The 576,716-nt window shown below is 43.9% G+C and overlaps 4 protein-coding genes across 16 annotated transcripts; 1 reads left to right on the forward strand and 3 right to left on the reverse strand.

Annotated features, from left to right (window-relative positions):
• Positions 1–1,360: 1,360 nt before the first annotated feature.
• On the forward strand, positions 1,361–29,855 carry CEP15 (centrosomal protein 15). Of its 8 annotated transcripts, none has more exons than XR_009557087.1 (7): positions 1,361–1,472; positions 2,519–2,630; positions 6,175–6,263; positions 10,019–10,142; positions 22,716–22,790; positions 24,169–24,642; positions 28,897–29,855. XR_009557087.1 is itself a non-coding variant. In XM_035098276.2 (7 exons), exons 4-7 carry the CDS (start codon positions 6,211–6,213, stop codon positions 24,298–24,300), a joined length of 384 nt encoding a protein of 127 aa, XP_034954167.2. In that variant the 5' UTR covers positions 1,361–1,472; positions 2,519–2,630; positions 4,165–4,203; positions 6,175–6,210; the 3' UTR covers positions 24,301–24,956. The 8 variants fall into 8 exon arrangements, 7 of the variants coding, with proteins under 7 accessions (XP_034954167.2, XP_034954157.2, XP_060127279.1 ...); XM_035098276.2 differs by lacking the exon at positions 28,897–29,855 and adding an exon at positions 4,165–4,203 and having other exon boundaries at positions 24,169–24,956; XM_035098266.2 differs by lacking the exon at positions 28,897–29,855 and having other exon boundaries at positions 24,169–24,956.
• A 3,443-nt stretch (positions 29,856–33,298) lies between these two features.
• On the reverse strand, positions 33,299–33,750 carry LOC118075882 (large ribosomal subunit protein uL29-like). The gene has a single exon (XM_035098254.2). The coding sequence runs from the start codon at positions 33,733–33,735 to the stop codon at positions 33,361–33,363; it is 375 nt and encodes a 124-aa protein (XP_034954145.1). The 5' UTR covers positions 33,736–33,750; the 3' UTR covers positions 33,299–33,360.
• A 15,246-nt stretch (positions 33,751–48,996) lies between these two features.
• FEZF2 (FEZ family zinc finger 2) lies at positions 48,997–52,729 on the reverse strand. The gene is made up of 4 exons (XM_035104994.2): positions 51,776–52,729; positions 50,838–50,972; positions 50,535–50,667; positions 48,997–49,302 (listed from the first exon to the last, which is right to left on the reverse strand). Exons 1-4 carry the CDS (start codon positions 52,727–52,729, stop codon positions 49,028–49,030), a joined length of 1,497 nt encoding a protein of 498 aa, XP_034960885.2. The 3' UTR covers positions 48,997–49,027.
• Positions 52,730–78,456: 25,727 nt separating this feature from the next.
• CADPS (calcium dependent secretion activator) lies at positions 78,457–455,316 on the reverse strand. Of its 6 annotated transcripts, none has more exons than XM_035106756.2 (29): positions 454,351–455,316; positions 370,465–370,578; positions 357,859–358,191; positions 313,006–313,086; positions 304,865–305,101; positions 299,747–299,868; positions 274,352–274,463; positions 267,288–267,427; positions 261,677–261,743; positions 250,014–250,122; positions 248,247–248,459; positions 230,421–230,557; positions 218,294–218,481; positions 200,693–200,794; positions 199,774–199,837; positions 198,832–198,955; positions 196,340–196,408; positions 182,286–182,392; positions 174,842–174,998; positions 171,914–172,055; positions 159,093–159,239; positions 154,774–154,929; positions 152,318–152,465; positions 140,022–140,096; positions 138,136–138,219; positions 129,512–129,544; positions 124,033–124,140; positions 84,479–84,583; positions 78,457–79,816 (listed from the first exon to the last, which is right to left on the reverse strand). In XM_035106756.2, exons 1-29 carry the CDS (start codon positions 454,702–454,704, stop codon positions 79,637–79,639), a joined length of 4,008 nt encoding a protein of 1,335 aa, XP_034962647.2. In that variant the 5' UTR covers positions 454,705–455,316; the 3' UTR covers positions 78,457–79,636. The 6 variants fall into 6 exon arrangements, with proteins under 6 accessions (XP_034962647.2, XP_034962653.2, XP_060127281.1 ...); XM_035106762.2 differs by lacking the exon at positions 196,340–196,408 and adding an exon at positions 195,403–195,420 and having other exon boundaries at positions 78,458–79,816; XM_060271298.1 differs by lacking the exon at positions 196,340–196,408 and having other exon boundaries at positions 78,458–79,816.
• Between the last annotated feature and the right edge of the window lie 121,400 nt (positions 455,317–576,716).

The raw sequence follows: 576,716 nt of genomic DNA on the forward strand, positions 1-576,716 counted from the left end.
GGTCTCTCAGACAGAGCAGCCACCTATAGTGACAGATCCAACTGCAGAATTTGAGCCTATTTCCCACAATGATGCTTCCAAGAGGTCATCCACCATGGATAAAAAAGTGTATGTCATCTTCAGATCCCCCCTCCATTAATCCTAACAATATTACTTCATAAGGGAGCCAGCCAAATATCAGCAGGCGGTATGCCAAAGTGCTGAGTGGCATTCCTTTCATTTCTACTTGATCAATGTGTCTTTTGTTATGGCAGTAGCTTAAACTGTGCTTTAATGAGTTATTTAAAGCTTATTTGCCATTACTGCATGAAAGCACAGTCAGGAATATTCCACCACTTTTGGCCTGGAGGCAAGAATGTCATACTGCTAAATGAGGGAAAGACATGAGAAGTCATTTCTTATTCCCCTTTATGAGCAATCACATCTCTGATAATGATAACAGATCTAACTGCAGCTAGGGATTGGTAGAGCAGCTTACAAGTCAAACCAGTAAAACAGTAGCCCAAACAGTAGCCCTGATCTGCAATGCTAGAGGTGTCCCTCTGCACAGCTCTGTCTGACTCTGTCATCGGAGGGAAAGCTCTGTGGGCAAGCTGTAGCCCAATCTGCCCACCCAAACATTGGGCAGGTGGAAGATACCACCATCACCTCCCGTGTCAGCAGTAGTCAACCTCTTCACTGCACCAGCACAGCACCACACAGTTTTCCCTCCACCCTGGCTGGCACAAGTGGAAAAGTCGTAAAAGTGGCGGTGCAAACTTTGGTCCATCATCAATCCCTGCCACTTGCTGACCAGAGTTCAGTTGACCCCTCAGCAGCATCCTTCCTATAGGGTAGTGTCAGTTGGCATGTTTAAAGTATTTAACGTGCTATAAATTGTGAACAGCAGGGGGAGAAATACCTTCCCACATCACACTGAACACAGTGGGACTTGCTCCTGACTAGACCTGCATACTGTTGCATTTGTTGCTTACTTATGAGGTTGGCAGTCTGTAAGCACAAACCTAAGTATGTCTACTCAGACATAAGTCCCAATAAGCACCTGATTAGAAGAAAATAGAGCGAGGAAAAGCAACCTCCTCCTCCTCCATCACCTCAGAGTAACCTGCCCCTCCTCCCACCTTGGTTTCCCCAACGGTTTCCTTTCCCAGAGCCGCTAACGACTTGCTCCGCCCCATTTCTTCGCCCGCTTACGACAGCGACCGCGCGCCGAACGCGGAAAGGAGAGGGCAGTTCTGTGCACTACTTGCGTAGCCACGCCCCTTTCACAGGAAGACGGCCAATCAAACGGTTTCAACCGTCGCCCTCTTTTACTGCTCCCCCTCCCGCGCTCGGTTGTTTTTTTTATGGTATCGCGATAACAGCGGAACGGTTGTTGGGCGTCTCCTAACGGCAGCAATGGACTGAGAAGAAAAGTTAAGAGAGAGGGAGAGGAAAAGATTGCGTCTAGCTTTATTGGGGTCGCGATGGAGGTAGCTTCCTTTCACCTCACAGCTCTCTTAAGGCTTTTTTTTTACGCTTCACGCTGTGGTACGGTCTCATTGCTCACTTTTGTTAGATATGTCCCCTGTTTCCTTCACTTAGTGGTACTGTCCACAAGCTCCCCCCTCCAACCTCCCATTCTTGGGTTCTTCCGCTCTGGTCCCCTCTCCCTTCCTCCTCCTCCAGCCCCCCTCCCCATTCCCTTTCTGGTTCCTCCCCCCCTCCGCTCGCATAATGGTGCATTCTCCGTCCAGGGCTTGAAAGGGCGGGAGTTGAAAGGACGGAGTTCAGATTTCTGAGGCGAGGGGTGGTGAAGGAACCAAAGCTGAAGTTCAATGGAGCAAGAATTTCAAGGAGCTCCAGGAACATGCATGCAACCAATAACTCCTGCTCAAATATCAAGGATCGTTGACCCAGCTCCCAAGGTGCATTGCCTGAGGGCTCCGACGTGCTGCATTGCAGAGATAGCCAACGTGGTGCCCTCCAGGTGTTTTGGGACTCCCAGCTCCCATCATCCTTGGCCACTAGCTGCTCTGGCCAGGGTTAGTGGGAGCTGGAGCCCCAAACATCTGGAAGGTACACATACGTACATCATATGTATGGCTTTGGTATAAATCACATTTGCATCCTGTCTGTATTTTGTGGTGGGTGTCTATAGGATTCCTAGGCCAGTCTCCCATTTGTATTTTGGTCAGACACAGACATGCTTAGCATCAGCAAGGTTGCAGCAGCATGTGTGTGTGTGTGAGGATCATAACAGCACAAGGTTGTAAATAAGCCAAAAGGCCATGCAATGTAAGAGGTTCAGGCTTGGCATCCCTGTGCAAAGCTCAGAAGTGTTGCAAGATTAGCACAGTGACTGTCCACAACAGCAGTAATGGATGGTGAACACATATTGGTAGTTTTCTTTGTCTCTATGCATATAAATGTTATATCCAGCTACTTAAGTCAAACCTTAATATATATCCTGGCTTAAGTTGGAGCGAGAACTTTGCTGGTGATATATATTACAGCTGCATTGCTCCTCTATCCTCAGTGTGAAGCAAAGTCCGGTTCTTGCCCATTGCAGTGAGAAAGAGAGAGAAGGGAGCACGAGGAGGGGCTGCGCTGGAGAAATTGCTGTTGGAATGTCTCCTTAACCAATGAAAGTGAGTGAGGTCCAAAGCCCCATTTTGACATGACTGAGAGTAGAAAAATGAACATCCACATTTCATGTGAGATAGTTCTCTAAACATCAGGGGGGGAAGTTGAATCTACAACAAAATGTTGCATTGTGGTGTGCTTTTATTTTCTCTCTCATACAACTTTTCCCTTCTCACCAAAGAAAAACAGGTCAGTCAGCATTCCATACTCAGACCTCATTTTTGGCTGCTTTGGGGTTTCTCCCTTCCCCCGGGAGTACCCCCCCATTTATTTATTTATTTATTCGTCCATTCATTTAATAAACCTTTGGGTTCCCCCAAGCCTACTTATAACTTCATCTTGTGTGTAGATTGTGCTACTTTGACTATGTAAGGAAACTAAGATCACTATTAATATATTATTTATTTATTCATTGGTTGGAATTCTGTACTGTCTTTCTGCCAAGGCATCCAATTAAAATTTAAAATATTAATGAATGGTACAAATATTCTTAACAGATATTGTGAGGCTGACTTCAGGAGCTGATGCCACCAGCTCCCTGGCCTGGATCTCCTTACTTCTGCTTTCTTTCAAGACACACAGGCCTTAATTTGTTCCAGAGAATATGGGGCTGAGGCTGTCCCAGCTGTTGATGGTTTCTTCAGCTGGTGATTATATGCTCCATGCCAACATTCTATGTTATGATCCAGTCTCATAAACTGAGGCAGAAAGGACAAGGGATCAGAAAAAGTATTCTGCTATATTCAGGCATGCTCCAGAATTACCTGGACTGCTCCAGGATTGAATGACTTGCACTGAAATAGTTTAAGTGCATTCAAGCATGTGCATGACATTAACATTGCCACACTCATGTACATACCCAAATGAACTCAACATGTTCAGGCATGCAGCAAAGTGATGTTGACATGCTTTCTTTCCTTCACCAAAGTACGTAAATTCCAAAGTAAATACAGGGGTTTTTTTATTTTAAAAATCTAATAAATGACTCTTTGTTGAGTCTGCTCTTCAGAATAGAGGCATCTCAGGTTATCTATGTTATGAAATAACACCATTAAATTAAGGCACTTAATTTTTTTAAAAAATGCACAGCATATATCTCTGAGGAACCATGCGATATTAACTGATATTCACCTGGTCCTTGTGTCACATTCAACCACAGTTTAAAACAATGCGTTTTGTGAAAGAGTTCCTGGGGTGCCCCTCCTCTGCTTCTGCCATACCACAGACAAAGCAATACAGATTCTTGTTTGTCAGAATGTACACCAATATGAATGCTCTTATCTGTGCTGCATTGATTTGATAGGAAGTACATATGAATGTGCATGCCTATCTTTTTTCAGGTGCACCTAATCATATGTAAATTCCTTTTTTAAAAAAATGCAGTTACAGTTGGATTGGGGTTCATGTCCTAAGTGTGTTTCAGATTTTCTGCAGGACTTCCATAATATTATGTCCATATATAACAAGGAGGATATCTTGCTGTGGAGGTAACATCTGTTCTTCTCTTTTTCTTTTTGCCCACCCCCAAACCTCAAAAAGGGAAGGAGAGAGAGAAAGCAGCTCCTCTAAAAATGAAAGGTGCATTTTAAAAAGTCTTGTCTATACATTATGAGAGGGCTTGAACTAAGTTACAAAAGAGCAAAGCTTGGGTTAATGCCCAGTTTCAGGTGTGTTTGTTTGTTTTTTAAAGATTCATAAGAACTATTTAAACATCCTTCCCCTAAGTGTTTTGAGTTTTAAAATCTGCTGCTACCTAAACAAGGAACACTTACTGATGTTTGCCTTTCAAACAAACAAACAAGCAAGCAAAGGCTGTATGAGTGTTCCTGCCCAGGAGTTATGTTGTGGAGGAGTGCACAGTTTTCAAAAAGGAAACATTGTAGGACAATGGTGAGAATGCTGGACTCGGATCAGAAAGGCCCAGGTTCAAATTCCTCATTTACTCAAGGACAAAGCTCTATTTCCCTGTTGTACACCATTAAATATAATGATGTGGGTGTGAGGAGAGTTGAGCACCTCATTATCATGGAAACATAGAATTGTAGAGTTGGAAGAGACTTAAGTGTCATCTACTCTAACTGCCTGCAATGCAGGAATCTCAACCAGATCATACATGACATGGCCATCCAACCTCTGGTTAAAAACATCAAAGGAATTAGAGTCTGTTCCACTAAATTGTTAATAGTAACTTGGTGCCCATTCCAACATCTGAAACATTTGTTCAACAAGTCCAGTTTTGCTGAAGTAGTTAGCAATATGTGCCTTTAACATAAATACAGTCCAGCAGTATTGTTGTTGGCATCTGCCTGTCTCAAGACAATGGCGTTTTTTCTGCGGGGGGTGAAGTCAAACTGCTGCATTAGCATCACCAAAGCGACTGGGGCACATGTCTGTGCAGTATGTATGGAGGGATTTGGCTGCCCAGCCAACAAGACACCCACCCCTCAGCCTCACAGATGTGATCCAAAGGAAAGTGATACTTTTGGCACCAGCTTGGCTGCAGCCATTGCCAGATGGAGGCATACAAGGCGTCATCCAACCATCTTAGGGACTCCACTCCGGATTTGTGTAATGTTTACTCCTTGGCCTTGTCTTCTCCCGAAGATATCACACAAGGCAGCAGGGGTTTAGGATCATATCATAGTTTTCTTTCTCCTAGCTGGGCTTCCCAGATTGACAAGCCCCATCTGTCCCTTTGCAGCATGTGCAGAAACTGTGTTTTTGACCATTGGAACTACTATTGGTCTCTTCCACCCAATCCACCAGAGCCTGTCTTTGCAAGCAGGGGAAGTCCCTAATTCACCAAGGGTTTGAGACCCATTGACTACCCTCACCTGGTTTACCTGGCCAGTCAAAGCTGTTCCAAGGGTGTGGTCGCAGTCACATGCTGACAGCTTCTAGGAGCCAACAGGTGAGAGCTGAGTGTAGGGTGGGGGCCAAAGGTGGACAAACTACCTGAAAAGGACCTTAACGTGTCCTCCACCATAGAAGCCAACCCTCCCCTAACACCCCATACACCCCGGCAGTATTATGATCCTGAGAACGTTTATGAATCAGATTTCACTTTTTAAAAGGCAGTTATGTAGCCTGTGGCGCTGTGGGTTAAACTACAGAGCCTAGGGCTTGCCGATCAGAAGGTCGGCGGTTCGAATCCCCATGACGGGGTGAGCTCCCGTTGCTCGGTCCCTGCTCCTGCCAACCTAGCAGTTCAAAAGCACGTCAAAGTGCAAGTAGATAAATAGGTACCGCTCCGGCAGGAAGGTAAACGGTGTTTCCGTGCGCTGCTCTGGTTTGCCAGAAGCAGCTTTGTCATGCTGGCCACATGACCTGGAAGCTTTACGCCAGCTCCCTCGGCCAATAAAGCGAGATGAGCGCCGCAACCCCAGAGTCGGTCACAACTGGACCTAATGGTCAGGGGTCCCTTTACCTTTATGTAGCCACTAATTCTGTGTTATATTTAGTTTAGCATTGTATTTTAATAAATTTCCCTAGAAGTATCTCTGTGTATATTTAAAGAAACAATTTTAGCTTCTTTTTCTTCATTGACAGAGTGGTAAAACTGAGGCATTAGTCATATGACTAAAGATGGCATCCTATTTAGCACAAGAAGTTCAACTTGCTAAAAGACATGAAGAAATGTAAGTATTTATTTCAGACAAAATCCTGCCTCTTAGGAATTAGGAGAAAGAAAGAAAAAGAAAAAGAAAAGTTTGACACCTGTGGCTAAGAATCTGAAATATTTTCCTAGGCTTTTTTTACATTTACTGTACAGTATACGTTACAGTACCAGTTTTTGATCTTGTTTACCAGGCTATGGGTAACTGGGCTTTTTTCTGCATGAAAGGCTTTTGCTACTATGTGAATACTCCAGGAAAAGTAACTTGTCTCTTAGACCAGTATCATTTCCCCCCCAACTGAGCTTCTTGGAAGTTGTAACAATAGAAAACTAAAAAGATTGCCTCAAGGGGGTGCTGTGATGCCAGTGCTGCTCCTCTAATGAAAAATGCTAAGTGAAACCCTGACTATTAATATTGAATACAGTATTCTACTTAAATTCTAGCTAAACCTGAGCAATTGGATTCGGCCTTCTTAAATTCAATCTGAGGCCTCATTTCAGTCCACTATTTTTCCTTCATATTGAAACTAAAATTTCAGGATATATATCACTAAAACATAAAACATTTATGTTTGAATTAATAACAGTGTTTTTATTATGCTTTGAATAATTAAGGCGAAATGTAAAATTGTGAATTGTAATCCTTTTTAAAATTGTGACCAAAAAAACCTTCCATCTTCCACCTTTCAGCTGCTCTGATGTGAATCAAAAGGTGCTGTGGGCCAAGGTGCTAGGTACAGATTATAATTATTCAGGTATGGCATTTGCTGAACTTAGGTTAAGACAATGTGTTGTTTAAGGTGACATGCCTTACTGAGGAGTTTCCCCGTTTCCAGTGTTTCTGGATCTGATGGCATCTTTATTTCAATGACTGATGCATCAGAGAGGCTGAGATAATCTGAATTGAAGTGCTTTTTAACTGATTGTGGATATACGGTTCCAAAGACATGCTTATACCATTGTTGTTTTACACAAGTACCGAACATGACAACCTGGGTGTTTGCAGCTAGTGGTGTAAATTACATTACAGGATCTGCAAATGATATTTTGTTTGATATAAGTTTCTGCTAGTCATACTGGTCTTGAAGGTAACCTGAGAAGGCAGAGCAACTGAAGATGGCAGAAACAGTTTGCTTTAAAACTTTAATACTGTATCTCCGTTTTGTTAGTAACCAACTTCTTGTTTTGAACCTCATATGTTAATTTAATGCCTATTCACTCCGCTTGGAAAGATCTTTTTGGAGCTCTTCACATTCTTGTTTTGTTTTCAGCACCCTCAATAATGTGGTGTGTCTGTAAAATTTACCAGCTCACTGCTTGCTTCTAACTTCAGATCATTTATGAACAAGCTACCAGTATAAAGCACAGTTCTCAATACTGCTCAATACTCAATACTCCTCCATTGTGAGAAATGGCAATTTATTCCTGATCTCTGCTTCCTCTTATTTAACTAGCTGTTGATCCATCCTCTTATCCTGTGACTATTAAGTTTGCAGAGGAGCCTTTCATTGATGGGCTTAATCAAAATATTATTGGAAGATTAAATATATAATGTATTCTAGATAACCCTTATATACGTGCTTTGCAACACTCTCCACGAACTCCAGAAGTCTAGTCAAGCCATTTTTTTAGAAGGCATGCTGGTTCTCCTCAACAAGACTTATTCTTCTATATGATTAATCATTTTGTCTTTAAAAAAGCAACCCCATAGAATATAGCAAAACTTCTGTTTTTTTGGTATGAGAATCACTGGCAAGCTTGACACTGTTTCATTGTGTTTCAGCAGCTGAAACGGCAGGGAGAATTTAGGAAAGGATAAAAAGTGTATAAAAGTTGTCATAAGCTTAGTACCAAAATCTGTGAAAGCTCTTATGTGCATTTTTGACTGTTGCTTCTCAGAGAGGAAAAAGCAAATCTTGCAAAGTACAACAAGGGCAATACAAATAGTGGTGGGTGTAATAAGAAGTGGAGACTTAATAGGACTAGACTGAATTAATTAAGAAAAGAAATAATCACAGAGGCAATGTTATTTGACATATGGAGTCTCAGAATGGTTTACAGGAAATTGAATATAACTGATATTTACTGATATTTTTCTACTTCAGAAGACATACTTTCTGAGCGTTAGGGCAGTGGTGGAGGGCCTGTGGATCTCGACATATCAGATTCCATAAGCTCCAGCCACCATGGCCAATGGTCAAGGATTATGGGAGGTGTTGTCCAGCAACATGTAAAGCACTACCGGTTCCAACTCCTGCTTTAGGACAGGGACCACAGCTCAGCTGTAGAGTTCATGCTTTGAATGCAGAAAATTCTAGATTCAGTCCTGGTATCAACAATTTCTACAGTGAGCAATCTAAAGCATTCCTCCCATCACCGACCTTAACCATGCATTGAGACCCCACAACCCTGTCTGCAGGCCCAGCATATAAAACAGGTAGCATTCTACCATGCAGGCCCTGAACTTGAACATGTTAGCTAGGAGTCTAAAGTTGGCTTCCAGGGCCTCATGTCAATATTTCCCAACACCCCTGGTGCCAGCATGTACCAAAACTAGTGATTGACCCTATCAGTGCATGATGTTTGCAACCTCCACACCAGGTAGGCAAACACCATACCACCATCAAGCTTCTCACCAATCCATTTCTCTCTGTTCCTGATCGTCAAATCTTCCACTACTGGTTGCTCTGTGGGAGATTATAGCCAAGGATGCAGAATTATCCTCATCCGCAGATAGGGGAAAAACAGCCAGAGCGCCTTTGATCTAAAGCAGGCATCCCCAAACTGTGGCCCTCCAGATGTTTTGGCCTACAATTCCAATGATCCCTAGCTAACAGGACCAGTGGTCAGGCTTGATGGGAATTGTAGTACAAAACATCTGGAGGGCCGCAGTTTGGGGATGCCTGATCTAAAGCCTATTGATTAGTTTGGGATGTAGAAAGAACCTTATAGTACAGTTGGAAATGAAGTGGAATGGGGGGGCTTTGTAGAAGGGAATATTTAAAAGATAATCTATTTCAGGAAAGGCATACCTGTTTATTTACAAATCTTGATTCTGAGGAAGATAAATGGATATTCCTTTAAATGACAGCCTTCCTTTTGCATATGAACATGGGCTATGTACAATGTCGTTTAGTCGTGTCCGACTCTTTGTGACCCCAAGGACCATAGCACGCCAGGCACTCCTGTCTTCCACTGCCTCCTGCATTTTGGTCAAACTCATGTTCGTAGCTTCGAGAACACTGTCCAACCATCTCGTCCTCTGTCGTCCCCTTCTCCTAGTGCCCTCAATCTTTCCCAACATCAGGGTCTTTTCCAAGGAGTCTTCTCTTCTCATGAGGTGGCCAAAGTATTGGAGCCTCAGCTTCACGATCTGTCCTTCCAGTGAGCGCTCAGGGCTGATTTCCTGAAGAATGGATAGGTTTGATCTTCTTGCACTATGTACAATAGCAGAACCCAATTAACCTGTAATACTGTTAACGGTACAGTTAGTTATTATTCCTAACTCTGCATTACACACATCTCTTTGGCGGTGTTCAGTGCTGGGTGTCTCATTTGTTCACAGAGCCTGCTTGTTGTGCAACATGGTGGTTGCTTTCTCCACAGGAGCACATCAAGTAAGGGACTTCCTGTGCTTTCCCCCCTCCTTCAGTGCACCCACGCTGTATTCAACATTATTAGAGAAAGATAATGGGTGAGGGTAAAAGGTGGCTGTTTTTCTTGCTGTTGTGCAGAAAGAATGGTCTGCCCACTTATCCGAATGTTTCCCTTTTGTAGACTGTCTCAGAGAATGGTGTTGCTTCAGCAGATGGAGAGTCATCTAGGAGACAAAGAAGCTGAGAAGACATGGCAAATACAAGAAGCTGACGTAGCTCGTAAAAGAAATGTAGCACTTTTAAATGTAAGTTTTCATCACTTTTAACCAGTAACTGAATGGTGAAATTTCCATATGACATTGAAAGGCACTGTTTTCCACTGTGTTAATTCCATTAAATTTTATTACATTTATATCCCACCTTTCCCTCCAAGGAGCTCAAGGTGGCATGCGTGGTTCTCCAGCCCAGTGACAGTGACTGCTTCAGGGTCACCCAGCATGCTTCCTGGCTGAGCATTTGAACCCTGGTCTCCCAGGTCCTAGTCATTACTCTACCTACTACACCACACCGGCTTTCAGATACTGATAAATTTGTTCAGGACCATATGCAGAAGGAAGCAGAGGTGCTTAACGCTGAAGTGTGATGAGCTATTCTTTACATTTCAGACTGCTGGGGCTTACCTTTTGAAGTCCTGAACAGTTTGGGACTCAAATACCTGCAGCAACCTGCCCAAGTCTTAAGATGTTCAGAGAAGGCTCTTCTCCATGTCCAGGGGAAGTTAATTATGTAGCAACAAATGAGAAAAAAGGCTCTTTCTCTTTAGTGGCACTTCATCTTTGGAATTTCCTCCCTGCCCCTGCTAGCAATGTTCAGTGTTGTGTCAAAACTTATTTATTTGTCCAGGCATTTTTAAGCTGATTTACTGTCCGTCTTCTCTGCTGTCTCTGTATGCTTCTGAATGTGTTGTTTTATTTACTTTTGGCATTATTTCCTGTTCTGTCTCTCCAATCCATCTGAAGCAGGAGTGGCTGTGCAGGTGCTGTGCCAGTGACTAGAAGCAGTGATTAGCTGGGTGAGGATCAGTGAACAGGATTCAGTGAACCTGAATTCTGATAAATCCATGCAGTGAGATTGGGAGAGGAGATCCTACTCATGATCTCACCAGTGAGCATGATAGGGCAGGGAGTGTCATTTATTTACTTGTTTGCTTCTTTCACAAAATTCATATACCACTAGATTGTAAGGAGAAAATATACATATCCTTTTGGTGACCAGACTGTGGTCGTGGTTCTTAAAAAAAAAAAAACCTTTGCCTGAAGCTGAAACACAGGTGGTGAATGACTAGGTTTGTCTATAACTAATGTGTGTGTTTAGGTTAATAATGCTGTTTCCAGGATGTTGGCTTTGAGTCTTCATTAAACTTAATTGATATAATCAGTAGTGTTGCAAACTCTTTTTAAAATTAACTCTCACCCCAATTATTGCAACCTTCTCTCTAGTCTTCCATTGCCCTACCTCAGTCCCTTAACCAATATCCAGTACATTCTGCAGCCAAAACTATTCACCTCTGTTGTCGCTCTGATTATATGGGCCTGTTTTTTCTCCCTTGCTTCTCCTTTGTCTCCTAGAATATGTGGTGCCGTATTGATTAATTGATTGTAAGCTTCTTAGAGCAAAAGGTCTGCCTTGTCATGCCCACATGGAACAAAATAATGCCCAAATATCTATCAAATGAAGATGTGTGAGTGGAGGCAAATGTTCAGATGTTCAGAATTCCATTTATCATCTCAACTACCCTCTCTGTTGAATATAAATGGAGAGAGAGAGAGAGAGAGAGAGAGAGAGAGAGAGAGAGAGAGAGAGAGAGAGAGAGAGAGATACAGTACCATTTTTTAATATCCTGTAATTGTTAATGCTTTTGTTTCTTGGATCTCTTACTGTTATTTTTCTTTATCCTTCCAAGATAGCTAAGACTGATCCAGAATATGGAAAAATAATTTCCGGTTTCCTGACTCTCACCCAAAGATAAAGGATACTTTAAAGTGATCTATTTGTGCTATGCTGAGAGAATCTGGTCTCAGGTTCATTTGGTTCTCAGCATAGTCCTTAGCCCTCAAATGCTTACCGGCATTTTGGTTAAGATCAGGTATTTTTGTTTCTGCCTATCAGTATGACAACTAAGGTGTTTGTGGAGGCAATGATTCTATATTGGGAAGTTGGGGGACCCTGTGAGATGCAGAGGTAGAAACCATGTGCACAGGAACACATCCCTCCCCACCAAAAAGCAGGTTCCCTGTTGACAGTGTGGTCCAAAATGTGGTCCTTCATGTTTTTCTCCTTTTGAGAACAAAGATGGAGACTAGAGTGAAACAGTCTCTGGAGTTGGATGTCACCATTTTGTTTGTTGCAAAAGTCTTCCGCTGCTTCTAGCAGCAATTTTAGCTTGCAGTGTCTGAAGCGTTTAACAGTGAGGTGCAGAAATACTGTGTGTGCTCCAGGCTATGAAGACTTATCTACTCACTCTCATACAGAACATTCTGCAAAGCTAAATCAGTCCTCTGGGCACTTCTGCAGTCCTTCCGAGGAAGGTGATATGAGCTCATGATATTTCTTTCGCACTTGCTTGCCCATTCCAGCAAAGGCTATCTCCACAAATTTTATGACAAAACATTGCTCTAGGAGTGAGCCAAGACATGAGAAATCTTACCGTCTCTTTATTGGTCTGGCTCAAATTCAGCAGGTTTGACTGTCTCTAAGGAAACCATTTCCAACTGGCTGATTTCTGACTCTTCCCTTTAGGCAAGCATAAACACAAGATTGCTTTTGGGTATAAAGTATTTTTCTTCCGTTGTGAAATAGCTTATAGTTTCTTTTTCAAATAAGAAGCTTAGCTAGTCCACTGACTGTAGCCCACCATGTATTTGTTAACCACTATGGTTATATTGGGCCTAGCAACTTTCCTAACTCCTGATGGTGATGCCCCTGATTTTGTAGGGCATTTCTTCCCCATCCCCCACTTAAAAGAAATATGTGTATGCTTTATCCCTCACAGACATACATATATATTTATTTGCAACTATGCCTTAACATTCACCTGGTTGCTCTTCTAGTGCATGTTGTGGTGTCATGTTTTGTGACAGTGTGTCTTTGTTTTACTTTTCTAGAGTCATCCCTGGGGCAGTACAGTCTCAGAAGAGTAGGGATGTGTCACCTCTTTCTTTGGGAAATGGGAAATTACTTCCCTTTGATTGCTTTGTTCTAAACATGTTATGACAGATCACCCACTCATCCACTCTGCTCTTTTTGGAGCTGAGGGTTCTGTAACCTTCTTGTGCATATTTTCAGTTCGGTGCCTATGAAATTATTTCTGTCAGGAGCAGAAAGGGAAATTTGCACATGGTGGGACTCCTAGTTCTTCACAAGAACTGGCATCTGGCTACATTTTGATAGAATGAGCAGTTTAGAGCTTGGAGAAGTCCCAATATGATGTTTTTAAAGGAAAAATAGGGGAAGGGGAAGGTTTGTTTGGGGCGGGGAAGGGTTGCCATGGCCGACCATCTGTGGCAGACCATATCACATAAAGCTAAGTATATCAGATGCACAAAGACATCATAAAACGGTGACCACTCACCTCCATGTGTACCAATACCCTGTTTTCCGAAAATAAGACATACCCATAAAATAAGCCGTAGCAGGATTTCTAAGCATTTGAGCAATATAAGTCATACCCCGAAAATAAGACATAGTAATAGGCGCAGTTCTGGAGGGCGCCAAGGAAGAGGCGAGGCTGGACGAGTAATTAAAAAATAAGACATCCCCTGAAAATAAGCCATAGTGTGTCTTCTTGAGGAAAAATAAATATAAGACAGTGTCTTATTTTCAGGAAAACACGGTTTTCCCTGTTTCCGCCCTATGGGTAGATTAGGATATCTAATCAACAATGTGAAGCAAGGGCCAATGATGAAATTGCTGCTCTGTGATGAATACCTGGTTGATTCTATAGCTCAGGCACGTCCAACAGGTAGATTGTGATCTACCAGTAGATCACTGGATGTCTGTGGTAGATCACTGCTAGATCACTGGCACCCCTAAAAAAAGCTCACCCAAAATTTTCCTCCTCCATAAAAAAAGTTGAACTATGACCTGAAGCCCTAAACAAAAATGGGCCTCCCTCCCTCCTAAAAGAAGCTCAACAGCTTTGACCTGAACCCCCCAAAAGGGGGTAGATCACTCCCAGTTTTTAACTCTGTGAGTAGATCAGAGTCTCTTGGGAGTTGGCCACCCCTGCTATAGCTTATATATTTTGCATTCCACATTGGTGAAGAAAGAACACACTTAATCCAACTTGCTGAAACCATGCACATATTTCAAAAAAAGTTTTACATATAACATTTCCTATGTAACTGACTTTTTGGGGGACGGTGATAGTCATACTCAGAGTAGACCCATTGAAATAAATGGACGTGTTCATTAATTTTGGTGGGTTTACTTTGAATATGATTTAGTTGAATATCACCATATATATGTATTTTTAGCCACCAGGTATACAGTTGAAAACAATTGCTTGCAGTGAGATGATAATATAAGTCTGTTGATACCTGTAGGTAAAATATTATAAGCTCTTTTAAGTTAGTGCAGAATATTCGCTGTTTACTATCACAGTGCGCTGAATAATTTCTCTCAAGTGTCAAAAATGTTAGAACATTTGAGGAAGGAATAAAAGCATATGTATGACCATCAAAACAAATTGTCTGGCAGGAAAATGCAACTTTAGTGAGTTTAGATGTATTAATTTTATTCTGGCTTTAACAGGCATGCAGCACTGCAGATGCTTTCTGATAACAAAATAAAACAGGAACGAGATCCATGCAGAATATTATATTAGAACCTTGAAAATAAGGTTCAGATTTATGTGCCAACTTTTAAAAATTATTCCCGATAGCAGGCATTGTACATTTCACAGTTACCATGTGGAGAGTTGTTAATTTGGCTTTCTCAGAAATACACCGATGCCATGATGAGGTGTCATTGTATTTGCCTGCATTCAAGTGAAATTGAGTAAAATTACTTCTGTTATGCTTTTAGCTATGAAATGAGTTATTACTGCTCTCTTGGTTACAACTAGAATTTTGTACTTCCAAAACAGAAATGACTGAAACACAGGTATAAAAAATTTTATTAAAGGGAGGAGAATTTAAGAACTGAAATAAATTGATTCTTTGACATTCAAAGGCATTTGGGCTGCAATCCTATGTACACATATTTGAGAGTGGGTCACTAGGACCTGTTTCTACTTAAGGATCGAGCAGTTAATCCAGTATTTCTGAATGCTAGGATAATACTTCCCTCTCGGCTAAGTTTAGCCGAGATCTTTAAAGCTAAATCTAAAGTTGCCTGGTTTATTCAATGGTGGCTATCTAGTCTTTTATATATTGTATGTGTTTGTATTATCAATGTAATTGGATGGCTTTGTATGATTTTATAATGTTACTGTTTTAACGTATGCCAATAAAGGCTAGTAGTAGTAGTAGTAGTACTTCCTTCTCACACACAATTTATTAAGATGGGTACTACTAGATTAAAATGAAAATTATTGTGAAATAATTATAAATACCAAACTGATTAACTCCCCCCACAGCCAGGAAATACATCTATGACTGACAAAAGAGCAGCAAGTAAGTGTCTGGTATTATATTGCTGTAGAAATTAGGCAATCGGTCAGATGTGCTCTCAAAGCTTACCATATTCTCTTTAAAATTTGGAATGAGAAGTAGTATTGTAGATTTTGAATGTGGAATTTGTATTTTATTTCTTCTTTTGCTTCCTCCGTGTTAGGGTATGTAAGCCACTTAGAGACTTCTGCTGAAATACCAAGTGGTATATAAATGAACTAAACAAATAAAAATAAAAATATATAAATAAGACACAGGAGAGTGGTATCACTTACAAAGCTCTTGAACACCATAAGCATCAACCGTATCTGAAGAATTGTGCATGCACACGAAAGCTCATACCTATGACAAACTTAGTTGGTCTCTAAGGTGCTACTGGAAGGAATTTTTATTTTTATTTTTTGTTTCTCTCAGCCTAGCCTACCTCACAGGGTTGTCATAAGTATAAAATGGGATGCAAATCCCCTAGAAGATGTGTGAGAAACAGATATGATAAGTAAAGTAAGCTTTTAGAAGTATAGGCAGTGCTGAATCTTTTCTGAAGGTATTTTGAAGCACTGTTACTGGAACAGGATTGTAGATTTGTAGTATTTTCCATTACCACCTGAAGCTAGTGGTATTTAGTAGACTTCCAAGGGGTTGTATGTGGCCTTTACTTGTCACCTTCTCTGTTCCCTTTACTCCCAGCTGCCTTTTGAAACTTTTAAAAACCCAAAATGTTTTATATCGCAGTATCCAAAAAAACTGCACTTGATATGCCAGAGGCTTATTATATTACCGCTGACTTTTAAAATATTGAAAAGGTTTGCCAAAAGCAAACCCTGTTGCCAAACCTTAAAGGGAAAAGACACATACAAAAGACATGGTTCCCTTTAGCTATCAACAGCATGCAATGGTGCCATCTAATCTTTCAGAGACATCATCCCACCCTCCAAGGCACATTTCAGCTCCCAGCAACAAATTCTGTCAGTTCCTGTCATTAAATCAGTGTTCTGGATGACAATAGACTTCAAAATATGCTAAAACTGGATAGGAGCAACAAAAAGACACATCTGGTATGTAGGCTGTGCCAAAGTGCCCTTCTCAACTAAAATCAAGCGAGCCAGAGCTATTTTCTCTTGCCCCAAAGTACTTTACTTTCCTACCATCATATATTTGAAACAAAGTAGCCCCTGAAATGATTTTGGACAGGATTGCGTAATGCTGTGGAAATCTTCCGAAGAGCAGTGCTGTGGAGTGGAGCATGCTGCAGTAAGAATACTTTGCCATACAACACCCTAGAAGACCAGGGTTAAATGGAGTCTGAGGTGTCTTGCTATCATGACAGTTGATCTCTTCAGGCCAAGGAGAAAACGTTTTGATAGGTGTCGTAAGAGTCTGCATTTCATGGTGCATCTGTTCTGTCATTTAATCTCTGGAGCTGTTAGTCCGACATTGTGAACCACCCCTTTTAGCAAAATCAGGGTCTTGCACTTCTATAAATGCAAGAGTGTGGGAAGGAGGAAAGGTTATCTTGCCACTTCCTCCCCTGTCTCATCATGTTCACAATCGCTCACTTCGTCATTCCTTTTCCATTGCTGCCGGCAATAAATTGAGTCTAGATCTCACAAACCCCTGTTTAGGCTGCTTTTAATTTAACGGTGATATTCCAAGTGGCTACTCCGCTCCTGGCGAGCATCTCTTTGTTTTGATCCCGTTGCACCAGGATCCCTATTCTTCTGAGCTGCCATGTTTTGGGAATGGTGGGAAGTCCCTTTGGGGAATTTCCTCCTTTTTTAAACTTAATTTTTTTAAAAAAATGCCTTACTCTTCACACTCACTCTCTGCTCCCGACGATGCCATCTGCTATGCTCTCTCCTTCCATCTCTGTTCAGCACTGGCTCCTTCACACCCCACTCCCACGCCCCTTCCCATCTCTCTTAATTTGCCCAAAAGGCCTGCGCTTGATCTCTTTAATGTTTGTGTATGAAAGCCCACAAAAAAGAGGGGGGGCATCACAGCTTCGAAGAGGTGCTTCCCCCTCCCGCCCCCAGATTGAGTCTAGTTCTCTGTGAACCCAACACATGGAAAGTGGAAGCCCATGTGCAAATTTCCTAAGAAAAGCTAATAGAGGTGAGTTTTCATTGGAGTTTGAATGTCTGGTGAACAGCTTGCTGCCTTTCTACATCTTTGTGCACATGTTATGCATGCATATTAGCAAGTCATCTTTGTCTTGAGCAGGGAAGAGCTTCAACAAAATTGCTGTCTGTCTTTGTAGCTCCGTTACTTTGTGGCTTTCTTTTGGAAAGAATATTGGCTTCATCACACGCGCGCAGCAAATGCTTTCACTCCAAATGGTGAATCATCTTAACTGTAAATTACCCCCAGCACATAAAGTTCAAATCATGCAGTCAGCGCTCTCAGTAAAAAGTACCTCAGTAATAAAAACAGCTCTCAAAGTCTGAAGGGTGTTTGTCAGGGTACAGCTGATTCATTTAAAATCTCTGTCATGTTGCATACCTTATTCTTCGAAGTTCCTTCCTTGAAGGATTTGTCTTCACTTTCTAAGACAACCACATTTGAGAGATTTAGATGTTTCCAGGGAGGTAGGGATGCAGCATTGCTGGGTATAACGTATTTTTGAACGCCCATTGCCACGAGAGAGAGCTATCTCATATGCAGTAAAAAAGGAGGTAGGAAATGAAACGGCCCATGAGTACCAGGAAGAGCTATGGACGATCTGAGGAACATTCATCCTCGGGTCACCCACAGCAGAGATACTTTCCAGCCAACATACAGGTGCACATTTGTGTCTTGAGACTTGTAAAGAGCTTTTGGAGCTTTGACTCCTTTTGGTCATTAGTTGACTCTCACGCACCTGTGATCAAGAGACAAAGGAAACTATTTAAGAACAAGAGCAGATTCAAGGAGCTGGAATGGAAGAAGCTGGTTTCAGTGGTGAAACGTGTCAAGAAATCTAATACCCCAACTCTACATATATATATATATATATATTTAATAAAAGTTTGCTAGCCACAAAATGCTGGTTCAATAATGAAGACTTAATTCTGGGATTTCTTTTTACTTCCCCCAAATCCCTTGAAAATAATAAAAGTTGTACATATAAAAGGGGCCCGCGCGGAGCACTGGAATGTCTGTCTGCATTGGTGGCATATCCACAGTGCTAGTATAACAACAGTTGTGATATTGTTCTGGCTGCGCACCCATTCTTAAGCACTTAACATTCACTGGATCAGCAGAGCCTTCAATTCCAATAAAATTGTAGCTTATTGGATAAACTGTTTTGATAGTTGTTGTTTCTTCTTGCTCAGTCACTCATGAACCTCTCTCCTGTGCAGTGTCTTCCTCTTGTTGATATAATAGTTTTGTTGAAGGATGTGAAACAGCTGGTCCCTGTATGCAAAGCCTTTCCAGAATGGGAAAATCAGTTGCTGGAGTACAGCAAAAAAAAAAAAGAAGCTTTTCATAAGATTATTGGAACTAACACACCAGTAAAGATATTCATCCAAATTGTTGCTTTTTGGACTTTGTATATTTTCTCAAAACTTTGCAATTTCTGCGAAGCGTCTTGCTTACCAAGTATAATAAAATCAGACATTGGTCAGACTGAGTTTTGCCAAAATCAAAGAAGCTACAGTGGTACCTCTAGTTCTGGAGGTCCATTCTTAACCTGAAATTGTTCTTAACTAGAGGCGTGCTTTCGCTAATGGGGCCTCTTGCTGCTGCTGCGCTGCCAGCACACAATTTCCGTTCTCATCCTGGGGCAAAGTTCTCAACTCAAAGTAACTCTTCCAGGTTAGCAGAGTTTGTAATCTGAAGCGTTTGTAACCTGAGGAGTTTGTAACTTGAGGTACCACTGTATTTAGTTGGAGACCTAGTGAGGCAAATTTATCCTTTGGGGCAGGGATACACTAACAGAGTGTATCCTCTCTTGTGAGTCCCTCTCATGCATCCCTGTCTTTCTGGAGATGTCAGTCCTTATGCACAGTGGTCCTAAGCATTTTAGGATTTTAAAGGTGTTAACTAGAATCTTGAATTAAACTTGGAAACAGGGTCGTCTCAAGCAGGTTGGGGGCCTGGCGCCGGGCGCACGGAGATTGCTCCGGCGCCCCCGCCCTGGTGGGTGGGAGCAGCACGCAGCGCCCGCTTGCCCGCCCCACGCCACCAAGACTACCCCCAGAGCCGGGCCTGCTTGGAAACATACAGGAAGCTAATGGTGCTGATATAGAAAGAATAGGTTAAGGTAAAGGTACCCCTGACCATTAAGTCCAGTCGTGGACGACTCTGGGGTTGTGGCGCTCATCTCGCTTTACTGGCCGAGGGAGCCAGTGTTTGTCCGCAGACAGCTTCCAGGTCATGTGGCCAGCATGACAAAGCCGCTTCTGGCGAACCAGAGCAGCACACGGAAATGCCGTTTGCCTTCCCGCCAAAGCGGTACCTATTTATCTACTTGCATTTTGACGTGATTTTGAACTGCTAGGTGGTCAGGAGCTGAGACTGAACAACAGGAGCTCACCCCGTCGCGGGGATTCGAACCGCCGACCTTCTGATTGGCAAGCCCTAGGCTCTGTGGTTTAACCCACAGCGCCACCCGCATCCCCCATAGAAAGAATATTATGCTATAAAAAGCCCTTTTTCTTTCTTTCTTTGTCTTCTTTTTAGATTGTATATGACTTGGGACAGTGATCTGTGATTTCTTTATGCCTCTTCTGTTAAGGCACCATGTACATTGATATCACTTATTGTCAGGATGCTGTCAGAGACTCCCAACTGGTTGCCCAGGAAAGTATAAAGACAAGAAAAGGTTTCTTACCATCCTATTTTATTTCAGTCTTTGCAGAGACAGGTGAAGTGAATCTCCGCCCCACCCCCCGTCTCTCCCACTTCCTCATTCGTCATTCTCATCGTCTTCTCTATGGGTGCTGCTACATGCCCCCGGTCTTTGAGCTCTTTGCTCTCCTACTTTTAAGGCTCGCTGGGTTCTGGGAGATGGAGGGTCTGGAATGCTTTCTAATGACGTGTCAACTGGGTGTTGTTCCGGTTGTCCCATGATTTCCCAGCTTTCCCTCTCATCTGCCTCTGAGCTGTGACCTCTGTCAAACCCCTGTTGTAAGTCTATACTGTCTTCCTCTTCCTCTTCCCTGGAAGGGTCAGGATGAGGAGGCGGTCTCCAACATTCCTCCTCTGCTCAGTCCCTGACACTTGTTGTTGTGCCATGGCGGGGGGGGGGGCAGCTCAGAGACTAGGGATGGCGGGGGGGGCAGCTCAGAGACTAGGGATGGCAGCAGTAGCTGCCCGGAGGACTGCCAGGGAGAGGGGGAAGTAGAGGAGGCTGAAGGAACACTCCACAAGGGAGGGTGTTCAAAAAGGGGTGAGGGGCTGCTGGCTCTGCAGACAAGGGGTGACATAACCGGGCTCCTGAGCCCCTCAGGGGTGCCATAGAAAGAATGTAGTTGGTTAAGGGAACTGTGGACTCAAAAAGGTTGAAAACCTCTGCACTATAACATGACACAGTGCAGAACACCATCTGAATGGCAATGCCCATTAACTTTGGTTGTTGTTGTTTAGTCGTTTAGTCGTGTCCGACTCTTTGTGACCCCATGGACCATAGCACGCCAGGCACTCCTGTCTTCCACTGCCTCCCGCAGTTTGGTCAAACTCATGTTGGTAACTTCGAGAACACTGTCCAACCATCTCATCCTCTGTCGTCCCCTTCTCCTTGTGCCCTCAATCTTTCCCAACATCAGGGTCTTTTCCAGGGAGTCTTCTCTTCTCATGAGGTGGCCAAAGTATTGGAGCCTCAGCTTCACGATCTGTCCTTCCAGGGAGCACTCAGGGCTGATTTCCTTCAGAATGGAGAGGTTTGATCTTCTTGCAGTCCATGGGACTCTCAAGAGTCTCCTCCAGCACCATTATTCAAAAGCACCAATTTTTGGCAATCAGCCTTCTTTATGGTCCAGCTCTCACTTCCATACATCACTACTGGGAAAACCATAGCTTTAACTATACGGACCTTTGTAGGCAAGGTGATGTCTCTGCTTTTTAAGATGCTGTCTAGGTTTGTCATTGCTTTTCTCCCAAGAAGCAGGCGTCTTTTAATTTCGTGACTGCTGACAATTACACATTACTTACAGCATGTATGGCTACAGAAGTATTTTGACTTCCATTATTGCTTTAAAAAAAATTGCTTAGCGATGCATTTCAATACATGTTTAATCAGAAGTAAGCCTCACTGAGTTCAGTGGGACTTATTCCCAGCTAAGTGTGTTTAGCACAGGTGGGGAAACTTTCAGACTGTGTGTTACATTCCCTCATGGCAGCTTTCTGGGATCTGCATGCCAATACTGGGTGGAACAGGATGCAGAGGGTGGAAAAATGGATGTGACTCTTGCCTTTGTATAGTAGTGTCAGGGACTGGACAGAGGGGGAATGGTGGAGACAGCCTCCTCAGCCTGAACCTTCCAGAGAAGAGGAAGACAGTATAGATTTACAACAGTGGGCACAGCTCAGAGGCGGATGATGGGGAAAGTTGGGAAATAATGGGAGAGGAGGAGGAAGCAGAGCTGGAACAGCTGGCTGACATGTTATCACTAGATAGCATTCCAGACCCCCCTCCCAGAACCTGGCAAGCATTGAAAGTAGGAGGGCAAAGGGCTTGGAGACAGATGGCCCTAAGCAGCCACCATAAGGTGGGTGGTGCTGTTGACAGGGGGTGTAAGGGGGGTGGAGATTTACTCCGAGCAACACTGTTACTCCAAGAGGCTGCATTTCTAAGCCTCTCTCTGTAAATATTGACAGCATTGGTAAGAACTTTCCTTGTCTTAGCCATTCCTGGCAACCTACCGTGGGGGGTGGATCCTCTGAAGCCTGACAGGTAGTCTACATTCCACGCATGGAAAAGTCAGAGATTTCCACACATATATATCTCTCCATCTTTTTTCCAACAAGCAAAAGTAATTATTGCAGTCCACAGACCCATTCTAGCCAGACCAAAGCATTTGAGGAGGACGTGGAATAGGGCTGGTGCAGGGTGTGGCCTGAGGGAAAAGGATGTTCCCACAGGAGTGGCCCAGAGAGAGTTCTGAGGGCCAGATAAAAGAGACCTGAAGGGCCCATTTGGCCTCCAGACCCGACATTCCTCACCCCAGTATATAATACTGCTGCTTTGTTGCATGTGTGTGAATTCTGGTGCTTCATGTGTTGCAGGATATAAAAACAGCAGGGAAAAAGCTACAGTCGAGAGACCACTTACTTCTGCACCCTGACATTGTTAATCTTGAGGTAAGCCTAAAGCCAAACTCCCAGCTTCCCATAGTCTTTAATGCAAACTTTTAAGCCAAAGATAGCCGAAATAGTGACCTCCAGATGTCATTGTGCCCCAACTGCTTTCATTCTTGACCATTGGTCATGCTGGCTGGAGCTGAAGGGTGAGACCATCGACATCTGGAGGGCACCACACTGGCTACTGCTGCCTTAAGCTCTTCATGATGTTGTTGAATGACAACATGGTTTTTAAATGCAATCACTGCTGTGCCCCTGGTGCTCTGCAGCCTCTTCAGATGATTTCATTATATTTAAGATTCTTTGTTGGAGTAGAATTGCTGCCTCTAATACTCCATTAGTTGGACGTTAAATTCTATTTATGTTATGTCACAGTTTTTGTTTCCAATACATTGTATACTGCTGTTTTCAGAATCCAGAAGATACTGGGATTCATGAGGTTCAAAGCTGTATTTCCATTATCACTTGATTCATATTTTGGCATTTTCTCAGTAGTGCCAAGAGACAATTTCAACATTGTCCCCTCAGCCACACTGTGCTGTATTTCAAAAGTTCCCCAAACTTAAAGGACACAGTATGACTGAGGGAAGAATCCTCTGCCTTCTTCCTAACATCCAGGTTTCTCAGATGTGGTCAAATAACCTCAGAAACTGAGCAGTATAGAGACAAGCACCAGGCTGCCTCCTGAGAGTTGTCTGTGCAGTGCACTTTGCAGGCTCTGACACCCAGAGACAAGGCTCTACTCCTCTCACTCTGGGTCTTAGTGACTATAAATTCAGATGGTTAAAGCCAGAGCAACTTTGCAAACCCTAGACATTTTCAATTTTGTTCTGAACCATGTTGCCATTACTGTACTTTGTTTGGTGTTGTGGCTTTATAACACATAAAACATCCTCAAACTATTTGAACCCAATTACCTCAAAATCCTTTAAAACCCTTGTATTTATGTACATGCCAAACCTTTCTAGCAACTACATGGTTAAAATGTTTTAGATAAGGACTTTATTGTTAAGAATTCTGGGAATAACCTTGTGATTCTGAAAAATATAACTCCTGTGTATAAATGAAGGAAACAATTACCAGTACGTATAATGTTCAAGGATTACTGTTCTAATACATTATTCACCACAAGAGGGCACATCCAATCATTGCAAATTTACTCCAGGCATTGAAATCCTTCCAGCCTCCACTATATTGTATAATTGAGGGATTTGAGAATTAGCACCAAAGTAGTTTGGCCTTTTCTAAATTACTTCACACGTAAAACAGGCTTTAATGACACATTTTATGTTTGGATTGTTTTGTGATGGGCTGGTAAACAAAGTAGATTATGTTGTGAAGCCAAGTTAAATTGCATATTGTGTTATGTCTTTTCTAGACTCTTTACTGGGCAAAAGTAGAAGAATCCATCCCTAAGTGGGAGCCATTTTTTTTAGGAAGAACACAAGCCCCTATCGGGGTTAGAAAAATCAAGCCAACAAAGCAAAACACAGGTCCTCCCAAGAGATAAACGAAAATCAAGTCTTCTGTGGGAAGGATCTGCTCATTCTTCCAAATGGTGGGTTTTTAAATGGTTCTTTAAATTTTTCTTGGATAAGCTACATGAATTCTGAATCGGCAATGAAGAGTTCTCTCCCACCAGCCTGTTGTATCAAACATGGAAGACATCAAACATCAAGATGAAAACTCAGCTGTTCAACTGTTTAGTCAAGATGAGCAAATATGGAATCTTACCCTTCACTTTTATGAAGGAGAGGCATCATTTCCCAATAAAAGTGGAAGCACATGCCAATCCGACTGCCCCATGAGAAGATTTGTTTCATGAGTAAGGCATGCATTTCCCATAATTTCGGTAAGCTGGATTTAGCTGGTGGCTGGGGACTTAACAGAACCCTGAGTGACAGAGGCTGAAGAAGAAACCCAAGGATTTTTAACATCCCCACGTAATTTAACCATGCCCACCTCCCCAGTCATGTTTGGTCTATAGGCATGTCTTATGTGGCTAAATATTGCTCCGCTCTCATACTGTATTTCAGTTTGGAGCCAGCTGATGTAACAGGATTTGACCACAGGATTTTAGAATTTTACAGCACTGAACTCAGCTTTGTGTTTGGGATAGATTCTCCATCAAAAGTATACAGCAATTAAAGGCCATATTAAACCATATTTTATGTTGACATATTTTGTCGACTTAAAATTGTTGAACAAACACATCTATAATTTGTCATACCTTGATCTTAATAGTAAAGTAATTCCTCATTTTGTATTATTCAGCAGCTCTGAGTCGTGGAGTATAACTAACAGGTTAAGATCTATATGTGCCTCTTGCACTTTACTATTAAGGATCTTGGTTTCTTATAAATCACAAATGGTTCAAGGTGAGAGGCATGGAGATCCTGAGAGCTAAAATGCAAGGAGGAAAATTAGTTTCATTTTGCACTAGAGGTTTAATAGACAGTTATGCCATCAATCTAAGAGATCCATGCACAGACAAAGATGTAGCCTACCAGAAAGGGTTGAGAATAGCAGCAAAGCTATTTCTTCTTCCTAAGTGTGCGTGTATATAAAACTACATGTCAGGCAGAATATATTTATATATATTCTGCCTGACATGTAGTTACTGCCACCAGTTAACTAGCAACAATCAGATGCAAGAGTAGTGTGCCACTACTATTAATTAAGCACTATAAATACTATTGATTATGGTGATGACAACAATAGTGCTTGGCTATGGAGGTACTAAGAGGCTATCATGGGATTTTTCATTTTTTGGATTTTCTCTCTCTAATAAGTTAGTTTTTCATCTGCGTATATAATATATCATTACCTGCAGCAAGACTTCTGGACCAGTGTAAAAAAACCAGTCATGTACATATGATAAGATGAATTCACAAGATAAGCTTCTGATAGCCCACAGTTGAAAAAAAACCATCCCTTCTTTTATCATCACAACACCCATTTCAGGTAGTTAAATCTAATGAGATTGACAATCCAAAGGCCACCCAGTAAACTGTTTCCCTGAGATTTGAAACCTGCATTTCCCTGGACTTTGTGCAATACACCACACACTGGCTGCCAGTGTGAACTTGAAAAGTACTTTGCTTCTGACTGAGTCGACCTCACCACCTTGGGTGGAATTCAACATAGTGCTAAGGAGATCTTTCCATCAGTGCAAGCATTTCTGCTTGCCCCATGGGACATACCCCCTTTCCTCCCCCCATGTTGTGTTCTGGGGCCCCATAGCTGCCAAGTCTCCCGTATTCCCCGGAAACCCCCGTTTTTCCAGCTGTCCCCAGCCAAAAAAAACGGATTTTTTTTGTTTTCCCCCGGTTTATTCTGGCGTGGCGGCCATTTTGGAACTGGGCGGAGCATGCTCAGAAGTGACTTTTGATGCTGCTCTGCCCAGTTTCAAAATGGCTGCAGTGCGACTTCTGGTGCAGCGGCCATTTTGGAACTGGGCACAGCAGCATCAAAAGTCACTTCTGAGCATGCTTCGCCCAGTTCCAAAATGGCGGCAGCGCTACTTCCGGTATGCTACTTCTGGTCCGGTCCCTTATTTTTCAGAGAGGAACTTGGCAGGTATGTTCTGGGGGTTCTCTCAATCCTCTGGAACGGATTTTGGGCAGGCACTGGGGAGGAGAGGAAGGGAAAGCCCTGTTGCACTAGTGGGAGTCTTTATGTTGGCTTCCTCTAGTGGAACTTGTTAGTTGAATCTAGCCCAGATGGAGCCTTCCAACATTCATTGAAAATGATTATTATTTTTTCGAATTGTACACTCTTGCATTCGCCTGATAAATGCAATTTAACTTCTGCTACTCCATAGGTATCCAATAACAAACACGCGGACCAATTTTGGACAGTAGTGAACAAGGGGCAGAATTGAGGTAAACATATACAGTGGAACCTCGGTTTACGAACACCTCGGTTTACGAATTTTCAGATTACGAACGCCGCAGACCCATCTGGAACAGATTAATTCACTTTCCATTACTTTCAATGGGAAAGTTCACTTCAGTTTATGAACGCTTCAGTTTATGAACAGACTTCCAGAACCAATTACACCCATGCTTTGGGTTAAGTATGCTTCAGGTTTAGTACTCCGTGGACCAGTCTGGAACGAATTGATCCACTTTCCATTACTTTCAATGGGAAAGTTCGCTTCAGTTTATGAACACTTCAGTTTAAGTACTCTGCGGACCCGTCGGGAACGGATTAATCCACTTTCCATTACTTTCAATGGGCAAGTTCGCTTCAGTTTATGAACACTTCAGTTTATGATCAGACTTCCGGAACCAATTGTGTTCATAAACCGAGGTACCACTGTATAGCAGAAGTAATGAGTACTTTCTACTGTCCCTTTCAGGGGTGCCAACTTGAATACAATATTGTGGGGGCCCAGGTAAGCCCCACCCCACATAATCGATCACATGACGCAGTGCACACACAAACACCATTCAAATGGGAATCCCCATCAGCTTTGTGGGGGCCGAAGCCCCCACAGCCCCTAGCAGTTGGCTCCTACGGTCCCTTTAGTGAAGTATGTTTGTCCTTTGTTTCCTAGTGATATGTAGGTTGCCCCATGGTGCTTCAGTTGAAAGTTTCCTCTCATCAAGTGGACGATTTCCTTTAGTTCTTTGGCTGTGAAGAGCGAGGCGCACCAGCAGCAGCAGATGATTGTGGGATAGTGGGAGCTAGAGTTACAAAATTCCTTGGAGGGATGATGAGAGCAGGAGGCAGGAAGGAATGTTCCAAGGAGGCAATTAGCAGGATGTATGACCAGCAGAGGGAGCAGACACACTGCCGCCACATGTTTTACTAAAAGATTTGAAAGCTGGGGAGGTTGGGGGAGAAGATGTATAAACATAACTTCAGGGAGTTTGCACTGCTTACAGTTGTTAACCTGGATAGCTAAATTTAAATTACTTTAAAATGTACCAACCAATAATCACTTCTAAATTGCCATTTCACAAATGTTTCCAATTTAAAAGAAGGCGGCTAGAAGTTTGCTGTCAACTTTTTACCCCCTTTGCTACCGAAGTGTCCATTAAACTAATCAGGTTTTCCAAAAAAAAAAAAAAATTAACAGAAACTGCCGTCTTAGAACTATCCTGTTGAGTGGGTGTTGGTGTTTGTAACAATAACGTTGTTTTCATAATATGTGATGGCAGATTAGCACGCTTCTCTGCAGTGTTGTTAACAGTTGTAATTAAGGAATAAACAGTAAAGGGTGTCAGTCCGATGACAATTTCATCTATAGTGTCACAATACAAAATGTCACAAAATATTACTGTTATATAACTACAAAAATATCAAATTAGGCTTTCATCTTAGAAGCAGAGAGGTTGTTTTTTTAAGAAACAACAACACACAGAAAACAAAACCTGGCATAGAGACCATCGCAATTTTATACCTACTCAGTGTTCTGTCATGAAGACAAGTTGGTAATGTTTTCTTCTGTAAAATTTGGTTCTTTGCCATGCAGTTGAATTAAGAGAAAATATAAAGAGCTGATCCACAGCTTGGGTTTTACGAACACCATTGCATGTAGGAGGATAGAGACGGTGCAACAATTACAGCTTGTTATGAAAGATTTCTAAAAAATACATAAACTAGACTTCCATGTGTATCTTCAGACAATTTCCGCAAGCCTTCCCTAAAATATGTTTTAAAAAATAGTTCACTTTAATTCAGGAGAAAATGAAAAGAACTGAGAGTATAGTTGGAACTAATTCCATGGTTCTCAAAAGGGTGAGATGGGTTTCTCTTGGGAGGGACAGTCGGTCACTAGGGGAAGCGCGTGAAGGTTGGGAAAGTGTTTGGAAGGGAATAGAAGCAAAGAAGGAAAAAGGCAAAAAGTAAGAAATATTCCTACTTTTGCAGGCACACTTTAAAAAAATATATATCTGAAGTTTATAGGCTGCCCTTTGGCCCCAACAAATGCTGTTAATAACTTCTTCATATTGCACTTTCTACATATAGTAAGGTGTTTACTGCTGTATAAATTGGTGTTGGAGACGCAGGCTTCCATATGGTGAATTCATGAATGAATGTTTATTTCAGGTTTTAAAATAATCATCTCCTTATCCTTGTTTTCCTTAATTTTCAGCAACTAGTACACGCAGCATGGATGCGTTCAGACATTACAATAAGCCAAGACTTATGGCGACAAGAATGAGCCAAATCTCCTCTCTCTTCCACTGTATGTGAGAGGAGGCAATGGCAGCTTTCATCTTTATTTTTTAAATTCATTGTGGCTTGTGTTCTTCAAACAAATTGTAGTATTCTAACTATGATTTGTTCAAAACCAGCCAACTTCATAATATGGGTTATGAAGCTGTCTTTTTCCATCTGGTATGCAGGCTGAGACTCTACCTGCCCATGGACTGTCTTGCAAGACTGGTGCATTCTCTGGTTATCTCCTGCTTGGACTGCTGCAATGCGCTCTACGTGGGGTTACCTTTGAAGGTGACCCGGAAACTAACTAAACCAGAATGCAGCAGCTAGACTGGTGACTGGTTGTGGCCGCCGAGGCCACATAACACGGGTCTTGAAAGACCCACGTTGGGTCCCAGTATGTTTCCGAGCACAATTAAAAGTGTTGGTGCTGACCTTTAGAGCCCTAAATGGCCTCTGCCCAGTATACCTGTAGGAGCATCTCCACCCCATCGTTCAGCCCAGACATTGAGGTCCAGCGCCAAGGGCCTTCTAGTAGTTCCCTCACTGCGAGAAGTGAAGTTACAGGGAACCAGGCAGAGGGCCTTCTTGGTAGTGGTGCCCACACTGTGGAACGCCCTCCCATCAGAAATCAAGGAAATAAACAACTATCTGACTTTTAGAAGACATCTGAAGGCAACCCTGTTTAGGGAAGTTTTTAATGTTTGATGTTTCATCGTGTTTTTAATATTCTGTTGGGAGCCGCCCAGAGTGGCTGGGGAAACCCAGCCAGATGGGCGGGGTATAAATTAGTAGTAGTAGGAAAATGTGTCCCTCCAGCGCCCATCATCCCTTACCCCTGAGGCTGTTAGGACTTGCAATCCCATCCCTGCTCTATAAAGACCCCACCCCTCATTACAATGGGCATATACCTAGAATAGAAACAAAGTTCATGTGCAAACAACTGCATGCCATAACTGCATTAACACACTTAGAAAAAATTCCTTCCAGTAGCACCTTAGAGACCAACTTCTGAAGTGTGCATGCACACGAAAGCTCATACCAATGACAAACTTGGTCTCTAAGGTGCTACTGGAAGGAATTTTTTTATTTTGTTTTGACTACAGCAGACCAACACGGCTACCTACCTGTAACTAGAAAAAATTAAGACGCTGTCTTCCCTGACAAGGCTGTGCTGATCTTCAATGCCCCTTCCATTGATGATCTTTGATGTACCTTCCATAAACTATGAGTAAATATGCATAGGATTGCACAGTTTGCAGCATTTTATTGGAAGGAAGGTAAAAAGAAGCTAAATCCTTGATAAAATGACTATAAGAAAAGTGCATGTGTTGCAGGCTGTCTTTAAAGGCCCAATAGCTGCTTCGCTTCTAAATTGCATAGCCATGAAGGCTCATTTTTCATTTCATATGAATTCATCATAACTGATTGATAATGTACAGTTACTATGTATCTGTCCAAAATAACAAGTCAATTTTTTAGTTCCCAATTTCCTTACTACTATGTCACCAATAACACCTTCCCTCCAAAAACGGACAGGTTTCTTTTATACTGTGTCTTACCAGCCAGCCCAGTTAAATTACGCATTTCTCTTGCGGTTTTGCAGACATAAACCTGAAACTGTATGCCAGATAATAACACAGAGAGAGACCCAAGAGGTATTGTATATTCTTAATCACTTAATAGCAATGACAACTCAAAGGAAATGAGAGATCAGCTAGCCTTTGTGCTTCCTTGGAAGGAGGAGAAAAATACCCATAGCAAAAATAACTGTGTGAGACCTAATCTCTCGAAACTGGTTTGGTGCTTGAATGAAGTGAAGTCTGTCACTGTTCCTCTGTGTCGTCTATGAACTGTATTTAGAATGTGCTTGAAGAGCCAGCGCTGACCCACACTGTTCTGATTTCCAGACGCTTTCTCTTCCCCCGTCCTCACCCCCAAGTATTTGATTGCCAAGTCACTCATTGGGTACAATTGTGCTTTTTTGCCTGCAGTCAGCCTCCTCTTTCTCCTTGTGCTGGATGCCTTCAGCGATGGCACAATCCAGGCTAGTGACATCCCCAGTTTGTTAACAAAATGAATCAGAAGGAAGAGGCTGGTTAGACATGAAAAGCTATTTCTGCAGAACGGCTTGACGACTGCCAAAAAGCAGGCAGGGAAGGAAGTGGAAAGAGTCATCTTGGCAGTTCACGAGATTTTATCTTTTTTAAAAATAATATGACACCAAAGGGTCTCTGGTGCCCTCCTTCCTGTATCAGTTGGCTTTAAGAAGCCACATGGTGCCCTCACTTCCAATTATACTAGCAAAATTATTTCCAATATCATGGGTGGAATTGGGGGGGGGACGACGACGACGACTTGCATATTGCCAGGAAACCCTGCAGTGTTCAGTATGTGTCTCTGCTGCACAAAGGGATGCATTGCACCCTCTCAGTTAATCCCCGTACCCAGTGTCCCATTGGGAGTGGTAGGGCAGAAGGCATGGAACCCAACAGTAGGTGACAGCACAGCCAGTGACAAGTGGAGCCAGCAAATTCCAGCTTCATCCCCATCCTCCTCCTTGCTGGACACTACAAGGGCAACACTGCAAGGATGAAGATGGCAACCAGGACCACTCTCTAGGCCAGTGTGAGGGCGAGTGCCCTGTTTGCCCTAATTGGCTGGCCTCCACTGGATAGGAGGCAGGCTTTCTCGTCACCAGAACTGTGCCTGCAAATCCAGTGCGTAAGAAAAATTAGCAGCCAGTCACTTGTATGGACAGCAGCCAAAGGGTAATAGTTAAGGATGACTTCCTTCCTGCGCGAGATGTGCTTGGGCTGTTTTTGGTGCTCTGCACTTAGTTTTTCTTCTGAAGATGATCCTCCTACAAGCCTTAAGGCTCTCTTGCCCCTGCTGAAAGAGGGTGGCCTTTCACTTCAGGCAATGTGCTGAAGGAAATGTGATGTCTGGGGGGTAGAACTAGAAGCACAACCCCACTCCATAGTCATAGTAATGAGCACATGAACAATATGTGAATAGGGCTAAAATGTGGCGGTATAGCATCCTCATGATCTGTGTTCTACCCACTTCGCCACATCTTCTTTCAGGATACCCCCTTCTCTTTTTTCCACTTTTCCTCCCCCACCAACAGACAGCATTCAGTGCCCACTGACCTTGCTTAGTCCCCGCTGGAGGTGGACCACTAAGTCAAATGGGGCACTGCCCCACCAACCTCAATCTGTCCCCAGCCAGTCCCCTCCTGCCTACCTGCTTGCTTCAACCAGTCCATATGGCAGCACTTCTAGTCTTCTTCTTCATCCTCCTCCTCCTTAGTCTCAGTGTTGCCCTTTGTAGAACTCAGCAGAGATGAGGATGGGAACAAAACTAGAATTCTTTGGCTCTGCCTGTTGTTGGCACTGGCTCCATATAATGTTGGTCTCCCTGCCTTCTGACCCACCAATAACCAATGGTACCAGATACCACCAGCAATATCTCTACTGTATGTGTGAGAGCCCTTTTCAGCCATCAACCCAGAGAGCTCTTGTGTTCCTTGATGTGGTCATGCAGGATATGATCCTCCCTCTCATCTCAGTTGGAAGAAGAAGGTAGAACCCCAGGTCACCCTCCTATCCAGCATTACTGACTAACGGAACATCAACTTTTGGAGCTGGAGATATGGAGAGGAGCCATAGCTCTGTAGGAAAGGCCGTGCTTTGAAACCATTTAAGTTCCCAGTTAAATCCCCGACATCCTCCTCCAAGGATCTTTGGTACCATGATGGTAAAGATGTCAGTCTGAGACCTTCCAGGGATGGGGAACCTGTGACACACAAACTTGGTGTTGTCCTTTAACTCCCATCCAGCCCAGTTGAAATAGTCAACAGTGCAGGATAATGGGAGTCCAACAACCTTTGGGGGACCACAGAGTCTCATCCCTGGAATGAATAATACTGGGCCAGATAGACCAACTGGTCTGGCTCAGTATAACATAATTTCCCATGTGGATATATGTAGCTTGTGTGTTCTCATTCTGAGTTTTGTTTTGTTTCATTTCAATTATGCTATGACTGCCTACTGTGAAACACTGTCCACATTTTAATTTTTATTCCATGGATACATATTCACACACTTTAGGATAAAAGGGAGGTTTTGTGTTCTCTCTCTCTCTCTCTCTATCTATCTCTCTCTCTATATATATATATATGAACAGTGTTTTGTCTCTCTCTCCACACACACACACACACACACACACACACACACACACACACACACATATATATATATATATATATATATATATATATATATATATACACACATACATACATACATACATACATACATACACATACACACACAGCCAAAACACCTTTAATAGGAAAATGCTGGCCAGAGGATCAGAATGCTGCAGTTCGGGCTCATGCCTTCACAGCATATTTCCGAGGCGGGTACAGACGTTCCTTTCGCTGCTGCTTTTTGGTCTTCATACCCTCTTCATGCTTGTTTATCCTGCGCCGCATGGCACATGTCTTCTTAGGCCGCAAGTCTAGAGGCTTGTATTTCTTGCCTTTGTAGAACTTCCTGAGGTTTTCCTTCTGGGTCTGGTTAATGACTGTCAGCACTCTGGCAATGGATTTGCGAACCACCCAGATCTTTGAGAGTTTGGACGCTGCTCCACCTGTCACCTTGGCAACCCGCAGCTGAGAGAGTCCCACCTTGAGGTCATCTAGCTGTTCCAACAGCTCTTCCTCCTCCTCCTTCCCTCGTAAATCGCGGGCTTTGATTTTGGCCATCGCGTCCACAACGGTCCTAGGCTGACTCGGGAATTGAGACGTGCATGGTGCACATGTGTGAACGAGAGGCCGTCCGGAACTCACTCCTGACGCACTTCCGCTTCCTCCTCCCCATGAAACTCGGCCTTCATGTTATATTTTTAAACTCTTAGGGAAAAGTTGCACTGCGTACCCGCATATGTGCTCACAAGTGCAGATGCCACTTGCCTCTGTGTGCATCTCCCCAAGTCAGCATATATTTTTTTTAAAAAAAGTATTGTTGTAGTAGATTTTCTTATCATCAGAACTGACAAGCGGGATAATTTTGACTGACACCAGCATTGCTGCCATCTCCACCCCCACCCCAATCTACTAATCCACAGAACTATAGGTACACCAAACAGAAATCCATACCGCAGTGGCGAGCAGTAGGATAGTACTTTCAGGGATATGTATGTATCAACAAGTCCAGGACTATCAGATTAAGGAGAATACAGGAGGTCAACGGGGGGGGGGGGGGAATGGAACAAAGAGAATGAAGGTGGAATAAACTCACAAAACCATTCCATTTCCAAGTATAAAATAAATACCAATGTCGGAACATTCTCTAGGGGAAACTGGACAGGTACAGAGTCTTCTGCTGTACAAAGCAGTACACATTCTGCTATGGTCACAACAGGAGGTGGAACAATGGGTGCTGTGATGTCATGCAGTTGTTGTAGAGAAAAACTGCAATGAGATGAAGCAAGCCATCTTGCTTTTTTATTAGTCAGGGATTAATTCATAATGATCTGAGAGGTAAGAAGAACTCTGTCCCCATATCATATGACTGGACATTTTCCGCCTTCGTTTGGAGCATGTGACGAGGCTCCTTGCTTCAACACTTCATCGTCTGTATGGGTTGCCTTCCCTTCCCTCCCTTCTTTTTAGACCCTTCACTCCATTTGTTCTGGACACATCCTGAATTGATTTGTGCTTGTAGCTGTGCTTTGGGAACATACAGAGACCTCTGTCAGGGTCGGGCAGCATTCACAAGGAGATGCTATTGGGAACATGAGTGCACCTGCTCACTCATCCAATGCAGATCCTAGGTTAGCAAAGGAGTGACTAGGGAGCTCATCCACATCTCAGATGTGTACCAACAGCTACTCATAGCTATGCCTTTGCGGATGAAGATCTGAAGAGTTCAGGAGAAATCCCCATTGGCCCATGGTAATTTTCACCATGAGATGATTTTACCTCGTCAGTTTCATGTGGCAGGTGCGTGTGTGTCTCTGTGTGTATATATATATACACACACACTCCTCCCCCACATGCATACCTGGTGACAGATGGTGTTTACCACTGCAGTGGGAAAGCTTGAGAACAAACAGGCTCCCTGATGTGGTAAATACCAGCTTTTCAGTACGTGGGGGTGCGTTGATGAGAAAGTCATTGTGGTCCATGGGAAATTACGGCGCTTGAAAGAGTCACCATTTGGATGGCTAGCTCTGGCCTTGCCTTTTCCAGGGGTCAATAAAGAAAGAGCTAGAAGATCCATAGAAGGACCTTGTTTGGGCACCCACATCAGTCATAACCATCATCCAAGTGTCTGGGGGAGGAGGAGATCTGGTCATTCTTCAGGGGCTACCAGGAATTACATAGGATGCAGAACTTGTGGCCTTCCAGATGTTGGCATTCATCAACCCCAGCCAGCATGGTCATGAGAGCTGCGGCCCCCAACATCTGGAGACCGACAGATTCTCCTCACCCCCGCTGAATAATAATATTTATTTGTTTGTTTGTTTATACGACGCCCACCTGGCTGGGTTTCCCCAGCCACTCTGGGTGGCTTCCAACAGAAGTATTAAAATACAATAATTTATTAAACATTAAAAGCTTCCCTCCCTAAACAGGGCTGCCTTCAGATGTCCTCTAAAAGTCTGGTAGTTGTTTTTCTCTTTGACATCTAGTGGGAGGGCGTTCCACAGGGCGGGTGCCACTACCGAGAAGGCCCTCTGCCTGGTTCCCTGTAACTTGCCTTCTCGCAGCAAGGGACCACCAGAAGGCCCTCAGCACTGGACCTCAGTGTCCGGGCAGAACAATGGAGGTGGAGACGCTCCTTCAGGTATACTAGACTGAGGCCGAATCACTATAGGTCTTCATAAAAAACTGGGGGAGTTTTTATTGTTGTCAAGAGTATCAAACGGCAAAGCCAGAGTCAATGCAGGCACAGTCCACAAACAGAGCAAATGGCCCTTCAGACTCCAGACCTGCCAGGTGAAGAAGGATGGCAAAGTGCCCCTTCTCCTCTCCCCGAAATAAACATGGCCTACCTGTCAATCCAACCCTACCAGACTCAAGATGCACACTGCCTTCCTGGGGCTTAAGAGGAACCTAGCAGTGGTAAATGATGGGGAAACCTTGCCCCTCCTGAAGACCTCACCCTAATCTTCAACACTTAGGGACGGTTTTAAAAAACAGTGTATGAATTTTATTATCTCTCCCCCAAATGTAGTGGGTCCACAAATCCCCATTCATACCCTAATTGGAAAGCTTTGGAGTGCATTGCTCAGGACAGGGGAGTGAAGCTTAAGGATGGGCCGTTCAGCAATTGGGGTGGGGGTGAGGGGGCAGGGGCAGGACATGCCAATGCATTTCCCATCCTGATTTGGGGGGGGCAGTTGAGGGCTGCACTCCATCCCCACAGCGGGGGCTTTTCTTTTCTTTCTCCCCACCAGCTTTGAGCAGGCCTGTTTCAGATTGGCCTTTTTATGTTTGATCTAAAGAATAGTTGTTGGCCAATTCCATCTTTTCATCACTGTTCTGCCAGGCCTAGATCCAAGCGGCTTGTCAGATGCTCATTAACTCCCCCTTTGGCTCTTTGCAGTGTGTCTCCTAAGCTCATTGTGCCAAGAACTCGCGCTTCTTTCTCTCCCTTTCTCTGCTCCATCAGGGAGACAAATTACTTTCCAAAAAGGGTGATCGCTAGGGATGGTTTAATGAGAATTTCTGCGGGGCTGGGACTGGTGGAAAAAGCGATGTAGTTAACATTCGGTGGACTTAATTGGACTTTTCTCTTCTACCTCCTTCAAAAAAAACTCTGAAGCTATCCTGTTAATCTCTCATTTGTAATCAATTGTGTTGACTCAACAAAAGTCTAGGTCGTCCTTTCTTCCTGTCCCAGACAATCCTTTGTTGCCTCTAAATGCCTCATTCTTGAGTGCTCCTGGTCTTGTAGATGGGCTCGATTGTTGACAGTTCATTATTGCGCTTTTGTCCATTTAATCTCCCTCGCTGTGTTTTGCATGTGCATGCCTTAATGAGCTCCGTTGGCAATTAACATGTTTCTCGCAGCAAACTGGTTGCTCAGACGTTTGGAGGAGTGGAGTGCAGGAAAAGGGCAACGCAGCTGCTTTGCAAGGCTCCCCGCTTTCCCAGCCCCGGCATACATCTCCCTCCCTCCCTCCCTCCCTCCCTCCCTCCCTCCCTCCCTCTCTCCTCCAGGCAGAAAACTTGCCTCCCTTGTCGATCCACCTGGGACAACCTCCCTCTGCCACCAAGCAAAGAAAGGGGGGAGCCCATTGATTGGGCTGCGAGGGGAGGCCTCCAACGCTCAGCCAGGCAAATGGAGTTTACACCCAAAGGGTGTTTGTGTGTTATTTGTTTTTTAAAATAATAAAAAAATTCTGCACGCCTGCAAAATCCTGGCAAGTTTTTAAGTGTCATTCTTTACATAGAGGAACCTCTAACCCCCCCTTAGGCACTAGGCCTGTTCAAGCTGTTGTGTTCATGCCTGTGGCTTTGGAAAAGGGTTTTCTTTTTTTTTAAAAAAAATACATTATTTGAAGCTTGCTGGCAAGATTGCTGAAGTGTGAGCAGTCATGGACAGAAGAAACATCTTGTGGTGGAAAAGATAATTGGAGGCTTGTGTGTGTGTGTGTGTGTGTGTGTGTGTGTGACAGAATTACCCTCCCCCTCAATTTTAGCATTTTAATGCTATGAGTAGCATAGGCTAGAATAATGAATCACCCACCTTGTTTTAGAGAGATGCTTGGGAGGGGGGATTGGGATCACAAACTGCACGTCATACATGCCCCAAAAGGAAAGGTTCCCCCCCTCCACTGTGATACATATATATCACAATATATATCAATATGTGATATATTGTTGTGTTTATTCATTATTCTTTTCTGCTAGTGGTTTGGTGCTCACATCCGCAGAAGCCAATACATACGTTCCACATTTATTTACTTATATTTATATTGATTTCAAACACATTTGCAGCCTGCTATTTGGACCTTTAAAGGGGGAGGGGGTCAGAGTGGCTTACAATACAATGCATTGTTAGGTATTTGGTTTTGCTGTAACAAAATGTTCCAGTGTGAAGTGCCCCTGTTCAGAATTTCTGCCAGCCATGCTCTCCCCACGATACTCCATTCCATTCCCAATTCCCTTGTTTTCCGATTCCCCTGCCCAATAGTGTTTTTCACCCATGGGACATGCTTGATCTAGAATGAATGGGGATTTTTTTAGGTTGAGGATTTATGATCCCAGTCTACCTGTGCTTCTTCAAACCTCGTGACACCCCCCCCCCCAAGCTCACTAGCATATCCCTCTTGGACTTGCTTCTAAAGTCAGGGTTTGGACTAGGGGCTTTGTGTATACAACAGGTGCTCTTCTTCTAAGCAGTACCAGCGGGGCTATTAATGCCTATAAATGACACATTTGTTTATTTTCTTATACCCCACCTTTTCTCCAAGCCCAAAGTGGCATGGATGGTCCTCTGCCTGTCAATTTTATTCTCATGGCATCCCTGTGAGGTAGGGTTAAGCTGAGAGAAAGTGACTTGCCCAATGAGCTTCATAGCATAGTGCGAATTTGAACCTTTGTGTCCCAGGCCCTTGTTTGAGACTCTAACCCAGGCATCCCCAAACTTCGGCCCTCCAGATGTTTTGGACTACAATTCCCATCATCCCTGACCACTGGTCCTGTTCACTAGGGATCATGGGAGTTGTAGGCCAAAACATCTGGAGGGCCGCCGTTTAGGGATGCCTGCTCTAACCTTTGCACCAAACTATGCCAACCCTTACTTGAGTGATTAGGTACAGACACAGATTCTCAGCATATCATAGTCCCCAACTGGTGTAGTGTTTTGCATAGACTTGTAGAGACACACGCGTCTGATCCCTTCCTTTCCATGAAGCTAACAAAGTGGTTTTGGCTCAGTCAATCTTTAGTTAGGATAAATGGGGTGACCTAATAACAGAGAGTTGTGCTGGAGCAGGCCATAGGTCTAGCATCCTGTTCTCACAGTGGCCAACCAGTGGCCTATAACCTGCATGGGTTAATTCCTTGGAGGAAGGCTGAGTGTGTAAATGTGAGAAATATGCAAATAAGACAGCTCTAAAGGAAGAGCGCCAGAAGCATGAATCAATATTGTGAATGTTGCGCTAAGGGTGGGAGAGTGTCATTATTAAAACTACTGTGGTGGTAACCTACTAACATATCTGCTTCTGTGCAGCAACTGGCTTCTAAAGCAGAAATGCAACCCTTAGCCTCTGGCTTGCATATGGTCCTCAGGCTAATTTCAAAAGCCATCTGATGTGTTTACTCGAATGTAATGTGCCCCTTTTGGGGGCAAAATCACATCGCAAAAATGAAGGGGTGTATTAGACTTGATGGGGCCAGCAATTTATTTATTTATTTAGTTAGTTAGTTAGTTAGTTTCAAGGTTTTGAAAATTGAGGTGTGCATTAGATCAGGCATCCCCAAACTTCAGCCCTCCAGATGTTTTGGACTACAATTCCCATCTTCCCCGACCACTGGTCCTGTTAGCTAGGGATCATGGGAGTTGTAGGCCAAAACATCTGGAGGGCCACAGTTTGGGGATGCCTGCATTAGATTCAATGGTGCATTAAAGGTAAAGGTAAAGGGACCCCTGACCGTAAGCCGCTTCTGGCAAAACCAGAGCAGCGCATGGAAACCCTTCCCTATTTATCTACTTGCACTTTGACGTGCTTTCGAACTGCTAGGTTGGCAGGAGCTGGGACTGAGCAATGGGAGCTCACCCCGTCGCGGGGATTCGAACCGCCGACCTTCTGATCGGCAAGCCCCTAGGCTCTGTGGTTTAACCCACAGCGCCACCCGCGTCCCTTGATGGTGCATTAAATTTGCGTAGATACAGTATTTTTAGGGCCAGCCCTATTTTTGTGATTGTAAGTTGTTTCAAATTGTTTTTACAGTCGTACCTCGACTTACAAAGGCGATCCGTTCTGGGACACTCTTTGGAAGTCGAATCCTTCGTAAGTCGAAGCCTCCATTTTGCACATGTGCAAAGCGCGGTTTTGCACTTTGCGCATGCGCAGACCGTGTGTGCCACTTCTGCACATGCGCAGAATACACACGGCGGAAATACTTCCGGGTTAGCGGACTTCAGAAGTCGAGGCATTCGTAAGTCGAGGTACCACTGTAAATGTATTTTGCTGTAACCTGCCCTGGGACCTTAGTGTGAAGGGCGGGTAATAAATTAAATTGTTCATCATCATCTCTTGCCAGAGTGATGTGTCCCTCCCCTTATGGGCCACTGGGTTGGGAAAGAGGGGGGAGAGAGAAGATATGTGACCCCAACCACTTTGTTCCTATCAGGCTGCAGCAAGGTCTCTTGGGAACAAATGGCATTAACCTAATAGTAGAGTCGCCCCTGTCTAGGAGAAACTGCCGCCTGAGACTTTGAAGAGCTCTTGCCTATCTGGACAGAGGGCCCGCCACAAACCTTTGGGGCACAGGGGCGTTTTTGAAAATCTGAGAAGCTCTCATGACCATCACTAAAAACCTACATCACAGAAGAAAATTTGCAAAACAAATTGGCAGGCATTATTGGCAGGCATTATGGAGGATTTCTGAGGTTTTTCCCCCATCACCAGACTAGTGCAGGGATATTTCAGTGGCTAGCAAGGCCTATGTGAATATATACATTATTGTACCAGTCTCAAAAGTCCTCTCCTGTGTCCAAGGGTGCCATCTCTGCAAGGAGTGTGACATCACATGCATGGCGCGCAACGTTGCACCAGGTTTTTGGAAGGCTCCTCCTCCTCCTCTCTGCATTCAGCTTGGCACCCTTTTCCATGGGGAGGACTCAGAGGGATAAATCCCCCCATCTCCCAAAAAGGGTGCCTCACTGGCTGGCTGCTTCTCTCTCAGAGGCAGTGCCACAGAGGTTGGCTGCCTCTTTCTGGCTTTGCTCGTTGACTTTGTGGGTGCTTGGCCCCCACAATTATATTATTGTGGGAGCCCAAGCACCCACGCCCCCCTGGAGCTGTTTCCTATGCCTGTGTCATGGAACAGTCAAGTCCTAAAGCACTGGAACACACATAGTTAAAACGCCAGACTCTCTCCAGTTGCTGCTCAGCGGGGATGAGGCAGGCACTGCTGCCTGATCTCTCCTATTGTGATTGAAGTGTCTGCATTTAGTTTGAGTTTCTGCAATTACAGCCCCATGTGAAATATCACCTTCCCAGGTGTAACAGAGACGAGGACTCCTCGGTGTTAAAAAATAAAGAACTGAGTGATCCCTTTCCAGACCTGCACGGAGACAGAAAATGCTGGAGTAGCACCTCTTGAAACCCTAAATGGCTTCTCCCTGGGCTTCCAAACTGCCACTGCGGCCAACTTTCCAGGTGCAAAATCCTGGCCATGTGGCTGTTAATGGGAATGTTGCCACTGACTTCAACAAGAGCTAAGATCATTGCCATGTTTTAAAAAAAACAACTCAAAACCTCACAAACAGTTATGTAGACTAGAGGAACTTCAAGGAAACCCATTCTTCATCCCTTAAGTAGTCTGGGGTGAAAGTGATACTTTGTTTTGCAAAGTCGGTCTTGCAAATGCATAGGTGCTTTGGGGAAAACCCTGCATCACCCTTATTATCCCTCTGCCCTGAAACACCTGAAAATTTAATGCCTATATTTCCATCACAGCAGTTCTTCTGACGGGGTTGTGGTCATTCTGATCCTGCTTGTTCAGGGAACCATCCTAAACACAAGAAGCTTCCATAAAGCAAGCCAGTGTAAATTAAACCAGCCTAATGTTGCGCCAGATCCAAACTCTGCAGCCTGAGCTGGCCTAAGCCCTGCAGAGGGAAAAGAAGCCTTTAAAACAGTGTTTTAGTTACACCACCCTTTTTGCCATCTTAACTTATGCTGGGTTGTGAGGTCACATAACAGAGCTGAAATGGCTTGGTATCCAGCCTAAGTCTACCCTCTCTAGTTCCATCCCAGGGATACTCCTTTTTCAGGGCTTAAAAGGGTAAAGGGGCCCCTGACCATTAGGTCCAGTCGTGACCGACTCTGGGGTTGTGGCGCTCATCTCGCATTATTGGCCGAGGGAGCCAGCGTATAGCTTCCAGGTCATGTGGCCAGCATGACAAACCCACTTCTGGCGAACCAGAGCAGAACACGGAAATGCCGTTTACCTTCCCGCTGTAGCGGTCCCTATTTATCTACTTGCACTTTGACATGCTTTCGAACTGCTAGTTTGGCAGGAGCTGGGACCAAGCAACAGGAGCTCACCTCGTCACAGGGATTCAAACTGCCGACCTTCTGATCAGCAAGCCCTAGGCTCAGTGGTTTAACCCACAGCACCTTAAAACCAACCAAGTTTGACTCATCTGACTCCTTCAAGGCTCAGCCTGGAAGGGGGAGATGCTCTGGTGAATCTCCGGCTGAGCTGAGGATGAGGGAGTTAAGGCAATGTAGCTTGGCTGTGCTGGGAATCTCCCAACTCAGCCAGAGATCCACTGGATCCTAACCCAGCAATCCACTATCAGATTGCTACCCAAGTCTTTTCTGAATTCTGTAGAGCATTTGCAGTCCTCTCAGTTTAAAATGTCACTAAGCATTTCACTTGTTTATATACAGAAGGGAATATGTGATGCAATATTAATATATTTTAGATTACTTTCTCACTGCATCCAGATCAGGCCTCCTCTTTCCCTTCACTTCAGTTACCATAGCGTGCGCACCATCTTCTGTAGAGGCTTTTTTTGAAAGCCCTTCAAAGATAGATGTGTAAATCTAGAGTTCTTGATTCAGTGCTGTTGGAGGGAAATAAATGTTACTTAGCAGCAACAGCAAATATTTCCTAGAAAGCTATACAATCATACAATCTGGTGAGGACCAGTGAAGTATGCCACTAAAGTCAAATGTAGTCTTCCAATGATGTAAAGAACTGGGTATTGAGGAGACGCATTATTTTGATGGGGCAAAGAAGAGAGTAACAGGAGATTAGCAGACTGAAAGCTGTCTGACAGTATAATTTAGCCAGTAAGCGCATTACACTATAGCAGTGGTTTTCAACCAGTGTGCCATGGCGGGGGGGGGGGGCAGCTCAGAGACTAGGGATGGCAGCAGTAGCTGCCCGGAGGACTGCCAGGGAGAGGGGGAAGTAGAGGAGGCTGAAGGAACACTCCACAAGGGAGGGTGTTCAAAAAGGGGTGAGGGGCTGCTGGCTCTGCAGACAAGGGGTGACATAACTGGGCTCCTGAGCCCCTCAGGGGTGCCATAGAAAGAATGTAGTTGGTTAAGGGAACTGTGGTTAAGGGAACTTGTGGACTCAAAAAGGTTGAAAACCTCTGCACTATAACATGGCACAGTGCACAACACCATCTGAATGGCAATGCCCATTAACTTTGGTGGTTGTTGTTTAGTCGTTTCGTCGTGTCCGACTCTTTGTGACCCCATGGACCAGAGCACGCCAGGCACTCCTGTCTTCCACTGCCTCCCGCAGTTTGGTCAGACTCATGTAGGTAGCTTCAAGAACACTGTCCAACCATCTCGTCCTCCGTCGTCCCCTTCTCCTTGTGCCCTCAATCTTTGGAGGGGGACCTCAAATATTTTATTGGGGGGGGGCAAAGTAACCTTGGCCCCTAGGAGTTGGCTCCTATGGTGTGTGTACACACAAACAGAGCTTTGACAAGAGATGCAGTGAAAAATGCATTATGGGTTGTCCTTGGTACAAAAGTGTGCATTGATTCCACCACTGGCATGGAATGAGGAAGGATTTGAAGCCTGTTGGTGCTCAATAAATCTGCAGTGTTAAGCAAACTTACTATGGCATAAAGCTTGCTTTTGAGTAAGCATGCCTAGAATCACACTGCACATCTGTCGCAGAAGTGATATAATACAAAGTATTGAATATGGTCCCTATATCCTTAAGCATATTATTCTAAAGACTTAACGCAGAAATCTGCTTTTGTCAGGAAATTCTTCTTTCTTCCTACTCCATATTAGGTAAAGGTAAAGGAACCCCTGACCATTAGGTCCAGTCGTGACCAACTCTGGGGTTGCGACGCTCATCTTGCGTTATTGGCTGAGGGAGCCAGCGTACAGCTTCCGGGTCATGTGGCCAGCCATGACAAAGCTGCTTCTGGTGAACCAGAGCAGCGCATGGAAACGCCGTTTACCTTCCCACTGTAGCGGTACCTATTTATCTACTTGCACTTTGATGTGCTTTTGAACTTCTAGGTTGGCAGGAGCAGGGACCGAGCAACGAGAGCTCACCCCGTCATGGGGATTCGAGCAGCCGACCTTCTGATTGGCAAGCCCTAGGCTCTGTGGTTTAACCCACAGCGCCACCTGTATTAGTATCCATTTAAAACACGCATGGCAAACCTCATGGTGGGCTACACCTCCTATCAGTCCTGGTCATTGGCCAGGCTGGGAGGGGGGGCAGTTGATGGGAGCTGGAGCAAAACAACCTCTGGAGGACCACAGCTCCCCCACCCCACATTTAAAGCTACTGGGGTGGCGGCAGACACTTTGAATGGAAAAATGTTCCTGTAAGCTGATGTCACTGACAAACCTCTGTTGCATTGCATAAGATCCCCAACCTCTTTTCTGCAAACTGCTTCTCAAAAGCCATAAGACTTTGTTACTATGTAGAGATCCAAGCGTAGGTACAGATGCATTCTCCATCAGCCAACTCTCAGTTGTCCTCTAGGAAAGTGTTAAGTGAAAAGCAGGGCACAATGTAGAGCAATTGCTACTCACTTTCCCTACACAGGATCAGTTGCCCACTCTCACTTGCCATGCGACAGCCATTTCCAGCATGGCCAGAGAACACCTGCAACAACAGAATCAGCCCCAGAGCAGGCCTAATAAGCCTTGGAGGCACCCATAGCCCAGTGGCAGAGCCACATGCCTTGCATCCAGAAAGTCCTTGCACCTGCCATTAAAAACTCTGTTAAGAAGAACTAGGGAAGACCTCTCCCAGGGAATACAGACTGTCAAGTACAAGGCAACTTGGATTCCACCTCTTAACACAAAAATTCCACTTGGCTGATAAAGCGGCAAGGGGGTATTCCTAAAGCTGGTGCTTTGGAAAGTTCTGCTGGCTGGCCATTTTAATATTTTAATCAGAAAATGATATAGGCTTACCAAATCCAAGTAGTACACAGAGCACATTGACTGTCAGCCATATAGTTTCACACCAGCATTAGGTCACATTAATGGCAGCATGTTCTGCTGCGGCAGAACTTTCCCCAAACCCAGCAGGAAAAACAAATGATTGGAAAAACTTGGCAGGAACAATTCCTCCTCCCCCCCATCCGTCCTCCCCCTTGCTAGGGTGTTATTTTGGGCTGTATGAAGAGCTTGGGCTTGGTTGCCTGCAAAAGGCAAATTAAGGTGAAAGCTTGGTTCAGAACAAGCTGATACTGGGACTGCGGGGAATGAGGATAGGAAAGCTGACGGAAAGAAAACATGAACGACCATTTTGTCTTATTGTAGTGCTTCCTATGTTCAAAATGTAGGCATTAGCCCAAGGTCTGGTGGAGGGGAAAAACCCTGTTTCCTGATCGAGGCTGTGGTACTATACCCACTTAAAGTAAAGCCCTGTTGAACTCAAGGGGACTTGCTCCTGAGTAGGCATGTATAGGATTGCCGTGTAAATATCGACACTGCTATTTTACTTTGATCTGTGTGGGCATCATTTCCTGACAGCGCATTCCTGTCGGTGTGTGCTCAGAAGTCAGCCGCCTCCGGTGCAATTTCTAGGTAAGTGTGCATAGGAGTTTGGGAGGCTTAAAGAAATTTCACGACCACTCATGGGGTTTTATTTTCAACAGCGAGGGTTCACCCTTCACCGCTCATCTTCAATACCTGGGGAATTATAGGGACGCTGGTATAGATTATCTGAAATAAGCTTGTCACCTTCCTGCCCTGAATGTACGAAACAACTTAAGGAGAAGAAGTGTGCATGCATGCACACGAAAGCTCATACCAATGAAAAACTTAGTTGGTCTCTAAGGTGCTACTGGAAGGAATTTTTTTATTTTGTTTCGACTACAGCAGACCAACACGGCTACCTACCTATAACTAGAACTTAAGGAGAGTCATGCAAGGCCTGCATTAGGAATAACCATTGTATTTTAATATTTTGTTGTAAGCCTCCCAGAGTGGCTGGGGAAACCCAGCCAGATGGGCGGGGTATGAATAAATAAATAAATAAATAAATAAATAAATAAATAAATAAATAAATAAATAAATAAATAAATAAATAAAATAACTGAGGTGGACTTGTCGGCTGGGAGCTCTGCGAAACTTGCTCGCTTTTCAGCATTTAACCACTCAATTAACCAGCGGAAAGGTGAACTCCCGACGAAGCTGTCCCCAGACGATGGCAAGGTCCTGCTTAATTCTCCCTTTCATTGGCAAGCTTGGACTGAGCAGCACGCACATGGGCGGGCTCGCAGGATTTCCTTGGCTCCGCCGTAATAATATTGTGGGCAGAATTGATATTGCCACATTAGAAGGCCGGGGAGGGGAGGCTGAGCTAGAGTGCTCCTTAATCCAGGCCCTTGATTATCCATATTCCGATTTATTTTTTAAAAGGGGTTCTGGGGCCTGCTGTGGATGATTACACGATTAATGTAATGCGGTTTGAAGGGTCTGTGTGCTTTCCCTCTTAATTTGGGTCATTACTCAGAAAGCAAGCGTGAGATCGTTTCACCAGCATTTGGGGGGGGGGGATTTTTACAAAATAATAATTGTAATAACAACAGTATAAAAAGACACAAGGATAGTCATTCAGGAAATAACTTTTAAACGTCTCAAGTGATGGAACACACACACACACACACACAGAGAGAGAGGATAAAAGTGGCAGGTTTACAGCTGAAAGAGGTACAGCCTAAACTTCTAATGTCGACACTTTTTAAAGGAATCATCGGCATCTAATTTTGTCTTTCTCCTCCCCCCCTCTAGGGATGGAAAGGAGCCATCGAGATCGGAAGCTGATCTCTTTCTCTCCCCCCCCGCCCCCCATCTCTTAGTTGTGGAGGGAGGAGAGAAACCAAAAACAGAACACACACACACAAAAAAAAAAACCCTCGAAGGAACTGGCGGTGTGGGTGTTGTTAGTGGCAGACGCCTGGTTGCGCGCGAGGGGGGAGAGGGAGGGCCCCTGAGTTTGCGCTTGTTTGTTACCGTCGGTCGTCTGCCTCAATATATTGTTTTGTTTGTCTGTTCCCAGAATCCCTTCCTTCCTTTTTCCTTTAAAACGAATAAAATAACATAAAAAGAACCGGGCGGGATTTTTTTTCCTCTCCCCTTCCCCGCGCCCCCAGCATAACCTGCACAGGCTGCGCTTCGCAGTGGAACGAGAAGGCGCAAACAGGCGCTGCGAACTCCGGAGCCTCTCCAGAGACGCGCGCCTTGCGCAAACGCTCCTGGACTAACAAATAAACGAAAAGATATATCTGGAATAGCTTGCTCGGTGCAATGTGGATTCCCCCACCTTTATTGTGTCTGAGAGTCCCTTACTTTTGGGGAGGAATGGTAAACCAGCAACAACAAAAAAGGAAATAAAAAAAATCCCTTCCAGTAGCACCTTAGAGACCAACTAAGTTTGTCATTGGTATACGAGCTTTCGTGTGCATGCACACTTCTTCAGATACACTGAAACAGAAGAATCTGAAGAAGTGTGTATGCACACGAAAGCTCATACCAGTGACAAACTTAGTTGGTCTCTAAGGTGCTACTGGAAGGATTTTTTTATATATATTTTGTTTCGACTGCGGCAGACTAACACGGCTACCTACTTGTAACAAAAAGCAACACAAAAAAACCGACGGAAGGCTCGTTTAAGCAAAGAAACGCCTTTCTCCTTTACCTTCTCTCTTAGGCCGGATGTGGATTTCTCGTGGTTGTCTTTTGCTTATTGAAACGGCGATCCTAAGCCCCGCGTAGGATGTAGATCCCGTTTCAATAAGCAGACCTGGTGGAACTCGAGACTAGACGCCCAATCCTTTTAAAAAATAATAATAATAAAGTTTTAAAAAACGGTCCTGGGGATTAGAGTCATTCCACATGTTTGCCACACGCGTGTCCATAAGGAAGCAAGCAGACTTTCCAAATCCCATTCGCTTGTTCTGTTCCCCTCCGCTCCAGAACAGGCGTGGAAGTCTGGCTTGCACGTGGGAATCGAATTCACGCCACTTTCCCGGAGTAGCAACAACTCCAGAGCCCAGCAAAAGTTGATGAACCCAGGCCGAAACTTCCCAGCTCCGCATTGAAATGGAACGGGAAAATCGCCCCATTTCAACGGGGGTTGTCAAAGTGGTGGCCTGATTCTTCCCCAACTTCACACACAAATAATAACGATAACGATAGTGTTAATAATAGACCGGAATTGAGTTTATTTCTGTTTTTTGTTTTTAAAAAATGTGTTTGGGGGAGCTGGAAATAAGACTCCTATTAAGCGACATTTTATTGCCTCATAGCTGATAGATTCCTTGGTTATTTTGGTGTACATTAAAATTTAAAATTTTCAGTCATATATATTTATATATTTATATATATATATACACATATATAGAATGATTGGCCGGGCCTATTTTATTTTATTGTTTTATTTATATATATCTTACAGTCCTGCCAGGCCCCCGAAGAAATGTTGCCTTCAGTCCAATCAAAGGTCCGCCACTATTCCCGTAATTCAATCCGCAGCAGCAACGGAATTTTAAATAAGTTTCTTCCTTTTGGCGTGTCTATATATTTGTGTGTAAATGTGTAAATATATAGAGAGAGAGACACGCCAAAAGTGATTGTCTCTCTTCAGCTTGTGTTTGTGTGTGAGAGTGGGAGGGGGGGACGGATCCGAAGGGCTTCTCCCCCTCCCCAAGCCTTTTTTCTATCTGTAAAGGGCCCATAGAAATCTTTGGAAGTCTCTGAACGCGTCGCTTTGACCATCGTGCAAAGACGTCTCTTGCTTCGCTGAACAGGCTCGCCTCGCTTCTGCCTTATTGTTGTTGTTGTTTTGTGGGTGTGGGTGTGTTTTAGCTTTGCACGGTCCTAGGAAGTTCTTTCCCGCAAGGCGCGGCTGCGGCGGCGGCGGCGGCTGCGGCTGTGTCGTGCAGTTTCCTCACGTGCTTCTTCAAATCAAAGTTCCTGCAGAAGCCCTTGCCGCAGGTGCCGCAGGTGAAAGGCTTCTTGTCGTTGTGCGTGTGCATGTGGAAGGTCAGGTTGTAGATCTGGTGGAAAGCTTTGTTGCAGATGGTGCACTTGTACTGCTTCTCGCCGCTGTGGGTCAGCTTGTGGTTTTTATAATTCCCTGTTCGAGAGAGGAGGAGGAGAAGAAAAGAAGAAGGGGAATGGGGAGGGGAATACGTTAGTTTCAAAGGGGGATCGTTCCCTGCCATCAACGCGCAGGCAGGCCAGACACACACACACACACACACTTGCTCGCTCCCTCGCCAGATACACACATCCCCCCCCCTCACTGGAGCAACAAGAGTTTCTGCGGCGGGGCTTCATTAAGAAGCGTCCTGCAAGGGACAGTCAAGAAGTTGTCAAACTCAGTCTCCGTCAAGGCAGAGCCGCATGCAACGGACGAATTAAAAAATTAGAGGCAGGGTCAGCGTCCTGACCCGGAGCAAATGGGAGAACCTGGATTAGGAAACACCAGCACCACAAAAAAAAAGAGGGTAAGGGGGTAGAAGGCCGATTCTAATTTAAAGTTGGAATTTTCTAGCCTGAATCCAGGCAGGGGAGAATCGGCCCAGGCTCTTCCGAAAACTTTATTTCCCCGTTTTGAGAAAATACCGCCCCGTCCCCCACCTCAAGGGCAAAAGGCCCACCTGCCCAGCCCAAGTTAAGCGCTTTAAACCGCCGTGGATTTCCAAAGGTAGACCGTGAAGAGAGCTCTCCGGTTAGAAATCAACGCGAGTTTTCGTTTAAAGTGCTTTCGTTTCGGCTGGATCGCGCCCTAAGTGGTCTGAATTCATTTTAATCGCTGTTAATAACAAGTGACGGGTTTGAGCTAGTCTTTCGTGGCAGCCCCAGGGCAAAGTCCCCTAAGGACGTTTAAGGAGCAGGCAGCAGCCTCTAAATACGGTAAATACGGCGGCTACTTTTTTTCTTTTCTTTTTTTGGAACGCGAGAGAACCGCAAAATTCCACTTGGAACCTTCACAACTTTCTGTTTGGAACCTTTGCAACGTTCTGTCTGGAGCCTCATGCTCCGCGGGGAGCATAAATTGACCAGACGCCTTGAAACCGGCGGGTAATTCTTATATTTCGTCTATCCACCATCACACGTGTCGTTTCCAAATTGTGCTTCCAAATAAAAAGAAATATTTTCCTCCTTAATTCGAAATAACATTATACTTCGAATATAATAACGAAACCAGGTTCCTCCTCCGCAAAAGTAGCCTTCTATTCCTCTTTTTTATCATTTATTTTTAACAATCATTAATAATTTTCACACACACACACAACTTCTCTCCCCACCCCCGCCACCAACAGAAAAGCCAGAAACAAAAGCCACCGCTTTTATCCCAGATACCTTTTTGATGAAATCCTTTGCCACAAAATTCACACACAAAAGGTTTGTAGCCAGCGTGGATCCTAATGTGAGTGTTTAACGTGGAACTTCTGTTGAACGCTTTCCCGCACTGGTTGCACTTGTGGGGTTTTTCCTGTTGGGCCGGGGAAAGGACATTTTAAGAGAGAGAAAGAATCGCGAGTGGTGTTTTTTAAAATAATAATAATAATAATAATAATAATAATAATAATAATAAATTTTATTTTGGTGCCGAGCGCATAAACAGACAGAACTGACCCTCAGGTCTTCCCCCTGCCCCCGTACCTGCGTGTGGATGATTTTGTGTCTGCAGAGAGTGCTGGCTTGGCGGAAGCCCTTGCCGCAGACTTTGCACACGAAGGGCCGGGCTCCCGTGTGCACCGGCATGTGGCGGGTGAGGTTATAATGGGCGTTGAACACCTACGAGGGAACACAAAGCACAAGCAACTTTTGTCAGCCGCAGGAGAGCTTTCCCGCGCGCCGCCTCCTCGCCTTGTCGCCCTTCATCCGGAGTGGCGAAAACATGGATCCAAAGGGGACGAGGAGAAAGGCTTTCGTTCTGAATATCTCTCTCTACAAACACACACACACAGTTTAGACGACCCTTGGTTAAACTATAGTTCTGCGGCTGCCTGGGTGAACCCATTCGATCCTGACTACCTACCGCTCAGCCTCGGCGCCACCGCGCAAACACACGTACCCAAAATCTGTAAAACTCTTGAGCATTTCATTTTGTGCTATTTTTAAGCCGCGCCAGGTGCACCAGTGACCGGGCACCATAGCGACATTATGGCTCTCTTCCGCAGGTGGTTTCTACACATCGTACATCCGCTATGAACCAGGAGACCCGTTTCCGTTCTCAGCTCTGCCACAGATTTACCGGACCCCCACCCCCCGTGGCTTTGGTAAACTTAATCACAGTAGCCTAGTTCTGTAATGGTGATCATGAAGTGTCTGGGAGGCATGAAGCAATTGGGAAGGAGCTAACCCCTCCCTTTCAAGATTATTAAAATGCGCTGAACTTTTTAAAAGAAAAACATTATTTTTAGAGTGAGCTGAGAGAAGCGTTCTAGGAATGAGGGCTCCCTCCCGGGCGTTCTACCTCCCGGGCGTTCTAGGAATGAGGGCTCCCTCCCGGGCGCGCGCAGCCCTGTCCTGGCTGTCCCCACGGGTTCTAGAGCTAAGAGTGCGCCCCCTAGCGCGAGCACCCTGCTTCTGCATACCTTGCCGCACACCTCACAGGTAAAGTTCTTGGGCTTCCCGTCGGCTGCGCCGCCCCCTCCAGCGCCTGCGACGCCGCTACCGACGCCCGGTTTGCCGTGGTGATGTCCCTTGGCGCCGTTCCTTTCCCCGGCCAGGCCCGTGTTCTCCTTCATCACTTGGTCTAGCTGCCCGGGGAGGCGCTCCTTGTGCGGGTATTGCGCGTTGGGGAACTTCTCCGACGGGGCCAAGGAAGCCAGCTTGGCATTATCCAACAGGAAGAGTTTCTGGTGAGCCGAGAGGGCGGCGGCGGCGGCGGAGCTTTGGGAATGGAGCAGGCTGGAAGTGAAGAGCTGCCCGTGGAGGATCTCCGACGGGTGGTACGGCGAGGAATCCAGGTAGTTGAAGTAGTAGAGGCTAGATCCGTTGGCCGGCATGGCCAGCGCCTGGTTGATCACCTGCGGCTTGATCACGCGGGTCGTGGCGGGCAAGGAGGCCTGGCCCAGGGTGCTGCTGCTGCTGCTGTTGTGGTGGTGGTGATGGTGGTAGTGATGGTGGAGGTCCCCCTTGCAGCACATGCCGCAGCCGCCTTTGCAGAAGCCGCCGGCCGTCGAAGCTGCGCCGCCCGCCAGAGCCGAGCCGCAGTTTCTCAAGCTACTTTTCCACAGCTCGGAGTAGTTGAGCAGCGCCTTGGGCGAGGGCGCCTCGTACCCGGGCAGAGGCTGCATGGGCGCGATCACGCACGGGATGGGCGAGCAGAGGCTCAGCAGCTTCTTGCCCGGAGACTCGCTGCGCCGCGCCTCGAAGGCGGCGGCGACGGCGGCGGATTTGTGGTGCTGCTGTTGCGGCTGGTGCGGTTCCGAGCTCTTGGCCATGATTCTCTCTATGGAGAAGGCGAGCGTCTTGGCCGGGTTGGCCGCGCCGTTGCGGACGCAGGCGGGAGGCATGACCGCCTCCAGCGGAGCCGAGGAGGCCATCTCGGGAGGGGAAGGGAAGGAGACCCGAACTGGAGATGAGCAGCCGGATCTCGCCCATAAAATAGATCTAAATATAATGATAACAATTAAAATTTTGTTGTTGTTGTTTTTAAAAAGGAGGGAAAAGGGGGGGAAGAAGGCGCGCGTCAAATCACAGTTTCTGCCGAGTTCCTCCTCCAGCTCAGCATTCCAGAAAAGCCAGGAGACAAATCAATTTAATAAGCACCTCTCTCCCTCTCTCTCTCATTCACCCCCCCCCCAGCATCTCCTCCCCCATTTACATTCAAATGAACACAAGAACAACTGCGCGCGGGGAGACCAGATTGCTGCTCATTAAGCGAGGAGGCAAGGAAGAAAGAGAGCGAGAGAAAGTAACAGGCAAACTCCCCGTCCCTTGCGGAGTGGGCCTGCATTTGAGAAGAGCGGCGAGGGAGGAGAGTAGGCAGGCAGGGAGGCTGGGAGGGGGGCAGAGAAAACCCCAAGCGCAGCCCCAGCCCCTGCGGATCTTTCTTTCGGGTCCCACTAGGGGGGGGGGCGAGAGAGGGGGGGAGGAGGAGGAAAGAGGTGGGCAGCCTGGCCTGGGATGAGTTACCTTTTCCCCCCTTTGCCCGACGCCGCCGAGGAGACGCATCCAAGCACCGCGGTGCGGCCGCGCTGTCAGATTTGGATAGCCAGCATCTTCGCGAGCGTCAGATCGCTGTCTCTTACATTTAAAGCTGACATCACATGAAGTCACTTGGAGCAGAATGACATGGGATTTGGGCCACCGGGGGGGGGGGGGAAGAGAATTTCTTTTCCCAGCCAAACGTTCAGCAAAGGTCTGGACTGAAAGAGGAGGGGGTGGGTGAGGAAGGAGGATGAGAAATGGATCCCCCTCCTCCAATTTAAGGCACACCCTTGGTTTTCCTAGAGAGAGAGAGAGAGAGAGAGAGAGAGAGAGAGAGAGAGAGAGAGAGAGAGAGAGAGAGAGAGAGAGAGAGAGAGAGAGAGAGAGAGAGAGAGAGAGAGAGAGAGACCCTTCCAAGCGGGAAGGAGGGATAGGAGATTTGGGGAGGGGGAGTAACTTGCCAAAGGAGAGAGAAAGGGAGATGGAGAGAGAGAGAGGAGTCGTTTTGCATGTGGCAAATTAAGAAAGGGAAGTGAGATTCGCAAGTTGGGTGCAACGCAAGCGTGCAGTTAGAAAAGCCACCCCGATAAAGCAGAGTTGTATTTAATTTAACAAAAGTGTTCGCGCGGGGTGGGGAGTTGGGCAGGGAGAGAGAGAAGAGGAATTTTTAAAATGATGATTCAGCTCCCTCTCTCTCTCATCCCGCCACCCCCCTCCCCCACCCCGGCTCCAATTTAGGCAATCCGTCCACAATCAGATCCCTTGCAAAAGCGAGTCGGGAAGATCAAGTGACAATTTATGAAAGATCAGCCCACCTCTCCCCCCCCCCCGCCGCAAGAACGCGCATCCGATGAATAGCGGGTCTATTAATGAGGTCCTGGCGGCTTTAATGCGAATTAAAACTTAGTTGAATGCAGCTGGCGCTCAGATTCCCTAGACCGGCCGCCGGGCTACTGCCAAAAGCCGAATATAGCCATTCAGATAAACAAACAAGCAAACAAACCAATTCACAAACAAACAGAAATCGTTCACTTGTGAGATTAGATAGATAGATAGATAGATAGATAGATAGATAGATAGATAGATAGATAGATATAGGGACAAAATCCCCTTTCTGTTTTTGTAGAAACGAAGCGGAGTGAATTCTGTTTTTCTCCACCTCCCTTTACTGATTGTTGTTGTTAATTGGTTTATTTCCCGCCTTTTACACTGAGATTTTAAACAAATCACGATGGCAATTTAAGTTTCTGTCATGGAGTTTGCAAGGATCAAAGGACGAAGAGAATTTGGGGCGGTGGTGGAGAGTCTCAAGCAACTCCGGAATCCGACCTCCAGGTGTCCGGAGCTTGCCTAATACGCTGTGTGTGTGTGTGTTCAGTGGGTGCGTGTGTGTTTGGTAAGAGAGGGAGAGAGAGATTTTGTCCATTTCCCACCTGGTTTCTGAGGTCAGCTCCGGCTGCTGCTCTGGCCGAGCTCCCAAGCGATGGAGAGCCTGCCTCGAGGCTCCTTGAATAGGAGAGACACTATAGCGCTGCGTGGCACCTGATTTTGTGTTTCTAAAATAAAGAGAAGGATTATTGGGAAGGGGGGCGAGAGGGAGGGAGGGAGGGAGGGGGAAGGATGAGAAGAGGGGTTTGCAGAGTAGGTAAAGCAAAGCATGAAAAGCATCTCTCTCTCTCTGCAGTTCTTTAAAACAAAACCCACTACCCCAACTTGGGAGGAATCCTGCTTTTTGTGTGGTGCTAACAAAAGGCCCCAGAGAGAGAGAGCGCCAGAGCTCAGCCGCCTCCCTTCTTTGCGGTGTGGGATGGGGTTTTTTGGGGTGGAGGGTGGGGTTCTGTTTTCAGACCCGCTGTTTTCACCTGCGAAGCACAACAAGCCCTTCTCAATGAGTCCCCGAGCACATGACCCAACTGGCCGAGCTGATGATGGCGGGTGGGTGGGTGGAGGCCGCGGGGATAAAAGTGGGGAGGGAGGGGGGGAAATGAGGGTCAGACAAGTTGGAGGGAGCGGGGGAAAGGCAGCGCTTTTTCACACAGCGTTTTTGTCCCGCAGACCTGGCCTCCTTCTAAGAAGCGCTCTTGCCGGAGAGATAAAAGGCAGAGCGCAATCTATCCAGGACTGCTTTCTCCCGCTCCGTTTCGCCTCTCCGTTTACACGTTCCCTCTCTTCTCTCTCTCTCCCCCCCCCCCGCACTCCAGCAGCTATATCAAAGGAAATGATGGACGCAATTATGTTAGGGAGAGGGGAAAGTACTGCTGTCGTTGGGAAAGTACTGCTTTCGTTGGACTTGGGTCAGCCAAAGGATCACTCCCCCATTCCCCTTGTTCTCCTGAATTCGTGTTCTTCTCGGACACGTGGGAGCGCTTTGCCGCGTGGCCCCTCGTTGCGCTTTCACGTTTCTAGTCCTCATGAACAACGCGCTGGGTCAAGGGGGAGAAACATGCCTGCGGTCCTTCCAAAGCTAAGCGGCTGCAAACGGACCGCACCACGCGCGCGCTAGAGAGACAAAAGTGTAGGCCTCTTCCTTGGGAGGAAGCCGGATAAATCCAGAAGACCTGCTTCCAGAGAAGTGTACTGCGATCGGGGTGCAAAATCTAGAACTCCCCGGAAACATACGGTAGGAAGAGGAATATATTAAACACACACACAAACACACAAATTTACAGAAGATCAATGGAAAATTGGAGCTTAGTTCCAATGGCATGTGTCCTGGATGAAGACAGAGGCGTAAGGGCGCCTCTTTATTTTATCTTTTAATTTTATTTTATTTCATTTCATTTTATATTATATTATTTTCGAAACCGCAAGGCAGCAACGCGTCTGGTCGCTAGTGTAAGCTGTTCGCTGTCTAGATTCGTAGAAACGGGTGGATGCGAGCTCACTTTTCACGAAAACCACCAGACCAAGCGAGGTCATCATATTAGGAAATAGCACGACCCCTGATGCGGAGTTTGGGATTGCCAGCGAAGAGACCACGGCTGAAATCTTCTGAGGGGCCCTCGACATAGTGATCTGGCAGTAAGCTCCGCTTTGAATAGCAAAGATAGAGGACACATTTGCGGACTTCTAACTGGATTGCTATGACGACTCTCATTTTACATACCCATAAAAAAAGAGGACGTGTCCTGGAAAAAAAGAGGACAAAAGGCAACCCTAGTAGACACCTGTAGGATTGCAACGGGAAGTCTAATGGTATTTAAGTAATAAATCTGCATAGAGCTGTGCTGTACTATTGCTTTCCGCCGTCAACTTGGAGTGTGTGTGCTTGTGCGAGCGAGAAAGCGAATATGACAGTCTCAGTACTTCTCTCCGTAGTATGGGCGTATTCACGGAAGAAGATCCCTGCCGGATCAGGCCAGCGACCCATCTAGTCCAGCGTCGTCTTCTCACAGTTGGCCAACCCATGGAAGACCTGAAAGCAGGGCCTGAGCACAGGAGCGCTCTCCCCACAGACAAACTGGTATTCGGAAGGAGCCTCTCCCAGTGGAAGGAGAAGGGAGTCATAGCGACCAGTGTCTTCGCCTCCGTTCATTTGCTCACCTAACCGCAGCCTCATCTCTGGATATTTATTTGTTCTTTGCATTTGCATGCCGCCTTTCTGCTAAGGCACCCAAGGCGGTTTGCAAGTTTATGTAAAATATGTGACAAAGCGATTCACGGAAACAATGAGGACGATCATCAACTACACTAGCGTGGTTAGCTCGTTCTCTGTCTCTCCCACCCGCCTCTTTAGCCATTTCCCAAACCTGTTCCGGCCTGGGCCCCTGGGCGCCCCACCTGGGACCTCCGCTTTAGCCACCCGCTCCCCTGCAACGAAGCTTAGAATTCGAAAAGCCCCAGCACCAACTTTTGGCTGCCAAAGCACCTCCTTGGCTTCGGCCAAAGGATTTAATTAGCCACCCAAACTTCTCTCTCTCTCTCTCTCCGCCTGCCTTTAACTTCGCCCGCCGATTCTACCGAGTGGAGGGGTTGGGAACTCTTTTACACCTTGCCACTCACATGTTAATTAATCTCTATCTAACCCTAATTGCAGCTTATTCAAGCACCGCTCAACAGCTCACCCACACAATAAACACGGCGCGTACTTTTATCCGTCTTACTCCACGCTAACACGTTGAGTAATTAACTCCAGTACCAACTAATAGTGCAAACAAATATTTTCTGTAAACGAGATGATTTGAGGCAGGAGGGAAGCGGGCGGCGGAGACGGCGAGGCGAGGCGCGACTGCTGTGCCGGGTCACCGGCGCTAAATCCACCCCCAGCCCTCCCCAAAGCCTCCCTTCTCCTCGGCGCTCACTTCCCTCCCAGGCTCGAGAGTCTCTTCTCCCCACCATTTCCAGGCACCGTTCTTTTTCTTCTCTGTTCCCTCTTTTCTTTCCACCACTTTCCTGGTCTGCAGCAGCATCCCTCCTCCTCCGCCTCTCTCCGTCTTTTGCTTAATTTTTCGTTTCTTTCTCTCGTATTCCTGGTCAGCCTCTGTCCTTCCTTCCTTCCCTTCCTTCCTACACTTTCTCCATTCCTTCTGGGTTTCTACTTGGCTAGGATCGATTCCTTTTGCATTAGCTCCAGACTTTTATTCAACAGGGTTCAGATAGAAACACTCTCTCTTTCCCCCCTATCCCGCTCAGTAACGCGCAGCCGTCTCTAATCAATATCCCGAGTACACCACCATTTATCCAGCTAGAAAACTTCTCCTAGGAGAGGATCGCGCGCAGGAGATCCGCCTGCGCCCTGCTGTCGGAGCACACGCACCGCGCAATCCCTGCCCACCCGCGTCCGTGGGGCGATCTGCTCTCTTCGCGCCCGCGATCTCGGGTAGGGGAGCAGTTTCCTCTTCCTCTCGACTTGCGCTGGCGTCTGGTGGCGCCGCCGGTAACTGCACCGCGCAAAGCATTCCTCGGAAGAGCTGGCCAGGCCTCGGCCCGCAAAATGAGACGGTATAGTGCCACGCCGCGCTTTCTTCTGTTCTCTAAACGCGCACCACGTTATTTTTCAGCACTCTGCTGGCGGCTCCGGCAGCAGGACAGCGTGGGAAGCAGCCAAGGCAGGCTCCGTTTTTCCGGCCTGGCTTGCGGTGGCTGATCCGCTTTCCTGATCTCCGACTGGAGCGTGGAACCGCCGCTTTCCAACGGGACCTGGCGGCCCCAGAAGCGCCTCCGCGCGCGGCCGAGGAGGCTCCTGCGCGCGGCTGGCGGTGAGCGAGGTTTGCCCCTCGGGCCTTCTCGGGTGGAGGTCGGGGCTTGGATCCTGGCTTCAACCCACCCACTCAAGGCAGACACAGGGACAATCTCTCCCGGATCCTCATCCCCAGCCCTCGATTCGGTACTAGGAGTTGCCTCTCGGCGTGGTCTCTCTCTCTCTCTCTCTCTCTCCCTCGCAGGCTACCTGGGAATCCGGTTTGAGGAACTACACGTTCACGTAATGTCAAAAGATTGCTGGGTCAGGAGAGGTCCATCTAGTCCAGCGCCCTGTTCTCACAGTGGCCAACCAGATGCTCCTCTCCGCTTGTGATCCTCCCCAGCATACTGCCTCTAACAGAGGCGGCGGCGGAGGAACCGTGCCTTGCCCCCAAGTGAGAAGCGCCGGCCCGATCTCCAAGCTTGTTGGGGGGGGGGGGAGAGAGAACGGCATGACCTCCCCCATGAAGGGGAATGAGGCATTTAATTTGCTCCGGTGTGGGCATGAATAATAGAATCAAATAATTGTCAAATAATGGACCACGAGGGTCATCATGTACTACAACAGCCCGCAATGCAGGAATATTTTGCCAAACGTGAGGCTCGAATCCACGACCCTGAACTACTCACTGGGATAAGGCTAGTGACTGATCAGATAGGACCAGATAATAAAGCAGTTTGGGAAACGCATTTTTAAATAGTTTAGCAGGACAGCGGTGCTATTTACTACATGAAGGCGAGGGTGTCGCTGAACATGGGCAGATTGCAGCCCCATCCCCACCCACAGCTGACTAGTCACAGCCCGCACGCATCCACATAACAGGGAGGAGGAGGAGGAGTTAGGGGACGCAGGAGAGAAGGATTTGGTGTCAGATGAAGGTGTGATGGGTGGGGTTCATTCAGTTCCCTGAATGAATAGCCCCCGCCCCCCCAGTTTTGGTCCTCGGTAGTCGGTACAGAACCTGTACAGAGTGGACCACTGAGAATCGCAGAGAGGCTGCATCAGGCCTGGTTTTTGCCTTGCATTTTTGCGGTTGTTCTGTACCTCAGTATTTGTAATTAAATAAAACGCCAGTGCAGGAATAGGGCCGCCTTATACACTGAGTCAGGCCACTGGGTCCAGCTAGCAAAAGCGTCTACTCTAGAAGATGCTGTTGGATTTCAGCCCGCCTGGCTGCCTGGGGCTGATGGGAGTTAGAGTCCAAAACCCCCCAAAAAACTTAGCGGAAGAACATCTTCCCCATCCCTGCAGCGAGGCAACCCACCGCCACCACCAAACCAACTCATATCCAGCATTTCGCAGCAGCAGGGCCATCTATATTCTGGAAACAGTAAAATAAATGGCACGGCGCCATTACACCGGTGTCCTCCCACCTCCACGTATTGAATCCTTAGCATTTATAAAGAGCCGAGTTCTGTGCAACGTTCGAAGCATTTCCACAAAGATTTGCGACAATCCCGCGAGAACGAGGTAGACTAGTGTCCCCACCCCACTTCTTCGAACTGCAGCTGGGAAACCTGAGAGATAGCGGCTTGTTTAAGGCCACGGAGCGAGTCTGAGCCAGAAACCTCATTTCTCCTACACACCTTCCTTAGCCCTGCCAGGAGCGCGCGCCTGTGTGTTTCCATCTCAGCAGAACGCGTTGCTTATGGTCGCTTGGAGAGGGAAACCACCAAACCATAGGAGCCAACACCTAGGAGCAGAGGTCCCTTAGCCCGCCCCCCCAATAAAATATTGGAGGGGGCCGAGCCCCCTCCCCCAATTGATGGCCATTGCCATTCAAATGGTGTGAGTGCGCCCCGTCATGTGATCCATTATGTGGGGAGGGGCTTCCAAGGCACCCCAATATATTATTCAAGTTTGCACCCCTGCACCAAACGAAGGCGCATCAGAGACAATGAACAGCAGAGGCTGCTTTATCCAGAGCCTGTATTGTCTACAACACGGACTGGCAGCGAGCCCCCAGCGTTTACAGGCCGTCGAGCCACAGGGTGATGCGCGCCTCGCAGAATATAGAATAGGACAGGCATAGGCAAACTCCGGCCCTCCAGATGTTTTGGGACTACAACTCCCAACATCCCTAGCTAACAGGACCAGTGGTCTGGGATGATGGGAATTGTAGTCCCAAACATCTGGAGGGCCGGACTTTGCCTATGCCTAGAATAAGAGAAAACAGTGACGACGGCTCACAGCGAAACAGTTTCTCCAAGGAATTGCACACACGTGCAATCCCGGACTCGCCCTCTTCACCTTCCCCCCCGCTCCCTCCAACGAGACTCCCCAGCCACCCGCGCTCACCCATGAGTCCCCCAAAGTCTGAAGACACGATCAGCCCTTTGGGTAGCATCGGATTCCACCAGAACTTTCGGAGCCCAGAGGGATGCGCAAGGCGCGCGGGGGGGGGGGGGAAGGATGGGCTCCTCCTGCTACAGAAGCGGCCCCACTGACAGAGGAAGGCGCAGAGGGGAAAGGGAGATCCTACGTTTATCCTCTGAGGAAAGTGAGGGGCCTTCAGACAATGAGCCCGCACCCAAAAGGGGATATTCTCCTCCGAGCCCCTCCTAAGGTTCAAGCAGTTGGGGGCAGGCAGGAATCAAGATTCAATCCGGCTTGACATTTGGAAAGGTCCGGCTCTCAGCTGCCTTAAACCGGCTTCAAATGCCACTTGGAACAGAAATAAAAGTTTTTCTCTCTCCGACCCACCAGCAAAAATGTGCTATATGTTGCCTAAAAAGCTTCCTCCACTTCTCTCTCAGCGATATCCAGACAGAGCCAGTGCCCACTCGGTTCAATGGGGACTTATTCCCGAGTGGGCGAAGCAAACCTATTTCAGAGCGAGTCCGGTTGAGCGGGACACCTCCCTTCGGAATAAGCAGGCGCTTGGTAGGGCGGCTAGGTCTTTGCGGGATGCTGCTTGTCTGGCCTTGCAGGGGTCCAGTCCACTGTCCCTCAGACCTTGTGGGGGGCCGGATTATATTTTGAGGGGGGGGGAAATGAACGAATTCCTATGCCCCACAAATAACCCAGAGGTGCATTTTAAATAAAAGCACACATTCTACTCATGTAAAAACAGGCTGATTCTCAGACCCTCCGCTGGCCGGATTTAGGAGGCGACTGGGCCGGATCCGGCCCCTGGGCCTTAGTTTGCCTATCCCAGGTCTGGACCGCCTAGAACTTCAGCGCAAACAGCTTTGTGCGCATCAGTCTTACTATTAGTAAATCCCATCGAGCTCAACACAGCTGACTCCAAGCTCCAGGCTGCAGCCTTCACTATTTGCGCCTGACCAAGGATGCGCCTATGCACGCGCCTGCGCTTTCCTGCCCCTGGTCCTTCTTCATCCTCTTCCTTCACCTTTGCCAGGTATCCGGCAGTTTCATAGCTGCCAAGTTATCCCTTTTTAAAAGGGATTTTCCCTTATGCTGAATTGGCTTCCTCGCGAGAAAAGGGAAAACTTGGCAGCTATGGGCAGTTTAAATGGCTCTCCCTTGCTTCAGCCGAAGGCCTCTTTGTCTGTCACAGGGGCTGTCTTCTCGACATAGAATAACAACACATTATACTTTTCTAACACTCTTTTGCGCACATATAATTATCACCCTCAGATCATAGCTGCCAAGTTCTCCCCTTTTTAAAGGGAAATTCCCTTATGCTGAATAGGCTTCTTCCTCGTGAGAAAAGGGAAAACTTGGCAGCTATGCCCTCAGATTCAGACACTCCGCTTCCTAGTAGTTGTAGCAAACGCTACAACAACAGCAAGTATTACTACCACTGCTACTACCGTACGAAAGTCGATTTTTATTTAGTTCCTCTGTTCCCTGGCTTTCGGATTCCGAAGTAAGCACTTGGGCGGTGCAAGGCGCTAGTCCCTGCGGTTCTTTCCCAGTGGGCTCCTTGCGATAGGCTCCATTCTCAGCGACCCACGCCTTTCCCCATCCGGGCGCTTTTGAGTCCGGTGCCAACCTCCAGGCCAAGCTGAGGAAAAGTAAATAAAGCCCACCCCCAGATTTAGCCTCGCCGGTCGTTACCGGGATTTATCATGGCCTTCACGGCTAGGGAGTGTGCTCAGCAGGTCTGCCTTTGAGATCGCTGACCCGCCAGGCTTCCGCGCCCTCCAGCTCAGAGAGGGAAGCCGGGCCGCCGAATCTAGGGAGAGGCGATCGTGGGAGAAACTTACTTTCCGGAGCAGCGATTGGGTTTGCTTCTGAGCAAATGGCCTTTGAGGATTGTCACCCCGACCTGCGCAATAGCCCGATCCTATTGAGGAGTAAGTCTCACCGAGAGTACTCCTATAAGTGAAAACGCAGAGCAATGAAGCATTTTTTAAAATGTCCAGTGTTAATTGGACAGGGCGCGGGAGGGCTAATTGCTTAGTATACTCCAATTTAGTATGCTCCTTTTTTTTATTAAAAAAAGACTGCAATCCTAAATACACTTAACAGTGAGAACCTACTCCGAGAAAAAACGAGTTGAATCGGGAAGCAAATTCTCCCGACACATTTAATATAAACCAAAAATGAATGAATGTAGATGAGGAAAAAGTGTTTATCCAAACGGGTGAAAAAGAAGCTTCCATTAATTTTGGCGAAGTTGCAAATCTAACCATTTCGCACACCATTGAAGAGAAGTATAAAAACAACTTTACATTTTGATGGGGATTTTATTTTTATTGTGAACATGCTGTTATTTCTCCAGTCCACATGTGGTTCAGATGAAGTAAAGGCGAACCTCTGTTTCCCAAAGTTCAGCTTTCTAAGAACAATGTTCGCTTCTCCTGATCGGTGGACTTTAAAGAAACTTCTTTTGCGCGGAGGTTACTTTTACCAACGGTTCTGGGTAGAAACGGTGGCTGCAAGCAAATACCCGTATTATCTCAATACCCAGCAAGAGCTGGGCTGGCGAAGGCTAGCAATGGGAGGGAGGACCAAAGGGTGTCGGAGCGTAGGAAAATAGATAAACACTAGAAAAGAGAGGGGAATGGAAAGACGGAGGCTGCAGCCTTCTGCTGATTTACGGGGCTTGTTTATAAATATACAAGCAAAGGATCAAGCTATAAAGGACATTACAGGGTTTGTTGGTTTGTTTGTTTGTTTTAAAAAACCAGGTAAAAAGAAAGATAAAAGAACATGAAATACTTGGAGGGGGAGAAAATGGAGAGCATCGAAGAGGTGGGGAAGCAGAGAAGCTATACTGATGACAATGGACGTTGGAACACACACACACACACACACACACACACACACACACACACACACGCTGGTGGTATTCTTCTTGGCTTGAGAAAAAAAAGTTGGGAAATATCTGGAGGGGAAGAGGACAAAAGGCTTTTAATTGCATGTCGGCTGGCAACCGGGATGTGTTTAATCCAGTGTGGTGGAGTATATTCAGCATTTATAGCCGGCGCAGAGTAAAAAGTCAGAGGCGTGTGTCTTCTTGTAATTGCTTCCCCAACAGGATTTTTCTTGGAAACCTCCGTCGAGCTGGTTCCCCGCTTTCCCGTCATTTTATTTCTCTATCTCTTTCTCTCTCTCCCCCCGTCCCCAACCGGCCCTTCTCTCCCCTCTCGGGAGCCTGCCCCTCCACAGGATGCAGTTTACTGGCTGCGAACTTCAGCGCCCCCCTTTTGGGATCTCCCCGGCGCATCTTTCCAAACTGGACCCCCGGACACGTCCTCCCTCCTCGAACGGGTCTCATCGCCGCCCCACACCCAATAAATTAAATATATGTATTTCTGCTAGACTGATAAAGATAAGTTATCGGATCTTCCAGCTTAATTAACTTGGCAGCTGTTTAAACTCCGCAGTGGAAGCTGCCCGAAGTTATTAGCATTAAGCTGGCCAAAAGGAAGAACAAAAATCTGCAAAGGATTGCTCGTTGAAGAGGGCTTGTTGTGTCTCCTCTCTCCTTCGCTGCACAAGGCAAGGGTTACTCAAGGGGCAACGGATGGCATGGCAGGAACAGCGCGGGACTAATGTCTCCCGAATGGGAAGTGACATCCTCTTGCAAGCTAAAGATATAAATGTGCCAGACAAACGATTACGGCACGCGTTGCAAACGGCAGCCTTTTCTCGCTTGGAAAGGCGGGGTCCGGGGTGAGGGTGGGTGGGTGAGTTGCGGGAAGCCTCTATAGCGGGCACAGACCGCGCAGGGAAGTGAGACAGGCACTTCGCCTGATCTCGAGCGAGGAAGGCGCCCCCTAGCTCAGTGAAAAGGACTTCCAACTGCACCCGAATAAAGTGCATAGAATTCGTAGGCTTGGATTCGTTGGGACTGACTCCCGAGTAAATCCTCGCAGGATCGCAACTCTATACCACCTTTGAAACACTCCCCAGTGCTCGATTTCACACGTGTTGACAGCGGAAGCCACTTACTGCCTACTCAGAAGCAAGCCCTACCGAAATGAATGGGGTTACCGTTTACTCACTCCCCCAGGTGCGTCTGTATATCACAGGATGATTGAGACGCAGCCAAGTTTGATAGTTTTGAGAAAGGCTTGATTTAAGGTAAACAGCCTCTTAAATATTTCCATAGGTAAATCCGGATCTCTTGATTTAGGGGGTGGGAAAAGTATACACGATTAATCCTCAACCTTCTTTAGTTTGCCCTCCTCCGATACGCTTACCCATTTCGTGAAAGGTTCAGTCAACGGGAGATTGGAAAACTCGACAAACAGTTCAGCAAAATAGAGGATGGGAGAAAGCGAAAGAAAAGGCCATTGACAAACCCAGCCACCATATTCTTTGTAAAAATGTAGCCCTACGTTATGTAATCTCTTCCTCTCTCTAACGCTAGGTCCACGGATGTCATCCTTTGGGGAAGTTATTTATTTGGACTTTTAAAAACAGCCCGCATCTGCAAAAGGAGCTGGTACAGTCATTCCGAATAACTTTCGCATTACAACCGCTGTTTTTCTCAACATCCACCTACCCGCCTGCCTGCCAAGAGATCGCTTTGGCCATGGGGATACTTTGCGAGAAAAATTGCCGTTAAAACGAATGTGTTATTACGGCCCAATAACCGCACGTCCCCACGTGGGTGGGATGGCCTCCTCAAAAAGGGGACCTTTTTTTGGATTAGCGCGCGCGCCCTGCGGGCCACTCAGGCGGCCGGGACGGAATACGAATTCTCTTTCTGAGCACGTGCCAGATTCTCGAGGGTCACGTGCGTGGGTCGCTGCGGGGGAGGGAGGAACAGCGGTCCCTAAATATTGCGACGTTCCATTTGCTCAGGGCGTTCCGAGACTTCCTGTCGCCCAGTAGTGCAAGGCCCGGAAACGAGGCGCCTAGTCTGTGCAAAACAGGCTAATATCATACTAGCTCCTTTGTGATTTCTTTCTCCCCTCCAGCTGCGAATGGTGCAAGGCGCAGACGCGTGATGACCTTGGGAATCCTCCTTGGCTCTTGAGATCAGTGTACTGTATAAGCATATAGTATAGCCCTGCCCTTCTTCATTGAGCAGCCAATTGGAAAGAGCCCCTGTCTACAATCTGGAGGCGGGGATGGGAGCTCTAGGGCAGCAAGGAGTATATAGCTCACTTAAAGGATATATGGTGGCAGCTTTATAATTGCCTACGTTCTGAAAGCCACGGAATATCATCAGCACTATCACAGACCCTCCAAGTGTCCCTATTTTCCAGGGACAGTCCCAGATTTAGAGAAGCCGGCCCAGTTTCTGATTTGATCCCTGAATGTCCTACTTTTCCCAAGCCCTTTGAAGGCAGCCCTTCCTAGTGAAGTTTTTTTTTTTAAAAAAAATGTTTAATGTTTTATTATGTTTTTATATATGTTGGAAGCTGCCCAGAGTAGCTGGGGCAACCCAGTAAGATGTGTGGGGTATAAATAGTAAAATTATCATTATGGAACGGGATGCCCCTATTTTCATCAGAGAGATGTCGGAGGGAATGCCATCAGCCATCCTTCTTCCTTTGTCCATGCTCGATCCTCTGTTCCACAACTTGGTGCAGTGTGAACCTGCAATGTTCTTGTTTTTCCTTCCAAATATTTTTTGCCTCTGGTTGCTGCTGCTCCCTGCTCTTGTAAGGAAGATTCAACCACCCTATTCTGAATGGAAGGCGACTGACAAAGGGTTCAGTGTAAAGATCAGAATGTCCCTCCCCTGGTAGAGCATAGTTTCCAGTTTGACTGGGTATTGCTCTAAAGTAGTGTAATGGTTAGACCATTGGATTAGGACTTGGGAGACCAAGGTTCAAATTGCCACTCAGCCATGAAGCTCATTGGATGCTCTAGCTGAGATTCCTGCATTGCAGGGCGTTGGACTAGATGGCCCTTGGGGTCCCTTCCAACTCTACAATTCTAAGAGTCTATGACCTTGAGCCAATCACCATTTCTTAGCCTAACCTACCTCACAGGGTTGTTGTAAGGATGAACCGGGGAGGAAGAGAACCCTGTGTACCACCTTCAGCTCCTTGGAAGCTCCGCCCCGGTCGTTGGCTGAAAAGGACTCTGGACAAAGTGCCACGTCTGTGCATGCGCATGGAGCGGTTTGCGCTTCTGTGTATGCGTGAAGCGTGATTTAGTGCTTCTGCACATTTGCGAGCGGCGAACCCGGAAGTAACCCATTCCGGTACTTCCGGGTTTGCTGTGGATGTTCGACGGAACGGGCGCTCGACGAGGCAGACGCTCGACAAGGTACCACTGTATATAAATGTCACAAACAAACAAACAAAATAAATAACTCCCACCATAGCTTGCCATTGGCCATGCTTGCTGGGGCTGATTGGAATTGTCCTTCAGCAATATCTGGAGGGCCAAATGTTCCCCACGCTTGTTCTAGAGTTTATGTGGCATAATGATCAATCTAGCCTGGTCCAGGAGGCAGTGGCTTTTATTTGTTTTCATTGTCCTGTTGGCACTAGGAAAAGTGTGGTGTGGTTAGAGTGTTGAATGAAGACCAAGGAGACCCAGATTTAACTGCACTTGGCCATGAAGCTCACTGAGGTGACCTGTAGTCACTATCTCCCAGAGTAGTTTATCTTGCAGGGCTGTTTTTCAGGATAAAATGGAGTTGTGGGAGAACAAGGCCTTGAGCTCCTTAGGAAATAAATGCAGCAAAACAAACTTGACATGAGTCAACAGTGTGATGTAGCAGCTGGAAAAGCCAATGCAATTGCTGGGCTGCATCAATAGAAGTATAGCATCTAGATCAAGGGAAGTAATAGTACCACTGTATTCCGCTCTGGTCAGACCTCACCTGGAGTACTGTGTCCAGTTCTGGGCACCACAGTTCAAGAAGGATACTGACAAGCTGGAACGTGTCCAGAGGAGGGCAACCAAAATGGTCAAAGGCCTGGAAACGATGCCTTATGAGGAACGGCTTAGGGAGCTGGGCATGTTTAGCTTGGAGAAGAGAAGGTTAAGGGGTGATATGATAGCCATGTTCAAATATATAAAAGGATGTCATATAGAGGAGGGAGAAAGATTGTTTTCTGCTGCTCCAGAGAAGCGGACTCGGAGCATTGGATTCAAACTACAAGAAAGAAGATTCCACCTAAACATTAGGAAGAACTTCCTGACAGTAAGAGCTGTTCGGCAGTGGAATTTGCTACCAAGGAGTGTGGTGGAGTCTCCTTCTTTGGAGGTCTTTAAGCAGAGGCTTGACAGGCATATGTCAAGAATGCTTTGATGGTGTTTCCTGCTTGGCAGGGGGTTGGACTGGATGGCCCTTGTGGTATCTTCCAACTCTATGATTCTAAGTAAGCAGCGTTCTATTTCCCCAGGCATTTAACATTATTTTAAGTACTGTTGGTTGTTTTTATCAGGCTCTTAAAATCCTGCTGCCTTTTTAAGTTTGTGTGTGTGATTATTAACTTCTATTGTATGGTTTTTTAATTTTATTTTTTCCTTTTCTTACGTAAACTGCCCGGGATGTTTTGTTTATTGAAGGGTGCATGAAAAGAACTGTAATACGGTTGCTGAATATAGATATAGTTGGTTCATTATGAGAAAGATTAGTGAGAGTTGGAAATGGAAGGGTTACAGCCTTTTAAGAAATCAAGAGGAATTGATCAAGAGATCCTTCTGCTAAGATTTGAGTTAGTCATGTTGTAAGTATTAGGTTGATTGCTTATGGCCTTTGTTCCGTAGTTTGTGAAGATTAATGATATTTTTTTGTATGTTATTATTTGGAGCTGTTCCTTTTAAGATGAGAGAACATGGATGTTTTTGTGTTTCTTTTCTTTTAATAATAAAAAAAGATATTTACTATGTGAATCATTTTCAAAGTCACATAGAGCGAGCTTCTGTCCTAGCTCTTCTAGACCTGCTTAGGATCAGCACGTTTGCCATATCACGCCTTTCCAGATCAGGTCCTGGTAGGTGGACCACGATTGTTCCAAGAGGCTGCATTTTCTCTTCCTGAAGCTGTGCTATTTGACATGGATTATAGTCTTGAGGAATGATCGTGAGCTTGGAAAGCTACTGCATGAAACAAGTAAGGGGGTGGATAAGCCTTGGCACCAGTTCCAGGCACTCTTGTTTTGGTGTTAGCCAAACATCTCCATCTGCTTGGTTATACACTCGTGGTATCGTTTGTGTTCGCTATCCTGGATTCAGCACCAAAGTGAAACTTTGCTAGCTCCCCACCCCCTTCTGCATCGAGGGTGGGGAACATTTAGCAGCTCAAGGGCCACATTCCCTCATGGGCGACCTTCCAGGGGCCGTATTCCAGCGATGGGCACAGCCAGAGGGAAAAGGTGTAATAGGTGTGACTTTTACCATTGCAGAGTAGGCTATATTCCGGCTGCAAAGAAGCCAGAAGTTTCTATTCTATGTGTACCTGCCCAGGCAAGCAAGAGCATACCTGCCAAGTTGCTGTCGGAGAAATAAGGGACCAGGCGGAAGTAGCATACCGGAAGTAGCGCTGCCGCCATTTTGGAACTGGGCGGAGCATGCTCAGAAGTGACTTTTGATGCTGCTTTGCCCGGTTCCAAAATGGCCGCCGCGCCAGAAGTTGCACTGCAGCCATTTTGGAACTGGGCAGAGCAGCACCAAAAGTCGCTTCTGAGCATGCTCCGCCCAGTTCCAAAATGGCCGCTGCGCCAGACTAAACCGGGGAAAAACAAAAAAATCCGTTTTTCCAGCTAGGAACAGCTGGAAAAACGGGGATTTCCCGGGGAATACGGGAGACTTGGCAGCTATGAGCAAGAGGCCATTACCACAATTTAAGGCTACATTTCAGCCAGGCAAAAAGCATGTGAAGATGGCAAGGAACATGCCCAGTGAGAGGCATGGCCTGGAAAGCGCCCCAAGGGCCAGGTAGAGAAGGGAGGAGGGCCATATTTGGTCCCCGGGCCTGAGGTTTCCCAGCCCTCCTTGAAGTCTTAAAAGTCACTTGAACGTGAGGACTCCAGCGCACCTAAGTCTGCTGTGCCCTCCAAGGTTTAGTTGACCTTATCCATGGTGCTGTGGAACTGAAAGTCTCCTGCTGTTTATGCCAAGTCCAGGACAATGTTGCACAGATATGATGCTTGTAAGGGTTGCAGACACTGCTGCTGCTGCTGCTGCTGCTAACGGGAGCTCCAGATGTCAACAGGATGATGCTGTTCTGACGTTGACACCCACAGTTCATGCTGTGGTTGCTGTGTCAAACAAGGCAAATGAGAGAGCCTGCATAGGCCCTGCCGCAAAGAGAGCAGTTCCCCGCAGATTGTTCTCTTCTGCCTCCATCATCACCTTTGAAACGTGTTTGAAGGTTTTCGTTCCTTCTTCTTCTTTTTAACCCACTGCAGGTGCATTTAGGAAACCCACGATTGGTTCCTTCTAGCAAATCACTTCTCTAGCCCTGTGTACTGGCCCTTTTGTTTTCATCCGTTTACAAAATTGATCCATTGGTTTTTTGTTGTGTCTGCATATGGGCATTAAAAACAAAGTGCTCTAACCACCTTCTAGGGAGTTTTTATTGTGGTTTGTTTAAAAGGCGAGAGCCAGTTGTGGCAGCTGGCTAGTGAAACATCCCATCTGCTAGAGCTTCAGCCAGCATGAGCAATTTTGAGGAATTATGGGACTTGTAGGGACTCTCTTTCCCCACCTGTGTCTTAAACTAAACAAGAGCGGTCAGGAAACATGGGCACAACACCTGTTGTAGGGGCAAAGATGACACGACCCAAAGGCAGGTTGAACTCAATGGGAAGGTGACCAAGAGCAGAGCTCGAGCGCTACCTTTTATTGAAAGCTCAGGATGACAGTTAATCATTACGACAGTGTAACTTCTAGCCAATTACAGCAGTGCAGTCCCATACAAGGTCATGTTTCCTGTAATGTCACAACCGGTCACTCCCTAAGACATCCTCCATAGCCCACGTGTTGTTTTGCCATGCCCTCTGTCCATGCTCCAAGCACATGTCACTCTGTAAACACCCCCTCCTCATTCCCATTGTGTTGCCCTCCTTGGCTTGACCCATCTGGTTTGTCCTGATTCATCCAGTTCCGTCCAGATCCTCCTTGATCCTTCTAGCTCTGTTGTGACCTGTTGCCCTGCTGACCTGAGCCTCTGACCTGTCCTTCTTCACGTGTTTCCCATTCTGACATTAGCCGGTTTGCCGCGCTAATGCCCACACTCTCGAAGATCGGTGTGGCTTGCCAGCACCAGATCTCAGTCATTCCCACACATGCCAGCACAATTTCCTCGTGTAATCCCCACAAACACCCCTAGACAGGGCCGGCTCAACCATGAGGCAAGCGGAAGGGACTCCCTCAGACGGTAGGTTCCACAGGGACAGCAGATCCCAGTGTAGCCCTTTCTTCCCCTCTTGTTTCTGATGTAGATCTTCACTCACCCCTCTTTCTTCCCTGGTGGGGAGTGGGAAGGCATTTTGTGGGTCGCCTCAGGTGCCAAAATGTCTTGGGTTGGCCCTGCACTTAGAACAGGGGTAGCTAACATCGTGCCCTCCAGTTGTAGGGACTCCCAATTTCCCAACCAGCGTGGCCAATGATCAGGGGATATGGGAGTTTTAGCTTTGTTGCTGTGTGTTCCCATCAGGATATTTGCAGCTCAGACAGCAGTGGCGGTAGGAGGCACATGAATTGCCTCTGCAGGGTCACGATCGCACCGTATATCCCAGCCTATTCTGAACAGACAGCAAAGGATCAGCGATAAACTTTGCCTATTAAAAAAAGCAACCACCAACCTTCTTGTCAATCGGATCCAATTCGACCACCTGGCTTGTCTTCCAGTCAGACAAATAAGTCATAACATGTTTGTTTATTTCAATAACTGTCTTTGTTGCATAGCAAATGAGCCAATATGTCTGTGATGGGCCCAGCAAAAATGAACGTCGTGTTTTGCAATTGTCTTGCCCATCTCTCGGCTTCTGATGTCTTCCCAAGTAACCACAATCTTATTTTTGTACTCCTGGCACCTGTTATTGACTTAATCTTCTTAAGTATTCATATTATTCCAGGGTTCTGCCCCCTCCCTTCCCCTGGCCCTCCGCTCTTTGCTGCATGTATTAATTTTAATCGGTTTGATCTCCATATTAGCTGCTGCCTGGGACTAATTTGTTGCTCAGTGTTTTTCTTTGTTTTGACCCGCAAGCCACTTTCATCATGCCAGCAGATTGCTTGTAATCTGTGCGTTTCATTCCCTGCCTCCCCAGCCCATAATTTGCATTGTTACAGTAAATGCAGATTTAGAGGCTCGTTAAAAAAATAAATCCATATCATAAAAAGAAAAATGGAGGATGGGAATGATTATTGCCTTTCTGGATAATAAAGGATCTAAACTCCATAGAAGCACAAAAGCTTGACGGCTGTTTTCCTAAAGTGGTGTGCATCTACCCAGCATAAATAATCATAACCATCATCTTATATATGAGACAACAAATATAAGATGAAGAACTGAAGCACCTCCAGATCAGAAATGCAAAAGATGTGGTAAGGGTTATAGCAGGCATCCCCAAACACGGCCCTCCAGATGTTTTGGGACTACAATTCCCATCATCCCTGACCGCTGGTCCTGTTAGCTAGGGATGATGGGAGTTGTAGTCCCAAAACATCTGGAGGGCCGAGTTTGGGGATGCCTGGGTTATAAGTTCTGCCTACAAGTTCTGCAGCCAGGAAGTTCATATTCTGCAAAGGGAATACACAGTTTGATGTAAGTAGGTTGCCTTATCTTCGGCAAGGCGTGGGGAACGTCTAGGCCTTCAGATGTCCCCTTCTAACTTCCATCACCCTAACCATTGGCCGTGCTGGCTGAGGCTAATGGGACATGGAGTCCAATGATAGCTGGAGGGCCAGAGGTTTCACAACCTTGTCTTAGGCGAAGCAGAGATTTGCATGGCTTCAGCTGCGGTGGCCCCCTGCCTCTCATCCTCCCTAGGCAAATGTATTGCCTGTTCACTGATCCTCTGGTCATTCATAGGATCTGTTTACTATGGGCTACCCCACCAAACTTGGCTTGGGGCAGAATTTAGAGATCAGCAGCCTCCTAAGAAGATACCTGCTGCTGTTGCCAACCCCTGAGAACCTGCTTCTTCTGTAAACCCACATACCCTTTTAAACACACCTCCTCCTACATGGGAACCCACATTTCCTAAGCAGAACACATTGTGGAGCACACATCTGCAATAGCATTTATTAGACCCTTGCCCCATCTTTGCGAGGCGGGGTAGACTGAGAGACGGGTGGTCTAAAGGATGCACGGGGAGCTGCACAGCTGAGCATCATTTCCAGGTTGCCATTTTCAGTTCCCATCGGTCTATCAAGTAACGTACGTGGACTGCCTTGTCAGCAGCAAACTCGATTTTTGCTATTAGCAGGAGAGCAAGAACTGTTGCACGTGGAGTGATTGTGCAAGGCTATGGTTCCACAGGTGGTGCAGAGTCTGCCCCATTTTGTAAGGGGGTGAACGTCTCGGAAAACAGGAGAGCCGATGGTTCCCGGGGGGATGCTATAAATCAATAAGTGAAAACTTCCATCTGGCAAGAGAGCCCTGCTCAGTCTTTGAACGTTCAACCTTTGTCAGGAGTATGGGCAGGAGTCAGGCTCTGGGGCCTGTAGTGCTTTGCAAGACTGGGGCCTGCCTCAGCTTGTGCTGGAGAAGCAAGGAGTGGCCACTCAGGGGAAGACCTCAGCTTGTGCTGGAGAGGCAAGGAGTGGTCACTCAGGTGAGGCCACTTGATACCTCACTGCACCTGGTGGCAGGAGCTGGGAGGGTTAAAAGCTCAGCGTTTCCCTTCAGCTCTTTGCCACAGCAACGCTACCCCTGCCTGGTTGCCTCTGGCCTCTCGCTCCTTGGACCCTTGCCTTGCCGACGCCTTGATCCTCGACCCTTGGACCCTTGCCTTGCCGATGTCTTGGTCCTCGACCCTTGGACCTTTGCCCTGCCGACGCCTTGCTCCTTGACTCCCAGACCTTCGCCTCTGCCTTGCTCCTTGACCCTGTGACTGCCTGCTGCTGGACCCTCAGCCCTGCACCTGTTACTGCTTCTACATCACCATCTTGCCTCTGGTCCTGACGTCCTCAGTCAGGGCTTCAATCGCCCGCCGACCAGACTGTGACACCTTTGTAGGCTGGTGCATGTGCATCATATTGGACAACCTCACAGCCACTCACGGGGAAGCATTGAAGACATGAGGCCATCAGGCTACCCAAATGCTTCACATAGAGAGTCCTTGCTACAGGGAAGCTGCGGCACACACTGCCCCCTTGGTAACTTTAATATGTGCACTTCTGCCTCTGGACCCACTGCAAGGTTGCCTAGAGGGAAATGTGGCTCTCAGACTGAAAACGGTCCCTCACTCCTGCCTTGGGAGGTCAGTAGATGTCTGCACCATGGTCTGCTAGCTGGAGGAAGAGGATTCCGTGCTCTATACAGCTCTGTGTTGCCTCTTTGTGCCCATGCCTCCTGTTCTGTAGCCTCCTAAAGCCTACCCTTGTGTAGATTCGATGATCACCCACTCTTCTATCCCCGTTGCTATATCCTGCTTTAACAAGACCAGACATTCAGGAAAAAAAGAATGCAATATTTTGGCAGGCTCCCAAGAAGCTCAGGGTGACATATAGAGGGTTATTTCATTCGATCCTTTCAGTACCCTTGTGAAGTAGGCTAGCCTGAGAAACTGTCCCAAGGACATGCAGGAAGCTTTGTGACTGGCCACAAATTCAAGTCTAAAGAGTCCACCGACCATACCAGGAGTGGGCATCTTGTGGCCCTCAGCCTAATTTTACACCCTCTGTCTCCAGAGTTCTGTGACCTTGCCCTTACATGCTCCTCCCCACCTGGGAAAACCAGGACTCTCCTTTTACAAAGAGGTGGGAAGCAAGAGACAGGGCAAGCAAATTTGTGGCACTGCATGCTACTCTGCCTCCTTAAGAAAATAACAGTCCCCTTCTAAATGGGAAGCCGTGGGGCGGGCTTGTGGAAGAAAGGACCAAGGTAGCAGGAGAGTGAGTGGCTTTCTGCAGCTCCCTTCAGGCCAGGAAACACACTTTGCAGCAGGGCGGAAGCCAACTGCTGGAATTTGAAACAAATTGGATTAATAGGTGGTGACATGTGTCCATTTGCTTGCATTGCCCGTCTCCATGCCCCATGAATTAACTCTGCCAAAGAAGGAGAGCTTAGCTGGACTTCCAGAAGATGAGAGAGGATTTGACGTGGCCAGGCATGGTGCTATTAGGGTTGGTGTGAGGCTGGATTCCCTTCCAAATGAAGCTGATGCCCAGCAAAGCTTTAAAGCAAAAGGCCCTCCAGTCTTCCATTGCCAAGGAGAGAACAAGTCTTTGCCATAATTCCACCTGTTGACAACAAAACTCAAAACAAGCCAGATTTCTGCTCCAAAGTGCTCAAAACTATTTTGTGAATACATCTTTCTTTTTTGCTTATTTTCTTTGAGGACGACTCTGCAGGTTTCCATACACCTCTTGACTTGGGTGGAAGAGCACAGGGGAGAGTGAGTGCTGCTCCTTGGAAGTGCTCCGGGGAAGTACAGGAATGAGATGATGGTTCAGTACTGTAGCCTAGTGCTCTTGTCTGCTGAAAGCATACGATCAGAGGGCTTGTTCCTCAATGGGAGGGCATGAAGAGGGATCCTGGTTGAATCAGGTAGCAGTTGATGGGGAAGAGTGCTTCCTGAAATTCTGCCACCGCCAATCATCATTGTGGCAGACAGCGCTGGGCTAAAGGGACGAATAGTCTCACCTGGTATAAACCGATTCCTAGATCTCGGATGCTCCTGCCATCAGGGCAGTGGGCTGAATACTTTTCCTCTCCTGCTGAAGGTTGCATTCCCTTGGGGATAATCTGTTGGGTGATGCTGAAGCCAGCGGCATGCAACAATAAGCACGGCAAGCCAAGAGTTTTCCAGGAATCGGAAGATGTATTCCTTGGTTACTGGAGGTCTCAGAGTACATTTTGTTTTCTGAGTCAGCAGATATTACTGACGCATCTAAACCATTTTGTGGCCGTCATGAGGCCTAGCAACACGCTTTCATTCTCTCAAAAAACAAAAGTTCCTCCTGAAAGCTAAATTTGCTACCTATTTCAGATTTTGCACAGTGCATGGAATCTGGCTATGACCTATGCTGTGGAAGAAAACCGCCTGCCCCAGCTCAACGCTACTGGTGGTACATATTGTCTCCTGCTGTTGAGTTGATTCCTAGTCGGTTAGCATCAAATCAAACCCATTATTCCATTCCAATCAATGCAAATCAAGCTCTGCCTAATGAAATGGAGCGAGGGTATCAGGCGTGTGTGCAGCCACCTTTGCCCCTGTAGCCCCCAGGACCTTACTGTAAGTACAGATCCCGATGAGATGGCTGAGGTTGGAAATGACCACAGACATGCTACCCAGCTGTGAGTGCCAAGAGCAGCAGAAACGGCAGTCCCTCAACTCAGCTGTTGCTTCTTCCTTTTTAAAGCTTTCACTCTTTTCATTCTAAACGTTTTAACACATTCTGCGGCTTCAAGCATACCTTCCTTTGCCGCACTGTTTACATTATAAAAAAAGCCCCCCCCCTGTTTCGGAGAGAGACGCAATAATATCACCACCGATTAGACACTACTTTTCAATTTTTATTCCGTTTGTGTCATTAATCCCTAGTCCGTCTCATTTGAGTTAGGGCTGCATTTAGTTGAATTGGTTATGTTTGTCAGTTTAAAAACTTTTAGGCTGTAACTACTGTATACATATACTTTCCCGGGAGTAGATGCCATTGAACTCGGTAGGGCTTGTTTCTGAGTAGGTATGTATAGGATCGCAGCATTAATTGACTGAAGTCCCTGCTTAATCCAGGACAAGATTGTGTCAGTTCATGTATGTCTATGTATGTACAGTATGTGTATATCTATATATCTATATATCTATCACTGCAAATGGCATTTTTAATCTTTAAAAAGAGGTATGCCACATATGAGATGCTGCTTTTTGCAATATATATGCATATAGGAATCTTTTAAAAAAGCCCAAAGAAAGCATGCTTCTTTGTTTCAGTAACACTGTTTCAAGCATATACAAATTTACACAAGTTGAAACAACAGAATAACCAATTAAACAACTAAAACAGTTATGATTAATGGTCTAAATTTATTTAACTAGGTTGCAACCCTCACTTTAATAGGATTAAAAAAATTCATTATCCGCCTTCCTTTGGCCATGATGTCTTCCACCCCCGCCATCTTTTCAGAGTTTTCCTTTCCTATTCTTTGTTTCATAAAATTTATATTTTATATTAAAATTTATATTAAAATTTATATTACAATTTATATACCCCTCAACTGTAAAACAAGACAAAACCCCAACAACCTCAAAGCAGTTTATATATAAAAAAGGTAATGTGATTTTAAAGGACCCATTCAGGTGTAACTTCTGTAACTCTGTTTGACAGGAGACAAATTGGACAGTTTATTGACTTGGGGTTTGGTGAGAATGACTCATGAGTCTTATGAGTTTAGAGGATCTACACGGTAGAGTCATTTTGGAAAAAACTTCTGTTCCATTCTGTTCAGTCATTTTCCTAGTGAGCTGGAATCAGTAGGCTTAACCACACCTAACGATGTAAGATTGCGGCCCTTATCTCTCACCATCTCCTCTGACTGTCAGATAAAAATACAAAATAAAAATAAATCATAGCCCAGACTCTACCTGTAACAAAGTTATATGATGAAAATAAAAAAATAGTTCCATTTTTTAAATAAAACCAAATTAGCTCAATTGTAATCAAATTATAGTGTTGGCCCATCATAATTTCCCCCCGATCCCTTAGAACCCTATTCATTTTGATGCAAGTAGGGAGCATAGGATTTTGAAGATCTCCTCTGTAGGTGCAGCAGAATATCTGAGCCCAGAGGCCTCCTCAGTTCTAGAAACTGTTGGTTGTCTGCTGTTGGTGCTCTGATAATATCTCTGCTGTTGGTGCCCCAGTATCAAAAATATTGGGCCCTAAAATTGGCAGGGGAAACTCTGTTGGTGTTGCTGTTTCTGGGTGTTGCCCAGTTGTCACTGACCTGTGACAGGGCCTTCTTGGGAGTGGCCCTCCCTTTGCAGAACATCCTCCCCAGTGAGGTGCGCCTGTCTCCATCACTATTAGCATTCAGTAAGAATTTGAAAACATTCCTGTTTGCCTCCTGTTTGCATTTGATGGCTGAAAGATACTATACCTATACCTAGCAACCTTGAAAATACCAGCTCGGACTTCCTTTGGGAGGAAGGGTTAGCAAACAAATAAACATCTTGAAATAATCAAATGCCTGCATTGTTTCTTTGTTTAACTTAGCAAGGCTCACTATGACGAAAACTGAAAGTTGTTGCATCCTATCCATGTTGCTGTCTGCTCCTATCCAGGTTTACTTGAAAGTAAGAAAGGCTTCCTTTCAGGGAAGGGTGCTTCTACAATTCTGGCTTTTGTAAGTCAGGAAACAAGTCCCACCAACTTAAAAAAACAACAAACCCAAACCCATCCACATGAAAAGAAAATTCCTTTATTCTAGGGCTCTTACATTTGGTTGGGTTTTTTTGTATTAGCTCATCTTTTGCTTTCTCTTCCTAAGGCAGACATAAAAAGACTCCAGCGTTTATTCTTAGGACATCTGAATAATTATTTATTGAGAAGCCACAGTCCTCACACTGTTACAACTGTTGGCTTGTATAAGGCAAAAAAGCAAGATGGATCCACTATTTTACACAGAAAATAAAAGCTTCCGGAAGGGAGAAGGGGAACCCAAGGACATGCAAGTTACTGGTCCAAATGCAATGTACATGACAAGATATAAAAACCATTGTGAAAACAAAAGGAGATTTAAATTATGATTACAATCTACCAAAAGAAATCTTCGTATATTGTCATTATTATCATTATCATTAGTTATTATTATTATCCTCGTTATTATAAACACATCTGTATAGTCTAAGATTGTAATTAAAGTTGTCCTTTTTACAAACACAGTTATCGGAACTCTGAACAAAAGTGTAACATTTAGAGGGGGGAAAGACGCGGACATAAAACAACTGCTCTGAATCGTCATGTGGACAAGGTGATGAAGGTCAACCCGTTGTGGCAATATGGATGACTATTTTATTCCATTGGTATACCACTTCTACAAAGTTAGCTGTATATATTTGGAGGGAAAGTGCTTGGGTCTATTAAAGGGGAATAATTCCAACTTCCAGTTTATGCATTTCCTAACCCCCCCACCGCCCCCAAATGTACAAAAGAGGTGTCATTTGTAGTAGCCTCACTCTGTTTCGAAGCAATCGGCATCCACAGGAGAGAAACAAATATATGAAAGTACCTGTTTCACTTGTCTTCACAACAATTTACCGTCAATGTATATATAGTACATTAATGAAGCATCATTTATACTTTAGTTATAACAGGGACACACCTAGCATGTTTTCTATGCAGTTATTTTTCCCATTAACAGTTTTAAACAACGGTGCTCCATATTGCTTATGAACATATAGATATGAAATCAGGAAACTCAATGGATCGAAACAGAGGTGCTAAATCTTAAGTACCACACAGCTAAAATGGCAATTGTATTGGTAGACTTTCCATGGGCATTTAGAGCAGACAGAAAATTTCCTAATGTGGCTAAACTGAATAACAGACTAGATTACATGCACTGGTTTCCAGGCTACATCCAAGTTGGGGGGCTTCTAGATCTGGAGAGTTAATCGTCCTCTTCATCTTCTTCATCACTGTCTTTCATGGTGATTCCTTGAAGCCCTCCACCTTCGCTTACGGAGGCTGTGGCTTCTTCTACAGTCAGACGGTTTCGCACTGTGTCATAGGTTTTGCTATTCAAGGTGGAATCCAGGACTCCTTGCAATCGGAAATCTCTGTATGTTTTCTAGGGAGGGGAGGGGTCACGTTGTGGAGAAGAGGAGTAGAAAAATATCACAAACAGGACACAGTAGGGTTCGTACCAGCAAATCTGTTCCAAGTCAGTTCTCTTTTCCCCCTCCCTGCTTTTAGAGAATGTTTATACCTGTGGTATTCTTTGGCCATAATTCTCAACCCACTTACCCCGAATGGTAAACACTGCGAGGCTTATACTAACATTGGCCTTCTGAATATCAGCTGGCACTGACCCAAGAGGCAAACTTTGGTTCTTTTATAACTCAGCAGATGTCTAAGTTGGGACTGCCAACACCACACACAAATTGATTACTATTATGACACATCCAACCCAGTAATAAGACAGTAAAGGTAAAGGGGCCCCTGACCATCAGGTCCAGTCATGTCCGACTCTGGGGTTGCGGCGCTCATCTCGCTCTATAGGCTGAGGGAGCTGGCATTTGTCTGCAGACAGCTTCCGGGTCATGTGGCCAGCATGACAAAGCTGCTTCTGGCGAACCAGAGCAGCGCACGGAAACGCCGTTTACCTTCCCGCTGGAGCAGTACCTATTTATCTACTTGCACTTTGATGTGCTTTCAAACTGCTAGGTGGGCAGGAGCTGGGACCGAGCAACGGGAGCTCACCCCGTTGCGGGGATTCGAACCATCGACCTTCTGATCAGCAAGCCCTACACTCTGTGGTTTAACCCACAGCGCCACCTGGGTCCCCTAAAAAGACAGTAATAGTACAGGATATCCCTATCCAACTGTGGGTATCCTAGTCTGGTAATCTGTTACAGTTGGCTCGACTCTCAACTGAGGAAAGTGGTGCTGTGCTCAGGCCTTCTTGCAGAGGACACACACACACACACACACACACACACATATAGGCATCTGGTTGGCCACTGTTAGAACTGGATCCTGGATTAAAAGGGCCTTTTGCCGGATCCAGCAGGACTCTCCATAAATTCTTAGTGTTGATTATCTCACATGCGTGTGTGGGGAATAAATCCAGTTTTTTGCTGCCCCCCCTCCAACAGTATGGCACTATTGCTGACAATCTGATCAGCGCTACGTGCTCAAACCCTGGTCCAGAAATTACTTGTACGTTGGCCATTTGTGCATAGAGTTCATCATCCCATTTTTCTCTGTAGAATCAGGGTGTGGCTCATTTTTACTGATAAAGCCAACTGCCGTTGCTTCATTGCGTTTTCTGCTGCCTCCATAACCTCTGTTAGTGACTAAACTTGCACATTTTCGTAGAGCCTTAAGCATAAGTCACTAATACCAGTGGGCTGCGTGATGGGGAGGAGACTCTTGTCTGTGGCCACCACCCCTTCAAACCAGCTTCCATACAACTAAAAACTTTAGCTGTTGTGCATCTGTCAGGTGAATAGGAGGTCTGAGGTGGTTTCAGCAGCAGGGAAAAAAGAAAGTCATGCCATGTTGGGTGAAGACATCTCTGCCCCTTCTCTGATGTGAAAAACACCAGGCAAATGCAGCTTGAAACGTGGCAATGAGGAAAGGACCTTGGAGTGTTTTAAGCTGCTAATGTGAACATACATACTTAGCGGATGGAAGTCAGGGTGCTTAGCTTTCCCTATGCCTACAAAACCATGTGTCCAAATGCTCGCCCAGCCATTTGCCCCCTAGCTGGGCTTACTTCTACATTTGGAGAATCCTGGTTGGGGAAAAGCATGCTAAAAACACCATTTATCAGGGAGAATTGGTGGTGGTGGTGGTGGTAGGGAAATTAAGCATCAACTCCCCACACTATGTGACAAGAGAGGGTTGGAAAGCTTGCACTTGTCCCTTGCAAGACAATTCTGCCCGTGCAAGTGGAGGGTAGTTTACAGAATAGATAAGCTGCAAAACTGCACTGTCCACAAATAGTTGTATTTGACTAGGTTTAGAGTCCCTTTGTTTTTAAAGAACACAATTGCAACTTTAAAATGCAAGTATTAGTAAAATTCACATGCTATTTAACACCATGAAACAGTTTAAAGGTGTTTTGTTGGATAGCAAGCACGCCTAGAGAAATTGTTATTTTTAATTTTTATTTTTATTTAGCAACTGCATAGCTGTAACAGCATACAAGACACCTTGAGTGCTTTTCGGTGCCCCTCCAACTAACACATAATAATAATGTGCTGATACCTATCGCTTTTATTGATGAACATTAAAAGCTTTTTAGTAATTTATTCATGCCTTGATTTTCAGAGTACACAATTCTACTATTTTAGCGCTCTTCAATGAAACAGAACCACATAGAACCAAAAATGATCAAATATGTATTTACCTCCCCCTGTGATCTTATTATTTCATGTAAGCCACTGAGATTTCACACTGAAATAATTAACATGTGTCCAGTACACACACACACACACACACACACACACACACACACACACACACAGGGATATCTTATTATCTCTTCCCAGTCCCCTTTAAAAGGCCGTAAACACCTATTGTAAGAGAAATAATTTCAATTACCTATATGCATAATTCAGATTTGTATTTACAATAGTAATTGCACAGAAACTAAAAGGGAAGTCAGTGGTAACAATTCAGCCAACGAATTTTGCAAATGTGAACATTCAAAGGAAAACAATAATGCACATAATCAAACATATGTCTATTTAAAAAAAACAACTGTAAATGATGGCTGATAAATCATGGCTTATCTGTCCAAGAATTAACTGTGCACCTGTGCAACCCTCCCCTGCCCTCAAGCATCCGGCCCGGTACTTTTATCCTAGTTCATTATGCTTCAGTGTTCATGACATCAAAATTAACTGTGGTTTCATATACTTCTTCGTAGGCAGTGATTAAACAGACGTTTCCCTCTTTGGCTGTCCCAGGAAACTATGGTTCAAACAAGCTAGAAGTGCCAAAGCTAGATGGGTGAGGAGGGAACATGCAGGCATATTACTCATTCTCAGAGTGACAAGCCATTGTTTATCACCCCAATATTGCAACATTTGAACTGGGCTATATATGATGGTACAATGCAAATCCTGCCTTTATTCTACCCCACTAGTCTAACGTTTATTTATCAAATTTCTTTGCTGGGAAGCGATGTGATTGTGGGATTCAGCTATGTACTTGAAATGGTTGTGAAAACCAAATGAGACCATAGTGGGAGGAGGCAATCGTGGACCTATGGTTATTGGTCTTTTTTAAATGTCCCAGGCATTCTGACCATTAAGGTTTTATTGCACCCCTGAAAAGCTCCAATTCAATATCCACCCCCCCCCCAAGGCAAGACACCAAATGTTTCTCCTACAGATCACCAGGTGTGGGGTTGTTAACCTGAGATTCTGTTGAACCTTGTCATGGCCGTGGTGCCATTGGGCCTTGGTAGAGGGAAATATATGACCTATCAGGCAAGGAGACAAGCTGTTAGAAATGACATTTGTGATGGATGGGGAACTAGTACCACTTGATAAAGCAAGCAGGAGGCACAAGGCATCTCTCCCAACATATAGGTCAGTTTTCCCCAACCTAGTGCTCTTCAACCCTGAGCACTGGCCATGTTGGCTGGGGCTAAGGGGAGTTGGAGTCCAAGATCTCGATTGCACCAGGTTGGGCAAGGCTGATACAGAGAAATGCTGTAGGATAAATCTTTAAATATTTTGAAAAAAGTGAAGTTGGAGATGTGCCCACAACATGTACTCCTGAATCTGCTTTTGCCAGTAGAATTCAGTAGCTAAGTGGAGTTGGGCCTAGATTCACCCATGGACTTGCTGGGTGGTCTTGAGGAGGTCAATACCTTTCAGCCTCAATTTTCTATCTGAGGAAATGGAACAAGCCTGCATTAGTGACACGGCAACCACTTGAAAATGGAACTGTTTTGGTTGAGGGATTGCAGTGGCATATTGAGAATCAGCAAAACCCACATAGGCGGTGATTCACCCATGTACTATCCTGCATGGCATTGTACCCATATGCTTCTTTTTTCAAGTGCTATCACACCCCTATTGTATTACATGCCTGGGGCCCCTTCTGATTTTATAATTAGTGGTGTGGGAACGGGTGCAGTACGACTCCTTCCTGCATAATTTAGCGTCGTCGGATGTGTATGATCATATGACAAGCAGCCCACCTCATGCAAGCCACCTTATGCCAATGTTGCACTCTCTCCAGGAACTGGAGCAATGCTCATCTGAGAAGGCGCTGCAGCAGGAATGGGGAACTTGTGACCCTCTGTCTGTTGATAGACTCCAACTCCCATCGGTCCCAATGTCAGGAATGACAGACATTGTAGTCCAGCAACATCTGTAGGGCCACGGGTCCCCAGTCCCTGTGCTATATGGGTTCCCCCAAAGTGTGGTCACGCTTCTGATGCCGCCTAGTGGCACAGGAAGGCGCCACGCGGCAGCTCATCTCATGCCACCAAAGATAACATTGGAAGCCACACCCGTGCAGTTAACTTGAGCTCTACAACAAGGATGGAAAACAAGACAGTACAGCAATGTTTACCTAAGGACGAGTTGGATCCGACTAAATTCTTAAACTCAGAGCAGATGTGCTGCTACACTAATGGACCAAAGTTAGTCACATCCATTGATTTCAATGATTCCAAGTGATTTCAATGGACGTGCTATTTCTTTCGTGCATGGAACCTCTTTCCTCCAAGAAACAAAACAGCCTGGACGTAATAAAACATGCTCACCTTTACTATCCTGATAAGGGTTTTCAGTTGATAGATGTGGAGCTGGAGGTCCATGCGGTCTGTCAGCCAGGTGCAAACCATGTTCATGGTGCTGGTGTACCATTGCTGCAAAAGAAGTGAGAGCTTTCCGAGGGGCATGCCAAAGAGCATATATTACGTGCCAAGTATAAAACACAGAACACAGGCAATTGGATACGATCAGGTCTGGCCTCCCCACTCTCCCTTGCCAGTTTGCCAGCACAGGCTCCTTCCTAAGAAGAGAATGAACTTTTAAGCCCACTGAGGTCCAGGAGCTCTTGTCTGACACACTTGGATTCACGACGTGATCTAGAACTTGTATTAGAGTTTTTCTTCTTCTTAGTGGAATCCTCTATCCCTGCATCGCAGCGGGTTGGATTAGTCAAAGCTTGGGGTCCCTTCCAACTCCAGAATTCTATGATCCTCGTTTTTGTTTTGTTTTGCATTACGATTCTATATATCTTCTGTTATTCAGGTGGGGGAAATGGAAGTCTGACACTATCATCAGACTGAACGAATATGTTCTTGTCTTGAACTCCCCCCCCCCCCAAATTTGCAGAAGGTGGAACAGGAGTAAAGCAAATGATTCCATTGCTTTCTAATGTGTGAATCTGTCTCCGGAGCTTCACAATTTTAATTGTGTTTTAAGGGTTTCCAGGAACTGTTCTCGCCGTGAGACTGTTGTGGGTGAGCTGAGAGTTTGTTTGGACCCTGGGTGAGAACCCGGAGGCTGACAGGAAGGGTGTGTCAGAATGAAAATGAATTGATAGTGATTTATACAGTGTGTGTGTGTGTGTGTGTGTGTGTGTGTGTGTGTAACTTTGTATTAATGTAACAGTTTACATGTAACTGTGTTTTTGCATGTGCAATATTTTGCTTAGGTTGTCTGTTGTTGCTTCAGTTTTCTGTGCACCGCTTGGATATATTTTTTATATATTAAGCCGGTATAGAAATTAAATAATCTATCCATAAACCAACCTTCCAGGGACCACATGGCAGTGGTGGGTAGAGCAACAAGGGCACATTTTACCTTTCTACAGTTGCATGGTTTCTATTCACATCTAACTCTTTGATTCTCCATCCAGGCAAGTAAGAGGCATTGCCAGGGTTCAAGGACATGTTTCAGCCTGGCAATGACACCCAAAGAGGATGTGAAACAGGGTCAGTGAGGGGTGTGACTTGGAGAGAGTCCCAAAGGCCAGAAAAAAAAGATGCTTGGAGGCCCAGCCCCGCTGCCAATGAATGCCGAAAAAGTGAGCACACAGCAGTATCCCTACCACAGGCAAGGCGCGGATTGAAATATGCTTGCTTGCAGGGATAATCAGAGAGTCCTTGGACTGGGGCGAGAGTGGTTTGCAAAATCTACTTATTATGGATTTTCCTTTCTGAAGGAGTGCTGAAAAGTATCCTCGGCTGCCAAGTTCACAACAGGGTCCCTGAGGCAGCCGAGTAGGGGTGTGACAGCTTATGTTGTCAGGCAGTCCCCCACATTTCTTATTAGACTTGCACAATTCGAGAGGGTACGTTTTTCGTTCTGTAACTTACTCTAAATTACTCAGCTCTGCCTTTTCTCAGACTGTCACAAACAGAATGTTCTCATTCTCTCGGAGGCTTTTGGGCACAGGCTACCTCATAAATATTTATCGCTTCGGCTTTGCATCCCAAGGTAATGAGGATCTCTTGTTTAATACACGCTGCTTGTTCTTTTTCCCTCCACGGCCCTGGGGCCTTTTCAGTCCCAGGGACAGACAGCCAAAGTACCACCGTTTGCCTGTGGCTACAAACATTTCCAGGAATGAAATGATTGCCATCTTTGCTTTCCTGCTCTTCTGCATTTATTTTTTGGGTGTGTGTGTGTGCGTGCATGCAGATTCAACTCAGATGGTTAAAGATGGTTAAGCTTTTCTCTGTCAACATTAAAAAATAAAATAAAAATCCGAAACCTTATGGAAGTACATGCTGCCGTACCGTGAAATATCAGGGTGACGCCCAATGACATGTATACAACGAAACATAAACCACCGTTTAGACCAGGGGTTCCCAACAAAATTTTCTTGAGGACCCCTCATTGAGCCGCTATTGTGACAAGGACCCCCATTAATTCCTAATCCTAAAATTAAAAAGTGAGAGCCAAATTAAGAGTCTTTTTATATTTTATATTTATACGTTTTTCACACTTACGATTTAGGTTCAATGAACACTGACAAGATCGGTTCGAGAGTCACTGACTTACTTGCTTGAACATCAAATGCATTATCTTCCTCTTTATCTGTAGGCCTTTGTCGTTTTAACGAACCACTTTTTAACCAACGGTCCATTTTTAACTACGCGAACTGTAGCTTCCGCGAAAAACAACACTTTGTTTACAAACACTACTGTTTTGCAAAGAGGCAGTGCGCGCCAGGGAGGAGGGAGGGGAATGGAGAAGACAGGGTACCTGCGCAGTAGCACACAAATGAAGCCGACGCGCGCAAAGCATCTTGGGGAGGTGAGCGTCAGTAGAATGCGCGCGCTGCCTCTTTGCAAAACAGTAGTGTTTGTAAAGCGCCACCTAACGGCATACAGCAGAACTACTGCCTCTATCTAATTCTAGTTTTGCGCTAGACTCTGCTCATGCAGGAAGCGGCCAAAACAAAAATCTGTTATCATACGAAATATATTTTATTTTTTATTCTAATAGCATCTTGCGGACCCCTCTGGCATAGCTCGCGGACCCCTGGGGGTCCGCGGACCACCTGTTGGGAACCACTGGTTTAGACAATGCAAAACAATCGTAAAAATGACCGGCCAGTGAAGAACGCTTAAACAATCGCAGAGGCCTGTTGGCATAAAAGGGTTTTCAAGAGACACCTGAAAGACAAATTAATAATAATGCCTGCTGAATCTCTGTCGGAACAACATGGGACCGGCAATGCTTAAATGTCAGTCAGGGGACCAATTAACAGTGCTACTCCAAATGATCTAAGTTGGCTAGGATATATAAAGGCTCCGGCCAAGAAATATCAATTCACCATTTATACTAGGGCGGCCCAACTTTTCATACCAAGTGGGCTGCAACAGTACTCTGACACGGAACCTGTGGGCTGCACTCTGCCTTGTTGCTTGGGGGGTAAGGGGCAGCAAGGCCAACAAGGCCAACATTTGACGCCCCCCCAGCCGTCACACTGCCTTCCCAGAACTGGCTAAGCGAGGCAACGGGCTTTGGGAAGGGGGCGCGAGGTTCTGATAGGGTCCTTGAGCTCTCAACATCTCCTCCCCAAAGTTGGAAAAGCGCTAACTAGGATTTGGGAAGGAGCAGGAAGACTCTAGGATCCTCTCAGAGCCCTCATAACTCCTTCCCAAAGTCCAGCGTCTTGCTTACCTGGCTTTGGCAAGGCAACTTGAGGGCTGCGGTGTGTGTGTGTGTGGGGGGGGGCAACAAATCTTGCTGAGGGCCGCAAAAAAGGCCTGCATGTTGGACTGGCTTGGTTTGTATCATTCTGCCACCTGATTTGCCCCTCTAGGCTGAACACAACTGTCCCCTGCCAACATCAATTTATTTGTGAGTTATAGTACTTAAAACTCCTAAACGCACTTACACACTTTGAACAAAACACACATAGGATTGCTTTGTAACTTTCAGCTTGTCCCACCGCTTTCCCTGGGAAAGCCTGCTGTTTACTGCTGAATCGGAACAAACGTCAGTCCCTGGAAAACCTGATTGACGTTTGTTCCGATTCAGCAGTAAACAGTGGGTTTTCCTGGGGAAAGCACTGGGGGGACAGAAAAAGCTCTTGGACCCATGCCTAGAAATCACGGGACACGCAGAAATATGGATGAGCCCATTGCTACATTAAAAATGCTCAGTTAACAGCAGAAGCCTAGGCGTGTCTGCTCAGGTGTCCTACTGAGCTTAATGGGACTTCTTTTCAGATATATAAGATCACAACCATATAATGCTAAGGTGAGTAAGGGGTGCTCCACTTACACAGTACATACCGGAGAAAAGCTAGTAGCCAATTGTCACCACTGTCAGTGGCGAAGGTTACACCCCTAAGCACATCTCCTAAGCTGTAGGGATGGGCAGATTGCTCTATTTCTCACATGTTCACTGAAAACCCTATCCGGTCCCATTTCCACATTCATCTGAAACTTTTTTTTTTAAGCAATCAGCATGAAAATCCACCCAGCTTTTTAATTTTCCTCACAGCCCTGCATTTCTGTCTATACATTTAACTTGCCACAGGGGTAGCCAATGTGTCTCTTAGTCACACAGGCTGGGGTCAATGGGAGTTGGCATCCGACAGTGTGAAGAGCACCACGTTGGCTACTCGAATAATAATAATAATAATAATGATAATATATTATTATTATTATTATTATTATTATTATTATTATTATTATTTATACCCCATCTGTCTGGCTGGGTTTCCCCAGCCACTCTGGGTGGCTCCAAACAGAATATATAAAAAAGCGGCAAAACACCAAACATTAAAAACTTCCCTAAACTTAGCACATTTGTGTAAGGGGATTGTGCCCTGAGTGTTCTACGAACCCAGCAACAGCCCTGCAGGGCACCACTTTGGGAATGCCAGGCTGGGATAGTTGGAGGGTGGTAGCTCCTGAGCTCCTAAAAGTAACCACTAGTAGGCAGCAACACAGGAAGCTGCCTTATACGGAGCCAGACCATTGGTCCGTCGAGCTCAGCATTGTCTCATCTGACTGGTTGGAGCTCTCTAGAGCAGGGGTCGGCAAAGATTTTGTGGCTTCGGGGCGGTTCACGGTCCTGCAGATGCCGCGGTGGACAGGAGTGTGTGTGTGTGTGTGTGTGTGTGTGTGTGCGTACAAACACTATTTCCGACACTCCTTCTGGCGCAGAGGTGTGGGCAGCTTCCCATTGGCTGCAGGAGCTTCCTGCAGCCAATGGGAAGCTGGCCAGCATTGCAGAAGGCGGTCCCCGCTCTGCTCTGCGCTGGTTTAGTGCGGCGCACGGGAGCCAACTGAGTGGGCGGCGGGGTCCATGGGCCAGTTAAACAACCCCCCATGGGCCGCTTGTGGCCCATGGGCCCAATAATAATAATAATAATAATAATAATAATAATAATAATAATTTATTATTTATACCCTGCCCATCTGGCTGGGTTTTCCCAGCCACTCTGGGCGGCTTCCAACAGAAATATTAGAATACACCAATTTCTTAAAGATTAAAAGCTTCCTTAAGGTTGCCGACCCTTGCTCTAGAGTTTCAGACTGGATGGAGGGCATTCCCAGCCCTGCCCTGAGATGCCGGGGACAGTTTTTTGGGGGGGACCTGCGAACATCAGTGTGTGCAGAGCTGCTGAACTTCATCTTTGAATATATATATGTAAGCTGTTTGGGGGGGGGGTGGAGAGAGAAAAATGTTATGAATAAATCTGCAAAGTAACACACACTGATGGCAGCAGCAGCAGCAGCACATTTGATGAAAGCCCGCGCTGGGTTCCTGCGCTTCGAGGGAGGTGGTGTCATTACACATCCACCAGAACATCTGCAAACTCCCATTTCCTTTTGGTGGGTTTGAATGGGAGCCTGACCTCCTGTTCCTTGCCATGAACCTTGAGTTCACACTCACAATTTTACATGTTACAGGAAGCCGCAGCTCACTCCAGGGGTGCTGCAAACAGAATCTCAGAAGCCAGATGCAGCCCTGCTTCTTAAATGCACCTGAAGGAGCTGTATTCTCCATTCAAAAAAGAAAGAAAAGAAAAACAGAAAAAGGAGGAGGAGGAGAAGAAGACGAAGAAGAAGAAGAAGAAGAAGAGAAGCCCACATACTAGTAGCTTAAGGTCACTCTGGCCTTTGTAAAGAGTTGGACAAAACCAGGAATGCTTCTGGGGCTGAGTTGTCAGCAGGGTAGCAGAAGGATTACAAGGAACCTGTGACTCTGCCTCTTTCTGCCTTTGCTAGTAGCTTTTGTGTGTGTGTGTGTGAACAAGTGCCATACAACAGATTGAGGCTGGTATAAAGGCCTGGGACTGTGCAAGGAGACCCCCGCTGGGCCTCAGCTGTGCTTGCAATTAGCAATAAGCATGAAATGATTATTGTGGTGGTGGCTGATGGCAATCTGAAGTGACAAGTTTTATTGGGGAGGGGGGAGTTAAAGTAAGTGTGTGTGTGTGTGTGTGTGTGTGTGTGTGTGTGTGTGTGTGTTAAGATGTTCAGGAAAAGTCCTCCCCCTTTGCTTGCAAACCCATTAAGCAAAAGCTCCGGTGCAGTTTAGTCAGAACTATTTTATGTCATTCACAAAGGTCTTACAAAGTCCCGGCTGAAAGAATATTTTCTTCCTCTCACTGCCTCGGAATGGAGTTTTTCTAGGTCACGGATTCTTCCCTGCCCTATTTAGTGTCAAAAAATACCCATTTGCCTCAAATTAGCAGAAAGCTTGTAGTGAAGGGCGAGAGATTAAGCATACAAAATTACTCAGCAGGCGGCCGCTGGATGGATTTTGGGGGGTTGAGAAGTCTTTAAAACTGACTACAAGACATTATATACTTCCGACAAAAGAACATAGTAATCCTACCTGCTTGCTTTAACCACTGTTGTTTGTCCATTATTTTGTGCTTTAATGCCCATGAGAGCAAAACTACGGGCAATGCTGCTCAATAACCATAGTAACTCACACCCATGACCCCGCAGTTCAGTTCTGGCTTTCCAACCAGAACGAATCCAGGCTGCTCAACCCTATTAAGAATAAACGGAGGCACTGCACTGAGAAACTCAAAGGACAAGGCTGTCCTTTCTCTCTCTCTCTCTCTCTCTCTCTCTTCTGGACTGTTTTGAAATACTCAAAAGAGGCTTTGCGACAGACCTTTGAATTCAAGGTGTTCCGAAGGTAACGGATTCAATGGCGTGAGGCAATTCCCCCCCCCCAGCTACACCCGGGATAAAAGCAACACTAGTCAAGGGAAGCGAACAAAAGGGCCATGTGCCCATGGGTGATCACAGCCCTTTTTGGTTTTCGGAAGGCAAGTTTGCGGCTAAATAGCCAGCCCCCACTTCAATAGGCCAGTAAGGTACAAAACCCTCAGACATTCATTTTTCACCAACTCCATATCTCTCTCAACACGCTGGGCTTAGCTCTTGGAGCTATCAATGTGAGGAGGGGGGGGGGGACCATGGTCAACCCTATTATACGTGAGGTGTTCAAATCTGCTTGACTTTTCCATGCAAATGTAAATTGTTCGCAGGGATTCTTAGGTTCAGTTTCTAAACATGGTGCCACAGAAAAATGCATCTCCATGCTAACCTGAGGATTTTTTAAAAAATTAAATTAAGTTGTATATAAAATGCTCACACAATTGGCTACCCTTCTCTCAGTTCATTAAGACTAAAATGAGAATAAGATATTGGAGACGAATTAGAGGAGCAAATCAGGGAACAAAACTACCATTTGGATCCATCTCAGTTAGAACTTGAGAAAATGCTTTAAAGATGAAGATGGTACATCTTTAGGATTAATCACAACACACCCAACTTTTGCTGGCAAGAATGCAATTTAACTGGCTCTCTCGTACACTTGTGATGGCTTTGCCCAAAAATTATTCCCTTTTTTGGGGGAAATGTTTTCAAACAATCAATTGATAGGACAACCAGACCCAAAATTATCCCTACTGTCTTATTTTACTCCTCAGATTAAGAACATAACCAATAAAGACCTCATCCTCCATTTACTAACTGCAGCTAGATTACTGACTACAAAACAACAGGAAAACTCTGAATGCAAATATTTTGAAGCCTGGATTTCACAGGTGTGGCACATTGTGCTTAATGGACAAATGAACCATTTCACAAAAGGAATATTGATCTGGGGGGTGAAAATGACCCACTCCTTCTATACAACATGGTATCCCTTTACTGACTTTGATAAGACAATTGAACGTGGTTTTCACCCTCCATCGACTCAGCGTATCTTATGGAGAGACACTTTTATATGATTGCCTTTCTTGGAACATCTAAATCTACAACCATCAGCCATCATTTTTCTTTCTTTTCCAGACAACAACTGAACTCTGTATGGGTGTTCTGTTACTTAAAATTAAAAATCAATGTTTAAGCAAACAAACAAACAAACAAACTCCCATGTTACTCAATCCACTCATATAAAACTTGTCATTGTGTAAACAGCAAAAGAGCTTTAGGGTACCTTAAAGAGAGATTTTATTACGGTAGATGAAATTAAGAACATTGGCTGGATCAGGCCAATGGTCCATCTTTGTCTGATTTTAAGCTGTATTTCAGTCGATTGCTGAATTTTATGTCTTAATGTATTACATATTTTGATGTTAGCCGCCCTGAGCCTGGTTCTGGCTGGAGAGGGCAGGATATAAATAATAATAATAATAATAATAATAATAATAATAATAATAATAATAATAGCTCAGCACCTCAGCACAACCAGATCCCTGTGGGAAACCAGGGAGCAGAGCATGAGCACTAGAGTGCTCTCCCCTCCTGTGGTTTCCAGCATCTGTTTCCAATGAGAAGGAAGATGCATGTGTTTCCCATTTCAAAGGTGTTGGGGGAATTGGTTCCAAAGGAGTCTCCGTACCTGCCCACAGCATGCTCCCAATCTCCCCCAGCACACATTTTTGTTTCTATTGTTCTCAGTAAGGCAAGGGTGACAGAGGTTTCTGTGGCTGCTGGGAGAAGGGGAGTGGCACAGCTCAGCAATAGAGCGTCGGCTTTGCATGCAGAATGCCCCAGGTTCAATCCAGGCAAGGCTGGAAACACCCCTTGTTCGGAACTCTTGACAGCTTCTGCCAGTCAGTGTAGACCAGGCACCCCCAAACTTCGGCCCTCCAGTTCAATTCCCATCTTCCTCGACCACTGGTCCTGTTAGCTAGGGATCATGGGAGTTGTAGGCCAAGACATCTGGAGGGCCGCAGTTTGGGGGTGCTTGGTGTAGACAGTACTGGGCTAGATGGTCTGACTCGGTAGAAGGTTGCTTCCTGTGGTCATGGCAAGGGCTACTTGATGTTGGCTCTCGCCCTCTGTGTTTGGAGGTTTCTCTTCGCCTTCTGAGACAGTCAATGGTCCCACGACGCCCTCCGAGGGACCACAGGGCAGCAGATGAAGTTGATTAATCAGTTAGGTTAATTTATCAACATAATAATTTGCTGAACTGAAACAGGTGTCCTTGATTAATCAGGCAGCGGGTTTTTCAATTTTATTTTTTTTAAAAAATCCTTGTATTCTAAAAAAGTGTCATCTTAAAAGAAACATTCCTGCCTAAGGGAGTACAAAGGGGTTTTCTAATAACAGTAATATTTCACTTTTTTATTATTTATATGCCGCCCATCTGACTGGGTTGCCTCAGCCACTCTGGGCGGCTTCCATAAAAATATAAAAACACAATAAGATGCTGTGACACAGGTATGTATCATCCCCAGACTTTCTCGCTTCAGAATATATAAATTTTCCACATGTGTAAATTTATACAAAGTTAACTGATTGATTACCAGACTAAAATTCCTAAGATTAATTGAGCAATATTTCTTTAATTGGAAAATAGCTCTAGCTATCATGAATTACGTATAAAAAGGTTACGTATAAAAAGGCAACCACAGCAAATGTTCTAAACAAAAACACCTTTGGGGCAATAGATTCAAGAGTGAGTAGAGCTATTTAATTCCTACCAACAATCCTGCTGCTTCCCCTTGCTCAATTTTGCTGGCCCAGATATTGAACTCTGAAATGGCACACCTGCCTGTCTTCTTGCTTAGAGCCTGGTGGCCAAGATGCAGGGATCACTTTAATGCGAGATCATCAGGGATTGGAAGTGAGCCGGCCTTTGAGCCTCAGGGCAATCTAATATTATACAACAGAAGTCTGAAAACAGCATGCCGTGTGGGCTTCATAATCGTAAGAATCCACTGTATCTGCATTCTTTTTTTCATTTTGCTTTCCTGGATAATGAAAAAGACACCTGCATTCCCAGGCATGTTGTACGGGGCCGGGGTGGGGTGGGGGAGGCACTTAAAAACTGTACTGCACACACACAAAAGAAGGCCCATCAGCACAGACAAATGACCCCCAATGCATTGCTGATTCCAAACAAGCCACTAAGCTACCTGTGAACAGCTCCAACCCAGAGTATGCTTTGACTTCCTGCAGCAGCTCTCAGTCCTGGTAAGTGACCTATGGTAGTTATTTCTGAGGTCAACTGTTTAATGCTGGGTCAAGGATGACAACATTGCAAAATTCACATTGCATTAATTTATCCCTAGAGAGATTAGGGGCAAGTCTTCCAGCTGATCCCATGGATGGCATTTCACAACTGGCCAGCTGCATAATGGGGCTATTCTTATTAAACCTCAGAAGCATTGGGCAGTCAAAGCAAGGCGGAGTACTGCATTGGATGCTTCATGTATCATCATCATCATCATTCTTTATTCGACCGTCACTCAGAAAAGATACATTTCTCAGTACAAAGTTAAAACGTCTAAGACATCTAAAAACTAAAATAAAACATGGGCAGCACTAATAAAGGCTATACAGATAAACCCGCACCAATGCAATCGATTTTACTCTTACGACGCTTGAGAGCTAGGAAGAGAAATTTGGCCACCAATAAAGCTGTTTTCCCAGTGGGGAAAGTCAGGTTGTACATTCAACAAATGTACAACCTGACTTTCTCTGGATAGACAGCTAAGCTGAGATAGGCATGGGGCTATGAGATATTGCCTTAAATCTACATAGAAGGGGCAACTCAGGAGGATATGTTCGGTGGACTCTACCTCACCCAAGGCACAATGGCAAGTTCTCTGGTCGTATGGAAGAAGAAGAAGAAGAAGAAGAAGAAGAAGAAGAAGAAGAAGAAGAAGAAGAAGAAGAAGAAGAAGAAGAAGAGTAGTAGTAGTAGTAGTTTGGATTTGATATCCCGCTTTATCACTACCTGAAGGAGTCTCAAAGCAGCTAACATTCTGCTTTCCCTTCCTCCCCCACAACAGACACCCTGTGAGGTAGGTGGGGCTGAGAGACTTCAGAGAAGTGTGACTAGCCCAAGGTCACCCAGCAGCTGCATGTGGAGGAGCGGAGACACGAACCCGGCTCCCCAGATTACGAGTCTACCACTCTTAACCACTACACCACACTGGCACTTTCCCTCCCTTTTGCCCTTCTGCATAACCTATCATGGTTAGAGGTCACTCATTACTCATTACTATCAAATTCACAGGCTCGTCTGTGCTGGCCATGGGTGGGTAACCTGTAAATCTCCCGAAGTTCCTGGATTTCAATTTCCATCATCCCTGATCATTGTCCATGCTGGATGGGGGGGACGATAGGAATTAGAGTCCCAACATTTGGAGGCCCACAGGCTCCCCACCCCTGCACTGTGTTTTCCTAATTGTAGCTCAGGTTTGCTAACACAATGACTACAGCATCATTATTTGATTTCCACCTCACATGGGCTTGACAAACACACATTGCTCTTGGTGGTTTTATTTCTGAAAGTGGCAGGTTTTGTTTTCGGCAGAACTTAACAATGTGGATCTTCTGGATCTTCTCAGCAAAACCTGTGTATTTGTAGTCAAAGTAATAACAGCATCTCCTACAACTTCCTGCTTCTTTGTTCTAAAGTGCAACAGATATAGCTTAGGTAAATATCAGCCTACTGATGTAGCATTGATTCAGGGACATCTAAACCTGTTTATCCTGAAGCCCTTTCTTCTTACTAAAGACTGGGTACATATGCATTGCAAAAAAAGAAAGAAAGAAAGAAAAAGAATAAAAAAGGGTACCTTGGGTTACAAACACTTCGGGTTACAGACTCTGGTAACCCAGAAATAGTACCTCGGGTTAAGAACTTTACCTCAGAATGAGAACAGAAATCACACGGCAGCAGCGGGAGGCCCCATTAGCTAAAGTGGTACCTCAGGTTAAGAACAGTTTCAGGTTAAGAACGGACCTCCAGAATGAATTAAGTTCGTAACCAGAGGTACCACTGTATTTTGGGTGGTGGTTGTTCCTCACACGCTACAGTGGTTCTCAAAGGTCTTTCGCCAAGGTCTCTGACACCACTTGATACTTGGTCCTTTTCACTGAAGATGCGCAAGGACTGAACCTGCGACCTTCTGCAAACAAACCTGCTGTACTACTGGGTCATGATTCCTCCCAAAAGACCAGAAAATGTACCGTATGATTTCTGAGATCTGTCTCTTTGTCACCATCAAGCATGACCGAGAATGCTTGCTTCTGGCTTGGTTCTCAGTGGTGTCTACTGAGTTATATGGGACATAGTTATCTGTGCACCCATTAAGATTGAACTGAGAGGGGCAAAAACCTGTGTTTCACTGAGATGTTCAGGCAGGGAAAGGTTTTGCACTCTGCAACTTTCAGCCTGCTTTATTCCCCCCATATTTCCATTCGGAGTGGAAGCTCTCTGGGACAAACCTCCCCGCCCCCACTCCAGACTTCTGGGTTATCAGGGATGTGTCAAGTCCGCAACCCAAGCCTGCCTTGGAGTGCATCACAAATGGCTGCCATTCTTACAGGAAAAAAGTACCTGGCACCCAATTGTGGGGGAGGCAATTGCCACCCCCAGCAATCCAGGCGGAGTATTTTTTTGGCTAGTGCACTGGAAATACAACGGTGCAAGTGATGTTACAAAGCAGCAAGTAAAATGTCCAGAGCCCTTCTGGATGGTGCCTTTGAATATAGTCTCCATGGAAAGTTGGGGGAAAGGGAGACTTTCTGCCGCAAAGAAAGGGGGAGCATGGTTTTTCCATGCTAAAGGAAAATATTTTTCTAGCATTGCAGAGGACTCCCCTGCTCAGCACCTGAGGGCCCCAGTCCTGCCACTCACCACCTGGCCTGACGGACTCCATAAAGGACTGCTGCCGCCGCTGCTGGCCAGAAAGGGCTCCGTTTTTGTTTTTTAATTGCTGTTATTTTTTTTTGTACCTGTGTCATTTTAAACTGTGATATTAATGCTGTATTCTTAGTTTTAGATTTTATGTGGAAATGGTTTTCCATTTGGTTGCATATTTTTTGTTGATGTGGTTTAGTTATTGTTTATGACTTTTGTAATTATGTAATTATGTAATTTTTGTAATTATGTAAATCTTGTTACAGGCAGGTAGCCGTGTTGGTTGGGCGTAGTTGAAACAAAATAAATCTTTTCTTTCTTCCAGTAGCACCTTAGAGACCAACTAAGTTTGTCATTGGTAAGAGCTTTCGTGTAAGCCGCCTGAGCATTGCTTTTAACTGTGGAAAGGCGGCATACAAATAAAATGATGATGATCCTGTGTACAGAAATAAGTCCCACTTTATCTTTCAGTGGGATGAAGCCCCTTATCCAGTGCATGCTTTCACCCCATCTGGTGCAGCCCCAACCTGCCCCCAGGAAGGTTAGGGTTGGAGCAGGCAGGGAAAGAGAAATCTCCCACAAGTTGTTTAAGCACAGATAGAATCATGCCCGAATAGCACTACTGTGTGGATATGTTTGCAGCCTTAGATACACTTTCTGAGCTATGGTAATTGATTTCTGGGGCCATGCATGCATAGATATTTTCAGATGAGCATAATGAAAACACAACGAAGCTTCTACCCATAGCTGCCAAGTTCTCCCTTTTTTAAAGGAAAATTCCCTTATGCCGAATAGGCTTCCTCGCGAGTAAAGGGAAAACTTGGCAGCTATGCTTCTACCTGTCCGGTATCTAGCTAGGCCTTCCTTCTTGTGTTGTTGCCCCCCCCTGCCCCATTTCGAAAGCTCAGTTCTGATTTGAATCCTTAGCGTATGAGACACCCTCACAGTAATAAATCTGCTTTTCCCTAAAACAAATCAGTAAGACAAGTTAACTCTGTTACATGCCATTACGATTTAATAGCTCCAATATCTATGAAAACTACCACCGAGCTAATGCTGCAGGCATTGATCAGCAAATCTTAACTATTAATGCTTCCAGTAATAATAATGATAGTTTTTGGGGAGGGTTTAAAAAAAATAAAAAAATAAAAAAGCAAGCTCCCTTCATCCTTTTATTCGGTAGCATAAGAAATTAAACACTTGTGGGCTCATTCTAAAGAGTGAATGAAATTGAATAAGCTACCTAGTACTTGAGTTTCACAGCGAGTGCTTGAATAGAGCAAACCTCCTAAGTTGAATAGGTTGCCTTTTGGGACCAATTTGCCTCTTTTCACTCTTTAGTCTTCCTTTTTTGCTGACAGATGTACAAAGGCGGAACTGCGCTGTGCGGCTTATCTACATACACCCTCAGCAGCTGTCACTTTTGTCGAGCAAGTTAATCAAGCAAATGCCACCATATCCCACTTTCTATAAGGAACAACATGTTATAGAGTAGACAGTAGTCTTGGGAGAGAGAGGGAGAGGGAGAAAGACTTTATTTTAACTTTGATTAGCTTGGTTTTTTCCTCCAAACAAAAGCCTCTCTCTCTCTCTTTCTCTCTCTCTTTTATACTTATGATGCAACTCATTATTTTAGGTTTTGTGTTTTTTTAAAAAAAAGAAATTAAATATCTCAAAAACTCAGTTTTGATTCACAAGGGCAAAAGAAGGGGAAAAGTTGCTAGCCCTCATTGACGTAGAGAAAAGCAGCGGCAATGAGCCATAAAGGCAAACAGGGAAGAAACCCTATATTAAAAAGCAACCAAACAAAAATTATCAACTTAAAAATATAGCGTAGGTTTTTGACAGGGCAGGAGAAACAGCTTTTGAGCAATGTGTATCATTATTATTACTGCCAATCTAGCTGGCTTTTTGCAAAGGTCTTTTCAATGTTGTTTTTTTAAAAAAATTAAATGATTTAAAGACACAGAGAAAGAAAAATGGATGCTTCTGTTTGCACTAATGCTTGTTGATAACAATATATTGTCAATTGCTGAGCCACAAAGATTAGCACAGCAAAAGCTATTTTCTGAATAGCATGCGTGAAAGGCTTGGTCCATTTTCTCCTTGTATTTCATTGTAAGAGAGTTTCAATCACTAGTTGGTATTTATACATGTTCTTTGATAAACTCAACTTGTGTGGCTGTGTGGTTTTTTTTAAAAGAAATCCCTCCCTCATTAGGTACATAATAGTGTTTAATGTTGTAGAGGTTCTTCCCTGCTTTTTTTTCTTTTAAGTCTTTCAAGCTTAAGCATACTTTCCTCTGTTAAAATCATGCTTCAGAACTTCTGACCTATGAAAACAAATAGCTATGAAAACAGTATGATGCATAAAAAATTCTGTCAATAAATCTATACCTATCAGACGTTCACGAATTATGCCACCACCAAGAAACCTCATCTAAACCCGTGAGTGCAGAGCAGCCTGCAACACATCCAAATTAAGTCAGAGCACCTGGATTAACCAGATTGAATCCTGTTACTTCAAACAGGACTAACAGGGTTCTGTCAACATATCTACTTGTACACAGGGAGCGAGCTGCTTCTAAAGCGATGTTCTGTTGATAACAGTGATCAGCACAATCCAATCTAAGTACTGTACCTCTTTGTCCAGCAAATTTTATGACTGGCCCTTTGGTCTATATATATATATATATTGAACAAGAAACTGTCCAGGCCACCCTGCTAAAAAGGAAGCACCTCACTCAATAACAAAGCAAAAGAAAAAAGTCTTATAGAGTTTCTCTCCCCTCACCACACATTGAGACTTTGCGTTTTCCTCATTAGCTCATACCATTTCCTAAACTGTCTCCTTTAAAAGATGAGAGTTGTTAATTAATCGCTCAGTATTTGTGCGGTGTTTTGACTTCGTCTATCGGAGACCTTTGACTCAGTTATGGCCCCAAACAAATGAGAAATATTACAGTGTGATGGATTGTGTGAAAAACCAAGCAGCAGATCTTGCGAATAACGAATCACTCCTGTGAAAAAGAGGTCCTTAAATCTTGGGAAAAGTTGGAAATCTCTCCCCCCCCCCCATTTGTTTATATGTCCTAGTTTAATTCAAAGGGGTGTATTTTATCCACATGAGTTTTGCCATTAAAACTTACTCTAACTACAGTGTCATTTTCAGGGAGAATAACTGGTTGAAATACATTATTGCCCCGACTATAAGTGTAGGCATGTATTTCTTGCGATCACAGTGATACTTTTAAAAAAATAATAATGCTGCATTGATTTGGTTGCCTTAAACAATGCATATAACCCCTCTACAACCGCTTTATACTTTCTCTGCCAGTCTGCTCCCTTTCCTCCTGTACCAGTGAAGCCTTAATCTCACTGGAAATGCATCGATGCAGATAAGTTAGAAAGTCAGTGAGCTTTGAATATTAAAATCATTTGCATTGTTGTTTAATAAGGCTGCAGTGATGGTGTTACATAATAGGTTTAAACTGCTATCCTGAATTATCAATAATCTCCCTCGGCATCAAATTACATCACCCCCCCTCCCCTCCCCTTTGCCGGCTAAAATAAACCACAAAAGAGTTGCTTAAAAATTGTTGAAAAGGTCTGGTCTAGACAAAACAAGGAAGCGAGTTAAGACGGAAGCTTAGATTTGCAGGCACACATACAGCAGAGTTCTTCTCCTTCTGTTTTTGCAGTACATATGGTCCATAAGATCACCCACTGTTTAGGGACTTCTGTGATAGGGTGAGTTAAGGATGGAGTTTCACCCTTAATTGGGATTAAGTTTGACTTGAAACGGTCTACTGCATGGAATTCCCATCACTGTTAATGAAAGTTATGCGCTGAATGAAGTCCCGTGGGTGTTAACAGGCCGTACGCCTTGGGTATAGGTTTCCAGGGCTGAATTTATGGATTTATGGCTTCAGGCTCCCATGGCTGTTAATGGGGGAAATGCATGTTTAATATCTCACAAGAAATTAAACTCTCTTCTCCCATTTTAATAATGCTTTTTTATTTTAATGGACCTGTATATACCACAGCTCAAGCTGATTTAATCAGTACTAACCACTAATATTATATTTCGGTAATAACCAGTAATCAGTAATAACCACTAATATTTTATTTCATAAGTACTAATTTATTTCATAAGGATTCTTGGCATCAGTTTAGATTCTAGAAGCACAACTAAACCTCTTAAAAAAAAAACACCCAAAAGCAAAACACAACATTTCCCCCCCCCCCCCCCCTGCAACAAAAGGTAGTGGACTGAGATAGGCAAATAGCAAACAAGTGTCCTCATTTGTCTTTAGCAGGAATAAAATCAGAACTGCTGTATTGCCATTTAGAGATTACCTGGATTATTGTACAAGGCCATTCTATGTGAGGGCGTATTTTATCCAGAGTCTGAAAAGTTGAAAAGAATGCATTTTTTTTTGCCTGGAGAAGAGATGATAAAGAGGCGATATATTTGCCACCTCCCAGCACTTGATGGCAGAGCAAATTTATTCTCTGTTTGCTCCAGAGGGCAAAACAATGGGTTCAAATGACAAGAAATGGGATTTTGACTAAGCATTAGGAAGAACCTCTGGACAGTACAAACTGTTTGACGGTGGACCAGCCAGACTGCCTCAGGCAGCTGTGAACTGTGTTTGGATTTTAGTGCTCGATATGTTAAAAACCTTCAGTAAAATTGCCCCCCTCCCCTTTGAGCAGAGAGCGAATGGCTGCCTGTCCGACCTGCAGTAGCAATGGATTTCAGTGGGAGGCTGGCGTTGGGGGAATCCCTTCTAACTCAATGATTCTACCATTTTTAGTTGTATCTCAGTCCAGCAAGAACCAGCCATGCCCAGATAAGGCTTCATATGGGTTGCCTTCTGAGATTACTCAAGCATGGATCATTCATGCAGGCTAACAGTGGATACTAGCCATGGTGGTTGTGCTTTGCCTCCACGGTCAGAGGCAGCTTCAGAACACCAGTTGCTGGAAACCACAGAAGGTGAGGGTGCTCTTGTGCTCAGGTCTTGTGAGAATAGGACGCGGGACTAGATGGGCCACCGGCCTGATCCAGTGGGCTCTTTTTAGGTTCTTATTAGAATGCAACTGGGAAAGGGCATACTATTATTATTCTCATCCCAACTTTCCTCCATACCTGCCAAGTTACTGTCAGATAAATAAGGGACCGGGCCGGAAATAGCAGACCGAAAGTAGCGCTGCTGCCATTTTGGAACTGGGCGGAGCATGCTCAGAAGTGACTTTTGATGCTGCTTTGCCCAGTTCCAAAATGGCCACCGCGCCAGGAGTCGCACTGCAGCCATTTTGGAACTGGGCAGAGCAGCATCAAAAGTCGCTTCTGAGCATGCTCCGCCCAGTTCCAAAATGGCCGCCGCGCCAGAATAAACCGGGGAAAAAACAAAAAAAACCTGTTTTTTCAGCTAGGAACAGCTGGAAAAATGGGGATTTCCCGGGGAAAACGGGAGACTTGGCAGCTATGCTTTCCTCTACGGTGCTCAAGGTGGCATAGATGGTTCTCCCCCTCCTCATTTTATCCTCACAGCAGCACTGTGAAGGCAGGCTATGCTGAGAGAAGGTGACCAGCCCAAGCTCATCCAGTGAGCTTCATAGCTGAGTGGGGATTTGACCCCAGGTCTCCCATGCTCAAATCCAACATTCTAACCACTACATCACACTGCTGGTCGGCAATGCGCCTAAATGGTGTATCCAAAACCAAAAATAACCGTAGCGGTCAGAAAATGCTCACCTTGACTGAGTAAAAAACGTCACCTGAGCACTGGATGATTGGCCTGTCTTCTGGACATGCGAACCACCTACCCACAAAGCCTCTCTCTTGGTTTATTGGCCCTCATCCAGTCTGCAGGGCCGGCGCCTCCATTTAGGCAAACTAGGCCATGGCCTAGGGCGCTGAAATGGAGGGGGCGCTGTCGAGCCTCCTGCCCGCCGGCCGACTGCCGGCGCCTCCACGGGCGTCGCTGGAGCCTGGCGGGCGGCTGCTCAGCTCCGCCCCTGAAATGGAGGGGGCGCTGGCGAGCCTGCCCGCCGCCTGACGGCGCTGCCACCAGCGCCGGGAGCAACGAGTGTGTGGGGATGGCGGCAGCGCCCGTAGCTGAAGCCTTCAGCTATGGGTGCTGTTGCTGCCAACGCCGACGCTCGATCGCTGCCGCGGCCGCTGAAAAGCTCACAGGGTCCCCTCCATAGGCGGGAGGCGCGCTAGCCAAAATGAGAGCTCAGCGCCCTCCTGCCTATGGAGGGGACACAGCGGCGTCAGCGGCGTTGTGCACGCATCATGACGCATGTGCCGGTGGGAGGCGCCAGAAGGTGATTTAGCCTAGGGCGCAAAAAGCCCTAGCACCGGCGCTGCCAGTCTGCTACTGCATTCAGGCACCAGTCCAGGGCTCGCACGGTCATCCTGATTCAGGTATTATGGAGAAACAGAGCTGCATGTCACCAGCGTACTGATGTCACCAGGCTCCAAACCCCCTAATGACCACGCCCAACAAACCAAAATTGGTAAAGGTTCCATTTCAGCCGGCTGAAGATCTTTTGTTAAAGCTCATTAGGTCTTACAAGTTGAACCTGCACAGTCTGAAGTTAAGTACCACTGAGGTTAAGGAAGCTTACTCACAAGAAAATATGCCTAGGATTGCAGACAGCTATGCTGAGCCTCACGCTACTCTTTCGCTGTGTGCATGTGTATGTACATGTGTTACCATGTTTCTCCGAAAATAAGACACCGTCTTATATTTATTTTTCCTCAACCCCCCCCCCCCACACTATGGCTTATTTTCAGGGGATGTCTTAATTTTTTCCCCCTCCTCCTCCTGCCGCGGCCGGCACTGCTGCCGCGCCTATCACTATGTCTTATTTTCGGGATATGGCTTATATTCCTTGAATGCTTAAAAATCCTGCTATGGCTTATTTTATGACTACATCTTAAAATAGGGGAAACAGGGTACTATCAATAATAATGAAACCACCCAGCTGCCTGCCTTTCTGGACTCTCTTGGGGGGCACAGATGTCACGACGATGTTACTACTATACCTCTCACTCCTCTTTTGCCCCAACGTATACTTCTCAGTACACGTGGTTGTTTCAAGCAAGTTTCTACCAGTCATGATCTGTTCCAACATCAGAGGTGGGCTGGGTGGAAATGGTTTGAGGCAATGGAATAAGGCAAAGGGGGAATGGCGTTATTTATTATTTAATCCAGGCTCCATAATATTAAAAAGCAAAATCTCTTCCCTACGTGGGCCCTTTTCATGGGGAGGAGGGCAGAAACAGATCTTTGCACCATTCTTTTTTTTTTATGGCAAATTGGACGCATAAATGCATAAAACAGATGTGACTGAGCCATTGTTTCTGGTTTAGGTTGTAGCTTGTGGTGCTCTAGCAAGGATTGGGGGGGAAGGGGACCTCAGGCATGGGGCCAAATGAAACTCCCTCCCCACTTCACTGGCTTTTGCTTTGCATCCTCTCAGAGCACTTTTGCCTGGCATGTCTATGCCCCTGAACTCTGATAGTGCTGCACTAACCACTACAACACACTGACTCTTACGATGTGTATAAATGAGTTTTAAATGCCCTTGGTTTTAAAATATAATTTGAAAGCCAGCAGTGGACTTCTTCCAGGAAAAGTGTTAAAAAGGTGGAGGAGCAGGTGGCTATAAACATCCATCTCTGAACCACTGTCCATTTGTTTAGTACCAAGTACAGTACGAGAGGAAGTGTGGTCCACTGGACCATGTTGACTTAGGGCCCTCTCAGACTGTTGTTATCTTCAAGTGGGATCAATTGCCCACCAGCAAATTTGGGTAGTGCAAATGAATTCTGATTTCGTGCTCTTGTACAGCAAACCTCTTTCCCCACCAAAAATCATATATATATACAGTATATATTTTTTACGATAAAGAGAGTGACAGAAAAATGTACTGGAAGGCCTAGGGGAACACTTGCTTGACACAACATCCTATAACCTCTCTGCAAACTATGAATGGAAGCAAAATAGAATGGAAACAGATTTAGGAGATGCATATTCAAATTCCACCTCTGCTTATAAGTGACTTGGGAAGTCACTATCTTAAACCTGAGTCTAAAATGATTTTCCTTTGGTGTATATATATATATATGTGTGTGTGTGTGTGTGTGTGTGTGTATGATCTCCATTCCTTTCTGTTGCACACTTAAAAAGGTCTTTATTTCCCTTTTGTTGCAGTCTTTATTGATACTCTTAATATATTTTTACTTCTCTTTGCAGCAAAAGATTTACTGGGTTGTTTTGCATTATTTTTTTTAAAAAAAAACAATCTTTTTTTTAAATCAAAAATGTTTTTACATTGAAAACATTTCACACTTTCCTAGCAAAATGAAAGGGATTTCCCTTGTGCTGTTGCAAGACACTTGCTAATATGTGCAATGCTCCCTCTAGCGGCTGGCCCACCAGCAGCTATTAATTAATCAATCGCACCAACGAATGAACACAGTTACTCCCTGTGTAAATGATGCTTCGTGGCAAATAGCTTCCTCTTTATGGGTATCATTTCCATGAAGGAAAATGCATATACAAATTTACTTGACTGCATGTACACAGCAAGTGAAGTTGTGGCGAACCACAGCTTCCCAATGCATGTACAGATAATGAAACAAGACACGTCTGTTGGTACATTTAAGAATATGCCCATCGCCCTGTTTTCACAGTGGCCAAGAAAAGCCTGGGACGCTGCTCTCACTTGTGGATCCCAGCAAATGGTATTCAGAGGTGAAGCTGCACAGGGACTGATATGTGAATGAGAGAGCCATTTGAAAAGTAAGAACTCAGTACCGTGAATTCAGTACCGTGGTTCTCAGCCTCCTGCAATCCCAGTTTTTGCTAGGCACATGCTGCTCTGTACTGAATATGAGTGCTTAAATCGGTTGACCCCCATGCACCCATTGTTAATCTGGTGGACACCAGAATGGTCTCAAGCCAACACTTGTCGCAGCTATAAACTAGAATAATCGGTACTGAGGGACAAAATGGTTTAAAATTAAGGACGAAGAATGTGACCTGAGAGATTCCAGAAATGAAAGGCATGAGTGGCATGCAAGATTTTCTTAAAGAATTACCAGATATTCTTTACTTTAACGCAACATTCCTTTATCCAGAGCTTTAGAGCAAACAAATCTCATTTGCAGAACACCCTTGGTGCCAAAGAACTCCACAGAACAAGGCTTGTGCATTGACAGCCTGCATGTGACCTCTGACTTTGAGGTCACTGCGGTGCAGTGCTTGAGGCGCTGGACAAGCAATGGAGAGATCCAGGTTCAGATCCTGCCTCAGCCAGGAAGATCACCTTGCTTCTCAGTCCAATTTATCTCACAGGGCTGTTGTTATGTTTATATGAAGATATAAAGTTGGAAGGTGTGCAAACGGTGAGCTTTTAGCTTTCACCTTGGGAGAAAGGTGACGTCTAAATGTAGCTACTTACCATCACCCTATCTGAATTGTAATCAAGATATGGTAATATGTTTGCTTGCAGCAGCAGCAGCAGCAGGGACGCAGAACCTGTGGCCATCTGGATTTTGTCTGGCTAAAAGTCCTATAATCGCTTACCAATGTCCATGCCACCTGCAGCTAACAGAGATTAGAATCTATTAACATATGGGGAGCCAAAGGTTCCCCATGCAGAAGGTCCCAGGTTCAATCTCTGGCAGTTCCAAGTAGGACCACTGGGGATGTCCCTGTCTGTAGGGTGAGCTGTTGGGCTAGATCAGGCACCCCCAAACTGCGGCCCTCCAGATGTTTCGGCCTACAACTCCCATGATCCCTAGCTAAGAGGACCAGTGGTCGGGGAATATGGGAATTGTAGTCCAAAACATCTGGAGGGCCGAAGGTTGGGGATGCCTGGGCTAGATAGATCAACAGAATAAAGCAGTGTTCTGTGTTCCTATGTAATGGTCCCCACTTTCATGGCAAGAGTTCTTTGTGCAAGAAGACACACTCCTGGCCCCCAGACCTATGGCGCTGCACAGAGAATAGAGAGGTTGGTCATCTTTGCCATTGAACAAACACTGTGATTCCAGAGGAACACCCCCCACCCCTGAATACAATGGCTCTGGGAAATTTATGCCCTGACCTTATGACACAGTGAAAATTTGCTGCTTGGATGGAAAGGTATGATCATTACAGGTTTCCCGGGAGGAAGTGTGAGAGACTGGTGGATCATTGTGAATGCTCGGAATGAAATAACAGCTATGTAGCACTAGCTCCCAAGTCTGTGGGATATAATCTGGTTTTTGTAACCCTGCATAAACTGTGTATTATTTAGGTCTTTTTTAAACAGACACCTGAAACAGTGAATTGTAGAGGGTCTCAAAGGAAATGTATAGCTCTGCTGTTTTTTTTTAAAGGCCTCTTTTTGAATACTGTATTCTCTTGTTTGTTCTCTCTATCTAAAAAAAGAATGTTGATATTTTACACTCAGTTTCTCCTATAAAGGTCCTTAACTAAACAGACTACCTACATAGCAATTTTGTGAAGGGCCATGCCCTTTCCTAGTCAATGGATTGCAATCCAGCACCAGCGTAATTGGGATGTAATGTTATTTTGCACATTGCAATAGAATAACGACAGTCACACAATACTTTAATTGTACTGGTATTTATGCTTTAACACTAGAAGCGGAATCAAAAGACGTCACAAACTGGACTCAGTAACCTTAATTGAGTCCTCTTGTGTAGCTTTCGCATTGTAAAGTGAGTGTTTTAAGGGCAGGGTAGGTATTCACTGTGAACTGGATGTTCATTGAATGGCTGAATAATGTCCTCGCCGTTCCTTCCAGCGCCATACATGGGGTTGCAAATGGATCTCCTGGCTATTTGTGAGCATTTTTGTAGGCTGATATCATAAATGCAGGGTGGGGGCAAGATTTAAAAGGATATTGGGTGGTAGAAAAGAAAAGAGCTACAGATCAAGAAGGAATAAGTGACCTATGACTGTTAATCTAATATGCACCAGTGGTTTGCTTGCCAGTGGTGTGTGACTGGGCAGTCCACAGAGAAAGAGAAAGAAGAGAGGGAACTCTGTAGGGAACTGGGCTAGACCTTTGTTGCTGAGGTAGAGGACTAAACACTGCCAAGCACCACCTCAGTCTGATGCTGGGAAGTGTCTCCTTAGCCCACTGGCCAGGGCAAGCCGGTAGTAGCCTTGTTTTGTATGCAGCTAAATTCTAAAGAACTTGCACTCGGAATCACACTGCCTCTAATACTGGAGGGAATTCTGCTTCCTTTGCATCAGTGCCCTTATTGTAGAACTATCTCGCCTCTTTCGCTTACAAGAGCAGCAAAATTATGGATGCCCCAGAGCCTATCACAGACGAATCTGTGTTCACAGGCCATTTGCTGGTGCTTAGTCCTGACAACTCATGACTCCCGCTTCCTTTACCATCAATTCTGGTGGCCATATACCTGCATATTAGTTATAGCAAAACACAACTGGAATATGCTGATCCACCAGCAGGACACTACTTTTTTGCATGCCACAGGCTTTGCCAAACTGACGCCCACCGTATGTTTTGGATTACAGCTCCCTTCATGGGCTGGCTGGGGCTGGTGGGAGTTGTAGCCTCAAACTGGAGGACACCAGGCTGGCCTAGAACAAAAAACAATGACACTTGTCATCCACAGTAACTCTCAACCCACCAAATGTTGTGCTGAATAATTCCCAGAGGCATAAAACAGCAGCATTGCACTCCCTTAAAATAATGATGTTGGTCCAGGCAGGCCCATGCAGAGCTTGTCTGAGGCCTAGGGTGGCTTGGGGACCCAGGATATTCTTGGCATGACAGCATAGGTTCAACAGATCCCTAGCGAGGTCCGCCCAGCCAGCTTAGCTCTCCGAAGCACAGGAGAAGTGTACCCGGCTGCCCCACCCTCTGCATGGGCCTGGGTCCAGGATTCATGATATCTGAAAGCAAGCACTTGATTGTTGCACTTAAGCCTGTGTACAACATCAAGTACATTTTAACGTGGATGATACTTTATGTATTCACCAAAAAAAGGGCAGTAGAGCCCAACATGCACTGGGACGTGCAGCTGCCTGCTTTGCAGCAGCTTCCATCAAGCCAGCAGAGGGCTGAAATAAGCCACCGGGAGTCTTTACCTGGGAGCTATGGCAGCAGGAAAAGGGACCTGCTGGCTTGTTCCCAAGTTGGCATTCAGCACCTTCAAGTCTGGATGGTGACAGAGATGCACTGCAGCTACCATAACAGCACAAGTCAGGTGTCACAAGGCACCAGTGGGGCTACCATTGGTCCAGCACAACTTCTCACTATGGCCCGATTCTGCAGTATGAAGATCATGTTACTCAGAGAGTGCTTGAGGTGTTCTACGATCACCTGTCCCTGCCCATCCATCTGCCTGCTTTCCCCTAGGAGCCTGTCTGCTTTCCAACTGTGCCACCCTGCTGCTCAGTAACACCTGCTTGCTTCTAGGTCTCCAGCCCTGGCAATACATTTACTGCACACAGGAGATTGAAAGATATGTTATTTGTTGGAGGTGACCATTGTTTAGGAATGGGCTGAAAATGCCAGAGAGAGTGAAGAGAGTGAAAAGGAAAGATATGTACTTTGCAACAACAACAACAACAACAACAACAACAACAACAACAACGGTTGCCCCAGCCATTCTGGGCGACTTCCAACAAAATATAGAAACACAATGAGACATCAAACAATAAAAACTTCCTTATACAGGGCTGCCTTCAGATGTCTTCTAAAAGTTGTATAGTTGTTTATCTCCTTGACATGTTTTCTGTCTGTGTTAGGGAGGAAGGGACAGGCGAAGAAGAGGGGACAAAATATTTGCTCCCATTAGATGTGTGACATAAGGCATGTCCAGAATAAGGAAGGATTTGGATTAGATAGGTCTGCATAAGAGGGGATTTACTGCATTGATTGTCACTTCCAAATTTCAGGCCCAGTCCTGTTTTGCTTGGGTACCTTCAGTTAAAGTCAGCTGAGGTTTTGTCAGCCCCTAAGAAATATTATATCCTCTCATTTGAACCATGCCACAGTTCAATTAAAAAGAAAAACATTTTCTTTTAAAGAAGAGTTTGAATGGTGCAGCATTATTTCTCTCTCCCCCCAGCATGTTTTTTTTTGGGTGGACTCCCTTTTTCCTCACCCCCCTTTAATCTAAAGTAGGATTAGTGGCCTTTTTATTTTTACAGTCAATTTTCTTCCTTTTGGTTATACAGTGCATCAGGGAAAATTCTGCAGCCCTTCTGAGATTTGTTTGCAAATGTGATGGGCTTTTCAGGTTTTCTGCACCGTCTCTCTCTCTAAAATATTGCTTTTACTATAAACTGCACACGCAACAGAGTTGGGCATGTGCATTGTCCCCCATTCCCATTGACCATGCTGGCTGGTACTGATGGGAGTTGTAGTCCAAAACATCTGGAGGGCACCAGGTTGGTGAAGGCTGATGCAGACAACACTTAAACTGCCAGATTATATTTAAGAAGGAAAGGTATTCCTCTTGGAACATCATCAGCACATTGTCAGTGCTATACTTTGTTCAGGATGTGGGGTGAGCAGTTACGTGTAATGTCCCATCTGCCGGAGATGTTCCATAAGCATAGCTGCCATCAGCATATCTGTTCAGCTAGAGAAGGGGTTGCTCTGTACAATTTCTTCCTTTATTAATGACCTGAGCAGCTGGTAGGATAGTAACAGCTGGCAAGCTCTTATCTCCTCCTCAGTACCAAGCATCTTGGACTCTACGATTGGCAGGTGAGGCCTTGTTGGTGGTGCCACCGCCGGGGGCTGCCAAATTGTCACATAGTATATTCAGTGGTGGTTCCCTGGTTGTGGAATTCCCTCCCTAGTGAGGTGCACCTGTTTCCACCATGATTGACTTTCAGAAGGAATTTGAGAACATTCTTGTTTACGCGGACATTTGATGGGCGAAGAATACTGCCCCTGCCGACCCCGAAACCAGAGGGATGTTTTTAAGTGCAACTGCTTTTAGAATGGTTTTGCTTTTAAATTGCGTACCTGTTTGCTGCCCTGGGTTCCTTGGGGGGTGAAGGATAGGATAGAAATTCAATAAATAATTATAGCTACTCTGGCAGAATATCGTGCCCGAGAAACTGAACTACATATCGAGAATTTCACAATGAAAATTTCATCTTCGCCATGAATTCACTAGGGTAGCCTTACACAAGCCACTCTCTCTCTCAGTCTCCCATCTACAATGTGGGTATAATAACATGGCCAATACCTTCTGGTGTAGGGGTGCAGGCAGGATACACGGAACACTAAAAAATACCCTGTACAAGGGAAGGGGAGCTCTGGTGAATCATCAGACTAAAGGCCCATCTAGTCAAGCGTTGTTTGCAAGAGTAAATAGGAAGCTCACACACAGGGCATGAAGGCAACAGCTCTCCCCACCGCACTTGCTTCTCACTCAGCAACTGGTAATCATAGCTCATTAAGAAAAGCCCTGCTAGGTCAGGCCACTCTAGTCCAGCATCCTGTTTTCCGCTGTGGCCAGTCATACGCTTCTTGGATGCCCACAAAGCAAGACATCATGAGTGCAATACACCTCTTGCATTGTCTGCCCACCAGCAAGTTCTGGTGAGAGCTGTTTGCAGGAAAATAAAATGCAACCACAAGAGAGATACAGGGAACCAAATACATGTTAAACATGTCAGCTGATTATCCATAGGCCGACTGTATTATGTTGTGTCCAACCTACAGCTTGAACAAGGTTTGATTCTGGTGTTAGAGTTGTAAGAAAAGTATTCATCAGGTTCCTTGTTTGAGCTGCTCAATACTATTGAGTGGCATTAGGAAGTGGGAGAACTTCTGCTCAGGCAAGGTGGGGCATCCAAATTTTTGCTGATCCTCTTACCCATACTGTTCTGGAGTATCTCCCTAACCATCAGGTGTAGCTTTTTGGGGGGTCCAGCCTTTCATGAGCAGAAGTACTTCTGCTTCCCTCACTGGATATAACCCAAGGTGGCTAATAATTTTGTATTATCGCTCATAAACATCAACGTGACAACTTCTCAGGAGAAAAGAAACAGCAGTCTTCTGCTGGGCTACTTGACAATATAATATTTAATTCCAACAACAATCTCCCTACTCCTCCAAAAAAAGCACAAACCAAACCAGGATTGTCTGATGCCTTCAATCTGCCATTAAAAATGTAACCACATTTTCAGACACAGAAAATATGACACTAAACATGTCAGTGAGAGTTTCAAGTAACAGAATAATTGGTCTGATTTCTCAAGCAGCAATTCGGCGACTGTTTACACTGATGCAGCCCCATTAACATACGTGGGTCTGCACCAGTGTAGAAGTGATTAGTGGAACAGTCTCCCCTGGAAAAGAAAACCAATTAACTGTCTTACCAAATGTCTGCTGGAACACGAAAAGCTGCTTCGATAAAGATCTTTGGGAGCATAAACTCCTACAAGCATGCAAAGCCAAGTGACAAATCTAGGACTTATTTTGTTAAGAGTCTATCTAAAATAAATTAGACTAAGCCCTTCTTAAATTAAATACTTCACAAGGGAATAAACCTTCTGACATACTATAGATAGCAATTTCTTACACAAGTGCAACTCTTCTGCATTTGTCAAGAAAACATTTCCACGATTAATCAACCCCCTTAAACCTTTCTCTTGTCCTTTTCTCGGTAGTGAATGTGCAGTTGAGGGTAAGCTGAGAAATGCCTCGGGGCTAGCATGTTGGTGTGATGGGAGCATGTTCTTGAAGCCCCCCCAAAAAACTGTTCTCCCTTTCACCTCCCGTAAAAATCTACACCAGAGAAATAGACCTCCAATGGCTGATGGGCAGGGATGGTGGAAGTAGCAGTCCAAAAGATCTGGGGTGCTGGGGAATAATGATTTATACAGTGCTCATATTAATGAAATCCCCACCCCTGACCCTCCACCTAGGGTGGTCATTTACACATGCTCAAAAGAGGTCATAAAATCTGCACATGCTACTTTGCAAATTTAGAAACCGTTACAATAATTTCAACAGAAATACAGCACATCTCACCATAGTGGGAGAGGCCGTGGCCAGGTAATGAGCAATTGCAAAGGGTTCTTTGTCTTTTAACCAGGTTTAGACCAGGCCCTTCTTCAAACAGAAAGCCACCTGATTTTTTTCTGGCCCCACTAAGATGGCCCCCCAAAAAGAGGACAATGATTTGCATAAAATTTGCATTTGATATTTTATATTTCTAGATACAAATTTGGACATAATTACGGTATTAAACATTAAATAGGAAAGCATCACTACTCACCCTAGTAGGGGAGGGCTGTGAGAAAGTGACAGGTGTGCCTGCTCAGTCTCCTGGCTGCCATTTCAAGGTCCCTGCTCTCCCTTTTTTATGGTTATCTTTAAACCAGTTTGTGCTTCAATGAGAGGACACCTTGAAACAGACACCTGTTCTCTGACAGCCCTTCAAAGTAGAGGACTGTTCTCTCTAAAGTAGGACATGTAGCCGCCCTACCAGATATCTTGGTGTGGCTCTGTGCCGCTCATATGCTGTAGTAGCACTGCAAACTTGGGCCCACGCGCCTTACATACTTGGAACTGCACACTATTTCCTGCGTTGTCACGACGATACATATTCACAAAGTCAGGATATCAAGAGGCCTTAAGTAATGCCCAAATCCTCGAAAAGAGCATGCTCAGGTTGCTTCCAGCCAACCTACTGAGTTCCCATCCTGATTTGTTTGTAGGGAAATTAGACAACGCTGGCTATTTAATGAGCATTCGTTCTGATTTGTTTGTGGAGAGAGCATGTTGTTGTTTTGTCAGACTCAACATTATGGAGACACATTAAAACCGATGAGGAGACTCTCTGTTGTCAATGGATGCGAATCTGCAACATGGCAGTCATTTGTAATAACGAAAGGCACTCTTGGCTTCCTCCCGCCTCCCTTTTCCCAGTCCTATCTCACACAGGTTATTGAACATTACACTCACCTTGAGATGCTTGGAGTTGTAATGAGAGGCTTCTGCTTGAAGGCGAACTTGGGTGACGCATTGAAAGTCACACTTCCCACCTTAAGAATCCTCTGATAGTTTGCTACACTATCCTGATCACATGGTGCTGTGAATCTTTATTATTAGGTTCACATGGGATGCAGCTTGGGAGGAATTAATTTGTGCGTTTGTGTGGCAGGCGGGAGGCCAATCTTGTGGAGACAATCTAGCCCCCTTTTCCTCTATGCTTGTCTGTCAAAGTACTGGCATTAATCTGCCTGACCAGGGCTGGCCATATTAGTTTAAGAGCAAACACTCCAGAAACAAAAGACTGAACTTCTATTTCAATACTAAAGATGCCTAATGAGGTATCTGAAGAAGTGTGCATGCACACGAAAGCTCATACCAATGACAAACTTAGTTGGTCTCTAAGGTGCTACTGGAAGGAATTTTTATTTCATTTTATGCCTAATGAAATAGGTCCCCACAAATACAGTGAAAAAGGGCATTCCATTACAAGGGTGCAGACAGGAAATATCACATATCACACAAGACTCCTCGAGAGCAAAAACACACGCAGCAATGTTGCTCTTTGCTTACAGCAACAGCTCACCTATCAACACGGTACATGCAATGCTTTTTTTTTTAAAATAGAAAAAAAGTGCTGGTACTCACCATGAAGTTGTTACAGCAGGCGCCACACTTTTAACATTTGAAAATAAAAAGTGCTGGTTCTCTGTACCCTTGAGTACCCCCAGAAAAAAAGAACTGGGAAGATGTAACATTTAGACCTGATCACAGAGCCCTGATTCCATATTCTTTGAATCTAGCGGGGGGAAATCACATGCTTACCCAGCTCTTGATTCCTTTCCTGCGCTGCAAAAATTAGGTTTCTGTGTGCCCCTTGCCTCGTAGCACATAGGGTTGCCAGACTCAATAGAGCAGGGGTTCCCAACAAAATTTTCTCGAGGACCCCTCATCGAGCTGCTATTGTGACAAGGACCCCCATTAATTCTTAATCCTAAAATTAAAAAGTGAGAGCCAAATTAAGAGTCTTTTTATAAGAGTCCAGGGAGGAGGGAGGGGAATGGAGAAGACAGGAAACCTGCGCAGTAGCACACAAATGAAGCCGACGCGCGCAAAGCATCTTGGGGAGGTGAGCGTTAGTAGAATGCGCGCACTGCCTCTTTGCAAAACAGTAGTGTTTGTAAAGCGCCACCTAACGGCATACAGCAGAACTACTGCCTCATCTAATTCTAGTTTTGCGCTAGACTCTGCTCATGCAGGAAGCGGCCAAAACAAAAAATCTGTTATCATACGAAATATATTTAATATATTTTTTATTCTAATAGCATCTTGCGGACCCCTCTGGCATAGCTCGCGGACCCCTGGGGGTCCGCGGACCACCTGTTGGGAACCACTGCAATAGAGGACATGACTTCTGTGCCTTTAATTGCCCTCCTTTCTTTTGAGTCTGGAAACCTTAAAGAGAAACCAGCAGACCCTTTGTTTAATTTCCAAGCAAAGGGTCTGCTGGTTTCTCTTTAAGGTTTCCAGCCTGAAAAGAGAGCAGGGCAATTAAAGGCACAGAAGTCCTGTCCTTTATTGAGTCTGGCAACCCTAATAGCACACATAATGTAACATTTATTTATGTCCACAAAAACCCCTTATATCCTGCCCTTTGCACTGAAATCCCAACAATAAATACATAAAAACAACAAATATTAAAACAAGATGCAGTCTTGATCAACAATATCATCAGTTACCTGAGATCTAGGCATGCATCTACATTAAAATGCCTGCCAGGAAACACAGGTCTTTAGCTGGTTCCGAAAGCTGAACAACATTGGTACTAGGGCTGTGGCTCAGTGGTAGAGACTCATGTGCCACATGTAGCAGGCAACAGGTCCAATCCCCGGCGTTTGCAGTTAGGGCTGAAAATGTTCCCGCCTGAAACCCTGAACAGCAGTTGCCAGTCATTGCAGACACTGACAATATTGAGCTAGAATCGGACCAATGGTCTTGACAGGTTGTAAGGCAGCTTCCTATGATGCTGAACCTCATGGGGAGGGGGAATGCTTTCCATATCTGGAGTGCTGAGAAGACTCCCTGGGCCTCCCTTAAGGCTGGAACTTCCAGCAGGGCCTCAATAGAGAGGCCAATTTGTGCAAGCTCCCCCTCCTTCCAAAACAGTGGAAACATCTCTGCACAAACTCCCCATGTCATGTTAATTTGTGTGCATGCTGGAGCCGTTCAAACTCGGGATGAATTGTCTCAGGTAAGTCCAACCTGTCGTAGCCAAAACCCAGGAGACATGTCTTCTGGGCCATGTTCCTAGGTGAGTTACATGACCCACATGAGAGTACGGAGCCTAAAAATGAGATATCTCGATTTAATTGGGGCAGTTGAAGGGTATGATATTGACCAAGCCATTCTCCTTTCTGCTTGTTAATACATTTTCCTTTTGTTCTGAAGTCTCATTTTTAGATCCACTTTTGCCCTGCATGGAGAAGTGTTTTCTAAGTGGAGGAAAAAAATATATATACCTCTCGGAAAACGTCCAGGCACATACTGTACAGCTGATTGTAAAGTGACAGTGAAATGGTAAGTCAAGTCTCCTGAAAAAGCATAGAGCAGTTAGCATCCCAGTATCATCGGGCCCTATCACTACATGATTAAGTTCTTACCAGACTTTTCAGTAAGGGCAACCTTCCTGATCCGGTAACTGCCAAGGGCAAGCCAAATACACAGAGTCAATCTATGAACATTTAATCTCTGCAGAGAAGGCAGATTAAGTGTATAATTGACCCATATAATCCACATATCATCTCCAGTCAAATGCTTCCTACGTCCGGTTTAGACAGACAGGGGCTCTGCAAAAGAAAGCTATCAGGGACTGCATATTACCAGGGCTGTGGATTTCATCAAAGTTCGAGATGGCTTTTTAATCACTGATCTCAGAGACTGCTAGACTTAAGCAGATGAACTAGCTGCTAAGCACATCTGTTTTAATCCTTATCTTCTGGTCAGGCAGGCTCGTGTCTTCAAGAAGTACAAGGAGGGGTGGGGGAAAATAAATTAATTTTTATTTAGATCTTTGCAATCTTGGGAGCTTCGCTGGATGATTTGATTTCTCATATCAAAAGCATGTTGTTGTTGTTGTTTTTTTAAGTATTTTTTTTGGGCAAGGGGCAAGATATTGGATTAATCATCTGAGAGGAGGGAAAATGCCATCTGCGCCTTTTGTGGATTCTGCATCAATATCCGAAGATCCACATAGCACCTGGATTCTCATCTCATTTTTTGATACTCTGCTGCTACCGAGTAGCAGTCTATAAGAATGCATTCCTCACAATATCCAAAACGATGGTTCTCATCGTGAGATCTATTGGCGATGGACTTTGAAGTCTCTTGAAGCCAAGGGTGGCACAGGGCCAAGCTAGAATGCGACACTAATCACATGGTTGGTCTTTGCATGCTTGTGTTGGGCTTTACTATACAGCAGTCATGGGGGACAGAATCTAGAGGGAGATCATGGCATGCAGTGCAGGGGGGGAGGGGAGGAAGAGGGGCTTTAACACTGCCCCTGCTATGGTCTGGGTCCAGACAGGGGCCCATGGATGTAGCAACCGAGTAATTTCGTTGTTCCCGCAAGGGGACAATGACAATAAAGATATCTTATCTTATCTTATCTTATCTTATCTTATGTGCCTGCTATTTCTTGGGAAGGAAGCTCCCATGCAGCCATGTTGTCACTGTTTGTGTTGCATTTGGGTTCTCTCCTTTGAAAGGAACCTGCCAGAGCTCCCCTTACCTTCTGCCCCAGTACTGTAAATCAGGGTTGGTTCACACAATGTAGGAATTGCCGGCTACAGGCCTGCATACTGTAACTTGTACTTGCAGTAATGTGTGAGAGCCATACTTCTTGTTGTTAACTGACATATATACCTGGGCAGCTTGCAAGATGGAACAATCCCCCTCTCCCCCGCTGTATGTTGTTCTGGGGATTCCCCCCACCCCCAGCCAATTTCACGAGGCATGGGGTAGGGGTACATGAAGGGAGGAGCGGGGTGCAAGCCCCACTGTGCTGTCTTTGCGTGGGCTGAAGCTGGTGGAACTAGTTAGCTGAATTCCCAAGAGATGGTATGTTTTAATACACGGAACTTAATTACACCAAAGCCCACATCTCTTATGTCCCACAGATGAGCCATTTGCAAGGGAATGACATCCTGACAGTACTGGTTCTCACTCTATGTCCAACTGCTAGCCAGCCGTTCATTCATTCATTTAACTATTTAGAACCTGCACTTTTCATGAAATATATCAAGACGGCTTACAATATAAAAATACAATAAAAACAGTCTATAAACATCCACAAGGAGCACATCAATAAAACATCAGTAGATACTGGCTGGTTATAAAGAAAAAATTCCCGTTGCGAAGGCCTGTCTAAACAGTGCAGTTTTCAGAAGATGTCTGAAAGGAGGCAGCGACGATTCCTGCCAAACCTCTCCAGGGTGGGTCTTACCAAAATAAAGGTAGTGAAGGCCAACTGGACCCTAGGGGTGTGGGGAACTACCAAAAGTGCCCCATTGGAGGATCTCAGTCAGGGGTCAGCAAACTTTTTCAGCAGGGGGCTGGTCCACTGTCCCTCAGACCTGAGGGCAGGACTATATTTTTTGGGGGGAATTGAACAGATTCCTATGCCCCACAAATAACGCAGAGATGCATTTTAAATAAAAGGACACATTCTACTCATGTAAAAACACGCTGATTCCCGGACCGTCCACGGGCCGGATTGAGAAGGCGATTGGGCTGGATCCAGCCTCCGGGACTTAGGTTGCCTACCTATGATCTCAGTGCTCAGTGCTCCCTAAGGTACTCTGGACCCAAGTTGTCCAGGGCTTTGTGGATTCATAAACCTGGGCTGGTAGCAAATCAGCAACCAGGGCAGCTCTCTTAGCAGCGGATTATCATGTTGCCAGTAATCTGTTCCTGTGAGCAGTCTAGCAGCTGCATTCTGCAGCGGCTGCGGCTTCAGGACCAGATGCAAGGGCAGCCCCACATGAAAGCAAGTCCTGAGATTACAGCAATCAAGTCCTGAGATTGCCAATGCATGGGGCCACTGTCATCAGCAGGTGGTCACGCCCCCCAAACGGTCACAGCTGGAGTATCAGCATGAGCGGATAAAAAACACTCCTGGCTACAGACATCACTTGGGCCTCTAATGGATCAAGGAGTAGCCTCAGGCTGCACACCTTTTCCTTCAGAGGGAATGCAACCCATGGGAATGTTACCCTGCACCCCAAATTCCCAAGCAAACCCTAGCCATACACAATCACGACTCTCTTATCATTTAAACAACACCACAGGACCCCACTTGGGACAGGTAACACAATGCTACTGTTTTTAGATTACAAGAGATGCTAAAATCACGTATCAAAAACCCAACATATAACCACAAATCAGAGTTATAGAACCGATATACAGATAAAACCACACACCTCTAGCCGAGAAAACACAAATGTACAATAACACTATTGTGTTTCTTTTTCATAACTACTGGCCCTCTGGCCACCCTTTTAGTATGATGGGACAAAGAAGTCATGTGAAATTGCCGTAAATAACTCTTGGAGGAGAAAATAGCTTTGTTAGCTGCTGGATTGTCAGACTAACTTACTAGCCAATCTGTTTCTTTCCCCAGTGACCTGAAGAGAAGATTTTTAAAATGACAATGATGACTTTATTCCACAGTAAACCCGACTAATTTACAGAATAAAGGCGATTAAAATGTAGACCACACAGTAATATTCAGATAATCTCCTGCATACCCCAATATCCACCAGGGAGAATAATTCTGCTATCACCGCTCACATGGGGAAGAGGAACTGGGGAGGTAATGAACACTAAAGCAGTGTAGAATGAACGGCCTCGGGAACAAAAGAAACAGCAAAATTAGCCTTTTGAAAATGTGTTGCCAATAATATTAATAACTTAAAATATTTTTTAAAAAATAAAAAGTGCAGAATATGTGACAAAGACAAGGAGGAATCCAAAGGGAACACCACCTTCAGAAATAAAACAAAACAAAGGTGGTGATTTTATTGATTAACACCCCAATTCTATGCATGTTTAATCAGAAAGTACGGTAAGCCCTGCTATGTTCAGTGGGGCTTGCTCTCAGGGAAATGTCAACAGGGTTGAAGCCTAAGATGTATTTCATTGTTGCTGAGATTCACTGAAAGTAGGCAGCTTTGTGAAAAAGGAGACAGAGCTCCTGCACTTTTAATACATGGGTAGAAGAGGGAATTTCAGCAGGTATAGCTTGCATAACAAGCTGCTCCTGTTAATTTTTCCTCTTCTGCTAGTTGTGTAGGAAGAGCCCTATCCTCTTTTGCATTAGGTCACCCGGAAACAAAGCAGGCAACGCAAGGCCTTGGAAAGCCCAGGTCAATGTGCCCACTGGGGAGGGTTACCTGTTTTAGAGCAGGGAAGTTGTTGAGACTCCCAACTCCCATCAGCCCCTGGCAGCATGACCAATGAGTCAGGGTTGATGGGAGCTGTATCCCAACACCAACAACTGGAGGACCACAGGATCTCCACCCATGTTTAACAGAAGGGGTGAGGAACCTGTGGCTTTCCAGATGTTGTTGGACTCCAACTCTCAACAGCCTCAGGAAGTATGGCCAATGGTCAGGGCTGAATGAGAGCTGTAGTCCAGGTCTACAGCTTCCCCACCGGTCTTGCTCTAGGGCAGGCATCCCCAAACTGCGGCCCTCCAGATGTTTTGGCCTACAACTCCCATGATCCCTAGCTAGCAGGACCAGTGGTCGGGGAAGATGGGAATTGTAGTCCAAAACATCTGGAGGGCTGAAGTTTGGGGGTGCCTGCTTTAGGGCAGTGTTTCCCAACCTTGTGCCTCCAGCTGTTTTTGGACTACAACTCCCATGATCCCTAGCTAGCAAGACCAGTGGTCAGGAATGATGGGAATTGTAGTCCAAAACATCTGGAGGGCCGAAGTTTGGGGGTGCCTGCTTTAGGGCAGTGTTTCCCAACCTTGTGCCTCCAGCTGTTTTTGGACTACAACTCCCATCATCCCTAGCTAGCAAGACCAGTGGTCAGGAATGATGGGAATTGTAGTCCAAAACATCTGGAGGGCCGAAGTTTGGGGGTGCCTGCTTTAGGGCAGTGTTTCCCAACCTTGTGCCTCCAGCTGTTTTTGGACTACAACTCCCATCATCCCTAGCTAGCAAGACCAGTGGTCAGGAATGATGGGAATTGTAGTCCAAAACATCTGGAGGGCCGAAGTTTGGGGATGCCTGCTTTAGGGTGACAAGATAAAAAGGAAGAGTAGGCTTCTGTATCTTTAACAGCTCAGAAATGCTCACAAAGGCTCAAAGTGCACCAGCCAGGAAGCCACACAAGGCCACCTTGTCATAACTACAGGACCTTTGATAGGGAATTTCAGAATAGCCATGCAAGCTGCATCTCTCTTCAACATGACTCTTTAAGGTACAGGAGTCCCCTCTTCTTTTGCAGAATGTTTCCAGATTAAAATGAATGTTTTTAATCTGAAATTTTCCAGATTAAAAAGAAAAGAATGGCTTGAGTATGCAGACTGTTGGGCCACAGTGGGAAATAGTAGAAAATGAGTGCCCTAGGCAGGGTTTTTAGTGCTATAACCGTGTCCTTACACTGGAATTTAAGTTTATATTTTTTGGAGCTGTGTTCCAAATTGAGAGCATGTTGCGAATTTAACCCTGTTTTGAGCACAGTGTTTATCTGTGGCCTTGAAATGGAGTTCATCTTGCTTATAGTGGTGTGCTTCTTACGGGGAACCCGATGCAACGTTTAAGCCAAACGGATTCTTGCTGTGTGTTGGCTCCTCTGCAAAGACAGGGCCTAAACCTTTTAAAAGCTAGCTGAAGCAGAGAGATGCGACCTTATATAGACCACGGTTTCGACTGAACTGAAATTCAATTTCGATCAACTATCCGTCTGCTGGGATCTGCACAAAACTGGAAACTGCTCAAAGGAAAGGTTGGCACTGAAAAGAACAGTCCCGGGGAAATGTACTGCTAATGGAAGATTTCAGCATAGGCAGGCAGAGCGCTAGCAGATCTGTAACAGAATGGAAATGACTGCCTCTTTGTCATTGCCAAGTGGATAGGTGATTTGTATTTGACATTTTTTTTAATATAAAAAATGCTTGAAATTCTCTTAAGAGGAAAGGAATCTCTGGAGTGCTTTATGCATGAATGAGGCATTCTCAGTGGATATGGGTCATGCTAGAAGATGTACACAGGAAGATTATTTGACTCCAATTCATGCCACTTGATATAATGTGATAAAACATTTGACATGAGAGATAAGTTCCATTTTAATCTTGGAGAATATCGGGGGGGGGGGGAGAAGGGTGGTGGTGAAAGGAGAGAATTATGCAGTAGGGAAGAGGCTTTGGTGGGAAAAGAAAAATGGAATGGGGGGGGGAGAGAAGATTGGCATCAAGCAGGAGAGGAACTTGTATGGGATGGTGCAGCAGTGACGATGGGAGAGAAAAGGCTTTTCCTGCCCAATGCAAGCAAGGGAGCACGTAAATAAAGCGCCGGTAGGTCTGAAGGCATTCACATCCGAATGCCAGAATAGTGGGTGAGTGGCTGGTTGGGGGAGAGAAACAGCACAAAACAAATGAGAGAGAGAGAGAGAGAGAGAGCAAGAGAGAGAGAGAGCGCTGAGAGGTGCAAAGGGAGAAAAAGGAAGCTGCTTTACAGCCACAAAAACAACATAAACAGAGCTCCAACCTAACAAGTGACTGAAACAGTAATGTCAAGCACCTGCTGCAAGCGCACAATTGCTAGGGCAGAAAATGTGTTGCACAGCAGAAGCAACAGAAAGGCAGAGACGTCTGTGAACATGCACTCTATGCTATTCAAAATAAAATCTTAGTTGACACTTGGGAGCTATCGGGCACCACAGCTGCCGTCCTCTTTCAATGTATTAAACCTAGGTTTTAAGATTTTAAAAAACCCATAAAAGTTCCACCCAGTATTTCCTAGAGGATCCCAAGTTCTAGTTTTAAAGCATTACAATTGTATTCTATAATGCAAAAATCGGAATTATTGGTTTTTTTAATTTTTTTTTTAAAATCATGCTTAGATTTCCCGGAGGGAAAGGCCATTCCCTCCCACCCCTTTCCTTTAATTAAAAAAGGGTCTTTCGGTAACGATGCTATCTCAAAGTCAAATTGCACATGCACCCTGTCTGACTTCTTCACCTCCCCCCACCTTTTAAAAACAGGACGTTTGATGATAATAATGACTTGCAGTGCAAATCCTATACATATCTACTCAGAAGTAAAGCCCTCTGTGTTCAACAGGGCTCACTCCCTGGTAAGAGAGCATAGGATTGCAGCCTAACACATTTCAGATACGAGATGGTACATAAGATGCTTTTATCTAAAAATCGAGAGAGAGAGAGAGAGAGAGAGAGAGAGAGAGAGAAAGTGGATCCAAGTAGAACATTAGAGCAGACAGAGAGCTGAGAGAATTTCACTCAGAAGGAAAAGGAAACTTAAAAAATAAAATAAAATCTAAAAGTAATCAATTTAATCTCAAAATGTGACTTATCCTCCTGTCTCATTTTGCCACATTTTGCAGTTTCTCCTCCTTGGATTTCCCCCAAGGCGGAGAAGGCATTTACTTACATCAAATAACCTTTCTATATACATCTCCTCATTGACCTTATCACGCAGGATGTCCTGAGAATGGCGCACGAAGGTCACGTAGGCGTCAGCGACATCCATCCCTGGTTTCTGCACAGAGAAAAGGAGTGGGGCAGGGAGGTGCGGGGGGGGGGGGGAAGAGGAGAGGAGAGAGAAGGAGGGTGGGGAAAGAAAAGGGAAAAAAAAAACCCAGCATGAAAATGGCATCTACCCAAGAAAAGCTTATTCATTTGTAAGGATCCTTCCCGCCCGCCTGCCCTTTGCGCTCTATTCCTCCTGACGTTGTGGCTGAGGTTCCGTTCCCTACAGAGTATCTGTGGCATATTTGGGTGTCAGCTATTGCTTTCTTGTTCGGTAGTTAGCTGAAGCAACACAAAGTGCAGCTCGCACAGCGTAAAAAGATCACCGCCTGGAGGGATGCTGCGTAGATGGATATACCGGTAGACTTTCCCTTGACACTCTTGATGCCAGGAAGTCCTCTCTTGCAATGTTTGGTACTATTGACCTAATTAGCAAAGCAACAACTCCTGCTGGGTTCACCCCCCACCCCACCCCTTGTGTCCTCTGTACGCAAATCTCCTATTATACAAAGTTAGAAGGCTAACACCCAGCACTTAGTCTCTTTCCCCTAAGGCATTTGAAATAGGTACATGCATATATTAAACAAAAAACAAAAAGCGCCATCAGAACCACACATTATAAAAACATCAGAACCAAACATTATAAAAAAGAGTTTGCAGTTTTATCTTTTATTTCTATCTAACATCACTAACGAAGCCTATAGATGGGCCTTTTCTAGAGCCCGTTTTATGCTGTACGGCTAATTTATGCGGGTACCAATTCATGAGCGCCTTTGCCCTTGCATGTCCAATAAGGTAGAATCTGTCACTCACATCCTTTTATTCTGTGAATTTTATAGTGAAGAACAAGCTCAACTTATTTTACCCCTTTTATCAAAATTTATACCCTTACAATATTATTTGGAATTCTACTTCGAAACCTTACGAAAATTCCTTCTGGAAGATTCCTCAAGTCCAGTATCATATGATGTGGCCAAATTCTGCACTTTAGGCTATTAAGAAACGTAAATCTCTTCTTTTGAATAATACATTGCAAATTCATTTTGTGTAACTGTTCTGCTTCTGGTGATGTTATTGCTGATTTTTGGTTTGTATCGCTGGCTTTTGCTGTATTAAAACCGAACTGAACTATTTCTATATGTCTGGTAGGGGCACAAATACTTCGGCAGTGTATTGACTGTAGTGGGAAGTTTAGCAGACTTTCTCTTGTTGAAACCTTTGCTGGACTGGGCCCTAAATGCTAAATAGCTACTAAGGCTGCGATCCCGGGTCTGTGTCCAGGGACATAGTGGCACTTACTTCTAAGTAAACATGCACAGGACTCCCCTGTTCAATCTCCAACCTGTCTCAGGAGTATGTCTCCCCGAAACCAGAACTACTAAAGCTTGCAGTATTTGTGACACTCATGGCACAGTTTGTGTTTCCCTCACAGGATGCAAGCCGTGGAGATAATTTGGGAGAAAATCATCACTAAGTAAGTTCACACTCCTTCACATGTTGGAATCGAACTTATCTCAGAGGGAACCCATTAAACTGCCGAAACAAGAGTCATTATGAAAGCTGCCACACAAATCTTAAATGTCTGTGGCACATTGGAAGTTTCTTCGTAATGGGTGTCATTACTTGTATTACTGTGATTTACCGCAGATCACAAAGTATCATTTTCTGTATGAGATGTGATTGTCAGCCACTGTAAATTGAAGTTAGTTAACACTTCTCTGTAATTTCCAGGGTGAAAATTAGGACAGTTTGAGAAGCAGTAGGAAGATAGTTTATATATATATATATATATATATATATATATATATATATATATATATATAAATAGAAATACAATTATCAAGCAAAGGGCCAATGGTTGGCCCCAGAGCTGCCAGTAACATTTTTAACACCTACTGAAACAATGACAAGGTATTAATTTAAAAAACAATGAGGACAATGTAAATGTGGCGGTTATAGTTTTTCAAGCAATTTCCCGCAAGCGGATTGTGCCAGCTTTAGGATGCAATAAAAAATGCTGTAATTCTCCAGTACTAAACAATCATCTTTCCAGAATTAGATGCAGCAATTGTTATCTGGTTGATGCTAAGAGAGCTAAGCTTTTACCTGGAGATAAAACCTCAAAGCTCTCCTGACTGGACAGGTTTGGGGAGTTTCCCCACCAATGAAAGAATTTGCCAGTCAGTTGAGATATTGGATGGGTTAGGGGAACAAAGGGAGTGAAGGCATCAACTTAATCGCCAAAATCAGATTGCAATAGTCCCGTTGTAGAACATAATGAGTCCGACTAAGTGCTGAGACTGGGATGGCGTGAAGGAGGGTCTCCTCCTACATTATTTCCCCCTTCTTGGTTTCCTCTACAAGGAAGGGAGTTGGGGAGGGTATCCTATTTAGCTGCTCTGACATCTCTTTTTCATTCCAGCTTGCCATGCTCAGCTGCTTTTTCCAACATTCCCACATGCCTACCTGTTCTGCCTGGCTGTTCAACAGTGGAGCGGACTACCTTGAAAGGTGGGGGACCCGCCTTCATTTGAGGTTTTATACAGACGTTCTTTAGCTGTGACTCCTGCATTGCAGAGGGTTGGACTGGATGACCCTTGGGCCCCATCCAACTCTACAGTTCTGCGATTCTATGTCCCACCTGTAGTTTCTACAATCACACCGTTTAATGCTGCACTGGTCCAGAGATTGGCAATCCCCTATAGCTGAAAGCAGATGTTGTCGGAACCTGATGTTAAGGTTCCTGAGCCATGGGGGGGGCAGGTATTTTCCTAATACACCCTGCAATCATACTCTGAGGCCCTTCTTCATGTGCTCCCTCTATGAGAGGGGCCATGAGAAGTCTGGAGGGTGGCTTCCCATTTGTGGAAAACTCCCCAGAGAGGCTCGCCTGGCACCTACATATTCTGCAACCAGGTATTTGGCGGATTTGACTACTTATGACCTTTTAAATGCGTTTGTGGGGGGGGGGAGGGTTTCAAAACAACGGTCATGATGTTTCATCATGTGAAAAGAAAAAGGAATAAATTCTAAACTTTGCCTGTAACTTCCATAAATAGATACTGAAGTAAGCAATACAGTTTACTGCTCAAAACCACATATAGCTTCTCTGTACTAATTTTGTAAACATCTTTATCTTCCAAATTCTACATAAGGATCCATATTTGTAAAGTTAAAAGTAGTCATTCATGTTTATAAATTCTCATTTTAAAAAAGTCTGTCTGCAATTGCCTCCTGTTTATCAGTCATCATCCTTGACTCCCACCAACATTTATATACTGCACTTAAACTTCATTTAAATGTTAATTTCTGGCAAGCAGAGTGCTTTGCCTGAGATCTTTAAGAGTTCTCTTCATTATAATCCAAGCTCTAAACAGAGAGATGCAGGCAGCAGCACTACTTGCCCTTATAAGAATGATATAATGTGGTTATTTTGCAGAAATGTTCAAGGCTGGTTTTGGTATACACAGCACCAATTCAACATTTCTGCCTATCTGGGTTACACTTAAATTATGTTAATAAGAACTGACCTGGTACTATCATCAGCTTATCTGATTTTGAATAAGGTAGTTTGGGCCTCTGTAAAAGTCATTCTGGAGTTTATATAGTGGTACCTTACGAAGTACTCGACTTCCGTATTTTTTGAGTTACGAGCGGCAAAAACGGCCGCGCGCTTACATTTTTTTTGACCTCCGAAGGGAAAACGTGGCACTTTTAGATTCGGTTTCCTCAACTTACGAAGTTTTAGATGCGGTTTACTCGACTTGCGAATGTTTCCGTTTCCGTTTTTTTTTTAAAAAAAGGGAAGCCGCTTTTCCGACTTCCGAAATTTTCGACCTACGGAGGCGCCTTCGGAACAGATTATCTCCGTAAGTCAAGGTACCACTGTAATGGTTTTTAGAAAAGTTGTTTGCTGGACATGTTGCCATTATATTTTTGTACTGCTGTGGTTTGGAAATGGTTTCTATTTTACTGCTTTGGCATTTTTTTAATTTTTTAATTTTAAGGAGCTTTATTGATAATGGGAAAGACAACAAGAAAGAATGAAAACATTAAAAAATGTTTTCCTAATGTACATTCCTGACCTCTGCTTTGGCTTTAATTTTCCTCTTGCTAGGCCTAGCAAACGGAACTATTGCTCTCTCTCCTTCTTCAACCTCACAAGCCCCCTCTTCTGGCCAGGCCTCATTTTTAGGGTTGCCAGGTCTGCTTCCAAAAAATAGCAGACAAGCGGTTTTTTTAAAAAAATAATTAAATTAAATTATATATTTTCTTATCTGCTGCTGCTCCTGTGCGTCAGGAACAGGAAGAGGCGTCCTTTTCTTTCACGCCTCTCCCTTTTGTTTTCTCTGAGAGTCAGGAACAGGCGGGACAGAACTCCGGCAAGGGGCGCCTCCCCCACCCCCATTTTTTAAATGTCTTGTGAAACAATTGAGTATGATTAATAATTTTTTCGGAGAATCGAGTTCAATGGATATTCAATCTTTGTCTCATTCTTACTTATGAAAAAAAAAGACAAAACGCGATTCTCCTATCCTTATTCTCTTAGGCTGTACAGCTTTAGATTACATACCATTTCATCATAAAGCTTTTGAATAAAAAAAATGTCCACTATTTTGTGGGGAAAAAAAAGTGAACATAATGTGAAAAAAGCGGACTGTCCGCTCAAATAGTGGACACCTGGCAACATTACTCATTGTGCTGCCTGTTTGCCACAATTATGACAGACCCCAGTCTTTGCAGTCCGGCCATTGTTTCAAGATGCTGGTAGCTCTCAGGAACCATTTCCCACAATGCCACTCAAATGCGCAACAGTATTTTCCTTTGTTTCCTGGGACTGCTGCCTCCTGTTGCCCAGTAAGGCCTCATAGTTTAATACTCATCTTAGGGCCATTCCACACTTGCCACTTACAGTGGTATAGTTGCCGTTTGAGCCAACATTTTAAAGAGTGAATTTGTAGTTGGTAGTCAGCAGCTTTGGTCCAACGCTGCTGTTATTACAGAGTTAGTTTTGAAGTTACCCTTTCCACGCTAATGGCAGGTTGTGCCCAAATTCAGAAAAGTTCTGTGACATCCCTCGGAGTCCACATTTAGACTCTGGGCCTGCGGTTCCCCATCCTTGTTTTACATATTGGTGGCTGATAAACAGCATATGATGCAAGGGACAGAGAATCATAAACGCAAGCCTATCTATAGGGTAAAATTAACAGGAAACTTTCAAGATAAATCAGCTCTCAGAAACTTTTGTAAACAGGAGTCTCAAGTACACCATTAGCTAAGACAGGATTTAAAGGGGAAGAAAAAACAACTCCATTTTTCTTCTTCTAAAAATACATAGCAGGAACTATTGCAAAAATTATCGTAATTTTTTTTGTGCTTACGGGCACATCCACGTATTTGGAAGCTGCCTTCACCTGAAACAGAAAAATAGCCAACTTTAGATTATGCTTTCGAGCTATGCAAACAAACACAAACAGGGAAGCAAAATACGACAACTTAGCAGTATTACTAAAAAATAAAAATGCAGTAATTATTAGACCAATTCAATGTACATGGCACTGAAGGATAGATTCTAATTAAGCATACTGAACCACTTAGAAGATAAAACTTAACTAACTATAAGCCACTTGCTAATCTCCCTTTCCTGAGCAAGGTTCTGGAGCGAGTGATTGCAGACCAGATCCAGGGGCTTTTGTAAGAAACTGATTTTCTGGATCCATTTCAATTGGAGTTTAGGCCCTGTTTTGGCACAGAAACTGCTTTGGTCGCCATGTATGATAACCTCTGTCGAGAGAGAGAGACAAGGGAAACAGGTCCCTGTTAATTCTTCTCAATCTCTCAGTGGGCTCTTTTTGTGCTCGGGTCCTGCTAGTGGGCTTCCCATAGGCATCTGGTTAACCACTGTGAGAACAGGATGCTGGACCTGAGGGGCCATTGGCTGGATCCAACAGGCTCTTATGTTTCAATGCATTGCAATGACTCCCATCCAGTGCTGGTTTTATAGAAAAAGAGGAGCCCGGAACTCACCACAAACGCTTTCCTTGTTCTCTCATAATGACAATGGTGCCCACCTGAGAGGGGTTCGGAAATGAGTTCCAGCTGAAAAAGAGCCCTGCTCCCACCCCACCAGAATAATGTAAGAAAGGGCCTCTGACTGGTATGGAGTTGGGAACAATGACTTATGGGCATTTGGTATTGCAATCATGCCTCCAGCATTATTAATGTCAAAAGCTCTTCCCTCCTTTCTGTGGCCCTTCTTGGTAGGCAATGTAAAAGCAAATGGGTTATTTCTGCAGCTGGCAACAGAATGTTGTTGTTGTTGTTGGGGAGTCCATGAATTTCTGAGTTAACATATCTAACGGAATGGTTTCCAGATGGACAGAGAGACCCTTTTGCAAAGGTACCATAATGCATCCCATCTGCAGGGCTGAGAATTTCTATAGCAAGCACGTCTCTAATTAGAATAAATCACTGATCAGCATCCTTGTTTGGGTTCTAAATACTCACCTGCTTCTAAATATTTCAAAAGCTACAGGTAAAATAGCCTAAATATTAGACACACATGCAGGCACACACTTGTATCTTGCGATGAATAAATTACATGTTCAGGTTGGGAAATGCATCGTTTGAGACTGCAAAGCAAGGAACCACTAAATAGGACCACTGAAATCAAGCCATGTGCAGTTAAAAGGTATTGGGGGTGGGGAAATCACTCTCACACATCTATTAAAAATACCCTATTCAGGGAAAGTTAGAATTAAGAAGGCATAATTTATAAATTGAGACGCGGGTGGTGCTGTGGTCTAAACCACAGAGCCTAGGGCTTGCCGATCAGAAGGTTGGCGGTTCAAATCCCTGCGACGGGGGTGAGCTCCCGTTGTTCGGTCCCAGCTCCTAGCAGTTCGAAAGCACATCAAGTGCAAGTACCGTAGATAAATAAGATAAAAAAATTCCTTCAGTAGCACCTTAAAGACCAACTAAGTTTTTATTTTGGTATGAGCTTTCGTGTGCATGCACACTTCTTCAGATACGAAATAAAAACTTAGTTGGTCTTTAAGGTGCTACTGAAGGAATTTTTTTATTTTACTTCGATCCAGACCAACACGGCTACCTACCTGTAACTAGATAAATAAGAACTGCTCTGGCGGGAAGGTAAATGGCGTTTCCATGCGCTGCTCTGGTTCGCTGGAAGCAGCTTAGTCATGCTGGCCACATGACCCGGAAGCTGTCTGTGGACAAATGCCAGCTCCCTTGGCCTATAGAGCAAGATGAGTGCACAACCCCAGAGTTGTCCGCGACTGGACCTAATGGCCAGGGGTACCTTTACCTTTCTTTACCTTTAATTAATAAATTACCATGGACTTTGAATTCCAAAAGGATTTAAGGTGAACATTTGGACGGGCTCTACACTTTGCCACCATCCCTCCCTTCTCCTCTAATATCAATGGAAAGCCCAGAATGTATTGGATATTTATGAAATTCTTACCCCCCCCCGGGGGGGAATCTTGCTCCCTTGCCTAAAAAAAAGCAGTCATGTACCTACTGATGTGCCTTATAGCACATGCATGTTGGACATGAATGTGCACTGGAACGCATACCAGTGCTATGTTACTCTCCGATATCCCCCACCATCCCTGCCTAGTATGCATGTCCAGCTGCCACTTATTATTTCCTCCCGACAAAAAAGTAAATTGTACAGACTCGAACATCAGGAAGGTCCGAGATCATTGTCTCCATCACTGGGATAATACTTTTTGTGCCGGAGTTCAAACCTGGCAGGTGACTGCAGCATAGTACAGGTGGGGAGAGCCAGAATGGCTCCACTAAACAAGCCACACAGCACTGACCGACCCTCCCTCCCACCTTGCCCCTCCCATTCAATGGTATTGACTCTGCTGCCAAGAGTAGGGTTGCCAGACTCAATAGTGGACAGGACTTCTGTGCCTTTAATTGCCCTGCTCTCTTCTGAGTCTGGAAACCTTAAAGAGAAACCAGCAGACCCTTTGTTTCATTTCCAAGCAAAGGGTCTGCTGGTTTCTCTTTAAGGTTTCCAGACTCAAAAGAGAGCAGGGCAGTTAAAGGCACAGAAGTCCTGTCCTCTATTGAGTCTGGCAACCCTAGCCAGGAGGTCAGGTGCAGGGGTACCAACGTGAATGAAATATTGTGGGAGCCCAGGAAAGCCCTGCCCCACACATGATGCAGTGCACACACCCCATTTGAATGTCAATGCCCTTTGGGGGGGAGGGGGCAAGCCCCTCAAATATTTTATTGGGGGGGGCAAAGGCTCCATGGTCCCTAGGAGCATAGCAACCACTCCTGAAGCAGAGGCATCTCGCTTTTGACATGGAAGGTATGACGTAGTGATCGTGACCAGAAGCCATTGACAGCAGCATCCTCCATGAATTTAGCTAAACCCTTTGAAAGACATTCATGCTGGTGGCTGTCAGTACATCCTGACAAAGCAAATTCCATGCTTTAACTATGTGCTGTGAGAAGAAGTAATTGCTTTTTGGGGTTTGTCCCGAATGTTTCAACATTCAGCTTCATTCGGTGGCCCCGAGTTCTAGTTTTATGAGAGGCCTATTCCATTTCTTCTCACCATGCTCGCAAACTACAAACTTCTGCCGTGTCTCCTCAGTTACTCGCCTTTGTTTGAAACGGGAAAGCCCCAAATATTGCAACCTTCCCAACCTCATGCCTTTTCTGTAACTTTCCCCATTCTGCAACATCACTTTTGAGTTAAGGCTGTAACCAGAGCTCTTCACCCAACTCAAAAGTGTGGTCACACCACAGATTTGCATTATGATATTGGCAGCTTTATTCTCAACCATTTCCCTAATGACCCCTAGCATGGAATTTGCGTTTTTAAAGTGACTAAACTTAGCAGAGCAAGACAGGCAGGAGGAAGGCCTGTCTCCCCCCACAGAGACAGCACATGCAGCATTGCTTTCCTGCTAGAGATTTTGGGCCTGGCAATCTCACCCTCCAGCAGGAAAAGACCAGGGGCCTGAGAGCACCTGCGATCGTTGGCATCACTCTACCTTCCTCTTCCCTTGAGAAGTTGCTTGCAATCCACAGTCAATGATATGTGGCCGTGCTTAGAGATTAGGAAAATGATTGCAACCCTGCCTCCCAAGCAAGGTCTCCCTTGCCCTGTACTCTAGAGTGGCACAATATTTAAATCGGCCTTCAGTGTATGTTTATTGGACCTCACATAGATACCTCCTTCTCTACAGTATAGTTCTGAAACAAGACCACAAGGAAACAATTAGAACAATAACTAAAAATAAAACAATTTCATTACCCTAGCCATCTCCTTTGGTGCTTAGCATGCACACACTTTTGCACCCCCTCCAATCTTTCCTCTTCCCTTAGGGCAGAGGTTTTCAGCCTTTTTGAGTCCACTGCTTCCTTGACAAATTACATTCTTTCTGTGTCACCCCTGTGAGGCATAGGGGCCCAGTTATGTCACCCCTTGCCTTCAGAGCTGGCAGCCTCTAACCATTTTCCAAACGCCCTCTGTTGGGGAGTGTTCCTTCAACCTCCTCCCCTCTCCCTGAGAGTCCTCTGGGCAACCACAGTTGCCACCCCTGGTCTTTGAGCTGCCCCCCCGCCCCAAAGAGAGGTGCCCCAAAGAGAGGCACCACCTGCCTGGGGAGCTTGTAGCCAGGGCTGCTGCAACAAACATCTGTGCAAGCCTTTGGGAGGCAGAGATGTGAGAGGGCATCAGAGGAGGGAGGGAGGGAGGGAGGGAGGGAGGGAGGGAGGGAGGGAAGGAAGGAAGGAAGGAAGGAAGGAAAGAGGGAAAGAGGCCAGTGTTGCTTGCGGCACCCCTGACTATCATTCAAGGCACCCCAGGGCGCCACAGCACACTGGTTGAAAACCACTGCCTTAGAGGTTCCTAAACAGCAACAAAGAGCAATATGGCAGCATTGTCATTTGAGTGACACACTCAATGTACTTGTGGGTCCCAACTCTTTTTTTTAAAGTAATTTTTATTCAATTTTTCCATCACAGCACAATAGAACAATAACCACAAAAATGAACAAGAAAAAACAAAAAAAGGAAAAACCAACAAACAACAAACAGACGGTAAAAAATATATAACTTTTAGACATCCATTTTTCTTAATCATTATCTCGTGGACTTCCCCTCCCCCCTTACTGATTTCCAATTCATAATCCTCTTTAGCAATTTCATATATCATAATTTATTAATCCTTTTCATTTATTACTCTTTCCTTAACATCCTACCCCTACCCCCCCAACTCCCATCCCAGGCATCCCCCTGCCACCAGGGAATCCCCAGGTGGGGTGGGACAGAAGAGGCAGTCCTTTTTATACTTGGAGCCCCCACCCCAATCCCTGTACCTCCCTTGGGTCCCAACTCTTTAGTTAGAAGACACTATCCTTCCCCTCCCGTCTCTCATTCTCTTTCTCTTCATTCAATTTATATCCCCCCCTCCTCTCAAAGGAGTCCAGCGCTTCAAATACATCAATAACAATATCATCAAACACATTCTGAAAGCATTTTAAAACATTTTAAAAAACCTGTTAATCACATTCTAATCTAGGATAGGTAAAGGTAAAGGGGCTCATCTCGCTTTACTGGCCGAGGGAGCCGGTGTACAGCTTCCAGGTCATGTAGCCAGCATGACTAAGCCACTTCTGGCGAACCAGAGCAGCACACGGAAACACCGTTTACCTTCCCGCCGGAGCGGTACCTATTTATCTACTTGCACTTTGACGTGCTTTTGAACTGCTAGGTTGGCAGGAGCTAATCTAGGATAGCTGACACTAAATGAAGGTTAAGTAGCAACAACCATAAAAACAGTAACTGTTCGTTTGACGACATACTGTAGTTGAGAACTATTCGTATATTTTAAAAACTAATGAAAACAATATACAAAAAGTAGTAACTTAGTTATTGTTATCTCACTGACATAAATGTATTCGTAGACACAGCAAAGGAAGAGAGTAATACAATAGGTGTTTTGCTACTGTAACAAAACTAGAAGCAGAGAAAAAATTAGAGACCAGAAATAAGAAGTCATGGAACTGCGGCAAAATAAAATGAACGTTTGCCGCAATGGAGATATAATATGGCAATGACTCAGTCTGTCTTCCACATTGCCTTCTCACAAAACAACCCTGAGCTTCTCCCCCCACCTAAAAACAACAACCAGCCAACCACAACTGCTTGTTTTTCTTTAGTGTAAAACTTGGCTATCATACATTGCAATTTTCATGCTGCCGGATGTTGTGTGATCTCTTTGCTAGGCTGCAGCTCATCAGGAATTATGTGACTTTTCCCATGAAATTTCTCAGTTTATGACAAAAATTTGTGCTGAACAAAAATAAGATTGCCAGTAACCTGTCCCGGGGGTAAAATACACTCTCTAGTTTTAATTAATATGTAGCAGTAATTCATTCCCCGCTCTGCTGTTCAAAGCGAAGAGAAGCTTCAGATGAAATGAATCTTGAGCAGCTGTCATCAGCTTGGTCGCAATTCTTTTCTTTCGACAGAGATACCCACCTAATGACTGGACTTCCAGGTCCAAGAAACACTATTGACTGTAGAAAACAGCTTTCTCCAGCTCCCTGACTAAATGCAGAATGATGTTCCATTAAGGGGGGGGGGGAATCCAAAGAATATTTTATAATGATGTGGTTAGTGAGAATGCTATTAGGACAACTGATGCATTAATTTTAAGCTGAATTTCACAGCAAGAATTGAAAATGAGGGTATCCTACTAGGTGATAAAACGGCTTGTCATAAGACCCCTGGTGACATGTCATTTTCTAAGCAAGTGGACAATGTTTGATAAAAGGAGTTGGTAGAAGGCTGGGTGTTTGGAGATATATATCCAATTTTTTTGAAATGATTTGTTTGTATAGTGAAAGGAGAAGCAAATGGACTACAATAAGAACAATGCTTCTGCATTAAGGACGATGCTACAGACTTAGAGAATTATGCTACCCTGCTGATGCTTCTTTTAAGCAGTGCTGTAAGCATACGGGATACCCCCCCCCCCAAGGTTTGTAATATTTGGCCCAGTCTGGATGCTCAGTTCTTGCCTTGCTAAGCTACAGTTTAGCAGCTGGGAGCAAACAACAAGACTAAACACTTCTTTCTCGCCCTGTCCCCTTGCCCCTTCCTTTCTTGGTGCTTACAGCCTCATTTAATTAGTCCAATTACTGGTAACAACTGTTTTTGAAATAAGGAGCTATGGTTTAACACCAGTGTACTAACCAGGATCTTAAACCATTCAGGCTGTAGTTTTTAAGATCCTTGTTAGCGAGCATATTCATCTGAGGCTGTGTACACACAAGACCTTTAAAACACTTTCAAAACACATTATTTCCTTCAAAAAATTATGAGCACCAGAGCTCATAAGGCAAGGCAACTGCCTCAGGCGGCAAGATCCACAGGAGCAAGAGAGCTCAAAGTAGATCGATAAGAGCATGTCTATCATACCCTGTTTCTCCAAAAAATAAGACATAGCCATAAAATAAGCCGTAGCAGAATTTTTAAGCATTCAAGGCATATAAGCCATAGCCCGAAATTAAGACACAGTGATAGGCACAGCAGTAATGCCTGCTGCGGCAGCAGCAGGAGGAAAAAAAAAGACATCCCCTGAAAATAAGCCATAGTGGGTTTTTTTGTTTGAGGAAAAAGGAATATAAGACGGTGTCTTATTTTCGGAGAAATACGGTAGAATAACAGAATTGGAAGGGACTACAAAATTTTCTTCCCCACTTGTTACTGGTGGATGTGCCCATATTCTCCTGTGTGTTAAAAATTAGGAGTTTCATGAAGTGGTAAAGTTCCCCACATGTGATTGGCCGCCTGGCTGACTTAGTAGTTTATTGTTTGTGATGTTGCATGGGAAAGGTATCCAACTTGCTTGGAAAGCTGTAATTAAAAAGTTTCCTGGTTTGGATGTCACAAGAAACTGTGGTTTAACAAACTACTATACCTTCCTCAAAGCTCAGTTTGCGATAGGAGGAAGGCAAGGGGGCGGCGGGGGGGGGGGGGAGAGTGCGCACCATGCTCATGTTTCATCGGAAATGTTTACATCTAAACCAAGTCTATATCTCTGAACCCCATTATAGTTAATTGCCCTGATCCAGCAGTTTATTAAAGGGACAGAAATTCTAATCTATATATGGACCTCCTCTGTACATCAACATGGGAACACAGGAGAATAGGAAGCTACCTTATACTAAGTCTAACCATTGGTTCATCTACCTTAGTATTGTATATTCTGATTGGCAGAGTCTCTCGAGGGTTTCAGGCAGGGAACTCTCTCAGCCCTGCCTGGAGATGTCAGGGATTGAACATGGGGTTTTCTGCATCTGGTTGGCCACTGTGAGAACAGGATGTTGGACTGGGTGGGCCTTTGGCCTGATCCAGGAGGGCTCTTCTTCTGTTCTTAATTGAACAGAAAAATATAAAAGCAGGGAAATAGATGAAGAACACTTCCCTCTCCGACTTTCATCTTGCCTTTAGGGCAGCATACATGGTTCTTCCTTTAATCTGCACAACAACTCTGCGAGGTAGATCAATCTGAGAGATGGCAACTAGTCCAAGGTCACCCAGTAAATTTGGCCGCTGAGACGGATTCACACTCAGGTCTCCCCTGACTAGCCACCATAACACACTGACTTTTACTTGGCAGTAAAAGCCTCCTTTATTATTTTGGTATTTCTTAATATATTCATTATATTTATGTGCTCTTTTTCACCCATCACGGAACTCAAAGTGGCATTTATACAGTTCCCAGGAACTGCTTTTCCACTGGCCAAACCCATACCTGCTGGGCTTCAGCAAGGCGGTTTTTATCAGATAACTTCAGACCATGCAAGATGTTTCCTTGTGGTTTTAACCAGAACCATCCTTCAGTCCATGAAAAAACTACTTTTAAACTATGAACATTGAATTAAAAAGTGCAAGGAGCAAAAAGCAGGGACAATTGGGTGGTTGGATGAAGAAGGCAACTTACAGTAAATGACAGGAAAGAAGAAAACAGTGTCCCTTCATCGTATCTGGATAGTTTGGCCAAGACTCCTTCCAGAATTGTGACAAACTGGAGGAACAAAAGGAGATATACTTCAGTTGCAAGAATAAATCACCCGACTGCAACTGAGCAAATCAGTATTAAGTCCATTGGAGTAAAAAGGGATTTCCAAGTGTATCAACCAGCTTCTAACTACGTAGATTGCTTATAGTGATATGACACTTCAATGACGAGATAAAGAACTCTATCCTCTAATTAGCAGGGAAGAAAGCCATTGCAGAAGATTAAGAAAAGTCAAGTTGTATGTGTGTGGGGTAATCTAGTTGACTATTCTGGAGTAAAGAGCTGATATTGTCTATAACTAAACATTTGTCCTAAATTAGCACTGTGTCATGGAACACGTTAATAAAGAGAATCAAGTATATCTACTGACTTATTCTTCTTTTGGTATCACCAAGCTTATTAGCTATTATTAATAATAATATAAGTAACTGGAAAGCAGTTGCTTTCAAAGGACAAGCATATCAATGGAAAATGTTTAATCCTTTCTTGCTTCCGCCTAAAACAGTTTCATCTTCAAATGTTTAGGAGGTTTCTAATTTGGTTTTCTGTTTTGGCAACAAAATTACGTACAAGGAAGAAAATCCCTCTTCTGAGATTCCCTTGCATTTTCAATGTTTGTTGATCAAAAGCGAAAAAAATTAAAAATAAAGCGAAGCTCCTTTGTGTTGTGTGTGTGATTTATCACATGTTCATTAAAGCTCTTTCAGCTGCTCTCTGCCTGCTATATTGGTCATTCTGTGTAGAGAAAGGCAGTTATGTTGGTGCCGTACATTGCAGAAGCTAATGAGAGTGCAACTCCCAAGCATAAGGTGCAAAAAATATGTTACTCCTCGAGAGTAATACCAAATGGAGAACAGCTGGTAGGTCCTTGATGGAGACCCAGAATGGCACGTGTTGTCCCATATGTTCTACAGGTCCTTGTAATTATTTTGTGATCCTTATAGTCCTCCCCTGGTTTGCCTAATTGAAGTTAAAAGAAATGCAAGCATGGTGCATTTATTTAATTTATTTAAAACATTTATACAAAGTGTTACAAGGATCACAGGCTGAAGTCTGTGTTGCAAGATGTTTTCTTTTAGTCTGGAAATGGAAAACTAGATGAAGCAGTACTATTGATAAATGGCTGCCAACGCCACACAATATGCCATATATATATGAGAATGCTTCTGAGTTCATTGTATTTTGCATTACACCCTTCTTGACGGTTCAAAGTGACTGACAATCACAACATTTAAAAAAGCCATAAGAACTATAAGGATTAAAACCACATAAAACATCCTCCTAAAAACTTTGGAACCTACCACCCAGAGATAAGAGGGAACCAAAACAAATTACGTTTGGCCAAGTGTTGGGGTTTGACCCAGTCTGGCTACTTTCTGCTCTAGTGCAACTGTGCATGATGGAAACTGTGCATGATGGAAAGCTCAGTAGAGGACCTGGAAAGAGGGGGTGTGGACCCATAGAGGTAGTCCTAGGACTCTGCCTGCAAACTGGCACTGAATGGCTATAACCAATCAGTCCAGCTAATGTGATCCAGTTCAGAAAACAAGAGCTTTGCAGTCTTCGTCTTGAACTGCACTTTGTAAGTTCAGCACCCCTGTGTTGCTTCGTACTGACTGCAATCACGAAATGTTCCGTCTGTCGAGACTGAGTGATGTATGATCCCTCCTGTGAGAAACAACAAACCACCCAAATTTCTTAATGTGTCACATTTTAATGGAAATGTTGTTTAAAAAAGGGAGAGAGAAAAAGAGAGAGAGGGAGAGTGATGTTAACAGTGAATCGCTTCACCTGAAACTGAAGGTTACCTTTGCAACTAGGAGCGTTATCATTTCCTTGACGGTTTCTTCAATTAGTTCATCTATTTTTGAGTGATACTGGTGCTAAGGAGGGGGGAAGAAGATGGAGGCAAAATATTATTAGCATAAATCATTGGTAACAAACACTTCTGTCTAGTTTGTTGTTGTATCGGCTGTGATATTTAAATGTTGATCGGCACGTGCTCTAGTGTAGTGGGCAGGAATGGATTGAAAAAATGCGTTTTTCTTTTTTCTTTTCTTAAAAGCAAGAAGCTTCTGATAGGATTTCATGAATCATGGTCAAATCCTAGCTTCAGTTCCTTGCATGCAGCTGAGCCGACATTAATGAGAGTCAAATCATGCAGCAGAGGACAAAATCTGGCATCTCCCCCCCCCCTTTTTTTTGCTATATGCAAATCATGATAAAAGTGGGCAGCGGTAGGAGAGCGCTTTACATCTGTTCTTAGTTCTGATTGATCCAAAGTGTTGCAATTAAGGCATTCACATTCTTTAAGGTTTTAAACGACTCCTGAAACACAGCCCACGCTGAAAAAGCAACATAGCAGCTGTTTCCTGGCGCACAGCAAATCTGCTGTTGGTCCGAGGGAACGTACAGAGGAGCCCGAGTTTAGGCAGACAGGCTGCATTGGGTATAAAGGGTCACCCACTTCCAGGAAGCCAAGTGGAGTTTAATGTTTAGACTCCACTCTTGGCGAAACAAATTAGCTAAGGATGTTAAAGTTCCAAATGCAAGTGCTTGTTAAGCACCTGAGCGAATTGGAGCCTTTATGACCAAGTATAAAAAATGATTGAGACATGGGTGTTCTGACTCATGCAAAAGATGGCGATTGCTACACTATAAGGCCCCTCAATTAATACCATGCTGGGGCGTTGGGTTAGTGCTGACGACTCATAGAAAAGACTGACACCAACTGAACATTCAGCATCACTTTTGACACAGGAGTTGCTACCCACCCACTCGACTGACCAGATCAAACCTTGCTGTCCTATGGAGCTCTGAGAGAATCACCAAAAGCCTGTGATTCTAGGCAAGGCACAAGAGCTTTCTGCCAAATTTTAACAAAACAAGCTTCTACTTTTTCAAAAAAAAACAAAAACAACCCAGGCTTTTCATTACTAAGCAAACACTACAGGGGGCATTCTTTTGTTTTTGTCAAAGCACAGAAGAACAAATATTTAATATATGATGAAGTTTCTTTTCCACATTCCTCCTCTTCTACATTAAATAAAACATTGAAAGCGCTGATCTCAGTCACTGTATTTATTTCCACTTGTTTGCGCTAATGTTATTTTAAAATGTTAACATCCAACCAGGAAAAAAAAACCACATTAAAAGAGACAAATCTGCTATAAATACTAAATCATGCTTTGGGGAATAAGGAGTGTGAGGGGCAATTAGAAGTGTGAGACGCTAGTCCCTCGGAACTGACTTAAGAGTTCCTTGCTAGTTTAAACTGCTCAGTGTTTCTGTTTCTTTCAATGGAACAGTCACATACTACAACAGGAACTTGGAAGAAAACAAAAGAAAATGTAGGACACACTTACCCACTCTTTAGCAAACTTTCAGATGATTGGGGACAGAAATAAAGAGGAAGGTGCAGAAGACAGGAAAAAGAACATATGAAGGTAAACCATAAATAAAAACAAAATCTCCAAAAAAATGGGACCTTCTAAATGGGGGCCATGAAAAAGCAGCAGCATGCACAGAAACAATAAGCAACAAGGAAATGAAATATAATGGATATAATCCCTTTTCACTGAAATACCTGAGATTGCTACCAAAGAGAGCCACACGCAGAATACAAAACGGGTTTTTGAAAAGTGATTGTTGCACAGAACACATACACAGAAACATCTCTAGTGAGGCAGAGAAATATCATCTTTGTTGCAACTTGGGGAAAAAAGGAATAGTAATAATAATACATGTAGAGGCTCAGTGGCATGGCAGCTGTTTTGTTCTTTTTGGCTTACAGGACTCCAGTTTGGGGATGGCTAAAGTTTGATGGTACCCCCTTGTTTACTGAATCAACATGAGGAAGCTGACACTTGGGAAGAGGCAATTTCCCCAGAATTAACATGTGAGTTTTGTCCACCACCTTTTTTTACAACACCAGAAGAGAATTGGCTTTTGATTACAATTTTTTTTAAAAAATAAAAAATTCGTATTCAGCATTTTAGGTTAACTGTCATAATGTTACAACCTAAAATAACGTTTTTGTTCATTCGGTAGAGTCTATCTGATTAAAGACCCATTCCCATATCTGCGGTCGGTCAATTTATTTGGGTTGTGGCTGAATGTAAATTACAACTACAACTTCCAATGGGATGTAGAACATCTGTTTTGTTGTTCTTCCATTAACTGCATTTTCAGGTTGTGTTGGATTAGCTCGCAGGGATGAAAGTGTGTGTGTGTGTGTGTGTGTGTGTGTGTGTGTGTGTGTGTGTGTAACGTAGCAACTTTTCCCACATAGGACCCCCTCCTCCCCCAAGGCTGAATCTACATATGCAGCAGAATCAGGGGGCAGAATCCTAACCCCAGAGGTATGGACCCTACCACTTCTGGAAAGCTGTAGATGGAGGATGTGCATTTTGGAACCTACCCTGTGTTAAAAATAAATGAATCACTGCAGGTAGCGTAAAGAGGTATAGCAGAAAACGGGCTGAATGGCAACATTTGGGAAGGGGCCAGAACCCATGCTTTACATGCAGAAGGTGCAAGGCTCAGCCCCAAGCCTCTCCAGTTAAGAGAGAATCAGGTAACAGGTGATAGGAAATGCCTCGGCAACGGCTGCCAGCCAGCCAGTTCTGGGCTAGGCTGGTGAATAGTTTGAGCGGGATGAGGCTACACCAGGCATCCCCAAACTTCGGCCCTCCAGATGTTTTGGACTACAATTCCCATCATCCCTGACCACTGGTCCAGTTAGCTAGGGATCGTGGGAGTTGTAGGCGAAAACATCTAGAGGTCCGCAGTTTGGGGATGCCTGGGCTACACCATGTCGTTTAACTGCCTTATTCTAATAAGGGGAGTTTTAGAGCAGTAGAACTTGTACCTACAGTATAAAAGTGGCAGTCATTCTACCACCCATGTGCTGCTACATGTGTACATTCATGCTAAGCCTCGGAAGGGAGGTTTTTTTTTCTTTTTTAAAGGCACAGGTGTTTGTAACTTAGACCGAACAGCCAGCATTTGCATGTGATTGTGTACGTGTTTAGAGGCACTGGAAATGGCATAGAAATGCTGGAGGGAGGAGGGTGGAATCTCCTGACTCGGTGCTTTATACAATTTGCACAGGAAAAATCAGCAAGAGATGCGTTAAGAAAAGCAGCTGTGTTTCAGAATCCTCTCTAGTGCTTATCTCTGGCCCTGTCCCTCATGAGAGGAAGATAAAGACGTAACCCTCATTGACCTCCCCTGCCTGGTGTAAAATATACTGGCTGCTGGCTGCCCTGTGTTTGCACAGGCGAGAGGGGGACTGGGGAAAGGCGATGCAGGTAACTGAGGTAAGGAAGCAGAAGCCAGTGGCAATCTCCTCTAGTTTGCTGGGGGCGATGTCACCCAAAAGACACCGTCTTCCCAAGGGACTAGGTGCTTTGTGCAAACCCTCCACAGCTCCCGCTTCTCCACCTGCTAAAAAATTATTACTTTGCGTGCAGAATCCCTCTTTTCTCCAGCAGCCACAGCCACTTTTGCAGATATTTACTCTGGATGGTGGGATGCAGGCAGCGCTGCTGAGGAGTAGCATGCTACGTAATGAAGAACGTGCCGAACAGAACAACTCCCTGGACGCGGGAAACAGCAGCGGGCGTTTCCTGGAGGACGTGACCCCGTGACATATATATATGTACACGTGCTACCCACTAAGCACAGGACAAACAAAGCTTGCAAATGCACACCATGCACACCAGTGAAAACTATGTCGGCTGGGACCTCATTTTGAAAAGCACCAAGAGATGCACGATGCAGGACATGCCCAAACCTGGCACGCTCTGGCTCTGATGCATGCGCGGAAAATGGGACCCTTACAAGCATGTTAGGCTGAGCAGAAGTACACCAGAGGTAGTGAACGTGCAAGCTGGACATTCCCTAAAGTGCATCTATGCTTTTGAAAATGCGGCCCACGGGATATGGTGGCAATGCATGGAATTTAAAATAAAAAGATTCTCTTGACTGATTCCCTCCCCCCTCTCTTTAAAAATCTGGGCTTCGCATACAAGTCCAAAAGACATGCTTAATTTGCCACATTATCATATTGTTTTAATCAAGGATGTTTGTTTGTTGGAGGTGAGGGCGGGTGACATTTCTCTCGCTAAGTGTTCATCTTCGTTGGATAAATTATGAGATTTAACTAAAAGGATGGCCTAGGTGTGTGCAAAATAATACAGTGTGAAATGTATTGACAAATATATTTTCAATTAAAATCTCCTTTACAACGCAAATGAGAACAACAGCAGCAGCAGCAACAGCAGCAGCACTAGAATGCAGCCAGAAAGATTGCAGACTAGCTGTCTGATCCTCAAACCTCTTCGCCAGGGCAAGCTCCATTGTCACGAACAAAGCTTGCGCTGGTGGAAGTGCTGGGAGGATTGTATATTTTAGAGACCGACAGGGCCCTTCACCTACAGGAATCCATCACTAGGGGCACTGACTCAAAGAAGCACTACATTGTTCCCTATTCTGAACCCGCAGGGCTAAATAGAAAATAATAATAATAATAATAATACCCCGCCCATCTAGCTGAGTTTTCCCAGCCACTCTGGGCGGCTCCCAATCGAGTGTTAAAAACAATACAGCATTAAATATTAAAAACTTCCCTAAACAGGGATGCCTTCAGATGTCTTTTACAAATAGGATAGCTGCTTATTTCCTTGCCATCTGATGGGAGGGCGTTCCACAGGGCGGGCGCCACTACTCAGAGGGCCCTGGTTCCCTGTAACCTCACTTCTCGCAATGAGGGAACTGCCAGAAGGCCCTCGGCGCTGGATCTCAGTGGATCTGAATCACGGAATAATAAAGTTGGAGGCACCCTTTCCAGGAAATCTGGTAATACAGTGTCATCCATCCTCTGCTTAGTGACGGACAGTCCACTGTCTTTTCAGGAGGCCTGTTCCATTGCTGAACAATCCACACTGTTAGGAAGTTCTTCCTGTTTACTTACTTTCTGACATTTATATTATTCTGTGCTCCCCTTACAGAACCCAAAGCATTGTGGTTCAAAGGCAACCGTTACCCACCCAGGCAACTGACCAGACCCAGACCTGCTTAGCTTCAGCAAGGCAGTAGTCTCCTGTATCTTCATACCATATTCATAGTTCTTTACATCAGGTTGTAATAAAAAAGATCAGTGGAGTAAAGTAAAATTTACATCAACAATATGCCTTTTGGCTCATTTTAAAGCTACCCATTTACTGCCGATAGCTGCAATGCAGGGCATCCTGTCTACTCTCTAATTATGAAACTCCACGATGTGGATGATGTTTGTTGATGTATGGGGAGGATGTTGGTGGGTAATCCTACTTCTGGCAGACATTGGAATGATGGGCACTCTGTGGGTGCCTGTTCTGGGTCTCACTGCACAGAGGTTCTGTGGCCCTCTTCAGTTTGTCTAAGGCAGTGTTTCCCAACCAGTGTGTCCCATCAGCAGAAGCTGCCATTTTATCCTGCATGCTATAATCAGCCCTTCTCCATGTAGATTGAATGGTGGCTTCAAAGTTGCTATTCCCATTTGAAATGAACATGTTGGTGAATCAGCTTGTTGGGGGGGGGGGCAGGGAGCTACCGCAAGCAAAAAAGGAAGCTGATGCAACAAGGGTCAAATATGTACCAGCCCTCCTAGACTGCAGGTTAGGTGTGCAGCCTCGAGGTCATATTGGACTCACAGCTGTCCATGGAGGCGCAGGTCAATTCTGTGTCCAGGGCCGCTGTCTACCCATTCCATTGACCTGCCTGCACACTGTCTTGCCAGAGTGGTACATGCTCTGGTTATCTCCTGCTTAGACTACTGCAATGTGCTCTACATGGGGCTACCTTTGAAGGTGACTTGGAAACTACAATTAATCCAGGAGATGGCTGCCAGACTGGTGACTGGGAGTGGCCACAGGGACCATATCTCACTGGTTTTAAAAGATCTTCATTGGCTCCCAGTACGTTTCCGAGCGCAATTCAAAGTGTTGGTGTTGACCTTTAAATGGCATTGGCCCTGTATACCTGAAGGAGTGTCTCTATTTCCATCGTTTAGCCCAGACACTGAGGTCCAGCTCTGAGGGCTTTCTGGTGGTTCCCTCAATGTGAGATTTGAAGTTATAGGGAACCAGGCAAAAGGCCTGCTCAGTAGTGGGTCCCACCCTGTAGAACGTCCTGTTATCAGATGTCAAAGTGATAAACAACTACACCACTTTCTGGAGTCATCTGAAGGCAGCCTTCTTTTGGGAAGTTTTTAATATTTGATGTTTCATTGTATTTTTACATTCTGTTGGAAGCTGCCCAGAATGGCAGCAATAATAATAATAATAATAACAACAACAACAACAACAACAACAACAACAACAACAACAACAATAATAATAATAATATATTATTTGTACCCCACCCATCTGGCTGGGTTTCCCCAGCCACTCTGGGCGGCTTCCTACATAGATTAAAAATACATTAAAACATCAGTCAATTAACTTCCCTAAACAGGGCTGCCTTCAGATGTCTTCTAAACGTCAGATAGTTGTATATCTCTTTGACATCTGATGGGAGGGCATTCCACAGGGCGGGCGCCATTACCGAGAAGGCCCTCTGCAAGGTTCCCTGTAACTTGACTTTTCGCAGTGAGGGAACCACTAGAAGGCCCTTGGTGCTGGATTTCAGTGTCTGGGCAGAACGATGGGGGTGGAGACGCTCCTTCAGGTATACTGGGCCAAGGCCGTTTAGGGCTTTAAAGGTCAACACCCAGTCAGATAGGTGGGGTCCTAATAAACAACCACCACCACCACAACAACAATAATGATTGTCACAGAATTGCCACTAGATCCACAGTGCTTAGTTCAGAGTGGAGAAGATGGAAAGAACATGAGAACATACCTTATACCAGCTCAGGACTAAACTAGGGGCCCATCTGCACCATACAGTTAAAGCATTGTTGATACCATTTTAAACAGACATGGCTTCCCTCAAAGAATCCTGGGGGCTGTAGTTTGCTAAGGGCACTGAGAGTTGTTAGGAGATTCTTATCCCCCCCAGAGAGCTCCAGTTCCCAGAGACCCTTGGCAAGAAGGACTGTTAACCCCTTCCTGGGAATTGTAGGTGTGTGAGGGGAATAATAACTCTCAGGTGCCTCTTCCTCTTGTGGTCCCACCTGTATGGCAACACTGGAACTCTTTGGGCAGAGAAAGGCATGGATTTGGTGCTCCTGTCATGCTGACCCATTAAATCAGTGTGTGGGGAAAATACACCCTAGGAAGCTTTGCAGCACCCAGGTCCTCCAAAGTGCTCTGTAGGAGTGGGCTGCTAATTCAGCTAAACTAGTGAGAAACTTTGGCCTGCTTTACAAGCAGATGAGTTCAGTCCATCTATATTCACTTTACTAGGCTGACATTGGGTGCGCATGTGAGAGGCATGTTTCACTACGACACCGCCAACAGATTGTGTGTATGCTGCATTTCTATTAGCGGCCATCTGACCTTGGAGAAGAAAAACATACCAGACCCACCAAGAAATATTTGATACACAAGTTATTCCTGTCAATACATTAAATATTCAGAAGAAATATAAATATTTAAGGTGGTAAATTATGTCTGCCAAATGTCTGAACAGCTGCCTTTGAATATAAGGACACAGGGAGAATACGGGTGTATATGTTCAGCAGAACGCACTCCCTAAAATGCCTCAAATTATTCCATATCTGATCATTTTAAAAAATTGGAGAAATAGTGGCAACATTTGGAGGCTCAGTAGGATTCAGTGGACAGACCTTATATAGGTTTCCTTTTCTCCAAAGGAAGGAATTGTGGATGCTCTAACAGAGGAAATTCAGGCTGTCAATTCAAGATGGGTTGTTTATTGTTTTGCTGGTTTGATTTACTTGTTTTTATTCCGTATTTTCTTCTGTGGACTGCCCTAAGATCTTATGATGAATATCTTATTAGAAATCTAATAAATCATAATAATAATAACAACATTTGGTGGTTATCCTGAATTTTCTGGTGCAATTATCCCATGTCTTTTCTAACCATAAAAAGTCCGATAAGAAAACTGATGGAAAACTATGCTGGAAAACGTTGGCAATGTTGTATAGCCTCCACATGAACATATCAGGATGAATGTCTGGTAAGCATCATTCATAGCAACATTGTACTCTGAGCACTCAATAAAGAATTGGTCTGGAAGCTCCCTAAATCACAGTTCAAATGGAGTTGTTACTGGGATTGGATTGGGTGGGGTGGGAGGATAGAAGTAGTATAGTGCCTGCTAGTTCTATTACATGTGGTGGAGTGGGAGATTGCTGCAAATTGACTGTTCCTATGTGTGCAATTGACTTAGATGAGTCCCATGATTGATTAAGAGGAAAGGCCTTTTATCAGTTGTTAAGGATGTGGGGAGAAAATAAGGACAGCAAACACACTGAGGAAATTTTACTACTGGAATATTCAAATTCTACTGGATAGGAGGGGCAAGATTATGTCCCAGGTCTACTGTCAGAAGCAGCTTGCTTGGCTCCCTGGCAGGTGTGTCACTTAAGAGGGGGGACGGTGAGGTGGTGTGGGGGTTGGTGTGGTGCAGATGCACCGGCAGAACCCATCTGATGCTCCTGCTAGTATGTCCGCACTGTACAGACATCCCCACTGCTGATGTTGGGATTCCATTCCATCCTTTGCTGCAGACATGGGATTTTTGCGTGTCACGTGTCTGTTTACATTCGAGCACAGATTGCTGGCGTGAGCGGAACTTCTGCTCTGTATTGTTTTTGTTTTTAGTCTCTCTCCGAGAAGACGGCAAGGAGAGATGCCATGTTTTCTGTGTCCTGATTTATGTATAATAAATGCGTTGTTTAGTATGTGTCTACAGCCTCAAGCCTCTTCTGTTGCACAGTTTACACTGAGTCTGCAAGCTTGAGTCACTGATGTAAGTCAGAGCAGAGAGCTCAGATAGCCTGGGGAATAGCAAAGCATCCCACCAGCGAACCCTTCTAGGCATGAGACTAAGAATGTGGTAACTGTCAATAATGTTATCCCTTTGGAACTGGGTTGGGTTTGGCCACATGGAGGGTTGAATCAAATACACTGCTACTTTGAGAAAAGAGATGGATAAAATGGTTAATTTAGTGTCATTGGCATAAATATCCCTTGCCATACTGCAGTCCTTATTAGTCAATCACTTTATATATTAGCAGTTATACATTTCTGAGAGAAACGGGAGAAAAGCAAAGAGAAATGAGGTGGCATGAGACACTAGGATGAGGTAGGAATTCATTAAAATGAATAAAAGAGAAAACAAAAGACTTGGAGGGGAGAAGGCGGGGTGTATGTAATCCTGCAGTCCTAAACAGTAACTTATGCACAGATAACTCACATCTGATTTGCAGGTCTATTAGTTCAGCTCTTTGTTAAAAACGTCATACCAGAGCAACTGCTACTTCACACAATAGCTATGCAATCTGTGTACCACAGTATCAATACTTTCTCAAAGAGGCACATGTGGATTTGCCTAAGATATATTAAAGGCTGATTCTTTGTGCAACTGAATTGCTGCTTGTTATCAACCATGATGGGTCATGGATTTGCAAGAACAATGCGAGTGACAAATCAAGTAAAATGGGAGTTGGACAGGGGTAACTGAGGCTGGCAAGCACCTTTTACCTATGCTATACCTGATGGGAAATGAAACTGATACAACAGAGAAATGGCAAATTAAAAACCTAAAGAATCTAATTTCTCACCATCACATGTACAGGTAGCTGGTAGAAAAATCCTATGCATATCTGCTCAGAAGTAAGTCCTGTTTAGTTCAACAGGACTTACTCCCAGGTAAACGTGCATAGGAGTGCAGCTTACGCTTACTCCCAGCCTTGGCATTTGTGTAAGGCCTAGAATTTATTTCAAGTAATAGTGTTATTATTAGAGGTGCTGGAAAGCTATATTTGTAAAGAGATACTAGGCTTAAGCCAGGGACACTGAATGCTGCGGCTCTTTACAAACTTGACTATTGGAAGAGTTTAGAAGTGTCACTTCAGGCCAGTTGCCAGAAACTTCTAGCAGACGTTCCTATAGATCAGGCATCCCCAAACTGCGGCAGGACCAGTGGTCAGGGAAGATGGGAATTGTAGTCCAAAACATTTGGAGGGCCGAAGTTTGGGGATGCCTGCTATAGATCATAATGGATCAATAACAACAAGGAATTATGGCACAGAAATAATTGAGCTGCTGCAGCAGCTTCACTACGACCAGGGCCGGCCCTAAGGCAAGGTTGGGTGGCGCAAGGTGCCAGGGGGGGCGCTGCGCTGGTGTGTGCTGCGCCCGCACTTGGAAATGGGAGGGGGCGCGCTGGAGGGATAGTTCGCGCCACGGCGCCAGCTATACTTAAGACGGCCCTGACTACGACTGTCTTCCTGAGGTTGTTTTGAAAAAGTGCAACAAAAAGGCTGCACCAAGACAGAAGATGCAAGGCAAATTCTGTGGTTCTGGGCTAATTTCAGACCAGGAGTGGTGGGAGTTCATTCAAGTACAGTCATACCTCGGTTTAAGTACGCTTCGGTTTGAGTACTTTCAGTTTAAGTACTCCGCGGACCCGTCTGGAACGGATTAATCCACTTTCCATTACTTTCAATGGGAAAGTTCGCTTCAGGTTAAGTACGCTTCAGGTCAAGTACAGACTTCCAGAACCAATTACACTCATACCTCGGGTTAAGTACGCTTCAGGTTGAGTACTCCGTGGACCCGTCTGGAACGGATTAATTCACTTTCTATTACTTTCAATGGGAAACTTCGCTTCAGGTTAAGTACAGACTTCCGGAACCAATTGTGTACTTAAACCGAGGTACCACTGTACATACTTGACTTAGTTACAGGTAGGTAGCCGTGTTGGTCTGAGTTGAAACAAAATTAAAAAATTCCTTCAGTAGCACCTTAAAGACCAACTAAGTTTTTACATGCACACAAAAGCTCATACCAAAATAAAAAACTTAGTTGGTCTTTAAGGTGCTACTGAAGGAATTTTTTTATACTTGACTTAGGTGAGGGAAGCCTTTAGTGCTCACAACGGTAAGGTTGCATCCTGGGATTCTATAAAAAGAGGGGCATCTAATAGAACAAATGGCATACCAAAACAAATGGACCTGGTCCAAAGGACCTGGTCCAGTGCTCACTGTACTCAAAGTCTAATCTCCCCATGAATCCATTTGGATTGGCACTTTCTTTTGTAAGTATCAGAATGAGATAAATATTTCAAGAAAATAAGAAAAGCTAGAATAACCCATCTGACGGATTCTGAACATGAGTTGTTGTTGTTGTATGCACTACTGAAAATGAGATACGAGAATCCAAGCCCTGTGTCTGAACTGGTCATAAACAGAGATGAGAAAAATGTTGAACAGCGTTCAAGCCTTCCAAACAAAAGAGGATTATGATTATGCATTCCATTGAGCCCAATTCAGCATGTCTTTCTACTTCACAACATCACATGTGGAAATGTTCAAGTTGTGATAATGTCTTTGAGAAGTAAAACACATTAGACCAGCAGATGATAAAACTGGACCAGTTTGGAACCTTTGAGTCATTAAGGACCCGGAGGTATTATAAATGTAGGTTTTGGGAAAAGTCCAATCAGGCAGGACTGCATTTTACATAGGATCAGGCAATTTATTTCCCCTTAAGTCCTTTTTCCTCAGGTTGCTTTGTTTCTCATTGGGTTTTCTTTGCCTGTTGGTCAAAATAATCATGCCTTTGCAATCTGGTAAAGTTGCATGTAAAAATCAAGACTTTGGGGCAAACGTGTGTCTGGTTCCAAGGTGGAGTTAATGACTCAATATAAAACACTGTCATGCATAAATAGGCTTTAAAGGTACCTTGTGCACATCACAATCCTTGCCAACAGTCACTTCTAAGTGACAGGGGTTCTGAGTGTCCATATTCAATATGGGGATTTGTTTGACGGAGTGACCCTGCATTTTCATCTGCATAGTCTATATATGGAAAACTAAATCCACAACTGTTAGAATGTTTCTGAAACCAGCAGAATATAAGATGCAGATTCCCCCCCCTTTAAACTTTTTTTTTTAAATAATAAAAATATATAAAATTTTTACCTCTTGGCCCATTTCCATACTGCAAAGTTTTGTTGATTGAGCTTTGGCATCAACCATAACATTAAACATGGTGCATATTGACTGAGGGACTCTGAAATCTGTTGATCGGCTTGTTTTTTGCAGCTTTACTTCAAACGCAATCCTGGTTCTGTTAAAAGTAATAAAAAAATAAAATAAAAGGAACATTTTGAAAGTTAAGATACTGCCGCTACTAATTTGACTGAGCAATACAATACTCTGTTGTCTTCATTTTCCTGTGTGTTCTGGAAGACCAGTGGGAAGGGGAGCTGGTCACAGCAGGAGAAGGAGACCCCCTGTCTTCTTCTACAGCCTGCCTCACTCAGCCTCTTGACTCCCCTCCCTTCTGAGTCTGCACTGCTATCTGCCACAGCCTCTCCCTGCTCACTAAATCCTGTTGCCTCTTCTGTTCCTAACACCTCCCCCCAGTCTACTCCTTCTCCCTCTGACCACCCATTTTTGTCCCACCACCAGCCCCCTGGTTCTGAGCCTTCTTCATCTGGGGGTTCCCTAGGGGTTCCTCGCCTTGTACCTCCCACCACTTCTCTGCATCCAGCCAGTCCATGACAACTGATTTCTATTCCAGACATGGAGCAGATAAGCAGAGCTCATCAGTTTCCACTCCTGATTTCATTTTCAGCTGAATTCTGCAATATTCCTAGCCCAACAGATTGTGGAATGTAAAAAAAAAAAGTTCATGAATGGAAACTCACACTTTTTAGCTTTCTCCTTTAGTGATTTGCCAAAGCTACCAAAGTTTATTTTTGCAGGTTCCAAACTAATTTATAACTGAAGTATACCAGGAACCAAACAGAAAACTCGCAGCACTATAGGAAATCATATGGGTGTTCATTACTCAGCACCAATTACACAAACCTGCTAATTGATTAACTTCACTATATTACTGAATTGTCGCATTTTCATTTTGTCATAATGTGACTCGTTTGCCTGAACTCTTTTGAATCGTCACATAAACTGCTATAAGTTGATTCTTTGTCAAATAAATATACAACACCTCTTCAGGTTCTATTGCAAAACGGGAGCCCCAGGTTTATTTCTTCTCTTCTCATTATGCGATTTACCCAACCTATTCCAACAACAGCCAATGATGTGGAATTGGGTGAGTGGGTGGGGGAAAACATCTTCATCTTCAGCATCAGCATCTTACTTTACAACAACAACAACAACAACAACAACAACAACAACAACAACAACATTTCTATCCTATCTTTTTCCCAAGGACCTCAAGGTTCTCACCGCTCTCCATTCCATCCTCATAGCAAGAAATAGTGACTGGCCCAAGGTCACAGACACAGAGTGAGATTTATGTCTGAGCAGGCATTTAAACCTCGACCTGCCATCTACCAACACTCTTCTAACCACTACATCCCACTGGCTCACCATAACATAGCATGATGCCATGTTATATGATCAGTTGTACCAGCTATTTGGGGGGGGGCGGGGGAGGGAAAGAGGGAGAGAATGAAGAATGCCGCTACTATTTTTTGGCGGTAGCCCCAAGTATGTAGTTCTGCCTTGAACGACTGCTCTTGTTTGATTTGAGAAGGCTTTTCGCCATTGCTGAGCTTCTCATTGAGGAATCCCTGCTAAGGCTTACTTAAGTTAAAACTCTCACAGAAGCTACTCATCTAGTACTTATTTTTTTGGGAACTCATTTCCACCATGCATTGCCCTATTTGCATAAAGCAGAACTGCATAATTGTGCAGAAGCAATTGGATGTGATTTCAAAACTTATATGCATGCTATGTGGACACTAGTTGCTTCCGCCAGTGGTAAAGCATGGGAAGGGGCACAGGGGTGGTTGCCCTGGGCACAAAATTGTTAGGGGCGCAAAATTTCAACACCTGGCATTGCCTCAATAAAGGTAAAGGGACCCCTGACCATTAGGTCCAGTCGTGACCGACTCTGGGGTTGCGCGCTCATCTCGCATTATTGGCCGAGGGAGCCGGCGTACAGCTCCTGGATCATGTGGCCAGCATGACAAAGCCGCTTCTGACAAACCAGAGCAGCACATGGAAACACCGTTTACCTTCCCACTGTAGCGGTTCCTATTTATATACTTGCATTTTGACGTGCTTTCGAACTGCTAGGTCGGCAGGAGCTGGGACCAAGCAACGGGAGCTCACCCCGTCACAGGGATTCGAACGCTGACCTTCTGATCAGCAAGCCCTAGGCTCAGTGGTTTAACCCACAGCGCCACCTACAACTGTGCAATTATGTTGCTGGGCTCTGTTGAAAACAGCTTCTCCATGTACACCAGGAAGTGACCTCTCCAGACAACGATCTCCTGGGTGATGCAGATGCCGTGAGGAAGTTGAATGCTCATGCGCACTCCCCATCCGTTTCCCTCCCTCCCATCACCTCCGTGTTGCCCCGGACGCTGGCAACCCACGCTACGCCACTGGTTTCCACTTACCTCTTCACACAGGACTCAATCATATCACTAGCCATAAGTTTTAAGCGCTGTTCTAGGTGTTTCCCAAACTCTTCCTCAGGCCAGTGTAAATCCCTAATGAAGGTCTGTAAGGCATCCAGTTTCCAAAACAGATCTTCTGACGTTCCTGATCCATTGCTGCCAGGAGAAAAGGGAAAATAAGAATGACAGGAGAGGTTACAGCCTGCTCTCTGGCTCTGGAAACCTAATGTGGAGATCGTTCTTGCACATATAACGGGGGGGCATAACAGTGACTGGAGACACAGAACAATGCCAGGGAGAATCTCCATCATCAGGATTTTACACTATACATTTTCTTCTTCTAATCTACCTAGCTGTTACAAGTCTTTCCAGATCAGACAGAAGAGGGTAACGGACGTTTATCTGGAAACAGTGCATATGGCATAAAAAACAAAAAACAGCCTCTTTCAATAATCACATTAGGGTATGTAGTTATTGAACTGAAGGCTATACAACGTGAAGGCAAATCTCTGGTTGATAATAACCGCAGTACACAAACGCATGTGGTTATTCTTCGGTTTCATGCACTTCCCGCATTGCAAGCTTCATTCTCTTCGTTCTCCTTCCCAAATCCCCAAGGGTTTCAGGAAAAAACAAGAACAGTGCTAACAAGTGGTGAGCGAGGACACACTTTTTGAACAGCTGGAAACAAATCAGGGTAAGGCAATTGAATAATTCACAATGAGACATCCTTTTACATATCTCAGAAAGCTTGGGCTTTGTTGATTTCTCTACCTCTTTTTAGTTTGGGACTCTTCCCCCTCCCTCAATTTCCTTTCTCTTTTTCAGAAAGAGAGATAAATATATCTGACCAGACTTCTGTAAGTTTCCTTTTGCTTTTTGCTATGCCTTTACAATTCAGTGCAGGTTCAATAAAGCGCAAGTTCTCTTACCCAGATCTTCCATACAGACGGGACCACCCAGTCCAGCTGCTGATTTAGACTTCTCTTCAGCTACAATTATGCCTAATGCCTCTACTTACAGGATAAGATACGAGCTTCAGATTGTGCTTCATGCTGAGAAATTTATGCACCTTTCTCCTTCTCTCTCTCTCTCTCTCTCCACATTGATTATGACCAAGGGAACTTGAAGAAGCGTACCCGACTCCTCGCATACCACTAATGCTAACACAATAATTCGTATTTACACACCATGCATTACCGGGTCATGCTGATATCGTCTATAGAAACAAATAAGGATGGGTGTTTCTATTGTGACAGATGCCAGCTGCATTGAGTTAATGCTACAGAAGGAAAGATATAGCTAAATGCACACATGGCTACTGCAGGGTGAAGACTATATTCCCAACATGCCGGGGGGGGGGCGCAGTCCTTTGAATCCTGCACTAACAAAGGTATTTTCCCCCTCAAAGAAAGCATCGACTCAGTTGTAATAAATAGACGTATCTATGTAATGGCGTGAAAACACTGAAACATGTCCGTAATGAGTAGAAGGGAGATGGGCCCAATGAAAAGATAAGAGAATCAGGCTTTTTCTTGAATGGTTGGTTAAGCAAAAAAGTAGCACACATCATAACAGCGGCATAATTGGCTTAGCATCATTTCAGTTCTTCTGATTTAAACATACATTGAGAATAATTACCTTCTCTTTATTATTATTATTATTTAAATCCAGTCTAATCCTGCCTTTGGAATAGAGCGTATTTATGTTTTAAGCAATCAGATATCCAGGAATGGGGGGAAAAACCTTGGTATTTAGTATTACAACATGGCGATACCCATCTGCTTCCAGAATTTTCAAATAAAAAAATAATCTCTGGGTTGTTTTGTATCTCCCATTTGAAGAGCTCACTGGATTTTGAAAAGCGGAGAGCAATATCACACATTTGGCTTAAAGCTGACAAGTTCAGTAGCTCATTTCCCCCCATCATACTGTTTTCAAGATGAATTTGTTCTCAAGTTTTATTCTTTTAAAAAAATAAATCATACGCAAAACTTAAGATGACTGCTTTGTCTTTGACTGCCATCCTAAATGCATGCCCTCATGAGAAAGTGACATTCAAGTCATTCAGTGAGACTTACTCATGAGTGAGCATGTCCAGGATTGAGGCCTTGATTCTTATCTTTTCGAAAACAAAACGAAACAATATCACAGAGCATGCACAGAGAGAAAGTAAAACTGTCAGTTAACTATTTACACACAGTGCCTAGTCTAGTCTAGCCTTTAATAAACCAGCTTAGCATGAATATGAGTTGCATTTCATGGAATTATCAGTTCTGGTACTTAAAAAAAACTCTCTCTCTATAAACAATTTAATAGTTGAATACAGCATTTTCTTCTACAGCGATTCATTTGACTTGCTTTTCAAAATCATAACATTTTGGTGGAAATGGCCTTTAGATTAAAATTTGAATACAGTTTCCTGTCCCCAAATGATTGTTCAAAAAGGCAATACGTTAAGTTTCGTCATGCTTGGATTGGGCCTGGTAGGGTAGAAGGCAGGGAGTCCAACAGTAGGTGGCGCCAGAGCCAATGACAGGCAGAGCTAACTAGTTCCAGGTTTTTTTCCTGAACCCTCCTCCCTGCTGAGTTCTACAAGGGAAACACTGAGGCAGAGGAGGAGGAAGATGACAGCCAGCGACCCCTCTCTGGATGAGTTGTAAGAAGGCAGGCAGGTCGGGAGGTTGGCTGAGGGTAGGCTGAAGCACAGAAGCGACGCTTGTGGGTGGGAAGTTGACACCTGTGCTTACACTCACACTTCTGGCACGGCTATGCTTAATTTGGTTGCTCCAGACGCGTCCCACTGACTTCCATGGGAGTGAGACTGAAAACATTCATATACATTTGCCTCTCTGGATGTACTAGCAAGGTCCCAGCTTCAATCCCCACTGACATCTCCAAGTAGGGCTAGGAGAGACTCCTTCTTGAAACCCTAGGGAGCCACTGCCATTCAGTGTAGACCAGGCATAGGCAACCTTGGCTCTCCAGATGTTTTGGAACTATAACTCCCATGATCCCTAGCTAACAGGGCCAGCGGTCAGGGATCATGGGAGTTGTAGTTCCAAAACATCTGGCGAGCCAAGGTTGCCTATGCCTGGTGTAGACCAAACATGGGTCTCTAGCTGTTTTTGGACTACAACTCTCATCATCCCAGGCTAGCAAGACCAGTGGTCAGGGATGATGGGAGTTGTAGTCCAAAAACAGCTGGAGACCCAAGTTTGGGAAACACTGGTGTAGACAATACTGAGCCAGATGGACCACTGGTCCAATTCATTATGAGGCAGCTTCCTATGCAGCTGCAGTTTTCCTGTTCACAGAAGAAGAGGAGCGTAAATCCTGCCAGAGTTTTCTCTTCTGACATTCCACTACTCATGCAAGGAGACCTATGTGAGCAGCTACTTGCAAGGGTTAACTGCCTGCAGGAATGGAAGACGTCAGCTCATGATGGTCACAGACTGCCATGGTTTCCCCACTTCCCTTTGTAATGTGGTTATAGGGCTGGTGTGCCAGGCCATAGTCCTAGATAACTTGAGGAAAGCTATCTAAGCAACAGCAGCTTTGGGATGCAGATCTTCTAGCGGCATTTAGGGTTGGGCCCAAGCAACTTTGCCATCTAGGACAAGGCATCCCCCTTTGCTACTGCATTTCGCAGCATCAGAAACCGCCCCATGCTTCAGGCACCATAGAGAAGCCACCTGAAGTTTCACAAGGCTTTGCCAAAGTGTCCAGAGCAGCAGGTGGCAAAGGGGCATTCCTGTTCTGATTCCCTAGCAGCAAGAAAGTGCTCGTTCTGCTGCCCCTCCCGACCCGCCGCTTGAGGCAGGTGATTCAGTATGCTAGGGCCAACTTTGAAAGCACTTATGCCAACAATGTAAATGTTGCTTTCTTTCTTTTTAACAATCATTCAGGAAAGCAGGAACAACCAGGTAAAGCATATGGGCTTTTAGATCCCAATAAAGATAATGGCAAAATTAGCTCAGTACAGGATAGTTTCTTTTTAAATAGCAAACACCATTGACACTTATCTCATGGTTCGCAACAAACACAATAGTATTTTTTTGGTGCGCTGATCCAAATCTTATCAACAGGTATGTTGACAAGTGTCAAGTGTGGAAGGAAAAAAATGCGTTCGATACAGACATCCGTGCTAAATTTTAACAGAACGCACGCCAAATTTAGTCCTTCTCTACAAAGAGACATCGATCTCGCTTGTTCTCTTAAAGAGGCTCTAGCAAAGTCTGACGAAGAGAAATAAACAATCCATATCCATGCCAAGGAAACTTTTGATTTAAATGAGATCTATTGAACTGAATACACACTCAGCATCATATATAGCAGCCATCCATGACGGTGCAGAAAAGGCAGGCATTTGGGGGATGCCTAGCGGGATGTTAACTGGTAGATTTGGAACTTTGGGGAGATTCACATTTGGTAGGTTCACATTGGGCAGATTACTTGTTAAACTCCTGTGGAAGAAACAGACAGAAAAAGAAAAAAATACCATCACGGTGACAATGCAGATGCAGCAAAAGCACAGTGGCACTCATAAACAAATCTGCAAAGTTCACAGCAAGACGACAGTCAAAAGACCCAACCAAAAACATTTCAGAGAGAAGCATGAATATGGAAGGCTTGGGTTTTTGTTTTTTTAAAGCAGTCTGCAATTAAAAATAACAATGACAAACAACAAGTTGCTTAAAAGAAAAGAGAGCTGGGACGAAAACGAAAGAAGAGACGTTTATAAAGTAGCAAATTAAAACATCAATACAGAAGGACGTAACCTACATAGATCCTGAGGACTTTTCAAAGCACAGAGACTGGTTCCTATTTACAAGGAGGGAACGTACTTCAGAGATCCAAATGTACAATAGGGAGGACACAATGACATAGTTACTCTGAGGCAGGCATCCCCAAACTGCGGCCCTCCAGATGTTTTGGCCTACAACTCCCATGATTCCTAGCTAACAGGACCAGTAGTCGGGGTAGATGGGAATTGTAGTCCAAAACATCTGGGGGGCCGAAGTTTGGGGATGCCTGCTCTAAGGCCACAGTCCCATATACACTTTACTAGGGGGTAAGTCCCATTGGACACAGTGGGACTTCCCTCTGAGTAAATATGCATAGGGATTGCACTATAAATCTTAAGAGGAATATGTTTGATTTTTAAAATTTCTTTTAAAGAATATAGAATTTGAGCTTCCTTTCTCCATATAAATACTGGTACTTTTTTTTTTTTGTTATGGACTCAGGAAACAGTATTCAAACTCTCAACAGCTGAAACAAACACTTCCTACAATTTGGGTAGGTTTGCCATATGTCCAGGATTTCCCGGGCATATCCAGAATACTGGGAAAATCTGGACACATGGCATCCCATGCACACATACCTATAACTATCTCTCCCATCCAAGTGGAGAGAGAATCCTTACATGCATGGGTTATCTTTGGCAGCCACAGAAAGTTACTTATTGTTTGTTGATAGCGATTACCACCAAATTCTGCTCAAAACAGAATTGGGTGGTGAATGTGTGGTTCTGTCCACAGCAGAACTGAACTATAGGAGATTTGTAAGCCTCTATAGGGGACTTGTAAGCAGGTGCAGAGATCTCCTGGCCTGTGGCACAGAGGGTAGGGGAAAGCTTGTGAAGCCACCAGAACCCAGGGAGACTTGTAAGTGTTCTGACTGAACTGGCTTCAGGAATCCAAGGCTGGTTTTCCAGTAGCTGACGTGGTGCAAAGGAAATGAGAGCAATACATTTGGCACCAGTTTGGCTGCAGAAGTTGCCAGAAATAGGAGTACGTACAAGACACCATCCAACCATCTTAGGGACTCGCGTAGGGTTTCCTGATTGAACTGGCTTCAGGAATCCAAGGCTGATTTTCCAGTAGCACGAGAAATTCCAGCAGACTTCTAGACTGGAGAAAAACTATTCACCCCAATCCTGTGCACGTTTACTCAGGATTAACTCCCTCTGAATTCAACAGAGTTTACGTTCAAGTAAGGGGGTCTAGGATTATAGCCATGAAGTCTAGTTTTATGAATATGAACAAGAGCTAAGGGCCACTGATTTCACAGGACTCACTCCCAATAAATGTGCCAAATGACTGCATCCTTATGCTGCAGTTCTATGTATGTCTCCTCAGATACAAATGGTAATGTATTCTATGAAATTTACTCCCAAATTAAATATGTGCAGGACTGCGGCTCTTTAAAAAATATTATTTTCCTGGGGATTGTTATGCAATCTATACCCACATTTTCGTTCCTAATTCTAGTGACAAAATGAATGCCTGAAGGAACGAGCTTGTAAGATTGCGGATTTGCTACCCTTTAGACTTGAAATATGAGTTCAGAACCTACTTCAGCCCCAGACACTGCAGATCAGGATTAGCAATAGTAACATAAATATATGATTAATAATAATAATAATAGAGAAGCACTTTTTAGTGCTCTGGGACACAATGAGATTTGGGTACATTTTTTTCAGTGTGATGTGCATTCAGCTAATCATTTCTGCTAGTGAAAGCCAGCACAAGGATTCCCGCTAGTGAAAGGGAGCTTCCCCTTATGCGCCTCACCTGCTCCAGGAGAACTGCCAGGACAGTATGGTAGTGGGGAGGAGAGGGAGATGATTCCATGAGGCAATCATAAGTTTGCACTGACGGAACAATCTCATTAGTGCTGTGCTGACCTCCACCCATTATTCTCCTATACTCCCCATGACTTCAATATGGAATCGGCTAACCTCTAGAGCAGGCATGTCAAACCTGCGGCCCTCCAGATGTTTTGGACTACAATTCCCATCTTCCCCAACCACTGGTCCTGCTAGCTAGGGATCATGGGAGTTGTAGGCCAAAACATCTGGAGGGCCGCAGGTTTGACATGCCTGCTCTAGAGCAAAATTATTGTTCTGGGGCCGCAGCACTCAGCATTCTAGAATCAGTCGAGCCCCTGCTGTGAACAGCAGAGGTTGTTTCTGCGCACCCATTTCCCTTCCTGACTCTTCTTCAAATTCACAAGAACTTTCGGAGGGGAAGAGCTGTTCTACCGGGGAACAGACTCCCACGGGAGGTGATGGACTTTCCTTCCCCGGAGGTTTTTAAGCAGAAGTTGGATGGCCATCTGTCATGGGTGCTTTGGTTGAGACTCCTGCATTGCAGGAAGTTGGACCACGATGACCCTCGGGGTTCCTTCCAACTCTACAATTCTATGATCATATGATCCCATTCCCAATTAATAATGTTAATCGACAACAAGGTGGTAAGTTTTCTGGGGCTACTGGAGCAAAAAAACAAACAAACAAGAACACTGTGATGAGCAGGTGCCAACCTCTCAGCCTAATACCTGGCTCCCAAAGAGGTGGTAAAAACCACGTCCAACCAGCAGTATTTGACTGCAGGAAGTGGCTCACATAACTGAATACTCCTCCATGCCAGGAAATCCCCTGTATATAACAAACCAGGAAGAAAGGGAGGCTGAAACCCTACTTTATGATAACTACTTGGAGAGGGGGGCATTTTTTGTACAGAGAAGCATTCGGTCATGTACTCATCTGAAGTGGTGCAGTGGAGCCTAGATAAAAGTTTATCACTACAATGAGAGCTATGATTCCACCAAGCCTGGTCCCTGAAACGTGATTTGACTCTCTCTATTGAATACATTATCATGTAATAAAATACATATTCCATAAAAAATACACACGGGAGGGTTAGTGACTGTAGACGCTTCATCTGACGAAACAGATGCGACCAGAATAATGACCTCACAAATGAAAACATCTTGCAAGTTTGGTACCTAGAAATCCACTCTCTGAGGATTTTTATGATGCTCTCAACAGGAAACAAACATTTTAGACATAAACAATGCTCACTGAGGACAGCTGGTTATAGCAGACAGATTCCAGAGATGACAGTAAGAAAGATATACTCTCATATCATTCATTTTTTTAAAAAAATATAAAAATCAAAATGATTTAACTACCATCTGCCCAGTTTAAAGAGAAATGAAACTCCTCTCCATACAATTATATACCACCCACCACAGAGCAAGATTAATTCAGAAATTCCTTGCAGTTTCATTATGAAAGCAAATCCCAGCAACCAGATTAAAGTCATAGAAAGAACTGTACACTTGAGAAAGTTACTGGTATGTATGTGAGGGTGGCCAACATTTTGCATATCAATTTCTTTTCTTTTTGATTGGCATCATCTCATTGTCCCATGCCAAAATGTGACTGGCACCATAGGGAGCCAATGCTGTGGCCTCCTGAACTTGTTGGGCTATAACTGCCATCAACCACAGCTAGAGGCCAAATGTCACAGATCATGAGAATTGTAGCCTAACAGCCAGCAAAGGTTGGCACAGTGAGATGGTGCTGTACCAGTGTCCTCCCAACAGAGTGGCAACGCTGCCACTGACCATGACCGGGCAGGGCAGGGTGGCAGCAACATCGAGGCTGCAGTGTGCACCAGCAAAGCCCGGACCTTGCCACCTTCCTGCTCTGCTTCTAACCTTGGTAAGCCACAATGTCGCCACTCTCAGGAAGGCAGTAGTGTGGCATCCTCACTCCCTGTTGGCTGTTCCTACATCTGGAGGGCAGCACATTGGCTACAGCCGTATTATACAGCCCACGTTTTAGTATAATCTCAAGCGGGATGTGACAGGGAAAGTGCATCTAAGGCTAAGGGTTCAAAGAAGTGGTATGCATGTGCAAAGGACAGGCCTATGTGAAAACGTCACATGGAAACCTAAAAACAAAACTCTGTTTGTGTGTCTGTGATTCCGCTCTGTGCACCACCTATTCTTTGTTTGGATCCCAGCCAATGTATTTGAATACAGACACTGACACAAAACTGGTTCTGAATTAGATTTTTGTGCAGTGAACCTCTGTGTGTTCAGCTGCTTTTCCAAGCCACTTTTGCCCAGCTATATATTTGTGTTGCCTTTACTCCATGTAAATATGATGTAATGTTTTCAAACCATTCCGGATGAAGAATGAAATGTTGAGTTACCACCAAGTGAAAAATTCCTTCTGCTTCAACTATAATAGAGTAGCAAGGTTTGGCATATGGGTGGCGGGGTGGGAGGAAGGATGAGATCCAGCCATACTCTGAGTAGACCCACTGAAATTGATTAGTAGTATGACTTGGTTGGATATCACCTTAGGTCGCCAACAAGACACCCATGGGTACAATGGAAATCTCGAGGCCTTCCTCTGGCACCCATGAAAGGGAGAAAGAAGGGATTTGTGCTTACATATGGCTAGATCTAGACTTTGTCATAATTAGAGTAGCCCATTGAAACCAATGGGACATATGATACTCACGACTGACTTAAGTCCCATTGACTGTAATAAGGTCTACTCTTAAGTAAGGATCCAATCCACTGTGTTTTAATTAATGGAACTGTTGACTCCAATCCGGTGGTTTTATTTTTCTAGTTAAGGCTGCTATCCAGAAGGCAATTATGGACTCTTCAGTGGGACCAGCTTATTTCATAATTATATGCCGATTTGCAATTTGTTTGCAACCTAAAATACTGCATAACCCTTTAACACAGGCAAATGAATGCCTCTTAATCCAAATTGGAAATGAGTTCTCAGAGTGGCTGAGAATCTGTTACAACTTCCAAGATTGATAGGCATATTCAGTTGGACATCAAATGTTAAGAAATTAATTGAAGCCATGTAAATTCATGAAGAAAAGCAACTTAAACTTGTCAATCACATATAAATACATTTTTTAAAAAGATGCTTATTATAATATTTAAAAGACACCGGATATTTAGTGTTTAACTAATACACTAAATACAACGTGTATTACTGTAGTTTTACAGGGATAAGCAATATTAGTCATCCCTACTGATTTAAATGGGTAAACTCTGAGTATGACTAATGTTGGGTATCACCCAAGAGGTTTACTATTAATAAAATATTTTCTTCCCTCGCAGTCAAGTATTAATGCAATGTTGTTATATGGTGCTGTGTCCACACATACATTTTTATTCCATTTCTTTTAAAAGCCATGTTACAACTCAGTTTCTTTTTTTTACAGTAAACTAAAACTAAAATACTGCAGTATATGTAAGAAATGTTTACTTCTGAGCTTCTCTATTTGGATTTTTTTTTTTTGCATGGGCAACTGATCTTATTTACACATCTAATTATCTCATTTGAAGTTTCAGCCAAGTACTCACATTTGCACCTAACAGTAATAGCACCTGCGTGTTACTAGAGCCACAGAACGGCACGTATGAAAAATGACAATGCTTCTAAATATCACTGCACACATTTCTCTCTTATAAAAGTATCCCTTGAGCTGCAGTCAAATTGGATAAACTGATGCAGATTGTCTAATACCAGTGGGGCAGATATGGGTCCTGTGCTTGCTTGTGCATAGCTGACAGCAAGGTTGGCTAGTGCTGGGGGAGGGCAAGGCAGCCAGAATTGACTTCCACGAGGGAGCAAGGTAAGGACTGCTTACCGTTACCGTCAGCTGTGTGGTCAGTATTCCTGCGAGCGTACAATGAGGTTTCCTCCGGGCAGGTCCTATTGGTCACTCGCCACAATTTCCAGGCCCATTCTGATGCCTCAGAAGCCTAGGCTTCAGGGTCTGCTTCAAGGATTGTTGGTGCTCCCAGCCATGGCCTGCTCATTGGAGGGAGAAAGGATGACATGCGACCTTACCTTCCTAGAATTCTTCCCCATCCTGGTGGCTGTACATATCTGGGTTGAGGAATGCTGGAACTTCAGGGTCTGACAATCAAGTGGTGGTGAGGGTTCTGGCCTTCTCGCATGACCTTCTGGCTGACCTTCTGGCATGGCCTGAGGTTGTTATGGCCATTTGTGCTCCAGCTGGCTAACATCTCCTTTTCAGCCAGTTTTTGTTCTAGGGCTCGGTAATAGCACAGCGGACACTCTGTCTCAATTTCAGGAGGATGGCTTTTGAGCTCTGGCACCCGGCGCTCAGTTGGAGCCAGGGTCCTTTCCTGAGGACCTGTGGGCACTCGGAGGCACGATGTGATGCAGGGAGCATTACAGTCCATCGCACCTTCCACATTCCAAACGTACTCCAGGGCATCGTCTTCCTTTGAAGCCTTTAGGTCTCATGCCGGGGTGGGCCCAGACTCCCCTCAGGCATGAGAGGTGCATGTCCTGCCATACCTTGTGTCCCTGAAGAACTGGGGGTTAGCCACCATGGCCATGTCCTTGCATGTAGCTGCAACCACCATCTTTAGTAAATTCCTCCAGTTCCCCACCCCCCCTGCAATTACGTCCGATTCCGAAGGCTGTTGCCAGGCTGGCGTGGGCACCACCTTACAGCCCCAGGCGTGGGGAGACTAATTATGTATGGTCTCCTCAGAGATACCGTATTTTTCCGTATAGAAGACTAGGTTTTTCCCCCTTAAAAATAATGTCAACAATTAGGGGGTGTCTTATACATGAGGCCATCTCCCAAAATAGGGGGTGTCTTATAGAAGGAAAAATACATTATATGGAAAGTTTCGGACACCATCTGCTGGACGAAATATGAGAAAGGCTTTTTCGGTGAGTACTACTGATGCTCTCTTTCTCAGGGCCTACAGCCTATTCCCCACCCACCCGGGTTTGAACTTCTTTGTTTTATAAAAATATTTATTTCTGTGGTAGTCATTACTCTTAACAATGACATCAAATCGCATCAAAGTACAGTATTAATGAAAATAATGCATTTTTTCTTAAATGATTTCCTGTAAGGGACACACAAGCCCTATTCAGGCATTATGTACACAGGCAATTTGCCCTGTATGTAGGTGTGAGTGAGGGGGCTCCAGCAAAGACAAGTATGTTAGCTTTACCTACTCTGTGTCCCAAAACACACAGAAAGCACCCATAGATACAGGAGGCTCTCTGCTGCAGAAAGTCACCTTCCAACTCAAGGCACCTGACTAAAATGGATGTGGATGGGGGTGGAGCTAACAGGCTTGTCCTGCTGCCCTTTCTCGTGTGGTAGCTGACCTGTGTACCGTGACCTTGCTCCAGATGAGCCAAGTTCTGTTGACTAAATTCCTCAGTGCATTGAAATCTGGGTGGTTGCAGAATACCCTGGAGTTCATCGAGCAACGAGTCCAAAGGTGCTGTTGCTTTGATCCCTTCCCTCATGTGACTCTCTGCATTTAATCTCCAGTGAATAGATTTATCTTGCATATTCAGCGTTTTGGAAAACTGTGTTAGGGTTGCTGCCTTGCTTCGATTAATTTATCCTGCATGGTTTTGTCCACAATTACTGTGGGATGGAACACTGGGGCAGACAAGTCACAACAGTTCCTAGAGTGTCCACTAACAGGAACTCACCTGGAGGGACACCTGACTAAGTTCAGCTTCCTGTTCCTCCAGATATGCAGATGAGATGGATTAGCTGGCAGATAGAAGCTCCCAGCCAGCAGCCATTCTCTCTCTTAGCCTTTTCTCCTTCAATGGGAACACATCTCCAGAGAATCTCCAGTTAGGATGGTTCTCCCTCTCGGCCTGCTGCCAAGAGAGAGACCAGATGGAGCCTTAATTTACTAAGTAGTCTCCACCACCTGTATATATTTGTAACTTTTCTACGTAAGCCTGCCTTTCTGAGATTATGCTGTTAACTCAGGATGTCATGTGAGTAAACTCTATCTTATTTTAATACTGTTGTGTCGTGTATTTCTTTTAAGAGGGAAAAAGGGGATTTGCCAGGAAGTATAATATTGAAGTATAATATTGTTGCAGAGGTTCTAACAAACCTAACGCTCACGCTTTGCTGCGCACAAAAGGGGAATGTCACTCTGCTGATATTGGAAGCTTGCTAACACAAGCTTGGATAGGATCTATCTAATAATATATCCTAATCCACATCCCTAACATTCCCACAATTACCAAGCTGTGCAAACCTTTCAAAAAGCAAGACGACTCACCTTGATAAGGTTTGCAGCTTTTGCAGAATGGGTGAAATAATAGTAACAATAAAATAAAACAAAGAGAGGCATATTTATACAGCATTTGTAGGGACTCTTTGGTGCTTACAACGCTTATCTCTATGTATGGCTCGAGTTAATTTCAAAGGTGCTCTGCAGCATTTTGCTATGATTTTTTTTTTAAATCTACAATCTCTTATAGAGCCATCTGGTTAGGTTAAATAAAGTGCCATATATTTCAACCTTGATTTGCAGGCAGGCATGTCAAAAGGTCTATTCTAAAGACTCTGTGTTGTGATAGAACTTCTTGGCCTGCGAGAGGTAATGAGATTCCATCCACACAATTCGACCTAATGATTCAAAGCAAGACAGCAGAAGGCTCCGTGAGACATATGCATCTCTTGCTTTCTCTTCCAGATAAAGTTGAAAGCTTTTCTCCAATTCTCTCAGATGGGAGGCGAATATTTGCCAGTAATAATTTACACTGTATGGAGGTCACATTATTAGCTTTGTTATTAACACAGGCTGAAAACCCTATATATGCTAAAGCAGTGGCTTCCAACCATTGGCTTCTGGCGATTGCACCAGGGATGAGGAATCTGTGGCCTTCTAAAAGTTCTTGGACTACCATAACTGTCACTGCTGGCCTTGCTGTCTGGGACTAATGGGAGCTGGAGTCCAATGACATCTGGACTTCCCCCCAGGTCCCCCACCCCAGCACTCAGTCTATGGCTGGACTCCTCTAGGAGGGGAGGCAGCCTCTCTGTACAAAGTACCACTGTCATTAGCAACGGGATTCCGAGGCTTTGTCTCAGTGGTAGGTGGGAATAACTCTGAATGAAATAAAGCTCCTCCTACACAACATGGACAGGCTGAAGGTAATTCACACTGTGATGTGGCAAGCTGAGTCCTGAAAGGAGTAGATGCTCCTGAAAGACAGGATTATACTTCTTAATGATGTTACTTCTTAACGATGTTCAGAACAGGATGTTGTTGTTGTTGTTGGCATCTGTCTGTCTTGAGAGACAATGGAGTGTGCCTCCAGGGGTGAAGTCAGACCGCTGGAGGATGACAGAGCCTGCTATGGCTGCAGAGACTAGTATTTAGTAACTGCTGCCTCCTGTGTGGTTTTTGCTGCATTAGCAGCACCAAAGGGATCTGTCCAGGGCACAAGACTGGGCAGTGTGTATGGAGGTCCAGGGGTGCCCAGAGGACAAGACCCTCTTATTGGCCTCGCCAGTGTGGTCTAAAGGAAAGCAGAGCAATGCATTTGGCACCAGCTTGGCTGCAGGAGTCGCTGGAAATATGCCATCCAGCAATCTTTGGGACTCCACTGTGGATTTGTGTAGGGTTTAGCCTTTTCTTCTCAAAGATGTATTGCAAGGCAGCGGGTAATGGAAGAGGACGACTGCTTGCAAAAGTAAAGCAGTCTGGAATCTCCTGCAGCAGAAGAACTCTACTGGCTTGCAGAACTCATCCAGAGTAAACAGCCTGGGAATCACCAGGGCCAGCTGAAGATGGCTTACGTGACTGCATGGAAGATCTGTGAGGCGTGCTCCAGAATTGCCTGCAATGTTGCCAAGTTTGTTAGGGCACAGCTAGAGTGCCCAGATCCGTGCAGTCTGGCGGCAGTGCTGTGTGGCCAGTCCAAAGATCTGCACTCCTGGGTGTCCTTCGGTGTCCCCTGTTTTAATTGCCATGTTGTTTTATTGCAATTGCTTTATTTCGTATTTCAGTTATGGGCTGGGCGAGGCTGCTGTCTGAAGTCCGGGAGAACCATGGTCGGTGTCTGAGTTAGATGGTCCAAATCAGCATAAGGCAGCTTCTATGTTCCTCTTCCACTTGTTGGCACCATTCACCCCCATCAAGCAGCAGCCCCTGTTCCTGATTTGGATCGCTCTCTTTTCATATTCAAAATCCAACAAAGTCTTCATGAATTTACATTTTCATTTGTGAATAAAAAATGGCACATACCCTTAAATACAAATCCAGTGTAAGAATTTAGTGAAGCTGACAAAAGATTGGTATAAATAGACAAGTGTAATCCCTCCACCGCCCGCAACCGCATGGCATGATTCAGCCAATGACACACGTTTAATTCCCTTAGATTTTAACAGGAGAGTTAACTACATCCTCAAGTCTCTGGCTGAAATCAATGGGACTTAGATATGCCAGTTGCTACTGGAGTGTGGCCATGTTAGGCTTGAAGGGCATTTCTAAAAACAAACAAAACCCCCCACCTTTATACAACTTTTAAAGATAACATATAAAGAGAAAGCCCTGAGTAGCTTTCCTGCACAACATCACCACTAAAATCAATAGATCTTCATGCACAAGGTAAGCAACTCTGATACAATTAAATATCCCTGAATCAATTTAGAAACAGAGATTGCTATTCAAAAGCAGCAGACTTTTATAAGAAAGAGAACATGTGCAGGAAAAAAAAGTGACTGCAAACAACAACTCAATTATGCAGATCATGGAACTAATGTGGAATAAATAAATTGTGGACTCTGGCTTGGATCTAATAGACCGAACGGCATGTTTTAAAAAAGGAAAATCTAAATTCATTTAAAACTACAAAGTGCATAGATGTGTGCACTATCTCTCAAGTATATGTTTCAGTATTGTTGCCTAAAATAAAATGTAAAACAAAAATTATATGGTGCAACTATTAATTAATGTATTTCCCAAACATGTTTTGAGACAAGAACCAGTTTTCTTTGGTGAAAAGAGCCTCCCCACGAAGCACATTGGCCCCTTAGAGGTGATTTTCACGGTTTCATTACTTGCCTTGGCAAGTAACACGCGATTCCACCTTTGGGCAAATTTCCCTGGAGGTTCCATCTTTTTTTTTCTGAATGCTTTTTGCTTGATGGTAGGGTCAAAAGAAGAAATTGCTTCCCAATAAGAAACTCATAGTCAGTTCACACAAGTACTGGGAACACGACACTTATTAGAAAACCACTCAATGGCATCAGGTCTAAGATCAGGCTTTTTACATGCCATCAAGTTTTTGATGTAACAGCAGCAACAACAATAATACTGCATTTGTAACCCAAACTAGGCATCAGCCTTAACTGAATATGGAAAAGAATATGTTTTCCCCTGCTTCTTTCATAAGGAAAATAAGTGTTGCAGGTTAGAACCACAAGGCTCAGGTGCACCAACTAGTTTAGTTACTCTTGAGTACCTGGATTTAGGCTTGAGTCTAAGATGTAGGTTCATTTATGCATTACTGGCAGTGGGATAGGAGTTGCTTCTTAGCAGTTTTGTCCCACATCACCTGCAGGAATTCCATTAGCTGCAAGCTGAGGCCAAGAGCCAGGTGGCAAGGAACCATTTCACTAGCCCTGTCCATCAACTCAAAGATCAGCCAAATACTCTGAAAAGATTTCTCTCAGCCCCGAGTGACTTGGCCATCTTCATCATCCTTCCAAGCAGCAAGGCGAATCCTACCACTTGTCAACTGACCTCTCACGTGTGGTAAGTGATCCCAAGCACTAGCAAGAATGATATGGAAAGAAGCTACAACCACCAGCTGACCCACGATTCAGCTTTTCCTACATCAGATAATAAGTGGTTAGTATTGCTTAGTGAAGAATACAGCACCATGCTTAAGTGTTTAATAGTTGGGCTATGAAGTGTTTAATAGTTGGGCAAAAAGAGACAAATGAGAAAACTTTCACTCATGCTCTATCTTTGCATTCCAGAATGCAAATACAGTGGTGCCTCACTAGACAAATTTAATTCGTTCCACAGGTCTATTCTTATAACGAAAAATTTGTCTAGCGAATCCCATAGGAATGCATTGAATTTTTTTTAAAAAAAATTGCCCATAGGAACGCATTAATTGAATTTCGATGCATTCCTATGGGAAACCGCGATTCGCTAGACGAATTTTTCGTAAAACGAATTTGTCTAGTGAGGCAACCTCCGCTAGAAAAATCCTTTCTTATAGCGAAAATTTTGTCTTACGGGGCGTTTGTTAAGCGAGGCACCACTGTAATTAAAAGTTAACAATGCATAATATACTGCAGAGTAGCTATAAAATCTTCCATAAAACCAGTGGACTTCTCTTTCAAGACCTTCTATTTCATGCACCCAAACAAAAAAAAAAAAATATCCACAGAGCATCTACTGTTTTACTAATTCATCTGCGTATGAGTCCTCTTGTACCCGAAAACTCCAATTGTATCAAAGGAGGTTTCCTTACTTTACTGGCTCCCATGACTCCCGCTCAAATCCCCTGTGAATTGACTGTGCAATTGAGGATTCCATGAGATCGACATATCTAACAACAAGTGGGGCAAACAGGTCTTGAAGATGTTTGTGGTATTTTCCATTGCACAAATTATCTAGAATAAATAAATAAAAGCATGGTAAGAAGTCTTTCGCAGCAACCCAAACTATCATATTTATCACACAGCATAAATTTTTGAGCTCAAAACAATACTTTACAGGGCAAAACAATTCAGCTAGAAAAGGTCCTGGCAAATAAAAGGCTTTGCCACCAAACTATTTACTCTACATTTCAGTGATTTTTATGAGTTGAGTAACTGCAATATTACCATTTCCCTTCAAATAAGCAAACAATAAAATCATACCCATTAGTGGCAGCACAAGTATTAGCAAAACCGTTGTGTTCTTAGTACTGGGTACAAAAATGCTGAAGATGCTTTGTACCGATTAAGATTTCCTTAGGTGCGTCACTTTAAATCCTTGGATATTTGATCCCATATAAACAATACAGTGGCACCTCTACTTACGAATGTTTCTACTTACAAATGGAGCTCCGTCTGCCATCTTGGATGCAGTTTAGATAGGATTTTTTCTACTTACGAATTTTTAGATAGGGTTGCTTCGACTTACGAATTTTTTCTCCCAATGCATTCCTATGCGATTTGACTTACAATTTTTTTCGACTTACAAATGTGTGTTCAGAACGCATTAAATTCGTAAGTAGAGGTACCACTGTAGATATAAACTGAACACCAAGGCATCATGGGAACTGTAGTTTTTTATGAGTGTGAAAAATGCCATGAAAAATCCCTGTATCCAGCTCTTTGGAACTACAGTTTCCATGTGTCCTTGAAGGGAAACTGCAACATGTGCAGCACAACCTGATGCAGGTCTGCTTGGAAGTAAGGTAAAAGTAAAGATAAAGATAAAGGGACCCCTGACCATTAGGTCCAGTTGTGGATGACTCTGGGGTTGCAGCGCTCATCTCGCTTTATTGGCCGAGGGAGCTGATATACAGCTTCCAGGTCATTCTGGTGAACCAGAGCAGCACACAGAAACGCCGTTTACCTTCCTGCTGGAGCGGTACCTATTTATCTACTTGCACTTTGACGTGCTTTCGAACTGCTAGGTTGGCAGGAGCAGGGACTGAGCAATGGGAGCTCAACCCGTTGCGGGGTGAGCTGGAGCCTAGGGCTTGGAAGTAAACCCCACAGTATTCAATGGGGTTTAATTGCAGTCTTAAACGGGTTCAAGTTTATGGTATAGAATGTCCTTAGGCTTGCACCCAGTGCTCATCATGAGCACTCAGATGTTATTTCACAGACATTTGTATTTATTTAAGATTCACCTTTCAACCCTCTTCAAACACCAATCCCACTCACATCTTTTTGCCACGCAATGCTCAACACTCTCTGCCTGCAGGTTCCCACAACCTAGATCAGAGTTTGGGAACCTGTGGCTCTTTAGACAATGCAGGACTCTAACTCCCATCAGCTCCAGCCAGCATAGCCAGGTCAGGAATGATGGGAATTTTAGTGCAACCGGATCTGGAGGGTTGTAGGCCTCCCCCCATCCTAACTAGATAGTTCTGATTCATCAGCTGGGAATAATTAACTTACATCAACGAGCTATTGCCATGAACAAATTGGAAGGAGAATACGATAGCCATAACAAACAAAACAAAATAAAAAAACCCAACACAGCGATCTGCACATGCATTAGAAATTTCTGCACATCCCTTCACTGAAGTTTTGACTACGGCTGTCCATGCTACCACAGAGCAGAGCTGCTTTTCTCTGTGAAACATGACTTATTTCTCTGGTTGCATGAGCAACTGAAGTAGAACTCTGCAGTGGCACATGTGGTTCTCGCTCCCATTTATTATGCATACAGAGTGGTATTCAGCTAAAGTTTACTCAGAGTATACCTACTGAAATTGATGGCCTCAACACAGTCATGCTAACAAAAAGCACTGCTAATAAGCACCACCAACCAACTGCATAACTGGCTGGTGTTATTCATTTATAAGCTGGTTTCAATGAGTCGATAGAAAGGTTTGATACTGTCTTTGAGGAGTTTACATATGTAAAGTACATACAGTCATACCTCGGTTTAAGTACGCCTCGGTTTGAGTATTTTCTGTTTAAGTACTCCGCGGACCTGTCTGGAAAGGATTAATCCACTTTCCATTACTTTCAATGGGAAAGTTCGCTTCAGGTTAAGTACGCTTCAGGTTAAGTACAGACTTCCGGAACCAATTACACTCATACCTCGGGTTAAGTACGCTTCAGGTTGAGTACTCCGCGGACCCGTCTGGAACGGATTAATCCACTTTCCATTACTTTCAATGGGAAAGTTCGCTTCAGGTCAAGTATGCTTCAGTTTAAGTACTCCGTGGACCGTCTGGAACGGATTAATCCACTTTCCATTACTTTCAATGGGAAAGTTCGCTTCAGGTTAAGTACGCTTCAGGTTAAGTATGGACTTCCGGAACCAATTACACTCATACCTCGGGTTAAGTACGCTTCAGGTTGAGTACTCCGCGGACCCGTCTGGAACAGATTAATCCAGTTTCCATTACTTTCAATGGGACAGTTCGCTTTAGGTTAAGTACGCTTCAGTTTAAGTACTCCACAGACCGTCTGGAACGGATTAATCCACTTTCCATTACTTTCAATGGGAAAGTTCACTTCAGGTTAAGTACGCTTCAGGTTAAGTAAACTGAGGTAAACCGAGGTACCACTGTAGTTCCCTGAGTATGAATAAACAATAATGCCTTTCTTCCAAAACCACTGAGAGTCAAACGAATTAGCAAAGGCCGCTTTTATTCCACAAAGAACCAGGAAACAACTGTTTTGCCCTATCAGAGAATGAACATTAAACGTCCAAATACAATACGTACAGTCACTACGAAGCGAATCATTTAGAAGTTGAAAGAGTGGAAAGCTGTCCCAGGTATCAGGGGGCTGGACCTCTAGCGCAGCATCCATGTCCACCGCAAACAAGGAAAGGAAGGTTTCCGCGTGCTCAACCATTAAATCTGACCACCAAGCAAAGGCCTTTAAATGGAGTAGGGGGCGGGGGTAAAAAGTGAAAGAAGTATTAGTGATATCCTAAACCACAGTGCATTTTCGCACATGTAATAGGCATTCTGAAAACAACAACTACTAATGGGGATCCTACTGGAAACTAGCTTTATTGTAAAGAGAACAGCAGTACAAAACACTCGCATAGTGCAGATATGGTGTAGCCATCAAGCCCCTGCTACCTTTTGGCAGGAACTTCTCCAGGAGCGTTGAATCAGAACTGTATACTTTGTCTACATATCTGTAATGCAACAGAGGATGCCTGCTTGTTCAGTTTACAATAACCCATTCAATTCCTTTTAGATCATGCTATTTGCTACAGGGGTAAACTAGTTCTTTGTCTAAAATATAAAACATCTGGGAGTTTCTTCACTGTGTTTGCGGGTTTTCTCCTTTTCTTTCCCACGATGCTGTCAAAAATCCATCTAGAATTGGACTGACAACTGCAATGTGAGAACAGCACTTTCACGGGAATTGACTGGCCCTAAAACACCTCACATTAACAATGCAAAGTCAACCAATCAATTAAAAAAAAGATCCCTACCTTAATTTAACTCATTTAACCTTTAAAGTAATTAGAGCTGGTTTGCCCCACTTAGAATGGAAGAATTACCACCCAGTTTTAGAAGGTTGGCATTAGAAGAACCATCAAGCCAGGGTGTGCCTACAGCAGGAAATAAATCTAAAGTTGAAAACCAAGAAATATCAGTGAAGTAACTCTTTCGTCATGCGGATGGGTCCTCGAGAATTCACTGTACAGCTTTTCTGAAGTGACATTCACATCATACATGACTCAGATGTGAATGTGTTTGGAACACATGCATGCGTGTTTAAAATCACTTCTGCTTAGGAACATGCAGTATGAGTGGAGCTATCAACAGGACCTTGTAACTGTTAGGCAATACGGAAACTATTCAACAGTTTGGTGTTTATACAAGGTTAAAAAAAATGTCATTAGCATTTACCAAGGGGAGAAAAAAAGTTAGACTTGACAGTGAGGAAAAGGCTAAGTATATTTGATGAAACAGCCACTTTTAAATCTGCCAATGCGGTCCGGCTCTGTGTTCCATCCTCCGAGGAGGTAACACTGTCAATCTGACAGGAGCAGTGCCTTTTCTGTGGTGGCCCCAGAGTTATGGAATGTGCATCCCTGAGAGTTCTATGGTTTGTATCCAACTAGGTCATACTCAGAGAGTAGACCCACTGAAATCAAGGACCAAGAAAACCACAACTGACTTAAATCCAGTGCTTTTTTTCTGGGGTGATGCAGGGGTATGCATACCTTTAAACATTTTGTGATTCTAAGTTTGGCCTCAATGAGAGGCAGTATTTCAATATGAGTAGGAAAATGAGAGTACTCCCTAAACATCTATAAAATAAAAAAGCACTGCTTAAATCCATTGGGCCTACTTTGAGAATGTCTTAGTTTTGTACAATCTATGTATTCTCCAAGCTCTTTTCAGAAGCAGATGACGACCTCTTTATTCTGCCAGTCATTTCTTGAGTTTACAGCAGATTTCCAATTGCTGATTTATATAGTTTTAAATGATTGTTTTATACTGTTTCAATTAGACATGTCTTCAATTAGAAATGTTTTGTGGACATTTTTGCTGGAAGGTGGCTAAGAAACACTGTGCATAAAATGAATAAGTACATACAACTGAACAGAAATTGTTAGTGATTAATCATGTCAATTGTAATGGTATATTTTTTATCAGTGGATGGGGGAAACGATTCAAATAGAAATGAATGGATGGACTGAACCCCTACTTTGTTTTGCAATGCATTATTTTCGATACATTAACAGAAATTAATAAACATTCGAATGATTCACTGAAGGGCCCAAATTGCCAACTTTCTCATTCTAAACTATTCCTTAACCTACTCAGGCATCCTTTTTTTACTACAAGTAGTGCACCCTGACATGGATTATATTAATTTTTAACAGGAAGTCCCGAGGAAGGCAGGAGGAATTGTACCTCTGATGTGCCAGTTCAGACATAAAGGGGCTCTCTTTGTTCAGATACTGGTTTTTTTGTCCTGGTTCCCACAGAAAACTCCTATGTGGATATGTGCCAAGGGATCCATAGTATGAAATATCAAGGCATGGTGTGAGGGTTTAAGATCATATAAATTTGAATCGCTATATAGCATTATAGTTCCATGACACTTTAACATTAAGAGCTCTATATTACTTTATATGTAATCGCTATAATCGTTTTACTATTTTCTATTAATGTCGCCTTTGTAGATATCTGATTTGCACAAGTATCTGATTTGCATCATATCCAGATTTTCAGGGGAAATTTAATTCTAACAGACTAGTTGTTACGGAAATTTCATGCAGATGAGTTCTGCTGGATCACACCAAAGGTTCATCTAGTCCAGCATTTTGCTTTCCACAATGGCCCATCAGATTCCTTTCGGAGATTTCAAGGGATTGTAATCCTTAAAAGTTCTGTATTTCTTCCCTGACAAAATATTGCACAGCGTTGACAATTTCCTGCTTTGTTTGGCTCAGGTTATCGATTGCTATTGTTATCTTTATAGGGTTTGCTTTATCTTCTGGACTAAAACACCGTGTTATAAATCACACTGGATTGGCAGCAGTGGAAGATACCTATCAGTAATAATGTCCACACATAATAAACATACCTATGAGTGAAAAGAGAGAGAGAGAGAGAGAGAGAGAGAGAGAGAGAGAGAGAGAGAGAGCGCCAATCCTTTAGAAATTCAGAAGAAAGGATCACGGACATTTCCGAAGAAAAATGCTTAAGTATCTGTTAGCTTGCACTTAGTAAGTCTGTTCATTCATGCCAAGCCTATTGCCCTGTGAACACAGTATATCGTTCCTTCTTTCTCCAAAATGAGAGAAGTAACATGGTGCTACTCAACAATCCAGTTCAACAAAGAAAAGTTTAGTTTGCCATCTACTTACCTTCTTTGTCCCAAGCATGGAAAGGAAGTGTCCTCTCTACATCACCACACCTACAATTCCCCTCTATACCCATGGGAACTCATGTATATATATGCATGCCTCCCAGGAGGTAAAATACATATATACATACTCCTACGTATACATACATAAGGAGAGAGAACGGCAGTACTGAAACTGCCTATGGTAGCTACTGCCTTATAAAATGCCCTGTTACTTGGTTTTGCGGCGGCGGCGGGGGTGTGGGTTTACAAAAAACGAGACAAATGGCATAGACTTAAAGGCTATAAGATGTCTGTTGGGATCTGAACATCAACTTTAGCTTTCGCAACTGTTCAACAACACAGTTCAGGGCCCTTTTGCTTAAATGGAATTAATTGTACAGCACATATTTAATGATAACCTTCACTGTTCTCTGGGGGTTTTTCCGGGGGGGGGGAGGGAGGCAGGGGTGAGGAGTGTTGTGCGCTTGCTAATTGTTAACAAACGAACTATGAACTAGGAAGAAATAGTTTTCCTGATAATGTTTCAATTACCCCCCCCCCCCCGGACAGCTGTTTGCCTTTCTGTGTGGTTACACTTGGTATAAGGAATTTTAAAAGGTGTGCCCATTAACAGGTGTGTTCATCCACTGTGCATTCTACAATACCCTTCCCACGTGCTCATGCTGCTGTGTCTTAAATGGTTGTCAGGAAGTGATGTGAGGATGCGGGCGAAGTCTTCAGTGAACCTCAAGTGAAAAGTACCTATGAAAACTCATGGAAAGTAAGAGAAAGGAGTGTTTCCGTTTTGTCTTTTTGATGGTACAAAGTCAGTAATTCTGGAGGGAGAGGGGGAAAGGCAACTGGCCATAGCATCTATAACATCAGCAATCTACACTACACTTACTTATTTTATGGAGGAATCCTAATTCCCAGCAGGGCTGAACAGAGTGTAAAAGTCACTGCTGCAGAGAAGAAAGGCCTGGATCAGGCCAATTGTGGATAGCTGGGTCGACTTAAGATCCAGCAGATTTCTTGGCCAGGCAAGCTAACCCCCTTCCCTTCCCTGAAACACCCCATTTCAAGGGTTTGCGCTGGTGGGGATGCCACTAGAGACCATGCTTTTGGAGGGTGCAGTGGGAACCTCAATGGTGGCAGAGCTCCCAGCGCCTTGCCAGTGGATCCCAGCAAATCCAGGTACTGCCCACATCCTAACCTCCTTCAGCATGGCAGGTCAGGGGTTAGGATTCCTCTGTTGCACATTAGTCCTCTTGAGCTATAAAATCCCAAATGGATTTGCATTGATTCTCTAAATCAGGGATGGAGAATCTGTTGCCCTCCAGGTGTTGCTGGACTACAACTCCCATCATCTCTGCATATTGGCAATGCTGGCTGAGGTTGATGGTAGCTGGAGTCCAACAGCAACTAGAGTGCTACAATGCCAGGCCTTATGAGGAACGGCTTAGGGAGCTGGGTATGTTTAGCCTGGAGAAGAGAAGGTTCAGGGGTGATATGATAGCCATGTTCAAATATATAAAAGGATGTCATATAGAGGAGGGAGAAAGGCTGTTTTCTGCTGCTCCAGAGAAGCGGACACGGAGCAATGGATTCAAACTAAAAGAAAGAAGATTCCACCTAAACATTAGGAAGAACTTCCTGACAGTAAGAGCTGTTCAACAGTGGAATTTGCTGCCAAGAAGTGTGGTGGAGTCTCCTTCTTTGGAGGTCTTTAAGCAGAGGCTTGACAGCCATGTGTCAAGAATGCTTTGATGGTGTTTCCTGCTTGGCAGGGGGTTGGACTGGATGGCCCTTGTGGTCTCTTCCAACTCTATGATTCTATGATTCTAGGTTCCCCAGCCCTGCTCTAAGAGATAACTACTTTCAGTCAAGGTGGGCTCATATACTAAGGGTCCTGTGTGGGCTTGCTGTTCGCCAGTGGTCCATCTGCATTCTACTTGGGTAACGTTGGACTAGCAGAATTGTGTGCGTGTGTACTGGTCGCTACAGACATGTCCCTTGCCAACATTGTTCCATGTGGTAGCTCTCAACATGTGGTGAACTGCTTTCCTTACAGAACCTATGCCTCAAAGTCACAGCCATTGGCCACTTGTATCAGTTGTTGCCATTGTCTTGCTATCAAACAATGACAGGTTTCTCATTCCTTCACAAGGTGTATTAAAAAGGCGAGATAGTGAGCTGGGAGGCTCTCTGAATTAACATGGCTAGCCTTTCGACAACATGAAAGCAGAATTTGCTCCGCTCCTGAACCTTGGATCAACACTCTCTCCATATGTACATATTGTATATATATTTATATATACTGTATACCAAAACAATACACACGATGAACAAAATCAGAGGAAGGCTATAGCTATCCTAGCTAATAGTTTTGGCATTTATTTTTATTACCAGCAGCGGGAAACTACCGTATATAGAGATCAGGTGTACGGTGAGCAACAGAGGTAAACAGGCTGAGGAAAGAGCCCAGGCAGGTAGGACAAGTGTTTGGGATGTAACTGCAGTGCTTGTAAAAATAAATCCATCGCTACATGCACGGGCTGGAGAATTTCACCCCACATTGGCCCTGCCATGTAGGGCTACAATTCCACAAGCAGTTCCGACAGAGGTTGCTGTTACATTCCTTGGCTCCAGAGTTACAAAGCAAGGATGACCCAGGGAAGATCCCCTTAGGAAACATGGCACCGAGAGGGCATGCAGGAAAATATGACAGGAGGTGACTTGTTTCATTCACTTTAGTCACATACCTCTTTCCCCTGCCGGGATCATCCAAGATTGAATGAACAGTAGAAAAACAGGGAGGAAATTTAAATATGCAATCAGGCATTAGTTGGGACTCGTGGATTGCTGCGCACTAGAAATAAATTAATTTTACTCTGCTTTTATTAGACATCTGATTGATGGTAGTTGTTTTTTTAATGGCGAAATTATTTATGTTAAAATGTATTTAATACAATATAAAAACGTCAATGAAAAGGAAAGGAGAAAATGGGGAATTAACGCTGCAGTGTTAAAATTTAAAAACAAAGGATAGTTTTATCTTAATTTTAAGAGGATCATTTATATATATAAAAGGTTATCACAGATCACTACATTTTTCAAAGAACATTGGATATGAGTTTACATGCAAATTTAACTTCATATATGCACCTGTATGGGGGGGGGATGAAATCCTGGCACCACATGGCAAATGCACACTGACTACTTAGGAGTCAGAATTTCATTTTTTGGATTAATGCATGTGTGCTTTAAAATCCTAACAGAATTCTAAGCTGCTTTAAGAGTGGCAACTAAACCAGCTCTCCCTTTGCTGGAGAACTTACTCACTGAAAGGCACAAGTTGTGCCAAGACTTCTGGCAACATAAATAGTAACTGAAGCTGTATTCTTGGGCCCTGTTGTGCATGCTTTAGTTCCTTGCATATTAAAGCATATGAACAACTGAACATCTATAGAGACCTGACCTAACCTGGGCAGTTGTCAATTCATTGGTTAATTTCTATTATTGGCTGTTCGGTACATATAATATGGCTTTTGCACAACAAGAAAACTCAAACCTCAACTCATCTTAGCCCACCTCTTAAATTAGAAACCTTTTATGTTGTGGTTATTCAGCAGTTAAAAGAAAAAGAAAATTGGCCAAATTTTGCTGCATTCCACAATGATTTAATAAATCAACATAAAATTATTAGTGGTAAACTGACTTCAAAGCTGAGGTATACCAAGTGGAGTAACCCAGGCAAAAACACATTATATTGGAATGCAAAGTATATGCTTTTGGGGTTCTGTTCTTGCAAGGAACAGCAGCAATCAGATTCTCTTATTGCAGATCTCTCCTGCAAAATCCATGAAGTTTTTAACGTTCCGACGTAATGTTTTCTCTATGGATTTCTCCACAGGTAATCTTCTCCGAAATGTTACATTGGAACAGAGCCTGAGAATAGAATCTGACCATTGGTGGGTACGATCCATAACTGAACTGCCTCTTTAAACCCCAGCCCAACTGAAAAAGCATGTAAAGTGATGGTTAAGCAATTATGCCCATAGTTGTTTAATCAATCTTCTACAGTTGAGCCCTATATGCGTCTACTCAAAAGCATGAGGTCAACAGGATTTTACTCCCGGGTACGTGTGTAGGGGATTGTAGCCTTAAATATCTTTCCCTGTAAAATTATTTTTCCTTTTAGTGATATTTAGTTTTTATTTTGGGGGTAGATTTGCCTTGCTCATACCCTATGGCATAAAGAATTAGAGGTGCAATACGCAGAGAGATGACACTTGGTCCAATAGCTCCCCACTCAGAAATGTTTAGGCCACAGCTGCTCACCTCTGCATGGTGCTCTTCGTTCTGCTGTAGGACTTCAATTACCAATTCCGCCAAGCGAATTGTATCTTCTAGCTTTTTGGCAGGTGTGACTAACCGACCTACATTTTCTGTAGTACAAGAACTTGAATTAAAATGGAGTGAGACAGGATAGGCTCAATGTAAGGCCAACAGATTGGTTGCTTTAAAAAAAGAAAGAAAAAAGGAACAGAACAGAAAAGAAAAATCCCAGGGTAATTAATAATAGTAATTTTAAAGAAAGAAAGAAAAGAGGAACCTCTACTTCATGCAAGGGTTAAAATGCTATGTAGTTAGTACTGAGCAAACCATAAAGCCACGTTTGTTGTTATACCATGAAAACAGTGCTCCAGCTTTGGATTTAAATATGCGGTACAAATTGTTTTACTTTGCAGTTGAGACGGTATCAAGTAACTACTTGAAAATGCATTTCCTAGAGACAGCATCTTGGTCCTATCTGCATAGGGAACATCTGATTTCACAGTTTATGCATACATATGGTTGTCCTGGGGATCTCAAACACTGTTTGTGATTTTGAGCATTATCTAAACTGATTCAGAAATGAGGAACGTTAGAATACAGGATTTAAGCTAATTCATCCCAGTTGACACCAGTGGTGTTACACCAGATTACATCTACATTTGTGCGTCATTACGGTGCTCACTGTGGCCACTTCAACAGGGGCTGATGGGAGCTGCACTCCAAACCACCTGGAAGGAGGGAAGGCCAGGCCTTTTCTTCGGCTGGAACTCGCCGGAACTCAGTTCCGGCACCACTCAGGTGGGCACCCTTGCTATTCTAAGAGAACGAGGGAGGCAGTTATTGTCACATGGTGAGTCCCGGCACCTCTTTTTCTAGGAAAGGGGAAGATTGCATTAGCAAACTCTAACTATACCCGCACCAACAGATCTCTCACTGAGCCTCGAGATAGTGACAAAACAGAAGGACTGCCAAAATGTGCTGTGCCCAGTGCTCCTACATAGTAGTTAGGTAGAAGAACGCTTTATTTAGGGCACACTATAGATTACAGTATGGTTATCCAGATAAACCAGGCAGAGGGCCTCCCTGTGGAACGGCCTCCCATCAGGTGTCAAGGAAATAAACAACTATCTGACTTTTAGAAGACATCTGAAGACAGCCCTCTTTAGGGAAGTTTTTAATGTTTGATGTTTTATTCTGTTTTCGGTGTTCTGCTGGAAGCCGCCCAGAGTGGCGGGGGAAACCCATCCAGAATGGCAGGTATAAATAATAAAATTGTTGTTGTTGTTATTATTGTTATTATTATTATTGAATATCCAATTATGTTAAGTGATTATTTTCTTTTTTCTTCTTAAATAAAATTTCTACACCGTCCTTCATCCGAGGATCACAGGGCGGTTTACAGCATAAAAATACACACCAAACAAAACAACAATAGTCCATGAGACTATTAAGACAAATCTTACTGACAATGCAATCCAGTTGCTTAGAAGTTTGCCCTACTGTGTTCAATAGGACTTTCCCCCAAGCACATGGGTATGGCATTGCTGCCTTAAGGTCAGTGTTGAATTACTGCCTTTATAAACAATTTCCAGTGTTTTTCAAGAACTTAGAAAACATTAGCTAAACCAGGCATCCCCAAACTGCAGCCCTCCAGATGTTTTGTCCTACAACTCCCATGATCCCTAGCTAACAGGACCAGTGGTCAGGGAAGATGGGAATTGTAGTCCAAAACATCTGGAGGGCTGAAGTTTGGGGATGCCTGAGCTAAACATTCCCTTACTATAAACTTGAGCTGAGCATATGCTTCCACCAGCTGTGTATATGCCAACCAGGTGAGCCTCAGCGTCCTTGTATCAATTTGCAAGGCCCTTAGCAACTGCTCCATCCACCAGGAACCACGTGTTCAATACTGTGGGCCCAGTTCCGTGGAACTTCTTCCTGGCTGAGATCGGAAAGCTCCCCTCGCTGTCAAACTTCTGGCGCCTGGTGAAGAGCTTTTGATTTCGAGCAAGTTTTCTTAATTTATGGTTAATTTGAACTGGTTTTAACTTTATCATTGTATCTTTTTAACCTTACCGTACACGGCGCTATGTGGTTTATAAATTGTTGAACTAAACAAATTATAAGTGGCAAGTTACTTATTCATCCCAAGTTGGAAATTCCAAGTTCATAGGGAGTGAGGTCATTATTACACGAAGTTACATTTGTGAGCAGACAAAAATAAATAAATGTAATTTATAAGTGTTCTGTTATAAATTATATTATTTTCATCCAATGGAAAACTTAGGTTAATGATTCGCAAAGGCTGTTTTTTTAAAAAATAAATCTACTTTGAGGTATTTTTTTATATATAAATTTATTACATTTGTATCCATCTAGTCCAGCCTCCTGTTCTCACAGTGGCCAACCAGGTGCGAAGCCCGCAGGCAAGACCTGAGTGTGTGGTTGTTTGACCACTTGCAATTCCCAGTAACTGGCATATGGAAGAACACTGCCTCCAACTATGGAGGCGGAACATAGCCATTGTGGCTAGTACAATGCCTTGGCTACTGGATCCCTTTGGGGCTGTATCCTCCACTCACACTTGGGGAGAGGCTGAACCAGCAGATATAACCACAAGCTTACCTGCAAGAATTTGTCTCTAGGTGAAATGCAGATTCTTCCCAAGCTTAATTTTCTTTTCGACAACTTTTTTAAAAATAAATAAATTATAATCTCCTCCATATTAGAGAACCATATTGTGGACAACTGGAGCACTGCTCAGTGAAACGGCATACTTCTCAATCATTTCATACTTAAATTTAATTCATACAGATTCACATATCTCATGCAAAATGTTATGCAACAACAATGTTATTTTGTGCTGACGTTGATATTTGAAAATGTTGCATATGTCAGACATTGCTAGACAAAAAAAGGTGGACGTTTTGAAACCAATGCTATTTACTAGAAGCGCTGAGCTAGGAAATTTCTCTTTTTCAAAGCCTACGGTCGAGACTACTCTCCTATGATCTAAGCTAATAGCAAATCAATGAGGAAAAAGGCTAAACTAGAAAGATATATTTAATAAAAGAAAGGAAAACCATTACGGTTACTTGGTGCTTGCTTAGGTATGCCTTTCAGCATCTGATTTATCATGTTAGTCTGCGTTTGAATGGATGGAGTGGGCCCAGCTGGGGGCTTGGGCACTGACGATCGAGCTGTTCGTGAATGATGTAAAGAGACAGCAAAAGTAAAGACACATGTGACTTCATAAACAGTGACAAAAAAAGATGAAAACTTTTGAACGAAAAGTAAGCAGAAATGATAAAAGTACAAATGGAATAGCTGCTGTTTTGCTTATCGTCAACTCAAGTACTACACAATTATGACAACAAACATTTTTTTCTGAAGTCGACAGATTCCTCTATGCTACAAGAATTCACAATCTAGGGTGCTTAAAATTCAGTGCGAATGCTAATTGTTATTTCATGTAGCCAAGTGCAAAAAGCAGGATTTTAGTACAGTCAATTGGTTGTGTATGTGGTGTTTGTTTGTTTTTAAAAAAATCTTTATCTGCATGTGTCAAATGTGAAATAGCATTGCATGCCTTTTATACCCATATCGTGGCAAGAAATATTGCCTACTATGGATTTCTTCTAGATATTGTGAGACTTATTAACTGAAAAAAAAAGCAGAAAGTACAGAAACTAATTGTTTTGCAATGACTGCATTTTGAAAAAAAGTAAATAACACCATTCTGGGCTAAAAGGATTGCTATACAGCATTCTTTGTGCAATTTAAATATGTACTCAAATCTCTCGCTTTCTTTAAAAAAAATGTGTGGTTTCTGATTGTTTCCAGCTCATTATTTTCTACTTGGAATTCTAGTGGCTTTTATATTCTGGGTTGAATCATATATAAAAACTTGCCAGCTCTATCAAATATGTTACTTTGCTATTCCAAATGTTAGAATACTGCAAATCAGGACTTGACCCATCTGTCATATAGTTTGTGGTATCAGCCTAGGGGGGATATATATATATATATATATATATATATATATATATATATATATATATATATATAAAATTTCTGTATGCACACAACAACAAATTCTATATGATGAATGTACTTCTCCTATAGTTTCTGTTATGTTCAAGATCAACATTATAATAGCCAAAGCACTTCTCTAAACAATTCTGTCTGCAAGGAGTCTGGCATATTTATCTAGATGGTTTGTTGCCAGAAGCCCTTTTTCTTTTTGCTTGCATTTTCCAGAGATGGAAAAGAAGGAGGAAAGAAAGCAAGAAAGAAAGCAGAAAGAAAGAAACAAAGAAAGAACCCAATTGTTTGGCTCTTTACAGGAAGATGATTTCTGGTAAATTGTAATTTTGTAAGTGTTCTAAAAATGCTATAAAGGGCTGTATGTTCAGGTTGGTATAAACATTTGCCTCTGTCAAGCGCAACTGTAAGGGAGCAATCCAATATACATGAAGCTGGCGTAAGCTTACACCAGATCCAAACTCCGTTCAGTTATGGGCCTACGGTCTACTGAGCTGACCTAAGCCTGGCAGAGGGAAAACAAGTCTTTAAAATACGGTTTGGGTTATACCACCCTTTATAGCTTAACTCAGGGGTAGGCAACCTAAGGCCCGTGGGCCGGATGCAGCTCAATCGCTTTCTCAATCCGGTCCACGGACGGTCCGGGAATCAGTGTGTTTTTACATGAGTAGAATGTGTGCTTATATTTAAAATGCATCTCTGGGTTATTTGTGGGGCACAGGAATTCGTTTATTCCCCCCCCCCCAAAATAGTCCAGCCCACCACATGGCCTGAGGGACAGTGGACACAGCTGAAAAAGGTTGCTGACCCCTGGCTTAACTGATGCTGGGTTGCCAGCTCACATGACCAAGCTGAATGGTCTTAGGATCTGGCCTAAGTCCTCCCCCCACTTTGGCACCTCCCACATCACACCCCTGGAACACCCTTTCTTCACGGCTTAGTATAGCTCAAGACCTGCCAGGCTCAGTTCAGCCAAGGATGGGGGAAGATACTCCAGCTTACTAGGGTGAGGACCTTAAGATGTTGGATCACTGCCTTGTCGTGGCAAAGGGGTTTGAATAATTCAGAGAAGCTATGAACTACGCTGTGCAGGGCCACCCAAGACGGACAGGTCATAGTGGAGAGTTTTGACTAAACGTGATCCACCTGGAGCAGGAACTGGCAAGCCACTCCAGTATCCCTGCCAAGAAAACTCCATGGACAAAGACAACAGGTTTGCCCAAACTGCGGGAGGCAGTGGAAGACAGGAGTGCCTGGTGTGCTCTGGTCCGTGGGGTCACAAAGAGTTGGACACGACTAAATGGCTAAACCACCACAAGACTGGCTGCACCAGGAACCTCCTGGATCAGCCAGAGATGTGCTGGATACCAGCCGGCTCATTCCAGCGGATGTTGCTTTAGGATTGCTCCCTTAGGCAGCAACCCCACACAAACTTTGCCTGCTTGGATTCCACTGAAGCCAATGGGATTTGAAAAGCCCTTGTGAAGGATGGCATCCCAAATCTTAATGAACCACCCATCCCATTCTACGAGGTATACACTCTCTGTCACACAAACAAAAGCCAAACAATAATCAGCCCATCGTACCCATAATGGTCAGCCATAACCATAATGGGTGACCAGAAGGGCTATTCAAGCTTAGTTTTCTAAGCTTTCCTTTTGATATGGTGACTTTTCCCACATGGCAACCTAACAAGGCATGTTTGGGATGACAAATATGGGGAGGCCTGTCAGGCCAAGTTGCAGCTCTAAGCACATAGGCCCTCCCTTGCCAATGAGTAGGTATCAGGGGCAAGAACAGTAGGTGCATGGCTGTCAGGGTCGGGCTGTGATGTCTGGCTGCCCCTCCACATATTGCATATATGCATGGAGGAATCTCTCCTGAACAGCCCTACTGAGCCAGAACCTCAGTCCACATTCCTCACAAATAATGTAAAAAAGAACTTGGAAAGCTTCACTGAGCTTTATGAAATTTCTGAATGCTCTTTATAACATTTATGTTAGGAATACCTATACAACTTATGTGTCTAAATTTCTTTCTCCCTTTTTCTGCAATGGTTCCCCTTTCCTTGAAATGAATCCATCAATTCATGTCCCAAAACATCTTAGTCTAATTTCTCATGGGCTAAGGAAGGGAAGGGATGCTGGTAAAGTTTTTTGCCTCATGCTAAACACATTATTTCTGATTTTGTCTAGTATTTCCCTTTGTGGGGATATTTTCTCCCCATGATACTATGGGTCAAAGGGGCAGAATTTCACAGAACCACTGTGAGTCAAGAAAAAATTGGAAATGGAAGCCTTTTTCCTGCTGTAGGCCTCTTAGGAAACAGCCATCCTATCTAGCTTGCAATCTGCACAACTCATAATCTTTGATTTAGAGAGAAAAATATCCCAGGCTAGTCTTGGTTAAAGCCCTTTGAGGGCATATTAAAACTCACCTCAAAAGGAAAAGTGAGCTTTATTTGCCTTTCTGAGTTGGAGAAGACTTGCTGGCTTACATGGCCTCCTGAATTTCTGTCCTTTTCTCTGTACTTTGCCCCCATTCAATCTAATGGACCAACACTCTGTTTAATAAGATGGTCACAAGTGGGTAATTTTTCTGGACACCAGAAGGGTTCAGAAAAATGATTTCAGATCTGATTTTTAAAGGAGATCTTGGATCACTTCCATGTTAATCCAAGGTGAGCTTGGAAGCTCTCACCCATTTCTATTTTGTATTAATTGCAAGATGGTAGATCCAGGCCCAGGCCCAATGGCTGACTAGCCATCACTAGGGATTGTCCAACACTGAGCCAGTAAGTAACCTAAGTTATCAAAACTGGTTTTTTTCTGGCCTTTCTTAAGTAAGACTACGGTTATGTTGAGATGGAAGCTCCCCACTTCAGAGGTTCAAGGTTGAGCACTGCAGCTCCCAACTGAGCCTATGGGGACAGATGCTGATTCTGCAAATTGTTACTCCCTTGTTGCTACATCTATCTTCATGGAAATAGCATGAAAGGAAGCATTTCGCTGATCACTGAAACACTGAAACAGTTCACTGAAACAAGCCAACCTCTTGTAGTCTCTAGTTTGCTCTCACTATGCTGTAAGGGGGGGATGGACAGACGGACAGGTTTTGGTCCAACCCAGACATTGTGGATCAGGGAGCAGTAAATCAGAGACAGTATCGTACCCCTTTTACAGTATATCTTGGTTTGAGAAAGCTTGGTGTGTGTGTGTGTGTGTGTGTGTGTGTGTGTTATATATATATGTGTGTGTGTGTGTGTATTTCTGTGTAGCTTGGTAGGTGGGGTGGAGCTGGTAGGTTAGCTTCCTTGGCTCCGCTGGTGTGTTTGCACTATGCTGACCTTCAGGCCACTTCCCTCCCTCCTTCCCAACAGCAACCCACCTGCCAGGAAGCTAGCATAGCAGCTTTGACTCCCCTGGCAAGCCTCTTCTTCGTGTGTGTGTGTGTGTGTGTGTGCTTGTGTGTGTTCGCCCAAAAATATTAAACTAAAACAATGAATGCTGATAACAAGAGCAACGTTTGGAAAAGGCTGCCGTTCCCTTGCACCAAATACAGGCTATGCATGGGTCAGGAATCTCGCTGCAGCAGACAATTTCCATCTGACCTGTTCCCATTCAGTTACGACGTGAATGGCGTTTCCTCAAAGGATACCAAAGCCAGAGGACAATTGCACCCACGAGACACAGCTTAGCTGTGCAGCAAGCCCTGCAGTAACTCAACTCTGCACCAGCCTTAAATATGTTCCAGCTACTGAACTTGCCAGCAGCTGCACATTTCTGCCAGTTGCTGCAGACCTAGACACCTACAGTGACCTAGATGAAAAATATATTTCAGAGCTGATTGGCATTTAAAAATCCTGCAGCTGTCAAACACGCCTGGGTTGCGCAACTGCAGTTTGGGGTGTGCTTGTTTGCGAGTGCCTGCGCACATGAGTGGGCGCCCAGAGCAGAAAAAATATGGGGAAGAGAATGAAGCAGAAAAAAAGGGTGGGGAGAGTGAGAGCGAGAGGAATAAAGAAAGAAAACAGTGTACAGCAAAGTGGCCATAGCAGCTGGCCTTATCAAGTATTTTTTTAAACAAAACAAAACAGCTTAAAACCCATGACCTATGGATTGGATTGTGCAGCTCTCAGCACATTGATCCACTACTCTGATTTTTCTTTTTTTTTGAAATGGAATTGTAAAAACAAAAGGAAATAGGAAGAAGAAGTATTTTTGAAAGCAACCAGAGAGGGATCTGTGCATATTTCCCTACAGCTCCGCAACATGCACCGCAATAGTAATTAAAATACCCCTGCTGATTCCCTACTGATGCCAACAAGTGCCTATAGATGGCTTCTGCCAAACTCTGGCATGAGATGTAATTGCTTCATGCTAGGTTATAAAGGCAGCGGGTGGAACCAGGAACACTGTCACACTACAAAAGTCCAAATTCCAGGACCACCCTTACAATTTTCAGGATTACATTAACAGCAGTTTTTTTAAAAAAAGATTTCTTTATTATTATTATTATTATTATTATTATTATTATTATTATTATTATTGCATATGTGAGTACTAAAGAGACCTAATTCACTCTAACTTGGGGACTTAGGGACAGAGCAGGGCTGGTTGGCATTTGGATGGGCAGTGTCCCTGCAGAGACCAGTTTGTAGGAATTAGCATCTCCATCTTCTGCATGTCTTTTGTAGCTGTTGCGATTTACCTGATTGTAACAGCTCAAAAGAGGGCCACTATAATCTCAGAAACAATAGTGGCTGGCTAGACATTCCCATATGGAGGTACTGATTCACACAATGACTCTGAGCTTATTGCCCTGCTGAGATGCTCAACCTCTTCTCACATCCATTGCACAGAAGTGAAACTCTCAGGATGGTGTGAAAAGCAATATATTTGCTCAGTACAAGTATCGAAAAGCTGGTATCATACGGGGTAAATCAATACCAATGGTGGGTATGAAAACACAGGAAAACTTCAATACTATTTAGAAGCTATTTCACTATCTGAAAACTGCTCATTTTTGCCACCTTGTGGATATTTTTCTGTGATGATTGGGTATAATCTACGGCGCTGCAGCACTTTCTGTCTTTACAGTCTAGGAATTACTTTTATCTTCGTTGAAACAATAAATAGAAGCAAACACACATCCTGCCCACACTATGCCACTAGTCTCATGCACAACTCCTGTCCTGCTTTCAGGAGATGCTTTCTAGCTGGACTCCTGATTGGAATCACAAGCAAACTCTCAGCTCTGGGGGAAAAGACCCCTGGGAAGAGAAGGCATCTTATAAGTTTGCCTGTGACTTTTTTTGTTTTTTGTTTGTTAAAAACTAATCTTGGGAGAGAAAAAGCAGGGAAACATTAGCTCCCTTTAGGCTCTCAGTGCTTTCTGTATCTGAAGGCTTCCTAGAACCCAAGCCTTCAGGTTCCTTCAGCATATTAGAGAGATGCCACAGCTTTACTGTTAGCCGTAGCATTGCAGCATACCCAGTTGCTAGTGTAGAACAATCCCAAATGCTTTCTGGAGAACTCTGTAGCTACACACTCCTCATATTCAACTCCAAAGTGTTTCATACCCTTACTTCCACTCTTTCATTGCTAGTGATTCCTGGGATAGGAAAATAATGGTTGAGAGAACATAGCCAGGGTTGGCTGCTGAAACAGTTCTCCAGCTGCAACAATTGGCCACTGGTTCTCATACTTGCCCTAAATGGAGATGGGATGATGGAGGAGGCTGAGGACACCTCTGTCTGCCCCGTGCAAATGTATATTTGTTGACTGGTACCAGGCTCAGGCTTCCTTTCAGCTTAATTGCCATTCCTGGCTGGATGTGGACCCGCATCTGCATGCTGCTCTATGCTGCTGAGAATGACTGACAGCATGAAATCAGCATCCTCTTAAATGTCTATGGGATTTTTTTTTTTAATGGCAGGAGGGTTGAGTGGAGATTGTCCTGGGGTTTCAAATCCTGCCACCTTCAATGAAAAGGATCAGATAACAGGTGACTGGAAAGACCTCTGCCTAAAACAGGGGTCCTCAGACTACGGCCCAGGGGCAGGATACGGCCCGAAGGCCTCTTTTATCTGGCCTGTGATGACCCCCACCACCCGCTGCCACCACTCACTCTTACAGGCGCGGCATGGCTGCTCACTTCTGGGTTGGAAAAGTGCTGGAAATAGCTTGTGCACATGTGCATACATCATTTCCGGTGCACTTCCTGGTCAGAGAAGGCCCATGCGCATGCACACAAGCTATTTTCGGTGCCTTTCCAACCCAGAAGTAAGCCAGAAATAGCGTGTGTGCATGTGTATGGGCGCGGTCTCTGGCCTGCCGCGTGATCTGTGCTGCGGGCACCGGCCCAAAGCCGGATAAGTTTGGGGACCCCTGGCCTAAAACAATGGAGAGGGGGCTAGAGAAAGAAATAGTCTTGTCCCGGGAGAAGCCAGCCTCCTTTGCTCCTATGGGGAATTCCTCTGATATGAAAGAATCTACTCATTCCCTCACATGGGGCTTCAGTTGCATGTACTGTAGTCTGGCCACTACTCAACACTTTAACAATGCAGAAGTAGATTGTTTTTGCTTGCCTTCTAAAAGGTTTAAAGACATTTCACAACGTTGTGTTAGAAGTGGCAATAACCATCTCTTTGTCTGCAAAATGCAAGGCGGTTATGGGTTGATTGCGCTTTACTAGTTACATGATCAAATAATAACATTTTGGCTTCAATTCCATTGTGCCTACTTTCATTGCCTCCTCCATTTAACAAGCAGGTTGTCTTTTGCAGCTAATCAACACCTTCTGACTTCTCCAAACAAAATATATTCTTTTACCAAATCACATTAGGACTATACATGTACAAGGAATGCTCTGTTTTACAAGCTGTAATACGGTATGAATTGCCTTAAGCCACTTACAGCAAATCAAGAACTATCACCAAGAACACTCTTAAAATCTACCTAACTTTGGCATGTAATATTATCCTTCTCTAGAAGAGTAAGATAGCCACAGTGAAAATTAGTGAGCGAGACCCTTTAGTATTGAAGTTACTCAGATATCTGTGCAGAACCGTACCTATAGAAATGTACCTAAAGGTTGCTGCAATTACTATTTTCTAAACAGACAATGTATTTTAAAATTCCATGTGCAAATATAAATGAATCTTTTGCATTACATTTTATGATATGCTAGAATTCAGTGGAGCTTGAATTCTTCTACTGAGTGGTGTTCTACATCACGTGAGAATATTTCTGCTCACATGACTGTACTTCCCCCACTTCTCATCCTCTTTGCAGGCCCCCAGAATCTACTCTGGAGAGTTGGGGGATCTTCTGGAACAGATTACTAGGAGTACAAAGGAGGCACATTGGGGAGGAGATGAAGGGAAAGTTCCATTGTGAAATAATAAATCTGCATTGCAGCTTGGTGGGCAACAATGAATGTCACCCATTGACTTTAGAATGAATTTCATGTGGTTGTGGCTTTAATACCCACCATGTTCCTTTGGTGTCAATTTGAGGTGTACTACATCATGATACTTTCTGGACCAGAAAGCAAGCAAAACAGTTTAATTTGAAACATGGACACAACGGATGCCATCCGGACCCATTTTTAATAAAGTGGGGGGGAATACGTATATAGAATGCCAGAAAAATGTAACTGCAAGCTTGTTAGTGTAGCTCAGATACGGCTAATCCGCAGATATATGCAAGATACGCTGAATAACCAAAATATGGAGACTATGTTACTTATCACAAGGGACTGTTGACAGTGACAATCCCTTACATGTCTGGTGAATATTCAAAAACACAGAGATGGACCAGTGAACCATGTTCACTGGACATATTAAGATCCACTCCATAATTCTGGACAGTCACAATATACATGTGGCATGGGTACCATTCCCTCTTGGTTGTCTCCTTATTTTGCTAATGTACATTGATGCCTGATGCAGATGCAGCCTCCATTGTACTTTATGGATGCATCAAGTTGATGCATGTAAGGCTGCCTGTCCTTGTCAGAGCCCCCATTAGTCATAAATATCTGTTTAAATTCTGTATAAATCAAGAGCACTGGATGCCCTTGATATTGTGACAAAATGATTACCTAATAATATTGTTTATGCAAAGGGGAGGGTAGGCAGTTTTAGTTATTTGCTGTGAGCTTTCCTTAGGGGACGACAAACTGTTCAACTAAAAGAATAGATTTCCTAGTATTTTAGTATAGTTCATTCTGGTGTAAGTGGAATTCTTGTATGAAAAACTGAGCCACTGAGCCACTTTGTGGTAGCTTCTCTCAAAGGTGACCCTGACGCAACCCAAGGCAGAATTTGCCACAAAATTATGCATTGCAGAAATATTTTCTCTCTCTAAAAACACTTCAAAATCCAGACAGCCTGCTTTCACAGAACATAAACGAAGGACTCAAGAAAAACAAACAATAATAAATTAAATTAACAGTTCAGATTTTAAGAAATTTCAAATGAATATTTTTTTATATCCAGAAGTCATGAAAAAGGTGGCATGTCTGACAAAAGTTTACTGAATTATTTTTCAAAGTTTTTAAAATCTGAACTGTATTCTTGTTTCATTACATCACCACATTACAAACAAATAATAATAATACAAGAAACATGACTTCTCTCTGACTGTATTGTTAGCTACACATTAACAGGAAAACAATTCAACCCGAATAAGGTATTAAACAGAATATATGAAAAACAAAAATGAGATTAAGTTTAGGTATCAAACAGTGGTTTGAACAGAAGGCCAGATTGCTAATAGGACCGAGTTCTAAAATGTAGCTTTTAGGGATGTTTTTGTAAACATTTCCTCGATTAAACTGTGTCTCGTCTCCTAGTAATATGGCACTGAATTTCTGTTCTACTAGATCTACTTAGGGGAGAAGGAGAACACTAATTACGGGAATTAAGACAGCACAAATTAACTCCTTAAGTATTACTGCAACTCCAACTTCTCTCTATAAAGGAGTACGTATCTTAAGGAGCTACGGAAAGGAAAACAAAGATCAATGAAAACTCAACAATCCTAGCAATGTATAATATACAGTTGTTCACCTGCATCCTTTTGATTCTCTATATGAAAGAGAGAGAAAGCAACAAGGAGAAAAGAGAGAGAGAAACAAGAACAGATATGCAGGATTAATGAGCAAGTGGATCAAAATGCCCCCCAGTTATGTGTGATATATGACATTCAAAAAGAAAAAAAGTTGCCCAAATCTCTCCCACCACCCAGAAGCATGGGGAACCATCAAAAACGACTTGCTTTGCAAAGATAAAATGTTATGTTGTACAAAGAAAAAAACTGGTGTTTAGGTGGTTTAAGCTCTGAGTACGCACACTGGCTATTAGTCTGGTAAAACGAATATACACAATTTGTCCTATTCAGAGCTCTCTATAGAGGAATATTCAAGAAAAAAGAACCTTGGATAGCACTCTGTTTGAAAGATAACAGACAAGAGACGTGGAAGATCTAATGTACAGGGAAGACATTTTTCTGCGGTCGTATGAACAGATTGTAAAGAACGTTTGAAACACATACGCAATAGGGAAAGATAGAGATGACTCTTTCCCAATGTCTTTTTTCATCTTCTGACCTCTAGCTCATTGCTCCCCCATGTAGTTGCTGTCTTTTGATTGTGTACCAGTGACAAGTGTTTACAAATTGGGGTTACACAGAAGCAAAGTAAAAATGCATTCAGGTCACAGACAGAAAGAAGAACTGAAAAAACTTACAGACAAATTGGAGTTCGTCACAAACAGAAACAGCTGATTTTTTTCCTAACCTTTTTCTTTTCTTTTCTTTTTTTTTTAGGCTGATAAAAAGTGACTGGACTTCTCACACTGGGACTTTCACAGACAGAAGCAACAGACAAAGCCAATGCTAAAAGACTTGAAGCAAGGAAAGTGAGTTGGTTTGGCTCTGGATTGTACTGAAGTAATGGAAACAGAAAAGATTGAAGACAGCATGGAGAGGAGGGCGGAAGGTACTCACGAATGGTTAAATCCATCACTTGAGAGGCCAAGCAGAAGACAGGATGCTCATACATTTCTCTCTTTTTCCCTATAAAAGAGGATTTGGGCATGCAAGAGGCTTAGGTCAGAGGTAAAGAGGTTATAGGTCATAGGTCAGAGGAAAACTTTACATTAGCTCAAAAGGAAAGTAGCTGTAGAGTATTTTGGGATACACACAGGAAAAAAAAATAATAATTAAAAAAAAAGATTTGAAATTGGAGGTTTACTGGATTAACCATTCAGCATGCTCATGAGTCACAAAAGAGATTGCGACCATGATTCTAAAGGTTTGTTCTGAATTGTTTGCAGGAATATAATGATCAGAACATCATGAATAGAAGGAAATAGAATTTGATTGATTTAAGGCTCCAAGATACTAAGGAGTTTAGCCTTCAGTATCTAAGGCTTTCACAGGTATTTCTTCATAAACATAGCCTCCAGCAGCATTGCTGTGAAATGTCTTATCTTAATTTTAATGCACTCAGGCTAGTTAGACCTCGAAGGAGGTTTTTTGGTTTCCAAATTGTAGACTCCACTGCAGAAATGGTCAAACAATGATTATTGTTTTTAAGTTAAAAAAAAAGGAGCAGAAAAAAGCGAAGAGGAACTCAGAGTGAGCGGACTATGCTCATGAGAGAAAACCTGAAGCATGCAGCTTGCGGATGTTGGGTTGTTTTGAATTAACAATCCCAGCATGCTCTGAAACTGATGCAACCACTTTTTATAGAGGCAGCATAGAAAAGTGGCTGAACCAACCACGAACAAGGAAGGAGAGAAGCAGAAGAGAGCAGGTTGTGTGGGATGAAGTACTTCTCCGAAAACAATAGCTGGAATTCAAAACAAAACAGAAAAATAAAACAAATAATAAAAAGTTTGTTGCTTCAAAGTTTCCCAGACCTAAAAGTCACAGTGCCAAAAAAGAGGGCAAGGTAATTAAAGACAACCAAGAAGAATTGAGGCACCAAAGGAAAGTACACGCTAGCTGTTCTACGTTTTGGGAAATGAATGCATTTTTACTTACAGATCATAAAGTTTGTTTTTGCATAGATATATCTGAAAGAAGAGAGCAAAGCTTACCGACAGAGTTAGTGAGCGTTACACAGAGACCTAGGGAGTCCAGTGTCCATTCAAAAGGAAAGTCACAATAACAACAACCCCCAAACTGCCTCCGAACTGGAGCTCTCCCATGCTCGTGCAGCATATTTAAACATTGAATTTTTTAACAGAGTTCACCAATTAAAACCATTCTGTGAAGTCGAGTGCTTTGATAAATTGCTTGATAGCACAGCGCTCAAGAGACCTGCTTCCCTTCTCTATTTTCATCACTCATTACCAAGTCAAGAGTTGATAAACATCCTTTTAGTGCCCAATTCTTAAGCGTTTCTCACTGGATGCATAACAATGAATTCATTACCACTGGTACACAATTTGCATTGTCAACGTGGGGGGTGGGGGGGACACATTGAAAAAGAGAGGAGGTGTATAATCTACAGACCCTGGAAATATGGGGCATATCACAATAATCCAGTCCTTATGACCAGCAAGGACTATGGAAAGAAAAAATATATATTGAACGGTGATATTGTTTCCTCTAGCATTATTATTCGAAGCAAACGAGAACATTGCTTTATTTAGCAAAGCTTCAGGACTCACACATGACAAGAACCCCAGATCCACAGCACATAATTCAATTTATACATCTGACAGCAAGGCATTTGTCGTGTTGTGTAGGAGTTTCAAATTACTGTACAGCAGCCAAAAAGGTAACAATGAAAACTGATTAATGTGTAAAGATCTATCTGCATGTATAGAATTCCTGCCAAAAGCATATCTTCAAGCAAGTTTAAAAAAATGTCTTTTTGATAGCTACATGTGTCTCTGGTCACTAGCTGTTATTCCTTCCTAACGTAAAAGGTCAATAATATCAGTTGTGGCGAATTTAGAGTGACAAGAATGAAATCTGAGGCAAGTGCAGGGCCAACTGATTTGACAAGATCTGCTATGCATAAAAGGGGAGGTGGCAAAACATTACCCAGGGAAAATAAATAAATAGACATCCTAAGCTGGCTTACATATGTGTGTGCACAGTTAAAAAATATTTAATTTCTGATACTTCCATTGTTTCACGAACTCTGCTGTCACAAGCAATTAGCTGCGTTTTCCATTCCAGTTACAAAACATGACATACTACGTTGATCTCAATGGTTGTTTTCTAGGAAAACAACAACACAACACATATGAATATTGTACAAGTGACCAAACATGCTTACTCTCCTACAAAGTAATTACCCTGTGTACCATTTCATGTTCTTAAAAAAAAGAGAGAAAGATTTTACCCTAGCCTTATTTATCCTGCAAGCTATGGCATATTTTGATTTTATTTCTTTTCTTTTTCTTCTTTTTTAAAAAGCAGCTTAGTCGTCTCACTGAAACAGGAAAGCAGCGTTAATTTTAGTAGCAAAATCGCCTTACCTTCAATTTTGGCATACTCTGAGAGCCGTGTATAGTTAGTCAATGCAGCTTGCTCTAAGCATTTACGGATGACGGTCTTTACCTCCTCTTGAGGGACTGGAGTAACTATGTCTTTCATCAAAACCTTGATATAAGAAACACTGATTTGTTGTGTCATCTTGAAATTAACTGCTTTTGTTTTCAATTTCACCCACCTAAAAGATTTCAGAGGGTTCACAGTTCCCTTTGTCTCCCTCTACTGGTTAGAAAAGAGGCAGCAATAGCCCATTGCATCTTGGGAACTATTGAACCTGATCACCCTGGCCCATGGTTCTGCGTTTTGAAAGAGAGTGTGAGGAAGTGGGCTGCTAGGAGTGGGAATCCAGCGACATCTGGATGGCACTATATTTAGGCTACCTGTGCATTAGATGTTAAGATAAAATGATCGGTTCACAAGATTCATCATTATTAGATGTATGGATTAATTGCACCAGCCCTAAAGTACTTGTTCAACTAGAGCTGAGTTCAATAAGAGTTCAGGTTTTTCTGCTAGCAGGATAAAACGATGACTTTATGGCACAGAAAATTGCAATTAGAATTCTAGGTGTCATAAAATACCCACGTGTACATGAAGCTTTAAGCTATTGTTGTTCATGGAGTCAGGAGAGGCCAAGAGGTAACCCAGCCCAATCAAACCCACCCATGAAATCTGGACCATGGTGTGTCCCAAGTAGAGAGCAGGTGCCCTGAAGAATGCTGCTCAAATGAAACGATCACACACAAACATGCAAGGAGATGAAACACCCCTTCACCCACTCATTTCCAATGTGATTGGAAGGAAAATGGCATCCAGACTCCAAATATATAATTGAAGTCAATATAAATTCCGCTGAATGAAAAGAGCCAAATACAAGAACTGGATTTATTTATAATTAACCAACCTTTCAAGACCCTTATGCTTACCCTTTCCAGGAGTGATAGTGTGGCTTTTAAAGCGCCTTCTGGTCGGCCGAATGGAAAGCAATACCTAGGGTAAATACATAGCATTTTTGATATATGTGCAAAATGTTTTAAAAGCTAACAAATGGTTTACACTCATACTGCAAGTCCCAGCATAGCTGCCAAGTCTCCCGTTTCCCCTGGGAAATCCCCATTTTTCCAGCTGTTCCTAGCTGAGAAAATGGATTTTTTTGTTTTTCCCTGGTTTATTCTGGCGCAGCGGCCATTTTGGAACTGGGTAGAGCATGCTCAGAAGCGACTTTTGATGCTGCTCTGCCCAGTTCCAAAATGGCTGCAGTGCGACTTCTGGTGCGGCGGCCATTTTGGAACTCCGCCCAGTTCCAAAATGGCGGCAGCACTACTTCCGGTCTGCTATTTCTGGCCCGGTCCCTTATTTCTCTGACAGCAACTTGGCAGGTATGAGTCCCAGACACTCCCCGCTTATGTGTTTCAAACTGAATAAGGAAAACAAGACTGTCAGGGGAGCGGGGTGGGGTGGGGCAGAGCAGGGAGAAGAAGAAATTGCTATTTTGGTTTTGAAACTAGAATAGCATTACTTTATAAAAACCAAAACCCCAATCTGCTTTCAGTTAATAGGTACTGACAAGATAAAAACAGAAAAAGGCAATTGTTTAGAACATGGAGACATTCCACTGTAGACTTATATTCTAAACTTTTAATGGCAAAAAATGCACACATAATTCCATTTTACATTTTCTGTGTCACATCTCTATGACTGACTGTCAGTGCCATCTATATGCTAACATATAGTACGCTAAAATCACTTTAAAAGTTCCTGCTGTTTATGCATGTAATCATCACTGCAGCATCTGAAACGCAGCAAGTTGGCTCTTTGTCTGGAAGGTGAAACATCAGTCATTACCTAAAATGTGTGATTTGATTTTCCAATAACAACCGCAGCCTCTCTTTGATTTCTTCAAACCGCTCTTTCTCTTCTACTGTTACAGTTCCTATTCCATCAGGCCTGGAGGAGAAAAGCTATGAATAAGTTGCATTTTACCTCATAACTTTTATGAATCATCAGCACTGTAATCCATCACATTATAGTCAAAACAATTATACAAATAAATAGGAGTATTTGAATATCGGGTTTCCAGACTCAGATTACCTGAAATCAGTGGCTTCACGTCGGAGTTCTCAAAGACTCTAAAGCTCTCCATGAGGAGGGACTCATCTGCACTTTCTTTAAGTACCAGAGAGCCTGAATAGCATCTGTGTGTTTTTTTGGAGGGGGTGGGAACCTGTGCTCCTTTAAAAATAGTTGGGCTCCAGCTTCCATCAACCCGAGACAGCACAGCTAGTGGCTAACAAATGTCAGGGATTATATCCCAGTTATATTCCTGCACAGCAGGGGCTTGGACTAGATGACTCTGGGGGACCCTTCCACATAGCTGCCAAGTCTCCCGCTGAAAAATGCAGGATCAGCAGCAGCGCGGCACCGGAAGTCGCTTCTACACATGTCCGGACATGCGTAGAAGCAACTTCCGGTGCCGCCCTGCCCGATTTCCGGTGCCTAGGCATGGGCGGAGCGGCACCGGAAGTCGCTTCTACGCCATGCGTAGAAGCAACTTCCGGTGCCGCACTACCCATGTCTGGGCACCGGAAATCGGGCGGCGCCAGGACCCAAAATGGAGCCTCCCTGGCAGGTAGGAAATCCGGGGGATTTATGGGATTTTTTTCCAATCCGGGCTGCCAGCGGGAAACAGTTTAAAATACGGGAGTTTCCCGCGAAAAAGAGGAGACTTGGCAGCTATGCCCTTCCAACTCCACATTTGATACCTGGAGGGTCACAGGTCCCCAATCCCTGGAGTACCCCCCCTTCACTTCAAGGTCACTGCTAGTTCTATGTACACATCCCTTGTGTGAATGTGGCATTTCGTCCCACATGGGGCACCCCTGCTGGGTTGAAATTCTTGGATGGTATTGGATGGTATTCACTTCAAAGGCAGTAAATTGTGTTGCCACTACGTAACTCGTGTGGGAGGCAAATTTCTGAATATCATATATTTCTCCATACCTATGAGACTGCCTTTCCCCATGTGAACCTGCTCCTAACCTGAGGTCATCATCTGAGGCCCATATTGTATCTGTAAGCCACCTCTGAATCAGGTCTGCAGGGTGGCGACTGCTCTTCACAGGTGAGCCCATATGGTGGCATGATTTTGGCAACAAGTAAAAACAGCTTCATTCTCTGCTGCCGAATCATTCTGCTACCCACCAGCCCCTTCCAGTCTCATGTGATGTACCGTGTTTTCCCGAAAATAAGACACTGTCTTATATTTATTTTTCCTCAAGAAGACACACTATGGCTTATTTTCAGGGGATGTCTTATTTTTTTAATTACTTGTCCAGCCTAGCCTCTTCCGTGGCGCCCTCCAGAACTGTGCCTATCACTATGTCTTATTTTTGGGGTATGGCTTATATTGCGCAAATGCTTAGAAATCCTGCTACGGCTTATTTTATGGGGATGTCTTATTTTCGGGGAAACAGGGTACTTAGGCAGAACTCACTTAAAGCGATAGGGTCCCCATTATGGGGCGGGGTGGAAAGCTGCTGCTTGGAAGAGTGGAGCTTGTGTGTGAATGGGACTTGCATCAGTTTAGATCAGGCACCCCCAAACTGCGGCCCTCCAGATGTTTTGGCCTACAACTCCCATGATCCCTAGCTAACAGGACCAGTGGTCAGGGATGAAGGGAATTGTAGTCCAAAACATCTGGAGGGCTGAAGTTTGGGGGTGCCTGGTTTAGATCCTGGCCTATTTGCACTGCGAGGAAGTACAAACACAAGGAGGCGTGAGGTTTTTCTCCTGTGGAAGTATCCGTGCTTCTTTCGAAAGCAGTAAAAAACAAGCAGAGTTCTTCCTACGTGCAGAATGCAGTTCTTTGAACAACGCCTAGTAATACCAAATTAATTATTTTACCTCAGCAAGTAATGTGTTGCCGTGAAACTCCCACCCATGTGCAAAGCAGTTGAGCACAAGTCGACTTAAATCTGTCAGTTTGCATTTCTTAGTGCAGAAAGTATTGATCTGATGCGTGGAGATCTTTCCTATTCTACTTAATTCAAGAGGGTTCTGGGAGCTTCTCCGCTTGAAAGAAATAAGCAGAAGGTTCCCTGATGTTTGGGTTATTCCTTCAGAGAAGCTGAGTACAGTTGGTTTAAACTGGTTCTGTTATCTCTTTCAGTCATGGCCATGCTGACTCTAAAAGTAGGGCTAAGGAGCCTAGGTTTCATTCTTTTCCTTCTGGTGTGGCATTCTGTACAGTGGTACCTCGGTTTGCGAACGCAATCCGTTCTGCGGAGGCGTTCGCTTGCCAAAGGCATGCTTCTGCGCGTGCGCAAAGCGCCGATAGAGCGCTCTTGCGCATCCAAGCGCCACGGAACCCAGATGTAAACACTTCCGGGTCCGCGGCGTTTGTAAACGGAGGCGTTTGTAAATGGAGGTAGGCGTAAACCAAGGTTCCACTGTGCACAGTATGCTTAGTGTTAAGGTTTAGACTTATTATGTTATTGTAAGTTTAAGTTAAGTCGGCTGCAACTGGGTTTCTTATGGACACTGCCAATCCTGAATGTATTGGATTTGTGACCATTATGCTCATTTGCCTTCAGTAGAAAACAGTCCCCCATTCTATGATCCCTCTGTTACATGGATGTGGTTGACAAAAACCAAAGGCAAAAGCCAAGACTGGGGATCAGGGGAATTGTGCAAATTCTCTGTATACCCAAATATATATGACGTGGTCACATATGGTGTTCCATTGAATAATCCATGCAAAAGGTAATGAACTACTCTAATCCACTGTAGAAAATAAGTCAACAAACCAGACAATTAGCAACACTATTTCCTACTACTGGCAATTTCCTAGTGTGTGGACTTGTGTGCTAGTACTCAGTTTGTAACTATAAGTCTCTCTGTTAGGAAGAGTAATGGAAGACGTCTTAAAACTGAACAAATGTTCTTACTTAAAGGCCTCCTCCCGTGTTTGGATTAAAGCTTTTAAACCCTTAGTATTAGACTAGTTTGGCTATACAAAAGACTTGGCAAGGGATTACAAAGCTTCTAATGAACCTCCTGTCAGGGGTTAATTGGTAAGCTTTATTTTTCCTTTTAATGAATCAGAATGTTCCTAACTTTTTTATATAAAAAAATACAATCTGTACAGTCAATATTTCATTGACCTAAAGATGCAGAAACCTCAAAATATAATAAATATTAGCACTTGATGTTAAATATGGTTAAAACTTGCCCATTTAAAACAAAGGCATTAAACACTTTGGAAATGTATTTTTGTCTTTTTTTATTTAAAGTGATAAAGTGAATTTTAAACACTCAAAAATAAACACTCATAAAATTGGGTTGCCTGACAGTAATCCTGTATTCATATGTCCCAATGAGGAAAAGAGATTTACATGTTGGATAGGTTCCTAGCCCATGTATTTAGATTATTCTATGGTATTACTGTTTGAATTTAGTTTACATTTTATACACCAAGCTTGGGTGGATAAAAATATTACCTGGAAGTGATTCTGAGCTCAATGGGGCTTACTTCTGAGGAGGAATGTTTCAGATTGCATGGTATGTTTTTGTTTCAACTCACAGTGCTTGGAGATGCTCCTCCAAAAGCCAAATGGAAGGCCTCGTTGTAATTTCAAAGAGATATTCAAGCACAGAACGTTAACTGCTCAAAATGAAGGGCACTGCTAATTTTCAAATCAACTGCTTATTTTAGAGAAGGTCCGTTTAGCTGAAAGTAATTCTCAGACTAATTAGGGACGGCAGCCTAAGATATAGGAAATATTTGTTTACTGAGATAAATTAAAGGGTTTGAAAGACAAATGCCAGGCAAGTACACAAGTTATGTTGTTGATGTGATAATTGAAGCTATCACTTGATAACCTGAACGTGTGAAACTGTTACCACTAGTTACTGCATGATCAAGTTATTACGGATCATTGCCTCTTGTCAGGCACTTGCCCAAGAAGGGAAAAATCCAAGATAGGAGGTGATAAGCCTATCATGTGTAGTTGCCCATCTCATGTTGTCAAACTATTATTAAACGAAATGTGTGATTTCTCCCTGATTGCAGCAATAACCTATGAAGTGTGTTACTGAAAATGTCTTGACATGAGTCTAAATGCAGAAGAAAACAAAATGTGGCTCAAAAACTTGTTCTTTTACTGTACTCCTTTCGTTTTAAAGACATCAGTTGAGAACTTATGGTGAACCCTACATGCTTACTACGGAGAGAGCTGCTTCTTCCAAAGGAGACAAAATGGTAACCACAGACTACAGATGGCAATGGCTGACACTATGATTCTGAACACATTGCAGGAGAAAGTACTTCCAATTGTGTTTGGGGTCAGAGCACCAGACTGCTGCTTATTTTGCTGCACTCCACAAAACACTACCGAACCACTCCTTTTGTAGGCTCAAGGAAGTTTACTAGAGCAATAAAACTAGCACTGTGCTGAAACCTGCCGCCCAATTTCTTTAAAGCTTTCTTCCCTCCATTTTTCTGCAGAGTTGAGCCCACTTTATTGTATACCTGCCAAGTCTCCCGCTGAAAAATGCGGGATCAGCAGCGCCGCGGCACCGGAAGTTGCATAGAAGGATTGTAGTTTCCAGTGCCTCCCAATCCATTTTTTTTTTTTTGATGTGGGAGCTACTAGAAGCTAGAGTTGCAACTAAATTGTAGCAGCATCAGAAAGCTGCCACAGGTCAGTGGCAAGTGTGGGGGACGGACACAGAACAATTGGGCAAGTTCAGTGTGGGCCAGCGATAACTGTGAGAGTGGGTCAGGATCTAGCAGGATGCAGGTTGGCTCTGCATGACCTACCACCTACTAACACTGGCAGGTTCTGTTTTGGGGCTTTCTGCTGGGTTAGGGTACCGCCAGGGGACTTCCTGGATGGGTGCATTCAAGGAATTATGCTTGGCAGCTCAGTTGGAAAAAACAGGATGCTTCAACTCAGTCCAACCCCACTTGCCCAGTCTGGTATAAGACGTGTGTGTGTGTGTGTGTGTGTGTGTGTGTGTGTGTGTGTGTGTGTGTGTGTTAATTGCATTGTCAATCATTACCTCATGTGAAAACTACTTGTGAAACATAGTAAGTCTGCATAGCTGTCCTCACAAAGTACAGTCATACCTCGGTTTAAGTACGCTTTGGTTTTGAGTACTTTCAGTTTAAGTACTCCGTGGACCCGTCTGGAACGGATTAATCCACTTTCCATTACTTTCAATGGGAAAGTTCGCTTCAGGTTAAGTACGGACTTCCAGAACCAATTACACTCATACTTCTGGTTAAGTACGCTTCAGGTTAAGTACTCCGCAGACCACCTGGAACGGATTAATCCACTTTCCATTACTTTCAATGGGAAAGTTCGCTTCAGGTTAAGTACGCTTCAGGTTAAGTAGGGACTTCTGGAACCAATTACACTCATACTTCGGGGTTAAGTACGCTTCAGGTTGAGTACTCCGCGGACCCGTCTGGAACAGATTAATCCACTTTCCATTACTTTCAATGGGAAAGTTCGCTTCAGGTTAAGTACACTTCCGGAACCAATTGTGTACTTAAACCGAGGTACCACTGTATTTCCCCCCCCCCTCTGTGTGTACTGCATCGCACCTGTGAGCAGAAACAATTATTATTATTATTTTTAAAAAATTGTATTCACAACACTAGACGGAATTACTAATGATAAATATCACAGCTGGCTTCTGTGTATCATGTAGCAACCAACTCCAGACAATCTACAGGTCAACTGTAGCCATTTTTGGAGCCGCCTGGATGTCTGGAAGGGCCTGCCAACTAAGAGCCATCACAACTGCAAGGACTTCCTTTCTCAAACAGCTGTGGACTATATTACATCTGACATGACGAGCATCTCTTGAATCTACCTTTCAAACATTCGGCAAACCATTTTCTCACTGTCCTTCACAAAGTTGACATTTTCAGCAGCATGATAGGAAAGATGTCATGTCGGCTGCTTTTCAAGTTCTTGTCACAGTGGTTAGCACCAGTTCTGTCATCTTTACTCTCCTCACAATCCCCCATCTTTAGCCATGTCACAAATAATAATACTTCCAATGTTTTTTGTCAAATTTCAAATACTACCACCCAGCTGCACATCTTTTGGAAATTTATGAGTTATGTTAATTCTTGTTGCTCATCTCCCCAGAAGCTGAAGCACTATGATTTCATTAATTTGGTATGAATCTGTAGACGGCACTATGATTATATAAACATAAATTAAAAGCCCTGCACTCATTTTTATATACTTGAAGGGAAATGGAACCATTGTCATTAACAATCATATTATCTCAGTTTATAGATGTGTGCTTCCTCCCGCCTTCAAATTAATGTTTGGAGTATTCTTGCTCTTATGATTCCCTTTTCTCTGCTGCGTTCGGAACATTCTCTTGTTGCAAAGCAAGCAGTTGAAGCCAATAGAATATAATCAAAAGGCATTATCGGTGGGAGAAGAAATCCACATTTCTGCTCTAGATGTGTGTGTGTGTTTAGGTGCCACTTCCCAGACATTTCAATATTTGATGTTTACAAGTGTAATCACAGGTTTCTGCTGCTTGTGCAATTTGTATTTTACCATTTTATGTTGAATGATTAAAAAACGTGTACACAATGTCGCATTTAATGTAGTTATGTCATGCTTGGATCCGGATCAGGAATACAAAACATGAGGGAGGACAGAAACAGTGCACAGAAACATCAAGACTTGTGGTGTCTGTAAATCTCTATGTAGTCACACAAAGAATTGCAGACGTGTTACAGTGTAGGCACCTCTAAATGAATTTAGGTCAACCTACAGAATTGGAAATATCTCAGACTTGAACGGTAGCAGATTCCCCTCCCCCCCAATTTGATACTGTTTGGATTCTGCTAGAGAAATTAATAGGGCATAATAGTACAGATGGGTGCTGTGGGGGGTGGCGTGGGGGAGAAAAACGAGGTTGGGATAGTGCCAGGAAAAGGTGCCTTTATGATGAGATATTAAAACCCCAAATTAGCTGTTCATAGTGTGCATTTTAAATATTGTAAAGACATTACACATGAGAAGCTAAAATGTTCCCGTCTACTCCTAATATTACTCATCGACTAATTATTAATCAGCCCCAAAAGAAATATTTTTGAAGTGAATTGTCAAGTTTAAAAATAAATGGTCTCGTGGCAAAGACAATATTCCCGCCCGCCCCCGACTGCTTCTTTGTGCAAATCGCAGGGTTAATTATAAATTATAATTAGGACCAGAGGTCCTAAGGCCACAATTTCTTTCTGGAAACCCCACCTCCCCCACCATGCCCTTTTTCTAATTGTACACGGTGCCTCTGGGGCTAGTTATGCTGCTCAAGCAAATATATCAAAATCATTTCTTTTAAACCAAGGAGTACTATACGAGGCAATAGCATGCACTTGTGTGCAATTATAAATACACATTATAGCTCGTTGGGGGTTAATCCCTTTGACATTTGCCTGTTCCAGCGTGGCTTTGAAATGAGCACATAGTGTCTTTTACACCTTTCATGATAACCTCTCCCGTTCTCGGGAAAAAATGCCCATTAGTAGGCACGTACAGCCTGATAAATACCTGATCCAAACTGGTGAAATTTAAAGGATCAAAGCCATCTTTCCTTTCCTTTTTCTACACCACGGTCCCTTGAAAGTGTTTTGCGGTGCAGAGGACTTACAATACCTGTGACTATTATGATGCAAAGAGCATGTCCAGATGGCTGCCTGGCTGTAAGCCCAGGCGTATTGTGTTATTACATAACCATGTCACATCAGAAATGCAGCTGTTACCGGCAAAGGGCGAATTGAGGGCTGCTCCCAACATGCAGGACCACACCTGGTTTCATCTACTGGTTCTTGCCTGTTCTGCTGCAAACCTGCCATCACGTCACATGGGGAAACTTTGAATGAGACAGTAGGAAGGGGCTAATGCGCATACTTGGCCATTGCTGTATTTTGTAGGCAGAGAGCTATAGATCTAATTTCTCTTGCATTGCTCAAAGTCTGGGCTGCATCAATAGGAGTATAGCATCTAGATCTAGGGGAGTAATAGTACCACTGTATTCTGCTCTGGTCAGACCTCACCTGGAGTACTGTGTCCAGTTCTGGGCACCACAGTTCAAGAAGGATACTGACAAGCTGGAACGTGTCCAGAAGAGGGCAACCAAAATGGTCCAAGGCCTGGAAACGATGCCTTATGAGGAACAGCTTAGGGAGCTGGGTATGTTTAGCCTGGAGAAGAGAAGGTTAAGGGGGGATATGATAGCCATGTTCAAATATATGAAAGGATGTCATATAGAGGAGGGTGAAAGGTTGTTTTCTGCTGCTCCAGAGAAGCGGACACGGAGCAATGGATTCAAACTTCAAGAAAGAAGATTCCACCTAAACATTAGGAAGAACTTCCTGACAGTAAGAGCTGTTCGGCAGTGGAATTTGCTACCAAGGAGTGTGGTGGAGTCTCCTTCTTTGGAGGTCTTTAAGCAGAGGCTTGACAGGCATATGTCAAGAATGCTTTGATGGTGTTTCCTGCTTGGCAGGGGGTTGGACTGGATGGCCCTTGTGGTCTCTTCCAACTCTATGATTCTAAGTTGACACCCACTATTTGGGTGAGCAGCATGTTCATTAGTACCTCTCATAGAAACTCTCCTATATATGAAGGTCAAGTTAACATATGAAAAGCCTTGCTGGATCACGCCAAATGCCTGAATAGTTCAGTCGGTAGAGCATGAGACTCTTAATCCCAGGATCGTGGGTTCGAGCCCCACGCTGGGTGAACGATTTCTGTGTTGCAAGGCATTGCACTAGAACAGGCATAGGCAAACTCGGCCCTCCAGATGTTTTGCGACTACAACTCCCATCATCCCTAGCTAGCAGGACCAGTGGTCAGGGATGATGGGAATTGTAGTCTCAAAACATCTGGGGGGCCGAGTTTGCCTATGCTTGGACTAGAAGACCCTAGTGGTAACTTCCAATCGACGATTCTATGAAATCTGCTCCAGAGCCCTGTTTCCTGTAGTGAATAACCAAGTAAGAATATAAGTAGAGCTCTATTGGATCAGACCAAAGCCATATCTGGTCCAGCATCTCTCCTCCCCGGCCCCACATTAGCCAACCAGGAGTCCATGAGGCCACCAGCTCACAAGAGCACTTTCTATTATTGTTCTCTGTATTCAGGCCCTGGAGGTAACTGGGAGATATTGGTGTAATAGTTTAGAACAGGACTTTTAACCAGTGGTGCTTCACAGTATATCAGGTGGTATAAGCAGTACTGCTTGAAAAGCCCAAGGTTAGAATGATGGACTAAGATTGGAGAAGGGCCCATAGTTCAGGGGTAGAACACATGCTTTAAAAACAGAAGGTCCAAGGTTCAATCCCTTGCGTCTCCAGATAGGACTGGGGAAATGCTTCTTTCTGAATTCCTAGAGAACCAGTGTCGGTCAGTGTAGACAACACTGAGCTAGATGGACCCTGTGTTCCCATGAGAGACCCAGATTCAAATCCTCACTCAGCCAAGAATCTTCCCGGATGATCTTGAGCAAATCAGTCTCTCTTAGCCTAACCTTACATCATACAGTTGTTGTGTGAATAATAAGGACAGGTATCGCCCTGAGCTTCTTGGAAGAAAGGCGGGACCAAAAAACAAACAAAAACGTTTATATATTTAAAAAGGGTTTGTGCACAAAGAGGTAATTCCTATTTTAATTAATATGTATAAAATGATAAGGGGCCAGAGCTATGCTGTGCCAAATCAAGAAAGTGGGTTGCAGATGGGATATTTGAAATGTTTGTTCATACTGTGCCCTCTTACTGATTCTCTGTCTTTGGACATGGTAAAGACTGGTACTTTTTTTCTTAGATGACTGGATAACGGAGGGTGTGACCAATACAAGAAAAATGGAAGAGGTGTTGGAAATGTGTGGTTTATTAAACCCCACATGTTCTGAGTGAAGACTCTCTGGTTATAAATGCACTGTAACTTTAAAGCACTTTGAAGCCTGTTTCAACCTCCTCAAAGAATTCTGGGCACTGTAGTTTGGGAGAGTTACAATTCCCAGACTCTCTTAACAGACTCTCTGAGGGGCAAACTACAGGGCCCAGAATTCTGTGAGGGGGAAAATGAGTTTTGGGTGTGCTTCAGAGGTATAGTGTGGACGCACTCTTTTTAGGGGCAGGACACCTTGCCTGATCTGGATTATACCAGTACAGCAAAGCAGGCCTGCAACCTACAGCCATTCATTACGGAGGCAGGAAAGAGCCTAGCTTAAGGCAGAACAGGGAAGGTGCCTCCTAATACAGTCTCTCAGCTGAAATGTTCTTCAAAGAATCTCCCTCCTAGTGGTCAGAAAGGAAAGCGCCCCCAATGCTTTCGCTCACTGGATGGAGAGACTAGGGGGAATGTAGTGAATTAGTCCCAGCGCCTTTTGAGTAAAGAGTCTTTGTCAGGGGCACTCATTTACTTACTTACTTACTTACTTACTTACTTACTTACTTACTTATTTACTGCGCTCTACGTGGGGCTACCTTTGAAGGTGACTCGGAAACTACAACTAATCCAGAATGCGGCAGCTAGACTGGTGACTGGGGGCGGCCGCCGAGACCACATAACATTGAAAGACCTACATTGGCTCCCAGTACATTTCCGAGCACAATTCAAAGTGTTGGTGCTGACCTTTAAAGCCCTAAATGGCCTCGGTCCAGTATACCTGAAGGAGCGTCTCTACCTCCATCACTCTGCCCGGACACTGAGGTCCAGCACCGAGGGCCTTCTGGCGGTTCCCTCATTGCAAGAAGCCAAGTTACAGGGAACCAGGCAGAGGGCCTTCTCGGTGGTGGCGCCTGCCCTGTGGAACACCCTCCCATCAGATGTCAAAGAGGAAAACAACTACCAGACTTTTAGAAGACATCTGAAGGCAGCCCTGTTCAGGGAGGCTTTTAATGTTTAATAGATTACTGTGTTTTATTTTTCTGTTGGAAGCTGCCCAGAGTGGCTGAGGAAACCCAGCCAGATGGGCGGGGTATAAATAATTTATTATTATTATTATTATTATTATTATTATTATTATTATTACTACTTACTTACTTACTTACTTATGCATAGTAAAGGTTTGATCTAGGACAGAAAAGCAAAGCTTAAACTGTGGAAGGGAAGTGTCAGGGGGTCTCCTTACAGAGAGCCCCCACCCATCATTTTCACCAGCTCATCACTCAGCGTCAGCACCAGTAGCGAGTCAGAGGAGAGGAATGAGGAAGTGAACGGAGTGGAGAGAGGGCTGTCGTATACTACAGAGCCCTTGCACCACTATGAGGGAGAGCTAGGGGACGAGGAGCTGAGACAGCCATCGTACACAGGGTGTCCATCGCCGCCCCCCCCCCCCGACGCCTGAATTGAGGCATGCTACCACCCGTAGGGCAAGGGGATGGCGTTTTGGGGTCCCCAGGCCTTATGCTGGGTGAAGACCAGGAAGAAGCCATTGCGAGGTTCTGATACGGACTGAGCAATCATGTTTCCCAATACTCTTGCACTGTAAATAGCATGCACAATAAAACTCTGAAAGAAACGACGGAGTGGAGTGAATAGCTGCAACCCTGTCTGACAGGAAACCTGATGGTGTACATTGAACATGGCTGCATTTGCGTTGCTGACATCTGGACAGAGAGGCAAAATTGTAGCAGAGGCGGGGAGGAGGGAGGGGTCCTCATTGCCACAGTATTTATGCTCCACAAGGCTCTCCTATGATCAGCACATACCCAAACTCTCTCAGAGTCTTATTACATATCGGAAAAGCAAAACTTTAGGGGAACAGATATTCTGCCCAAAAAGCTCTTAGGGGGAGGGGGCTAACCTTACATGCTAAAATAAAACGGTAACACACACACACCCTATAAACTATCCAAACGTTGCAAATGAACTACAGTATAGACAAATGTTAACAATTGTACAATGACTGCCATGTTTCTCTACTGTAACCATTCATTTCAGTGAGAGAGTGAAGCATGGTCTCAAGTCACTTCCACTGAGATATATAGTACTTGAAAGGGATCTGCATGGATTGCGTCCAACATAAACAGGGCCCAATCCAGTTGGCCCCTTCTGCATAGGGTTCAATGCACACAATTGTTCCCATAAGTCAAGCACATCCAACAGGTAGATCGTGATCTACCGGTAGATCACTGGACGTCTCTGGTAGATCACTGGCTCCCCCCAAAGAAGCAAAAAAACTTTGGCTCCACTAAAAAAAAGCTCAACATCTTTGCCCTGCAGCCCTAAAATGACCTGAACCACCAAAAACAGGGCTTTCCTTCCTAGAAAAAAAAGCTCAACGCCGCTTTCCTCTTCCCTAAAGAAGCTCAACAACTTTTACATGAACCCCCCAAAACAGGGCTTTCCTTCCTGAATCCCCCGAAAGGGGGTAGATCACTGCCAGTTTTTAATTCTGTGAGTAGATCACAGTCTCTTGGAAGTTGGCCACCCCTGCCATAAGTGTAGCACTCCACTCACAGAAGAGCTACCTGTAGGGCAGGAGGTGGGTGGGTGGCACCCAACTCCTGAGCTGTGAGCAGGAGGAGGTGGCAGGTGGCTTGTGCTGGGTGGTTTGTGCCTCAAGTCTTTAATTGTACGCCCCTTGGCTATCCCTGCCCACTTCTTCTATTTTAGGAATTTTACATCCCTAGATTGAAAGCAATGGAAATAGAGAACCAATCCATTTCACATATAAATAAGCTTGCTGAATTCACACATAATGCTGAACCATGGTTTAGCATTATGAGAATAAGATTGTGGAAGCTGAATACACACTCATCTATCTATCTATCTATGTCCCAAAGAAAGAAATTCCATTATACATCTCAGGGAGAAGAAAAATAATCTAGGTGCATCCATGGAAGAGTCATAAAAATGCAATCTAATAAAAAGAGCAGAAGAAGAATCATGTTAACATCCCAGTCGGTCTTTAGCTGATAAAGACTATTGAAGTAAGAATGAGAGTAAGAAAAGCCCTTCTGTATTTTGATTTTTCTAAGAAACAGAAACAAAGCAAATTCTACCATTGCCTGGAAAGTAGTTTTTCCTAACAAAACATCTAAGCGGTCAACTGACAAAACCTTCCCGGCAAAGTCTGAAAATATACAGTGCAAAACTCTCTTTTTGCTTTGTAGACATTTCACATGATATGGCGCAGGGGTCACAGTTGAGCTAGAGGTGTATTTCTAACAGCAGCCATTTTATTCCTGTCCTGCGCTGACACTGATCAGCTACCCCAGAACAGTATTCATGAAGCAGGACCCTGGATAGCATCTAGTTAGTTTCTTTCCTCTGATGGCCTGTCATTCTGTCAGTCCTGACCTTCAGGCTGTCCTGCACCATCTGAATCACATTCTCTCTGCACTTTCTCGCTGACTGCAAGCTACTGTTGTCTCACTGTCTGACCTTACACAAACACAATACAAACAGACAACCCACCTCAGCTCCATCACTGTCTATCGCTTACATGGGAGATTGATAGCCACACAGAATTCTCTCTCTTCGACCTTCATTACTAGGGTGGCATATTCTGACTGACAGCCAACCTCATTTCTCAGAAAGCTAAACTGCCAGTTGCTGGTGGTGTGAGCGTTCCCCCCTTTTATTGCTTTCAAAAATCACCTTCAATAAGCAAATGGATTTGCTCACGAGCCCAACAAGAGGCATGTTAAACACATCTGCTCTTAGCCAGAGAAAACGTGTTTTAAACATTGAAAAACAAAGAGCAGGATGGAGAGAAACATCTAGACAGATACGTAAAATAGTAATTAAGGCCACAGTTTTGCACACTCTTACCTGGGATTAGTAAGCCATACTGAGCTCAATGTGCCTTACCTCTGAGTAGACATGCATAGGATTGCATGGTAAGACACAAAAAGTTTGCGATTTCTCTCTGTCAAAAACTACAAGTGGAAATCAAGTGCCAATCTGTAAACCAGATACCCTATGAATAGCCATCACTACCCTGTTTTGTCTTCTGCTAGAAAGGATGTTCTGGCCCCACAGGGTTCAGTTATTTAGTGATAGCAAATCTCTCTAGTATTAGTATTAAGTAGAAGGAATAATAATGCTACTCCTTTAAGAAAAGGTAGTGCCTTTCCCCTTTCTAGACCTCAAGACAGGCTGGGAAATGAAGGCACAGTAATTTTTTAGTTTCTATTGGCTCTGCCCACAGTGGGGAAAACTTCCCTCTCTCCTTTGTAACCTAGTTCAGTTTAGTTCTTGCAAGCCCAGGAAGAGGGGTAAACTCACTTGTTCTTACAGAACTCCATAGAGAACTTCCTAATCACACTCATTCAAAGCCAAAGAAAAGCCTACTAGAATGAGAGTAAATATCTCTACATGTGCCTTGTGAACATCAATAAATGCATGTTTGAGAGCTTTGTGGAGTTTTGTTTATACTATCCTGATTGAGAGAAGGAAACAAAGGAAGAAGGAAGAAGCCATTGTGATGTATTTGCCTACTTTAGAATTTGTTTGAGTGATCCTTTAACTTGCAGTGCTAATAGACTGAACTAGCATTTCAAAAATCAATACTCCAAAAGCTCTAAAAATTAAAAAACCTACCTCCTGCATAACTTAGCATAGGTAACCCACTGCCCCAAGTCTTGTGGAAATTTATGAATGAAGCTGTGGTTCACACCACACGCCTGAAAATTTCAACAGGCGCTTTGGAAAACTTCAACTTGCCTATTTTGAACCATGTTACCCATCATTCCCGCCAACCCCCGGTCTTCTTGGTCCTTACAAACAACAAAAACGTGAAGAGCTGAGAACCTCCTACTCATGGGATAGCTCTGCTCCTGACTTTTATTAGGAAATCTAGGGATGTCCTTGAACTGGACTTTGAACAAGCTCTTTTTCAAGACCTCTGCATGGCCCACTCAATTTATATGCTACAACCTGTATCTTCCTTATTCACCATGTTTCTCATGCTGTAAAGCTGCCAATTAGCCTCTGGGTTAGGTACTGGTGTACAAAACCCTATAGAGCTTGGGTCTAGGATACCAGAATCAAAGATCATCTCACCTCTTAAAAAATCCAACCAATCACTGTGTCCTACAGAAGATGAAGGTGTCTTCATCAGGAGGCCCATTCTGTAGGAATTGGGCCTTTAGTGTCACAGCACCTGCCCTTGAGAACTGCCTCCTCTTACATAGGCGTCACCTCTATTACCTTTTCAGCACCTACTAAAGACCTTCTTTTTTCAAGAAGGCTTTTAAGTGGAGATTTTCATCCCAGTCTGTATCTGCACTGGATTTGAAGTTGTTTTTTATGTGGGTGTTTTTATTGCAGATGTTCTTTTTATTGATGTGTGTTTATTGCTAACTGCTTTGAGATGTTTCATTGGAAGTGATACCTAAATGAATGAATGGATGGATGGATGAGCGACTGAGTGAGAAACCCTGTGTTAGTGATCGCATATGTGCTCATCGAACAGCATTAATACATTTGTGGTTTTCTTTTCTTTTTCTTGCTTATATTTCTCGAGGTCCAAGCCTCGAGTGGCTCAGTGGCTGATACAAAACCCTGCAACCTTGTAAAACTGCCATTTCTTACCTTTTGGGCTCTGGAGGTGGCTGTGGTTTGGAATCTTTCTTCTTTTTGGACTCCTTTTTGGAATCCTTTTTTGGCTCTAATTCGACGGCTGGGGGATTATTTGCCACTGGCAGTATGGCACCAAGTATCTCTTCCATTTTTTGACTTTAGGGACATGACAGGGATGGTTTTAAGTGAAAAGATAAGGACAGCAGAAACGGAAAAAAGAGAGGAAAAGTAACAAAAGAAAGTGTAATAGAAGAAATGAAAGAAAACAAGCTAAAAGCAAATAATAGAAACAACAACGGTATACTAATAATAAATGCCAAGAGCGAACAAAAGAAGCAAATGAAAGCCATAACCAAAAAGAAAATATGGAGAAGCAAACTCTGTTAGACTGACAAGATGGATCAAATGAACTGTGACTTTAGTGGCAGCCTTATAATGTGAAATACCGGCAATGTGTATAATAATTCGTGATGATGTTTACCAGAGAGCTTACAAAAACACTTCATTATTTTATAACACTCTGCTATTCAGTAGCATATGCAGAGCAGAGTGTGATATCTCACTGTATAGAATGCAACTTCCAAAAACAAAACCATCAGTGCAACAATACTGTAGCTGTCTATAGAGAAAGGAAACTTATCTCAGCAACACTTTCAGGCGTAAAATCTACTGTTTAATCCTAAAAGGCTGGAGTGAGCTTGAAATGGCTGTGCAGCTATTGTGGCTGCCAAGTGGCAAAAGTGTTTTTTGTGTTTTATTTTTAACTTTCCATAGATGTTCTGTCTGATTCACTGTAGCAGGCTCAACTGACGGTCTGGCAAGGGAAGGTAACTGTGTGGACCTTATAGGTTAGTAAAGCCCTGGTAGACTCTCATGTGTGGATAATTTACCATTATATTGAGGGATAATCTTAGTTCTGTATTTCAGGGCCTGGAAGAAAGGCAGAAGGCTATCTATTACTGCTCCTTCCCCACTTCTCTTTCTCCTTTCATGATGTTAAAAATACCTGGAGGAAGGAGTCTCAGTTATTTCATCTCTGCTCTCTCCCATCCAACACAGAGACCCAAATGTACACATTTTTGTAAATAAACTCAAGTATACCTTGCAGCATTCTGAAAAATGGTTTAAAAGAGAGCTGGGGAACCTGCAGCCCAGCATATATTTGTTGGACTCCAACTCCTATCATCCTCAGCCAATAGGATGGGATGATGGGAGCTGTAGTCCAGCAACAGCTGGAAGGCCACAGATGTTCCCCATTCCAGACTTTTTTTTTTAAAAAAATGTTGATTTGAAACATGTTTCCCTAATAAAATAAGTTTTAAAGATTACAGTATTTACAATCAAGTCATCAGAAGTCATCTTTAAGTTGCAAAGTGGCCAATGCTACATTAAAAAAGCTAAATCTGAACCTACATTTCAAAACTATTCTTAACACATTGGTTTCGCATCTCAGTTACACAAGTTGAGTCTTTAAAAGTACTTTATAGCACAATATAGGTCTTTTTTTGCTTGTTAGTATTTAGCTGTCTATTCTCATTCAGATGAAAATGAAACAGGGCAATTTCATCGTACCCAATGAGAGATACATTCTGCAGCATCACACTACCCTACTTCCCTCCTCCCCCAAACTGCATCAAGCTATTCTCTTAAGTGAACAAGAAGCAACAGCCAACTGTTTGGGTCTGTCCGCACTTGATTCTTTGCTGCCTTCCTAACGACAAGCAAGTCAATTCTGCTGCCCAATATGTTGTGTATCATACCATAAGAAGAACACAGCCACAGGGAAGGAGCCGTTATGCAATAATAGCCAAATAAATCTGTACTGGAGACTTGCCCCTCCCTGATGGAGACAAGCGCGTCCTCTACTTACCTGTTGCCATGGACATGCGATGCGCAAAAGGCAAAGCTGTAGTGAAGCAAGGTAGGGTCAATCATCGCTCCATTTTCTGCTCTCTCAAGCAAGTCGCTGAGGTAGCAGAGATGCCTGTGACAGCCTCTGACTCCGTTACGTGCGCAGTACTCATCTAGCACAAATACCTGGCCGGGACTGAACCAGCCCTGTTTGGAAATAAGAGAGAATTCATTTCAAACGAAGGCATTAGATCTGGAAATGTGATGCTCGGCAACAGAGACAACAACAAATGGAAACCCCTATAAAGAAAGTATTAGCAATGGAAATGAAATGCATTTGCAAACACACAAAGCTTGCATTACTGTAAGCAAGTAAATACAAACCCTTCAGAAGTTGGCTGCAGAAACTTAATATCACAATGACAGCGTGTACACCAGATTCACCAAATTTCAGAAAGAATAAGAATTTGCACAGCTTTTACTACTGATCACTTTGTTTATTACTTATTGGCTTGCTAAATACATGAACACACCCCAGCTGATAATCACCTTCTATTACTAGCATACAGTACACACAAGTTTGTGGCTGATTGAAGCTATGAGTCAGGGACCTGCAAATTGAATGAATCACCCACAAGTCAGAGGGACAATCCCCATTCTGATTGGCATTAATATACTGTACTGTATGCAACTAGCAGGAGAGAAAACAACAGGAAGAATTAACAGCACAGTGCCAGAACGATACCAGAAGTCCTAACATAATGTCAAGGCTTATCTAGTCCTGCAACTGGTATTCTGATAACAGAGGTAAGGCAGCCATCATGACTTTCATTAATTAGTGTGTTATGATACCCATTTCAACAGGCACAGCTTCCTCCAAAGAATCCCGGGAGCTCTAGCTTGTTATGGGTGCTGAGAGTTGTTTTGTGACCCCTATTCCCCTCCCAGTTACAGTTCCCATAGTTCCTTGAGAAGAGGGATTGATTGTTAAATCACGCTGGGAACTGTAATTCTGGATGGGGAATCAGGGGTCTCCTAACAATTCTCAGCACCCTTAACAAACTACAGCCCCCAGAATTCTTTGGGAGAAGCCACAAGTGGTATCAGAGTGCTTTAAATGTATGGTGTGAAGCGAATTCTGCAGTCACCAAAACCAGCCCTTTGAACCTATGCTCCATTCCATGCAGGTGTGTGCACACACAATTGGGACTGCATCTCTGGCCCCACCAGGGATCTCCATGTGACTGAGGACCTGTTCCAACAAGGGCTTGTAGGCATAAATGCCTATGTGGATGGGCTCTGGTTGTGTGATTTGTACCCCTGTAAGAATGGAACATATGGCTCATGTGCACAGAACCTGTGCATGTCATGAGATACACGTCTAGACTTTGTATGGATGGCATCTAGAACAAATGGAGGTTAGGGCTAGGGATAGCAGTTGTCATCCCAATTGTCACCTCCGTGCACTCACCTGTGTGCAAAAACGAAATGTTTGCAAAGAGCTAAATCCCCTCTAGTAAAAGAGAGGAAGAAAAGTCAACCAGATGCTATGGGCTAACTATGCCAGCGTGGTGTAGTGGTTAAGAGCAGTGGACTCGTAATCTGGTGAACCGGGTTCGCTTCCCCGCTCCTCCACATGCAGCTGCTGGGCAACCTTGGACTAGTCACACTTCTCTGAAGTCTCTCAGCCTCACTCAACTCATAGAGTGTTTGTTGTGGGGGAGGAAGGGAAAGGAGATTGTTAGCCGCTTTGAGACTCCTTAAGGGGAGTGGAAGCTGGGATATCAATCCAGACTCCTCCTCCTCTTCTTCTTCTTTGCAAATATAAGCTTACAACATATAAACTTACAAATTACATAATTTTATATGTATGGCGCCTTCCACAGTTCAAACCATGCTCAAGGTGGCTTACAACATGAACAAATACATAACTACAACATAACAAAGGTAGTCATAAGCAATAAAAAAGATTTTAAAAATACACAACCAAACAGTACAACTTCCACATAAATCATAACAAGATCTGAAATAAAGATACAAAAACCCCAACATTAACACCCCTTCCAGCAAAACATGCCAGCCCAAGTCTGTTCAGCAGCCTCGGTTTTTGTAGCTGGAGTCAGTCAGGACTTTGCCTTCCCAGGCCAGGTGGAAAAAAGGTCTGCAGGACAGGGAGCAGGTCTTTTAGGACTCACAGCCAAGGTGGTTTCTAAGGCTCAAGCTGTATAAGAGTTTTATAGGTCAATACTAAGATCTTGGGAATGTGAATGGAATTTGATTAGAAGCCAGTCTATATTCAGGTGTGATGAAAGCAAAGCAACATTATATTCCCGGGAGTCCATCATGTTTGCCTTGAGTTGCTTTCTCAGAACAGTCTACAGGGCCACTGCTCATGATAAGAAGTGTTATAATAGTGAAGTTTCAAGGTTGCAGAGGCATGAATTAATAGGGAAGCAACTTTGTAAATCTATCTCAGCATGCTAGAGTGCGATACCATCATTTTACGGCGGGGGAAACGTGCATTATGGTGACAGCGACGATGGCTTCTCAGGTAGACTGTCTCTCACCTAATACTTAAATTCTGTTAAGTATGATAACAAAGGCATTTTTCAAAAACAAAATAAACTTGAGTATTGATGGGGATGTTGAACAATTGATAAGATGTACGTAGATCGTGCTTCAAAACTGCAGAATCTTTCATCTTTTAATTGAAAAGTTCCTGCAGGGAGTAGATCAGTGCCGTGCCCCTTTAGGCAATTTGTTTGCCACCCCATCTGCCACCCCAAATGCTACGTCTTTGAAATGACGCTGCTGTGAAAAGATTAAAATATATTTTCTACCACTCGGATGACACCAAATCTTTCCTGGATGCCAAAATAGCTACTGTTGAGGAGAGTTGAAGAAATATCAATTAAGAAACTCCATCGAAGGGATTTGCTTATCCTTGTTGGGCCAACTCCAGAACAGATTGAAAAAGGGATTAAAATAATGAGGGGCAGAATCAAAGGCATTGGGGGGGGGGGGAAAGAGAGAACAGATACAGTTCCTTTCATTACTCTAGTCGCCAGAAAGCGCATGTGTGAAAACGAAGATGCTGATTGAGAATAACGCAGAAGGTGGCCTGTCACGAGAGTCCTCTGATGGCGGCTTCTCTTCTCTGTTTCCACTTTGAGAGAGCTACTGGGATTCTGCTTTTTAGTGGGGGGCTGAGACGAAAACATTTCCCATACTTTGTGTCTGTCTGGGGTGCGTGGGGCAGGGTGAAGGGAAAGCAAAATAAAAGGCATGCTGCTGATTTCTAGTGGGATTTAGACTTCCGGCGGGGAAAGGCAGAGAACACCCAAATCCACAGTTGGGCAGTACGTTTAATAGGGCCAACCAACATGTCACAAAACAATGTCAAGCTTTCGAGTTCTGCAGAACTCTTCATTAGGCTACAGGATATGCAAAGCAGGGAGAGAGGCATGGGTGGCAGGAGTTCTGATTTGGTCTCGTCTGAGACCATTCCCCCCAAGCCACACCCACCTGCTCCACACCCCATGTCATATGATGTGACACCAGGTGAGGGGCAGGTGGAGATGCGCCTGCCAGTGTACAACCAGAATCCCTGGACTGCAGTCCTCATTGGCAAGGGAGGCTTGCCGAGCTGGTTACAGATTAAATCTAAATGGCTACAAGGCCATTTAGGGACAGGGTCAGTCAGCTTGGATAGCTCAGTGGGTTAGGGTGCGGTGCTGATAATGCCAAGGTTTGCAGGTTCGATCCCCATATAGGGCAGCTTCACATTCCTGCACTGTGGGGGGTAGGGGTGGACTGGATGGTCCTCAGATTCCCGTCCAACTCTACAGTTCTGTGATTGTTGGATAGGGTAACATGTCATATTTGATATTTAGCTGCAGCCTCTAAGCAGCCCCTAAAAGAAAAGGAAAAAAAGGAACAGGGGGTGGTTTCAGGAAGGTTGGCCGACCAAAACCACTTTGCAGGGCTACCTTTCATTTCGTGGTCTTGCATTTGCGAATCTATTTTGCTCCTTAGTTTGGTTTCCTCCCTGGCTGTTTGTCTACAGGCCCCTTTTTTCTGAGCTTGCCAAACATTGCCTAGAATGCCTTCCCAGGTCGACCCTTGTCCATGTGCCCTGGTTTTTCTAGTCCTGATTGCAGTTCATGGTTTTTTTGGGGGGGGAGGGGAGGGGATCCTAACCCTAGTTCTGCCGGGATGAGCGAATTAGGATGTGCCTGGATCTCCAGCTCAGGCAGTTTGTCTCCAACCCTGGCTCAGCTGGAGATATGCTAGCTCAGCCAGTGCCCAATAAACCTTGAAAAATGGGTGTTCCAGAAGAGTGGTAGAGGAGGGACTGGATAGTGGAATTTATGCTGGATCTTGACTCTGTTCAGCTCGGTCATGTGACTTGGCAACCCAGCGATGGTGTAAATGAAACTCTGTTTTAAAGGCTTGTTTGGTTTTTTTTGTCTGCCAGGCTTTAGCCGGCTCAGCCAGCAGTATCCCCCCTTGTGAACGAGTTTGGATCTGGCGTAGCTTTTGCTGGCTTCCCATACTTACAGTTGCTTCCTTCCTTACTGCAATTTGTTTACTGGGGGAATCTTACCATGTCACTGACACTTCCGTAGGCTCTCTTATGCGATATGCCATTTGAAACTGAACTATGCTTGCCGTGGCAACTCTCCTAGAGTTGGTGTAACTTCAGCAGATGGTTGTTCTTCTCACTTCAGGTGTCCTTTGTTCCTTTGTGCCATCTCCAGACTCAAATCAAGAAACTCACACAGCACCTTCTAAACGCTCACTTTTTCAGCAGGGAACAGGGTGTCTGGAAGACAACTGAGACTTAGCCTTTATGATCCTAGGGATCTATTTCCACTTTGTTATAGCAATGCTGAAGTCCATTTTGCAACCAAATATCTTGGATAAATGAAGGTTAAGGTGGTCATCTGTTGAGCATTAACATCTTTCCTGAAATAAAAATGAAATTGCTTTAGAAAGGCCTGATGGTGATTTTCACCTTTGTGGGATTGCTATTTGTTCTAAAAATATTCTTTAAAAAAAGCAGCAGCCATGGCACTTATATTTGTCCATAGAAGTTGTCCTCTGATAAACTTGGCTTCTTTCTGGTGACTTTTGGCTCCACTTGTGTAATGATGCTCCTCCATTCTACTTTTCATACAAGACTCCGCATGAAAGCAGTTCACCACTTTGTGAATGAACACTGAACCACCGGGGGGGGGGCATAAAAGTGCTGGCAGAAGATAATAGGAAAACGGTAGATGGGCTACTTGTTGGGACCACGACTATGTAACCATCTGAAGAAAATACTTGCCATCCAACCAGAAAACATCCTGCAATGTATTGGGAAGCTTGAGTCTAAAGCCTTGTAAGGCATGGGTGCAAACTCCACAAACGGTAACACCACTGCTATTCCCAGTTCAGGAATGGCGGAAAAGCCCAAAGCTGCAGATCTTATCAATGGAGTCCGTGAACAGGGTGACTTGCCATTCATGAATGGCTTCCCCTACTGTCAGGGACTGTGCTGAGGAGGGCTGCACTGAGGAGGAATGGTGAGAGCCTCCCCCCCCCTGCTTCTGCATCTTCTCAGGATCAGGAGGACAGTATAGACTTGGAACAGTGGTTTGCAGAGGGGCATAGTTCAGAAGGCAGAAGCTGGGAAATACTGGGTGGGGAACAGCTAGGGGAAGCAGCATTGGGAAAGAGAGAGTTAACAGATTCACAGTCTCTGGACAGCGTCCACCCCCCTTCTCCAAGGACACGGAGAGCTTAGAAAGTGTTAGAACAGAAAGCGCAGAGGGTACAAGCTCAGATTACAAGATGTAGGAGTGACGTAGATTAATAGGAATGGAGGGAGGAGTAACCGTTAATTGGGAGCACCGCCATTTCTAGTAGATGTGTTCTTTGTTCTCTTACTGTGATTATTAAAGATTCTAACTGGTAAGGTGTTCCTTTCGTTTGATCTTTTGTTTACTGCCACTGGGGAGGACGCCGATTCCCTGAAACCTGACAGCTATTGAGGAGAACAAAACAAAAAGAAAGAAAGATATGTGGTGATAGGCAATTTGGGATGTGGATGGATCCATACAGTCCCCCCCCTTTTTTTACCTTGTTGAGTGTATAGGAGATCGGGAACATCAAGAGAGGTACGCAGAGGCCAGAGCAAGAACTGTTGGGTAGAGGGGTACCTTGTTTGCCTTTGGGGACCTCTGGGTAGCTCACCAAATCTCTGTAGCCTGGAACTGGGTGCGTGGATTGCAGCTGGGCACTGAATGAGACACAGCTGAGGGCAGCCTGAGGAAGCCCTGTCTACCTTTGTGCCTACCTATCAAAAGCAAGCCTAGAGCGAGAGACTTGGATGGTGTCAGAAGGTTCCAGGAACCTTCTTTGCTGTGAAATTTATTTATTTTTCGAGAGGAGGAGCTCTCGGTTTGTTTGGGTCTTGAGCGAGAGCCAGGAGGCTGAAAGAGGAGGTATGTCAGAAGGAGAAGGTATTGATATTAGTTCATTTATCAGTAAATGGCATTAATGCTTTCATTTTGCATTTTTGTAACATTCATTTTAGTTCACAAAATGGCCTAAGATAAATAGTTTTTATTTAGAATAATACTGTATTTTTCGCCCCATAGGACGCACCTAGTTTTTAGAGGAGAAAAATAAGGGAATTTTTTTTTGTTTTCTTGAATTGTCCTAGGCATAGCAGCCAACTCCTAGAGGCCCAGGTGCCTTTGCCCCCCCCCATTAAATATTTGAGGAAGCTTCTTTTGCAAAGGGGGAAAGCTCCATTTTTTTGAGGATCAGCTCACAGTTGTGCATCTTTTTTTGCAAAGGGGGAAAGCTCCATTTTTGAGGATCAGCTCAAAGTTGTTGAGCTTACCTTGCAAAGGGGGAAAAATGCTGTTTTTATGGGGTTCAACTCACAGTTCTGCAGATTCTCTAGGAAAGGAAAGGGACCCATTTCTACAGTTTCCAGACAGATAAACTAATCAGCCAGTCACATGTCACTGGGGAAACAAACAGCCTCCCTCTGCAGACAACAACTGAGGCCTGGGCAAGGGGCCTGGGCGGGGCCTGGAAGGGAGCTAGCTCCCTTATCTCCCTTCCCAATCTCTTGCAATCAGCTGCTGAGTGGGTTCCTTTCAACACTCTCTTCCCCTTTAGCTCTTTCTAAAAAAAAAAAAAAAAAGCACGATCTGCCTTTCGCCCTAGGGCAATTCGGCTCCAGGGACCACACATTTGCCTACATAGGACGCACAGCCATTTCCTCTTACTTTTTAGGAGGAAAAAAGTGCACCTTATGGAGCGAAAAATACTGTATTTTAAATCGGAAAGTAACAAATAATAATACTAAAAATTCAGAATTAAACAACTGACAAAAAATTCCCAGGCACTACTGAAAGAGTATTCATATAACACCCTGAGACTAGGCCTTCTAGCATTTCCCACTGAACCTTTAGATCGCGGATGTTATTGATTTTCAAAAATACGGAATGTTTTGGAATCGTCCAGTTTGACATTTTCAGAAACTCTGCAATCTCCCAATGCCACCAGTTTTGGGGGTGGGGGGTGGGGGGTGGGGGGCAGGGGGCGGGAGCAGGGTTTCAAACTCTTAGAACATTTGAATGCAAATTTTCATTTCAGATATAAAGAAGAAAGTATGCTTATCTCTGCAGCTTTTGTATCCATTTCAAGAGCAGTAGAACAAAGCATGTTAAGTCCCCACATGTCAAATCTGCAGAGCGGAAAGGCACCAATTGCAGTGTTAAAAGATGGGAGTGAGTACCAGTGATGGACAGTGGAGGCATCTTCTAAAAGACCATTTGCAGAGAGGGAGCCTATGGCTATGAAGACTGTGGCAGGCAGCTTCAGTAAACGATGCCAACAACACCTCTGCTTCTTCCCCCAAATGCTTCTCCCTGCCAAGAAGTGTCGCCTCTGTCTTATCTGCGATGAGTCAATTTCTTTGTTTTCATACAAATCTCTGCCTCTGTGGGGAATCGAGCGAAGCTGTGCGGCAGTGGCTCAAGAAAGAGCAAGGATGCTGTTTCTAGGGCATCTTTCTGTCTACGGTATGAAACTGTCACAGAGCAAACAAGAATTGCCACAAGAACAACTGCAGAGGCACATTTTGCGACAGAGAGGGAGGGGTACTGTCTTCATTCTAAACTCAGAGAGACATGGCCCTCTGGTACATTTGCTCCAGTTCCCCGGGGATGCCTCTGCACTGACTCATCTATGGCAGCATTGAACTATAGCCCGATTCACACAGTTTCCCTTACATGCGAGCAGATGTGCTCTCTCCTGAGCAGGGAAATTAGCAATAAGTTGCACCCAATGCTAGCCCTACAATGAGTAGACCCGCTGAAGTTAACCGGCATGACTAACATAGGCTCATTAGTTTCAGTGGGTCTGTTCTGAGCAGATCTTACTTGGAGGGAACCCAATTTTCTTTCTGCACAGCCTTACATGTTATCTTCAGGACCAGGCTTACAGTCACGGCAAGATCACCTGTGAACCAGTTGGTATTTACATCTTATTTGCAACTTGAAAAAAATCTTAGTGAGTCAAGCTGTGTGAAGCCCAGCAAATGGAGAACTTGGCTTGATATTGTTCGTATGGCATTGACACACACACACACACACACACAGAGTCTCTCTCTCTCTCTCTCACGCACACATGCACACACCTTTAAAAAATCCACATAAGTATAAATAAATGGGCTGCAAAGGCTTCACATATTGTGTTTAAGATTCCATATTATTCCATATACTGTGTTTAAAACAGGAATGTAAGGCAGCTTTATTTCGTCTCATTAACTTTAATGGTAAAATAGAAAACCACCGATATTTTATAAGGAAGCTCATAGGCAACCAAGGCATGGAATGCAGATGGGCATTATAGATAGTGGTTTCTTGTTTTTTTTATTGTAGGTATTGGGGATGGTGTGTGGGTGATGTATGTTTTGCTGTTATATGTTAAAAAATCAATAATTTTTTAAAATAAAAAATATAGATAGTGGTTTCTCTGAAGCATGTACAGTGGTGCCTCGTTAGACGAACGCCCTGTAAGACGAATTTTTCGCTTAACGAAAGGATTTTTCAAGCGGAGGTTGCCTTGCTAGACGAATTCGTTTTATGGAAAATTTCTCTAGTGAATCGCGGTTTCCCATAGGAATGCACTGAAATTCAATTAATGCGTTTCTATGGGCAAAAAATTTTCAAATTTTTTTTTCAATGCATTCCTATGGGATTCGCTAGATGAATTTTTCGTTATAAGAATTGACCCGTGGAACGAATTAAATTCGTCTAGCGAGGCACCACTGTATGTTACAGGTGAATGAATCAGCACCTGCTGCCTCTCAAAGAAATGCTACCCAATACATTAGACACGAGGATAAGTTTTCATTTTAGGAGCCAGCAAAGGGGAATACACTTTCTCTAGCAGCAAAGACACACACACACACACACACACACACACACACACACTCTTTAGGATCCATTCTATTCTCTTGGTTGTTATCTAGTTTTTTATATTGGTAATATGGGACCTCATGGTGATTACGTAATAATAATGTACAGTTGGGGTGGGGTGAGAGTAGGCAAGATAGAGATAGGTTGTTACGTTTACTTTTTGTTTGCTGGTAAGTAGAATGGTAGCCTCAATATACCAGCAAAGTTCAAAACAAAGGTTTTGATTTAAAACAACAACACAGAAATTAAATTCAAGTAAGCAATGCCCACTCACTTTAAACATTGTTCACAGAGACAAACAAGCTATTTAGAATAATTGAACTGTAGTCAGAAAGAAGCAAAGGCCTTCGCTGAGATTTGTTAAATTTGTTGTTTAGTCGTTTAGTCGTGTCCGACTCTTCGTGACCCCATGGACCATAGCACGTCAGGCACTCATGTCTTCCACTGCCTCCCGCAGTTTGGTTCAAGATTCAAGAACACTGTCCAACCATCTCGCCCTCTGTCGTCCCCTTCTCCTAGTGCCCTCAATCTTTCCCAACATCAGGGTCTTTTCCAGGGAGTCTTCTCTTCTCATGAGGTGGCCAAAGTATTGGAGCCTCAGCTTCACGATCTGTCCTTCCAGTGAGCACTCAGGGCTGATTTCCTTAAGAATGGAGAGGTTTGATCTTCTTGCAGTCCATGGGACTCTCAAGAGTCTCCTCCAGCACCATAATTCAAAAGCATCAATTCTTAAATAAGATTTGTTAAATAAGACCTGGTCACTCATGGTGAGTGGACATCACCTGGAGGTAATCAGTGAGGAAAACTTTTTAAAGATAGCTGTTTCTTTCCTTCTTGGCCACTGACGTACTGTAGTTTGTTAATGTAGGTTTGAGCAGACAACTTTACTAGCAACCTTTGTGGATAGAGCTGCAAGTTTGCCTTTATGTTCTTCCCAAGCCTGAAGACAGCTCTGTTCATTCCCCATCCTTCACCTGCCCAATGCAGATGGAAGCATACCATAATCATGGCCAGATAATCATGTGCACAGCATAAGAATGTTTGCAGAACATATAATGCAACAATGAAAGGTAAAAACAAATTCAATCTGATGTGGAGGAAAAACCTTTCATGACTCCAATAGGGTAATCATTCAGGCCCCCATTATGAGAAAAAAACCCTCCAAACCAATGCAAATTTTATTGAACTGTTATTCCAAATCTCCCAGGATCCCTATAATAATGTATTCATTTCTTATACTCTGCACATCGGACTCAAAAAACAGCAGCAACACAACAGACCATCACACATTAAAAGCATCTGATACAGGGCTGCCTTCAGGTGTCTACAGAAGGTTGTATATTTATCTCTTTGACATCTGACAGGAGGGTGTTCCACAGGGCAGGCACAACTACTGAGAAGGCCCTCTGCCTGGTTCCCTGTAACCTCACTTCTTGCAGTGAGGGAACTGCCAGAAGGCCCTTGGCGCTGCATCTCAATGTCTGGGCTGAATGATGCGAGCAGAGACGCTTCTTCAGGTATACAGGGCCAAAGCTGTGTAGGGTTTTAACTACATACTATGTCTAGTAACAGGGACCCAGGTGGCGCTGTGGGTTAAACCACTGAGCCTAGGGCTTGCTGATCAGAAGGTCGGCGGTTCGAATCCCTGTGACGGGGTGAGCTCCCGTTGCTTGGTCCCAGCTCCTGCCAACCTAGCAGTTCGAAAGCACCTCAAAATGCGAGTAGATAAATAGGAACCGCTACAGCAGGAAGGTAAACGGCGTTTCCATGTGCTGCTCTGGTTTGCCAGAAGCGGCTTTGTCATGCTGGCCACATGACATGGAAGCTGTACGCTGGCTCCCTCGGCCAATAACGCGAGATGAGCGCGCAACCCCAGAGTCGGTCACGACTGGACCTGATGGTCAGGGGTCCCTTTACCTTTACCTTTATGTCTAGTAACAGACTAGCAGGTGAGTCTAGTAACAATTTGAATTTCTCAGCAGAGCAGAGCTATGTTGCGGGATTAAAATGGTCGCAAGACATAGCTACACAGGGTGGGTCCGAGGCTGCAAATAACTTTTATAAATTATGTTCAATACAATCGAGGAGGTGTGCCAGAGCTGTAATCCTGCCATCATAGGAACAAGTGAACTATAACTGTGAAATTATATGCATTCCACACAAAAGAAGTGTAATGTTCTGAAGGTGTCTGACCCGGCACCAAAAGTCAAGTAAAATCTAAAGTCCCAACTGCAGGATCAAACACAGCTTTGGGTGTAGTCACATTCAGCAAATGTGAAATTAAAAATTATACAGGAATTTAACACGTGTTAGTGATGGCCAAATTTATTTCCTGGTTCAATTCCACCAACTTTGCTGGTTAGGATATGACGAGAAGCAATGATAAAGCATGAGTGTCCGTCCTGCTTCTTGTTTCTTAGCATTTACATGTCAATATTTTATTAAAAAGGAAACATGAAACCCTATTGCAGAATGGCTAGCAAAGACAATAAGTTCAATAGAGGTTGTTTTCGAAACATAAGACGTTTGGGGGCCAATTTCGGACCTGGAGTAAGCCGGCACGGCTTCCACTAATTGCAGTTGCACGGCACACACTCCCCCCCAGGTCAGACTCTGGTGCCCAGTATTGATATTATATAGACCAAAGAATATACTTGCCAGACAAGAATAGGAATCGTTAAGTCTGTGGTCCAAAGTGAGGCGCTGAAGCATCTCAAAGAGTGCAGCGTGGTCAAAGTTACAGGGATTGGAAGAGATAAATTCATCCATGCCATGCTTTTGAGCTCTATCTGCATCTGTTCATTTATACATATAGAGAAAGAAACAATTTAGAGAAACTTTGCATTGCATAAGATGCATCAAATGCTATTAAATGAAGCACGAGAACTACTTCGCTCCCTAGCATTCGGCTGAATTCCAGGCTCACAAGCCTTTATCAAATAGTCTTCAGCTTCCATTGTCAACTTGCAACACTTATTTATTGGCTTATTGCCTTGAGGCCAAAGGTACTAGAATCAGCATCTACCCCACTTTGAGCGCATTTCTTCTGCACTTAACAAGAGAACTTTTCCCTCATAAAAGCAAACAAACCTCCAAAACAACTCATCCCCAAAAGCAAACTAGAAGGACGGTAACAAACAGCCAGTTCCTATTTATGCATTTCTAAATAATTGTAATAGATTCTGCCATTCTAAGGAAATGTGGTTCATTATGTTTTCTTAATTTTACTATATTTGGCTAAGGAGAAGCCCATTTAGACTTTTGGGGGCGAAAATCTTAACCATCATGGCTTTTTTTTTTGTTTTAACTCAGCCTGCAGATGTAAACATAGGGGGGTGGTTGGTTTTTTTTGCTATTTTATTTTTTCACAGCAGATTTAAAATCTTTTCAGAAAGAAACAACACAGACAAGTTAAATGGAGGTGCAATTTCCATTTCAGTGACAGAGCAGTCTGATTATTTTGGGGGGACCCAATTAACAATTGCTTCAGATAATTACTGTGCAATCCCATATACATTTGAACCCAGAAGTATGCTTTGCCAATTTTAGTGGGACTAACCGTCAGGTAAGTGCGCATAAGATTGCAACCTAAACATTGTATCGGGGTTCAACTTCTGTTCTACTTTGCGAGGGACAGGAGAAATGCAAGATGCTGCCCGATCCTAATAATAATAATAATAATAATAATAATAATAATAATAATAATAGTATTTTATTTGTGTCCCGCCCTCCCCGGCTGGAGCCGGGCTCAGAGCGGCTAAGATCAGATAACATGTTTAACTCTGATAAAATACCCACTTGACATCATTTGAAGCTGATGTCTTTTGGTACAAGTTTCCAGGGATTACACCTATTACCCACATTAATTTATTTATTAATTTAATTAATTAATTAAAATCATACCTAGATAGCAGAAAGTATTTTGTAGACAGGGGCATGTCTACAAAAGACACTGTTTCCAGTCCTGACGCAGATGTGTTTTGTTCAGGAGCAACAGAATTAAAACAACCCCTTTCCCTTAAATTCTTTTTCTCCATTGACTCAGTTTTCTGCTAAGTGAGGCCTTGCACAAATCCTCAACAAATAAAGCAGGAAATCGGGATTTAAATCCCCACCTTGTTTACAGCTTCCTACTATGGTCTTAAGAGAATTAGCAAAGCTGAAGGGCACAATAGCACACTTAAAATGAAGACCTGGAGTTTCTTTGGGATAATTCTCACTTCAAAAGCACAACAAGATTTTTCTTTCTTTCTTTTTAAAGGCCCGTGTTTCAAAAACAGCGAGTGGAGCTGTACTTATATAGAAACAAAGGAGATTTCTGCGAAAGGTTTCTGAAGTGGGGAGCACTGCACAAATTGCTTTGAGAACGCCTGGCTCCTATATTAAGGAATTAGTGCAGCCTTTTTTTTTTAATAAAAAGAAAACAAGAGAAGGGAGGGGATGAACCTTTTATAGTATATTCTCTCCACAGAAGGTTTTGGTTTTCTAAAAGGCTACCCAAGCAAACTGTAAAACCTGAAGCATCTCCATTAAATGCAACGAGGTGTCAGTTCAGCAAATAATGTACAGTATGTGTTTCTTTGATTCTGTATGTTGAACTAAAAATGGCAGCCTAACCTTTCCCTATACATGCTGACTTGGAATAAAGCCTCGTTGAATTCTGAGGGGATTAACTGCAACCCACTGAAAGGATAGGATACGCTATTCCAGAGTATGGTTTTATGTTTTTTGTTCAGTTTGAACATATTTTATTCAATAACTGGTTGATCTTCTAATTTATCTTTAATCAGCTTAATTTCTGGCTGCACATCTACAGAGCAGAGTTAAATATAGTTTTATCTGGCTGGCTGATGCCACATGATTTGCCCTGTATTTTTCTCAGTTCAGTGGCAAGGAATGTGTGAATTAAGTCAAACACCTTGGCTGTAAGCCATAGTGCCGGCTTTACCATTAGGCAGAGTAAGGCAGCTGCAGGCCCATCACTCTTCCCCATGAGTCCCCTGAGGTATCCTGCTCTCAGCCACCTAACTAGGCTTGCTGCCCTCAGGTGCAGCACAGAATGTCATCCCATCATCAATACTGATGGTTGTGCATTGGTAAGTTTCAATGGACCAGGCTGTGAGTTTACATTCCCTCCAGGCTTAAGACCTTCAGCACAGTCCAGTGTAACCTTGGGTTTCAAACTGCAGCACACTATGAGCAACCAATCAGATGCTGTCTATCTCTTTTGACAGACGATGCTCATCCCCTCTGGGCCAAGATCAATTTGATTAAGACAAGTACACCAGCAAAAGGCTTCCCCACCCCTGCCATTTTCAAGCTTTACAGCAGCCAGAATAATAAACACATAATAAATGAAAAGCTTCACAGTTTTAACAGGCTGGATGGAGCTTTTTAAAATTATTTTAAATAGTCAAGGCTGTAGTGTTCAAATCTCCCCGAGTAGACTGCAAGCTGACAAATTGGCTGGAGGCCTTCATTTGCCAGTTCTGCTCAGATATTTCATGACTTTTCCAATTATGAGCCATGGTGCCTTGTCAATCCCGATGCTTTAATAAGCGAGCCAGAGTAAAGTGGCTACGAGTTGAAAGCGCCCCTCATCCTCTAAGCGGGTAGAATTCTGACCTCACAGGAATCCAGTGCCATGCCTCTGAGCGGTTAATTGCTCAGCCTCTTTTAATAGTTATTAAAAATTAAATGAACTATCCTACCTTTTTTTTTAACTAAAAAAAAACAGAAGCTTACATCAGGGCTTTTATCCCTAGACATGGCCTGGAATGGTATAGGTGGGAAACATGTTTATTTCTCTCTCTCTTTTTGCAGTAGAAACTGGTCTTCAGAATACATGCCATGCACATGGGTGCTTTTGCAAAGATAAAGAACTGCAGCTGTGCATGGCTGCGCCTGCCAATGACTGCCCCTGCATCCTACCTGCTAACACCAGGAATAAGAATCAGCTGGGACAGAGTGCATTGCTGAGTCATCACTGACCCAGCTTCCTGTAGGAACAGCAGATAGGCTGCAGGCAACCAGACTGACATACCAGCTTTTGAGCATAGCGGCCAAGTCTCCCGTTTTTCGCGGGAAACCCCCGGATTTTAACCCGTTTCCCGCTGTTATCCCGAATAGAAAAAAATCCCGGAAATCCCCCGGATTTCCTACCTGCCAGGGAGGCTCCATTTCGGGTGCCGCTCTGCCCATGTCTGGGCACCGGAAATCGGGCAGAGCGGCACCAGAGGTTGCTTCTACGCATGTCTGGACATGCGTAGAAGCGACTTCCGGTGCCGCGCCGCTGCTGATCCTGCATTTTTCAGCGGGGGACTTGGCAGCTATGCTTTTGAGAGTGCCCCACAAAGGAATCTGCCTGCCTGCCTCTGTCATTTCCCTGCTTCCCTGAGCTTCCTACTAAGTGTCCTGGTCTTGCTTTTGTGCTCTGAGATGGTAGCATCCTGTCCTATATTGCCTTGACTCTAGACCTGACTCAGTTTGGGCCAGGATTGTGGTCCGTGGTCTTTTGTAGTAGACAAACTACGGAGCATGTGCAATGCACCTTATCAGCCTGTAGAACAGGATGACTGACTGCTGTTCCATATTTTAAAATGACTCCCTGTACATTGAAAACTTCTCATTTTCCCAGACACCATCATTTTTCTGTTGAAGTAGGAGTGCTCTTCCCTCCATTGAGAGCACTGATAAATGGGACAGCCTTTCTCTGGCCAGGTGCTGTTTGCCTAAACCAGACCTGCTTCTGTCATGCTCACTGCACTGCCCTTCCCACCAGCTTGGCTGCATAATGTAGGGGTCCTGGAATCACTTCCCAGAAGCTTACTGCTCATGCTCCTTTCAGCCTGGGCCAGTGGTGTCCTTCCAACATGTGTTGGACCCATTCTATGTCAATATCTAGCCTGATGTGATGATTACAGCGAGGTGACAATTTCACAATGGGATGGGGTTAACAGTTCTGCGAATATGGCCTGTGTACACTGCATGGGGTAATGGTGGTATGGAATTTATTAGAGGTGTAACAACTCGACAAGCAATCTTCTACCTAGCTTCCAAGCTTTAGAAGCCTCCGTATGAAGCTCCCACACTAACGTGTGAACGTACCCAGCCCTCATTATGCTGGTGGCTGGGTTAGGCTCATGCGGAGGTGCACTTAGGGGAACCACATGGGGGCTGTACACAACTGCTGACCATGGATACCACGTTTCCGAGCTGCTGCAATCATGCACATCCCAGCAGCCATGTACATACCGCACCCATGCAGAGGCTATTGTTCCCACAGAGGCAGGGGCAGAGGAAGGGTGTGTGTGGTGGGAACGGGCCACCCCGGGTGTTGCCACAGAGGGTGTGTGTGATAAAACGCCGGGCGGCACTCACCACAGGGCCTGCAATGTGCCCAAGCCACACATCTTTCCTGGGAGAGATGCGGTGGATTATGTGCGCAGTCTCCACGCTGCCCCAAATGGTCTGCCCGCCGCCTCCCCCTCAGCTGTAAGGCGGCTGAGTGAGAGGAGGCAGGCAGACTCTTTGGAGGCCCTGCGGAGCGTCCCGCCCTGGCCGTGGGTGGCTGGCCCCGCCCCTGGGCGCATGGCACATGCGCCGCCCCAGGCTCCCGATCGACTTTACACCTCTGTGTAAAGTTAGTCATGTGAAGTCAGTTCTGTGAAAGCTGCTGCTTAGAAATGGCGGCGTGAAAAGAGGTGCTGGTGAAGTTTGCAGTCATGAGGCAAAGCCAGAATCAGCAAGAGCTACATAGGAGTGGGTGTAATGAGCTCCTTTGCAGCCACTTCATTCCTCCCTCTGTGTGAGCAACCCGACGGGCACTTAAACATAGCCTTTTGTTAGGTGCGAAGCTAAGCATGCCTTCATATTCTGGCCTGTCAGAAGGTCAATGACCATAGTTTCTGGGTTTGCATACGAAGGGGGACTATGATAAAGAGCTGCGCCCTGGCTTGTTCAGCTACTCCTGTGAAGGGGAGCAAAGCAGTTGCAAAGTTCTCTACGTGGGTTCCTCAGACAGAATACAATCTGTTGGGAGATTCAGATACTGAAATGCACAACGGCACAGGCCTCACAGAGCAATTTGATTTTATATGTTCAAATAGTGTTCACTGATCATTAGCTACAGGTTAAGACTGAAGAACAGAAGATGTCGCCCTCTTAGATCTGGATGCATAATAATAAAATATGGCTCAAATTGGATATGGGTTTGGAAAGCGACTATGCTGCAGATTAGGCACCCAGACACAACTTTAAATGTTATGCTTTCTAATTGCATTGTAGCTCTTTGGAATACCTAGAATCTATGTTGGAGGATAAAATATTAATTAACATCCTATGTTGGCAATTCTGTTTTTCCCCCTTCATCAAAATCATAAAATAAATGCACCAGCAAGCTGTTTTAGGGTTTTTGATTGGCTTCCATTTTTAGCAAGTGTTGATTTGGCTGGGGCAGAAATATAGACTTGCACTAAAACATTTCCCTTTCTAGGAAAAGCAAAGCATGATATCTAAACCTACTGTCCTTTGTTACCTTCCCTCCTGCTCCACTTTAAATTACATATGGGTCTAATGGTTTCAGTGCAATCCCTGCCAGCTATATTAAAATATAAATATTCTTTATAGTTTGAAAAAAGATTTTAACCAATTATCAGGATTAGGCGGGTTTTATGCCATTCCTTGAATATTACAGATGGTTGTTAGAGATCTTAAATGAATCACTGGTTAGCAATAAACTATTTTGGTTCTTCTAAAACCCTGATCATCTTGTCAGCAACAGCAATGACAATGTAAACTTCCACAGCAATGTACTTTTGGAAGTCTTTATGTTAAAGGATTTGGCACATGTAGGATTCTTTGGCTTGCACCTCCGCTCATGGGAAGCGAAGGCCATGTTCATGGATTCCCCCTTCCCCGAGAAACTGCTCTGCAGAGTTGGGGGACTCTTCGGGAAAGTGTGGTAGGGAGGATGTAAGGCAGGCATGGCCAAACTTTGCCCTCCAGGTGTTTTGGGGCTACATTTCCTACCATTCCTGACCACTGGCCCTGTTAGCTAGGGATGATGGGAGTTGTAGCCCCAAAACATCTGGAGGGCAAAGTTTGGCCATGCCTGAAGTAGGGGGGAGATGGATTTGACAAGAATTGCCCCACCCTTCTTGCCAGCGGGAGCCTCTGTGCTGCATCCTGACCCTTTCCATTTGCAGAAAGAATCCAACACATTCAACATGGTGCTGAAGGCCAAGGAAATGTTTTGCTTTGGGGAGGGTGGGGAGATTCCGTAATAGGAGTTTGGTATCACAAACATTTCTAAATTATTTGCAAGTTTTGGTTGGAAGCCTTTCATAATTGAATGCTTCTTTGGAGATGTTTCTTTCTCTTCTCACCACCATGCATTAAAATGTATTTTTTTGGGGAGGGGAATAGGGTTTCCAGACTCAATAGAGGAGAGGACTTCTGTGCCTTTAATTGCCCTGCTCTCTTTTGAGTCTGGAAACCTTAAAGAGAAACCAGCAGGCCCTTTGCTTGGAAATTAAACAAAGGGTCTGCTGGTTTCTCTTTAAGGTTTCCAGACTCAAAAGAGAGCAGGGCAATTAAAGGCACAGAAGTCCTGTCCTCTATTGAGTCTGGCAACCCTGGGGGGGGGGGAGAGATATTGGTTGTGAATCAGCAAGGGCTTTTCAGCTGCTCCCTTCCTGCTGTAGCCTTGCTTAAAAAGTTGCCCCATTGGACAAGGGACCATGTGGATTGACTTCCTGTTACAGGCATATGGGGCTGCTGTTGAAAAGGAAAGCTCTCCTTCAGATCAGCATGCAATCTCTACGGTAGAGAAGATTCCAGGTTCTATTTATAGCATTGGCAGGTAAGACTAGGAAAGACCCCCCCCCCCCAGATACTCTGAAAAGTCCTTGCAAATCAGTGTTGACAGTGCTAAGGTGGTCTGACTTGGTTTAAAGTATGTTCCTCTATAAGCACGACAATTTGCGGGTTAAATCAGCAGACGTTGTAAACCTCTACTGTCATTAATAATGTTTTGTATATATGCCTCACTTCTGAAAAGGCATGTTGCCATCAGGAAGGTACTGCTTTGAAAAATACTGCCTTTCCCCCCTCCTGGTGCTATAAGGTTGGCTGTAGAAAGGCCACTTTGGGTGTGGAATCTTCTGACCAAAGTAGACAGAAGCGCCAAGCATCTTTCTCTTTCTATTTATTTTTCTTCTTGTTGCTACATCAAGAGTTTAGACACATTCTGATGGAGCCTTACAAATGGGTGCAAAATTCCATGAATGATTCCTGTTAGAAAAGGCTGGAGTGCATTCATTCGTTTGCAAGGATCTGAAAACCTGTTCTGTTTATTTCGCGGGAAATAAGTGGCTTTGTTTTAGCTCAAAAAGCCAAATGAGCATCTGAGTACATTTTTATTTTAGAACAGATTTGTTTATTTAAAGATATATATATATATATAAAATTAAAAAGCAACCACCAGCAACTGCCGAATTGTAAATTAAAAGGTGACTTTGTATTTTATTCATCTGGAAAATGTGTGCTTGTCATATCTGCTTGACGTTACAAGAATGAAGTTATGGTTTGGACAGTAACAAACAATGACACTAGTCAACCTCATCAGTAGACATGAAATAAAGGAATGACAATGATTGATGGCAGCTATTCATTTACAGATATTTCTAGAAGATTCTTTATTGGCATAGTCAGGCAAGCATACATTCTCTCTCTCTCTCTCCCCCCACCCCATTCTTAACTCTTCTTTAGCTCCGCACAACAGCAGATAAGAGGGCAAAAGGGACTTCAGTGGATAAGAGGGCAAAAGGGACTTCTTGTACACATAGGCGATTGCATGCTTTGAAGAACTGCTATGCTCCTTCATAGTCTCATAGGTCTACGCTAAATGGATACACAGAAAGTAACTACTTAGTAACAAAACACCGCAGCAAAGTGTGTAAGGAGAACAAGCACACTTCAGAATTTCGAGGGGGAGAGAGAGAGAGAGAGAGAGAGAGAGAGAGAGAGAGGGAGAGAGGGAGAGGGAGGGACAGGCAGAGAAAGAGAGAAAACCCTGAGCAGTATATAATTCGGTTCTAAACACTGCCTTATTGGTTATCTTGGCATTTGGCGTACCAAATCTAATTACACGAGGTTGCTATCTCCCTTGCTGTTTTAGGGTGTGCCATAATTTTGCCCCTGGTTTGAAGCCAACGTGATCATTCTTACAGGACTTCTCACTTGAGTAAAGTTTTTTTCATACAATACTGATCCCTTCTTTGGCATTATTTCAGTTGCTTTAAAAACAAAACAAAACAAAACAAAACTGACCATGCTTTATAGTGTTTTACTCCCTATGGCACAAACAAGCATATTACTTTAAATTTGTTTCAATGGTTTCTCTCCAGTAATGCATTTGACTGTAAATCACTAAATTATGTTATTGCAATAAGAAAAGTGTTTCATAGGCAATGTTTTAGTGGTACTCTGAATAAACTAAGTGGGCCATTCAATAAACAGATTTCCGAAAACAAAGGGGTGTGCCAGTCACTGCATTTTGATTTTTTTTTTTAATGGAGTAATTAGAGGGGATTTTTTTGGCATTGCATTGCTGTTAAAAGGTCCAGACAGTGATTTACAGTATATCTGAAGTGCATGCAAAAATAATAATAATGTGAAAACTGAATTTGTATTATAATACTGCATTCCTGTAATGTAGCATCTGCAAGTTGACAATACAAGAAAACATAGCAGTGTTCTCATGAGAGATAAATAGAGACTAAAGCAACTAAAAGCACACACATGGCCGAAAATAAAACAACTAAGAGGATAGCAATGCATTCTAATGCAAGATACATACTGTCAGACCAGAATTCATTCAGTTTTTCTTTTTCCTTTTTTTAAAGAAGCAAAATCCAGATTTTTCTACCCCAACTCTGTTCTATAGCAAATCTGATCCTCTTTAGACCTCCCCCACCAACTTAGAAAGAACTAAAAAGGAAAAAAGGAAAAATTGAGTAAAAGAATTTAAATAAAATAAAATAAGAGTATTTGCTAGAAGTGGTGAAGAAATTCTGCCTGGTATCCAGGGTATGCTTATGGGGGGGGGAGAGAAAGAAAAGGGGGGAAAGGAGTATTGCCTCATGGACAGGAGGTACGTCAACCCACCTGCTCCATTTCATTATTGCATTCAGAATACTTCAGGTACATATTTGCCAGCTCTCATGACCAGTAAAAGCTCCAATTCTCTCTTAAGTAAAGGTGCACTCACCATTTGTATGAGGAACAGCTTTTTGAACATAAATAAAAAATTAGTACAGCATATTGTTTAAAAATTAACAAGGAGGGGAAGGGGAACCTGTTTTTTATTAGGATGGGCTCAGCTTGTCTTTCTTTTAAAACCCAGGATTAGGGGAAAGGAAACAAAAAGATGATTTAGCAGCTGTAGATTCCTTACACTTTCTTCCTTTTAAAAAGACTGTTGTTTTGCTAGAGCAGAGTTATATTTGAGACCGCATGCTAAAACATTCATTTTAATGGATTTTTTCTTTTTCTTTTTCTTTTTAGTGGTGGTGGTGGAAGAGGGGGAAAGGTGAGCCATGGGATAAAGGAAGAAACCCTATTCCTTCTAAGCTATTCTCTCTCTCTTATGTGGTTATACATATGGATATGTTGAAGAACGAAAAAGCAAAAGTCTACCAAAATGATCACCACATAAGACACACATTTTTTTTTTGGTTTCTAGACCACTGGAAACTGCTACTCAATAAGCAGACATACTTGCGCCCGCAGGGAACTATTATTGCTCTTGTTCCCCCCCCCCCCACTTTAACATATAGCACCTTCCCTCATAAGGCTCACTGCCCTACCTTTCTATTCTCGGAAGTGTCCAGGGTTAACACCATTCTGCTGGTGAACTACACCAAGCTAATCATTGGAACGGGTGGGTGGGGTGGGTGGGGCGGAAACAAAACAAAAAAAGAACGGGTAGGTTGGCAAAGTGCAGAATGATCTGTTGTCAGGCATCAAAGCAGTCAAAACTAGATGTCAGTTCCATGAAACAAAAGAAAGGTAATAGTTACAGTCTCATTGTGATGTTAATTCATATTTACAACCTTGGGATGAAGAAGAAGAAGAAGAAGAAAAAAAAACTGGAAAAGAAAATGTCAATGGTTGGCTTTTACTAAGAGGATCAGTTGATGCCAATATGAAAGCCAGGGAGAGAAGGCAATTATGCAGACACCACATGCATCCTAATTTCAGTATGGAAAAACTTACATTTCAAACCTAAATTCAGGAAAATAATATGGAAAATTTATACTACAAAATCTAAACATGAGAAAGATTTAAGAGGAGGGGTGGGGGGGAAGCACATTGCATATGTCAGATAATCGACTCTGATTATCTGATCTGTGCTAGCTACAGGGAAGCACTTACCCTTAAGTCCAGCTAGAAGTTAGCAGGGTAAGAAGGAACAAACCAGAATAACATAAAGGCTAGCAACAAGGCTCAGGAAAGCAGACAGGAGTTCTAACCTAGCAGCTAGAGTACTTGGGTTCAAGCAAAGAATGAAACAAAAATAATAATAAGAGTAATAAGAAAATCAAAGACAAAATAAAGAAACTTTAAAACAACACAAATATACAACAACACTTAACAGCTGATTTTTTTAAAAAATGAAGCTCAAAAACCTAGCCATATAAATATATATACAAAATATATAAAGGGTGAAACAAAGGATCACACGGATTCTCAAAAAGAACAGCCAAATCTTTTGCATGTGATGCGACCAACATCGTAAAATAGAACAGATATCACAAATCAAACAAAACGAAATAACGGAAAGGAAAGGAAAAGCACAGGTGATATGTGAAACAATTACTGAACAATCTTTCATGTTTAAAAGGAGGTTTAAAAATGAAAGTGTGTGTGTCTGTGTGTGCATTTTGGCTAGCGTGCCAGTAATAAAACAGAACAGATAAAAATTGATATCCCCAGACAAGTGGCCGTTTCATGAAACTTTATATATTGCCAAAGGGTGTTGTGCATCATTTTAGGAGTAATCAACAAAGACTTTGGGTAGATTTTTGTTTTCCTTTTACTGAAAGGATATATAGCATGAACCTTCTAGCTTACTAAGACTGAAATCCTATGCATACTTTCCTGGGAGTAGGCTCCAATGAACACAGTGGCTCTTACTTCCAAATAAACATGCATAGGATTGCTGTGCTGATTTTTATTGATTTATTGGTAAAAACAAAAAGCAATAACAAAAGTACCAGTCTCTCACAAAAAAAATGGGATTGTTGAGATTTATAAAACTGATGAATAGCAGGATCTATTGTTTTCTGCATTTAAAATGCCCGCAAAAATACACTCCACTTTTAAATTTTATATACTTAAATAAAAGCTATCTGTTTCATTCAAAGTTGGAAGCCAGCTATCATACAGGAAGTTGAGTGTTGCATAAAGTTTACATTTGCTAAGACAAATTAGGTGGGAACCAAATGAATTCAGTATTATTCCCAAGTTTCCCAACTGTAAAATGTGTTGTTCTCGAGTTTCTGTTTTACAGACAGCTTCATCGTAAGAACGGAGTGTTGTTGTTTTTTCCTGGTTAGTAACACAATGCAGCTCTGCCATCTTTAGGCAATTTATGTCATCTATGAAAGCATTAACAAAAATTTTTACACTAATGAAAAGTGCCTCTAATGTGTACTTTCTTTCAAGCCTTTCATGTAGCCAAGAACTATATGCTACTGTGAACAAGGAAAAGTAAACAAAAAGGATATGCAAGCTAAATGCACATGAATAAAAGCGTTTCTCTCACAATAGTACTTACCTTTCTGTGGTTGAAGAAAAATAGATAAATGAAACCCTTTAAAATGCAATACTTGATTTACATTGGAACTGGATGACCTGCTCTATTTTCCCTGTGTGGTACCTGGCAGTCTTCATCATGTGTGCATAAAAAGGACTCACTTCTGATGCTTATATCTCTACCTGCATATATTTTTATTGCCCATTGATGCATTTTTACAAGGAGCTTGGTGTTCTGATGCAAGAAAAAAAGTGATGCAAATATGCAGGCATTAATAAAGCATGACCTTTCACAGCCTGAGCTCACTGGTGTTTTGGTGAGCAGGAAAAAAAAAAAGCAGCTGCGATGCATGGGTTTGGGCTAAAGGCCTGTGCACATATTATGCATTTGCAAGATGCACTCACCCCAATATTTTTGTTTAGTTCATCCCCTCCCTTGATTTATGGAAACCACTTAGAGGTTTTTGTCAATTAAGTGGTATATAAACCCAAGGGTAACTGCATTTCATCTCAGGACTGTATGAACATGGTGATTTATTATTATTATTATTATTATTATTATTATTATTATTATTTATGAGATTATGGATTACCTTTAGCAACCTCTAGTGGTAGTTTTCCAGCTATCTGGAGCTACCTAAAGCCACACATGTTACATAGCAGTCATTTTCTTTCGATCAGGACTTAAAAGGTCTGCACTTTTCTACCCTCCTAATACTCTGCTGTGGTTGACTTTGTTGGCATATGTTGTCTGTTTCAATCACTTTGTGAAGAAATAGGAACACAGAAGAGGGTTGCCTCCAGCCACTGCATCCATTTGCTAAGATGGAGTATGCGATGTTTTCTTTAGGGACAGGTTTCTGGAAAGGAGACTAATTTCGGTTACCTCCAGGGAAAAGCCAATTCTACTTCCACATCCCCCCCAGATTTTAAAGCACATTTAGCACACATTCAAAGCACACAGCTTCCCCCGTAAAATCCTGAGTACTATAGTTTATCCCTCACAGAGCTGCAGATCACAGCACCCTTTATGAACTGCAGTTCTCAGGATTCTACAGGGGCCCATAGCTGCCAAGTTTTCCCTTTTCTCGCGAGGAAGCCTATTCAGCATAAGGGAAAATCCCTTAAAAAAAGGGATAACTTGGCAGCTATGTACAGGGGAAGATGCATACTTTAAATCAGGCATGTCAAACCTGTGGCCCTCCAGATGTTTTGGACTACAATTCCCATCTTCCCCAACCACTGGTCCTGCTAGCTAGGGATCATGGGAGTTGTAGGCCAAAACATCTGGAGGGCCACAGGTTTGACATGCCTGCTTTAAATGTATGATGTGGATGTGAAGCAAAGCCTGCAAATGAGAGGGAATGTCTCCAGGGAAGAGATATTCCACAACGGAGCACATGATTGCTCTTATCAGCTGGTCAGTTTTATAAACAGCTATGCTAGGAATATAACTCTGGCAGAATCTGGGTATCAAGATCACTAGATCTTTTAATATAAGGAGCTCAGCAGTTAACCCACTAAGAGGAAATGCATAATGTGTGCACAAGCGCCCTGACATGTTCTGTCTTTTCCTATCTCTTTTGGCCTCAAGAGGCTTGCTCAACATGGAGTTAGAGATACAAGGCTGAAAGCGGGGGGATGGATCGGGGAAGGGGCCACATTCTGCGATACGCTTGGCCCATCCCAAAGCAGGGGAGCAATCTGGTGCAGCCATAGCTAAGTCTTGAATTTCCATTGTCTCATTTTGGAATCCCTGCGGTACCCAAGAATGTGGTACGTTCTCAGATGAGGAGCACCTGCAGGATTATGAGGGGTCAAAAAGAGGAGAGGGGGGGCCATTTAGAAATCATTATGGAGGCTCCCGATGCTGATCAGGGAGATTCCATTGGCCTGAGATTTGTATGTCCCCCACACTTCGCCAGCTAGGGATTGCGGGGAAAGGAGACCATTCTTGTAAGAACTGAAGAGCGAAACAGGAAATTCGGAATCCTGAAAGGTGCCATCTAGGTAAAGACAGAGCACATGGAATGCTAGAAATGGGGAAGAGTATTAGATTATGTCAAGGAGAAGTATTCTTACGACTCATTCTTGGATCAGCCAGCCATTCATTGAGCTAGGAAAGGCCATCAGACTGCTCTGTGGTGTCCTTGTACAAGCAATTCAGAAAAGTATGCTGTTTACTTACCTGTGTCACAAACGTGTCATCTCATTAGAATCATGAAAATGGGCTGTTCCTAATGTGTGCAGTGTGTGTGTGTGTGTGTGATGGGAGCGAGGATGCACATGCCATTATAAGGCCCAATGCGGTAGCATTTCAATCCACCAATCAGTCGAACTGCCACTTAAGTCAATGGAAGTTTTCCTCTTGTAACAGGCAACAGAAGGGAAACCATGAAAGGAATGACCTTCAACTGGTCTGCATCATGCCATGTTTTCATTCATACTGAAATGAAAACCAAGCTTTGGCTGGGCAATAATAAAGCCAGAATAAGAGTCCAAGCTATGCAAGCATGCGATAAAACGATATCGGCATAACTAAATAGTTCTCAAAAACTTTTAAAACCCTCACAGGTATACTCTGTAGGGGGAAAAGGAACTAAAACATGATCAGTAGTGAGGTGTCTTAAGTGTCCGTGTAGTAAAGGCAAGCACTTTTGATGCATTTCAAATCTGCCAGAGCCTTCAACACATGATTACTGCAATGCGCTCTACGTGGGGCTACCTTTGAAGGTGACCCAGAAACTACAATTAATCCAGAATGCGGCAGCTAGACTGGTGACTGGGAGCGGCCGCCAAGACCACATAACACCGGACCTACATTGGCTCCCAGTACGTTTCCGAGCACAATTCAAAGTGTTGGTGCTGACCTTTAAAGCCCTAAATGGCATCAGTCCAGTATACCTGAAGGAGTGCCTCCACCCCATCGTTCTGCACGGACACTGAGGTCTTCTGATGGTTCCCTCACTACGAGAAGCCAAGATGCAGGGAACCAGGCAGAGGGCCTTCTTGGTAGTGGGGCCACCCTGTGAAACACCCTCCCAACAGATGTCAAAGAGAAAAACAACTATCAGACTTTTAGAAGACATCTGAAGGCAGCCCAGTTTAGGGAAGCTTTTAATGTTTAATAGATTATTGCATTTTAATGTTCTGTTGGAAGCCACCCAGAGTGGCTGGGGAAACCCAGCCAGATGGGTGGGGTATAACTAATAAATTATTATTATTATTATTATTAGAGGGCAAGGAGGGCTGATGCTGACTTGGCAAAACCTTTGATTTTGGGCTGCTTAGAAACCTTTGATTTTCAGGAGTCTTAGTGAGAAGGCTGAAGAGTGTGTCAGCTCATCGTTGGTTTACTGTTCATGCAATTGGTTGATTCCACCATGTAGAAGCAATCACAACCCTCTGGAAAGGTTATAATCAAATTGTGGAGAATGGGAGAATCATGAGTGACTGTGCTGATGAGCTCCACCTCATTGACATACAGTACTTGACATTATAACATCTGCGAAGGAGGTTAAGCGCACAATAGGCCCCAATGCACATAGACACAAATTACTCAATCTGTACATTGCAATGTATGGATTATACAGATCACAAAGTTTCACCCTATGCCCATTAGGGTCTATTTATTTACGTCCCTATGCAGGCAGTATAATCTACACATGTATAATCTGCAATAGCCGCCCAGTGTGGCTGGGGAAACCCAGCCAGATGGGCGGGGTATAAATATTATTATTATTATTATTATTATTATTATTATTATTATTATTATTATTATTATATAGCTGCATAGGGCTCATGTGAGTAAGCTCCACAAACCAACTTTTTAAGCTGAAACTGGTCAATGTCCTACACCAAACATTGTGCTGGAAATTTATTTATTTATTTATTATTATTATTATTAATTTATTATTTATACCCCCACCCATCTGGCTGGGTTTCCCCAGCCACTCTGGGTGGCTTCCAACAGAAAAATAAAATAAAATAATCTATTAAACATTAAAAGCCTCCCTAAACAGGGCTGCCTTCAGATGTCTTCTAAAAATCTGGTAGCTGTTTTTTTCTTTGACATCTGATGGGAGGGAGTTCCACAGGGCGGGCGCCACCACTGAGAAGGCCCTCTGCCTGGTTTCCTGCAACTTGGCTTCTCGCAACGAGGGAACCGCCAGAAGGCCCTCGGTACTGGACCTTGGTTTCTGGGCAGAACGATGGGGGGTGGAGACGCTCCTTCTCCATGGGACAACTTAACAATCTTAGCAGCACAATAAGTACCATTCTTCTAAACCTCTTCCCAAAATCATGTCTCTGATCTAGTTAAAAGTGTTACCGGTACTTGGTTTTAAATTCTCCTGGTTTTTTTGTTTGACGCTCTGGGCTTCTTTGAGAGGAAGGGAGGATACATAATTAATAATATAAACAAATAAATATCTCTCAAATTGCATGATTAAGTTTGCAATCTTATACACACTTACCTGGAAGCAAACCCCATTTAATCCAATGGGTCGTATTTCTGAGTAGACATGCATAAGATTGCACTGCTAATGAATCTGCTAATGAATCTATTTCTTTTGAAAGGTGACATTTGTGAATGGAAATAAGTTACGTGTTTGTGGAGTTTAAAACTCTTAAAATAAACAGTTTAAAAACAGTAAATTGATTAGTACAATGAAAAAGTTACAATCTAGTGGCTGAAAACCACGAGGGCACCACAGATTTGTTTGGTCTTGGGTTAAGAGGTTCTGGTTTCCTGTAACTAACAAATACAATCCTGACTATCTGTGCAGTTTGCTAGGCTGGGTTCCTGGTTGTTTAAATTTGGATAACAGATACAGTAAAAAAAAAAAAGTGCTTCTGATCTACAGCTGATTTGGAGGACACAGAAGGTGTTAAGTGACTGGATTTACACATTTACAATACACCTACTTTTTCTAATCTAAAACAACACCAGCAGAAGACAGCCTATGCTGTCCTATATCAGAACGCCAGTCTTGAAAAGATGGCAGATTCCTGGCATTGTATCCTGGCATTGTAGCCTCCATATGTTTTTGGACTACAGCTGTCATCATTCCTGATCATCAGATCAGGCATCCCCAAACTGCAGCCCTCCAGATGTTTTGGCTTACAACTCCCATGATCCCTAGCTAAGAGGACCAGTGGTCAGGGATGTTGGGAATTGTAGTCCAAAACATCTGGAGGGCCGAAGTTTGGGGATGCCTGATCTAGATAGTACCAAACTGAGGAAGGCTGGCATTTTGTTATGGGACAGAATATGGCTGTCCTAATGGTTTGTCCCATAAAAAATGGAAAGCACAGAGAAGAACTGAAAATGGGCAGCCCTGGGTGGATGTTTATGCAATTGTTGTAAGGGAGAAGTGTGGAATACCCTATAGCCTTCTGAGGCATTTCCTCTGAGAACCTTTCCATCAAGTATTGCATTTTAGACTTTACTCTGGATGTTTCCCAATAGGATTCTTTTCTCAGTCCACTGCGCACAGCATCCAGAATCCTCAGATGTGAAGATAAACCAATGTAAAGTGTATTTTGAAAAAGTTGGAGCCCACCCTTGCTCCCCCATTTATGAACAAGCAACCTTTTGAGCAACCCCCCCCAAAAAAACTACTTCTCTCTCTCTTTACTTTAATTAGAGCTTGTTTTACTTACAAAATTGAGAGATTGGGGCATCTAGCTGGGGCACATTTCCTCCTTTAGCATTAAGCTTTTGAACTTGAGTGGGGGGCACAGGCTTGTGGGACTGGCCAGTGGCTCGGTACATGGCTTGGACCCACAGGATCCGGTCCTGCTCATCGTCGCTTGCAAAAATCACCGTGTCGCCTTCTTTCACTGCATTAAAAAATGCTCTGCCGCCCTCCAAACCTGAAGGAGACAAAAAAACCAGCAATTAGAATGGCAGCAATTGGAGATGTGATTTGTGATTCAGTGGCTGGGGTCCTATGTTTTCTCCCCTCCTGCCCATAGTCTCCCATGCCTCCAGGAAAGCTGCGCCTGAAGGCCAGGAGATTCTCCAGAAAGAAATGTGATGGGGTGCAGAAAGCTGCAAGATGCAGGGGGAATCTGAAGCCCCTGCTTCGTATGATTGTTCGGGCAAAAGACTTTTAGCGTCCAATCCAGCAAGCACAAGGGGGCAAACGACTAGGGTCAAATGAAATTTAGGAATGTAGGAAGTGGACTTATTCCAAGTCTGACCTTTGGACTATCTAGCTCCATAGCGTTTACATAGTCTTTCCCAGCCCTACAAATAAATGGACACACATAATGTAGAACCAACCCTTGGAAAGTGACTGTGCCAGATTCTATGTGATGGTATTTCTGCTCTTGACACTTAAGATCAGGCATCCCCAAACTGCGGCCCTCCAGATGTTTTGGCCTACAACTCCCATGAGCCCTAGCTCAGTGTTTCTCAACCAGTGTGCCTCCAGATGTTTTGGGACTACAACTCCCATCATTCCTGACCACTGGTCTTGCTAGCTAGGGATGATGGGAGTTGTAGTCCCAAAACATCTGGAGGCACACTGGTTGAGAAACACTGCCCTAGCTAACAGGACCAGTGGTCAGGGAAGATAATAATAATAATAATAATAATTTATTATTTATACCCCGCCCATCTGGCTGGGTTTCCCCAGCCACTCTGGGTGGCTTCCAACAGAACATTAAAATGCAATAATCTATTAAACATTAAAACTTCCCTAAACTGGTCTGCCTTCAGATGTTTTTTAAAAGTCTGATAGTTGTTTTTCTCTTTGACATCTGGCAGGAGGGCGTTCCACAGGGCGGGCGCCACTACCGAGAAGGCCCTCTGCCTGGTTCCCTGCAACTTGGCTTCTCGCAACAAGGGAACCGCCAGAAGACCCTCGGTACTGGACCTCACCACCCCCGAAGTTTGGGGATGCCTGCTTAAGATGTTGCAGTCTCCAGGCAAGTCTTTAAACAGGCACGTACTCAACCTCCTTGAAGAGCAACAAGTTACGGCAAAGCCCTTCCTCTTACTTTCCTCCCTAGTGTTAACAGGCCTAATCTATGGCATTGGCTACCAAGACTTCTGCCACCACTGCCACCCTTCCGTCATAATCAAATATCCCATAATCAAAGACTTGGGAGAGATGTGGAAGAGACCCTTGCCTCACACGCACCAATCAATCAGTTGCCCGTGAGTACAATTTGAGGATCATATCATTAAGGATGAAAAGACTTAGGGCAGTTTTCAATGACAGGAAAGTGTAATCTGTAGGATTTTATCACACCATGTGGGATCAGAAGGTACCAGTTTAAGGGCCCCTTTCGTAGCTTGCAACAACAAATAGAAAATAAGCAGCTTGCAGAAATAAATGGAACAAATCCTGATTAGGGCCATAACTGTGCAGCAAACAAACAGGCAACCAGAAAATAAAGAGCACCAGCCAACTTATCTACCTGGCTGTGGGTCTGTGTAGTCCACCGTGTATCCATCAAGCTGCAAGAGCTCTTGGGGCTCAGCTTTTTTCTCTCGGTAACTGCACATGGCAAATGTATATTGGCTAACCTGCAGGAAAATCAGAACACTTAAATAGCACCAGGTGATGACGGTAGAATTCTTCGAAGTGGCAGCATCTGCAAATATTTATGCAGCCACTTAAATATCTATCTATATCTATATCTAATCTATATCTATAGCTATATCATCATCTCTATCTCTATCTCTATCTCTATCAGTTGAAACCCCAGTATATGAAACCTCTCCTCGATTATAATTTGGGATCATAACCAGTCTTGAAGTGCACAGGTTTCTACTTAGAGGAAGAGAGAATGCTGGGATACTACATTCATTATCCTAGGGGCACAGAGTAAGACCTTGGCCTACTGATAATCAATATATGCCATGGAACGTTCTTGTCCACAGAGCAGTCATTAGGCAGAACAGGGAACAATAAAAGGGAGCAAATGGGACTGGACTGCAGAGTTGTGAGGATGGTGCCTGATGGCGCAGATGTGCCCATAAAGCATAGGTGCCAAGTTCCGGATTGAAAAATCCGGGATCAGCAGCGCCGCGGCACCGGAAGTCGCTTCTACGCACTTCTGGACATGCATAGAAGCGACTTCCGGTGCCGGCGCGGCACTAGAAGAACATGGCCACCGACAGGAGCTCCGTAATCCGGGAGAATACGGGGTATTTTGCCATTTGGGACACCTGTGGGAAACGGTAAGAAAATATGGGGGTTTCCCGGGGAAAACGGGGTACTTGGCAGCTATGCCATATAGGCCCTCCCTGGCACATATAGGACCCTGTCCTTGTGCATCTTCACAGCTGAAATTAGGCTTGAAAAAAAGCCTCCTATTAGCTACCACAGGCGGCTTCTTTCAAGTCTAATATCTCCTGTAAAGGGGGTGGGATTTGTGGGAGTGCTACTCCAGGAAGATCACCCCATGGCATGAAAAAACCCCCACACATTTCCAAGCCTAAGTGCTGATAAGGAAGGCGGGAGTGAATGGGTGTGTGTGGCTGTGATGCGAATGCAGCTGGGGGGGGGAGGAGGGGAGTTGTGGTTCAGGCAGGCATGGCTGCGGCAAGCGGGTGTCACCTGCAAGATTTCCTCCAGTTTGAAAATGTGCCCACAAACTGCTGCCCCCCACCCCTGGCTGTAGTCCAAAGACGAAAGCAGACTGCGACCAACTTGCAAGAGGCATCAAAATAAGTGTTCCTCTCCATGCATCATATTACCATATTTCTCAAATAGACATTTGAGATTTTTTTTTAAATGAAGTTTACACCTAAAAATAGGTGTGTTTGGAAACAAATGTATCAGATGGGTATATTTGTCAGAGAGCTGTGATGGTTTGTGGCTCCCTACTGATGATCATTGCACCAGGTGTTTTCTCGATTAAAAGTTGATGCCCTTGCCACGTGCGCAAGGGCCCGCGAGAGCTTTCTGCTCTTGGTTTTCCTTACAGCTGCTTGTGGCATTGCAAGAAATGTTAATATAGCGGGCACATGGTGTGCCACAGGTATGTCAGCAGAACCTGCCTAAGGAAAAGCTTGAGGAGCTTGGTTCAGGCAAAACAATGTCAGTCTAATAAACCCATGGCTTATTTGATCAAGGACAGCATTGGGTCTAATCCCTACTTCCTTCTTCTTCTTCACGGCATGCCGTAATGGTAAATCTAATTTTCCTGTTACAACAGAACTGGGAAACCATACATGACGCTTACAAACCAAGAACGTTACATCTGCACTGGATCGTCAGCTGTTCAGTTGCAGATGTATAACCCGTGGCTTTAGGAAACCAGAGGTAATCTCCTCTACACAGGCACTAGATGTGGAGTGCAGATCTTTCCTCCCAGTCCCTGACCAGTTCAGAATGCATGAATACCACAGAATAGGTTCTAATTATCCCTAGGAGGAGATTAGATCTTAGCTGCTAAGTCTCAGATTTATCAGTTAATAGCCCTTGCTATTGGGACCCAGGTGGCGCTGTGGTTAAACCACTGAGCCTAGGGCTTGCTGATCAGAAGGTCGGCGGTTCGAATCCCCGTGACGGGGTGAGCTCCCGTTGCTTGGTCCCAGCTCCTGCCAACCTAGCAGTTCGAAAGCACATCAAAATGCAAGTAGATAAATAGGAACCGCTACAGTGGGAAGGTAAACGGCGTTTCCATGTGCTGCTCTGGTTTGCCAGAAGTGGCTTTGTCATGCTGGCCACATGACCTGGAAGCTATACGCCGGCTCCCTCGGCCAATAATGCGAGATGAGCGCGCAACCCTAGAGTCGGACACGACTGGACCTAATGGTCAGGGGTTCCTTTACCTTTACCTTTAGCCCTTGCTATTAACTAACTTCATTGAGTTGTTGTTTTATTGTTTTTTTAATATTCTGTTGGGAGCCGCCCAGAGAGTGGCTGGGGTATAAATAATAATAATAATAATAATAATAATAATAATAATAATATCCCTTGGACAACCAGGGCAAGGGATATCCAGGTAGAACCTGTTGTGGGTAGCAGTAACAAGGAGTCAAATGGCAAATGAATAAATTGTTCTGACTACGTCCAAAACGATCCTTTAACATTCCTTCATAAACGAGTTCACAGTGGGCTTTTCACTCCCTGAATTGATCCCAGGGCTTTTATTTATTTTTTATTGTTTTTGAAGCTATTGTCCAAAAGGCGGAATCTACATGCTTTGAAGCCGCTTATCATTCATCTGCAGAGCGCCAGAGTGACACACTGTCAGAAACAATGTGCACTAAATTGCCGGTTGCCAGTCATATTGAAGCAATATGAAAACCCCACAGATATGTACAGTTCTTGTCGTTGGTCCTGCAAATGGCAGCTCTCAGTCCTCTGATTTACCATCTATCTGCGTGACATGACACATTCAATGTCAAGTTCTTGACGGCACTCTTCTTGCTGGCTGCAGGGGGCTCTGGCATCGCCTTGAGGTCCCCATCAGGCTGCATCAAGAGCCAGCTTGTACTTAACATTTGAGAAATCAGGATTGTCTAGGAGAAGGCAGTTAGAAAGCAAAGGATTCTCCTCAGCTCTAGGCTAGGAACTTACAGGGAAATTTACTGTCAAGTGATTTCAAAATGACTTTGTTAAGGTTGTGTCACATTCTGGATTCCTTACGCAATTATATTGGTTTGGACGTTTCCTTGACCTCCGAAGGAAACTTTGACTCCACCAATTCCTTAAAACTCTTGTATCAATGCATTGCTTTTTGTCATTTTGGAAGAACTGGGGGGGGGTGGTGGAAGAAATTCCCCCCTCACTCGCCGGATGTGGGAGTGTCTGCTGGCCATTGCAGAAAAGCTACGAGACCTCCTTCCAAACTACACCGTACTGTTAGCAAGTATGTATATAACTAGATGTATATCCACACACACACACACACACACACACACACACACACACACACAGACACAGAAATAAACGCACAAACCTTGCCACTATATGAAATAAGATGTGATTTATTTAAAACAGAAGATTTTTCAAGCAAGCTAAGATAATTTAGTGGCATGCTGCCCTCTCCTGGTCTCAAATAATCATTAATCATGTGCTCATAACTGCCACCACACCACTCTCAAATCTGTTGCGAGCTTCTCTTGCAACTTTCTCCACACTCTGATTATCCATACTTTTAAAACCCACAAGATATTGTTGTGGTTCCAAAAACCCACATGAGGGAAGGGAGCCAATTTTCAAGGTGTTACTGTGAAGGATTTATCACCAGCCACAACCCATCTGGGTATCTCTAGCCATTCCTTGCGTCACCCAGGCCTTCATGGCGCTGGGTTTCTTTTGCTGTTGCCTCCTGCATTATTGTTTGCCTGTTGCAAGGCTTTCAAGATGTGTCCCCAAATGGTTAGCATCTACAGGGGCGTGTGTGAATGAAACCTGCCCACTCAAACCACGCAGTGCTACCGTGGTCTAATTCTGATGCCTGTGCATCTGCACTCTTAAGGCCTTCCCTTGGTACTTGCAAAACCTCTGAGGTGTGCCACCTACTGGCCCCATCCTTTTGCCATGAGGTGGTATGTGGGGTTAGCTCCCCCTGCCCTGGAAAAGGCACCCATAACACCGGTCCTGAAATACTGTACACTGGCTCCCAGTACGTTTCTGAGCACAATTCAAAGTGTTGGTGCTGACCTTTAACGCCCTAAACGGCCTCTGCTCAGTATGCCTGAAGGAGCATCTCCACCCCCATCACTCAGCCCGGACACTGAGGTCCAGCGCCGAGGGCCTTCTGGCGCTTCCCTCACTGTGGGATGTGAGGTTACAGGGAACCAGGCAGAGGGCCTTCTTGGTGGTGGCACCTCCCATCAGATGTCAAGGAAATAATCAACTATCTGACTTTTAGAAGACATCTGAAGCCAACCCTGTTTAGGGAAGTTTTTAATGTTTGATGTTTTATCATGCTTTTAATATTTTGTTGGGAGCCCCCCCAGAGTGGCTGGGGAAACCCAGCCAGATGGGCGGGGTATAAATAAATAAATAAATAAGCTGAAGGAGGTAGTTGGAAGAGCAATGTTCTTTTCCACTTCCTGTTTCAGCTCTATGGGCTTTTCAAGGCTCAGATCAGCACCTGAGCAGATGAACAGCAAGCATAGCAAATGAGAGGGCAGGATATTATAACATTATATACTGTATATTCCTGCGTATAAGACTACTTTTTAACCCAGGAAAATCTTCTCAAAAGTCGGGGGTCGTCTTATACATCGGGTTGCATTTCTTATACGGTGAGTATATCCCAAACTTTATATTTTAAGTTGAAAAGTTGGGGGTCGTCTTATACGCCCAGTCGTCTTATACGCCGGAATATACACACACACGATATATATATATATATATATATATATATATATATAGAGAGAGAGAGAGAGAGAGAGAGAGAGAGAGAGAGAGAGAGAGAGAGAATAGATGATTAATGTTAAAATTATGGTTAAATGTATATAAATGAAAATTAGAAATAAAAATTACAAAAAGAAGGCAAAGGGAGGGGTCTGAGGGTCTGGGGGAAAGGGAATGGAGCAACCAGACAGGAGATGGGGTGGAGTGAGAGAGGAGAAAGAGAAACCACATGTACACATGTTGTTCTGAAATAAGAAATGCAGTGAGTCCAGACATATTTCTAACTAATCACAAAGCCACTTCCCTTTTGTGTGTCCTTTGTTTGCTTCTTGGAACACTTACTGCATTGTTACCAAGCGCAGAGAACAGAATGAGGGAGATGTGTGTGTGGACTTGCACACGGGTGAGATCCAATAAAATGGACCCTCCTAAGTTTCCTTCATGGGTCCCATCCCTTCAACTAGCCATCAAATCACAGCACACCTCTCTCTGTTGACTGAAACATTAAGAAAAAGTATCTTGTGAACTGCCCTGAGATCTGTGGATGAAGAAGGGCAGTATGTATATATATTTTTTTCTGGGGGGATGCAGGGGGATGCATACCCCTAAACATTTTATGAATCTAAGTTTGGCCTCATTGAAGGGCAGTATTTCAATATGAGTAGGAAAATGAGAGTACCCCTAAACATTTTTTAAATAGAAAAGCACTGTATAAATCTTAGCAACAATAACAACACTTTTGCTCAGGGGTCCCCAGACTATGGCCCGCGGGCCAGATGCGGCCCAATTGGCCTCCCAATCCGGCCCGCGACGACCCCTGCCGCCCGCTCTAACAGCGTGCAACGCGGCGGCACACTTCCAGATCGGAAAAAAGTGCCAAAAATCGTTTGTGCGCATGCGTATGGGCCTCTCCCGACCCAGAAGAGGTCATTTCCGGTGCACTTCCGGGTCGGGGGAGGCCCATACGCATGTGCACAAACGATTTCCGACGATTTTTTCGACCTGGAAGCGCGCCACCGCGCCAGTAAGTGTGTGTGCGCATGCGCATGGGCGCACACTCCTCCGCCCTCCGACCCACTGCGCGCGCACTCCCCTGCCCTCCGGCCTGCCGTGCGATCGGCTCGGCAGGCACTGGCCCAAATCCGGGTAAGTCTGGGGACCCCTGCTTTTGCTCATGTGTCTGTGAGACAGAAAGAGAAGTCATTGTCCCTAGTTATGCAGCATGTTGCTGCCACCTCCTGGACAATCCGTTACAAATGATGACAATGTTCAGTCTCCAGCTTCCAATTGCTCAATCAAAATAATCAGATCTGATTTACTCCATGAGTGTGAAACGAGGGATGCCAGCAGATATTACAGGTCCATGGGAGACTGGTTCCTTTGTCAGCCAGAAATAACATCTCATCAGGTTTTTTTCCCTTCTGCAATGGTTTTCTCTTAAATAATATATTTTGCAATTCTGCAAATGTGTTCTTAATTTGTCATCTATTTTAATGTGTATGATTCCCTTTTTTTGTAATGCCAGTAAACACTGGGTACCTGATTCATGATTTTTCTAGCATATGTAACTGAGCCTGAACAACCCCGGTTCAGTATATATATATAGAGAAGCTTATTTGCCTTTTGCCATAAAAACAATAGTGTAGTACCTTAAAGGCAAACACATTTATTATAAAAAATAAAATAAAATCCTTCCAGTAGCACCTTAGAGGCCAACTAAGTTTGTCATTGGTATGAGCTTTCGTGTGCATGCACACTTCTTCAGATACACTGAAACAGAAGTCACCAGACCCTTCTGTAGAGTCAGAGGGTGGGGAGGGGTAATACTCAGAAGGGTGGTGGGAATGGGTGATTGGCTGATAGGAGTGACTATTTCGACTACGTCAGACCAACACGGCTACCTACCTGTAACATTTATTATAGCACAACTTTCCTCAATTAATCAGTTTAAAGATGGAATTTAGAAGGAAAATTCCAGTATAGAACTGCTGAATTACAACTAACAAGAAGTTTAATTTCATTCATTTGGGTCTGAACAGATTTTATTTGCTATCCTGTCCTACTACAGATGTTAGTACATTTTTATTCAACAGGACTTGAAACCTCAAAAACCATGCTAAGGTTATCCCCAGCTACAAAGGTCGCTGGGCTTATTTTGAATACATTTCAGCTCTGATTTACTTGTCACAGGCTCTACTTATATTTACAGTATTTATTGATAATATTAATTCTAAACCGCCAACTCATTCAAAAAATATCATGGCAGTGTACAATAAAAATGCTTTTTCACTGAACTCCAAGTTCTACAAGCCCCTTGTTTCAGCAGAGGTTGGATGGCCATCTGTCAAGTATGAGCTAGTTGAGATTCCTGCATTGCAGCAGGTTGGACGAGATGACCCTTGGGGTCCATTCTGCTAAATGCGAATTACATGATGCAGTGGACTCTAGTCCATGAAATTGCATGCCATAATAAATGGGATTTCGTTTAAGGTTCCATAAGTCCTCTTCAGGTGTTTGGTGCATGTAGGTACCAAATGTGTGAAGAGTCTAGAGAGGGTTAGCCTCACACCTTGCATGAGCTAGCCCCAATCCCAGATGATGATGCGCACACCAGCAACAACTATGGCTGATACAACAGCACCAGTCTGAAGGCACTCTATGCAAGGTGTGATATATGTGTGTCTGGCTCTATCTACAGGGACAAGCCCCCTGGTTCCTCCTACTGTGAAGGGAGTCTTTCATGCTGATCACACATTGGGGAGAGTGTTGTTGTGGCATGCATTGGCAACGAGGAGCTGGGACTACCCTGCACATTCCCACATAGCTGCCAAGTCTCCCTTTTTTCGCGGGAAACCCCCGTTTTTAAAGCCGTTTCCCGCTGTTGTCCCGAATGGGGAAATATCCTGTAATTCCCCCGGATTTTCAAAGCAGCTCCTGCCAGCCAGGGACGCTCCTTCTGTGCATGTCCGGACATGCGTAGAAGCGACTTCCGGTGTTGCTCTGCCCATGCACAGAGACTTTGCGCCTGCCCATTAGGGGAAACAGGAAGCCCCAAACATATATTTTTAAAATGTCCTTTTTATGATGAGATTCTTGGAGAAACCATCGACCCTTTCCTGAAGAGGCTCGCCGATCTACCAGACAAGTCTAAACTTAATTCTGTCCTCTTAGGCAAAGATCACAAGACGACCTGGCTGGTAGCCAGATTCTGTGCCCAGATCTGTAGGCACCGATCATCCCCTAGAATAAAATAGCTTACTACCAGTAGGGAAAATCTGAAGTCCCCTTCTGGGGCGCCTTAGGATCAATTTTTATGGTAGCCCAAATCTCAGCCGCACAGATGAACAGTATGTATATATCTCAATTTTAACTCAGGAGCTATTGCTGCAATCTACTCTAATTATATATTTTATCTTTATGAATGCTGTCACTATTGTGTTACGTGAGCTGGTCTTTGACCACAATAAATATTATTATTATTATTATTATTATTATTATTATTATTACTACCACCTTATCCCATATGTACCTCAACTTTTTCTGGGTCCTATCTAAAGTGCTGGTTTTAAAAACCGCCTTATCCCATATGTACCTACCTGAACCTTAAGACCATTTTGGGGGACATATTAAAACCTCATTGAACTGGGCTTGTTGAAGAAACAAATCCGAGAAATTAACAAATAGATTGCCAACCAAGAACAATCTTCGCTGCTCACTTGATATAAGCGTCAGATTTTAAAGACCAGGAACATATCATAGAATCATAGAGTCATAGAATCGTAGAGTTGGAAGAGACCACAAGGGCCATCCAGTCCAACCCCCTGCCGAGCAGGAAACACCATCAAAGCATTCTTGACATATGCCTGTCAAGCCTCTGCTTAAAGACCTCCAAAGAAGGAGACTCCACCACACTCCTTGGTAGCAAATTCCACTCCCGAACAGCTCTTACTGTCAGGAAGTTCTTCCTAATGTTTAGGCGGAATCTTCTTTCTTGTAGTTTGAATCCGTTGCTCCGTGTCCACTTCTCCGGAGCAGCAGAAAACAACCTTTCTCCCTCCTCCATATGACATCCTTTTATATATTTGAACATGGCTATCATATCACCCCTTAACCTTCTCTTCTCCAGGCTAAACATACCCAGCTCCCTAAGCCGTTCCTCATAAGGCATCATTTCCAGGCCTTTGACCATTTTGGTTGCCCTCCTCTGGACACGTTCCAGCTTGTCAGTATCCTTCTTTTGAACTGTGGTGCCCAGAACTGGACACAGCACTCCAGGTGAGGTCTGACCAGAGCAGAATACAGTGGTACTATGTATTACATATATGTGTGAGATGAGATGACTAGCATCCTATGAAAACACACCAAAGATTTCTGTGACGTCATTACGACATTTACAGTTGAGGGATGTCTGGTCTGATGCTTTTAAGAGCCTCATATACAGCTGCAGCCAGTAGGGTAGTTCACAAGCAAGAATCACTGTTTTGGGGTTGTGGGAGGCGAATGCAGCAGCAGGGCAGTTAGCACCATGATGTCAGTGGGCTACGGCCATTTGGAAAGGTGCTAGCCAGCAAACAACCAGGTGCTTGCACGATGCTGACTGGACTGTGCTCTGCCTCACTGTCATCTCCTGACAGATGTTAGTAAGGACCTACATTTGCCTCCAACCTCAGTTGCCCAGTAGAGGAAGCCAGCAATTCCCACCAGCAAACATAGCTGCCAAGTTATCCCTTTTTTTAAGGGATTTTCCCTTATGCTGAATAGGCTTCCTCGTGAGAAAAGGGAAAACTTGGCAGCTATGCCAGCAAACCTTACCTCATTGGCCACCATATCTCAACCAAATTTCATGGTTTTGCTTGGCATAACAACAACAACAACAACAACAACAACAACAACAACAACAACAACAACGTATTATTTATACCCTGCCCACGTGGCTGGGTTTCCCCAGCTACTCTGGGCAGCTTCCAACATACCTAATGATGAATTTCCTAACAAGTTCTGTCGGAGATAGGGTTGCCAGACTCAATAGAGGACAGGACTTCTGTGCCTTTAATTGCCCTGCTCTCTTTTGAGTCTGGAAACCTTAAAGAGAAACCAGCAGACCCTTTGCTTGGAAATTAAACAAAGGGTCTGCTGGTTTCTCTTTGAGGTTTCCAGACTCAAAAGAGAGCAGGGCAATTAAAGGCACAGAAGTCCTGTCCACTATTGAGTCTGGCAACCCTAGTCGGAGAACGAAGACTAATTTGGTAGTTTTCAATAATTCTAGATAGAGCAATTGCTTTTGTGGTGCTATCTTAGAAGAGCAGCGAGAGCAATCATCTCTATTTCTTTTTTAACAGAGGGGGCCCATACGGTTTTATCTTATGGACTCCCGTATGTGAAAATAGATAAATAAATAAGCCTGAAGGTTGCATCCACCTCAAGCGTTTCAAAGAACATCTATCTGAAGGAGAAAATGAAGAGATACTTATAAGACATTAAGTGATTGGCCTTTCCCCCACTTCCTACAGTAAAACTGTTTAATATAAAAACTTATTGGCATTCTCCAGCCAGTTATGAGCATTAGACTGACTTTGCCATGCATTTCCCCTGATTTATGATGCCGTGGACACATTTTCATTCCTAACCTTGGGGTCATATCCTGCCATCACTTTCACACTGCATAGCTCAGAATTTGCAATGAGGTGAATAATGAGCCTGTGCTGCGAAATTTGCATGCAATTAGCATTCTGTTCATTGCAGAGGGTAAATTTGCTACCAAAGTGGTAGAGGCACTCAGCAAAACCGAAAGAGAACACACACTCTCTCCTGGACTCACTCCAAAACTATTATGAATATGTGATCCAAGAGGATGTGTTAATGTTCCCTTAGGTTTCACGAAGGAAAGCTGTGTCTGGTCAGACAGGCACTCTGGACTTTAAGAAGGCCAATTTCAAAAAGGTTAAGGGACTATTGGGGTGAGATCCCATGGTCAGAAATACTCTTAAGACAAGGGAGTCCAAGATGGATGGGAGTTTAAGAAAGGTGAAAAACCATTTCAGCAAGCAGGAAGACTGAGAGGCATCTAAAGAAACTGGAGCTGAGATTTAAGAAGGGCATGTATTGAGAAACAGAACCCGGAACAAAAGAGCTTTTAAGCCATTTGCCTTGTTTGCTAGTCAAGGACTTATCAGTACGCCGGCTCTGGGAGCTTAGGGATGCTTGTGTGAGATCTTGCAGGAACATGCATCGCCCCTCAAGATCTTGTGAGAACATCCCAGAACTGGTGTGCTGAGCGGGTCTTGCCCCTCAAGCAAGGCAGAGAGTTCAAAAGCTCTCCAGCGTGGCTGGATTTACCATGCACAGTTTCAACCAGCCTGTCTTCAACTGGATATAATTGAAATTGTGCAAGTTAAATGTGTGGGAAATGTGATTGTACTGTAGTGGCTTATCTAGGGGATGAGGGGAAATCTGAGCATCAGATTTTTTGGCTTACATATCAGTGTCTTACACCAGCATTAACCAAACGGGTGCTCTCCAGATGATCTGGGCTATGAATCTCATCATTTCCTGGCCATGCCGGCTAGAGAGGAAGGAAGCTGTAGTTCAAAATATCGGGAGGGCACCAGGTTGGGGAAAGCTGCACTATACTATACCAGTTTTCAGAATTCATGCTTTCAAAAAAATATAATTTTTAAAAGAGATATTAAAAAGAGCAGAGCCTGCAAAACCACCTCATGTTGAAATGAGGAGAACCTTTATTAGTCGAAATATTACCTGGACCAGCACAAAGAACCTTTTCTTCCATCTCTTCCAGACATTTTTGCCAATGGCCCACAAATATCTAAAAAAGAAGTAGAGGCAATTTCAGTAGGCAAATATCTACGGGAAAGACTAGGAATATGGTGAGTTTAACATAATATTTATTTCATTCACAAAGTCAAAGGATATATAGTCACATATATAAAGACACTACATTTCTAATCTCACAAATGGTTTTGAGTCTCACAGTTCAATTAATACAGGCAGGTCCCACAATCCAAACACAATGTGTTTTTTTCAGAAAATCGTTAGTTTGATGAGCTTTTGCATAATACCGTATGTCAATTATTTCCATTTGATTCCTATGGGGAAATGTGTTCCTGACCATGAAATTTTTATGCCAACGTGACAGAAAGACCCAGGAAAGTCCAGGAAAGCTTCCTGAAACCTTGCAAAAGGCAAACAAGGAAGGTAAAATGCTCTCTTATTTGCTTGATCTCTTCCTCCTACCACAGTTTCTGGTGAAACAGCTACCATGGAGCAACAAAACACAAAAAGTAAAGTTTGTTTATGGCTACTTATTTGTTACGGTACTACCTGTATACGCGGATCCAGCTCTTCGGGTATCTGAATCTGTGATGTGTATGGCGAGGTTTGGATAATTCATGTTTGGATAAGTGAATTTTCAAATAATGAGCATTTGTATAGTCGGACCTGTGTGTACAGTAAGCCCACAACTTGTGCACATTTATCTTGTGTACATTCAGCTTTATGCACTTGGCAATGTAAATATTTTTTAAAAAAAACATAAAAGGTGTGGGTGTCCAGGAACACATTGCACCCAATGTGTTTTGACTATATGCAATTTGGGCTTTTGGTGATATCCCCATAACTCAACCCACATGGAAACTGAGGGCTTACTGAAGAATTTATAAAAATGCTTCAAGTGTTGAAAGTGTGGATATGGGCAAAGCCAGAAAAAATATTTTTGTGTTGCGATTGCTGCAGCATTTTGCTATCTTGCTTCATGATTTATTACAAGGTGTTGAAAATATGGATATATTTGATATGATTTACTGTATATCATTGTATCAAGTGATGAGGAGAATTTTACTGCAAATCAGCTATGAGGGTGTGTCAAAAGGTGTGCATATGATACTTCAGAAATATATTAACATCATCTGAGATAGGGTGTAAAAAAAGGTTCGTTTATGTTTTCTGTAAATATTTATTGTTGTTTATGCTCTATACAGGTCATGTTTACCACACAAATAACACATCATGACATTATTTAACCAGCGTTTGTCAGTCTGGTGAGTGATTTTTGCCCCCCCCCCAGCTCAAAAATATGGACAATCCCCCCCAAAAGCTCAACAACTCTGGGCCATCTCCCCCCCCATTTTCTTAAATTGGAGCCCACCAAAGTGACCACTCCATACATCAAACATGGGCCGAGCTTTGCGTGGTCGCGCACAGCCCCCTGATCCCATAGGGTGACTCCCTGGTAGTATGGGGCTGGCACAACCTTCCCAGGTAGGATGCCAGGGGTCTCCGCCTACCCCAGCCTAGCGTCCAGTCCTGCCTGGGGAGGTGTTGCCAGGGGATGGCCAGGTAAGGGGAGGGACTTTCTAGCTCACACGATAGAATTTGAATCTTAACTCCAAGCACCAGTTGGTTCCAGAGCTTCTCCCACCCTCCACACCCTCATTCAAGTTTCTTTTGCAGGTTAACCTTTTCTCCACAGATTCACAGGCGCTGCTACGTCAAGGTCGCTGTTGAAGGGCCAGAAAGGAATTTTCCTGCATTGGCAGGTTTTGCTTTTCCCGTAGCAATACGTCACAACTTTGGTGGTTTCAGGCCTTGGGCGGAATTCTTTGGCGATTTCCCGAGAGGGAGGGGCATGAGGTGGAGACCTCACCCCCTTGCGGCAACAAGATCGGGGTATTGGGGGAAGCGTTGACCATACCAATAGCTTCTCCCTTCCTGCGGCGGGGAACGGGGGGGGGCGAGCTGTCTCTGCTTGAACATATGTTCTCCAGAGCCAGCCCCAACCCCCATACACGTGGGTAACCCCGAAGCCCCCCAGAACCCCGGCTGGGGACTGGGAGGGATAACGCCCAATGCCTGAGCCAAGGTCTCCCTACATCTGAATCTTAATAAAGTTGTGGCCAATTTGAATCCCACAGCACATTGTCTTGCATCTTTATTAAGCTCAGGGGGTCGCCCGGGGGTTTGGGGGACTCCGCCTGTCCGCGCAATAGGGGGCACATGGAAAAATACGGTATGCTGGGTGGGCAGAGAAAGAAAGTGCGCCCTCCATTTGCAGGGGTTGAATACGGGTAAAGATGTCATGTGATCTGGCCCAGGGATATTTGGGAATCAGAGGAGTGTTCTTGCCGTATGAAAAATGATCTTAACAGATTAGACAACTGGGCCAAAGCAAACAAGATGAATTTTAACAAGGAGAAATGTAAGGTACTACCCTTGGGCAAAAAAAATGAAAGGCACAAATACAGGATGGGTGACACCTGGCTTGAGAGCAGTACATGTGAAAAGGATCTAGGAGTCTTGGTAGACCACAAACTTGACATGAGTCAGCAGTGTGATGCAGCAGCTAAAAAAGCCAATGCAATTCTGGGCTGCATCAATAGGAGTATAGCATCTAGATCTAGGGAAGTAATAGTACCACTGTATTCTGCTCTGGTCAGACCTCACCTGGAGTACTGTGTCCAGTTCTGGGCACCACAGTTCTAGAAGGATACTGACAAGCTGGAACGTGTCCAGAAGAGGGAAACCAAAATGGTCAAAGGCCTGGAAACAATGCCTTATGAGGAATGGCTTAGGGAGCTGGGTATGTTTAGCCTGGAGAAGAGAAGGTTAAGGGGTGATATGATAGCCATGTTCAAATATATGAAAGGATGTCATATGGAGGAGGGAGAAAGATTGTTTTCTGCTGCTCCAGAGAAGCGGACACGGAGCAATGGATTCAAACTTCAAGAAAGAAGATTCCACCTAAACATTAGGAAGAACTTCCTGACAGTAAGAGCTGTTCGGCAGTGGAATTTGCTACCAAGGAGTGTGGTGGAGTCTCCTTCTTTGGAGGTCTTTAAGCAGAGGCTTGACAGCCATATGTCAAGAATGCTTTGATGGTGTTTCCTGCTTGGCAGGGGGTTGGACTGGATGGCCCTTGTGGTCTCTTCCAACTCTATGATTCTATGAAAAATATTTGTGCTGCCCTTAACGCTGCTTTAAAGGTGCAAAGAATAGGAAAGTGTGACAGTCCCATGTATTCAAAATAGTCTCCAAAGGTTGATTTAAATGTGATGCCAAGCAGGCAAGAAGAAATTGCCTGCGTACCTTGCTTAAACCAGATCCCTGTGCCCAACTGTGCATTGCTGGCAAAGCCCTCAGTGCACATATATCAGACAAAGGCCAGGTTTAAATGAGACGCTGATGCTCCTGCAACCCGGGGAAATTCTTCTAGACCTCCTGCGTCACATTTAAATCAAGCCTAAATCCAGGCAGACAAAAGTGACAGGCACTTGGCCCACATGCTGTACAATTATGCATAATTTAGCAGAAACATTCCAGGATGCATTATTTATGGCTTGATCAAAAGTCCTCTGAAGTTAGTGGGGAAATTGTAATTGACTTCGGAGAGGTCTGGAAGCATCAACATTTTTAAGAACGGGGCAGATGGCTTAATCATTTAAATGTACTGAAGACTTCAGAATCAACTGTGAGTCAAAAGGAACTGTGACAAAAAGCCAAAGCTAATTAGTATACACTCAGAAGCTTCATAAAAATACTGAGATACTGCTGAATGACTATCTACAGAGGGTGATCTAAATCTCAGATTGGCGAGCTACATATTTCTGGTGTGCCCAGAAATATTTCTAAACAAGAGGGGGGGGGGAGTAATTGAATGCTAGGTCTAGCAGGGCTGCTTGATTTAGTAGGACTGGTCCCCAATTGTCATGCATACATGTCACCATATTGGCCTTGCTTATTTATTTTTTTACTATAGAATAGGCTCTGAAAGTGTAATTTAGGGCAGGCTTGTATGGAGAATAAGTAGAAGATTTTCCTACAGGAGATGATTTAATGCAGAGGGTGTTGTAACTAGAAAGGAGTTCAAATTTATGCTTTGCCAAGCATTTACTAGATGGATTTGGGCAAGGAACTTTCTAACTGTCCTACTTCTCAGGTTGGAAATGAGGAAAAGTGAAAAAAGCAGCGATGAAATACTTCCTGGTGAAAGTAGGTTATTGAATAGTTTACCTCCAAATAGTACTGAAACAATAGAAATTACTTTCTGCTGTTTTAGCTTCTTTTGCTCCTAACTGTACCATCTTCCAGAGGATTTTAATAAAATAGTACATTTGCAAAATATAGAAAAGATTTACATCTCCCTGTAAATAATGATAATTTACAGTTTCTGTTAATGTTCTTACCACACATTAAAGAGACAATAATAATAATAATAATAATAATAATAATAATAATAATATTTGTACCCCACCCATACGGCTGGCTTTCCCCAGCCACTCTGGGAGGCTTCCAACAAAGATTAAAATACATTAAAATGTCACACATTAAAAACTTCCCTAAACAGGGCTGCAAAATACAAAATACATTGTATTTTGAAAATACAATGTAAGAAACATACACATCAAGCAAATCAAGATATGGCGATGATCTGTATAAGATATGACAATGATTGTTGCGGTCTGTAGAGATTCACTCTCTCTTTTGGCTCTCTGTCCTTAGTTGGGGGGTGGCAGTGGGGGGATCAAGCATGTGAGTTTCTGACATTGAGCAACTGGGATAGATTAGGGACCCTGAGGTCATCCTCTGAGGCCCTTCTTTGTGTGCCTCCTTTATAAGAGGTCCAGAGACGAAGTCTTTTCTGTGGTGGCTCCCCATTTGTGGAATGCTCTCCCCAAGGAGATTCAGCCGGGGCTTTCATTATACACCTTTAGGCACCAGGTGAAAACATTCTTCTTCATTCAGGCCTTTGGCTGGTTGACATCCGAGGTCCTTTTAAATGTGGTTTGTATTTTTATTATCTATTTTGTGTTTTTGTATATGTTGTGAACTGCCCTGAGTTCTATGGATAAAGGGTGCTATACAAACAACAACAACAACAACAACAACAACAACAACAACAACAACAAATGGGGCAATTCCCTTGTTTATTTCTCTCTCACACACACAAACGGAACAAAATTCCTGGTGAATTCTGTACAGATTTAGTATTTAGCTCTACTCCTCTGTAGAATAAACAAACTATTACTTATTAAAACAAGCTGTCATTCTTTAAATGGAGGTTGTCATAGTCTGTCATGTCACAAATTAAAGACAAATTTCCCACACACTCTGGGGCAGGGGAGAAGCAGGACTAGTGAGAACTAAAATATTAGGGTGGTTTACAACAAGGCATTTAAGTCATTAAAAATATTATTATTACTATTTTTTTAAAATGTGGTGATTATCTTTGAAATGATTAGCCGAGATCCATTGAATCATCTTTTAACCGTCAACCAAGGAGGAGGTAGGAAAAAACAACATTTGTCTCGTCCCCTGTAGCGCCAGGAAGAAAAATGACGGATGCCAAACTACTTACCCAGAGTGCTTCATGTTTTGAGGTTTATCCATTCGGACTGCAAGTTTGATTTTCAGGTTCTGATCAGGGCAGTTTTTGGAAACAGCCATGTTGTGCCACTCTGATTGCTTGGGGCTGTTGGGTGTAGGATGAAGAACGACCTGAAGGAGACAAAGAAGAGAAACTTTTAGTATGGTGAGGTTTAGAGAGAACAGAGAGTGCAGAGATACTGAGAGAGGAATGCAATTCGATCTTGACTTTTGCAGTGTTTCTGGGCTGAATTCAAAGCGTTGGTTTCAACCCTACAAAGCATTAAGTGGCTTTGGGTCTCTGTATTTAAAGCAGGCTGGGGCGAAACACAACCCCTTTCTGGCCCCCAGGATTTACCATTCATGCCCCGCCTTCCCAGGGAAGCCCTTCCATGAGAGATTGTGCCCCGGGTGGAACATGCCATCAAACTCTTGCTTGCCTGTTTGGAAGATGTGCATATTTATGTGCGAATAAGTGTGTGGATTTGTATAGAAACCTGTGGCTTTTGTCTGGCCGCAATGTAGCCTTTTCTACAAAGGTAAGAGCTTCACCCAGTTTTGTTTCTGGCACCATCCGCCATCAAGGCTCCAGAAGGATACTCCAGTCACTTAAGGACCCATTGTTAAAATCGTGTTTATGGAAGACAATCTTACTCGGCTACGAGTGATCGCCAAAGAAGCAGACACAAACTGTACACAACCTTCAAAGTATGGTTGTACCATGGGCCACAGAGTCTTGTATTAGGCATAGTTTTGTTTCAGTTAAATATGAATGTGTCATTAGAAAGACTATGAATTTGCTATAAGGGTGAATGTTTTTAAATATATGAAAAAGAAGATGTTTGACTTCTAGTATGCTAATACAGTGGAACCTCAGTTTACGAACACCTCGGTTTACGAATTTTCGGTTTACGAACGCCACGGACCCATCTGGAACGGATTAATTCACTTTCCATTACTTTCAATGAGAAATTTCGCTTCAGTTTATGAACGCTTCAGTTTATGAACAGACTTTCGGAACCAATTACACCCATGCTTCGGGTTAAGTACGCTTCAGGTTGAGTACTCCGCGGACCTGTCTGGACCAGATTAATCCACTTTCCATTACCTTCAATGGGAAAATTCGCTTCAGTTTATGAACGCTTCAGTTTATGAACAGACTTCCGGAACCAATTGTGTTCATAAACCGAGGTACCACTGTATATAATGGCAGCTTTTGGTTGTGGTAGCATAAAAAGATGAAAAACAATGTGAAGGGAGAGAGGTTCATTTTATTGAACAAGATAAAGCTAAACTTTAGGCTAAACTGTAAGCTAATGGAATGAGAACTGTTTAAAATATCTGAAGAGGATGAAAAGGTTAAGGAAATGATAACATCTTATAAAAAGCTATGTGAGGTTAGGGAGATGATTCCGAGGTGTGTGCTTTGACACAATTAAAAATATCTCCCACGGTTTAATTAATACCTTCCCCACCCCCCGAGGGTTTATTCTGTATCTTGTGTCTGAAATATTATTTGTTTTCCTGTTTGGGTTCTTGAAGAGTAAAGACATGTTTTTATCATTTTTTTCTTTTGGCATCTCTGTTTTCCATTTCAACTTGTTCCAATGACTCAGGAGGTAAAATCTCATTATTAAGCTTCTTCTTATTCTGCAGCAGGATTAATCTCCTCCTAATGCATTAACCTTTAAGGGCACGTACTCTCATTACTCAGATGATTTCTATCTTTTTCCTGAATAGCTGTATTTGCCTAATACTGACACACAACTTCATCTTCCTAATATTCCATCGATCTTGAACTCTGCTGCTGATTCAACAGACTATAACTTTTTATTTCTGTAATGGGATTAAAACATCTCAAGCACCGATTGCAGCAACAGACCTAATTTTTGTTTAAATATGCAGCTCAAATCACTGAATGCTTCCTCCGAGTCCTCTGACTTCAGCAAATTATTATGTTAAATGAATATTTTCTTTGCCAAGTTAAAAATAACGTAGCATATTTTTTCTCTCTTTCCTTTTTTAAAGTTATCCAAGACATACAAACTTTAGAGGGCACCTCTCTGCTATGGCTAACCACTTAAAGGTTCTTTCCTACACAAGCTCCATGCCAAGTAAGAACTGAATTACTCTTGGTGGCAATTGACCCCAACAATCTCCTGTGGAGACCAACAGTATCTTGAGCCTAAGTTTCATTCACATTTCAAATGTAATACAGTGGTACCTCTACTTATGAATAACTCTACTTACGAATGTTTCTACTTATGAACGGAGCTCCGTCCGCCATCTTGGATGCTGTTTAGATAGGATTTTTTCTACTTACGAATTTTTAGATAGGGTTGCTTCAATTTACGATTTTTTTCTCCCAATGCATTCCTATGGGATTCAACTTACATTTTTTTTTCGACTTACGAATGTGCGTTCGGAACGCATTAAATTCGTAAGTAGAGGTACCACTGTACATTTCTTTGTGAGATGGCAGTTAGTAGCTATATTTGGTCGGTTTTTCCTCTTCTAAACATATCAGAATAATGGACACTTCTAGCTCAGGCCCACACAACTTGCAACCCAAATGCAACTCCGATATAGCTCCAGCAGAAAACTGTGCTGCGACGTCTACTTAAAAGCACAAACATACTTCAGATAGCTTCAAGGTGTATTGTCTGCCTTCTGCCAGTGTGGTGTAGTGGTCAGGTTTGTCGGAATAGGACCTGGGAGACCGGAGTTCAAATCCCCATTTCGCCACGAAGCTTGGGCCAGTCACTGCCTTTCAGCCTAACCTACTTCACAGGGTAGGTTAAATGGGGATTAAATGTGGAAGGGGAGAAGCATGTGTGCCACCTTAAGCTCCTTGGATAAAAAGGTAGGGCATAAATGCAATAAATCAAGCAATCAATGCCTCTTGGTACAGTCCTTTGAGCTGAGGCAGTGTGCCATGCAGCTCCTTAGAAGCAAGGGGTTTCTCATGTTTGGGAGTAGTAAAGAACCTCCAGTTAAGGTTCTGGAAGCTCCATTGGGTTTCCTGGAGAGGAGAGCCTAGGAGTTCGCTACAAACTGAGCAGGTAAGCTCATTCTCTAGATAAATCATGCCCAGGGGCCATTACACCCACCATATTTGCAGTCTCAGGCAGGGATCAGAAAGAAGCTTATTGAGCCTTCTAGGGTTGCCAGACTCAAGAGTGCCCTGCTCTCTTTTGAGTCTGGAAACCTTAAAGAGAAACCAGCAAACCCTTTGTTTAATTTCCAAGCAAAGGGTCTGCTGGTTTCTCTTTAAGGTTTCCAGACTCAAAAGAGAGCAGGGCAATTAAAGGCACAGAAGTACTGTCCACTATTGAGTCTGGCAACCCTAGAGCCTTCATGGCTCCCCAAACATGCATGGACGCTACGGGATTGGGCTGTTAGAAAAACGAAATGCCCATTATTCTCAGATTTCATGAAACAATGAGTTGTGGCTTGTGGACGTTATTGCTTCTTGCCGTTATTGCTACAGCTAAATGGGAAGCATTGGGATAGCTGCTGAGCTAAAGTTGAAATATTTTAAGTTCCAATCAAGCACAGAATTGGTCTCAAGAACACCTTTGGTTTTTTCCTCTTTCGGGGCCTCATTCTACTTTAGACTGCTTGGTTCTGCTACCTTTGGGACACTATTTTCTTCCTTCACTCATCTGCAAGAAAAACAAAACAAAACTGAAACGCTAAACCATGGGCATAATTCTCTCTTGGAATAAATAAAAACAAATCTCTAAATACACCTACTTGTCTATTCATCAGGATTCTATTTAAGGGGGAAGACAACAGAGACACCTTCTGCCCAAACAAATAATCAAACAAAAATCCTTCCAGTAGCACCTTAGAGACCAACTAAGTTTGTCATTGGTATGAGCTTTCGTGAGCTTTTTTAAATTTTGTTTCACGGCTGCCTACCTGTAACTAGCCTTCTGCCCAGTGTGTGAGACACTCCTCTCATAGTTGAGGGGAAGTGAAGGCGCCTTTAATAGTGAAGGCTGCTCTCAGTCTCTGCACCTTAAAAGGACCTCCTGTTTAAAGACACAGATGGTCCTTATGTCCAAATTCTAAAATATGCTTAGAGTGTGTGGGGTGTGTGTGTGTGTGAGTGAAGAGAAAGCAGAGGCAGACATAGAATTCATTGGCAATTATGTCTGCCACCAAGACAAATTGTGCAGCTGCAGGCTCTGGAGAGAGCGAGGGGGAAAATCAATGATGACTAACTGAAGTGTCATAAAGCAACAGAGAAGGAACATTCAGGAGCACTCTGTGTGTAGCTGATAGCACCGGGGAACAAGCTCAATCACAAAAAGGGGAATTAGTGTTATGAACCTTAGCAGCTGGGGGAATAAAGGGGCAGGCTGCAGTTAATTCAGCAGGGGCTCTGTTGCCAAATTTAGCATGCTGAATTATTTACTGATCATCCAGCTGACATCATGTAATCAATCCCCAACATCCACAGCAGATCCTCCTGTCCCGGGGCTGTTAAGGTGAAGTATTTTCCAGGACAGTCTGCAGCGTTGTATGTCTGCAACACAAGCTAGCTGAAGCTCAGGTAAATTTCAACAGCTTTACAATTTAGGCAATCCCATCTCTACTCTAAAAGAAACACCTGGAAGAGGCCTGCATTGACTGGTGGCAATGTGTGAAGAGGATCTGCCTTGATTTTTCATCCTTCTTTTCTTCATTGCAATAGCTTGACTTGCCTGAACTAAAATATCTCTTTGAATTGGTAAAAGAGAAATTAAGGATCAGTGCTCTACATCAGCATCTTCTGTTAGACAAGGTAGGTTAAAGCATGTAGCCAAGATGGCTTACCCATCACTAGTGAGCTAGGGAGACTTCATTTCACATCTCCCACCAATCTTCCTGAAGTTATTATGGCAGCAGTGCTTGTATATTGTCTTTTTAAATTGCCCATTGCTGTGTTCCCCACTTATTTCTTATTGTTAAATAGAGTGTACTTAATTGAAGCCTTGTCCCTAAGTGTGGTGACAGATACATCCTACAAATTCGGCTACCACACTTATAGTAAGCTCTTAAGTCAGGGGTTCTCAGAATTTCTACTCTCGGGGCCCGGTGGAGATGACTAAAGATTACTGAGGACAACCAGGCACAAAATGGAGGCAGATGGAGATGGGTTATTTGGCAATTAGTGACATCATTTTCTACTGATCCCTGTACAAAAGCCCTCTTTTGAAATGCCTAAATTCTTTGCCACAGCAGTTTCCTTGTGGCAAAGAGTTCCATAGTTCAGCTTTTCTCATAGATATTGTGAGTCAGTGTCCCTGTTTTAGACAGAATATGCTTTAAGTGGAATAGGTTTTTTATTTTATATTTTTCGCTTTCCCTATTCCCCTCAAAGCATTTTTTACTCATTCATTCCCATTTCTTCTTTTCTCTCTTTTAAATTACACCTTAGCCCCCTGCAACTTCCAATTTCTTTTATCCCTCCTCCCTGCTCCTTTTACACACACTTTTTTCTCCTGTAACGAGCTGTCCTTTCTTATCCCCTTCCTTTCTATTCCCGGTGTGTTATTATTATTATTAAGCTGATTTTTAAAAAGAAATTCATCTCCTAAGTTCCTCCAACACCCCCTTTGGCCTCACGAGAATTCATCAATATTTTAGTGTGAATTTCTTCTAATATACACATATTCGTGTGCAATTTTGTATAACAGACACATCTTTGCAAAGCAATTTTGCCTAATAAGATTTTGGTATGTTATGTTCACCGATATCTGCATTTTTATTTACCCTAATGAATGCATTACTTGGCCAGAGAACTTTACTGCAAAATTCGGAAAAGTGTGAAATTTTGAAGGATGGCTGGGTTTCAGTTTGAATATTGTTTCGGAAAGTGCAAATTACGTCGGTTTGGCATGAAATATGAACTGCATTGGATTCCTCCCCCATCCCTAATTGCTGGTGCTTTCGCCAGCCCAACCAGGAGATGGGTCAGGTGAGTGAGGAGGTGCTAAGGCCCACTGGTGGCCTCTAAACCCACCATTTGTGGGTATGTCTAATCGGGTGTGTAGCTGTGCACCAACAATTTAGACATAATCGCTTCAAGCTATAAGAAAGGAGATTCCGACTAAACATCAGGAATAGCTTTCTGACGGTAAGAACTGTTCAACTGTGGAACAGGACTCCCTCAGGAGGTTGTGGACTCTCCTTCCTTGGAGGTTAGATGGCCATCAATCATGGATGCTTTAGTTGAGATTCCTGCATTGCAGGGGGTTGGACTAGATCAGGCATGTCCAACAGGTAGATCATGATCTACTAATAGATCACTGGACATCTGTGGTAGATCACTGGCTCCCCCCAAAGAAGCTCAGCAACTTCTGCTCCCCTAAAAAAAGCTCTACATCTTTGCCATGAAGCCCCCAAAACAGGGCTTTCCTTCCTAAAAAAAAAGCTCAACTTTGACCTGAACCCCCTAAAACATGGATGGCTTTCCTTCCTAAAAAAAACCCTCAACAACCTCGACCTGAACCCCCCCCCCCAAAGGGGGTAGATCACTGCCAGTTTTTAACTCTGTGAGTAGATCGCAGTCTCTTGGAAGTTGGCCACCCCTGGACTAGATCATCCCTGGGGGTACCTTACAGCTCTACAATTCTATGATTCTATATGCAACACACACCAACACTTTATTTGAAACAAAGACTTCGACCAATCTCTTCTCTGAAATACTTTAGTGATTGTGATGCTTACAAGGAACCAATCTAGCTCCTTCTTTCCCAGCCCAGAAAGCTTTGTCTTTCAGCTCGAGAACAAACTCTGTTCTCCTTTTCTGTTCTGCAAATGTGCATTTATGTGTTTTATGTGCTTCCCCAACAGCTGCCAATATTATTTCTTTGTTTGGGGACGTTCGGTAGGCTGCAGTTCTTAAAAAGCTATGCCAGAGATGAAATGTTCCAATTTGCAGCACTGCGGGTTAGAAAGCCTGTGTTCTTTTGTGACCCGAGTTCATAAAACTGCTACCCCTGATGGGCGACGGGGTTTCCTTCCTCCTGCAAAGCAAAGCTGAAGAAGCATCGCTGCCCTTACCCGCCCGAGTTCTTTGTCTTCTAAAGCCAGCACACCGGTGCTCTCGGTAAACAGCTTCACCTTCACTGCGGGAAGGGCGTGCGTCGTGTTAAAGTCACCTTGAGTCCCCCATCTGTGAAAACACCCAAGACGGGGGAAAATAAAGCATGAGGCAAGAAACGCAGCCTGCCAACCCAGCCCCATCACCTCGGGGTGGAAAAGGTTAATGCAAATGTCACCAACTGTCTTAGGCATTAAAAAAGCAACAGGAGTGACATCGTGCTAATTAATTAAGTTGGTAAGAAAAACTGTACGACTACAACTCTGCAATATCACAAAGCTTCCTCTGGGAAGGCAACCGAATAGCATGAAGCGAAAGCTAGAAGAACACACACATCCGCACGTGCCACGGCTACATAAATGCGCTTTTATTTATTTTTGCAAGTGAGTAAAATAAACCTGATGAACATAATTTAGCACTGAAACTTCGCACAGATGTTGCAGAGCCATCTGGATACTTACCTGTCTGCCACTGCTACTTTTCTAGAAAAAGAGGTGCCGTAACTCATCATGAACCCTTGTTCTTCCCAAATTTGCAATGGCGCCCACAGTTCCGGCAAGTTCCAGCTCAAAAAAAAAAAAAAAGCCCTGCCTGTCTCCCATTACTGAAATAGCAGAGTTGTTGCAGACACTAGGAGTCTAGTAAATGAGGCATCTAGGAGCACAAGAGGCCTGCTCAGGCATCGCTCAGCATTAGAACCAAGGTTTCCTCTTCCAGGGTTCTGACTTGTATGGGGATCCTCCACAGAGGCAAAAAGTTCTCCATTGACAGATGTTCACCTTATTGGGTGTGGGGCGATGAAAAAACAGCACAGGTAAGGTAAAGGACCCCTGGACAGTTAAGTCCAATCAAAGGCGACTATGGGGGGGGCGGCGCATTCCTTGCTTTCAGGCAGAGGGATCTGGTGTTTGTCCACAGACAGCAACGGAACAGCGTGACGGAAACCAGAGCGCACAGAAAAGCCATTTACTTTCCCGCCACAGTGGTACCTATTTATCTACTCGCACTGGTGTGCTTTCGAACTGCTAGGTTGACAGAAGCTGGGGCAGAGCAACGGGAGCTCACCACCATTGTGTGGATTTGAACCGCCGACCTTCTGATTGGCTAGCCCAAGAGGCTCAGTGGTTTAGACCAGTGGTCCTCAACCTTGGGCCTCCAGATGTTTTGAGACTACAATTCCCATCATCCCTGACCACTGGTCCTACTAGCTAAGGATCATGGGAGTTGTAGGCCAAAAACATCTGGAGGCCCAAGGTTGAGGACCACTGGTTTAGACCACAGTCTTTGCCTTACCTTTACCATACCTTTTCTATGGTAGCATGGATCTCGGGGGTCAGGGCTTAATGTTGAGCCCTGTAGCCCCACTCTATCTGTGTATATACTGTTGGATGCAGGGATGCCAAAGAAGGATGACAAAAACATCAGAATGGTCAGTTCTAGTGCTTCATTGAAGAACGTGTGAAGTACAAATAATAAAATTATTAATTATTCTTATCCTTACAGCAAAGCAGCCTGCCAGTTCTCCTAGCCTTTGCGGGCGCGGGACGGACACCACAGCAAGGAGGTGGCTTGTCTGCATCCAAGCAAACATGCACCCATTCTTCATACACAAAACACTATATGTCACTTTGTCTAGGACTTCCCATCACTTCATCTGCCAAGGACATAGGTGGCAAATACGCAGAGACAGTTTCCCTTTCTTAGCTCAGAGCCTAGCACCTGAAGTCCACAGATAAGGATGACATCAAATAAGCCAGTTAGAAACAAGTCACCAGTCAAAACAAGTGAATATAAACATATATAATCTTATTGCTACAACCACCCCCAGTTAATTGTGGGTTTATCTTGACTACCAATATGGTGTTCGCAAAGCTTCTCGAACAGTTCAGCTTTGGTTCATCACAATTGTATCTTCTAATAATGCCAATTTTTTTGTTAAACGCAGTTTGGGATCTTTGGGCAGTGTAGCAGAGGGTTTGGGGGGGGGGAGAAGAGGAGAAAAGGGACAGACGGTAACAGATAAGAACATAAGAGCTCTGCTGAATCAGGCCAATTATTAGACAATCCAGAATCCTGTTCTCATAGTGGCCAACCGGATACCAAAGGGAAGCCCTTGAGAAGGATCTGAGTACCTGATGGAGTTTCCAAACACTCTTCAAGGGCAGCCCCGCAAAGAGTACATTGCAGTACTCCAATTTGGATGTGACCAGGGCATGACTAACATTTTGTACTATTCAGTCCACTTTATCCTGAGCCACTTGTGGTACGCTGATAAATCCTTTAGCTTTTGGAGGTCTTTTGTCAGAGGAGGTGTGCTCAGGATGCTGGAGTTAGAACATTCTCTGCCTTATTGGTTCATTCCAGTTTAACAATTCATAGCAGGATTCTACTCTCTAGCTCTGGAGAGAACACAGGGAACTTTTCATTATGGCTGCGATTGATTTTCAATAATCTTCACAGCTCATTTAATTTTGTTTCTAGAACTTCCAAGCTGCGCTAACAATTTTTTTTAAAACAAACGGTGCATTTGGTCTCGTGAAGGTAGGCAGTTCTCTCCTCTCCCCATCTCTCACGTAATGAAACTCACATACAGCTTAATAAATCTTGAAAAATGGCCTTAATATTGCCATTCTGTGTAAAGAGACATCATAAAGAACATTGTGGCCCAGCTCTCTCCTGTTTCCTCATATCCTCCATAGTTTCCCAAAGGAAAACAGGGGTACTCCGTTGCATGAGTTGGTGGAGGGAGGGGCACTGTTTTGCAGCCCAGAGGCAAGGCTCAATGGATAATGGTGGGTCTTGAGCAGGGAACCTGTCACCCTCCAGGTGCTGTTGGGCTTCAGCTCCCATCAGCCTCAGCCAGCAAAGCCAGTGGGCAGGCATGATAGGCATAGCTGCCAAGTACCCCGTTTTCCCCGGGAAACCCCCGTTTTTACTTACCTTTTCCCGGTGGTCCCCCATATCACTTCATCTCCCGTTCTTCTCCATTATTTTCTCCTGCCGGTGGCCATTTTTTTCTTTCCGATTTGCCCTTCTATGGGCACCAAAAATGGCCGCTGCCGGCTTCAAAAGTCGCATCTACGCATGTCCGGAAGTGCATAGACGTGACTTCTGGTGTTGGCAGCGGCCATTTTTGGTGCCCATAGATGGGCGGAGCGACACCGGAAGTTGCGTTGACGTACTTCCTGACATATGTACAAGCGACTTTCGAAGCCGGCAGCGGCCATTTTTGGAGCCCATAGAAGGGCAAAGTGACACCGGAAGTTACGTCGACGCAACGCCCGGTGTCACACGGCTGCCGGTCCCGGATTCTGCAGTCCAGGACTTGGAAGGTAAGATGATAGGAGCTGTAGTCCTGCAACATCTGGAAAACCATAGGTTTCCCATTCCTGGACTAGTGGCTTAAACTTTTCAGAAATGCTCAAGTTGTTGGGAGAAAAACTATCCGTACTTTCTCATCAAACCTAAACTTATCTACAACTTGAACCGGGGGGCTGGTATGCCTCTGTTTCAAGTGTTGTTACTTTCTGATTGAGATGTCACTGTTTCTTAGGATGCAACCCTATGCAGCATTTACTTGAGAAACAGCCCACTCTGTTGGAGCTCTGAGAAAACAGGCTTGCAATTCTGCTTGCAGAGGCCTGTGAAGCAGAATGCACTTTTAGACATAAATGTTTCTACTTGTGGTGCGAATATCTCCAGTGTGGTACACAGCTTGTACTCAGTCCCTCTCCTTGTGGCGCGCAAAAGTAATTGTGGGTTAGCCTCTAAGGACTGACAAGTATGAATAACAGTACATAGTGTTTCTGAGCTTTAAGATTGTATTTTTTAAAAGACTTCTGACTATTAACTCTGTCTGGCATTTTAAAACACGAGATGAGGAAAGTTTTGAAAGTCTTGGCCAGGCATCCCCAAACTGCGGCCCTCCAGATGTTTTGGCCTACAACTCCCATGATCCCTAGCTAACAGGATCAGTGGTCGGGGAAGATGGGAATTGTAGTCCAAAACATCTGGAGGGCCGAAGTTTGGGGATGCCTGGTCTTGGCCTTATCAAAAACAGAAAATATTTGAAAAACTATGTGGGATGTGATACTTTCCCCTTAAGCAGGGATCTGTGGTCCTCCAGATGTTGGCTTCAATTCCCACCATCCCCAGCCAAGCCTAGCTTAGGAGTTGGGGATGATGGAAGTTGTAAGCCAACAACATCTGGAAGGCCACAGGTTCTCCACTCCTGACCTAAAGCCCACTAAGTTTGAAATCACCATTGAAATGGTTCTGACCAATTACTTTCTGTAGTGAATGGTTGCCTTTTCTGCAGTCCTCGAAGTTGAGATATGTGCAATAAAGGGAAACGGAAAGCATACACCGTGCATTCAAGTTGCCGGCAATCAATGGAAAGATGGTTGGATGTGACTGTGCGCAGGCATATAAACCAAAACACAGATGGTGAAACTAATTTTAGGTATAACTGCCTTAAGCAGTTTGTTTCCCTGTCAATATCTCACTGTGTGTTTCTTAACTCATAGAATATCACTGTTTCCTGGATTTGCAGACACTTAGAATTGCTACTTAGGATACACAGCCTTCAGCAGGCCTGCGTAACAGCCTCTCAATTAACTTTAGGTTGGTGATCTATGCATGAATGATTGAAAACATCCAGATTGATTGAATGATTGAAAAGAACCCCAGGAGTCACAAAACTATTGGGCTCAGTTGCTGAACGCTCTGCATTACTTCTTTAACCTTCTGTCACTTCTCTACAGTGGCACCCCATTTCTTAGGTCCTGTGCAAGTAAATGAGGCCCAAAGTGAGAGAAATCACACACACACACGGTAGAGGCATGTAAAACCTCCTATTTATTCTCATAAGATTTGTGCCTTCCCAAGCATTGGCACTGGATGTGTGACATATTCATGCAAAGGAAAATACAGTCATACCTTGGAAGTTGAATGGAATCCGTTCTGGATGTCCATTCGACTTCCAAAACTTTCGGAAACCAAAGCGTGGCTTCTGATTGTCTGCAGGAAGCTCCTGCAGCCAATCGGAAGCCGCGGAAGCCCCGTCGGACGTTTGGCTTCCAAAAATAGTTTGCAAACTGGAACCATCACTTCTGGGTTTACGACATTCAGGAGCCAAAACATTTGGGAAATAAGCTGTTCGAAAAGCAAGGCAAGACTGCATGTGATTTGCAGAAAGGCTTGACATTTCTACCAGGAGGAATTCAACATCACACAAAGGTGTTTGTTTCATCACGGCAGAAACGGTATGGCTTGCCGGAGGGAATAACCCCCCCCTCTCTAAATAGTAGTTCTGAGAACTAGGAGTTGCTTATACCATCTTCCCAGACCAGGAGAGGACATTGGCCTCTTTGGACCTCTTATGTCTTGTGATACCCAGGCCAGGTGTTTAGCAACACACTTAAAGATCAGAGAGATTTTTTTTCTGGGGGCACTGCAGGCTTGTCCTAGAATTAATAGGAACAATTGTGCTGGGAATAGGTCCTTTTCCTGCACACTGTTGACTCATTCCTTTCAACAAAGAGCCCCCACAGTCCCCACAGCCAAGAAGTGAAAACTTTTGATTAAATAATGTTTTTGGAGGTTTTCAGTGTTGCTCATTTTCAAGGTGTAAACCATTCAGAGAACCTTTTTTGCAGTGAAAAGTGGCATATGCAATCCATAATATGAATGAACTAGGTGGCTTTGAGCAAATAAAGATTTTTTTCCCCAAACTCAGTCTTTTTTTTTTTTGAAACAAAGAAATAGTGACCCACCTCACAAATGCAACAAATAATACGCTAATAGGAGGAATACAGTGTATCAAATTTATCCCATTCTTGAAGGAGTTTGGAGAACCAGCAGAGGGCAGTATAGGCGTGGAATATTCTACCAGTTGTAGAATTCAGCTGAAGACAGACAATAGGATTTGAAGGTAGTTTGATAGAGGTGGTGTTTTCTGTAGATGTACTCATACAGTTGTCTCACTATTGTCTCTTGCAAACAGATTTGTGAATCACTTGGAGTGGGGAGAGAGGGAAATGTATTGTCTGGAGAATGTATGAATTCCTCAGGAAGTGATTTCTACTAAGTACAGAGATATAGCAGTTAAACTGTAGTAAAATCTCTGTAGATACATATGGTGTTTGTGTGTGTGTGTGTGTGCAGCAATAGTTCTTTTCAAGGTTTGTTTCCTAAAGAAATATTTCATACTTAATATCAAACAAAGAAAGGAAGGTGGGTGAAATTATACACAGTTTGTGATATTCCCCCCACCTTTATCATTAAAAATTTCATTTGTTTATGAGCCAGGATTATACAAGCGAAGAGCCTATAAAGGTAGATTTTTCCTTTATCGTTAGTAATTTCATTTGTTTATGAGCCAGGATTAGACAAGTGAAGAGCCTACGGACTTTCCAGTATCAAATGGACCCTCCATCTGTTCACCTGTCAGAACTTTGAACGAATCTCACATCTCAACCTGAAATTAATCCAAGTAGGCTTTGAGAGCCTACAGATTCTGTGAGCAATCTTTGTCGCCATCACTTCACTTTGTCTCAGTTCCCCATAATGTAAAAATAGAAAAATAAGAAAAGGAAAGTAATATTAAGACTTCACAAGCTTCTTATTAGCATGAATGAGCTAAATATTAGAATAGATATAAGTTGAAGTTTTGGGAAATTTTTTGTTTTTGTTTGTTTTTTTGTATTTTGTATTTTTTGTATGTTTGTGCTTTTGTGTCTTTCTTTGTTACAAAATAATAAATATATTTGAAAAAAAGCATGAATGAGCTAAAAATTGTAATGCAGAAGCTTGATTCAAGGCAAGGGCAGAATATTTCATATCCACGTGCTTGTTGCATTTTGCAGATAGATGTTTACACCTGGGAAACACAGTCACATTGCTCAGATTGGACAGATAAGTCTTAATGTGATTAATGGGGGGGGAAGCAGATAGTTAAATCTGCATAGAATTGCATCTTCATGGATAAAACAACTTGAGAAATTCATTAAACATGTCTTCCTGGATAATCTTAGTGGCAGGAGCTAGATGGATCCCATCACAGATAGAATTGTATTACAATACAAACACAACCTCTTGGCCAATGCCATCCTTGCAAAAGGACTGGGATGCATGTGAGAAGCTGTTCTTCCTGAAGGGCTTGGTTGATACTGATCTCTTCAAATCCGAGCTCTTGGAAACAGCCATAGAACAATAGGATCGTAGCAAGTTTGGCCTGATTTGATGACTTAAGATCAGAAACACTTTATGTACAAGTTCTGCATGTTGACGATCAGCTCCCTGAGAGCTGACCATAATGCAGTTTGAGAATAATTCATTTCCATAGCTGGATTGGATCCATTTGTGCTTCCAATTTTTGTGTTGTTTTTAAATCAATGTAACAGTTTTGTTTTGTTTTTGAATCCATGTTTTGAGTCTTGTCTAAAGAAGCCGAAGTCCTGGAGCACTTTGGGCACCCTTAATTCCGTTATCCTCTTTTGAGAAAGCCAGTTATGCAATGATCGAAAATTCCCGCCTGGTCATTACGTAAGACATTATTCCTTCTCTTTTGCTCGCTTGGATTAGCATGCTGCACTGAGACACTTACTGAATGTTCAGACCCTTGAGCAAACCAGAGCATAGACTACAGGCCTATATAGGGAAAGGGAAGGATACAGTGCCATTTGGAAGGGGATGCTAATTTGCCCTGATATATTTTATATATTTTATTTCATACACTCAGGCTGCTGTTGCAGGTTTTGCCTCCGGGCTTCCTGCAGGTGTCTGCTTGGCCACTGTGAGAACAGGAAGCTGAACTAGATCGAAGTCTTAAAGTCTGTTAAAAGAATCTTATTTATAAATATCATAGGAGTTGAAACATGTGATTAATCATGCCAGAAACACATCCCTCTCACTATGCCTATAATCTATTACTTGCCCATACTAAGATAAAAGGAAAAGGATCCCTGGACGGTTAAGTCTAGTCAAAGGCGACTAGGGGGTATGGCGCTCATCTCGCTTTCAGGCCGAGGGAACCAGCGTTTGTCTGCAGACAACTTTCTGGGTCATGTGGCCAGCAGGACTAAACCGCTTCTGGCACAATGGGACACCGTGAGGAGTCCCAGAGCTCTGCAGCAGTACCTATTTATCTACTTGCACTGCTATGCTTTCAAATTGCTAGGTTGGCAGGAACTGGGACAGAGCAACGGGAGTTCACCCCACCATGCAGATTCGAACTGCCGACCTTCCAATAGGCAAGCCTAAGAGGCTCAGTGGTTTAGACCACAGCGCCACCCGTGTCCCCCATACTAGTAAAAGCTCCAAGCAGGTGGCTTTATTACAACCATGATGGTCACCTGCAGTAAGATGGTACATCTAGCTTCCATAGCACTGCCATTTTTTTTTTACCATGGTACAGTACTATGAACACCACAGACCCTCTCCCCTTAGAGCTGCTCCACCCTTTAATTCAAGGCAACACCATAAAAGCTGCACAAGTTCTGGCTCTTTGGCTAAATGAATGAATGAATGAATGAATGAATGAGAAACATATGCAGCTTCATAGTGGTTCAAGGTTGCATGGGAAGATCTTTTCCTACTGCCACCACCTAGCAGGAGAATCGAATAAACTGGACAGGCCAAAAGTCTGTCCAAACAAAAAAGTATTCACCTTCTAGCAGAGGTCCCCTAGACTGTGCACTACATATGTACATTAAGTGCAATGTCGCACAGGACACTTAGTTGTGATGTCTAGATGAGCTGCAAGCATTGATTGAAAGGTAAGAAGTGCCAAGAATCTGGTGCAAGACATGCCCGGACTTTAAAGCATTCACCGGCTTTATCTCCCAATATGCTAGTAGCAGGGGAACACACCTTCATAGTGATAAAGCCAAGCGATTCTAAGTAAAGATACACTTGACTGTTTGAGATCGAGTCTGGAAATGTGAGCGCTATCTCTGCTACGCTAATCAGAGAGAATATCAGTCTGCAAAGGAAATTGTAAATTTACAGAAAAAGAGTTCCATCAAGTCTCTAGGATGTGGTAAGGAAATGAAGGCTGAGGCTTTAAAATTCCCAACACAAAGCAGTGTCTACAAGACACTGAAATATTTTTTTCCTTTTTCCTCATAGGAAGTATTTTGTGGCACTATGTGGCACTTCTCATTGCGAGAAGTGAGGTTACAGGGAACCAGACAGAGGGCTTTCTCGGTAGTGGCACCCGCCCTGTGGAACACCCTCCCATCAGATGTCAAGGAAATAAGCAGCCATCCTATTTTTAAAAGACATCTGAAGGCAGCCCTGTTTAGGGATGTTTTTAATATTTAATGCTGTATTGTTTTAATACTCGATTGGGAGCCGCCCAGAGTGGCTGGGGAGACTCAGCCAGATGGGTGGGGTAAAAATAATAAATTATTATTATTATTATTATTATTATTATTATTATTATTAAGTTATCGTTAAGGTAAACTCTAAACTATAGCTAAGGTAAAGCACCCACCTTCTCTTCTTCGCCCCCACCAACCCGATCACCGAGGCAACCCAATAATCGTGCCACACGGCCCAAGGTGCCATACTGCCTCAATCTAAAGAGCTGCCGGAACGCACAAAAAAGGTGTCGGAACTCAGTTTTGCTGAGTTCCAGCTGAAAAAAGCCCTGATGATATCTTATGGGGACTGGATATCAAAGAGACACTGTTTCTTAACCGGTTCCTCCTGCCCCCATTTAAAAATAAACTAGGAGCAAACGAACGCAACACCTAATCATGAGATGTATACTGCTACTGGATATAGAAAAGCCTAAACATTAGGAAGAACTGTTCGACAGCGGAATTTGCTGCCAAGGAGTGTGGTGGAGTCTCCTTCTTTGGAGGTCTTTAAGAAGAGGCTTGACAGGCATATGTCAAGAATGCTTTGATGGTGTTTCCTGCTTGGCAGGGGGTTGGACTGGATGGCATTGGCCATTGTGGTCTCTTCCAACTCTATGATTCTGTGATTCTAAGTACAGTTGTACCTCCGCTTATGTATCCCTCCAGTTACATAAACTTCAGGATACGTATGTGGCAAACCTGGATGTATATTTCCGGGTTTTTGCCGCGCGCGCATGTGCAGAAGCGGTCTCTCCGGTTGCGAAAACCTCAGGATCTGGCCAGACCTGTCCGCAACCGGAGGTACCACTGTAGTTCTCATTGGTTACATGATAGGAAGGTAGAGCCACTGGCATTCTGAGAACCATCAATTCAAATATTGTAGAATTGGAAACTGGAAAATTGGTACAGAGGGATGCTATTATGTGATGAAGGATGAAGGAGGAGATCTGAAGTGGGCAGGTGGCAGGAGCTGGGATATACTTTCAATTTTTTTAAAAAAAAATCCCCTCAGGAATCAAAAGCAACAGAGACAGGCAAAACGCACGCATTAATACCATCTCACTGAGGATAGGGCACACAGAAAACATTTCTAATAAAAAAGAGTAAGATTTACTCGCAAGGGCAAAAAAATAAATAAAAGTGAGCAGTTCATCAAAGCAGCTTGTGGAATTTACTACTTGCTCTGGGATAAGAAGGTAAAACATACTCTGTTTTGTCTCTCAGCCCAGCAACTGTATGGTTATTGTTTCACTAAGAATTTTCAGGATCAAACACAAAATCCATATTTTAACAGCAGCTTGCCATGTGCCTCCAGGAAAACTCACAAGCAGAGAGTGATGGCAAATAGCTCTTATTTCCTGTTCAACGCAACACCTAATCATGAGATGTATACTGCTACTGGATATAGAAAAGTCTTTCTTTGTTGTCACAACTAATCTGGAGCAAGCAATTTCATCAGTTCTGTGTAATAGCATCCTAGTTATGAAATGCCCTCCTTTCTAAATCGTGCTCGCCAGTGATTCTTTTGTTTCTGGCACCAGCTCAATGTGCATCTATTTTACGTGGGCATTTACAGGTCGTTGGCTGTGAATTTATCTTGAAGGATGAAGCTGCTCTGCACTTTTAAGGATTGCTGTTATTTCTTGTGTTTTTATCCCCATTTATATTTATGGTGGGTTGAAACCTGACGTATTTAATAGCTTTAAGTTCTGCATTTCATATTGTTTGTACCTTGTCCTGGGATTGTTTTTCATGAAGGGCAGGTTAGAAATATTAAATAAACAATAATAAGGTTTTGTTTCTTTTCTTTTTCTTTTTTGAAAATGTGTTGGCTGGAGGAGTATCTCCTTTTGTTTGTCTCAAATCTAATGTCAATTGCTTTTGCTGGAGGTCCCCAAGTTCTGCTGGAGAAAGAAAGAAAGGCAGAGAAAATAATTTCTCTCTCTCTCCACTCCACAAGCAATTTCCTACAAACCTCTTGCATGTCATCTTTCAAATTTGCTTCTTCCATATACTGCATAGTTGTTTTATGGAGGAGCGTCTCCACCCCATCATTCTGCCTGGACACTGAGGTCCAGTACCGAAGGCCTTCTGGCAGTTCCCTCGTTGCGAGAAGCCAAGTTGCAGGGAACCAGGCAGAGGGCCTTCTCGGTGGTGGCGCCCGCCCTGTGGAACGCCCTCCCATCAGATGTCAAAGAGAAAAACAGCTACCAGATTTTTAGAAGACATCTGAAGGCAGCCCTGTTTAGGGAGGCTTTTAATGTTTAATAGATTATTTTATTTCATTTTTCTTTTGGAAGCCGCCCAGAGTGGCTGGGGAAACCCAGCCAGATGGATGGGGTATAAATAATAAATTATTATTATTATTATTATTATTATTATTATTATTATTATTATATTGACATGTTATTAGAAGTTGATTGCTAGGGGGATGTTGGTGCTATGACCAATATTATAAATGGTTTAGTATGTACCAGAATCACTACATGATTCTAACAAACAAACCCCGAAATATTTATTTCAAACATTTGTAACCTGCGTTTGTGTCCCAAGCAAAGTGACATATATAGGATCTCAAGCACTGCCCACTTCCTCATAAACTAAAAGGACCGCTTAAAACACTTTGAAGGACTAAATGACCTTCCACGTGAATGTGGCTGAATACTGACATCATTTCTAAGTGCCACCTGAGATTAAATTGGTGGTGCTCAGGAAAAGGCCTTCTTGGTGGTTGAGGTCTATGGTTATGTGAATCAACCCAGTGGCGTAGCAAGGTCAGGTGGTACCCGGTGCGCAAAATTTCATGTCAACCCCCCCCCCCCTGAAATCTAGTTGGACTCCCAAGAGACTGTGATTTACTCACAGTATAAAAAGACTGGCTGTGATCTACCCATTGAACCATTGCCATTGCCAGGAGTTGTTGAGCATTTTTAAGGAAAGGGTTGGCCAAAGTTGTAAGTTGTTGAGGTTGGTTTTTTTTTTGCGGTTACAGGGTTTGGGTCCTGAGTTTAGGGAGCTTCTGCTTCTACCCTTCCCTCTACCCACCACCTGTTTGTTTGCTCGCCTGCCTCCTTCCCGCCCACTCCCTGTCTGCCTGCATGCCTCCTCCAGCTGCTAGGGAGCGCAGGGCTGTCAAAACGGCAAAGTGGCGCAGCTTCCCCCCTGGCTCGTGGTAGGCGGGAGTTGCGGGCACGCGGCGCGCAGAATGCCACACCCCTTGGTGATGACACCCGAGGCGGACCGCACCCACTGCACCCACCTTGCTCCACCCCTGAATCAACCTTCAGATAATAGAAAGACAATGTATTGTTTGGACAAAATAAAATAAAAAATTCCTTCCAGTAGCACCTTAGAGACCAACTAAGTTTGTCATTGGTATGAGCTTTCGTGTGCATGCACACTTTTATTTTGTTTCGACTACGGCAGACCAACACGGCTACCTACCTATAACCAATGTATTGTTTATCTGTCCAAGTTTGCCAGATCTTCTCCACTCACCTAGAAGAAGGTTATTCAGTTTAGGTCCCTCTCAAGGGCTTCAATAATAATCAAGCACTGGTTCCAAAATGGACAAACATTGGTCCATGGGGGAGAGCTGTGAGTGGCTTGCCAGGCATTTGGTGCAAGTATTAGACACAGTACGGTACAAGGATGCCTTTACTGCATTGTCAGCGTTTAGAATGCACAGACAGGCTGCAAATTCCATAGGTGACAAAATTCAGCTGGTGACTTCCCTTGCTGGGAACAATTCTCAACCGTAGTTGGGCCCTCCACCTCATTTTTCTTTCAAATAGGTAACTGGAGTTTATTGTAGCTCAGTGAAGCATCTAGTTTCCATACAGAGTATATCTGGCATATCCAGGTAAGGCTGGGAATATCCTTTGTCTGGAAGCCTGGAGAGCCGTTGCCAGTTAGTGCAGACATTATTGAACTGGATGGAGCAATAGTCTTCACTTTCTATAAGGCAGCTTCCTAGGTTCCTATTTATGACATATTTGCAAACAGTTTAAAACAGGGGTCCCCAAACTTACCCGGCTTTGGGCCGAATGCCTGCCGCGCCGATTGCGTGGTGGGCCGGAGGGTGGGGGAGCATGTGCGGGGACATAGGAGCACACGGTTATGCACGCCCATGTGCATGTGCAAACGCTATTTCTGGCGCACTCCCGACCTGGAAAGTGCCGGAAATAGCTTGTGCGCATGTGCAGAAGCTTCCTCCGACCCGGAAGTACACCGGAAATGATGCTTGCGCACGAGCTATTTCCGTCGCTTTTCCGGGTCGGAAGTCAGCAGCCACGCCGCACTGTGCCGGTAAGAGTGAGCGGCGTCAGCAGGCAGCCGGGGTCCCCGGGGGCCGCATAAAAGAGCCTTGGGGGCCATAGTCTGGGGACCCCTGGTTTAAAACAGTCACACTTTCTTACAGCTTAATTAGCTGGCTCAGAATATTTTCAGTTCTTAAAGCTGGAATACCTGACAAACCAGAATTAAACAAACGACATTATTGCACTGGAAAACTACCGGGAATAATATTTTCCCCTTGCCTAACACAGAACTGAAATGTTCTCATCTGTTCTGAATACAGTTTGTCATGACTTTGCATCTTGGCTCCACGCAACTTTTGCCAAGCAAGGCTGACAAATTGACTTGTTTGCTTCCTCATAGATTTTGCTCTCCAATCGACCTCCTTCCAGCTGCTGCTGAATGTCACTTTGTGACCAAGCTCTACAGGACTAAAACCTTTCGTGCGAGTGCACCAAATGGCCAGAAAAACTCAACCAGAATCCCGTTTCTTAATAGTATTCAAAATATGAAACCTCTACGGTTCTACCAGTTCACCAAATTTGGCAGGGATAAAGGATGTTGTGGCAACTAAATAGTAATTTTCTAGCAATTACTGATATTAAACTAATCAGGAGAAAGGAACAGGCTTATGATTTTGCTGTCATTTTAGAGTCACAAGGCTTGTGTTGTACTCTGCATGTACTCTGTTGGCACCTGGACACCTTGAGATCCATCTTCAATGAAGAAAATGAAAACAAGAATGAAGGAATGAAGGAAGGTGTAAGAAGTGTAAAAGGAGAAGGAAAAAATACCCTCGCACATAACCTTGCACTGTGCATTTCGATAGCATCTGCTTTCTACAATGCCTATCTCTGCTTACTATTAAAAGCTGCTTATTTGCTGAAGCATTCCCAGACCATATGCTATCAACAAATGTTGGTAGCCAAATGCAAACACTAATTTTCATTAGTGTTGTCTTTATGAGAACAGCATTAGTCACAAAGGGAATAAACCAAATGAGGGTAAAGACACGTAGCAAACCTTTGACAACAATGCGGTGCTTATAACCTCATGCTTAATAAAGCTGAGGAATTTCCAATTCATTACAGAAATGACAATTTTGCAATTGGATTTAGGGCAAGCTAGATTTTAAGGATGATGTCATTAGTTGCCATAGTGATGTTCGGCATAAGGACATAATTCAGGGCTGCTAAAATATCTGCATTCATGCTAAGTGCACAGCTTCTGTTCGTAAGAATTTGTGCTTAGCATTCATAAAAAAATTAGCTTCAGAGAATATCTAGATAACAAAGTCCTTCCAGAGACAAGGAGCAGAATGTGATTGGCTGGCTTGCTACAAAGCAAAAAGCATCCAGACAATGGAATTTACTTTCATTTCTCCCCCCTTTTGCCAAACCTTTGGATTGCTTTTTAGACTGCAGAGAATCAGTGTATGAAAGGATTTAAAAGTGCATAGATTATCTAGTCGCGGAATTCTCAGTCTTTATCTTTGTCAGCTTCTGTCAGTTCTCTCTCTCTCTCTCTCTCTCTCTCTCTCTGTGTGTGTGTGTGTGTGTGTGTGTGAGAGAGAGAGAGAGAGAGAGAGAGAGAGAGGGGAGCACATTCATGAACAAAGTTTTCTTTATACACCACCAATGGGCCTTTAATAAATCTGTGATTGTTATTCACTTGTTTCATTCACAAGATCTAGATATCTTCCACTTTGTAGCACTTCTTTTGATGGAATATCTAATATGCCCAATGTTCAACCTGCGATGGGAAAAGTGTGACCAGCCATACAGCTTCCAGGGCTCTTGAGAACTGTTGTGTGGCATGAGGTTGTTGAGTGTCAAAGACCCTTTCCGGGTCCATGTGTGTCTTCATTAGTGGCTAGTGATGAAAGCCCATAAATCCGGTGCCATTTTTACACCTTGTTTGATTTTAAGAGGGGGCTCTGGTTTATTTTGTAAGTCTGGTTCCAACTGAATTAGTGTTGGGAAGCAACTCAGATAGAGATTCCAAGCATATTTCAGGAAGGATACTGACAAGCTGGAACGTGTCCAGAAGAGGGCAACCAAAATGGTCAAAGGCCTGGAAACGATGCCTTATGAGGAACGGCTTAGGGAGTTGGGTATGTTTAGCCTGGAGAAGAGACGGTTAAGGGGTGATATGATAGCCATGTTCAAATATATAAAAGGATGTCATATAGAGGAGGGAGAAAGGTTGTTTTCTGCTGCTCCAGGGAAGCGGACACGGAGCAATGGATTCAAACTACAAGAAAGAAGATTCCACCTAAACATTAGGAAGAACTTCCTGACAGTAAGAGCTGTTCGGCAGTGGAATTTGCTACCAAGGAGTGTGGTGGAGTCTCCTTCTTTGGAGGTCTTTAAGCAGAGGCTTGACAGGCATATGTCAAGAATGCTTTGATGGTGTTTCCTGCTTGGCAGGGGGTTGGACTGGATGGCCCTTGTGGTCTCTTCCAACTCTATGATTCTATGATATTAAGCAAAAGATGAAAAATTAGTAGTATATATAACTGTGGGATTGATAGCAATAACATATTTTTAAAGGGGATATTCAATTAGAGGTGAATATTGCTATTAAACAGATTTCCCATTATTACTTTTGGTGAATTTGCAAATTGGCTACATCAGGCGTTATGCTCTGTCTTGTCTTGCAAAAGTGCATCAATAATTTCTATACGTAATTTCAGAATTGGCTCGTGCAGCTTAGTCTTGCCATGGCCTCTTCTACTTTCTATTCATTCATTCAACCGCCCACCTTTCTGGTGAAATGTGTATCACCATCTACATGCGAACAGAAGAAAAACCTGTTGGATCAAGCCACGGGCCCATCTAGTCCAGAATTCTGCCCCTACAATGGCCGACTATGTACCTTGGAAAGCCAGAAATCTGATTCTAAGTACAAGAGGACTCTCTCCTCCTGCAGTTTCTGATATTAAAAGCATATTTCCACCAGCTGTGGAGGCAGAGCATAGCCATCATTGCTGGTAGCCTATGATAGCCCTCTCCACCATGAATTTATCTAATCCAATGTTAAAGCCATTTTATACCACCAAGTTGCTGAATCAAATGCCACACGAGAAATGGAGTTCTGGGATATGATAAGATGAGAGATACGGGTAGGAATGGGGGGGGGAACCCAACAATACAGAAACCAAAAGCCAAACCCCAGAACGTCTTTTCTGGAGTATCTAATAAAGACTTCAAATAATTCTTCCCACAGCAGAGTTTTGTATAATCAGGGACAGGATAGTGGTAGAGGAAGCAAATCTAACGTCCATCATGGTTTGCTAGACAATGCCGCTTTAGGCCTCATTTGTGCTTAACTGTGCTATGTTTATCTCTAGCTTCTTCCTTGCTCCCATACCAATTAGTTGCCTACCTTATCTTGAAGGAATGTCTACAGAAGTTGAAAGAACGGTGACCTTTAAAGGGAAGAAATTGAAGTGTCTTGGTATATAACTCATTTCCAGCTTAACTCCTCGCTGAAGTGTTGGTGCACACAAAGGCGCGCACACACACTCACACACACTCAGGAGTGCTGCTGCACATCGATAGTGGTCCTCACTGAATCCTGCCGTGTTGCTCTTCAGCGGCTAGATGGCACTAGTGAGCTGTAGACGGGGATCTGGCGCTGTCGTCTCACCCCAAAACTAGCCATGGTCTCTCGTGAATTTCTTGATGATCAGATTTTGCTGCAGGAACACTTCACACAGCACGGAGGAGACATCACAAGCAACATCGATCACTTTGTCCAAAGAAAACAAAGCGTGTGTAATTTAGTGTTGTTTGCTTGGTTCTTCACAATTCAGAATTCAAGTTTGATGCTTGCTTTGTAAAGGGTTCAGGTGGGAGGGGGGGGGCTCAAAGGAATGAAAACAGAATTGCAATAATGATGGGAAGGGGTTAGAATTTGTGTGGGCACCCCCCTAAAAATAAAGTAACTCCTTTTAGTTGCAGAGTAATGATGCCTTCCCCAGTCTAGTGAATACTTTCCCACCTGCTCACTTCCACCCCATTCATTACAGCACATATAGACATTCCTTGCATGTATCAAATCAATCTGTCTCTCCTTTGGAATTAATGGGACGTACCATAGACTCACTGGAACTCCATGTGTGCATTGAAGCACCTGTAGGGTGGATATGGTTATTGGCCAAATTCAAAATGATGGGCAATGAAAGTTTTCAAATGACAACTCATCAGACATAGGTCTTCAGATAAAATACTGTAAGTGTTTTGAATGCTATTATGTTCAAACAAGTTTTAAATTCTGTTGATGAAGAAACCACATGTGGGCTGAAAATTCCCCCTTCCTCTCTTTTATTGTTATCTATAGTTTACTAGGCTTTGCATATTATTACAGTAAGGCAGTAGAGCCCTCCCCATTCCCCTCCTCCCCTCTGCCTCCATGACCTGTTTAGTTACAGCATTTTTTTTATTTCTGATGTTCAGTTGTTTAGTGTGCCATACAGAGGACAATTTCATGCTTAGAAAGAGTTTAGACAGATGAATGTCATTGCTATGTTGGGGTCCCAGATTAACAACCGTTAAATTGGAGGTGCTTTCATCCCTACACCCCACGTCATAGCAAACGTGAATTTTGCAAAACACACCAGACATCACCTGTTCTACGCCTTTCATTCCAACAAAGTGTTGACCACCGTGACCTTTAAAATATAGACATTGCTACACTGTGAGCACTACCATTCGTATTTCAACAACAAGCTCTCACATAGAAACAGTTCTGTCTGAGCTGGAGAAACATGCTAGAAAGCCGAGAAGTCAGGTGTGAATTCTGTAGGCTGCTGATTGCATAATTTTAAAATTACCCCATCTACACCCACGTATATAGTAGCGACTCAAACACTTATCTAATCTGATAGGTAGTTGGTTCATGCGCCACAGCTAGTTAACAAGCTAGTTTGCAGAATAGGAGAATGCAGTGGTTTCAAATGCTGTTCCTAAGATATTCCAATGATTATTCAATAAGATTCTTCAATAAGATTCAATGATTCTTCAATAAGAATCATTGCTGAAAGACAGTTCGTTCATCACAGTCAACCATCCTGTGTTCTTTTTGTTGCCTGAGTTAAAGGACGTTGAAATCAGAAGCTGAAGTTGAATCTTCCTTCAACACTGACGATGGGACAATTCCCTCCACGGTACCTGAGGGCAGCAGACTAGCTCAGGGGCCTTTGTGAGAACAGAGCGATTCCCTAGTCCTGTGATTTTAATCTGTTTTAACTCCTTTTAATTGCATGGAATCTGCTAGTGAATGGCATGTAATTAATTAATTAACTAGATGGGTCTTTGGCCTGATCCAGCAGGCTTTTCTTATGTAATTGGAAGTGAATCTAAAAGAAGATTCCACCTAAATATGAGAAAGAACTTCCTGACAGTAAGAGCTGTTCGGCAGTGGAATTTGCTACCAAGGAGTGTGGTGGAGTCTCCTTCTTTGGAGGTCCTTAAGCAGAGGCTTGACAGGCATATGTCAAGAATGCTTTGATGGTGTTTCCTGCTTGGCAGGGGGTTTGACTGGATGACCCTTGTGGTATCTTCCAACTCTATGATTCTAAAAGGGACTCAGTAAAGTTTCCCCTCATGGTTACAAGTGATGGCTCAAAAACTAAAGATAAAATTCATTATCATGTTTGTTTCTTTGGGGGTGTGAGCGAATAGTGATAAGCTGTCTCTGAGAATTTGGGGGAGGCCGACTTAGCATCTCTGGAAACCTAAGCACAGCAGTGGAAGCACAGCTGTTGAACACAAACCTGTTTCTCAAGGGCATTCATTGCCCTCTGCAAATTGAAAGAAGAAGATGTGGGGGATTGCTACGCACCCCCCCCCACGTCTACTCAGAAATAAACCTCATTACTCCAGTGGGACTTACTCCCGAGTAAGCAAGTATAGGACTGCAGACCTAATCTCTGCGGAACAGGTGCAATTCTGATGCAAGGAGCAATTCTGATGACATGACAGGGTCCATCCCCTGTGAGATCGCTTGAAAATTAGGCTATTCCCGCCCCCCTTGTTTCCTTTGAAAAACAGGGTAATGTAAATGTTGGGCAGGTTCCTGGCTTCAAACTGTCAGGGCTTTCCTTTAGGGAGCGCTGGCAATTAGATGCTTACTCAGTCCCACCATGGCAGAACACATTTCATCTTGTTTTTTCTGTGGAGCTGTTCAGCTGCTTCTCAAATTCACAATAAGCGAAAAGTCACAACAAATTCAAAGCTGAAATGCGAAAATGCGATCAGCTAATCTCAATCAAAAGCCGCACAAACAGATTGCCAATAGACGTTCTGATCAAACATGAAGAAGGTGGGAAATCTTTTCCCCAGGAGGGGAATAAATTGGAAATAAACATCAGAAGAGGGTTAAAAAACCCCCCTCAATTAACAGGACATCAAAGCATGCAATGTGCTTCTTGTCCAATGAACAAATAATGAATAATGTCAACATTCAGGGTTTGATCTGAGTCAGGACTAAAAGCAGTTTATGCCTAGCCTCCAGATGCAACAGGGATAAGGTGGCAGAATTCTGAGTCTGGCAGCGGATTACTTTTGAATGCTTGCACCCACGGCCTTCCTCCAGGGCATATACCTTAAGATCCCTATTGCTCAGCGCCTCTGCCCCTGCAATATGAAAGAGATAGAGGATTTTTTTACATTTCTTTTTTATTGCCCCTTATATGATTCAATAAGGGACGCAGATGGTGCTGTGGGTTAAACCACAGAGCCTAGGGCTTGCTGATCAGAAGGCCAGTGGTTCGAATCCCTGTGACGGGGTGAGCTCCCGTTGCTCGGTACCAGCTCCTGCCAACCTAGCAGTTCGAAAGCCCGTCAAAGTGCAAGTAGATCAATAGGTACCACTACAGCGGGAAGGTAAACAGCGTTTCCGTGTGCTGCTCTGGTTTGTCAGAAGCGGCTTAGTCATGCTGGCCACATGACCCGGAAGCTGTACGTCTGCTCCCTCGGCCAATAATGCGAGGTCACGACTGGACCTAATGGTCAGGGGTCCCTTTACCTTTACCTATGATTCAATAAGACCTAAGCTGCTTCTCCTGGTCCTGTCCACCATTATAACTAAGGTAGATTGTATGAAATTCCTACTAGTGGACGCAAACCTGCATGTTTCATGTGGAGTGGCTGTTTTCATCTTGCAGGTGTTGAAACTCAGGGTTTCTTTGACAGGGGAGCGCGATCCAGCCGCGGACCATCATTACCCTTCTTATTCTGTTCCTAGCTTAATTTGTAAAAGTCACCCCAGGTTTTATTTGTTATAATCTATTAGTAATTTTAGCTATTTGGTCTTTAGTTTTTAGATTTTAGCCCTACTTATTTTATCGTAATTTAAGTTTTTATCATTCCATATCTTTCTTTGTAGCATCGATCAATTTATGTTTTTGTTGTATGTATTTGGCATCGTTCTGTTTTGCTTTGCTTTCTTGGGCTGTATGCTAATGCAATAAAGAATTGATTGATTGAATGCTTGCGTCTGGAGGTGGTTGGAGGTTGGATGGCGGCTAACTGATTGAGGTTGAATCCTGACAAGACAGAAGTACTGTTTGTGGGGGACAAGAGGCGGGCAGGTGTGGAGGAGGCCCTGGTCCTGAATGGGGTAACTGTGCCCTTGAAGCACCAGGTGCGCAGCCTGGGATCATTCTGGACTCACAGCTGTCCATGGAGGCGCAGGTCAATTCTGTGTCCAGGGCAGCTGTTTATCACCTCCATCTGGTATGCAGGCTGAGACCCTACCTGCCCGCGGACTGTCTTGCCAGAGTGGTGCATGCTCTAGTTATCTCTCACTTGGACTACTGCAATGTGCTCTACGTGGGGCTACCTTTGAAGGTGACCCAGAAACTACAACTAATCCAGAATGCGGTAGCTAGACTGGTGACTGGGAGCAGCCGCCGAGACCACATAACACTGGTCTTGAAAGACCTGCATTGGCTCCCAGTACGTTTCTGAGCACAATTCAAAGTGTTGGTGCTGACCTTTAAAGTCCTAAACGGCCTCGGTCCAGTATACCTGAAGGAGCCTCTCCACCTACATCACTCTGCCCGGACACTGATGTCCAGTGCCGAGGGCCTTCTGGCGGTTCCCTCACTGCGAGAAGCCAAGTTACAGGGAACCAGGCAGAGGGCCTTTGTCAGGTCATGGAAGCTACGAGTTACTATAATTTTTATCCAATTTCTCCCTGCACTCAGGAATAACTCAGTTCACTTCCAGACAGCCTGCTTATTGAGCATTCAATCTGACATGCTTGCAAGGAGCTTAATATGATGTTTCGTCATGCAGATGTTACCCGACGTTTTTCCAATGTCTTCCCTCCAGCACTTTATTGCAAAAAGTCTGATTTGGGGGCGGGGCGGGGAGTTGGTTTGTTGTGTAAGAGGACTAAAATCAGCTGAATGGTCTCGCCTGTATGTGGTGACAAGTGATTGAATCCCACCTGAAAGTAGTGGCAGTCTAGAAGCGCTGTCATTCTCAGACATTTGACTGACAGGGGAAGAAATAAAGACAATAAAATGTGCTTAGTGAAGGAGAGGTGACAGAATACATCACGGAGATCTTATGAAGGCCGTAAGGAAATTGCTGCTGCGTTGAACCTCCATTTCTCCACCCCCCCCCAAAAAAATCTACATTTGGCTGATTCGGAATGTGGAGCAATTTTTAATGGCGTTTTAGGATCAATGCCTGAATTTAGCAGCTCTATATCTGAGTTACCCCACAGAACCATCAAGCTGCTGTGATGCAGTGAATAAACATGTGTATTTTAAGCTTTCATATAGCATCGGGGTACAAAAGAATTAAATATGGCAAGATAGATTGGTGTGACAGGTTTGCTGCCTTTGAGAGGAAGAATGGGATAGAAATTTAATGAATGAATGAGTGAATGAATGAATAACCAAATGAGGATGCCTCTATTACAAGAATACACAATGTTAGTTGAAGTCAGCCTGAGAGCAACAAAAATTTCTCGTTGCAAAACAAATAATTATTGAAGTATATTACATTATTATTTTTTCCACAGAAGGACTTTGAATTTCTGGAAACTTAATATTCAATGCACATTCCATATTTTTGCACCTTTCGGCGGCAGTACTACAAAGCAAATCAGGATGCACAAGGAACTGCACTGGCTTAAAAGCTTGTCTAGACAGATGCGCTATTGATTGACAGCCTAAATGACAACTAGGATTTAGGTGAAGGACTCTGAGGTTGTTGTTTAAAATATATCTGCACCTGGGTATATTAGAGAAGGGAAAAGGAATGATGGCAAAATATGATACTGAAAGACAATGACCAAGTTGGAAACTGCTCATTATGCTTTGCAATACATGTAAGCAGCCTGATAGATTTACAGTGGATCAGAGCAGCTGTTTGGGGACATTGGTAAAGATAGAACGTCCCTGGATATTGCAACAATAATGGCTTGCTGCTTGTACTTTCAGAAACAAATATATATAGAGAGAGAGAGGGAGGGAGGGAGGCAGGGAGGGAGGAGGGAGAGATCAAAACTGCACCATGAAAGGTGAATCTAGAAGACTATCTGGCCACTTCTATTATACAGGTTTTTTAAATTAATTCCCCCCCCCCAAAGAAGTGGTCGTCTTAATGTATAGATTTAGATTTCTGACAAAAAAGGAACACCTCTTGGTGCCTTTTCCTGTAATTGTCCCATGCCTAGGCACATATATCTATGTGTGGGTATGTATTCAATTTAAAGTTATTAAATGTAAAATGTAATTAAAGGGGGGTAAATGTAATGTAAGGCTGATCAAACAGGTAGCTGCACAAGAAGGCTTAGTCATAAGATTTAGGAGGGAAAGGTGATTTTTAGCTTTTGTATTATGATTGCATACTGTTTGTGTTTCACAGATGAATACTTAGGGAGGGCACAGAAAAAGGGTGACCGAGAAATTACCATTTACTTTCTAAGAATTCAGTTCCGGAGAGAAAACACAACTGATAAAGGCAGCTCCCTCTCCCCAAGCTTCTGACTCTGTTAACCATTACGTTGGCAATACTCACATCTATATCATGGAGTAGCATTCTACCATAGCTGCCAAGTACCCCGTTTTCCCCGGGAAACCCCCGTTTTTACTTACCTTTTCCCGGTGGTCCCCCGTATCACTCCGTCTCCCGGTTTTCTCCGTTATTTTCTCCTGCCGGCAGCCATTTTTTTCTTTCCGATTTGCCCTTCTATGGGCACCAAAAATGGCCACCGCCAGCTTCAAAACTCGCATCTACGCATGTCCGGAAGTGCACAGACGCGACTTCCGGTGTCAGCAGCGGCTATTTTTGGTGCCCATAGATGGGCAGAGAAACACCGGAAGTTGCGTCGGCGCACTTCCTGACATGTGTACAAGCGACTTTCGAAGCCGGCGGCAGCCATTTTTGGTGCCCATAGAAGGGCAAAGCGACACCGGAAGTTACGTTGACGAAACTTCCGGTGTCACACGGCTGCCGGTCCCGGATTCTGCAGTCCGGGACTTGGAAGGTAAGCATTCTACATGCTCTCTCCATATAATGGCATTACCTCCCTATGATGGAGATCCCTGGAACCATGGCTCTTGAACACATCAAAGGGAAAGTTGGCGATTTTCAACCAGTATATGACTCCCTGCCAAAGGGAAGGCTCTTCCCACAGATTTGTGCAAGCTGCCTGAGAGTTCCAGCAGCTCCATCTGTCTACATACTGAATAAGATGGATTATTGACTGAATTTCCACATATCTCTCAGCACATGAGCGAACGAGTGGTTCCCATATCTACAAAAGGCATAACCTAGAGTACCGAAAGAGGCTGGAAGAAATAGCCACATGTTGCACCATACATGGGAATGTTCAGGTAAGACGGAAACAAGCTTCCTTACAGAACAGAATATAGAATCAGCAAGACTTTCTGCTCCTTTTTAGTCTGCTGGTTTTCATTTCATAATAATCATAATCATAATCATAATTTATTATTTACACCTCACCCCAGCCACTCTGGGCGGCTTCCAACACAATATTAAAATACAATAATCTATTAAGCATTAAAAGCTTCCCTAAACAGGGCTGCCTTCAGATCTCTTCTAAAAGTCTGGTAGTTGTTTTTCTCTTTGACATCTGGTGAGAGGGCATTCCACAGGGCGGGTGCCACTACCAAGAAGGCCCTCTGCCTGGTTCCCTGTAACTTCGCTTCTTGCAGTGAGGGAACCGCCAGAAGGCCTCGGCACTGGACCTCAGTGTCCGGGCAGAATGATGGGGGTGGAGATGCTCCTTCAGGTATACTGGACCGAGGCCGTCCAGGGCCTTAAAGATCAGCACCAACACTTTGAATTGTGCTCGGAAATGTATTTCAGTAAATCAAACCAGTTTATACTTAAAATTAAGTGCTTATGATATGTCTTGCTAACATTCAACAGGACGAAAGTAAATGCTATAAGTCCTTACTGACTCATGGCTTAGGAGATGTTAATTCATGGTCGAGAGATGATCTCATATGGAAAGGTATATTTCTGCACGTGTCTTCATCATCACCATCATGGCTAACAGGTAGGGAAGATGGGAATCGTTTCCCAGAAGCATATGGAGGACCAGACATTCCCCATCCCCTTGTGCGGAAGGAAGAAGAGAACTCGCTGTGTGTGTTTTTCCTGCTAGGCTGGAGAAAGAAAACGGAGGTAAAGAAAAACTTACGTTGGCTTTGATGCCTCAGCTTGATCTGTCTGTAGCTTTTCTCCCCCCTCCACTTCCATTGTGCAATATACAATGCGGTTGGGTGCTAAGGATTTGAGACCTTGGACTTCCATGATGACAACCTATTAAAAGAAAAAGAAGAAGAAAACCACCTTGGATGACGTTCTGCACTCAGTAATCAGGTCTGGAAATAAATGTTTTGAAGACATTTCTATGTCGCTTTAGTTATTGTTTATGACATTTCCGAGAGAGTGTGAGCCTGAGAATCGACTGATGAGGAATGAAGGGGGCAGACCTAAGAGGCTGGACGTGTCAAAAATAGGTAAGTGAAGTCATGAAAATTTTATACACAGCACTATATTAATTGTGAATTGATGAATTACTAAAAGTCAGCAAACAAAACCCCCAAACATTAATTAAAATGAATTATCTCCAAGTTCTTAAATGTGGGAGAATTGTTTCTTTTTTAGAAGAAGAAGAAGAAGAAGAAGAAGAAGAAGAAGAAGAAGAAGAAGAAGAAGAAGAAGAAGAAGAAGAAGAAGGGGGCAGAGGATTTGAACAACCTGATCAGGCAGTTCAAGGTATGGGAAGATGGGTTGATGATGTGGAGTCGATTCACACAACCACTGCTAGTTGAAATTCCTTTTCAACTTGGCTCTCTGCGCATGCCCAGAAAGTTGTATGCAACAGCTGCTGCCACCCACACCCACAATCTTTTTTTTGGCAGGCTGCACATGACTGGCTAGTGACAGGCAGGAAGATCATGTGTTCAGGAACTTCAAGCAGCTGCTGCAGGCGCCATGGTCATGTGGATTGTCCAAAACTGCATGGTGCAATGCCTTCGCATTGTGTCTTCCTGACAATCCCTTTGCTGACCACCCAGACGTGCCCTCTAATAGCAAGTGTGCAGTCAAAAGCCATTTTCCAATGTCTCACTGCATCACTCAAGGTTTCAATGAATAGTCTTTAGCTTGTGCTTAAGTTCTGATTGATCACCATGCATGGATTTAGGATACAATGCTCTTAAAGTCCCAGCTGGCTAGTTGGGCATGGATGTGGGGCATGGATCACTTCTTGTGAGGCATGAGTCTGTAAGTGTATGACTGTGATGTGTCTCATCTCTGCCTGTGGCATGTTCTGATGCTGCCATCTCCTCCCTGCCCCCAACCAGCACCAAATGACATACAGAAAAAGCAGTGCAGAAAAGTCCTCTATATCTGCTTCAGCACCCCATTGGTGCTTTCCGCTTTCAAAGCCGAAGTCCATAATTAAGTAGTGGAACAACCAGCAGCATCTTCACTGGGAACTGGGTACAGTGTTGTATAACCCAAGCGAAGATGTTGCATTCAGCGTTGGAGTAGCAGGGCATCATATTGGTTTTGCACCCTAAGGCATGGAGGCAAGGGCAGTTCAGGAAGAGAGGCTAACAGGCATGTGGGTTCATGAATGAGTATTGCCAGGCAACGGATGTCTCCTTGTGTCTATTGATCTGGGTTAATGGATTTTTGTGTGACTGCTTTTTGGAAAGAAGCATGCCAGAGAGCTGGGAGAGTAGAGTAGCTTAACCATCCTTGACTATGAGACCACCCTTCATGTTACACTGCAAAGAACACACAATTACTATCCAATTCAGGTGAACCATACATTTCAAAGGATATGTGTGAAGATAAATTGTACAACTTGTACCCGCTGCAATTTTTAATGCTTAGAAATCAAGGGTTCCTGCAAAACGTAGGTGACACCTCTAATTAGCAATGATCAAATGCAGAGAACACAGGGAAAGAAGATTTAGTGATTCAGACACCAGTATAAAAAAAGCTGTGAAACAACTCTAATGAATATTAAAATGCCTCCTCCCAGAAGATCTATTTTTGATCCAAACAAATCAACATCCCCCCCCCTGCAATATGCACAGCAAAGTTTGCTGTTGACTGAAATGAAGAGATGGGGGAAACATATATGGAATGCAAACAAATAACCTTTTTTTCAGGTGGGGAAGGCCGGTAGATCAGTGAGAGCATCTGCTTTGCACACCAAGGGTTTAATCCCCAGCATTTCCAGGCAGGGCTGGGAATGTCCCTCATCTGAAACCCTGAAGAGCTGCTGCCAGCCAATGTAATTGCACAGCACACGACAGCTCCCTATGTTCCTATGCATATGGTCCCATCAGTAACGTCTTAAGGGTATCCAGCGGCGTGCTGCAAAAATCCTCCGGCACCCTCCCCCCCCCCACAGCGGCAGTAGCGTGCAGCCATTGAGCTTCCTCTCCTCCTCTTCTTGCCCATGAAGCAGAATCAGCGAGACTCCTGCCTAGAGCGGCAGCAGGCGCTGTTGGCATCCACAGAATGCTGTGTGAAATAGTAAGTCTGCAGGCCTGAGTGTACTAGTAAAGTGAAACTGGCTGATGCAATACTTTCTGTAGAAGTGCTGGGTCAGAATGACTCAGCAGTAATGTGCTGTCAGTTGATTGGCTGTCAGTGGTTTAAAAGGAAAACCTTTCCTGCAATGATTGTGGTGGTGGTGGTGTTGTTGTAGAAGGGTGTGGTCAGTGAGAGGTTTAGAGAGTGTATCAACTGCTTGTGTATGAACTGCCTGTAGATATTTGTATATAGCTCACAATAAATATACTGCACTAAAGAACCTGACTCTTAACATCTCTGCTAAAGCGCCGTGAAGGAATTTGCGACAGGCGCATGGCGCAGAATCATGAAGCAGATCGGCACCCCTTCCGCACCCCTGGTGGCCAGGCGCCCTGGCGCCTTGCGCCACCCAGTCCAGGCCTAGAGACGGCCCTGGGTCCCATTAATATGACACTTGAATAATGCGGAAACTTCCTTAGCAGGGCTTCTTACCATGCTGCTGCTGCTAATATTTGAAGGGAGACAATTGTGTGGGCAGACTGATTCATGTGGTTATTATTTCCCATAGCATGAGCAATGTTGATGTGGGGAATAACAACCAGAGTCTGGCTGCCCATGCAATTGCTTTCCTTCCTGAGTTACTAGACTAGCTTGGGAAGCAACCAAATCTTAGAAGCACCCACACTGTTCAGGTAAGGTTTGAATTACGCCGTTATAGTGTGGGGTGTGATACATAAATAGCAGTCAAGTACAACATTCCTTCTTTTCCTATAGTGGACATGCGAGGGAATGTTTGGTCCAGCCAGTCGAAAACTTCCTTTTTCCTTCTGGCTTGGAATACTTCCTTTGCATGTGACTAGAGGTGGGTGTGACCTTACCTGTCCAGGTAACTAAAGGACAAAGCACACAACACCCTCTCTCTCTCATTGACTTCCTCTATTGCTGAAGCAGCAGCTTTTAGCTAGAAATGCTCTGTTGGCTCTTAGCCAACAGAGGACACTGGGACTATCTCCATATGGGATAGATCAGGGGTCAGCAACCTTTTTCAGCCGTGGGCTGGTCCACCGTCCCTCAGACCATTTGGTGGGCTGGAATATATTTTGAAAATAATAATAATGAATGAATTCCTATGCCCCACAAATAACCCTGAGATGAATTTTAAATAAACACACACATTCTACTCATGTAAAAACACCAGGCAGGCCCCACAAATAACCCAGAGATGCATTTTAAATAAAAGGACACATTCTACTCATGTAAAAACATGCTGATTCCCGGGCCGTCCATGGGCCGGATTGAGAAGGCGATTGGGCCACATCTGGCCCACGGGCCTCAGGTTGCCTACCCCTGGGAAAAATCCACATGTATATACTTTGTAACTAAGTCTGCCTTCAGGGACCCAACTGTGAACTGATGATGTGAGTCAACTTCTTTTATATACTTTACACAAGATTGTGGTGTGTTTATTCTTTTAAGAGGGGAACTTACCAGGAATATAATATTCATAGGCTTAAGCAAGCCTGCAACCAGCTATCCGCTGTGCATTTTAAAGGGGAATGTAAACTCTGCTAAGTTATAGAACTTGCTAGCGCAAGTTAGGAAGGATATTAATAAACAGTATATCCTCTCCTGCCTCCCTGAACATTCCCACATGTAGTCATTACAACAAATAAGGGGCTATTATATTAAAAAGTCATGTTCCTTTTCTGCTTTTTCAACAAATTCCATGTCTTGACACCATTAGAGTGCAGTTTCCCACCACTGGCTACTGCTGCTGCTGCTGCTGCTGCTGCTGGCAAACACGAAAAAGCACATCAATTTGACATCAATATGCTGAACTATAGGTTAAGGAGTATGCAACTCAACGCCGGGCTGTCTTTTTCACTTTGTAGCATTTAGTTCTCATTTATTTTGCCTTGCACTTTTAATGGGCAGGCAAAGCACATGCAGATCCTCAAACTTACAAACAAAAGATGTAGTTCAGAATTCCTTATGCAGGGAAAAGGAGCCTTTAGGCTGTCCCAAGACAGTGAGCATTGAAGTGTTGCTAAAGTCCTGTGGAAGGAGAAGCCAGCATAGTGTCCCTACATAGGCTGTAGGCCAGGCATCCCCAAACTGTGGCCCTCCAGATGTTTTGGCCTACAACTCCCATGATCCCTAGCTAACAGGACCAGTGGTCGGGGATGATGGGAACTGTAGTCCAAAAAATCTGGAGGGCCAAAGTTTGGGCATGGCTGCTGTAGACTATAAATCCTGGTTGTTGGCCATGCTGGCTGAGCCTGATGGGAACTGTAGTCCGTAACACCTGAGTGGCACCACATGGTCTACCCTTGCTCTATGCAAAAAAGGGGGTTCTTGATTCAGAATAACAACTGTGGAACAACAACTTTTGAAGCCACCTCAGGTGTCCTGAATGGGATATTTTTAGATAAGTGAGCGATTTTTAATTTAGGTAATTGGCTTAACATTTACACATTCTCCTAACAGACTGCACTAACAAGGCTGCATGGGACCTGAAAGAACAAATCAAAGGGGATGTTAAAGGGATTTCTGTTTGTTGTTGGTTAGGTTCCCCCCCCCTTTCTTTGCTCAAGTATTTGCAGCCTGGTTTCTGTTTTGCTGACCTCTGCCAATAAAGCTTTTCTTCTAAGCTTTGATTAGCTAAACAGTGATTGTCGAGACTTTCATTTGCTGTTGTTAACTTGCATGAGTTTTGCCAACATGCCTAATTGATCCGTAGAAAAGCTGTACATTTTACCTCCAGGGAAAAAGACAACACCACGTCTGACTTTGAGAGCTGGTTTTCATTTTCTTCTCCCAGGTCGATGATGGAGGTGTTGTGGCTTCGTTTTAGTTTTTGTAACTTGAACTCGGAGCCACCTTTGGACACTGGCATGCTTTCCAGGTTTGCCATTAGCAAATTGACCGATGACTTCAGTTCCTCAATGAACATGTTTTCCATTTCTTTGGATACAAATTTAGGAAATTTGCGCTCCTATGATTGAAAGACAAAAGTAATATTAGGGCATAATCAACAGCATCATGTTAGCATGTTAGAGTTATATTAATTGTTGTTCAATGAAATATACCCAAAGCACTGTTTACATTATACCAAAATTGTATTAATTAGGCAGGCACTACTGATATACAGATTTGGGTGAAAAAATGGTATGCAAGCCTCAGTGGCGGAGCTTCATGCTCCGGCACCGGGGGCGGAGGCGGGGCTGGCGCCCGTTCTGGGGGGCGGGGCGCGCCTCCCAGAGGGGCGCGGCGCATGTTCTGGGGGTGGGGCACGCCTCCTGGAGGGCTGTGGCAGTGTGGCATGCGTTCCAGGGGTGTGGTGCACCTCCCGGAGGGGCGTGACACGCGTTCCGGGTGTGGGGCACACATTTTGGGGGCGGGGCAGGTGCCCGCGATAGCACCCCTTGAAGCCTGCCACTCAGGGCATCCTGCCCCTATCTTCCTATGCCCCTGGCAAGCCTACTAAGAAGTGCAATTTTATTATGCATAATTGGTTTTGAAGCTTGATTTTATCTACATTTTGATAATTTTATTATTTCTGCTGTTTTTGATAACTGTTCTGATCACAATTTTTACTGACTATTTTATACTATTTCATTTAAATCACTTATATAACTCTTTTGATATCTTAAGCAGTGCATATAAATCTTGATATTAAATAAAGGTGCAAACAGGAATTCATCCAAGCAAACATCTCTATCCTATGCTTTCTGGCACAAATGCACCACTCAGGGTAGCTTACAACACTGAAAACTCAACTTCATAGAATAATAATAATAATAATAATAATAATAATAATAATAATACAGACTAAGCAATGAAAAGAGACAGAGTCAGTGTTTAAAGCCAGTCATAATTTTTTTTTGTCTGCTTCAGCACAGTGATAGTCTGCTGGGAAAAAAAATATATTTGGTAGAACAAAACAGCAAAGGAGGGAACTGGCTGTTCACATGGCAAGATAATCTAGGTGCACCCATGGAAAAGTCATAAAAATGCAATCTAGTAAAAACAGCAGAAGAAGAACCATGTTAACATCCCAGTCGGTATTTAGCTGATAAAGACTCTTGAAGTAAGAATGAGAGTAAGGAAAGCCCTGCTGGGTCAGGCGAAAGGCCCCTCTAGTCTAAAATCCTAGTGGCCAACTAAATGCCTATGGAAAGACTGCAAATGGGACCTGAGGGCAACATCCCTTCTCCCCACTTGTAATTCCCAGCAGCTGGTTTCCAGAGGCATTTATTGCACTTAGCCGTGGAGGCAGAAGAAAGCCGTCAGTTAGTAGGCACTGATGAAGACTTCCACTGCCTTCAACCATTAATAACATCATGGAATGCCTTCAAGTTGCCAAGAGACCTTGGTAGAATGAAGTGGCAGAATGCTGCGGTATTAGAAGGGAGTGTGGCACTTGACCACATGGAAGGGATATCACTCTTCAGTAAAAAATAAAAAAAGGAAAGATAAAGATAAAAATAAAATAAAAGAACTGGCATACCGGGGAGAAAAGTTCTAGCCTAATCCTGTGCCTGCTTCCAATGAGTTTTTAACACTGGAGAGTATTCAGAAATGTGAACCTTCAATTCGAGCTTGAAGTGTTGCAGTTTATCCTCTCATCTCATGTTGCTGCATGCATATAGACCAGACCGTAGAAAGGGTGACCAACGTGTATGTCTTTGGGCAGCGGAATGCAATGTCTAGGTGCCACAGCAGAAAAGGCCCTGCCTGTACCCTGTGAGGTCTGATTTCAGTAAATGGGAAAATATGGGCAAGCTCTGTGTGAATATTTCAGGAGGTGGTGGAAAATGTGGAAGCAAGGGTAGCCAAAACTATGAAGGACTTAGGGTGATCAGTGGATTAAAATGGGCACCTTGGGAAAGTTGCTTTCCCCTTATACCCTCCAAATGCTTAACCTACTTGATGGGTGACCCTCCCATGCCAGGTCTAGCAAAGTCCTCCACTGTCCTTAAGAGTTTAATCTAGGATTTGGCTATGACTCTCTGAAATCTCCCTAGTGTTTTTAACACTCTGAGTTGATAATCTTATTATGCTTTTCACAGGCTAAAGGTGGCTCTAATAGATAAACAAGGAGAAGGAGGTAACTAGGACTTAAGAAAGAGACCTGTTTCAGTGGCCATTCGTGCCCTTAGACTATGGCTACAAGTTTTGTCAACTATAATTTGGTATGAAAACTACTCGTATGAGCATAGGTTTATATAGAAATAAACAGTCCCTGCATATGGATGTGTTGGAAGCCTAAACTGGTAAGGAATGCATGCAGGACAGAATGTGGAACCTGTTCTGGGCAGAGATGAGGAATTCATTGAGTACTGTCACTGGGTCCAAATCGGTCCCCACAATGATTTTTTCCCCTGTGACAAAAGGAAGTGGAGCCCTTGCTTCCCACTCTAAAGTGGGAGTGGAAGAACTGGTCTCAGAAGCAGCTCCTTGCTTCCACAGTGGTTCATGCCACATGGTTCTGGATTCATATCATTTTATGTTTGTACCTACTTGGCATCTGTGTGACCTAAAGCAAAACATTTCTAGCTTAGTTTGCTGAAAGATTTGCAGAATGCTAGAGGTTTCTTTCAAGCATATGAGGTCTAGTGCTTGTTACGTTGAAAGTTTACTTAGGCTGGAGGTTGCCTTGGAGAAGTAGGCAAGATCTTACTGCCTGCTGAAGAGAGATTATTCTACTATAGAATAACTACTGACCTCTTTAGTAGGGCCGCAATTACTGGTTGAGAAACGGGGGCATTTTGTGAAAAAGTACTGAACTTGGAAGTTGCTACTCACTGAATTAATCGGGGCTGTGTGAGGACAATATGTTCGCCTCAACTTCTGAACCATGGCTTAATTTGCAGATGGCTTGGCCAATGTGAGATGTGAACAATTTCTTCCGCAAGCATATGCTGACCAATCAAGTGCACTTATTAATCATAGTTCTCTGAGCCGCTTGCTGGTTCCTGCTCACTAACAATGCAATTTAAAGGCATAGCCAGGGCTGCCAGGTGAGAAAGAGAACAGAACTCCTGTCCAGAGGATGACATATGGGGTTGCGGTGCTCATCTCGCTTTCAGGCTGAGGGAGCCAGTGTTTGTCCACAGACAGATTTCTGGGTCATGTGGCCAGCATGACTAAACCACTTCTGGTGCAACAGAACACTGTGACAGAAGTCTTGGAAATGCCATTTACCTTCCCGCCACAGCGGTACCTATTTATCTACTTGCACTACTGTGCTTTCAAACTGCTAGGTGGGCAGGAACTGGGACAGAGCAACAGGAGCTCACCCCGGCACAGGGATTCGAACCGCTGACCTTCTGATCAGCAAGCCCAAGAGGCTCAGTGGTTTAGACCACAGCGCCACCCGCATCCTGTTATCACATGGAGTTTACAAATCGGCCAGCATATTAATATTTATTGAAACCAGTTGCACAAGTCATTCCACTCACCTCTCAGCCTGTAAAACTATGTAATTTTATGTCCTGCCCAATTTTCGCCATGAGTTATTAAAACACTTTATATCAATAAGTATTTGACTTATGCATCCTTGCCCTGGGCCTGAAGATTTAATTACTTGTTGCCAATGAATTTACTCTTTAATGAAAAGACAACGGGCACCATGTAACCAAAATGTCTCCATTGGGCACCATGAGAAAGTGCCATATATAACAGGAATGCCACAGGAGTTTCTCATCAAAAGGCTGCTCAGCAAATGAATGTCCTTTATCTCTGGGAACTTTTCAGCAGCTGATATGAATTCATGTCCCTTTATGACATTTTGAGGCAGGAAACGCTGGCTAGCAAACTATTACACTCATCTGCTTTTAGCTAAAAGGTTTTATGATCAGATCATTGTCCCCAAGCCTTCTTTTTTAAATAGACTTTTGATGATTGTTAGTCTTGTAAGGCACTTTCATAAGCATTGCTCAAACAAGTAAATCAGGTCCAGCTATGGGAGCTCTTCATTACCAACAACTAGCAGAGAATTTCAAATCTGGTGACCCACCCACCCCTTTCACTTTTCTGGGCAGTGCTGTCTTTCGTTCTGTGATCAAATTAAACATGAAAACCATGGGGGAGAGACTGTAGCTGAGTAGTAGAATGCATGCCAATGGTTTAACCCCTATCATATCCAGATAGACAAGGGGAAACTGCCCGTCTTAAACCCTGGAGAGCCATTGCCAGTCACACTTAGATGGGCCATCAATCTGATTTGGTGTACAACAGCTTCCTATGTTCCTATGACTTCTGTAGCCCTTTTGTGGATTTCATTGACAGTGTTACATATAGAACCTACCGGTAACATATAGGATTGCTACATAGCCTACCAGAGGTTGTCCCATTCAGGGAAGCTTCCTATTTAATCAACACAGTTCATCCTCTGTGCATGCAGCAGGAAGAGTCAGGCTCTCCTCTCTCCCTTTGGCTATAATTGGTTGTATCCAATGGCAGCCTCTCTTAGAGTAGACACACTGAAATAATAGACACAACCAGTGCTTTTTTTTTTCCAGCCGGAGAGCAGTTCTGGCACCTCTCAGATGGGGGCCACTCTGGGCCAGTGCTTCCCTTCCCGCTTATTAGAATCATAGAATCCTAGAGTTGGAAGAGACCACAAGGGCCATCCAGTCCAACCCCCTGCCAAGCAGGAAACACCATCAAAGCATTCCTGACAGGTGGCTGACAGCAACGCGTGGCCGGGTCAGCTAGTAGAATCATAGAATCATAGAGTTGGAAGAGATCCACAAGGGCCATCCAGTCCAACCCCCTGCCAAGCAGGAAACGCTATCAAAGCATTCTTGACATATGGCTGTCAAGCCTCCGCTTAAAGACCTCCAAAGAAGGAGACTCCACAACACTCCTAGGCAGCAAATTCCACTGCCGAACAGCTCTTACTGTCAGGAAGTTCTTCCTAATGTTGAGGTGGAATCTTCTTTCTTGTAGTTTGAATCCATTGCTCCGTGTCCGCTTCTCTGGAGCAGCAGAAAACAACCTTTCACCCTCCTCTATATGACATCCGTTTATATCTTTGAACATGGCTATCATATCATATCATATCATATCATATCATATCATATCATCATATCATATCATCTTAACCTTCTCTTCTCCAGGCTAAACATACCCAGCTCCCTAAGCCGTTCCTCCTAAGGCATCGTTTCCAGGCCTTTGACCATTTTGGTTGCCCTCTTCTGGACACGTTCCAGCTTGTCAGTATCCTTCTTGAACTGTTTTGCCCAGAACTGGACACAGTACTCCAGGTGAGGTCTGACCAGAGCAGAATACAGTGGTACTATTACTTCCTTTGATCTAGATGCTATACTCCTATTGATGCAGCCCAGAATTGCATTGGCTTTTTGAGCTGCTACATCACACTGTTGACTCATGTCATGTCTTTACATACTTTGGAGAAGCCCCAAACGAACATTTCAAGTCAAAAGGGAAGCTGGCCAGCAAGTTGACACTTTTTTTTTTTAGACCTATGACTCCACCTAGCTCATCCTAGTCATGATTGGTCAAGCTACGGAGCTGGGCCAATTCATATTTCCTTTTCTTCAATCTGTCTCTTGTGTAGTGGTGGTGGGTTTTGAGCTTTCCAGTCAGGCCTCTACCATTGGACACTTGCATGCAATGATATTATGTTACCAACATAACAATGAAGTACCTAGAAAGCTGAATTCAAAATACCCAGTGGGCAAAGCTGATATCAAACCACCCTCGCAAGCTAATTACTTTCAGTTAACTCTAAAATGTAACCTGTGATGCTCTGTGGGGAAGCAGAATCTGTAGCAGAGTGTCACGATTCACATGTGTGGCATCTGTGCTGTGATATCTACTGAAGCAGGTACAGCATGCTCTTTGAAATATCCTCTGTCCTGAGCAAACAGAGTGAGCATTAGAACCCCACAAATTTGCTAGGACTCAAATTTCATAAACGCGCCCAGTGCATATGCATAGTCCTTGGGGTGACTTGACCCTCCATATATTGTCAGAGCACAGTTCCCATCAGCCTTATCCAGCATGGCCAATAGCCAGAGATGATGGGATTTTACAGTCCAACACCATCTGAAGGGCACCATGTTGGGGAACGCTGTTGTGATTGAATGCATCACTTGAGTATCATTCTCCATGCCTCTGACGATTTGTACTGTGAGTTTCAGCAATCAGCAGCTTCACAGACAAAGTTCAGTTCTGGAATGGGTTTTAAAGATCAAACTTCTGTAGATGATCTTTGAGAAATGTCTTCTGACTTAAAACATAAAAGACACTAATGACATAAAAATATGTTCATAAAAAGGACTCCTGGCAAAAAAAATAGAGCTATAGTTCCCTTAGGAAAATGCCTTCAAGCAAGTTGGATAAATATACTGTGCCAACATTCACTGGAGGCAGAATTCAAGGATTAGTAAAATGCTTTAGCATTAAAATAAATAAATAAATAAATAAAACCTTCTCTCTTTTTTTTTAAAAAAGCTTTTTTATCAGGCAAATTTACAAGGAGCTTCCCATTCCAAGTTCAAAGCTTCAGAAACCTTTCCTCTTTATCAATTTAGCCACAACCATATCTACGGTAGTAAAAGCTTAACAGTGAAACTGATAATGATTTGCCCAAGGTCAGCCCTGTGAAATTTGAACTTGAGGTTCTCACATCCAAGCCCATGACATATGTCATGTCAAGGACTGATGCTCCTAGCTTGAGACAAAGGGACATTTCAAGTACCTTCAGCCTGAGAGTTGAGCATTCATTGTTCTGAAGAGTTGCTGGATTGGAAAGGTCCCTTACTTAGGTGACAACCTGTATCTAATTAGAATTTTTCAGCTCCCCTTTCAGAAAGCCCACATTGTATTCCTGTTTATAAAGATTAATTAATGTGCATGTTTTTGCCCTGTTATCTTATTAGTATTCATATAAAAGTATGGTTAAACAGTAAGATAAACAAACCAAATTACCACCGGTGTGTTCCCAAGTTGGAACGCAGTATTCTTTCAACCTCCTTTTGGGTATTATGCAGTTTCTTAATAAATATGGAGCAATACTGTACTCAATGAGAAAGAGGGCAAACCTTCCACTTTTATCAGGGGTGGGGAAAGAATGAATATATGGTTTCTGCTGTTAATTCTTGCAAGTATCCACTTTGGTCTACCTCATTTGTCCATATTTTTAAAGTGGTCTTTAATTTTTTTTTGAATTCCTGCCTGCTGTGATAATGACTTTTAAAAAGCAGAATGCACAATGCAAGGGCAAACAGGGGACGTGAATGGTGTTCCTCCAAATGCTGGCGGTAAACAAGGAAGCACAACAACCATTCATAACACACAAGCTCAGTTGGGTGCCTCATGATTGCTTTGCTGAGAAATCGCCCTGGAAAAGCCCCATTTTCTGAGATTCCTCAAAGAAGCCTGGCAAATGCTGGTACGTCAACAATGAGCGAGGCATCTATCCTACAGGGATTTGTGGTTTACTCTGGAGGGACTTGTTGTGCATCTGCGCTTCTCAGTAATGAACTGGAGGGGCCTGGAATTGGTAATATATTTAGCTGCATGGGCTGTCAAAAGCACTGAGGATATATCTGGGCTTGTAAGGAAAACACTACATCATATTTGTTCTAGCAGATGGGAAGGCTGGGACGCAGATTCCGATTTCTCTCTCTCTCCCAGGAGAATAACAACAAGAGTGATGTGACACAGCAGCTGGTGAGCCCTCCCCACCAATACCTTACAGGGGTTTCCTGATCCTCCCCCAAACGAGCTCAGTAGCTCAAGATTTGGCAGTGCCCTGGGGGAAGGGTCACAGCTCAGTATCAGAGTCTAGGCTTTGCAGGCAAAAGGGCCCAGACTCAATCCCCAGCATCTCCCAGTGGCAGAATTGGTTGGGGTTGTTGTTACCTTGGCGATCTGATCTGCCATTTGGAGACGTCCATCGAGCTCCCGCCTAATTTGTGCTGCTTGTTCGTCTGGATTGTCCAGCTGCACAAAAAGAAAACAAAATAGTTAATACTGTTATACCAATAATGAAAGGGAGAAAAAAAAGCAGCCAGTGATGGAAGAAATAGTATTACAGCATGTCTGCCTGTCTGCCTGCCTGCCTGTCTGCCTGTCTATCTATCTATCTATCTATCTATCTATCTATCTATCTATCTATCTATATCTATCTATCTATCTATCTATCTATCTATCTATCTATCTATCTATCATCTATCTATCTATCTATCTATCTATCTATCATCTATCATCTATCATCTATCTAGCTATCTAGCTATCTCCATCTATCTATCAATCTATCTTCTATCATCTATCTATCTATCTATCTATCTATCTATCTATCTATCTATCTATCATCTATCTATCATCTATCTATCTATCTATCTATCTATCATCTATCATCTATCTATCTATCTAGCTATCTATCTCTATCTATCTATCTATCTATCTATCTATCTATCTATCTATCTATCAATCTATCTATCTATCTATCTATCTATCTATCTATCTATCTATCTTCTATCTATCGTCCACCTATCATCTATCTATCTATCTATCTATCTATCTATCTATCTATCTATCCGTCTGTCTGTCTATCATCTATCTATCTATCTATCTATCTATCTATCTATCTATCATCTATCTATCTATCAGCTATCTAGCTATCTAGCTATCTCTATCTATCTATCTATCTATCCGTCTATCTATCTATCTATCTATCTATCTATCTATCTATCTATCTATCTATCAGCTATCTAGCTATCTCCATCTATCTATCTATCAGCTATCTCTCTATCTCTCTATCTCTCTTTCTATCGTCTACCTATAATCTATCTATCTATCCATCCATCCATCTGTCTATCTGTCTGTCTATCCATCTATCTATCTATCCATCCATCTGTCTATCTATCATCTATCTCCATCTATCTATCATCTATCAATCTATCTTTCATCTATCTATCTATCTATCTATCTATCTATCTATCTATCTATCTATCTATCATCTATCTATCTATCTATCTATCTATCTATCTATCATCTATCTATCTATCTATCTCCATCTCTCTATCATCTCTCTATCATCTCTCTATCATATAGCTATCATCTAGCTATCTATCTAGCTATCATCTATCTACTTTGTAAGATGCCAGGAAATGAGAAGCAAGCATAAATAAAATATAGACATAGCACTTTTCAAAGTTTTCTGTGCTAGTAATGATGCTGTGTAGTCATTTGCAGCCTGTTGCACAATCTATCAGACACATAGCTTTATCCCTCCATATCTTACAAATAGCTGCATTTACTCTTTTCTGCAGTATTTAACTGTAAAGAGAAAGGCATCTAGTGTCAGAAACTCCAAACTCCCCAAAATGTCTTCCTTCATAAATGCCATTATGTGTTGTTGTCGTTGTCATTGTCATTGTCTTCTTCTTGTTCAACTTCTCTCACCACCAAAGGAACACAAGTGAATAGTAAAGAGAACCCGCACAAGCGACACTGACAAAAAAAAACCCCCACACATACATTAAGTAAAAGAGAAACATTGCCTCCTGACCCCACCCCACGCCCACCCACCACGGCCCCCTCCACCTCTTCCCCCTTTCCTCCTAATGTAACCCTAATGTCTCAACAAATGAAACTGAGCTATGGAAAATGTAACTTGAAAAAAGAGACATTGCACATACCTTTGTAAACCAAGAAAACTTTAATTAAAAAAGGGGGGGGAATAGAGATACTAACTAAAAACCACTTTTTATTTCATTTTTCACTCATTCAGTTCATCCCCCCTGCCCCCGCAGTACCACCTCCATTCATTTTACTGGGGTTGTTCTATGTCTTGCTGCTAAGAGGAACCTTAATTAAAAATACTCTCAAGTGAGGATCCAAACTAGGATGCCCAGCTTTTTACCTTTGACTGCATGAACTGCTCTGTGCCTTGCCTAGAAATATCCAGATTATAACTATGTTTTGTGGTAGTCAACAAAAGAGGTTTAAAGACTGTCTCTGGGCAAATCTTTAAAAAAATGTAGTATAAACACTGACAACTGGGAAACACTGGCCCATAGCTGCCAAGTTATCCCTTTTTTAAAGGGATTTTCCCTTATGCTGAATAGGCTTCCTCATGAGAAAAGGGAAAACTTGCAGCTATGCACTGGCCTGTGAGCGCTCCAGTTGGAGAACAGCCTTTACCAAAGGTGTCATGGGCTTTGAAGACACTCAAACTCAGGACGCAAGGGAGAAACGTGCTAAGAGGAAGGCACGCTTGGCAAATCCACACCGTGATCAACTCCGCCCGGAAACCAATGTCCCCACTGTGGAAGGACGTGTGGATCCAGAATTGCCTCCACAGTCACTTACGGACCCATTGTGAAAACCGTGTTTATGGAAGACAATCTTACTCGGATACGAGTGATCGCCAAAGAAGACGAAAGAAGAAGTGTTTGTGTGTGCGCATGCACACCATCCAACCAGACTATTACCATTAACATCTTTTTTTTGCTTCTGCGAGAAGAGCTGATGCCTTCCTTTACTTTCCCAAGACAGCTGCTGCCATGCTTCACTATCAAATGCCAGTTATGCCTTTTATATAGAGAAAGAAAGCTTGACTGCTGAAAGGACATCATTGCTTGAATGCACACCCCCACGAACATTTTTATTACAGGCACGGAAAGCTGATAATGTCTACTTTCTGAAAGTTCGGGCATGATGTTCCTTTTGAGGTCCCTCCTTTCCCACCTCTGTGCAAGGTTCTTATTATTATATCACCTATTGACCGCAGAGAAAATGCACCACTTTCCCAAGGAACTTTCAGTGAGTCCTACACGTGCTTTCTCAGAAGTAAGTGTTCAATTGAGCTTACACTGTAGTAGAGTATTTCCAGCCTATCATTGCCAGAAGCCTTCCGTGTATTTTATCTTAATTATTGATCAGTTCACCTCCTCTCCCTCAGACTTTGCAAATGCCGAAGCTCTCAACGATCCCTTCTAGCTATGGGAGAGAAAAGAGAGAGAGAGGGGAAAAAATAAAATAAAATCTCCCGGAGCGCTTTGTGTACAGTAGTGCTATCTTTGGTGACAGTTCTCCATAAAACACTTTTATAAGCCGGCTTGGGGTTTGCTGTAAATACCACCCTATATTTTATCCTTCTCGGGAGACAAATTGCTCCATACAGCAAACGCTCGCTTGCTTGCTTGGTGCAGTGCAGTGCAGTCTGGAAAGTTACAGCCGCAGGAACCATTACGGTTTCAATTCCCATCTGACTAGACATGAGCGCTTAGGTTATAGTTCCCTGAATGTATTAGACTATGCCATCTATCCATCAACGCATTGCTGAACCTGCAAGCTGCACCAGCTGCTTCTTTGCACAGGCAGGTGTGCAGTAAACTGTATTCGTAAACTCAGGTCGCGTTTCTGCACGCATGGGCTAGTTCCTGGCTGCTCCTGGAAAACCTCTCATTCCAAGGCAAAGGATGTTGAAATGTGGGGAAGGACCTAATCTGCTCTCAGCGAGAGCTGCCATCAGGTCCTTGTTTAGGTCCTCTCTGTCACCGCACTATTGTCCCCTATGTAAGAATGCAGTACATAGACATTCCTATCTACTGCATTGAAAAGACTGATTGCTGTCTTCTGCCTCTGCATTTCAGTTAAGTGAAGGATATTGCTACGGTCATGGTGCTTTCTTTGGTAATTCAAAAGCTTGTTATTCTGAGCTCTTTTCATTGAGGTTAACTGCACTGCCCAAAATAAACTCGCAGGCTATATTTGGAAGGGAAGGTTGCTGTTTTGCTTGAAATATGTCCTCTTGCTTTCCTTACTGCCGTAGCACCTTTCATTTTGCAGGCGTTTTCAAAGAACAATCTCCAGAAAACAAGGGCCAATCATTTGTATGGTGATGTTAGTTCCAAAGTAGCATCCTCAGGTCAGTGCTCAGAACACAGATGCCTTGGCCCTCCATGATTTAGTGGACCACAGGGACACTGCTCTCGGGTTTGCAAGGACATCTCCTACAGCTGCTGGCAATGACATTTCTGCTTCTGAAGGAAAGCAGGACATCAAGCATTGGCACACTTTTTTATGGCAACTCAAGGATTACATCTGTGTCTTGAACTTATGCCCTGGAAGCATGTTCCAAAACAACATTAATGCTACTTTTCAGAATAGTGTCACCTCTGATTCAAGATCCATACACATGGCCTATGAGACACATGTTCCCACCAGATTTGTTTTCTGTCAGAAAAAAAGCCCAGATCCACTGTAGCTGCTTTCAGAACCTCAACAGGCAATGTATTTCTCACATTAAGTCTAGATGACTCAGGAAAAGACGTCAAGGAAATGAAGCTTAGTAAAAGAAGATTAGTCTCTCCCCCACCCCCAAAAAATCTGCAGCAAACTTGCCTAGATTTGATGGGTGAACTGATTCCACCATAATTCACAATTATGCGAATTATGACCAAGTTATAAATTTAATGTTAAGAATACCTAAGGTCAAAAGTTTTCCATTATTATGAGATTCTGAAGTATGTTTGTAGTTAAATTTACCATAAAAGAGCTCTAAAACATTTTCTTCTATATTGTCCTTTTTTAAAAAAAGGCAAGAGCCTCTCTGAGGTGGAAGCATCTCCTGCCGCAAAGCTTTCAAAACCGGGTCAGAAATGTCACTGGAAGTGGTGCTTTGTGGTCATGTAATGTTGTTTCCGGGAGCTGTGCTGTGGCTGCCTACATATCATACAGAAACCACAGATAAGGCCAATGGGATAAAGTCAATAGAAAGTGCCACAGGGCTGTCAAATTATGGGAAGCAACTCTTCCTGGATGAAGCTTCAGTCTATCTTTGGCTGCTGCGCGTGACTCTATTTCACATATGTCACAGTATGTGTCCATTTCATTTGCGCTTTTATGTGCAATCATTGTAGCCGGTGCTATTTTTCCAGAAAAAGAGGTGCTGGAACTCACAATGAAAGCCTCCCTTGTTCTCCCCTAAATAGCAATGGTACCCACCTAAGAGGTACCGGAACTGAGTTCCGGCGAGTTCCGGCTGAAAAAAGCCCTGGTTGTCTTATATTGCTATTTCTATCAGTTACATTGGCTACCTTCTGATACTTTATGCTTTTTTTGCATAATTTGCAGGCCCCCCCTCCTTTGCCCTTTGTGTCCCCATTATGCTGACCACACAGGCACCGACCATATAAATGAACTTACAATCCATCTGAGCTTTAGCTATGAAAATATTAAAGTTTATTGGATTGAAGTCAGACCTCTTTATGCAATGAGAATTACAAACATATTAGATTTGACTTATGAACTAATCTCAAATTTCAGCTGCATCACTATATTTGGCTAGATTTGACGGCAAGAATATGTGGCCTGTCCTGTCTAAGAGCCTGAGGCAGATAACAGCATTAGAGACAGAAAGAAAAGAAAATAGATCTCTATCTTGCAGGCACACACTGAACATATTTCTTATCTTGGAATGACGGAATTATGGCCATATTGAGGATGGGCAATTATATTATACTGTACATATTATTATAGCCAGTGTGGCTGCAAGTTTTAATTGGTTTTAATGGCTATCAGCTTGATTAACAAGTAATGAACATGTTTATTTGGCAAGGCTTATTTTAACCTCAGTTGGCAGGGCCGGTCTTACCATTCGGCAGAAAGAGGTAGCCACCTCAGGCAGACCATTTTGTGTATCGTGGGAGGGAGGAAAATTATTTATTATATTTATGATTATTGTACATTGACTGTCAGGGAAGGAGAGAGGGGCACTTGTGTGATTTTCTGCCTCAAGAACCAAAATGTCAGGGATGAGCCAGTGGTTTCCAGTTCCCCGGAGGGAAACCGGGCGGGGGGGGGGGGGGAGAGAATAGGACGTTAGGCCTGAGGAGGAGGGAGATAATGAGGGGAGAGCTGTTGGAGTTAGTCTAGAGCAGGCATCCCCAAACTTCAGCCCTCCAGATGTTTTGGACTACAATTCCCATCATCCCTGACCACTGGTCCTCTTAGCTAGGGATCATGGGAGTTGTAGGCCAAAACATCTGGAGGGCTGCAGTTTGGGGATGCCTGGTCTAGAGGCTAGAGAGCCAGGAAGTTCACAGGAGCAGCAAGGGTTAAGCTCGAGTTCAGAATCAAGGGGGTGGGGCTTACCCCAGCTCCCTTGAGACGTGCAGAAAAGAGGAGGGTTGAAAGGCCAGGCGGGAGACTCCGTCATTTTATGGGCTGCTGGAGGGGCAAGCGCAGGCCTCAGCAGAGATCTGAACTGAGTGACTCTGATGGGTGATTATTACGTGCTAATGACCTATTGTATATAAATAAAGTTTATAAAAACATCAGGAGACTCTCGTGGTGATTGTTGTGAAGAGAAGAAGCCCTGGCAGCCCTGACACAAAATGACTTGTCTAGCCCCATGCATCCGGATAGCTCAGTTGGTTAGAGCATGGTGCTGATAATGCCAAATTTGCAAGCCTGATCCCCATAAGGGACAGCTGCATCTTTCTGCATCGCAGGGGGTTGGACTAGATGATCCCCCAGGATCCCTTCCAGTTCTATGATTCTATGATCAATGCGACACTGTGTAGCAAGGATGGGGAACCAACTTGTGCCAGCTCCTGCTTTCTTCACCCTTGGCCACTGGCCATGCTGGCTTGGGCTGATGATAGTGGATTCCCAAGAACACCTGGGGGCCACTGGTTCCCCATCCCTGCCATATAGATCACATGAGTGAGCCAGCAGTAAATCACACTGTGCATGTTGGAGTTAACTCTTTATTAGGAGAAAGTGTCAGGCCTTATGAGCACAGCAACTCACCTCCGGTAGGTCTTGCCCCCATGAAGCAGCTACTGAGACTGAAGGTCCCTGCTTCCACACAGCTGCCTAAGCTCCCTCCACTCCAGGATTTCCCCCAACCAATCTGAGACTGCATCTGGGTGAAGCCAACTTCTCTGCCCTTTTCATGCCTCTCCTGGTTCTGGGAGACCAGGTAGGAGGGGAGCTAGTCGCAGCAGGAGAGGGAGATACATGAGCCTCTTCACCAGACGGACTCATCTCTGTCTCTTGGCCTCCCTCCTCTCCTAAATCAGCTTCTGCCTCTGCTTCTGGACTGTTCTCCACCCCAGCTTCTTCATGGTCACTAAACCCTGTTGCATCTTCCGCTTCCAACACCTCCCTCCCCAATTTTCTCCCTCTGACCACTTATTGTTGTCCCACCACCGATCCCCTGGCTCTGAGCCTTGTTCCCCTGGAGGTTCCTCAGCTGGTGCCTCCCACCGCTCCTCTGCGTCCATCCAGTCCCTGTCATCGAGAACTTGGTCTCCACAGCAAGTATTAATACGCCAATGCAAAAAATCATTCACCAGACTCGATTTCATTAGGATTGTCACCTGACCAGAAACCTTACCCCACCCCACCCCAGCCCAGCCTGGGCTTCCTCCTATGCCTTTAACAACAGCTTGACCTGCAGAAACCAGCAGGTAAAGCTTTCCACGACAGAGGTAATTTTCCACATAGCTATGCAGAAGCTGACTATTTATAATAAATGAAGTCATTCGCTCATATGGATGTGCATTGTTGGTGCTGGCAAAAAGGCTGCAACCTGCTGTTACTATTAAATTTTCTTTATTATACCAGCAAGCATCCTCCTTCTTCATCTATTTAATAACGATCAAAGCCTGAAGTACAAAAATAAGCAAAAGCTATGAGAAAGAGGAGACAATTTGGTAAGAGCCAGAGCTTCTTCCCTTCGTTACTGAAATCTTATTTCACAGTTCAGAGATTTCAGGCCTGTGCCTGGGTGTACTATAATAAACATATTCCCAAAGCTTCAGGCAATTGGCCCACCTTTTCTGAATGCTAATAGCAAAGGCCAAAACAGCTTTATTACTATAAATAAATTTGGCTCTGCTTGTGGAATCTATATTTTTTTTTAAGACATCGTGCAATCAAATAAGTGCCAAGTTCTGGATATTACTTGCAACTCTGTTTACTTGGAGGGTGTTATGTTTATTTGCTATAGGAAAACTATGTATTCATTCATTCATTCATTCATATTTGTAACCTTCCTGTATCGCAAATACTTGAGACAGCACCAGCATTTAGAAGCATGTGGTATTTGTGTACGAATGTGTGCATGGATCTAACTGTGCTTACAGGACAGTACCCATACTGGAGAACAATATCTCCCATCAAGATGCACAGCACAAATTGACCTCAGAGTTAGAACAATGAGAACCGTAAGCTTCAGTGCTCAATGATACCCAGCTCTACCTCTCTTTTAAATCAGAACCAGTGAAGGCGGTGAAGGTCCTGTGTGAGTGTCCGGAGACGGTTGGAGGATGGATGGTAGCTAACAGATTGAGACTGAATCCTGACAAGACAGAAGTACTGTTTGTGGGGGGCAGGAGGCGGGCAGGTGTGGAGGACTCCCTGGTCCTGAACGGGGTAACTGTGCCCTTGAAGGACCAGGTGCGCAGCCTAGGAGTCATTTTGGACTCACAGCTGTCCATGGAGATGCAGGTTAATTCTGTATCCAGGGCAGCTGTTTATCAGCTCCATCTGGTACGCAGGCTGAGACCCTACCTGCCTGCGGACTGTCTCGCCAGAGTGGTGCATGCTCTAGTTATCTCTCACTTGGACTACTGCAATGCGCTCTATGTGGGGCTACCTTTGAAGGTGACCCAGAAACTACAATTAATCCAGAATACGGCAGCTAGGCTGGTGACTGGGAGTGGCCGCCGAAACCACATAACACCAGTCCTGAAAGACCTACATTGGCTCCCAGTACGTTTCCGAGCACAATTCAAAGTTTTGGTGCTGACCTTCAAAGCCCTAAACGGCCTCAGTCCAGTATACCTGAAAGAGTGTCTCCACCCCCATTGTTCTACCCAGACACTGAGGTCCAGCGCCAAGGGACTTCTGGTGGTTCCCTTGCTACGAGAAGCCAAATTACAGGGAACCAGGCAGAGGGCCTTCTCGGTAGTGGAACAATAATTACCAGACCTTTAGAAGGCATCTTAAGGCAGCCCTGTTTAGGGAAGCTTTTAATGTTTGATGGATTTCTGTATTTTAATGTTTTGTTGGTAGCCGCCCAGAGTGGCTGGGGGAACCCGACCAGATGGGCGGAGTATAAATAATAAATTATTATTATCATTATTATTATAATGTCACTGGAGATTTTACGTTAGAAGAACCCAGCTGCATCAAACCAAAGGCCTATCAAGCCTAATCCTGATTATTTTTATATTAAAAAACCCATTCTCCATCATTTAATGGGAAATGCAATTATATTAAAAATTATCAAAGGGGAGAGAAAATTTTGGTGAAATTCTCATGGGTGGGGTACAGGATTTTTGTTGTACTTAAGTTACTTTTCAAGCAACTGAAGGCTCTCTCTCTCTCTCTCTCTCTCTCTGTCCTTTCCTACATTCTACAAATAATTTCACCAGTGAGTGGTCTGCAACCTGCAGCCTTCCCAGGTGTCCGTGCTTCCATTAAATCCCAACTCCGCACGTTTTTTTTTCCTTCCAAGGATCTGGAAGCATGGACAATCGGGGTGGCCGCAGAGCACTGGAGAAATTTTTACAGAAAGAAAATCACATACACATCAGTCTCAAGCACTTCACAATGGTATGATACAAAATCTGCACCCCAGCCAAAATTCTAAAGAGATCTGAAAATAACCTGACAAGATCACACACGGGATGTGAGGGCAACATGTTCTTTAGCATATTCAGAGAGGCATAGTGCCTCTGGTGCTGGAGACAGTAAGCTACCATTATGTCTACCAGCCATTGATAACTTCATCCTCCACTAATTATTCTAATCCCTTTTTAAAGCCATCTGAGCTGGAGGCCATCATACATCTCCTGGGAGTGAATTCCATAGTCAACTACTATCTAGTCCAACATCTTGTGGGACGTGGGTGGTGCTATGGTCTAAACCACTGAGCCTCTTGGGCTTGCCGATCGGAAGGTCGGCGGTTCAAATCCCTGCGACGAGGTGGGCTCCTGTTGCTCTGTCCCAGCTCCTGCCAACCTAGCAGTTCAAAAGCACACCAGTTTAAGTAGATAAATAGGTACTGCTGCAGCAGGAAGGTAAATGGTGTTTTCATGCGCTCTGGTTTCTGTCATGGTGTTCCGTTGTGCCAGAAGCGATTTAGTCATGCTGGCCACATGACCTGGAAAGCTGTCTGTGGACAAACGCCGGCTCGCTCAGACTGAAGTGAGATAAGCGCCACAACCCCATAGTCGCCTTTGACTGCCCAGGGGTCATTTACCTTTTACCTAGTCCAACATCTTATTCTCACAGTGGCCAAGCAGATGCCTGTGGGAGATCTGCAAGCAGGATCTAAACATGAGGCTACTCTCCCGTCCTGTGGCATCCAGCAACTGGTATTCAAAGTAATTACTGCCTCCAACCAGGGAAGCAAACAACAGCCATCATGGATATAACGTATGTGTGTAAGATCATTTATAATGGGTACTGGCAGTTATAATATTTATTAAGCTATCATCCCCAAACCAGAAGAAGAACAGAACTAAACCACTGTACTATTAAACTGCATTGTTGAATTGGAAATGGGATGGGCTCTTTATTTTCAAATCTTACCTGTATTAACTGAGGTTTTTAACAATGGGTTAAAAAACAACAACCCCAGTACAGCAGATCAAACGAATCAGCCGAGAGCAAATGGTTTGGTTTTCAGCCTGGGTTTGACACTGCAGAGAAATTCACATGTTAAGATGTGCCCTGATAATTATCACTGCAGACGGCACCCTTGAATGTCCCGACCTGTATCATACTTAAGCATAATGACAATTCACTGAACCACTGCAAAGAGAAAGATAAGTCTCTGCTTAATATCAGTGCCTTGATTACAAAAGAGCTGATGGCAGGAGAAGGCAAAGTGAAACATACAGCATTTTAAAATCTCGCATGGCTCATTGTTTAAAAGCCCCTACCTGTTGTTTTTTGTTTTGTTTTTTTTAAAAAAGCCTCGGAACAGGAGAATGTCCTTGCCAACTTACAAGAGAAACCTTTTACCCCATATTTTCTCTTCCAGAATGAATTTCTTAAAGTCATTTCTAAAAGATAATACTTTCAATCTCTCTCCACTTCAGTGCTTGTACGACATTTACTATTAATGTTTACACCTGAACGATGCATTTGGGTTGGGGAAAAGGGGTTATGTTCAGTTTGTATATCCCCCCTCCCCGGTAAAAAAAATTAAAGTAAAAAAAAAAAAATCTACGACTGCAAAACTCCTAGATCCAAGGACACTTCCAAACAAACTATCTCACTGTTTTCAGTGCATTTTGCTTTCACTTTCCTTATGGCTAAAAGCCACTCTTTGGGGGAAGTGGATTTGCTGTCCAAGACCTTCCAACAAACTATTTAATTTGATGGTTTGTGATGGAATCCCAACCAAAAATAGTGACAGCAAGATTACAAGAAAGTAATTTGAGACCGAGGCTCTGAGAATGGACCCCAAAACCACCTTATCAGAGGGAATATTTATTTATTATTATATATTTGTTGGATATGGCGGACACAATGGAACATGGCAAGACAGCAGAGGACAACTCCCACGGTGCTAAGCAATAGTCCCCCATTATAATTTTCTGGAAATTGCCTTGGACGTAGGAGTGGAACCACTGTAATATGGTGCCCCCAACCCTCCACCTTCCACCAGAAGGAAAAGTATCAAAATCCACGGAGAGGTCAAGGATAGCGAATGATGTTGCATTGGCCACCTCTCTCTCCCAACAAATGTTATCAGCCAGTGCAAGCAAGGTGGTTTCAGTGCCATGACCGGGCCTGAAACCAGACTGAAATGGGCCCACATAATCAGTTTCCTCCAAGCATGCTTGAAGTCTGGTTGCCACTACCATCTTGAGTGCCTTGCCACCAATGGGGATATTCACCACTGGGTGATTGTTAAGCACTTCTGGGTCTAGGGAGGTCCTGTTAAGTAGAAACCAGTGGTTAGAGTGCTAGACTAGGAGATTAGAAGATCAGGGTTCAAATCCCCACTCAGCCATGAAGCTCAGTGGGTGATGTTGGGCCAGATGCTCAATCTCAGCCTAAGCTACTTCACAGGGTTGTTGCGAGGATAAAATGGGGAGGAAGAGAACTATGGGCTGCCACCTTGAGCAGCTTGGAAGAAAGGTGGGATAGAAATGCAATACTATATGCCTGTGAAACGTGGACCACTTATAAACGCCATCTCCAACTCTTCGAAAGATTCCATGAACGGTGTCTCCAAATTTTTTTACACGACTTGGGAAGTCAGGCTAACTAATGCCAGTGTACTGGAAGAAGCACAGATCACCAGTGTTGAAGCAATTATTCAACATTAACCTCATTGGACTGGTCATGTTGTGCAGATGCCTGATTATCATGCCCAGTCTTAAAAGGGGGATCAGAGCCCGCGAGACGCTATTGCGGGCTTAGGCCCCATCCAGAGCAGACATGATTTGAGACATCTCACCACTGTATATAGCATGCACCGACTGGGAACAGGATTTGACATACACAATAAAACTCTGAAAATCCAGAGGATGTGTGGAGTGCTTACTCGGGAGTAGCCAACACCCATCTGTGACACCCACCTTACAGAGTTAACTCTACAATGGGAGACTGTGCCACCCTCAGCAACCTGGCAGAATGATGGGATGTAAGTGATGGTGATTATGATGGTGATAAAAGAAAAAGAAAAGCAGTTTATATGTGAACAGCATCTCAGGGTGCTCCTTTGAATGTCTGACATTGCTAGGACACTAAGTGGGAGCTGCAAATGGATCTGGAAGTGGGGTGGGGGAGAATTGCTGCTTTTTTGTTTCAATTCAATGATGTATATAAAAAAAGGAATCCTAGAAATGGCACAGCCTGGAGCCATTCCGAGAACACAATTGCTAAAATTGATTTCGAAGGTTAACAACCAGCTCTTACTTTGAACTCTCATTTTATAGGACCAGTTTTTCTTAGTCTCCCTCTTTAGTATGTGACCAGCGACTGTCCTGTCCTTTTGTGATATCAAGAGAGATGCTTGCTGGCTTATTATTCATATCTAACTGAATTTATCTCTGCCGATAGCCTACTGTACAAGTCTTAATGTTATTGAAAAGGATTTATTGGACATGCGGTGAACCTTTTATTTGACTCAGATTGGATTTTCTCTCTCGCGGCTGACCAGTGTTCTGGTTTGGTGATATTCTTCCCTAGAACCCTCTTCCTTGTTCCCCGCGGAATTTATTCTTACCAGGCACAGATCGTTATTAATGATTAGTAGGGTTTTGCTAGGAGTTTATGGTCTCTGGACAGGAGAACAAACCATAAAACCCGTCTTATGGTTAAAGCACAGTTTTCATGACTTGCATTACTTAGGGTTGGGATGCAGTCTGGATCAGATTAAAGCACTGCTAGTTTATATAATAGGGAATCTGTATAAAACTGAGGAGAAAGCCAGGCAGTGTGAGAATGATGAGGGCTGCCCCCCACTCAGCCACAACTTTGGGCTCTTGCCTTCCCAAAGGTGCCTCTAGCTCTGAAATTAGGAAAGTGAAATTGAAAATTGTCGCCCCCTTCTCCTTGTGCCCTCAATCTTTCCCAACACCAGGGTCTTTTCCAGGGAGTCTTCTCTTCTCACGAGGTGGCCAATGTATTGGAGCCTCAGCTTCAGGATCTGTCCTTCCAGTGAGCACTCAGGGCTGATTTCCTTCAGAATGGATAGGTTTGATCTTCTTGCAGTCCATGGGACTCTCAAGAGTGCAGTGCTAGTTTATGAAATACGGTCAATTCCACACTATTGCACTATTGTTGTTGTTTTCTCTCAATGTGCTGCTACCTGGGTTGGGGAGGCATGAAATACTCTTGTGTCTGAAATGGGAGAATGGTGTTTATGAGCAACCAAGGTCAATAATGCTCTTCATTGGATCAAAAAAAGGAATCTAGCAAACTCAGTAAGAAAATCGTGCCAACACACCAGGTGTGTTCATCTAAGAAGAGGAAGTAGTTTTGGTTTAGCCAATGGTTTAACTGCAACAGTGTAGCTTGGATTTTGAAAGGTAACCATTTGTTGATGTTCCTTATGAATATAGGACCAATTATGAGGGATGAGCATATAACTTAGGCAAACAGCCTCATGTGATCCTCAATCAAGCTAAACAAAACAAATCCGATATAATCACAGTGGGGTTCAAATGAGAAGCGTCCTCTCCTGTCTGAAGAGTTGTCCAGGTATGCTGTGAAATGTGATGACCAACGTACCTATGTGGTAAGTAGCGGAGAGACCATAGCTCAGTAGTACAGCAGGTCCCAGGTTCAATCCCCAACATCTCCAGGTAGGATTAGAAGGCACCCCTGCCTGAAATCCTAGAGAAACACTGTCACTCAGTGTAGACACTGCTGAATTAGATGGACCAATGACCTGACTCTGTATAAGGCAGCTTCATCTCTTCCTAACTGGGATGATGTTACTGCAAAAAAGGGGATGGGAAATATCAAATGCATTGGGAAACGATCCATAATGAATTGGGGAAAAAATGTTTAAAAGTACTTTTCCCCCAAAACCAGAGTCCTTTCGGTTGGGGATAATTCAGACTGAAATTCCCAGGTGTCAAAAAAGTTTATTTATGTACGCCACTACTGCGGCCTGTGTTTTGTTAGCCTAAAAATGGAAAACGAGCAAGGTCCCAACTAAAGAAGAATGGCAACTTAAGCTGATGGAATATGCACAGGTTGCAGATCTAACACAGAGAATAAGAGAACAAGAAGAACATACGTTTAGAGAAGAAGAAGAAGAAGAAGAAGAAGAAGAAGAAGAAGAAGAAGAAGAAGAAGAAGAAGAAGAAGAAGAGTAGTTTGGATTTGATATCCTGCTTTATCACTACCCTAAGGAGTCTCAAAGTGGCTAACATCCTCCTTTCCCTTCCTCCCCCACAACAAACACTCTGTCAGGTGAGTGGGGCTGAGAGACTTCAAAGAAGTGTGACTAGCCCAAGGTCACCCAGCAGCTGCATGTGGAGGAGCGGATACGCGAACCCAGTTCCCCAGATTACGAGTCTACCGCTCTTAACCACTACACCACACTGGCTCTCAAGAAGATTGGAAAGATTGGAAAATGTTTATTGAATAGATGGGGGGAAATTGTGTACACTTGAAAACGTTGGCAGCATTAAGATAAATTCAACAGTGTAAATAAGTTTTGATGGATATAATAATGGAATACTGAATGGTTTAGTTTATGTAAAATATTCAGGGATTTAAGATATGGGAAATGAATCATGGAAAGAGAAGAAGGGAAGTCATTGATATTTTAAGGATGTTTAAATGAGTATTTTAAATTGTATAACAGACAATTTAATAAAATTTTATCTATTTGTCTACCTATCTATCCATCATCTAAGGAAATATCAGATGCAAACTGATATTATGAAAAACAATCAAAAATTTGCTTTCTAAAGTATGAGTCAGCATCAGGAATAGCTCTCCTTTTATGGATGAGCTCAGCTATGCAATGTACTAGATGAAGCATAACTTTCTAATTAAATTGGAGTGTGATGCTTGAAATGCACCAAGACTACTGCTGTTCCTGGCCAGCTTCCAATCCCCAAGTGCTGATCAGCCATAACTTCAACCAGCTGTGAATGCGCTGCCCTAAATATACATATCATATTTCTTGCACACTTCCTAACATGTTTCTTCTTCCACATAGGCTGCAGTGGCTGCTCTCTAGTAAATTCCTGATATGATTCTTGTTGCCATTACTGTCTAAAAAAAACAACCCACAGATGTAGGTTGCAGCAGCATGAAAATCTATAAAGACTGAGAACCAAGCGCATACTCAAGCAAGTAAAAGCTTCCACTTGGAGCGAATCTGTGCGACAATTTCTCACAAGGTGAGAAATCACTGTAATTATTCTCTCATTTATACTTAAATACGTAGGGAGAAGTAAAAGATAGAGCCATTTTATTCTATTTTAAAATTTACTGAAATGCATTTTAGTGGGGCTGTTTTACTACACTACCGGGGGGGGGGGGGAGATTTACCGGAGTTCAATGATACATTTGAGCTAGGCAAAAACACTCAAAGGGTATGTCAAGCAAAGCCAGTTGAGGAGTGTGGCCTAGGAAAGAGGATGTGACTGGGAATGGGGAGTGGCCTGGGAAGAGTCTCAAATGTCATACAAATGTCATACATGGAGGGTTCTCCCCGGTGTTAAAAGCACCAAGAACTGAAGAACTCTTACCATTCTGATACCAAAGCCTACCAGGGAGCCAGTGTGGTGTAGTGGTTAAGAGCGGTAGACTCATAATCTGGGGAACTGGGTTTGCATCTCCGCTCCTCCACATGCAGCTGCTGGGTGACCTTGGGATAGTCACACTTCTTTGAAGTCTCTCAGCTCCACTCACCTCACAGAGTGTTTGTTGTGGGGGAGGAAGGTTAAAGGAGACTGTTAGCTGATTTGAGACTCCTTCAGGTAGTGATAAAGCGGGATATCAAATCCAAACTACTCCTCCTCCTCCTCCTCTTCTTCTTCTTCTTCTTCTTCTTCTTCTTCTTCTTCTTCTTCTTCTTCTTCTTCTTCTTCTTCTTCTTCTTCTTCTTCTTCTTCTTCTTCTTCTACCACAGGTGTACCCCCATTAAAAGGGACCCCTGACCATTAGGTCCAGTCGCGGACGACTCTGGGGTTGCAGTGCTTCTCTCGCTTTACTGGCCAAGGGAGCCAGCGTACAGCTTCCAGGTCAAGTGGCCAGCATGACAAAGCCGCTTCTGGCAAACTAGAGCAGCGCACGGAAACACCATTTACCTTCCCGCCGGAGTGGTACCTATTTATCTACTTGCACTGTGACGAGCTTTCAAACTGCTAGGTTGGCAGGAGCAGGGACTGAACAACGGGAGCTCACCCTGTCACGGGGATTTGAACTGCCAACCTTCTAATCAGCAAGCCCTAGGCTCTGTGGTTTAACCCACAGTGCCACCCGCATTACATTTCCATAAAAAGAACCTAGACAGAAGAGCACCTATATAGAACGCAACATCAAAAAGTACTCATTTATCTTTGCAACTGTAAAATATAACAAGGAGTGCCTACTGATTTGACCAGGAATGCCTGACTCCAAATCCATGCTCAGCCATGGAGTCAAGGCTACTCCTTATCTGGAATTGGGATTCAGATGCTTCCCAAATTAAGGTTGGAACTCACCCATTTGGAAGGAATGGAATTAGCTGCGAGTGGAACCCTACCAATCCACATAGTCCACTAACAACATATAATGGTCAATGGTGTCAAAAGCCACTAAGATGTCTATTTTTTTTTAAAATACATTTTATTCCAATTTTCCAAATTCAACAAATTAACAAAACCAATCTTTTATACAAAATCTTATATTCACATCTTTTACCTTGCTCCGCCGAGCTATGACTTCCCCCCCTCCCTTCATGCGGGTTTCTTGTTAATTCCCTTTTTTGCAGTTCCTTTTTTGACATATTGGTCAATTCGTAAGGTTTCTTTTAATCCTGCGAGAGTTTTTAACGATCTACAGTTTTTCTCCATGTAGTCCACATATTTACTCCAGTCCTTTTGAAACCTTGTCTCCCCCTGGTCACGAATCTTGCATGTCAATCTAGCAAGTTCAGCATAGTCCATCATTTTTGTCTGCCACTCCACAATTGTAGGTAATTCCTGTAATTTCCATTTTTGGGCTAACAAAGTCCTAGCCGCGGTTGTTGCATACATAAACAGTGTTTGATCTTCTTTTCTAATCTCTCCTCCCATTATTCCTAACAAAAATGCTTCTGGTTTTTTTGGAAAAGTATATCTAAACATCTTTTTCAATTCGTTATATAAACTTTCCCAAAATCTTTTAACTTTTTCGCATGTCCACCACATATGATACAATTCACCATCTTTCTCTTTACATTTCCAGCAACATTTGTCACTCATTCTATACATTTTAGCTAATTTAACTGGAGTTAAATACCATCTGTACATCATCTTATATACATTTTCTTTCAAGGCAGTACATGCTGTAAATCTTAAAGTTTGATTCCATAATTTCAACCACGCATCATATTCAATATTATGCCCCAAATCTTTTGCCCATTTAATCATCACTTCTTTTGTCAACTCATCTTTTGTATACCACTCCAACAACAAATCATACATCTTTGCCAAAAGCTTTGTTTTGCCTTCTAGCACTTCTATTTGAAATTTGGATCTTTTATCCTCAAAACCTATTTTTCTATCTTCTTTAAGCACATCATTTATTTGATGGTATTCTATCCATCCTGTTAACACTCCTTTAATGTCATCAAAAGGTTTTAAACTCCATCCTTTTTCAGTTTTCGTCAAGATTTCCTCATACGTGGCCCGCCTCTTCTCCATATTTACTTTCTTAACTGTTAATACCTCTGCTGGTGAGACCCACCAGGGTGTTTTAGTCTCTAACAGCCTTTTATTTCTTTCCCACACCTCGTATAGAGATCTTCTTATCACATGATTCGTAAACCCGGTATGTGATTTCTTTTTGTCATAACATAAATATGCATGCCATCCAAATCTATTGTTAAAACCTTCCAAATCTAACAAGTCCGTATTCTCTAGAATTATCCATTCTTTTATCCAACAGATACAAGACGCTTCATAATAGAGTCTCAAGTCTGGCAGGGCGAATCCACCTCTTTCTTTATTATCTACCAAAATTTTATGTTTTATTCTAGGTTTTTTCCCCTGCCAGACAAATCTTGATAAAATCTTTTGCCACTCTTGGAATTGCCTCGTACCTTTAACCACAGGTATAGTTTGAAATAGGAATAACATCTTAGGTAATACATTCATCTTTATTGTTGCGATTCTTCCTAAGAATGACATTTTCATATTAGTCCATCTTTCCAGGTCTTTCTTTATTTCCTTCCATACTTGTTCGTAGTTGTCACTATAAAGATTAATATTCTTTGCTGTCATCCATATTCCCAGATATTTTACCTTTTTAGCCACGTCGAATCCATGTTTTAACTGTAATTCCTGTTTTTCTTCTTTCGTCATATTCATTGCCATAACCTTGGTTTTTTGTCTATTTAATTTGAATCCTGCCAATTGGCCAAATTTCTCCATTACTTCTATAGCTTCTGCCACACTTTCCTTTGGATTTTCCAATGTTAAAACTAAATCGTCTGCGAAGGCTTTCACTTTAAATTGCTTTGCACCTACCTTAATACCTCTAATTGTAGATAGGTCTCTTAATCTGATCAATAATATTTCCAGGACCATGATGAACAATAACGGTGATAAAGGGCAGCCCTGTCTAGTTCCTTTTGTGATTTCAAAATATTCTGTTAGGGTGTTATTAATTATCAATCTTGCCTTTTGCTCTGAATAAATCGCCTCGATCCCATTCACGAATGTATTCTTCCCAACCATTGATTCCAAATTCCTCTTCATAAATTGCCAAGATATATTGTCAAAAGCTTTCTCAGCATCTACAAACATCAAAACAGCTGGTTTATCTATCTTGGTCTCCAGATATTCTATTACATCTATTATGTGTCTTACATTATCCTTTAACTGTCTACCAGGAAGAAAACCAGTCTGATCCTTATGTATTATTTGATTTAAAACTTCTTTCAATCTCTTGGACATTATATCTGCGAAAAGTTTATAATCATTATTCAATAATGAGATTGGTCTATAATTTTTGACTTCTAAGCCATCCGTATCCGGCTTTGGGATCAATGTTATATATGCCTCTTTCCATGTATTTGGGATCTTTCCCCCCAACAGAATATCATTCATCATTTCCTCTAAAACTGGAACCAACAGTTCATTCAGTACTCTATAATATTTCGCCGTTAAACCATCTGGTCCTGGAGCTTTACCTTGTTTCATTCTCCCTATTGCTTGTTGTAATTCTTGTGTCGTTATCCTGTTATTTAGCTTCTTCCTCTCTTCTTCTGGAATTGGTTTCAAGCCATATTTTCCTAGATACTCACTGATCTTCTTCTCATCTTCTTTCTTAAAAGCCACTAAGATGTCTAGAAGTACCAGTGAAGTTACATTCTACTCCCTTGCCTGAGCCAATCAATCAATCAATCAACCCCCAAATCAGCTGGAAAGCCCAACCAAATAGATGTCAGGATAGAAGAACCCCCAGTGCAGAATAGGCAGTTGTCTGTTGAAGACATGCCAGCAGAGATGGAGGATAAAGGGGAGGGAGACAATGGAATGCAAACAACCAGAGAAACAAGTAGGCAGTCAGTGAGGAAAGTTCATGTGAGAGAGCGAGGGAATGCACTGGAATGACAGCTTTTCAGAAGGAGGAGGGGAGCCTGTGAGCTTCTGAACCTGCAGGAGGGGAGGGCTTCAAGAAAGAGAGCAGGAAAAGCAGCATCATAAGAAAAGGACGCACTTCCATTTTTGCTGGAGAAGGAAGAAGAAAGAAAGTGAGATATCATCACTGTGATGGACACTGCTCGGAGAGAGAACTCCGAGCTGATGTGTTTTGTTTGGCAATAAACCAACCCCTTTTAATTAACCGGACTTGTGTGTTATCAGCTGCCGCTCACAATAGATTAAGAAAATCAACGTCACCCAGGAATATCGAGATATTAAGAAGACTATATAGTTAATTTTATATTTGTGCAAAACACATTTGTATTTCCCATGTCTATTATCCTTAAAAGTCTATTTATCATCACTTTGGCACTTTGCTTGAACTGGGCATGTGCGGTGGTGGTGGAATTCTCAGCAGCAGCTGCAGGGAAATCTACTTACATAAACACAAACATGCCACTAACTGGTACCTGAAGGGGTTAAAAACCCAACCTCTGATTGAGTGAAAGCATCCTAAGGAGTTTAATTGGCCATGCTTTAGCCATGACCATCTGTTCAGCAGTGTTTGGCTACTTTTCACGAGAACTATTGATCAGCCGCTGCTGGAGAAGACATCATTATGCTACATTAGATTTATTTGGTTTAATGGGAAAACTAATTCCTTTAAATTTAATTACAGTGGCTAGAAATTAGTCCTTTGAAACCCTGAAATATTGCAGAATTGTTTTAGGCTTTTTCGTTACAGCTGATTTGATGACATGTCTTTTTTATTCTTTATCATAGCTGCCAAGTTATCCCTTTTTTACAGGGATTTTCCCTTATGCTGAATAGGCTTTCTCGCGAGAAAAGGGAAAACTTGGCAGCTATGTTCTTTATTGCCGTGTGATGGTATTGTAATTAGGTTGTTCTTGTTGTTTTATATCAGGCATCCCCAAACTGCAGCCCTCCAGATGTTTTGGCCTACAACTCCCATGGTCCCTAGCTAAGAGGAGCAGTGGTCAGGGATGATGGGAATTGTAGTCCAAAACATCTGGAGGGCCGAAGTTTGGGGATGCCTGTTTTATATTATTGTAGGGAATTTCTTGGAGCATAGTGCTCCAAAGAAGTGTATTAGTGTATTAATAAATACACAAACATGTAATAATGAAATCTTATAATGAAATCTGAGAATTAGGTTCATGACTTCATGCATATATATTTCCCATATCCAAGCTGTTCAAACTGAGCCTGTCTGGCCCACATCTGTGCTGTTTATGAGATACTAAAGGTTACATGGATTAAAAACATTATAAAAATTTATTACATACAATCCGTCCTCATAGTAACTGCAAGATGATTTGATCTCCCAAGTAACATAATTTTATGTGTTCTTATGACGTTTCCGAGCACAGTTCAAAGTGTTGGTGCTGACCTTTAAAGCCCTAAATGGCCTCGGTCCAGTATACCTGAAGGAGTGTCTCCACCCCCATCGTTCTGCCCGGACACTGAGGTCCAGTACCGAGGGCCTTCTGGCGGTTCCCTCGTTGCGAGAAGCCAAGTTGCAGGGAACCAGGCAGAGGGCCTTCTCGGTGGTGGCTCCCGCCCTGTGGAACGCCCTCCCATCAGATGTCAAAGAAAAAAACAGCTACCAGATTTTTAGAAGACATCTGAAGGCAGCCCTGTTTAGGGAGGCTTTTAATGTTTAATAGATTATTTTATTTCATTTTTCTGTTGTAAGCCACCCAGAGTGGCTGGGGAAACCCAGCCAGATGGGCGGGGTATAAATAAATTATTGTTGTTGTTATTATTATTATTATTATTGTTATTATGACATTAGAAATCTCAAGGTAGCCAGCCATGCGAAGTCTGGGTCACAGCAAAAGGAACAGTTTTGGCACACATTTAAGGTTCACACACTTACGGCATAAGCTTCCATAGGAAGCTTCACATCATCAAATGCATGAAGATCTTTTTCTAAGCACACATGGTGTTGAGGTGGAGGGAACTGTGAGCAATGAGGTCAGAAAACCAAAAAGGTATTGCCACTGTCCATCACTGTTTGCATTTCATTCACCTCTGGCTTCCCTGCTTACAATTTATGCCATAATAAATGAGATGCCACAAAACTGTCTGTTATTTCTAGAGATCATGGTGTGCGAATCCAATTCGCAATCCTTATTGTTAAGCAAGAATTCCCTAAGCCAAAGGTGTGGAATCTCAGGCACAGGGGCCTTTGGGCCTTTAGTTGGTCCTGGGGACTCTACCCAGTCCATCCCACTCTCTCCAGAACATGCTTTTTGCCACCCTGATCCACAACCTTCTCAATAATAAACAGTGATACTGATACATACATCCCCTGGGAGTTGGCTCCTATGCTTCTGAAGATTGGCTTTTAATTAGAAATGCAAACAATTCTTCAAGGAACTGTTACTATTTAAACCATTATTAGCATGAAGTAGGAACCTCGTCCAAGAAAATGATAGCAGTACTTAGCCTCTGCTTCATTTATTCCTCATTCTCTGACTTCCTCTCATCTCGGAACTTGCAATGCTCATTAACTTGGAACGTCTGTCAAATACACTGGCGCCCCAGAAGATTGCATGATTGCTTCTGAGAAAAGTCCCCTTGTGTGCCACCTGCATTGCACCATTGCTCACAATATGTGGCGAATGTCACTGTCCATACAAACAGAGCCTCTATCTTTAAGGCATATCTTATTTCCAGTTCAGTTACGGCAGATGGATCTGTTCAACCTCTCAGTATGGATGGCCAAAACATTTATTTCTGGCGTGTTTAAATCAAGGCAGTAAATTTGGTCAAGGATGCTTAAATGCTACCTTTTGGGGGGTCATCAATACTGAGAAGGTGAGCACTGGCGGAGGAACAGGGGTGCGGGGAGCGCCCCGCCCCTGGCAGCATGATCCTGTTGGGGTGCCATCATGGTTGCCCCCCACGCTGGGCGCCCCACCCCCAGGACACATGCCACGCCCCCAGGACAGTGTGTCATGCCACTGGGGGGCGCGTCAGCGACGCCCACCCCTGCTCTCCACCCCCACTGCCAGAGCTTGAAGCTCCACCACTGAAGGTGGGCTGGTTTTATTGATAATGATAATACAGTGGTACCTCGGTTTATGAACACAATTGGTTCCAGAAGTCTGTTCATAAACTGAAGCGAATTTTCCCATTGAAAGTAATGGAAAGTGGATTAATCCGTTCCAGACGGGTCCGTGGAGCACTCAACCTGAAGCGTACTTAACCCGAAGCATGGGTGTAATTGGTTCCGGAAGTCTGTTCATAAACTGAAGCGTTCATAAACTGAAGCGAACTTTCCCATTGAAAGTAATGGAAAGTGGATTAATCTGTTCCAGACGGTCCACAGAGTACTTAAACTGAAGCGTTCATAAACTGAAGCGAACTTTCCCATTGAAAGTAACGGAAAGTGAATTAATCCGTTCCAGATGGGTCCACGGTGTTCGTAAACCGAAAATTCGTAAACTGAGGTGTTTGTAAACCGAGGTTCCACTGTATGGGTCATATTACTGTGCATTCCTCTGAATATTTCTGACTAGTTGTAAGGCATTTTTCATGCTGTGCAATAAAAAAATATTGATTGAATGATTGAGATGGTGACCATATCCAATTGCCATATGTTAATTGTATTGATCTAAAAAAAAACAAAACCCCACAGCCATGTTTCCCCCTCCCCCTATTACTGTTCAGTTCCCCCTGTGGATTCAAGGTAACAGAATTTTTAATGACCGCAGGAACATATATTGACAAGTGGTATCAAGGGATTTTGCATAATAATGTCTTGCCGCATGACAATGTCCCCCCCCCCCTTTTAATGCTGGTTGTTGAGGGAGAATGCGAAGCACACGTGATAAGGATTAGGGATTAGGTTCATGTTAAATGATTGCAGGAGTATGCAACTGCTGGTTTTAATAAAGAATAAAAAGAAGGCCAACAGCAGAATTGAGTATAAAAAGGATTAAAGTAACCTACTGAGATGGAAGAATCAACTCTGGAAGTCAGGGAAACGCATTCGCAATTTCACATCCAAAATTGCATTCTATTTCCTCTGCAGCTTCTACAAGTCTGCTTCTCATATGTTCTGCACAGCTCCTTCTTCATTCTGCAAAGCTAATGTCAAAAGCTGCAGGCCATGTGGAAGAAGCATATACACCTTACCCTACCAGCGTAGGGGCGAGGGAAAAATTGAATATTGTTTGCATCTTAATGTGAAACTATCTGTCTCACAGTTCCTGCACTTCAGGGAATTCTGCTCTGCATTTCTCTGGCCAGTGAGCAGGAGAGAGAGAGAGAGAGAGAGAGAGAGAGAGAGAGAGAGAGAGAGAGAGAGAGAACACATTTTTGGGAAAGTGCTCTCTCTTTTCTTTTGGTTCTTTATCTTGGACTGGGACATCCCTTCAAATAGAGGACTCCTTCAAATGGAGAGTAGCCCATGAAACAGAGGGCTGTCCTCTGTAAAGTAGGACAAATGGGCACCCTAGATGGAAGATGGAACCCAACATTTCCACCACCACCTACCCTCCAAGTAGCAACCACTGAAACACAGGTTTTCCTTTAAACTTTTTGCTTCTTGCACCCACCTTTTGTTTCTACAGTGGAACCTCGGTTTACGAACACCTTGGTTTACAAATTTTCGGTTTACGAACGCCGCGGACCCATCTGGAACGGATTAATTCACTTTCCATTACTTTCAATGGGAAAGTTCGCTTCAGTTTATGAACGCTTCAGGTTAAGTACGGACTTCTGGAACCAATTATACCCATGCTTCGGGTTAAGTACGCTTCAGGTTGAGTACTCCGCGGACCCGTCTGGAACAGATTAATCCACTTTCCATTACTTTCAGTGGGAAAGTTCGCTTCAGTTTATGAACACCTCGGTTTATGAACAGACTTCCGGAACTAATTGTGTTCATAAACCGAGGTACCACTGTACTGTACTTTTCTCTTTCACCAGACCGTAACACATCATTGAAAGCTTGGGAATGGAGTGATATGGTTATATTAGCCATAGAATCACAGACTTGTAGAGTTGGAAGGGACCCTGAGGATCATCTAGTCCAGGCACCCCCAAACTCGGCCCTCCAGATGTTTTGGGACTACAACTCCCATCATCCCTGACCACTGGTCCTGTTCTCTAGGGATGATGGGAGTTGTAGTCCCAAAACATCTGGAGGGCCGAGTCTGAGGGTGCCTCATCTAGTCCAACCCCCTGCAAGGCAGGAAGAAAAACAAAAGAACAAAGTACTTATTTTTTTCCTGCATCCTTCAATCACGGTGCAGATATATTTTAGGTTCCTCTTTTTTAAAAAAAAGAAAATGAAAAATGAAAAACCAACCCTGCTTAGCCTGTAAAGAATTACACTCCACTGCTTTTACTGCCTAATTTGACAACCAGGGATAGTCACAAGAGGGCAGTTTTTCTTTAACATCTATTTAACATTCAAAGTGAATACTCTGGAGTTGACAGTGATGCTTACACTCAAGCCCATTGAAAGTTAAGAGAGTAATTACAACCCTTACAGAGGGGTTCCAGGCTGCCACTTCAGTTTCTATGGCAATAAATGCTGACTGTCCCAAAAATAGATTATGGTGCTTTACACTGGCCTTTGAAACAATGGTAATTCTACAAGCACTTCAGTGTGTGTGTGTGTGTGTGTGTGTGTGTGTGTGTGTGTGTGATAATCTTGCATGGTACTTAAGAGGTTTTCATTTTGTCTGAGGAGACAAGAACTTAAGAAGAACCGTTCAGGTTCAGACCAAGGGCATCCAGTTTCATCAAGAGCGGCCAGCTGGATATGTCCTGGAGTTCCACAAGCAGGTCATGAAGCCAACAGCGACAGCTCTGAGAATAGCTTGATCCCAGGCTGGCTCTGTCCTGTTCTCTTGGAATGCACTGTTCTTTGCTACAGAGTGTGGGATCAGTTACTTCAATCCTTATTCTCCCCTTCTCATCATTACATTTCTGGTGTCGATGTTACCCATTCAGCTCAGATGAACTGTTGTGCTCTGTGGAACGGAGTCATACATAGTGTTGCCAGACTCAATAGAGGACAGGACTTCTGTACCTTTAATTGCCCTGCTCTCTTTTGAGTCTGGAAACCTTAAAGAGAAACCAGCAGACCCTTTGTTTAATTTCCAAGCAAAGGGTCTGCTGGTTTCTCTTTAAGGTTTCCAGACTCAAAAGAGAGCAGGGCAATTAAAGGCACAAAAGTCCTGTTCTCTATGGCAACCCTAGTCACACAGCCGATAGCTGAGGACAGGACAGGGCTTCTTGCATGTTGTGATTTGCATTATTATTATTATTATTATTATTATTATTATTATTATTTAATTATTTAAAAGCATTTATAAACCACTTAATATTTTGTTTTTAAATCTCTAATGGGCAATCAGGAAAGATGGTAGAGGGGAAGGATATGCTGCTCGTATATCTGGAAGGCTGACAGTGTCTGTGGATTGACAATGGCAGTAGGGTCCACTACCTGGGGAGCAGGGCAAATATTATTCATGCATTATGGCAGATTTCAGATACAGCTGTCAATAAATAAGTGAAGGAAGGTCCATCCCTATATCCATGTGTATCTGCAGGCAGAAGCAACAGAATGTAGCAGATAAATTTGGACTCATGGATACAATTCACCATATCCTCTCACCCAGAACACGCCCCCATGTATTCTACTTACTTATTCATCTTCCAGCAACACATTGTAAGGATGCCACAGTAATAAGGCAGTATCTGTGTGGATTTCTGTTTACTGTAAGCCCTGGCCCTCAGCTTTCTTTCTCCTTCAATATCTCCTGAGATGTCAACACTGGCAAATTAGAGGAACGTAATTTGAACACTTAGCTACTGTTTGTGATACACACGGGGCTTCTAAAGGAAATGTTTTAGCAGCTTTTTAACCTTGTAGCATTTCAGGAAATAAACGGAGGGGAAAAACAGATTCAGCAAACAGCCAGTAACCTATGGTAACAAGCATGCTAAACTATTGCTTTCTCAGCATTAGGCAGAAATATTACAGAGAACTCAGCCCCCAATTTTGCAATAACAAAACAAGGATAAAGTCCAAGTACTTAGAAATAGCATAGTGCCACCCCCGCAGCTGTTAGTCTATTTGGGCATCTCAGCATCCTTGGGTATTGACCCAGGGGTTGAAAACATATTTAGAGAAGACGGAGAGTTCAGATCTGCTAATGTAATTCAGCAGCATGGCTTGTTAGATCATTAGGAAAAGCTAAATCTTTGACTGAAGTAGGGGTGGCGTATACTGATCTTTTACAAAGCAAATGGACCCTCCCATGTTGGGAGCAGTGGGTGTTATCTGGCTTCAGCTCAGAGCAGAGGCAGATTTAGGGGAGCACGACTGGTTCCGTCACACTGGGTGCAGAGCCTTGGGGCCGCCACAACTATGATGTAGACTGGAAGGCAGGGGCCACCAAATTTTGGTACTGCACAGGGCACCAGTGAAATCTGAGACCCCAAGGTCCGCCGATTCTCCGTGTAGCCAGACTTCAGAACCTCCTATGTCACTTCACCCAAGTTGTCATCAAGTCTGTTTCACTGCCTGAAGAACATCCCTCCCCCCCCCACAAAAAAGTCAGGGTGCAGCCTGGGCATGGCAGAGGTAAAGGTAAAGGGAAAGGGACCCCTGAGCATTAGGTCCAGTCGTGACCGACTCTGGGGTTGCGCGCTCATCTCGCATTATTGGCCGAGGGAGCCGGCGTATAGCTTCCAGGTCATGTGGCCAGCATGACAAAGCCGCTTCTGGCAAACCAGAGCAGCACACGGAAACGCCGTTTACCTTCCCACTGTAGCGGTTCCTATTTATCTACTTGCATTTTGACGTGCTTTTGAACTGCTAGGTTGGCAGGAGCTGGGACCAAGCAACGGGAGCTCACCCCGCCACAGGGATTTGAACCGCCGACCTTCTGATCAGCAAGCCCTAGGCTCAGTGGTTTAGTCCACAGTGCCACCTGGGTCCGCCGCGCCACCTGGGTCCGCATGGCAGAGAGAAATCCCTTATTAATGGCAGCCCTTTCCACCTCGCTGTCCTGCAGTGAGACTATGGCCTCACGGGGAGTGCCAGACATGCCAACCAGAAGCTCTCACAGAGGAATCACAGAGATTCCATAAGTGTGGTGGCAGGCGATCTAAAATAAAAATAAAAATCCTCCAGAGATGACTAGCCACCACCAGTCCAAACCTCACTTGAAAATGATCTGCCAGGACAATGAGGTGATTGAATCACTCCCTCTCCCAAATAGCAGATTCATCATCACCTGTTCTGTAGCAGCCACTATTTCCTGCCACGTTTTTCAGGCCAGAGATATAGTGAGACAGCCATGTGGTTGTCATGGTAGCCATGACATCATGAGTTGGTCTATGCAAGGCACCTTTGCAAGCCCCAATCTGTCCCAGCCTGGGGATTCTCTGAGACTACCTCTTCTAGCTTGGACAGCTGATCAGAGGAATGGTTCATACAGCAACAGAATCCTGTTCTGTCTCTCTTTACCCAAAAACACTGGACATGTCCTTGCATCTCATTCCAGAGCAGATCTCCTGTTAAGGGAGATGGAATTGTTCATGGATGACAGGGACCCCAATCCCACATGTAATTAATTGCCACAAGAGGTGGTGGGTGGCCAATAAACTGGAACAGTCCCCCCCTTTAATCAAACAGCTTGCAGGTCTATGATAAAGAATGATAAAACTCCATTTTCAGGCCACGAGTACATGCAACATTGGCTGTGTGGCAGCTCTGTGCCTTCTCGCCCTCCCACTCCCATTATATTTAGTAAAGTAATGTCATATCATGTGTTTTTGCCATAGTAAACATTGTAAGAGGGAGAGAGAGAAGGAGGTGGTGGAAGGCTGCTGCCTGCAGCAATTGTAATACTGTATGCAGTTCCAGACAAGTTTAACAGAGAGTGAATTTGCTGGGAATAGCAACTGCCATTCATGCCTTGTTTGTGAACTGGACTGGATGGATCCTGGTCTGACCCAATGTGGTAATTCATGTGCTTTGTTCCCTCTGGTCTCCTCTAGAAGAGCTAGCATTAGAGACATGCTACTTATACATCGGCAAGCCCTGCTATTGTCAAATGTCCAAACTGGCCTCCCATTTCTCTCTTCTACTGGGCTGATGATTTCTCTCTTCTACTGGAGCAGGGTTTCCCAAACTTGGTTTTCCAGCTGTTTTGGGACTACAATTCCCATCGTCCCCGACCACTGGTCCTGCTAGCTGGGATTGATGGGAGTTGAAGTCCAAAAACAGCTGGGGACCCAAGTTGGGAATCCCTGCACTAGAGAATGCCAAAGTTCCAGATCACAAGCAACATTACTATAAGATGTTAATATTGTTTTCTACACTGAAATGTCAAGATACATTAAGTAGCTTGTGCTTATAGTCATGGTTTCTTCCTTCCCCCTCCCCAAGAGCACAGTTTCATGTCTTTTAGAATGAAACTGCAGGACCAGATGTTACACAACACAGCTGAGCATTCAAGGTGAATGACATAACAGGAGGCTCTTGGAGGCAGGAATACTCCGATACATCATAGTTTGAAACACAAAGTCAAACTCATTCCCCAAGGTCATTCATTCAATGATTCTGTGGTAAAAGCCCATAATTAAATTTGCCCTCTGCCTAGTCCAGAATCAAACTATTAATCCTCCATGAAGTAAGTGTGTGTGTGATTGTGTTACCGTGTTTTCCAATATTTTAAAAAAATGTGAATACTGGAAATCCTTGTTCATAGATGATTCACATTCTAATTCTGACTACCTCACTCCAGGAATGTAGCCATAGAATCTGCCCTTTGATTATAACTACATTATAGCAGCATCTATGTCAGGGATAAGACACTACAGATGTGGAGACCCATAGAAAGTCTAACAATTGCCAGTAAAAGACATCTGGCTGTTTTTGCTCCCTCCATCTTATTTCTGGCTGTTTTTGCTCCCTCCCATCAAATTCCTGCTGGAGATCCTATGCTTTTAAATTCTTGAGAATAGTGGTACTGAAGGTACCCAACTTGGAAAGCTAAAAGAATCAACCTTATTATTATTATTATTATTATTATTATTATTATTAGGTTGATTCTTTTAGCTTTCCAGGTTGGGTACCTTCAGTACCACTATTCTCAAGAATTTAAAAGCATAGGATCTCCAGCAGGAATTTGATGGGAGGGAGCAAAAACAGCCAGATGTCTACCAACTCCTTAATTTTTTTTGTTTCCTTATTACATTGTGTCTAGCTGGTTTTGGTTGGGGACACCTATTCTTAAAGTTCTAGGTGTGAGGCAATGCATGGTTTTCCTTGGTTCCGTATTTCAAGCTGAATGCTTCAGTGGTCCAACATTATAAGATGCAATCCTATGGCTCTATACTGCAGGTTCCACTGTGCCACAATAATTTATATGACTTTAGTCTAGACCTTGGTGCCAATAGAGACATACCTTCATCCAGTGGGGGATAAAAGAATTTATGCATATGGAGAAATGCCAATGGAAGAGTACAGCAAGAGATACAGCCAGGGCTGGGAGCTTTGATTAAGTCTACCTCTTTTTATCCATCTGCTGTGATTGAGACATCATTTAGTCACATTGATTGGTAGTGATTCCAGCTCTACAATGAATGGATTGAAAATCATTTTGCACAAAAGTTATTTCTCTATTTTAAACTGATTAAACTGTGAGTCTGGGTAGTTTCTGGGTTGTTGTTGGTTTTTTGTGGGTTTTTTTTTTTGGCAATAGAAAGTCCTGATTTTTCTGCAATTTTACCCTTCGTTCTTTTAAACCCTCTTTTGATCACACCAATTTCTTTAGCTTGGCATCATCTCAGTGAGAGCCAGTGTGGTGTAGTGGTTAAGAGCAGTAGACTCATAATCTGGGGAACCGGGTTCACGTCCCTGCTCCTCCACATGCAGCTGCTGGGTGACCTTGGGCTAGTCACACTTCTTTGAAGTCTCTCAGCTCCACTCACCTCACAGAGTGTTTGTTGTGGGGGAGGAAGGGAAAGGAGATTGTTGGTCGCTTTGAGACTCCTTCGGGTAGTGATAAAGCAGGGTATCAAATCCAAACTCCCCTTCTTCTTCTCAGAGAGACAGTGGATCATTTTCCGTTACATTATGAGTAATCCTATTGTGCTGCATTGGTGTTATGGTGGCACGGCTGTTTTTTAAAAATCCTTTTGGAAATTATTCTACATCTCTGTTCGCTAAAGCCCTCCCTAGGAATATAGTGGAACAAACTGTGATAACTGTAACTTAATTATTCATTGGTAGAGCAATCCGAGTAAAAATCGTCTTCCAAGCAGTATCTGTGGGTTGTACACAGTTGGCATCCCTCCACTGACACAGTGGAGGCATTGATCAACATAACTGGGAGGGAGGGAATTTTTGATAATTTCCCTTACCACCTGCTGCTCCCCTACACTAACAACCACTAAGGAACAATGTGGGAGGTGGCATGGCAGGAACTGCGAGAGGAGGAAGAACGTCTGAGAACTGCCTCCCAGTTCTGCTGATGGAAGCCTCTGCTGGACCAAGAATCTCCCACCATGGAGGGTCAGCAGTTAGATACAGCTAGACATGTAAGGAGTCAGCAATTTTTGTCTAATCCTTTGTAGGTTATCATCAGTGCTTTTCCGCATTCCACTGCACTTCAGCTTCTGCTAAAACCTATGTTGATCATTTAGCTATTTGCAATGGCCAGAACCAACAGAATTAATTATGTAGTTAATTTCAATGCATTACAATGGAAGGGAAACATAAAAAACCATGCAGAAAATAATACAGTTATTTACATAATGTCTGTGGACTAAACACAAACAAAATGGCAGTGAATGCCACTGGTATTTGCTTGCATGATTTGCGTTCCTGACCCCCAATGAGCTTTTAAACTGCATCAATTTTGTTTCCCATTTCCATTTCTGACGGTATTCTCCAATATCCCTAGATGCAATCATATGTACATTGTTCCTGAACTAAAATTAACCTATTGAAATGGATTTTCAGCCTCTTCCTGCAAGTAAATCCAAATGAGCTTAATGTGACTCCCATCCTAGTACATATGGATAAGATAACAGCTTTTATTTCACCACTGTTGACTGAGCAAGCAACAAATGCCCACTTCTCTCCTGTTCTTTCTCTCTGAAATTTTCTCCCTGTACAGCCTTGTCAGTTCAACAAGTGAACAGAACTATAAGCCCCTCCTACACCTTTACAACCAGGGAACACCACTTCCTAGTACATATACTTAGAGCAACAGCTCTTGGTTTCTCTGTTGACTCAGAACAACAAAGGCCCACATATCTCTTGGTCTTTCTCTCTGAAATGTTCTTCCCTGCACAGCCTTGTCAATCTAAGAAGTGAGCAGAACAAAAAGCCCCTCCTACATCTTTACAATCAGGGCAGAGCTAATGAGACATGGCACAGCTGCCAGAGAGACTCGGCAGGCATCAATCAGCACCACCACAAGAGACCCAATTGACACCTGTTGTCAACAGAGTGAACCAGCCTTTTCCACTGTCACAGCACAGTTCTTTTCCTCTCTACATCCTGTTCTTCCAACTGTTTATCTTCTGTCTTTCATGAAAAAGTGAATTCCACCCTTTCATTTCCTTATAATTAATCTGATTTTCTGCCCATGCCTCAGTGTTCGCTAGGAGATTGTGGAGTTGATGCAGAAACTCCATCTGGAAGAATTATATTAGTCACAGGCAATTCCTTTCCCCAACACAGATAATGAGGATGTCCTCCTTGGCTCCAATCCTTGTTGAGCAGATATTTTAAAAATAGATGATGTAGCAAGGAAAATCACCTCTGGATACGGATGAACTGTTGGACTCATGCATTTCTATCTTGGTACTAATAAGGTCTACCCATTGCCCTAAGCATGGTCATCTGTGAGTGTGCCAGTGCTATAGATGAGCTGGGTGGATGGCTCACAGGCAACAGGACTGAGATATTGTGGTTGGGCGGCAATGGGCCAAATCTCAGGTGTTGTTGCGCGTGCCAGCAGGAGATCAGAAGTAGAGCAGTTCTAAATGAGCTTGAAGATAAGTTGGATGGTCACAGAGCATCACAGAGAAGAAATGGCAGGTAAAATAGTCTTTGGAAAAGAACATTGCCAGTAGCAGATAGTATCCACTGATGGGTTCTCTGCAGAGGCTGGAAGACCACAAATCTCATTTGCTGCAGGAGCACAGCACACAGAATCATAGAATCATAGAGATGGAAGAGACCACAAGGGCCATCCAGTCCAACCCCCTGCCAAGCAGGAAACACCATCAAAGCATTCTTGACATATGCCTGTCAAGCCTCTGCTTAAAGACCTCCAAAGAAGGAGACTCCAGCACACTCCTTGGCAGCAAATTCCACTGTCGAACAGCTCTTATTGTCAGGAAGTTCTTCCTAATGTTTAGGTGGAATCTTCTTTCTTGTAGTTTGAATCCATTGCTCCGTGTCCGCTTCTCTGGAGCAGCAGAAAACAACCTTTCTCCCTCCTCTATATGACATCCTTTTATATATTCTTACATTCAGTAAGAAAGTAAGAAGGGAACTGCTGGATCAGGTCAGTGGATCAGGTCAGTTCTCCAGTAGTCCTATTCTTTCAGTGGCGAGGCAGATGCCTTTTGGAAGCACAAAGGCAGGACCCGAGCGTAACAGCACTCTGCCCACATGTAATTCCCAGCAACTAGTATTCAGAGACATACTGCCTCCAACTCTGGAGGTAGGACATAGCCACTCTCCTGTATGGATTTGTCTAATCATCTTGGAAAGCATCCATCACTATCTCTTGTGGGACCAAATTCCATAGTTTAACTATGCGATATGTCTGCCCTGAATCTCCCAACATTCATCATCATCATCATCATCATCATCATCATCAGATGACACTGGGTTGTAATATTATGAGAGAGAACCATAAGAACACAAGAGCCCTGCTGGATCAGCCCCAGGTCCCATCCAGTCCAGCCTTCTATTCTCACAGTGGCCAAGCAGATGCCAATAATAATAATAATAATAATAATAATAATAATAATAATAATAATTTATTTATACCCCGCCCATCTGGCTGGGTTTCCCCAACGACTCTGGGTGGCTTACAACAGAAAAATGAAATAAAACAATTAAACATTAAAAGCCTCCCTAAACAGGACTGCCTTCAGATGTCTTCTAAAAATCTGGTAGCTGTTTTCCTCTTTGACATCTGATGGGAGGGCGTTCCACAGGACAGGCGCCACCACCAAGAAGGCCCTCTGCCTGGTTCCCTGCAACTTGGCTTCTCGCAACGAGGGAACCGTCAGAAGGCCCTCGGTACTGGACCTCAGTGTCCGGGCAGAACGATGGAAACATGTAAACAGGACGTGATCACAACAGCACTCTCCCCCCCACTTGTGATTTTCAGGAAGTGCTAAAGATTTCCCAGTTCTGACTAGCCACTTTCTTTGCATCATGCATAATTCTATACACTTTGTTCACATGGATGATCGACTGGCAATATTTGGAGGGTCACAGACTAGGCACCTCTGCTCTATCCTATTTCCCACTTATTCGTCTTTCTTCTAAGCTAAAAAGCCTCAGTCATTGTGACCTGTCCTCATAGGCAGCTGCTCCAGCCACCTGATCATTTCCAGCTCTGCAGAATCTTCTTTAACTGCTTTTCGATTCTGGTCACACTGCAAATTTGCATGCGCACGTCTACCATCGGGAAACGCACAGCACCTTGATAGACTTTGACAGTCTCCATCCACAAAGTCATGCAAGGTTCACCTTACATACTTGGAATTAGATAATTAGATACTTGGGATTCGAATTTCTTTTTCCATTTTATGCGTGTCAATATGAGCATCTAGATGAGCTTGGAACTGCAAGAAGGCAGCAACCTGTGTCTGTTCTTAAGGATATCGACCTGACAGATAACATTCTCTGCTTCCATTCATAATGCTGGCTGCCTGCCTAGGCAGACTCAGAGCATCTCCAAAATAAATGAGCGCCCGTGCTTTCTGCTTTGACATCATTCAGGTGCCATGGAAAGCCTGCAACAATTTTTAAGCTCACCTGAAATAAACTGTGAGAGTGGTAATGCAAGAGAGAATAGGATTAGAAGAGACCAGAAGCCTGGAGTCTATTTCTGGCTCTCACCTTGCATCAAACTGTGACCTCTGGTGATTCAATTCACTGCTGCATCATATGCCTTGCTTTGAGCACAACAAAACTGCCTCAACCATAAATGCAATGCAGAGTGCCTAGATAAAAGGCACTTGCTAAGTGGAAGTTAATGTAAATAATGATGCTGCAACATTTCACTACAAGGCACAGGAAAATAAAGCAATATGAGAGGTGGGCGAAGGGAGGAACTGTCTCCTTGAATCTCTTGTAGATATATCTGAGGAAAGATCTGCTTTTGTAATTAATCACTTGGCACCAAAGTCCTGGATGTGCTAAAGCTAAATGCACATAAGGGCTTTGCTGGAACGCTTTTGGGAGCAATCGAAACAACAACACCGTGAATGCTCGTTTCCTAATCCCAGAGCCTGAACTTTGTAATTCACCCAGCTTTTTGTCAATATGGATGCTAAAAGACATGCTCATCACCTTAGTGCAAAACCTCACACTCAGCCATACTCAACTCCAAAGCTTATATAACTGCAAAAATCATTTTGGAGAAGAAAAATGAAAACCCAAAGTATGCTTATCTAAGCATGAGTGATTGACTGATTAGCTGCAATCACAGCATTATACCAGGAGTTGTGTAGAAAATTATGCCATTCCAACAGAGAAAAGTATATGGCTTTCTAACACCAGCATGGATAAATTGTGCGAGCGAAAGTCAAAATAAGTTGAGCGTTCTTGCAGAAAGCATATTATGTATTGCATCAAACCACTAGTAAAAGGCTTCACTGCTTCCTCTACTTTTGAGTGTAAGATATCTTCATCACAGAATCTTCATACTGATTATATTAAGCAGCTTTTTGTTGTTGCTGCTGGTTGGTTGGTGTTGCAAATTTAAAAGCATAAGCCATTGGTCTGCTTTTCATTTTAACCCCTGGTATGGAAGCCAACAGCTTCTTAGTGCCAATACTCTTTGGGGGTCTCCTAATAAATCATCATTTTACCAAGTTTCCTGTGGCTGATTTCAAAGTGACTCAGAATTCTCCTCTCCCCACATTGCACTTCTGTACCGACGCCTTTGATTCTAATTGTGCCGATTCTCCTTTCTAGCCTTGGTCATCCTCAATTCCCCCCCCCCCCACAAGTCCACCTTCCGCAAATTGCCTCCTGAGCCACCAGAGTGCTGTCCATACAACAGTTGCTGCCACTAGCTAACCCACACCTTTCTGATCCTTACTTAATCAACCAGGTTCTCACAAATAATCTTGGCACATTTCAGGGTGGCAGCTGCATGCATTTCTTTCCCTATTAAATAGTGCACATTGTTTTCATGGATATTTCTGGGCTGGGGTCAGGGGAGGACTGATTGTGGGTGCTCCCTGGTGAGAGGTGGAGTGTGTGCAACCCCCCCCTTTTCAGTGTGAACTTAATTTGGGGATAGAGCAGCAGATGTGAGAGTAGTAGTAGTAGTAGTAATAATAATAATAATAATAATAATAATAATTGAAATTTATAAATACATTTGCATATCTGGTGGGTAGGGTTGGTTGTCTCTACTGTATTTCTGCATTTTGATCTGCTGGTAATTTCAGTTTTTACTGAAACAAAATTTAAAAAAATCCTTCCAGTAGCACCTTAGAGACCAACTAAGTTTGTTATTGGTATGAGCTTTCATGTGCATGCAGACTTTTTCAGATCTGAAGATCATAATCATTCTGTGCAACATACCGTGTTTCTCCAAAAATAAGACACCGTCTTATATTTATTTTTCCTCAAAAAAACACGGTGGCTTATTTTCAGGGTATGTCTTTATATATATATATATATATATATATATATATATATATATATATATATATATATAGTATGGTACAGCTTAACCTACAAGGTTAAACTGCCTATCACTATGGCTTATTTTCAGGGTATGGCTTATTTTCGGGGGACGGCTTATTTTAGGAGAAACACAGTATTATTAGTAGTAGTAGTAGTAGTAGTAGTAGCAGCAGCAGCGTAGTAGTATTACTGTTACTGTTACTATTATTATTTCTGTTCAGTTGCATAGCCATTTCATGACTCTGTACTTATCACATATAAATCCTACCCAGAGCCTGCCTGGAAAACAGCTCTGAACTCTACCTCTGGGTCCTTAGATTCTATCTTTATTTTATTTGTTAAAAATATTTTCATCAGCAGCTTCAGGAAGCAGTGCAGGAAATGAACTGAAGGAGATGAAAATAAACCTACTGAGAGATCTAATGAGGGGGGTGGGGGAGGGAAAGGTCTAGGCCAAGCATTGGTCACAGCAGATTGTAATCACAGTGTCCAGCTTTTCTTGGGTATTATCATTTTAATCTCCACATATACTGATTCACAAACACAAAAAAACCCTCGTGAAATAGCTAAACCCTTCCCGATAGGGCTAAAGCTTGGAGCTCTGTTTTATTTTCTTCCAAAGAGATGGCTTATATAAGATGCTCTCCCTCTAGAGAATCTCTGTTAATTATCATCCTTATCATACACATATTAAAAATAGCAAAGTAATCCTTGTGTTAAGTGTTTGCGTTCTCACTGAAATACGTACTTCTAACAAATCCCTAATTAATTGTAGGTTTGCTGGTTTAATGTGCAATAAAGGAACATAAATAAAGCCAGGCACTGCATCACCCAAGCATTAAAACCAGATGCGGAGATTTTACACTCGGCGCATGGGTGAGCTCAGCCCACAGGGAGAGCCTTGGCAGGCAGGTTACCTAATGAGCTTCCCCCAGTCCCTTCTGACAATAAGAGACCCATGGAACAAATGTTGTTTCATAAAAGGGATTTTAAATTGTGGCCTTTACAGAAGGCAGGAAGCAAAGATTTGAAAGAGAGCTGAACAGAGGAATGGCATCAATGCCATTATACCAATGCTGGTGTAATGATAAGACTCCATCTTAGAGACCAACTGTCATACAGTTTTTGATGTAATCTATATCCCCCACCTATAGGGACCCAGGTGGCGCTGTGGGCTAAACCACTGAGCCTAGGGCTTGCTGATCAGAAGGTCAGCGGTTCGAATACCTGTGACGGGGTGAGCTCCCGTTGCTCGGTCCCAGCTCCTGCCAACCTAGCAGTTCGAAAGCACGTCAAAATGCAAGTAGATAAATAGGAACCGCTACAGTGGGAAGGTAAACGGCGTTTCCGTGTGCTGCTCTGGTTTGCCAGAAGTGGCTTTGTCATGCTGGCCACATGACCTGGAAGCTATATGCCGGCTCCCTCGGCCAATATTGCGAGATGAGCGCCGCAACCCCAGAGTCGGTCACGACTGGACCTAATGGTCAGGGGTCCCTTTACCTTTATATCGCCCACCTACCCCTGATCTGGGGTTTCCTCTCCACCTCTTTGGAATTGTACTTCTACATACATATCAACTTGATAATGGTCGTGTTTGCATGCCATGCTAAGCCAAACGATGTCTTACAGCAAACATGCGGGCTCATGGGAAGGAGATCACAACAGTTTTGCTCCTCTCCAGCCCCTTTAGCTTAGCCAAGATTTCCCACAATAGTTAATCCAAGTTGCGCGCATTCCCACTGGAGGCTGCATTCGCAACAACCAGCACTGCCGTGTTGCTGGCTTCAAATATGATTGCTTGGAATACTTCCTAGCAGTGGTTCACCAAGCAGACCTGGCTGCTTTCAGTGTTTCACACATGATGCTAAATCATAGTTTGCCTGACCTAACTATGTGCGAACCTAGCCCAGCAGACTCACTATAGTTTGTTTTCTGTCAACAAATGTCAGGAGTCCAGTCTCCGGCTTGATCACACAGTAATCACATAGAGAACTTTAGTGCCTTGCAACACTTACTTTGTTTCCAGTCCAACAGCCCTCCCCTTAGCCGACTCTGAGAAGGGATTGGATCAGCTCCCCTCTCTTCCCTTTCTGACACACTACTTCCTTCTCCGTATGCCCCTGTTTGAAACTCCCGAGAGCTTTGGCTGGGTTGCAGCATTCCCTTATTGCCCCGGCATTCCAAGGAGCGGGGGAGTTGGCACTTGCTGGTGCTCATCCTGCCTGGCAGTTAACCCTCTCTGCTCCTGGCTGCTTTCTGCAGCTGGTCGCAAACCTTCCCTGGGATCTGGCTGCAAACTTTCCCTGGGGGTTGGCTTATTCATGACAACAAACCGCTATATGAAGCCATATAGCCAGATGGGCGGGGTATAAATAATATATTATTATTATTATTATTATTATTATTATTATTATTATTATTAAATGAGGCTCCTGTGTTCAGCTGAATGCACTTAGAAGCCACCTTCAGACCCTTCTGCTCAATGCAGGAAGGCTGAGAGTGGAGATGGCTGGACCAGTTTGTGTGGGTACATTGTGGCTGCAGCATACCTTGCACCCCACCCCCTGGCTTGTGTTCAGGCTTAATGTCTGAGCATGAATAAGCATTGATACATACTTCAAAACATCACCCCCCCCCATTCCATGAAGCATAGTTCATGTTTCATAATACTACATTCAATATATACAGTTGTACCTTGGTTTCCGAACAGCTTAGTTCTTGAAACTTTTGTCTCCTGAACGCTGCAAACCCAGAAGCAAATGTTCAGGTTTACGAATTATTTTTGGAAGCCGAACGCCCGACGTGGCTTCCGCGGCATCCGATTGACTGCAGGAGCTTCCTGTAGCCAATCAGAAGCGGCACTTTGGTTTCCGAATGTTTTGGAAGTCGAACGGACTTCTGGAATGGATTCCGTTCGACTTCCAAGGTACGACTGTGTGTGTGCGTATACACCCACCCACCAGTTATGATACACTTGGCAAGGGATTTTGGATATAATATACAACTTACAGCATGGGAGAAGCTATGGAACTGGGATTTGAAGTTCACAACATGTTATTCATTGAAAGAAAATCATATGAAAAGGTTGTATTGTTGGTATTTAACTACTAGCAAATTAGCTGAAATGTACAAAACAGGATCAAATACATGCTGGAAACGTAAGGAAAAATAAGGCACCTTTTATCATATGTGGTGGACATGTATGGTAGTAAAAGAATTTTGGGAAATGATATGCAATGAACTGAAAAAAAAGTTTAAATAACCTTTTCTTAAAACCCCTCCAAAGCTTTTCTTTTAGGAATTCTAGGTGCTGAAATTCCAACGGATCAGAAAAGACTATTTATGTATGTGACCACTGCTGCTTGGATGTTAATGGCCCAGAGATGGAAAGAAGGCAGAGTCCCTCCCAGAGAAGACTGGCAGATTAAGTTGATGGACTATGCCAAATTGGCAAAAATGACCGGAAGAATCAGGAACCAGGAATTTTAATAAGGAATGGGAAAAATACATAATTTACCTTAAAAACCATTGCAAACAATTAAAATCATTAGTAGGATTGGAATAACACTTATAGTTCAATGTTGAATTTTGGGTATAATAGAGATTTAAAAGATTTGGATTACTGTAATAAAAAAGATGCAGGAGGAAAAGCTTAATATAAGGACCCACAAAGGGGAGGAGGGAAGTTCAGGAGATTCTTTGGAATTCTCTTTTTATGTTGGTTGTTGGATAACTGACTGTAAATTTCTAAAACCTGAAAAACTCAATATTTTTTTGAAAACACACACACACACACACACACACACACTTTTAACATAGTGGTACTTCAAAAGCTGTCTGATATTAAATTTCTATTCCTGGATTATCTCATACGTCCAGCAGTGACCTACCAGAATCTCAGGCAGAGGTCTTTTACATCACCTACTAACCGGAGATGCTAAGGCTTGGACCTGATGCTTTCTGGTGGGTGCCACTACCGAGAAGGCCCCCTCTGCCCGGTTCTCTGCAACTTGGCTTCTCACAATGAGGGAACCGCCAGAAGGCCCTCGGCGGTGGACCTCATTGTCTGGGCACAATGATGGGGGTGGAGACACTCCTTCAGGTATACTGGACCGAGGCCGTTTAGGGCTTTAAAGGTCAGCACCAAGACTTGGAATTGTGCTTGGAAACGTACTATAAACAAAACGTTTAGAGTAGAGATTGTATGGCCATCTGTCATGTATGCCTTAGTTGAGATTCCTACATTGCAGGGGGGTGGGACTAGATGACCCTTGCCCCCCTTCCCTTCTACAGTTCCATGGTTCTTAAATGGTATGCCCACCTGGAAGCGACACAGTAGTTGTGACTGACTGGCACTGAGCAGGAGAGAGACTATGGTGGCTAGTATTAATGGGATCTTCAAGGACATGTAGACCTCCCCATTCTGCTGTAACCTAGTTATCGCATTGCTCCTCTATCCTTATCCACAGAGACTCAGGATCCTTTTGCTCCTGGCACCAATATTTTACATTTTTGCTCTTACTATGTGATCTGTCTCCAGTTGTCACATGATAATGCAAGCAGCCAGCACAGCCTGAGGTGTGGGCGATTTTTTTTTTTTTTTTAAAAAGAGATGTAGGGCAGGAGACAAAATGGTGTGCAAGCCCAGCTCACAGGCAGGAGCCTGCAGCTGTGATGGAGTAAACCCAGAATTAGCAATCCCTTTGAAGTTATCCTTCTGCCTCTTCATCTCCCTAATTCTCTCCTTTATTCTCTCCTTGGCTGGGCAGCAGGGTTATTAATCAGAACAGCAATGCCCACTGTGTTCTTTTGAACTGTGGAATATTTCTCTCTCTTTTGACTTTGAGGAGGAGAGAGATGAAAAAAAGCGAGGAAATTAATCTATTCATGAAATAAATATAATCCTCGTCTCCCGGGAATGAATATGTAAATCTGAAAAGGAAAGTACCAAATGACTGAATTTGCTCTAAAAAAAGAGATGCACTGCTGTGAATTTGGAGGACAAAAAGAAGGGAGATCTGTAAGCACACTCATATAAAAAGGAACAGCCAATGAATATTAGACGAAAAAGTGATATAGCAGAATCATATCGTTCTCCTTTAATCCTTCAGCCTTGTCTCATGAGGTGCTGTGGGACTACAGAACACATTATCCCCAGACAGCTCAGCCAATGGTCAGGGATGTTAGAGCCGTAGTTCAACAACATCTGGGGACTCAGGCTGAAGAGTAATGCCTTAGTACAGGCATCCCCAAACTGCGGCCCGGCCCTCCAGATGTTTTGGCCTACAACTCCCACGATCCCTAGCTAACAGGACCAGTGGTCGGGGAAGATGGGAATTGTAGTCCAAAACATCTGGAGGGCTGAAGTTTGGGGATGCCTGCCTTAGTATATAAATCATGACATTGCATGAACTTGATGGAAGGGAACTTAGAGATTCATTGAACTTAGAGATTCAATGGCTGACCTATCAGGTTCTCGTCACTCTTCCTGCCCCCCCTACCTGAAAAATCCATAAAATAGCCATTCTCAACCTGGTGCCCTCCATATGTTTTAGACCAACTCCTATCATTCCCAGCCAACGTGGTCAATGTTCAAAGGTGGTAGGAATTGCAGTCCAATAACCTCTAAAAGGCAGCAGGTTGGGGAAGGTTGCTATAGAAATGTGGCCTGTCAGTGGTTCCCAAACTTATTTTGTCCCACTTGAAAACTGCTGAAGATCTTGCCAAATCACTTAATGTTTTTCCACCTGTTGCAGCAGTTTTAATGCACCATGTTAGATGCTATATGATTTCTAAACTAACTTTCTTTCTTTCTTTCTTTCTTTCTTTCTTTCTTTCTTTCTTTCTTTCTTTCTTTTTACAAACATACTGCAGACCACTGCAAAGCAATATGGGGACTCCTAGTCTATGTGGCATAAATTTTGTTCACATGTACCTTTTACACCTGCCTCTACTCTCATGGTAGCTTCAGCTTTGTTTTGTTACATTATACAAGCTCAAGATGGCTGCTCCCCATTTCGTTTTCACAACAACCTGGGAGGCAGGTTGGGCTCAGAGATAGCGACTGGCCCAGCGAGCTTCACAACTGAGGGGAGATTTGAACCCAGGTCCTGGTCCAACACTCTAACTACCCACACCTTGCCGGTTCTCATCTGATTCTTTCACTTATGCAAGCCTCCTCAGTTCTATTTAATTTAAATACTTTCCATGTGGAAAAATACTGTGGCTACTCCCTTCCAGAGATTAAGAAGCTATAGAGAAGAAGGGCAGATGAAGGGTTCTGCACTTCACTAAAAAAAAAGATAATATTTGCCCATACACTGCCCCTTCCATCACCATTTAGTCCTGGAATATTCACAGTTGAGTTTTGGCACCAAATGCCAGTGGAAGATGCCTGCACCCACCTCAATAGCTCCATCAACAGCCCACTGGAAAAATGCTACCACAAAAACACACCCGTAGAGATCAGCCGGAAAGTGGGCATTTGCAGAACAAGAGACTCCAATCATAGCTGCCAAGTTCTCCCTTTTTTAAAAGGGAAATTCCCTTATGCTGAATAGGCTTCCTCGCGAGAAAAGGGAAAACTTGGCAGCTATGGATTCCAACAAGAAATGTTACTAAGAAAAAGGCTTAATGCAAATTTCACTGAAATAGGGGCAGGGGTGCAGAAGGAGACTCTCAATGCCACAATTCATTGTCAACAAAACCGTCACCATGCAGGGAGGTAGGAGGAAGATCAGTCGTCCTTTTGCTTCCTTCTTATATTGACATTTCTGTGTTCTTTGCAACGTGGGCTCCCCATGGCAAGTGCAGCGTTCTCCTCTCGATTCATCACAAAGCCGCTTCACTCTCCTTTTCTAAGTCCGCCGTGAAGAGCTGCATGCTGGGTGACTGATGATCAAATTCCACCCTAGCTTCACCTCCCCGGCTCCTCCTTTCCCATCTGACTGTCCTCTGCCTGATCACCACTGCTCATTGTCAGACCCCGGTGCCTGGCCCTGTGCCTGGCTTGCTGCTCAACAGAGGCTGTCAAAGCCCTCTGGCCAGAGGCTGTCACCTCTGTGCGCACTGCTGATGTTATACAAAATTAGTTCTGCAAACAGCTATTCCTGAAAGCCCTTCCTCTAACAGCACCGTCCTCTTGACGTACAGCACGGCGGAGCACATCCCATCTCTTCGGCAGCTAGACAAGAGTGAACAGATAGCGTACAAGCCAGCTGCGGAGTCAGAGTTTAGTAGCAATGCTGATGAGACGGCATGTAAGTTGTCACACTCAATATCCTCCCACAAGAATACATGCAAAATAAAGCCTGTGGGAAGCACCCATGAATCATCACCGTTGAAACTTCCTTGTCATTCGCCTGAACATTAAACCAATGTGCGGGCCAATGCCATGGTAGGAGTAGAAATCCACATGGGTATGCTCATATACAAACAGCTGGTATTCTCCAGGAAAACAGGGAGTCTTACCTGACATGCATTGTACAGAAGCTGGTGCTCAAATTTCTTGATACCCAAGATGTTCTGGAACATCTCATACAGTTGTTCCTTGCTGAGAATCAGCTCCGAAGCAGCACTCGCGGTCATCCTGGCTTGTGCTTTGCGAGGATCCTCTTCACCGCGATAGATCGCATCGAATTTTGCCATCCAGGAACTCAGAACAGTCTCCTTGCTGAGGCCATCGATCTCGGGGAGACTTCGGACCCTCTTTTCAATATGTTTCTTGAAGACTTCCCGAGAGTCGTTAGCCGAGAAGCCACCACTCTGAACCATTCTGGCAACACGGTCACTTTTCAGAAACACCTGCAAGTAAAACAATGGAATAAAATGAAATCTCGATTCCCCTCCTGGCTGTTTCAGAGCATGCTGGCTGTGAAATGATTGGAAGCAAATCACATTAGGAAATACTGTCTAGTAGTGGCTTATGCATTGGACAGTATGCACTAGACAGTAGTCAATGAATATAACGTCCCACCCTGTGTTTACAGCTAGACCCGCTGAACTGGAATAGTAAGCTATGACTTTTTTTTCAGGTGGGCACCATTGCCATTATAAAAGAACAAAGGAGAACAAGGGAGGTGTTCACTGTGAGTTCCGGCACCCCTTTTTCCTAGAAAAATAGCACTCAGTAGACACAGCATTTACACTTTGCAAACCTTTTCTTTAAAAAAAGAAGAAGAAAGAAACAAGGAAAAAAGGACATATTTTTCTTCCCAACAAGAGCTTTGGCAGCCATGTAAGCAACCATCAGGAAATGGAATGACATTTTAAGCTGAACACAGATTTTGATAAAAGTCACTACATAATCAGATTCAGGCTCTGCTATTCTCTTTTTCTCTCGGGGCAATTCAAACATGACAAATGCCTGACAACGAAAGTCTTTCAGTGTAGGGGAAAGTGTGTAAATCACATATCTTGTCACTTATAAACTGCACATCCATCCATCCATTTTGCTGTATGTGCCTGTGCTGGGAGACTGGCCCATGTACCCATGTTCATTCAGCAAAATAGGTCAGGCCATTGGGCTACGCAGTACAGTGGTACCTCTGGTTAAGAACTTAATTCGTTCCGGAGGTCCGTTCTTAACCTGAAACTGTTCTTAACCTGAAGCACCACTTTAGTTAATGGAGCCTCCTGCTGCCGCTGCACCACCGGAGAACGATTTCTGTTCTCATCCTGAAGCAAAGTTCTTAACCTGAGGTACTATTTCTGGGTTAGCGGAGTTTGTAACCTGAAGCGTTTGTAACCCGAGGTACCACTGTATTGTCAAGCAGAAATCTAAACCACACTTACCTGGAAGGAAAGTGTAGTAGGACTTTCTTCTGAGTAGACATGTTTAGGACTGTGAAGCAGCTCTCCAGGGTCTCGGGCAGGACTCTTTTATCATCACCTGCTACTTGAACTCTTTTAACTGGAGATGCCAGAGATTGAACCTGGGATCTTAAACCTGCAAAGCAGGTGATGCTGACCATCATATTGAGCCTTTGTCCCTCCCTCAGTGTCCTCACTGGAAAAGCACTTGCTTTGTGTGCCCTTGACTTAATTTTATCCTGTGTTGACATCTGCCTCCAAAATCGGGCAGGAAGGACAAGACACTAGAATGCGGATACATTATGGAAAACCTGAAGTTTCAGGAGCTTTATTCATTTATTTTCAGATTATTTTTACTCCACATTTCTTATACAGGGAATCAAAAGGTCTTACACTGGGCAACAAACATGCTGGAAACAAGTCGTTTCTGATCTAAACATAAACTAGTTTTATACGGAAGTGGCTCCCAAGTCACTATGCTACTTCCCGGCAGGTGGGTTGATGTCCCTTACCAGGAGGGAGTGGGGCAGGGGCAAGGTGCTTAGGAGGAAAGCATGGTGCAAATGCTCTGGCAGAAGTGACAGTTTGGCTCCGATGATGTGTTTGCACCACACCAAACTCCCTGCCGCCATGTCCCTTCCCCTCTCAGGAAACAATGGGAGCTCACATGCTAGGGTAGTGGTTCTGCCCACCCAGAAAAACACTTCTGGTTTTATATCAATGTGGGTTCTTATGGAAACCACATTGGTTTCTTCTCCAAAAAAGAAAACAATGCCCAACCTGAAGAATATGGAGCAGATGATTCAGCAGGGGAAACACAGCCCAGAATAAGTAAGGAGGTAGTACAAGAATACTTGGCTTGTTTAGATGTATTCAGGTCTCCAGGGCCAGATGAACTACATCCAAGAGTATTAAAAGAACTGGTAGAGGTGATTTCAGAACCACTGGCAGTAATCTTTGAGAATTCCTGGAGAACAGGCAAAGTCCGAGCAGACTGGAGGAGGGCAAATGTTGTCCTTATTTTCAAAATGGGGAAAAGAGAGGACCCAAACAATTACCGCCCAGTCAGCCTGACATCAATACCAGGATAGATTCTAGAGCAGATCATTAAGCAAATGGTTGTGAGCACCTAGAAAGGAACGCTGTGATCACTAAAAGTCAGCATGGGTTTCTGAAAAATAAGTCATGTCAGACTAATCTGTTCTCATTTTTTGACAGAATTACAAGCCTGGTAGATGAAGGGAACACTGTGGATGTAGCCTATCTTGATTTCAGCAAGGCCTTTGACATGGTGCCCCATGATATTCTTGTAAAGAAGCTGGTAAAATGCGGGCTAGACAATGCTACCATTCAGTGGATTTGTAACTGGCTGACTGACCGAACCCAAAGGGTGCTCATCAATGGCTTCTCTTCATCCTGGTGAGAAGTGACTAGTGGGGTGCCACAGGGTTCTGTCTTGGGCCCAGTCTTATTCAACATCTTTATCAATGACTTGGAAGATGGGCTTGAGGGCATCCTGAGCAAGTTTGCAGATGACACCAAATTGGGAGGGGTGGCTAATACCCCAGAGGACAGGATCACACTGGGCCAAAGCAAACAAGATGAATTTTAACAGGGAGAAATGTAAAGTACTACACTTGGGCAAAAATATATATATATATATATTGAAAGGCACAAATACAGGATGGGTGACACCTGGCTTGAGAGCAGTACATGTGAAAAGGATCTAGGAGTCTTGGTAGGCCACAAACTTGACATGAGTCAACAGTGTGATGCAGCAGCTAAAAAAGCCAATGCAATTCTGGGCTGCATCAATAGGAGTATAGCATCTAGATCAAGGGAAGTAATAGTACCACTGTATTCTGCTCTGGTCAGACCTCACCTGGAGTACTGTGTCCAGTTCTGGGCACCACAGTTCAAGAAGGCTACTACTGACAAGCTGGTACGTGTCCAGAAGTGGGCAACTAAAATGGTCAAAGGCCTGGAAACGATGCCTTATGAGGAACAGCTTAGGGAGCTGGGTATGTTTTGCCTGGAGAAGAGAAGGTTAAGGGGTGATATGATAGCCGTGTTCAAATATATTAAAGGTTGTCATATAGAGGAGGGAGAAAGGTTGTTTTCTGCTGCTCCAGAGAAGCAGACATGGAGCAATGGATTCAAACTACAAGATAGAAGATTCCACCTAAACATTTGGAAGAACTTCCTGACAGTAAGAGCTGTTTGGGCGGGGGAATTGGCTGCCAAGGAGTGTGGTGGAGTCTCCTTCTTTGGAGGTCTTTAAGCAGAGGCTTGACAGGCATATGTCAAGAATGCTTTGATGGTGTTTCCTGCTTGGCAGGGGGTTGGACTGGATGGCCCTTGTGGTCTCTTCCAACTCTATGATTCTATGATTTTACTGTGATTTTCTTTCACCTTTTAGAAAGCATTATGATGCAACCCACCAACATTAATGCTACATTTTTAGGAATCACAACTAAAGAATCCTTGACAGATGACCAGAGGTTGGGATTCCTGTATTAGTTGTGATTCCTGTATTGTAGGAAGTTGGACTAAATGGTCCTTGGGATCCCTTCCCATTATACAATTCTATGATTCTAGAACATGACCCCCACTCCTTAATATCTACTATTTCCCCCGTTTCTGGGGTCCTGTTTTTCTGAACTCCTGGTTACCCAAACACTTTCAAGAACTAGGCCATTTCAATAAAAGAAATTATTCTGTGTCCTCATGCCTTGTGTAGCTTGACAGAAACAATAAAATGTCTTGAAAGGAGAACATATTACCTAAGCAATTGACCTAATGCCATTATCAGACAAACCGGGATGAGAAAATCCACCTCTCACCTTCTCACATAACAACTTTCCAATACATTGTGGAGCATTGTGGGCACACTTTAATTAAAGGAGAAGGAGATGCCAGTGAGTGACAGGATGCTATTTGAGAACCGGCCGCAGATCAAACCTTGTTGCTATGTAGAGTCGAGTGTAAGAAAAGCAATCTGTGCCTCACACTATTCTGAGGGTCTCTTTTCATCACTCTATGCAGACAGATGGAGTACAAAGCAGAGGTCAGACGCAGGGGATGAAAGCCATTTGACACTGTGACAGCCGCTCTGGGGAAGAACAGGGAAAGATGACATTTTTTTTCTTTCCCTAGGAGCCACTTGTCAACAGTGACCTCTTTCTGGCAAAGGTATGAAAAAAAGATGAAAAGATGAAAGAGAAATGTCCACCTTGAAGATAGAATCGTCCACACAGGGAATAAAACATGACACATATCCTTTCTCTGAAGGCAGGACACCCCAGGGGGGTTGGAGATGAAGTGGAAGGGCTGGAACTTCTGAAAGCTCACCAGGAAGGACCACCGGCCAGTCTTCAAAAAAGTCCAAAAGGATTAGTAGTCTGAAGGGCGTTGGGTTCTCCCCCCCCCCCCACTAGCCTGCTAAGAGGCTAATAGAGAGGAATCCCTCTGATTCTAGCCTCTTAGCAGGCTAGTTACAACATAGGAATAAAAACCCTCTTATCAAACAGACTGATGATGAATGGGAACCAAGCCAATGGGTGAAGGAGGCATGGATAGATCCGTACCTCCTCGGCCAGCCCCCTCATTCACCTGCCTGGAATCCTATGGTTAGCAGCAGGCGACTTGTTAAATGCAAGGTTGGACTGTTGGTTTTTCTAAACAAAAAATAAAAAAAATTCCTTCCAGTAGCACCTTAGAGACCAACTAAGTTTGTCATAGGTATGATCTTTTCATAGAATCATAGAATCATAGAGTTGGAAGAGACCACAAGGGCCATCCAGTCCAACCCCTTGCCAAGCTTTTGTGTGCATGCACACTTCTTCAGATACACTGAAACAGAAGTCACCAGACCCTTATGTATAGTCAGAGGGTGGGGAGGGGTATTACTCAGAAGGGTGGTGGGAATGGGTGATTGGCTGATAGGAGTGGTAAATCTGTTGACGACTGTTAACGACTGCAATTGGTCTTGCAGGAAAAAGCAAGGGGTGAGATGGCTGAAGAAAGCTTTATCTTGTATAATGAGATAAGAACACAATGTCCTTATTAAGACCAGGTCTCTCCATGGTTTTAAGCTTGGTAATGCGTTGCAATTCAGCAACTTCTCTTTCCAGTCTGTTTCTGAAATTTTTCTGTAATAAGACAGCTACTCTGAGATCTTTGAGTCTTTGTTGGTTTTTCTATTAGCACATGTGTTCACTTGTGAAACATGAGCATCAGTTGGCATCAGTTGGCTGCCTTGCACAGCTCCAGCGGCCCACTTCTGCAGCTCCAGGGGCCAGTTTTAGAATTTGGTGAAAGAATCCAGGATCTGTAGTAACTCAGATGTGTTTGTAGTTGGAGATGCAGCTCATCTCAGCATGCTCGCACCCACCCCTTTGAGCCGCCATTTTGCATTGGGCTCTCCCCCAAAGCTACCATTTTGTTCCTGGCGCCGCCTGGTGGCCCTCACAAGCCTGAAGCATTCCCCGCTTGCTCTGCTGATACTCTCAAAAAGAAAACAAAAGTCTCCAGTGCTCTCTCCTGCTGTAAAGGGAGCCAGAGCTAATTCTGGAGCTTCTAGCCACTTGCCAGTAGTGGGGGAACTCTCAAAAGGTATTGAAGGTAGCTTGTGCTTCCACAACAAGCATGGACAAAAACATAAGAACATCCTGTTCTCACAACGGCAAACCAGATGGCCATAGAAAACCCACAAGTAGAACCTGTGGGCAACACTTGTGCTCCCCACTTGTGATTCTCAGCATTCAAAAGCACAGGAGAGGTAGGACACAGCCATTATGGCCCGATTCTGCTCTGCCTCACTCAGTTTTCAGAGCTTTTTGCAACTGAGATGCCCTTCCATTTTGATCAGTGAATCTAAAACATAAGCAGATGCATAGGAGAAGAAGAGGGGCAAAGCAGGGTGCCCATGAGATGATATTATTTCGACGAAAAGAAAGAAAAGGGAAAACGGGTCAAGGCGATAATGGCGCCCCATCAGAAACAAGAAGGCATTTTTCTCAATTTGACAGAACAAGGGAGGCTGCTGGCAGCCTGGGAGGCGTAAAGCATTGCTTCCTTAATGGCTTCAAGGATGGAATGGATGCAGTACACTGTGAAGAAGCTAGGCCGGCAGAGGGGTGTATCTGCAAATGTTCAATAATTAAGGGACTGAAGGATGACCCGAGGACACAGCAGTTTCCTGCATTGAGTATCTCGAGCTTGGAAAAGCACTAAAAGCTTATAATGCTCTCCACGTGCATTGGAGGAAGAGACACTTCCATAAAAAAAGGATAACATACTGCATGAGTACAAAAGGAAGGAAGGAAGTGTGAGGATTCTCACTCTAGCCTTGCAAACATGAAGCAGAAGAATGTTTCAAGTCCCCTCCTGACACTCTGAGCAAGATGGCACCTTTCATATTTCCTGGAGAAGGAGATGGAAGTGGGTTGAGAGTGACTTTGCTATCAGGCACTTCTGATTTGAAGGAGCAGCTTGATAGAGCATGCTCTTCGTGAGCAAGGAGGCACACATGCCAAAAACCCACCACCACCCCCAGTAGGTGTGAGAGCGCTCTGGGCTATCTGCAGCCCCCCTGGATCTCTGAATGTCCTCCGGTGAGCATAGCTCTGGAAATCACGCTTCCTCTTAGACAGACCATGTGTTTTCCACTAATCACATTTCACAGCAACAGTGCAGTGAAATCCTAACATCAGGAATATGCAAGAATCAAATCATGTGGAATCCATGTTGATTGAGGTTGAATCCTGACAAGACAGAAGTACTGTTTGTGGGGGACAGGAGGCAGGCAGGTGTGGAATCCCTGGCCCTGAATGGGGTAACTGTGCCCCTGAAGGACCAGGTGCGCAGCCTGGGAGTCATTCTGGACTCTCAGCTGTCCATGGAGGTGCAGGTTAATTCTGTGTCCAGGGCGGCTGTCTACCAGCTCCATCTGGTACGCAGGCTGAGACCCTACCTGTCTGCAGACTGTCTTGCCAGAGTGGTGCATGCTCTAGTTATCTCCCGCTTGGACTACTGCAATGCACTCTACGTGGGGCTACCTTGGAAGGTGACCCAGAAACTACAACTAATCCAGAATGCAGCAGCTAGACTGGTGACTGGGAGCAGCTGCCGAGGCCACATAACACCGGTCTTGAAAGATCTACATTGGCTCCCAGTACGTTTCCGAGCACAGTTCAAAGTGTTGGTGCTGACCTTCAAAGCCCTAAATTGCCTCGGTCCAGTATACCTGAAGGAGTGTCTCCACCCCCATCGTTCTGCCCAGACGCTGAGGTCCAGTACCAAGGGCCTTCTGGTGGTTCCCTCATTGCAAGAAGCCAAGTTGCAGGGAACCAGACAGAGGGCCTTCTCGGTAGTGGCACCCGCCCTGTGGGACGACCACCCATCAGATGTCAAAGAGAAAAAACAGCTACCAGATTTTTAGAAGACATCTGAAGGCAGTCCTGTTTAGGGAGGCTTTTAATGTTTTATAGATTATTTGATTTCATTTTACTGTTGGAAGCCACCCAGAGTGGTTGGGGAAACCCAGCTAGATGGGCGAGGTATAAATAATATATTATTATTATTGTTGTTGTTGTTGTTGTTGTTGTTGTTGTTGTTGTTGTTATGTTATGGGTACCAGTTGGTTGTGCTGGTTACTGCTCGAAGAAAACAACCACCACCACATGCAGGAAGGGCCTTTAGCATGCAATGGAGGTGAAGTTGAAGTCTTGGAGAGCCACTGGCAGTCAGTGCAGACAATACTGAGTTAGATGGACCAATGATATGACTCCATTTAATGCACCTTCCTATTACTGCTAGCAGTCTAAAACTTTTCTAAATAAACAAATACTGGTCCAGATAGTTCAATGGTCCAATTCCACATGAAGCAACTTCCTATGTTCCTAAGTGGTGTGACAGCAGCAGATATTCACTGCCTCTAGCATTCAGTTTGCTGTGTATGTAGAATTTCTAATTAGGAAAACATGAATCTGCAAAGTTGGCCCCCTGACACATAAAGGGAGCTTTCATGTAAAATATGAAAGCAAATGTTAATGCATATGGATGTTGTATACCCGAAATATGGTGTTTTCCTCCCCTGATTATTATTCATTCATGCGAACTGAACTCAGCCAGTATATAGAGATGTCAAGTGAGCTATCTGACAACTTGTAAACAGTTATAGATGCCGTGATGATCGGTCGCAGAGATTAATTAGTACGCCAGAAGACTTAAATTTTTTGGAAAAAAAACTAATTAACTGCCAAAATATTGATTCTTTTAACAAAGATATTATATAATTGGAAAATAGCACTCCCTAATTGAAATTTATGACCTCTGGAATGAGAAAAATGACACAAAATAATCTAATGACTGAATACTGTAGGATAAGTACTCCCCCATTCCGCATTAGTCTTTTTATTACCTTCTTACTAGTTTGTCGCTTGGAAAACACCCCTCCCCCCAAAAAAAACCCCCAAGCTCCTGAGGCAACGTAAACTCACTCAGATGAATTGTTATTTCTGTGCGCTATAATATGCCACAATCCTCCAAATTCATTCTCTGGGTCAGCCCACTGAAAGCTATTCCAAAATAAGTGGTGTGAGGACTTGAGCCTTTAGGCGCGCGCGCACACACAAAGATTGTCATAAAGAGTTAGGTGAGTAAGAAGTGTTTTCTGCTGAATCAGACCAAAGACCCACCTTGTCCTGCATCCTGTTTCCCACAGGGACCAATCAGATGCCTCTTGGAAGCTTACAAGAATGGCCTGAAGGCAATAACCCTTCCTGGCTGTTGCCTCTCAGCAATTGGTTTTCAGAGCTACGCTACCTCTGAACATAGAAAGAGTACAGAGATCTACAGTGTCGGAATGTAGAAACAGAACATAGAGACACACTGCTTCTGACCAAAAAGATTCCCTATAGGCATCGTTCTATTGGGAAGTTTTCGATATTTGATGTTTTCTTACGTTTTTTATACTCTGTTGGAAGCCACCCAGAGTGGCTGAGGCAACCCAGTCAGATGGGTGGGGTAAAGGTAAAGGGGCCCCTGACCATCAGGTCCAGTCGTGTCCGACTCTGGGGTTGCAGCGCTCATCTCGCTCTATAGGCCGAGGGAGCCGGCGTTTGTCCACAGACAGCTTCTAGGTCATGTGGCCAGCATGACAAACCTGCTTCTGGCCAACCAGAGCAGCGCACAGAAACGCCGTTTACCTTCCCGCCGGAGCGGTCCCTATTTATCTACTTGCACTTTGATGTGCTTTCGAACTGTTGGGGGGGGGCAGGAGCTGGGACCGAGCAACGGGAGCTCACCCCGTTGCAGGGATTCAAACCGCCAACCTTCTGATCAGCAAGCCCTAGACTCTGTGGTTTAACCCACAGCGCCACCTGGGTCCTGGGTATAAGTAATAAGTAACCCACAGCGCCACCTGGGTGGGGTATAAGTAATAAATCATCATCAACAACAACAACAACGATAGTTGTTAAAAACATATCCTTCGTGAGTTTGTCAAATCCCATTTTAAAGCCATCTAAATACTTCTTTCTCAAAGTTAATAGAACAACAACAACAACGCTACTGCAGAGGTTCTCAAACGTTTTTCTTTCTTTCATGGACCATCTGAAAATTGCTGGGTTTTTAAGCAGACCACTTAATAAACCCCTTTCCTGCCATGCCAGCATTGTCAAAACAGTGTCCGTAGACTAGGCCTCTTAGAAGGACCCTATTAACTGGTGCTTCTTCTTTTTAATCATAAAAAAATCAATAGACCGCTTCAGCACCATGTTGAAAAAAGCGCAGGCCCTAGGCCAGGTCTTAATATTTCTGTGCGCTATAATATGCCACAATCCTCCAAATCCATTCTCTGGGTCAGCCCACTGAAAGCCCTGGTCAAAACAGCTTGAGTCTCCACTGTTAGAAAAAAATAAATCAAGTGCAGGGTTAAGTATGGGTTCCATGACCTTTTCTGGAGATGACCTCAACAGAATTCACGAACTGCAGTTTGACTACCTCTGAACAGCTGCATAGAAAGTTCCCTTGCACCAGGTTCGACTCCTGCTCCATCTGACTGGCAGCAGCACCTCAGGTAGAGGCCTCACATCACTGGTCACCTGCTCCCTACATCCAGAAAGGAGAGATGGCTGGGGGTAATGATCTATGCTACCTGAGCTGCAGAATTTCTAATCATGCTATTTACACAAACTGCAATAATTTCATGGAAGACAACAGGCCCAATCCGCCTTCTATTAGTTGTTACAAACTCCCATTGAAAGAAATGGGAGTTGTTAGTTGAGACTCGCTTTGGTTTCTGGTGGCCCACAATCACAACGAACCCTGATCTGGTTTGGGATCTCAGGGTGACACGACAAAAGAACAGGGCACAGTTTACTAACAAACTGGGGCATAAAGCCTGGAAACTGCTTTGAGCATGGTGAAAGCATTTACAGAGCCGGACAAAGTTGCCTAGTAGGCCTACAATTTGTGGAAATATATAGTTTAGGGACATGTTTGGACCCACAGCTTGCCTTCTCCAACCCAGTGGCCACCAGAGGTTTTGGACTACTTCTTGCATCAGCCCCATCCAGAATGGGTGATGGGGGCTCTGCTCCAAAACATCTGGTGGGTACCAGGTTGGGAATGATGGACGGGTCCAACTGTCTGCTTCAAAGCAGGATAAAAACCACAAAGTTGTTTTAGTTTTAATACTGGATTAACATTTATTGGAAAATGTTTCAACAAATTCTGTCTCTTTGTTGTTGTTTAGTCGTTTAGTTGTGTCCGACCCCATGGACTAGAGCACGCCAGGCACACCTGTCCTCCACTTCCTCCCACAGTTTGGTCAAACTCATAGAATCATAGAGTTGGAAGAGACCACAAGGGCCATCCAGTCCAACCCCCTGCCGAGCAGGAAACACCATCAAAGCATTCTTGACATATGCCTGTCAAGCGTCTGCTTAAAGACCTCCAAAGAAGGAGAATCCACCACACTCCTTGGTAGCAAATTCCGAAGACAGCTCTTACTGTCAGGAAGTTCTTCCTAATGTTTAGGTTCATGTTGGTAGCTTCGAGAACACTGTCCAACCATCTGCCATCCCCTTCTCCTAGTGCCCTCAATCTTTCTGTCTCTTTATGTGTGTGCAACTATGAATAATTCCTGTTGCTGGAGATTAAGTTATTCTATGCACTCTGGAGGCCAGAGAGCTATCTTCACATCTGTGTCCCCGGGCCTATATCACAGCAGCAGCACAGGCTCCTTCTGTCTCTGGGACATATGTGCACCAATTATGATAATGCCTGTTCCTTCGTCCTGCTGCTCACCTACTGCCACACCCTAACGGCTCTTCCCAGGAAGAAGAGTAGGAAGAAAGAACTCTGGGATTTGTAGTTCCTGAGAGAGCAGGTCATTTGGTGAGAAGCCCTACTGAGTTGTTTGCCCCTTCTCACAATGTTAATCGCATGGCGGAAATAGTGCACTCTATGAGCTGGAGGGTGATGTAGTGGGGAAGCTACTCCACTAAAAGAAAAAGAAAAAAACAAACCAATGCAAAAGTATGGCAACCTGAATTTAAGACTGGAAAAAACTGAACGAAATGGAAACAGACAGATTCCTCCATCCCAACCTTGGATTGGTCCATTCTGTGCACATGGAGACTCCCCCTTTAGAATCTGAGAATTGAAATTGCCACTCTTGTATTATACACACACACACACACACACACACACACACACACACACACACATACAGAAGAAATTAATTATGAAACCAAAATACAAAAATGCAGAAAAATACAAAAATACAGAACTAGAAATAGAAAAAGTAAAGGAAAAAAATACATCAAAGAAAAAGAAAGAAAGAAAAAATATTTACTTCCTTCAACCACTATACAGTTCCTATAATCTCATACCTTGGTTGTCTGTAATCATTTTATACATTGTGGAGAGACAATTTGTTTACCTGTGGAGTTTTTAATCTAGGCTAAAGCCAATCATAATTTTGGGAACATGCTTTCCTCATATAATTTGCAAAGACATTCCATTCTCTCCTGATTTTTCCACTTGGTTGGTTTCATAATAATTCTGTTAGTTTTGCCAGTTCGAGATGCTTACTTAATTTTAATAACCATTCTTCTTTCTTGGAATTGTGTTGCTTTCCCAGTATTTTGCAATCACAATCCTAGCGGCAGTTTTTGCATATAGAAAGACTCTTTTATTATCTTTTGGGATGTCTGTTGTGAAGATGCCTAGTGAGAATAACTCTTGTGTTCTTACCTCGTAATAGCTCTGGACGGCATTCATGAAAGCTTCATCTGCTACAATCTGAGTTTCTCCATTGAGGAAGGCTTGGAAGCGATCCTTGACGGTTTGGAGGTTCTGTTTACTTATCTGAAAAACCAATTAAAATGCAAAATGTTATTTTTATAGAAATGTCATTAAGATCAGCAAAGAGGTAGAGTAACTTAAACACACGATCAGTTATTATTATTACTCTTATTTACAAAAGGAGACAAACTGAATTCTGTTATATGGAAAAGTATGCAAACAAGCCACATTTGTGTATATTGTACTGTGTAATTTGTACTGCTTCCCCTAACCATTAGGAAAGAATAAAGAGACTACGAATGACTGTGAAGTCCTATCACCACTGAACATGGGAAATCCGGCCTTCTCCAACAATGGAGGTATAACATAGCCATTGTGACTACTAGTCATTTATAGTCTTATCCTCTGATGAAGTTGACCAACCTTCTTTTAAATCCACCAAAGTTGGTGGCCATCGCTACATATTGCGGGAGAGAATTATGTAGCTGAACTATGAGCTGTGTGAAAAAGAACTTTCTCTTGTATGAATCTTTCCATCTTCCTCTTCATTGGATGGCCATGGGTACTAATATCATGAGAGAGGGATATGGACAGGGAAGAAAGTTGATTGAGTCAAAGCCACCTGATCCACACTTATCTTGATCCCACAGGCCTCTATTTATGCCCTTATATTTGTCTTAAGGTGATGGCAAGGTGACAGTGAGATGATGGGGAGGTGTTGTGTGGGGAGTCAGGGAGTGAGGAAATGAACAAGGAACCACGGCGGAGCTTAAAAATTATGAGAGTAAAACTACAAAACACAATGCAATATATTTGCTGTCATGCCTGAAAATGTTCTGGGCTTTGTACTAAATTGTCATGCAAACAACATTTTAATTTGTATCATTTTATTTAAAACATCCCTGCACAGTTTTATGTTCCAGAACAAAAATTTTTTTAGGGGGGTGGGGACCCAACATTTCCCAATGACAACAAAGAGTGGGTCCATTTTAATAGGAGTTTGGTTAAACTGTTTTGAAAATGAATGATGTTGGCTGACATTTCTGGAGACTTTTTGCTCATCTTCACTATGAGAAATAAAGCTTGGGATTTTACAATCTGTAGCGTTGTTTGTTTTCTGAAAGACTATACAATTTTAGCTGTACTGGAGTAAACCAGCAATGCACCCTTGCATCCTGTATGTGTCTCTAGTAATCCTTAATGGGGTTATTTTATAGATTGCAAAACAGCAGGAGCTTATTGATCTCCCCCACCCCCTATTTCAACAGCAACCATGGCTGCTGAGAGCAGAAGTCAATTCCTAAGAGGAAATTAAATTGCTTTAATATTCCATTTAGCTTTTGCAGTGCCGCGGTAACAGCTGACTGGCAACAGCTCCCTGTCTGTTACAAGTCTGCATAAACAAGGGTACATATTTGCATTCAATCATATGGGTAAAAAGAGAGAGAAGGAAATCAAATACACATTCTGCGATTTTTACCATGTGTGTACCCATGTTTGAATGCTTTCAATCACAGCTCCTCTGACTGGGTAATTGTGATCCTACTGCCTACAGAAAAATATTCTGGGCAAGGGTTACACCTTTGCCAAAGCTGTTCCTTTCACCCCCACAGATGTCTTCTATCTGTTTCTGCTTTTATGTAGCCCAGTGCCAGTTAAGAGGTCCTTTCTCCTGCTCTCATTCTCAGATGGATTCCCTTGGCTGCTCCTAAACAACTATTCTGACCATCAACTCAGCTAAAAAAGGTAAAGGTAAAGGTACCCCTGACCATTAGGTCCAGTCGTGACCGACTCTGGGGTTGCGCGCTCATCTCACATTATTGGCCGAGGGAGCCGGCGTATAGCTTCCAGGTCATGTGGCCAGCATGACAAAGCCGCTTCTGAGCGAACCAGAGCAGCACATGGAAACGCCGTTTACCTTCCTGCTGTAGCGGTTCTTATTTATCTACTTGCATTTTGACGTGCTTTCGAACTGCTAGGTTGGCAGGAGCTGGGACCAAGCAACGGGAGCTCACCCCGTCACAGGGATTCGAACCGCCGACCTTCTGATCAGCAAGTCCTAGGCTCAGTGGTTTAACCACAGCGCCACCTGGGTCCCTATCAACTCAGCTATACAGCTGCAAATAAAATGTTTTAAATATGTTGTAAAGTGCAATATTCAAATGTGACACTGGATGGCGACAGTGAGCTATGCCAAATTCAATGTATTTTTCAAAACGTTTTTAAAAGAGTATTTTCACAGCGTTTTTTTAAAAATATGTGTGTAGATTCCACCCATATTGTGAGCCTGCTAGCCTTGCTCTATGGATCAGGTTCTGACTGGGCAGGGATCAGGTTCTGACCTCCCATCTGATGTCCCATAAGGCAAATCTTTCCCTTGGAAGATCAGCTCATGGGACAAATATTACATTTTTACTAAGGTCCAGCTGGATATAGAGAATAAGGTTGTTTCTAGCACATGCACTTGATGGATTTTATGCCTAACAATTTTTTTTACTACAGCTAGAGGACACATACAGTAGGTTACGACACCTTCTGCACCCTTTTGGAACCCACTCCAGTACAAACACAACCAGCCACGCGGGAGTCGCTTGCCCATGTTGCAACTCTTCGTCAGTTGGTGGTCAGGTAGGAAAGACCCATAGAATTGGCTCTCTCCTTACATCGACTTGTACAAGAACTTAAGAAGAACATGCTGGATCAAGCCAGTGGCCCGTCTAGTCCAGCTAACTGTTCTCACAGCGGTCAAACAGATGTCAATGCGAAGCCTGCGAACAAAACACGAGTGTATTTGGCAATAAAATCGTTGAGGGCAGAATCTAGCACCTTCAAATGCACCCACTTTCCAAAGATGTAAGGAATCAGACTGTACATACAATGAAAGCAAAATGAGATTGTGTTACAGTCATATGCTCTAAATTAAAGGATCCAGGGATATATATATATATAGTCATACCTCAACATCCGAACGCTTTGACTTCCGAAGGTTTTGATTTCTGAAGTCGATAACCCCCGGAAGTCTTTGCACCGTGCGCGCCTGGCACATGCGTTCTGCACCTGCGCAGAGTGGCGCGCACGGTCGGCGCATGCGCTGAAGCGATACTTCGACACCCGAAAACCTCAGCTTACGAAGACGGCCGCGGAACGGATCGTCTTCGTAAGTCGAGGTGCCACTGTATCTCCTCTAAGCTTTAATTCAATTTGCATCTGGGTTCGTTGCTGCACACCAGCTGACTGTGAGGGTATATACACAAGCTTGTTCTCTGAGATCATCATTCCTGCAAAGTATATTCAACTAAGATTTTGAAAGGCCCATGGCAGCACATTTCTCACTTAGTTACCTTCAATAATGTGTTTACAAATTGCATCAAAGCAAGCCAATGGAATACTTCCATTGCTGAAAAATGGGGATGAAATCAATGCTATACATCAGTGTCCTCTCTCTGCAGTTCTTTTTACAGGACTCTGAGTCAAGTCTAGCATTCACTGGTGCCCATGTACAAGTTCAGTAGAGTTACTGATCATAAAAAAATATATGCCAGCAAAGACATGAGAAAGATATGTTGTTGTTGTTTAGTCGTTTAGTCGTGTCCGACTCTTCCTGACCCCATGGACCATAGCACGCCAGGCACTTCTGTCTTGCACTGCCTCCCGCAGTTTGGTCAAACTCATGTTCGTAGCTTCGAGAACACTGTCCAACCATCTTGTCCTCTGTCGTCCCCTTCTCCTTGTGCCCTCAATCTTTCCCAACATCAGGGTCTTTTCCAAGGATTCTTCTCTTCTCATGAGGTGGCCAAAGTATTGGAGCCTCAGCTTCACGATCTGTCCTTCCAGGGAGCACTCAGGGCTGATTTCCTTAAGAATGGATAGGTTTGATCTTCTAGCAGTCCATGGGACTCTCAAGAGTCTCCTCCAGCACCATAATTCAAAAGCATCAATTCTTCGGCGATCAGCCTTCTTTATGGTCCAGCTCTCACTTCCATACATCCAGAAATACAGAATACATTCCATACATTCCATACATACAGAAAGATATAACAAATCACAAATGTAGATTTAACAGTATAATATAGCATTTGCATTTTATTGATTTTTATAAGCTGCACTATTTTGCCACCAGCAATGCATATGGGGTAATTAAATTATGTGTCAAGAAAACGGATTCCAGATTAAATAAGGATTTGGAACAACAGATTCCACTTGCAGAATCCAGCCTCTTTTGCAAAGCAAGCAAGCAAGCACCATAGGATGGTTGAACATTTGAATGAACAAACCAAGTAGAGTTGAGTGCTTTAAGAGGCATGGAGCAGCAACTCACAAAGACTCTTATTGCTCATAGAGAGAGAAGACGTAATGTAGTCTCTGACTACATTTTCAGTCTTTGCCTAGAATTGCCTGGAATTTGTGGCACATGTACGATTTCACACAGGCTAATGGTGACAATAGCTGATCCCCATTGTTTACTGATGTCTACTGGGTACTTAATAAGCAGTGAAGACCGAACTAATAGGTACACAGTTTCATGCTGAGGGTGGTGTGAATATTTTATTACTTTGCAGAAGCAGCAAATTCAGGAATAAGCAGGGCAAGTTAACAAGCATCTCTTTTCATGGTAGCCTTTACACCCAAAGAGAAAGCTTGGACACAAGCTATGTGTTCCAAGCCAAAGGTGATTGTTTGGTGGGTGTACAATAAATGTCAGAGTCAATTACATATCTGCCAAGTTCTCCCTTTTTTTAAGGGAAATTCCCTTATGCTGAATAGGCTTCCTCATGAGAAAAGGGAAAACTTGGCAGCTATGGTCAATTAGAATAGTAAATTAGAAACAGCAACACCGGCTACTGGTCTGCTCCGGGGACAATTCAAAGTGCTGGTGCTTACCTATAAAGCTTTCCACCAACCTGTACTTTATGCTCCCCATATGAGTGTCTCCTCCAGATTCCCCCCTCCATACCTGAACTTAGGTGGGTGACGGTGACTGGACAGAGGACCTGCTCATTTGTGGACGCCACACATGGAACATCATCTCCAGGGAAGCTTGCCTAGTGCTAAAACTATCATCCCGGTGCCTGCTTAAAGGCATTTTCATTTTTCCAGACATTCCAGCACTTTGTGGGAAGGACCATAGCTCAGTGGCAAAGCATCTCTTGTGTATGTAGAAAGTCCCAGGTTCAATCCCCCAGTATCTCCAGGAAGGATTGGGAGAGACTCCTGCCTGGAACCATGGAGAGTGGCTTCCTCTCAGTGAAGAAAACATTGAGCTAGATGGAACAAAGGTTTGAGTCAGGATAGGGGCAGCTCCTGGCGCTCCTAATTGTTGAATGATGGTTCAACCCCTCTGCCGAGTTTATGCTGTTGTTCTTTTTTTTTTGGTATATGGAATTTTATATGGCTTTTTATTTGTTTGTTTTTGTGTTATGACACCCTAGCAGCATTACCGAATGGTGGCTACAAGTTATGAAAGCAAACACCATCATGAGGATACTTTTCTTTCATGGGCAACTCATTATATTCAGTTTAATTTGGTTCAAGCAAAATAAAGTATCAATTTTGGCAGGAACAAATTTAGCACAGCAGAAAAAGTGGAACCAATTTTTTTTTAAAAAAACCCATAAACCCACCAATGCAGGAAGCTCTTTTTTTATAAATCTTTGGATAATATATGTTATATTGGTCTGTAGGTGGCCAAGGACCAGGAATGAAAATCAGTCAAGTGAATACAATTGGTATTTGTTCTTATTGTTCTTGTAGTTCTAAGTCTGCAAATGATACTTTTTGGGCAATGTTTTCTTGACATTGAAATGAATGTAACATAAATAGTTACATAAATCACCTAACATACTATTTGGTGACAACTGAAGTGCAGCAGAACAGAAACAGCGCAGGTTGTGACAAACACAAGTCAGAATGGAAATTTCTGCCTTCTTACACCCCTGCTTCTCACTGACCTTGCTTTGCACCCCAAGTGTTTTTGCCAGGCTTGACTATGAACTCTGATATTGCCTCTTGCTTGTTTGGATGGAGAGTAAAAAGCGTGTGTGGAAAGCAGCCGGCTCAGTGCTGTCAACTTTTCCTTTTTTTGCAGGAAATTCCCTTATTCAGTGCCCTTACTTTCATATCCGGGAGTTAACAGCCCCATAGGATTCCTTATCTTCAAATCCGGGGGTTGACAGCTATGAGCCGGCTGTACACGCAGTAGGGAAAGCAAGAAAAAGGCACCAGTGAGTAAACTTCCCATGGGAGTAGAGAATGCGTGCACATCAGTGATTAAAAACAATCACCATGATCACCACAGTTCCATAATTACTTAAGGAGCCTAAGATAATCTCAGCTGCTAAAGATCAAATCGACACCCAATTTCTTCATAAGTGTATAACAAGTACATCCATTCTCCTCTTTACGTCAGTTGATAACCTTTGTTGTTGTTTAGTCGTTTAGTCGTGTCCGACTCTTCGTGACCCCATGGACCAGAGCACGCCAGGCACTCCTGTCTTGCACTGCCTCCCGCAGTTTGGTCAAACTCATGTTCGTAGCTTCGAGAACACTGTCCAACCATCTTGTCCTCTGTCGTCCCCTTCTCCTAGTGCCCTCAATCTTTCCCAACATCAGGGTCTTTTCCAAGGATTCTTCTCTTCTCATGAGGTGGCCAAAGTATTGGAGCCTCAGCTTCACGATCTGTCCTTCCAGGGAGCACTCAGGGCTGATTTCCTTAAGAATGGAGAGGTTTGATCTTCTTGCAGTCCATGGGACTCTCAAGAGTCTCCTCCAGCACCATAATTCAAAAGCATCAATTCTTCGGCGATCAGCCTTCTTTATGGTCCAGCTCTCACTTCCATACATCACTACTGGGAAAACCATAGCTTTAACTATACGGACCTTTGTCGGCAAGGTGATGTCTCTGCTTTTTAAGATGCTGTCTAGGTTTGTCATTGCTTTTCTCCCAAGAAGCAGGCGTCTTTTAATTTCGTGACTGCTGTCACCATCTGCAGTGATCAAGGAGCCCAAGAAAGTAAAATCTCTCACTGCCTCCATTTCTTCCCCTTCTATTTGCCAGGAGGCGATGGGACCAGTGGCCATGATCTTGGTTTTTTTGATGTTGAGCTTCAGACCATATTTTGCGCTCTCCTCTTTCACCCTCATTAAAAGGTTCTTTAATTCCTCCTCGCTTTCTGCCATCAAGGTTGTGTCATCTGCATATCTGAGGTTGTTGATATTTCTTCCAGCAATCTTAATTCCGGCTTGGGATTCATCTAGTCCAGCCTTTCGCATGATGAATTCTGCATATAAGTTAAATAAGCAGGGAGACAATATACAACCTTGTCGTACTCCTTTCCCAATTTTGAACCAATCAGTTGTTCCATATCCAGTTCTAACTGTAGCTTCTTGTCCCACATAGAGATTTCTCAGGAGACAGATGAGGTGATCAGGCACTCCCATTTCTTTAAGAACTTGCCATAGTTTGCTGTGGTCGACACAGTCAAAGGCTTTTGCATAGTCAATGAAGCAGAAGTAGACGTTTTTCTGGAACTCTCTAGCTTTCTCCATAATCCAGCGCATGTTTGCTATTTGGTCTCTGGTTCCTCTGCCCTTTCGAAATCCAGCTTGCACTTCTGGGAGTTCTCGGTCCACATACTGCCTAAGCCTGCCTTGTAGAATTTTAAGCATAACCTTGCTAGCGTGTGAAATGAGCGCAATTGTGCGGTAGTTGCAGCATTCTTTGGCACTGCCCTTCTTTGGAATTGGGATGTAGACTGATCTTCTCCAATCCTCTGGCCATTGCTGAGTTTTCCAAACTTGCTGGCATATTGGGTGTAGCACCTTAACAGCATCATCTTTTAAAATTTTAAACAGTTCAGCTGGAATATCATCACTTCCACTGGCCTTGTTATTAGCAATGCTTTCTAAGGCCCATTTGACTTCATGATAACCATTTGATAACCTTAATGAATCATAAAAATAATTACCACTTGTTGTCTAGCTGTGTATGCAGCTGCCCTTCCAATAATCTATCATTTGTTGTTGAGTGTGTGCATGCCTCTTTGCAAGGACTGCTTGATCGATGTATAGATTGTACCTCAAACCAACAAATGAAATTCAAACAAGGGGAGAAGGGGGTGAGTTATAGCCTGATGCCTAAGATGCAAGGCAAGTTAGGGTTATCTTCCCAATTACAACAGGCATAGCTAAACTTGGCCCTCCAGATGTTTGGGGACTACAATTCCCACCATCCCTGACCACTGGTCCTGTTAACTAGGGATGATGGGAGTTGTAGTCCCAAAACCTCTGGAGGGCCAAGTTTGGCCATGACTGCTCTACATAGTCTAAGCTCGGTGGGTGGGTGGGGAGTGGGGCCACACCACTTCCACCCAATACCTGTCGCTTGACTCTTTCACCCCTACGACACACTGGATGGGTGGCTTCTGCAGCGGGGAACCTTCTCCAGATATGCCATTGGGATTCAAAATCAATAAATGGAGCCAATACAAGTAGAGGAGAAATTAACCCTTCAAACCCTTGGAGGACAATGGAATCAATCCACAGTAACATGGGGCCAACAAATGCATTCCTGCTCTTCATGCAATTCTAATCACATGGGGAGGAAGGGAGACACATAGACATGCCCTATATGCATTTAAATTACCAGCTCCTGTTTGTTGCATGTCCTCCATGGCCCTTGACCCACAGAGTCTTGTGCTTTCTTCAAATATTACATGAATGGGAAAGCTATGACATTCCAGATGTTGAAATAAATGTGCAGCACCTTAGAGACCAACTAAGTTTGTTCTTGGTATACGGTAAGCTTTCGTGTGCATGCACACTTCTTCAGATACACTGAAACAGAAGTCACCAGATCCTTATATATACCCTGTTTCTCTGAAAATAAGACATAGCCATAAAATCTGCCCCCACTCTAAGCAGGGCTCCTATGTTTTAATGATCTGTGTATGAAGTGGAAAACCAGGACTTTCCTTTGCCATGGAGTTGAGGAAAGTTTTGCCTGAGGAGATTCTGCTTTTCATACCAATGTTAAATGCACCCGAGTCTTGCAAGGAGAGAGAGAAAAAGTTGGCAGTCCTACTAGGTAGCCTTCCTTGGATGACTTTAGTGTGACATAGCTCCTTTAGCAGATTTACAGTTTGGTGTTGTCAGCATATGATAAGCCCTTTCCAAGATCAGGGCCTCTTTCAACAGCCAAGGATAAGATGGTAACACCAACTACTTGAACTCTGTGTCTCAGAATAGTAGTAGCACTGAAGTGCTGGCAATACAACATGACCTAACTGTGTCAGGAAGAAAGGATTATCAGATATCCCTCCCAAGATTTCTCAGTATCTCCTCAGTCTATTTCAACTTGGCAAGTGTCAATGAGTCTTTATGAGAGCTGCTTGGCAACTCGTTTTGATCTACTCAAGTTTTTCCCTTCTTGGCAAATTTCACATCCATTACCAGAGAGGACACTCAGAGCTTTGAACTTCTTTTGCTGGCAGCTACAACCTGTGTTTTGAGGGAAAGCAGGCCTTGGCATGCTGAATTCGTCTTCCTATGCCCAACTGCAAATGCAATTCTATAAAGAAAGTAATGGATTTATTTGGGGGGGGGGTGTTGAACAATTCATTTTGAGGATGGGGATATTTGATTTTTCCACAAATGTGCCATCAGCAAAAGTCAGTAGCTAGTTGTTATCGAACTCTTCAGTGCATCTCTTTATATTCAGCTCAAATTGAATGATTGATCTGGTCTTTCTGCATGCTTTCTCCATTCCACAGTTTTGGTTGGTCTTAAAAAAAAATATCATAATTTGTTGCAGGCACAGTGAATCCCACTGTGAAAAGTGGTCCCCTGCCCTCTCTATCTGGCCCTCAGAATTCTTCCCGGGCCACACCCATTGCTCCACCCACTTTTGCATCAGGTATTGCCACACCCATCGCTCCACCCACTTTTGCATCAGGTATTGCCATTTTATGTCCCTGGCCCCACTAGTGTTGTTGATGAGGGAAGGCAGTGCCCAGCTTGAAAAATTGTTTCCTATCCCTGATTTGTAAAAACAACTTTCAAAAAGTGACATCCCTATAGCCCTTTCCTATCTTCACCTGGCCATGTGGTAGCTTGCCATTGTGCTATCTGTTTGAACAACCTGATTGGCACCCTTCCCAGCAGGATGCTAAACAGTTGGACAAGATCCACACAACTGTAGAATCCCAGTGGAAGTGGTTTTCATGAGATTGGTTACAGGTAGGTAGCCGTGTTGGTCTGAGTCAAAGCAAAATAAAAAAATTCCTTCAATAGCACCTTAAAGACCAACTAAGTTTATATTTTGGTATGAGCTTTCGTGTGCATGCACACTTCTTCAGATACACTAGAAACAGAAGTGTCAGACCCTATATATATACAGAGGGTGGGGGGGGGGTGGGTGGGAATGGGAGATGGGCTTATGGGAGTGGTAAACCTGTAGATGGGTGTTAATGGCTGCTGATGGCTGCAATTAGTCCTGGGCTGAGGTGCTAAAGAAAGCTTGATCATGCATAATGAGATAAGAATCCGATATCTCTATTCATCCCAGGTGCTTCCATGGTTTTAAGCTTGGTAATGATTTCCAATTCAGCAACTTCCCTTTCCAGTCTGTTCCTGAAATTTCTCTGTAATAAAACAGCTGCTTTGAGATCTTGTATAGAATGTCCTGGGAGATTGAAGTGTTCTCCTACTGGTTTTTCAGTCTTATGGTTCCTGATGTCAGATTTATGTCCATTTATCCTTTGGCGTAGGGTTTGGCCTGTTTGTCCAATATAGAGAGCTGAAGGGCACCGTTGGCATTTGATGGCATACACAATGTTAGAAGATGAGCAATTAAATAGTCCTGAGATGGTATGTTGGATGTTGTTGGGGCCAGTAATGATGTTGTCCGGGTGTATGTGGCAGCAAAGTTGGCATCTGGGTTTATTGCAGGCTCTGGTACCAGTGTCCATGTTAAGTCTGGTGGTTGTATTATTGTGGGTGAGGAGTTGTTTAAGATTGGGTGGCTGTCTGTAGGCAATGAAAGGTCTTCCTCCCAGAGCTTGAGAAAGGGAGCTGTCATTGTCCAGGAGAGGCTGTAGATCTCTGATGATGCGTTGTACTGTTTTAACTTGGGAGCTGTATGTGATGACTAGTGGTGTTCTGTTATTTTCTTTTTTGGGTCTGTCTTGCAGCAGGTTCTCCCTAGGTATCAGTCTGGCTCTGTTGATCTGTTGTTTAACTTCATCAGGTGGATATTTTAGTTCTACAAAGGTTTGCTGTAGATCTCTTAGGTGAGATTCTCTGTCTGTAGAGTTGGAACAGATACGGTTGTAACGTAGGGCCTGGCTGTATACGATGGATTGTTTGGTATGTTTGGGATGGTAGCTAGAAGCATGTAGATATGTTTGTCGGTCAGTTGGCTTTCTGTATAAGGTGGTGTCTATACGTCCATCCTGTATTTTTATAGTAGTGTCCAAAAAATGTATTTCTTGCATAGATTGGTTCATTGTTAGGTTGATGGTGGGGTGAAAGTCATTGAATGTCTGGTGGAAGGTTTCCAGGGTCTGTTGTCCATGTGTCCAGATAATAAAGATATCGTCAATGTATCGTAGGTACAAGAGAGGTTTGAGTGGGTAGGAGTCTAGGAAACGATGTTCTAAGTCTGCCATGAAGATGTTGGCATACTGTGGGGCCATGCGGGTGCTCATGGCTGTGCCGCTGATCTGGAGGAACAGGTCATCACCAAATTTGAAGTGGTTGTGGGTAAGGACAAAGTGGCAGAGTTTGGTAGCAAAGTCCGCTGTTGTTTTATCTGAAATGGTGTTCCTTATGGCTTGTAAACCATCATTGTGTGGGATGTTGGTGTATAGAGATTCCACATCCATAGTGGCTAGTATAGTATTGTTAGGAAGATTGTTCAAAGATTGTATTTTCCTCAGAAAATCTGTGGTGTCACGTACGTAGCTGGGAGCACTGATAGCATATGGTTTCAGAACAGAGTCCATATAGCCGGAAACACCCACTGTAATGGTGCCAATACCTGAGATGATGGGGCGTCCTGGATTTCCTGGTTTGTGTATTTTAGGTAGAAGGTAGAAAGTTCCTGGTCGAGGTTCCGCTGGTGTGTTTGTGAGGATCTGTTCTTGGATGTGTAGGGGTAGCTCCTTGACAATCTTGTTCAGTTCTTTTTTGTATGCTTGTGTGGGGTCTGAGTCCAATTTCATGTAAAAGGCAGTATTGGAAAGTTGTCTGTGGGCCTCTTGGATGTAATCAGTTTTGTTCATGATGACGACAGCTCCACCCTTGTCTGCCTCTTTAATTATAATGTCTGGGTTGTTCCTGAGATTTTCTATGGCTCTCCTTTCAGCATGGTTTAGATTTTGGTTTAGAGATTGGGTATGTGAAGGGCTCTTCACAGCACAATCCAGTACGTTATTACTCAAAAGTAAATCCAAACACATTCAGTGGGGTTCCCCCCCCCTAAAACCATTTTCAGCACGGAAGCCTAAGTGTGCAATTAGGAGTTACTCATACAAATGAAAATCTACTCACAAATTTTTAAAAAATACTTTCCTTATCTCATTTTTATAAGTAACCTAGCACTGATATTTTCCAAACAAAAGTTCTATAATGGAAATGTCAGGCATGAGTTCTAAAAATCCTAATAGCCTGTCAAATAAATATTCCATATCACTATTTCAACATTTTTTTCTCTTTCATTTATTACATCAATCTGTTGGTTGCATGGCTATGGGCTGGCATTTCTCAAGAAGGTCAGGGCTAGCCTAGAATTACTTTTCTCATGCAGAAAGAAAGACCACTTGAAAATGGTCTCAGGGTTATGCCAGCAGTGGGTGGGATTGGGTAGTTGTCAGTGACCAGGGGCTGCTGCCACCACAATCCTGGCTCTCAGTTGGTGCAAGGGCCAAGCACAATGTGCTCCATCTTGTCCTGCTGGAGCCTGCATAATGTGTGAGTCTTACGCGATTGCTTAATAGACTTGGGAGATGTTTTTGAAAGCCTCACATTCCACTCTCCACGGTCTATGACTGGCAGCTGAAGGCCCCAAGCCCAAACATTGCCCTTGCAACCTCCAGCATTATGGTCTCTGATTCCTCTTCAGATGGAGTGTCCAGCCTGGACACTGAGATCCAGCTCCGAAGGCCTTCTAGTGGTTCCGTCACTGCGAGAAGTAAAGGTACAGGGAAGCAGGCAGAGGGCCTTCTCGGTAGTGGCGCCCACCATATGGAATGCTCTCCCATCAGATGTCAAGGAGATAAATAACTATACAACTTTTAGAAGAAATCTGAAGGCTGCTCTGTATAGGGAAGTTTAAAATGTTTTACAGTGGTACCTCGCTAGACGAATGCATCACAAGACGAAAAACTTGCAAAACAAAAGCATTTTGCGATTTCAATGGAGACTCGCAAGATGAAGTTTCCTATAGCGCGCTTCGCAAGACAATTTTTTCGTCCCATAGGGTGCCTCACAAGACGATTTCCCCCCCGTCTTGTGAGGCACCCTATGGGAAACCGCACTTCAATGTGTTCCTATGGGAGCTGCTTCGCAAAATGAATTTTTCGCTATACGAAGCGACTCGCAGAACGAATTAAATTCGTCTAGCGAGGCACCACTGTATTATGCTTTTATATTTGTTTGAAGCTGCCCAGAGTGGCTGGGGCAACCCAGTCAGATGGGCAGAATACGAATAATAAAATTATTAATTATTATATGTCATTATGTGTGTCTGCCCTATACCTGCATGTGGTTCATTCCTTCACAATCTGAATTTCTTTTCACTGATTCTTTTCTTTCCTGATCTGATCCTATCGAGGAACAACTCCAGGTCTGACAAAAGGAAAAACAGCCGGATATCTAGTCAAGCAATGTATCCAGGAGTCTGAGCTATTGTGCAAATTCATCATGCCTTGGCTCATTGGCCAACAATTAGTCATAATTTGCAACCCCAACAAGCAAATGAATCCCATATTTTGGAAGCTTTCTCACAGCGATCCAACACTATCATTACTTTAGCCTGCTGCTCCCCCTGGTGTAGCAGTTATTAGCCTTTTTCCTAGAAAATGAGATCAATAACATTTGGCTTTTGTCCAACAGAGTCAAAAAGGTAAAGGCCAGAACGACCTTCTTTATGGGCAGTTCTTAAGCAATGGCTGAAGAGGAGGGAGAATAAAGACAGAAAAAAAGGGGAGGAGAAAAAGGAGGGATAAGAAAAAACAGACTAACTTGGGGGTGGGGTGGGCAGACTGAAAAATGAGCAATGCCAATGGCATTTCTAAAGATACTGGGGTGTCACTTCAGATTGTTAGTAGAATGTTCTGTGTATTGATTCCAACCTACAGTTCCATCAAATCCCATGTGAAGCCATTTGTGAAACGATTTGCTGTGTGTTCACTCAGGCATTTTGTCTTTTAAAACATTGTTATTTATTCTTCATTGCTCCAAGATTACAAAAGGATTACTTGTAAAAGATTGTTTTAACATAGTTACACTTAGGGAAATCCAAGCCATTCTGTCTGTTGCTATAAGCAGGTGACTACAACAGCAGCTGGTCTTACCATTCGGCAACTGCTGGTGGCTGTCTAGAACAGCACTTTTTAAAACAATTCGCTACTGCAAATGGAAAGTCAAGGGGAAATTCAAAGGTTCCCAAGGCAGCGGGAGGGGAGCAGCCAGGGTTGTAGACCCATAGCCCTCCAAAAATGGTTGGACTTCAGATTCCATCAGATCCAGCCAGTATGGTCAATGTTATTCAGGATTCAGGATGGTAGGAGTTGAAATCTTGCAGCATTCTGAGGGCCACAGGATCCTCACTTCTGGTATAAGTTATCAACCCAGGGCCATAACTGATCGGGACGTGTGGAGGGGTCGCACTGCTAAAGTAACCTAAGAACATGGCTCAAGGTGTATAGGTGACAATGTGCAATAGGGCTTTATAGTTTAATCGTCATGGCTCTGTATGAAGCCACTTGCTTTTGCGTTGTATCAAGTCCCTGATCTTTGCATTGCTTGGAGGGCAACCTTCACAATAACACGTATTATTTCCCTGATTTCTGCTGTCAGCTATTTGACGTAGCATTATCCTCCTTGTCATTAGAATTACCTTGGTTTTATGAAGAATGCCACGTGAAATTAACCTTGGGGATTGTCTGGCACAAATAACTCTCCCGATACCTGGCCCTGCCAAAGGACCAGTGGCCGGCAGCCTAGTGCAATCAACTTTCCATTATTCCCAATTTAATGTCAATATGACTCTTGCTCATTTTCACTGAAAGCGGACTGCTCCACCATTCTTTGGGGCTGCATGTTATAACTCCCAAAGTGGTGCTGGTTAAAGTTGTTGCTGTTGCTGTTGCTGCTGCTGCTGCTGCTGCTGCTGTTGTTTTAATTATCATTTCCCACCCCCATGTTTTAAGTAATTACCGTAGCATTTTTATCCATAAGCTGCCCCATCAGGGAAAAAGGCGGAGTATAAATAAATAAATAAATAACCAGAATGAAAATTAAGGCATGAGAGGGAATACTGTATATTCCTGCGTATAAGACTTTTTAACCCAGGAAAATCTTCTCAAAAGTCGGGGGTCGTCTTATACGCTGGGTCGTATTTCTTATACGGCGAGTATATCCCACACTCTATATTTTAACTGGAAAAGTTGGGGGTCGTCTTATACGCCGGAATATACGGTACATGCTTTTTAAAGCACATTTTAAAGCACCAAAAATAATTGGCAGTGCGGTAATAGCTTAAGACTCCAAATGATAGCCAGTGATGGAAGTGAAGTGGTAGATTCATTATCCCAATGAGTGAAGGCTGGAAAACTGGATTGGAAAATAGAGAATCCTGTTTTCCAGTATCCAGGAATAGTCATTTCAAAAATGCTCATTTTTTTTAAAAAAAATTATAAATTAGTTTGTGCCGCTAGCTTGCTTCCCCCTCCTTGCTTCATTGTAAAAGGTTAAAAAAAAATCCTCTTGGTAGACAATATTAATATTCATTTATACAAGACCACATTACAGATTTATTAGTGCTTGTTGAAATTTCTGAGCCAAAGCAGTTCTGACGCACATGATATTTGCAGTAGAGGAAAGGAGCCCAGGTAGAAAAGGCTGGCTTTAAGGAGAGATTTGCAGACTGAAGGGGCAAACACTGAATATTGGAAACATTAGGAAAGGCAGGGCGGGGGCAAAGTAAAATAAAATAAATGGTAATGAGACTAGGAAAGTAAATTCCCCCCCCTCAGAAGAAAAAGATCATACTATGGGATTGTACTATTTGTACAATCAGCAAATAGTGTTTGGTTTAGTTGTGGGATGACCAAGGTCCAAAGCAATGCTCAGCTGTTCTAGTCACTGGGTTTACACTTCTGCAAAGCATGTACTGTAGTTGTATGTATAATTTGCTGGTGACCAGCAATGGAAGGGAAATTGATTCAGTTCTCACTTAAATCCAAATCTACCTAATGCACATATTAGGGCAGGCATAGGCAAACTCCAGCCCTCCAGATGTTTGGGACTACAGTTCCCATCACTGGTCCTGTTAGCTAGGGATGATGGGAATTGTAGTCCCAAACATCAACCACAGAGCCTAGGGCTTGCCAATCAGAAGGTCGGCAGTTCAAATCCCCGCGACAGGGTGAGCTCCCATTGCTCGGTCTCTGCTCCTGCCAACCTAGCAGTTTGAAAGCACGTCAAAGTGCAAGTAGATAAATAGGTACTGCTCCGGCGGGAAGGTAAACAGCGTTTCCATGCGCTGCTCTGGTTTGCCAGAAGCGGCTTAGTCATCCTGGCCACATGACCCGGAAAAACTGTCTGCGGACAAACATAGTAAAGCGAGATGAGTGCCGCAACCCCAGAGTCGTACACGACTGGACCTAACAGTCAGGGGTACCTTTACCTTTATGTATGAAATTGCATGTATTGATGAGAACTCTGTATGTACTTGGAATGGGGAAATATATTATCCTTTGTCTCAGGCAACAAAATCCTTTGCCCAGCCCAGATTATTCTTACTGGCTACAAACTGCCTCATGTGTTGTTGTTTTTTATTGGGGGTTTTTTTTGGTACATTTTTCAAAACTGATGTAAGCTGGTTTTGAGTAATTTTATGGTAAGATAAATCTTGATGTGTGTATATATATATATATATATATATATATATATATATATATAATCTTAATGGTAAACAAAAATAAATAAAAATGCAGCACCTTAAGTAGATAGGGCCATCCATTCATTATTCAGGCAGACCAAAATGGCACCCTAAACACACATTTCTTGCTTTCCAGTAGGTGAAGTTAGGCTTGCTCCATTGTTTTATTATAGATTTCTCTGTTTTTCTCTAGTCAAAGAGCAGAGCGCAGCCGCGTGAAGCTTATGAGAGCTGACATGACATGGCATCCAAGGCATTATGTTACAAGCTTTCGTGTCTTAAATGCATGGAACAGTGCACATTAAGAGAGACGACTGAGGGGAGGAAGAGGATAGTCGCCACTTGCGTCCTACAGTCTCGTTCCCTAAGAAAATGTCAGCGATGGCAGACTGTGAACACGCAAGAGTTTAGATTCCTTTCCCTGGCAATCTCTGCGAAGAACCTTAAGAACCCTTTATGTTTTATGGATCTACTGCTCTGAGACAGGTTCTCTCATGCGGAATATGTTGGGGTTTTGGCAGGGTGGGGGAAATTAAGAGGCTAGCGCAGCCTCCCCCATCCTGTTACCCTACTTCTGAAACCGGATGTTGGACAAAGACCAGGGACGATCATGAACTTTGTGCCCTGGTGAAGTCCTGGAGGTATCTGGCTTGCTCCTATAGAGCCATAGCAACTTTTAAGATTCTCAATTTATTTACGAATTCTATTTTTCACTCTTTTCTCTACAAAAACAAATCACAATGGGACATTTTGAAAGTGCCAGCTGGGTGAATAAGGAGGCACCTATTTTTGTACTCTTGCCATATCCATGGATCTAATCCCTTTTGCGAGGCCAGATGGAAAGGGCTCCCATAAGAAGGAAATCAAACTAAGCAGGAGCAGTTAACTAAGAAAACAAAGTCGCTGTATTATTCCAAAGGGGAACAATTCTCAGTGTGGAATTACTTCTGCACTTCTAGTGAAGCAAGTTCTGCAAGATCACACTGCCAAATGGGACAGAACACCAAATGGGGTCCGTTGATGACGGTAGCATGTAAGGCCCATTTGCGTTAATGAAAATGACTTGAATCACTCTGCTGGTGGCTCTAAAACTTTGCCTATTGCCTCCTAGATATCTGACTATTATCAGCTATTCCCTACTTATACCAGAGCTTACAATTCCAGCAGAATAATTAGCATGACGCTGGCATTCAACGGTGCAACCCTGTGGATGTTTACTCGGAAGTAAATCCCATTGGATTCATTGTTCCTTGCTCCCACAAAGGTGGGGTTAGAACTGAAGCCTAAATGCATTTGTAGAACATGGTTGGTTGCCATTCTCCTGTCTCGGGAGATAATGGAAGAGTGCGCTTTGGGGGGGGGGTCAAACCATTGGAGAGTTACAGTGCCTCCTGTGGCTGTAGAGACTGCTATAGACATGTTTTGTTTCAGCTGGAGCAGATCAAGGCGTTTGGTTGCATCATGGAGTTTCTCCTCTTTGCATTCCTCAAAGCGGTCATTCCTCCTCAGTCATACACAACCTGTCTGTCTACAGGCGCTGCGGTCATCTGCAAGGGATTTCCATACGGCGGGATTAATGTTGCCAGCCTTCACGTCATGTTTGGACATCTTTGTATCTCAGAATTGGTCTGCCAATGGTGCCTGAAGCCAGCGTCGCATAGAGCACTTCCTTGGGGATCCTGCCGTCTTCCGTTTTGTTTACATGTTCAAGCCAGTGCAGATGTCACTGAGATAGGCTGTGAGCATGCTGAAGGAGCATCTCCACCCCCATTGTTCTGCCTGGACACTGAGGTCCAGTGCTGAGGGCCTTCTGGCGGTTCCCTCACTGCAAGAAGCCAAGTTACAGGGAACCAGGCAGAGGGTCTTCTTGGAAGTGGAACGCCCTTCCATCATATGGAAATGGTTTATTTCCGTCAAAGAAATAAACAACTATCTGACTTTTAGAAGACATCTGAAGGCATGCCCCTGTTTAGGGAAGCTTTTAGTATTTGATTAATTATTGTATTTTCATATTTTGTTGGAAGCCGCCCAGAGTGGATGGGGAACCCCAGCCAGATGGGCGGGGTATAAATAGTAAATTATTATTACCAGTATTATTATTATTATTATTATTATTATTATTATTATTATTATGCGGTTTACAGTATAGTATTCTTCAGATTCCAGAATGAAGCGTGCCACAGAAAGCTCATTTTGTCCTGGACAGGACAGCCTGATCCCAACTGTCAGGGTTCAAGGAGTGCTATCCCTCCCACAGTGGGATGCCAAGAAGCAGATATGCTGTCTCTCTTAAATAATGGCGTTGCTCCAAGTAAAGTCCCACCAACTCAGTCCCCCCTATTCTACGTCACCCCTGCACTGGCTGATCTGTGCTTTCTGCCTCTGAGCTTTCTGCTCTACTACTCTCAAGGCTTGCTTGGTCCTGGGAGAGGGGGTCAGGAATGCTTTCTAGAGACACTGAATATGTTAGCTGTCTCTCCCCTGGTGCTTCTTCTTCCTGCTGCTTCTCTCCCAATATTTCCCAGCTTTCCCCCTCTGCAGCCTCTGTTCTAAATCTATTCTAAATGACCTTCTGCAAACCACTGTTCTAATTCTATTCTGTCCTCCTCTTCTTGGGAAGGTGAAGGAAGGAGGGTGGCGGGCGGTTCCCACCATTCCTCCTCAGTTATTCCCTGACACCAATCGAACCAAAACACTCATATTTAAAGCTCATTTATTCCCACTGAAGTTAACAGGCCAGAGAAGAACTCCTGTGAAAACCTGGGGAGCCGTGGCCAGTCAGTGGTGTCAATACGGGGCTAAGGGTGGAGAAATTCATTCAAAGCCTCACTTGTTTGTGAAGCTCATCTTGGACCACACACTTTCCTTTAGGCCAACCTACTGCATCAAGACTCTGCCTATCTGCAGGGACACCAATACCCCAAAGGTCAGTAGGTCTTGCCCCTACTGATGAGCACAGTGCAGTGGCTCTTGCTTCCATCCTATTCAGTGAGCCACCACTGCATTGTGAGGATAAATATGGGTGGAGATTAGACGCATGGCACCTTGAGTTTATTAGTGGAAGAATGGCATTCCAATAATTTTGGGTTTTTTAAACATTTATTTGAATGCACAGCCCATCTCATCTAGAAAGCTCAAGTCAGATAATTCCACTGAGGTTCTACCAAACAAGCTAAATAGAAAACAATGCCAAGGTCCCTCAGTCCCTGACTTGTTTAACTCTTACCTGCCCACCCCCAAGCCAATTCAAAGAGAACAAGGTCTTACAAAACATCTGTAAAATGCTTAGGCTCAAATTTGCTTGGAACTGGCCACAGGGGTAGTATAAAGCAGGGTGAGCAATGGACCTTGAGAGACACTTCTGAAAGATCAAAAATATTTCACCGACATATAATTTTTAAGTGGAAATGCTGCTTGTCAAAATGAAAGCCTTAATTTAGACGGAATGCTCTCAGGAGGAAGCTATTAATCACTACTGATGTGTGCCAGATCACAAATATTTTTGTTGTAGAAGTCAATTTTACTTCCAAGGTAAAGCTGGAAACTATGGCACTAGGCATTAAAAAAAGAGGGGTGGGGGCAGACATTTATTGAAGTTGTGTAAATATACTTGGCATGATGAATGGTATTTTAGTGGCATGTTTTTACTCACACTCTTGGAAAGCAAGTTTATATGGCAATGTCCCAGGGTCCAAGATTTAATAATAATTAAGTAAAATAAACAAATATTAATAATAAACATTTTATGGCCTTTTAAATCTGCCAGGGGCATTGCTGGTTTGATTTGCTCTTGTTCCATTTTACATTCTTATGCTGTGAAGTTCCCTGTAATTTTTGGATGAAGGGCGGTATACAGATTAAAAATAAAATAAAATAAATTGTGCAGCAATGCGTGGAGCCCTCTCGGCAATCTTTAATGTTTCTAGTAAGTAATTTTAAAGGGTTGGTGATAGGGAAGACACCATTAATGGCTACGAAGCATCTCAGAGCGATTTCCCGATATGATTTCAAATGTACATTTCTTTGTCTTCTGTAAGCATGTTCGAACCAGCTAGATTCCAATATGAACAGCCCCCACAACCGTTATTAATACTTGAATAGAAGACACGGTTTTGACAATGCAGCCTGCAAAGAGGAGAAAAATCTGAACCGGGTGAAATTCCCTCAGCCACCAAGAACGAGGGAGGATACCTTCCCCTGCACCTGTTGATCGCTTTGTGGCATATGGAGATGTGTTCATTGGAAACATGGGAAATATGGGGAATGTAGCCTCCTACTCTTGTCCACTCATTCCCTTTAGGGTCTGAAAGTGACCCCTGTAGCCATTTTATAGCCCAGGGTCAGTGTGCTCTTGTACTTTTCAGCAGGAAGCAAGAGTTCTTTGTGGATAATGCAGCTTTAACAAATCTATTTCAGCAGTAGCTCTAGGAAAAGGTCTTGGAGTGGGGGCACAGAATGGGCAAAGCCTGCCATGTAAGATTTCTGAAAGAGAAATGAGAGTGTATTTCACATTGACCATCTTGAAATTATTAGCTTTGGGGGCATGTCTTTGTTTTTAGATGTTTTTAACGTTTTAAGTATCATTTTTTCATTCTATTTTCTAAATAAAAAAATATCCTATTGTTTTGCTAGTTGTTTGTTATGCTGGGATCCTATGGGGGCGAGGGTAGGATAAACATGGAATAACTTAATCCACTACATTGAAATGAATGGACTTTGATAATTTAAGTCACTTTTGATTTCAGTGGCTCTCCTCTGAGTATGAACCTAATTGAGTATCACCCCAGATGTATAACTACAAAAACAGAGCCCCATGCTGGGTACCTGACAGGGTGTGGCATCTGACCACCCCTGACCTCTTGATCAAAGGCTATAAAACTTTTAAACTCCATTTTGTCTGAGGCACCTCTCATCTTGTCTTTAAATGCAATTTTTAGGATATGCTGCTCAAGCATGCAAAGTCCTCGTTGCACACAAGCCAAGAACACCTGTTACGTCCTGTTGTTCTAACGGTTGGAAATTCCCCTGGCCAACCCGAAACTAGACGAGCTAAACCACAGAATGTTTAAATTCAGAGGTGGATGCAAAGTAGGTAACTGCCAGCTAGTTAGATACAATAATAGTTATTCAGCACCCTCTGGGGGGAGCAAAACAGCAATGCAGCTTGAAACTAAGAAGGCAGCTGATTGGTTAAAGGGTTCCTGCAGAGGGATGGGTAGGGGGCCAATCTTTATTGTATGAAGTTGTATTTATACTCTATACATGCACATGGTTTTTGGTGCAAGTAGAGAAGCCTTATTCTCACTGCACCGTATTGCTTTTGTCTGACAGAAACAATAAAATTGTTCTTAGAACTTTGAAACTGTGCTGCCTGAAGTTTTTCATCTGGTCTATGTTTAGAGTCCTAAAACACAGTATAACAAGGACAGATTTGCAGCATACATTTAAAGAATATCCAATGCACACAACTTCCTCCAGTGAACCCTGAGAACTGTAGTTTCCTCCTCAACATAGCTGCCAAGTTATCCCTTTTTTACAGGGATTTTCCCTTATGCTGAATAGGCTTCCTCGCGAGAAAAGTGAAAACTTGGCAGCTATGCTCCTCAAACAGCTACAAGGATTCCCAGCATCCTTAACAAACTACAGATCCCATGATCCTTTGAGAAAAGCCACGTGCTTTAAATCTAAGTTAAATAAGCTTTAATGTGATGGTATGGATTGCCACGAAATGCAATGTGGCGTTCTTTGGTTTGTTGATACATGAAGTTTCCTGGGCAATTAGAGATCTTACATCATCTGTGCTTCAATCAGCTTGGGCTGAGCTTCCTGGAAGCAAGACCTCAATGCTTCTCTCTCTCTCTCTCTTAAATGTAACTGCATCAGTCTCTGGAGCTAGCAACGCAAATGGACTTCTTGAGTGCATATCATGGATTCCTGGCAATTCTTAATGCTGGTTCAGTGCTTAATTGCCCTGGCCTAAGTGGCTACATCAAGCCACTGGATTTCTTATGCTTTCCGTCTGCTGTGTTAAATAACCTCCTGTTATCAGATAAATCCTTTATTTCACAACAAACTGAGCCTGCAGCAGTGTCTAGCTTCTTCACTGCTGATAAAAATATAAATAGCAGAGGTTAATTATTTCTCCAGTTTTTAAAAGCGCCTGAGTTTATCATTACAAGTGATTTCAAAATCAGAAAGTCTACCAGTTAAGGCACAACATTACGACAAAAGATCATCATAGCACAAATACATACAGCACTGCATTGCAATTCCAATACACATTAGGAAAAAAAGCTATAATGCACATGGGCTTTTTATACATCATGTATCATGCAATGGTATTTTTATGCATCATGTATAAATGCTGAAATAATGAAATAGGAATGACTGTAGGAATTGAAATCCAATGCAACTAATTCAAAACATTCAACTTGTAATTGTATCCAGCCTCAAATCTACTTTGCTGCTAAAGCTGAATATAACATAACTCAATGAATTTAATCCTCCCCTGCCCTGCCGTTCTAACTATGATAGCATCTACCATCTCAGTACACAAACTTGTCCGGAGAGGCTTTTGTATGTCCAGATCTACATTTGGAAACCATGGAAGCCAAAACTCCTGAAGTAAGAAGCAAAGGAAACTGATGTTATTTCCTTTGATGATAAAGTCCAAAAAATGGTGGGCGGTGATTAAAATGGCCCCGTAGCTTGAAGCACTGGTACAGAAATGTAAACTGGTAAGATGGTTAGTAGAACACAGAATGACATTGCCTAGACCAGAGCCAGCCCATCTTTGAGATAAGGTGAGGCAACTGGCAGGATCGACAGAAGCAGCAGATCAGGATGTAGATCAGGCATCCCCAAACTGCGGCCCTCCAGATGTTTTGGCCTACAACTCCCATGATCCCTAGCTAACAGGACCAGTGGTCGGGGAATATGGGAATTGTAGTCCAAAACATCTGGAGGACCGAAGTTTTGGGATGCCTGATGTAGATCTTTCTCCCCCCACTTTGTTTCTAATGTAGATCTTCACTCACCCTTCTTCCCTGGCGGGGCTGGGGGTGGCAGGCACCATTTTGTGGTTTGCCTCAGGTGCCAAAATCTCGTAGGCTGGCCCCAGCCTAGCTCATAAGCTCAAACTGTTCCTATAATAAAGGTGGGGAGATTGCCTTATATGGAGTGGAGGCAGCGCTGGATTTGCTCACAGGCTACATTTTGGGGCAGGACCAGTGGTCAGGGATGATGGGAATTGTAGTCTCAAAATATCTGGAGGGCTGAATTTGCCTATGCCTCTTTTAGGGCCTCAGATCATGTGGGGACTCTAAATGCATAAAAAAAGACTAAACGGTTCCCAAAAGTTTTAGGTTTTATGCCACATGCAGGACACACACAGTACTTATTGTATTTGCTCTTCCATTTAGTAAATGCTAAACTGTATAACTGCTTTTGTGTTGCTGAACATTAAAGGTTTTCACAGATGGTATTTTCATCTAAAGGTACAGTGGTATTTTGGTTCTCAAACTTAATCCATTCCGGGAGTCCGTTTGACTCCTGAAACACTTTGAAAGCCAAGGCGCAGCTTCCGATTGGCTGCAGGAGCTTCCTGCACTGAATCGGAAGCCTCCGGAAGCTGTGTCAGATGTTTGGCTTCCGAAAAATGTTTGCAAACTGGAATGCTCTCTTCCAAGTTTGCAGAGTTCAGGAGCCAATTTGTTTGGAAGCCAAGCTGTTCAGGAACCAAGGTACCACTGTATCTCATTTGCAAATAGGCTTGGTGCAAGACACGTTTTTGTAAAATTATTGGTTTTTAGGTGCATCCTTGCCTATGTACTGGTATGTGCAACTATAAATGCTTATTATTTCAATTTTCATTGTCCTTTCTGTTAGCAGAATACACTTTTTTTGAAGCACGTCAAAGTGCAAGTAGATAAATAGGTAAACGGTGTTTCCATGCGCTGCTCTGGTTCGCCAGAAACGGCTTTGTCATGCTGACCACATGACCTGGAAGCTATACGCCGGCTCCCTCGGCCAATAACGTGAGATGAGCACCACAACCCCAGAGTTGGTCACGACTGGACCTAATGGTCAGGGATCCCTTTACCTTTATGGGGCGTCTTAAACTTGATATTTCTTAGGGTTTCAGCATGTCCTAACCTGGCCCTGAGCAGAGGCGGGAATCAGGGAAATAGCAGCAAGGGGGGGGGGGAGCTTGAATGCAAATAAGTGGTTTGGACCAAAACGAAGGTTCACAAACAGAAAGAATAAGGAAGGAAGGAAGGAAGGAAGGAAGGAAGGAAGGAAGGAAGGAAGGAAGGAAGGAAGGAAGGAGGGAAGGAAGGAATTTTCATGATAGATGCAGCTCAATGTCAAAAACAGTTTGGTAGTTGAAACTCATTGTGTGGGGGGTTAATGTTGAAAGCAGTGGTGCTTTCTGTATAATTTATTTCATGATTAAAAGTGAAATATTAGACGCATCTAAGTGCCCCATGTGCCAAATACCGTCATTGTCTAATGTCTCTGACAATTGTATCCTAAATCATATGAAAAATTAAACGCCATCAGTTAGGAATGGCAGAATGCTTCCGTTAATGAAGCTAATTAACTATCAGCCAATAAAGATAGATTTTTGTTGTTGTCACCTCACGGTTATTTGGTGCCATCTGACATTCAGCCATTATTAAGATCATTGTCACATCTCAGTGAATAGTTCAAATGAAAAGGGTTCATGTAAGGCAAGCTGAGAAGTGGTGAAAACACCGATACGGTACGGTATTGATGCAGATGCTGGCAGACCGAATCCCGCTGTTGACATAGGAAGGATAGGAAATATATTTATTTCAGCAGGCTATGCCTGCTGACTGCTACATATGCGTTATCAAATTATTTTGGAGGAGAAATAAATAAATTGTCCAGAAGCACCTTAGAGACCAACTAAGTTTGTTCTTGGTATAAGCTTTCGTGTGCATGCACACTTCTTAGGCACAAAATAATGAATAATGTGACTGTGCAACTGCTTACTAGGCAGGCTACCACCATAAAGGTACGTTGCTGACGAAAGAACCACTAGGTTATGGCACTGGTGTCCAAAGACCTATGCAGGGCTTTTTTTTTTCTAGCGGGAACTTACCGGAACTCAGTTCCAGCACCTCTCAGGTAGGCACCATTGCCATTACAAGAGAACAAGGGGTGAGTTCCAGCAACTCTTTTTCTAGAAAGTTATCCTTGTTGAAATCACATTTAACAAGTGATTTTATGGAATTTATGGGAAGTCATTCATAAATGAAACTGGTGAACGGCTTTCCTATTTTATGTACAGTCTTGCCTTGGAAGTCGAACAGTCTAGTTCTCGAACGTTTTGGCTCCTGAACGATCGAAACCCGGAAGTGACTGTTCCGGTTTTTGAACATTTTTTCGGAAACTGAACGTCCGACGGGGCTTCCGATTGGCTGTAGGAGCTTCCTGCAACCAATCAAAAGCCGCGCTTTGGTTTCCGAATGTTTTGGAAGTCGAACGGACTTCCGGAATGGATTACGTTCGACTTCCAAGGTACGACTGTATTCCACTTTTGTCACTTCTTTCTTTTAGAGAACTTAATTCCGTTCCCATCCAGCAACAACCAGGGGGCCACAGGTTCCCCATGAATGAAATACAGCAAACACACGAATCCCAAAACAATTAAAGGCAAATATGCCCAAACATTCCGCATTATGTCTCTCCTAGAATTTAATGACTGTGCAGGATTTTGGCTGCCACAGCTGTTCAAACGATTAGAGCAGTGTGACATGACATAAGCTGCTCCCATGAAAAATGCAGGAGTACAACTGCTTTAATGTTGAAAGGTTGGCCAGCCCTGATTCAAGTGATCAGAAATATAGCCACTCTCCATATTTCTATGTAGCAAACGCCCTTTTGATACTTCCAAGGGGCAGTACCAGGCAAATCTATCTTTAACTACATGCTTAATTGAGTCTCCCTTCTTCACCATATTTATCTTCTTTTCTTTGTGAAGGATTAATTAGGAGGTGAAAAATAAAACACACCTTCTATGAGTCTCCTGCTTTGCGGAATTAAAATTTGCATTACATGACTACCATGCACACACAGCTAAATAGCATCTAACCTGACAATTGTGAAAGTGTTCTTATGGCCAAGAAATATCCCCTAACATTCAAACAAAATGTACCATCCACTAACCCATCAGATGTCAAGGAAATAAACAACGATCTGACTTTTTGAAGACATCTGAAGGCAGCCCTGTTTAGGGAAGTTTAAAATGATGTTTTATTGTGATTTTTAATATTCTGTTGGGTGGCTAGGGAAACCCAGCCGGGTTCCCCCAGCCACTCTGGGCGGCTTCCAAAAAAACAGAAATTCTAAAATACAGAAATCCATCAAACATTAAAAGCTTCCCTAAACAGGGCTGCCTTGAGATGCCTTCTAAAGGTCTGGTAATTGTTCTCTTTGACCTCTAGTGGGAGGGCATTCCACAGGGTGGGTGCCACTACCGAGAAGGCCCTCTGCCTGGTTCCCTGCAACTTGGCTTCTCGTAATGAGGGAACCACCAGAAGGCCCTCGGAGCTGGACCTCAGTGTCCGGGCAGAACGATGGGGGTGGAGACGCTCCTTCAGGTATACCGGACCGAGGCCGTTTAGGGCTTTAAAGGTCAACACCAACACTTTGAATTGTGCTCGGAAACGTACTGGGAGCCAATGTAGGTCTTTTAGGACCGGTGTTATGTGATCTCGGCGGCCGCTCCCAGTCACCAGTCTAGCTGCTGCCGCATTCTGGATTAGTTGTAGTTTCCGGGTCACCTTCAAAGGTAGCCCCACGTAGAGCGCATTGCAGTAGTCCAAGTGAGAGATAACTAGAGCATGCACCACTGTAGTAAATAATAATAATAATAATAATAATAATAATAATAATAATAATAATAATCTAAAGCCCATTGTGTACTGAAGCAAAAGCCCAAGCAATTCAGGAATATTTAGTGTATTTTGTAAGCAATTTTTTAAAACAAATGTGCTTGCACATAACTCATCACTGGGGCGAGGAGAAGGCCCCACAGATATTTTATTGGTAAGAATAACAGAGGCAATCCAGATAAGCAAGATGGACATAGTCGATGGGGTGTAACAGCATGACCAATGAGCAGGGATGGTGGAAGTTGTTGTTCAGCAACATCTGAGGACCAAAGGTTCCTCACACTTAACACAGCTTACAAGGTTGAAAATACTCTTTTGCCCTAAGGGGTGGTTTGTGGGCACAAAGAACATATGAAGCTTGCTGTATATCAAGCCAGCGCACTAGCCCAATATTGTCTAATCCAACCTCCCCCAGCCTAGTGCCCTCCAGATGTTTGGGACTACAATTGCCATCATCCCTGACTACTGGTCATGCTGGCTGTGGCTGATGGGAATTGTAGTCCAAAACCACAGGAGGGCACCAATACTGGGAGTTGGTGTTGGGAAGTAGAGCTTGATTCTGCTTTTTGGTGTTCAATCACTCAAATCTGACATTTCAGGATTACCGTATTAGCTTTACTGCAAGGGAAGGCAGATAAGGAGGAAGAATAAAGAGATATAGAAATAAAACTATTTCCAGCAGGGTATCAAAAGGGGGAGTGGGAAAAAAGTATCTACTTCTTTCCATTTCTTTGAGGGGGTTCCTACTTCAGGCTAGCAATTGAAAAGGTGAAACTTTGTCTACATTTTTAATTAAGCTCCAAAGATTCCCTTTCTGGTGACTGAAACAGATTATCTGTTAAATGTGCAGTGTTTTACAAACTGAATCTATGTGGGTCTACTCCGAAGTAAGTACCACTGAATGTTGTGGAGCTTACTCTCAAGTAAGCATACATAGGATTGCAATCTTGGAATCAAAATATATATTTCAGGACAGTTGGAAGCCTGGCAATGCTTTATAACTGGAATGTAGCAGGTTTCTTCCATCTACCCCCTTTTGAAGAGAGACCTTTACACACTCTTTTTATTTTCTTTTAAATCAAATGCACTGGGCTTATGGAACTCTGATGATCACTGTAAACAAGTTTTGTACCTTGCCAAATTTTGCATTTTCTCACTGAGCATTAAGAGCAAAGTGATGATGGCACAATAATTGTATCAGATCCAACAGAAGCTGTTGAAGGAGGAAATAAATCACCACTCTGGAAACCCTAATATGTATGTACATGCCAAAAAAGTGATTTAATCATGAATTCTAATCAATTTTTTTAAAAAATCCTCTAGTGTGACTTCCCCAAACCCCATAGACACGAGAGTTTGAGTGTGCCAACGGAGCTGGGGGTCGGGTGCGGGGCTGAATCTAAGTAAACTCCAAATTTAGAATATAGTGCTTCTCTTTAACTTTGAATCACTCTAACTGGAGGGTATAGCTGACAGGGTGTGCAAGGCTATGTTAATGCATGGATGAAAATTGTAATTTAATTTGTCCAGGTGAAAAATGGATGAAATGACCAGCCGAGCCATCCTGTTCCTGAACAGGTGCACTGTTTAAAGAGGGGGGCATTGCCTCTGCTTCCCTATCTATTTCAGTTTTTCTTGTTGTTTAGTCGTTTAGTCGTGTCCAACTCTTCGTGACCCCATGGACCAGAGCATGCCAGGCACTCCTGTCTTCCACTGCCTCCCACAGTTTGGTCAAACTCATGTTTGTAGCTTCAAGAACACTGTCCAGCCATCTTGTTCTCTGTTGTCCCCTTCTCCTAGTGCCCTCCATCTTTCCCAACATCAGGGTCTTTTCCAGGGAGTCTTCTCTTCTCATGAGGTGGCCAAAGTATTGGAGCCTCAGGTTCACGATCTGTCCTTCCAGTGAGCACTCAGGGCTGATTTCCTTCAGAATGGATAGGTTTGATCTTCTTGCAGTCCATGGGACTCTCAAGAGTCTCCTCCAGCACCATAATTCAAAAGCATCAATTCTTCGGCGATCAGCCTTCTTTATGGTCCAGCACTCACTTCCATACATCACTACTGGGAAAACCATAGCTTACATGCAGCTATTTCAGCTTACATGCAGCTATTTCTCAGGAGCACCTATAATTTCAGTATTGTACTTTGATAAAGAATGTGCTTTTGCACATTGCATTTTGTTCAGGGTGTAGGTGTGTATGTGGCAACTGAATATATCTCAGATTGGTAAAAAAAGAAAGAGAGAGACAGAGAGAGGGAGGATGCAATCCTATACAGTTACCTGGGAGTAAGCTCCGTAGAACTCAGTGGCTTACGTCTGAGTAGACATGTACAGAATCACACTATAAACCTTGTTGAGAACCTTGCCCCTCCTTTTTGAAATCCAAAATGGTGCCCTTTTTTGAGCACTTCATGTTCAGATATAACATGATTCTCCAACAACGGGATACAAATGGTTGGGAATCCCAGTTGCCCAACCTTTGCCCACTATCAAAGATCTCCGGGTTCTTGTTGTGAAAGCCCTCATCTCTGCACACCAGAGATAAGGTCCATGCAATTACTAACATCGTCATTTATCCTGCAGTGAAACAAATAACAATGCCAGCCGTCTCTCGGTATCTATAGGCACCGCCTTCCCTTTCCACACACTTCAGCTCCCCCCACACATGAGCAAGCAAAAAAATTCATCCAAAACCAGTCAGACAGGCCTAGCTAGCCCACCATGACCAGGAAAGCTGGTACCAAAAGCTGCACTTGTGCAGTGCAATTAAAATTCATTTTCATGCATCTCCTTTTATCTCACAATAATCGTCTTGCTTGCTAGACGCTCAGTGCCACTGCAGCAAATTCCCCTGTGAGAAGCATAGACTATATTTATTCTGGAACATTACAGTGGGAAGCTTTAATCTGTGTAATCGCCTCAGAGAAGATTTCATCCAGTGAGGGGAAAGCAATTACCATTTCATTTGCAACTGGTTGCTATCCCAGGATTCTCCATCTATCAGTGACAGAGTGTCCTGTCACCCAGCCTGTGTGTGTGTGGACTTCATTGGACCACAGCAGTATGTTTCTGACCCCCATCTTGGCTGACGCCATGGGCTTTTCAGTCGGCGTTGTCAGGCGTTTTTCTCCCCCGAGGAGATACTTGCTGTAGCGTTTATCAGACTTTACATAATGCATGAATAATAATAATAATAATAATAATAATAATAATAATAATAATAATTTATTATTTATACCCCGCCCATCTGGCTGGGTTTCCCCAGCCAATCTGGGCGGCTTCCAACAGAAAAATAAAACACAATAATCTATTAAACATTAAAAGCCTCCCTGAACAGGGCTCCCTGAAGAGAAAGCAACCGGATATAATCCTAGATTAGAAGGATTGCAACACAGAGAGCGAAATGCAAACTCATAAACTCGACTCCTAATAGAACTTGCTGTCGTCATTCACATATCCCAGATATTCAGATATTTTGCTGGACGTGCAGCTGGGGGCATGACTCAAGTCAGTTTGCCCCTCTAGTTGATTTTCCAAAATGAATGTTAACTTGGATGCAACAGAAAGGGACTCTTGTCCCAAATAGGCCACTTGAAATATTTTCTCTCAGTTGGTAAAGCATGAGACTCTTAATTTCAGGGTTGTGGGTTCGAGTCCCATGTTGGGCAAAAGATTTCTGCATTGCAGGGGGTTGGACTAGATGACCCTCATGCATGATCCCTACAATTGTACGATTTTTATGGTTCAGTTTGCTTTATTTGTTTATTTGTGAGTTTCATACCCCACTCAATCTCCCGGGGGGTGGGGGGTCACATTCAAGTAAAAACAGTGCACAAACATGCAAGAATTTCACCTCCACCCAAATCAGTTAATCTGCTTCCCTTATAACAATGCCAAACGGCTCAATGCCTCAGCCTCCAACTCCACCAAAGGCCTGGAGGAAGGGACAGGAATTTCAGCAAGGTGCCAGAAGCTGAACAATGAAGAGCATTTCACAGCCAGGAAGGACGTACCCCTAGCTAAACATTTGTATTAGCTGGTATTTGCATACAGTACTTATAAGCAGTGCTTTTTTCTGGGGGGACGCATACCCCTAAACATTCTGTGAATCTATGTTTGGCTTCATTGAGGGGCAGTACAGTGGTACCTCGGGTTACAAACACTTCGGGTTACAGACTCCGCTAACCCGGAAGTAGTACCTCGGGTTATGAACTTTAGCTCAGGGTGAGAACAGAAATTGCGCAGTGGTGGCATGGCGGCAGCTGGAGTCCCCATTAGCTAAAGTGGTACCTCAGGTTAAGAGCAGTTTCAGGTTAAGAACGGACCTCCGGAACAAATTAAGTTCTTAACCAAAGGTACCACTGTATTTCAATATTAGCAGGAAAATGAGAGTACCCCTATACATTTTTTTAAAGAAAAAAAAGCACTGCTTATAAGCAACACTTGTGATTTAAGGCCCTTATTCTTGAATTCCCATGAATATTGGAAAGTCTCAAAGCAGGAAGAGCTAACTGACGTTTTATGGTTTTCAGTGCTTTAAATCCTGAAGTGCTGGTGCTTGAACTTCAACCCAGAATTCACGCCTTTTGCTCTTGAGGTGTCGCCCCTCCAATTCCACATGTGTGGGATTCTGCAATCATTCATCCAGCCTTTATTGGCATACTTTAGATAATAAAATCATAAAAGGAGGGGGGGGGACCCATCCATAAAACGTTGGTAACCCAGATATATTAAACACATAAAATGCATGTGAGCTGATACGCTCTTTTTGAAGGATTCCTTTGTGCTCCTTCAAGACTGAGCTCCACGGAAAAACGATTCTGGGATGAAAGCCAGGCAAATCTAGTGGATTTCACCTGGTGACAATGTGTGGATGGGCAGACATAGAATAATAAGAACCACAGAGTTGGAAGACACCCTGAGAATCATCTAGTCCAGGCATCCCCAAACTCGGCCCTCCAGATGTTTTGGGGACTACAACTCCCATCATCCCTAGCTAACACGACCAGTGGTCAGGGATGATGGGAGTTGTAGTCCCAAAACATCTGGAGGGCCGAGTTTGGGGATGCCTGCAGGGCTACGCAGTTGTCCCACGCGGGGATTGAAACTGCAACCTTGGCCTCATCAGCACCACGCTTTAACGCTGGGAATGAAGGGACAGCAAATTCTATATCAATGTTTATATTAATATTAAAGGACCAACAACACATTGAACTCGTTTCACTTTGTTTATACTTTATTTCCCAGTTCAGATAAACTGTCCCATCATTCCCACAAGCAGCTCAGAGCAGCGCATGTGCCGTCCCGTTTAATCCTCGCAACAATCCTGTGATGCGTATTTGTCTACCTTCACCATCCCTGAGATCAAGCAGTTGCCTGCACTGTACTCTTCTCAGTGCCTGTGAAAAACATTCTTATTTAGAATGGCCTTCCCAGATGCTTAGGAAGTTTAGGTAATTTCACTCTGTTTTAATATTTCATACCCTCCAATATTTCATACCCAGAGGCAATCCATGCAGATGGGCAGGGTATGCATGGATTGCCTCTGGGTAGCTTCCGACATATATAAAAACATATTCTCAAGCTCTGGGAGGAAGACCTTTCATTGCCTACAGACAGCCACCCAATCTTAAACAACTCCTCACCCACAATAATACAACCACCAGACTTAACATGGACACTGGTACCAGAGCCTGCAATAAACCCAGATGCCAACTTTGCTGCCACATACACCCAGACAACACCATTACTGGCCCCAACAACATCCAACATACCATCTCAGGACTATTTAATTGCTCATCCTCTAACATTGTGTATGCCATCAAATGCCAACGGTGCCCTTCAGCTCTCTATATTGGACAAACAGGCCAAACCCTACGCCAAAGGATAAATGGACATAAATCTGACATCAGGAACCAGAAGACAGAAAAACCAGTAGGAGAACACTTCAATCTCCCAGGACATTCTATACAAGATCTCAAAGTAGCTGTCTTACTACAAAAGAATTTCAGAAATGGACTGGAAAGAGAAGTTGCTGAATTACAACTTATCACCAAGCTCAAAACCATGGAGGGACCTGGTTTGAACAGAGATATCGGATTCTTATCTCATTATACATGATAAGCAATCTTCAGCCATCTCAACCCTTGCTTTTTCATGCAAAACCATTTGCAGTCGTTTTCGGTCATCAACAGCTATCAGTCAGTCAATCACCCACTTCCACCACCCTTCTGAGTGATTCCCCCTCCCCTCCCCATCCCCACCCCTTCTCTACATAAGTGCCTGGGGACTCCTATTTCACTGTATCTGAAGAAGTGTGCATGCACACGAAAGCTCATACCAAAATAAAAACTTAGTTGGTCTTTAAGGTGCTACTGAAGGAATTTTTTTTATCATAATAAAACATTAAGCATTAAAAAACTTTTCTATTCAGGGTGGCCTTCAGATGTTTTCTAAAGGCTGTATAGTTACTTATCCCCATACCCTCCAACCTTTCGCCAATGAAAACAGGGATGTCCTATGGAAAAGCGGGACATTCCAGGATCTAATCAGAAACCAGGCTGCTTCTGATTGTCCCTGGATGGTCTGGTATTTTAACTTCTGTACGTTTTAAAGTAGCGTTGTAAATTTGGGTTGATGTTATTTTTTAAAATCATTTTGTAAACTGCTTGGGAGGTTTCTACAACCAAACAAGATATATATTTTATGAAATGAAGAAATAAAATAAATAAATCAAAGTGATGCCTTGGGCGACCACCAATTTATCTTCACCTAAGCACACCTTCCCTTAATCTGCACTGACCTTGCAAGCCATGAGCTATTTAAAAGGTGTTTCAAACAGATTAGCCGTGCAATCCTATGTATTGCAATTCAGAAGTAATCCCCGTTGTTTCCCATGTTGTTTATTGACAGGCCATCATATACAGGATTTCAGTTTAAAATGCAACCCAATGCGAAGCACAGAAGTGCATGGTGGGTAAAATGAAACTAACCAAAACCTTATTGCAATGACTAATTTAGGACAGGCGAATTCCCTATTTATCTGAAGCAGTCAGCCAGTTAAAGTGGTGCCTTGGGTTAAACAAATGCTTCAGGTTACAAACTCCGCTAACCCAGAAATAGTACCTCAGGTTAAGAACTTTGCTTCAGGATGAGAACAGAAATTGTGCTCCAGCGGTGCAGCGGCAGCAGGAGGCCCCATTAGCTAAAGTGGTGCTTCAGGTTAAGAGCAGTTTCAGGTTAAGAATGGACCTCCGGAACGAATTAAGTTCTTAACCAGAGGTACCACTGTAATCTTTCACTGCAGTAAATGGAAAGGGTACATGGTAAACTTAGTAAGAACTGCCCAGACAGCATTGTGTGTATTTCTGTCTTTGTGTAGGCTTAAAAAGCTGTCCACTACCAACCTCCCACTGGTTGACCTGCATGTACAGATGATGGGTGAATCTGTCAATTTTGGTTTCTCTCCTTTTCTCATTTCTCCAGCCTTACATCCACTTCTCCACAAATGCAAATTTTAAAAGACAACTCAAGAAAATTCATCAGCGTTTTAGCGCAAACCTCTCCTAATACAGTATGCACATTTTTATATGCCTTTTTTTTTGCCTAATATACACATTTTTGCAAAATGGTATAATGCATTTTCACTGATATATATATGCATTTTTAGGCACAGTTTACCCCGGTGTAAACATTTTTGTACACATTACTTGGTTGGAGTATGGCACTGCAAAATATGGAGAAGTACAACTTTTAAAGGATGGTTGTGTTTCAGAAAGTGCAAATTAGGAAGATTAGCGTAGCTGTCAAGTTTTCCCTTTTCTCCCGAGGAAGCCTATTCAGTCAGCATAAGGGAATTTCCCTTTAAAAAAGGGAGAACTTGACAGCTATGAAGATTAGAGTCACCTTCAAATGCAAACTGCGCTGAATTCCTCCCCCACCCCTACCTTCGTGAGCATGGTCAAGTCACAATTTGCCTTCTTTCCCACTCCAACAGCAAGATGCAAAGCCATGCCTGTGCCCCATCCACCCGCTGAAGCCCAAATGCATGTTGCAGCGTTCAGTGTTCTTGTTCAGAGTTCCATTTTCCCATGATTCTCCATTCCACCCCCACCCCACCCCCGTTTTACTCCTACTTCTCCCAAATGGATCATCAGCATTCAACGCCCACCGGGCACGTTTGGTTCTCAGCTGACTGAGGATGTTTCTCTCCTCCCATATGGTTTCCTTTTCTAGAATTGCTTTGTATTTCTTGGGCATCCCAAGCCTGCTAATACTGCTCCTTTGTGCGTGTATGGTGCCATTTGGGCTCTGTAAGGATTGGTACTCGGACAACAACAACAACAACAACAACAACAACAACAACAACAACAACAACAACAACTTATTATTTACACCCCGCCCATCTGGCTGGGTTTCCCCAGCCACTCTGGGCGACTTCCAACAAAATATTGAAATACAATAGTCCTTCAGATATTAAAAGCTTCCCTAAACAGATGTCTTCAGATGTCTCCTAAAAGACTGGTAGTTGTCCCCCATTCCTGTTATATAAAATGGCTATTAGCTAATCCCATTTTAGTCTAATCCCATTAGTCTGTTCCCATTTCAAAGTCATCTAAACTAGTGGTCATTATCATATCATGCAGCAGTGAAATCCATTAATCCATCAATCAATTTATTGGGGGGGGGGAAGCACTGAGTTTCATTTAGTGCCTCCAATATTATGGGAGGGATGTAAATAAACTCTAATAATCCTAACCCTAACCCTCTGCACCGTGCATAATTTTACAAACCCCTATCGCATCCCCTGGCAGCCATCATTTTCTGAAACTAAAAGAAGTCCCAAATGTTTAATTTTTTTCCTCTGAAGGAAAAGTGTTCCAGTTGCTCGATCATTTTTGTTGCCCCTTCCTGCATCTTTTCCAGCATCGCACAACATCCTTTTTTCAAACCAAAATGCACACAGTATTCCAAACACAGCTGTACCATAGATTTATATAAAGGCATTACAGTGCTGACAGTTTTATTTTCAATCCCTTTCCCAATAATCTCTGGCATGCAATTTTCCCTTTTCTGCGCAGCTACAACGAGAGCTGATGTTTTCATTGAGCTGTCCATTATAACACCAAGTTCTCTGTTGCTGATAGTCCCAGCCAGTTGAGAACCTTTCAGTGTGCATACGCAGCAGCATCATTTTACACTTATTTCCACTGAAATTCATTTGCCATTTATTGCCATCCACACAGCTTGGATATATTCATTTTTATTTTGTTTAAAAAAGCAACAGAAGAAGAAGAAGAGGAAGACAAGAAGGAGGAAGAAGAGGAACTACTACTATTGCTACTATTACTCATGGTCACCTAAGGCTTTCACTGTCCAAAGAAATTACTGTAAATAATTTTAACTGGAATGTTATTTTAACTGGAGTGCTGGAATGTTACCTTTAAAGATGGCTACCTTACAGCTCAGCAGTGACAAGAGATCATTTATGAATAATGTGAATAACAGCGGTTCCAATACAGATCATGTGGACAGTCGACTGATTCCTTACCTCAATTGTAAGAATTATCAATTGACTCTTTGAGGAGGCAAGATTTACCCTTTCAGAAGCCTTCCTGGTTTTTCCTAAGCAAGGCTTATTCTTATTTTAGCAATTTGTCACAATTTAAGATTTTCCAGCATTTTGTCAGAACAGAGGTTAAATTAACTGGCTTGTAATTCATTGGATCTTCCCTGGATCCCATCAAACAGGTCTTACATTGGACCAGAGTTTGTCCTTCATTTGAACAAAACTTCAATTTTCTTGAAGGAAGTCTTCTTCTGTGGTGGAGTCTCCTTCTTTGGAGGTCTTTAAGCAGAGGCTTGACAGGCATATGTCAAGAATGCTTTGATGGTGTTTCCTGCTTGGCAGGGGGTTGAACTGGAGGGCCCTTGTGGTCTCTTCCAACTCTATGATTCTTCGATTCTTCCCTTTTATAGATTCCTTGAACCACCCCATTAATGATGATGACATCCTCTGGGTTTGTTCATGTTTTTCCTACTTTACAGTATACATTCTAGATGAGCTTTTATTTTTCTGGTTTTACCACCCTGTTGACCTTTTCTTTAAACTTCCTCTTGATAACTAATCAGCACTTTTGTTTCATGAGGGCACATTCTAGTGTCAGACTTTCTTGTCAACTTCCCACTTACATATATGTTGAATCTGAAAGCACAATGACCACTGCTTGTGAACAATTCAATACTGCTTGACCATGGACACCATTTGGATTAAGTCCAGCTTCTCCTCCTCTCTCATAAGAAGAAACTGATGGATCAGGGCAATGGCCCACATTGTACAGTATCCTGTTCTTACACAGTGGCCAACCAGATACATGTGGGAACTCCAAACACAGATCTGAGTACAACAGAAGCCTCCCCACTTGACCAAAGTACAGCTGTCTGTTTTATCTAGACATCTTGTCTTTCTTTTATTGTCTGTACCAAAAATGAGCAGATTCCTTCCAACTTTGCTTTGCCATTCTTCTGCCATTCCACAAGTGTATTCTGCTGCACTTCTTCTTCCAGCAGGGATTTATTATTTTGCAGGCTGATAATGGATCATGTGCAGGGGCCCACAAACTCAAATAAATTTTTTTTTTTAAAAAGAAAACAATATCCCGACAATTCTCAGGGGGAATTCAGAGCACAGGCACTGTTATTATGACACTAGTGTAATTCAGCCCGTTGAATAAACAGGCGCTAGAACATCCCGGGGTTCGGAGAAGCGCTTGCGCAGCGCTTCTCCAAACCCCGGGACCTGTCCTTGTTGTCGGCGGCAGGGGGACAGGAACGAAGGAGGAGAAAGCAGCCCTTTCTCCTCCTTCCTTCCTCTCCCCCAGCCGCCGATAGGAAGGAGAGATCCTGGGGTTCGGAGAAGCGCTTATGCAGCGCTTCTCCGAACCCCGGGACCTGTCCTTGCTGGACGCACACATATGCTCTCTCTCCCCCCCGCCAACGCTCAGTCCGGCTGGGAGCAGCGGTTGGCGGCCGCAGGGAAACGGTAGGTGGGGGGGAGAGCGCGCACGTGCGTGCGTGCTGTCTCTGCATCCAATCCCTATGTCCGTGGGGCACATGCGCAGTAGCGCGGACACAGGGACACAGGGAATCTGGACGCAGAGACACTTACACTTTATTATATAGGATGTAAAAGCAACTACAAGATGGCAACTAGGTGGACAAGTTGCTAGGCACAGTGAGGAGGGAAACGGTTTTTACTGTAATGCATTAAAGCTTTCACAGATTCTTTTCAAATTAACTGTACCATATAACAAGTTCCTTTTGTAACTTGGTGGAACAAGGTTTGCTATTGAAAAAACAAGTTGCTATCTGATTTACAGCTCCTATTGATTTTTTTAAAAAAAACCACACACACAGAATTTCACACACTGCATTTCTGCACAGATACCGCGTACAAAGAGCCTTAGGAACCGCAAAATGTTATTAGCTCTTTGGCTTGAAAAGAAAAATGACTCGCTGAAGGGAATGCAACAGATTGTCCGCAGCATGGCTCAGCCCAGGATGCCACATCTTTAGGGTATGTTGAAGTACATACATATTTTGTGCAATAGCACCATATGCGAATGATACCCAGCTCTATTTCTTTTTTAAATTGGAATCAGTGAAGGCAGTGAAGGTCCTGTGTGAGTGCCCGGAGGCGGTTGGAGGATGGATGGCGGCTAACAGATTGAGGTTGAATCCTGACAAGACAGAAGTACTGTTTATGGGGGACACATAGCTGCCAAGTTCCCAGCGGAGAAATCCGGGATCGGCAGCCGCGTGACACCGGAAGTTGCGTCACTTTGCCCATCTATGGGCACTGAAAATGGCCGGTGCTGGCGCCAGAAGTCGCGTCTACGCCTGTCCGGAAGTGCGTAGACGCAACTTCCAGTGTCAGCGCCCACCATTTTCAGTGCCCATAGATGGGCAAAGCGACACCGGAAGTTGTGTCTACGCACTTCCGGACATGCATAGACGCGACTTCCAGTGCTGGCGCTGGTCATTTTCTGGTGCCCATAGATGGGCAAAGCGGCACCAGAAAAATGGCTGCCGACAGAAACAAAAATAAGGGAAATTAATGGGAGAGAAGCTGGAACGGGAGACCTCCGGGAAACGGTAAGTAAAAACAGGGGTTTCCTGGGAAATATGGGGTAATTGACAGGTATGGGGGGACAGGAGGCGGGCAGGTGTGGAGGACTCCTTGGTCCTGAATGGGGTAACTGTGCCCCTGAAGGACCAGGTGTGCAGCCTGGGAGTCATTTTGGACTCACAGCTGTCCATGGAAGCAGAAGTCAATTCTGTATCCAGGGCAGCTGTCTACCAGCTGAGACCCTACCTGCCCGCGGACTGTCTCGCCAGAGTGGTGCATGCTCTAGTTATCTCCTGCTTGGACTACTGCAATGCGCTCTATGTGGGGCTACCTTTGAAGGTGACCTGGAAACTACAACTAATCCAGACAGCTAGACTGGTGACTGGGAACATTCGCCAAGAACATATACCACCGGTCCTGAAAGACCTACATTGGCTCCCAGTACATTTCCAAGCACAATTCGAAGTGTTGGTGCTGACCTTTAAAGCCCTAAACGGCCTCGGCCCAGTATACCTGAAGGAGAGTCTCCACCCCCATCATTCAGCCCGGACACTGAGGTCCAGCGCCAAGGGCCTTCTGGCAGTTCCCTCACTGCAAGAAGTGAGGTTACAGGGAGCCAGGCAGAGGGCCTTCTTGGTAGTGGCGCCCGCCCTGTGGAACGCCCTCCCATCAGATGTCAAAGAGATAAACAACTACCTGACATTTAGAAGACATCTGAAGGCAGTCCTGTTTAAGGAAGATTTTAATGTGTAACATTTTAATGTATTTTTAATCTTTGTTGGGAGCCGCCAAGAGTGGCTGGGGAAATCCAGCCAGATGGGCGGGGTACAAATAAATTATTATTATTATTATTATTATTATTATTATTATTATTCACAAAGAATGTCATATAAGCTGAAATCCAAGACATACTTGAAGTATCCTAGGCATATTTACCTGGACGTAAGGGCCAGTGAACACAGTGCAGGACATACTTCTGAGTAAGCATGCCTAGGATTGTACTGTTACAATACCAAAGCACTCCTCTTCTCCAGTGAGTCCTCTAGGGACCCCTAAAAGAACTGCCAATCCCCAAAGCACTTCAGTGGTAGAGCCCATGCCCTACACACAACTTTCCAGGTACGGTTGGGAAACACATCCTGCCTGAGACCCTGGAAAACTGTTGCCAGACCCTGGAAAACTGTTGCCAGTCAGACTAGATGATACAGAGCTAGGATGGTCCACTGGGCTGATTCAGTATACTATAGCTTCTTACTTTCTTAATCTTTCAAAATTACGCGAAGGCCATGCATCTCAAACAAAGCTATAAAGAAGAAATGGGTTTGACGGGAGAAAATAAAAGGTTTTGTCCCTTGTAGTTGTAATGGGCAACTATACAATTCATGGAATAGCATACATTTAGTTGAGCGTGAGGTCATCCAAGACCAGTTCTTTTGGATTCCTGTGGTTTTTTAAGTTTGTTTGTAGCTTAGACCCAACTTGATGGCTGTGGATGCCTTGCTGCCATATATGTTAATTTCCACTTTGGAAAGCAAAGGAGGGGAATGGAACAGAGGGATAGCTCCACATCTAAAAACCAACGTTTGAAAATGTGCAATATGGAAATGGACCCTTAATCAGCCTGAATCCTTGATTCTGCTGTGTTGTTGTTTAGTCGTTTAGTCGTGCCCGACTCTTCGTGACCCCATGGACCAGAGCACGCCAGGCACTCCTGTCTTCCACGGCCTCCCGCAGTTTGGTCAGACTCATGTTGGTAGCTTCAGGACCACTGTCCAACCATCTCGTCCTCTGTCGTCCCCTTCTCCTTGTGCCCTCCATCTTTCCCAACATCAGGGTCTTTTCCAGGGAGTCTTCTCTTCTCATGAGGTGGCCAAAGTGTATTGGAGCCTCAGCTTCAGGATCTGTCCTTCCAGTGAGCACTCAGGGCTGATTTCCTTCAGAATGGATAGGTTTGATCTTCTTGCAGTCCATGGGACTCTCAAGAGTCTCCTCCAGCACCATAATTCAAAAGCATCAATTCTTCGGCGATCAGCCTTCTTTATGGTCCAGCTCTCACTTCCATACATTACTACTGGGAAAACCTTCTCCACCTGGAGAAGGAACTGGCAAGCCACTCCAGTATCCTTGCCAAGAAAACTCCATGGTTCTGCTGTACAATAGGTTATTACCCAGAGCACTGCAGCACTAGTGTGTGTCAAATTAAGGCTGGTGTGGTTTTCTTACCCTCTTAGCAGTTTGAAAGCAGTTGCTAGGCAATGCCAGAAACCTTGTTCCCTTTTCCACACGAAGCCACAAAGTGGCTCACACACAGGGGTCCCAGCTATCCATTGGCACCAGCAGATTAACAATGCTGCAGGAAGGCACCGAAACCGGGATGTATGGAGATATCCACCCAGAAGGAATGGAGAAGATTGCCTGACAGCTACAGGAAAATGAAATGGGTTCACTGCAAAACCTCTGAAAGCCTCCTTCATGAGTGACTTGCAGAAACAGACAAACAAACTGGGGGAGGGGGGGGGAGAGTGCTCTTGTGTACTGTGAGAACAAGGTGCTCGATTAAATGGGCCACTCTTCTGATGCTCACGTTCTCTTCCATGCTTGCTTATGCATGATTAAGACAGCTGTGAGACACTGCATATCTGGCTCCACCCAAAACGATGTGCAGCTTCCTTGCACCTGCTGTCTATGCGCTGGCATGGACATCTAAGATGAGGAAGTCTATGCACATAGACCTCTACTCGTGTAGGCTACCCCATATCCTGAAATCCTGTTCATGTGCAGGGGTCAGTAAACCTTTTCAGCAGGGGGCTGGTCCACTGTCCCTCAGCCTTGTGGGGGGGGGACTATATTCTGAAAAAAGAAGAACACATTCCTATGCCCCACAAATAACCCAGAGATGCATTTTAAATAAAAGGGCACATTCTGCTCATGCAAAAACACACTGATTCCCGGACTGTCCAAGGGCCGGATTTCGAAGGCGATTGGGCTGGATCTGGCCCCCAGGCCTTAGTTTGCCTACCCATCATGTACAGGTGTATGCTGATCAGGAGGGAGCAACTTGTCTGTTGATAAATGCAGGTGAACCCTCCGGTGCTCTGTATAAAGGTAAAGGTAAAGGGACCCCTGACCATTAGGTCCAGTCGTGATCGACTCTGGGGTTGCGCGCTCATCTCACATTATTGGCCGAGGGAGCTGGCGTATAGCTTCCAGGTCATGTGGCCAGCATGACAAAGCCGCTTCTGGCAAACCAGAGCAGCACATGGAAATGCCGTTTACCTTCCCGCTGTTGTTGTTGTTTAGTCGTTTAGTCGTGTCCGACTCTTCGTGACCCCATGGACCATAGCACTCTTCGTGACCCCATGGACCATAGCACGCCCTCGGCTGTAGCGGTTCCTATTTATCTACTTGCATTTTGGCGTGCTTTCGAACTGCTAGGTTGGCAGGAACTGGGACCAAGCAACGGGAGCTCACCCCGTCACAGGGATTCGAACCGGCGACCTTCTGATCAGCAAGCCCTAGGCTCAGTGGTTCAACCCACAGTGCCACCTGGGTCCCTGGTGCTCTGTATAACCAGCAGCAATTCTTAATTCTTGACTCAGATTCTACAGGAGGAGCTTTCCTATGGATTCCAAATGAGAGCCACTTCAGTGTGGAAAAGGGACCCTGAGAAATGTGTGTACATGGGAAAATAGTGCATTGGGCGAACTCGGCTGAGGGCTGGGGAAAGGAATACAAAGATTCATCAGTCTTGGTTGCTGCTCCACCCTGGCAATGACTCACTGACCTAGGTCCTAATGTTATGTAATTTACTGAAAGAATGATGTGACAATGGCTATGTGGGAAGGAGAATGCACTCTGGAAGTACGGCTCCATTTGGTAACTTAGAAAGGTAGCAGATGCAGAAGGAATGGTAAATCACTGCAGCGTAGGTTCAAGACAACAAGTAGGAAAGAAGCTTGCAATTTAAAGGCCTTGGACCACCCACCACCTCTCAATAGGTACCGCTTTCATGAAATCTTTAGAGGGCCTTTTCCAGCTGCTCCTGCCTTCAAAGCTCAAGCAGATGCCTACTGGATCTTTGGTGATGCCCAAACCATTTATCTCCTTCTCTAGACAGGTGTGGCTGGCACTTCCTTTGTTATCTTTTAGGTGACAGACAAAGCCTGTTCTTCTCTCTCTCTTGTGCCTTTAATGCCTTTTAAATTTAATTGAATCCCTGCCCCTTTGGACTGCCTTCCCACTGTTTTACAGAAGCTGCTAATTGAGGAATTGAGGTTGTTGATTTTGGGGGGACTGCTTTGCTTTTTGACTGCTGATTTTGTGTGTGTGTGTGTGTGTGTGTGTGTGTGTGTGTGTGTGTGTTTAGTATTGTTGTGTACTGTTTTATATTGTTACTCTTTTTATTGTAAGCTGCCACCTGCTGGTAATATACTATAAACAAATAAGCCTGCCATATGAGAAGTTTTTGAAGTTTACACTGCAAAACTGTGTTTCCTCCTTACATTTCTTTCTTTCTTTCTTTCTTTCTTTCTTTCTTTCTTTCTTTCTTTCTTTCTTTCTTAAAATACACTGGAACCCCTAGTGAAGAAGATGAGTGTGTGCACATCACAGTTCTGTACACACCAACTGGTGTTGTATATTTCTGAGATCCACACTTATTAATGCTGGAGAAGGTGCTTGACTGATGCAAAGCAACCTCTCTCTCTCTCTCTCTCTCTCTCTCTCTCTCTCTCTCTCTCTCTCTCTCTCTCTCTCTCCCTCTCCCTCTCTCCCTCTCTCCCTCTCCCTCTCCCTCTGTCCCTTTCACATGTTTTTAAGCCTGTGAATTTTCAGCTATTTTTAGAATTCACTTTGAGATGAAAGCTCTTGCATGTGCTTCAGAGTTTGTTATGCACTTAGGGGCCATTATCTGCATGAGTCCTGAGAATCCATCCCCTACAGGGAGAAGTGATGGAGAATTAGTCTTTTTAAGTACTTAGAAAAACCTACCTGGTGACTCGGCTTGGTCATAACTTTTTAATAGCTTCTGAGCTCAAGGAGCCATGATTCAAAGCTAGGTTTGTTTTCTTTTTAAAATGAGGGTGAAATATGGCAACTTATATACTCACTGCTAGCTCTGTGGGCTCAAGACTGATAACTATTTCAGGCTGCAGATGTTTGAGAAAAGAGCTATGTATGCTACATAGTCTGCCCTGCTCTCTCTCCATCTAGGCTGCTTTCTTCAGGTACTGCAGAAGACACTATCTTGTCACCAAGTAAGAATCAATTGCTAGCCCAGTTGCTAACCTCTGCATGCAAAAGTGGAGGGAGCCATCTTGGATTTTGCCTCAGGTGGCAAAATGTTTTGAGCTGAACCTGTGTGAGCTGAGGCGTGCCCTTCTCTTCTAGACTTTGGTGTAAAGAAAAACAGGCCCACCTCTCGCAATAGCTCCCTGGGTAGAAATACACAGATTTGCTTTTAATCTTGACCTTCAAAGGCAAAAACAGAAGAGGGGCTATGTGCATCTTCCAAACACTATTTGTTTCTAGAGAGGCAGAAATGTCTTGAGGAATAGCAATAGGCTGGGGTTGCCATATCTGAAGAGTGAAAATCCGAACACAAACAAATTGTTGACCCTTTTTAAAGAAATAACCCAAGCTGTTGAGCTGCTTTTTTGTTTTTTGTTATGTTATGTTACCAACAATCCAGGACGAACTGCCACTTTTCAGAAATAGTACCACAAGTTAAGACAAGGGGTTACCAAACTGTTTAGGGCTATGGGCATATGGATTTTTCAGTGAGTTCCATGCCCCTCTATCTGGTAGCTTTACGCCTTCTTCACCTGGATCAGTGCCCCACACTTCTAGGATAGAAAGAAAATGTGCATATGTGTGTTATGTATTCAGTGGTCTGTGCTTGCCTGAGCTTGAATCTGGATTAAGGATTCTGAGCTCCTGTGTTCTGATTTGATACATCATAACCAATCACAGAGCATTTCAGGATTTGGGCCTCTGCCATTGGCCCTTAAACTCTGAGTTATGATTCGCAGCTTGGAAGTTTAGACAGCCAATCACGTTGGGCGTGGGAGTGGCCCAGGCCTTCAGAAATGTATATAAGCAGTTGCTTTGCCCCTGTTGTCCAGTTCTGTTAGTTCAATAAAGGTTCTTGCTGTTTTCACTGTGTCTTGGCTCGTGGGGAACCCACCTACACTTCAGTGTGCACTTCACTTTGGAAGAGACCTGGGTAAACACTGGATCTAGTAGAACTGAAAAGCACGTAGAACTGAAATAGGAAGTGGGAAAGAGCATCACAATTCCAAATTTCTTGTGAGAAAAGGGCAACCACACTCAGTGCTGGTTTACCCAATAGACCATGCAAGTGCTTACTTAGGGCACCAGCAAAAAACAAACAAACCCTGCAATGAGAGAGGGATTTATTTATTTTTTAAAAAAATTGACATAAAAAGCACCAAAGTAGACATCATGGGGGAAATCAGAACTTGATTGGACTTCCTTACACTCCACTACTGAATCTTCCCCCATTTTTCTGTTCTCTTTTAAATACTGACTCTACTTAAAACAGGGCGTGGATTGAATATGGATTGAAATGTGAGGAAAGCAGATACTGCCATGTCTTGCAATAAATCTATGTTTTGTTTTGTTTAATTATTTTATTTTAAAGTTTAGTATAGTTTTTATTTTGAATTCTATACAGGTGGGCACCATAATTTTTTCAGTGCTCTCAATCTGGTCCTGACCAGCCTCAGCACCTCATGACACTCAAACTCAAAGACTTTGTGAACAAGGAAAAAATATTGGGACTTTCTTTTGAGGAAACTTAATCTGCAATAACAACCAGTGCAACATACATCTCATCTACATTTTAATACAACAATGGCTGGCTGCTACCTGGGCCTCTTTATTTATTCTTATGATCATAAAAGTTTGGAGTCTCCTTTCTTCTCCTGTCACATGAAACATGGCATGAAACTTTAACCATTCCTTCTAATAACCAACAGTTTGGTTGTTGCGCATATCAGTTTGGAGATGAAATGGGGGCACCGCAAAATAAGAAAGTGATTTTGGCATCGTCATGGAAGGAAGTTTGCTGACAAGGACCTGCGAGCTTCTGGGACATACTGAATGCCTATGGAGGTCATAAATTTTACAACAACTCATCTCATTGGAAGACGGGAAGATGGAAAATGGAAGATCATGATGAATGGCAAAGATACAAACTCCTGCTTTTGCAGATACTTTTGCGAGTGACAAGCTTTCCAACTATTCTAAGACTAATGAATTTCAGTATAAGAGTCTTGGTAGGTGGAACGCAACCTAGCAAAATTTCACTTAATTCATTTAAACTACAGTATGGCCTTTTGTGCTAGAAAGCATGAAGCCAAAGAGGCTATTTTTCCCCTGTCTTTGCCTACTGTTCAATAAGTACTTTGGGACCGAGTGGTTGATTTCTATCAGCAAATGTTGCACCCAAGACCTAGTGTCGGTCCTAAAACCTTGGCTGCTTTGCTAAAGACAATCCTGCCTAATTTCATGGGTCACTGCTGCAACATCTTCACACAGCTGCCAATATCTGTATTGCTTGTCTGTGAAAAAATCAATGGATGGAGAAAATTTGGAAACTGAGCAAGTTAGGCAGGCAAGGAATACAACTCTGAATACCAAAACGATTGCAGTCTGGTTCCTGCTTATATGGACGCAAGTGTGTGTTGCCTTAAACAAAATTTGTATTTTTTATCTTCTGTAGTTAATGTAATACCATTACTCTTTTCTGTGTCCCTTTTCTTAACTGAAAATGCTTTAATGAGAAAAGTAGTCTTTATTATCTCTACATTTGTTCATTGCAGCCCCCTGCCCCATATTTAGGTGTATATTTTTAATTGTAGGTCTTCTTTGTAGCTATAACCCTTTACCTTCGGAAGAAGAAAAACAGTTCAATAAAAAATTTAAATCTAAGAAATGGCTTGAATCCAATTGTGTTGTGAACTGTGCCACCAATTAACACAATCTATAAATGAGATGCAGTGAATGAAGCATAGATGGATTGTGGAGCTGCGTACCTTCCAAGATCCAGCAGATCCAAATTGGAATGCTCGTTTTTTTTGGTCCCGAGCTTTCACAGGAGCCAGTTCACTTGCACCAGAGTACGAGACCCGAAAAACGAGCACCTTTTGCTCCAGCACACTGGCATGAGCCAGCTGACTCATGCCAGAGCACCAGACCAAAGAATGGGACATTCTGGGATCCAATCAGAAGCTAGGATCGCCTTTGTAATTCTGGGATGTCCTGCTTAACTCAGGACGGTTGAGCAGTATGGAGCTGGAGATGGGCAGGATGGTGTACAGAATAGTGTTGCAAGTTATACAGTGGTACCTCGGGTTATGAACTTAATCTGTTCCGGAAGTCCGTTCTTAAACCGAAACCGTTTTTAAACAGAGACACGCTTTCCCTAATCAGGCCTCCTGCCACTGGTGCCCTTCCACCGTTCGGCTTCCATTCTTAGACTGAGGTACAGTTCGCAAACTGGGACACTACCTCCGGTTTTGCGGAGTTCGTAAAACTGAATCATTCATCAACAGGGCTGTTCTTAAACCGAGGTACCACTGTACTTACTAAATTACAGGGACTGTAGTACCCTTTGCTCTTCTGCCAACCTACTAGAATTCAGTACCAACCACTGTCCAAAACAATGTCAGGGGTGGTTGTCTCTCTAACTTTATGCTATGTCATGCTCTCCATGGTAGCCATTTTGTGTTATATTAGGCCTCCCCCCCCAATATGGCAGCCATTTTGTAACTGGAACTCTCTCAACATTTGAAATACGCCCATGGGTTCAAGGAAACTGGTCTACATTAACTTGAAGCAGCTCTCCAGTGTTTAAGACTGAGCGCACGCACACAAAAAGCATTTTAAAGATGTTCTGATTTCTCACCCCCCCCCCCAGCAGTAGCCACTGACATATAATAACCCCTCTAGATGACACATCCAGACAGGGCTATGTTTTTCATGCTGAAGCGCCTGTCTAATGAGTCACAGAAGAAGCATTGGTTTCTTCACTCTCTGCTCAGGCTCTTCAGATGTTCCAGATGGCATTGCTAAATTTGTACACACAACTGAGGTGACTATAAACATGAGGGTAGACTTTATCACCTCCCATCATTAGGAAACTGCCTGATGTTGTCTCGGAGCAGGATCTGTAGTCATGGATCATTGCCACCAGCTTCCCAAATTCAGAGAGATGAGTGACAGCACCAACTATCATTTGATAATTCATGATGTGCCAACGAGAAGTTCCTCCCCTTCTTTGTCTCTTTTGTTCTCTGATACGTTTGGACCTCCAAGTCCGTGTGGAGGGGTTTCCCCCTGCACTCTCAATTGATGTGTCTTCCAGCAGTCCCCTCCCTTCTGTATCTCTTGCCATTGTCTCGTAGCTGGGTAACTCCTCCCTAATCTGTGCAGCTTCTGTGTCTGTGTCTACTTCTCTCTCTGCTTCTGAAAACGCTGGAGGCAGGGGAGGCGAATATCCCCCCTCCCCACCTGAAAGGAACTGATCTGTCTGCGGCTGCATTTCCCAATCTTCAGATCCAGACCATTCCCTGGCAGCAGAGGAATGTGTCTTCCCCTTGCAAACCCCCTCCAGCATGCTCAATGGAGGGGGGAGGCGAGTTGGATTGCTCTGTGAGGGAGCCGCCTCAGACAGCTGATGTTTGGGCCTCCTGAAATGGCAATGAATGGTTGGCTTATTATAAGGTGGCCATGTGCATACTTCTGGGCCATCTGGAGGGGTTGGGAGCTGGGGGAACTGTCATAGAGTGGTTCCGCTCCTTCCTCCTGGGCCGTGTTCAGAAAGTGGTGGTGGGGGATGAGGATTCAGACCCCTGAGCTCTCACTTGTGGGGTGCCTCAGGATTCTATCCTCTCCCCCATGCTTTTTAAGATCTACATGCAGCTGCTGGGAGAGATCATCAGGGGGTTTGGGCTGGGTGTTCATCAGTATGCGGATGATACCCAGCTCTACCTCTCTTTCAAATCAGAACCAGTGAAGGCGGTGAAGGTCCTGTGTGAGTGCCTGGAGGTGTTTGGAGGATGGATGGCAGCTAACAGATTGAGGTTGAATCCTGACACAACAGAAGTACTGCCTTTGGGGGACAGGGGGCGAGCGAGTGTGGGGGACTCCCTGGTCCTGAATGGGGTCACTGTGCCCCTGAAGGACCAGGTGCGCAGCCTGGGAGTCATTTTGGACTCACAGCTGTCCATGGAGGCGCAGGTCAATTCTTTGTCCAGGGCAGCTGTCTATCAGCTCTATCTGGTACGCAGGCTGAGACCCTTGCTGCCTGTGGACTGTCTCGCCAGAGTGGTACATGCCCTTGTTATCTCCCGCTTGGACTACTGCAATGTGCTCTACGTAGGGCTACCTTTGAAGGTGACCCAGAAACTACAACTAATCCAGAATGCGGCAGCTAGACTGGTGACTGGAAGCGGCCGCCAAGACCACATAACACCGGTCTTGAAAGATCTACATTGGCTGCCAGTGCGTTTCCGAGCACAATTCAAAGTGTTGGTGCTGACCTTTAGAGCCCTAAATGGCCTCGGTCCAGTATACCACCCCCATCGTTCTGCCCGGACACTGAGGTCCAGTACCAAGGGCCTTCTGGTAAGTTCTGTTGTTGCGAGAAGCCAAGTTGCAGGGAACCAGGCAGAGGGCCTTCTCGGTAGTGGCACCCACTCTGTGGGACGCCCTCTCGTCAGATGTCAAAGAGAAAAACAACTACCAGATTGAAGGCAGCCCTGTTTAGGGAGGCTTTTAATGTTTAATAGATTATTTTATTTTTCTGTTGGAAGCCACCCAGAGTGGCTGGGGAAACCCAGCCAGGTGGGCGGGGTATAAATAAATGATGATGATGATGATGATGATGATGATGATGATGATTGATTTACAGAGAGCAGTCTTCCATTGGAAGGACTCTCCAGTCCAGGTCCAGTTTAAAGATCAAGAACCATGAGAAGAAAAATCAGGAGCCAAACAGCAGAATGAGCAGGCTTCCAGGTAAGTTGGTCACAGACTTACCCACCACAGTGAGATGCATTTCCAGTTAAGTTATAGCAAATATTTCTAAACGTAGTACATATAAAGCCACCTATGTAAACATTGTGCAAATCTGTGTCCTCTTTTTGTCCTCTATTCAGTGATTCATTTATCTCATTGGGGGAAATGCATAAGTGGCCATTCAAATTATTTGGGTCCATGTTCTTGCATTTTTACTGCCAGAGAGGAGAGGGAGACCTGTGGTGTCCCCTTGCTTCATATGCCAAAATAACTTGACCTGTCTTGAGCGCTATGCACCTTGACTCGGAGAAGATGGATCCTATTTACTGCTCTGTCTCAAGCAGCAAAAACACCTTGGGCTGTCTTTGAGCACCCTGCGTCTGTCCCTTCCTCTCCAAACAACAACAACAACAAAAACTAGGACATTTGGGCTCTGTAACGGAAGTCTTTCTCTCCTCCCACCCCCATGCACAGGGATCGTGTGATGGCTATTGATGGGGCTTCTGCTTCATAAAAAGGATCACAAAGAATTATAAAAATGTTTCAAGTCCACTAATCCATCTGGCGGGTAATGACTCACTGACCTGCCCCCCCCCCCTGCATTGCTTACTGAGAGCTATGACGATGTTAACAGCCTCAAAGCAGAAATATATCTGAGAACATACCAAAAAAAGGAGGCCAGGTAATAATTCCAGTGCTTCAATTCTAGCATGGCATGGCGGAGGGGTGGGGGGGAGAAAAGAAAAGGAATCCGTGTGGCCGAAACAAATGTTTGCAACTGTCTCTCTTATCATTGCCTAATGAGTGTTATGTTCCAGTATTGAGGGAAACCAGCCCCTTCTGAATTACTCCTGTTTGGGCAGCTGCAGCTATTTGTCAGCTTGAAAGCCAAACTATTTAAATTCACTTATTCCATAGGCGCAGGGCTCAATTAGACCCGCAAAAGCCAAACAGTGGCGGTTTGTAACATGCGGCCAATTTCCCTCTGCTATCGGGTTGTCACCTTGGCTGGCTTCAAGGCAGCCCGGCCCTGGATAATGAGCACCTTTTTTTAGAGAGCAAAATTACTTTAATCCAAACAAGTTTGCGTCTGGTACACATTCTCCCCTCCCTTCCCTTTTGCAAGGGATGTGGCACTGATACCAGGGTTAGGGAAAGATAATGAGTGAAAACACTGCATAGAGCAGAGATAACCAGCTGTTGTGTTCTTGGGGTGGTGGGTGGACTCTGATGTTCAGAAATTAGTCTTGGGGACCAGAAATGTGTATCACTTCACAAAGCCATCTCATTAAGAAAGAGAAACTAGCCTCCATAATAAAGCTGGTGGTTCCCAGGAGAAACGGTGACACATTTAGGGAACATGTGCTTAGCCATTGTGTTACAACACACACACACACACACACACACACACACACACACACACACACACTTTTTAAATATACGAATTCCCCAGAAGATAAAGTGACTAAATGACTGGTGTGGGTCTGGTGTAGAGGTTAGAGTACTGGTCTGTGTTGAACCAAAGGCGAACTGTTCTGAAAGATACACACTGAGTCAACAGTGTGATGCAGCAGCTAAAAAAGCCAAAGCAATTCTGGGCTGCATCAATAGGAGTATAGCATCTAGATCAAGGGAAGTAATAGTACCACTGTATTCCGCTCTGGTCAGACCTCACCTGGAATACTGTGTCCAGTTCTGGGCACCACAGTTCAAGAAGGATACTGACAAGCTGGAACGTGTCCAGAAGAGGGCAACCAAAATGGTCAAAGGCCTGGAAACGATGCCTTATGAGGAACGGCTTATGAGGGAGCTGGGTATGTTTAGCCTGGAGAAGAGAAGGTTCAGGGGTGATATGATAGCCATGTTCAAATATATAAAAGGATGTCATATAGAGGAGGGAGAAAGGTTGTTTTCTGCTGCTCCAGAGATGCGGACACGGAGCAATGGATGCAAACTACAAGAAAGAAGATTCCACCTAAACATTAGGAAGAACTTCCTGACAGTAAGAGCTGTTCAGCAGTGGAATTTGCTACCAATGAGTGTGGTGGAATCTCCTTCTTTGGAGGTCTTTAAGCAGAGGCCTGACAGGCATATGTCAAGAATGCTTTGATGGTGTTTCCTGCTTGGCAGGGGGTTGGACTGGATGGCCCTTGTGGTCTCTTCCAACTCTATGATTCTATGATTCTACACCTCCAGCATTTGCCCGAGCTACCATGCTAGTGACTCTATCCAGAAAGGAGATCAGGTTAGCCCAGCATGATTTGCTCCCAAGAAACCCATGCTGGCTCTTTGTAATCGCTGTGTTCTTTTCAAAATGCTCCCAGATGGACTGCTTGATGATCTGCCCTCGAACCTTTTCCAGGCGTCGACGTGAAGCTAACATAGAAAGAGAAGGCAGTCTCTGCCTGTAGGTCCCCGATACAAAAAGGAAAGCAGAACTGGGAGAGAAGAGGAAAGCAAGGACTGGAACAGCTGAACCTTCATCAGCCAATAGATGGGCCCAATATGGTCTCCCCCTTGCCATGCTGTTCTACCTGAGAGGCAGGGGCTACAGCGCCCCTTGAACTTATGGCTTGTAATTTTCTTATGTCACGGCAATAAGAAGTCATAAGGCTTCTTCCAGACCACTGACTCCGTAGATAGAATGCAAGAGTGAGTGAACCAGCTCTTTCTTAAGTTGGGGTTCATCAGAATTCACCAACTGAAGTCAATGCAGTTAAAATGGGTGCTCAATTAAGGACTTTTTTTTAAAAAAAAAAAGGCAATAAATGGAGCACAGTTAGCAGGCATGCTGTTATGTAGCCTCACTCTCCATGGCAACACTTTAAAGAGAACCCAAAGAAAATCAACAATGGGGGGCATTATTTTTAATCATATTATTGGTTATGCGGAAACCTCGCCCTTATTAATGATCATTAGTGTTTCTTCCTGCTATTCCTTGGGGCATCACTGGTTTCTAGCAAATTACTCATCAAGGCGGGATTTTTAGGCCATAAAAATAATCGACTTGCTTATCCTTTCCCATAAACTTGTGAGATTATTCTTCTACTATGAGAAAATGAAGCTGATGAGGAATGACTTGGCCAAGGACACCTTCTAAGTGATTATCTTGGTTGGCTTTTGAAGCTGCATTTCCTGTTGTCACATCAGCCCCCTAGCCTAGCCTGATCTTCCTTTCCACAACCGCGGCTTCAATATAGACTCTTGGAAATCGCCACGGAACAGAAGCGTTTCTTCCCGACTCCTTCCTCCTCCAAGTTTTAATATACTGTATGCATTTCCACCCTCCCACCCCGCAGCCTTCAGGCAAAGGGATGACAGAATGTATAGTCTGGATCCCCTTTTACCTCCCTTTTCAGTGGCTATTTACGTACCTTTGAGAAATCCATTTGATGCAGTTGCAAGGGGGTGTCAAATAAACATCAAGTCCTTTTATCATCAAGAGTGTACAACTTGTAATCATGAATTATGCAAGCCGGGATCGGCTGTCTCATTGTAGGAAGGAGCAGCTGCAGGCACTGCTCGGAGAGTATAGGAGTTACAAAAGGCAATTGGATAGACCTCGTCAAATACTGAAATTAAAACAACAACCCTCAACTTTAGGGGCGTCCCCTGCTGATGGAAGGGCGATAACTCAGTGGTAGAGCTGGAGCAAAGGCCTTTCCTATAGAAGGTTCTCTGCTCAGTCCCAGGTATCTCCAAATAGAGCTAGCAATGTTCCAGGCCTGAAACCCCAGAGAAGCAGCGCCAGTCAATAGAGACAAGACTGAGCTAGATGGACCAGTGGCCTGACTTGCAGAAGCAGCAACATGTGTTCCTATGAACACATAGGGTTGTAAAATCCCTGCTTTCAGAATGCACAGATTTATCATCATCTATGCAGCTGTGGCCTAAACCACAGAGCCTAGGGCTTGCCGATCAGGTGGTCAACGGTTCGAATCCCCGCGACGGGGTGAGCTCCCGTTGCTCGGTCCCTGCTCCTGCCAACCTAGCAGTTCAAAAGCACGTCAGAGTGCATAGGTACCGCTCCAGCGGGAAGGTAAACAGCGTTTCCGTGCCCTGCTCTGGTTTGCCAGAAGCAGCTTAGCTATGCTTGCCACATGACCCGGAAGCTGCACGCCGGCTCCCTCAGCCAGTAAAGCAAGATGAGCGCTTCAACCCCAGAGTCGTCCGCGACGGGACCTAATGGTCAGGGGTCCCTTTACCTTTACCTTTATGCAGCCATGTGCCTGACAAAGACTAATGCTGTCCTCAAGCACACCCCTCCCAAGTTTTCCCAACCTGCAGGAGTTGGGACATCTTCGCAGCCAGGGGACAAAATGTGTGAGTCAGGGTGCAAGGTTGCTTAAGCAGCATCAGACTGGCAGCCACCATGCCTCCTCCCATGTAGCTTTGTTGTGACAGCTAGCGGCGGAGGATCACAAATCTTCTCCAGGGCATCCCTGCATCCTCACATAGCACATAGCATCTACCAACCTGTTTTGGACTACAGGTCCAATCAGACACAGCCAGCAACGTAGTTCGAAGAGTTTTTAATTGGGACAACTTGCGCCAAAGATTGAGGGGGTCGGGTTGTGCAAGTGATGCTGTGTGATGTCGCATGTGTGACATCACATGTGTGTATCATGACATCACATGAAGTTTCAGGAGGAGCTTGGAGATGGAGCCGAACACAGTGGCTGGAGGCTCCTCCTCTCTTGCGCTCCATGGCAGGGGAAGGAGGTGGAGCTGGACACTGAAGCCATGCTCAGCTCCACAGTCGGCCTCCTTCACCTCCTGATGGTGGTGAACATTGAGGGCCCCAGCTCCCCCAAAGTATCGGGGTGCCCAAAAACGCTTGGCCCCCTGAGTTGGCACCATAGCTGCCAAGTTTTCCCTTTTCTCGCGAGGAAGCCTATTCAGCATAAGGGGAAATCCCTTTAAAAAAAGGGATAACTTGGCAGCTATGGTTGGCACCCCTGGGTGGGGGGAAGAGATGGTGGTGCCAGGAAGTGCCACCAGAAGGAGGTCAGGAATAGCAATGGTGAGTTTCATCTCCAACCTGTCCTCTGACACCGCCTTAGGAAAAATTGATGGAGGGTGCCCTCCATTTTGCTCCCATCCCTACAAAATTAGAATAAAATGTGTGTGTGTTTATGAAAAACTAGGACTGGGCTCAGTCCTAGTTTTGAGACTGTTCACAGGGAGCGGGGAGGAGAATGTCTTGTGTGAGTTGGCCATCGGGCTTGATCATATATTGCTAGTATAGATGATCAAGACACAGATAATGAGTTTAAAAGTCAGAAGGCCAAGAGGGGCACCATAAGGGTTTAAGCCCATGGTTCCCAACGTGGGGCACACCCCACACAGGGAGGCAATTTGAGAATGAGTTAGACCAAGTTATTGGCCTTTTAGGCTTCCTCCATGTGAATAGGAGTTCACTTTTTGAATACTAAGCATTATGTCACGAGGAGGGGGCATCAGGATTTTAGAGATGCTTAGATGGGACATGGCCAAAAAAGGTTGGGAACCACTGGTTTAGGTGATCCATGCATCCTAGACCATCTCACATAGCCATGATGAAGTCAACGTTCCTTTCGTGACAGCTACTTATATGAAATTGCTACCTTGTGAAGTTCAATTCCTACGGTATGTTATCAGGTTTAGAGGTTTGGATTTATAAGGCCAGGAAGAATTCTAAAATAACTCCCAGAGGGCAAAACACTGAAGACTTTTAAAGATGGATTTTGCTTGTTACTGGGAAGATGAACATAAACAAGAAAAAAAATGATTAAATTTCCCAGTGATTCAGAGCTCCGTGTGGGTTACTCAGTGCAACAAAAGAGCCCTATAAAATTCAGAATGACGGGGGGGGGACAGGAACGTGGACCTGGGGGGAGGATGATTATCTTAAAACAATCTCACTGATAGAAATGCAACTCAGTAAGATGAAAATGGAAAAGGGAGAGGAAGAAGTGTGTCTGTATGCACTCATGCCTCAGATCGTTAAACAGGAACAGAAATAGCTTCCAGGTATTTTGTCAGTTCTCTAACTCAGCCTTCCCTAGCCTGCTCCCCCCTCCAGATGTTTTAGACTACAAATCCCATCACCCCTGACCAATGGCTGCGCTAGCCAGGATTGCTGGGGGTGGTAGTCCAAAGGATCCGGAGGAGAAACCAGTTGCGGGAAGGTCGCAATAACTTATTGAGAGCCAGCGTGGTGTAGTGGTTAAGAGCGGTGGACTCATAATCTGGGGAACCGGGTTGGCGTCTCTGCTCCTCCACACGTAGCTGCTGGGTGACCTTGGGCTAGTCATACTTCTCTGAAGTCTCTCAGCCTCACTCACCTCACAGGGTGTTTGTTGTGGGGGAGGAAGGGAAAAGGAGATGGTTAGCCGCTTTGAGACTCCTTAGGGTAGTGATAAAGCGGGATATCAAATCCAAACTCCTCCTCCTCCTCCTCCTCCTCCTCCTCCTCCTCCTCCTCCTCCTCCTCCTCTTCTTCTTCTTCTTCTTCTTCTTCTTCTTCTTCTTCCTCTTCCTCTTCCTCTTCTTCCTCTTCTTCCTCTTCTTCTTCTCCCCCCCATCCTCCTCCTCCTCTCCAGGCTCTTTGTCCACTTGAGGGGTAGGGGTAGGGGTGGGGGGTGGGATCCAAAGTGTGTGTTCTTGACATTGGGATATCAAATCCAAACTCCTTCCTTCCTTCTTTATTCCTTCTTTATTTTTCTTATGCAATGTCCTTTTTCTTCCCCTCACAACAGTCTTGCAAGGCAAAATACCCGATACATGGTGGTATGCTACACTTGAGACATGTGAAATCCCAGAATGACCCAAAGCTTTGTTTATGCTGGGGTGACTGCTTATGCATCATCAAAAAGCCCCCCCCCCCAAAAAAAGAGTTCGAAAAGGGACACTTGTTTACATAAAATGTGCATGTGCTGTTTCATATGCAGAGATGCAAAACTCAAAATAATCACTATACAGGTGTCACCTAACTTACACAGGGGCTACATTCTGGGCCCTTGCACATAAGTGGGGAGTACCCTCCAAAAAGACTCTAAACACCTGTTTCCCCACCTGCAATCTCTCCCCCCCCTCCACACAGCTCTCTTTTCAACTAGAGTTGAAGTTCAGGGTCGGCTAGAAGATGCGCAGGAAAACGGCTGCGGCAGCTGCTGCTGCAGTACCACAAGCGCCAGCTGCTAGGCAGGGAGGCTGAGTAGCCCAAACAAAGCCCCACTGTTCCACCAGTCTCTTCTTCACCCTCACTAAAGTCCTCTTCAGGCTCTGGGGAGGGTCTCCTCGCAAGCCACAAGTATTCCCCAGCTCTTTCCTGCCACTTCCTGGTTTGAATCGATTTATCTATTTCCCATTACCACAGTCTACACAGTCACTCACGAGTCGACCGCGCATAAGTGGGGGGATGCCTGTGCTTTAAACAGAAATACAGTATATCTCACCATAACAGGGAAGACTGTGACCAATGGCTTCAAGTTACAGGTAAGACACTTCCAACTAAACATTAGGAATAATTTTCTGACAGTAAGAGCTGTTCCACAGTGGAACAGACTCCCTTGGGAGGTTGTGGACTCTCCTTAATTGGAGGCTTTCAAGCAGAGGTTGGATGGCCATCTGTCTTGGATGCTTTAGCTGAGATTCCTGCTTTGCAGGGGGTTGGACTAGATGACCCTTGAGGTCCCCTCCAGCCCTACAATTCTATGATTCTATGATTCTTTTAAGAACCTCCAATCTTAAAGCTATACACTTTTCATATGTCACACATACATTTTAGACTTCCGTGAACTTAACAGAGGCAAAAACTGGAATCCTACAAACTGGTTATTTGATTAAAGGTAAAGGGGCCCCTGACCATCAGGTCCATTCGTGTCCGACTCTGGGGTTGCGGCGCTCATCTCACTCTATAGGCCGAGGGATCCAGCGTTTGTCCACAGACAGCTTCCGGGTCATGTGGCCAGCATGACAAAGCTGCTTCTGGCGAACCAGAGCAGCGCACGGAAACGCCGTTTACCTTCCCCTATTTATCTACTTGCACTTTGATGTGCTTTCAAACTGCTAGGTGGGCAGGAGCTGGGACCGAGCAACGGGAGCTCACCCCATTGCAGGGATTCGAACCGCCAACCTTCTGATCAGCAAGTCCTAGACCCATCAGATAGCTGGTAGACATAATACTAGCTTCTTTTAACGCCAGGGTGGGGAAGCTATGGCTCCCCACATGTTGTTGGGTTCTAAGCTCCCACCATCCCTGACTGTTGGCCGTGCTGGCTGTGGCTGATGGGCATTGAAATCCAGAAACATCTGGAGGGCCAGAGGTTCTCCAACTCTGAGCTATACCAGCACTCAAGCTGCTGCCGTTGCACATACTTGGATCAAGTGAGCCAAGTTCTGAGCTATTATGAACTGAAACATACTTATAATGGGGCATCCTTGTGTCAGCAGAGGGCAGTATCACGAGCAGAAACAAGAGTGGACTTAACAGATTTTAAAATAAAGGATAAGAAGCTAGAGTCTGATGCAGGTCCAGAATACAGTACTATTGAGAAAACAAGGTGATAATTGTCTGAAACCCATTAACATGTTCCCAAATGGAGATAAAATGGAAATTAGAGTTTTGGGGTGTATTTGGGAAATATTTCAGTAGCTGTAAATAAGAATCTGTGAGCAGCATAATGGCCTATGTATATTTAAGGCAGCTTCTGCATAAGTATAAAATTCCCAGGGGTTTTGGCAGAAAATTGCTTTGTAATCTCTCCTCCTCCCTCCCATTCTTTCCTTGCCAGTTTAAACAATCATGGAATAAGGAATCCTCGCATTCAGCTTCAGTTTTATTTCCATGTTAGATCAGAGCTTGAAGTAGGATAGAACGTCTGCCAGGATCAAGGGCTTCTGACTCACCTTTTTTTTTTGTCACATGATTGTCAGTCCGGATTATAGGGTTGTGACCAATACATGACCCCAAATTGTCAGTATGGGTGGGGGGGAAACACTCTAGAATTCCTTGTTCTGCAGACAAGGGCAACAAGATAACTGTAGCTGAAATAAACAAGCCTAACGACAAATTAGGCTGTCCCTATGTCCACAAGAACATAGGAACTTAATACCAAGTCAAACCACTGGTTCTAGCTCAGTATTGCCTATTGAGGATCTATGGAGTTTCTGACAAGGGATATTTCCACTGCTAACTGGAGATGTATGTAAGGCAGATGACCTGCCACTGAGGAAGGGCCCCGTGGCCATGGAACAATAGGTTCGGCACTGAAAACTGGAACTTCTATAGTTTTAATGTATTGCTGTGCTGAAAATGTCTCCAGCACCCCCCCCCCAACACTCATTATTCAACACCTAATAAGCAAAGAAATTGCACTTGCATATTATCAAAGGGGGGAGAATCATAGAATTATAGAACTGTAGAGTTGGAAGGGACCCTACGGGTCATCTAGTCCAACCCCCTGTGAATGCAGGAATATGCAGCCATCCCATACGGAGATAGAACCTGCAACCTTGGCATTATCAGCACCATGCTCTAACCAACTGTCTTGCTGAAATCTGGAGAGGCTCAGCTGGTAGAGTGGAGGCACAGAGTGGCTGGGAAAACCCAGCCAGATGGGCAGGGTATGAATAAGTTGTTGTTGTTGTTGTTGTTGTTGTTGTTGTTGTTGTTGTTGTTGTTGTTGTTACTCTCTGGCTGTTGCAATAGCCCTGTGGTAGTGGAATCATTGCTGCTTTTGTTGTGCCTACCTGACTTTCAAGGTGGCCAAGGGGTGATTGTGGCTGCCTTCCCTTTCATTCTGCAAATTGTTGCTCTGGTGGTCTGCACTTTGCAGCCTTCCTGGGTACCCAAATTTCCTGAAAATCATTTGGAAGTCTCAGCTGGGCTTTTCTGTAAGCATGGGAAAGTAGGCAGGATGCTCCATAGCCAACTGATATTCTTTTTAGTTTGATCTTTTTATTGAAGTCTCTTTATGTTTAAAGAAATCAGCATGGAAAGGTTTTTGCTTGTTTGTTTCACAGTAAAAGTAAGCTCTTCCCTTAAAAACAAAACCAGCAAGTGTGTCTATCGTACGCATTCACTAAGCCAGCTTCCCTGGCTGCCCATGCTTCAGTTGCAGCTCAGGAGGAAATGTCACGATGCACTGTTTGTCTGAGATAAATACAAGTTTTCAAGCACACACGCTATCACATAGGTACACAGGTACAGGTGAAACTCGGAAAATTAGAATATAATCGAAAAGTGCATTTATTTCCGTAACACAATTTAAAAGGTGGAACCAATATATGAGATAGATGCATGACATTCAAAGCAAGATATGTCAAGCCTTTATTTGTCGTAATTGTAATTATTTGTCATTAGGCGGGTCAATTATAAATGGAATGTAATCAATGAAATGTAATAGCAATGTTTATTTTTGTATTCTTGCAACTATTTGTTTTATTACTGTGGTATTTCCAAAAGAAAGCATTTGTAAAAATTAAAAGAAAAATAAAAAATACTAAGTTGCATTACTGAAATGAATGCACTTTTCAACGATATTCTAATTTTCCGAGTCTCACCTGTACACTCACTCCAAAAGGCAAGCTTGGCTACAGTTTAGGCATACACCTAATGATGATAAACCCTGGCTTGTTGCCCTGTAATGTGTGGATGGCTTTTACAGTGGACTGGAAGACCAAATCCTAAATCTGCATCATAGCCATGCCAACACTGATAAAGAAAAAGAGGGAGAAAGAGGGAGAGCACACCAACTGTTCTCACTCAAAAAGCCGACTGTATTCCTCAGCCCACTGCATTACAGTTCAAACATGTATTTGACAGCCCAGCGCATGAAGATTTACTGTGTAAGGGAATGAAATGTGCATGGTGGAATAAATAAAGAGGTTGCCCTATAATTTGCTGTTCCCTTGTTGTAGCATTGCAGCAACCCACGCTGTGGGATATTCTTAATATTGACTCCAGTTTCACAAGACTGCATTTGGGTTATAGAAGCGCAGGGAAGGTTTCTGCTAGAGGCAGGAACGGGTAAACCTGAACAATTCACGATGAAAGCAATGGCTTTGGTCCTTCCGCTCAAGGAAAGGGGCTTGAGTCAGAGGAGACTTCCAGTGGTGGAAGGAGAGGGAACATTTGTAAAAATAATTCTTGCTGTAGCCCGTGCACCAACTTCCCACATGGTTCAGCACAGTGCCACTGCAGAAGAGGGACTTTGGCAGAAAACGAAATTGGCAAAAACGCCTTTCCATCCTTTTGCAGTGGGAACATACACAGATGAAAATCTATGTATAGAACATCTATACATTATTTTGGTAATTTCTCCACTGGAGCAACATAGCCTCTTGATGAAACTTCTGTGGCTTTCTGCACATATACAATTCTACCATGTTCAGCTGTTGAGGTTGCCTGCTTTACTCTAAACCATGGATGGGGAACATTTTCCATTCTTGTAAAGAAAGAGTTTTATTGAAATTTTTCACGACACAATTAAAGGAACGAACTAGAATAAAGTGAAGTATTTAGGTGTTCAGATTACAAATAAAAATACAAATTTACTAAAAGATAATTATTTGGAGAAGTGGAAAGAAATAAAGAAGAATTTGGCAAATTGGAAACATATGAATTTATCTATATGGGGCAGGGTCTCCATGATCAAGATGACAATCCTACCCAAAATCCTTTTCCTTTTCCAAAACATCCCTATTATCATTGGAACGAAATATTTAAAAGAATGGCAAAAAGACTTAGCTGATTTCATATGGCAAGGTAAAAAGGCAAGAATGAAGATGGAGGTCCTAACAAACCCAAAGGAGGTCGGCGGATTTGCTCTACCAGATTTGGGAAAATATTTTGAGGCAGCCTGCTGGGTCTGGATAAAAGATTGGTTGATCCTAGGGAAACCTGACATTCTGGATTTAGAGGGAGTAAACAAAATTTTTGGATGGCATGGTTATTTGTTGTATGGAAAGGGAAAGAAAAATAAAGAATTCCAAAACCACACTATAAGAAGGGCACTATGGGAGGTGTGGGAGAGAACCAAAGGAAAAATAATAAAGAAAACTCCCTGGTGGGCGTCACCAGTGGAGGCAAACGCCACCTTAAAATGCTATGCAAGACAGATATGGCCCACTTATAGAGAATTAACAAACAATGTCAACGGAATTATTAAACTTAAAGAGTACGAAGAGCTCAAGGTTAAAGGACTATCGTGGCTCGAGTACTTTCAATTGAAAGCAACTTTTGATAAGGATATTAAAATGAGGGGGTTTGGTGAAATAAGTACCAGGTTTGAGAAAGAAATCCTCAACACCAACGATAAAAATCTCTCCAAAATGTACAGGCTATTAAGGGAACCCGAACAAGACCAGGAAATAAAAGATAAATATATTATAAAATGGGAACAAGACCTAGGATATACGATAGACTATACAAACTGGAAAGAATTCTGGGAGAAACGAATTAATTTTACAGCCTGTTATACATTAAAAGAGAATTTTATGAAAGTTTATTATAGGTGGTACCTAACTCCAGCAAGAATAGCAAAAATAAACAAGAGTAGTAACAACCAATGCTGGAAATGTCAACAGGCGATAGGGACAACGTACCACTTATGGTGGTCGTGCCCTAGAATTAAAAATTTTTGGGAGATGATCCATCAAGAAATTCAAAAATTAATTAAGATACCGTTTAGTAAAAGGGCAGAGGCATATTTATTAGGAATTCTTAACAGCGATATACCACTAGACAAGATCAACATTTTCCTATATGCAGCAACAGCGGCTAGGATAACGATTGCGAAAGTATGGAAAGAACCTACTATACCAACGAAAGGGGTCTGGATTGATAAGCTCTGTGAATATCTTGAGCTAGCGAAATTAACAGACATGATACGCAACAAACCTAAAAATAAAACCAAGACTCAGTGGGAATGTCTAAACGAATATTTAAAGAAACAAGGAGTGGGAAAGGAAACATGGCTGTGTTTAGAATAATTATGCAGGGTAAAGGCATAAAAGGTTGTTTAAAACGTTTTGTTTCGCAGTACATTTAAAGATGAGTGTTATTTAGAGGACAACTGTGTAAAATTTTTGAAGGGTTTATTTCTGTGTTCAGTGCGGTGGAAGTACTATAAGAAGTAATATATGTAGATAAGTGATGACTGTCGATACAGTCTGTTCTTTTTTTCTTTTTTCTTTTTTTCTCTTTTCTTCTCTTCCTTTTTTCTAATTTCTTTTCTTTTTTCTTTTTCTTTTTTTCAAACTCTCCACTTCTCTTTCTCTTCTTACTGCATATTAGCCTTTTTGAGATTTTAATGTATGTAAATGTAATGAAAATTGAATTTATATATTGTAGATATATATATATATGTATTGTCCTTCTTCTTTTTTTGCAATAAAAATCTTATTAAAAATAAAAATAAAGGAACGAACTAATCTGCAAAGAGTAATAACAAGAAAGAAACTAGAAGAATAGAGAGAGAAAACTACAAAAATCCTCTATGTCTTAACTTTTATCCCATACAGGATAAGGTGAGCCTTCCCAGCCCCCAGGTAAGCCTGGGAGTATCAATGGGGAACCCTTTCTCAGACTGAGGACCACATTCTGAAGGTCATAACCTTCCAAGGGCCACATGCCATTGGTGGGTGGAGCCAGAGGCAAAAGTGGGCAGAGCAACAAATGAACATTTTACCTCTGTATATGGTAGGCCTGTTTCTACACTCACTCAAACCCCCTTCTCTAACCTCCATACAGACAAGCAAGAGGACTGCCGGAGCTCAGGGGCACAATCCAGCCAGGCAAAACCACTTCAGGATGTGAAGCAGAACCAGTGAGGGCTGTGGCCAAGCAGCCCCAAGGGCTGTGTAGAGACACCTGGAGGGCCTCATTCAGTTCCTGAGCTGGGGGGGGGGAGTTCCCCACACCTATTCTAAACCCTCTGTGTGAATTCTTCCCCAAAGAATTTGGCATTAGGATCATAGAATTGTAGAAGGGACCCTGAGGATTATCTCACCAAATCCCTGCACTGCAGCAGGAATATGCAGCTGTCCCTTACGGGGATTGAACCTGCAACCTTGGTGTTATCAGCACCATGCTCTAACCAAGTGAGCTATCCAACTGAATGTAGGAAAACATTAGGGGGGACGTAGGGATAGATCACCAGCTATGCCAAGCCCTAGAGCAGAGCAGAGCTGTGTCCATTGTAGGTATCAGCAGGTGCCTGCTGAGGCCCACTGTCCTGCAGAGGGCCCTCTGTCAAGCCCCAGAACCTCCTTGCTTCTCCTCCTCACTGTCACTGTGTGGTCACCTGCCCACATTGAGAAGAAGACCTCCACTTATATTCTGCCCAGGGGCAGTGGGCTACCAAATGGGCAACAGGGGAAGTGGTGAGAAGGGGTGCCTACTGGGGGCACTGCCATTTAAATAATGAGCCCACCTTTCCCAAGAAGCCTTCACCAAAACTCCTTAGTCTTCCAATCTTACTGTACCTAAGACTACGTACGTGTCCCTGAAATAACTGTGTACCCTTCCACAGTCTGTTGTCTCACCTGTGTTGAGTTTAATAATGTTAACACACCTGTCTTCTTGGCCCTTGCTATGCATGCTGATGATGCTATTTAATATGAGTAACAGCACACCTCTTTTGAACTGTCCTCCCACAGGCTAGAAACTAGGGTTGCCATATTGTGAAGAGCAAAAAAAGAGGACACATTCGTCAACTTCTACTTTTAACCGTGGACCGCTATGATGACTCTGCCCATGAAAAAGTGGACGTGTCCCTAGAAAAAGAGGACAGAAACTTCATACCTGCAATTTTGGCCTTAAATGGAAAGCCCGGACTTTGAAGTCATCTTATTTTACTTGTTATTTTGTAGTATATTTACTGTTTTTAATTAGCTTTTGTAATTTTGGATTATGCGGAATGCTTTATCTGAGTGGATGTAGCAACCGAGTAATTTCGTTGTTCCCGCAAGGGGACAATGACAATAAAGATATCTTATCATCCTCTCTGAAAAATAAGGGACCGGACCGAAAGTAGCATACCGGAAGTAGCGTGGCGGCCATTTTGGAACTGGGCAGAGCATGCTCAGAAGTGACTTTTGATGCTGCTGTGCCCAGTTCCAAAATGGCCGTCGCACCAGAAGTCGCACTGCAGCCATTTTGGAACTGGGCAGAGCAGCATCAAAAGTCGCTTCTGAGCATGCTCCGCCCAGTTCCAAAATGGCCACCACGCCAGAATAAACCGGGGGGAAACAAAAAAAACCCCGTTTTTTCGGCTGGGGACAGCTGGAAAAACGGGGGTTTCCCGGGGAAAACGGGAGACTTGGCAGCTATGCAGAAACTTGCTTTCTCTGTTTTAATTGGAAACCAAGATGGCTCCATCTTTAGACTCCATTCAGGCTTCTGTGCGAGTCCCTAGCCAGTTGGCAGTAATAGTTATTGTTTCTAATAGGATTCGAAAACCCAAGGACTTTGTAGCAAGTTATAAAAAGACCCAGGACAGATTTTGTCTGCCTGTAGCCTCCCGATCTAAAAAATACGATAAGCCCTGCAGTAAGGTTTCTATTGCTTTCCCTTTCACCTTCACAGAGCCTCATTAACCTCACAGCATATACAAACAGTTTTAGACTAGCGGTATTAAATCCTCACATTTGAGACAATAAAGGCCAGATGGTGATAAAGGTGCAATAGATCATCTTGGAAGAACCAGTTCTTCAACGTTTAGAAACTCATACCCCTACCTTAGCCTCACAGATGGCAATAGCAATAGTTTCTGCACAGATAGTTTCATTATTCCTCTTTTCTCGTAAATTGAGCAAAGCTTTTGGCCCGCTAGCTTTTAAAAAATCAAATAAAAATAAAATACGGCAGGAGATTCTATGGCAGCGCATCTTAAAGGTCGTTGCCGAAATGTAATACTGGAAAGCCAAGGCTGGCTGCAGATCTGGCCCTGCCTTCATTCACTGTTTGATTGCTGCCAACAAGACTGACGCAGCAGAAATTTAAAATGGAGGCTAGCTCTTGCATTGAGAAGTGAGGTGTTTCTGAAGGCCTTTAGAGCTTGTTTGGAGGTTCTAGCAGGGGAGCGCAGCTATCGTATACCCTTGACCGAAGAACGGTACACTCCTTCTATCTGGGAAGGTCGTCCTCTTCCACCGAGCACGCAGCTTCGGGCATAGCTGCCAAGTTATCCCTTTTTTAAGGGATTTTCCCTTATGCTTAATAGGCTTCCTCGCGAGAAAAGGGAAAACTTGGCAGCTATGGCTTCGGGAGGGACGCACATGGAGCGGTGAGGGAGGAAGGGGACACCCGCCTAGCCAGCCAGATCAGCCGAATCAACCCTGGCGATCAATGGGGTGACAATGTCGCAGCCAGATCGCCCTCACATCTGAAGGCCTTTAGAAGCCAGACTATCGCCATGATCCCAAGCATCGTTGCTTGCAAGGAAGTCCTGTCCCACTCAAAGAAAGAGAGTTGCACCACTTTAAGGCAGCCTGAGCACACTGATAATATTACAGTCCTGTTCCCTGCTGCAAAGGCACACAGGTCCAAATGAGTGATGCCCTCAAAACATGTATTTCCCAGCTCATGAGCACCTCAAAAAGAAGACAAGCAAATGCTCGGTCAGACATCACGCTGAACAAAGGTACAAGTTGAAACAAACAAACAAAAAATTCTTCCAGTGGCAGCTTAGAGACCAACTAAGTTAGTCATAGGTATGAGCTTTCGTGTGCATGCACACTTCTTCAGATACACCGGAACAGAAGTCTGAAAGGTACAAGTGTTTGTGTGAAAGAGTGTACTTGGGTTGGACAGCTCACCTATTAGTGTGTACAGCGACACAACCTCCATTACAGCCTTCCCTGCCCCTCCTACAGAATTCCTAACCAGCGATAACTGTATCCCACTGGTATTCCATTCTGCCCACTATGTCTAAGACCAAGCTCTCCAGTTCACCCAACTTAGCTCGGCAGCTTCTAGCATTAGCGTATAAACACTTGCATGAAACAACAACAACAAACAACAACAACAACATTTACACCCCACCTATCTGGCAGGGTTTTCCCAGCCACTCTGGGAGGCTTCCAGCAAAATGTAAAACATAATAAAAAAGCATGCAATAATATCGCTTCAAGTTTTACATTTTGACCTATGGTGCTTTGTCCTCTCTGAATTGCTATTTTGCACCCATCACTCACAGTGCCTAGTTTTACGGCTCACATATTTAAAGTTCCATCCATTTTATCATCTTCATTCCACAGCAGAGATTTCCTTTGAACCGCCTCCCCAATTCTTTCACCCCCTTCTATATGACATCCTTTTATATATTTGAACATGGCTATCATATCACCATATCACCCCTTAACCTTCTCTTCTCCAGGCTAAACATACCCAGCTCCCTAAGCCGTTCCTCATAAGGCATCGTTTCCAGGCCTTTGACCATTTTGGTTGCCCTCTTCTGGACACGTTCCAGCTTGTCAGTATCCTTCTTGAACTGTGGTGCCCAGAACTGGACACAGTATTCCAGGTGAGGTCTGACCAGAGCGGAATACAGTGGTACTATTACTTCCCTTGATCTAGATGCTATACTCCTATTGATGCAGCCCAGAATTGCATTGGCTTTTTGAGCTGCTGCATCACACTGTTGACTCATGTCAAGTTTGTGGTCCACCAAGACTCCTAGATCCTTTTCACATGTACTGCTCTCAAGCCAGGTGTCACCCATCCTGTATTTGTGCCTTTCATTTTTATTTTTTTTTGCCCAAGTGTAGTACTTTGCATTTTTCCCTTTTAGAATTCATCTTGTTTGCTTTGGCCCAGTTGTCTAATCTGTTAAGGTCATTTTGAAGTGTGATCCTGTCCTCTGGGGTATTAGCCACCCCTCCCAATTTGGTGTCATCTGCAAACTTGATCAGGATGCCCTTAGGGAAACAAACACTCTCTCTCAGCCTACTCTCTCTCTCTCTCTCTCTCTCTCTCTCTCTCTCTCTCTCATACACATTGTAAGGCAGCCTTACTCATTTTAGTAAAAAATGAGGTGCCAGCACTCTTATAATAATAAAACTGCCAGAGGTCCTAGCAGACTCTCTCTACCATGGACAGCAGAAAATGAGGTGCTGGTATTCTGTACCATTGAGCACCATCACAACAAAAGCACCGGTCATATCCATACAGATGGCACGCGGTTAGGTTATGGGTGCTTAGCAAACAGGGCCAGGTTTTATGAGTGAGCAGGATGCTGGTCCCCATAAGATGCATCATTGTTCCCTGCTTAATTCAGAACCAAATTATCTGGCTTCAGTCCTTATTTAATTAACACCAGACTGGATGTTTCCTCTCCATCATACTGATGTGAGTGATGAACTACAAGCAGGGGCCGCAGAATGCATCAGAGTTTGTTGGCTTGGCAGAGTTTATTTGTACCTGTGGAGGCCAGTCTGGGCAAAGATCTGGATGCACAGATGGCCCTGCATTTGGTCCAGTTGGGGCTTTGCATCCTGGTACTGGGTACTTTGGAACCCACTCAATCAAATGGTAAACATTAGATGTTTTTTCTCCTCCCACGGCATTTATGGCCTGGCTGTGTTGGATGAAAGGATGGGATATGTAAACACTGATCCCTTGGCAAAGGGAAAGAAGGATGCTTGGATGTGGGTTGAGAAGTAATACCCAAGTTAGACAATGTAATGACAAACTCATGGAAGACACACACTTTTTAAGGAAAAGTCAATGTGGATATTGGTTGGTAGCCAGGGCTCAGGCACAACAGAGGAAGAGCTTACTGGATCCAGGTCATCAGTACAGCCTGCAGTGGCAATGAGACACAGGCACTGATATTCACTCTGAGTGTGGCAGCCATGAGTCCCTGGGGCACTCAAACTGGATCCCTAGAGACAGTTTCCTCAGCGCTTGCTGTATGGACACCACCCACCACATCAGGCATCTCTCACTCCTCAATGGCTGCCCACTTGTACAGGAAGCACATGGGGTGGGAAACAGGTGAAGGCTTGTTTGGGGTGTTTATCTCTAGTCCCATTGAATAATCTCTACTCTTCAGCAAGACGGTGGTAGTGTGGGACTAGAGCAGGCATCCCCAAACTTTGGCCCTCCAGATGTTTTGGACTACAATTCCCATCTTCCCTGACCATTGGTCCTGTTAGCTAGGGATCATGGGAGTTGTAGGCTAAAACATCTGGAGGGCCACAGTTTGGGGGTGCCTGGACTAGAGAGACAGAAGTCCTCAGCTAGAGAGAAGAGTTTGTTGGAGGAAGTTGTTCCCTCCTAGTGATCTGTCCATGGTCCTCCAATGACCTTCCTTATTCTACAGACCCTGGATCTGTGAACCATCTCTCTGTTTTGTCAGTTCTGGTTCTCTCCAGCCCCCTAGTCTGCTAACTGGACCTCTTACCTTTCTGGCCGTCTCTAGGTTGGGCCTTTCCGGAGACAGCATGTTGCATTCCCAATAAAGAATAAGCTGGCTATATTACCCCCAGGGTCAGAGGCAGTATACCTCTGAATATTAGCATCTGGGGAGGTAAACAGTAGGAATGAGATATTGTACCCATGCCCTCCTTGTATGTTTCCCATAGGTACCTGGTTGGCCACTGTGGGAAATGGGTTTTTGAACTAGGTAGAGTTTTCGTCTAATTCATCAGGGATGTGCTTATATTCTGTGTTGTCTGCTGACTCTCAATTACTTATTCAGAATCTACACAGGTGCTGGTTAAGTTTAACAAATTTATTAACAGGTTCTATAGAAGTCCCTGCAGCAGGGACTCACCCAGGCTAAGGGAAAAGAAAAAGCAGGGAGTTTGGAGACTGTAGTTAAGGGGACATTGTGCTTGAATGTAAAACACATGCCAGAATACATAGCTGGTGAGCTGTGTTCAGTTTCATAGGTCATAACTTATGTAAGTTATGGTCTGAAGCTCAACATCAAAAAAACCAAGACCATGGCCACTGGTCCCATCACCTCCTGGCAAATAGAAGGGGAAGAAATGGAGGCAGTGAGAGATTTTACTTTCTTGGGCTCCTTGATCACTGCAGATGGTGACAGCAGTCACGAAATTAAAAGACGCCTGCTTCTTGGGAGAAAAGCAATGACAAAGCTAGACAGCATCTTAAAAAGCAGAGACATCACCTTGCCTACAAAGGTCCATATAGTTAAAGCTATGGTTTTCCCAGTAGTGATGTATGGAAGTGAGAGTTGGACCATCAAGAAGGCTGATCGCCAAAGAATTGATGCTCTTGAATTATGGTGCTGGAGGAGACTCTTGAGAGTCCTATGGACTGCAAGAAGATCAAACCTATCCATTCTTAAGGAAATCAGCCCTGAGTGCTCATTGGAAGGACAGATCGTGAAGCTGAGGCTCCAATACTTTGGCCACCTCATGAGAAGAGAAGAATCCTTGGAAAAGACCCTGATGTTGGGAAAGATGGAGGGCACTAGGAGAAGGGGACGACAGAGGACAAGATGGTTGGACAGTGTTCTCGAAGCTACGAACACAAGTTTGACCAAACTGCGGGGGGGGGGGCAGTGCAAGACAGGAGTGCCTGGCGTGCTCTGGTCCATGGGGTCACGAAGAGTCGGACACGACTAAATGACTAAACAACAACAACAAGATTCTTCTTGCTTCATTATACAAAGTTAATTGGCATTGCATGACTTAGTGTACACATAGTCATAGGATTTATACAGGATTCCAATGGCTCACTTCCATGCTTAAAAAGGCTGCATATGATCTATCTTCTCTCAGCATCAGTCTCTGGAGCAAGGCTGTTTCAAATATGCCAAGGCAAAAGGATTCCGAATCAACTGCTTGGCAAATGATTCAGTGATCACTATGAATCAAAAAAGGGAGGAAAAGACCACTGTGGAGGTAGGTAGACAAAAGATAAATGCTAAACCTATTATGAGTGGTTGAAATTACTACACAAAGGCACACTGCTTCAGGGAAAGTGTCTAGACTATGTAGAATGCAGCTATAAATAATACTCTCAAGACAGAATTCTACTCTGTGCTCAAAAGCACAATCTGAATATGCTTCTGCACTGCATCGGTTTTTGCAGTACGTGGTATCTCTGAGTTGACAACTCTCCACAAATTAGTAACTACCAGCGGCACTGGTAGTAATCTTTGGCATTTAAGAGCCACTCAGTAATTATAAATTGTTAAGTAAGAACCTGGATTGAAAGGTATTTATTTGCATTTTCCTGGCTTAAAGTAACAGAGTGTAGAAGAAAACAGTGAATGGCAATCATTTAAATCCACTCTAATTAAGAAGAGGCGAGGCTGCAGAAAAATGAACTGGAGGAATATTTTATCTGGAATTATGAGCCTTCTATAGATGGGTTCCAGGTTTACTTCCAAGATGGCATTTCATACATGGCGCACCTCCACTAAACGAGAGTGAACTACACTAAATTAGCTCTTTAATAATCTAACTATTAATACTTGTTTAAAGTTTATTTTGAAGCATATAAACGTAACTAATTAATAACAATACATTATAAATTCACTATTGTTTCAAAATAATTTTCTGACAAAGCTTTTTTTATTATTATTTCCACCTAGGAAAGCAAATAAAAGAAAACAATGCTTGCTAAGTAGCATTTCTGACTACTTTGGGGGCTATTTTCAACGTCTTTAATCCTGATACTTTTCACAATACAAAACTGGCTTCCAAATACAACTTCATTTTTGTAATGAAGTTGCTATTTGCTCCTGACTGAGCTCAGTGACTTGTACACTGTGCTGGCATAACTCACTTCCTGTTGCCAATGCCACTCTCTTCCCTCCAGCAATCTATGTTCCCTCTTCCAACTTCTAATTTAGTCATCCATTTTGTTTGGATGACTCCAAATCCATTTTGGGAAGAATGACTCAGCCTTTGATTCAAAAGCAGGGAATCTCCTTTTCTATATGAAAAAAAAAATCATTTCAGGCTGAGGCTACCCCTGAAAGACCTCTCCTCTACTGAATAATCCTAAGGACATAGTTAGCTTTGCTTAGTGTCAAAAGTCATTGGGAACGTAAGAAGCTGCCTTGTACAGAGTCATACCAATGATCCTCCTAGCTCACTGTTCTCTATACTGACTGGTAGCAGCTCCCTGGAATCTCTGGCAAGGCTTCCTCCTTGCCAGGGATGGAAGCTGGGGTCTTCTTCATACAAAGCAGATGCTCTCCTACCAAGCTACAACCCTTGCATTGCTAGCTTTACCTATATCAACAGTCATTTATCAGAATGACTGAAGAAGTATCTGAAGAAGTGTGCATGCACACGAAAGCTCACACCAATGACAAAATTAGTTGGTCTCTTAAGGTAACTGAAGAAGTGTGCACGCACATGAAAGCTCATACCAATGACAAAATTAGTTGGTCTCTAAGGTGCTACTGGAAGGAATTTATTATTATTATTTTGTTTCGACTACATCAGACCAACACTGCTACCTACCTGTAATTAGTCATTTATCAGTTATGATAATAGAATCATAGATTTGGAAGAGACCCTAAGGACTGTCGAGTCCAACTCTCTGCAATGCAGGAATCTCAATTAAAGCATCCGTGACAGATGGCCACCCAATCTTTGCTTAAAAACCTCTAGTGAAGGAAAACGACCCACCTTCTGAGGGAGTCCACTCCACTCTCAAACAGCTCTTACCATCAGAAAGTTCTTCTTGATGTGACAGCCCTTGAGACATTTGAAGATGACTATCATATCTCCTTTCAGTCTCCTCTTTTCCAGGCAAAACATACCCAGTTCCCTCAATCATTCCTCATAAGGGTTTCCAGGCCCTTGATCATCTTAGTTGCCCTCCTCTGCACACGCTCCAGCTTGTCAATATCCATCTTAAACTGTAGTGCCCAGGACTGGACACAGTACTTCTGGTGTAGTCTAAGGCAGAACAGAGCTGCCTTAGACTATTACTATTAACTTTGCTTGATCGAGACACTATCCTTCCGTTGATGCAGCCTAGAATAGGCTTTTTTGCTGTTGCATCACACTGTAGACTCATGTTAAGCTTGTGATCCACTAAGGCCCCTAGATACTTTTCACATGTACTACTGGCAAGCCAGATGTCCCGCAGGTTATATTTGTACAGCTAGTTATTCCTGCCTAAGTGTAGAACCTTACATTTGTCCCTATTGAAATTCATGTTGCTAGATGGGCCCAGTTACCCACTCTGTTCAGATTATCTTGAACTCCAATTCTGTCATCTATGGCATTGGCTACCCCTCCCAGTTTGATACCACTGATAGCTATATCCTCTGTGAATTTGTCTAATTTAAGCAGCAGTTGGGTGGCCATCTGTCAGGGATGCTCTAGCTGTATCCAGCACAGCAGAATTTGTTTTGGACTAGATGAACTCCACAATCCCTTCCACGATTCTTTGTGGTCACCAACCCACAGGAAGCTCACAGGTAGCACCCATGCCCTACTGTTTGCCACAAGTTCCCCATCACCTACCGTGTTTCTCCGAAAATAAGACACCGTCTTATATTTATTTTTCCTCAAAAAACCACACTATGGCTTATTTTCAGGGGATGTCTTATTTTTTTCCTCCTCCTCCTGCCACGGCTGGCATTGCTGCTGCGCCTATCACTATGTCCTCTTTTCAGGGTATGGCTTATATTCCTTGAATACTTAAAAATCCTGCTATGGCTTATTTTATGGCTACATCTTATTTTTGGAGAAACAGGGTAGAAGCTACCTACACATTGCTGATTAACTGTACAGGTGAAACTCGGAAAATTAGAATATTGTCGAAAAGTGCATATATTTCAGTAATGCAATTTAAAAGGTGAAACCATTATATGAGACAGATGCATGACATGCAAAGCAAGATATGTCAAGCCTTTATTTGTCCTAATTGTAATTATTTGTCGTTAGGCGGGTCAATTATAAATGGAATGTAATTAATGAAATATAATAGCAATGTTTGTTGTTGTTTAGTCGTTTTGTCGTTTTTAGCGATGTTTATTTTTGTATTATTGTAACTATTTGTTTTATTACTGTGGAATTTCCAAAAGAAAGCATTTGTAAAAATTAAAAGAAAAAGAAAAAAATAATAAGTTGCATTACTGAAATAAATGCACTTTTCGACGATATTCTAATTTTCCGAGTTTCACCTGTACGTGAGATCCAAATCTACCATGTGCATGTGTGCATTTGCTACAACAGCTATTTAAAAAGAAAAAGAAAACTGATTGCCTTATGCATTTAAGGCAAGATTTTAATAGTGGTTGTATTAGAGCTGTTGGGTACCGGTGCTGTGCCCAACCCTTATCCTCCAGTTTTGAGAAGCACTTGGCCCTCTGTGCAAGAGGGTCACGGGAAGATGCTTGGCACCAAGTCAGACCAGTGGTCCATCAAGCTCAGTACTGTCTGGCGGCAGATTTCTAGGGTTTCAGGCAGGTGACATTTCCTGCCAAGGATTAAGCCTGGTACCCCTTCTGCATGGGAGGCAGATGTTTGTTGCCGAGCTACAGCACCTCCCCAAGGGTAGTAATTTTTTCTTTCCTTTTCACCACAGGGGGAAGATTTCTCAGAAAATTTCAGGACAGGGTTGAGACTTTTTAAAGTTATGCAAAATTAACTTTGTTAAAGTTAAATTTCTTTATGCAGTCCTCTGTAACTTCCCCTGGTTACCTTTTTAACTTTTAAAAATTGTTCAACTCTCAGGTGCTCCAGAGTCCATCTCTCGTGGTGCCTGAAGGCCCACAATCAAGGATACTGCCTGTGGAGCACCAGAGAACAGGGCAGACAACAGCAATTAAAATAAATAAAATGCCCATTACATCTCTCAAGAGAAATGGGGAGGCTTCCTGATACTATCTAATGATTTCTTTCTAAGCAAAAGGACTTTGCTAAAAAAAATAACAGGGATGTGGTAAGCAGCTTCTCAGTTGCCATCTTCCTGGAAAAGGGCATCATGGGCATAGGTGCCAACTCCCAGATTGAAAAATCCGGGATTGGCATCGGAAGTCACGCTGCGGCCATTTTGGAACTGGGCAGAGCAGCGCCGGAAGTTGCTTCTACGCATGCTCTGCCCATTTCCAAAATGGCCACAGCGCCAGAAATCACCTCTGCGCATGTCCAGAGACTCCAGACATGCGCAGAAGTAAGAATCCGGGGGATTTACGGGTTTTTTTTAAAAATCCGGGCTGCCAGTGGGAAACAGCTGGAAAAACGGGGGTTTCCCGGGGAATACAAGAGACTTGGCAGCTATGATCATGGGGTTCTGATGGTACCCAGGAAGGCTGCAGATTGATAAGGGATGCTTTTACAATGGAAGAGGACGCTCCCCTCCATGGCACCCGTGTAAGTAAGCCCATGAAACCAGCAGTTTCCTCATAACAATTTCACTGACATTTCCCTTTCCCTTTGAAATTTCTGCAAAAGCAAGTTCATCCATCTCTGCCTCTGTCTCTCCCCCCACCCCACCCCTCTGTGAATACACAAAAATAAAGTGGATTCAAATTTTGACACAGCATTATAGTGGTTGCATTACTGGGCCTAATGAACAAAACAGGCAAAAGGATTATTTCTATTGGACTAAAAGATATGGCCACTGAATTAACGTATGTACGTTTTCCTCTGCAGAAGTTATTAAGAACCTAAGAATGCATTCAGGATGTGTAGAAATGCAACACTCAAAGAATAACAATCTATCTCACACATTGTCTCACGTGACAGACGAATGCCAACAACACACGGCAACCAACACTCCAGCAGCTACCATGTAGATGAAACAAAACAGGCTTTGAGCTCTTGGATGAACTCACACAAGCAAATCATCATAATGAACAATAGCAGTTGAGTCCTCTGTGGCTTAATTTTCCTTCCTACATGATCTCTCTCCGTCTGACCTCCCTCTGTCCTAAAGAGAAACTTACACAGCAGCACCTTCAGAAAAGATGCCCAAGGTTTCATTTAGAACACTTCAAACTTGTAAGTGGGATGGAGCAGTAGGTCTAGTCCAACCGCCTGACAAAAAGCTAAACGATGCTTTCACCACTCCCATGGTAGATGACACCTGCCCGATTCAGACCACAGTGTGCTCCAAACAGGCAGTAGTGAAAGCTCCATCAGGTACCTCCATCGGGGCAGCCGAACCCCAACCTCAGGGGGAAATGCTGGGCCAGTCCCTCTGTATTCATCTCTAAGCAATCTGACCTTGTAGAACACTTTTCCCCCGAGCCCCAAATATTACTGTCACACATATCTTCAGCAGTGGCACAAACCATCCTTTGAAACTTCCACAGCAACTCCATGCCTCCTACTATTGTGTCCCAAGTTGAAGGATTGCAACATCAACTGCAAAAAGGCAGAAGAGTTGTAGAACGACCAATACTTCTGTCATCAATCTGACTGTGATTGAGCAGCCTCTTCTTTAATTGCAGATCCTAGTAACCGAAGTACGTCTATTGCTGAGAGATATCCTAAATTTTCTTTGCATAGCCTTTCTCTCTCCTCCCTGGTGCTTTCCCTCTTATCTCATTTCTAAACTTGGTTTTGGGCAAGAGCTTGTTTTCATTAATTATTTGTGAAGGGCATAATTTATTTTAAGCATGATGGTGATGATGCTGACAGTTGTGTTGAGAACGGAGATCTTTGGTGCTGGGTTATTTTGAGAGATTTTTTTTAAAAAAAACATCCCCTTCCTGGTTACTGTATTTTTCTCTTTTTGCATGCTAAAGTCCACAGATCACACTCCTAAGCAACCGATCCTGCTCATTAGATTTGATTATCTTTCCATTTGGTGTGAGAAAATGTTCCTAAACATGCCTACTCCTAATACAAACAAAAGCAAGTCTGTTTCCTTCTTTTAATGAATGAATGAATGAATGAATGTTACCTCCACTGATGGTGAAATTTGTCACCTGCATTTATCCAAAGTACATATGTTATGCTAAAATTTGACTTTGTGTGGCCCTAAGGTCACAGCTCCCTTCACCCCTAGGATGGACACTGATATATATACTTACTTCCAGTGACTATAGTTAGGGAAGGGCAAATCTGTCAATTTCAGTTTCTTCCTCAGTTTTTTTTTAAATTTTCCATTGAGAGAATAGTGGGAATTTCAGGAAGTAAATAGTGCAGGAGGCAACCAACAAGGAATAATGCCTTGCTATGCAAAACATGGGTACCCTTTCTTGCATACCAAGTTTGGTAACTCAGTCTAATCCCCAAATCCTACAAGATATCAGAAAAATCATTGCCAGAAGCAAATTCCACTGCTGGGGTTTTGCAGGTGCCACCATGCAACACAGGTAATAGAGGTGGGGCACCAGTGGTGTGAGTGGGTGTAGTGGCAGCATGTTCCCATTTTGCCTCAAGTGTTGAAAAAGGAAGCAACCCTCCTGGTTTGAATGTGCATGAGGCCACCACTTTGCTGAAACTAAGCTGGTTTGGGTCTGGACAGTGTTTATGGGTGGCTGCCTTGGGAGTCATGGGGACCCTCAGGAAGAAAGGCAGTTTGGACACAGCTTACTGTGGAAAAGCAATATGGAACTAAACTAAACTAGACTTCCCTGCTTGTGCTAACCACAGCAACTCCCTCTTTTCATAAAAGCATTCAGCCGTTACAACTATTGCTGGGCTCAAAGCAACAGAAAGGATTTTTCTCTGAAGACTTCAGATGCTGCAACTCTGTTCAGAATCCTTGAAACATGTGACAAAGTAAACACCTTTCGGCTCTTGATACACGTAATGATGTAAACAACTCTCATTGCCACCTTAGCATACCTCATCATCCCTTCAAGGAAACTGCAGCTGATGCAATTGTCTTACAATCCCTTGGCTGCTCCAGACGGACAAGAAGCTGAGCTCATCCAGCTCCAAAGCATGTTCACAATCAATAAACAAAACAAGAGTGGCTGTTTCTTCTTTAGAGCAGGACAAGTGTGCATCAAAGACTCCTCTTTCTTTTCTGGAAGCTGAGTAGTTTGCATGGTGGAGGAATTAAAAGTTGTGTGTGGTTCCCCCCCCCATGCCGTTCCTCCCCCCCCCCAAGCTCAGATTCTCTCTGTCTCAGAATGCTGACATCTCCGTCAACAGTTCCAAAAGATCTTGAACAAATGAGTCATTCTTAATGTAGGAAGGCAAAGATATTTGCTAAAACCAATCTGTCTCAAAGAACTACCATGTGCACTCATCACAACTACTCTTCAAATATCTGGAGGATACCATTCAGATTGTCCAAAACAAGATATATACTGTATTTTTGTTGAGAATGCAACACTGGCAGGTCATAGAAAGAGCATGAGTTCAACTCAATTCACTTTCGAATCTGCCACTCATAAAAACAGCCAGTCACGAAACAGAAATGAACACATAATACAATCGTTTTGCTACAATTAGTTGTTGCAGTAATGAGTTTGCTTGAGGCTCAAATCTTGCTTAAGGCAGTGCATGTATTGAAGACAAGGAGAATTTCCCCTAAGTAATAGCAAGAGGTGGAATCATCTCACGCAATCTCCATGGAAGTGCTAATTTAAGAATATGCATTAAAACCCATTCTTTAGACACAGCTGGAGACTCTGAAGTGAGACAATGGAAACTCTTCTACTCAAAAACAGTTCTGGAATATTGGTCAGTGCACTCCCCCCTTAGCTTCAACACAAGTGACAGAATCTTGATGTCAATGGATTATTCCGATTCTGCTGTATCTTCATTCATTCATGCATTCATTTTATCTCTACGGATAAATTTTCCGTGGGTTGTTTTAATTCATAATATGGCCCCCTTAGGTTTTATGTCCTTTGCCACGTGCTTTAGCTAGTTGTGTCACATTTACTGTTTAGGACCCTGACTTGGTTTAAGCCAAGTGTTTAAGCCACTATACTACCACTGAGGTACAGAGAGTTAAATTATTTTCAAGTTTGTTGCCTTAATTGAGCTGTAAACCTATGTTATGCACTGTTTCTCCCTTATATAAAAAAAGGAAGAAAAAGATTGTACAGTATATGCATCATCTGTGCAAGGTCCCAAATTCCTTAGTCCCCAGAATCTCCATCTAAAAGGCTCCCAAGGCTACAGACCCTGGAGAACCACTCTCAGCCAGATCAGATCCCACTGGGTGTTCTGATCAGCCAGCAATTTGGCTCAGTATGAGATTACACCATGTGTTCATATTTGCTAAATGTTGTTTGCATCCCCACTATTTTTTTTGGGGGGAGGGGTGATGGTGGAATACTAATTCTCATTTCAACATGACCTGATTGATTTCTGCTGGGGATTTCCACCCACCCACCAAACCACACAATACTTGCAATATTTCAAAACTTATCTTGGCCTTGCACAACAGAAGCATTCCCATTTTACAGGTGGCAAGTCAAGGTGGCTAGCCAAGCAAAATGCCTTCCACACCAGAGCTCAACATTTCTAATCCATGTAGCACCCCTTCCACCTGCTCCCTGTCTACTTTCAAATGAAGTTTTCTTTTTGAAACCTACTACTCTCACCCCCCCTTCTTATATAACATGGAGAATTTATATTGCATTGAGCGAGGGTGTGTGTAACAAAATGCACAACTGTCCGCAGCGTGATACAAAATCCATCAACCCCAAACCTAAAACCACCCAAGGCAATAATATTCAAATATAATATGCACTATCATCAATGTATCCCATATAGCTAATACATGTGTCTAAGTGTTTGACCTTCCACACTAAACTCTCCAGTTAGTCCCTCTGCAAACTGTGTTCCCTGAATAATTTTTTTCAGCCTCCTTTTTCTTGAATGGGCTAATAATAGCCTTGTGATGCGACAAACTGAATGAATTTTTGAATGTCATTTCCATCGATATGTCCTAGAGACATTCTGGTTTAGAAAGGTCGTTGGTAAGACGTGCAACCATTTGGCATTCTTAAAACTTTGCCACTAAGGTTTTGAATAAACTAAATGTAACTTTGCTTTTGGTTCTTCCCCCAAATAGAGTTTTAAAAAGCCATGTGAGAGCATCGCTTAGCTAGATAATAGAGAATAAGAAGGGAGGCAGATGCAACTGAGTTATCTGGTCTTCTTCACAAAACCAAACTAATTTGCTGTGATTGTCTAGGTGATAGATGACCATGCCCTTATAACTGAAAGTGTCAATAGCAGTTCTTTTCATTGGGAGCTAAATTGTATTGCCTATTTCAAAGTCCAGCTGAGTCCCCTGTGCCCCCCCCCCATTCTTGTAATCTCTCTCTCTCTCTTTCACACACACACACAAAATAATAATAATAAATAAATAAGAATAAAACCTGTTTGCTACTAGTTTTGTAGTGTCCTTTTGGCAAATGCATCTTGTGTAGGTCATGCCGGCACTTTGACCGGAAGGGAACCTTTCCGCATACCACAAGAGTAAGCTAGGTTTCATTCAGAAATATAGATGTATCTGCTCACAAGCATGTTTTCCAGGCTAGGCCTTAGTGGAGTAGTAAGTTTCTTTATCATCTTAGGTTCGTATTTGACAGACTACTTATTTATGACTATCTCTACTGATTCCAGTGGGAGTTTCAGGTTTATGACCTTCATTTACACAACAAAAATTGTGAAAGTAGGGAGAATTGGCTACCTTTCCTAAACACAACTCATTTGCAATTCATGGAATACAAGCATAACCACCAGCAGCTCAGAGTTACCTTTACTGCAAAGAGTGCAATTTATTTAATTGCACAATGTTTCACAATACTCTGTACGAAGGCTGTACAGTATATCCTAGGGTTTATTAAATCAGCAGGAGTTTTGCCATCTACTTCCATGAGATGTGGACTGCATCTTTAGGCTACAACCTTATGCTCCTTTCAGTGCAGTGAGACATACTTGAAAATAAACAAGTTATGATGGACTCGGCTCTTGGGCTAGAAATCCCTATTTTGGCAGGAACTCAGTGGTTGACCTTGGGAAAGTCACTTACTGTCTCTAAGTCTCAGTTTCCAAGCTGTAAAGTTTAGATTCTAGTGATCTGCTTCACAGGGCTGTTTGCAAGCCCAAAGAAGACAGCAGTGGTGAAGCACATCATAAATTAAAAGTGCTAAACTATAACTAGAAAATGCATCAACTACTGGATGCATCATAACGACGACTGGATTAACTACACCTCTTTTTAAATAGAAGGCTAGAAGGCACAGAAGGCTAGAATCACAACAGAGTACTAAGTGCATGATAAGTCAAGGCTTTTCATCCCCCTTTCAGTTTACTGGTAGCTTTTGGTGTGTCTCTGATTAAAAATTTAGTGTGCATGTGTAGCAGGTACCCCTGCTCCTGGTCAAAAGAATTATGCAGAGCTCACCTGTAGTGCTTTTTTGCATTGTAGACGAAAGAAAAAAAGAACAGGCATGAAAAAGAAAGTGAGCTGAACTTAGCGTGAAGCATGTTATGCTCCTGTTAAACATCAAACGCTACACTGAGAAGGCTTATGGCTGGGGCTCCTCCAGCAGGGACACAAAAGCTTTGCTGCAATAATTGGTTCTTACAGTAGCACAAGCGCGGCAGGCAACTGGGCCAGAGTAACCTTTGCTCAGAGCTCCTGGAGAGCAATCGCTTGGCCGCTTCTCTCCAGCGGGTGCAGCAACAGTCACCTTGGGACTAGAGGGGTGGGGTGGGGATGTGAAGGAGCCCTTCGGGACTCAAGAAACACATGGCCTGTTTTTACTCTCTGTGGTGTGTTGACTTTTTTATTTATTATTTTTTTCTTATTAAAAAAAAAGGCCAGGCCCCTTCTGGCAATAGCTGCAGTTACATAAGGCACAGGGACAGCAGCCGAGAGAGAGAGAGAGAGAGAGAGAGAGAGAGAGAGAGAGAGAGAGAGAGAGAGAATATGGATCATCTGACTTCTTGTCCACTGCCAGGGTCATCCCTCTTCAAACAGCAAGGTTAGGTGGATTCTCTCATACTTTCTTCTCTGGTGCTGCCTTTCTTTCTCACTTTCCTCTGCCCATCCCTGCAAATGTTTGCTTCATTTCCACTCCCCTATCCCTTTGGCTTCCAGCAGTACTCCCATCTCCTTGATCCTGGGCCGACAGGCCCCACTGGTGTGTATGTGTGTCTCCCTCGTGTCCTTCCCGCTCCCTCTCCTCTTACTGCATTCGAATGCTGCAGGCAACTCCCAGCCTTTCCAGCTCAGCAGGCCACTTCCCACCTCTGTGGTGGTGCTGGACACAGACCAAGGGGAGCTGGGTTCAAAACCTGACTCAGCCACCTCTCTCTCTCTAACAAGGTCCCTCTTCTCTGAGCTTCAGGGGCTGCTTGCACCTCCTGCCAGGGTTTTGTTGTAGAGAGGGATGAGATCATGGTTGCACATGCACTTTTTATATTGCAGAAAGAAAGACGGCTGGCCATGATGCCTAAAACTTGCCCAAGGAAGGGTTGCCTTCCCATGTCAGCTGGCCACAGAGGTCTCCTCCTGCCAACCTACAGTGCAGCATTAACTGCCCCTGGGGGGCTCTGATTCTCCTGTTCTCCCACCTCCCTGCTCTGACCCTCCTCTTCTGCTGAGCGCCAGGTGATGCTTCTCCTGTCTGCCCCGCTCCCCTCCGCAGACATCTCTGCCTCTTTGCAGGGTCTGCCTGCCAGCCCTCCATTGTTCTCCCCGTCCAGGCGTTACCTTCTGCTGCCTCCGAGCCATGTCGGTGGGCTGCTTGGCGTTGAAGGGGTAGGCGATGCACCTCATGACGAAAACGTACAGCTGCAGCTTCTTTTTGCGCTCCTCTTCCTCCTTCTGCAGCCGCTCGATCTCTTCCTTCTCCTTCTCGCTCACCACCGAGGGGCTGGGGCTGGAAGGCCGGACGCTGCTGCCGCTCCGGCTGGTGGGCTGCAAGCCCCCGCCGCCCCCCGAGCTCTCGCTGGTCCGGCTCGGCGAAAGCCGTGCCCCAGAAGCCGCCGGGGCCAGCACCTCCTTGCTGCTCTCCTCTTCCACGATCTCATCGGATTCTTCCTCGCTGGACGACGGGTCCAACATGCTGGCGGCGGATCGTGCCCTTGGCGCGCAGCTCTAAGGACTGAAAGAACCGAGGGCAGGCAGGCAGGCAGGCAGCACAAAGCCCGGCTTGCACTTCCAAGATGCCCTCCTTTCACAGTCTCCTCCGGCTCATCCGCCGAAAGGTGGCTGGCACACCGAGCAAAGTCTCCTCCTCCTCGGCCACCACCCTCTCAGCTCCCTGCAACTTCAGCCACCGAATCGCGCCAGCCCGACCTCTGGGAAAAAGTCGCGCCGGGGAGCCGGTGTCCGAGGAGGCGAGCTGCCTGCCTCTCCGATGCAGCTGACAGCCGAGAGGGCGCCGCCGTCTTCCCAACAGGAGAGACAGAGAGCGAGCGAGAGCAAACGAGCGCTTACGTGGGTTTATGGCTTTTAACTCTTGCCTACCCGGGACTGGCTCGGCTGCTTGCTGCACACACACACACACAGAGAGAAAGGCGTCGGGATCAAAGGCTGCTGTCGCGGCTGGCCTCCCTCTCTCCTCCAGCGAGGCCAGGCTCAGCCCCTCCTGCGATCGATCTATTAATACAGAGCTAGGCAGATGGTGGCTCCTCCGCGTGCGCTCCTCTCCGCCTCTCTAGCTCTCCCGCTTAGTTCCCGTCAAGCCAATAATAAAGCCGCAGGGCGAGAGGAGCTGACCAGGGTGCTGAATGCAAGCAGCCAACTGCAGAGGCATTGAAAAGCGCCCGGCGCAGCAGCGGCCACAGCGGCGGCAGCAACAACAAGCGTTAGAACGGCCCACCCCGGTCTGCGCAGGCTCAGCGCTCCCGTCTCCTCCTCTTCCCTCCTCACTCACCCCACCCTGCACGCGAGCGTAGCACATGACTGTTTGGGAAAGTGACGCCCCCCAAAAGAAGCATCTGCCCTTACCAGCTTCCTTCCTTCCAGCACCCTCCTGCCCCTCTGATTTCCCGACCCTGAATTCTTTTCTCCTTCTTCCTGATTTGACTTTTCTTTCCTGCCTCGCTTCCTCGAGGGATGGGATGGGGCGGCGGAAGGAAACGTGGAGCGGGTTTGCAAGCAGAGCTGAGGAAGAGTGCAAAGGGGTTGGGGGTGTGTGAGAGAGAGCAGCGGCAGGCAAGGTTAGGGGCAAAAGTGAAAATCAGAGGAAGTGTGGGGAGGGGAACGCCGTGGTAACAATATGGGAGGCAATGGGAAGAAATCCGATGGGGCGGGGAGGGGCAGGGGACGCTCTGGTTGCCCTTCCTTTCCCTCCATAGGAAAGGAAGGGCAAATCGGGATAAGGGAAAGGGAATCCAGAGATCAGAGCAGGGCAGTAGAAGAGCAAGTGAATCAACTGTGGAGACGCGGGGGTGAAGCTACAGTCCTAATCAGAGCCATACCTAGACTTCCTTGTGCCCTTGGCAAGGAGCTGCATTGAAGTCAGGAGGGACCATGGACAAGAAACTCAAAACGTTCTTTTTGTCCCCTTGCCACTCTGAGCCAGAGTGTAGAGGTGCAATTTTAGCACTACCCTGGAAATGCACCCTTGGCAGGGGCCAACCTAACCAACCCCTAGGTACACTCCTGATCCTAATTCCATAGGAGTAGACATAATTAGGCTTTCACTGCAGCTCAGTTTTATCCTGCTCCCACAATACTAGGAAGTCCAGGTCAGCCAGTGAAAGTGATTGGCAGAGTATATTCAGGAGAAGTAAGAGAAGGCAAGTGTCCCCACAGTGCAGGATGTCACTGTGGCATTTGCTGCTATAACAGCTGGTGGAGATGGTAGCTGATTTAGCTGGCTTTAAAGGAGGGGGAGGAATTATGTAAATTCATGGAGGTTGTGTGTATAAGGGAGTACTAGTCATGTATGGTGGCCCTGTGGAAGGTTGATGTTCAGGCGTAATAATAATAGTTTATTATTTATTCCCCGCCCGTCTGACTGGGTTTCCCCAGCCACTCTGGGCGGCTCCCAATATTAAAAACATGATAAAACATCAAAATTAAAAACTTCCCTAAAGTGTCTTCTAAAAGTCAGAGAGTTGTTTATTTCCTTGACATCTGATGGGAGGGCGTTCCACAAGGCGGGCGCCACTACCGAGAAGGCCCTCTGCCTTCAGTAGCGTAAAATGTCAAGTGTAGTAGGGAGCAACCATTGCCCTCATGTCTTGTTTGTGAGCTTCCCAGGAGTACCCAGTCAATAAAGGAAGCAGGATACTGGACCAGATAAGCCCTGGCTCTGATCCAGCAGGAATCTGCTTAGGTTGATATTCACACAGCATCACCCCACACAAAAACGCATCTCCTGCTACAGTTTGATGACAAAATATCAGTTGCAAATTGGAACAAATTTTCAGCTTTGATTAGAGGATTTGCAGAGTAAAGTTGATATGAAAGGTTAATGATGTCTTCCCAAGACTAAAAAGGTTTGTGGGTTTGCTTTTGCAGAAAAAAATGGCAGGTCACAACAGTCCCATTGAATTTCATAAGAGCTAAGTGGCTTTGGGAGGAAGGTCTACAGTTATATTTTTAAAAGAACAATACAGTGGTACCTCGGTTTGCAACTGCAATCCATTCCGCGGAGCCGGTCGCTCCCCGAATTGGTCGCTCCCTGATGCACGCTTCTGCGCATGCACGAAACACCGATAGAGAGCTTCTGTGGACACACATGCTGTGCAGATCGCTTCTGCGCATCCAAGTGCTGTGGAACCTGGATGTAAACACTTCCGGGTCCGCGGTGGTCGGAAACCGAAGCGGTTGCAAACGGGGCGGTCGCAAACCGAGGTTTGACTGTATTACTAAGTCTGCTGAATTGAATGCAGAGCGCCACGTACACTTAGTAGCAGTAAGTTCCATGGAGCTCAGTGAGGTGAGGTTTAGTTTAGTTTAGTTTCAACATGTACAGGGTTGTAGGAATCCTAGACACACTTGCTTGGGATTGAATGCTGCAAATTATGAGCTAGGAAGTCTTCATTTCAATCCTTGCTTTAGTCACAGACTCAGTAGTGCTAAATAAACTGCTCTCTATCAACCCATACCTATCTGTAACGTGGGAATAATAGCATTAACAGTCTATCTTGCAGGAATCTTGTAAAAGATTATCTGCAACACTCTGTGAAGTACTTTGCCTGGCCTTGTTTATATATCTCTTCTCTCCCTCATTAGTGCTGTGACCATGCTGTTTCTGCCCAGTGTCTTACATGGCATCCCTGCAGTAACAGTACCACAGTGCTGATAAACTTATTAAACTGGCAAAAGTATTTCTGGAGAAGTATATTCATGAATATGTAGATCCTGTTTTCTTGCATGGTCGTGCTTGCATTAAAGCTGCACACACAATGCAGTCTTATGGTACATCCATCTGTATGAATCTCACTGCCTGTTAAGGCATCGTAACAGGGCCCTGGTTAGAGTCTTGCCTCCTGGAGTACTTAGGACAATGGCAGGGTTTTCTCACAGCTAAAATGTGAATAATTGGGAATTGTGGATGTCAAAACAGCACTCAGGGCAGTTGAGCCAGTTCAGGCACTTTAGTTTCCTCCATAGGTTACAGCCCCTGGATGCAATTACACAGGAGAAGCATGGTCTGATCTAGGGATGGGGAGAAATTAAATTCGGTTAACATTCAGAGGCAAATCTACTGAATTATCATTTTCTGAAATGATATGAGAACCAAAACAAGTGTCATCCTTAAAAATGCACCATTTCCTGAATTTTGCAATGCAGGTCTCCAGTCAAGTACTGTGTACAAAAATGCATATACTGGGGTAAAGTATGGATAAAAATGAATATATTAAACAAAACAAGTCAGATAAATGCATTATATTAGGAAAAACTAGACATAATGTGTATTAGGCAAAATGCATATGAGCTTGTGTATATTAGGAGAAATTTGCATTAAGTTGCTGATGAATTTCCATGAGGACTTAAAAAAAAAAATCAGAACCTGATGTTTAAATGTGGAGGACTGAATTTACAACTGGAAAAATGAGAAACCAAGAGAATGGATTGACTCATCTCTAGACTGAGGTTGCAATCATACACAGTGCAATTCAAACAACGTCTACTCAGAAGTGAATCTATTGAATTCAATGGGGCTTATTTCCAGGTCAGTGGTGTTAGGGTTGCAGCCTCACTTGGGGGTGAGACCCATCAAACTCAGTGGGATTTACTTCCAAGTGATGACATCTGACTGTGCTTTTATTCTTGTTGAATGGTGTAGGGGTCTTATACCCCAAGGTTACTCACGGAGGACCTTGTGCCTATGGCTACTGCTGACACAGGGGTAATAAAACTGGCACAGATGGCGAGCATTAGCACTCACCATGATGAATATTGCCTTGAGGATTTTTACGGGAAGAAAAATGTGATTACTCCAAGAGCACCTATGCTGCTAATGCATTAAAATTTAAAGATCTTTCTGATCAGGCTCAACATGTAGGCTGCACATAAATGAAGATCAGGGCTGCCTGTGGAGAGCTGTACAAGTCCCCTGCAGAAGCAGAGAGTCATAACCACCATGTCTCACTTCTTTTTGTGAATGGGAATAGGTGGAAGGGACAGGTGTCAAGTGAAATAGTTGCATAGTTAGTTGTTCCACACATAGTTTGGGGGTAACATTTTTGACAGTGAGCCTGGCTTTTCTATTCATGTACATTGTTCATAGCACTGCTGCCACCTCTGCCTATTTAGGATCTACTCTGCTCACCCCAAAAAGGAGGAGGGGCTAGAAAGGTGCCCTAAACATAGTCTGCCTCCCTTTCCCCCTGACTGGATTACTGCACCCAGTGGGGTCACCACCCAGAGGCTGTAAAAGACAATGGGACTTTGGAACATGGAATCTATGGACTTCTTTGGGAAAATAAAGCAGGATAAACACTGACAATTGGGAAACACTTGACCTCTGAGCACTCCAATTGGAGAACAGCCTTTACAAAAGGCCTCATGGACTTTGAAGATGTTCAAACTCAGGACAAAAGGGAGAAACGTGCTAAGAGGAAGGCACGCTGGGCACGCTGGGCACTCACCATGATCAACTCCTGCCCGGAAACCAATGTTCCCACTGTGGAAGAATCTTGGGTTGGGGTAATGTTTAGGGGTGTGGTTCTGTTGCTGTTATTATTGTCCTAATTCCTTAAAATGTTTTAAATTGTTTTAGACTGCTTTTTAACTTAAAATTAGGGGCTTTAAAAAAAAATTAAGGGACATAAGATGTGCCTGGGAAGAGAGGAGCTGAGGAGAGAAGGGGTGACCCCAATTGCAATGGTTCTGAGCAAGGGGAGGTATGGTGAGGTGGGGCAGGCCAGGTAAGGGGTACATGGCACAGGCAGTTAGTGACTAAGCCATGTGCCAGCCCCTCCTCCAACCTGGGGAATTATGGTTGCCCTATCTGCCAGCCCTCGGGTCTGTGGCTGCTGTTGCTGAATGCCAGGTCGGCTTATTATTATTATTATTATTATTATTATTATTATTATTATTATTATTATATTGTTTATACCCCGCCCATCTGGCTGGGTTTCCCCAGCCACTCTGGGCGGCTTCCAACAGAAAATTAAAATACAATAATTTATTAAACATTAAAAGCCTCCCTAAAGAGGGCTGCCTTCAGATGTCTTCTAAAAATTTGGTAGCTGTTTTTCTCTTTGACATCTGGGTGTTCCACAGGGCGGGCGCCACTACTGAGAAGGCCCTCTGCCTGGTTCCCTGCAACTTGGCTTCTCGCAACGAGGGAACCGCCAGAAGGCCCTTGGTACTTCAGTGTCCGGGCAGAACGCTGGGGGTGGAGACGCTCCTTCAGGTATACTGGACTGAGGCCATTTAGGGCTTTAAAGGTCAGCACCAACACTTTGAACTGTGATCGGAAACGTACTGGGAGCCAATGTAGGTCTTTCAAGACCGGCTTAGAGTAAGACCTCTCTCATCCATGATCTGATTGTGGTTGAGGAGGCCGATCTGGTTTGTATCGCTGAGACCGGGATGGGAGAGTAGGGTGGAGTTGGTCTCACCCAGCTGTGCCCACCTGTGTACTGAGTGCAGCATTAGGGCAGACTTCAGGGTTGGGGAGGGGAGGTTGCTGTGATCTATAGAGCCAGTGTGGTGTAGTGGTTAAGAGTGGTAGACATGTAATCTGGGGGACCGAGTTTGCGTCTCTGCTCTTCCACATGCAGCTGCTGGGTGACCTTGGGCTAGTCACACTTCTTTGAAGTCTCTCAGCCTCACTCACCTCACAGAGTGTTTGTTGTGGGGGAGGAAGGGAAAGGAGATTTTTAGCTGCTTTGAGACTCCTTCGGGTAGTGATAAAGCGGGATATCAAATCCAAACTCCTCCTCCTCCTCCTCCTCCTCCTCCTCCTCCTCCTCCTCCTCCTCCTCCTCCTCCTCCTCCTGTTCTTCTTCTTCTTCTTCTTCTTCTTCTTCTTCTTCTTCTTCTTCTTCTTCTTCTTCTTCTTCTTCTTCTTCTTCTTCTTCTTCTTCTTCTTCTTCTTCTCTCCAGGCTCTTTGTCCACTTGAGGGGTAGGGGTGGGATCCAAAGTGTGTGTTCTTGACAATGGGCAATTGGGACAGTTAAGGGATTCTGCTGGTTTACTGCCCACCTTGCTGCTCAGCAGTCTCCCTGCTTGAGCTGACAGACCTAATCTTAGAGGCAGTGCTGACGACTCCCAGACTGCTGGTTTGTGGGGACTTCAGTATCCATATATCCAACTCCTAGGGGCCGAGGGGGGTCTTTGGCCTACCAATTAAATATTTGAGGGAACTGCTCCCCCCCCCAGTTGATGGGCATTGTCATTCAAATGGTGCGCATCCACTGCATCATGTGATCAATTATGTGGGGCGGGGCTTACCTGGACCCCCAAATATTTTATTCAAGTTGGCATTCCTGATACAAAGGCAATTGGCTCTGGGGTGGCTCAGGACTCCATGGCTGCCATGATGACCATGGGGCTGTCCCAACATGTGACCAGCTTATTATCTTGATTGCCTTTCAATGCTGATTTTAACTCCAGCAAGTTAACTTCCCTATATCCAGCTTCTACCTGCTTAGCCGACTTCTCACATGTTTATTCAATCCAGCCTCTATCCTTGGCAGGAAAACAGAAAAGCACAAGCTAACACCTACGTAGGTGGTCAAAAGATTCATAATGTAAAAATGACACCCACAAAAAAATGATCACAATAGAAAGCAGCTAGCCTTCAGTGTGTCTTCAAAAAGAGTCCAAATACGTGCCTGTCTATTTTTGCACTGTGCTGAAAAGCAAGCAATGCGAGAGGGGAAAGGAGTGCAATTACGCATATGCAACACCCAGTAGTAATTTTTCTTATTAATAGTTAATTGCATGCAATTATCCATTGTGAATGGATAAATGAAACGACCAACTCTGTCTTTTCTAGAAGGATGGCCATGTTAGTTTTGTAGCAAAACCAACAAAGATTTTTGAGATATATTAAAGACTAATGGGTTTATTGTGGCATGACCTTGTGCAGATTGAGCCCACTTCTTCAGATGTGGGTGTAAGTTTACCTATACGCAAATGAAATGTAAGAGGCACGTCTGTGGGCGTTTCCTATCTCTTCCAACAAGTCTTTTCAGTAGATGTCTTTCCCAGTTTGCAACGTGTATTGGAATTGTCTGTAGATGTTTTGTTTCATTGCTTGTGTGCTTGCCATCCTGGCCTCCTTTGGGAGAAAGAGAAGCATATAAATTTAAAAACACACAAACAAATTTATGTGCAAAGACCAAATATATACAAGATCAGAGGGTGGCCCATTTACAACAGCAAACATACTATGCTTTTGAGTTCTAACTATGCTGTTTTAGTGATAGAGAAATATCAAATGAGGTCTTAGTTTCTGGATAATTTTCTGGACAATTGATAAATGAACTTTGGTCTGCACAACAGCAGTATGTGACAAAAGGTCATAGAAAAATAGAATCATAGAATTATTGAGCTGGAAGGGACCCTGAGGAGCATCTAGTCTAACCCCCAGCAATGCAGGTATATACAGCTGTCCCATAGGGGGATCAGACCTGCAACCTTGGCATTATCAGAACCACATTCTGAAGGTGGCATTTTCTTGATTCACATTCGGTTCTAACTGCAATAGCAAAGTTGTGTAAAAATGTCCTAACGTGTGTAACAGCAGACTGCCACATAATGCTGAATTAAAAGGGTAAACAACTATTTTAGTAGCATGTTGAAATCATTCTGTAACTTTCACAAGCTCCCACTATATCTGAGGAAGTGGTTTATGTGCTTGTTGTGTGCCAGCTATTGTATAAATATTTTGCACTTTGTGCCATGCTCAGAGAACTCCTCAGCACTATTGTGTTAGGGTATCTCTCCTTGTATGCATATCGGAAATAAAGGGAAGCCACTGGCATATTATGAAAAATACAATCTCCTGGTCTGATTTCCACAGCACCAGCAAAATAGCACAATACAATATCCAATGTGGTGTAGTGGTTTGAGCAGGGGTCAGCAACCTTTTTCAGTCGTCCCTCAGACCATGTGGTGGGCCGGGCTATATTTTGAGGGGGGAAATGAACGAATTCCTATGCCCCACAAATAACCCAGAGATGCATTTAAAATAAAAGCACACATTCTACTCATGTAAAAACACCAGGCAGGCCTCACAAATAACCCAGAGATGTATTTTAAATAAAAGGACACATTCTACTTATGTAAAAACACCCTGATTCCTGGACCGTCTGCAGGCCAGATGGAGAAGGCTATTGGGCTGCACCCGGCCCATGGGCCTTAGGTTGCCTGCCCCTGGGTTTGAGTGTTGGACTAGCAACAGGCAGGCTAGGATTTAAATTCCCACTTGGCCATGAAACTCATTGGATGACCGTGGGCTGGTCACTGCCTCTCAGCAAAACCCACCTCACAAGGTTGTTGTGTGCAATAAATGCAGACAGGGAGTACCACCTACGCTTCCTTGAGCTTCTTGGAGAAAAAAGTAGGATATAAATGCAATAATACTAAACTAATACTATCAATATCTGTAGTGGGGGGGGCAAATTTGGCACTGGGGTTTCCCATTGAAATATAAGGAATGTCGTCGTCCCCCACGACACACACACATTCCCAAACACACACAGAAGCATGTTTTATCTTCATACATAGCTGGGTTCTATAGCTTCTAGGATTTTAAAAAGATGTTTTAAAAATATTTCCAACAGCTACTGTGAAATTCCTGTAACTGTGAAGGTTTAGGTGGCTGAATGTGCATCAACACTCTGGAAAAGTAACTGTGATCTCTAGTTGAATTACATCATCTCTGCACTCCCCCCCCCTTTCTTGGTCCTTTTAACTAAAGGAGGAAGCAACATTCAGCCCTTTAATTTTTAATCCCCTCTTTATAGATAGCTGCACTAGGAATATTCCCTGTTGGGCATCAAATTATGGAAAGGTAGGGAATAAACCCTTAGAATGAAGAAATCTCCTCTAGACAGCAAATCTTATGGGAGGACTGGATGACTAATTCTAAAGCAGGATGGAATTTTCAGATTGGAAAATTCAGATGAAAATTTCAGATTTCTAAAGCTGCTCTGGTTTTTTTTGGGGGGGGAGCTGTGTACTTTGAGGACTTCTTATCTGGGTGAGAGAACAGATCAATTGCTTCTCCAAAATTTCAAGTGCCACGGTTTTTGGGTGAGGCAGCAAAATGTTGATGAAACTGGCTATTTGTAAACAGGGTAATGCTCACAAGTTCTGCAGAAACAATTAAAGTATAAACTTGGAAAATGTTCACTTTCATTATCATTGAGGATATGACATTAGAAATTGTCCTGAAGGGAGATCCGTGATCTTCTGTGCTGATGACTTTGATCTCTCTGGTAAGATGGGAGGGCAACTGGCAAGTCCCCAGCAGGATCAACTCCTCCCGGCCGATCTGCTGGGCGATCTCCGACTCCCGGTGCAGCTTGAGATAGTGACCCAGACTTTAGAAGCCTGGGCACACTGTAACAGCAGATTCCACTATGCAGCAAAAGTAGCCAGAGAGAGACTCTGGTAGCATATGTACAAGCAGGTTTATTGAGCATAAATCAGGACAAAGAGAAACATTTCTGATCTCCTTTGTGTCCAAAGCAAAAGCTATATACAAACGGAAGTTTCCAGCATACAATGCTGGTGTAAGACAAACATGTGATACACACCAGTCCCATGTCTGCCCTTAAGGTGGAATGGAAATCTCAACACTCTCTCCTGTGCTCCACGGGCTAAAATAAACTGCATAGTGTAGCCAAAACTTGTGCAAACATAGACCTTCACTCACACTACCTTTGCAGCACAAGAGCTGAGCCGGTATGGGTCTTTCACACACCACTGCAATAATGTCAGCAGTCCCCGGTTTGGGAAAGAATCATTGCTCAATTTTAGAGCACACACTCTGCATAAAGATGGTTCCAGGTTCCATCTTCAGCATATTCAGGTGGTAATAATAATAATAATAATAATAATAATAATAATAATAATAATTTATACCCCGTCCATCTGGCTGGGTTTCCCCAGCCACTCTGGGCGGCTTCCAACAAAATATTAAAATACAATAGTCTGTTAATAGGCTTCTCTAAACAGGGCTGCTTTCAGATGTATTCTAAAAGTCTGGTAGTTGTTTTTCTCTTTGACATCGGGGGCAGGAAGTGCCTGATGGTGCTGGCCATTTGGCAGAGTTGATGGAGTCCTGCCTCCAATTTCTCCCATTAAGGGAGCCTGATGGAATGGTGACAGTTGGGAGATGGGGTATAGATATCTGCTAACTTAAGAGAAGGGATTTTCCCACTGTGCCCCTCTGGATATCTGTTCCAGAGTATAGGGGACCCTCCAGAACAGTGCAGAAGACGGTACAAATATGGTAATAATTTAATAACAATAATAATTTTATTATTTATATTCCTCCCATCTGACTGGGTTGCCCCTATAAAATATTAAAAACACCAAACATTAAAAACTTCCCTATACAGTGGTACCTCGGTTTACAAACAGAATTAGTTCCGGAAGTCTGTACTTAACCTGAAGCGTACTTAACCTGAAGCGAACTTTCCCATTGAAAGTAATGGAAAGTGGATTAATCCGTTCCAGACAGTCCGTGGAGTACTTAAACTGAAGTGTACTTAACCTGAAGCGAATGTTCCCATTGAAAGTAATGGAAAGTGGATCAATCCATTCCAGACAGGTCCGCAGAGTACTTAAACTCAAACTGAAGCGTACTTAAACCGAGGTATGACTGTACAGGGCTGCCGTCAGATGTCTTCTAAATGTTGAATAGTTATTTATTTCCTTGACATCTGATGAGAGGGCATTCCACAGGGCAGGCACCATTGCCGAGAAGGCTCTCTGCCTAGTTCCCTGTAACCTCACTTCTTGCAGTGAGGGAAGCACCAGAAGACCTTCGGAGCTGGAGCTGAAAATGGTAGAAAACCATTTCTCATTCTCTTGCATTATAGGAAGGTCCATAGCTCAGTGGTAGAGCACCTGCTTTGCATGCAGAAGGTCCTAGGTTTGATCCCCAGCATCTCCAGGTGGGGGTGGGAGAGACCTCTGCCTGGATCTCTGGAGATCCACTGCCCACCTCTGTAGAGACAATACTGAACTAGATGGACCAATGGTCTGATTGAATAGAAGGCAGCTTTTCTATGTTCTGATGTTGCCTCCACTGGATGAAAAGCCATTCTGTGCATGCAACAGTAGCCCTGGATTCTGTCCCCCTGTCATTTCATGGCACATTCCGATCACATAGTACAGGGGGATTTACCAAGCAGCAGCTGTGCAGCCAAAAAGCAAACCAGTGACGGAAATTAATAATCAGGTGTAGAGTGGGCAGGCTTCAGCCCAGGCATCGCTTTGTTTTATGTGTAAAGAAAGTCCGGTTGGTGGCACTGCAAAGTCTTGCCTTTCTCGTACTGTCAGTAATGGTACTAATTTACAGTAAGAAACTTGTAATCGTGTTGGGTTGGATATTTTTGTTTTTTGTTTTTGACTCTCGTTTGCTTCACTGGCATATCCTAAAATAGCACATCAGGCCGTGGTAGTTGTAATTTATTTTCAAGATAGCTGAACATGCTGAATGCAAACAGCAGGATGTCCTAAAGCTGTCTCCATGCATCTCTGTTCCACCAGCCAGGATGATCCCCTCTAAATTTGGGAGAAGCTCTTTAGCCGTTCCAAGTCAATGGCAAGCTGATCAGTTGGATAGATTCAGACATGTAGGTAGTTGGGAAATGGCTGCAGTCCAGTCTGAGAACCTGGCAACAAGATAATGTGGTGGGGGTTGTGAGAGTATTTTAAAAAATATAAGGCTTTGGCACCATGTCAGTCTATTGATTCTAACAGGCAACGTTTACTGGAAGCATCTCCTGCACGATCAGAAGAGAAGAGAATTATGCAGCCATGTGGCCAGTCTCTATAGTTAATATTATTTATTATTGTCTGATGATATTTAAATATGGCTCTTAGTGGTTTACATACAATTATTCTAGGCTACATCAAGAGAAATATAGTGTCCAGATCAAGGGAGATAATACTGTGTTTCTCTGAAAATAAGCCATACCCCGAAAATAAACCATAGTGATAGGCAGTTTAACCTTGTGGATTAAACTGTACCATACTTAATAATAATAAGACATCCCCTGAAAATAAGCCACCGTGGGTTTTTTTTTGAGGAAAAATAAATATAAGACGGTGTCTTATTTTTGGAGAAACACGGTAGTACTACTCTATTCTGCCTTGGTCAGATCACACCTGGAATACTGTGTCCAGTTGTGGGCACCACAATTTAAGAAGGACATTGACAAGCTGGAACATATGCAGAGGAGGGCAACCAAGACGATCACAAGTCTGGAAACCAAGCCTTATGAGGAACGGTTTTAGAAGCTGGGTAGGTTTAGCCTAGAAAAAAGGAGACCGAGAGGAGATATGATAGCTATCTTCAAACGTCTTAAGGACAGTCACATGGAAGATGGAGCAAGCTTGCTTTCTTCTGCTCCAGAGGGTTGGACTTGAAGCAATGGCTTCAGGTTACAAGAAATGAGATTCTGACTAAACATCTGGAAGAACTTTCTGACAGTAAGAGCTGTTTGACAGTGAAGTGGACTCCCACAGAGGTTGTGGACTCTCCTTCCTTGGAGGTTTTAACACAGAGGTTGGATGGCCATTGTTCATGGATGCTTTAGTTGAGATTCCTGCATTGCAAAGAGTTGGACTAGATAGCCTTTGGGGTATCTTACAACTCTATGGTTCTATTATCATAACTGATATAGGTAAAGCTAGCAACGAAAGGGTTATAGCTTGGTAGGAGAGCATCTGCTTTGTATGAAGAAGACCCCAGGTTCCATCCCTGGTGAGGAGGGAGCCTTGCCAGAGACTCCAGGGAGCTGCTACCAGTCAGTATAGACAACAGTGAGCTAGAAGGATCATTGGTATGACTCTGAACAAGGCAGCTTCTTACATTCCCAATGACTTTTGACACTAAGCAAAGCTAACTATGTCCTTAGGAAAAATAAAAAAATTCCTTCAGTAGCACCTTAAAGACCAACTAAGTTTTTATTTTGGTATGAGCTTTCGTGTGCATGCACACTTCCTCAGAAACTTCTCTTTCCAGTCTGTTCTCTTTCCAATTCAGAAGTTGCTGAATTGGAACTCATTACCAAGCTTAAAACCATGGAGCCACCAGGGATGAATAAAGACATTGGATTCTTATCTCATTATGCATGATCAAGCTTTCTTTAGCAGCAGTCGTTAACAGCCATCTACAGGTTTACCACTCCCATCAACCCATCACCCATTCCCCACCCACCCACCCCCACCCTCTGTATATACATAAGGGTCTGACGCTTCTGTTTCAAGTGTATCTGAGGAAGTGTGCATGCACACGAAAGCTCATACAAAAATAAAAACTTAGTTGGTCTTTAGGGTGCTACTGAAGGAATTTTTTTTATTTTTGCTTTGACTCAGACCAACACGGCTACCTACCTGTAACTATGTCCTTAGGGTTAAGCCAAGGGGGTGCAAAAGAATAAAAATGATAATGATAATGATAATAAAAAACCTGTATTTATATGGGTACCTACTGAGCAGATCCATAAAAAAGCAACTGTACCAAAAGGAATTACTGTGAAAATAAGAAATATTTAGGGGATGGGCACCAAATTTTGTCCTCACTCAGATCTCCATACTACCAAAGTCCTCTCCTGGTGAGGGGCACATGTGTGGGAGGAGGAAGGCAGAAGTCCCATTGCACAAATGGGAATTCTCATACTGATGGGACACAGTAGTTGAGTACTTCTCCATTAGGGTGGGTCATTAAAAAAAAATTCAAAATGTTTCCTCCCTTGATCTTATCTCAGGCGTATGGTATAAACATAGTCAAATTTCAAATTTGGGACAAATCGGTTAATATTTAGACCCAGCTCCTACAGATTGAAATTTTGCCTCACTACGAGTGATAAAAACATAGGAATTTGACTCATTTAATTCTCAGTATGTTAAATTGTGAACTAATAAACATAAATTTTAGGTTTTATGTAGAGCAATAATAGTTGCATACTATTATTTTCTGCAATATTTATTTATTTAAGATAAAACAATTTGATAATTTACATGAAGAACCAATGTTTTTGAAAAAAATTATATGGAACAATTAAGCAAATGGTGTACTAAACAAGTAAGCATAAGCAATAAAACGCCACACATATTATGTGTTGCATCAAAACATCACATTATACTTAATTACTTGGTAGAAATTGTACTAAATGCTTACATTTTGTGTAATTAATAAAATTTTGCCTTATGCAATATTATACATTGTACATGTACACTACAGTGGTGCCTCGCTTAACAAATGCCCTGCTTAACGAAATTTCCGCTTCACGAAAGGATTTTTCGAGCGGAGCTTGCCTCGCTAGACGAATGCGTTTTACGAAAAATTCGTCTAGCGAATCGCGGTTTCCCATAGGAATGCATTGAAATTCAATTAATGCGTTCCTATGGGCAAAAAAAAATCCAATGCATTCCTATGAGATTCGCTAGACGAATTTTTCGCTATAAGAAAAGACCCGTGGAACGAATTAATTTCGTCTAGCGAGGCACCACTGTATATTATATCATGCTAAAAATATGCTTTTATACATTACACTAAACGTCTATTTTGGTGCAAAGTCCTTCTTTGTCTCTTGTTTTGGGAATTTAGAGCGATTGTTCATTGTTGGTTTGATGGTAGCACCACGTCTTTTCTCTCCAATAACTATCCTAGATGCTCTAGTAACCTCCTTCACTGCACGTTCAACCATTTGCGAATGGCACTTGAGTGGCGTTTTATTGTTTATACGCCTGAGATAAGATCAAGGGAGGAAACATTTTCGATTTTTTTTTTAATGACCCACCCTACTCTCCATGGAATGGATGAATTATATGCATTGTTTTGGGGAGATGATGGTCCTAAGAAAACTGCATTAAAACAAACAAACAAACAAACATACTCCCCTTGATACACCTGTGTTAAGTCACTGGACCAAAGAGAGGAGTGATCATCTGAGCATGCCCCTAGAATAGTGATGGCAGTCCCCTGGGGCCAAGTGTCTGGACTTTCCCTGGTTAAGCTGCTGAGGAGCCAGATTCTCTACCTGTCTGCTCCATCAGTGCTATTATTATTTGTCTACTACCTGGAGTATTACATAGAAGGATTGGAGAAACATTTTATAAATAAGTAAATAAGCTTGAGAGGCTTCTGTGACCTATGCTTTATTCATGAACCAACACTGCTTCAGCAATATCACAAACTTTGAGAGCGTTGTTGAGAAGCAGTACTGAAGTTTAAGGGAAATGTAAAACGGCTTTCATCCCGTTTTCTGCCTGAGATGCCATGGGGGGAAGAGACAACAGCGGTGTTGGCAATGTTACTTTTTCAAGGGGTAATGAACAGGAAAGGTTGTCAGATCTCTTGACTGCTGGAGTTAAACTCTAGAGGCCAGTGGACTTCTCAAATAATTGAAAGGGACCCTGAAAAGAGGCCATATATTCAGCAAATTGTGGATGTTTTCTGTGGTTCCAGTGACATTCTGGTGCCTAAAGTGCTTGAGAGGTGGCTCTTAAGATTTTGAGCTTTGGACCATCACGTCCCCATCAATGGGCAATCTGACTTTTCCATATTAGCTGATTTCCCCTTGTTTTCAGAAAGATATGGAACTCAATCACAAATAAATGGATTTTCTCCCCTTGTGTTTGCTACTGTGGTGTGTAAGGAAAGGTAAATGGACCTCTGACCATTAAGTCCAGTCGTGACCGACTCTGGGGTTGCGGCGCTCATCTCACGTTATTGGCCGAAGGAGCCGGTGCTCATCTCATGTTATTGGCCGAGGAAGCCAGTGTACAGCTTCCAGGTCATGTGGCCGGCATGACAAAGCCACTTCTGGCGAACCAGAGCAGCACACAGAAACGCTGTTTAGCTTCCTGCTGTAGCGGTTCCTATTTATCTACTTGCACTTTGACATGCTTTTGAGCTGCTAGGTTGGCAGGAGCTGGGACCGAACAACGGGAGCTCACCCCGTCATGGGGATTTGAACCACCGACCTTCTGATCGGAAAGCCCTAGGCTCTGTGGTTTAACCCATAGCGCCACCCACTGTGTAAGTACTGATGTGATAATAAGAGAAGGTGGGCATTTTGTTAAGAATGGAACTAGATGAAGACCTTACAGTGCCTATTTCAGGGCCAGGCAACACCCCCCCCTCCCGTTTAGGGCTGCATTCCTTTGGGGGAAACCTATAAGGAGCACTTGCCAGGTACAGCAAGAGTCAATAGTGGGTGGGAGCAGAGCCAGAACTCTTCTGTTTTAGCTAACCTGGAAAAATCATAGCATCCTAGACCTGTAGAGTTGGCAGGGAACCCAAGGGTCATCTAGTCTAACCCCTGCAATGCAGGAATTCTGCCCCTAAAGCTTAAGCTACTAGCTGAGTGATCCCTGCTGCTGCACTTTGTACAAGAATAATCCTGCCCCCAGCACCACTTTGCTACCAGGATAAAGTATGATGAGGACAGTTCCCAAGATCATCAATCAGCTAAATGATTTCCTAGAACACTAACAGAATCTGCCATCATGTTTATTCCAGGTTATCCCCCCTTGTCATTTCCGAAAATGTCAGTGAAACTATTAATTGGCATTTTAATTTCTTTCAGGTTGTTGGCTGTAGGCCTAAGGCACTTGTGAGGAGGCAAGCAGGAACTGGCAAACTGGGCCCACTTACTGGAAGAAGCAACGCCAAGCACGCTGACGAGCAAACGCCTTACAGATTTCCATCTTTGGAGGAAGCCGATAAAGAATTATTGTGATGCTTTTGTGTTATAGCAGACCTTAGGCTCTGCCTTGACTGAATGAGGTTGGACTGGAGACTCTGCTTGCTATGGATAAAACAGTTGCAGCTCTGAGGATTAGGGCATCCATGTGGAACCACTGGAAATATGGAGATTACAGGTCTATGGAAGCCACCTCAGAAATTTATCATAGCCAGTGTAGGACCTTCTTGATATTGGTCTACTCCAATCCCCACCATCCTTGGCCACTGGCCATGACAGGAGTTGGAGCCTGACAGTATCTGGAGGAGACAACATTGGCTATAGACTAAAGACTGGAAATCTTTAAGGTGCCCAAAATTCTGCTGCTTGTTTTTGCTACAACAGTCCAACGCATCTGGCACATCCTTTCATTCGGATGTGGGGCTGGGGTAGGATTAGCTGTCTGGAAGTGAACTCTCAAGGGAACAGATTAGACTATATTCAAGAGAGGCAGCAATTTTATTTATAGGTTTACTTACAAGCCTATTTTGTTGCTGGGCTCAACATTTGGCTTTGGATAAGATGCCCTGTTTTTGCTGCTATTGGGAAATATTTCATTTTATTTCAAGGCATTGCATCAATATTTATTATCATGAGAGGTTTGTTTAGACTCCTAATGTTAGCATGCCTAGTTATTTAAATGGTGTTTTGCAATTGTTAATTAGTTTTTTTGAAATGTTGTGCGGTTATATTCCATATGCTGTTGGGAGAGCCCCTTTGAGCATTGTTTTACAGCAGAAAAAAGACACACACATGAACTCATGTTGATTATGATGATTTTAAGCATTCATGTACAGCATCCTGCTTTTCAGTGGTTGATAAAGCACATCCATATATAGAAAGATCCACCTAGATCAGGGTTGGAGGATATTTTCAGTCCAAGACTTGCATTCACTCATGGGGAACCTTGAAGGGATTGGATCCTAGTGATAGGTGGGTTCAGTGCCAATAATAATAATAATAATAATAATAATAATAATAATACCCGGCCCATTTGGCTGTGTTTCCCCACTCACTCTGGGTGGCTTCCAGCACATATAAAACCATTATGAAACATCAAACATTAAAAACTTCCCCATACAGGGCTGCCTTCAGATGTCTTCTAAATGTCAAACAGTTGTTTCCTTGGCATCTGATGGGAAGGCGTTCCACAGGGTGCCTGCCACTGCCAAGAAGGTCCTTTGATTGGCTGGCAAATGTGAGATGAATTGTAGCTGCTCTCCTCCTCCTCCTCCTCCTCCTCCTCCTCCTCCTCCTCCTCCTCCTCCTCCTCCTCCTCCTCCTCCTCCTCTTTTGTGGTAGACATTCCAGCAATGCAAAACTCTGAGATCTGTGCATGGATGCTTCCCTTAACTTACTGGTTATTCAAATTTTGCCAAGCCTTCCAGGTCCTTGTCCGACATACTCTAACCACTCAGATCTCCCAACTGCTGCACCTCCAGCAGGACCTCATGAAAAATTTCCCTGGAAATTTCTGCCGTTTGATGAAAGCCCTTGAACAGCGTTCCGAAAAGCCACCTTTGGCTCGCAGCTCCTTAATCTTAGGTAATTCCAATCAAGACCTTCCTTTGTCTCGTTTTGTTTGGTAGCTTCACCCCTCACGCAGGAGGCCCTGAGCTGTCGTGGTCGGTAATCAGTTTGGCGGTAATTACGGGCTTGCCGAGCAATTGCTTCGTTGAATGCACTGTACTCCCACTGCCACAATAAATAGCAAACAATTTCACGAAGGCTTAGAAAATGACGGCGGCCGAGCGAGCAAACTGAATTCCCACACTGTGCCATTTTCACCATCATAACCCTTTGAAGACATTGGGGTGAGAGTGAACAAGCTCACTGCCCCACCTTCATCGCAAGCATCCCTGAAAAGAATGGAAGTTGCTTATGTAGGAGAAAGGACTGGGCCATAATTGCAGCCATTTCTCCCCCACTTTCTCAGGATTAATCCTAGTGCATACTTTGGGGGAAGAGGTTCTTATGGCTTTAGGAGCATATAGCCCAACCATGACAAGTGTCCCTATTTTCCAGGGCCAGTCCCAGATTTACAGAAGTCTGATTCGATCCCAGAATGTCCTGTTTTTCCTTGTTGATGTTGTTGTTTAGTCATTTAGTCATGTCCGACTCTTCGTGACCCCATGGACCAGAGTACACCTTAGGACGTCCCTATTTTCATTGGATAAATGTTGGAGGGTATGGTGTTATGTGACCTCTGAGCCAAGGAGATGAGTAACTACAGTGGAACCTCGGTTTACGGACACCTCGGTTTATGAATTTTCGGTTTACGAACCCCACGGACCCATCTGGAACAGACTTCCGGAACCAATTACACTCATACTTCGGGTTCAGTACGCTTCAGGTTGAGTACTCCGTGGACCCGTCTGGAACGGATTAATCCCCTTTCCATGACTTTCAATGGGAAAGTTCGCTTCAGTTTATGAACGCTTCAGTTTATGAACAGTCTTCCGGAACCAATTGTGTTCATAAACCGAGGTACCACTATATGTAACCTTTAGAAGACCTCTGAAGGCAGTCCTGTACAGGGAAGTTTGTTAATGTTTAATGTTTTATTATGTTTGTATACATGTTGGAAGCTGCCCAGAGTGGCTGGGGCAACCCAATAAGATGTGTGGGGTATTATCATCACCATCAGCAATATGGAATAGGACGTCCCTATTTTCACCAGATAAATGTTGGAGAGTATGTGACATGATTTAGAATGACTTTTCATAGAACTATAAAGTTGGAAGGGACCCAAAGGGGCATCTAGTACAACCCCCTGCAATGCAGGGATCATAGCTACAACAAGAGCAAGTGTGATGCATTGGGTATTGATCAGCGGTGCCGGCAGATTCCCATCCAGCCCAACTGTATCTTTACCTGCTCTGGTCCTGATGCTGTATTTATTATTTTCAGGTGCAGGGCAGGTGAGTGTGGCTTAGCCAAAATGGCCTTGCAGGCCAAATGGGGAGGACCGATGGGCCAATATTAATATGGAGGCTGGAGGTTTGCCAATGCTGACCCAAAAGCATTGGGCTTGCTCTGGGGAGATCCAGGTTCAAATGAAGTTCATAGGGTGACCTTGGGCCAGTCGTCGCCAGTCGTCATCTTTAAGTCTAACCTACCTCAGAGGGCTATTAGTAGGATATTTGTGGCCCTGATCATCCTGGAGGAATGGTGTGATCAAAATGCAATAATATATTGCATACACACACACACACACACATATATATATGAACATGAGTTTGACCAAACTGCGGAAGGCAGTGGAAGACAGGAGTGCCTGGCGTGCTCTGGTCCATGGGGTCACGAAGAGTCGGACACGATGAAACAACTAAACAACAACAATATATAACACATGTATAACCCAGCCGTATGTGCATTAAAGTACTTTCTGAAAGCTTCGTTCATACAAGCAAGCAGGCAGGCACTCTACCTGACAGAAATTGTTCGGTTTCTTTCAAGTGACAATAATAACTTGGTAACACATAGAGTGGCCCTCTATGCATTGGCTTGGGGGGCGGGATCAGGAAAAAGGAATTAGACAAAATTGCCATAAATTATTGTAGCGATTCAGAGGTTTAATCTGAAAACAAGGTGGATTTGAGTTTGTTGGTATTTCTGGTTACCTCTCTCTCTTACATCATGGATGTTGGCAGATTGGATTTTTAAAACAACAAAGTAATATTAGAATTGGAGCTCTCAGAGATGCACAAGGGAGGCTGTGTTTTAATGCTCAGGAACTTGGCAAAGTCTTTGCAGATTTTTATATTGAGGATGTATATTTTTTGTTATTTTAATAATACTACTGCATAATACAAGTTTGCCATGACCTTTGGGTAGAACAGTAAACTGAACTGAACTGTATTAAAGCAATATACATGATTGATTTCCAAAAGGCTTGCTCCCAGCTAAGGCTGTGTACACAACATACATTTGTGGTTTAAGGGTACTGGGAATCGTAACTGAAAGGGGTGAACTACAGTTCCCAGGATTCTTGCGGGTACTTTAAATGTGCTTTAAATATGTGGTGTGTATGCAGTCTAAGTGCACAGGGTTGCTGCTTAATCCTATAAACCTCTGTGTCTGGCAGCATTCGCACTGTAGCTTTTACATGTAACTAGCGATGGAGGTTCATGGGGTCACGAAGAGTCGGACACGACTAAACGACTAAACAACAAAAGCGATGGAGGAGAAGTTCAATTCTGTTCACATTTAAAGGTGAACCTACCTAAATTTACACTTTCAGAAACAATACACAAGCAGAAAAGAACTGTCCTTCAAAATATGCACTCCTCCTAATTTGGCATTGCAATTCTTCAGCCAAGTAACATGTATGAAAATGCTTGCATTAGTGAAAATAATATTACAAAAATGCACTGTATTTGGGAAAAGATAAATATTAGGGGAAATATGCACAAGCGGACAAAATTGCATACAAAAATGTGTATATTAGGTGAATTTTCACACTAAAATGATGGCCAGTTTTCATGAGGACATGTAACCAAGTTGGTTTGTACTTTCCCAGCTATAGGTTGTCATTGCTTTGCAGACTTATGGTGGGTCCAGGGGTGGTCTTCAAGCCCACTGAACTGTGGCTCAAATTGAGCCGTGGGTGATATGCCTGCTGGAAAGATTAAGGTTATATTAACACCCCATTTCAGTAAGTAGGACACTTGAGTAGAATGCTAGGAAGGGGATAAATATTTAATGCTTTTTATTCCCTGTTTAGTGTGAAACATACTATTAAAATGCACGGCATGCTTGCTATTTTCACGGAAATAGCCAAGCTAATACAGTCTGAGGTGGTGTGGAAGCATATTATGCATTAATGCTATGTTTAGGAATCAATTGCTCTATGGACTGGAAATTTTTGGTTTTCAACCCCCCCCCCCCCCGCCATGGATCAAGCAGGTTTTGTTGTTGTTGTGACTCTTTGCCTAGCTCCGGTTCTTTGGCTTCTCTGCTTCCTGCAACCCCCCAAGTCCTAGAAGGGAAATAAGTTTTGCAGAAGAAGCCACTTTGCGCAAATCAGTTCCTATTTCAAAATCTGATTTATCTATGGCCTCTGAAAAGTTCACGGATTCCAGGGGTTCACGGAATATATAGGATTTCCCTCTATGACATCAGAGCTACCGCATCAGAGAGCGGAAATTTTCACAGAATCATAGAATTGCTGAGTTTGAAGGGAACACGGGTGCCATCTAATCCAGCCCCCTTGATGCAGGGAATCTTTTGCCCAACATGGGGCTTGATGTTGGGTTGCCCCACCCCACACTGTAGAAACATCCAGTGCCCTCACCCAACCAACATCATGCCTCCAATACCAGTAGAGTCAAAAAGGGATGTGTTGGGAGCAGCTCCGTGGATCCCAATTCCTCCCAGGCCATGACATTCCCCCAACCTAAGCAGAGATTTTAGTCCAGTACAGTGGTACCTCGGTTTACAAACACAGTTGGTTCCGGAAGTCCGTACTTAACCTGAAGTGTACTTAACCTGAAGCGAACTTTCCCATTGAAAGTAATGGAAAGTGGATTATTCTGTTCCAGATGAGTCCGCGGAGTACTCAACCTGAAGCGTACTTAACCTGAGGCGTACTTAAACCTAGGTATGAGTGTACCCAATACAGGGGCATTGGGGGGCGGGACATAAGGTGAAATGTATCAAAGAAGCCTCAGCCATATTGGGAGGGGGGGTGATCTGTATGGGAAACTGTAGGTCTTAAGTTGGAGGTATTTATGAGATTTCAGTTCATGATGATCATATTACATGGCCTACATAAAAGCTTTATGAAGTAAAGATAAAAACACTTAAATAAATGTTAGCTAACAGAGTGTTGGTCGTTTAAACTTGAATCCTAAGTTGGAAAAGTTTCCACTTGAAAAGGGGCACCTTTAGTAAGGCGTAAGCTAGGCATCCCCAAACTTCGGCCCTCCAGATGTTTTGGACTACAATTCCCATCACCCCACCCCTGGTCCTGTTACCAAGGGATTATGGGAGTTGTAGGCCATAACATCTGGAGGGCCGCAGTTTGGGGATGCCTGGCGTAAGCCCTGTTGATGTTTTTTTTTAAAAAAATAATTTTTATTAATTTTTAGAAAAAGAAAACACATACAAAGTATACAACATAAACTCTGTCCCTTCATTTTCCCTCCACCCACAAGCCCACCTCTGCCACCAGTGAGACCCATGGGTATTGGGGAACAAAGGGGTCCATTTTAAGCTGGGTTTGACCTCCCCCCTCCTTCCTCCACCCTCATCCCCCCCCTGCCACTGAGAGGACAAAGGCGGAGGATCTCTGGGGATTGGCTTATCCCCCAGCTATTTCTTCACTGTACTGGAAAAAAGAAAAACAAGGAAAAAAGGAGGGAAAAAAGCAAAAATATAAAAAGGGGGGGAAAAAGGAAGAGAAAAAAAAAGGAAAAAGGAAAAATATTAATGGCTTCCACGACTCTCCTCCTCCTGGATTTCCCAACCTCTTTACATAGTTATGGCGGGTTTTCTAATCCAATTCAGAATCTTATTCTTATAATATTAACACAATCCTCCTCCTTCTTCATGCTGTCCCCCTCTGAGCCCCCCCCCCTGCCACTGGGGTAGCCCGAGGAGTCCAGCAGTCAAAAGGTTCCATTTTTGTGTCTGGGTTTCCCTCCACCCTTCCCTCTCCCCTCAAGGCACCCCCTGCCACTGGGTACCAAGAGTAAGAAGGGGGAGACAGGCAGTTTTCCACCCAAACACCTCCTGATCACCAAAATTATTCAAAAACAAACTCTAAGCATATTTCCTCAGCCATTCTTTTTACTCCCTCCAGAAAGCTCTTAACCTTAAACTATAAAAATCTCTCCTCCCCCCCCCAATGTCCCTCCTCCCAATTGGATCAGCATATCCTTTAGCAGGCCAAGATTCCGACACCGTTGTTCATAAACCAAAAAAAGTACCTTAAACTAAAAATTTTACCCCACACCAATTCTTTCCCACATCCACTTCCAGACCTCTGCTCCTCCCTCTTTCTGCCTTTCCCTCCCTTCACTAACACCATTCAACATTTCAGTCTCTCCAGGATTTTCACTTCCATCAATCTTCTCTTCACTTTGCTTCTCCTTGTCGGCCTCATCTCTTTGTTCTGACCTTTGTTTTTCATCATCCAACACATATTTTTTATGGTCTGAATCAGTCTCCAAATTGTCCTCAAATTGTTGCTCCTCACACACAATCTCATAATCAAAATTGTCCTCTAAATCTTGCTCTTGCACCTCATTCTCCTTTTCTGTTGGATTGAAGCATTGCCTTTCCTTGTAGATATCTTCCCATATTTGTAGATAGCCCAGCACAGCCTCCTGGAAAGCTCGAGAGAATTTTGTTTTCATAGTTCACTTGACCACAGGCAGACCAGAGATAAGGGCAGAAGGGTACTGGAAAATTCCTCTCTACCACGTTGTCGGCTCCATCTTGGCTGTTCTTATCCTTTGTCTTTAACCTCATCAGATTTCAAATTTACAGTCCACTTAAATCCTTTTAAAACCTTTTGAATCAATTTTTCCAATTCACAGGAATAAAATCATCTTTCTTAGTCCTTTAACAATTTGACAGCTTTTGACAGCTGTCAAAGCGTCCTCCCCCTTGTTGCTGCTGAACCTCAAGGGGCAACGACACCGGGGGCTGGGGAGGTTTGGAAAAGTCTTTCTTTCTCTCGGGTCCGCAATCTTGAAAGAAGTTTTCCCTTTTCGGCTTGGGAATATTTAATGCGCCTCCCGATTGTCCATTTGGAAGAGATCGGCTTCCGTTACTTTAGAATCTCTTCCTATCTTCAAATTTAAAATTTTTAAGATCCGAATGGAGATTTGACTTACTTTGAAGAAGTCTTTTATTTCCTTGGAAGAACCCGCCGCTTGCAGGCTGAGGACTCGGAGCTTCACTTCAAGGAGGTAAGATGAAACCCAAAAATGGCTCCCGCGACTCCACTCCGCTGGCTCTCGATTGCTCTACTGAGCTCTCGGGCAGCAGAGGATTCGCGTCCGGAGCAAACAGCTGGGCACTATGTCACCGGGACTCTCTACCCGGTGTTTTTTCGGGGAGTCCGCTCGCTCTGCGGACTTCCCCCCCCTCCACGAAGCCAGGGACTTCGGAGCACGAAGTCCCTGCGTCCAACTTCACCAGCGCGACGAATCGGAAGCCAGCCCTGTTGATGTTGCATGGCTTGTAATAGTATGTGAAAGCATTTGGGGGAAAGGTGAGTGCACACATGAGAGAAGCTACAAATATTGTCCTGATCAACATCATCATCATTTTATTTGTATGCCGCCTTTCCATAGTTGAAACTATGCTCAAAGCGGTTTATAACATGACAAGATTTACATAATTACAATCATAACAGTGGTCATAAACAATAAATAAAACACATCAAAAATACACAACCAAATGGGAACAATTTCCACATAAATCATAAGATCTAAAACTAAAGATACAACAGTAATATCAATAACAGCGACAGCTCTCTCAACCCGCTGTAAACAAGACTCCAGCCCAAGAATCTGTTCAACAGCTTCAGCTTTAATATATATATATATATATATATATATATATATATATATATATATTTATTTCAGTTCTTTAAAACATTACAAAATATAACAAAATATATCAAAAACAAAAGATTTACAAAATGTAAAGAAACCGAAAAAATATATATCAAAAGCAGAACATAAGAATATATGCTCAGAATAAAATTTCATCTAAACTTGTACTCAACATAATACACATCAAATGATAATTCAAAAGGTTTAAATCAAGATGAAATCAAAACACAAAATTTCAAAAGGAAACAAAGAACAAAGAAAATTACAATAAAAATTTAAAATACTTCCAATTGTTAGCATATCGCTTCCTATAATTTTATCCATCTTCATTCGTTTTCTTAAATTCTTGTATTTGAACCACCTTCCACAGGTGCACCTTCTTCCTTTGTCTAATAAATATCTCTCTTTATACGTTACTTAATTTAAGCAAATCACCAGATCAGTTTTTATACCTTCTTTTTCAGATAGTCCTCTACCAATTCCCACTCGTTTTGGATTTTTTGTTTGGGGATACTCCTAATAGCTGCAGTCATTTTGGCTAAATTCATAAATTCTATTATTTTAATTTGCCAATCCTGAAACTGTTGGTATCTCTTCCGCTTTTGTAGCTGGAGTCAGTCAGCACTCCACTCTCCCAGGCCAGATGGGAAAGGCCAGCAAGGCAGGGGGCAGGTCTTCCAGGGCTCACAGCCAAGATGGTCTCATTTAAAACAACAAAGATAAAAAAAATTTCAAAAACAATTTGAAAGCAGCTGCGGTCCTTGTGAAGCCTGTCAAGCCCCGCCCCACAGGAGCAGCAGCCCTTAAGAGCCTGTCAGGACCCGCCCCATGGTGGAAAGAGGCAAGGCAGGGTCCTTCAGGTCCTCAGCAGGCAGTCCTCCTTCATGCAAAAAGCACATTGGAGGTCCTCAAATAAATAAATAAATGAGATATGGTTTTAATTAGGGTGGCTGCTTATGCATTTGCCAAAGAGAGGGGGGACCACACCCATCTGCATAATATTTGACCATGTCAATAGATGCAAATTTAGAAATGATATAATTTAATTTTAAAATGTTATCTCTCACCACAGTGGGGCTGTCTTCCCACTCAGGTGCGAGGTTCAGGTGTCAGCTTCACCTGGGCAACTCCAAGGCCCCTCCTGCTCTTCCCTTCTTCATCCTTAAACTGGACTTAGACTCAGCTGCACTTCAAAGAGAGGACTGGACAGTAAGACACATGGTTATTTGCACAACATCGGGCTGGAGTATGAAACAAAAGGCTCTGGGGGATGAAAAGCAGTACCTTGTTGTCCAAATCCAGCCCCCCCCCTCAATTACAGAGTCCTGATGTGGCAAATTGGGTGCCGTGCCTGCCCTCATTTGTCCTTTGGGGTAAGGAGGTAGAAGAAGCTCTCTCTCTCTCTCTCTCTCTCTCTCTCTCTCTCTCTCTCTCTCTCTCTCTCTCTCTCGACATGTTAATTTAAATGAGTATGTCTTATCAAAGATGAAAGACCCAGAAAATTAATCCTCTCTTGTGGCATCCTTTAAGTAGTTGGCATCGACTTTGATTGCTTTTAATTGACCCAAACAGAAAGTGCTGTGTTGCAGAGTTTTCCGAGACTTGGCATCTGTATCCAGGATATCTTGTAGCAGCAGGAGCTAAGGAACAAGAAGAATCCAGAGTTTGATATTGGCTTTAAAAGGCTCGTCGTGCTGGAGCTCTTCCAAGTCTCTATATGCAGCTAGAATCCTTACGATGCCCGTCTCTCAAATATTCTTTGTTGAGACAAGGCCCCTGTTTTAGATACAGAATTGTCCTTTAGTGGCAGAATTTAAAAATAAAATGTGATGGTAGTGGAGATCCTCTTGCTACCAAATCTCAATAAGATTCGCTGAATTCTGCATCAATAAAGGAATTCATTTTTAACACATAATGGGAGGGCGAGATGAACATAATGAGAGGCAAATTGCTCTAAATGACGGCAAGTCTGTCATTACTTTTCTTGTTCGTTTTTTAAGGGATCATTTTCTCCCAATAGTCTAAATACTGTTCATTTTGGATCAGTTGTTTCAAACAATTTAAGCTGCCCAGTTGTTACTCTGTAGATAACTCACAAGAAAATAGTTCTTCCGTTGGCTTCGCTAGGGAAGCAATAAATCACACAATGACTTCATTGATCTTCTTATTCAAGCAAAGTGGATTGCACCAGAATCTGAGCAGGGTAGCCCAATGTCCAAACCCATCTGCTCTCACCAGAAATTGTGTGTTCATCTATTGCTTGGGGATTATTTTCTGCTGTGATCAGAAAGTTCATGTTAGATATCAATATTATTAATATGCTGATTTCATAGCAGTAAATGTACCACACCCGCCCGCACCAATTTAAGCTTATCCATCCAATTACACCCTATAACCAATTTTTTCAAAGGACTGTTTCATTTGTTGTATTTTCCCTTTTGAGGATTACTTTCAAGAAGGGATAGAAAAGTGATCCCAGCAGCTGGTAATTTCTGGCAATGACACACATGTTTTCCCTCCCCTCTATCACATATATTTCACATCATGTAGTCATACTAGAAAATGATGAGCGATCACAGTTTCCTATCCATATGTCAATGACACCCTCAAACGAGTCGAAAAGATTAGTTAGACAGGACTTACTCCTGAAGAAGGTATTCTGCTTCTTCAGCAGTTTGTTCTTCTATAAGCTTGGTAATAATGTTTTCCACAAGTCCAAGGACTTGGCCTGTAATTTGCGGGATCCTCCCCCTTTCCTTAAAAACAAATAATATTGGTGTTACGCTGTCAACTTTTCAGTCTCTTCCAGGTATAAAGCTGATCTTCGGGACGTGTTACATATTTTTCTTAGGAGATGAGCAATTTCACATTTGAGTTTCTTGAGAATTGTTGGTTGGATGCTATTTTCAGTTTGTCAGTTTCTATTTTGTCTGTTAGGCCGAGGACTTCATCTCTTGTCACCCACTAATTGTCTCAGATTCCTTTTCTGAAAAAGTTAGCACGGACATAGAGACCTGTCCTGTATCTTCTGCTGTGAAGACAGGTGCAAATAATCTATCCAGCTTCTTTGCAAACTCCTTATCCTCCTTTAACACTCCTTTGACTCCCTTGTCATCCAATGGTACCAAGCACGTCCATAGACAGTCTAATAATGTATTTTAAGATTTTTCTTGGTAAGAGTCTTTATGTTTTTAGCAATGCATTCCTCAAAATTCTTGTGTGTGTGTGTGTGTGTGTGTGTGTGTGTGTGCGCGCGCACGCGCTTCTCCCTTATTGTCTCCTTGCATTTCTTTTGCCAAAGTATGTGTTGCTTTTTTGGTTCTCATTTAGGCAAGGCTTCCATTTTCCTGAGAAAATGCCTCTATCAAAAATGAACTCCAGCACCCCTAGCACGACTTCCTTAATTCAGCTCCTGTGACTGTAACAATAGTAGAGAAGGCTGATTTCATAAAACTGCAGATCTTCTGGCACAGGGATAGCCCTGCCAGTGTGCTTGCATGCACTGCTTCACAACCCATTAATGAGGCTACAAAACTAGGGTTTATCACTCTGCTCAGACTGCATGCTCTGAACTGCACCTCTCAAAGCATAGCTCACCTTCCAGATCTTTTATATGTCCCAGGCTGCATCGTTTGCAGCATTTACAAGAAGATGAATTCATTTTAGCACACCGTGATTGCCATATGTTCTCAGTACAGTGGACCCTCCGGATATGAATTAAATTTGTTCCGGGGGTCTGTCTGCAACCCGAAAAATCCATAGGTAGAGGCGCCGCTTCTGTGCACATGCACAGTGCAATTGAGCGTTTCTGCGCATGCGCGTGCGGCGAAACCCGGATGTATACCCTTCTGGGTTTGCCGCGTTCATAACCCCAAAGTGACATGTCCAGAGCAGTACATAACTGTACTGTACTGTATTGCAGTAGGACAGGACTCCTGTACTTTTAGTAGCAATACAGAAGTTCATCTTTTCTTCCCCTTTCCTATCAAGCCCTTGCATTTGATCATTCAGAAAAACAGCAGCCAAACAATAAAGAAAATCATGTGGTACCCCATCAGGGAGAGTGTTGTGCAGTAACAATGCGCCAGAAGGAACAGATCCTGTTTAGGGTAGCTACTATAGTGAACGATGTTCTGGAAAAGTGTCTGGATCGGAAGGGAGAAGCAGTTGTAGGAGAGAATGTTAAGAGGAAAAGGGAGTCTTGCAGTGAGTGGAATATTAGGGAAGGAGCATTTAGGAGGTGAGAATACAGTGGTACCTTGGGTTACAAACACTTTGGGTTGCAGGCTCCACTAACCCGGAAGTAGTACCTCAGGTTAAGAACTTTGCCCCAGGATGGGAACAGAAATCGTGTGGCAGTGGTGCAGGAGGCCCCATTAGCTAAAGTAGGTTAAGAATGGTTTCAGGTTAAGAACGGACCTCTGGAATGAATTAAGTTTGTAACCAGAGGTACCACTGTAAAAGCACAGTGCATTTGGGACCAGAGTAGAGGGTGAATGAGGTTTTAGGTTATCTCATGGAGTTGAGAGTCCCTGTTTCAAAAGTTTAAAGATGAAAAGTTCCTACCATAAGAAACAATGGAACCACAGAGCCTAGGGTTGGCCAGTTGGAAGGTTGGCGGTTCAAATCCCCACGACGGGGTCAGCTCCCGTTGCTCAGTCCCAGCTCCTGCCAACCTAGCAGTTTGAAAGCATGTCAAAGTGCAAGTAGATAAATAGGTACCACTCCGGCGGGAAGGTAAACGGCGTTTCCATGTGTTGCTCTGGTTCGCCAGAAGCGGCTTAGTCATACTGGCCACATGACCTGGAAGCTGTACACCTGCTCCCTCGGCCAGTAAAGCGAGATGAGCGCCGCAACCCCAGAGTCGTTCACGACTGGACCTAACGGTCAGGGGTCCTTTTACCTTTACCCACAATATTTATTTGCTTTCTGTCCTCTCGTAATAAAATCTGTCACATTGTGATTTACCGGCCTGCCACTTTTAAAGAATTTGAAGACTCACTTGGGGACAAAGTATTTGTGGCGAATTGGTGACACCGCTTACTGCCCCCACCCTTATTGAGCAGAGCTTCTGTGGCTTTAAGTGTCCCAGGGAAAACAGCCGATTTTGCTGGCGTGGACACTCAGTGACAGGGAAAGTTGTAACACCCGAGTTTCTCTCTGCCATGCATCTGTCACACAAATGTAGGAGGGGCAGCAGAAAAATGGCTAGAAGAATAGAATAGAATGGAATGGAATGGAATAGAATAATAATTTATTGGCCAAGTACTAATATACAGTACTAGTATTGTATAATATAAGTATTGTACAAGTACTAATATACTGCCAAGTACTAGCAGCCCCAATCCTGCTGCTGGGCTGAGGTTGGGACCTGGCGATCAAGGGCTGACATGGTTTTCTTTATTTCTTTTTGGCATGTTTAAAAACCTCTGGGATCTAGCAGTGGTAGACTAGCACTCCCTGATTGCTGAGTGTGCAGCTCTGACTTCCTTCAATATAGCATGCATGGGCAGCTTTCTGCTTTCTCAATTATCACACCAGGCTGGGACGTTTCAATTTAACAAGAAACAGTTAACACAGACCTTGTGCTAACAAGATCCATGGGGGGCCTTGTACCTCTGGCTTGACAGCAATTGGATCTGCAGAAATCAGCAGCTTTCTGCAGCATGGAAATAAGCATTGTCAACCTGCTAAAGGGTTGAAGATTGTTCTGCCGTTCAAAGGCACAACTGCAGAGGACAGCAAAAAGGAGGGAAAAGAAGAAAAAGTTGGCAACTGTTGCAGTGGCACAGATCTTCTTGACAGAGATCTGTGCCACTGCACGATAGGCAGCTGTTCCATTCAGGAGCAATAACTGCCCCCCCCACTGCTGCATCTCCCCCCCCCCACTGCTGCATCTCTGTGCCGCTACAGCTAGCACCATTTGAATTTCTGCAGATATACGCTCAAAAGCGTTGTGGTAAAAATGTCAACATGGGCAGCCAAATCGCCCTCCCCTGCTATTGAAGGCATCTTTTATTGAATTGCTTTAATGCAGCGACCTTGACTCGAGCTATTCTCAAGGGTCCCTTCCAAAGAAAAGCTATTCTTTTCTTAGCTGGGGGGAAATCCGTCAAGCCACTTTGCTACACGCAAAACTGTAGAAGTTACAGTGAGATTATAGTAGGCAAACTTACTGTGTTTTAGACACTATAAGTGGCATAGACCTATTAGGATGATAATAGTTCTTCAGCCCAGACACTGAGGTCCAGCTCTGAGAGCCTTCTGGGAGTTGCCTCACTGCGAGAAGTGAAGTTATAGGGAGAACCAGGCAGAGGGTTTTCTTGATAGTGGTCCCTTCCCTGTGGAACACCCTCCTATCAGATGTCAATGAGATAAACAACTATGGTATTTGACTTTTAGAAGACATCTGAAGGCATCCCTGTATAGGGAAGATTTAAGGTTTGATGTTTTGTTGTGTTGTGTACCTTGCTGAGGCAACCCAGTCAGACGGGTGGCATATAAATAAATAAAAAATGTGTTGTTGTTGTTGTTGTTGTTGTTGTTGTTGTTTAGTCATGTCTGACTCTTCGTGACCCCATGGACCAGAGCACGCCAGGCACTCCTGTCTTCCACTGCCTCCCGCAGTTTGGTCAAACTCATGTTCGTAGCTTCGAGAACACTGTCCAACCATCTTGTCCTCTGTCGTCCCCTTCTCCTAGTGCCCCCAGTCTTTCCCAACATCAGGGTCTTTTCCAGGGCGTCTTCTCTTCTCATGAGGTGGCCAAAGTATTGGAGCCTCAGCTTCACGATCTGTCCTTCCAGTGAGCACTCAGGGCTGATTTCCTTCAGAATGGATAGGTTTGATCTTCTTGCAGTCCACGGGACTCTCAAGAGTCTCCTCCAACGATAATTCAAAAGCATCAATTCTTTGGTGATCAGCCTTCTTTATGGTCCAGCTCTCACTTCCATACATCACTACTGGGAAAACCATAGCTTTAACTATATAGACCTTTGTTGGCAAGGTGATGCCTATGCTTTTTAAGATGCTGTCTAGGTTTGCCATTGCTTTTCTCCCAAGAAGCAGGCGTCTTTTAATTTCGTGACTGCTGTCACTATCTGCAGTGATCATGGAACCCAAGAAAGTAAAATCTCTCACTGCCTCCATTTCTTCCCCATCTATTTGCCAGGAGGTGATGGGACCAGTGGACATGATTATTATTATTATTATTATTATTATTATTATTGAGGCTGATGGACTCTTGAATGCCATTGTGCATCTTCTAGTTGGCATGGATGGTGCTCCTGTTGAAGTCCTCATTGCTCTGAGGGATGTTGAGATGTTTCGGCTTGTCGTCTCCTCATACTCACTTCCACTTTCCAGAACCTGTTTGGTTCTCTGGGTTCCTGGAGAGTTGAGGGTGATGTGAATTTGACTAATAAGTGAGAACTTATTGGATGTGTGCATTGGCCCTAAATGGACCAACGTCTACTGACTCCAGCACTCTAACCACAAGACCAGACTGACTCAATAAGTATGGCTTAATAGGTGGTGGTTGAAGGAGAAACGTATGTAGGTTGACAGAACCAGGTTAATCCACTTGGTGTCAGAATGTAGTAATTCCAGGGCACAGCCAAAATAGATGTAACAGATTAGCTTGTGGTGCATTACATCTCCTGGGGAATGAGGTGGGGGGGGCCAATGGTGAACACTTAATGAAACCCAGCTCCTGCCTAATTATGTTATACAGTAGTTACGTTGTTAAAGTTTTACTCATGTCAATGTTATCTTTATGCAGCAGGATTTCCTATTGATTATTGCAATTCATTTGTTTTCTTAACTTCAGCTCCTTCTGTGTAGCTCATTTTCTCCCTGATTATTTCCATCTTGATTAAGGGAGTTGATTAAGGTGAAGCAACTATGCTCCTAGCCTTGCAGTCCAAATTTCTTTCCACTGATTCTTTCCTTTCTATCCAAATTGCATCACCTGATTTGCAACCAGCTTCCAGCATTTTGCTTCCACTTATCGGTGATTGCATTCAAAGCTTATTTGTGCAATATTACTTGCCCTAAACTAGATGTGCCCCCTGGGCTTTAAAAGTAATGTTGCAAGGATTAGTGCCAGGCCGAATACTCAACTCTTTCATGGGGTCATTTCTCCACTGCAAAAGTGGTTGAATTATATTAATCTTTGGTGAGGCAGGAGCTTTCCTATTTTAGGACAAGGGGACAGATGATTTCTACTTATTTCTTTTACAAAAAAGGAAGAAAGAAACTTTGCTGCCTCTTCAAGCAGTGGCAGAACTGCAAACAGCAGTCTGCTGATTCTCTCATTTGCCACAAAATTGTCCAGTGGGAGACATTGAGCAGATATGGCTTCCCTAATCACAGTCAGACAAGATAATGGTTCGAACTAGTAAAGCACTCAGCAACAGCCCTCCTGAACATTAACCATTTTCTTTGCAAGGACAACTTTGGGGAATGGCAGCAGAGAGGTCTGTTTAGTGGCAGAGAGTGCATGCATGGGGAAAGCCCCACAATTCAGGAGAGACTTGGCTCAGCTCATAGTGGATAATCATTTTCCAAACTGGGGGAGTTCATATAGCCAACCTGGATAGCTCATTTGGTTGGACTGAGCATGGTGCTGATAAGGCCAAGGTTACAGGTTTGATCCCCATATGGGACTCTACAATTCTATATGATAGCCATGTTCAAATATATAAAAGGATGTCATATGGAGGAGGGAGAAAGGTTGTTTTCTGCTGCTCCAGAGAAGCGGACACGGAGCAATGGATTCAAACTACAAGAAAGAAGATTCCACCTAAACATTAGGAAGAACTTCCTGACAGTAAGAGCTGTTCGGCAGTGGAATTTGCTACCAAGGAGTGTGGTGGAGTCTCCTTCTTTGAAGGTCTTTAAGCAGAGGCTTGACAGGCATCTGTCAGGAATGCTTTGATGGTGTTTCCTGCTTGGCAAGGGGTTGGACTGGATGGCCCTTGTGGTCTCTTCCAACTCTATGTTTCTATGATTCTATGATTCTATGATTTAGAACCTCCAGTCTCTTCCACAGGCCAGTTCCAAAGCCTGGTGCCAGCACTGTCTAATCTGGTTATACAACGGGGCCACTGGTGGCGAACGGAGCAAGTTTAAAGTGAGGGCAATGCAGAACTCCATTTGCTCTTAGTGGTGTGAAAAGAGTTGTTTTTTCAAGCAAAGGGTCATGCCAAGGCAAGAGTCACAAGCAATATCTCCGAGATCAATGTAATATCCAAGCTTGCATTTGGAGACATCAGTCCTGGGCCGTGTAAGTGCATTTAGCATTTCTGCCATGAAGTAACAACCGCAGACCTTTCGGGAATTGTGTGGGGGGAAAAAAACATTTGTATCTAGATACTATCCTCCAACTCACTCCCCCCCCCCCTTTGCTATTCATATCCTATGCTTGATGCCTTTCTGAACGGGGTTTGAATGACAAATGAAACGAATAAATCTTGTTTTTGCAGCTGCAGCAGCCCCACCTCAAAAGCCGAACAAAAGCTATACCTACCTTGAACAACTGAGTGATCAAATTCCCTTTTCTCTGCCCCATTGGGGAACGCTGGTCTCCCCTACAGATGCTGCACAAATGCATTCAAGGATGAAGCTACAGCTGGAAGCCTAAACAAGGAGTAGCTAGAAAGGGGGGGGGCTCTCAACAAAGGTCAGGGATGGAAAAGGAATTAGTTCGGTCTGCGTTTCGCAGTGGACCTACCTATTGCTCCCAGGCTCGCTTGTGGATCAGAGCACCAGCTCCCAGTTGGATAATGTGCTTACCTGGATTTTGGCCTCGTTTTCTTTTCTTTTTTAAAAATAATTTTTATTAAAGAGTTTCCAGCTTTATACATCCCTCATAATCTCATAACATAGATTTTTATCATTACATAGAGCACAAAAAAGAAAAAAGAAAGAAAGAAATAAGCATTGCTTAAAAAAAGAAAAAAAGAAAAAAAATTCAATCTTATCTAAACATTCTTCCAATCTTCATCGACTTCCCCGTTCTTCCCTTCCCAAGTCCATTTTAATCCCAACTTTAGCAATCTTCACAATTTAACATATTTCTCTATTAATACAATCTTAATCTTCACGTAATCAACTTATTTTTTATATCATATCAACTTCTCTTAAAAAAGAGAGAAAATATTCTATCTATAAAAAACCCTTTAGCCTTTATATTCCCTAAAAATGTTCCCATTTATCCTTTTGGCCTCATTTTCGTGTGCAAAAAGTACACACAAAAGGACCTATTTTAACAAAACGTGTACAAAATGTATGAAAAACATTGCAAAAATACATATTTTTTGATAAAATGTCCGTACCACCAAAGGCATATGGTTCAAATGCAGACCTTTAGTGCATTCGTTTGAAAAATCCACGTACAGTAAAATGAAAAGAAACTGACCAGTTACTGAGCACCACTGAAATTGAAACGAGATGGAATTAGGCTGCTCAGTCCATGGCCAGCAAGGGCTCCTGCTCTGTCAAATGTAAAGGGTCCAGAAGCGAAAATAAAGCGCTTAGAATTCCAACCAGGACTGGGAAGAAAGACGGTGCTATGGAGTCAGGTGGTCGAAAGTTGAAAGAACTTGCTTCCTTTGACTCCACCCTGTCAGGTATCCCACCATGGCAGAAACCAGCTTCTAAGATCCTGCTTGCCCCCAGAGCAGGGTTTCCCAAACTTGGGTCTCCAGCTGTTTTGGGACTACAGTTCCCATCATCCCTGACCACTGGTCCTTTGAGGTAGAGATCATGGGAGTTGTAGTCCAACAACAGTAGGAGATCCAAGTTTGGGAAACCCTGCTCCAGAACTATCACCTGAAGATACTGCTATGTAAAGCCCCCCTCCCCCCGGCATCTTTTTAAAATGGTGTGGTCATGATTGTTTGGGCTCATAATGGTATTGGGCAGGTATATGCAACCCCTCTTGCAATGGCATTTTGCCTGCTAACGTTTTGGGGTGGACATGCTGCTTCATTCCAACAAGTGCATGTCCTGGAACTTCCTGCTGAAATCCTGTAACTTTTAATGTCACAAATATTCCAGTTTATTTGTTTTTTTTGTCGTCCCGCTTCTGGCCCCTCCTGTGGCCCCTCCTGATGGCAGTAACAACAAATAAAGTGAAATAAAAAAATTCCTTCAGTAGCACCTTAAAGACCAACTAAGTTTATATTTTGGTATGAGCTTTTCATGTGCATGCACACTTCTTCAGAAAGCACATACCAAAATATAAACTTAGTTGGTCTTTAAGGTGCTACTGAAGGAATTTTTTTATTTTGCTTCGACTCAGACCAACACGGCTACCTACCTGTAACAAATAAAGTGGAATGATATATGGGAGGACCTGTATAAATTATTATGTGAATGACAGGTTGCAGAATACACTTCCAAAATCAATCTATCAACCTGTCAATCAATCAATCCATCAATCAATCAATCCTGGATGAGAAGAAAGGTGAAGAGCTGGTAAACTTCCACATTTCTGATTTTAACTTCATCTCTCCTGTGCTAATGAATTAATTGCCTCATTTATTTATTTTTGCTGTTAACTCTTTTGTCACTGTAATAAAGAATAGCAGAGGACTGACTCTGCCTGGTATTATGTATTGTTTCATTTATTTATATCCCACCTTTTCTGTGGGATATAACTGGGACTCAAGATGGCTCACAAAAAATGGATAAAATGCAGAAAGCTAAATACGTATAAAATCTAATAGTTAAAAATTAAACTATAATAGATTTTAAACCATATAAAAACAAATCTATAAAATCTACAGTAGTAAGTATAAAAAAGCAATAACATTGCATTATTAAAGACCCCTTCCTTAAAAAAACCACACACACACACACACACACACACACACACACACACGTCAATTCCTTAACTTAGTCTTCATCTGGCAGAGGAAAGGCAACAAGGAGGGGGCCAGTGTAGCCTATCTATGGAGGGAGTTCCAAAGTCTGGGAGCCACCACTGAGAAGGCCCTCTTCCATGTCCCCACCAAGCATTCCTGTGAGGGTGGTGTGACCAGGAAAAGGGCCTCCTCGAAAGATCTCAGAGCCTGGGAAGGTTTCTATGGGGGCACATGATCCTTCAGATAGCTTGGGCTATATAGGTGGCTCATTCCTGGGTCCTCTACTTATGAGGAAGTCATCTGAAGGCCCTGGGATAGGTAGTCTCACAGTGGCAACTGTATTGCGTCAACACACCTCCACTGTCACATCTCTGTTTTCTGTGTCTGGAGATCTTAAAATTTGCAGAGAATGGAAATCAACTTTCTCAGATGGGAAGTATCTTACTGCATGTCTCATAGTTCTCTCTCCCCCCCCCCCCCCGGTCACCACAGCTGAGAGTTATAAAAATTCGATGAAAGGGGAGAGAAACACTCTCACACATTATCAAGTCGGGCTGTCAAGCACATATCCATCATTCCTTCTCAGCTGTTTGAGCCTCTGAGAAGGACCAGACCTTTCGTTGCCAATCTGCGCACCCGAGATACTACACAGAGTCCACTGGGGAATATTCAATGCTGGAAGAAACGTACTAATCTCTAAACAAGAAAACTGATCTTGGTTATCATCAGTTTTGGTGGGCAGTGGTGTTGCATCGTTTGCTAGTGCCCGGGGCACATGTGCTGGGCAGGAATGGGGTGCAGAGTATAGACAGAACCCACCGCACCAGCCCAGCCATCACCACCATCGCTGGGCAGGTGCATATGGAGTGCAGAGGGTTCACAGAGCTGGTGTGCCAGCCCAGCCCTCACCACTAGAGCCAAGTGTGCCTGTACTGTGCCGCCTTCCCACCTGTGCAGAGAGGAGCCTGACAAGTGATCACAGCCCTTGGTGGGAGAATCCCCCCGATGCCGAATGGGTGGCCGTTCAGGGAGGGGGCTGAGGGCACTGTGGCAAGGCCAGGTGAGGCTCTAGGGTCCAGAAATTCCCAGCAGCAGCCAGGACAGGGTGCATATCCCTGCTTGGGGTTTTTTAGTTCACGGCATCTAAAAATCATGTGCCCAGGGCTACAGCTCCCTGGCCCCCATGCTACCAGGGGCCAATTTAGGTTTGATGAGGCCCTAAGCTACTGAAGGTAATGAGGCCCTTTATATGTCCAGCTGTCCTTTGTCAACAACAAATGGTCGCTGTTTCTTGTGTTGAATATATGCCAAATGGTCATTTACGGTCCGTATAGGTATCTAAAGCCATTTGCACATAACAAAATATGTATTTTATCAGAGTAATTGTTGAACTGGAATACAATTAAGAAGAAGTATATTAATAGTGAAATACAATAAAGAAGAAGTATATTATGAGTGAAATAATTATTAATACATACTGTTGCTGTATGTAGGTTTTATTATATTTGTTTTCTATCTTACATTTTTGAAATGTACCTCCAGGTTTTTTTTCCTTTAATTTTTTGGGGGGCCCTAAACTATAGCTTGGTTAGCTTATAGGTAAATGCAGCCCTGCATGCTACACTCCTGTTTTTGTGGGGTGGGGGTCCTAAAGACCATAAAAATGTAGAGCCCATTCCTGAAAAGCTGCTGGAGATTTTCTTCTCCTCTGGAGAAATTTGGTGATATCCTCTGCTCCAGTTTCTTTGCTCACAAACTAGGAGGGTAATGTTGAGAGATCATCTTGTAAAATTATTCATGGTCTGGAGCAAGCAGATAGAGAAAGGTTTTTTCTTCTCTCACAACACTAGACCTCAAAGATGTTGAGTGAAGCTGAATGCTGGCAGATTCAGGGCAGATTTATGAACAGATACTTTTTGGTGCAGCACATAGTTACAATATGAAACTCACTACCAAAGGAGGCAGTGATGGCCACCGACTTTCAAAGAGGATTGGACAATTCATGGAGGACAAGGCTATCAATGGTTACAGGTAGGTAGCCGTGTTGGTCTGGATCGAAGTAAAATAAAAAAAATTCCTTCAGTAGCACCTTAAAGACCAACTAAGTTTTTATTTTGGTATGAGCTTTCGTGTGTGCATGCACACGAAAGCTCATACCAAAATAAAAACTTAGTTGGTCTTTAAGGTGCTACTGAAGGAATTTTTTTTATTTTAAGGCTATCAATGGCTACTAGCCAAGTTTGCTATGCTTTGCTTCCACTATGGGGGCAGTATTGCCTCTGCATACCAGTCTCTGGAAATTGCAGGTGGGCAGAGTGGGTTGCGCTCATGTCCAGTTTGCAATCTTTCCACAGGCATTTGGACGGTCACTGTGAAAACAGAATGCCGTACTAGATGGGTGATTGGCTTGATCCAAAAGACTTGTCTGATGTTTTTATGTGCATACATATATCGTTCTGCCCGGACACTGAGGTCCAGCGCCGAAGGCCTTCTGGCGGTTCCCTCACTGAGAGAAGTGAGGTTACAGGGAACCAGGCAGAGGGCCTTCTTGGTGGTGGTGCTCGCCCTGTGGAACGCCCTCCCATCGGATGTCAAGGAAATAAACAAATATCTGACTTTTAGAAGACATCTGAAGGCAGCCTTGTTTAGGGAAGTTTTTAATATCTGAAGGAATATTATATTTTAATCTTTTGTTAGAAGCCGCCCAGAGTGGCTGGGTTTCTGATTATTATTATAATTATTATTATTATTATTAGTAGTAGTAGTAGTATTAATTTATACCCCGCCCATCTGGCTGGGTTTCCCCCGCCACTCTGGGCGGCTTCCAACAAATACAAAAATACATTAAAATCACAGATTAAAAACTTCCCTAAACAGGGCTGCCTTTAGGTGTTTTCTAAATGTCAGGTAGTTGTTCATCTCCCTGACCTCCGATGGAAGGGCGTTCCACAGGGCGGGTGCCAAAACCGAGAAGGCCTTCTGCTTGGTTCCCTGTAGCTTTGCTTCTCGCAGTGAGGGAACCGCCAGAAGGCCCTCGGCGCTGGATCTCAGTGTCCTGGCTGAACAATGGGGGTGGAGACGCTCCTTCAGGTATATAGGTATGTTGTTGTTGTTGTTGTTGTTGTTGTTAAGCATGGCTTTTTTAAAAATGCAGATAAGCCCAACAAGATAAGAATAATGAATAGTAATCATGTAATGTCCCAGCACAGCCTGCCACAACCTGCTTGTCCTCCAGATGCTTATGGAGAGCCAGTGTGGTATAGTGGTTAAGAGCGGTAGACTCGTAATCTGGGGAACTGGGTTCGTGTCTCCACTCCTCCACATGCAGCTGCTGGGTGACCTTGGGCTAGTCACACTTCTCTGAAGTCCTCTCAGCCCCACCCACCTCACAGGGTGTCTGTTGTGGAGGAGGAAGGGAAAGGAGAATGTTAGCCACTTTGTGACTCCTTCGGGTAGTGATAAAGCGGGATATCAAATCCAAACTCCTCCTCCTCCTCCTCCTCCTCCTCCTCCTCCTCCTCCTCCTCCTCCTCCTCTCTCTTCTTCTTCTTCTTCTTCTTCTTCTTCTTCTTCTTCTTCTTCTTCTTCTTCTTCTTCTTCTTCTTCTTCTTCTTCTTCTTATCCCCAGCTATTCAGGGATGGTGGGTTGTAGCCCAACAATGTCTGGAGGACACCAGGTTAGGGAAGGCTGTTCTAGAACATTGATGTGGCATTTTACAGCTCAATCCTGAGTGCATTCACATCTAAGTTCTCAGACAATATATTGGAGCAGAAAGTTCACAGTAAAGCAATTCACTTTTCTGCTGTGCTGTGCTCCTTGTCAATTGAATTTGCAGCATGGATAGTAGATAAATGAAATGTTGTGTTGCTGGAAGCCACCCAGAGTGGTTGGGTGGGGCAAGCCAGTTAGATGAGCAGGGTACATATATCATCATCATCATCATCATCATCATTACTGAATGTGCTGCTGGAGGGAAATATGGCTGCTTCAGAATAGGGATAGGTGAATTTGCCCACTTTTGTTTCTCTTAGTTTCTCATTTTCCAGTCTGAAGATGACTTCCCCCCATTTCTGCAGCAGCTGGCAATTTTTAAAAAGAAAAACCCTTCCGGGATTTCTTCTGCATTTTAGTATGCATTTCTCCTAACATAAACATTTGGTTGGAGAATCACATCAAAAAATTTGGGAGAAGTTTGAATTTCAAAGGATAGCTGCCTTTCGGTTCGCATACTGTAATATTTCGAGAAGTTTGAATTAGGTAGGTTTGCGTTAAAAAGAGAATTGAACCAAATTTCTCCCCCATGCCTTACTGAGGAGTGAGCCAGCAATGTAGGCAACTTAGAAGGGAAATCCTTCAGGGCTGATGTTACAAATGAAATGAATGAGTGTTATTTTAGAACAGGAGTGGGGAAGCTCTGGTCCTCTGGATGTTGATGAACTAGAGCTCCCATCAGCCCTAGCAAGTACGACCAATAGTCAGTGATGATGGGAGTTGTAGTTCAGCAGCATCCAGAGGAGCAGTGATTTCACACACCTGTTTTAGAGCATTTTAGCATGTTTGCTTGAAGGTAAAGGCTGTCAGGGGCTGCTTTCGTATACTTTTATTAAAATGGCCTTACAATTACTGATGTGAATGATTTAAACTTTTCCTTAGCTACTTTTTTATTTTATTTTAACGTGCACACTCCTGCTTCTGAATAATAAATACATAAAATACCTTTAGGCTTTTACACCATCAGTTAATTAAAATTAGCTGCTGCAGGTGAGGGTGATGGAAACCCCAAGAGAGCATTACCTGTGCAATCCATTTGATTAATTGCTTAATGCATTAATATCATATTGGAGTGTGGATCTTCCTCCAGATTTTAACTGGAAGTGTCCCCTAAGCAAGGATGTTGGCATAGGCATAAGCAATCTTCAGTGGTTCATCTAATACCACTGCAGAGATGGATTTATTCAGCAGAGGGGAGTTCTAACGTTTGTTTAAATGTCCTCAAAATATATGCTTTAATAAAAAAATTTAAAAAGAGAAAAGTATTCACATCCGCTAGGCTTGTGAGACTAAAGACAGTTTGGGATGAAGTGGGCAGTGCATCATGAGAAACAGATGTCACAGAACTGTAGAGTTGGAAGTGACTCAAAGGACAATCTAGCTCAATTCTCTGCAATGCAGGGATCACAGCTGATCTCCCTGTAGTCAGATGCCTCTCCAAGAAATGAGATCAAGGACTCTGAATCAAAAAGGCAATGGCACACTGGACCAATCCCAGAAGAGCTTCCACCAGACAAACTTGTGGTGCCAGTGTCCCTCTGGCCTGAGGAGGCAGAGTGGCAATCCTTAGTCTCAAAGGGCTCCATCCAAGAAGCCCTGGTTGTCTTTGCTGTTCCATCAAAGTAGAAGGCACTTTCCAACTGGAATGCAGCCACTGGTGTTGACTAGGGCTCAGAGATGGGTGTCGGCACATGGAAGAGTGGCTAGGGAAACCACTTATTATTAGGGAAACCACTTAGCTATGATTCCATCCTCCAACAACTGGATGGGCTTACTTTGCTGACAAGTAGCACCAGGGGTGGAACCTAGGACTGGCATAAGGAGACAAGTGGCCCTCTTACCTATGCAAGTGCTAGGCACTTTGTAGCAGATGCTATGAGATGCTATCCCAGACTCCAGAAGGAGGCCACAATATTTTTAGTTTGTTGCAAGAGCCCACTCTGTTACCCTTTCCAAAAAAAATTATCACACGATGACAGATGTGCTGAAACTGCAAAGGAATGTTCCAGTGCTGATTTGTGAAATGCTTGCGAAACATCTGGAGATTGGGGTGTGTGGTGTGGGGCTGGATACAGTGCACTAAGCCATGCTTGGCTGAGAGCTGAAGAAGAAAGGAACAACCTTTCATTTTGAATTACTACAGCTGCAAAAATATGTCACCAGACTACATAAAGTGCTTGAGGAGTCAGCACTTTGTACTGTCACAGCCTTATACTGGTGTCTAAGAATAGGCGTTTCACCGTGTGCTTTCCCTTTTGGAAAATCAGTAGGCTTTCCCGCGTATGTTATTGTAAGTGCATTAAGGTGCTAAAGATAGAATGCTTAGAGAGTTCCTTATTTCCTAAATTACTCTCTGATCATCATCATCTCCCTTCCTTCTGCAATAGGGTCCATCTTGCAGTGTGGAAATAAGGACTGCGGAGGTGAGTATATGCAAAACGCATGGAACACTCAGGACCAGCACTGCACAAATTCTGCTGCTACATTAAATTAACAATGATGGTAACAATGCTACAGCATTTGCCTAATTACTCAGTTTACAACATTTAGCCAATTAGTCATTTTACACCATTAATTAATTAATAGCTCAATCTTATAAGTGTCTACCGACAAGTAGGCTGCATTGGGTTCAAATCCCTGCTAAGTGTTCATAGCAGAGATCAGGAACCTGTTGCCCTCCAGATGTTGCAGAGCTATATCTCCCCCTGAAGCCCAGTGTGTGCAGCCAATAGAAAAGGCTGGTGGGAGGTGCAGTTCAGAAACATCTGGCAGGCCCAGGGTTCCTGATCCCTGTTATAAATGCTTCTCTGGGATTTGAACCCAATTTGAACTTCTGAGTAGACACATAGAGGATTCAATTATTAATTAGTTAACATGCTTACAGCATTGCAGTCTTTGAAATGAAAGTTTGAGTAAAGAGGTTGTAAATATTAGTGTGTGTGCATGCACGCGCGCATGCACGCACGCACGCACACACACACACACACACACACACACAATCATATAAGGAAGAGGTTATTAAAACTTCAGATGGCAAGGACCATCTTGGAAGAGGCATTCCCTCCAGTGAGTGTGTGAGACAAGGAAAACCTCTCTTGTGCGGTGATGCTTACTAAAATATGTACATGCAGAAATATGTACATTATGTACATGAGCACCATCATCTTAAAAACACACATCACAAAATGTACTATGTTTGCACACATATGCCAGTTTAATCAATTGGTTAAAACCACAACTAACCAAGTACAGTTTCTTTAATCTGCTGCCCATGATGAGCCTTATTAACAATGCTACCAGGAAGAGATTCACAGAAATGCAATCAATTGAAATCACACTATGAAAACAGCTTTTTGTTTTTTGCTTTAACAAAGACTAATGCCCTTGAAATCCACAGGACTTCAGGATATGCAACTAAGGTTCCATTGGTTCCAATGGACCTTTAGGGGCAACCAATTTTATGTTTGGATGCCCAGGGGAAAGTGTGTGCTGCAGTGATGGGACAGCCGCATGGAAAACTTTTCTCCATTTGTTTGGAGCAGAGACTTGATACACAGTGAAGCAACACCTGTCCAATAGAATCCGACAAAAAGGTCAAGCCACCTGGTGGAGTTGGTCAAAAGTGCTCCTTGCCACAACTTGAGTTTCAAGCTCAGGGGTGCATACAGCAATGCTCCAAAGTTGCACTCTGCATAGCTAGGGAAACGTTTAGCTTCTCAGAGTGAGAGAAAGAAAGAAAAAAATCACTAGTTTTTTTTAAAAAATAAAAATAAAAAATAACCTTTATTATACAACCATTTACATATAACTTAGAAAGTACATACAATACATACAACAACGTAGACACACCATAGACACTAACTTACAATAACATAATTCCCACTTTACGGTAACTTCCAATTCACCTCGTTGTGCTTTTTTTACATTTTGCTAATCTATACACATTTCTTTCTTATTTTACTCTTCCATTCTTTAACTAGAAATTTTTTGCTATATGATTTCTTTCTGTTTCAAGATTCAATCTAAGTCTGTCAGGAGATTTGCTTTATCGCAAGGTACTCTTTAAATATTATCCAATCTTCGTTAACTTCCTGATTTGAGGTTCCTCTTATTCTCCCAGTCAATTTTGCAAGCTGTAAATACTCTATCATTTTCACTTGCCAGTCTGTTTTTTTGTGAGGATACTGTCGCCTTTCCAGTTCTTTGCTATTATGATCCTGGTCACTGTGGTTGCATACATAAAAAGGGGTCTGCATTTAAAAATAATAATTTCCATGGACATAATACCTAACAAGAAGACTTCAGGTTTTTGTGGGTGTGTTCTTTTGGAATGAGAGTTTGAAGATCTTTTTGAGTTCATTATATATACCATAATATCACAAAATTCTCTTATCCTCTTACAAATCACCAGTTCTGTTGCATTTCACTCCTGCACTCTAGAAATATTTCTAAAGGATAGTGCTCACCAAGCTGCTAGTCCATCTTGAGATGTGGCGGGTAGTATTGTGTTGTTTTAAAATCTCTGCTGGTCTACTTTCCAGCAGAATCCAGTGCTCTGCTGTTCAGCAGAATTGTCTTTCAAAAGGAGAGAAAAAATATGCTTTACACTTCAGCTTGGTTCTGCATACAGGGTGGTATTCAGAGTAGAATTTGCTGAAATTAATGAACATGACTAAGCTATGTCCTTTAATTTCAACAGGTCTCCCCTGGGCAAAACAGGGGAGTTGAATACCACCGGCAGGAAAAAAGGCTTTGCAGGCAAGCAAGTAACCTTATCCTAACATCAGCTGTGGCAGTGAAGAAGTGCTTTAGAGGAGATAATAGCTGCAGCACCGGGACAGTGTCACAAAACGCAATATCATATTGCCTTTTCAAGCAAGTTCCAAATCATTCAGGAGCAAGACTGGAAATAGCTTTCTAGAAAGTCTGCCTGCCTTTTGCCAATGCATTAATTTTCACTGGCTAGTGAAAGTACGTAAGGAAGAGAAATCCTTCATTTCCACCAGGGGATTGCTCTCTGCTGGAGTGTTTACAGCCTCCACAGGATTACAGATGACGTCCAAGGGGCTTGACCACCCGAGTGGAGACAGTTATTTGTCATTACTGGCTATTGCTTATCCAATGAAAATGTGCTGTGAAATGTGTGATGATATCTCTCTGGGTCAAGCACAGCTGGTTGTTTCCCCCTCCCTCTCTTTTCCATGCTCACTCGATGAGGCATCACTTGTAACACAGAAAAGACATCTCAGCCTTCATGGTTACTCTTCCGAAATGCCATCTCAGCCTCTATAAATGGCTTTTTTAAGACAGAGAAGAATATTTGTTTTCTTTTTCTTTTGATGGAACCTGTCTGGTAGCCACTAAGGTGGTGTGCTTTGAAGGTTTTTTTTTTATTAGCAAGTTTATATACCGCTTACATATTTCAACAAACTGCTAAGTGGTTTACAACAGAGCTTAAGGCATTTTAAATAAACAGCAGATCCTGGAAATTTTCTGCATTCTATAGAATCATAGAGTTGGAAGAGATCACAAGGGCCATCCAGTCCAACCCCCTGCCAAGCAGGAAACACCATCAAAGCATTCCTGACAGATGGCTGTCAAGCCTCCGCTTAAAGACCTCCAAAGAAGGAGACTCTACCACACTCCTTGGCAGCAAGTTCCACTGTTGAACAGCTCTTACTGTCAGGAAGTTCTTCCTAATGTTTAGATGGAATCTTCTTTCTTGTAGCTTGAATCCATTGTTCCGTGTCTGCTTCTCTGGAGCAGCAGAAAACAACCTTTCACCCTCTTCTATATGACATCCTTTTATATATTGGAACATGGCTGTCATATCACCCCTTAACCTTCTCTTCTCCAGGCTAAACATACCCAGCTCCCTAAGCCGTTCCTCATAAGGCATTGTTTACAGGCCTTTGACCATTTTGGTTGCCCTCCTCTGGACACGTTCCAGCTTGTCAGTATCCTTCTTGAACTGTGGTGCCCAGAACTGGACACGGTATTCTAGGTGATAGTGGTACTATTACTTCCCTAGATCTAGATGGTATACTCCTATTGATGCAGCCCAGAATTGCTTTGGCTTGTTTAGCTGCTGCATCACACTGTTGACTCATGTCAAGTTTGTGGTCTACCAAGACTCCTAGATCCTTTTCACATGTACTGCTCTCAAGCCAGGTGTCACCCATCCTGTATTCGTGCCTTTCATTTTTTTTGCCCAAGTGTAGTACTTTACATTTCTCCCTGTTAAAATTCATCTTGTTTGCTTTGGCTCAGTTGTCTAATCTGTTAAGGTCATTTTGACGTGTGATCCTGTCCTCTGGGGTATTAGCCACCCCTCCCAATTTGGTGTCATCTGCAAACTTGCTCAGGATGCAGCAATTAACTACTGTACTAAATAAAGCTTCACTTTTGGAATCAAGATAAACACTACAACAAGGCAAGGAAAAGCTGCATTGTAATATGAAGTAAATGAGTAGTCATCATACTACTTGCATCAGGTTTCTGTTCTCATCCTGAAGCAAATTTCTTAACCTGAGGTACTATGTCTGGGTTAGCGGAGTCTAACCTGAAGCATCTGTAACCTGAGGTACCACTGTACTGCAAAGTTTCTGGCAAGGCAAGTAGCACCCTGGACAGCTCCATGTGAAGCTCAGGCTTAGTCAAGGAAGCAGTTCACCATATTTCCACATCAACTCGCATTAAAGAATTTCAACATTTTCATGCAGATTTATCTTAATATACACATATTTACCAGCATTTTTCCCCAGTACAATGCATTGCTTATTCTGTTTTACAGTGATACCTCGGCTCCAGACCACCTTGGGAGTCGAATGTTCTGGCTCCCGAATGATAGAAAACCAGAAGTGAGTATTCGGGTTTTTGAACGTTCTTTTGGAAGCCGAACATCCGATGGGGCTTCCATGGCTTCTGATTGGCTGCAGGAGCTTCCTTCAGCCAATCAGAAGCCACACTTTGGAAGTCGAGCATTTCGGAGGTCAAACGGACTTCCGGAACGGATTTTGTTTGACTTCCGAGGTATGACTTTACTGTCATGTGCATTTGTATGCATACTTTTCTCCCCACCCCCACATACATATTCCCCCCCCCCCCACATTTTTTGGTTGGAGAGCTTTGTAACAAAATTCCGTGGCTGCAAATGTCAAAAGAGAGCTGCATTTTATGCATTGTTTTGAGCCCTATTGTTTTGGGAAGTGCAAATTGGGTAGCTTTGGATTAAAATGCTGAACTGAATTTCTCTGTATCATAGCACAGCAACATAAGGAACCACAACCTTTGCCAGATAGATTTACAGTATTAATAAAACAGATTATTTAAACTCAAATAACGCACAGCAATAAAAGGGAGCCCAGTTACTGAAAAGCATGAGCAATAAGAAAAGGCCACCCTGCACTAATTGTTCCTCAGGTTGACATTTAAAGAATTGTAATGTCTGGGTTTAAGTTAGTACAAAGGCAATTCAGAATCACGGGGGCCACCAAAGAAAAGATCCTGCCTCTCATGTTTGTCACTCAAATTGATCTCACTGGTAGATCTCCAAGCAGAGCTTCCAAGGTATATCTCAGTACCTCAGCAGGACCACATGGGTGCAAGCAGTCCTTCAAATAATGTGGTTCCAAACCATTTAGGGCTTTAAAGATCAAAACTAGCCCTGTGATTTGGCTATAGAAACACCCTGACAACTAGTGCAATTCATACAGAACATCAACCAACATTTGGGTGGCTGCATTCTGCACCAGCCGAAGTTTCCAGACTGTCGTCAAAGGCAGCACCATGTAGTCTAGGTCTGGATTTCATGGAAAGAGGTACATTGCCTTCTTTATCAAGTATGCTTTCTTTTTCAAATTCTAGCCTATTCCTAACCATTCTCTCCTCTGATCTCAAGAGAGAGTTTTCAATCCCTTCCCCCCGCTGCTGCCGCCAAAAAAAAATCAATGGTTAGAGAACCACAGACACCATCGCTCAAAGACCTGCCATGCCTCATATATTTTCACTGCTTTGGCCTCCGTCGACCTCCTGACATACATTTTTGTTTTCTTTTAATTGATAGATTACACAACACTTTGCAACATAGTTGTATCTGAAAGGGATATAGAGAGAGATTTTTTAAAATAAAAAACAGGCTTCTTTTTGCTGTGTAACATTTAATAAATTTGCTTGTTGTCATGCTTTCGTTTGAAAGCACAGATAACTTGCAACTTATGTGCAGCTTGTTTGGCCTCATCGCTTGCCTCCTCTCAGAGGCAGGCAAAAGCAGTTTGGCGTTTCCCTAGGTTTTGAGAACAAGGTCTCTGTTAACTGAGACTTCCAATATGAAGAGGTCGGCTACTTTTCTGAGCTGATCTATTTCTATTTTGTTGGTATTGCATTTGGTGCTGTAAACAGTTTTAAGAACAATGGTTTGAAAGGTTGTATACTAGTGTACCAGGACGTGGGTGGCGCTGTGGGTTAAACCACAGAGCCTAGGGCTTGCCGATCAGAAGGTCAGCAGTTCGAATCCCTGCAACAGGGTGAGCTCCCGTTGTTCGGTCCCAGCTCCTGCCAACCTAGCAGTTCGAAAGCACGTCAAAGTGCAAGTAGATAAATAGGTACCGCTACAGCGGGAAGGTAAACGGTGTTTCCGTGTGCTGCTCTGGTTCGCCAGAAGCAGCTTTGTCATGCTGGCCACATGACCTGGAAGCTATACGTCGGCTCCCTCAGCCAATAATGCGAGATGAGCGCTGCAACCCCAGAGTTGGTCACGACTGGTCAGGGGTCCCTTTACCTTTACTTTACTAGTGTACCTAACTAAATAGACCTAGCAAGAGAGAGCCATGTGCACAGCTGAGACAGATGCTCAGACAAATGAAGATGCATATATGAGAGTAGTGCTGCAGCTTCCTTGGCAGAGCACATGCTTAGCACACAAAAGATCTCAGGTTTATCCCTGGCACCTCCAGGTACAGCTGCGAAATGACTTCTACCTACAGCCCTACAGAGCCATGGCTGCTTAGTGTATATCAGTGGTGGGGCACTTCAGATTTTGCTGTATTACAGCACCCATTGTTCCCAACTATTGACCATGGTGCCTGGGGCTGATGGCTGTTGTACTCCAACAGCAACAGGAGGGTCCCCAGCTGTGGAGTCAATAATACTGAGCTAGGGAGAATCAATGACCTGACTTGGGCCACACCTACACCTTGCATTTGGAGCACTGCTAAACCATCTTCCCCAAAGCATTATGGGAACTGTAGCTTGTTCAGGATGCCGAGAGTTGCTAGGAGACCCCTGTTCCTCTCGCCGGACTACAATTCCCAGAGTTGTTTTTAACAACCAACACCATTGAAATCTGGGAACTGAAGCCCTGTGAGTGTCAGGGACTGGGCAGAGGAGGAATGGTGGAGACTGCCTGCCCAGCCTGACCCTTCCAGAGAAGAGAAAGACAGTTCAGAATTACAACAGGGGTTTGAGGGAGGTCACAGCTCAGAGGCAGATGAGGGTGAAAGCTGGGAAATTGTGGGAGAGCCAGAACAGCTGGTTGACGTTGTCATCAGAAAGCATTCCAGGCTCATCAGCTCCCAGAACCTGGCAAGCCTTAAAAGTAGGAGAGCAAAGGGCTAAAAGGCAGATGGCCCTAAGCGGCAACTGTAAGGGTGTGTGTGTGTGTGCTGTTGATGGATGAGGAAGTGGGAGAGAAGGGGGGTGAAGCTTTACTCAGGACAATGCCATTATTCCAAGAGGGTGCACTCCCAAGCCTCTCTCTGCAAATATAGAATAAAAGCAGATTGTAAGGATTTTTCCTTGTCTTATCCATTCCTGGCAACCTGCTGTGGACGCTGGTTCGTCTATCACCTGGCAGTGAGGGATATAGAAGTTTCCTAACAATGCACCTTAACAAATGGCAGTTCCCAGGACGCTTTGAGGGAAGCCATAACTGATACAATGGTGGTTTCAATGTAAGGTGTGGATGCAGCCTTGGCATGAGATAGCTTCTTCTGAACCTATAATCCTAAGAACATTCTTTTCTGGAGGCCTTTACATTTAATTGACACGGGGAAGGACTGTAGCTCAGTGGTAGATGATCTGCTTTGCATGCCAAAGGTCCCAAGTTCAATCCCCGGCATCTCCAGGTAGGGCTGGGAATGTGTCCATTCTGACCGGCAGTGGCTCTGCAGGATTCCAATCTAGACTCCACTGACCAATGGCCTGTGGAGGTAGGCATGGCTAAACTTGGCCCTCCAGCTGTTTTGGGACTACAGTTCCCATTATCCCTGACTACTGGTCCTGTTAGCTAGGGATGATGCGAGTTGTAGTCCCAAAACAGCTGGAGGGCCAAGTTTGGCCATGCCTGGTATAAGGCATCTTTCCCACATTCCATTTCTCATCTCATCTGGCAGCACCAGATTTTGAATGGTGCAGGCTGTTCCCCCGCAGAGGGCACTGAGCCCAGTGGTTGCAGAATCAAGAAGAGAAGGTCCATTTGGGGTGTGCCACATTTTGGCCTCGTACAGGGCGCCGTGTTACAAGAGATTACCAAAGTCCACCCCTGCATCTGGAGTGCCAGCTATGCAGAATATGAACAGGCGGGACTGGATTTGGGCCAGAATCACTAATATAAATGGGAACACTCAGTCTACATATAAGCGTGCATTTCTTATGCATACCCTTGATTCCAGAGATAAAGGCCTGTTGTGGGATTACTAATCCATTATCAATTACCGTGTTTCCCCTTTTTTAATACGTAGTCATAAAGTAAGCCATGGCAGGATTTCTAGGCATTTGCGAAACGTAAGACATACCCCGAAAATAAGACATACCTCGGAGAGGCTTGAGACCATGTGGGAGGGGGTGCATGAATTGAGCGCGTTGCCAGGCGAGCCGCGCTGGGAGCCTCCCCGCTCTTCCCAGGACTTTTTTCCACTCGGGCCGAGCGCCCGGACAGGGAAACCCCCCCGCGTCAGGAGCGCTGCTGGCCCTTTTCGCGCTGCCAGGGCAACGGACGGCGGCGGGAGCGCTGCTGGCCCCTTCCACACCTTTAGAGCGTCGTGGGCTGCATGGCCCAAGGGTGAGCGGCAACGGGAGGCCTGCGGGCCCTTCCGCGCCGCCGGGGCGATGGGTGGCGGCGGGAGCGCTGCTGGCCCCTTCCGCGCCTCTGGAGCGTCATGGGCTGCATGGCCCAAGGCTGAGCGGCAACGGGAGGCCTGCGGGCCCTTCCGCGCTGCCGGGGCGATGGGTGGCGGTGAGAGCGCAGCTGGCCCCTCCCGCGCCTCTGGAGCGTCGTGGGCTGCATGGCCCAAGGCTGAACAGTGACGGGAGGCCTGTGGGCCCTTTCGCGCTGCCGGGGCGACGGACGGCTTTTTTTCTAATCGCTTTTAAAAACAAGGCGCTGGACTGGAGGGACCTTTGGTTTGGTCCGCCTGGGCTCTTTCTGTTTAAGCGCGTGCCGGGAGAACAGTTCTTCAGAGAGGCTCTCCCGGCTTCCGCCTTGGGCTCTGTAGCACCACCTCCCACACAGAGGAAGCATGAGAAGCGCAGCTGCCGAGGGCCCCGCTGACCCCCGCAGAAGCCCTCACGCCCCTCCCTTAAAGCCATGTTGTGCCGGAGCAGCCCGGCAACGTCTCGCCCCGCTCCCAATCCGCCTTGCCACCCACGAGTGGGCCATTTCAGATTCCGCCCCACTCCCGCCCTGCCTCCTCAGCCGCTGTGCGACCTAACCCCCGCCAGCCAGCCAGCCAGCCAGCCGCCCAAGCCTGGCTCCTTGAAGGCTTTGCCTTAGCAAAATCCCTGCCTAGGCTGGAGCTGGGGGAGCCTCGCGCCATCGCTTCACACGCCCGCTCACGGCGAGCACCAAGCTCCCCCGGCGTGGAACCTGCCCGGTTCCCGCGTGCGCAGGTTCAGGCCGCGGCTTCGGCACTGAACGGACAGCGGCGGGAGCGCTGCTGGCCCCCTTCCGCCCCACCGGAATGTTGTGGGCTGCATGGCCTCGGCGCCCGCGGAGCACCCAGCAGCGGATAGACTTTCCTCCCTTCCTGTATTCCAAGAGCCAGTCTCTGCAAATTCCACCCTTCCTGCCTGCCTTATAAGACCAACGAGCAACAGAAGGTACCATAATAAAATAAAATAAAAACCTAATGAAAAATTAAGACATCCCCTGAAAATAAGACACCTTGTGCTTTTTTGAGGAAAAAAAGTTATAAGACGGTGTCTTAAAAAGGGGGAAACACGGTACCTGGGTTGTTTGACAGCCAAATCGGCTCTTCAGTGGCTCTCTCTGAGCTTCTAGTGGCATATGGTTCTCGCAAGAGTTTATGCTCTGCCATAAGACACAGTCTAATAAATTGACAAAGCAGATAAAAGAAGCAAATACTCATGAGTTTGAAGTTGAGCTCTCATTATGTTGTTGAGATAATTCCACAAGAAAGAGGGAAAACAACAGGCGGCTTTCTGAAGAGATGCTTCTTGTGGGATGGGGGTGGGGTGGGGATTTCAGGACATCGCCTTTTATTCCCAGCTGGAGACAAATATTGAAAAAATATATATGCAAGAGCCATCTTTAAAGACCTGACAGATTGCCTAGCAATGATTGGGGGGGGGGTTAAAATCTGAGGATTGTATCCAGTGGAGTTGCTTTGCTGCTAGAGGGTTTCCATTAGGGAAAAGAGGGTCAGTCAATTTTCAGCAATTTTCTCTCCCTGCTCTAGCCCCTCCAGCCCTCCCCATCAAGTTCCTTCAGAAGAACAGCATTCCTGAAATTGCACATGCAGCAGTGTGCATCAGGCTCTATTGGTTTTTAACAGCACCATATGTGCAGTATCTAAACAGATAGGAAGGGTGTCCTCTTTGCCATCCTTGGGACCCCTGGGAAACTCACCAAACCTGCTGGGAACTGAGAGTGGAGAGAAGAGAGTGCAGCTGAGTACTGAATGGGGTGTGTCTGTTGGCAGCCTGAGAAAGCTCCATTCACCTTGGTGCCTGCCAATAAAAGCATGCCTAGAGTGACAGACTCAAGCGATGTCAGCAGGTTCCAGGAACCTTCTTCATTGTGAGATGTTGTGGGTGAGCTGTGAGCTGAAGTGAGAGCCAGGGTATATGTGTGGAGTCCTACGTGACAGCCAGAAGATTGAGTAGAGAAGGGTGTTGGAAGGAGAAGGAACTGAGCAGAGATTTGTGTAAAGTACTATGGAATTTTTGAGAGCTCTGCATCTTTTATCTCTCTAACATGAGGTAGCTGAGGATTGGAAGAGGGAGAAGGAAGACACACTGAAAGGGGGAGGGAAAGTGGGCATTGTAAACAATAGCAGAAGATTGAGTAAAGCAGGGGTGGAGAAACAGCAGGCGGAAAATGGTGGTTTTATACAATGGCAGAGGCTTGATTAAAGCAGGGGTGGAGAGACATTGAGAGACCAATGGTGATGATTTTCATAGAATCATAGAGTTGGAAGAGACCAAAAGGGCCATCCAGTCCAACCCCCTGCCAAGCAGGAAACACCATCAAAGCATTCCTGAAAGATGGTCTGCTTAAAGACCTCCAAAGGAGGAGACTCCACCACACTCCTTGGCAGCAAATTCCACTGTCGAACAGCTCTTACTGTCAGGACGTTCTTCCTAATGTTTAGGTGGAATCTTCTTTCTTGAAGTTTGAATCCATTGCTCCATGTCCGCTTCTCTGGAGCAGCAGAAAACAATCTTTCTCCCTCCTCCATATGACATCCTTTCATATATTTGAACATGGCTATCATATCACCCCTTAACCTTCTCTTCTCCAGGCTAAACATACCCAGCTCCCTAAGTCGTTCCTCATAAGGCATCGTTTCCAGGCCTTTGACCATTTTGGTTGCCCTCTTCTGGACACGTTCCAGCTTGTCAGTTTCCTTCTTGAACTGTGGTGCCCAGAACTGGACACAGTATTCTAGGTGATAGTGGTACTATTACTTCCCTAGATCTAGATGCTATACTCCTATTGATGCAGCCCAGAATTGCATTGGCCTTTTTAGCTGCTGCATCACACTGCTGACTCATGTCAAGTTTGTGGTCTACCAAGACTCCTAGATCTTTTTCACATGTACTGCTCTCAAGCCAGGTGTCTCCCATCCTGTATTTGTGCCTTTCATTTTTTTTTTGTCCAAGTGTAGTACTTTACATTTCTCCCTGTTAAAATTCATCTTGTTTGCTTTGGCCCAGTTGTCTAATCTGTTAAGGTCATTTTGAAGTATGACCAGAGGTCGGCAACCTAAGGCCCATGGGCCAGTTCTGGCCCATTAGCTTCCTGGAACCAGCCCACAGCCATTCCATGGATCGGTGTGGGGATTCCATGCTTTTTTTCTGTGGTGCCATTTCCCCCCCTCGCCATGGGTCGGAAGAGTGCCGGAAATAGCGTGTGTGTATGTGCACAGGCGCTCCTCCATCCTGGAAGTGTGCCAAAAATAGCTTGAGCACACGCACGTCGCTCCAGCCCACTGAGAGGTCTACTGGGGAGTGGACCAGACCGGCCTCAAAAACACGTTGCTGACCCCTGTTTTAAACAACAGCAGAGATTTCAGTAGAGCAAACAGAGGGTAACACTGGGTGAGGGAGTGGCAGTTTTAAACACAGGTTGAGCACAGGGATAAGGGTGTTTGGATAGGTCCTGTTCCGTTAGTCTTTCAGTGCTCACTTCTGTGTTGTACCCACCTCTGCTATTTTCCCTTGTTAAAACTAGTTTGCCATATAAAAACCACAACCCCTCAGTCTCCTCCTATTCTTGCTTTACTCAAACCTGTGCTATTGTTTAAAATAGCCACTTTCCTTTCCAGTCCTCAGCTACCTCATGTGAGAGAGATAAAGAATGCGGAGCCCACAAATATTCCATAGTACATCATGGTTGGGAGGTGAAAGGGGTGCTTAGAAGTTGCAATGTGTGGGAAGAGGAAGGTGCAGGAGGTCACCAAAACAACAGCAAATATAAAAACATACCAAAAAACCACTGTAAATGTAATAAGATTACTTAAGCAACACGCAACATCCAATAGGAAAAACAACAAGGGAGCTTCACAGTTTCACCTTCTTCCAAATAACACCCCTCCCATGATGTTGGGGTTGGGAAAATGAAAAGCAAGTTTATTAGGTGCATGGGGTGAGAAGGAATTGCATGTATAGAATCATAGAATCATAGAGTTGGAAGAGACCACAAGGGCCATCCAGTCCAACCCTCTGCCAAGCAGGAAACATCATCAAAGCATTCTTGACATATGCCTGTCAAGCCTCTGCTTAAAGACCTCCAAAGAAGGAGACTCCACCACACTCCTTGGCAGCAAATTCCACTGCCGAACACCTCTTACTGTCAGGAAGTTCTTCCTAATGTTTAGGTGGAATCTTCTTTCTTGTAGCTTGAATCCATTGTTCCATGTCTGCTTCTCTGGAGCAGCAGAAAACAAACTTTCACCCTCTTCTATATGACATCCTTTTATATATTTGAACATGGCTATCATATCACCCCTTAACCTTCTCTTCTCCAGGCTAAACATACCCAGCTCCCTAAGCTGTTCCTCATAAGGCCTTGTTTCCAGGCCTTTGACCATTTTGGTTGCCCTCCTCTGGACACGTTCCAGCTTGTCAGTATCCTTCTTGAAGTGTGGTGCCCAGAACTGGACACAGTACTCCAGGTGAGGTCTGACGAGAGCAGAATACAGTGGTACTATTACTTCCCTAGTTCTAGATGCTATACTCCTATTGATGCAGCCCAGAATTGCATTGGCTTTTTTAGCTGCTGCGTCACACTGCTGACTCATGTCAAGTTTGTGGTCTACCAAGACTCCTAGCTCCTTTTCACATGTACTGCTCTCAAGCCAGGTGTCTCCCATATGATTGTGAGTACTTGAAAAAAATGGAATTAGTAAGTCATTTTTAAAAACTACCATTGCCTTGGTCTCTGCGCCCTCTTCCTTCCAAACCCCAGGTGCATTCATGATAGCAGTTGCATGTTCAGCCTGTGCATGGTGGCGCTGGCTCACACCAGTGCAAACATTAGATGAGATGAATCCAATTCATGAATCACCTCTCGCAAAAGGAGCCCTGAAGTTATTTGCAGGGAAAACATGTGCTATACAATAAGTCTGTTAAAATGAAACAAATATATTGAATGTTTTCAGAAAAACCTATGAGGACAGCAGTGGCTTCCATGTCCTCCAAAGGCACTGGCTACTTACAAGTCACTACTTGGCCAGTCTAAAGTCCCCCTTGATTTCAGTAGAACATAATTCCCAAGAAACAGACATAGGATAGGACTGTAGCCAGCTAAGGTCTACTCAAGAGTAGACCCATTAAGATTAATGCACCTAAGTTAGCCATGCCCATTAATTTTAATGTGTCTGTTATGAGTATGACTAGCTTCAGATACAACCCTGAAGAGTTATATTGATTTAACTGAGTGTCTGACTGCATCCAGATCATTGAAATATGCTTGAGATTTTTTTTTTTTTTACCGAAGACCAAGACAGATTGCTCAATAACTTGCTAAACTATTTAATTTCAGTTGAGGTCTACCATTTATTTCAAGAAAGTTATTTGAAAAGATGGCTATCTAAATATCTTATACGTATTTATCTTTAGAATGATTTTCTGGATGCATAAAACTTCTAAATGTTTGAGCTTGTCATTACTGAAAAATCAGAGGCAATTTGCAAGGGTGTTCCTTAATGGACCAAGAAAACATTGTCTTATTGGTCCATTATTAGAAAACATTGTTTTTGCATCATCATTTTTTGTTTAAATGAAATAAACACCAGCCTGAAGTTTTCAGTAATCATCGTCAGGTGTGTTAAGCATTTAACAGGGTCTCCCAGTAAATTGCTGCCCGCGCAATCAAGTGATTTTATTTTGTTTCATAGTCATTATTTTGACATTATGCATCAGTGATGCATTCGTTTTGGTAAGTTTGCTGTCATGCAAAGGTGTCTCAACAACTGTCACTCATTAATAAAGAATAGAAGCCAGATTGGAGCTGTTTACCATAATTGTGATTTTTAATCCCTCCTCATCCAACTACTTGGGGTGACCAAGAATATTCCAAAAACTAATCAAACATGAATCATAGAATCAAAGAGAACCAGTGTGATGATAATTGATTGATTTTTCCAGTTCTGCAAATGGAACCAAAACTGAACGATCACACCAACCAAGCACCCAATGCCTTTTTGTTTCCTTCCCAGAGCCACCAGTTTTGTTCAGGCAGACAACGGGACACACAATTCAATACAGAGCTGGTGTTTTCTGTGGTTGCTTTGCTTTTGGCAAACTCTTTCTGAATGCAGTCCTGCTATTTTTCGCACTAGAGATTAAGGAGGAACTTCGAGTGGTGCCTGCTTAGCATTCTCACTTTAAGCCTTGGGCATGTGCTGGGGAATTGGGAAGGCTCTAGATCCATGGTCCCCAATATAGGGCACATACCCCATAGGGGGGCAATTTGATTTTTAAGGGAAGCAATTCGAGAATGAGTTAACAGTTGACGACCTTTTAGGCTTCTTCCATGTGAATGGGAGTTCACTTTTTGAATACAGTGGTACCTCGGTTTACAAACACAATTGGTTCTGGAAGTCTGTACTTAAACTGAAGCGTACTTAACCTGAAGCGAACTTTCTCATTGAAAGTAATGGAAAGTGGATTAATCCGTTCCAGACGGGTCCGCGGAGTACTTAAACTGAAAGTACTCAAACCGAGGTGTACTTAAACTGAGGTATGACTGTAGTAAGAATTATATGTCATGGGGGGGGATCAGGATTTTAGAGATGCTTAGGTGAGGCATGGCGAAAAAAAGGTTGGGAACCACTGCACTAGATCCTTTAGATGCAAGCCTTCCTATGGTTCTTCCTCCCACATCCCAGCCTTCCCCACTTTTTGATCCTACCAACACTCGAGTGCCATTGGCAGTTGGGTTGTGGGATCTTACATAATGGAGGTGAGGGAATCAGACATTGAATCTCCCTCTCCAAGGCCAGGTTCCTCCCTCTCCCTCTCCCTCTCCCTCTCCCTCTCCCTCTCCCTCTCCCTCTCCCTCTCCCTCTCCCTCTCCCTCTCCCTCTCCCTCTCCCTCCCTCTCCCTTCTAACAGAGACTGCAGGTCAAGTCTCCTGAGCATGTCTGCTTAGAGGAAAACCCCATTAAGTTCACTGGAACTTTACTCCCAGGTAAGTGTGTCTAAACCACTGAGCCTAGGGCTTGCTGATCAGAAGGTCGGCGGTTTGAATCCCCGCGATGGGGTGAGCTCCCATTGTTCGGTCCCAGCTCCTGCCCGCCTAGCATTTCGAAAGCACGTTAAAGTGCAAGTAGATAAATAGGTACCACTCCGGCGGGAAGGTAAACGCTGTTTCCGTGCGCTGCTCTGGTTTCACCAGAAGCGGCTTAGTTACGCTGGCCACATGACCTGGAAGCTGTCTGCGTACAAACGCCGGCTCCCTCGGCCAGTAAAGCAAGATGAGCACCACAACCACAGAGTCGTCCGTGACTGGACTTAAAAGTCAGGGGTCCCTGTACCTTTACCTTTAAGTGTGTGTTGGATTGCAGCTATAATTTCTTTTCTTCTTTAATTTAAATTTCTTTTTTATAAAAAAAATCTGCTGATTGTTTTGTACCTATTGACCATCACTTTGTTTGTTTAGATTCTTGTAAGCCACATCGAAATCATTGATAGAAGGAGGCACAGAAATGTTTGAAATAAAACAAAATGAAACAAACGTTTTCCTCCTAGGGAAAAAAGAAAGGTTTTCTCAATTGAGAAGTTGTCTGGTAGAGTGCAGATCTCATGCAAGGTCCACCTATGCATGTACATCACATGATTCCTTCATATTTCAGCTGCTGTACCTAATTGTGTTCCACAAGTCTCTACAGAGAAGACTTCAGGGAGGCAGCTGCGTGGAGGGAAGGAAGCAGCACATGAGCCGAGGTGTCTGCGTTGACAAATGTCACTTCCTAAGAGTGATTCACTGTGTTCTTCCAGCCAACAAATCATGAAAATTGTCAATGGGAAGCAGTCCCATTGTCAACATGATTGCCTCAGATGTTTTTCCATGTGAGCTTATTGGGTTGTATCCAACATTGCATAAGCAGTCTTCTGCTTAAGACCCTGCTTAGGACCCAGGACCTGCTTAGGACCCAGGTGGCACTGTGGGTTAAACCACAGAGTCTAGGGCTTGCTGATCAGAAGGTCGGCGGTTCGAATCCCTGCAATGGGGTGAGCTCCTGTTGCTCGGTCCCAGCTCCTGCCCACCTAGCAGTTCGAAAGCACATCAAAGGGCAAGTAGATAAATAGGGACCACTCTGGCGGGAAGGTAAACGGCGTTTCTGTGCGCTGCTATGGTTCGCCAGAAGCAGCTTTGTCATGCTGGCCACATGACCCGGAAGCTGTCTGCGGACAAACGCAAGCTCCCTCGGCCTATAGAGCGAGATGAGCGCCGCGACCCCAGAGTCGGACACGCCTGGACCTGATGGTCAGGGGCCCCTTTACCTTTACCTTTAAGAGTGATTCACTGTGTTCTTCCAGCCAACAAATCATGAAAATTGTCAATGGGAAGCAGTCCCATTGTCAACATGATTGCCTCAGATGTTTTTCCATGTGAGCATAATGGTTTGTATCCAACACTGCATAAGCAGTCTTCTGCTTAAGCAGTTGGACTTCTCCGTCTTCCTCGCACCCCACACAAAATCTGCTTCAGGGGCTTCCTTAGCTCTTTAGGGCAGATAGGGGTGCACTGGGGGGGGGCTGTAGAGAACATAAGAGGATGGCCCACCTAGTCCAGCATCCTGTTCTCACAAGGGCCAACAGTGTCAGGGAGAATTCGGAGGAGCAATGGACGGAAGAGGCAGAACAGGGGCTCAGGGATGCTGCAGAGCCCACAACTGCCCAGAGACAGGGGAAGTGGAAGAGAGGGCGGAGAGTAGCCAGGGAGAGCAGGGGCTCAGGGATGCTGCAGAGCCCTGCATCCGCCCAGAGGCCTGGGAAGGAAGCTCAGATTCAGGAAGGGAGAGGGCTTTCAAATCAGCACAGACAATGAGAGAAATGAAATGGTAAGGATCAAAGACGTTTCGCGCAATTCCCACACCTACTTTGCTGGTGCAGGAATCGTAAGAAGCCACTCCCTAAATCTGACTCAATGGGTTCGGACGCGTAATTCTGAACTGTAGCTGTTTCTTGTACAGTGGTACCTTGGGTTACAAATGCTTCAGGTTACAAACTCCGCTAACCCAGAAATAGTACCTCTGGTTGAGAACTTTGCTTCAGGGTGAGAACAGAAATCGTGCTCTGGCGGCATTGCGGCAGCAGGAGGCCCCATTAGCTAAAGTGGTGCTTCAGGTTAAGAACAGTTTCAGGTTAAGAACGGACCTCCAGAACGAATTAGGTTCTTAACCAGAGGTACCACTGTATAATATGTAATAAAGATTATAAATACCACACTGATTGTGGCGAGAGTTACTGCAAAGGGGAAACACCATCTTTACACCTTGGGGTCTCAAATTTCAGCAGCACCCTGTGTGATGCCAAAATTCAGCACCCTCTGCCTCTCGCCTTCCATTCTACATCAGAGTTATGGTGCCCCCCTGTGGCACCCCCGAGGTTCTGCGCCCAGGCGGACCAAGCTGGTCACACTCCCCTAAATCCGCCTCTGGTGCTCAACTAGATGCCTGTGGGGAACCCGCAAGAAGGACCAGAGCACAAGAGCATCCTCCACTCCTGTGGTTTCCAGCAACTGGTATTCAGAAACATTACTCCCTCCATTGGTGGTGGCAGAGCACAGCTATAGTGTCAGATAGACAGATAGACAGTTAGACAGATAGATGATACTTTATTGTTATTGTACATCGTACAACAAAATTGAATGCCATCCCATAAAAAACTAAGCAAAAAGACAATTACAGCCACACACCCATCACAACTCCCCAGGATCATATTATTTAGTTACAGCATTTAAGATGGTTATAGCTCTTGGATAGAAACTGTTTTTTAATCTATTCATTCTTGATTTAATTGTTCTGTATCTAGTAGCCTTCAATAGTCCTCTCCTCCAGAAATTTCACTAATCCTTTTTTAAAGTCATTTAGGTTGGTGTCCATCACAACCTCCTGTTGGAGTTCCATAGTTTCACTATGAGCTGCATGAAGAAGTACTTTCTTTTGTCTGTCCTGAATCTCCTGAAACTTTTCTCCATCTACTTTCCCCATGCCATGCCCAAGTTTACAAACTTCTGTCATTTCACCTCTTTCTCGCCTTTTCTCCAAACTAAAAAGTCCCAAATGCTGCAACCTTTCTTCCCAGGGGAGTCGTTCCTATGGCTTCCAGCAACGGATATTCAAGAAGCATGCTTCCTCTAACAACAGAGGTAAAACATAGTTATCCTAGCTAGTAGCCATTGATGGCTTTCTCCTTCATGAATTTGCCTAATCCTCTTTTAAAGCCATACATGTTGGTGGCCATTGCTGCGTCTTGTGGGAGTGAATTCCATGGCTTAGCTCAGGCATAGGCAACCTTGGCTCTCCAGATGTTTTGGAACTACAACTCCCATGATCCCTGACCACTGGCCCTATTAGCTAGGGATCATGGGGGTTGTAGTTCCAAAACGTCTGGAGAGCCAAGGTTGCCTATGCCTGGTTTAGCTCCTGGGTAGGCAAACTAAGGCCTAGGGGCCGGATCTGGCCCAATTGCCTTCTAAATACAGCCCATGGATGGTCCAGGAATCAGTGTGTTTTTACATGAGTAGAATGTGTGCTTTTATTTAAAATGCATCTCTGGGTTATTTGTGGGGCATAGGAATTCGCTCCTTTTTTTCCTTTTCCAAAATATAATCTGGACCCTCATAAGGTCTGAGGGACAGTGGACCGGCCCCTTGCTGAAAAAGTTTGCTGACCCCTGGTTTAGCTCTATGCAGGAGTTCTTCATTTCTGGTTGCTCCTCCTCCTCCTTCTCCGATGCCCTTTGAGGAGTCACCATCTCGGTGCTGAATCTGCAGGGCCTGCTGATTCATTCTGACAGGAGCAGCAGCAGAAACCTCTTTAAACACGGCAGTTGGCAAATGTCAGGAGCAGTTCGGCAAAACGCATCTCCCGCAACAGGGCACTTGGCAGCACTTCGGGGTTGCGATTGGATTACTCTTGCGCAGCAAATCCCTGGTGCTGATCAGTTGTGAAAGGTTCCCTTGGCCAGAGAGCTTTCGAACATAAAACTCTTGGCAGGTCCATTAGCAGGAAAAGGAGAAGGAGTAGACTGTAAGGGGTGATTTGTTACAAGTAATTCCCTGGTCTTGTCCTTGGGCAAATGCACTACAGGACTCTAGCCATGATGACCATGTTCTGCCTCCACTGTTGGAGGCAAAATGCCTCTGAATACTAGCAGCTGGGAGTCACAATTGGGGAGAGGGCTGTTGCCCACAGGTCCTGCTTTGGGTTGACCACTTGGGGAAGAGCCATAGCTCAGTGGTACACCATCTGCCTTGCATGCCAAAGGTCCCAGGTTCAGTCCCCAACATCTCCCGGTGCTTCTTCTTAATCCACTTCTGTTTTGCCCCATCGTACCTCTCCTTCACTCTGCGAGGCTTCTAATGTCTCCATGCTGTTTGCCGAAAGGATGCTGAGGTTCCTCAGCAACACAAAGTCTGGTTTTCCAATCCAGATGTTAACATTGCAATTCCAGATATGTCTACTCAGAAGTAAGCCTCGAAGGGTTGCATTCAATGTTTTTGTTTTTATTTTTTTAAATTAAATTTCTATACCACCCTTCACCTGAAGATCACAGGGCAGTTTGCAAAATAAAAACACTAAATGCATCCCTAATAACAAACAAAAACAATAACCTCCCCACCCAGAGGGACTGTAACCCCATCAGGAGCAGGTAACCTCCCATCCATCTGGTCTGAAGACCCACCCACTAACAGTGCCTGAGTCTTATATGGATTGAGCTCCAGTTTGTTGGCTCTCACCCAGTCCATTACTCAGGCAAATCAACATCCACTGCCACACCTACAGATGTAAAGGAGAAGTAGAGCTATGTGCCATCAGCATATCGCTGACAACGTACTCCAAAACTGCAGGTGACCCCACTCAGCGGTTTCATGTAGAATGATGTTAAACAGCATGGGGGATAAAACTGAACCTTGAGGAAGCCCACATTGAAGGCTCTACAGGTCCAAAGAGCACTCCCCAAGCATCACCCTCTGGAAACGACCAAGTAGGACCAGAACCACGACAAAGTGGTGCCATCTACCCCTAACTCAGACAGCCACTCCAGAAGGATACCAAATGGTATCAAAAGCCACTGAGAATTAACGGGGCACATTTCCCCTGTCTCTCTCCTGACAGAGGTTATCCTACAGGGTGACCAAAGCAGTTTCTGTGCCCAAACCGGGCCTAGATCCCAACTGAAATGGATCTAGAAAATCAGGTTTCCTCCAACAGTGCTTGGATCTGGTCTATAGCACAGTGCTAAGGTTAAGGTTACATCAGTGCAAGGATGTTCATTGTGAGAAGGAACCCTTTCCGCCTCTCCTTCCCCGTGCACAGCACTAAATCTGTACTAGGTTTTCTCCCAATCCTCCAGATTGGGAGTGGTGTGGGACATGCATGGGAGGAGGAGGAGGAGGAGTATTTTTATTGTGCTATGGGGAATTATTTCACTAGCTTCCACTAGCGCAACAGGTTAGCTGAATACAGCCCAATGAGCCCAATGGGGCTTAGTCCTAGGTAAGTGGGACTAAGAAAAGAAAGAGGGCAGATTTGCATGATTTACAGTGAGTTCAGAATATGAGTTTCCACGGCATGTTTGGTAAGTCTGGGTGGATGAAATCTCTGCAACACTTGCACGCAGTCCTTAGAAAAACAAAAGGTAGGTGACAATGGGGCAGAACAAATTACCTCACCTGATGTAATCGGCCCATGGGGAGCCGTGACTCAAAGGCAGCTGTCTGAATTATTATTGTTTGGAAGAAGCAGTGAATTATTCATACGACAGCTGCAATTTATAGGTTCTATTAACTTTTCTGACTAATATATTCTATGCTTGAGGATTCTAGGGATTTTAACTATTTCAACAGCAGCTTTGAAGTATTGACACTTTGATTTTTGATAGCGTATTGGCAGCATCCCACATGCCCATACGTGGAATTGCCCTTGTTTTAGTCGGGTTTTTCCACACACACATGTGCATTCCTTGACTTCTCAACATGCCATAGCTCACAGTTGAATGTGTGAATGGGCTACAGTGGAAAGCATTCACCCTCTTCAGGTGCTCTGTCATTCTGTGATGAGTTAGGGCAGTGGGAGGGATGTGGGAGAAATTTGGTTTGGATTTTAATATGTTGCTGTTGTTTAGTCGTTTAGTCGTGTCTGACTCATTGTGACCCCATGGACCAGAGCACGCCAGGCACTCCTGTCTTGCACTGCCCCCCCCCGCAGTTTGGTCAAACTCATGTTCGTAGCTTCGAGAACACTGTCCAACCATCTCGTCCTCTGTCGTCCCCTTCTCCTAGTGCCCTCAATCTTTCCCAACATCAGGGTCTTTTCCAGGGAGTCTTCTCTTCTCATGAGGTGGCCCAAAGTATTGGAGCCTCAGCTTCAGGATCTGTCCTTCCAGTGAGCACTCAGGGCTGATTTCCTTCAGAATGGAGAGGTTTGATCTTCTTGCAGTCCATGGGACTCTCAAGAGTCTCCTCCAGCACCATAATTCAAAAGTATTCACATTTTTATGCAAACTAAAACCCAGCTATCCTCCCCCAAACCACACTTCTCTAAATTTTGGGATGCAGTTCTCCAAACATATAATGTGTACAAAGATGCATATAATAGGGGGGAAAGTGCATTAAAATCCAGATATAAATGGATAATATCCATATATAACAATGCATTTTATTGGGGGAAATTGTTTGAAAACTTATGTATATCAGGTCAAACTGCATAGAAAAATGTGTATAATCGGATAAACATACACTGAAATGTATATGGGTGACCCTTGGGGCTCCCTTCCAATTCTATGATTCAGTGATTTTGTGAAATCAAACCATTGACAGATATACATATCCTTAGGCGGCAGAGATGAGAGTGCTAGTCTGCCCCCTCCCACACCTTGTTGTTTGCAAGTTGAAAAATAATGGATCTAAACCAGGCATCCCCAAACTTCGGCCCTCCAGATGTTTTGGACTACAATTCCCATCTTCCCCGACCACTGGTCCTATTAGCTAGGGATCATGGAGGTTGTAGGCCAAAACATCTGGAGGGCTGCAGTTTGGGGATGCCTGATCTAAACTGTGCGGCTAAACTCCACACAGGTATCCTCCAGCTAGACCAACTATGATGGGATGGAGTGAGTTCACCCATCCCCACTGCACACCTTGAAGGTTCACGGTTGCAGAACTCTGGTGCACGTCCACCTGCTGAAGAACCTTGTCGAAGAAGGGGAGATTGGCAACTGGCTGGTAGTTAAATTTTCTGAATCCAGGACTGGTTTCCTGAGGAATGATTTTACCATTGCTTCCTTCAAGGAGGCAGGGACTGTTTAAAGTTCCATTACTGTTTCTTTGAAGGGACCCAGGTGGCACTGTGGTTAAACCACTGAGCCTAGGGCTTGCCGATCAGAAGGTCGGCGGTTCGAATCCCTGTGATGGGGTGAGCTCCCGTTGCTTTGTCCCAGCTCCTGCCAACCTAGCAGTTCGAAAGCATGTCAAAATGCAAGTAGATAAATAGGAACCGCTACAGCGGGAAGGTAAACGGCGTTTCCATGTGCTGCTCTGGTTTGCCAGAAGCGGCTTTGTCATGCTGGCCACATGACCTGGAAGCTATACGCCGGCTCCCTCGGCCAATAATGCGAGATGAGCGCGCAACCCCAGAGTCGGTCACAACTGGACCTAATGGTCAGGGGTCCCTTTACCTTTACTGTTTCTTTGAAGTTAATTGCATTTGTTTAGGCAATTGATCAACCACTCATACAACTAGTACATATGGAAATAAATTTTATCTGAATGTCTATGAATGTTTCTAAAAGCAACTCAGTATCCAAGGGAGATGGATACTCTGTCTCTGACGCAGGAACTGTTGTCATGTTGGATTGGGGTGGGGTGGGGGGATACTTTCGGCAAAGTTGTTGAGGTTGTTGTTGTTGTTGTTGTTGTTGTTTTTAGGAAAATCTAAAAAAGGAACACAACCATGCTATTTGAAAATTAGCCAAAATCTACACTTCTGACATGGGTTGCCATACGTCCAGATTTCCCCAGACATTTCAGTGATTTTTGCCTGGGCGCTGTGGGTTAAACCACTGAGCCTAGGGCTTGCTGATCAGAAGGTTGGCAGTTCAAATCCCCAGGACGGGGTGAGCTCCCATTGCTCGGTCCCTGCTCTTGCCAACCTAGCAGTTCAGAAACACGAAGTGCAAGTAGATAAATAGGTACCGCTCTGGCGGGAAGGTAAATGGTGTTTCCGTGCACTGCTCTGGTTCACCAGAAGTGGCTTAGTCATGCTGGCCACATGACCCGGAAGCTGTACGCTGGCTCCCTCGGCCAGTAAAGCGAGATGAGCGCTGCAACCCCAGAGTCGTCTGTGACTGGACCTAATCCCGGCTATGTCCGTGAAATTCCAGATGTTTATAGTGTACCTAAATCTGGGTTCTAAATATTTTGACAAAATGATTTTATAATATTTTCCTGCAATTCATAAACAGCTACATATCAGAATACTGTGAAGTACGCTGATAAGAACTGATGGGAACACCTGTCCCATCTTGCCAGCACCTGGTGTTATGCCTCCTGGTGGGATGTCTAAGGTTTACGTGACCACAGCTTCAAAGTCCTCATTTGAACCAACATTAATTATCATTCTTCCATACCTGGTTCTAATCTATTCCTTCCAGGTGTCAGGAAAGGATTTACAGGGCATTTCTATTCATTTCTACTCAGTAATAAGTCACATCCCCAAGTAGAGTTGAAGGAGAAATTTGCTTCAGTTCAGTGTTGATGTGAGCCAACTTTCTGAAAAAAACATTCAAAATGAAGCACAGCTACCCTATGCAATTTGCACTTTTCCTGAATTTTTCAATGCAGTTCTCCGATTAAATAATGTGTACATATATGCATATTTTAGAGGAATGTGCATACAAATGCACATATGACTGAAAATATTATACAAAATGCACATTGTTGGGGGAAATGCTTGCAATAAGATGTATATCAGGAAAATTATATACAAAAATGAACATATTAGGAGAAATTTGCCTTGGAATTCTAACAAATTTTCAAGGCCATTTGTGTGTGTTTTTTTAATTGCCAACTGATGCAAAATTGCAAAGAAGTGAATTTAAGATTGGAAGAATGAGAAAGTCAGCAAAGCAATAATGAACAGATTCATCCATCTTTACTCCCAGGTAAATCTATAGCAGGAGTGAGGAATCCTTTCTGTGTCAAGAGCTGCATTCTCTCAGGTGGGTTGCCTGCTATTGCCTACGAGTAACATAAATGCTACCCAGTGTAGGTAGTTTGAGCTAGGATACTAGGGACCAGAAACCAGGATGAACAAGAAACATTTTTAAAGGTTACAGTCCTAAAGTGGGGGGAGTGGGCTGAAGGCAGTTCAACTGCCAGGTGCAAGGCCCTGCCAAAATTGAAAGGGGAAGGGAGAAGGTTAGACACACTCAGGGGGTGTATCTATAATTGTTCCTGGTTAGGGGTGTGTCATGGACCAGGGCAGCTTTGGATCCAAGCTGATTCGTGGTCAACTACTTTTCCTTTCTCCCAGACTTTTTGGGAGAGGAGTATTATGCACTCTTGCCTAAATATGCTTTGGCACCAAGGAAGCTTCCTATTTGGTTTCCCATTTAAAATACTGCTTTTCTTTTGTCTCTGCAAAATAACCAAGGGATCCAGTGTGGCGATCACACGGGGACCCCCGGACATTTCACGGTCGATTGATCCCTGTGCCACCACGGTAACTTGCTGCCACCAACTTCCTGGTACTTCCTGGTAATCACCGAGTCCAGTCAAGTGAACCAAAACTTCAGTTTATTTCTTACAAGTATAACAAGCGTATGGTTTCAAAGATGGCGTTCAGTCAATATTAACTTAGTTCCTATACCGGCCTATACCTTCCACACTCAAGTTCACAATTCAACCAACCTCCTCCCAGTTCCCAACCAGAACTGCCTAGGTTCTTATCTGTTCCTTTCAGATGCTGACCGTCACTGACTCAGACTTTCTCACACAGCTTAAACCATCCCACAGACTCCCCTCAGCTCAACAACCACAACTCTCTCTTCTCATCTCTTATCTTATCTCTTCTCTCATTCTAACTCATCTCTGCTCCCTCATCTAAATCTCAACTCTCCCCCCCCCCCCGCTTGTCTTATACTCTCATTGACTCCGCCCCCTGGGTTCTCATTTAACCCTTTCACACACATACTGGGGATGACATCACTCTCTTTGTAGGCAAACACCACATCCAGTTTTAAACTATCAAAATGATTCAAGAAAATAAAATTCAGTTCTTTTTATTGCACCTCCAAACAATGTGATTCCGGTTGCAGCAGCAGATGCCTTCATTTTTAGGTGTGGAAGTAAAAGGTGGCTGAGACTTTTGTGTCCCTTCTCATTCAGTCTCTGTTCCCTGTCTGTGGCATGCTCTCCCCAAAGACACACGCCTGGTACCACCATTATCAGTTTGTAACTACCTGGCTGAGACACTTTTATTTATCCAGACTTTGGGTGGTTAAGTTAGCCTCTGCTGGGCTAGGGTAGAACTTGTCTTTCTTATTGTATTGTTGGCTGCGCAGTTTTAGGAATTGAATATTGGGTGACATTTTAAACTTGACTTTCTGTTTGTCTATTATTTTGTTGTTAAGTCACTTTGAGACATTTCTTTTTGTATAAAGCAACTAAAATGCACATGCAAATGATGAAACAACATTGATGACTGTGATGGTAGTAGTAGTAGTAATTTGAAAAACAGCTTTTTCGTGCAAATTTTCTTGTTATTTACTTGTGATTTTGGTTGCTCTACGAGGCAAGGGATTCTTGCCTTGCTTCTGCTTTGTATATTATAGTTCAGCGATACTGAAAAATTTACGCAGAGATTTTGCACCACCAAATAAGAGTGATTTAAAGACATTTTACCATGCCGCATTTTCAAGAGTGCTTTGGTTTGGAAATGAAGAAAGCTCTGATCCTTTGCCGTGTACAGCAATTTAAAATTAATGGTGCGCTTTAAGTTTTAAAGAGTACTTCAGTTTGCAAGTGATCATAGATCTGGGAACAGCGAGTAAAACATTAAAAATAACTGGAGTTCTCCCCCCCCTTTTTTATGATGGAAAACTATAGCTCGGGTTGATTGACATTTCTTTCGCACATCTCCATTTCTAGAAGTCAATAAGTTGGTTATAAGAATTTTGGCACTACTGAGAAGACATATCTGCAGTCATTCTCTAAGTATTCAGCCTTTCAATGTGCAATTTTTATCCACATGAATTGCTCTGGAAAGATAACCCAGGGTGATCTTTTCTTCTGCTGACAACTATTATGAAAAACAGGAGAAGAGCTGTAGCTCGGGGACAGAGCTTGTCCTTCGTATGCAGAAGGTCTCAGTTTCACTCTCCAGAATCTCTAGGTAGGGCGAATTTGCTACACCCCTCCTGCCATAATCTTGTTGGTTTCTATTCCTCTCACTGTGCAGTCACAAGACTGTGCTTGAGCATTCCACAGATTGTTTGAATCACGGGAACGGATGTTTGCTGTACCCTGTTTCCGTTTATTGTTCTTTCTTCTTCGGACTTCTCCAAAGCGAGAGGAGACATGCTTTCTTTTGTTCTGCCTTATACTTAGTAATAAACGTACTTTGTAGCACGCACCTCTGCCTCAGTCTGTCTGCGTTATACTCTGCGAGATATCTGAATATGTGCCCGGTGTCTGCAAGGTACGGGTCATGAAGACGTCGGGGAGCCAAGCTGGAAATATTCCTGAGTCATGCCTGGGGCGATTGTCCCGTCCCCCCCGCTGGCTTCCAACTAATCTTTCCTAGTGGCGTTCCTTCCCCCCATCTGTTTGTTCATGCCTTATCCCACTGCTACATTCATTTCTAGTCTCCCACCTGGTTTGCACAACACAGTGAGCCAAACAATGACTTATCAGGATGGTGTGCAAGCACAGGCCCCAAGAGAAGAGCTCACTGTTACTTTCCCAATTCTCTCCCCCGCTTGCCAAGGTTTGGGTTATAGTGTTATCTGAACCTGGGCTGGTGGCTAAACGTTCTCCTCACTACATAAGAACGTAAGAAGAGCCTTCTGGATGAGGCCAATGGCCCATCTAGTACAGCATCCTGTTCTCAGTATGGCCACCTGGAGGCCTGCGGGAAACCGACAAACGGGATCCAAGCACAAGAGCCCTCTCCCCTCCTGTGCTTTGCAGCAATTGGTATTCAGAAGCATTAGGGGCTCTGACTGGGGAGGCAGACCATAACTAACCACAAGTGGTTCCTAATCTAGGATTACCACCAGATAACACATGAGAAGTGCTTTGAACATGTGAAAGTATTCTGTTGTTGTTGTTGTTGTTGTTGTTGTTGTTGTTGTTGTTGTTGTTGTTGTTGTTGTTACTGACCACTAGGCAGCTGTTTCCTGCTAATTCTGTGACGCCTTCCACTAGCTTCTTTCTAGTCTCATTTTCGCATTTGTAAAATTGTCATAATTCTCTCTCTCTCTCTCTCTCTCTCTCTCTCTCTCTCTCTCTCTCTCTCTCTGTGTGTGTGTGTGTGTGTGTGTGTATGTGTTTTGAGGGGTGGCAGCAATAGGAATCACCTCCAGCACAAAACTGACTCAATAGATATTTTGGCATAGCAATTCTATGGAGGTTAGGAGAAAGAGCCTCACAGAGGAACCACCATCTCCCACGCCCTGCCATTTTCACATCAACCAGGACAGAAAGTTGGGTGTGTGTGTTGTTTTTAATGTCCTCCCATTTTCACTCATTCCATGGGTTGGTCCAGAGAAAAGGGGACTATGGAACACAGAACCCTCCCCCCCCCCAATCTATGCCCCCAGTACATTCTGCCATTACCTTCCATTGAATATTGATTTTGGCCATGGCAGCAGAGGTCTCCATTGCTGGCCAAGGAAGAACCTCTATTGGCAGATCTCCCTCTCTTCCAATGGCAGGAGAGGTCTGCAGTATCCTATGCCCCACAGGATACCTTCTCAGGCATCAAAAGATTAAATCCTAAAATGCTTTTTCAATGAAGAAGTGAATTAGTTAATAAGGAGACTTAAATACACTTCATTTCCAGCCTCTTTGGCCTCCCTCCCCATAGTTTTAATGTGTGTTTTTTATGATAGGGTAGGAGAATCCATCCAAGATTTTCCAGAAGCCAATGTTCTTTAAAGGACAAGCCCCTTCCCCACCAAGGTTTTCTCGCCTGCTACCTTTTCCAATTAACTAGACTCAAGATTAATATACTTTAGGACCTTTCGCGTGATGGATGAAAGATGTGATGTGGCTCATAACTTCATATTACCTTAGGCTTCACATTTTACTAAATGGCAGCTGGCCTCCGGATGCCAAGTCCTTGACTATAGCACCATTTGAGCATCATTAAGAGGAGGCTGTCAGTCAACTTCCCACCTGGAAGAGAAGTGTGAATCACAAATCATAGAAGGGCTTGCTTGTTTTTAACAGAGAATCTTGTGACTTATTAGTATAATGAAAATTAATGCTATTTACAGTTTGAGCTCGAGGAGATGATTGTTGTTGATAATTTATTTATACAGTGCTATCAATGTAAATGGCACTTCCGAGAATTTCATAAGCAATGGGAGTGGTTTATTCCCCAAGGAATTTAAAATCTCCATTAGTGGATAAATTCACAAAAACATTGATTCGGACAACTAGACTTGGGCTGCTTCTAGGTGGATATTTATTGTGGGACAGTGTGGCTGAGGAATGCGTGCGTTTCCTTCCTTTTTCCTTTTCACGGTAAAATCATAGAACTGTAAAGTTATGCTCACTGACCCAAGTAAGATAAATGGGATGGGAAGACAAACAAAAGAGAATGACAAGAGAGTTGAGGTTTAGACCTTGATTCGGGGTGCCCTTCAGAACCCTGAGGTGGTCCCAATGATGCTCTGAATTAGCCACGGAAGAAATCAACCTATTCTCCAGGGTGTGTGTTTTTTTTGGAGGGGGCACAATTGCTCGGTTTACTTGACTGAATTCCAGAGTATTGGGGTGGTAATTTTCCCATCGCTACTTATGCAGATGGTGACAGCAGTCACGAAATTAAAAGATTCCTGCTTCTTGGGAGAAAAGCAATGGGAGGATAGCTGGGTTTCAGTTTGCATAAAAATGTGAATTGGGTGGGCTCATAGTAAAATCTTGGGAGAAAAGCAATGACAAACCTAGACAGCATCTTAAAAAGCAGAGACATCACCTTGCCGACAAAGGTCCATATGGTTAAAGCTATGGTTTTCCCAGTAGCGATGTATGGAAGTGAGAGCTGGACCATAAAGAAGGCTGATTGCTGAAGAATTGATGCTTTTGAATTATGGTGCTGGAGGAGACTCTTGAAAGTCCCATGGACTGCAAGAAGACCAAACCTATCCATTCTGAAGGAAATCAACCCTGAGTGCTCACTGGAAGGACAGATCGTGAAGCTGAGGCTCCAATACTTTGGCCACCTCATGAGAAGAGAAGAATCCTTGGAAAAGACCCTGATGTTGGGAAAGATTGAGGGCACTAGGAGAAGGGGACGACAGAGGACGAGATGGTTGGACAATGTTCTCGAAGCTATGAACATGAGTTTGACCAAACTGCGGGAGGCAGTGGAAGACAGGAGTGCCTGGCGTGCTATGGTCCATGGGGTCACAAAGAGTCGGACACGACTAAATGACTAAACAACAACAACACTTATGCAATATCAGTTCACTCTCAGAGTCTAAATGCTGTGTATTTTATGCTTACTTCTTTCCATAGATTTTACACAAACTATGACTCACAGCAAGGAAGATCCTGCTCAGTGGAACGAGTCTTGCCAAGATGCCCAAATGGAGGTTTTGCCCAGAGAATGGATTCAATTCCTTCTCTTAACCTGTACAGACGATGTGCCCCATTGCCTCCAAAATGCCAAAGAGACAAGTGCGTCTTCTTCTATTACCTCACTTGGACTAGTTTTGAGGTCCGGTCTTAGATATGGTGATGATCTATGATAACTTGGTTGAGGAGTAAGCTGTAAGTGTACTAGAACAAGCCCAACTAAGTCTTGCTAAGTGAAAACACCCACCTTGCCAATTTTCAAAGGAAAGGATAACATTGTGAAGGACAACATTAAGAAGAAACCTGGTGGATCAGGCCAGTGGCCCCTGTAGTCCAGCATCCTGTTCTCATGGTGGCCCAACAGATGCCTGTGTATTCAGTCAAATTCATAGAGGATAAGGGGGTCAGGGGCTGCTAGACAAAACCTCCACCCTCAGGAGCAGTTTGCCTCCGAATACCAGATACTAAGAATATGTGAGGCAAGCGCTATTGAAATTCAGCACAGAGGGATAGCTCAGTTGCTTGGGCATGAGACTCTTAATCTCAGGGTCGTGGGTTTAAGCCCCACATTGGGTGAAAGATTCCTGCATTACCAGAGACTAGACTTAGATTATCCTCGGGGTCCCTTCCAACTCTACAATAATTCAAGTCCTGCTTGTGGACTTCCTACAGACACCTGGTTAGCAACTGTGAGAGCAGAATGCTGGACGAGATGGGCCCTTGGCCTGATCCAGCAGGGCATTTCTTATGTACTTCTTATGCACATGTACATACATGTACATATCTATTAGACATTTTGCATTATTGATCGTTTGAATGAAAGACAATGTGGATATACCGTGTTTCTCCTAAAATAAGACGTGCCTCTAAAATAAGCCATGGCATGATCTTTTAAAGCCAAAAAAAATAAGACATCCCCCAAAAATAAGACGTGTTGGGGGGTACCGGTACCTACCCGACCCTGACGTTCGCGGGACCCTCCTGGGCAGGAGGAAATAGCCGCCTCAACCCTGCTGTGAGGCCGTAGCAGGAGACCCGTGAACTCCCCTGCGGAAGAATCGGGCACGCGCGCAAAAAACAAGTAAGCGGCGGCTTATCCTTCTGGCCCCGATGCCGTCCGACGCCACGAGGAACTGCAAGAAAGGAGCCTCAAATGAAAGGGGGAGCGCGAGCGCTCCAACGCAGCCGTTGCTGGAGTTAGCCCCCAGGCGTCTCCAACCGAGAAGAAGCTCCGCAGAAAGCCCCCTAGGAGGTCAGAGAAAAGGCAGCTTCGTTGCTGAAGCCGCACACACCGCCGCTCTCCAGCTGATCGGCGGGGAAGCGCCCGCCCAGGTGATGTAGGGGAGGACTCCAAGCACAGCTTCCTGAGCGCTCACGGCTTCTCGAGCACTGGCAGGGTGGCCGCGCAGGCAGGGGACTCCCAGCAGCTCGGAGCTGCTGCTGAAGAGAGCGCACACGCCGCACAAAAATGGCGCCGTTTTTGTGCGGCGTGTGCGCTCTCTTCAGCAGCAGCTCCGAGCTGCTGGGAGTCCCCTGCCTGCGCGGCCACCCCGCCAGTGCTCGAGAAGCCGTGAGCGCTCGCGGCACCGTGCTCTTGCTCCACGGATGCCTGTAAAAAAAAACGCTGCAAAAACAAAACAAATGGAAGAGAGGTGAAGGTAAGGGCTGGTGGAGGAAGGAGAGAGAGCTAAAAGGGGAGAGGGAATCGTCCAGCGACATGGTTGACCGATGATCCGAATGCTTCAGGTGCCGGGGCAAAGCCCCAGCCGCACCGCGCCGCACCGTGTGAAGCCCAGGGACCCGGCAGCGGGCGGCGCGCGAAGCTGCAGGACCCGGCAGCAGCCTCAGCCGTGCCGCGTGAAGTCCTGGGACCCAGCAGCAGGCTCAGCGGGCGGCGCAAGAAAGCCCCGTACCATACTTAATAATGCTGTACCGTGCTTACCGGTAATAAAAAAAAAAAAAGACATCCCCCGAAAATAAGCCGTGATGTGTTTTTTTAGAGGAAAAATAAATATAAGACGTGTCTTATTTTAGGAGAAACACGGTAGGTAGGATTTGATGTGTCTATCATCCATTGTGCTGGTTGAAATCCACCAGGGCCACTGCTAGTCTTCTGATAAAAATTATCATTTATTCCAAATTATTTTCTTTTGTTTCAGATTGAAGCCGAGTCAACAAAAACTTTTTACACAAAATGCAGAATCCATTTTTAAAAAGGAGTGTCAGCTTGGAGAAATGAAACTCCTGTATTTTTTTTTCTATGTGGGGGAAGCAGATTACAGCTTTCACTCTGACACCTGGAATTTCTCAGAATGTGCCACAAGATCTTAAAATGTTATTCTCTTTTCTGCTGACAGGTTGTTTTTCTACATCATTTGCTTTTCTGAACACCCTCCCCCTCTCTTTCAAAAAAAGGGAGGAATGATTACTGTTTTCAGATGGAAAAATGACAATCCCCATGGAACTTGTTCAACCATAGCAATAGGTAGACTGTAATTTTGAGATGGAATCCTTCTGCTCTGTGTCATATAAGACCAGTCTTGTGAGCTAGGGAAAATGCAAAAATCAAAACACAAATAGTAGCAGATGGATATCATTAATTTCAACAGATCCATAAGGAATTGCCCCAATAATTCAGGGAGCACTCTCATAATGTACAGTTTGAGCATGTTCTTGTTCTTGTTGTTCTTAATCGAAATATTCATTTATGAGAATATTATCTTCAGGCATCATAGAATCATAGAGTTGGAAGAGACCACAAGGGCCATCCAGTCCAACCCCCTGCCAAGCAGGAAACACCATCAAAGCATTCTTGACATATGCCTGTCAAGCCTCTGCTTAAAGACCTCCAAAGAAGGAGACTCCACCACACTCCTTGGTAGCAAATTCCACTGCCGAACAGCTCTTACTGTCAGGAAGTTCTTCCTAATGTTTAGGTGGAATCTTCTTTCTTGTAGCTTGAATCCATTGCTCAGTGTCCACTTCTCTGGAGCAGCAGAAAACAACCCTTCTCCCTCCTCTATATGACATCCTTTTATATGACATTACATCATGTTGTTGTGATACTAGTTTAACATCATAGGTTGTATCTATGTTATGCTCAAAGTAGACCCACTTTGACTCTAAGCCCATTGGTGTCAGTGGGTCTACTCTGAGTATGACTAGCATTAGATACAATCTTTGGTCACCCCATCCTTTGCATCTGTTGTGTGTCAGGATAGATTCAGAGCACTCTAATATTGGTGCTGAGAAGCACAGGGCACTTCACCTTAGGGTGGTTCCTGTGGCTTTCATGGACCAGTGTTGGACCAGGGTGAATTGCTCAATACAAATATATGACTTTCTGCAGTGACAATTGAACCATGTGACTGCGTTGCCCCATAGAGGAAGTGTCTCTGCCTTTTCCTAGTACTCTTCCAGTTGCATTCTAGAGTGCAGATCTGCAAGCATGGAGTGTCTGGATACATCCTTAGAATCTGGACCAATGGATTCAAATTACAAGAAAGTGGATTCTGACTAAATGTTGGGACAAATGAATGGAAGACAGTAAGAGCTGTTCAACAGTGGAACAGCTCTTACTACCTCAGAAGGTGGTGGGCTCTCCTTTGTTGGAGGTTTTTAAGCAGAGGATGGATGGCCAAGTCATGGATGTTTAGTTGTGATGTTTGCCTTACAGGTGGTTGGGCTAGTTGACTCCTGGGGTGGCTTCCAGCTCTACAGTTCTATGATTCTATGGCATGTACATGGCCCCGAGCTCATTAGAAGATCCAAGTATGTAGATAGGGTTCATTTCCTCAAACAGTGTCAATTATGATTTCTAATTTGAAAAGTTGTAGCAGGTTTCCATCTCATTGACATGTGTAATGAATAATTGCTTCCATTGAAATTAGAAACAGTTTCTTGCGCTAATTCTAATGTATGGACCTATCGGCTGTCTTTATCAATCATTGTTGAGTGTGTGTTTCTTTGTGTTCAGATCACAGTTCTCTATGTTGTGGGATAGTTTTGCTTTCTGAATTACTTTTTAAGCTTTTTTTTTTTAAAACCTATTAGATTCCATTGTAAATTATTATTCATTAGCTCTTAAAGAGACAAAGAACCTAGTGTTGAGTTTCATTTTAATTTGGCAAATAAATGAATGTCCTTGGAAATTAAGACGCATCAGAGTTGATTGTAATTTTCCTGGTACAGTTCATTGCTTATTAAAGTGAAATTGATGAATTGTAAGATTCATTGTACAGTAAAGAAATTATGAAATGAAAGCTTTCTCTAATATGACATGCAGTTGGCCAGGAGTGAGGGACCTGTGTTCTTCCAGATGTTGCTGGACTACAACTCCCATCATCCCTCACCATTGGCTGTGCTGGCTGAGGCTGATGGGAGTTGGAGTCCAACAGCATGGGTAGGACTGTGCTGTAAACCTTGTTTCAGTAAATTTAGAAGTCTCTCTCTCTCTCTCACACACACACACACACACTCTTTGGGAAATTGTATACAGGATTTATTCCAAGTTTGCCTGCAGTCCTAAGTGCAATAACTCAAATCAGCATAACCATCACCTTTATTTATTTATTTATTTATTTATTTATTTAATTCATGCCTCACCTTTCCTCCAAGGAGCTAAAGGTGGCATACATGATTCTCTCTTTCCTTGTTCGATCCTCACAACAATCCTCTGAAGAGTTTGGATTTGATATCCCGCTTTATCACTACCCGAAGGAGTCTCAAAGCGGCTAACAATCTCCTTTCCCCTCCTCCCCCACAACAGACACCCTGTGAGGTGGGTGGGGCTGAAAGACTTCAAAGAAGTGTGACTAGCCCAAGGTCACCCAGCAGCTGCATGTGGAGGAGCGGAGACGCGAACCCGGTTCCCCAGATTAGAAGTCCATCGCTCTTAACCACCACATCACACTGGCTCTCACTGACCCAGGTTCACCCAATGAGCTTCACAACCAAGTGAGAAGTAGATGAACCCTGGTCTCCCAGGTCTTAGTCCCAACACTCTAACCACTATGCCACACTGACTTTTAGAAAACTTTAGAAATACGAGCTTGAATCAGTTGATTAATAGCCTTTGGTTTCTATGTGTTGTTGTAGGTTTTTTTTTATATATAAAAACAAATATATTCTTGGTTAAGTATTGCAGCGTTGCTTTTTTGGTGCATTATGATTCTGTCATCATACCTTTTTGCAGTTTCTGGACTTATGAAATCAAAAGTCTCATAATGAAAGCGCACCAAGTGCAACCCTATAGAGATGATCACAAGAGCCCCCTCCATACATATAGCCAATAACAAACGGGGGCAGTGGAATGCCTCCTGAGGGTCATACACTGAGTAAAATTTAGGGGGGTGGCTAAGCCTGTGCAGCTATATGTGCTTAGGCTCCCCCTGAGAATCGGAAGTGTGAGAGAGTCATGCTGGTGTGGAGAATCAGTGCCCACCCCAGATGTTGTCGGACTACAACTCCTATCAGCCCCAACCAGCATGGCCAACAGTCAGGGATGCTGGGAGTTGTAGTACAGCAACACCTGGGGTGTCACAGTTGGCCCACACCTGCTGTAGAGGTCTGAACTTTGGCCCCAGGGTTCCAAGTTGCCCATTTCTAGTTTATTCTTTCTTTGACTTTTGACTCCGTTGGACTTTTGTGCCAAACACCTTCTTGCAACAAAACTAAACAACCCCCTCCCCAACTCTTAGGCCTGTTTCATGCTTGCCTTCCCCCTGGAAAGTACATTGCTGCCAATTTATGAAATTTATTAATCTGCCTTCAGAGGAGAGAAGACTTTGGCACCTGTATCCTTCTTCTCATGCTCTTGAGATGACATCCTTGGTTTTTTATTGCTTTGTGCAAGATCACATTTATCACAGTGTGGAGGAGCATCTGTTTATAAAGAAGGTAATGCGGGCCTCCCAGGCACAGATGTTAAACACCCCCAAATTATGCACACGGAACAGCAAACTTTCTTCTAAAGAATCAATATCGGGAAAATCATTATACTCTCAAAGTTTCCTACCAAACAATAACTGCAGATGATGGGGGGATAGGGAGACTTAATGGACTAGTACAGGTAAAGGTAAAGGGACCCCTGACCGATAGGTCCAGTTGCGGACGACTCGGGGGTTGCGGCGCTCATCTCACTTTACTGGCCGAGGGAGCCGGCGTACAGTCATGTGGCCAGCATGACTAAGCCGCTTCTGGTGAACCAGAGCTGCGCACGGAAACACCGTTTATCTTCCCGCCAGAGCGGTACCTATTTATCTACTTGCACTTTGACGTACTTTCGAACTGCTAGGTTGGCAGGAGCAGGGACCGAGCAACGGGAGCTCACCCCATCGCGGGGATTTGAACCGCCGACCTTCTGATCGGCAAGCTCTAGGCTCTGTGGTTTAACCCACAGCACCACCCGTAGGTGGCTAGTAGAAGACTAGTAGGAGAGTAGTAGGACTCCGCAAATTGTTTCAGGGCTTGTCTCCCTATTATTTTAGAGTTGGCAGCTGTCAATTCCACTATTGCCAGCAATAGATAATTTCAAGACGTATCTGATCTAATAATCAGAATGATGTAAATGTGTACCCTTGCAATTGGACACAGGGGGACTTATTTCTGATGAAGCAGGCATGTGCTTGCAATACGCCAGAGCAATCCAAGCTGGAGTGGTGGGTCCACAGTTACATCCAAAACTGTGCTGGTTCTTGTCAGTCAGGATGGAAGGTGTGGAGTAGGGATAGAGAAGAAATTGGATTCAGCACACACTTAAAGCTAAATCTACCAGGTTCACATTTCCCAAAAACAAAATGTGAACTGATTTATAGCTATCCTTTGAAATTTGCACTTATTTGAATTTTGCAACGCAGTTCTCCATCCCAACAAAACCATATATATTAGGGGAAAGTGTACATAAAAATGCACTTAGTGTTCCGATTCATTTTAATTTGGCACACAAACGGATGTCCTTGGATGTTAAGGCTTCTTTAGAAAGGCATTCTCTCTAGAAGGGCTTTTCAGGAGTAATCGATTAGGATTTGATTTTAATTCTTTTTTTTTTTTTTGAAAATGAAAAAAGCATCACCTGGAATGGGGGCTGATAGTTAACTGGATCAGGGCCGGAATAGAGAATTAGATTTTCATGTGTGTGTTTGTTTGTTTGTAGCTTACATCTACACCACCCCATGATGCAAAGTTCTTTGGGCAGCTTACAAATATGCAAATACATATTTATGGTCATGCCCAGCTTGGCCCTAAGCATGAAAGAAACAGACAAGAGTCTTTCTCTATTGGCCATTCTAGTTCTGTCTGCGGGGATTTTTTTATCTATTTGGAAGTTGGGTCGCAGCCTTTTGATGATTAACCCGGTAGAATAATGGATCAAACACTTCTTGATCACCTTAAAAGGTGTCACCAATTAGTTGGGCTGTCTTCTTTTTTTGAAGAAGAAGAAAAAAATTAAAATTAAAGAAAAGCTGTTTAGGGAAACTGCAGGTGTAAAGTGCTGCCTTAGAACAGGGCTCTACGATGTTACCTGCATTTGGCTCCTTGAAGCGAAATAGGGCATCAGAATTTGCATCCCCAGAAATATTGCTCCCCTAAGCAAGGGCTGATGGCTCAGTGCAAAACCTGGCCTATTATTACTCTCAATTTCCATTGAACCAAATAGCCCTGGAACTCAGCCAGAGGTTGTTCCTTCCCACCTACTGCTCTTTTCGTTTTTAAACCACGATGAAATACAACAACTGCCTTCTGCTGACCAAGTGAAAAATCTTAAGAGAGTGGCTGGATTTATAGTTGCTATTATTGTTAGTGAAAAGAGAGTCTGTTCCAATGGGTCTAAATGCCCTTTACCTAATTTGGATGCAGTATTATTCCCTTTTTCTTGCTACTTTCTCTGCTGAAGAGCATCTTAGCATCTAATTCTACCATGAAACTACTGCACTTGTCTTAATAAGAACCATTTTATATAAAGCAGGCTAAAAGAGCTTCTCAGGTCTGCATCCCTAGGGCAGAAGCTGTGGCTCAGTGGGATAGCATCTGCTTTGAATGCAGGAGGTCCCAGGTTCAATCCCCCACATTGCCAGGTAGACCTGGGAGAGAACCTAGTCTGAAATCTTGGCGAGCCTCTGTCAATCACTGTAGATAATACAGAGGAAGGAGGACAGATAGTGTGACTCAATATAAAGCAGCTTTTTCTGATTTCTGCATTTACATGGGAATAAATCCCATTGAAGGAATCATAGACTTGTAAAGTTGCGAGGAACCCTGAGCATCACCTAGTGCATCACCCTGCAATATAGGAGTCTCAACTTCTGTGTAAGGATGGGGGAGCCCTAATTTGCACTTCCTGTAGCAATATGCAAACTGAAATACAGATAACCTTCAGAATTCACACTTCTTCCACTTTGGGAATAGAGTTCTCCAACCAAAGAATACGTACAAAAATGCATACATTAGGGGGAGCGGTATGTAAAAATGTATATATTCAGAAAGGTAAAGAAAATGCATTAAAGTGGGTCAAACAGCTTGTAAAAAAAGGTGTATGTTAGGCAACGCTACACACAAAAATGTGTATATTTGGAGATCTGCACACAAGGAACATAAGAAGGGCCTGTTGGATCAATCCATCAATTAAAGGATCCTGTTGCATAGAAACCTATAGGATGATCATTGGCTCATCTAGCTCAGAATTGCCTACACTGACTGGCAGTAGCTCTCCAGTGGGGGTCATTCACATACCTACCTGGAGATTTGAAGGACTGAACATGGAACCTTTTGCATACAAGGAAAATGTTCTACCACTGAGCTATGGCCCTTCCCCCAAGTGACCAAGCTGATTCCCCCAAACAGGATCTGAGCACAACAGCTCAACAGCACTACGCCCACCTGATGTTCCTAGTAACTGGTATTCAGGGGCATACTGCCTCTGACATTGGAGACAGAACACAGCCATCATGGCTAATGGCCACTGAGAGATTTATCCTCCACAAGCTTATCTATTTCTCTTTTGAAACCATTCAAGTCGGTGGCCAGCCCTACTTCTCGGGACAGCACTGAAATGCTGTTGCATTTTCTTGAAGAGAGAGAGAGAGAGAGAGAGAATGAGAATGCAAACTGCTATGGAAATGCGGTGAAATGAATTTAGGACTGGCAAAAATGGGAAACTTAGAGAAATTGAAATCGACAGATTCAGCCACGTCTACTGATTATAGCACAGGTAATGAGAAGAGATGGGGCAGATGGGGCTGGTCAACCTGGGAAGATAGCCCAACTAGGAGAAGGAAAAGTCTGATCCTAAACCTCCTCTGCCTTGTGGGACATCTTTGGGAGAAGAAAAGGCTAAGGAGTAAACCCTACACAAATCTGGAGTGGTGTCCCTCTCCTTGGACAGTGCTTTGTAGGCTTCCGTATTGCAACTCCTGCAGTCAAGCTGCTGCCAAATGCATTTTTCTGATTTCTTTTGAACCACACTAGCGAGGTCAAGAAGAGGCTCTTGTCATCTGGGCAGCCCAGGACCTCCATACACACTGGCCAGGCTTGCACCCTGTGGAGGTCACTTTAGTGCTGCTAATGCACCCCTTTGAATTCATGCCTGCAGGCACACCCAAAATAGGGAGATAAAGAGTGGGCTCCACCTCTGGAATGGTGCTGCTGGAGGGGCCCAAGCTCAGTGGCCTTTGGCAAGCACCCTCCCTTGCTGCTAAGTAAGGCTGATCGGTTATCATTCAGTGGATCACCCCCACCCCCAAATTAGATTAATTGCAAACTTTCCAGCCCAGCTGCCAAGCCATGATTGATTAAATAGCAAGAAAGTCTAATCAGTTCTCTAGATTTCCTCTAACTCCCCAGTGACATTTTGAAGGTGCTACAAGTCTTGAGATTTATCAGAATGAGTGTAGATGTGTAAAGGTGGGTAGGGAGAGGCTATGAATCATGCGCACTGCAAAGAATCTTCTGTATCTTCTGTACTCCCAGGAGTGTTTGGGTGTTTTTAATCATGTGATGCTCTCCAAGCCTGCTTTGATTCACTTATTCCGATATAATGTCTTATTGAGCCATGTGGGGGGAATTTCCCTTGGGGGTCCAGGTCTGGAGGATCACACCAAATTTTCAATTACTAGTCAGACTTTATTCAATAATGAATTACTGGACAGGGTTCAACGAGTCTGTGAGAGCCTTCCACAAGGATATAAACGATATAGGAAAATGTGTGTCAGCTGTTTGTCCTCCAACCCAACTGCCTTTTGTTCCCTCAGCATCTCGCCATCTCTTCATCCAACCACAGTCCTTGAAATGCAACTTGATCAACCCATTTTTTTCCCACTGCACCTATCAGAATCCCCTTTGTTCCTTACATGGAATTGCTTTCCCCTCTAACATTCATTCGTTAGGTTCCCTCTTAACTGATTCTTATCAGTTGCGTGGACAGGTCACACTCTTGCATACTTGACACTGGTTTCACTGCTCATGGGTAACAGAAATTCCACCTCAGCCAGAACTGGCAAACGACATCATTAGTTTAACCAATTTTATTCATGGTGCCCTTAGGGTTAGCCCTGACCCCTAGCTCATCTTTCCACTGGTGAGCCCTGCAATGCTAGAGATGATGTGTGTGTCATCCCACCCACCCCAAATTTGGATGCTTTTTGATACAACTACTTTTCTATATACTACGGCTTGAGAGTGGTTTGGAACAAAGAGAATAAACATAGTGAGCTAGAGTAGCTTTTCTTTGAATGGCTTTTAAAACAGCAGCGGTGATGTGCAGGTGAAGTGGTGCATCATTCCTTATACAGCTGCCTCCAGATTTTTCCATGTGTGTCCGTGACTTAGGACCAGAATATTTAAAAGACCATCAGCTGTCAAATAAGCCTGACTGCTGCAATTGAGTAAGTCTGCCTCTTTTTCCGACAGGCATTTAGCTCGCCTAGCTGGCAGTTGTTTTTATTGGTTTTCTGGAGAAGGCACTTTTAAATCTTATATTTACACTGTCCCACTGCCTTCGTTAAAAAATCTTAATAATATATTCTCATGTCAGGACCGCCTACCCTTAGGCAGAGTGAGGTGGCCATTGCACACGGCCAATTTTTAGGTTTCATGAAAGGGAATAAAATTGTTAGTGTTTTAATTTCTTTTTATTGGGCTGCAGTTAGTCCTACTCAGAATAGACTCATTAAAATTAACGGACATGAGTAACTTAGCCCAATTAATTTCAATAGATCTACTTTACTTTACCTAAAAGGTAAAGGGGCCCCTGACCATCAGGTCCAGTCGTGTCCGACTCTGGGGTTGCGCCGCTCATCTCGCTCTATAGGCCAAGGGAGCTGGCGTTTCTCCGCAGACCGCTTCCGGGTCATGTGGCCAGCATGACAAAGCTGCTTCTGGCGAACCAGAGCAGCGCACGAAAATGCCGTTTACCTTCCCGCCGGAGTGGTCCCTATTTATCTACTTGCACTTTAATGTGCTTTCAAACTGCTAGGTGGGCAGGAGCTGGGACCGAGCAACGGGAGCTCACCCCGTTGCAGGGATTCGAACCACCAACCTTCTGATCAGCAAGCCCTAGGCTCTGTGGTTTAACTCACAGCGCCACCTGGGTCCCTAGGACTTAAAAGGTAAAGGGGCCCCTGACCATCAGGTCCAGTCGTGTCCGACTCTAAGCAGGACTTAGTTGGATACAATTCATTGTGTTTTAACGTAACAAGGAATGGGAGAGGTCGTTATGGGATGATTATTATTTTTTTGCTCCAGGTGCCAAAATAAATAGACCAGTCTTTTATACAATGCATCTTGACTCGCCTGTGCTGGGGCCTCAGGGGTGCCATACATAGCTGCCAAGTTTTCCCTTTTCTCGCGAGGAAGCCTATTCAGCATAAGGGGAAATCCCTTTAAAAAAGGGATAACTTGGCAGCTATGGTGCCATATATGCTGTTGTCAAGGTTCAGGGAATCCTATCCCTCCTCCGGTGGCAGCCAAAAATACAGATAAACACGAAGAGTTCTTACCACGTAATTTATTCAGTATTCACAGAGAGAGAGAAAGGAATGTAGTCCCTATTCAATAAAGCCCAACCCCCTCCCCGACATCATCCCTGTGTCGGCTAATCAGAGCTTTCTGCAGCTGAGTTTTCTGTTTGGCTACTCTCAATGCATACCTAGTCCTGGGAGAGGGCGGCTAAAGAATGCTCTCCAAAGACCAGCATAGCTGCCAAGTTTTCCCTTTTCTCGCGAGGAAGCCTATTCAGCATAATGGAAAATCCCTGAAAAAAGGGATAACTTGGCAGCTATGAAGACCAGGCCCGTCTTACCCATAGAGGCTAGTGGCGCGAGGTGCCACGTTCTGGAGGGCACCAGGCGAGAGTCCAGGGAACACCGAACAAGCTTGCTGAGTGAGCGAGGGTACATGCATCACTCCCACCGAGAATCGGCTCGGTTTTTTCCCCTTTAGCCTGCAGGCACCAAATTCTACAAGGCGCCAGAAGGCTAAGAGGGAAAAAACCGAGCCGATGCACCGCGGGTGTGGCACACGCGCCCTCGTTCGCTTGGCGCAGGCCCGCTCGCTTGGTGTGCTGCCTGCTGTGGCCACTGTGGCACTGTGGCATGAAGCAGCTACTGAGCCGGGAGGTTCTCAAAATCCGTTCCGGAAGTCTGTTCCAAAAACAAAAACAAAGCGTTCTAAAACCAAGGCGTGCTTTCCCATAGAAAGTACTGCAAAACGGAATAATCCGTTCCAGCAATTAAAAACAATCCCTAAAACAAGGGCTTTTCAAATATCTGCCTGTAGCCCTTAAGCATTGCCATTCAGAGGCATTCCTGTGGGGAGTTGCAACATTCCAGGTAGGCTTCACGGCTAAACTAGACAATAATAATAGCCACACCATACATCTAAAGCAGGTTTCAAGCACACACAGCTTCCCCCAAATAATCTTTGGAAAAGGTGTTGGGAAGGGTTAATTCTGGGAGGGGTTAATTCAGTTTCCAAGATTCTTTCGGGAGAAGCCATGGCTGTAAAAATGATATCCATAAGTTTTAAGTGTATGGTATAGATTTGACCCAAGATAAATGTGGATTTGCACTTAGCATGCTGTTTTTAAAAGTGCAAAGAGCAGGTGTTAATTATCAGCCCCCACCAAAAAAAAAAAAACCCTGCTATTTGCATATATATATATTTTAGGAAAATGCACACACACACACACACACACACACGTACACAAAAGTGCAAAGACACATTTGACATCATGCCTAGTTTCACCCTTAGTGTATCTAGTGAAGAGGCCTTAGGTTGATTCATTTGCCCAATTTATAGATTGATCATTATACCATCACTTTGCATGTCCTTTGTCGATAATAACGGCTCTGTCAAGCATGTTTAAAATTGGTTAGTTGCAATTCACACATTAGTTCAGGAAAACATTTGCCGTGCACCTCAAGAAATTAAAAACTTAATACTAGAAGACTATTCATTAATTTGCTCTTATTTCTTTATTTTTTAGGAGTGATTTCCCTTTTTTTTTCTTGCTTTTCTGTCTGCATTTTACAGTAAAGATTATTATAGCTCACGTTTGGCATAACAGATTTTTTTTTAAAGAGCAGACTCCCCCCCAAAAAAAAGATGGCTATAACCCAGATGTGTCATATGAAAGAAGACGGTTTATTTATTTACGCTTCTACTTCATCCTGAAAAGGGGGGAAAGAGCCTGGAATGGATGAAATGTTGTAATACATCTCACTTGTAAATCTCAGACTAGATCTTTCTGCATAAGGGTATGAACAAGGCCTTGCTGCTGCCACTTCTTCTTCTTCTTCTTCTTCTTCTTCTTCTTCTTCTTCTTCTTCTTCTTCTTCTTCTTCTTCTTCTTCTTCTTCTTCTTGACATTCTACAATCTATGACTGGTGAAAAATGCAGATTCAAAAACGGGCAATTTTATTAATTTAAAAAAAGGTATACAAATCTCAAAAGGCAATTTAAAGAGTGTAAGACACAGGTTTTAGTCGTGTTGGTAAAAAAGGTAAAAAGGTAAAGGACCCCTGGATGGTCAAGTCCAGTCAAAGGCGACTATGGGGTTGCGGTGCTCATCTCGCTTTTAGGCCGTGGGAGCCGGCATTTGTCCACAGACAGTTTCCCGGGTCATGACTAAACCGCTACTGGCGCACGGAGAACCGTGACGAGTGCCAGAGCACACGGAAACGCCATTTACCTTCCCGTCACAGCGGTACCTATTTATCTACTTGTACTAGTGTGCTTTCGAAGTGCTAGGTTGGCAGGAGCTGGGACAGAGCAAAAGGAGCTCACCCAGTCGTGGGGATTTGAACCGCCAACCTTCTGATCAGCAAGCCCAAGAGGCTCAGATCCCTTGCTGGCTGGGCTGGATGGGTAGGAATCCTGTAAGAGCACAATAAGAACCCTGCTTAATGAGACCAACACATAGCTGCCAAGTTTCCCCTTTTCTCGTGAGAAAGCCTATTCAGCATAATGGAATTTCCCTTAAAAAAAGGGAGAACTTGGCAGCTATGGACCAACGACCCATCTACAATTCCCAGAGGAAGAGGGATTGTAACAAACTACAGCTCCCGGGACTCTTTGGGGGAAGCCATGACAGTTATAACTGCAAGAGTTTTAACTTTAACTGAATGAATGGAATAGCAGTAGCCTTAAGTGACTGCAAAGTATGAGTAGGCCGATATGAGTGGGATCTTTAAATGAATGGAATAGGAGTAGCCTTAAGTGACTGCAAAGTATGAGTAGGCCGATATGAGTGGGATCTTTTAAATGAAGGAGGGCAGACGACCATATAACCTTTTCTCTTTTAAGAGGCTGTGAGTGTGTTTGCAACTGTAACCGGGGAGCAGGGGGGACAAAACAACAAAAATCCATTGCCAGTTGAGAGTAGCCGTAAGAATATCCCACCAGTCCTGTTTTAAGTGTATACATTGACATGAGCAGTCCAGTCTAAATGAACTGATGATTATAAGCGAATGCAGAAGGGGCAGTGAGATCTTCAAAGCACTGGGTGATAGTGGATATTGCCCTCTCAGCCTTTCCATCTCAGCCTCTGAGCTGCTGTATTCTGATGCTGCCATTCATATGTGCTGTGGCAGAAGCAAGGGAAGACTTCTCCAAGTAACCTCTGGCTGCTCGTCGGAGGTTGCTATGCAGCCAGTCCATTGTGTCCCGTGCTTTGGTGACGCAGCTTCCCACCTGCCTTTGCAGAGACTGTCAACAAGGTTATCTAATGATAGTGCTTTTATTGATATATTTATCATGGCTGCAGTGCAGAAAGGACATCCACCGGCATCGGTTATAAATAGGAGCAGAACTACATAAATGTTAAGGTAGAGCTTTAAGGAACCTCACAAACCTACTAATTCATAGCTACAAGGAACATGTTTTGTGAAAGTTCTTTGGCTACCTTGGTGGATCACAGTTACATATCCATCCATACAGCAAATAGAAGGTCAAAATGGGTAGCAAATATCTGATTTTTGAAGCTGCATTTAAAAAACAACAACACAGAAACATCTAAGCATGTACACACACACACACACACACACACACACACCCTGTATATCAGGGAGGGGGAACCTGTAGCCCTCCAGATGTTGTTAGATTCCATCTCCCATCATCCCCAGGCAGCAGGATCAATAACAATGTATGATGGGAGTTAGTAGCTAGAGGGCTGCATTCTGTATTCTGCTCTGGTCAGACCTCACCTGGAGTACTGTGTCCAGTTCTGGGCACCACAGTTCAAAAAGGATACTGACAAGCTGGAACGTGTCCAGAAGAGGGCAACCAAAATGGTCAAAGGCCTGGAAACGATGCCTTATGAGGAACGGCTTAGGGAGCTGGGTATGTTTAGCCTGGAGAAGAGAAGGTTAAGGGGTGATATGATAGCCATGTTCAAATATATCAACGGATGTCATATAGAGGAGGGAGAAAGGTTGTTTTCTGCTGCTCCAGAGAAGCGGACACGGAGCAATGGATTCAAACTACAAGAAAGAAGATTCCACCTAAACATTAGGAAGAACTTCCTGACAGTAAGAGCTGTTTCGCAGTGGAATTTGCTACCAAGGAGTGTGGTGGAGTCTCCTTCTTTGGAGGTCTTTAAGCAGAGGCTTGACAGGCATATGTCAAGAATGCTTTGATGGTGTTTCCTGCTCGGCAGGGGGTTGGACTGGATGGCCCTTGTGGTCTCTTCCAACTCTACGATTCTATGATTCTAGGTTCCCCATACCTGCTGTATATGCCCCTATACAAAATTTAATTGCTTGCTTGAAATCTCATGCGTGAAGACAAATAAAGAGCCATTTTCATCTGCTTGGCCATTCCAGATCTTGAACGGCAAGTTAATAAATTACTCATCCAGATGGGTGACACAAATGTGTTTCCTGAAACACAATGCATCAAAAGTTGTGCCAGCAACCTTTGAGTAAGATACTTGGATAAATGATTCCAATGAAATGACAACCTGTAGAATGTCAAATAAATATATGTCAGTTTGAATGTCTTCTCCCAATATCAGTGCCCCAGGAGATTTCACAAATGGGGAAAAGAAATGGCTAGCTGTGCCTTGGCTTTCTGTAACTTTTTTCCTTTTCCTTTTCTGCTCGAAACCGCTGGGAAATCTCCAAAGAGTGGAAATGGTCCTCTCAGTTGCTGTTTCTGTCTCTGCATCATTTGCTTCATTCTACTGATGGGAAGCCTCTGGGGAAGGATTCCTGCAATCCTTTGGGACCATTTAAAAAGTGCCGGATGTCTAAGCAGAATATGTTTGAAGGAAAATGGGGAAGAGAGACTGCAAAAGTCAAGTCGAGTAGAGTTGTGCTCAGACAGCCTCTTGAAATTATCCCCTTTATATCTGGGCAGAGAAATTGTGTGTATGAGAGATGATCCTGAATCTCTCGAGGATGAGGTGACATTCTCCCACAGTTTCTCAGCAGGAGGAGTGGGGTTCAGCATTTGTAGTAGCAGTAGCACAACCTCTCTCACTTTCCCTACACTTCCTCCCACCATTGCTAGTGATAGTTTTAGCAACTGTGTTGGCAGCCTGGCCACCATTTTGTATTCTCCACAAGGCCACGTACCGAGGAATTCTTCCACAGCATGAGGAAGGATGAAAAGCAAGACCAAGTGCAGATTTTGAAGGAAAAGCTGCACTTCACTTCCCATATTGCTTCAAGGAAGTGTTGTTCTGCCAAATGCAGTGGTTCTTTTTAAAGATATCGGGACAAAAGGAATGAGGAGGTGGAAGGTGAACCAAAGAATCTTTATTACAGAAAACAAAACATACATACCCAATGTCCCCAATCTGCTCCCTGGGTAGCGAGGACATGCAACCTATCCATAGCTGCCAAGTCTCCCGTTTTCCCCAGGAAATTCCCGTTTTTCCAGCTGTTCCTAGCTGAAAAAACGGATTTTTTGTTTTTTCCCGGTTTATTCTGGCACGGCGGCCATTTTGGAACTGGGCGGAGCATGCTCAGAAGCGACTTTTAATGCTGCTCTGCCCAGTTCCAAAATGGCTGCAGTGCGACTTCTGGCATGGTGGCCATTTTGGAACTGGGCAAAGCAGCATCAAAAGTCTATTCTGAGCATGCTCTGCCCAGTTCCAAAATGGCGGCAGCGCTACTTCCGGTGTGCTATTTCCAGCCCGGTCCCTTATTTCTCTAACAGCAACTTGGCAGGTATGAACCTATCTCAGTTCTCCTGCAGGCAGACAGGCTCTCTTCCCTTCCCAAATGCCTGCCTTTTATAGAGAGCCTTCTCTTAATTGGCAACACTGTGGTCAACAAGCTCTCTTCCCTTAAAGAAACATCCACACAGAAGCTAAGTTTGGGGCGCGGCACAGCTATGGGGAGTACTCTAAGGCATGCCATCCTATCTCCTCGTCACAATGTCTTCTGCGTTGTTTCCCATACAGGTGTAGATGAGGGAATGTCACATAAGAATAATAAAATCCAATGGCTAGTTGTGAGCTTGACATGCTGAAATCAATTTCTAAAATGAAAAACAACGACATCCTGTGGGTAAGAACTGTCAATAGCACCTACTGATGATCATGAATCTAAAGTCATTGTTTAGGATAATTTGCCATGTGGATGTAGATGCTTAAAAAGCAGCTAGATGCTAAAAGAAAAAGAAAAAAATCTTTCTGCAAATACTTGAATAACAATATTTTAATGTGTATCGGTGTGTGTGTGTGTGTGTGTGTGTGTGTGTGTGTGTGTGTGTGTAAATAATCTTGGGAACATGTTTCCAATCATTCTTAATTTCTCTTAGCATTCAAACTTGGCTTATCTTGAACCACATTCATGAATCAAGGATTTTATTCTGACATCCAGTGATTTCATTGTTGGAGTGAAACTTTATGTTTCAGTTGAGAACATCATAAGCACACAGGCCCTAGGCATATGCTGGAGATTTCAGTGCTTGTAGAATTGGGCACATGGAACAAGATTATCTCAGACTGCAGCTCATTGATTTGGCCCCTGGGTGCTCAATGGAAGCCACAGAAAACTGCCTCCGTCGCCATCTTGCTCTCATAAAGCGAAAACTGAACCAGTTCTGCCTTCCCCTGGGATATGTTTCTTGATCCTGCGAGAGAGAGATAAAAAGTTAGGAGAGTGGGATCAAGTGTTGCAAAGTGCTTCACCAGCTACCACAGTTCTCTCTCCTGGAGAAGATCTCCCCTTGGGAAGGTCACCTGTCAGGGGGGAATCAGCCTTGTTCACTTTCCCTGGGGGAAGAGACAGGGGTTGTAAACCTGTTGCTCCTGCTGGATCTCTCAGCAGCTTTTAATACTATTGATTATGGTATCCTCCTGGACTGTCTCTGTGAGTTGTTTTCCATGCAGAAGGTCCCAAGGTCAATACCAGACATCTCCATGTAGAGCTAGGAAAGACACCCCTTCTGAAACCATAGAGAGGTGCTGCTGCCAGACAGTAGACAATAGTGAGCTAGATTGGTCCTGTGTTTCTGTATAAATACCCATGCACCGCCCTCTCTCTTCAAACACCTCTGACGTGAGCATTTTCCTTTATGGTGCATCGATCTCTACAAATTGCCACCATGTGTGTGTCTTGCATTTTCAGTGCCTGGCTCCACTGCTCTCCCATTTGGATGATCGTGAACCTTCTCATCATAGCTGTCAACTTTTCCCCTTTTTAAAGGGAGATTCCCTTATTCCGAATAGGATTCCTCGCGAGAAAAGGGAAAAGTTGACAGCTATGCTTCTCATCCTCGTCCCTTAGGATGATTTGTCCCAAAACAGATGCTCTCCAGCTCCTGTTGATCTTCCCACAGTTTAAACAATTCTGTGTCCCTCCTCCCTTAAAGTCATGTTAATATATGGATGGATGGATGGATGGATGGATGGATTAATAATAATAATAATTTATGTATACCCCACCCATCTGTCCGGGTCTCCCCAGCCACTCTGGGCGGCTTCCAACAGAAGAATAAAACACAATAATCTATTAAACATTAAAAGCCTCCCTGAACAGGGCTGCCTTCAGATGTCTTCGAAAAGTCTGGTAGTTGTTTTCCTTTTTGACATCTGTTGGGAGGGTGTTCCACAGGGTAGGCGCCACCACTGAGAAGGCCCTCTGCCTAGTTCCCTGCAACTTGGCTTTTTGCAACAAGGGAACCGCCAGAAGGCCCTCGGTGCTGGACCTCAGTGTCCGGGCAGAATGATGGAGGTGGAGATGCTCCTTCAGGCACTCACACAGGACCTTCACTGCCTTCACTGGTTCTGATTTGAAAGAGAGGTAGAGCTGGGTATCATCCGCATACTGATGAACACCCAGCCCAAACCCCCTGATGATCTCTCCCAGCGGCTGCATGTAGATGTTAAAAAGCATGGGGGAGAGGACAGAACCCTGAGGCACCCCACAAGTGAGAGCCCAGGGGTCTGAACACTCATCCCCCACCACCACTTTCTGAACACGGCACAGGAGGAAGGAGCGGAACCACTGTAAAACAGTGCCCCCAGCTCCCAACTCCTCTAGACGGTTAATATATTTTTAGGGAAGTTTTTATTGTTTAATGCTGTATTGTGTTTTACTATTTGATTGGGAGCTGCCCAGAGTGGCTGGGGAAACCCAGCCAGATGGGTGGGATATAAAGAAATAGAAATAGAAATAGAAATATATTATTATTTCACACACACAAATACACACACATTTTTGCTGCATAATATTTCCTGTGTACATGATCACACAAAGCAGCCTCATCGAGCAATGGACTCTGCCGCCTGCACTGCTATAATCACAGAACCAGTTTTCTGAGCTTGAGGAACAGCGGCTGTGCATGGTGCCTCTACCCAACTTCATTCATATTCATGTTTCTTCACATTATTCCACCAAACGCTTGACACTGCAGGGGCGAACTAGTACCAACTTTCACTTTTTATGACATATAAGTATTACATTTTTAAGCAAACAAGCACAAATACTTGGTCTCAAATCTATCTTTGCAAGAGCAAAGAGTATACACAAATGCAATATATTTCTCTTTAATTGGGCCACCCCTTTTCAAATCCTTAGCTAAGTGATTCCTTCTATTCCCAAGTGAACCAGGTAGATAAATATTATTGGCATTATTATCTGTTAACAAGCGCTGCATAGCAGAGAGGCTCCCAGAGCTATACTTTGAAGAGTGACAGACTTCCAAGTAAGGGAAGCGCAACAAAAAGAAAGTGAGAACCAGCAATGTGAAGAGGGAGAAGAAAAGGAAACGGTAGTATTTGCAACAATTTGGATTGGATATGGCCTAAACTGATATTTTGTTTCATTTTCAAAAGTGAGCAATCCTGTGTCTCGAAATGGGGCAAGCTAATTGTTTAATGTATGTAGCTTCACCCAACAGCTATAACCTGCCCATCATTTTTATGTCGTGAAAGAAAACTGCTGTTAATTGAATTCATTCTGGAATACAATTAGTTCAGTTCTGTTCTTTTGGACACATTGAATTCCAAATACTTGCAGCAGCATCAAGACTATGACTTAGTTTGGTTCAATCATCATGTTCATCATAGCAGCTGAGCTATGGGGTCCAGTCTAAAAATTAAAAAAAAAAACAGTCCAGTAGCACCTTAGAGACCAACTAAGTTAGTTCTGGGTATAAGCTGAAGAAGTGTACATGCACACAAAACGCAGGTGGTGATGTGGGTTAAACCACAGAGCCTAGGGCTTGCTGATCAGAAGGTCAGCGGTTCGAATCCCCGCAACGGGGTGAGCTCCTGTTGTTTGGTCCCAGCTCCTGCCAACCTAGCAGTTCAAAAGCACATCAAAGTGCAAGTAGATAAATAGGTACCGCTACAGCGGGAAGGTAAACAGCGTTTCCATGTGCTGCTCTGGTTCGCTAGAAGCGGCTTAGTCATGCTGGCCAAATGCCCTGGAAGCTGTACGCTGGCTCCCTCGGCCAATAAAGCGAGATGTGCGTCACAACCCCAGGTCGGTCACAACTGGACCTAATGGTCAGGGGTCCCTTTATCCTTTACATTTAAGGTGCTGCTGGACTATTTTTAAATTTTTTATTTCGACTGCGTCAGACCAACACGGATACTTGCCCGAATCCATTCTACTAGACATAGTATTTATGATGAGTTTCTATTGATATCAAGGTCTGGAAGAAAACACTTGTTAGGATACAGTTGCCAGCCAATGTGTTGACCAGCATTGCTGTACACGATTAGCATGAATACTCTGGGTGGGATGGGGTTTTGCTTTGTTTTCTTTTTCTTTCTGCAGTCTCCTTCCCCAAGTACAAAAGTTCATCTCGAAAGCAACACAGGCAGTTTGATGTATGAAGGAGTTCTGTACCTCAAGGGTAAGGAGAGAAAGATAAAATTCAGGGAGAACACTGGTAAGGTAATAAATCATACAGATGACTTGAATATTTATCTATCACATGCTACCCAGCTGATGTGGCTCATAAAGTTGTTTTCTCAAAAAATTGTTTGTTGTTTTTTTTAAAGAGATTTTTATTATTTTCCAAATAAGACATACACCAACAAGACATATAATATAACACTGTCCCTTCATTTTCCCTCCACACACCGGTCCACTTCTGCCACCAGTAGGACCCGTGTGCTTTAGGAAACAAAGGGGTCCAATTGTGAATTGAGTTCTGCTTCCCCCCTCCCTCCTCCCTCCATATCCCCCCCCTGCCACTGAGAGAACAGGGAGGAAGGGGTTATGGGGATCTGCATCCCCCAACTCTTTCATAATCATATTAATAAACCTAGAAGAAAAAGAAAGCAAGAAAGAAAAGAGGGAAAAAAACAAAAAAAAAACAAAAGGAAAATTGGGAAGAGTTCAAACTTCCCAGTTCTTATTATTTTAACATCTTAATTGCGACTCCCTCGATAGTCTTCCTCATGGTTTTCCTAACAAATTCTGATTACTTGTGGCGAATTTTCCAACTCAGTTTCAAATCTTAATCTTATAATATTAACTCAATCCTCCTCCTTTTTCATGCTGCCCTCCCACAGGTCCCCTCCTGCCACAAGAGGTACCTGCAGAGCACAGCACTTCCAAGGTTCCATTTCCTCCTCACCCATCTGGGCACCCCCTGCCACTGAGTGCCTCAGAGTAAGGAGAGGGGGGTAGGCAGCTTTCTGCCTAAACACCTCACTTAACCTACAATAATTTACAGTAACTTGAAAATTCTTTCCAAACCATTCTTATACTCCCTTAAGGAAACGTAACTTTTTTTCCCTTTCTTTTTTACATTCCATCTCCTCTCCCTAAGTCTTTTTCCCCCAATTGGTTCAGCTTTTCCATTGTCATGCCAAGATTTCGAAGACCGTCTTTCAGAAACCAAAACAATACCTTTTAACTAAAGTTTTTACCCCACACCCATTCTTTCCCAAATCCATCTCCAGGCCTTTGCCCCCCCCTGCCCCTGTCCTTCCCATCCCACAAAAACCCCACTCCACATTTTAACCCCTCCAGGATCTTCAATTCCATTAGACTTTAAGTCCCTTTGTCTCTCATCTTCTTGTTCTGCTTGTTTTTCTTCCTTTTGGAAGTCATATTTTGCTTCATCCCAAACAAATTTGTCATAGTCCAAGTCCTCTTCCAGTTGTTTCTCCTCACACACAGTCTCAGAGTCAGCAGTCTCCAAATTTAAATTATCCTCTAAGTCCTGGACTTGGACTTCAATCTCAACTGGTGGTAGGTTGGGATGTTGCCGTTCCTTGTAGAAATCTTCCCATGACAGCAAGTAGTTCAGCACAGTCTCCTGGAAGGCTCGAGACAGCTTTGTTTTCATACCTCTCGTAACCGCAGATAAACAGGGGGTAGGGAACAATGGGTACTGGAAAATTCCTTTCTCAGACGATCGACTCCATTTTGGCTGTTCTTTTTCTTAATTCTTAACTCAATCCCAAATCCATTCTTACTTCCAATTTAAATAGTTCTTTCACATTTTCAACCAGTTTTTCCTGTTCACAGCAGTGCAATCAATCCACCCAGTCTTTTGACAGTTTGACAGCTTTTGACAGCTGTCAAAACACTCTTCCCCTTAATGCCGCTGTACCTCAAGGGGTGCCGGACTCAGGGGCTGAGATGGTTCCAAAAAGTCTTTTTTCCCCTCTCGGGTCCACAGTTTCAAATTCTTTCGTTATTCGGCTTAGGATTTTTTTTTCCAAACGCCTCCCAGTTTCCCATTAGGAAGAGACCGGCTTCCGTTTCTTTAAAGTCTCTCCTATTTTCCAATCAGCAAATTTAGGATTCAGATCAAAGTTCCACTTACTTCTTTAGGGATCTTTAGTTTCAAATCGGAAGAATCCGCCGCTTGCCGGGTCAGGACTCGGAGCTTCGCTTCCCGGAGGTAAGATGTGGCCCAAAATGGCTCCCGCGGTTCAACCCCGCCGGCTCACGATCGCTCTATTGAGCTCTCGGGCGGCGGGGGATCCGCCAAACGGAGCAGCCGCTGGACGCCTAAGTCATCGGAACTCTCGATCCGATGCTTTTACGGGGAGTCCGCTCGCTCTGCGGACTTCCCCCCCCCCCCTCCGAGAAGCCAGGGACCTCGGCGCGCGAAGTCCCTGCGTCCTTCTCACCGCCGCGACGGACCGGAAGTCTCTGTTTTCTCAAAAAATTGTTTGAACAAGTTGGAATGTATATAATTTACATCTCCGATTGTGGAGTTAGCATTAGAGAAGTGAGATTAATTGGCAATTATGAGTTTCAGTTTATTAGAAGGGTGATGGCTTGGGTTATTCTTATTTTTAAAATATTTATTCATTTTATGACAAACAAAACATACAAATAGCATTTTTAACAAATGATAAATTCACATAATGCTACAAACAAACTAATACAAAAATTAAACTAAACAAAAAACAAAAGCAAAAAAACAAAAATACATAAAAAATATTTCTCTTGTAAACCTTATTTTCATTCACTTCTTCAAATGACTTCCCTCGTTCCCTTTTTTCTGATTTTCATTATAATACATCTTTAGCAGTTTATTCTTCATCTTTTATAATCAAAACTTAATTTAGGGTTAGGTAAAGGTAAAGGGACCCCTGACCATTAGGTCCAGTCGTGACCGACTCTGGGGTTGCGCGCTCATCTCGCATTATTGGCCGAGGGAGCCGGCGTATAGCTTCCAGGTCATGTGGCCAGCATGACAAAGCCGCTTCTGGCAAACCAGAGCAGCACATGGAAACGCCATTTACCTTCCCGCTGTAGCGGTTCCTATTTATCTACTTGCATTTTGACGTGCTTTCGAACTGCTAGGTTGGCAGGAGCTGGGACCAAGCAACGGGAGCTCACCCCGTCACAGGGAAGCCCTAGGCTCAGTGGTTTAACCACAGCGCCACCTGGGCTGGGTTAAAAGCATACAAATGCGTTTGAAATAATTGGGTCATTACCAATGCTAGTCGCACTCTGAGTAGACTCATTGAAGTCAATAGACTTTTTTGGTGCTTTCTTCTTCATCTTTTTATCTTTATTTTTACAGTTTCATAAAATAGTTATAACGAGCAATCTCCATTTAATCCCATCCCCAAGAAACAATTCTATGTGTCAAACATTAAGCAAGTGTTTAGAGTTTAGAATAATAGTTTAGAGTTGATTACATCAGTCAGATCTCTTCTACTTGCTATCTTAACAAATTAGCCCAGAGTAAGCCATGATTGGTAAGGGGACAACATTGTCCTTTCCAGTTGGTCTTTGTGCTCCTGGGCACTCTAAAATGCTTCCCTAGTGTCTCCATAAGAGTTATTCCATAGCCTATCCAACCATTCCTCTAGAGTTGAGTTAGCAGCTGTTTTCCAATATTGCGATAATATATTTCCAGCCATACCTCAGGAAATGGCTTTGACCTGCTGGCTAAGCCAGGTGAAGGTGGCCGATGGATCCCAAACCCTCGGTGAGTTAGGGACTTCCCCTTCATGCAAAGACAGGCTTTGGTGGATTGAGTGGACAAGACAAATAGTGGGCCCAACGGTCAAAAAGGCACATACTGTAGAGGGAAGTGAGGGGCAGATGGGGCTCATCAACCTGGGAAGGTGGCCCATCTAGGAGAAGGAAAACTCTGGTCCTAACCACCTGCTGCCTTGCAGGATATCTTCAGGAGAAGGAAAGGCTAAGGAGTAAACTAGGCATCCCCAAACTTCGGCCCCCCAGATGTTTTGGACTACAATTCCCATCATCCCTGACCATTGATCCTGTTAGCTAGGTATCATGGGAGTTGTAGGCCAAAACAGCTGGAGGGCCGCAGTTTGGGGATGCCTGGAGTAAACCCTACACAAATCTGGAGTGGAGTCGCTCTGGTTGGACAGCACCTTGTAGGCCTCATTCCGGCAACTCCTGCAGTCAAGCTGGTGCCAAATGTATTTCTCTGATTTCTTTTGAACCTCATTAGTGAGGCTGAGAAGACGGTCTTGTCATCTGGGCAGCCCGGGACCTCCATACACACTGCCCAGGCTTGCCGCTAACACAGCAGTTTGACTTCACCCCTTGAGGTGTACTCCATTGTCTCTTGAGACAGATATATTTTGAGCTGCAGATATGAATCAGATTAAAGGTAAAGGTAAAGGGACCGACTCTGGGGTTGCGGCGCTCATTTCGCGTTATTGGCTGAGGGAGCCGGCGTACAGCTTCCAGGTCATGTGGCCAGCATGACAAAGCCGCTTCTGGTAAACCAGAGCAGCACACGGAAATGCCGTTTACCTTCCTGCTGTAGCGGTACCTATTTATCTACTTGCACTTTGACGTGTTTTTGAACTGCTAGGTTGGCAGGAGCAGGAACCGAGCAATGCGAGCTCACCCCGTTGTGGGGATTCAAACCGCTGACCTTCTGATCGGTAAGCCCTAGGCTCTGTGGTTTAACCCACAGCGCCACCTGCGTCCCTTCATCTTAATCTTAATCTTTGAAAAAGATTAGTAGGTCCTTAAATAGTAAATTGTTATGGTCAGTTACAGACAGATTTAATAAAGCTAGCTTTGGATATGGTTGTCCTATAATATAAGAAACTTCTTCAAATACCATTTCCCAAAATAATTGTACCTGGTTTGCATTCTCATTACATATGGAAATAAGAACCTCCCCAACATAAAGGTCCTAAAGGAGAGCTTAACCTGGGGCATTTCATGGGTGTGTAGTGCCATCTGTGAATTGTTTTAAAACCATTTTTGCCAGTCTGCGTTATCCATTTCACAGTGTAAATCTGTCTCCCATATAGATTTTAACAAGATTAGATTCCATGACATCACATCACAGATAATTTTATAGAAATTTCAGACTAATTTTTTTGATCTGTATGTGGAATGTAAAATTAGCTGTTCAATGGGCTTTAAGGGTCTGGTGGGTTGAGATAATACTGCTAGGTTAGCAGAGAAATGTACAATTTGATGTGTTGGCAGCCAATTTGTTTCAAGTTAAAAGACTCAACTCATTTAAGTTCCTAAATTTCAGTGGGTCTACTCTAAGTAGAACTTAATTATTGCTTCCCCCCTTTCAGTCTTTTTAAAAAAACAACAACAGTCTTGAGCACTGACTTCTCCTGGCTTATCCTTAACTAGCGATGAATGGGACTTGTTTCTGAATGAACATGCGTTGGTCCAGGCCACACATCTAACTGACAGGGTAATGAGATTGAAGTTACTTGTAGCTTACACTGGTTTCAACGGGACTTAATCACAACTGATTTTCAATTAAAAGCAAACTAAGAAGGCAGAGAGATGGGCGTCACTGTCAAGTGTTGAGCACTTTTCCACATGTCCATGCAAACATATGTATGTTGTTGTTTAGTCATTTAGTTATGTCCAACTCTTCGTGACCCCATGGACCAGAGCACGCCGGGCACTCCTGTCTTCCACTGCCTCCCACAGTTTGGCCAGACTCACGTTGGTAGCTTCAAGAACACTGTCCAACCATCTCGTCCTCTGTCGTCCCCTTCTCCTTCTTTCCCAGCATCAGGGTCTTTTCCAGGGAGTCTTCTCTTCTCATGAGGTGGCCAAAGTATTGGAGCCTCAGCTTCACGAGCTGTCCTTCCAGTGAGCACGCAGGGCTGATTTCCTTCAGAATGGATAGGTTTGATCTTCTTGCAGTCCATGGGACTCTCAAGAGTCTCCTCCAGCACCATAATTCAAAAGCATCAATTCTTCGGCGATCAGCCTTCTTTATGGTCCAGCTCTCACTTCCATACATCACTACTGGGAAAACCATAGCTTTAACTATATGGACCTTTGTCGGCAAGGTGATGTCTCTGCTTTTTAAGATGCTGTCTAGGTTTGTCATTGCTTTTCTCCCAAGAAGCAGGCATCTTTTAATTTCGTGACTGCTGTCATCATCTGCAGTAATCAAGGAGCCCAGGAAAGTAAAATCTCTCACTGCCTCCATTTCTTCCCCTTCTATTTGCCAGGAGGTGATGGGACCAGTGGCCATGATCTTGTTGTTGTTTTTTTGTTGAGCTTCAGACCATATTTTGCACTCTCCTCTTTCACCCTCATTAAAAGGTTCTTTAATTCCTCCTCACTTTCTGCCATCAAGGTTGTGTCATCTGCATAGCTGAGGTTGTTGATATTTCTTCCGGCAATCTTAATTCCGGCTTGGGATTCATCTAGTCCAGCCTTTCGCATGATGAATTCTGCATATGAGTTAAATAAGCAGGGAGGCAATATACAACCTTGTCGTATTCCTTTCCCAATTTTGAACCATGGATCACTGCCTTGTCGTGGCGAAGGGTTTTAAATAACTTAGAGAAGTTATGTTTTGACCAAACGTGATCCACCTGGAGGAGGAACAGGCAAGCCACTCCAGTATCCCTGCCAAGAAAACTCCATGGACAAAGACAACCGGCAAACATATGTATAGCTGTGTGTAATAAAACAGTTCCCTTGATTTGCAAAGACCTTGGCTGGTGCTACCACAAATGAGCCCAAAAGCTGGCTATTTCCAATATGCTCCACATGATCAATATTCCTTGGTGCAACATCAGCAGTGAGCTGGAGGCCCGGAGCACCAAGGACCTTTTCAATCAACAATATGGTGAGTGACTCAGCTGGTGCAATTTTCCACTGGAGATAAAGCCCCGTGAATCTTCAGATTGGGAGCGGAATAAATTTCCAGAGAGTGCCATGATTAATTGCAAACCATGTGCTGTTTTTCCCCAGAGGTGACACAAATTATTGAGAGGAGGTGGTGAGCAGGCAGGAGCTGAAGCTGTGCTCCTGGTTGCTGATCTCTTGAGGCACCTGGAAAGAAATGAAAAAGAGAAAGGAAATGGTATGATACGGACAAAGCAGGCTAATGAGACAGTTCCCTGACATTTTGCCTTTGGAAACCAGGAGCAAGACCCAGAAGTTGATATGTAGAGGGGGCTGAGTGGTTAGACCCAGTGGGTATTGACTCACAAGTTAGCACCCTCCATAGCTGAAGGACTGAGGCTCAGTGGCACATCACATGCTTTGCACGGAAAAGGTCCTGGGTTCACAATCTCCAACAATTCCAGGGAAGGCTGCCAGTCAGTGCTGACAATACTGAGATAGAGGGACCAGAGGTCTGAGGCAGCTTCCTATACTGTATTCCTACTTACAACAGTATTTTGTACTTCACTCACTTGCTCTGGTTTGTAGCCAAACATCCTATTTATTGTTGTTGTTGTTGTTTAGTCGTTTAGTGGTGTCCGACTCTTCATGACCCCATGGACCAGATCACGCCAGGCACTCCTGTCTTCCACTGCCTCCCGCAGTTTGGTCAGACTCATGTTGGTAGCTTCGAGAACACTGTCCAACCATCTCGTCTTCTGTCGTCCCCTTCTCCTAGTGCCTTCAATCTTTCCCAACATCAGGGTCTTTTCCAGGGAGTCTTCTCTTCTCATGAGGTGGCCAAAGTATTGGAGCCTCAGCTTCAGGATCTCAACCCTATTTATACAGGAGCCCAAAATAGTTTAGTGCTTTTCCCTGAGCAAATTCCCTGAGGGATTAACTTTCTGCTAACCCATTACTCAGCATTAAAAAAAGGCAGAATTTGAAAGGTGGAACAGATAAGAACTATTAATCCTCTCAGACACACTCTGCCCAGAGGATGCCAAAGCGAAGGAGAAAACTCATACTGGATACATATGTTAGGTTCTATATAGTTTTCTACGAAGGTAGATAATTTTTTGGGCTGATTCAAAATGTAAATGTAATCAAAATGGCCACTGCCAAGCTTTCTCTCTCGGGTTCTCCTTCCCTCCAACTCCAGTTGTTTGTGTATTTTTTTTCCAGATAAAGCAAATTGTTTTTCACACTACCATCTCTATCCAGTGGCGGAGCTTCATGCTCCGGCACTGGGGCGGGGGGAGAGCAGGCCGGGGCGGGGCTGGCACACGTCCCGGGGGTGGGGTGCACCACCCTCAGGGCCATGGCACCCAGCATGGGCGGGGGCAGCCGCTATGGCACCCTACCAGGATCGTGCTGTCGGGGGCGGTGCTCTCTCTCCCCCCCCCACTTCTCTTCCTCCGGCAGTGTCTCTATCTCACTAAATTGGCTGGGAGGACGCCAATTTTTGGCACCCCGTAGGAAAAAAAAGCAAAGCTCACAAAAATCATGTAACCTGACCTGACTAGAACATTGAACACTTAACTAAATTGTCCCCAAGAAGACCGTCCAAAGAGCACAAGCTCTGCTTGTGGACTATATTGAAGCAGGAAAAAGAAATGTTTTGGGTCATTTCCATAGGAGCACACACACAACCCAGGGGCTACAACACACACACACTGCCACCAGAACCACAAGAATAAGAAGTGCATGTAATTCTCTTTGTGTTGGGACCATGCATCCCGATCCTATAGTGCCCCAAGTCAGGATTTAACCTTATAAACTTTTACCTGGAAACAAATTTCATTGCAATCAGCTGTCTTTACTTCTGAGTAAAGGCAGTTTTTTTAAAAGCATCAAACTATGAATCCAGGACACACTACACCCCCAGCTGCAAGCAGCTGGGATTACTTCTGACTAAATGCACAGGTTTTTTCAAAGCATCAAAATACCTGTTCAATGGTGCCTTGGGTTACAAACACGTTGGGTTACAAACACTTCAGATTACACACTCCGCTAACCCGGAAGTAGAACCTCGGGTTAAGAACTTTACCTCAGGATAAGAACAGAAATCGTGCAGCGGCAGCAAGGCAGCAGCGGGAGGCCCCATTAGCTAAAGTGGTACCTCAGGTTAAGAACGGACCTCCGGAACGAATTAAGTTCGTAACCAGAGGTAGTACTGTACCTCTCAGCGGAGCTAAAAATAACTCCTTGTTGCTCCTGGCAGCAGTTGGAGCAGAAGTCCCAGGGTAGGCAGCAGGCCTCAGTACCGGCGCCATTTTGGGGGCGGCAGCAATGGCTGCTCCAGCACCAGAGGGACTTGGTAAAGTTCCTGTTGTGGCCACCTCTAAAGCTGGCGCCAAGGCTGCAGGCCTCCAAAGCAGCAGGCACAACAGTGGGATCTTCGGCGGTGCAGTGCAAGCAACATCAGGTGCAACAGCGGGACCTGCCACACCTGGATCACGCCAGGATTCTGCCCCCTGAGGCAACTGCCTCAGACCGCCTCATGGTAACACTGGCCCTCTGATTTATAACTATGCTGAAGAACGTTTATTGTCAGGAGCTAGTTGGATGTATTGCTTCTCTAAGCACACTGCAACCAGGCAGCATTCTTCATTATGCATTAATTGTAACAATAATAATAATAACAATTAAATATTTAGGAGCCGCTATCGTCTTTATTACTGCAGAAAACCCATCTGAGCCACTCTTTCCTGTTTCCACCACACATCTGAGTCTAGTCTCAGTAAGTCTGCCCCTGGAGCTACAATTATGTGCATTGTTTAATCTCTCTCTCATTCAAGGACTGAGAACTCATCTATTTTGAATGTACATCTTGTTTGTGCAGCATTTTATCTTTACTTGCCTTCCTGCTCTGACCCAGTTTCCATTTCCCCGTCATCAGAGCTGTGTAAAGAGGGAAGCACTCCAACTATAAGAAATGGGCACTTTTCTCGGTGATGTTCTGGTTGGTGCCTCCTTCCTGTTGACTCCATGGCCATTCACTTTCAGAAAATTCGGGGCATGGCTGGACTCACAATGTTCATGAGTATGTCTGCTTCCCATTTACGGTGTGTGAGGTCTCCCCACCAGTGTTGTTTTGTCCTCATGGGGTTCAAAGCAGTCACCAGTTCTTGGGTGATCTGCATCATCATATGTCAAAGACTGTCATGCAAGTTAATGGTAGGGCTACTGGTGGGCTACTATAAAAGACAAAAATGCAGCAGGTGAGTGAAAATGTCTCCCTATTGACATATCCTGAACACCAACTGAATGATCCAGCCATGTTAAGCATTCCATTGAATTCAATTCAATGGGGGGCCTCACAAAGAATACGCTTAACTCTCTCCCTGAAATCAACCTGGTTTTAAACTTATAGCGGAATTATGAGGGGCACAAATAAGACCAAGGAAATTAAACAAAGAACCAAGCCAGATAAGTGTATGCAGAACATCAGAGAAATTTAAATCAGAATATAGGAGAGGTTGGAAGTCACGATAGGGTGGAGGGGGGGTGAAGGGGGTGGGATAATAGATTTTAGTATTGCGTAATTTGAAATATTCTTTCAAATCTTTTTAAACATGATCCTATTTCCCCCCCTTTATTATAAATTTACCAACTAAATATGGATTCAGATACGGAATGTTTGATATGTCATATTATGATAAGTTATGTTATGTTACGTTATGTTATATCAGGTTATGTTATGTTATATTAAGATTTGAGTTCAATTTTTCTATTATTGTTTAGTTTGTTTGTCTGTTTTCTTTTTACTTTATTTATCTATTCTTTTTTCCATTATATATGTATGTTCTTTTTTTCCTTTTTTTCTGTTATTGCTGTTGTATATGTCTTATTTTAAAATCTCAATAAAGATAATATTTTATTTTTAAAAAAATAAACATGCATTTGCTTTAACTGATTGTACCCAGAGTTGTCAAAGTTTCCTTAACTAAAGATAATAGGAGAACACAGGTGGATGATTTGAGTACTAAACCACATAATGAATAAAACACAAAGCCAAAATGCAAGGCAGTTTCCCCAATCCAGAAAGGGAGATCATATATGGAAGCAGACATTTGAACATTCTCGCAGCATGGATGCTCATGCTCACATGAATGGACTATATACTGTATATATATATGGCTTCACAAGCCAGATGCTTCTTTTGATGTACGTACACATTCTCACTGAGGGGGCAATAACTGTGCACCAGAAGAACTAGATTGAGGTATTTTAATGGTTTATAAGGAACACTGTCAAGGGATAATGGACAAGTAGTTGTGGTTTTCCAAGGATGGCCTTGCAATTCAAATGGAGACACCTAATGGGCCAAATTAGGTCCACAAACCAGAGATTCCCCCCAGATGGCTTAGAGAACACTTAAGTCAAGAAGTTAGACAAAAGCTGTATTTTCTCTCTTAAACAAGGAGAGGACAGACATAGGAAACTCCTGACTCTACTCAGATACGATTAAGTCCACTGCTACTTAGCAGTTAAACTTTTTAATCATCTTATTTACATCCAGTCTGTCAGGCTAGCATTCTATTCAAGACATTGTCAACCTCATAGAATATCTGCTGAGTTACCTTTGACCAATAAAACTAGCATTTAATATTTGATGTTTTGGATTATCTCTCCAATTCCAACCAACTTCAACCCAAAACTGTGTGACCCAATGGTCAGGGATGATGGGAGTGGACACCCAGAACATCTAAAGGTCGTGGGAGACTGAGGCAGAATATAAGTTTTAAAAATCAAAGCATGCTCCTAGTATATATAAATGTTACTCCCACTGTGACTTATCATTCGTGACACAACACCAGCAGTAACAAATCACCAATTATCTCTGTACTTTTTGCCAGATCTTGCTGTAACAAGGGTAACAGCAGATAATTCATTCTTGGTTTTGGGATGATTCACTCTGATACCGCTTCTGGTTGCAGCTGCTTGGAAATTACAATATTTGACTTGCACTACTTGTTTCTGTAAGAACTCTGAGCATTTCAATGATGTGTGTGTTCCAATGGCTCTCTCAATGCCCTCTTCATTGCAGAGTATGAGCATACTGTTTAATAATAATAATAATAATAATAATAATAATAATAATAATAATAATATACTATTTATACCCCACCCATCTGGCTGGGTTTCCAGTTACATGAGGGGTGTGTGTGTGTTTGCTTGCATGTCTATAAGAGAGAGTGTGGACCCTTCCCATGTTCATTAAGACAGGACTGCTTAGAATGCACCTCAAAATTTCAGCAGTGTATTTCACAAAATAAGCAAAGAGCATTCGAAAGGAGGCACCCCAAAATGCCAAGTGTTTGCACAATGACCACCCTCCATGTCCCTGTTTAGCAACCCACTGCCTGTCACCATTTTGCACCTCTTGAATTGCAATGCAGTTCAAATGGGTCCATACATCTCTACTTGTCAGGTCTGACTAGCACAGTATTGAACTGGAATGGTTACATAAGGATGGCAGAAATCAAATACTTGATTCATGCCAGCTACATCTATTCTCATAAAGGGAACAGAGTTGCAAGCAGGGCAGGAAGCCTATGGATTCAGAAGGAGTCAGGCCCGGCTCTAGGTGTAGTCCTGGTGGTGCGCTTCGAGGGCGGGGGCACCGGAGCGATCTCCGCGCCTCAGCGCCAGCGCACCCGACCTGCTTGAGATGGCCCTGGAAGGAGTTGCCTATGGCCTAGGCTCCAGAGAGCAGAATTGATCTTGCCACCAAGCCATTTCAGTCTATGATTAATCTGTTCAAAGCATTCAGTATGGGCTCAGGGTATTAAAAAATAAATGAGGACTTGTGACCTCTGGAACATCTGAGTGGCTTGGGCCGTCAACACAATTGCCCCCTGAGTGCCCTCTCCCACTTCATGAAGCCCATTGGGCTCCCTGGTATAAATCAGAGCTTAGTGTGAGGAAACAAGCTGGGAGACCACTTGAACACAAGTGGAGAACGCCAGTCAAATCCAATTGAATATTGGTGGGGGGGGGTCATCACTGAGCCTACCTAGTGGCAGTTAGGGTTGCCAGACTCAATAGAGGACGGGCCTTTTGTGCCTTTAATTGCCCTGCTCTCTTTTGAGTCTGGAAACCTTAAAGAGAAACCAACAGACCCTTTGCTTGGAAATTAAACAAAGGGTCTGCTGGTTTCTCTTTAAGGTTTCCAGACTCAAAAGAGAGCAGGGCAATTAAAGGCACAGAAGTCCTGTCCTCTATTGAGTCTGGCAACCCTAGTGGCAGTGAAGGTTGCTCACTGGGGCAAGATGGTTTGTTAATATAACAGCCCGACTGGCTCAACTACACTGGCTGCCAATTTGTTTCTGGGAGGAATTAAAAGTGCTGGTTTTGACCTATAAAGCCTTAAACAGCTCAGGACCACGATACCTCTCTTCATATGAACCAACCTGGACCCTGAGATCATCTGCTGAGGCCCTTCTTCATGTGCCTCTTCCACAAGAGGTCTGGTGGCAACATGAGAATAGTCCTTTTTGTGGTGGCTCTCAATTTGTGGAGTGCTCTCCTCTGGGAGGCTCACCTGGCACCTGTTCTGCCAAGGGCAGGATTCTTTCCGGATCTGGAGCCAATAAGCACACCAGTGGATGAAGAATAAGTAATGCTTTATTTGCGTAAGGTTATCAGATAGCAGCAGGCATTTGTTGTCATTTAGTCGTTTAGTCGTGTCCGACTCTTCGTGACCCCATGGACCACGCATACAAAACACAAATTCTAGCATACCAGACAGAAGTCACACACAATCTCCCCTTCAGCTGCCCGGAGCTCCAGGAAGAGCAGCAAGAGAGGCCCCGGCCGACAGTCTCACAGCATCTGGTACCTCAACCTGTGTAGAAGCTCTCTGAGCCCATTCAACCTACAGCATTTATAGCCAACTTTGATTGACTTGATTGACTGCACCTGGTTAGCAGGCATCACTCATGATCAGCCCGGGACACTGATTCAACAGGAATGCATAGCAGCTGAGAGTCTCCAACCCAATTCACTGCAACTGGGTACCCTCCCCACTAACCAACCAGCACTTAGAACACAGGAAATTCCTGACACAGGTGTGCAGAAAACAAGTTATACCAGCATGAATCGGAAAACTTTTAACCAGGGATGTAAAGGGAAAGAGACATGTCATCTAACTCCTCAAAATTACAATGGTCTTCCGCGTTTCCCCACAGCACCTTTGTCACATACAGTCATACCTCAGGATACGTCCGCGGCGGGTTGCGTCTTTTCAGGTTACGGATGCGCCGAACCCGGAAGTCCCGGAATGGGTTACTTCTGGGTTCGGTGCGTCCATGGCCTGCACACATGCACAGAAGCGCTAAAATCGCGCTCTGCACATGCACAGAAGTGCCACATTGCCTCGTGCACATGCGCAGATGCGGCACTTCATGTTGCGGCCTTTTCATGTTGCGAACGGGCCGCCGGAATGGATCCTGTTCGCAATGTGAGGTACCACTGTATCTTTAGGCATCAGACAAAAACATTCCACTTCTCCCAGGCCCTTGGCTAATTAAGCCACCTATGGCCTTTTAAACTGGGGGGCATTGTTTTGTTTGTTACTATGTTATGTATTTTTGTCTTTTTATATTGTAAACTACCCTGTGATCCTTGGGTGAAGGATGGTATAGAAATTTAATAAATAAACGAAAATAATAAATAAATTTCCTTAGATGCCGCACCAGTTGCTCAATGATACAGAGATCCGCCTACCTAGAGGCCGGAAGTTACACCTTTTGTAATCTCTGGAGTTCTGACTACATAGGTCATGTTCTAATAATGTTTTATTAACAACCATTTAATAGGTGGTTCAAAAAACAGGCATTTTGATTTGTTTGTATGTGAAGAACTGGCCTGGTATTGGTCTGCATGGGATTTACTAAGAATGGTCTTAATTCTTTGTGTGTGGATACATTTATTCAACAGAACTATGAGTATTCAATGAGCTTTCCTTGGCAGCATTACTTTTTTAGTTGTTTACCATTTTTGCTGTTATGGAGCCGTGCATATTCTAATCATCTTCCTCATCCTAATCCTCCTCTGGTTTTCCTAACATGACAAAAACTGTAGATGCATTTCTCTATTGTCTCCTGAGACAGATGGATGCCAACTTGAACCTCTACTCTTTGGGGGATTGACTTTAAAGTCAATGTGCTAGCGACAAAGCCAGTGGGCATCTATCTGATCACCTCCTAACATTTAATTCAGCTGCAAGATTTCCCTCCCCTTCTAAGGGACTTCGTTTCATTCCGATCTTACACTGTAACTGACCCGGACTGCTTTCCCCTCGTGCCAAGTTCCTCTGCAGTCAGATGATGGCAGAAAATCAATGTTAACTCTCATGCTCAGAGGTTAGGTTGCAACCTCATCTTTTGTCAGGCGGAGGTGGAATTCTAAGAAAAGGCTAAGAGCAAAAGCTGCCTCGGTTCCCTCTGAATTATTCCACAGTGTCAGCAGTCTGGGTTGGGTACTGTGCTATAGGCAGTGGAACAGAAAACGGAGCTTCATTGGAGGCTGGATGTATCTGAGCAGGTAAGAAATTTAACTATGGAAAAATCTGGAGAGGACCAGTGTCTCTTACTGCTGTTGCTGGGGTGAAAGAGGTGCTCGTTGTCATTTCTGAGATTTAATTAATTTTCATCTAATGATCCTTCCCTTGTAGGAGAAGGAGAAGTCAGTCAATGATTTTTAATCTTTCTCCCATAAAAGAACTGGCAAGATCTTTGTACAAGGGCACGCAAAATTTCTAGGAGTGGAGAAGTGATTATTACAAAATCTCCCTTCCATTTAGCAAGGTGGCCGCATAGGGAATGGCCATTAGTTCCTTTGTTCAGGCTGTCTTTGAACTTGAACAGCTGCTCCTCTCAAATTCTAATGGCCAATTCTCTTCCCTTGATCTTTCTATGCCAACCCAAATAGAGGACACCACATGTGTTTCTTCCTATGCCTGTGTAGCTATCGGTGATTTAAAGGAACTGAGTGGATTTAGAAATATTTCCTGAAGGGCCACTTGAATTGACTGAATGTTCACATTTTTAATTTTTTTTAAACAAAATTGTTTGGTGCCACCGTTTTCCCCAAGTGCTGTTGGCTTATTGTCATCTCGCCACCCACCCTAGTTGTTGACTTTCCTCCTTCATCACAGGGGTGATCCTGGTTCATTGGGGGTCACCTACTGAACATTTTGATGTCACAGTGACCATAGCGAATCATATTCGGCAATGAGATGTCACCAAGAGAAAATAAAGTCAATTGGCAATTAGAGCAATACTTTCTGGATCAGTCACAGCCAGTCAAGTGTCCCAGGCAGTCAGAAAACATGGAGGGCAATATTACTGTATGAAGTAGCCTATCAGTATTGGCTCATTGTTGACATAACACAGACACACACACACACACACACACACACACACAGAGAGAGAGAGAGAGAGAGAGAGAGAGAGAGAGAGAGAGAGAACACACCCACAACAGGTAGCAAAGAGTTAAAGTCCCCCTAGACCCCCATATCAGGGTGACATCTTGCCATCAAGCACAAACCACATAATTAATGTGAACATTGGGTTTGGCCATTGACGACTGCCAAATCAAGTGATAACTTATATATGTGAAACAGCCATCCCAGGTGATACATTACAACAAGTTTTCATATCACTGCACTTGTTAAACATAATACTTAATAGGAATAGTTTGCAAATCTAGCTGTGAGTCACTGAGAGATGACACAGGGAATGAATGATATGTTATCTGTTTGCTTCTGTGCATTTATGAATAAGCCCTTAAATCTACAAGTGACTGCGATGGGAATTGCTACAAAATGGTTTGGGGCTTCAATCCGGTCCAAACTGGGGCCACTCTGAAGCACTGGATTCAGTCCTGAACTGGATGGGAGGGGACACACATGCACAGCCTTATCACTTATGCACCCCTCTCTATACTCCAAGAACTGAATTTCAAGGCCAAAGATACCCTCAAGAGGGAGTGGAGCACTGCTGGAGTACAGTGTGGCTTAGGGAGAGGGTGTGTGGCTGGGGAGAGCCCCAAGTGCCAGACAGGAGGGCTGCATTTGCCCACCCAGGCCTGACACTCCCTTTCGACTGGAGTGTATGAAAGGTCCCTGAGATGTGATGAGTTCTGCAAGTAGCCTCAATACCTTCATTGTTCAGATACTCTCTTTGGGGTACTGTGCTAACACACTGAACCAGAATCTTGTCCTCTGGATTCCAGTGGGATCTTTCAAATATATGGGGAACTCTACAGCTCTTGAACTTGTGTGCCCTTGCACAACGCCTGTTGCACAACATCCATTCATTTCAATGGGCCCACATAGTAAGCCTTCCTGTGGGATTATAAGAACCTGCTGGATCACACCAGTGGCCCATCTATTCCAGCATCCTGTTCTCACAGAGGCCAACCAGATGCCTTTGGGAAACCCATAAGCAGGGCCCAAGCCCAAGAACACCCTTCCCTCCTTTGGATTCCAGCAACTGGTATCCAGAAGCATTGCTGCCTCGGACCATGGACCATTGTGGCAAGCAGCCACTGAGATCTTATGCTCCACAAATTTCTCCAATCCTCTTTTAACACCGTCCAAGTCGGTGGCCATTATGGCTCTGAAAATGTCCTACTTCAGCTGCTGTTTGCATGTATTTAAAACTTTCTACTTATTAGCTACATTATTATTTATTTAGCATCAACTGCAGCAGTGGTGATTATTGGAAAATTCTTTCCAAGCGATGAGCAAGAGAGTGCTTGAAGCTGTTTTTCAAAAACAAATTTCTAGAAATGCGTAATGGCTTAAAAAAGTTATATAACTGTTTTGAAGACATGGGATGGTACCACACTATAAAATGGATACTTAATAACACCAAATAAAAGCTAAGATGTGGGAACTTTTTTTACAAGTCTCAGATGTTTGCTTTCAGTACATTTTAAACATTATTCGAAAGACTTTTCTACCTTTTCTCTCTCGTTGTTGGTATTCACAACGAGCAACAAAACGCCAAACATCAGTAAGAGCATAGGGTTCCACCTCCCCCCAAAAAATTGCAGCATATTTTACACAACTAAAAGGAAGAAGCAAATACTTTTGAAACAGCCATTAAAATGGTTTTTAGAGCAATATTAAGAATGGTATTAAATGCAGCAACCTGGAATACAGTCATACCTCGGTTTAAGTACGCCTCGGTTTGAGTATTTTCAGTTTAAGTACTCCGCAGACCCGTCTGGACGGATTAATCCACTTTCCATTACTTTCGATGGGAAAGCTCCCTTCAGGTTAAGTACGCTTCAGTTTAAGTACTCTACGGACCGTCTGGAACGGATTAATCCACTTTCCATTACTTTCAATGGGAAAGCTCGCTTCAGGTTAAGTACGCTTCAGGTTAAGTACAGACTTCCGGACCCAATTGTGTTTGTAAACCGAGGGACCACCGTAATAAGAAAAATAAAAGAAAACAACTAAATCAAGTGTCATGGACTGGCTGGATGCAGCAGACTAGTGGCAGGCACCAGCTACACCAGCACCCAAGGGAACCCCCAGTGGAAGAAGGCTCAGAGCTCAGGGAGTAGTGGTGGGATGACAATGAGTGGTCCATGGGAGAAGAGGGAGCAGACTGGTGGGAGGAGATGTTGGAAGCTGAAGGATTTAGTGAACAGGGAGAGGCTGTGGCAGAGGGCAGTCCAGACTCAGAGGTAGGAGAGGAGGTGGGTCAGGAGACAGATATGAGGCAGGCTGTGGAAGAATCCAGGGAGTCTTCCCCTCCTCCTGGAACCAGCTCCCCTCCCTGCTGGTCTCCCACAGAGAAAGGAACAGTGCAGAGCAATGAGAGACAAGACAAGGGAGCCTTAAGCTGCAGGGGAGGAGCCTCAGTGAGCGGTTGGAAGGTGGGAACCTTCAGCCTTCACAACTGCTTCATTGGGGCAAGACCTACTAGGAAGAGTCGCTGTGATCACTAGGCTTGCTCTGTTTTGGTTTCTTTGAATAAAGAAATGACACCGGTGTGTTCTTTTATTGCTGACCTACTCGTGACGCTGGCTCCTGACATCCCGCCCAATGCTGGAGCAGGATACACTTTGCCAGGTGCCTAGAAAAGAACAAGAAATGTGCCAGGTGACACCTCCACCTTGACTCCCACCAATGAAACAAAAGGCAGCCTCTTCCTCTCTCTCCCCCTATTTGCCATAAATTGCAATGGAAGCAACAAAACCTTAAGCCACCAGGGCAGATGGCAGACAGAATGTGACACCTTTGCTAAAACATCTACACTCCATGCTTATATCTTACCGAGCCAGTTTCAAGATCCTCATGTTGATATACAAAGCTCTGAACAGCATATGTCAAGAATGCTTTGATGGTGTTTCCTGCCTGGCAGGGGGTTGGACTGGATGGCCCTTGTGGTCTCTTCCAACTCTGTGATTCTATGATACCTTTAGGGCTGCTGAACCATTACATCCCAGCACAATCGCTGGCACAATCTGGAGGAGCATTCTTAGTTGTCCTGTGTGTTACAGAAGCCCAACTGGCCTCAACCAGAACTCAGGTGTTTAGTATCACTGCTCCTGTGCCGTGGAATGTGTTTCCAGCAGAGTTTCAGCAGGCACACCCATGCTTGACTTCCAGACATCCCTTGAAGACATTTTTTTCATGCCGACAGGCCTATGCAGTTGTCTAAAATATCCCTCGAGTGACCAGTCACGGAAATGATGGTTCTGCATTGGTTTTTAAATGCTTTTAATCTTACCATACACTGTTCTGATGTTTTGCAAGAGGGAGGCATATCAATATTATCTCAAATAAATAAATAATGCCCCCAGCCTCTAGCAAGGCCTCCCAGCTGGGCCTCTGAATCCCTATCGATGATGGCAATGGGGTTGCCATTCTCCCTGACTGCTCTTTGGCCACGCTGTCAGTCAGGGCTCCTCCAGATGATCTGCTTATTGAGCATTCATCCTGATTTTACAGTGCAAGTCTTTACGGTGGTGAGACTATGACTGGTCTCTACAGAGCATTCATTTTGATTTGCTTGCAGGATATTAGAAGGTGACAGCCTTTCCCCCTGGATGCTATTTTTGCCTGTTAAACTCCAAGCTTGTGCAGTGTTTAGAAGTCTTCTGATCAACACAATGTAAGCACCGGTCTTCCCCTGACCACAGAAGTCCATTGTTTTGAGTGGATCTGTGTTGCAGTAGGGCGACAGAGCACTTCCATCCGCTTTAGCTGTGCAAACCTACATTGGTGGTACATGCAAAAAACCCTCCTGCAAAATACTGACAGTGAAGCAACAACCTCAGTCACCATCAACCTTTAAGGACTCTGGGCTGATCTGAGGCCCTGATCTGCATCTAATCTGCAGTCTACAAAAGTCAGGCCTGCCATTTCCATGGGAAATGTCGAGTGATCAAATGGAGCTGAAGCACTCGGCCTGCACTGTGAACAAAGTGCAGCTCTCCTTTGTGTTCAGCATGGTCCACTACAAGTGAAATGTCACTCCGGCTTAATAAAACATGCTAATGAAGCCTCGGGAATGTGCCGTGGGCTATTGACCGGTGTGAATCATGTGCTCCTTCTTATTAAGGTGAAATAATAGCCATCAAAAGGAGCCATCAAAAGGGTTCATATTAAGGCCTGGATTTAATTTATTATCATTTATTGTTTGTTTATTGCATTTCCAAGGAGCTCAAACTGATGGCACACATAAGTTTTCTTCCTTCCCAATTTTAGCCTCACAGCAAAGCTGCGAGGTAAGTTGGACTAAGACACAGCAATTGGCCCAAGATCACCCAACAAGCTTCATGGCTGAGTGTGGCTTTGAACCCTGGTCTCCCAGATCCTAGTCTGACTCTCTAACCACTCTACCACACAGTCACACTAGCAGAAGCCAGCACAAGGGCTCTTGCTAGGGCAACGGGGCTCCCCCTCTCCTCCCCAGCTTGCTCATCACACCTCTCCCAAATCTTCTCAGGGAGGTTAGAATAACACCACCACCAACAGAACAGTGTGCAGAAACAGAGGAGGAAAAGGGGCTCGTTCTATCTGGAGGGCAAAAAATGCTTGCAGAGGTTGACCGGACAAAAGGGCTCAGCATGGAATTCCTTCCTAAGGAGGTTCAGGCGAACTTTTAACAGGGCAAGTTTTGAAGTAGGAAAGACTTGTTTCTTCTGGCAGAGTTTCCTTAAGGGAACAAGAACCACCTGCAAAGCCACTTTATATTCTGCTCTTTGTGATCATGCATCATCTACTTCAGGGACAATGTGACGTGAAATAAACACGATTGGCAGCGTGAAACGAGCAGCTGCATGCTGTGAAAAAGAAAGAGGTTCTGAGCGATCCATCATGCTTCGTGGGGTAATCAAACGGGTGGTTTTCACGCCGTCGCCACCAATAACCAGCAATAAATTATGGCAGGGATAAAAATGGTGGCTGCTAGTGAGCAGTGGCCAAACAAAAGTGGGCAATGCTGGGCATTCCATGGTACTCATTAGATTATCTTTGCTAGTCTGACTCGTTGGGAGCAAGGTCAGCTCCATGGGGGTTAAAGCTTGGGACCTGCTCTCCTTACCAGCAGTCACTTGACATCTTTACAATGACCTGTTTGATTGGAAACAGTAACTTGTGGCGTTGGTGGTCAACAGCTCTCACTGTACCTGGATTTTGGTCATTGCTGGTTGGGGCTGACAGGCTCCCAACTCTGCTGTGGAGTTTGGATATGAACATAAGAAGCTGCCTTATACTCAGTTAGACCATTGATACATCTTGCTCAGTATTGTTGACACTGACTGGTGCCAATCAGCTCGTTGGTGCTGAGTGCTTTTAAAGAAGCCTGCTCTCAGCACCAATCAGCTGATGGGCACTAGGAGGAAGCCGCCACGAAGTCTAGTGGTTTTGGTTCAAACCATACCTACAAACAGTCTGTGGAGGACAGATGTGCATTGGACGTCAGAGGGGCTCGTGCCCATCTCTGATCACTAAGAAGACACCTTTTGAGACAGGTGGACAGCCCTGCAATATGGTATGGGGTGGGGCCCAGAACAATCACTTCTAATTTCTGGTTTATTTATGAGGCATGCTAATGTCAAAGAAATGCCCTCAAAGCCTACCTCCATGCTCTCACAGCTGGAAATAAATATAGTGGTTGTTGTTGTTTAGTCCTTCCACACCAGTGTTTCTAAACCACCACTTCAACCCTTAACTCAACCCTGCAAAATAAAATTGTTGTTGTTTAGTCGTGTCCGACTCTTTGTGACCCCATGGACCAGACCACGCCAGGCACTCCTGTCTTCCACTGCCTCCCGCAGTTTGGTCAAACTCATGTTCATAGCTTCGAGAACACTGTCCAACCATCTTGTCCTCTGTCATCCCCTTCTCCTTATGGCTTGTGCCCTCCATCTTTCCCAACATCAGGGTCTTTTCCAGGGAGTCTTCTCTTCTCATGAGGTGGCCAAAGTATTGGAGCCTCAGCTTCCCGATCTGTCCTTCCAGTGAGCACTCAGGGCTGATTTCCTTAAGAATCGATGATTTCCTTAATGATACTAGAGACAAAAATCTATAGCATCAATTGGATCATGCATACTTTAACACTGTAATGAAACAATCTAATTCACATCAATCATTTCACCTTATTATTAGCGGATTTTTCTGAAACAAATCTAAACGTAGATATAAGAGAAAAATTACAGAAACACCTTACATTCTGCCAGGTCCAATGAAAGCCAATAGCTAGTAGGCTAGATCATTCAGTGGCATGACTAAAAGAAAAGTAAAGAAACATAGGATTAGGGTTTGGACTGGATATCTTCCTGGGATCCATTCCAACCTTGTGATTCTATAGCTCTGAGGCAGGAGTAAGGAGTAGGGAGAATGGGCAGGCTGCTAAAATGGTCAAACCAATTTCTTTTTGTTAAGCTAAGTGCCCTGATCTGTTAAGCACCCACTTTGTTATGTAAGCTGGGATCAATACATCGCCACAGTAACTAAATAGCTGGAGACGCTTCAGGAAGGGGAAAGCCAATAGGGCTAAGGAGAGCATACCTTTAATCTCCGAAAGAGGATAGGTGATGACACCCAGGTGTCTATGTGTGAGAAATAAAACAATACAGTCGTACCTCGGTTTACGACCCGCTCGGGTTGCGAACACTTCGGGTTACGAACTCCGCAAACCCGGAAGTGTTTTCGGCGCAGAAGTGGCGTGCACGCTTTGCGCATGCGCAGAAGCGGCGCTTGGTTTGCGACCTTTTCGGGTTACGAACCGTGATCCGGAACGGATCGTGTTCGTAACCCGAGGTACTACTGTACACTGGTAAGCTGTGGATCACGTATAGGCCATTTTCATAGCTGCCAAGTTTTCCCTTTTCTCGCGAGGAAGCCTATTCAGCATAAGGGAATTTCCCTTTAAAAAAGGGAGAACTTGGCAGCTATGGCCATTTTTGTGTTCTAGTCATGTGGAGGGCATTAATGTCTTATTATGGAGTGGGACTTCCTTAAATAATTGCCCATCGCTGCATGGAAACCCAACACACACACACACACACACACAGGAACTTGCACACCGGGGTTTCCCTTCAGACCACCAAGGGAAACGCCCAGCTGTTTTGAGGAATAATAATAACAATACTGATTTTATTATTTGTACCCCACCCATCTGGCTGGGTTTCCCCAGCCACTCTGGGTGGCTTACAGCAAGGAGTTTTGACAGTAAGGCTGGGACTAAAAGCACAACCCCACCCCACCCGACATGTGATTTATAAGTGAACAGATCTCAGATCAGAAAGAGAAGGTGAATTTTAGACTGTAGAAACTAAAAAGCATTTGTGAAGGGATGTGCTGGCTATTTTCCCTTAGAAATATGATAGAAAGCGGTGAAGCCTGGAACATTTGTTGAAGTGAAGATGTATCACTACCTATGTTCAACCTGTATATACGCGTAAATAAACCTTTTTATTATGAAACGCAAACATGAACATCAGGTGGTTACTAAGCAACTGGATAGGCCATTTTCCAGCCCTGTACCAATAGCTGCAAAGAGGTTAGCTTTTGGGACCTGGCTTCTCCTGGGCACAATGCGAGAGTTTGAGAGGCCACAGAGGCTCCGAGGGAGGCTTTGCTGGGGTCTAGGCCTGATTTCTAACCTCCCTGCACAAATGGCTTTTGAGGACAAATACAAATTGTGATGCCAGAATCTATTCTTAACAATTCTCCGTGCCAGATCTGCCCTATTCCATACTGGAGCCATACGCATAAAACTGTACAACAATGTATATGTATTAATAGACATGTAAAATTATGCTGCAGAAGTATAGTACACCATGGACCTTGACATTCTCGCATTCTCTCTCTCTCTTTCTCTCTCCCTCTCTCTCTGTCTCTCTCTCTCTCTCTCTCACACACACACACACACTTTTTTTTGTCTGCAATTTTGCATATAATCAGCCAGACTCTGCTTTTAAAAACACCACCACCATTTGAAAGTGGCTCACAGAGTTACACTTCTCAGCAGCCTTTAACAATGCTGCAATGCCCAGAATTCTTTGAAGGGAAAAAGTGCTATGAATGTGCTTTGCAGTGCTATTTTTCTAGAAAAAGAGGTCCCGCAACTCACCATGAACGCTTCCCTTGTTCTCTTATAATGGCAATGGTGTCCACCCGAGAGGCGCCGGAACTGAGTTCTGGCGAGTTCCAGCTGAAAAAAGCCCCATTTAAAGGCATATTGTGTCCACAGCCTTAGACAACACATGCAGTAGGAACAACTGACAGGATGCTGTGATTTATGATTATTATTATTATTTCTATTATTCTGAGGAAAGAAGGCAGGCAAATGCTGTAAAATGCTACTTGTGTTCTCCCTGATTTCACAAGTGGTTTGTAAAGAATGAGAATATATATATCAGAGCAATTCCTCTCCTCTGTGCAACGACAAATGGGAAGCCTTGCAGGCTTTTTCCTTTAAATGCTTTGTGTGGGCCTTCTTGTGCTATTTCTTTATAAAAAATTAAATTCACCCCCAGGAAAAGGGAACAACCTCCTGTCAGCTAAGGCTCATTTTTCAAAATCTCATTTCTCCAAATGGCTTAGGGGGGCCGTCCAAAACAATTGGTAGTGGGACGTTCAGGTAAACAGAAATGGTATTTGCAAAGGTTTGTATTGACTTCGTGGTGCAAACAGGGACACCCAGCAAACTGAGCTGAGAACGGATTCACATGTGCAAAGTCTGATGGATGGTTATGTTCCCATCCGCAATTTAGTCCTGACCGGGTTAAGTCATATCAGAATCTGCAGAGATTGAATGCTTCAGGCATCCCTACTTGACAGTACTGATAACAACTGAGACATAGTGAAACTTTCTCCCTGCAAGGAACACTTGTTACGCTGAAAGGAGTCTGTCAGAAAGCTTCATGGCCATCGGCTACAAACATCCTGATCATGACAGGATTCTGGGGCCGGCTCTAAGCAAAGGCAGATTTAGGAGAGTGAAACAGGTTCGGTTGCACTGGGTGTGGGGCCTTGGAGGTGCCACAGGGGGCGCTGCAACTATGATATACCGTAGGATGGAAGGGCAGAGGTGGGGGCTGTTGGGAGATTCATTCCCCGTGTGCAGTCATAGGTTTATTGTGTATTGTATGACTGTATGTGTTTTCATTCCACAGAGTGGAAGCGACATAGACAGGATGTTTGTCTTACGTGTTCCTGAAGTGGAACTGTAGTTTCGTTTGTTCTTTCTCCTCTTCACTGCCTGCTATTCTAGAGAGAGGCAGCCATGCTAAACAGCTCTGAATGTCTGAGCTGGGCAAACAGAGACAGTCTCTGCATTTTGCCACAATAAAGCAGTTTAGCCTTAGACTTGTGTGTGTTGTGCCCCACATTGGGGAACAATCACAGATCTGATTGCACCACCGGACTCAATAGTAGCCGGGCATGTGTGCACAAAGCTTTGTCCTAGCCCTGGGCAGTCTCACAACTGCCCCGGGCAACA

Source organism: Zootoca vivipara, chromosome 2 (genome assembly GCF_963506605.1).
Source record: "Zootoca vivipara chromosome 2, rZooViv1.1, whole genome shotgun sequence".
NCBI lineage: Eukaryota > Metazoa > Chordata > Lepidosauria > Squamata > Lacertidae > Zootoca > Zootoca vivipara.

Excerpts from the sequence above, each read along its gene's own strand:
- CADPS (XM_035106756.2), bottom strand. The coding sequence starts at position 454,704 with ATGTTGGACCCGTCGTCCAGCGAGGAAGAATCCGATGAGATCGTGGAA. Across the intron at positions 261,744-267,287 it reads CAAAACATGAAGCACTCTGG|ATATTTGTGGGCCATTGGCA; the intron begins GTAAGTAGTTTG and ends CTTCTTTTTTAG. Across the intron at positions 198,956-199,773 it reads CACTATCACTCCTGGAAAGG|GTTTTGATGAAAGACATAGT; the intron begins GTAAGCATAAGG and ends TCTTATATCAAG.
- CEP15 (XM_035098276.2), top strand. The coding sequence starts at position 6,211 with ATGGCATCCTATTTAGCACAAGAAGTTCAACTTGCTAAAAGACATGAA. Across the intron at positions 6,264-10,018 it reads GCTAAAAGACATGAAGAAAT|ACTGTCTCAGAGAATGGTGT; the intron begins GTAAGTATTTAT and ends TCCCTTTTGTAG. Across the intron at positions 10,143-22,715 it reads GAAATGTAGCACTTTTAAAT|GATATAAAAACAGCAGGGAA; the intron begins GTAAGTTTTCAT and ends CATGTGTTGCAG.
- FEZF2 (XM_035104994.2), bottom strand. The coding sequence starts at position 52,729 with ATGGCCTCCTCGGCTCCGCTGGAGGCGGTCATGCCTCCCGCCTGCGTC. Across the intron at positions 50,973-51,775 it reads CCTGTGAGGTGTGCGGCAAG|GTGTTCAACGCCCATTATAA; the intron begins GTATGCAGAAGC and ends GTTCCCTCGTAG. Across the intron at positions 50,668-50,837 it reads ACAAAATCATCCACACGCAG|GAAAAACCCCACAAGTGCAA; the intron begins GTACGGGGGCAG and ends CCGGCCCAACAG.
- LOC118075882 (XM_035098254.2), bottom strand. The coding sequence starts at position 33,735 with ATGGCCAAAATCAAAGCCCGCGATTTACGAGGGAAGGAGGAGGAGGAA.